At 45.0% G+C, this 558,459-nt stretch overlaps 4 protein-coding genes and 1 long non-coding RNA gene across 7 annotated transcripts; 3 read left to right on the forward strand and 2 right to left on the reverse strand.

Annotated features, from left to right (window-relative positions):
- Window positions 1-4,267: 4,267 nt before the first annotated feature.
- Window positions 4,268-25,630, reverse strand: LOC132523044 (uncharacterized). 2 transcript variants are annotated; one of them, XR_009541409.1, is made up of 5 exons: window positions 25,534-25,630; window positions 17,232-17,415; window positions 10,663-10,767; window positions 6,731-6,778; window positions 4,268-4,742 (listed from the first exon to the last, which is right to left on the reverse strand). It is a non-coding gene; the product is annotated as an uncharacterized LOC132523044 (long non-coding RNA). The 2 variants fall into 2 exon arrangements; XR_009541410.1 differs by lacking the exon at window positions 10,663-10,767.
- Window positions 25,248-399,502, forward strand: MSRA (methionine sulfoxide reductase A). Of its 2 annotated transcripts, XM_060153611.1 has the most exons (6): window positions 25,248-25,657; window positions 168,262-168,330; window positions 205,941-206,060; window positions 270,554-270,658; window positions 300,466-300,572; window positions 398,739-399,502. In XM_060153611.1, the coding sequence occupies exons 1-6, from the start codon at window positions 25,540-25,542 to the stop codon at window positions 398,901-398,903; spliced, it is 684 nt and encodes a 227-aa protein (XP_060009594.1). In that variant the 5' UTR covers window positions 25,248-25,539; the 3' UTR covers window positions 398,904-399,502. The 2 variants fall into 2 exon arrangements, with proteins under 2 accessions (XP_060009594.1, XP_060009595.1); XM_060153612.1 differs by lacking the exon at window positions 168,262-168,330.
- Window positions 399,503-401,291: 1,789 nt separating this feature from the next.
- PRSS55 (serine protease 55) lies at window positions 401,292-461,296 on the forward strand. The gene is made up of 11 exons (XM_060155781.1): window positions 401,292-401,405; window positions 401,505-401,700; window positions 403,508-405,717; window positions 406,695-406,774; window positions 407,521-407,748; window positions 409,500-409,581; window positions 444,548-444,737; window positions 446,432-446,682; window positions 448,107-448,249; window positions 456,914-457,063; window positions 461,036-461,296. The coding sequence occupies exons 5-11, from the start codon at window positions 407,641-407,643 to the stop codon at window positions 461,279-461,281; spliced, it is 1,170 nt and encodes a 389-aa protein (XP_060011764.1). The 5' UTR covers window positions 401,292-401,405; window positions 401,505-401,700; window positions 403,508-405,717; window positions 406,695-406,774; window positions 407,521-407,640; the 3' UTR covers window positions 461,282-461,296.
- Window positions 435,042-435,612, forward strand: LOC132523045 (large ribosomal subunit protein eL21-like). The gene has a single exon (XM_060153614.1). It carries the CDS (start codon window positions 435,078-435,080, stop codon window positions 435,558-435,560), a length of 483 nt encoding a protein of 160 aa, XP_060009597.1. The 5' UTR covers window positions 435,042-435,077; the 3' UTR covers window positions 435,561-435,612.
- Window positions 461,297-520,119: 58,823 nt separating the features above from the next.
- Window positions 520,120-529,056, reverse strand: RP1L1 (RP1 like 1). Its single transcript, XM_060153237.1, has 5 exons — window positions 528,451-529,056; window positions 526,428-526,569; window positions 520,638-524,866; window positions 520,280-520,432; window positions 520,120-520,173 (listed from the first exon to the last, which is right to left on the reverse strand). The coding sequence occupies exons 1-5, from the start codon at window positions 529,054-529,056 to the stop codon at window positions 520,120-520,122; spliced, it is 5,184 nt and encodes a 1,727-aa protein (XP_060009220.1).
- Between the last annotated feature and the right edge of the window lie 29,403 nt (window positions 529,057-558,459).

The raw sequence follows: 558,459 nt of genomic DNA on the forward strand, positions 1-558,459 counted from the left end.
CAATGCTGCTATGAACATTGAGGTGCATGTATGTTTCTGAAGTAGTGTTTTGTTTTTTTTCAAATATATACTCAGGAATGGAATCACTGGGTCATATGGTAGTTCTCTTTTTAGTTTTTAAGGAACCTACATACTGTTTTCTATAGTGGCTGCACCAATTTACATTCCCACCAACAGTGTACGAGGGTTCCCTTTTCTCCACATCCTTGCCAACATATGTTATTTGTGTCATTCTGACAGGTGTGAGGTGATATCTCATTGTGGTTTTAATTTGCATTTCTCTGATGATTAACGATATTGAGCATCTTTTTGTGTGCCTGTGGCCATCTGTATGTCTTCTTTGGAAAAATGTCTATTCATATCTTCTCATTTTTTAATCAGGTCGTTTGTTTTTTTGATGTTGAGTTGTATGAGCTCTTTATATATGTTGGATATTAACCTCTTACTGGTCATGTCATTTGCAAATATTTTCTCAGTAGGTTGTCTTTCTGTTTTGTTGATTTCCTTTGCTGTGCAAAAGCTCTTAAGTTTAATTAGGTCCCATGTGCTTATGTTTGCTTTTATTTCCTTTGCTTTAGGAGACAGATCCAGAAAAATACTGCTACAATTTACATCAAAGAGTGTTCCACTTATGTTTTTCTCTAGGAGTTTTATGTTTTCTGGTCTTACGTTTAGGTTTTTAATCCATTTTGAGTTTATTTTTGTATATGATGTTAGAGAATGTTCTAATTTCATTCTTTTACGTGTAGCTGTCCAGTTTTCCCAGCACTACTTATTGAAGAGAATATCTTCTCTCCAATGTATATTCTTGCCTCCTTTGTCATAGGTTAATTGACCATAAATGCATGGGTTTATTTCTGGGCTCTCTATTCTGTTCCATTGATCTATGTGTCTGTTTTCATGCCAGTAGTATACTGTTTTGATTACTATAGTTTTTTACCAGAGTCTGAAGTCAGAAAGCATGATTCCTTCAACTCTTCTTTTTCAAGATTGTTTTGGCTATTTGTAGTCTTTTGTTTTTCCATACAAATTTAAAAATTATTTGTTCCAGTTCTGTGAAAAATGCCCTTGGTATTTTGATGTGGATTGCGTTGAATCTGTAGATTGCCTTGGGTAGTATAGTCATTTTAACAATACTAATTCTTCCAACCCATAAACACCGTATATCTTTCCATCTGTTTGTGTCATCTCCAGTTTATTTCATTAATGTGTTACAGTTTTCTGAGTACAGGTCTTTTTCCTCCTTAGGTAGGTTTATTCCTATTTATATATTTATATAAATATTTATATTTTAAATATTATTTATATAAATTTCCTATTTATATATTTTTTAAGTGTTTGGATTAATATGATTTACTCTTAACTCTGTATATATATTCAGCTTTCTGTTACCATTCAATTTTTTCTCCTAGCTTCATTGAAATATAATTTACATACAACAGTCCTTCAAGATATAGAGTATTTTCATCACCCAAAAACTGTTCCTCCTGCTGCTTTGTAGGCAAGCCCCTTCCCCAGTCTCTGGCCCAAGACAACAATGATCTGCTTCTGTCACAATAATTTACCTTTTCTAGAATTTTGTGTACTTAGAATCATACCGTTTTTAGTTTTGGTGTCTCATTTATTTTATTTAGTAGAAACTTTTTGAGACTCATCCATGTTGTAGGATTTAATAATATTTCTTTTTTACAGTAAGTCCCCTACACACGAACCTTCAAGTTGCAAACTTTCAAAGATGTGAACCTGTGTTCCATCAATGTCAGGCGTGAGTGACATTGCAGCTTGCCCTCTGTCTCCTACTGCTGATGCTTCTTCAGCTCTACCATCTCCCCCCTCCTCTCCCTCTTCCAGTCAGTAACTCTTCTTGCCTGTTCACTTGATGCCAGCCCCTGTATGTCAGCTGTTGTCTGTACTACTGTACTTTCCAAGGTACTGTACTGTAAGGTTAAAAATGGTTTCTTTATTTTTGTGTTTGTTTGTTTTTTATGTATTATTTGTGTGAAAAGTATTATACACCTATTACAGTATAGTACTATATAGGCGATTGTGTTAGTCAGGCACCTAGGCTAACTTTGTTGGACTTATGAGCAAATTGGACTAATGAATGTGCTCTTGGAATGGAACTCATTCGTATGTAGGGGGCTTACTGTATTTCTAACTAATAGTCCATTTTATGGATGTATCACAATGTATTTAATCCGTTTATCAGTTGGTGGATATTTGGGTTGCTTCCAGTTTGGGGGCAACGCACATAATACATGAGCAATGCACATGATACATGTACATGTCTTTGTGTGAGTATATGTTTTCACTTCTGTTGGGTAAATACAGGGCGACTTCATGGGTGTGCACCATGGGCACTGGCCCTCAGAAGGGCCCTGCACTTGGTTTAGTGTTCTGCTTTGCTCTCTTGAGCAGTTGTACCGTTTTGCATCCCCACCAGCAATTTACGAGAGTTCCAGTTGCTCTGCATCTTCATCAATTTCTGCTGCTTTCTACCATAGTCATCTCTTCAAACCTTTAAAACTAGAGGAGGAGTTAGTATGTTGCAAGGGTCTTATTGCTCATCCATGAACAACTCCCACCCTCCATCTCTCCTTTGGACTTGGGCTTCCATGGGTTCATAAGACACTAAATAAACTGGTGGGGATAGGAATAGCAGAATTCACAGAATCATGAAGTTTCACAGTCATGGTCCTCTCTTTGTTCTCAAGCTGACATTGTTATGTTGTCTAATATCAACAGTTGTACATTGGGAATTTAGGCACGGGAATGTTTTCCAAGCAAATAGACCAAGAGAATTGCATTGCTTTTTAACTGTGATCAGCAGCCACTTTGGAAAAAGTTATTTGAGTTGTCCTATAAGGATAATGTATGTTTGCCATATGGCTGTTGCCTTTTAATTTAATAAATAAACAAAGAGTTAAACAGATAGCCCCGTTTCAAGTACAAGTTCTCCAACAATGGAGTCAGCACCAGACTATGTTTATTATATTCTTTGTGTCAGAATCATATTCATTAAGAATAAAGACTTCCCCAAATTCAGATGCTTCACATATAATTCTTTACCCTCATCTGAAAGTCAGCTATCCTGCTCCAGAAGAAAGTAGATTGATCTGACATCCTGGGCTCTTCAAAAAGCATCTTGGCTGCAGTCACACTGTGATTTTGTAAGTATTTCCATAAAGCAACAAAAATATAATTTATAAAATGAGTTGTTTCTTCATAAGAAAAGATGAACCCCTACATTTTTCTCTATTTTCTGTGATTTCTTAAAATACCATAATAGAAATACTTCAGTTCTTTAAGTATCACTCTGGCTTGCACTTTTGGACACATTTTAAGTGCAGCAAAGCTGTCGCAAAATAACAGTGAATGAACTTAATAGACCCACATACAGAAAATGCTGTAATTCACTGAGGCAGGAAAAGAAAAAAGAAGAAATGGAGAGACCTATCACTTTCATGGATAGGAAGACTGAAGATGTTTGTTTTCACCAGGTTATGACATAAAAATAAAAAGATTCCAATCAAAACCCCGAAGGATTTGGGGGAGCAATTGACAAACTTATTCAAAAATCTGACAACAAGAATGAATAGGGAGAAGAACCAAAATAATTTTGAAAAAGAATAATAAAAAAGGAATACTTACCTTATTAAATGTCAAAATATTTTATAGAAAGTGCTTGGTCTCATGGAGAAATCTCTATTTTTTGTTTATCTGACCATGCAGGGTTTAATAAAGACAATAATAAATGTTTGAGCAGAAATGTGGGGAAATAGGTATATATTTTTTTACTTTTGAACATTTCAATAAGGGAAAACTGAACAATAGCCTGTTTTGGTTGGGCTGAGGGTTTTTCCCACAAGGGTCAAATTCATTCCAATACTATCCTTGTGTGGACATCATCCTTTCCTTTAGGATGGTCTCTACTGATTGCCTGAAAGTGCCATGGACCTTTTAATGTTAATAAAGGGGCTTAGTATCTTTCCATTAGTGCATTCCTTATGATGCAAAGATGTTCCGATTGGTTCCAAGAGCAGATGTATACTGAGAGCATTTAAATGATTGAAAAATAAGTGTATTGTTGATACCTAGATTAACAGACAGACTTGGTGAATCACAAGAGCTGCATCCACAAGTATCCTTCATAATTTCTGGCTACTCATTTTCATATTAACTGGAATGAGTTTCTTTTCAAATATATAAGATGGAAGATGAGACGGGAAAATTGACTTATTGATAGAAGGGAAACAATCCTCCCACGTCAAAGAATTAGGTAGCTTTTTAATTTAAAGTTCCAGTAGATGAATAAGGTTGATATTTCCCAGGAGTGACCTTGATTGGAATTTCCCCTCAGTCTGAGGTAGCCAGGAAAAGACAGACAGAGGTGCATTTTTCATAGCTCCATACTGGCCACTCTCATCCCTCCTCACGTTCCGTCTCGTCATGCTGGTCGGGTCTGGGGTTCAGTGCTCCGAACAAGGGTGAAGTTAAGAAGTGACAGCTTGCCCTGGCCAAGAGTGACTCAGCACTCTGACTTCTGGTGTAGGATATTAATGCAGCCGGACATATGCTTGGTGGAAATATTTATTTTTAGAACTATCCATAACATCTTCCTGAATCCAGATCTTCACCTCGCTCTGGGCCTCCCACCAGTCACTGGACCCCAATGTCATTTCCAGGCGCTGTTCTGCAGAAAACGCTAGGCTGGCTTCCCCCTATTCAGCCTGCCAGGTGATCTGTACATAATCAGGTGTATATTCATTTGACATTTACTTATCACACCTCTTCCGAGGTAGTTATCACAATATCTTGGCCAGGCTCTATCTCATTACCCCTGAACAACAAAATATTATAGGAGCACTTTCTGCCTAGGAAGGTCTGAGAAGGTTCCTGAGAGGCTGTGAAGTTTGGGTAGAATGTGGAAAGGTAATAGGAATTTACAGATAGATACAAGGGCAAGATTATCCTTGGTCAGGGATAAGCTCTTCCTTTCCCATGGCACTGATGCTGATTGGTTCCACATTGATATCTCCAGCCCTGATGTCTCATCGTATTTCAGATCTGTACCTCCTGCTGCCTATGGGACATCAGTTCATAAGCCAGAAATCTGGGAATCATCCTAAATTCCTTTATATATCTAATCCCTTATATCCAAGTCACAAAGACCTGTTTATTCTACCTGTTAAAGATTTTCTCAAATCCATCCCCACTTCTCCACCTGTATTGCCACTAACTTCATCTGGAAACCATCATCATGTCTTGCCTGGAGTATATTAAATGCCACCTAACTGGCCTTCTAATTCTCATCGTGTGTCCTTTCAACCTGACAAAGTGAGGGAAAAGGCCCATCTCTTTTTTTTTTTTTTAACATCTTTATTGGGGTATAATTTCTTTACAGTGGTGTGTTAGTTTCTGCTTTATAACAAAGTGAATCAGTTATCCATATACATATGTTCCCATATCTCTTCCCTCTTGAGCATGTGCTGTGCCACCCTCGGGAGCCTGTGCTTGCTTACTGACCGAGCTGCAGCTTTCAACACTCTCTGTTCACAACGTCCTCTCTGGCCATCCCGAATTACCTGCAGATCCCCAAATATGACTTGTGTTTTAATACGTTGCACTGTGGCATAGGTCCCCATTAAACGAAATGGTCTTGGCCTTGTGATCTGAAAATTCCCATCCGCTCTTCCACATTGTCCCAACTTCACAACCTCTCAGGAACCTTCCAGAGCAGAATGTGCTCCAACAACACTTTTCTGTTTGAGGCTAATGAGATGGAGCTAGAGGGGGCACGCTTGCACCCTGTAAAGCAGACTCTGTCTCCTCTTTGCTGTCCTACGGAAGGCTGGCAGTGGAGGTGGTCTTTGGCTAAGTTAAATGAGCACCTGAAAATTTATTTACCAACCCTGGGGTCCCCATGTCCCTACTGTGATCCACCTTGGGGCAACATGGCCTTAAGGGTCATGCATGACCCAAAGATATGAATATTGTTGGGTTTTGCCAAAGGTAGGAGACAGAGTTACATAACACACTTACAGCTGCATTATTTTGTTAATCATTATTTTGAGCTGATTCCAAAATGAACTTTGACTTTATTTTTTGGTATTTTGTGTATTCCGGGAGGGAATAGTGCCCATTTCCTGGTGTCCAGTGTGGGATAAAGGAGCCCAGGGAGGGTCTTCCTGTCTCCAACTCAGCACAGCTACTCACTGTAACACTTAGACTTTATATTTGTTCCCATATCAGTTTGCCTGTATTCCCTGGGAATACGGGAATTGCATTGGTTTTTCTAGCCTATGAATACTGCCTGGCACATGGTGGGTGCTCAATAAACCTTGTCTTATTATACAACTGTAATAAAATAATATAGTTTCTCTTACTCCATCACCCATAGCCTTCATTACGTTGCTCTTGATATTAATGTGTCCCTGAGGCGAAAATCATGACAATTTCTCTTGGGTTTTTAACACCTACACATTACTTAGGTATCATGTCATCATAACATCTCAGAAGAGACACAAGAAGAAAATAGTGCTCGCGTCTTTGGGGCCATTAGTTGATGTTGTAGTTACAAGTGAAAGCCACCAGATGGCTTAAGGAAATGAGTTTATTTCCAACTGAGATTTTAGCGGAGAAATCTAGGACCGAGAAGTAAAGCATGATTGGAGGGAGCTCAAAAGGCTCTCTGTAGTGAACCCCAAATAACCCACAAACCCTCACTTACCAGTGTCACCACCTGACTTCAGAAATGGGTTTGTAGAGGCTTTGCAACCTGCAGAATGAAAAACACCAAACTGTGTATCATCCTTCCAGCGTCTACATGCTTTAAGAATTACAGAATAGTTACTGAAATTTAATTCCACAAATATTTATTGAGTGCCTAAGTCCCAATTACACCTTCTGAGAGGCTTATTGAAGCATATGACACAGAAAGCACAGCTTACTCAAGATGGAAAATGTGCAGGAGACTAGAAGTAGAAATGGATGTCTTTTTCTCCTTGTGTACACTAGTGCTGCAGTTTCAAGGAGAAATGCTGGCAGAAAATAATTGTGACCTAGAAAATTTTTGCATATTATCTGTAGACAGAATAGGTAAAAGACAAATGAAAACAAAGCAAAGCAAAACTTTAGATGACCACAGTATTTCTAACTCAAAGTGTATTTTATATGGTATTTGTATATGAGAACCAGAGTTGAAATTGTTAGAGTAGATTGAAACATTTTAATGAAGTAAGTTAAATATAAACCTATATATAAAAAGATCTGGGAGGATGTATACCAATGGTAGAATAAACCAAAGGAGATAGAAATCTAACTTAAGAGGTAACCCAGTATTTGAGATTAAAAGAAAAAAATTGAACTGGCTAAGATAGTTCACTTACCTTTTCTTTTTACCAATCTATAATTTATCTTTGCTGTAATCATTTTGTGTTAAATAAACTGTTTACTTTCTGATTAAAAAAGTGATACATGTACAGTCTAGAAAATTTAAAAATAGAAAAGTATAAAAGAAAAAATAAAAATTACCCACAGTCCGATTACAGAGAGAAAACCGCTGTTGGCATTTGGGTTACAGGCACACCTCGGAGATACTGCGGGTGGGGTTCAGACCACCCAATAAAGCAGATATCGCAATAAAATGAGTTGCATGAATGTTTTGGTTTCCCAGTGCATATAAAAGTTATATTTACACAATATTGTAGTCTACTGAGTGTGCAAGAGCATTATGTCTAAAAAAGCAGTGTACGTATCTTAATTAAAAATATAACTATACCCGAATAAAAAATAAAACACCCTGTATCCATTAAGTAGTCACTCCCCATTCTCCTCTACCCCCATCCCTGATCAACTGTAATCTGCTTTCTGTCTCTGTTTTCCCAAATCTCTGTTTTGCCTATTCTGGATATATTATATAAAAGAAATCATGCAAAAAAAATATTGCAAAAAAATTCTAAATATTATCTGAGCCTTTAGTGAATTGATATCTTTTTGCTGGTGGAAGGTCTTGTCTGGACGTTGATGCTGCTGACTGATCAGGGTGGTGGCTGCCGAAGGCTGGGTGGCCGTGGCGATTTCATGAAATAATAGAGCAATGAATTGCCACATTGATTGACTCTTCCTTTCACAAACGATTTCTCTGTAGTGTGCACTGCTGTTTGATAGCATTTTACCCACAGTAGAACTTTCAAAACTGGAGTCAGTCCTCTCAAACCCTGCCGCTGCCTTATCAACTAAGTTTATGTCATATGTTAAATCCTTCGTCGTCATTTCAATAATCGATTAAGTTGCCGTCTTATATGGGCGCAGTTCATGGTGCCTCAAAACAATTACAATAAAGATCACTGATCACAGATCACCAGGAGAAATATAATAATAATGAAAAAATTTTAAATATTGTGAGAATTACCAAAGTGCGACACAGAGATACGAAGTGGAGCAAATGCTGTTGGATGCACGATGTCACAAACCTTCGACCTGTGAAAAAAAGGGAATATCTGCAAAGTACAATAAAGGGGAAGACAGTAAAATGAGGTATGCCTGTATTTTCTTTCGTTCTTTTTTCCTATGACTCTAAATATGACATATATGTAACTGGATGTTGAGGGAAATCTCACTTGTTTCCCTGGAGCTGGCAAACAGGACCCAAAGCTTAGGACAGAGAGCCATCAAGACCCTATGGAGGAAAGAGATCTTCAAACAGTTGGGGTCTAACTGCTCATCCAGAGCTTATTAAGGATGACCAAACCTTTCCAGTGTATATAAGCAAAAGGCTGATAGAGGGTGAGGGAGATGCATCAGAGTCTAGAAACGTCTGCCCCTTGGGGAGGACTCCACTATCCCTCCCTCCAAAGCTAAAAGGAGTATCAGCACTTTCCCCCGGGGAAATGATGCTAACATCCTGTCCTTGTAGATGTGCCTTGTACTTTTCCTAGCAGGGAAAAGGAGAATGGAGAGATGGCAGAGGTGAGAGAGGAGTGGTCCCTCTGTTTGGCAAGGAGAGAATGGATGAGCTCTTATGGGACTAAAGCACAGCTTGGAAGGCAGCTTAGCTTGATTCAACTTGTCTCTACAACACCCAAGAGGGTTTCCTAGTGGCCAGGGAGTCCTAGCAGCCACACATCGAGGACTGTACCTCCAGGCCAGGAGCTGGAGAGCATTTCCTGGCCACGGAGCTCCCACGCAAAATTCCATGCCGCGAAGATGCTCACTTGAGCATTTAATCAGAGTGTCTGAGTGACACTGCTCCCCAGTGGCTTCTATGCCAGTGGGCGTGAACCTGAGAAACCAGTAGAGAAACCTCAGGATAAACACAGTGCAGTCCACTTGAGGAAAGTGTGTCCCGTTTCCCCCTTCCTTCTTCCCAGTCTCCAATCCTAAAAGAACTTGATTCCGAGAAGTTGTAACTTCTCTCCCCTCCCCCTTCAACTTCACGGATGACAAAAACTAAGAGACATTATATAACTAGTCAAAGGCCACAGAACTAGTTAATCCAAAACTAGGATTATAATGCAGCACTCCTCTTTTGTACTCATTCACTTGGCTATTTATTCATTTAATCTTCAAATGTTTATTGTCTCTCCAATGGCAGTCCAGGCCTCAGGGCTCGTCATGTCCCATAACAAAGACAAATAATAATAATAGCTATTAGGCATTAGGCACTATATTAGGTACTTTCACTTGGATTATCTTGTTTACTGGTCATATAATCTTAGCAAGCACTTAGAGAAGAAAAGATAATGTTGATAAATTACAGTATCCTTAAAAAACCTTCTGGAGGGTCAGGGTTGGGGGAGGTAAGTAGGCCGAGCACAGAGGATTTTTAGGGCAGTGAAAATACTGTGTGTGATATTATAGTCATAGTTATATGTCATTATACATTTGTCCAAATCCATAGACTGTACAACACCAAGAGTGAACCCTAAGGTGAACTACGGACTTTGTGTGATTATGAGGTGCTAATGTAAAAATCCTTGGTAAATAAATGTACCATTGTGGAGAGTGATGTTGATAATAGGGGAGTAGTCTATGCTTGTGTGGAAACAGAGGGTGTATGGGGAATCTCTGTACCTCTCAGTTTTGTTGTAAACTTCAACTGCTCTTTAAAAAGTAAGTCTTACAAAAAACATCCCAAAGAGATATCCTGGCTATTCACAATAGCCAGGACACAGAAACAACCGACGTTTCCCCCAGTGGATGAATGGATAAAGAAGATAGGGCATATACACACAATGGAATGTTATCCAGCCTTTAAAGAGAGAGAAATCCTTTCATTTACTACAACACGGATGAGCCTGGAGGACAATATGCTAAGTTAAATAAGTCAGTCATAGAAAGACAAATACTGCATGATTCCATTTATATGAGGTACCTAAAACAGTCAAACTCATAGAAGCAGAGAATAGAATGCTGGTTTCCAGGGGTTGAGAGGTGGGGGTAATGAGGTGTTCAATGTGTGTAAACTTTCGGTTATGCAACAGGAATAAGTTCTAGAAATCTGTACAACATAACGCCTAGGGCTAACAAGATGGTATTGTGCACTTAAAAATTTATTGAGGGTGTGTCTCATGTTGTGTTCTTACCACACAAAAACAAAACAAAATAAGACAAAACAAAGAGACATCAGAAATTTTTGGAGGTGATGGAAATGTCTGTTACCTTGATTGTGCTGCTGGTTTTACGGCTGTTTGCATGGGTCCAAACTCATCAAATTTATCCATTAAATACGTGCAGCTTTTGGATATCAACTATTCCATGGTAAAGCTGTTAAAACAAACAAGCAAACATACAAAAAAATTCTACCTGCATCCTTTGGGTGACTCTGATGTGTGTGTGTGTATGCATGCATGTGTGTGTGTGTGTGTATGAAGCAGTATAATTTATCTACTAACTGGGAACACTTAGATAACAAAATAAGAGATAAGTCCTATTTGCAATCAGGACCCATCAGACATCGAGGAGAAGTGGTAAGGAGGGAATTATGCAGTTGGTTCAAGAGATGCTATGCTTGATTCATGCATTCATTCAGTCAACATTGGCTGAATGCTGACTGTGACCTTGACAGGTACTAGGATGCAACAAAAAGCAAAAAATGGACACAATCACTGCCTTCCTAGAGCTCGCAGCCCTAGTGGAGGAGGACAATTTTCCAACAGTCACCCAAATAACTGTGTATAATAATCATAGCTAATATTTACTCAGGTCTTCTTATGTGTCAGACATGATTTCAGCCACTTTTCCTGTATTAACTTATTTAATCATCACAAAGAAAAAACAAAAACAAAATTTAAAAAACCTGTGAGTTAGGTACTACTATTATTATCCCCAGTTATATTTAAATTATATGGAGGAAAGATTTGTGGTGATATGAGATCATTCCTTGGGGAAACTAACCTGGCCTGTGGGTCGACCCCAGGAAGACTGAGAAAAGATTGTCAAAGGCTGCCCTACCTTGTGTCCAAGGTGGGCAGGGTACTCATCAAGAGGTAGGAAAGTGCTGGAAGTGTATTGGTTTGGGACATTGGTGAATTGTTGGCTGAAGGCGAGAGTGAAAATGAACATTTATTAAGTACTTACTACTTCTGTGTAGTAAGTAAGTAAGTAAGAAGTCTGTGTAGTACTGAACCCTGTCCCTGAATTGTTCTCTGACCCAACTTGAGGGTTCTGATCCTTAAAGGCCGGGGGTGGGGTGGGGGGGATGGCGACGGTTCAGAGATGAAGTGCATCAGGTTACCCGTAGGGGAATCTAATTAAAACGAGGTGACCCCTGAGCCCTGGGGAGTAGCAGCTGCATAGGCTTGGCAGTGTCGGATGCCCTGACGGTGGCAGCAGGAGAGTGGCATCTGTGGTGGCAGAAGGGGGCACACCGGTGGCTGCTGAGGTGAACTCACAAATCACCTGGGACCCTGCCAGGGAAAAAGCTCAAAGTTACTGCTTAGTGGATGCTCTCAAAGGCCATCACGGTTTGGGGAAGTGTGAGTTACACACCTGAAGGTTCCCTGATTATTCTCTTACAGCATCTTTGACGCTTTCCGGTTTCCAAGCATTCAGATTGTTACTGCCTGTGCTGTCTGCTCAGCGCTGATGCCACTCGAAAGTTTATGATTCCCCCATGGGAATCATTTCCATCTTCAAACATTGAGCTGTTGCTTCACGTGCTTCACCCCCTCTGCAGCTTTTGATCCTTTTCAAGATGTGCTTGGTGTAGGAAGATGAACTACTGAAAATCAGGGCTTAATTTAATTTGACATACAACAAACACACGCGGATTAACGTTTTTAAAGATCCAGTTATAATTCCTAAGAATGATGGATTATTACAAAGACAAGTTCTGAATTATCTCGATTCCAGAATCCAGATTTTGAGGGTCCAACGAATTCAGATGCCATTGGATACACCGTATTTCCTGCTCTCTGCATGATTTCTGGTATGTTCCAAACCTCTTTAGATTCAGCACTGATAGCTGTAGACAAATTAACACTGAGCTTAGTTTTAGTTTGGGATTCAGTGTGCTACCTGAAGTGGGTGAAAGCAGTTGAAAATGTTAGATTTCAAACACAAGAGGCGTGTTTATGGAGGCCTAGGACAATGGGTGTACGTATTGGCCAGAACAGTGGTGCTCCAAGTTTGGTGCCTGGACCAACAGTGTCAGCATTCCCTGAGAATTTATTAAAAATGCTAAGTCTCAGGCCTCTCCCAAACTACTGAGCCCGACATTCGGGGTGGGGACAGCAGGCTGTGTTTTAACAAGCTCTCCAGGTGATTCTGGTATATGTTGAAGTTTGAGAACCGCTAAGCTATTCAAAACCGTAGCAGCTTAAATAAAATCAAAGTTCACTTCTCGCTCATGTACTAGCCTATGAATAAGCCATCTAAGGGTGAAATGGCAGCTTCATGATGCCGGGGACCTCGGGTCACTCCACCTGGTCACTCTATTACTCTCACAATGCGGCATCCATCACTTGGTTTGCAGTGGTTACTCCAGGCTGCCTCTCACACCTGCGTTCCAGCTAGCAGGAGAAGGGTCAGAAGGAGAGCGTGGCCTGGGGATTATCACTTACTGTGGCTGTGACTTTTGTGGCTTGAGGTGCGACAGCAAAACTAGCAGGACTTTCTTTTTCCTTCTTCACAATTTTACGGGCAGAAGATTCGTTCTTACCGAAGATCTTTGCAACCTCAGCATACGAGTTTTTTCCTTTCTTTGTTAAGTCGAGAACTTTCACCTTTTCACTTAAAGGAAGTACTTTATGGCTTCTCTTTGGCATATGTGAATTGCCAACATCACTAGTCTTGCCCTTTGGGGCCATTATTAAGTAAAATAAGGGTTACTTGAACTCAAGCACTGAGATACCTTGACAGTTGATCTAATAACGGAGTCCGCTACTAAGTAACTAACGGATGGGATACGCTGGACAAAGTGATGATACACATCCCTGGGGGATGGAGAGGGATGGCGAGTGAGTTCATCGTGCTACTCAGTACAGCACAAAATTTAAAATGTATGAATTGTTTATTTCTAGAATTTTCCATTTAATATTTTCAGAGCACAATTGACTTCAGGAAATTGAAACCTTGGAAAGTGAAACTGTGAATAAGGGGGGGACGACCATATTGTTATTAATGTTATTACTATTTTTCCTCTTAAAACTCAGTAAAATAATCTCTGCAGTAAATTAGCATACTTAAGACAGCTCTGAATCTTCTATAGATAGACCATAAATAAGGCCATGTGGTTTTAACTCTGCCAGTGTAAAGGGGCGTATTAAGCTCTCTATTATTCATTTATAAGGGTGTCTCTGCCTACTTAAGTGGATTTTTATAAAAAGACCAAAAAAGCCTTATTTCAGTTTGAGTCCACTGGGACGTCCCTGCAGTTATTCATGGTTTGATAAAGAATGGAGACAGAGCTGATATGCCTCTTGGAGGGGACAAAGCCTCACCCTTTGCATCATTTGTCCTTGAGTTCATTTTCCACACCTGTGACAGCTCTTTTTTCAGTCCTGGAGCATGGCCCCCCCATATCCACGACCTGCAACCCTAGAGGTTGAGGATCTGTTGTCCTTCTCGAAAAGCCCCTCAGCCCTTTGTGTCCAGGGCTCTGCTGTGGAGTAGAGTGAGCACCCCTGGTCTGCCGTTTGGTGCCAGGGCTGGGATGTCTCCCTACTGCACTGAGGCCCTTGGAGTCCCTGAAAGGCTGGACTCTTCCGTATGCACCACCCGGTTGGTGTCTTGCATATGGTGTGAGTTCAATGGTATTTACTAAACAAGGGAGGGTTTCAGCAGAATCTGCATGTAGGGGCATTGCAGAAAGCACATTTAAAGCAATACATCAAAAAAAAAATCATTTAACATATGTAACTGAGAAGCAGGTATGTTCTCAATAACTTGGCTAAATGTCATACCCCTACCTTATATAACAAGTCATTTCCCAATTCCTACTACCTGAAAATGTCTTCATATATTATCTGAATTTTCAGAGAGTATGTTTTTCTTCCTTAGTGTTTTTTTTTTAGTAACCCTGACACATAGTTTTATGAAAGAAAATTAATTAGCAAAATAACTTGGCACTGAAGTTTCTAAGTTTATTAAAGTTTTCAGTATGTAATTAGGCTCATTTTATCAGTATGTATACAATTTACTATTAGGATGGAGCTTAGAAATTGAGGGGTGGCACAATCTGATAAATTCTCTGGAGGGACACCTTGGCTTGCCCTCCTCTTTGTTGAGCACTAGTCTCTAAATCCTCAGATTCTTCCCCAGTCCATGAGGATGTTTCTAAGACCCCCATCCCCACGTGCATCCGAGGGTGGGGGGAGGGAAGAGGATGCATGGCCTGCTCTCTCATGCCTTAAATCATGTCTTTCACTATTTATAGTCTACCTGGGGAGAGGCAGCTTGGAATAATGTGTGGTTAGGAAAGCTGAGAGGGGAGGACAAGATGGAGCCCACGGGAAAAAGAGCAAAACTACTTATTAGGGGCTGATCTTTATGCAGCGGGGGTGGTAACGGCTGGGGGGAGGATGGGAACGTCTACTGATGGAGTGACTGCTCTGTGTCAGGAGCTATCACACACATTACCTCAGTGGTGCTTGGATTTCAAGGGTCAGCAGGATTGGACCAAATATTTTGCTTTTCCACGTTCGATTCTGCCAGATGAGGGCCTTAGAGGAACAACTACCATCTCATCACCACCATATGAATATGAGAAGGAAGGACATTTCGACACCAGAAAAGTCAGAATGTGTTATTGTGGAATAAAAGATAGCTTTTCAAATTGAATATATGTTGCTTATGAAAAACTTAAAGACACTATCGTTTTTCTTGTATTTTGCCATTTAGTATTAGATTGGTACCGTACAAGGTTTCATTTGTGTACATGATATCCCAGGAAGCAGGTAGCATCCCTACTCCTAGGCAGGGCAGCTTACCTCTCTGCATGCTTTGATAAACCCCGTGTAATGAGGCCAAAATTTAAACAATGACTCAGATGTACAGAAAATGTTAACTGCCCTGTTTTCTATAACTGATCTCATCTTGCTCTTATCGTTTCTAATGATGGAGGAAAACACTTGATCTTGACAAATCAAAGTGTCTTCTTGGCGTCTATCAGTTTTAAATAGCCTATTCGGGTAACTGGTCAGTCTTTCGGGATTCTCTCTAGGGCCTTCCCTACTCCTTTCAAGGTGCTATCTGTAACTGGAAGAGCTGCGTGTGCTCCTGGTCTTGTGGTCTCCCACTGAGGTGTCTCTCAGCCTTGGCACCTGTCCTGAGCATGTGCATTGGTGTAGCTTGGACTCCAGGCCACCTGGCTCCGGCTCAGCTGAGACACAGCTCTTCCTGTCCATCCTTCGGGCGTTAGGCTGGCTCCTGCGCCCAATAACTGAGGACCTTGCTGTTGCACCTGGTCACACGTTGCAGCACTTGGGTCTCCTTACTCTAACTCCAGGCTTTATCAGGGTCATGGGTTCTCTCTGTCCTTCCACACCCCCACCCCTCATGGGAGACCTGGCAATGCCCTCCTTCTTTCCCCACACCCAACACAATTGTGCAGGATCCTGTGAGGCTGCCCTCTGGTCTGCCAGCCTTGGCCCTGCCCTCAGTCACTGCTCCTCTGCACACACACACAGCATTGCATGCCTTGCTGAATGCAAGAGCCTTCGAGAATTTATAGGCTTTTTAGACCATGGCTTTCAAACTTCTTTTGACCAGGAGATACACTAAGAAATTTATTTTAAGTTTAGACACGGTGTATGTACAACACACACGTGTATGTAAGAGAAATAAAAAATTCCCCCAATTATGTAGATCCTTCCTACTTGTGGATGCACTCTGATATTTCTAATCTAGTCTAAGTCATTAAAAACCACATTGTTCGGGCTTCCCTAGTGGCGCAGTGGTTGAGAGTCCGCCTGCCAATGCAGGGGACACGGGTTCGTGCCCCGGTCCAGGAAGATCCCACATGCCGCGGAGCGGCTGGGCCGGTGAGCCATGGCTGCTGAGCCTGCGCGTCCGGAGCCTGTGCTCCGCAACGGGAGAGGCCACAACAGTGAGAGGCCCGCGTACCGCAGGGAAAAAAAAAAAAAAAAACACATTGTTCCAGTCTACTCCAGTGATTGATATATATATATATATATATATATATTTCCAGGGCTCCCTGCATTGGGAGTGTGGAGTCCCAGCCACTGGACCACCAGGGAAGTCCCAAGACGGTTTTCTTCATGCCCTGATGGTTCACTGTCCTAGGATATGCCCCAGGAAGTGAAGCACTGGCTCCCAAATCTTCAGATTCTTCCCCAGTCCATTTGGAGGTTTCTAAGAGTCCATCCCCAAATTCATCCCAGGGTGGGAGAATAAGATAAAGACGTTTGATCTTTCTCATCTCTTAAGTCATGGCCTTTACCCTTTCTAGTCTAGGGTTTATTTTAAGGCCAGTCCTCTAGCTTTGGTTCTTATTATGTAAAATCAGTTGTGGGAGTTCCAAGAAAATCCTTTCAATTCTGATAAGCCCTGTTTTCAAGAATATTGTCTCCTTATCTCACCATGAATTTTAAAAACACTTTAAAAGAAACATCAAGTATTTTTTTGTCTAGTGGTTTCTGTGGGTCAGGAATTTGGAGGCAGATTAGCTGGGTGGCTCTGGCTCAGAGCCTCTTATAAGGTTGCAGACAAGATAACACCTGAAAGCTTTATTGGGTCTGGAGAATCTGCTTCTAAGATTGCTTACTCACCTGGCCGTTGGCAGGAGACCTCCTTTCCTCACCATGTGGGCTTCTCCATTGGGCTGATTGAGAATCTTCATGATGTGACAGCTTGCTTCCCCGGAGGGAGTGATCCAAAAGTGAGCAAGAAGGAAGCTGCCTTGCCTTCTATGGCTTAGTCTCAGAGGTCACACACCATCACTTCTGTCTTATTCTATAGAAACAAACATTAAGTCCAATGAAAATGTCAGGGGAGGGAAACTGGACCTTTAAAAGAATTTGTGGGAGGGTGGAGTCAAGATGGCGGTGTGGGAAGACACCAGGTAGCATCTCTCGGCAACTAGGGCGCCTGCCGGCTGCTGATGGGGGACCCTGATGCCCAAGGAGACGGGAGGAACCCCCAAGTGAACTGGTAGGATATGGGGAGACAGAAGGGAGAGGAGAAGTGGAGGCCAGACAGGATCAGCACCCCTGAGGCCAGGGAGATCAGGAGAGGCAGGCAGGAGGGGCCGTCTGGAAGGAGCAGGAGAGGAGCGGAGGGCGAGTGCCCTGCCCACTGGAGCCCAGGAAGCCTACTGGGCTCCCAGGTGAGGTCCCCTGCCCTCTGAGAACAGGAGTGGGGGGCACGCCTGGGGCTCTTCTGTCCCTTGAGCCTAAGCCCCACAGCCCCCCAGCCCCCAGGGCCTTTTCCAGCCCTGTGGGTCCTGAGCATTGGCCCCGCCCACTGCCCAAACCTCACCCATGCTTAGGCCTCGCCCTCCAGCCAAGGCCTTTTCCCCGGTTTTTTTTTTTCCTTTCTCTTTCCCCTCCTCTTTTTTACTGTGGTGGTACTCCTGTACCTTCCGGTTGTTGATTCATCTCTATTTTAATTTTTATGTTCTTTCTAACATATCTGTTAGTTTCCTAGTCTAATTTTATTTTTTACTTCATTATTGTTCTCTCTTTTTTTTCTGCCACCCCATGCGGCTTGTAGGATCTTGGTTCACAAGCTGGGGGTCGGGCCGAAGCTCCCGCAGTGGGAGCTCCGTGTCAGAACCACTGGACTAACAGAGAACCTCAGATCCCAGGGAATACTCAACGGAGTGAGGTCTCACGGAGATCCTCATCTCAGCACCAAGACCCAGATCTAGCCAACAGCCTACAAACTCCAGTGTTGGAAGCTTCAGGCCAAACAACCAGTAAGACAGGAACACAATCCCACTCATTAAAAAAAAAAAAAAAAAAAAAAAAAAAAAAAGATGGCAAAAAAATATGTCACAGATGAAGGAGAAAGGTAAAAAGCTACAAGACCAAATAAATGAAGAGGAAATAGGCAATCTACATGAAAAAGAATTCGGAGTAATGATAGTAAAGATGATCTGGAATCTCGGAAACAGAATGGAAGCACTGACTGAGAAAATACAAGAAATGTTTAACAAAGATCTAGAACTAAAGAACAAACAAACAGAGATGAACAACACAATAACTGAAATGAAAAATACTCTAGAAGGAATCAATAACAGAATAACTGAAGCAGAAGAACGAATAAGTGAGCTGGAAGACAAAATGGTGGAAATAACTGCCGAGGAGCAGGATAAAGAAAAAAGAATGAAAAGAATTGAAGACAGTCTCAGAGACCTCTGGGGCAACACTAAATGCACCAAACATTCAAATTATTGGGGTTCCAGAAGAAGAAGAGAAAAAGAAAGGGTCTGAGAAAATATTTGAAGAGATTACAGTTGAAAACTTCCCTAACTTGGGAAAGGAAATAGTCACCCAAGTCCAGGAATCACAGAGAGTCCCATACAGGATACACCCTAGGGAAAACCACACCAAGACACATGTTAATCAAACTAACAAAAATTAAATTCAAAGAAAAAATATTAAAAGCAGCAAGGGAAAAACAAAAAATAACATATAAAGGAATCCCCATAAGGTTATCAGCTGATTTTTCAGCAGAAACTCTGCAGGCCAGAAGGGAGTGGCAGGATATACTTAAAGTGATGAAAGGGAAAAACCTACAACCAAGATTACTCTACCCAGCAAGGATCTCATTCAGATTCGACAAAGAAATCAAAAGCTTTTCAGACAAGCAAAAGCTAAGAGAATTCAGCACCACCAAACCAGCTTTACAACAAATGCTAAAGAAACTTCTCTAGGCGGGAAACACAAGGGAAGAAAAAGACCTACAATAACAAACCCAAAACAATTAAGAAAATGGGAATAGGAACATACATATCAATAATTACCTTAAATGTAAATGGACTAAATGCTCCCACCAAAAGACACAGATTGGCTGAATGGATACCAAAACAAGACCCATATATTTGCTGTCTACAAGAGACCCACTTCAGACCTAGGGACACATAAAGACTGAAGGTGAAGAGATGGAAAAAGATGTTCCATGCAAGTGGTAATCAAAAGAAAGCTGGAGTAGCAATACTCCTATCTGATAAAATAGACTTTAAAATAAAGGCTATTATAAGAGACAAAAAAGGACACTACATAATGATCAAAGGATCAATCCAAGAAGAATATATAACAATTATGTTTATGCACCCAATACATAAGGCAAATGCTAACAACCATGAAAGGAGAAATCGACAGTAACACAATAATAGTAGGGGACTTTAAGACGCCACTTACACCAATGGACAGATCATCCAAACAGAAAATAAATAAGGAAACACAGCTTTAAATGACACAATAGACCAGACAGATTTAATTGATATTTACAGAACATTCCACCCAAAAGTGCAGAATACACTTTCTTCTCAAGTGCCCAGGGAACATTCTCCAGGATAGATCACATCTTGGGTCACATCTTGGATCACATCTTCAACACCCACTTATGATCAACCTCAGAAAATTTAAGAAAATTGATATCATATCAAGCATCTTTTCTGACCACAATGCTATGAGACTGGAAATCAGTTACAGGAAAAAAAAATGTAAAAAACACAAATACATGGAGGCTAAACAGTGCACTATTAAATAACCAAGAGATCACTGAAGAAGTCAAAGAAGAAGTAAAAAAATACATAGAAACAAATGACAATGAAAACAGGATGACCCAAAACCTATGGGATGCAGCAAAAGCAGTTCTGAGAGGGAAGTTTATAGCAATTCAATCTCACCTCAAGAAACAAGAAAAATCTAAAATAAGCAATCTAACCCTACACTTTAAAAAACTAGAGAAAGAAGAACAAAGAAAACCCAAAGTCAGTAGAAGGAAAGAAATCATAAAAATCAGAGCAGAAATAAATGAAATAGAAACGAAGAAAACAATAGCAAGGCTCAATAAAGCTAAAAGCTGGTTCTTTGAGAAGATAAACAAAATTGATAAACCCTTAGCCAGACTCATCAAGAAAAAAAGGGACAGGATGCAAATCAATAAAATTAGAAATGAAAAATCACAACTGACACTGCAGAAATACAAAGGATTATAAGAGACTACTACAAACAACTATATGCCAATAAAATGGACAACCACGAAGAAATGGACAAATTCTTGGAAAGGTATAATTTTCCAAGACTGAACCAGGGAGAATTAGAAAATATAAACAGACCTACTATCACAAGTAATGAAATTGAAACCATAATTAAAAATCTTCCAACAAACAAAAGTCCAGGATCAGATGGCTTCACAGGTGAATTCTATCAATCATTTACAGAAGAGCTAACACCGATCCTTCTCAAACTCTTCCAAAATATTGCAGAGGGAGAAACACTCCCAAATTCATTCTACAAAGCTACCATCACCCAGATACCAAAACCAGAAAAAGATATCACAAAAAAAGAAAATTATAGACCAATATCACTGATGAACATAGATGCAAAAATCCTGAACAAAATACTAGCAAACAGAATCCAACAACACATTAAAGGGATCATACACCATGATCAAGTGGGATTTATCCCAGGTACACAAGGATTCTTCAATATACGCAAGTCAATGTGATACACCATATTAACAAATTAAGGAATAAAAACCATATGATCATCTCAATAGATGCAGAAAAAGCTTTTAACAAAATTCCACATCCACTTACGATAAAAAATCTCCAGAAAATGGGCATAGAGGGAAACTACCTCAACATAATAAAGGCCATATATGACAAACCCACAGCAAGCATCATACTCAATCCCACTATTGGGCATATACCCTGAGAAAACCATAATTCAAAAAGACACATATACCACAATGTTCATTGCAGCACTATTTACAATAGCTAGGACATGGAAGCAACCTAAGTGTCCATCGACAGATGAATGGATAAAGAAGATGTGGCACGTATATACAATGGACTATTACTCAGCCATAAAAAGAAACAAAATTGAACTATTTGTAGTGAGGTGGATGGATCTAGAGTCTGTCATACAGAGTGAAGTAATTCAGAAAGTGAAAAACAAATACTGTATGCTAACACATATATATGGAATCTAAAAAAAAAAAAAAGGTTATGATGAACCTAGTGGCAGGACTGGAATAAAGATGCAGACGTAGAGAATGGACTTGAGGACATGGGGAGGGGGAAGGGTAAGCTGGGACGACATGAGAGAGGGGCATGGACATATATATAATACCAAATGTAAAATACATAGCTAGTGGGAAGCAGCTGCATAGCACAGGGAGATCAGCTCGGTGCTTTGTGAAAACCTAGAGGGGTGGGATAGGGAGGGTGGGAGGGAGGCTCAAGAGGGAGGGGATATGGGGACATATGTATGCATAGGGCTGATTCACTTTGGTGTACAGCAGAAACTAACACAGTATTGTGAAGCAATTATACTCCAATAAAGATCTATAAAAGAAAAAAACAATTTGTGGACGTATTTTAAACCTCCATAATAATTAGTATATCTTTTCAGATAACTAACAACACAAGGTAGTACAGACTATGTGCTACCTGAGTGATGCAAGTGGTGAGTGCTATGGGGCAACCTAGGCTCAATGAATAACCGTGTTTTCTTGTGCAATCAGGGAAGGTTGCACAGACAAGATGAGTCTTGAATTGAATGAAGAATAAGGTCGGAAAACCAGAGAGAATCAGGCAGGCATTCCAGTTGGTATAGACAGAGTGAATCAAGTGGGAGGGAGGTTCTCACCTTAGATGTCAAAGTCCCCAGACTACTTACTCCACGTTACCTCCTCTATTTTCCCATCCACCACCATCCACACTCCCGACCTCCACCATCTAGGCAGTCTTGGAAGTTTCCCTTTTGCAACATTTGATTAGACTGTGGACCAGTGACTACTCTTCCCCCACACCCCCCGCATTCTTTTTCCAAATTGATTTTAATATCCTGCTTCATCATTATACACCAGGTGTGTGGGGGAGAGAGTGCGAGGAGGGAAGAGACACCTCACTTTTTTAGTTTATCGGTCACTGGATCATGTGCTTGGAACTTTAAAATAGGGTGTGTCCTATATGTTAGAAGAAGGGGATATATTCATATATATATATATATATGCACACACATATATACACATATACATATACATATATACACACATACGGATATCTCGATGGCCAGAGGAATGGACTATAAGAGTTGTCCACCAAAGTACATTCTTACCTTCTTCCTTTGTTACTAGAACTGCCTAGTGTTAGCTGGATCTGTGGTTGCCCAGCTAGAGAACTCTACCTCCCACCTTCCCAACAGTTAGATGTGGCTGTGTGTCTAACCAGGTCAATGGAATGAGGAGAAATGACATGTGCTACCTCTGGGACACACTCCTAGGAGTACTGAGATGTGCACCCCTTTCCTTTCTGCCTTTTTGCTGGGCTAAGATACAGATGCGCTGCCAGGTTCTGGGATGGTGGTTACACATGTGGATAGCAGTGCTGCCCTCCTAGTCCTGGACCAGTACATGAGAGAAAAAACCAAAACAAAAACTATCTTGTTTCAAATATAATACCTTTGGGTTACAGCAACCTAAGCTGTATTCCAACGAAAAGCTAGGCCTCGTTTTGGAAAAGAGTATTAAATATTCCTTTCTCCAAGGGGCAAGGCAGAGCCATTCCTGAACACATGGAAAAGAAACTTTTGCTATTCTAAGTCAATGTTTTGACCCAACTTAACCAAATACATAATCACTGTACACTTAATTTGAGCCAATATAGTGTGAGATATTACGGAAGAAAAGACACGGTCCTGCTCAGTGCTCTATTTCTGGATCGTTACATAATAGAAGAAATAAACTTCTATTTTGTTTAAACTGATGTATTTTGGGTATTTGTTATACCAAAGAGGATGCTTAGACTGCATCCTAAAGAACATACATTGTTAGAATTTGTTGGAAAACCAGAGCATAATCACAAAAATAACACTTCAAAGCAGTGCGTGCCCAATGGGGAATATGGACAAAAAAAGACTCTCTCAGTGTGGAGAAGCTCAGAAGGGTTTAGGAGATTCTGAAGAAATCGAAAACTTAGTGATGAAAATGGCATCATTGAAGGCAGGAATATTAATTCTCTCCTAAACCAACCAACCAGCCAACCAAGCAACCAACCTCAGTGTAACTTTTCTCTCAACTATTCTGGTAAATGAGATAAGAAACCCCTGTTTTATGAAAAAAGGTATTTTTTTCTTTTAAAAATTAAAAAAAATTATAATAATAAAAGTATCACAGCCAGGGGAATACTTGAGAACACTGTAACAATATGTACCATTTCAAACCAGAAGTTTAAAGAAAGTGAAAACCAGTCAACCATTACCATGAACAACAAAACTGCAAACAGTTTTTCAATTTTTTTCTAGTCTTTCTTCAGTGGGTGTGCAAGGGGAGGTGTATGCATTATACGTGTACTACATACTACACGTATACATACTGTAGCTTTGTTGAGGTTTCTTAACATTACGTAAGTACTTCTCCTTGACATGAAAAATTCTTCGGTTTTGTGTGTGTGTGTGTGTGTGTGTGTGTGTGTGTGTGTGTGTGTGTGTATGTGTGTGTCACATGGGATCTTAGTTCCTGGACCAGGGATGGAACCGGCGCCTACTGCAGTGGAAGCACGGGGTCTTAACCACTGGACTGCTGGGGAAGTCCCCAAATTCTTCAGTTCTTAATTTCATACAATCAACCACAAAACACAGAAAAAGAAAACACAGACTATTTCCTTTGACAGAAGAATGATCTTACGACCTAGAAGGGACACCTTGTAAAGCTTTCAGGAAAGGCCTGTAGAACCTACTTCATATAATCTCCTGGCAAAACCAAATAAATCGGAAGTAAAAACCGAGGCACACTACACAGACAGAGCCCATATTACAAAACAAACACTTTGACCGAGTTTTAATGTTACCTGTCTGGCCATATTCTACAATACAGTAGGTCTAATCCTCCTGTCCTCAGGTTACAGTCCAGACCACATGAACACAAAGAGGTAACTAAACAAGATAGAGAGGTAACTAAATCCACTGGGGAGGTTGGCTCAAAGCCTTCTCATTTCTCTGGGTGCTAATCTGAAGTTGCTTCCTTCATGAGACTATCCGCCCACTTTGGCAGAACATTCGTGTAAAACCAAAATTTCACATATGCAACTCCCAAGTCACCCATCTGCCTCCACCCACCTTATTTTTGGGGTTGAAAATCTGTCACAGGAGCAAATGTTACGTCCCATGATTTGAGAGCCAAGAATGATCCAATAGAACGCTTAAGTTCACCCGAACTGCGTTAATGGGGTATCAGTGCCTTGTTCCTATTTTTCCCCCTTGTGTTTATCAGTATATTATTTCTATGTGTGTGCATATAAATATGTCTATAAAACATTATATTGAATTATCTTTCCTATTCTTAACTTTTTGAAAATTGTGCTTAGTTTTCACTTCGGATAATCATCTTTTTGGTAATTTATCATCATAATGGCTCCAGTGGAAACAGATATAGTTACCAGTTTGTAAGGTAGGTAGTCGTACAGCTTACTGGGCACACCGAGCAATTGTTAGGGAGGTTGTGAAATGCGAACGAACTTCAAAGTCAAAAGCCGGGCATTATTTTTTTGGCCCCTGCCGCTTCACGTACTTTGTACCGCCATTACTACACTTTGTCTTCCGCCCGGGAACTTTGCACCTAAGGGAAGCAAGGAAAACTCGCAGGTGCCTCCCCGGACCCGGCCCCACGCCAGGGCGACAACACGCCCTCGGTCCCGGCCCTCCCGGCACGAGGCTGAGGTAATCACTCGATTCCGGGGCGGGGGCAGCACAGCCCGCCGCGTACGTGCCCCCGCTGACCCGCCCGCCGGCCGGCCAGTGCACCCAGCTCCCGCCGCCCCGCGCCGGCCGCCCACTCCGCAGCGGCGCCTCGGCTCCCGACCGCGCCGGTCCGCCCGGCGGCCCCTAGGCAAGCCACCCACCCATGCTCGCCGCCACCAGGACGGCCCACCAGCTCTTTCAGAGAATGGGTAACTCCGCCTCCAACATCGTCAGCCCACAGGCGGCCCTACCGGGCCGGAAGGAGGCGATCGCCGTAGCGGGTAAGGACGCGGGCACGCACAGAGGGCGCGGTCGTCGCCGCTACGCACGCGCATCTTCTGGCCGCCAGAAGGGAGCCGGGGGCCAGCCTCGGGAGGGTCGGCAGCCGGCGTTCTGCGCAGGCGCGGAGGGCGCTGGCAGGGGAGGGGGCCAGGGGTAGCTATTCTTTCTTTGTTTGGGTTCTCACCAGCTAAAACAACGCGAAACGCGTTGACTGGACCTACTACGGTGGTATAATTCACCTACAGTGCAAATACCCCGGCGGCTTCAAACTTCGGGCGGGAAAAGCACTGACCCAATTTTCGCCCTTTCCCACGGTGTGCATCCCCTTTCCTTTTGGCACCGGCCGCTGGGATGCAGGCCACTTGCAGCGGTGCTGCGGCGTTGTGTTGTCACTGGAAGCAATGGAATGGTACAGAACGATGAATACTGCAGTTTTGAAATTGTTTCTCACTTCACTGTTCTGGTTGTAGGAATTATCCTCAGGCTACCATTATCCTCCAGGACTGCCCGGTTTCCCCCAGTTGGCAGGAGCTGCCCCTGGCCCTGTGCTCCCGGGTTTGCCTGTGTGTGTCAGCCATGCAGAAAATCTGTGCTTCCCAAACTTAAAAATAATTTTCCAATCTCATACCAATACTTCTGGAGAGTATAATAAAATATATATAAAATATAATAAAAGTGAAATGCTAGAAAAATGAAATAAAATGAATAAAAATGAAAAAATATAATAAAAATGAAATGCTAGAAACTGCTCTAAAAGTTTCGAAAGCTTAACTCTAATTTTTGTCTCAGCCCTATAGAAGGTCGCAGATAGCACGTGTCCACCAACCTGAGGACCATACTCTTGAGAAGAATTACCTTGGTGCATTGCTTCTCAAAGTGTAGTCCCAATGATATCTTTTAAATACGCCCTTCCGGTGATACTAATGCACTTGGTAGTTTGTAAACGGGTGCCTTAGAGGTGTTGGAGGATTAAGCGGTGATTAATCTTTTACGTATGGCTCGATGCCAAGATAAATCCTGCATTTACAGTTTTCTAGGGATTCTTCCATCTTTCTTTTCCTTAAAGAATTGTTGAGTATATATAGGAGGAGGTCGTTCTGAGGGTCTGTGTATCATACACAATACTCAGTATGAGAATGGAGAAGGTAGAGGTCTTTGGATTTGAGGCAGTTTGGGAACTGATGCTGTGTGACCTGTTTCTCATTCACCTACATTAGCAGTTCTATTTCCTATGTCCCATATCACTTCACTCCCAGCTCATTGATAGCCTTAAAAAGCTTATTTTATTTCTGACTCAAATTCAGAGAACGAGTTTCGAAAAAAAAAAAAAATCCAGATTATCTTTAACTCTGTCTCTAAATTACATAACCCCATTATCTAAACTTTATCTTGAAAGAGAATTCTCTTTTAACAAACTAGGATTCATAAATGGATATTTAAAGGCAATAATTCTCAATGCTGAACTTTCCCAGCTTGTATGAAACTTCTTTACACACTACAGTGTCTGTGGTATGTCCTCCTAGACATCTAAAAACAAACAAACCAAAAACTCCTGATCAGATTTCCAAACTGGTTCAAGGTTAAAACTGACCACAATTTAGTTCTCCTTTATCTTAACCAAGGTCTTCCCACTCAGTTCTTTAGTATATAAATGACACTTCTGGTAAAAGATTAACATGACAGAAACAAGCCAATGATTTCTTTTTCTATGCATCTAATAACTCTGACTGCAAAACCTCAGGACTTGGTTCTTGTCCAGGCTCTTCTGCCTTTTTATATAGCCATGCATACATTGCTATATCTGGACCAGTGAACTGTTTTTTTTGGTGTAGGGCCAAGCCTATAAGGCACATGTCCTTTTTGTTCAGCTGTTGTAACTTCCACCCCCGCAAATACTTAAATTTTAGATTGTGGCCTTTCCTATCTCTACCCCTGGTACTGCTGCCTTGACAGGTTGCCGAAGGTTCTGATTGGCCCAAGAAATGGGCAGTGTTACCTCTTTGGTGGGTTTTCAGTGGCTGTAGAAGCTTAGGGACTTAATATTATTGTTTTGAAAGTTAAATTCATCTCTACTCCAACCTCCAATCTGTTTAACAGCTTTTCACCTTTCTGTATTACCTCTGTCTATGTCTGTTGTTATTTGCAACCTACCCTTAGTTAATTTATAAAGGTAACATGGTTTCAGGAAAAATACTAATGATATTTTTATTTTGTTCTAGAACAGGATGCACTAATTTAAAAAATTCATATGGAAAAATAAGCAGGAATAGTTAATGGTAACTGTAAAAGAAGAACAAAGAGGGACAACTAGCCCTTGCACATAGTAAAAGTGAAGCTTAATAATTTAAACAGTGTGGGACTGGTCCATGAATAGATAGGTTGATAGATCAGAAATTCTTAAATACATATGAGAATGTAGCATATGGTACAGGTGACATCTCAAATCAGTGGGGAAAAGATGGAATATTCAATAAATGGTTATGGGACAACTGAGTAGCCATATGGAAAACAAACAAACAAAAACCCAAAAAAAAACCCCACCAAAGTTGGATCTGTACTTCACATCTTAAACCAGGATAAGTTCCAAAAGATATATGTTGATAATAGCTCACTCTTATTGAGTGTTTACTATATGCTGGACACTGTAGTAATTGATTTACATTTACTAATACGTTTAATCTTCACAACAACCTGAGGAGGTGGTAACCTGTTACTATCCCCACTTGTAGGTGTGGAAACTGAGGCCTACAGAGTTTAGGTGACTTATACAAGGTCATATAGCTAATAAGTAGTGGATCTGGGATATGAATATAGGCAGTTTGCCTCTAGGGTTTGTGATCTTAACTACTATATGTACTGTTTTTTCATTTAGTTAAATGTAAAAAATGAAATAATTTAAGGATGAGCAAGGGAGAATTCCTTTAGAAAGGAAAGCCTTTTTAACCATGACTTGAAAATCAGAAGACTTAAAAAACTGATAAATTGGATCACAACAAAATAAAAATCTTCTGTAGGCAAGAATTACCGCAAGCAAATTCAAAAGACAAACTGGGGTAAATATTTGCAACTCATATCGTAGGTGAAGGACTAATCTCCCTAATATATAAGAAGCTTCTAGAAGATAATAAGAAAACACCAACATCCATTAGAAAAATAGACAAAGGTTATGAGCAGTTTACAGAAAAGGAAGTATAATTGGCTCTTAAACATATAAAAAGATGCTCAGCTTCATTCATAATGAGGAGAATGCAAGTACCATTTTTCATTCTTCAGACTGGCAAAAATCCAGAAATTTGATGATACACTTTGTTGGTAAATCCTTGAGGGAGAAGACACTCTTGTACATAGCTGGCAAGAATGTAAATTGGCTCAACTCTTATGGAAGGCAATTTGGCCATATCTGTCAAAAATTTAAATGTGTATACCTTTTGACCCAGGAATTCAATTTCTGGGAATTTATCCTACAGATATACTTGCATTCGTGCCAAATGATGACTGTACCAGGTTATTCACTGCAGCTTTTCTTGCAGTAGTCAAAGATTGGAAACAACCCAAACGCCCATCAATAGGGGCTAGTTAAATTAATTATGGTTCATCCTCACAATGAAATATGCAGCTGTAAAAAAGAACATGGAATATCTATATGAATGGGTATGGAGAGATTGCCAAGATATAGTGTTAGGTGAAAAATGCAAGGTCAGAACAGTGTTATATGTTAACTTTTGTGTGAACAGGGAGGATAATAATAATATTTATGCACAAAGAAACTTTGGAAGGATAGATAAGAAAGTAATGGCCACGGAGAGGGCGATGCAGTGAGCTGATGGTGGAGGGGAGACACAGGTGGGAGACTTGACTCCGTGCTTTTTTTTAACTTTTGGTTCTTATAATGCGACTGCATTATTGAATTAAGTAACTCCACTTTGAAGATGATCTCCTTCTGCTGTTTTTAGTCTAATTGACCACCTTACTATCATCTTTTTTTCATCCCTATTTCAAGTTCTTTTTTTTCCTTTTTAAATTTTGCTCTTTTTCATGTCAAGTTCTGTTTTTCTTCCCCAACTTGCTTTTGTAATCAAAATCCACATTTTGACGTGATTTAAAAATCTAAATTTAGAGGGTGAAATTGGAATAAGTTAATCCAAATCATTTTACATTTCATAAATATTCATTTTTATTGAAGGGTCAATTGTGGTGGCATCATTTATACAAAGAAAAGATCCTTGGGGACAAATTCCTTCCACTATTATGTAGAAGGCATTATGTGTATTTCTTTTATTTTGAGTGATGTACATAGACTTTTAAAAGAAAATCATGGAAAACAAATTTCCTTTTAGAAAAATTTTCACCAGTGTGTGATTAACTTCTAAATGGTAGGACACAGAGCTATTATCTCTCCTCTTTGCATCCTGTCTAAAGCTCTTTATTTTACCCTCCGTTTCAGAATCCTCAGTACTTTCCTGAAGTCCCTGGGATAAGGGTATTCCATATCTCCCGCCATCTGACCCTTACCTTCCCAGCCTTTTTTCCTGCTGTGCCCCTATAGAACCCCATCTTCTGGCTAGCATGTGTTTCAGTGTTTTGCCTCTGGAAACATTCATGTGATTTTACTCAAGTGGGTTCCACACGCTAATCTTTTCATTTAGTCATTCATTAAATGTTTATTAAATGCCTGCTTGGGTAAAATATTGTGATTTCCATATATCCTTATCCTGCTCTTCCTCAAAACTTACCCTGCTTGAATTCCATTTCTCCTATAAACCCATGCCTTTCCTCTCCAACCTAAGCGATCCCTTTCTTCTCTACTAGACAAATAATTTTGAACTATTTTATGAATCCTTCTATCAGATCTTGCATTGCTACTGAGGTGCTTTTTTCCTACCCAAGTTATTAAATCTCTGTCTTATTGTAGTAGGGGTGGGGTGGGTGTGCAGCCGTTATCACGAGACCTTTAGCGCATCAGTTAGAGGTCCCACTCCGCCAACAGTCAGCCTGACAGTGGTCCTCAAGGCAGAAAGGGCATTGAGAGGCCGATCGTGGCCGTTTCCCCGGAGCCCTCCAGGCCCTCCGGTCTTGGGGCTGGCGGGTGAGCTGGGGGCTCAGGGACAGGCTGAGGGCTATGTCCCGCAGAGCCCCAGAGCCCATGCCACGGGTGCCTGCTGGCCGGGCCCAGGCCTTGAGGCAGCAGCGAACATCTTCCTCATCCCCACCTCTGCTACCTAAAGGGGGTGGCTGTCTGCATGGGTGGCAGTCCACGGAGGCCTCGGCAACTGGAGTATACGGACACTGCCATCAAGGTAACAGCTTCAGCCAGCTTCAGCCTCTCTGTTCAAGTTTCAAAAATTGGTGCAGCTGAGATCAGTTGTCTACCCCTAGGAGGTGGCCATAGGTCAGGGTTAAGTTGCAAGGACATTGCACAGCATTACTTCAGGTCCACCTCTGTGGTTGGGCTATTCTCAAAGAAGGGCAGTTGTCGTGAGCTGGGAATTCACCTGATGGGTATTTGCTACAAGAGGTATTACATTGATCCTACACAAATGATTCTCTCCAGTTTAAATGCAAAGCCTGAGGGCCGGCTGGATCCTGGGCGCCTTGGCCCCTCAGTGATGACAGCTGGGCCAGGTCTGGGGACCTGGCCCTGAGGGCAACGCCAGCTGAGATCTGACTCTTTAGCCCAGCCTGGGCACTGGCGGGAGGACCCAGACTGGGTGCTGGACAGATGCTCCCGGGCAGGGTAACCGGCCGGCGCAGGGACCCCCCTCCTCTCAGCCAGGGCCTGGACCTCGGAGGGCGAAAGTTGAGCCTTGGGACCTTGCCCTCTCTTGTCAGGACAGAGAATAACAATTTGTTTTGGTGAAGGTTTACAGGAACATCGTGACCTGATGTGACCCAACCTCAGGAGCAAAGGATCTGACACCAAGAAGTTTCGACAGCTAACCACGCGCCTCCCTCACCTTTCCTATAAAAAGGCTTTGCTGAAAGCGTTCCGGGAGTTCCGGGTTTCTAAAGCATGGGCCGCCTGTCTCCTTGCATGGCCCTGCAGTAAGCCTTTCTCTGCTCCAAACTCTACCGTTTTGGTATTGTTTGGCCTCACTGTGCGTCGGGCACACAGACTTGTGTTTGATAACATTATCTCCCCATATGAGTGTGAGCTCCCCAGAAGGATGTCTGTCCAGAGTGGGGAGCCATGTTTCACTCCTTAAAGGGAGGGGCTGGACCATGTTTGATACTTATTTTATCCTGTAGTGTGTAGCACTTCACAAAGGGTACTGCCTGCCTGCATCAGACACTCAGTAATGTTTTGTGGATATTGGGGGAGAATGTGGTTAATGCCTGAAAACAAAGACCAAAAAGGTGGTTTTTTTATGTGACCATCGTGTGACCAATGGTGACCCAGAGAAGCTAGCAAAAACATAATATGTTTTATCCATGGGGTACATATTCTGAATTTTTTTTCCACTAGTGGTGGTGGATTTGTGCTGATTTCAGAATTCCCTCTCAGTCACTCTTGTGACCCGTGGTAAACTTTTCGACTGGCCAGGATGAATGATGGGAAGCCCCTTGTCTTCAAATCTCTGAGCAGGGACGTGCTAGGGACCTGCAGCAGCGGTGGGGAAAAGGGTGTCATGCTCAGCACGGCCCTTGGGGGGCCCCGTCCTGCTCCCCTCTGGTTCAGGGGACACAGCGAGCCCCTGTATCAGCTGGGGAGGGAGGAGAGTGACGACAGCTGGGTGAGGAGAGACAGCCTGTGACATGGGTCCCAAGAGAGCCAGCAGCCTCCAGGCCCTCAGCAAGGACCAGAGTGAAGGCCTCTTTGCCGAGCTTGGTTTGGCCCCTTCGCAGACCCCAGTGGCCTGGGAGCCATCACCCCTGCTGCCTTGGCAGATGACCAGGCCCCGTCTCATACTGCAGCAGCTGGCTGTAGCCCCTGCCATCCTGTGCCAGCCGGGCCTCGAGCTCTGGCACTGCACGGGAGACTGAATTCTGCAGAAGATGGTTTCCGGGTGTCAACGTGAGGAAGAAAAGTTGTGGATCTTCCACATCCTGTTCTTTCATCTTTCTTCCCTCATAAGTCTGCAGTTTGTCTGAGAGCATCAGAATATCTAATGTTTTATGAAATAGTAGCATTAGAGTACAAACTACCTCAGGGCAGGATTTTGTCTTATTCTTTGTGTCTGGAACACAGTAGGTTGACAATAAATATTTGCTGAATGACTGTAGCATATTATGTTGTGATCTCTTTGATGGGCAGGCCCCTCAAAGACATACCTGTGTTGTGATACAGAGTAGATAGTCAATAGGTGTTTGAATGGGTTCTAGGTACTTTCTCCATAAGCGTCTTAGCTGTAGACATCTTTGCTGCAAGCATTTTTTGCTGCAGAACTAACTGGCAGTTTTGCTGTGAAAGATGAAATAACTGGTTGACAGTTTTTGGTTTGACAGTTTGGTTTTAACTGGTTGAAATGCGTTAGCATTTCTTCCACTTAGTGACATTATTGATGGCTTTACTGAGCTGACAGATGACAGTGATTTGCCCCAAGAGTAAGTTTTTTAGTTTGAAACACACTGCATTGGAGGAGGAAAAGGCTAAGGACCTCAAAGGTGCAGAGTTGAACCCACGTTTCCCATAGAACTTTGGAACGTCTATCAATGGACATGTGCCAACATGCTAAGAACACACAACAGAGTAGAGGCTTTCACAAGGCAACACAGAGCTCAGTTACAAATGCGCATGCTAGTGTTTGGAAACTGATAACTCTCTTAATGAAGGAAGAAATTTTAGTGAAAATTTGTCTGATGCTGAACAAGGAAATGAATCAACAAGCAAGAATAAAGTATAGAACGCAATGAATGAAAGACTTGGAAGACGAGTTTTCAGGTACAACCCACAAAGTAAAATCAGTTATTTGGGCAGTATCGCCATGAATCTACACTTCTCATGTTTTATTACGTCCTTTTTAATGTCCCTCTTTTATTTTTCATTATTTTATCTTTCAGGGCAAAATTGCCTTACGTCCAATTAGTTAACCCAGTGGAAATGTTTGTGGCAAAAATGCATCAGGGGGCTTCCCTGGTGGCACAGTGGTTGAGAGTCCGCCTGCCAGTGCAGGGGACACGGGTTCGTGCCCCGGTCCGGGAAGATCCCACATGCTGCGGAGCGGCTGGGCCCGTGAGCAATGGCCACTGAGCCTGCGTGTCCCTCCGGAGCCTCTGCTCCGCAGCGGGAGAGGCCACAGCAGTGAGAGGCCCGTGTACCGCAAAAAAAAAAAAAAAAAAGCATCAGGCAACATTGTCTCTGGCAAGAATGCTTATGAAAGCACTGGACACGGGTTGAGTAATGGAGAGGAGAATAGCACATTGAAGAAGACAGGAAGGGTGGGCACCTGGGGACTTGGGATTGCCACTGTTTGCTGGTTTCTGTGTTAATAGTCTTTCCTATTATACCGGAAAAATGTGTTACCTAGATAGCATTTCGACAGCCAAATGGAAATGTATGTGATAAGGAGTGGGCCATATTTGAAGAATGGAGCATCAGTCCACCCTTGGTACGTGATGGCAGCCTCCTTAGCTGTCACTTCTTCCTTCCTGGAGTTCAGAGCATCAGCCCAGGCTCGGCTGCACAGAGCTGAGTTTTCTCCATGCTGCGCAGACCTTTGGTTACGTCAGATTTCTAGTAGGCCGTGGGTTTGTCATCATGGGGTAGTTCAGTCATTTTAACTTGTGTCTATCTCCTCACCAACTTTTAAGCTAAGAGATGGTGAGAGGTTGGGAGAGTCTGACATCTGCCTTGTCTTTGAATAAGTGGAATTGGCATTTGCTGGCATCACCCCTGTCGTTGCCCGCATTTTACTGCTTTACTCTTTGTACTGTCTTCTCCTGGCTGGCTGGCTAGCTTCTTCCCAACCACTCTCATCTGTGCATGGCTTCTGAAAGCTAGATCTCATCTTGCAAAAGTTCCGCTTCCCATTTCCAAATTCTTAGAGGATACGTATGTCCGGCCATAACCCCAAACTCAGTTCTAAGACCAAACTTACCATTTTCCCTTCAAAACACTGGATACATATTTTAATTTCCCTATTTCTGTCGTGGCACTACTCTCCCCCAAACCTTAGCCACATTGATCTTTGATCCTTGCCTCTGTATTTAAACTGGTCCTCTTCCAGTGAGTCTTAATTGTTCCTTGCCTTCTGTATTAGTCAGGGTTTTCCAGAGAAACAGAACAATATATATATAGTATGAGGGACTGGAGCACATGATTATGGAGGCTGAAAAGTCCAAGATCTGCTGTCTGCAAGCTGGAGGCCCAGGAGAACTGGTGATGTAATGCAGTCCAACCCTGAAAGCTGAGAACCAGGGGAGCCAATGGTATAAGTTCCAGTCTGAGTCTTAAAGCCTGAGAACAAGGAACATCTGATGGCAGGAGAAGATGGATATTCCAGCTCAGACAGAGTGACTTCCCCCTTCTTCCATCTTTTACTTCTAATCCGATTGGATTGAATGAGCACCCCCCCCCCCATATTGGTGGGATCATCTTCTTTACTCAGTGTACCAACTCAAATGCTAATCTCTTCTGGAAGCACCTTCACAATACACATGGAAATGATGTTTTACCAGCTATCTGGGCATCCTTTAGCCCAGTCAGCTTGGCACAGAAAACTAACCATCACACTTGCCTTGTTCACTGCTTTCAGCCTTCCCAGCCTGTCATGAGCACCACTACCAGGCATCTGTTTAAACCTCAGATTTCTGTCACTGCTAAGAAAACAGCGGTAACTGTGAGATCTGGGTGATGACTTTCTTCATCCTGGGGTTAGAAACATTCTTTGACTTGCCGCTAATCTCAGTGTTCCTGATCTCTGCTTCCACTGCTGAGGCTGACTTCTACTCTTAGTACCTTCCTCTGGGAAGTTTGCTTTTTTCCTCACAGCCCATCTCAATCTTCCTGGGCCTTTCAAGGCTAATCTCAGTTCTTCCCCTTCCATGCTGCCTTTTGGGGACTGTTTCAGCATAGATTGCTCTCAGAACTGGAGGTGGAGCTAGGGCTTTGAGGCCCTGTTTTACACTTTCATTCCAATGTGTCTTCTTAAGGGATGTAAAGGTTGAGTTCCTTTAATGCATTTGGAGCTCAGAGATTGCCATTGTTCTCCCCTGCGTTTCCTGAACTTCTAACCTGGTTACGGTGCCCTGTGGGCATGACCAGAGCTCTTGGATTACAATGGTCAGGCTGCTTGGTCTTCTGGTAACTTCCTCTCTGGATGTCCTATCAAAACGTTCTTCCCATTTGGTGAGACACTTGACTACTTTGATCATGATGCTGTTAAAATAAGCTGAGGCATATTAAAACTTTTAAGAGTCTGTCTGAGCAAAAACTGATTGGAATTGGGCAGTATCCCATCTAGCTGATAGAAAGGGGCTCTGAGGAGCTGTACAAAATGAAAGATTTTTATAGCCAGAAGGAAGCGGGAACAAGGAAGTTGTACTAGGCAGGGTGGTCATGGCAAGGTTACTTTCCTCTACGGGATGGCAGGAGATTCCTGATTGGTTCTTAAACCGTTTCTCTCTCATTTCTGGGAGACCCAAAACTGTAGCCAAGGTAAATCTTGGTTTGGTGACGTGGGGCTTAGCATAAGTGACTTTATTTGGGGCCTATTTTTTGTTGGTTTTTAAACAATGCCAAATGCTTGATTTTACCTTGACCAGAGATTGCCATAGCCTCTGAACCAGCTGGGATCTCTTCTGTAAGCTGGATCGCTTCTAAAATGTTGAATAAGGTTATTGCCCTTCACAGAGAAAGACATGGTTCCTTACTTTCTATAGGACTTCTGTACCATTTCATGTGAGCATATCTACAGAGTTTCAGAGCAGGGTATATTTCTGATCCACTAGCTTGTTGAATAAGTGTGTTAAATTTACGTTATAATACAGCAAAGACTGGTAATAGTGAAACTGGAAGAAATGTAGAGCTACAATATGTTTTGATGACTATATTATCATTACATTTTTAAAAAATGAGGAATGAAATTCAGAAACATTGAATGTCTTCCCAGAGCATGTATATAAAATGAATTCTTTTGAAAATACTACCATGGTAAGGTAATAACATTAGTGTTGAATTTTCCTCTGGAACTTTTTCGTATTTTAGCTTTAATTTTTTTTTTTTAATTTGTAGTTTACTCTTAGGTAATTTATAGTTTGCTTAGGTCAAACACAATGTGAAAAATTAAAAAGCATTGTTCACACGAGGCCAAAAATTATTCTTTGGCCAACTGAAGAAAATTTGATATTTTAACAGACGTACTGTAGTTAGCAGATGAAAAGAAAACCACGTTAGGGTTTGCCGAATGAATCAGCCAGCTTTCAGAGTCCCGGAGAAAGCACTGCATGGCTGCAGACCTCCATTTCCTCATCTCTTCTTAAGAACCAATTCATGAAGAGCTACGTCATCTAGCAGGAAGCCCAATGTAACAACTCCTGCTTGGTCCCTGGGGTTCCTGGCCCACCGCTTAGCATTCCTCGCACACCGAGCTGTGTGCACTGGCACGAAGCAGCCACACGGAGCTGCCCGCTCCCCCCACCGAGGCTGCAGCCGGCCTGATAACAGCCTGGCTCACCAGCTCACCAGGGTCTCTCCCTGACAACCGGAGGCAGGTTGCCGGGAAACCACATCCCTCCAAGAGGAGACCCTGCACCCAACTGCCTCTGCATGTAAAAGAGGTTGGAGGAGCCCCTTGCAGATAACTTTATTTTCAGAAATTTAAAAAAAATTTTTTTTTCTTTTTCAGGATGATGCTCATCCTAAGAAGTGCTGTGGATTTATTTTGATAAATGGAATAAAAGGGAATAATTATTTTCTGGTGAAAATTAGATGTTGGATGAGTAAGATTATATAGCTGTTTGCTGCAGTAGTTTGGGGGAAACATATAGGAATAAGCTATATAAATTTAAAGACGAATTTCCAGGGGCAAGATATGAACCAGGGGATTTATATGAATATGATGGAACTTAAGCTTTAACTATTTTGATTCATTGAAAGCCCGATGATTATTTTTTTCAGAATAAGGAGATTGATTAAAGAGCTGAAACCTAGGTTTCTTTTTCTGTATATGTTTGCTTTGGAACTTGTAGGATGGTTGATAAACTAAATTGATATAATTAATAAAATGAAGATTCTCTACTGTTTACTCTCTTAGAAAGGAACCAAGGGGTCTTTGCTCTCAGCCTCTGGTTTCTCTTCCCAGGAAGTCTGTAATAGGCTATTCTCGCTGGTCCTACCCCCAGTCTTGAGATGGCTTCTCTTTGCTTCAGGGCCTTTATTACTTAAACCTTAATTTTTTTTTTTTTTTTTTTGCGGTACGCGGGCCTGTCACTGCCGTGGCCTCTCCCGCCGCAGAGCACAGGCTCCGGACGTGCAGGCCCAGCGGCCACGGCTCACGGGCCCAGCCGCTCCACGACACGTGGGATCCTCCTGGACTGGGGCATGAACCCGCGCCCCCTGCATTGGCAGGCGGACTCCCAACCACTGTGCCACCAGGGAAGCCCAAACCTTAAATTTTTATTCTTATTTTTGCTCAAAGTTTGATCTGTAAGTTTTTAATCATTTTTATCCTCTTCTCCCAACTTCCCAAGTAACCACTGTCCAAAACCAAGAGAGCATTCTTCAGTGCCTTTCTCCATATCCATAAAATGATATGTAAACACTCACATTATTTATTGTTGGTATTTTATAAAAATGAATCAACTTATATTCTCTGTATCTCACTTTTCTCACTTAATAGTACGTTATGGAAATATCTCCAAGTCAGCTGGTATATCTTAACATGTTCTTTTTAACAATATTAATAGGCTTAATTTTTTGGAGCAGTTTAAGGTTTACAGAGAAATTGAGTGAAAAGTACAGAGAGTTCCCATATACACACACCTCTCCTCCCCAAGTTTCCCCTGTTGTTAACATTTTGCTTTAGATGGTACATGTTATAATTGATGAGCCGATATCAATACATAATTATTAACTAGTCCATACTTTACATTAGGGTTCATTCTATGTGTTTTGACAAAATGATAGGTATCCGCTGTTACAGTATCATACAGAGTAGTTTCATTCACCTGAAGATCCGTGTGTTCCACCTAGTCTTCCCTCCTCCCTGATATACCCCTGGCAACCACTGATCTTTTTACTGTTTCCATAATTTTGCCTTTTCAAAAATATCATATAGTTGGAATCATATAGTATGCAGCCATTTCAGGTTGGCTTCCTTCACTCAGCAGTAAGCATTTAGGGTTCCTCCATATCTTGATAGCTCATTTCTTTTCAGTGCTGAATAATACTCCATTGTATGGATTTATCACATTTTGTTTATCCATTCACCAGTTGAAGAGCATCTTGGTTGCTTCCAAGTTTCGGCAGTTATGAGGAAAGTTACTGTAAACATTCTTATATAGGTTTTCGTGTGGACATAAGTTTTTAACTCCTTTGGGTGAATACCACGGACCACAGTTGCTGGATCATATGGTAAGAGTATGTTTAGTTTTGTAAGAAACTGCCAGACTGTGTTCCAGAGTGGACCATTTCCCATTCTCGTCAGCAGTGAATAAGATTCCTGTTGATTCACATCCTTGTCAGTATTTGGTTTAGTCAGTGTTTTAAATTTTAGCCATTCTAAAGGTATGAAGTGGTATTTCATTGTTGTTTTAATTTGCAATTCCTTAATGACATATGATGGACATCTTTGCACATGCTTATTTATCATCTGTATATCTTCTTTGGTGAAGTATCTGTTTATGTCTTTTGCCTACTTTTTAATTGGATTTTTAATTTTCTTATTGTTGAGTTTTAAGAGTTCTTTTTATATTTTGGATAGCAGTCCTTTATCAGATATGTATTTTGCAAATATTTTCTTCCAGACTGTGGCCTGTCTTCTTATACTCTTGACAGTGTCTTTTGCAGAGCAGACATTTTAAATTTTAATGAAGCCCAGCTTATCAATTTTTTCTTTCATGGATCACATTTTTGGTGTAGTATCTAAAAATTCATTTCCGAATCTAAGGTCACTGGTATTTTCTCATGTTACTTTCTAGAAGCTTTATAGATTTGCATTTTAAATTTTGAGTTAATTTTTGTGAAAGATGTAAGGTCTGGGTCTAGATTATTATTATTATTATTATTATTTTTTTATGTGAACGTCCAGTTGTTCAAGCACCATTTTCAAAAGGCTGTCTTTGTTCCATTGCATTGGCTTTCCTCCCTTGTCAAAGGTCAGTTGACTATATTTGTGATTGTTTCTGGGCTCTTTATTCTGTTCTGTTGATCCATTTGTCTGTTCTTTAACCATTACCACACTGTCTTGATTATGGTAGTTTTATGGTAAGTCTTGAACTTGGGTAGGATCAGTCCTCTGTCATTGTTCTTCTTCAATATTGTGTTGGCAGCTCTGGCTCTTTTGCCTCCATATGAACTTTAGAATCATTTTGTCCATATCCACGAAATAACTTGCTGGGACTTAGATTGGGATAGTGTTGAATCTATAGATCAAGCTGGGAAGACCTGACATCTTGGCAATATTGAGTCTTCCTATCCAGGTGCATGGAATATCTCTACATTTATTTAGATATTCTTTGATTTCTTTCATCAGAATTTTGTGGTTTTCCCATATAGATCTTATACATATTTTGTTAGATTTAAACCTCAGTATTTTCTTTAGTGCTAATGTTAATGGTATTATGTTTTTAAATTTCAAATTCCAGTTGTTCACTGTTGGCATATAAGACAACATTTAACTATAGTATATTAACCTTATATCCTGTAACCTTACTATAATTGCCTATTAATTCTAGGAGTTTTTTTTTTTTTTCAATTCATTGAGATTTTCTACATAGACAACCATGTCATCTGCAAACAAAGACATCTTTATTTCTTTTTTCCCAGTCTGTTTACTTTTTATTTCCTTTTCTTATTGGCATTAGCTAGTACATCCAGTATGATGTTGAATAGGAGTGGTGAGAGGGGACAATCCTTGCCTTATTCCTGATCTTAGTGGTAAAGCATCTAGTTTCTCACCATTAATTATCATGTTAATGTAGGTTTTTTGTACATGTTCTTTATCAGGTTGGGGAAGTTCCCCACTATGCTTAGTTTGCTGAAATTTAATATGTTGTTTTTAATGGTTGCATAATAGCTCATGGTATGTATGTACCACAGCTTACTAAAATAAACAAAGCTAATCTTTTTATCAGTTATTAAGGGTTTGGCTCCAGTAGCGCTGTAGATATGTTTATTAATCATGATATGTGATACATGTACTGTAAGCACTTACGAATACCTTCCCTGTAAATCTAGCCAAAGGAGATAAAGTTGGTGCCAGGTTATGCAGTGCCTCAAAGCCAATGTAAGTAAGGAGTTTGGATCAGAATGGAAAATGGGAAAAATGTAGGTTCTGTGGTGATGCATACTCTGGGGGGACATCAGAGGTTCAGACACACAGATGCTTACTGTCTGTCTATGAAGTATAAGCATCCTATGGGTCTTGGATGCTTGCTAATACAATTTGGATTGGTTTCTAGATACAGCTGGGCAGCCAGGTTGTGGAATTGTTTATTCTGAGAACTTAAAGGTCAGTTTGCATCTAGAGTTATGACCTAGTTACATTTAATGAACTGGACTAGAAAGTTTTATACCTTTACTGTAAACCAGAGCTTGGCAGAATATGGTCTGTGGGTCAAATTTGGCCTATAATCTGTTTTTTTAAAAATTAAACTTTTTATTTTGAGATAATTATAGATTCATGTACAGTTGTAAAAAATAATACAGAGAGATTCTGTGTACCTTTTACCCAGTTTCCCCAATGGTAACATCTTGGAAATCTGTTGTGCACAATTAAGATATTGACAGTGATAGAGTCAATATACAGAACAGTTTTGTCACCACAAGGATCCCCTGTGTTGCCCCTTTATAGCCACTCCCACCTCCTTCCTTCCCTCCCCACCCCCATCCCTAATACCTGGCAACCACTAATCTATTCTCCATGTCTATAATTTTATCATATCAAGAATGCTATATAAACGGAATCATACAGCATGTAACTTTTTGGGGTTGCTTTTTTCAGTCAACATAATTCCCTGGAGGTTTGTTGAAGTTGTTGCACGTGTCAGTGTCAATACTTTGTTCCCTTTTATTGCAGAGTAGTATCCCAGGGTATGAATGTACCACAGTTTGTGTAACCATTCACCTACTGAAAGACATCTGGGTTGTTTCCAGTTTTTGGCTATTATGAATAAATCTGTTATGAACATTTGTGTACAGTTTTTTTATGTGAACATAGTTTTCATTTCTCTGAGATCAAGGCCCAAGAGTGCAATTGCTGTGTCATACGGTAGTCACATGTTTAGTTTTATAAGAAAATGCCAGAATATTTTTCCAGAGTGGTTGTACCATTTTACATTCCCATCAGCAGTGTCTGAGTGATTCTGTCTGTTCATCCTTGCCAGCATTTGTTGTTGTCACCAGTTTTTATTTTAGCCATTCTGATAGGTGTGTAGTGATATCTCATCATGGTTAAAATTTTTATTTCCCTCAAGGCTAATGATGTTGAACACCTTTTCACGCGCTTTCATGTCATTTGTGTATCCTCTTCAACGAAATGTCTTGGTAAAATGTTAGACATTTCTATTTGGATTATTTGCCCTTTTACTGATCATTTTTTAAAGTTCTTTATATATTCTAAGTATTAGTTCTTTGTCAGATACGTGGCTTGCAAATATTTTTTCCTAGCCTGTAGCTTGTTTTTTAATCTTCTTAGTAGAGCCTTTGCAGAGTAAAAGTTTTCAATTTTGATGAGTTCCAATTTATCAGTTCTTCCTTTTATGGATTGTGCTTTTGGTTTTAAGCCTAAGAACTCTTTGCCTAGCCTGATCCCAAAGATTTTCTCCTATTTTTTTCTGAAAGTTTTATGGTTTTACATTTTACATGTGAGTCTGTGATCCATTTTGAGTTAATTTTTTTTAAAGTTTGAGATTTAGTTCGAGGTTCCTTTTTGTGTTTTTTGGCCTATGGATATCTAATTGCTGAAGCACCATTTGTTGAAATCCTGCGCTCCAAACCTTAGGGGAAAAGCCTTCCGTCCTTCATTGTTAAGTGTGATGTTAGCTGTAGATTTTTTGCAGATGCTCATTATTGTAATTCCCCTCTATTCCTAACTTGATGAGAGTTTTATTATAAATGAGTCTTCCACAACCCGTTTTTGTAAATAAATTTTTATTGGGACACAGGCATGCTTATTGGTTCGTCTGCTGGCTATGTCTGCTTTCACAGTACAATACCGGAACTGAGTATTTGTGACAGGAATCATGTGACCCTCAAAGCCTAAAATATCTATTATCTGGCCTTTTATAGAAAAGGTTTTCTGACTGCTGCTATAGTTTCACGACATCTTTCTTTTGGTTCCTCCTGTCTCTTGATATTGTAAGATGGTTACAAACTCTTAATTACTCTACACATTCATCTTCAATTGCCCAAAACTTAGACCCTGAGGTGTTGGCAGTGCCCACCTCAAAAGAAAGCAGAGTATGGATGTGTGTAGATCTGGCTGACTTCCAAAGGGCTTCCCTACTGTAACGTGTCTGTATTTCTATCAGCAGTAGTATTTTGGGTAGTTCTTACCTGCTAACTACTGTTAACTCCTTACCTTGACCATCCACCTGAACAAATTACTTGCATTGCACTGGCCCTTCTTTCCTGCCCAGATTCCCTGACTCTTACTGTATGTTGTCTGCATTGCTGTGTTTTGAGAATGTTTACACGATGGGATGATCCATGACCTTAGTGATCTCTAAAGGGTCCAGTGGAGTGTGGCATTCTAAACTCAGTGACTCTTTACATTGTAGATACATATTTATTACGTTTCATTTTTCTAAGGGAGTTTTAAAGTTTTGACAAGTTATTGCTTTGGTTGAAAATGAGGACCTGGATAAACGATGACCTGAGTCCTTAAGTTAGGAAATAAGCGAATATGTTCCTTTGATCACTGAAAGGTAAACCACTGTGGTTTTGCACTTATTGATTATTAATCCTGCATCTCTGCATACACGTTTTGGTCTAGCTTCCTTCATCTACTCTCTCTAGAACATGCCTTGACCAATAATATCAATACCTCTGTTTCTTCTCTTCACCAAGCTTCCTTTTACCTGTTACCACCTCTGCTCTCAGCAGTGTCTTCTCTTACGCCCCAACACATTTGACCCTCATCTCTTAGAACAATGAGCATTTTTTTCTTTACTATTCATTGGGTTTGCAATCTTATTCTTTGAAGACATCTTATATTGTTGTCTTTTTTTTTTTTTTTTTTTTTGCGGTACGCGTGCCTCTCACTGTTGTGGCCTCTCCCGTTGCGGAGCACAGGCTCTGGACGCGCAGGCTCAGCAGCCATGGCTCACAGGCCCAGCCACTCCGCGGCATGTGGGATCTTCCCGGACCGGGGCACGAACCCGTGTCCCCTGCATCGGCAAGCGGACTCTCAACCACTGCGCCACCAGGGAAGCCCTATATTGTTGTCTTATTGTTTAACTTTATAATACTGATTTAACTTTATATACTTCTCTATAATGGCATTTTAAGTTTAGTGAGGGCTTATTTACTTATTCATATAAGTAGTATACAAATTTGTATAAGTAGTTTATTTGTAAAGCTCTACGCCTGTGCATGTTTATGTTACACATTAGTTATTAGTAATGAATGAAAGAATGATTGAGCTAATATTCTGTGTAGTATTAAGTTTGGAAGTTGTCTGTTCAATAAAATCCTTTTAGTATAGTACAGGTCAATAGATAGTAATATTAATGAATCTCAATAAATGGATGTTCTGTTTTTAACTTACCTTCCAGCACAAACTATCCATCTTTAGAAATTTGATTATGACCGCTTGTGAGAACCCAGTGGCTGACTTTCATAATAGTTGTTAGAGGAGATCCGAGCTCTTAGCTGCTACATTGTGATTTGTGTTTAATATTTATGGCAGAGAAGTGTCTCTGCAAATGTGTAAACATATTGGTGGGTGAAGGAAATGGTTCACAGTGTGACAGAGGAAATATCTTAAAAAGACCTGATGTCATCTGCACTTTTCCCAAGGTTGTGTTTACATAAAAAGGCATTGTTTTATGTTCTAGAATCAAGAGATGATTTTATGATTTAACAAGTTCCACTAATAGCTTTTGTAAGGTTATCGGTACCAGCATAACTACTATAGAGTTCACATAGCAATATTAGTCTCTGGATTTATTGAGTTTGCAGCATTCCTTTAGTATCATTCATATTTTTCTGCCGGGGGTAGAAAAATCCTCTCTTGACTTAATACCAAGATACGGAAACTCATTTACGCTTCAGCGTATGGTGCTGGGAAATGAACGCTTGTTTACCATCTCTCTCTACAGGACCGTTCATGACCATAGGTAGATGTTTGCCACCTCACTCTCAATAGGCAGTATTCAGAAATGTATTCGTTAGTGAGGGACGAGTTGGTTGGGTGGAAAGCACAGGCATTTAACTTTTGGACAGTGACTCTGAACTTCACTTCATGTGCTTACCAGCTGTGTGACCTTGAACAGATTTGCCTCAGTTTTCTCATTTGTAAAACGGAAACAGCGACACCTGCCTCGAATGGGTGTTTCTGGGAATAGATGAAATCATGGGGAAAGAGCCAGTGTGATGCCCGGCTCTCGACAGATGCACAGAATGCTTCATTCGCCGTATGATGTTCCAGTGGGGATGTTTAGGGAACAGCTTCCTGCTGTGTTGTTGCCCCTGTTCTGTAACAGTGGCTGGTGGCTGTGTCTTATCAGCATGCTCACCAAAAGAGCTGTGGTGTGGGTCAGGGAGGCTACCCGGCCACAGGCTCGTCGTGACCCCAAACTCAACTTCATTTCCTTTCCTGGGCCAGCCTTCCTTTCAGAAGGATTGGCCCTGGATCCACCTGTGAGGCAGGGAGGTTGATCATTACTTAAGGCCATACACCTCTCAGAGGACTTTGGGTGGCCAGCACGGGTGTGCGTGTACTCAGCCTCCACCCCCCACTCCCTGGAGATGCATCCTTCCTGACTGCCCGCGCCAGTCTCTCACAGGTGAACTGCTTTCTGGTTGATGAGTTCCCTGTCGGTAGAAGAGTTCGAGCAGAGCCTGGGTGATCCATTTATTTATTGGGCTGCAGCGCACAGCATGTGGGATCTTAATTCCCAGACCAGGGGTCAAACCCATGCCCCCTGCCTCGGAAGTGCAGAGTCTTAACCACTGGACCGCCAGGGAAGTTTTTTTTTTTTTTTTTTAATTGAAGTATAGTTGATTTACAATGTTGTATTAGCTTCTGGTGTACGGCATGGGTGATTCTTTATTGGGGTGTTTGTGGAACCCTTGGCAACAGTGGTGGCTGCAGTTGTTGCTGTTAGAGTGCCTCCCAGCTCTGTGTTCCCTTTTCCAGAGTCCAGCGCCTTTCCCTAGGGTGTCTCCACACAGCTGCCAGGAAGTATGCAGCATCAACAGGAGAGACAAGAGGGTCTTGGGATGGAGTGTGGTGGAATCCGAACACTTGAGAGCAGAGGAAGAAGAGCCACTAAGGATTCATTGAAAAGGTTGTTAGAAAAGAGAAAGGAGTACTCAAGAAACCAAGAGGGCAGAGACTATGGAGAAGACAGGGATAGTCAGCCGTAACCACTGGCTTTCGTGGGAGTGGGGACAGGAGGGCAGAAGCTGGGGACTGGGGTTCGGTGGTTAGGAAGTGGAGACTAGAACGGATTCCATCTTCTCTTTCAGCAAGGCTGGCTGGAGTGGAAAGAAAACAGGACAACAGTTAAGTTCAAAAGGGAGGTAATTTTAAAAGATAGGAGTGACTCAAGAATGCATATATTCTAAAGGGGGAAGATATGGGAGGATGTTAGAGAAACGATGTCCACTTAAATTTGTGCTGCTTTTCGTCATTTTACATGTGGCTTCTTCTTCACTACCAGTCCTCTTTTGTTTTTTTATTTCATGGTTATTTTCCTGCTTCCTCTTCACATGTGGCTTCTTCTTCACTACCAGTCCTCTTTTGTTTTTTTATTTCATGGTTATTTTCCTGCTTCCTCTTCCTTCCTTACTCCCTCCATCCCTCCCTCTTTCCCCCTCTTTTCCTCTCCTCCTCTCTCCCCTTTTGAGATTTGTCTATTAATGGATTTCTTACAACCCTGTCCTTTTAGATATCACGAGTACCACAAGGGGTCTGGGTATGGTGCCTTCTTATTGTCCATTTAAGAAGAAACTCGTGTTGTCCATTGGGCCCAGTCCTCCCTCTTCAGCTTTGTGTTAATCCTTCCTAATGCTCTTGACGTTGTTACTGCATGATTTGCGTATCAAGCCACATCTCAGGGCATTGTATTTCCCCTGTGTTGTTACTAAGTTTTTCACTTTCATGCTTAGTTCTTTGAAGGTTTTGGGATGCAAGCCCAACCAGTTTTTATCAAGAACGGTGGCACAGTGCACTGTGCAGAATAGTTTTTTGATTTAGAACTGATACAAGGCCAATGTGGGAAAAGTTAGTTACTGCTTTCCAGTAAGTATTTTGTAACTGTCCTCTTTGGAGGGGAAGAGGTGAGCGCAATGAAGATGCCCCTCCGTCCTCCTTCCTTCTCCTCCTCCTCTTGTCAGCCAGGGTGATATTGAGTGTAATAAGCCATGTTGGAGACAGCAGTGGAAGCCGTAACATGAGAGATGCTGTGTATGGGCAGTCTTTATAGGCATATGCTACATACACCTGGTGCCCTGGGTGAGAGTGATAGGGTGCGTGATGTATGCTCACCAGGGGTCATCTCCCCCACACCCTTGTCGAGGAGCTGCTTCAGCCCCCTTCACAGGGCTCCTGCCAGACCTAGACTGTCTACTGTGACTGCCCTGGCACTGCTGGTTCCTTGGGGTAGGATCTGACCTTCCCAGGGCTTGGGTGCCTCTCCTCTAGGGACAGGAGCTGGAAACTGCAATTATGGAGCTGACTGGGAAGCCCACCCTGCCACAGGGCCCTGGGAGGCTGTAGATTTGCTTCTCCGTGGCCTCGCCCACAGACTTTGAGCATTTCCCTCCAGGCATGTGGCATGTATACATTTAGGTTTTGAGAACCAGATGAGTGGTAGAACCTGATTCAGCAATCTGGTCTGGTTCTTCTTCTTCTTTTTTTTCTAGAAAAATAAAGCTCTCTATTAAAGTAGCATCACCAGTTAGAGCATTCCTGACTAGAAGAGATGATAGTTGCAGAGATCCAAGCTCCTGGTATAAACTGACAGCTTTGTTGTTAAGCCCAACTATTATCGAGTATAGCATCATAAAAGCTTGACCCTTTCTTTTTTCCTACTTCAAGGAAAACTTTTACTAGTCTTCTATATTTTGCATTTCTGAAGTTAATAATCACAGGGTTTATGGCTTATAGAGTGACTCCCACGAGCCAGTTAAAGCTTTTCTCGTATGGCCACTTTTGTTCTGCTCACCAAATCCAAGGTGAGAAGCCACTGCAGCCCCTCGGAGTGACCACTGAAGGTAGGCTCATGCTTTTGGGGTTTTGGCTATGCCACTAATTCGCTGTGTAACTTTGGGCAATTTACTTACCTCTCTGGCTGCAAATTGGCTTATCTATAAACAGGGCTTGGAAGCAAAGTTCCTGGAGGTTCTTTTCCATTCATGCAAAGACTTAAAGTGCTTTCTTTGCATTATGCTTACGATTTCCTCTCTTACCTTCAGAATTAATCTCCTTCCTCAGAAGCTTATTAACTCCAGCTCTGGGCCCTGCATCTTTCTTGCATAGTTGTACTTGCGTTTTGCCCCTCTTCTCTTCTGTTCTTTTTTCCCCTTGAGGAAAAGGCAGAGAAAGGGAGAGAAAATGGAGGCATGCAACATGGTTGAAAATACAGTTGCAATGTTTCCTGATAGCCTCATTCTCAATCTAGAGGAAGTTACTTTGGCAACTGTGAATCCATCTCTCTGCCTCCAAACTAACTTTATCCTTCCTTATTTTATTTTGGTGGGACAGCTTCTTACAGAGTAAAAAAATCTATATATCTGGTTTTATTCTTGAAAATTCTTAGAGACCAACCTTTTTTCCTATATCTGAATATTTGAAAGTATAGTTGAAGCAAACCCACAGGAGTTTAGAAGTAGAAGTACACCGTGGTTTTCTTAATGAGCAAAGTTCTTCTCACACAGACAACACGTGGACCTTGTTCTTTGCAGACTGCTGGTCCTGTAGTCGTCTGTAACTCTGTCTCCTAAATGTGAAATTTGTCTACAGTTTTTCCTTCCAAAGTCTAGTCTCTTCCTAAGTACTGTGGCCAGGTCTTTTGCAGTGCCCATGTGGCCAGCCCTTGTCCTATAAACTGTTAGTCTGGAAAGAGAAGTAGTTAATGGGCTGCAGAGGCAGGTTGAGGTTGGGTGCTGGGGAAATACTTGGGCAAGATGTCACAGCACAGATCGAAGCAGGAGTAGTGCCGGGGCAGGATAGGGCCAGGTCACCACTGCAGGAGGTGGCAGACCTAGTTAGGGCTGTGCACAGATGCAGTCTGAGGGCAGTCCCAGATCGCCATCAGGAAGGGGTTGATCAGGAGGCATCACCGGGGCTAGTGTGAATGAGACCATGTGTAGGGATCCTCCTCTGAAGCTGCTGGCACCCCTTTGGTGGTCTGAACCTCGCCTAGCTGACTGTATAACTATTTGCATTTGGGGGCCTCCTCCTCTTGACTCAAACCCCAGTTCCAAACCACAGAAGTCCAAAGCCATCCTTAAGAGTCCTCTAAATTCTGGAGTGTGTGTGGGATGCTTGTGTTGTCTTGGTTACCTCTGCCTCGTAGTTCCTGCATCCCCAGGTACTCTCTCTTTTTCACACTGAATTGACCCCTTTAGCATTATATCTACCGAACCCCACATAGCACAGGTGAGGATGTTGCAGACTTTGCTGAAGGTTGGGGCAGAAGCGCTGGAGGAGGGGCTGACTGCATAGGGCACAGCCAAGGGGTGAAAACCCTGTGCACGGTCCGGCTCCCCAGCGCCTTTGCCCAGCCCTCCAGGCTGCTTCCCAATGCAGGGCCGAGCCTACGCCTTTCTGGTTCCTCTCGCTTCCCCCACTGCTCATTCCTCACTTCCTTTTTTCTCTTTTTTTTAAGATTTTTTTTTGATGTGGACCATTTTTGAAGTCTTTATTGAATTTGTTACAGTACTGCTTCTGTTTTGTGTTTTGGTTTTTTGGCTGCGAGGCATGTGGGATCTTAGCTCTTTGACTAGGGAGCAAACCTGCACCCCCTGCATTGGAAGTCTTAACGACTGGACCGCCAGGGAAGTCCCTCATTCCTCACTTCTTTCAGCCTCTTTCTAAGAAAATGTAAATCTTCTCACACGGAACAGATCTAGCTCTTCTCTATGACATGGGTTCTAGCTAATATCCAGATCTAAGGGTCTCACTTTCTCTTTCAAAAACCATATCACGTTGTTTTCTCAGAGACCAAGGACTTTTCCCGCGTTGATCTGGGATTAACTTTTGTAGTATTGGGGCTTCAACTGGATGCCAAATGAAGCAGATTTGAGACTGTGGAGAGGGAATGGTAAAGAGCGATGGGGTCTAGAGGGCCCTTCTTCCCACTGAGGGGTATTTGTGAACCTCTCAGTCTTGTGTACGTTTTATCAGTCTCCCCACCTCCCTCTGGACAATAACATCTTTGAAGGCAAGGACTGTTTCTGCTTCTCTACCTTATTGCTGTGTCACCAGCAAGGTGCCTTGAACATAGTAGGTATTCAGTAAATACCGAGCAAATAGATGGGTCAGTGTGGTGCTAATGGATGATGTAAAAAGTTAATAATTTCTTCTCTTAAGGAGTTTATAGTTCAGTCAGGAAGACAAAGATAACATAGATGAGAATAGTTAAGCCATGAACCTTGTGGCACTGATGCGAGGGTGAATTTTTTAAGAATTTGGAAGTGCTTACTGTTATTTACATTCTTCGTTGTATATGTTGTATTTAAATAAAATTCAGACTCCTTTCCAGCTTATCACTAATTCAGACACATTTTTTTTCCAGATTAAAAACAGAAATGTAAATGCATATTTCCAGGGATTTTTAAAGTGCACCAAAGATTATGAATTTCATCTTAGCATCAGCAAATGATGATCGAGTTTTAATAAGGTATTTTGAACTTAGTATGTCTAAAACTCAGGTTAGTTTTGTTTTCTGGCTAATTATTTTAATGGGGAGATATTTCCATGGAGGTATTCGGATAAAATATTGTTTGGGGGTGTATGACATGTTTCCTTGTATTTTTAAAATCTCTTGGGTATTTTAAGGGAAATTTAATCCATCTAATTTTGATCTAAAGATAATTTACTCCAATAATGGAGAAATATTTGATATCCAGAGAAATCTGTTGATACTATTAAAGCTTTTCTCCTGGGAAGTAAGAAATCATATTTTTTCAAGGGTAAATCACAAACCTACAATGTCGAATTTTTCTACTTTTTAAGTGAAGCCTGAGTTTAGCATCAAATCAGTCAGTACAGATCAGTTATTTTTGTTTTTAATTTTTTTAGTCTTTCTTTTTCCATGCATAGAACATTTTCTTCAAGGAGGTTTTCTTTTTTTCTTATTCTGACAATTTTATCTGCTGTCTTATTTTTTTTTCAAGCAATGCTTTTGGAAGATTTAAGGTAATAAAACAATTTTGATGTCTGTGGATGACTGGTGTCTGTGTTCAGGATATTTCAGACCTGTCAGAAGCTTGGAAATGCCATTTGAATGTGTTTCTTAATTTTAATTTTAAAACACTTTGTCTGAGAACTAGATACCAGTCCTAAATGCATATTTTGAATTTAAAGGAGGAGGTTTAGGGCAAGGTACAGCCAAATTTCCTACTCTTCAAAGACCTGAAATCCATTTACAAGTAAAAAAAAGAGGTCATGATGTCACTGTTACGTTTGGAAGTGAAATGTGGAAGAACTTGGACCGTGTCAGAGTGTGAGAGGGTCTTCGGTGGCAGCCCAAGAACCTGGGGCAGGGTCTGGTGTTTCAGCCGCCTGGCCGCTCAGAGACGCTGCTTCTCCAACACCTCTGCCTTCTCTCTGGGCTTGTCCTCACATCCAGGGGTGACTTCTTCTGGTCCCCTATGGATGGTGGTGTCCCCAGCTCTTCTCTTTCCGGGGTGGGCTTTGCATCTCTGACTTGGGCCTTACCCCTGTTTCCCTTCTCCACTGGAAGCCCCTGGCCGGAAGTCTGGAGGGGGGGCCCAGCTCTTGCTCTACAGCCCTCTGCTGCCCACAGCAAATGGCAGTTAAGCCCCCAGGCCCAGCTGGCCCATGGGCTCTAATGCCTGGGCCATTGCAGTAGTCTCCTGGCCTCTCTTTCCTTTAGTTCAGCAAGCAAATCATAGCCAGATAAGTCTTCCTGAAATATCATTTCACATGAGATCAGCTCAATTATAGTGGAAGTTCATAGACTGGAGACAGACTGCCTGGGTTCAGTTCCAGCTCTGCCATTTATTTATTTATTAAAATAATTTGTTTTATTTATTTTTGGCTGTGTTGGGTCTTCGTTGCTGTGTGTGGGTTTTCTCTAGTTGTGGCAAGCAGGGGCTACTCTTTTTGCGGTGTGTGGCCTTATTGCGGTGGCTTCTCTTGTTGCAGAGCACAGGCTCTAGGAGCGCGGGCTTCAGTAGTTGTGGCACACGGGCTCCGTAGTTGTGGCTTGCGGGCTCTAGAGTGCAGGCGCAGTAGTTGTAGTGCACAGGCTTAGTTGTTCCGCAGCATGTGGGATCTTCCTGGACCAGGGCTTGAACCCATGTCCCCTGCATTGGCAGGCAGATTCTTAGCCACTGTGCCACTAGAGAAGTCTCTCTGCCATTTATTAACTGTGTGACTTTGGGAAAGTTGTATGACCTTGGGCAAGTTAGTTAAGCGCTGTATGGCTCAGTTTCTTAGCCTGAAAAATGGGTTGATAATACCCTTATGAGGTAGGATTATTATTATGAGGATTAAATGAAATAAAATGAGAAGTGTTTAGAACAGTGTCTGGCACATAGTAAATGCTAAATAAGTACTAATTATTGTTATCATCCCCTCTACCCCCCCTTCTAAGATTTACTGTAGACCAGCATTTTCCACAATGTGGGACTCCTAACACAGGGTGATATTAAATGGTTCAAGGGTATGGCAGTAAATGACACTGAACCACGGTGAGAAAACTATTCCTTTTTTCAACTGTCTTTCAGCTGTTCTGATTGTATCAAGGTGGAAGTGTCAGTTTGGTGTTTGAATGTTGACTGTTTCTGACCCTTCTCCAGCACTTGTTAATCTTTCTTCTTAATAGAGATAGGCCTCCAGCTTAGAGACAGCTTCAGGCTTCCGCAATTTAATAACACCCATTTTTACAGTATTTACTATGTCTGGCAAATACTGCTGGTTTTCATTGTCTAGTTGTATTATAAAGTCTCCTTTAGAAATGAATCTAGGTAAAATAAGCGAGTTTAAAGAATGTTAAGCCAATAATGCACAAGTCATGCTATAATTTGAAATATGGCAAAAATCATAAACGTGGTGCCCAGATGCCTGAGGTTTGAGGAAACACCGTAAGGCACAGGCTTCGGGCTTCATGGTTGTCGGGACCCTTCCTGTTCTCACGGGCCTCTGTTTCAGCCAGACTGCCTCACCGATTGCTGACGCGTCTTGCTCATTCCTGCCTTTGGGTTTTTCCTCAAAACTGCGCTCCAGGTTCCACTTTTCTGATTATCATTCATCCTTCAAAGGTTAGTTAAAACTAACCTCCTCTGTAAGGCCTCCCCAACACCTCACTCCCTGTCTCTCTCCTTCCTCCAGACTTTATCACATTCATTGCCTGTTCCATGTATTGGGCAGTCATTTTTTGGTGTGTGATATCTGTTATGTCCATGTGCATCTTCTGTTTCTGCAACTGGAAGAAAGGGGCTGGGAGCTCATTCAGGGTGGGGACAGTGTCTTGGTCAGTCTCCCCTTTGGGGCCTAATACAGTGTCTTGGAGGCAGAAAATGTTGCTAAACATGTGAATTATTCGGTGTCTGTATTGAGGTATCATTTATGTACCGTAAAATTCACCTGTGCTGAGTGTACAGTTTGATTATTTTTAATAAATTGATACAGTGGTGAAACAGTCAATGCAGTTCAGGTGAAAACACTTCCGTTAGCCCCCAAAGTTCTGTCCCGCCCGTTTGCCGTCAATCCCCTCTCCTACCCCAGACCCACACCACAGACGATCTGCTTTCTGTTTCTATAGTTTGAAAAGTTCTGTCTTTTAAATGTGTTTCATAGATATGGAGTCATGCAATATGTAGTCTTGTCTGGCTTATTTCCCTTAGTACAGTGTTTCTGAGGTTCATCCGTGTTGTTGCGTGTATTAGTAATTTGTGCCTTTTTATTGTGTGGTAGTGAAAGGTAGACCACATTTTGTTTATCCGTTCCCCACATGGTGGACTTTTGGGTTGTTTCCAGTTTTTGTCTGTTAAGAATAATTCTGCAGTGAATATTCATGTGCAGGTCTTTGTGTGGATGTATGTTTGCTCACCCATAGACTTAGAGGTGGAAATTGCTGTTTCCTGTGGTGAGCATAAGTTGAACTTCTAAAGAAACTGTGAGGCTGTTTACCATTTTACGTTCCCATCACAATGTATGAGGTTCCAGTTTCCAGCATCCTTACCAGCACCTGATGTAATCTTTTCCCCCTTAGCCTTTCTAGTGGGTGAGGGAGGATGAATCAAGGATGACTCTTGGATTTTTAGGTTGAGCAACTGAGTGTTTGGTATTGTCATTTAATGGAGGCTGAGAGAGGAACGAACTTTTTTGAGGGAAATCAAGATTTCTGTTTTGGCCAAGTGGACTTTGAGGTGCCTATTAACCATTCAGAGGGATTGTTAAGTAGGTAGTGGGATGTATGAGGCCACCTGTGTTCATTGGGTCTTGCTGAGTTCCTTAAGTAGTGGAACCTGGAATAGTTGCTTCAGTTTTCTGTACTCTAGATATGTGTCTGATGGTCTGGACAAGTCACATAACTTCTTTTGATGTCAGTTTCCTCATCTGTAAAGTAAAATAACACCTGTCTTCCTCCAAAGGTTGGATGAGTGAATGAATTAAGGAATATGAAAGTGCTTATTATCATGATTATTATTATTAATGCATGATTACCTTTCGTTTATTTCATTTTTGTGTTCATTGTGGCTTCTAACCCCATATTTTGTACATAAGCTCAGTAAATACTGAATTAATCAATGAATGCAGCTAACAACTAAGTGTGTAATGTTAGAGAAGGGAGAGAGAGGAGAAAGAGAGAGGGGAGGAGAGAGGAGAGAGTGGTTATAATTTGGATTGGCTTTAGGAAGGATGGCCATCACAATTTCACATTCGAACTTTGTAGAAAGGCAATTTATCTTTTATTTTATGACACCAGGAAGGAACATGGAAGAGTTAGGATTTGGGGAGATGTTTAAATAATGTTTATCACGTCAAGTGTAATGTTTTGTGAGTGTCTTATCTTCATACTAGGCTTTAAGCTTCTTGAGGGCTGCGGTGACTTGTGATGAGCCTCTGGATTCCCCAGAGCATTAGCTTACTTCTTCACGCATAACGTGAACACAACAAATGTGTATGAAATGATTGAGTATACTTTTTAAACTTCTCTCTTCATTCTAACTAGAGTGAAATGTATTTGACTTTTGGTTGGTGGGTAGATGACTCTTCAGCATGTTCTTTCTTTCCCGTGTCTGTAGGATGTTGTGGACATGCTTCTCTCATAGCTGATGGATGACCTGAAGTTTTACATACCAGCTGTTTACATACCAGCCCCGTGATGGCAGGGGCTCCATGTCCTTAGCACACGCCTGGCACATAGTCATTGTTCAGATAATGCTTGAGTTAGTCCTGAGTGGATGACTGTATTCAAGACTTAATGAATAGCTGGGAAAGAAGACCAGATTCGTGCTCTTTGGGGTTTCAGATTATAGATGTAAAGATATAAATCTAGGGAGCAAAGGGAAGTAGGTAAATGGTCCAGTAACTCAATTTTCTATCTTGTGGACAAGGTAGATATAATCTCGATATGGTTAGGCAGTAGCTCCCCATGACTGTCTTACGTTTCAGATGACAACATTAGCTCATATTGTAAATATTCTGAGAGGGCTACAACCGTAGAAGTTATTGTTAGGTTAGCTCATTAGGGAGTGTTTTCCCAGATCGGCTTAAAGTAAAGGATTTTTAATTTTTTTTTAAGAAAAACTTTTTTGTCAAACGAAATCTTGTGTGGACCCCATATACACACATCACAAAAGCAGAAGAACTACTCTGGTCGATGCAGGGTTGATGCCCTGGAACCTTGCCTGTTTATCTTTTCTTTGTCCTCTGTGAAAGCCCTGCAGCATCTCCAAGGATCCCTGCAAGGAAGTTTGAAAAACCACAGGTTTAGAGGAAGTCTGTGCATTTTGACCCCCTGTTTCTTCTGCTACCCTCAGTACACTTCTGCTGAGTCTGTAGAAAGACTTAACCATGCTACTGTCTGTAACCACTAACTTACAGGCTAGATAAAACTTCTGAGAATCAGTCCCTTCTGACTGTACATTCTGTCTCAGAGCTTGAGTCAGTAGAAGATTTTGAGGCCACCAGTGAATCAGATAAACAGTACACACATGATCAATATCCTGTGTGGGTGCAGAGGGTAGCGTCCTATTTAAGTGGATAGCTGGGAGAGGGAACCGCAGGGAGGTGGAGGAGAGGCAGGGATTAAAGGGTTGAGTCAGATCATGGGTTAGCACTGAGAAGACCCTGGTAAGCCCTCTGGGATCAGACCACATGGGAAGAGCTAATGCATAGTGTTTCCTTTATGTAAGAGGCTGAAAGGGTTTTTGAGGGTTTATCATGGGGTATAATCATTTACAACACTCAGAAATACTGGAAAGATGGACTGCACCGTTTTTGCTTATCAAGATATAATTCACATACCATAAAATTCACCATTCTATAGTATATAATTCAGTGGTTTTTAGTATATTTACTAGGTTGTGCAACCAGCACCTATACTAATTCCACAGCATGTTCATCGCTCCAAGAGGAAACCGTGTACCATGAGCGCCACTCCCTGTTCTTCTCGCTGCCCAGCCCCTGGCAACCACTGGTCTTGTGTCTATGGATTTGTCTATTCTGGACCTTTCGTATAAGTAGAAGCATACAATGTGTGGACTTTTGTGTCTGGCTTCTTTCACTTAGCATAAATTTTTCAAAGATCATCCATGTTATAGCGTGTAATAGTGCTTCATCCCTTTTTATTGCTGAATAATATTCCATTGTATGGATAGAACACATTTTGTTTACCTATTCAACAGTTGATGGACACTTGGATTGTTTTCACTTTTTGGCTATTATGAATAATGCTGCTATGAACATTTGTGTTCAAGTTTTTGTGTAGAAATATGTTTTGATCCACTGTGACAATCTCTGTCTTTTATTGGTGCATGTAGATTATTATTATTATTTATTTATTTTTTGCGGTACGTGGGCCTCTCACCACTGTGGCCTCTCCCGCTGTGGAGCACAGGCTCCGGACTCGCAGGCCCAGCGGCCATGGCTCACGGGTGCAGCTGCTCCGTGGCATGTGGGATCCTCCTGGACCAGGGCACGAACCCACGTCCCCTGCATCGGCAGGCAGACCCCCAACCACTGCGCCACCAGGGAAGCCCGGTGCTTGTAGATTATTGATGTGCAAAGTGATTATTGATATAGTGGGATAAATATCTACCATATGTGTTACTATTTTCTATTTGTTGCCTTGTTTTGTGTTCCTGTTTTTGTCTTCTATTTTTTTCCTGCCTTTTGTGGTTTTAATTGAGCATTTTGTATGGTTCAGTTTTCTTGCCTTTATCAGTATATCCATTATACAACTAGTTCAAATCCACTTTCAAATAACATCATACTTCTTCATGGGTAGTGCAAGTACCTATAATAACAAAATAATCCTAAATCCTCCTTCCTGTCTCTTGAATCATTGCTGTCATTCATTTCACTTATATTGTACATTAGCATACATCAGCATATATACATATATGTACATACATAAGCATATATAATTGAGTACATTATTGCTGTTATTTTGGACTGTTATCTGTTAGATCAGTTAAAAATAAGAACAATAAAAGTTTTTATTTTACCTTCACTTATTCCTTCTTCAGTGCTCTTCCTTTCTTTATGTGGATCCAAATTTCTAATCATGAAAGGTGTTGGGTTTTGTCAGATGCGATACAAGTGGTTTCTGTCCTTTATTAATATAGTATATTACCTTGATTGATTTTTCTCTGTTGAACCAACCTTGTATTCCTGGTATAATCTGTTTTTATGTGTTGCTACGTTCAGTTTGTTAGTATTTTGTTCAGAATTTTTCATCTGTATTCATAAGGGATATTGGTCTGTAGTTCTCTTGCAGTATCTTTGTCTGATTTTCTGTATTGTTTTTCTATTCTCTATTTCATTTATTTCCACTCTAATCTTTATTGTTCTTCATTGGTTATTTAGGAGCATTATTTAATTTCCGTATATTTGTGATTTTCCCAATCTTCTTTTCCTGTTATTGGTTTCTACTTTTATTCCATTGTGGTTGGAGAATTACTTTGTATAATTTCAGTTCCTTTAAATTTATTGAGGCTTGTTTTATGGCCTAACATATTGTCTGTCCTGAAGAGTGTTCTGTGTGCACTTAAGAAGAATGTACATTCTGTTGCTGTTGAGGACAGTATTGTATAGATGTCTGTTAGTTCTAGTTACTTTACAGTGTTGTTCAAGTCTTTTATTTCCTTGCTGAATATCTATCTAGTTACTTTATCCATTATTCAGTTGTGTACTTAAGTCTCTGACTCTTTTTGGAGAATTGTCTATTTGTTGAATTGTCTATTTCTTTAATTATTTCATTTTTTGCTTTATGCATTTTGGGGCTCTTAAGTGTATATATGTTTATAATGGTTGTATCTTCTTAACTGACCCTTTTTATCATTATAATTGTTCTTATCTTTCTCTAGTAATAATTTTTGTCTTAACATTTATTCTCTCTGATCTTAGTATAACCACTCCAGCTTTCTTTTGATTGCTATTTGTTTGGTGTATATTTTTCCATCCTTTTACTTTCAACCTATTTGTTTCTTTAAATCTAAAGTGTGTCTCTTACAGAGAGCATATAGTTGGACCATTTATTTTTATTCATTCTGCCAGTCTCTGTCTTTTAATTGGAGACTTTAGTTTATTTAAATTTAATTAAATACTGATAAGGTTGGGTTTACTTCTGCCATTTTGCAATTTTCTATATGTCTTTGTCTTCTTTGTTTCTTTGTTGTTCCATTACTGCTTTCTTTTGTGTTAAATAAATATTTTAACATGGTAACAATTTAATTCCCTTGTTGTTTTCTTAGTGATTGCTCTGGGCATTACAGTTAACATCTTAATTTATAACAGTCTAATTCAGATTAATACCAACTTAATTTCAATAGTATCTAAAAACTTTGCTCCTTTGTAGCTCTGTTCCATCCCTCCTTTATTCTGTTGTTACAAATTACATCTTCATACATTATGTGCCCATCAACATAGACTTATAATTATTGCTTTATGCTGTTGTCTTTCAAATCAGATAAAAGAAAAAAAAAGTTACAAACAAAAAATATATTTCTGCTGTCTCTAACATTTGCTTCTGTAGTTACCTTTACTTGCACTCTTTATTTCTTCATGTGGATTTGAGTTGCTGTCGAATCTCGTTTCTTTGCAGCCTGAAGGAATAGTTCCTTTAGTATTTCTTGTAGGGCAGATCTTCTGGTGATAAACTCTGTTTTTGTTTATCCGGGAATGTCTTAACGTCTGCTTGATTTTTGAAGGAGAGTTTTGCTGACAGAATTCTTGGTGGATGGTGTTTTCCTTTCAGCACTTTCAATGTGTCATCCCACTGCCTTCTGGCCTCCATGGTTTTCAGTGAGCAGTCAGCTGTTAGTCTTATGGAGGCTTCCTTGTACTTGAGGAGTCACTTCTAGCTGCTTTCAAGATTCTCTCTTTGTCTTTAGCTTTCAACAGTTTGATTAGCAATTGCAAATCCACTGTTACCCTGCCCATCAGTCCCTATCTGAAAGGATAGTATGGGACACTTTATTGTTAGTACTTTAATCTGACCCTTATGATATCTCGGTAGCATTTCTCTCATCTGTCAGCTTTATGATTTAGTAGCATGTGGTTTTGTTTTTCATTATTGTATTTCATAGTTTTATAGAACTTCAGAGTGATATTTATGTGATTGATCCCCATAATTCATTCACCTAACAGATTTGTTGAGCCCCTGAATATGAAAGGCTCCATGCAAGACTTTCAGTTTTCTTAGGTAAGTGACAAATGATCCTGCCTGTGAGGGTGGCACATTTGGTTGGTAGAGGACACATACTCAACAAATTGTTACACAGTTAGCATGAAGGTGTACTGAGTATAAACAGAGTGTTTTGGGAGCACAGAGGAGGAAATTACTGATTTTTATATTTGATAGAAGAGCAAACTAAGGATTATATAGATCAAGCAATTTAAGACCTTGAGGTTACATAAGTTAGAAGGACTGAGCCAAGGACTAGAACCTACTATTCTGGGTTCTTTCTATGAAACCATGTATAGAGTTTGGCTATTCTGTGTTTTCAAGCATCGGAGGTAAAAATGATTTCTTAAATGAAATATCAGAAAATGATTTGGTTGATGTCAATGCTGTTGGTGCCCGGATTTGGATACCATACCCAAGTTTCCTGTTTTCAAATATATTATTTGATCCACAAAGGACAGGTACATGTGTGAAGCACAGACCGGCTGTTTTGCTTCAAAAGGTGTGCATGCTACAAATAAAAATAAACAGTATTTATTTATACTTACTAATTGTACAAGTATGGATTTAGTAAACAAGTGGCTGTGTTGAAACTTGAAGTTCAAAATATGAAAAGATGCTTAATTTTACTCAGTCCACTCTTTTTTCCCTTTTAATTGTGTTTTGAAAAGAATTCTTTCCCCCCTTCATCTCCAGTAAAATTTTGGCTAAGTACAGTTTATATTAGAGTTTCCTTGAGCATAGGAATTGCTGATCAGTCAGAACTCTGCTCTTTTCCCTTAGGATAAAGCATGACTTATTTGGGCATACAGTTTTAATTTCAGTCTGCATGCCTCCTTTTCTGTTCTCCCATGATTCTTTGCCGCAGGGCAAGGGAAAGCAAGCCTTATAAAAAGAAATACAGTATGTGGTGCTTATTAAAGTTACATACATCTCTTCTCACAGGAGAATTTTGATTTACTGCAGGTTGTGCATATGTCGCATATGGACATTTCTAGGGAACAGATTCCTTATCGCTGAACAGCGAATGGCTTCTAGTACTCCATTATTGCTCCGGAAGCATGTTAGTAATGATGATGAAAGGTAGGCTACCATGAAATCCGTAAGGTGATTTGGCAGAAGTCGATGCTGTTGGTGCCAGGATTTGGGTACCGTACCACAGTTTCCTGTTTTCAGATGTATTAATCGATCCGCAAAGGACATCTTTTGGAGACAAGAATTCCGACAGGCTGGCACAGGCTGGACCTCCGCCAAGACTGCTCGGAAGGTTGCCATACTGGGAGCAAAAGAGTGAGAGGGAGAAAGAGAGAGAGGGAAGGGGGAGAGAGGCAGAGGGAGAGCTGAGGAAAGAAAAAAGGCAAGACTTGGCACAGCACAGTCAAATCAGCTTCTTTTGTCTGCTTTCTCGGCTTGAGCTTCAGGAAAGAAAACCGTCCTGGGGTACAGAAAACTCAGAACTTTTGGGTGTTCAAACTTAGAAGGCTTTTTAAGTCTCTTGGGCTATTTGAAAGTGTTGGCACATACAATGACGTTTAGTCACCAGTATTAAGGGAAATAAAAGCCTTTTTCAAAATGAAGCTTCCACAGTGTCCATGCATTTGGGAAATACTGTATTTGATTTTTTGGCATGTATGATTATACTATGAGAGACAGGACTGACAATATAGAAGATGGCAAAGGCAAATTTCTAATTAGAGAGACTTAATTTTCTACAAAATAAACTTTGTTCATCAGTACAAACCTGCTTTCAAATCAAATCAGACCTCCTTCGGAATGTGTTCAGAACGTAAGTTTTTAGATTTTATTTTATTTCATTTTTTCCCATTTGTAGACATTCACTTTTTAAGGACCCTTTCTAAGATTTTATCAACACAGCCAGGAAGTCAGAGTCAAAGTTGTTTTATCCATGTGTTTAAGAAAACGTTTTCTTAAAGCAACAGCTTTTATTTCTGCTGCTTCATGCTGTCCTAACTACATCCCCCAGCAATGAGTGACAACACCGAAGACCAGAAAGGCAAGCTGAAGACACCAGACTTCGCTTGAAGGGCAAACAAGAAATGTGAGCTTGGTCATTATTTTTGTGTGTGTCTTTGCTCTGAACCAGTTTTTGGAGGTGGGTGGGGAGGTGTATGTGTCTAAAAGATGTGTGCGATTAGGGAGTTCTCATTGTGAGAAGGAAATGATAAAAGGTAATTTTTATGATGCTGGCAGAAATGGCTGGGAATGGCAGAGAATAGCAATTTTAATCTTTTGGATAAGAAGTAGTGAGCTGTGTTTGAAATACTTGGAGAAAAATTCTATTGTTTTTAGCCGATTAGATTGTATAATTAAACGATGACTATAGCCTGCCTCTCTCAAAATGTTTTAAGTAGAAGGAAAATCTAGAAAGTTCATCAATTTTCTTTCCAATACTACCTGGTGTTTTACTTAGGTATATGCCTTATATCTAATTTCTCAACAATAAATACTTCCTATTAGGCCTGGTTATGGTTGGATTGTGATAGTTCTGCTCTTAAAAATCAGCATTATTGTAGGAGAGGTTCACTGTAAGGCACGTATTTTTGTCGACCACCCTCATTGTCAGTGAGTATTCTGTTTCTAAAGAAGAGAGTTGGAGTGGTAGGATTAGGTTCTGACTTTCTGTAATAATATATTTTCTTCTACATTTTCTATACTAAAAGAATACAGGAAATTCATATATATTCACATAAGCACTAATCATTCTGGGCAGTATAAAAGACTGCTTCAGGATCCATGCTTTTGTTTTGAGTATGTAATCATGGATCTGTGAATCCTTTGAGAAAAGAATTTATTTTGTTGTTTATAGCTTGATATTACCGTGCGCCTTAGACAATGAATTGTTTTAAATGGTTTTTATGCTATTTTCATGGCAACATCAGTTCTGAGGGTGGCATTTAGTATATAAATATGATGTAAAAATATGTGAGATTCATTACAGGTGTTTGCACAGTCCAGCTTAAGTAGTTCCTTCAACTTTTTTACTGATCAACATTTTGATCTTCATTTTATTGAAATCACTCGATGTTCATGTGGGTTGCCAAAATGACAACCTTTGTTTTCTAAGCTTCTTTATACACCACCTCGCTGATGCTCTAAAATGGACGCCAAGACATAAAAGACATGCTGATAGGCACTGGAAGGGATGTTTGCGTGGCTACGGTCTTCCCTTTTGAACTGATCACAGGATCATTCACGCCTACACTAAAAACCAACGATATAGGAAACAAAAGGAAAGTTCAGTAAATAAGTTTAGATTAGAGCTACATTTTAATACAGACCGTCTTATTACCGATTTATATTTACTTTCATTTACTTCTTAAACGTTTGACATAACCTCTTGTCATTTAGGTTTGCTAAATGTATAACTTCTTTTGTTTATTTAAGACTATTTTCCCTTTAAGGTAAAAGAATTATTTGTTAGAAGTTATTTCATAACTTCTTTGCAGCGAACTCAGTAAGAACAAACTTATATCCAGACTATTTTACTTCCAGCTATTTTCTAACAGTATAATTAAAAATTAGTGAATTGAAAAACAAAGATATCAGAGTATACTTTTAAAATAATAAATTTTTCGATACTGGTAGAGTTACATGTTATAGTGTTTATTAGACTTAAGATTTGATAATAAATATTAGCTGTTATACCCAGTAAAGTTTCTTACTAATCTCTCTGGCCTACTTGTTACATATCTTAAAGTGAAAAAAGTCCTGTATTAAGATGCTCCTTGTTAATTGGATATAATAGAGACTCTTTGTATAACCTTTTTTCAAAGGTGTGTTTGAGAAGTGGTGTTGATTACATTGTCAACACGTGCATTTAAAGTTTAATGTAATGTACTCTTCTTTACTTTTAGACCTTTCATTTTACAAACACGTTGACATTTAGGTTATAAATTATTTCCAGATTAGTATTAATATTTCAAATCTTATTTTAAAGTGTGTAAATACTAGTGATATGATTGTAAATGAACTCTATCTCGGCGTTTATTCGTTGTAGTTTGTATTATATCATATTTTGAAGTAGAATTATTAAGACAGAAATAGATTAATATTTAATTGCTTCTTGATTTCTATTATTAAGTCCCATTTAGATATACCTGAACATACAAGTGCATAATGCTGTAAACTAATGCAGACCTCTCAGGGGGCTTCAGTCCAACATTTTATAATTATTCACTCATTTATTCATTTATTGAACAAATGTTTATTGAGTACCCACTCAAGTATGCTAATATTTTATTGATTTTGGGTAACAGGGAAGGAAACCACATACATGGTTGGAAGAGGGAATAGATTTCAAATAGAACCACAAAAGCCTAGAGAGAAAAGAGCACTACTGTAATGAGATTTATTTCAATAGGTTAAAGTATGTTAACTTTTGTCGTACAATATACGTATTGTAGTGTTTGTTTTAAAGCAATCAGGAGATTAGTGGTAGGTAGTCCGTACAGCTGTGAGAATTTTGCTTTACCATTATTTAGGTTTTTGCACCTTATTGACCAGAAACCTTCAGTTGTTCAAGTCTGATGGCAATTCAAATGTTGAGAGGAAGAAATTAAATAGGGAAGATTGAACCACCTGTCACATGCTAGAATTTTATATATGTCCAGGCAGGTGTCATTGAAACTTTGAAGATGTAGCGACAACGTAAATGAGTCGCTTCTTTATGAGGGATTTTTTCCCTTTCCTTTGTTTTCTTTTGTGAGAAAGAGATAGAAGAGGAGGCCAACCCCACAACCGTAAGCCAGCATGGTCCTTAGAAAGTAAGTTTGCTAGAGGGCGGTGTACTTTAAATGGACCAATCAGTTCACGTTCTGTGTTCTCTAGTGTTTCGTTTTGTTTCAGTCTTTTCCTAAGCTTTGTTCACTAACATAAAGACTCATAGGCATAAAACATCTCTTGACTCTAGACATAGGGGAATATTTAACTTAGTGGCCTAACTTTATGCCACGCAGTTGGTCTCCAGTATAAAGTGAAGGTATAGGTTCATATTCTGAAGAGGAGATAAAAGTCCCACGAGCCAGGGAGCTGAGCTTGGAGACGTTTGTGGTGACCACGACCTGTGTCAGGGCTGGTGGCCGATGGGATGGAGATGAGAAATGTTTCAGCTGCAGGTATGCGCTGCTGAAGTCATTCCGCGAGTGTTCGCAAAGGTGCTCTGAGCCGGGCACCATGTGGGATGTAGGGGATACAAAGATAGAATCTCTGCCCGTAAGGGATTCATGGTCTAGTTGTGGGGAGGCGGAAGATCAGAATAACTGACAACTGTATAGCTCTTCACAGTTTACCAAAGGCTCTCACCCGTTATCTCGTTTAATCCTGGCAACAATGCCCGGCACAGGAGCCGGTACGTAATGGCCACCCCAGAAGGATTCATGGAAGGAATAAGCCAGGTTGTGAACCAGTTAATTATCTTCTTGAGTCTTATTTGATTAAGAGAATTTTTCCCCTTCATGCTTTTATCTTGAGTCTGTGTTGCTGGTTATAGGTTTAGGGGGGGTGAAGTGTAGGGCTGCATTCTTTGTGACCAAGTTAGAATCCCCGAGTTTGCCACTGCAGACAATACAGAACAAGGACTTGACTGGTCACAATGGCCCCGACCAGTCCTTCCGACCAGCCCTTCCCTCCAGCTGGCCCTCCATCGTCTCTCATTCTCCCGCTCCTAGTTTCCCCGAAGCTCCCAGAACCGTAACTTAGGCCTTGGTGGAGTGGCCTCAGCATGGAACAGACCAACGTGAGTGTGGGAAGAAGGCTGAGGGGACTGCTTAGTGGCTGGCTTCAGTCCTGTCACTAACTTTACTAGGCGAGTGAGGGTGGATGTGAGGTCTTGGGGTTAGACTGGGATATCAGAGACAGCCAGCTTCGAGGGTGTGTGAGACATGATCAAGGGTTGCTGAGGCCAGCATGTTGAACAGCATCTTTCCAGGTCTTTCTCCGGGGTGTTTTGAAGCCCAGGAGAGGGAGGGGCAGGTCAGGACCATTGTGAACAATTGTGTACTGCAGGAGTGTGCCCTGTGCCTTGGTCGGCTAGAGGAAGGTACTGAGTCACTGCAGGTGTGAGCAGTAGCCCTGGAGAGAAGGGGCATGGGTTGAGTCCAACTTTGGAGTTGGAATAGCAGGAATGGTAGAAGGTCTGAGGGTCTGGGGTGGGGAGGGCAGCATTCCAGCATTTGATGTTGGGGTCCAGCTGGGGTAGGAGATGCGACTGGAAGAGCTCCAGAGAACATGATGAAATAGGGAGAGATGAGTATATAGAAGTTCTGGTAAAGTGAAAGAAAAGGTTCAGAGAATACTGAAGTTAGTAGTTTATTCTGAAACCCAACAGGTTGTGATTAATAATAATAATACCAACTGCAGATCCTCTTAGTTTGGTCATTGGTTGTGTTAAGGTTATTTTATTTCTTTAAAAGCAAGGGTAGAAAAGGAAAAAGTTTACCTGTTTGCGTTCTGTATTCCACAACGTTATAAGAATTTAAATTCTCTCTTCTATTTTACAGTTACGAATCTCTTGGTCCTGTATAATCAGAATACCCCTAATGTTTGGATCTTGAGGTTTTATGGAAAATATTTTGGTATTATATTTTGGGTTTTGAGGAATTAGCCCCTCTGTAGTGATGCCATCCTTTTCATCCCATATGTCAAAACCATTTATATCTCTTTTTTCATAAGACACTGTAAGTGATTTTCCCCTACTTGAGAAGATCACATTGTTCTCAGACTCAGGACTGCTTTATCCTGGTGCCTTTGAAATAGTCCTTAACCATGCGTTAGAGGGAATGGGGTTCAGAGTCTCACCAGCCTCAGGTTGAATTTTGACTCCATTTTATACTTGCTGAACTTTGGTCAAGGTATATAAATTCAGTTTCTTCATGTATAAAACAGGGATCATGCTACCTTCCTCAAAGGTTGTTGGGAGGAGAGATAAGGAAATATATGCAAAGCTCTTAGTGTAATGTCTGGTACATAGTAAGTACTCAATAAATGCTAGATATTTTTATTTTTTAAAATTGTGGTAAAAATACATAACGTAAAATTTACCATCAACTATCTTTAAGTGTTCAGTTTGGTGGCATTAAGTATATTCATTTGTGTTTTTTTGTGCTGTCACCACCATAATCCATCCACAGAAATATTTTCCTCTTACAAAACTGATACTCTGTACCTATTAAACAACAACTTCCTGTTCTCCCTCCTCCTAGGTCCCTGGCAACCTCCATTTTACTTTCTGTCTCTATGAATTTGACTTCTTTAGGTATTGCATGTAAGTGGTATCATACTGTATTTGTGACTGGATATTTCAGTTAGCATAATGTCCTCAAGATTCATTCATGCTGTGGCACATGTCAGAATGTCCTTCCTTTTTAAGGCTGAATAATATTCCATTGTATATATATACCACATTCTGTTCACCTGTTCGTTTGTTGATGGACACTTGGGTTGTTTCCACCTTTGGCTATTATGAATAGTGCTGCTTTGAGTTTGGGTGTACAAATATCTGTATGAGTCTCTGCTTTCAATTCTTTTGGGTATATACCCAGAAGTGGAATTGCTGGGTCAATAGGCAGTATTAGTACTCACAGCAGGTTATGCTTTTGAAAAGCTTATTGTAAACTGAAATGCTGTAAGTTGAATTAGACTTTCCAGCATAGATAACGGTAAAATATTAGACTTGACTTAAGAGCTCATGACGTCTAGCTTTTTGTGGAAATAACCCAAACGCCACATTCATCATCTGTAAATTATTTTATAGTATGGAGTTTTGCATGGTGCGTTAATCAGGGCAATACTCTAATCACTCACATAAAATAGTATTTGTACATTATCATGGAATAAAAAGTCATATTTCATTTTTAACACAAAGTATTAACATTACCATTAATGCATTCTTACCATTTCTTTTTTTTTTATCGAAGTATAGTTGATTTACAATGTTGTGTTAGTTTTTGGTGTACAGCAAAGTGATTCAGTTATGCCTATATATATCTATTCTTTTTCAGGTTATTTTCCATTATAGGTTATTACAAGGTATTGAATATCGTTCCCTGTGCTATACAGTAGGACCTTGTTGTTGCATTCTTACCATTTCTGTTTAGAGATCTTTCTTTAGCCATTCTTTTAGGGCAGATCTGCTGGAAACAAGTCTCTTGGTTTTCCTTCATCTGAGAATGTCTTATGTCCATTTTCTCCTGAAGGATATTTTTGCTGGATATAGAATTCTGGGCTAATAGCTTTTTAAATTTTTTTTCCCAGCACTTGAAAAATGTTGTTCCACTTCCTTCTGCTTCTGTGGTTTCTGATGAGAAACCGCTGTGATTCCAATTGTTTTCCCTTCTAGGTAAAATGTTTCCCTCTCCCTACTTTCACAATCTTTCACTTTGTCTCTGATTTTCAAAGAGTTTGATTATGATGTGTCTTGGCATGGATTTCTTTGGATTTATCCCACAGTTCACTCAGGTTCTTGAATATGTAGGTTTATGTCTTTTGCCAAATTTTTAAGGTTTTCAGCCATGATTTCTTTGAGTCCATTTTTAGGTCTGCCTTCCTTCTCCTTTCCTTCCTGGACTTGGATGATATGAATGATAGATTTTTTTTGTTATGGTCCTACAGGTGCTTGACACTGATCATTTTTTTTTTTAAGTCTGTTCTTTCTTTATTGTTCATATTGGGTAATTTCTCTTGTTCCTATCTTCAGGTTCACTGATTCTTTCCTCTGTCGGTCTCATTCTGTGATTGAGCCTATCTAGTGAGTTTTAATGTGTATTTTATCTGCCATTTCTTCACTGAGACTTTCTATTTTTTCATTTGTTTAATGTGCTTGTTGAAACAGTTTTATGATAGCTGCTTTAAAATCCTTGTCGGGTAATTCCAGCATCTGTGTCATTTTGGTGCTGGCATCGGTAATTGTCTTTTTCCCGTTTGGGTTGAGATTTTCCTTGTTCTTGGTATGACGAGTGATTGTGATTATATCCTGGATGTTTGGGGTGTTACATTATAAGACTGTGGATCTTACTTAAGTCTTCTGTTTTGATAGAACTCCTCTGACCCTCTGGCAGCAGGGAAGAGGAGGCACTCCCTCATTACTGCGAGGTTGGGGTGGAAGTCCAGGTTCCTCATTGGCTTTTATTTACAGCCTGGTGGGAGGGGTGCCTGTTACTGCTAGTGGGGTTGAAGTTCAGGTTCCCCTAGGTGATGCTGTTATTTATATTGTTTTGTACTTGGTAAAATAACCTGAACAGTCCCTGAGCTGTGTATTCCTTAAATTTAGCTTATATTGTTGGTGCTACTTATGTTTGATAATTTATTTAATGATATTTAAATTCTCAAATTAGGGACTAGGTCCTCTCTAATCACTAGCTTTCCTAAGTTTGGTATGTGTTTCCATGAACACACTGAATAAAAGATTTTATGTGAAGAAACAAGATTATAGTTTCCAGTTTATTAACTTTGAAAATTTATCTTTAAAAGGAGAGAAAAGCCTGCCTGTGCAAGGTTTCCATTTTTCCTATTAATAACATGCTAGCTTTTATCAGACTTTCGTAACTTATTTTTAGAAGAGGTCAGTATATTAGAAATAGAATAAATGGATCTGACTGGTGGCTTTAAAATTTTCAGTGGTAAAGTATTTCATTTCATTTACTAACTTAACACCTGTGGTTTTGGGTAGATAACGCAGATCTTGAGGATGATGCATATGTCTTTAGAAAAATAGATTTTCAGGGTTCTTAATGGTCACCTGAGGTAGAGTAATGACAGTACTGAAGCCCAGGACTAGATCACTTACTAAGTAGGTGATCTTGGGAAAATCTCCAGAACTATAAAGGTTGACTTTTCTTCTCAGAAAGATGGATGTCATAATACCTAAATCAAAAGGTTGTTAAGAATATTAAATGAGGCAATATGCCTGAAAGCAATTTAACTGATAGATAGTACACAAATATGAAAGATAGTTATATAGTCAAGCTACTTCAAGCATGTGACTGATGGGTAAAGATAATGTACCTGATTCTGTATGATTTCTAGCTGTGTGTGCCAGTAGGCCATGGGTTACACATATATTTTTTAAATGCTTTAAAAAGTTTTAATTATGAAAACCTTTCAAACACATAGTTAAGTATTTAACAAAAAGAATACCCATGCACTCATTATCCAGAACTAGCAAATGCCATATTTATTTGCTTCAGGTTTTTCTTTTTTTTAAAGAGAATGAAACATTAGGGATATAAGTAAAACCTTATTCTCTCATCCCTGAAATGGGTGTAGAACATGTCCATGCACATTTTTGTAGTATCATTGAATACATATATACTAAATAATATATGAGAAATATATATATATAGCCATAAACAATGTAACTTACATAATTTAAAATGTATATAAATGATTTTATACTGTTGCTATCCTTTTGCAAATGAAATTGGATATTTTTGAGATTTATCCATGTTGCTACTGTAGGTCTGATGCTGCAGAGTATTTCATCTTAGTTTATCCATTCTTCTGTTGATGGACATTTAATTTTTTGCCTTGTGCTGACTGTGCTATAACCGCCAGCTGGCACATGCCTTTTACACATATTTGTGATCTCTGGGGGAATTACCTAGAAATGGAGCTGAGTTGCCAAATATGTCAACTTTACTCAGTATTGCCAAGTTACTCTTCAAAGCATTCATACCAGGTAACATCTCTGCACTAGGGCATCAAAGTTCTCACATCTCTATATCTTCTACAGCTTCACCAATACTTGGCGGTATCAGACTTTGAAAATTTTATCAGTCTAATGTACAAGAAGTATTTTGCTGTTACTTTTGTTTGTGTTGCTGATTACTTATGAGATCGAGCATCTTTTTATGCTGACAGTCTAGATTTCCTTTTCTGTACATTCTCTCTTCATACCCTTTGTACATTTTTCTTTTGAGCTGTTTTATTCTTATTAATTTGTAGTCTATTTCATATACCTTCTGGGGGGTACATTTTATATACCAAAGTATATACCAATCCTTTATTATATGGGTTAAAAATATCTTCTCAATGTTTGGCTTGATTTTTAATTTTCCTTATGGTGACTTTAAAAAAAAAGTAAATAAAGAATTAATTAATTTTTGGCTGCATTGGGTCTTTGTTGCTGCGTGTGGGCTTTCTCTCGTTGCTGCGAGCAGGGCTACTGTTTCTTGCGGTGCGCAAGCTTCTCATCGCGGTGGCTTCTCTTGTTGCGGAGCATGGGCTCTAGGTGCACGGGCTTCAGTAGTTGTGGCGCACGGGCTTAGTTGTTCCGCAGCACGTGGGATCTTCCCGGACCAGGGCTCGAACCCATGTCCCCTGCATTGGCAGGCGGATTCTTAACCACTGCGCCACCAAGGAAGTCCCTATGGTGACTTTAGAAGTAAACTATTGGTATATGTTTGAAAAATTGGAATGCTTTCAGTTTTCATTTTCAAAGACGATTTTAATGATAATATTTACACCCCTTGCTTTTGGACGTGGCAGAGAGGGCTAGTGGGACTAATGTCTCTTTGAATGTTCCAGAATTTTATCTCTTTAATTAATATTTAGAGGATAAAGTTTTTATTTGTGGCGTAGTTTTTTGGTCAATGGAAATCTTTGGGCAGATTCCCAGTTCCTCAGCTCCTAGTTCTTGAATTAGTGACTGTTGGGAAGTTTTATTTTGCTGTGTGCAGAGCCTCCTAAGCCCGCCAATAAGATGGGCACATTCCTGTTGCATCAGCAGCAGCACCAAAGAGGAGCTCTCAGACCCTTAGAAAGAATGTTCTGTTGATCTGCTTACACTGATTTCTATACAGTGAATAATCTCGGTGCAATAAGCACTTTCTCCTTTCCCTCACCAGTCCTCTTGCTAACAAAATAACTTAATTGAGAAATTCAAACTGTTGGGGCAAGGGGGATTGAGTTGTGGCTGAGGCTCCTTGTGTATCTTTTGTGGTGCAATCAAGTAGCACTTATTCCCCAACTTTCCATAGCCACCCCGCCTAAACAAAACCCACCTAATCTCCCAAATCGCTTCGCAAAACAAAAGAACACACAGAAGGTCCAGAAACTGGGAGGACTGGGGCGATGGTGAGTGTTGTGTGTGTGACACGCCCTCTCCTTTCCCTGCTCCTTGCGATTTACATGGAGCTGTTTGGAGATTATGTGTCTGTTTTAAAATCTGCGTGTGAAAGTGTGCTCCCAGGGCAAGCTTGGTTGTTCAGGCCATGTGGCACCGCTGTCTGTCGGATGGTGGTTCGTCCATAACTGAGGGTAAAGTTCTAGGTAGAAGTTAACAGCAATACTGGACTTGCAAATCCAGACCTTAAGGCAAGCATCCCGGCCTGGACTTTTCAGCCTTGCTTTTTTTTTTTCCTTCCAGGTTTATTGAGATATAATTGACTCTGTATCAGTTTAAGGTGTACAGCATAATGATGTGACTTACATACACCATGAGATGATTACTGCAGTAGGTTTAGTGAACGTCCGCAATCTCTTACAGATACAACATCAAAGAGGTAGAAAAAATATTTTTCCCTTGCGATAAGAAGTCTTAGGATTTACTCTCTCAGCACCTTTAATGTGTGACATACAGTGGTGTTAATTATATTTAGCATGTTGTACATCACATCCCCAGTACTTACTTATAACTGGAAGTTTGTGCCTTTTGACCGCCTTCGTCCTGTCCCCCTCTCCCCATCATCCCCCCATACCCACAAATCTGATCTCTTTTTCTATGATTGATTGTTTTGGAAGTATAATCGACCTACAACACTATGTTAGTTTCTGGTGTACGACACAGTGATTCAATATTTCTATACATTTTAAAGTGATCACCACCAGACTCACCTTTATTAAGGGCAGTGGCCATGTGCTTTGCTTGATGCATGTTTGCCTTATTACACTTGCGAGCTATTTAGTGCAGTGAATGAGCCTCCCAACAGCACAGAGGGAAGCCAGCTACATGTCCTCTTGTTGGCTGAGCTTTGACATTTCTTCCTTCTCCCACTTACTGAATTCTTCCCTGGAATCAGCATTTGACACCAGTCGCCATCTCTGTGTCACTTCTCCACTGTTTAGAAGTTTGGGGAAAATTTTAATAAAGAATATGTGAAAATAATGACTATCTTTTGTTCAGTTAGAAACTTTGTTTTCTCTACATCTACAGCCTAAGTTACTGCAACGGTGTGAGACACACACACACAGTACACACAGCACACCCGTTTCAGGCGAGCAAATTGAGGCTCAGAGAGGTGAGGTGCAGTGCCTGGCCTAGTTAATGACAACACTAGGGCTCTGTCAGGTCTTCTGCCTCCAAATCCCTTGTTCATTGCATTATTTGGCATTTGTTCACTCTGTGATGGGGTCATTAGGCAGAGAGTAAGCTGCTACTATTGCAGTAGCTCTTCCATATACCACCTGGGGCTGTGTACTGAGGCTAGTCCTCTGCCCTTCATTCATTCTTTCATTCATTCATTCAAGCACTCAATTCATCATTCATTTAATGTGTCTATGAGAGCTAAGTGATGAGGATACAGTAATGGATGAAACAGAAACACCCTCTGCCCTCATGGAGCCTGTAGTAAAGTGATGAAGAAAGACCACAGACAAGTCGGTTCAATCAAGTGTAATGATGGGTATGACAGGAGAAGAGGGTCCTGTTTAAAAAGTCTTCTTTCCCTCTTCAAATAAAGGGGGAATAATTAATATCCATGTACTTTAAAGAACATGGACCTCTTCAGATGTGAGACTCTTTTGCCTTTTTAAAATATGACATCGAGTATAGAGCCATAAGATAAACAAAGACGTCAGAATTTTAGAATCCTAGAGGTCATTTAGTTTGCCTCCTTGTAGCCAAACCAGTGGGAATCTCCTTTCTTAGCCTCCTGAGAAGCAGATCCTAGACTCTCTAGGCTGTAGTTTCCCATGCTAGACAGCACCTAGCACAGAGGTGAACGATGAATTATTCGGTGTGTCTCTGGCTCAGAACCTTCTCCACACTTAATCTCCATCTAGATTCCTTTTAATGCTTTGGAATCACAGATCAGTGTAGATGATCTTTGTTTGGCTATTCCTGGGATATGTGTTAGGAAAAGAAAAAAAGCAGACAAACCACAAAAACCCAACTTGCAGTTTAAATAAAGAAAAATGAGTTTTACTTCCAAGAGAGCTTTTGCCATTTTCTTAATGCTTATTCCGCTTTGGAGAGCTCATTATTGAACAGAGCGTGACAGTAGTTTACTGAGGTGGATGTGTCGTGTCCAGGCCAGTGGATGAGTTAGAGCACTGATAAAGGCCAGAGCAGTGGGCAGAACTGTACCTAAATTACCCCCAGATAGTTGCCAAGCTATTCTGCTTTTTTAAAGACCTTCAGAGAGCATCCCTAATCGCCTCTAGTTTCCCCTTTCTGTGTTTCATAACCTTCGCTGTCAGGAAATGTCTTCATCATATTTAACCCAGTTTTCCCTTGCCACAGTTCAATCCCATTTCTCTTGTTGTCCTTGGTGGCGAAAGAATAGCAGGTCGTTATCTTCTCCATAGTATCCTTAATGTTCTTGAAGGGCCTGGGCAAGTTTTCCCTAAGCCTGCACTTCTCCCAATGAAATCAACATACTCCTGTTTCCCCTCCCCGACCCTCCTTCTCCGGGGTCCTGTTTGGAAGTATCATCTCTAACATGTTGCTCTTAAGTATCTGGTCCAAAGAGTCACATCAGGCCTGTCTTGAGACATCTGTCGATTCCATCTTTACGCAAAGAGCAAGATCCTTGTCACCTCCTGGGCTCTCCGTTCATTCGACGTGGCTGCGGTTTGTTGTTCCCCCTCCAGATGTGAGGTGTGAGGCGGGCAGAGGCTGAAGGGGACGTGACGAGGAGTTCCTCTCTCTGACTTACACCTAGAGGGAGGGACCAGAATGCTTCTTGCCCCTTCTGGTCCTTCTGACAGTCTGTCGATTGTGCCTGCTGGTTTCTCTTTTCCACAAAAATGTTTTATTCTGATTGACATTTTGGTACATTTTGGATTTCCGTTGGCCTCATCCCGAGGACAATATGGCACATCAGTAAAGTTGGCATTATCCTGTTACCCGTGCTCTCCTCACTCTCGATTCAGTTTTATAGATGCCGCAAGGGAAGCTGGAACATAAACTTTGCTATGTAAGTGATGAGTGAAGGTGTCTTTCCCATCAGATTCTGTACAGTCCTCATGAGGGGGTGAGAATGATTTTGTATCTCCCCAGCACTCAGCAGAAACGCCCGATGCGTTTTAAACAGACTTCGTGACTCTTGGTTGGTTGTCAAATGAGTTATTGGGAAATTGCCTTCATTTTGTGTTTTTAGGTTTCTGTCTCCTCATCCCTTCTACTTAAACATAAAAGCAGCTCCAAGTCTTTGCCCGGCTGCCAGTGCAGGCAGCCTCCCACCTCGGCTGCCAGGCTTTTAGCAGATGAAATAAAAATCTATTTATAGCTGGTCTCTGATGGATTTCCTCCCTACCTGTGCTAGTGTTCCATCAGCAGGTGTACTGAACAGATGGAAAGGGGTTTTAATTTTTTTCAGTTCAATTAGATCAACTCTCTGGGTTCAGACCAGTACACTCCCTTCCTCACTTAGTTTCTTCCTCTTGGCAGTAAAATTGTTGAGCATGGCAAAACACGAATTAAGACCAGGAAGTAAAACGCATATAGCCCCTGCCTTTCAGATAAATACTTCGGCAGAGAGACCACATTTGACATCAGGTGAAAAATCAGTTTTAACCCCTTTCTTCCTAGTGCTCAATTTTATCGTTATTTAAATTAATATTTGGAGTGCTAAAATGCTGGAGTATAAACGCTTTCTTTTTTCTTGCGATGTACTTTTAGCATTTGAACTTAACACATTTTGAAATATACTGTTTTTGAGGCAACACTTTGTCTCTGATAGTTCAGTGGATATTACAGAGAATTTTAATGAGAAGCTGAAGTCGCTGAATTCACGAAGCTCATTTGATATTTTATGTCATTGACAGTTGACTTGTCCAGGATAGTTAGTGATCCCATGGTAACATGCAGTCCCAGACCAGCCTGAACATGACCTTACCTAGCTCTGGGTTTTACCGTCACCAGTCCGTGAAAGATAGGTCACCACAGTTTCTGGCTTCAGCATATCCATAAGTCCCTTCTACTTAACCACGCTGGCCCCTGGTACGTTGCATCATCTCTTGTTCCCAGGATCCTAGATTTCAGTTCATTCCTGGCTCTCAGATGTAAGGCCGGCCTGAGAGCCTCTTTCACAGACTTTACTGAGCTCCTGCCCAGGGCTGTGACGTTGCCTGCGATGAGGACCACATGTCTGCCCTGCTTTGATCCCTCAGCGCCATCAAAATGATGTAGTTAATATCCATTGGAAGCTGGGTTTGAAGCAAGCAAAATTTGGCCTATTTCAGTGTATTTTTTGTTCAGATTCTAATAGAAGCAGGTTCTCCCTCTCCCCCTCTCCCCCCCGCCATTTTATTTTACTCAATTCTTAATTATTTCTGGATGAGTTTTTCAAGGATATGCATTATCCAGATGTGTGGCTCATTCTCTAGGCTCTCTCCCATTTTACTGCTCACTAAGATTCATATCGGAGGGTGTCTGGAGCCAAAAAGAAATTCAAATAAGTCATTCTCATTGTTGGCTAGAAGTGAGGTGAGCAGTTTAGATAGAACTGATGTGAACAAGAGCCACCACTTCTCACCCGCATCATCGTCTGATGCGTCCATCTGAAGATTCCCTTTAGTTGTGTTAATATGCGCTCATGTTTAGATGGTAACTGAAATGTTATCTAGCAAAATCACTTCTCTGATCCTTCCACATCCTTTGCAGAATCTGTATCAAATGACTGTCTTGGTTTTCACAATAAAGACCTCACTTTCTCCCTGGCTGGCTGACCCATACAATCTTTGGTTATTCTGTTGAGCTGTGCTGCTGTGATCTTTCTTCCTATACTTTTCACCTGCTGATACTCCTTTTATCTCTTGGGGTCGTACAGAACAGAATCTAATTCCGACACATGGCAGCCTTTCACATCTTTGAAAAATGTCCCTCTGTATGCAACCATTTATATATGACATGATTTAGTTACATGGCTTTCCTCTAACCTGCTCCGGCTCAGATGCCTCTTTATTATGGAGTGTCCTCAGGAGAGCGACATCTTACCCAGGTGCAGTCTGACAAGTGCCGAGAAATCCGGACCATCGCTGTGCTCGTTAGAGGTTAAGCGAGTCTAATGGCTTCCTATTTGCTTGATTTGACTCAGTAGAGTCTCTTATCCCCCCAGCAGGACAACGGGCTTTCTGCCATGCCCAGGGCCAGGCGGGATGTTTCTGCTCTGTGATAGATTCACTTTGATCATTTGGGCCTGGCTTCAGTCACTCCTTGGTACCCACTCCGTGGCCGTGTGATTATGGTGCATGAACGTATGGCGAATGGTGTCAGGTGGGTGCTGAATGACAAATTTGGGGCCATCATGAATGCTGATGTGGCCTGTGATTGTGACCCACCCACCTCCCCGCTGGCTCCTCCCTCATCGCAGGGCTGCACCACTGCCTGTTTCCTCTCCCACAGGACCTCTAACCTTGTCTCCTTTTAAAGACGTTGCAAAAGCCCAAACATTAGGATGCTAAGCTCTCAAAGTATATAAAATAGATCCCCAGATTGACTCCATTTATGATTTTTCCATCTCTTCTCCTGTAGCGAGTAGTGTCGTCATAGGGAGGGACCATCAGACAGGTTTTGGGGGGATTTTTCTTCATAGCATTAATGTACCATGGCTTATTTCCAAGGGGAAGGGTATGTGGTTGCGTTGGAAGTGTCTGAATGTGGGAATGCTCGGTCTCCCCAGAAGTACCTGGCACGTGGTAGTCACTCAGTATATATTTGTTGAATGAATGAATGCAGGAGCTTTGGTTCCACGCTGTTGCCGCCATTGTTTCAAAAGCTGTTGGGCCACAAGAGTGGCAGAGTTTCCTCATTCGGGGCCTCCTGATGGGTCCCCAGCTAATGACTGCACTTGGGTGGCTGTAGCATAAGGGTCTCTCAAATCTCTATTAATATGTCAAACCCCTAAGCTGTCTTAGGTGAAGCCATCTCACTCTTAGACAAAGAGTTGCCTCATGTAGATTCAGTCATACTTAATGTACATCGAATAATATTCCGTCAACAGATATTTTTTGAGTATTTACTGTGTGCCAGAGCTGGGGGGTACAGTGGAGAGCAAAACTTTCAGATCTCTGTCCTCAATATAGTGGGAAAACAGACCAAATGTATATTATGTATGTGTCTCTACGTGTGTGTAATGTATCACTACACACTGTAAAGACCAAGTGCAGGGTGCTGTGAGGACATTTTATTTATTAAGCTACTACTATGTGCCAGGCATTTTGCTATGTATTAAGATTAGATAGAGCAAGGATGTAAAAAAGAAAGAGAAATTTAATTAGATGTAGTTTGTCATCAGGAACTCAAAACCTAGCTGCAGAGAAATAGAAACAATTATGATAACATGTGAGATGTTCTATGAGAAGTATTATGAGCAAAGAGTTACCCAAACACAGAGGTAGGAGTGACCACTTCTGTTCTGCAGTCAAATTGACATTTGAATTGGATCTTAGATGATGAGTAGAATTGCATCAAGTGTAGAAACCGAAAGGAAGCATTCCAGTCAGGAAGCAGAAGCAAAGGCACAGAGACAAAACTACTTGGGGTATCAGGCCTAACACACAGTCCCGTGTGGCTAGAGTATACATTGATGGGTGGAGTTCTAGAAAGAGATGGTGTAGTTTGTTGAACACCTTGCTGTACAAAGTTGGGATCCTTGCCGTGGAGGCAACGTCAGATGCAGAGGACGTAAAAGAACACTATGTGAAATGTTATAATTTGAAAATCTTAGGTTAAGTGGATGATTTACTAAGAAAATAGAAATTACCAAAATTGCCTTTAGAATAGGTAGAAGAACATAAGTAGATCAAGAACAAGGAAAGAAATTGAGAAAGTCATTAAGAAATTAGGATCTAATGTGCCATTGGGATCTCACGTGGTTTTAAAAGCCAAGTGTATGAACAGAGAAGGCCTGGGTTATTTAAAATCTTCGAGAACACAGAGAAAGAAGGGAAATGTCCTTGTTCATGTTATTAGACTGGTATAGTCTGTTAAGGGCAGTCAAAATAAAAGCCCAAATGAGATATTAGCAGGTTTTTTTTTTTTAAAAAAGGGACGTCTTTTTTTCTTTTTTTTAATTAATTAATTAATTTATTTATGGCTGTGTTGGGTCTTCGTTTCTGCGGGAGGGCTTTCTCCAGTTGTGGCAAGCGAGGGCCACTCCTCATTGCGGTGCATGGGCCTCTCACTATTGCGGCCTCTCCTGCTGTGGAGCACAGGCTCCAGATGCGCAGGCTCAGTAGTTGTTGCTCACGGACCTAGTTGCTCCGCGGCATGTGGGATCTTCCCGGACCAGGGCTCGAACCCGTGTCCCCTACATTGGCAGGCAGATTCTTAACCACTGCGTCACCAGGGAAGCCCCCTCCTACTCTTCTAATGTAGTCCTTCTTGGACTCTGTGGTCCAGGGGGTGCTTCAGCCTCACCCCTGGGTGCTGGGATTTTCACAATGGTGTCTTGTCTATGGTTAGCTGCTAGCTGGTCTTCTTGTGAGGGAGACTGAAGTCAGGAACAACCTGTATCTCCTTCTTGATGACATTACTCTGGTTTTGTTTGTTTATTTGTTTTATGTGGGATGGACTTGAGCTGGTTTTAGTGCTGAGGGAGAGGTTGAGGTTGAAGATACAGCAGAGGGGATGGAGGGATAGTCTTTGGAGAACTGGGATACAGAGCACAGGGATTAGCCTAAAAGAAATGCAGAAACAGCTCTCCCCTGTAATGGGAGGGTAGGAAGAGGGAATTGGTGCAGAAAGTGAGGTTTATAGCCTTGGTGAAGGGAAGTGGGAAAGTCTTCTTCTTTGTGATGACATTATCTTCTAAGAGTGAATGGGAGGTGGGAGGGTTGGGTTTGAGTAAAGTAGTGCACAGGCCATTAGAAAGGGAGATCTGACTAGGAAAACATGGAAGTTAGCTGGGTACTCAGTTAAAGGTGGAAGGCCACAAGTTTATAGTGACAACAATCTGTGGGTTCAGATGATTCTCCCTAGAAGCACTTAGCTGCCCATGTATATGCATGCTTTTTAAAAATTATTTTTTGTTATTTTACTGAGATATAATTCACATATTATAAAATTCTCCATTTTATACAATTCTGTGATTTTTTAGTATATTCACAAAGTTGTGCAGCTATCACCAGTATCTAATTACAGAACATTTTTATATCCTGGAAAGCAACTGTGTACCCCTTAGCTGTCATTCCTCATTCTCTGCTCCCCTCAACCCTTGGCAACAACTAGTCTTCCTGTGTCTTTGGATTTGTTTTTTCTCGACTTTTCATTGAAATGGAATCATAAAGTAAGTGGCCTTTGGTATCTGGTTGCTTTTGCTTAGCATAATGTTTTCAAGGGTCATTCATGTTGCAGCATTTATCAGTACTTCATTCCTTTTTATGGCTGGATCATATTCCATTGAATGGATATGTCACAGTTTATTTATCCATTCATCAATGGATGGACATTTGGATTGTGTCCAGTTTTTGGCTATCATGAATAGTGCTGCTGCAAAGATCCATGGACAAGTTGTTACATGGACATATATATTTGCAATTATCTTGGTACTATAACTTGGAGTAGAATTGCTAAGCCACATGGCAACTTATGTTTAACTTTTTTCAGCTGCACCATTTTACATTCCCGCCAGTAATGTACAACGGTTCCAATTTCTCCACAGTCTTGCCAACACTTGTTACTGTCTATCTTTTTTATTATAGCCATCCTAGCGGGTGTGAAGTGATATTTCATTTCAAGTGCATGTTGAAGGTGAGCACTTGGATCAACCCATGGTTGGGATTTTTCTAGAAGACTCCATGGAAAAAGAAAGGCTTCATAGGGCTTTCCTGGTGGCGCACTGGTTGAGAATCTGCCTGCTAATGCAGGGGACACGGGTTTGAGCCCTGGTCTAGGAGGATCCCACATGCCGCGGAGCAACTAGGCCCGTGAGCCACAACTACTGAGCCTGCGCATCTGGAGCTTGTGCTCCGCAACAAGAGAGGCCGCGATAGTGAGAGGCCTGCACACCGCGATGAAGAGTGGCCTCCGCTTGCCACAACTAGAGATAGCCCTCGCACAGAAATGAAGACCCAGCACAGCAAAAATAAATAAATTAATTAATAAACTCCTACCCCCAACATCTTCTTTTTTTAAAAAAAAAAAAAAAAGAAAGGCTTTATGCTTGAGAGTAATGGCAAGTGGATGGTTGAAGTGATGGGCCAGGGAGCGAATTATAGAAATGTGTAGGACTTATGGGAAGGAAACTATAAAACTTCACTAAAGAGTGTAAAGGATGCTTAAATTAATAAAAGGCTCAATATTGTAAAGATGTCAATTCTCTCAAAATGAAATATAATTCCAGCAAAACTGCCAATGAAAATTTTTTGAAGGTTTTACTAAAATAGTTATAAAGTTTAACTGGAACAATAAATGCATGAGAATACCCAAGATATATTTGTAGAAAAAATATGTATTTGGAGAAAGAAAAGGAACAATAATTATGACTTATATACCAGGTATTAAAACATATTATAAAGTTAGTGAGCAATGTGGTTTTAACAATGGAATAAGCCAATGGTTAGATGGAAGAGAAGAGGAGATCCAAGTTCATATGGGGATTTATTATAAGACAAAGATGACATTTCATCATCAGAAGTGAAAGGATGGTTGATTTCATAAATGGTGTTGGGGCACTATATTAAAAAGGTAAAGTTATGCCCCTATCTCACACATTATAGCCAAATAAATTAGAGATAGATTAAAATTTATGAGGAAAAACGTATCCATTATGTAAGAAGATGTATCCAGAACATTAGAAGGGAAACTTTGGCAGTTCTGTGGGGGTTACAGTTTGTGGAATGGTCGGAAGACCAGAAACACGGAGGTCATGTGAGGACACACAGGGAAGAGGGCCACGTGAAGACACACAGGGAAGATGGACTGTGCAGAGAAACATTGGAAGGCCATGCGGAGACACACTGGAAGGAGACCATGTGAAGACACATAGGGAAGATGGACCATTCAGAGACACACAGGAAGGAGGCCATGTGAAGACACACAGGGAAGAGGGACCATTCAGAGACACACAGGAAGAGGCCATGTGAAGACATAGGGAAGATGAACCATGCAAAGCCACACAGGAAGGCCATTCAGGGACACACTGGAAGGAGGCCATGTGAAGACACATAGGGAAGATGGACCATGCAGAGACACACTGGAAGGGGGCCATGTGAAGACACATAGGGAAGATGGACCATGCAGAGGCACACTGGAAGGGGGCCATGTGAAGACACATAGGGAAGATGGACCATGCAGAGACACACTGGAAGGAGGCCATGTGAAGACACATAGGGAAGATGGCCCATGCAGAGACACACTGGAAGGAGGCCATGCGGAGATGGAGGCACAGATTGGCGTGATGCAGCTACAAACTGGGGAGCTCCAAGGATTGCCAGGAGCCACCAGAAGCTAGGAAATAGCAAAGGAAGGATCCTTGCCTACAGCCTTCAGGAGAAGCACGGCCCTGCTGATGCCTTGATTGTGAACTTCGGGCCTCCGGAACTGCGAGAGAATAAATGTGTTTGTTTAAGCCACCAAATTTGTGGTAATTTGTTACTGCAGCCCTAGGAAATGAATGCAGACTATCAGATTTGGTTTGATGGAGGGAGTAGTCAGAAACATTACTGAGTTTTCTAAAAGATTAATACCAGAAGCTGTGTTTGATTATTCAGTCCTCCTAAGGAGGCCTCACACATCCACATGATGAATTTGAAGAGTCTGGACTGGTCCCAGAGGGGCAGGAACCTTGTCTTAGTCACCGTTGTTTCCTCAGCATTTAGAACAGTTAGAACAGAACATAGGTGACACTCAGTGACTCTTTAATGAATGAATTAATAAATGGAATATATGCAAAAATACAATGTGTCAATTTTTAAAACAATGAAAACACTGATTTGAAAAAGAAAACGAGGCTGTGGTGGGACAGTAGGGCCAGAATAGCTGTAGTTCCCATAGATCCTTCAACTTTCTTTAATCTGTGACCCACGGTGACAATAGAAGGAGGAGGTGTTAGTTCAGACGTGGAGCCGCTGCTGTGACCCAGTGCAGCTGAAGAAGTAACCTGGAACTCTGCTGCCATGGCACATGGCTTAAAGCCGTGTGTCCAAGAAGGAAAGAACCATCCTTGCAACCAATGACATTAAAACCCAAGTTAGATTGTAGTATTAATGCACCAAATAATAGTTCATTAATTTCACATATTGAGTAAAAGTGTATTCAGTTGACAAGCAGTTACTGAGCACTTACTGTCTGAGTACTGTGCTAGGCTCTAGGGTACAGAGATCAAAACTATAGTCCCTGCCCTTAGGTATCTACTGTTTGTTGGGGGCTAGAGGCCAGACAACCAAACACATAATTTTGATAGAGTGTGATAACATGTCATTGTTATAAGCCTGAGATGCCACAGGAGCCTAGAGCGAGGTGTGCCAAGGTGGAACTAGGCATCTTAGACTTCAAAAAAGATTAAGTTCTATTTGGGCTGTATACGAGGGAAAGGCTTGGACATTGGCAAAACAGTTGGTTCATTTGTCTCATGGAATAAATACGAGAGGTGCTGAAAACACACCCCTGCCCCAAAGAGCTCTGGCTATTATTTTTTTGTCTTATGCTCTCCAGGAGTCCTCTTTCAGAACACGGATTCCTCTGTAGGACTTTGTGAGGTATTCTAACCAGGCATTCTTGCTTTGTTGGGAACTGATTTCCCAAGTTGGTTTTCAGGGGAAGAGCCAGTGACAAAGGATGGAACACAGTGAGTCTGAGAAAAGGATGAGTCTAGAAAAAGGATGGAGAAGAGGGCTCCCTGGACCCAGAGAGAGCACTGGGCATTTAAGGGTTTAAGAACTGCCAGGGAAGAGAGGAGAGAGCTCCTGGTAGGGGCACCAAAGAGAGTCTGGAAAATCCATAGCCTTCCCTTGGGCTGGGTCTGCCTGGCAGTCTTTCCCAGCACTCTGGACAGCTGCAACGTGCATGGAATGGAGAGCGCGGGCTGTTCTGTCCTGTGTGTAAGTGTGAACTCATGGCTCTTCTCTTTGGGAATGGAGAAAGAGACTGGCTTTCTGTAAATGTGAGTTTCTATATTCTGGGTATTAGAATGAATCTTAGTTACTGGGATCATGTCTTTTATTTTTATTTTTTTATTTTATTTTTTTTTGCGGTACACAGGCCTCTCACTGTTGTGGCCTCTCCCGCTGTGGAGCACAGGCTCCGGACACACAGGCTCAGCGGCCATGGCTCATGGGCCCAGCCGCTCCGCGGCATGTGGGATCTTCCTGACCGGGAAACAAACCCATGTCCCGTGCTTTGGCAGGCGGACTCTCAACCACTGCGCCACCAGGGAAGCCCCATGTCTTTTATTAATCCAGGAAAGTGTCTTGTATATATGGATAGCCAAGTAATTTGACAGTGCCGATGTGAATAGAATCAATACCTGTACTCACCCAGTTATCTTAAGATCGAGCAAATACATTTCAGGGTTTTTGGTGGTAGCTGTGACTGTCACTTGCTACTATTAAAATATTTTAATTTTTGATACCTTGGACTCTCTTTGCTCTGATGTACCAGCTAGAAATGGTGTCAGAAGAAACATACTTTTTTTCTCATTTTCAGTTGTGAATGAATCTCTGATTGCTGTGATAAAAGAAAAATCTTGGCTCCCAACTTCCTTGCTTGAATGAACATGAATGTAACATTCCATCTTGATCAGGAGAACCAAAGGCTGAATATAAACAAACACATGCGAGCACTTCACTCAGAGGAGATGTTTAATTTTCATCAGTCAGGAAAGATGCAGACACCAAATCATAGATGTTTACAGAATTTTAGTGAAAGTTTCTGGTGATTTTATTTTTACTGGGTTTTAACTGTCTCCTGGGGCTAAGTTGGTTGGCAGATTTGAGCTTTAACTTTAGCTTTTCTTATTCCTCACTCCTGTGTTGGAGTATTGTTTTTATTTCTTTGCCTATATAGCCTTGGCAGGTGTAATCTGCCACTGCTGCACATCCTTGATTATAGGAAAAACTTTAGAAATAGTGACTCTTTTGTTCATTTATTCAGCAAACACAGACTGAGTATAAGTTATGTGTAGTGAACTATGGGAAATGCTAAGGGGAAACAAAAGTATATAAATCCTGGGTCTAACAATGTATAAAGGACCCTGGATGACATAATAATCATAGAAGACATATCTTCACCTCAAGTGATTTATAATCTCATGGAGGAAATACTATAGGCCTTACTGTCTCTTTTTTCAGAGACCTTCAGCAGCTCTCCATTTTCCCCACAATCAAGTCCAGACTCTTCCACCCAGTACTCAAAGAACAACCTCCCTAAACCGTCTTGATATCCTCACCTCCTACCACACCTCCCCATACCCTGTGCTTGATATTTCTGCCCTTTCCCCAGATTCTACGCTCTTCCCTGCTCTTGTGCCTTTGAACCTTCTATTTTCTTTGCTTAGACTCCCCTTTTTTATTTTCACTAGCTGGTAAACTTCTACACATTCTTTCAAACTAGCTCCTCTTGTGAAACTCGTATCTAATTCCCCTCTCTCCCTCCAATGGCAGAGTTGGGCTCTGGGCTTGTGCTAGGACATCTGGACTGTAGGATCACTTTGGGTAGAAGTCTTTGGCGCCTAGAATATCAGAAGGTGACAATCCTCGGCTTTCCTGGCTCATCCCAGCCTAATTTGGCCCCCTCCAGGAGAATATCAGTCTTTACGAAGGCAGGTTCTAGAGACCCTTGAGGAGAATCCCCCTATTCCTAAGACCCCTTGAATCCCCTGTGGATGTGGAGGACCCGGAGTGTGCCTTGTAGCTCTTGTACATTTGTGTAGGCCCTCGTTCTGCTTCGTTGTAGTTCATGGTTTGTGTCTACACAGGCATTCTATAAGAGCAGATAGTGAATTACAGCTCTTAACTCCATGGAGATCCATTATCCTGGATGTTATTTCAGGTGTGTTTTAGTATCGCTGTATAATTTGTCCATAAAATGCATGTTCTCATCATAAAATATGAATGGGTGTCTGTTGAAGGAAAAGGATTTCTGATGAACAAGATGATGACAGGACACTATTGAAGCCTGTTATTTAAGTCCTTGTTGGTCACCTTCATTCACATCTAGAGGAGGGAGTGAAGGCCAATTGTGCTTTCTCTTGCAACCTCAGAGAAGGGTGATTCATCCCATACTTGGGAGTGGTCTGCAGGGGGCTGAATGAGTGAAGTGTAGAGTGACTCTAGCATAGAAAAACAGGCATGGCAAGGTATTTTCATATGTATTTGGTTCTCTGATAAGCCCTCAGTTTACTGAGATGATTAATACAAAGCCTTGCCCTTTTGGAGAGAAAAACATTCCAATAAATGTGTGAAAAAGGTGTTGAGTGCTCTCATAGAGGCTTGTGCTTGATTGTTGGAGAGTATGGAGCTGTCAGTGAAGAACAGCCTTAGGGTAGAACAGGAGTTGGCGTTGAGGGGAGGACTTCCCAGAATTTGGGCCTTGAGTAGAATACCGAGAACAGCAGAGTCTTGCAATAATCTCTCTGCGTAGTGGATGAAGGGACTGTCCTGGTCAGCGTCCTGGCAGAAATACACTCAAGGTGGATAACTGGAGAAAGCTGAATGAAGGTACTATTTACAAATGTGTGGGCAGGATGATTAAAAGCAATCAGCAAGGGATAGTAGAGCCCCCAGGAACTAGCAACAACTTTACCGCTCCTAGACCCAAAGGGGCAAGAGGAGGGAGCAATTAAGAGGATGGAACTGGGGTTGTTGGAGAGGATCACCCTACAGGAATGTGCCCTTCAGTGCCCTTCAGGAGAGGAACATGGCCACTGCCAAATTCTGGCCTGGCAGGGAGAGACAGCCAGGGGAGTACACTCCCAGCGAATCCCTATGCTGTCCAGTCACCCAGCAATGTCTCCCATTGGCCAAACCCAACTAGAAGCCACCAATCAAGGGAGCCCATTGATGCATAGTTGGTACAGCACATTAACAGGGTAGAGAAGAGTGGAGAGTGGTTCTGGAAGAGCTAACAATATCCAGCAGAGGAACTTATTTGGCGCAAATGAAAATAACATTCAGCAACATTGACGGCTCTGCTCACAATTGACACCATGAATTTGTTGTTGTACCAAATAGGAAGGAGATGGACTTTTCAGTGAGCAAGGTGAGCTTTCTCATCAATTGGAAGAGATTTACACTAAGACTTGTAATCTGCCTGTTGGTTTCTGACCCTAGCACTATGGAATGTGTACAGAGGGATAGTGACACAAAGGGTAAGGACCCACCTCTCTATTTGTAGCTCAGTCACACCAGAAATGCATCTACAACTTTTTGGTTGCTTATACGTTTTAGTCAGTACTACCTCAGGTCAGTTCAGTTCAATTCAATTAAATTCATTCCAAAACATTTGCTCGACATCTATAATTTCCTTGAAACCGTGCTAGATCTGCTCAGGACACCAAAATGAGAAGGCATAGCACCTTTCTTCAGGGAGTTAGATTACAGTAGGAGAGATGATAATGTAAACAAATTATATAAATAAAGCTTGAGGAATATAAAACAGGACAGTAGAACTCTCTCGACTGATTTCTACCTAAAAGACTCACTGTATTAATTTATAAGGCTTCCTCTCTCTTAAACTATTGTGGCTGATGTACTGCTAGACTGAATGCTTTCAGTTGGGTGTCTGTGTCTTCATGGATCTGTACACTTCCGTAATTTGTGTGCTTTACCAAGAGTCTGCTGTGTTTGTTCCCAAACTTTTTTATGACACTTGTGCTTGTTACTATGTTTATGCAATTTAATTATGTATTAGGCAAACCAACAAAATATAAGTGCCAAAAAAGAAGGTTTAGTTTGCGTTAAAATTAAGTCAAACATTTTGGGAAAAGTTAATAAAAACTAGTCACTCTAAAAAATGCCATTGAAATAGGTATGGGTAGGATAGCCCCTCGTCTCCTGAACCTGGCAGCGAGGATGATCTTGACACAGATAAGTTTGTTGATGATGAGCATGATTAAGATAGTATCTTCTTGGGTTTCTAGATTTTTCTGTGAGGTAGGAGTGGGCAGTGACATGAGGGGGTGGGGGCTTGGGGAGGGTGAAGAAGGTTTGAAATAGATAATGTAGACTGTGGGAGAGGGAGCTCATTGGAGACGTATGGAAAGGTGGCACTGGTGGTCCACCTGAGGCTGGAGACCATCGCATTGTCCTGGCACCAACCTAAAGGACCACGTGAGCTCCTCCAGCAGTGGCCGGGAGCTGGTGTAGAAGTGGAAAAATAGATGCTTTTAGCCATCCAGGTGTGGGGTCTTGTGGGGCAGTTGTGGCAGAAGTTTAAAGGGAAAAGATGGTTGGACGTCAGGGCAAAGAGTCATGTAAGCCTTTCGTTGGGAGGCGCCACCTTCTGGTAACTCTCGAAAATGACGAACACGAAGGTGTAGAGGAGGGGCACCTGCTCTGTGTTCTCTAGGCTTTTTAGGAGACATGGACTTATCCCTTGGGCAGCACACAGGTGTGTCTACAGGAAAGGGAATGAGCGTTGTTCAAAAACAGCTGGCCCACAGCTGTTAGCATGGCCAAACTGGGAGCGTCTGCGGTGTACCCAGCACACGGTTGGTGGTGGTGTAAACAAACACGTTAAGGGCAGGGTGATTGCCAGGATGTTAATGTACATGTTGAGCATATTAAGCACCTTCAGAGCCAAGACAGCGTCGTGAAATGCTTGAAGGAAAATGACCAGAAAAAGAAGGAAACCCAAGAGAAAGATACCTGGGTTCAACTAAAGCACCAACCTCCTCCATCCAGAGAAGCACAGCTTGTGAGAACCGATGGAGAAGAGCCTGAACTGCTGGAACCTGTTCCTCATGAATGCCTAGCATGATAGGCGTGCATTAAAAAAGACTCCTGATTGTTTTAAAAAAGTGATTTAAAGGATGAATTGTGATGTATATAGTCTTCTTAGGAATGAAGTGGATCCAGAGGACACAGTGAGGCCAAGGGGATGGAAGTCTTGATGAGGTTAGAGAGCACGTGTGATGAGAGGGGACGTTCTGTGAGGCCGTGGTCTGAGGATGGTTCACTGGCGCTTGGGATTGCAGGGATGGAGGACTTCCCTGCTTGGGTGTCGCTGGGGTGCCATGGGTGATGTAACTGAAGCAGTGGTGAAGGTCAGTGGAACTGAAGTCATCTAGGAACGTAGAGGCAAGGGACTTACAATTTGTTCTTTGGAGACAATTGAGAGCACCTCAAATGATGCCAGGATTTGGGGGTGGATGGGGAAACAGTTGGCAAAGCCATTGACAGTAGTGGGAGCAGTTCCGAGGAGGCCAGTAGGGAAGAGGTATGAACCCTAAAGCGTTTTTCACTAAGGAGGGGAATGATGGTTTCACACTTCTGATCTCTACGTGAAAAATCAGGTCTCTTCTTCTATAAGTGAAAAACTTATGCCTGTAACTGGGCAAGGTATCTGCTCCCCTTTGAGCAGGCATCGGCCTGATATATGCGTGCATCTTAACAGAAAATCTGGAAGTGACTTTCATGCCATATTTGGAACTAAGACTCACTTCTTGCTCCTGTGAGTCTACTTTGATATTAAATAAGTTTTCCTTTATAAGACATCAGTCAGTAAATAGAACAGAATGTATGGTTAAATAATTAAAATTACTTTCATCATTACAATTGTAATATGCCTTGCCATTTCAAACCAAATATCCACTTATCACTCCTGAAATTTTGCAAGAAATCTATTATTCAAGGGTGCAGAGATGATTTTTTTGGTTGAGTTAAACATTTTTATAGATTAGATATGAATTCAGTAAAAATAATTGAATTAAATTGGATGGCATGAATAATTCATGACGTGTAATTTCACATCAGTTCTAGCGTAAAAATAAGGCTCTTGGTTTATGTGCTGGGAAAATGTATTTTATTATTTAGAAAGGTAGTGAACATTATTATTTTGGAAGATAATTCACTTTATGATTAAATAGAGATATTAAATTGTAAGATTGAAAGAAAGCATACAATTCGAACTAAGGCTTTGATGCAAGTCACCACTTCCATCTACTTGATGAACCACTAGTTGCTATGTGTTGGTTGTTAGTGATTTCAGAAGATCTGCCTCCATAGCCTTCTAGATCTTAAGGATAAGTCCAGTAATCATGCCAGAACATTCTAGGGAGTGTAGAGGCTGCCAGGTGTTTCCTTTGAAGAGCAGAGCCCAGCTTTCTGGCTAGGTCTGTCTTCTGGGGCTGGGCCCTCAGACCCTTGATTACATGGGAGACGTCCCTCTCCCTCGTCCTGCTTCCCTAGGTGCTGGCTGAGCACCTCTCCTTTTCTGGTTACACTTTAAATCCTTGCCAGGGGAGAGCATGCAGTTGGGCTGGCTCCACTGGGCTGGCTCCTGCTGTGGGTAGAGAGCTGGCCTTTTGCGATTTGAATCTGGTGCTGCTTGGGGACAGCTTGTTAGAAAACCTGACTGTGAGAACCGTCATTCCCCTTAACGCGGAAAGTCATTAGTTAACGGCATCACTCATTCATTTAAACACATTTGCTGTGTGCGTACTCTGCGTGTAGCCCAGGATACTGGGACATCTGGGTGAACAAAGCTTAGGGAGTTCCTCGTAGGGTTGGACGGGGTCGTATTGTGGGGCTGGGGGCCAGGAGTAGGGAGGCATGGATCGAAGTTTCAATAGAAAAGTGAACCTGGATAGTCCAGCACTTGGCCTGAGCCTTGAAGGGGAGTAAGGAGTTAGCTAAGAAGAAGGAGAAGCGAGCGAAGTGGGGGCATCCCAGGAGTGGGAATAACCTTCACAGTGGTACCGGGGAGAGAGGGGATCGGTCTGGACCTGCTGGTGGTTGCTGGAGGGAAGTAGCCCGGGGCGGGGTGGGGTGTGGTGGGAGACGAGGCTGGAGAACTTCAGGGCCGGATCATGAAGGACCTCAGCTACCAGGCTAACGAGCTTAAACTTGGTTCTGAAGTCCAAGGGGGAGCCATTGAGTGACATGGAACGATAGATACATTCTGTGGGCTTCACAGTCATCTGAAAGATTCTAATGATAAAGTTCTTCCTCCTAAACATTTTTGTCTGTTCAAAATATCAGTTGGTCCACAAGGTATTATATTTTATAATAGACGATGCAGTATCTGCCATGATTTAATGATGACCAGATGTTCATTCCTAGAAACTGATACCAATAAGTGTCATTATTTATAGCAATGTCCCATCCTCTATTAGGTTACTAGAGCTTTTTGGCCATTTTTATAGTAAGACAGCCATTATCTCCTTCAAAAGGCCTTTGCCACAACTTGTATGATTTGAGATTAATCAAGGGGTCTGGTTTCCTACAGAACTTGGCCAAATTTGGAGGAAGCCTCTGTATTTATATATCTTTAAAAGGAAAATCCTAGAAATCATGCTACTTCCATACTAAGAGGACTATCCCCTACGTAGGAATCCCAGGTTCCTGTAATTAATAAATTAACAAATACTGCTGTGAGTGGAGCTGTGTCTTAGGTCGAAGTTGCTGAAGCCAGACAAAACAGAGGAAGATGACAGACAGAATGGGCTCCATTGCCCAGTGTTTTAGTCACTTTTTCTTTTTTAAATAACTACATTGTTTTTGTTAAATGATGCATGCTTACTCTGAATGAAGTCAGATAGCACCCCAAAATGCAAAGAAAGTAAAAATCACTGAAAAATCCAGTCGCTAGAAATAAGCACAGATGACATGTTGGTGAATGTGACTCCCAGACATTGACCTAGGATTCATAGTGTTCTTAGTCGCTCACAGTTTGTAAATCCCAGAGTGCTTTGTCCCCTCTGTAGAATATCCATTGTGATTTTCTAGATTTTTTTTTTTTAACTCCTCAACTTCAAAATGGAAAACTATTTTCCATTTTGTTTCTTCTCTTTACAGTGCTTGGCTTGTTTTATAAACAAAGAAATAATACACACACACACACAGTATGATGACAGGGAAGGATAAACGGAATTGTTTGTAATTATCCTTGATTTGGATAACCCACTTTTTAAAATTTATTTATTTAATTTATTTATTTTTGGCTGTGTTGGGTCTTCGTTGCTGCGCGCAGGCTTTCTTTAGTTGCGGCGAATGGGGGCTACTCTTCGTTGAGGTGCACGGGCTTCTCATTGTGGTGGCTTCTCTTGTTGCGGAGCATGGGCTCTAGGCGCGCGGGCTTCAGTAGTTGTGGCTCGTGGGCTCTAGAGCGCAGGCTCAGTAGCTGTGGCACACGGGCTTAGTTGCTCCGCGGCATGTGGGATCTTCCCGGACCAGGGCTTGAACCCGTGTCCCCTGAATTGTCAGGCGGATTCTTAACCACTGTGCCAGCAGGGAAGCCCCAACCCACTTTTTTTATTGTGGTTAAATATACATAATATAAAATTTACTGTTTAAAACATTTTAAGTGTACAGTTCAGTGGCACTAAGTGTGTTCACAGTGTTGTACAGCCATCACCACTATCCATTTCTAGAACCTTTTCATCATCCCAAGTAGAAACTATGGCCATGAAACAATAACTCCCCATTTCCCCCTCCCCTGAGCCCCTGGTAACCTCTGTGTTACTTTCTCTCTCTATGAGTTTGCCTATTCTAAGTCAAATAGGCAAATAAGAATCAGTGTTTGTAAGTGGAATCATGCAGTGTTTGTCCCTTTGTTTTATTTCATTTAGCATAATGTCTTCAAGGTTTACCCATGTTGTAGGATGTAACAGAATTTTATTCTGAGTAATATTCCTTTGTATGTATATACCACATTTCATTGGATAACCAACCCACTTTTTGAATTTGGTTTAGAGTTCATGCTTGTGCTTAGTGGACCTTTACCAGGGTAAATTTGTTTCACAAGAGTAGATGTAACTAGATGTCTCCCGGAAGGCATGGCCAGAGGGTGATATATTAAATGCTATTCTTAGGGAGCCTTCCTGAAGCTTACTATTTAGCATTAAAACAATCAATGCAAATTTGATACTGGGTTTGAGGACACTTGTTATATTTATTGGTAAAAGAGAATTGAGTAAATTAGCAAGTATTTTAGCTAACTTGATTAAAATTCAAAAGGTTGTTGTTAAGTAGAAGAAATACATAATTTAAAAATGTCAGAGTTAGAAATTCATATATGAAAACTGAATGTTATTATCTTTATGGGGCTGTAGAAATTCAAATCTTACTTAATGTCAGATTTCTTTAAATCCATTTAATCCATTCAGGAGGAATGGATTTTTATTGCCCACACGTGGAATGATTTCTCTTTGCACGTGGGCATGCTGCTAGCCTAATTTTTTCATCTAGGGCAGTGTCCCTCAAACTGGAGGGAGTCATGGACCCTTCAGTGGACCGAGGTGCGGTGGGGAAGAGGAGGACAGCAGATATATTCTTCCTCTGGATGCATTCTTCAGGAGATCTTTGAGGAATTTCTATTTTAATTCCAACGATAGTAAAACCTTAACATAAACGTATTCAGGATCATGTGGCATTACTGGATTTGCCATTTCTGATTTTTACTATCTTTTCGTATATCCATCCGTGACTCGTAGTAATTTATAATTCTTCTGAGGCATAGCTCTTGAGGCTGGTGTGGTTCCCTTAGCTAGTAGCTGAGCCTTGAAAACTCAGCATTCACCTCTCGGCTTGGCTTTGTTGTCTGTACAAGTACATTTTATGAGGGAAATTCCGCCTCTGGTGATATTCCAAATTTAGGTCAGTCTCCAGAACGGAAGGGGTTACTGTATCTTTTTCCTTTAGACGGTGCTAAAGACCCGCTGAACAGTTCTTTGCTCTCCAACTCTTCCTGTTTATCAGAGGTACTGTTCACCACCTCATTTATTCATCCAGCAAATATTTATTAAATGTTTCCTATGCAATGGACATGTTGTAACAAATCAAATCAAGAGCTTGTTATGTTAATTATATTTATGTTTTTCCAGGACAGGAGTTGAGCAAGACATTCAGGGCTCCTTGGTAAACTTCCGTATGCCTTTACTGTCAGCCCTTCTTAGGCAGCAACAATGTATTATGTGCGCTTTTTCTAAGTCTTAATTTTCTCATTAGTTTGCAGGTGCCTTCCACACCCCCAGGGGGAGAAGACTGCATTGTAACATCCCAGTTCTGTTCTGTGCAACCAGAGGGGCTTTGTGGCTAATTGGCGGGTTCCATCAACCAGAACGTCCTGTGCTTCTAGATTCTGGCTGCCTGAGGCTGTACCTGTAAACAGACAGTCAGGCACGAATTTGCTGCAGGTTCTTTCCTGCCGTGGACACGCCTTGGCGTTACCGTTACTCTGTCGTTGTTTTAGCGTGATGCTGGCTTGGCATGGCATGGTGGAGGCAGAGGTGTAGAGGGCAGCCAGCACGGCTTTGGCGTGAACAGGCTGCCTCTCCGGGGAACACTTACTTGGCCTTAAAAGAATTAAAATATATGTCTTTCACGGTTGTTGAGAAAATTAAAGGAAATAATGTATGTGTAAAATGATGAGGTAAAGAAATGGCTGTGGCGGTAACTCAGAACAATCATTTCCCTTTGTTTGCCCGCAAGCCATTGCCTGTTCCCCCGCCTTGAGCACCAGGGAGCAGGACTTGGAGGAGAGGGAGAAAGACCAGCTGAGATTTTTTTTTTTAAATTAATTAATTTATTTATGGCTGCGTTGGGTCTTTGTTAAGGCCCGCGGCTTCTCGTTGCGGTGGCTTCTGTTGTTGCGGAGCACGGGCTCTAGGCGCGTGGGCTTCAGTAGCTGTGGCTCGTAGGCTCTACAGCACAGGCTCAGTAGTTGTGGCGCATGGGCTTAGTTGCTCCGCGGCACATGGGATCTTCCCGGACCAGGGATCGAACCCGTGTCTCCTGCATTGGCAGGCGGATTCTTAACCACTGTGCCATGAGGGAAGCCCAGTTGAGATTTTTATAATAGAATTAGAACACAGAATTCACTGGGTAGGGCTGTGCACATCGGAAGGGGTAGAAGTGCCGTTATTTGGAGATTTTAGGTTTTTCTCCCACCGTGCCCCCATTTTTCAGTCCCAGGAAGCTCAAGAAAAGCAAAGACACTGGCTATGGGAAAAAATAAAGACCCTCTGTATTTGTAAACGGCAGAGTTGAATCTGTGTCCATACCTGCCCTTACCTGTGAAGGCAGCACACACCTGGCTAGCTCACAGTCACCGGTGACAAATGTCCATTCCACTCTCCACATCTCCCTTTTCTTTATTTCGTTATCTCGCTAGTGATCCATGCGTATGTGTAACCCATGACATAGAATATGTAGTTGCAATGTGGATTGTAAAGCATGTGTATCCCCATTGGTCCATGCCCCAGCAGCACTCACCTCCCTCAGGAGAAGCCAGGTGATGGGAATGTTGGGGGGTGCCTTTCTGGTCATCACAATGCCCGGGGATGGCTACTGACATGATCGGGGATGCAGGACATTCAGCAGAGGGCAGGACAGCCCCCTGCACGAGAGAACCATCCTGCCCCAAATGCCACAGCACACCCTCTGAAAAACACTGTGGCTTTACAGTGTGGGAAGACTCCTCAGCCGCTCTGTGAACTAGAGACTGTTTATAATTCTATCACAAAGGATAACACATTTTCAGGGGAAGTGAGAGAGCCTATGCCTCGACTGATGTATTACTTGGGTGACAATAGTGACTACATCTTAATCTCTGCTGTGAAATTCTAGAGATGTTAATTCTGACCTGTATGGGAATATTATTTCAGATTTTAGGGTATTGCTCTCACTGTTCTCTTAATATAGATATGGGTGAAATAAGGGTTGTTGCTGTTTGGATTTTTCCCCCCAGACGTTCTTTCATTGGGAAGCCATTAGATAAAAATTGGGTAGGCTTTGTGGACAAGGCATTTGACCAGAAAAATAATCTTAGCGTCACCGTGAACACATACAGAGATGGCACACACAAAGAAACTTTGGAAGGCTCTTTTGATATGACATAGGGAAACCGACAGTGCCAATAATAGCACAGGCCTATATCTCTCACAGTGCTTTTGAAGGCATAGAAGGCAAATGACAATTCCAGCAGTAGCTGAGATATATTTTCGCTGGAAAGGAAGTGGCATTCTTATAGGAGTCCAGGGAATTGTCTTTGAGCTTTTGAAGGCACACAGAAAGCTAATGACACCTCAGAGGAATAGCGTTCTCAGGTTTTAGATGCCACAGATGCCAGCGATGCTAAAGCCAGAATGTAAAACCTTTCTTATAGGGCCTTTAAGAATCCTCAGTGTGCTTTTATTAGCAGGCTGAGTGTGTATATAGAAATGTTAATGGTCTGTGGAGCAAACTCAGCTTGCTTTTGCAAACTACAGAACTATAAGAGTTATCCGAAAGGACACCCATTCTCCTTCCTTCCTTTGTTCCTTTGTTTCTTATTTGTTTCTTTCTCTATATAATAATAGAGCACCTATCATGTGCTGGGTGCCGTGGATACAAAGGTGAATCCAACGTGGATTTGTCTCTGCAGAAGCTTGCCATCTAATATGGGAGAAATATGTGTGTTAATATCTACCATGCAAGGTAGAAGGCGATAATGATGCAAATAAAGCGCGAATTAAATGGAAGTTTAACCACAGAAGAAATTACTTCTGGTTGATAGGATCAAAGAAAGTGACAGAGAGGCAAGAGTGGAAATGGTATTCAACTGTTTTCAGGCATACATAGGATTTGGGCAGGTAGCAGTTAGCTCGCAGGGAGAAAGAAGAGGGTGTTGTAAGGGAGGGCACCCCAACCGGTGGAAGACCGCTGCAGAGGTTTGGGCAGGCGTGGTGTGAAATGGGCGGCAGCTAAAGGTTAGGAGGGTCCTGGCATATACTTCTGACCATTCAGAGGAGGAGCCTGTATTTGCTTTTATTAATGAATGATTTGGAGTTCTGGTTCTCACATTTTGATGTGCCATAGAAATTCCTATGGAACTTGTTAAAAATTCCAGTGCCCGGGGGTCCCTCTGCACCTCACCGCTTAGAAGAGCTCAGGGATCCTGCCACCCCTCCTGCCGTGGCCAGCGTGGGCCCCGCAGCCAGCCACTGGAGCCTCTTGCTGTTTGTGTCACCGAGCTGGGACATAGCGCTGGGATGCCAGAGCAGGACGGAAGTGGAAATTACTTTTTTAAGAAGTGTAATCCCCCAGTCTCCTCTTAAGCAATTACAATAACGTCTCATATTTTATTTCATTTTCTTTTAATGGAAAAACCAGTTATACTAAATGAAAGCAAATGACTGGTAAAGAAGATCTGAACGATACTTATAAGCCTTTTATATGATTTTTTTTATTGAGGTTTTTGGTCTCCTAATTGATGAATAAAGGGAAGACGGGGAACACTGGCGTGTTATGTTCTATCAGGGTTCAGAGAGAGTGAAATTATTCCCACCTTGCCAGTAAAATTCTCAAGGTTGATTGCTGTTTTTAATTTATCTGAGCGGTGCTTTTCAGTGAAGTGACATTGGTCCTGATCATTCTGTAAGTAGGGAATTTTACCTGAGGAAGCGAGGTCTCCTTCTTCACAAATAAATCTGGGCTTTCAGATTGCTTATTTGATGCCAGTGATGGCAGATCATGCTCCACTGCAGTCCTCCCAGGCCACTGTCTGATGTTTTTGTCAGTGGGTACCCTGCAGCATCTTGGGCCCTAATTGGGCCTCTTGCCCCCAAGCCCAGGGTGTGGCGGTCACGGTGTATGTTGTGTGACCCACCCGAGTATGGAGAGCATTCTGCCAACCAATGAGCCCTGCACTCATGTCTGAAACACCTGAGGGCTGCTGTTCCAATAGCTTGAGTTAGAAATTCTCCGCTGCTCAGCCCGTTTCAGCCCACCTCGCCCTGCTGACACGTCCAGACAAGGCACTTCCCTGTACATTTAAAAGCCCAACCACAATCCTGTGAGTATGTAATAGTAATAAGCATACTACTTACTGTTTACCGAGTGCCTGTTGTTTGTCACAGACTGTGTTAGGGTCAGAAAGGTTAAATGGTTTACCCAGAGACAGAAAGTATAAATAGGTGGCAGAGTCAGTCCACTAAGACATGGCTTTTGACTCTCAGTCTGGATGAATCCCACACTTAGGGGAAGGAGGCCTTGGCCATTTACTGTCTGCCACGTGGGCTAGGATGCCGGGAGTCTCCACAGCAGGCCTGGCCTCACCTAAATTGTACTTTACTCATAACAGGAGAAATGTGGGATCCTGCCTTGGAGCTGAATCCTACAGGAGTGCTATTTCAAAGCGTAGAACCGTCCAGCTCTCAGGGAAGCAAAGCCATACTGGCTGTTTATATTCTGAGAAGATACCCATGATCCCTGGGTCTGTGTCAGCAAGACCTACGTTTTGAATCCTGTTTTTCACGGACTGTGTGGGGAGGGGGCGAGGGTGGTCGGAGGGGAGGGAATTACTGTTGATTGAGCACCAGCTCCCTGGGGCCAAGTGCTATACATTCCGACGTGGCTCAGCATGGCCTCACGACCACTGTATAAGATTTGCAGTATTCATACGTTTTAGAAATGAGCCCTGGCTTCAGGGCTTCCCACTCAGGGAGGCGCTCCACTTGGTCCACAGCCAGGCCCCGCTTTGCTTGCTCTGGTACTTTAGTGCCAAGGTCCTGGCCACGGGCATGACTGGGTCCTAGAGTTCTCCCCTCTGACCCTCCAGGAAAGATGTGTTAGAGACACACTGTACCAGGGTCAACCGGCCTAGGTTCAGACCTGGGCTTCACTGTTTACTAACCATTCGGCCCTGAACCTATGCAAACCTTAGTTTTATTATATCTAAAGGAGGAAAAAATACCTAAGTTATAGGATTATCATTAGGCTTCAGTGAGAAAATTGATATGAAGTAGGATGCCCATGGTCTGGCGCGTGGTGAGCGCTCAAGAAATGGTGATGGCTGCTATTACTGTGACTTTTTGAGGCTGAAAATATATATCCTGACCCATAAATCCACCTCTTTGGATCCTGTCTGAAAAGAACGGTATGTGATGATAAATTATAAAATGTCTTTTCCACGCCATCTGGCTTCCTGCGTTCTTTCTTGTACTCTCTCCACCTTCCCGTTGTTTGGTTACAGGTGAGTTTCACAGACGGCCAGGTGCAAACCTGTAGCTGTTAACCATACGAGAAAACTGGCAAAAGAATAGCTTGCCACTTCCTGGTGTTCACCAGTTGGAAAACCCAATACAACACTTTAAATTTTTCAGTATCTCCTGTATAGTCAGCATTCAAACTGGAGATAAATTCTTTTCATGCCCAGCTAGTTGGTACAGAAAGGGAGTTAATAAATTATTTTTTAAATTTTTATATAATTTTTAAAGGTTACTTTCCATTTACAGTTATTACAAACTATTGGCTGTAGTCCCCATGTTGTATAAAACATCCTTGAGCCTGTCTTATACCCAATGATTTGTACCTCCTACTCCTCACCCCTAGATTGCCCTCCCCTCCCCACTGGTAACCACTAGTTGGTTCTATCTATGAGTCTGCTTCTCAACAAGGGAATTTTAATTGATACCTGTGCTGGCCTTGCTCTCAAATACCGGTGACATTGTGACATATCCATGCCTGTGTCACACACTCCAAGTCACCGTCGGGTCCTCTGCCTCGAGGACCCTTTTCTAAGAGACACATTTTTTTGCACGCTCTCTGGTCTAAATTTACACACGGCCCACGGTCATTTCCTGGACAGCGGGTTAGAACTCTGAAGCCGGTGGTCCAGAAAGGGCCTGCTGCTTTAGAGAGGTCTGAGTGAAGTGCGGAGGAGGGAAGGCTTTTCCTGTGGCAGAACAGAGCAGCAAAACCAAGTGTTTGGTTGAAATATGTCTGTGATGAACCCACTTTAATTTTTGTTTAAAAATGTCATTACATTTTCTGTTCAAATGTTTTACAAGCTGTATTCTGACTACAATGGAGGCTTTCTAAGAAATCAGTCCCAAAGAACTCTTGCTGGAACATTCTGTATCCAAGGCAGGCTATAAAAGTTAGAGCTGTTGCTAAGGGAACCGACAGAGGAATTTAAATGTGTAAATCTCGCTATTATATTTAAATTTCATGTAACATCTGGCCCGAGCTTTACTTTGAGGTGAAGAGGAAAACGAAATAGGAATTATAACAGAGACTAACGAGATGGGCACCATCATTTTTTTAGAACTCTCTACCTCTAGTGTTTATATTTTACTCTTTTAATAAACAATTCTGTTTTCTTTTTATAAAGGTCCTAGATATGCTCCACTTGGAGAGGTGCCCTGCTTTTCAGGCCAAGCCCTCAACGAAGGCAGTTCCCATTGCTGGGGGTTGCTTGCCTTCAGAGAGAGGCAAAGTGATGAGGAAGAAATAGTTCTCCTGTGTTTTTACCATTGAAGCTGAAATCTCTAGAGTGACAGAAGAAGTTCCACAGTTTACTTGCTGTGCTTTTTTTCTTTTTTTTTCTCCAGTTCCATTCTACCTAAAATGCTTTTTTGGACTCTTAAAATACTAGATAGAAAGAAGTAATTTTCTTGTGCTGAAAAATGGTCAGAGCAATCCCAATAGGTAATACGAATGATTAGTAATGTTGAGTTATGACTAATATTCCGGGTATTATCCAGTTGACCCTTGGACAACATGGGGCTTAGGGGTGCTGACTCTCCGTGCGGTTGAATACCATGTATGACTTTACAGGCGGCCCTCCGTATCTACAGTTCCACATCTGTGGATTCAACCAAGCAAACGCGGACTGTGTAGTACTGTATTTCTATTTATTTTTTAATTTATTATTTTTTAAAATTTATTAATTTTATTTTATTAATTTATTTTTGGCTTCATTGGTCTTTGTTGCTGTGCACGGGCTTTCTCTAGTTGTGGCGAGCGGGGGCTACTCTTCGTTGCGGTGCGCGGGCTTCTCATTGCAGTGGCTTCTCTTGTTGCAGAGCACGGGCTCTAGGCATGTGGGCTCAGTAGTTGTGGCTCACAGGCTCTAGAGCGCAGGCTCAGTAGTTGTGGCATGCGGGCTTAGTAGTTGTGGCTAGCAGGCTCTAGAGCACAGGCTCAGTAGTTGTGGCCCATGGGCTTAGTTGCTCCGCGGCATGTGGGATCTTCCCGGACCAGGGCTCGAACCTGTGTCCCCTGCATTGGTAGGCGGAGTCTTAACCACTGCGCCACCAGGGAAGCCCCTGTAGTTCTGTTTAGTGGAAAAAGTCCATGTATAAGGGGACCAGCACAGTTCAAATCCATATTAGGAATTTAATAAATATTATTGCACTTAAATTTATACTATGTTAAGACAGAGGTATGATTCGTGATCCCAAGCATATAAAATGCGCACCAGCTGAACAGAAGATGACAGCAATGTTCTCCACATCTGTGTGCCCCTATGCGAAAAAATATTTAGATTGAACCATATGAAATTGCTGTTTTGTGAGTTGAAAGTGTCAAATATCGGCAATTTCATGTGGTTCAACACAGCACGAATTTCCTTGGGTTATATCTGACGTTTCACAGGCATAAAAAACGTGGGGTTTTCCACAAATGTATAACCACGCAGGAAAGAAAAAACTCTTAAAGATTCTATCTGATAATCACAGATCTGAAGAGCTAGACGGTTCCCAGGGTTTGTGTGGTGGCCCTGCCTGGTTTTACAGAAGTGGGGTCCCGGGAGGTAGGGAGATGTGCCTGCTGTCAGGGGTGAGTTGGTGCCGAGTGTGAGTGAGGCTGGGATGCGGGTCCATGCAGAGTCTGTAACACCTGCTCAGCCTTCTCCTATTGATTCTTAATTACAGGCCATCAAAGCTAACATCGCCAGTCTCTAACTTAGAAGTAAACTCCCTGTGGTTGGTTGTACCAGGCACAGGGTTCTAGGCAGTAGGCTGTCCTGTGGCGCAGAAACAAGTGACGGGGAGGGAGTTCGACATCCTCTATGGAGGTGACGGAGGATGTCACCTGACGGTCAGGTGAGGACGGGGCAGCTAGCCCGGAGCAGGGCCTGTGGGTGCCCTTCTGGGAGCGCCAGCAGGACGGACGGCGTGCAGATGAGTGACCTGTGATGTGTGTTAGCCTGAGAGGAAATCCGCTTCCATCTCCGATCCTTGTTGTATACTGAAGAGGGTATACACTTAACAACCAAACGCGTCCTCTTCGCTGGGATTCCGGGTATCTCAGTAAATCATCAGTGGTGTCTCCTTCATTTTGACGCCAGCTTTAGGAGATAGGATTTCTGCCTTTATTTCCCACTTTTACTCAAAAGTATATTTTTTAAAAATTCGTTTTCTGTACTTGTGTGTAAAGAAATTGTTTTATGATTTTGTTTAATTTAGGATGTTCGAGGTACCTGCCATTTTTCATGGCAGTCATCTGAAAGATCCTTTTGACCTTCAGAAGTCAAGTGCCTTCTCTGAGAGCCAAAAAAATACATACTTGGAATCAGCATTAATAAAAAATCTGTGCCTGTTTCATCATAAGAGGATGGTGGTATACTGGGAAATGAAAGAATTCAGTGAAAACTCATCTCAGCGTAAATGAGTTAAGCCATTAGAAGGAATTGACCATCAGCTTAATAGGAATTTGTCATGTGACATTGGAGCTAACAGTTAATGCAGCGGTTTTCAATCTTTTATGAAGTGGGAAAACTCTTCTCAGTGGAAATCTTGGAACCTTATGCTTAACACAGACAGAAGCAGAGTGGCGATTGCGGAGGAGGAGGGAGCCCAGAGTCTGGGCAGTGCAGCCCGCCCCTCTCTTCCTTAGGTGATCTCCTCAGAAACTTGCACACCATTGTGCTAATGCATTCATTACCTAGATACAGTAATCCCTTAAGTAAGCATAAGTGTTATAATTTTCCAGGCATGTTTTTATACGTCATTTTATTTGACTCTGGAGAACAGACAGCGAAGGCTGTCTTATCCCCATTGTCCCCATTTTTCATAAAAGGAAATTGATGATCAGAGAGGTTAGTAACAGGTCCAGGGTCAGACAGCTAATATGTAAGGCAGCAGCGTTTGGAATGTAGTTCTTCTGACTCTTAGTTTAGGGCTCATTTCACTGAACCATATAGGGCTGTCTGTGGGCAAAATAAAAATGTGGGCTTTTTTGAATTAAACTCTTTCTAGAATGTTTTGTTCAGTGGTGGATGGTAAACTGAGGATGTTCAGACTGGGGCGACTGGGCTATAACCCTTCTCATCGTAGATAGAAGGAAAAGATTTAAAAAACGGACTTCTCTTTGAGAGTTCATTCATTGGTGTGAACTGGTTTCAGTAAATGCACAAGATGCTCAGTAAGGAGGGGTTTGAGGCCTGAAGGCTTAGGAGCCGTCCGACAGGGTATGAAAGTGACAGCGAAGGGAGAGAGAGAAGACAGCCAGGCTTACACTTCCCGTAGCTCCAGAGATGAGCATTCCTGGCTGAGGGAACACATGCAGCCCACCAATTTTCAAAATACAGCCTTTGTTCCTTTTTCAGGATAAAAATTAAAGGCTGCTTTCATGTTTCTACTTCTCAAATATGTCAGTTTTTTCAATGACAGTCTTTCATTCAATATAGTAGATAATCTGAATTGTAAGAATATTGTATATTTCCCCACGGGACCAAATTAAGCTATTTGCATTTTGAATGGAATAAAAGGCGCTAAAAACATTTTTTTTCCCCTCCTGAATCATTTTTGGAAAAAGAGGTGCTCGCCACTGATCTATTTCATAATATTATCTGGGTAAAAGCCACTTTGCCGAAAATACACCTACCTGAATGGAACGATACTAGCATAGAATTCAGCCCAAAGGGTGGAAAATTTAGTGAGAGAGATTTGGGTTCAACCTGACAGCAGCAGCAGCAGCAGCAGCAAAGTCCCCACAACAACAGAGCTAGTCACCAGGAGCAGGTGGCCTCGTGGTCCCAGGCTTCCCATCCCCGGAAACGCTGCCAGTCCTGGATCAGTGGCGCGTTAGACCGCTCCGTTCTGTTGCGATCCGAGATTCTATTATTTTAGAGGTTTTCATTTTGCTATCACTTCAGAATGAGTGCTTTGACTTTCTTGAATTTGAGTAGATGAGGCCGAAGGTTACTTAGGTTTGAGTTTCTTATGTTTCATGAATTTCTTACTTTTGGAATTTTCTCAGAAAGAATCTGAGAACATTATGATGTTAATTGGACCAGGTTTGCTAATATATTTTAAGAGCGTGTAATCTGGGAATTAAAAAAAAAATTGATCTGAATATTGGATCATAAAACAATAGTCTATATACTTTTTATTTTAAAAATATCATTTTTAAGTCTTGGAATGACACTGGTGTTGATAAATTTGTCCTCCTTGTAAAAAGTAGAGAGGGGCTGCTGCAAGTTGTGTAAAGTGCCCGTATTTTCTACTTATTTGCATAGGTTTTCAAAGACTTTCTATTTTTATTTTCGATTCATTTTCAGATTTCAAGTATTTCCTAAATGTTTAGTTTTGCCTTTATCAGCTTTAGTCCTTAACGGTCTGTAATAAATTCATGTTTCAATGTACTAAGGGCACAGTATTACAAACAACAACAAAAAAAGAACAAACAAAAAACCCCTAAGTGAACTCTTTTGTAATATATGTAATTTTTCAATTTATCTATTTTTTAGTTTGGATTTTCTTGCAGCAGAGGTAGAGAGCACTTGTTCTGCCATAAGCCACTGATCCACAGGAAGAATGAATCAAGGTCTGCTAAGTACAGAGCAATTTAATTTCTTTAAGAGAGAAAAGCATTCTACTTCTCTGCCTTAAAAGATAAGAACAGGGAACATAAAACTCTATTTAATAAATGCTAGAGATAAAAATTAAGAGAGATTGAGGGTGAAAATAAAGAAGAAAGATAGAGATCACAGAGAGAAACACGTACACACACACACACACACACACACACACACACACACACACACACACACACACACACACACACACACACACACACACACACACAGAAACAAAGGTAAAAATGAAGACCTAGAGTGAGAGTCAGAGACAGACACTGAAAGATGAATGTACAGGGACATATACAAGGCTGGTAACCTGGAATCCTTCTTGGAGGCCAGGCAGGCAGTGGTGTAACATAACGAGAGGTGTGGCAAATGCGGGGAATTGTGGAGAGCCTGTCCTGCCTAAAGACACTCAACTCCAACAAAACAAAACATTAGGAAATCCTTCTGTCCCCTGCTGGCCACCAGGTTAGACCCCTGGGTTATGAACATCCACAGAAATGAGAGCTAACATTTACTGAGGGCCTACTCTGTGCCAGGCCTTATTTCATGTGCCTTACTTTTAATGACTATCATCCTCCTAACATCTTTGGAGGCACGTACTACTGCCATTATTCCCATTTCAAAGGTGAGAAAAGTGAGGCACAAAGAGGTTGGGGACCTACACAGCTGGTAGGCGGAGGAGCTAAAGTTTGAACTCAAGGAATCCGGCTACAGAGAGGGTTATGTACACAAAGGAAAATCCACACAGACAGAGACGTGCAATGACACTCATATAGGCCCAGCCGTCAGCCCTGTGCCTTCACCCAGCCTCATAGAAGTGCAGACTTGGAAATGGCAGAGACAAAGAAAGCATCTCAGAGAATACGCAGGAACCTTCGAGCTAGGCTCTCATGGAATAACATCCCAACATTCTGACTTTTGCCATGCACATAATTTGTATCATGATTTTAAAATGGTAGGCACTGCTGTATACCTCTTAAAGGTATACAGATAAGTGGGGCCAGGGTAAGGGAGTCACCCCCAGCAAATGCCTGCTTTTTAAACAATTTTATTTTATTTTTTGGCTGCGCATTGTGGCATGTGGAATTGTAGTTCCCCGACCAGGGATCGAACCTATGCCCCCTGTGGTGGAAGTGAGGCGTCTTAACCACTGGACCATCAGGGAAGTCCCCCTGCTTTTTTTTTTTTTTTTTTTTAACAAAACCAGTCATTATTTATTTATTTATTTATTTTGCGATAGGCGGGCCTCTCACTGTTGTGGCCTCTCCCGTTGCGAAGCACAGGCTCCGGACGCGCAGGCCCAGCCGCCATGGCTCACGGGCCCAGCCGCTCCGCGGCACGTGGAATCCTCCCGGACCGGGGCACGAACCCGTGTCCCCTGCATCGGCAGGCGGACTCTCAACCACTGCACCACCAGGGAAGCCCCCCCCTGCTTTTTAAATTAAAAAATATATATTTTTTTGATTTGTTTGCCTGTTTTGGCTGAATTTGTTAGAGACGATAAAAACTTGGCAGCATGGTTTTTTATGCCAGATGAAAATGGCGTTCTAGAGGATCATCATGGTTGTGTTGTACCCAGCGTGTGGTACACACTCAATAAGTGTTGAATGATCAAATCACAACGATTAGCAGTTCTTTGACCACAGACGCCCTCACAATTTTCAGGATGTATTTACATGCGGTATTTACTAATTATTGCAGAAACTTCTTGAGGTAAGCAAGGTAGATGCTGTTATTCCCATTTTACAGATGAGGAAACCAAGACCCTAAGGGCCAAGGGACTTGACCAAGGCTTACAGCTGGGGAGTGATGGAGCTGGTACCCAAGGGCTCTGCCTCTAAATCCAGGCTATTTCCACGAGGCTTCACTGCTCTTCAGTGATTTAAACTGAAAGACATGGATAAATCTCGAGGAAAAGCGTTTTCTTCTAGAGTTGTAGCATTTCTGAAAAACATGAAGCTCTGATTTTTTCCCCCTGTCTTGGAAGGCGGAATAATAAATATCTGAAGTGTTTAAATTTCCTTAACCCCCTTCAGCCTTTAACTCCTTTTTATTTATTTTTATGTTTTTAAACGATCTGATTTTATTTTTTATTCTTACTATTTTTAAAAAAAAATTATTGATTTATTTATTTTTGGTTGTGGTGGGTCTTCGTTGCTGCGTGCCAGCAGCGAGCGGGGGCTACACTTCATCGCGGTGCACAGGCTGCTCATTGCGGTGGCTTCTCTTGTTGCAGAGCACGGGCTCTAGGCACGCGGGCTTCAGTAGTTGTGGCACGCAGGCTCAGTAGTTGTGCTCGCGGGCTCTAGAGTGCAGGCTCAGTAGTTGTGGCTCACGAGCTTAGTTGCTCCGCGGCATGTGGGATCTTCCCGGACCAGGGCTTGAACCCGTGTACCCTGCATTGGCAGGTGGATTCTTAACCACTGCGCCACCAGGGAAGTCCCCTTTAACCCCTTTTAAGAGGATGTTTAGGATGATGATTTCTCTGTTTATTTTTAATGTCTCACTTTTTATTCCTCTGCAATTGAAAGAGAGCATTGAATATGATGTTTTCATGCTGTAGAATTTTCCTAGGCTGTTTGATAAGATCTGTTTTATAAAGGTTCACCACCAAAGTCAATTGTAGTAATAGCCACAAGAGTTTTAAAGTGATATGGACCAATGCAAATTTTTCTGTTGCACAGTTTTGAAATTATTTTGAGTAGGTGTTGGAAGGCAGCATTATTTTAAAACTATGTTCTTATTTTTCAAAGTCTTAATTGAAAATTAAATGTTGTTGGGTACAAAGGAGATATTTACCTTCTTTTTCCTGACCCCCACTCTGCTCTTTTATTTGTTCATCTCTCCTGCAAATTCAGAGAATATGGTTATTTGGAGAGGTGAATATCGTACTGGGACATGCTTCAGTGCCCCCCCAACTCCCTAAATCAAGGAATTAAGCATTATTTTATCAAAAGAATGATATGAAAGGAAGATTCCCTTTGCTGTAATTTTATTTTGTCCTCTCCTTTCAGGGGAGAGAGGGGCTGCAGCATGCTTACTTTTTTTTGCTACATCTCCTGTGCGTACATGTTTATCCCCATATTATCTGAGACCAACTGAAGAGGGAATGTTTAGAAAAAAGAGAGGAAAGCTAATACAAGTTGAAAGTAAGGTGCTTGCATCTTAATTTTAAGAGAACACAGAAAGCCAAATGCTTTTAGAAAAGGGCCCCTTCATGGAGTAATTTGCCTGGTATGGCATCAGTTTGTTGTATAATTTCAGCCCTGTTACTATGGAAACCTGCTTTAGTGTAGCAGTGATTGTTAATCAGGATTTGTCGTTATTCCCCTTTCATCAAGAGGCTCTGTATCCTTATGGATTAAATCACAGTTCTCATTGACAATGGCATAGATCAAACATTATTGCCACACATAAAACCCTGGGCCGCTCCCTGTCATTTCCCCCCATTACCGGGAGCCTGCATGCCAGCTGAAGTCTAACTTTTGCAAGGGAATCAAGGCTCCTCTTGGCTCCTGTGCTATCAGCCCTCGCGACAGAATGCCAAGTAGCCGAGGAAGAGGGCTACTTTCATTTAAACTCACCCTGTGTCGACGGGAAAGGCAAGCACCACGTCATGTCTTTGCAAACCCGAGCCTGCAGATATGCAGACCCAGGCAGGAAGTTGTTTCAGGGTGACCGCCGACTTCTTCAATCCTTTTCCTGTGTTTGCCCGCCGTCAGGCACTTAACTGAACTCTTCTTGGAGCAGCCCAGTTTCCTTTTCGTTGCCATTGATTTTCTGGCGTCCTAGCTGCGGCCTTGCTTAGGAAGACTGTGTCAGGATGGGGAGGCCAAGCTGCTACCCCAGTTACTATGGCTGTTCTGTGGTAAACACCGGAGAACCCCGTGAGGCTGTGGAGTGACCTCTGCCCTTCCCACTGTGGAGAGTTGGGCGATGACATTAACTGGATGGGGAAGTTCACAGCCCTAAGGTAGAGTGCCCGACTTAGGAATGCCAGGTGGCTACCATCCCTGGGCAAGTCAGCTTGCAGGAATATGGGAATGACAGAGCTCTAGCTACCCGTTGTTCTGGTTTCAGAGCCCTCACCAGCCACTGTGTGCCTTCTGATTGATAATTGATTTGTTTGGGAGCAAGAACCTTTCAACTGTACTGGTTCACATGTAGCCCCCATAGCCAGTCTGCCTGGGTTCCATTTCTGGCCCTCCCATTTACTAGCCGTGTGGCCTCGGTAAGCTTTTTAACCTCTCTGAGCTTCCGTGTGTAAAATGAGGATAATAACAGCACCTCCCTCATGATCATGAGGATTAAATAAGCTAATGTTTGCAAGGCGCTCAGACTAGCAACTGGCACGTCATGAGTGCTGAATAGATGTTTGTACATAAATGGAAAAGAAACAACATTGTGCTTATGTGTATTCAAAATATATTCCAGATCAGATTATCCAAATATTAGTAAGGTGTTGAAAACAGGGCTCCCCTCCCCCCTCCACTCATCCCCCACTTCCCGTGCCCTGCTTTCTCTCTTTCATCTCTGTAATGTGCCCATCCCCCAAGTATAATTCTGATTGGCTAAATTAATTCTGCAGCATCCTGCTGTGAATAATTATGTTGATCCAGTATGTATTCTGATGCCTTTTTTTTCCCCTTAGCCTAAATTATAATGTGACAATTGCAGCTCACAGCTGGCTCATCAGAGGTGGGCAGTTTGGGAATTGGCGCATCTGAATATGCTTCTCTGTTAACCCTCTGCCTTGATTGCTTAAGACAAGACATATGTAAACCCCATGATTATTGCCATTTGTTTGGACTTTGCAAAGGCTCTGCCTTCAAACATAAAGCTGCTAGGTTTGTTTTGGGGGAGGTGGGCATATAGACGTCCCCTCCCTCTTTCCCCTTCCCCCCTTTCCCTTTCAGACAATAAATAGCTGTCAGGCTTATGTCAAGGATGAAATTATAGGTGCACATGAGGCCTTGATTACATTGTTTTGGAGAGATTGCCATTAGCATACTGAAATGAAGTCTAATTTTTCACTGACGGAGCTGAGTCAAAACTCAAGTGACAGAGGCAGGGCAGACAGTGTGAGAGAAGAAAGATCCAGTCTGAGCTCCTGTTCCACATTGGGGGGGGGCTTTTCCTTATGGGAGCAAACAATAAACACAAAACAGTTAGTATGAAAAACATCTCTTTGGAAAAGTAAGGCTGGCTGATCAAGGATGAAATGAGACATTTGGGTTAGATAAGGTTCTCTGTGAAATTACCGTGTGTGATTTTCAAGTGTATTTAACCCATTTTAAGGCAGCGTTGAGATTATCCAGTCAGCCTGTGTGTTAGCTGAAGAATGTACCGTCTTGATGTTTTATTTTGCTTGCTGCCCGCGTAATCCATTTCATCCTGCTACAGTCCCCATGCACGCATCCTCTGAACACGAACGCTTATGAGCACCCGATCTGCAGGGTGAGTGCCCTTGCTGTACTTTTGCCGTTTTTATCCATTCTGTTGATGTGAACACGAGGCTTGTTCGTTTTCAAAATCCTTTATTTAAAGAAAAGTTCTTTGCGTGTGGTTTCCCTGAGATGTTTGAAGGACTGGTGCCTCATCTGAGGGTAGATTAATCATTATATGTGTTTTATTATCAGTGTCCCTGCTCACTGTGGTGCAGTTTTTTTTTCTGTTTTATTTATTTGTTTTTGAATTTTATTTATTTAATTTTATACAGCAGGTTCTTATTAGTTATCTATTTTATACACATCAGTGTATACATGTCAATCCCAATCTCCCAATTCGTCCCACCACGACCACCCCACCCTCCACCACTTTCCCTGCTTGGTGTCCATGCGTTTGTTCTCTACGTCTGTGTCTCTATTTCTGCCCTGCAAACCGGTTCCTCTGTACCATTTTTCTGGGTTCCCACTGTGGTGCAAATTTAAAAATCATACACACACACATAAACCATGTGCATGTATGTGTGTGCGTATAAAGATTGTGGCATTGTAACTGGAAAGGTTATTCCATACCATTGTTTCATTATTACTGTTATTAAAGGAAAAGAAATGGAGATTTAGTGTGGATGGGAGAAAGAAGAGGGTGTCCTTCAATTTGAAATCCTGTAACAGTGGAGAAAATGTGTAGACAGACCGTATTTTTATTTATTTGGAATATGTATTTTAAGTGCCCATCAACTGCAAGACACTGTGCTGTAATTCTTACTGTGGGGTTCAGAGGTGGATTAGAAATGGTTCCTGCAGTTCCGGAACATGTGGTCTAGACGGGAGGAGAATGCTTTTGCCCACATAGCTCTAGTGGAGCCAAGAATAGTGGGGCTGGAGAGGAAGAACTGAGATTTGCTTTGCGACCTGCTGTTCAGGCGATGCCAAAGTAAATTGAAGAAGAGGAGGAATCAATGAAGGTTTAATGGAGGAGATTGAATTAGAAGTATGGGGGAAATTTAAGTAGAGAAACGGAAGAAAAACCCCCCAAGCAGAGTGAAACATGTAAACTGGTGAGAGGTCTTGGTCTGGTGAGAGGTCTGGCTATGCTTTTGCGTCACTGGAGAACTAGTAATACTGCCAGAACATGGATGGACCTAGACATGATCATACTAAGTGAAGTAAGTCAGAGAAAGACAAATACCATATGATATCGCTTATATGTGGAATCTAAAATATGACACAAATGAACTTATTTACAAAACAGAAATAGACTCACAGACGTAGAAAACAAACTTATGGTTACCAAAGGGGAAAGGGGGGGCAGGGATAAATTGGGAATTTCAGATGAACAGATATGCGCTATTATATATAAAATAAATAGACAAGGGGACTTCCCTGGTGATCCAGTGGTTAAGATTTCGCCTTCCAACGCTGTGGGTGCGGGTTCCATCCCTGGTTGGGGAGCTAAGATCCTACGTGCCTTGTGGCCAAAAAAACCAAAACACGAAACAGAAGCAGTATTGTAACAAATTCAATAAAGACTTCAAAAATGGTCCACACCAAAAAACCCCCCAAAAAACAATAGACAACTAGAACCTACTGTATAGCACAGGGAACTATATTCAGTATCTTGTAATAACCTATAATGGAAAAGAATCTTAAAAAGAATATATGTATGTAAAGTGAAAAGACTGCTGCCTGAAATCTGTAGAGACAGAAGTCTAGAAAGTAGATTAGAGGCTGCCTAGGGCAGGGGGAGCTGGGGAAAAGGGGGAGTGATTACAAACGGATATGGGGGTTCTTTTCGAGGTGATGAAAATGTCCAAAAATGGTTGGATGTTTGCACAAATCACTAAAAAAAATTGAATTGTGTACTTTAAATGGATCAATTGTATAGTATGTGAATTATAGCTCACTAAAGTTGTTATAAAAAATAACTGCAGCCTGGTTCCCATGCTGGACCAATGAGCTCAGAAACTCGGACGTGGCGGGTCCTCAGATGACTGTGTCAGGTCTCCCTGGGTAGGGTAGACAGAGGAGCTAGCCACTGGGGGTGCAGGCTGGAAGGCTGGGTGGGCTTATCCTAGAGAGCCTTGCAGGTCCTGCTGAAAGGTTTGTATTTCTACCAGCCAAAAGGAACCATTTGACAGTTTTGAAGTAGGGCCTTGGTGCCTTTAGACTGTTCTTTCAAAAGCTGCTCACAGATGTGTGGAGGATGGTTTCTGGAAGTTGGGAAGCCAGCTGAGGCTATTTTAGCTTGCCAGCAGAGAAGCTCAGCAGCCCTCACCTGAGCGAGGTGGGAGAGAGGCTCTGAGGGATGCGCAGTTTTCCAGGCTGTGTTTCTGGAGGGACTGGGGAACCAGGCCAGACAAGGAGGTGGAGGTACAGGGAGGGGCAGGTTTGCAAGAGAGGACACGCAGAGCTTTGCATATGCTGGACTCTAGGGAACAGCAGTCCATCCACAGCAAATGCTCCACGAAAAGTTGGAAATATGGCTGTGACCCCAGAGAAGAGGCTGGTCACAGAGAGTTGGGAGTCTGCAGACAGGGGCCTTGGACCATCTGCTTCCACAGTGACTCACTCACCTGGCTGTGGGCAGGAGGACCTAGCCCCTCACCACGGAGGCCTCACCCTTGGCTGCCTGCGTGTCCTCACTGCATGGCAGCTGGCTCCCCCCAGAGCGAGCGACCCACGATCCAACAAGCAACCGAGCGAGGTAGAAGTAAGTCACATTGTCTTTAGTGGCCTGGTCTTGGAAGTGACACTCCATCGTTTCTGCAGGTTGCTGTTGTTCACACAGACCAACTGTGATGCGGGGTCGGAGGGGACTGCAGGAGGTGTGAGAACCAGGGGCCGCTGGGAGCCCCCCTGGTCTGGCTACCGCACTCCGATTCCCTGACAGTGGTAAAAGGAACAGCGTGGTCACCGACACTGAAAGCTGTGTGATGAGAAGGTCCCTCAGGTGTCAGGCAGGTACCAGCTCAGTGCAAGGAAGCCTGTGCTTCCAGGGGGCAACTCTATGTGCAGAGGTGGGAAAATAAAATGAACAGGGCCCCGTCTGTCTGGACTGTCGCTCCTGGGAGTTTATTGTCCCCCAACTCTGAAGGGCCAGCAGGGCAGAGCAGAGATTCTGGACCCCAACAGTTGTCCCCAGTGACCGGCCACGATGCACAGCTCCAAACGGAAGAAAAATAACTTTGGAGAGACTGGAAAAGGAAGTAAGTTCTTCCATTGTCTGAAGTATTGCCACCAGTACCTGTCCATATTGCCACATTGCAAAGTGACTGCCACTAAAAACGCTGCCATAGCGGCTGCCAGCAAAGGCTGCGTGAGTGATCCCAGGCCGACGTCAGATCTAAGCCTGGTGAACTAGGGTGGGAGTGGACAGAATGAATCTTTTCAGCTCTGTGGCATGTTCAGTTTTATCCCATGAAGCTGGAAAGGAGAAGTCTTTTTAGAATAAGGGTTACAGATTTATTTCCGGGGACATAGGGATGAGATGAGCCTTCTTAAATGGTGTGGCCTCTGATCCTTTAAAACTTACCCCTAGTGAAATTCACCCTATTTTTTTTTTTTTTTTTTTTTTTTACTTTCTATAGATGTTTATTCTACTTCAAGTAACAAAGCTATGAAGTTCCATGTTGAAATTCACCCTCTTTTAATTTTGGGGTTAGGACCAAAGAGTTGTTTTTATTCAGAAATGAAAAATGTTGCTCTTAAAATTGACAATAGGAATTTATTTGTATTTAAAAAGTAGTGGGGACTTCCCTGGTGGCGGAGTGGTTAAGAATCCGCCTGCCAATGCAGGGGACATGGGTTCGAGCCCTGGTCCGGGAAGATCGCACATGCTATGGAGCAACTAAGCCCGTGCGCCACAACTACTGAGCCCACGTGCCGCAACTACTGAAGCCCGCACACCTAGAGCCTGTGCTCCACAATAAGAGAAGCCACTGCAATGAGAAGCCTGCGCACCGCAACAAAGAGCAGCCCCCACTTGCCGCAACTAGAGAAAGCCCGCACGCAGCAACGAAGACCCAACACAGCAATAAATAAATAAAAATTAAAAAAAATAGTTGTAGATGGAAAAGGGAGAAAGATAAGAGTGGGTCTCAGAGAGAGGGGACTCCACGCAGTGAGGAGCTGGGGTCGGGTGCGTCCAGGAGTGCATTCGTCTTCGGTAAATTGTTGTTTACATTACCTCTGTCCTGTCTGCCTTCCTAGACCCCCAGGTCCCCTTTGGTCCCTCTCCTCAATGAAAGGAGGTCTCACCTTCACTGCCACATGAACATCTCTCTAGTACTCGCTATTCCATTTTTTCTAAAGAGAGAGGAAGGCTCAGAAACTTTGAGTAGGCTAACATTTTAATACCATTGTTTGGTTTTCATTGTGATGTAGCTACGTTCTGTTGTGGTCAGTGAGACCGGCTTTCTGTTTCTGATCATGGCGAGGAATTCTCTTTGGAAGATAAATGTGTATACATCTCAAAAGTGGTTTACGTGACAGGTATCACATAAATAATATTACAGCTGGCAGAAATCATGAAGGTGGCAGTGAAATGACTGAAATTTAGGAAGCACCACCTTAGAGCCTGTTAGTTTGGCTTCATTCGTTGAGTCACAAACGGGTTGTCCCAGTTGTGTTGTGTTGTCTGCCACAATAAAATATCACAGAATGGGAGGCTTAAACACGAAACATTGATTCCTCACAGCTCTGGAGGCTGGGAATTCCAAGGTCAGGGTGCTGGCATGGCCTGGTTCTTGGTGATGGCCCTCTTCTGATTTGCCTTCTCACTGTGTCCTCACATGGTGCAGAATGAGCACTGGTCTCTTCCTCTTTAAAAGACACTCATCCCATCCTGGGGGGCCCCACCCTCAGGGCCTCATCTAAACCAAATCACGTCCCAAAGGCCGTACCAACTAATACCATCACGCTGGGGGCTGGGGCTTCAACATATGAATTTGGGGGGAATGCAGACATTCAGTTTATAGGACGGGGGTCGCGGTATCTTTGTGTCATGGGAAATGGCACTCTGTAAGGAGCACTGGGGTTGGTGTCATCACATCTTAAGTGTGTGGCTACTGACAGATCATTCAGCCTCACTTTCCATGTCTCTAAAATGGTATCACAACACCTGTTCAGGACTGTTTTGAGGCACAAATGAAATAACACTTGTGCAGCTTGCATCACTTAAGGCTGGTAAAATGCCCCTCTATTAAACTTGTTTTTTTTCATATATGCAAGATGACTGTTAGAATAAGCTATTTTGTATTTTTAGAGAAGTTTGGAAAATATTTAAAAATACATTTTAGACCTAAAATCTAAATCTAAGATACATTATGGAGGGATATCAAATTGCCATATTATAGTTTTGTCTTCTTGATTTTCAGATGATACTACTGATACCCGGATCTGACTCCTTTTCATGTAACTTAAGAGTTATGGACTCCCTTCCTCCCCCTCCCCCTGCCTTTTTCTGTGGTTCACTTTTCATTCTGGCCAATCATGTTCCCTTCCCCCCCAGTCTTTAACTTTATTAAACTAGGAATTTACTCACGCTTGCTCACTTGTTTTATTTTTATGTTGGAGAAGCAGTGAGTCCGGGATTGGGGCGTTCCTAAAATGTGTTTGTGTGCAACCTGGGCTGCTGTGGCCTGGGAGCGGGCAGGCCACCCTTCCTCTGCTCTGCGGAGGGTGACGGTTGGACACTGGTCTGCACCAGTAAAGGGTGTCACTCCTTTCTTCCAGCTCGGCTGCCTTTGAGTTTCCACCCTGTGCTGAGAGAGGGGAGGAATGAAGGCAGAGAGACGGACCCAGGCGCAGGCTCAGGGCAGTTTCTCTGCTAGTATCTGGCTTCCCCTCGGGAGATGCAGCAACAGCCTCTTCAGTGCTCACGAGTTGGGGGAGCCCCAGAGCACCACATACCTGGGACTACCAGGTATTTCTGGAACCCAGTGGGCGAAGGTGACAGGGCGGTGTCTCCCAGGAGACCTCAGTCTGTAACAGCAATTTTGTTGATGGACAGACAGGCAGGATGTTAAAACTGAGCCCACAGTATTCATGATTGTTTCTCATGAGTTGGGGATTTCTTTTTTTTTTTTTTTTGGTAAGGAGAGCAGTTTAAAAGAAAACACTGAGGTTTTTGCCACCTTCCTCTGTTATTTTACTCAGCCCATTGGTAAGTGCTGTGTTTTTCTACTGAATGTAGTTAAACCACTATGGGAGGCTTTCCCACTCTTGGATTATGATTACTCTGCTTGGCTGGGGAAAGAGCACCCTAACGATAGAGGAATGCTTTAATACAGACGTTCAGTTTGATACTGTGGGAATGTCGAGAGCCAACTGAAATGCAGAAAAGCTCTCCGAGTGAGTAATCGGCAAAGAGGGAAAAATGGAGCTCGATGTGGCTTTTAGGATGTCCACGGCTTCTCAAAGCTCTATTCAAATCCAAGCGAGCGGATGACACAGAGATGTTGTTAATTACATCTGTGAAGGAAGTGAAACAGTGCGACCAGCTCAGAGCAAAGACCAAAGCAACCTTAGAGAGCAAATCAGTCTTTCATATTTGTACAAATATGTGTACTTCGATGATAATTACCATAGTCATTGTTTACTATTGCTACACTATATTAATTATCTATTCAATGATAATTAAATACAGAATTCTAAACATCATCCCTAAACAAATTACCTTTTATCAATTGAAACAAACCAATTAAAAATTTCAAAATGCAACCATGTAATCAACAGCTTAATACATGTTAATTATGACCAAAATTTCAATTAATGCGTTAATATATGACCTCAAATCTCTGGAAACAAACAACAAAAAAAGCAGCCTCACATAGCAATTATGGCCCAGTTTGACTGACAGATTATCTGTGAGTTTGTTTTTGTGTCTGGCTTGGTAATTTGACTTATATCAAAAAAACTCGCCTGTTCTCTGCTCTATTCTGAAGCCACTGCATAAAAAGCTCGCAGGGTTGGAAAACACAACTCTCTTCTCTTCAGCCCCTGCATCCTGTCTTCCCGGCACTTGCACTGTCAGTTTTGTCTTTAGAGCATAGTTTCAGCTGCCCCAGGAACCCACGGAGGGGGTAGCACAGGCTGTGATCTCTTCATTTTGCAGATGAGTAAGGTGTGGAATGGACAGGTTCATGGCACTACCTGAACATGCTGGTGTAGGTGATGTCAGCGAGCCTTCACTAGCATGTTCATGTGTGAGACTGCAGGGCAGAGAGGGGGAAAAGACATGGTTGGGAATGCATCGCATGCTGTTTGTTCCTGTTGGGAGCCGCCATGAGGAAGGTTAGAAGAGGTAGGAATCACGCATGGCAGCTTGTGAGGGTGTCAGGAAGGGCCTCGTGAAAGAGGCTGATGGATGGAAAGGGTTTGGACAGGAACACATGAGGAGTGGAGAACATCCTAGCAGAAGGAAGGATTGGATCAGGATACAAGTTTGACTGGAGCTTACAATCGTTGGAAGAAAAGCTGTGATGAGATAAGTTTGCCTGGGAAGATGAACATATCAATCTTATTTCTTTTTCTGCATGTGCCACTTGATGAGAAAGCCTAAAGTCAAGGATGAGGTCACTTAAAGGGTTACCTGGCCTTGGGACTTCCCTGGGGGCGCAGTGGTTGAGAATCCACCTGCCAATGCAGGGCACACAGGTTTGAGCCCTGGTCTGGGAAGATCCCACATGCCGAGGAGCAGCTAAGCCTGTGCGCCACAACTACTGAGCCTGCGCTCTAGAGCCCGCGAGCCACAACTACTGAGCCCGTGTGCCACAACTATTGAAGCCCACGTGCCTAGAGCCCGTGCTCCGCAACAAGAGAAGCAACTGCAATGAGAAGCCCGTGCACCGCAACAAAGAGTAACCCCTGCTCGCCGCAACTAGAGAAAGCTTGTGCGCAGCCATGAAGACCCAACATCGAAGACCCCATGCAGCCAAAAATAAATAAATAAATAAATTTATTAAAAAAAAAAGTTTACCTGGCCTTTTTATCTGACTTAAAATGTGTTAACACAACTACACAGCATCAGTGTCCCATCATTTGCCCCCTATTTCCTTGGTTTCTTATGACCAATTTATTGTGAGACTATGTTTTATTCAAAAGAAATCTGGGGGTGCTCCTAAAATAGTTCTTTTAGTATGTACATACTTCCAGTCTGAAACATGGCTCACTTAACCACACTGGCAATCTTATTATGTGAAGTTAAATTGTGAGCATATTTTTTTGTGTATTGAAGTGGAAAATCCCCCTGGAAATTCAGCAAATTGGACTTTAGCTTAAATAGGATAGATGAAGAATAGAACTCACTATGTGTAAAGAAATGTATATATGTGTGTGTATAAAATGTTATATACATACACACACACACAAACATATGCATACATAGGTGTATGTAAATAAAAGAAATAAAATTGGATTGAGTCACAAAAGTATAAATATGTCAAATATAAAATCTTAGAGAAGGAGTTTGTTTTTATGACTCAGAAGGGAGGTGTAATAAAGAAGTATTTTTAAGACCAAGAACTAGTGTGTGTCAATTTCTTTTTGCTCAGTTCCTTGTCTTCTTGACAGGAAGATGAGTCACTGGATTTGAATCATAAGGCTGTGAAGAATGCTGGGGCGAGCTTATTTCAGGCTGGATGTTTGAGTGGATTTGGTAATCATCAAAACAAATATTTCTCTTCAGTTTTTCAGATTCTGTGCATCTCCTGCTGAGTACAGAAGTATCTTTAAAAAAATTAATAAAGAGATCATGCCATCTGTACATTCTAAAGGAGGTTGTTAATGATGAGTGGAGGAATGTGAACACCCACTTTCGTAGCAGCATATATTCATTGTGGCCAAAAGGTGGCAATGCCCAGGTGTCCATTGAACAGATCTGTACATACGATAGTATATTATTCAGTCTGAAAAAGGAGGGACATATTGATGTATGCTACAAGATGGATGAACCATGAGGACATTATGCTCAGTGAAATAAGCCAGTCACAAAAGGATAGATATTAGATGATTCTACTTTTTTTTTTTTTTTTTTTGGCGGTACGTGGGCCTCTCACTGTTGTGGCCTCTCCCGTTGTGGAGCACAGGCTCCGGACACGCAGGCTCAGCGGCCATGGCTCACGGGCCCAGCCGCTCTGCGGCATGTGGGATCTTCCCGGACCGGGGCACGAACCCATGTCCCCTGCATTGGCAGGCAGATTCTCAACCACTGCGCCACCAGGGAAGCCCTCTTTTTCCCTTTTTAAGGCATAAGACCAACAGTTGGGTAGACATCTAGTAATGATTTTTTTGGCTGAAAGTTACGGTTTTGATGTTGGTCACTTCCTAAAGCGACAGCAGCTGGTAGCATCAGTGAGGATATTGCCCACTGTCAGAGAAGCACACGAAATGCGTTGCCTGCTCTTCCATACTGTAGAGTGTGCTATTGTTGCTAAACATCCTTCTGGAGGAAGCAAGCGAAACAGACTTAGAAAAAATTCGAGAAAGGGCATGAAATTGGTTTTTGAATCTTGTATTCTCAATTGCAATCTAAAATTCATTTTTTTTAGGATCAAGGTTTTAGGATGTTTCTTGTTGATGTCACTAATTAAAAATTAGGTTTAACACCATACAGAAGGAACACAGCAATGGTGTTTTGACCATTTTCATGCGGGTAGTCAATGCCTTGTAGTCAGAGTTTAAATCAAAACTACTATGGTTTTGGCCTAAGAAATCTGTACTTTCAGAGATAGTCATGGAAGAGACAAAATAATAGTCTGGGATCCTCAACTCATATTATAGGTTTTATTTGTTGGAAGTAGAATGCAAGGAAGGTTAGGACCGGATCTTGAAGAATGAGAAATGGTCAGAGCCCACTCATTAATTAAATCTGTATGGGTGGGGACACATGCTTTCCAGCCTTGCAGAGGAGTAGCTGTGTTACCAAGGTCACAGTAGATGTGACCACCCAATTAAAAGCACTAGTTACCAAGATGTTACCAAAATGTGCTTCAATAAGATGTAAACCTCAAGGCTGTGTTTGTGTTTTATAGGAACAATAAATTCCCATTTTAAATAGAACAGTTTCACTTATTTCTTGTGAAAGAATGTTAAAGCATGGGTCAGACTTATTAACTGTTTGAAGGTCATCTTAAGAAAATTACTGTGTATTGAAAAGGGTTTTAATATTTTTCTTGGAAATAGTGATCTATTGTTTCGATGGAAATTGGAACCATGGTCTTTAAAAGCTCTGTAATGTTGACTCACAAAAGCTTAACATTACCTATTTAAATATCACAGGTACCGTAAAACAATGCGAAAGCTAATTTTCATGGAGTTTGATTCTTATATGTATATATGTATTGGTACTATCTTAAATTCATATTTTGAGAGAACAAGTTAATTTTATGATTAATAGAATCATTGAAAAGATCTTTTTATCCCAAGCTTGCCAAAGAGCCCTATATTTAAAGAATTATACCCACACTGGATGCAGTTTAATGACAAAAGGACTTCTGTTGGTAGGGATATTGGTGGTGAAATTCTGAAACTATCATGTGTTTGTTTAGGAGAGAGCAAATGAGTAAATGTACTGATGTGCTGGAAACCAGAATTTCTGCTGCAGATGAGGGAGGGACACAAATATGGAGAAGGGGGAATGTAAGGAAGGGTCTCATGGTATGGGATTTGAGTTGAAAGTATCAGTATGAACTCATGTTAGACAGACAGACAGACACACACACACACACACACACACACACACACACACACACACACAGCTGTAGCTACTGAAAGAGCCTAGAAACCATGTCATGCCAGTAGTAATGAGCATCTCTAATGCCTGGGTCTTGGTTTCTAAATCCATATTCCACTGAAAGAAACCACGGGAGAGAATGCAAGCCTGAGACATTTGGTTGTTCCAGAAGCAAGAAAGTGCTGAAAGACTAGTGAGGTCATGTCAAGGGACCAGCTGAAAGGGACCCTCAGGAGCCAAACTTGGGACCATTTCAGTATCCAAAAATGTTTTGATGGTCCTGGATTCTAACACATTACATTTGTAAAAAACAAACCCATGAGTTAGCAGTGATGAGAGAGGAGCGGGAAGGTGGGAGTAAGGAGAAGCTCTACTTAGAGAGGAAGCTTAGCTAACAAATATAGAAGGGATTATAGAATTGAAAAAATCATTATTTTGTAACACCAGTGTCATCACTGACTCAGGATGGATGCTAACACTGCTGGAAGAAAGGTCTTGATGTTGAAGAACAGTGTGTTCCCGTGTCCTTCACGGAGTACTTAAGAGAACAATGTGCCTTTGAAGTGGAGAGACTGGCTGTCAGCACCTTAACCAGCTGGTCAGGCTTGACATCACGCATAGTGAGAGCCCTGATGTGATAGAGTGGGGGGTACACGACTGCTGCAGGACTAGCCTGGACCCCTTTAACGATTTAATGTCCTGAAGGACAGAGGGAAGTGCAGGAGCTGTTTTAGATCAGGGAGACTGAAGAGAGAGAACAGCCAACAGCAGTGAATGAAACTTGGTTGGATTCTGGATCAAACAAACAAAATAGCTATAAAGGACATCTTTGAGACAATTGGGGAAATTTGAGTATGAACTTTATATTGGATGATGATAGTGAGTGAATGTTCACTCTTTAAAAGTTGTGGTTAGATGGGAGAAGGTCCTTGTTCTTGAAGGATGACTGTTGAAGTAAATAGGGTGAAATTTCATAATGTCTTAAGCCCAATTTTGGATAGTTTAGCCAAAGGAGAACGTGTATATATTCATATGAGAGAGAGACAGAGACAGAGACAGAGAGAGACAGAGGGGGGCAGGGGGAGAGAGGAGGTTTGCCAGGATGTGAATAGCTGATGAATCTGGGTGAGGAGTGTGTGTTTAATGTACTATTGTTTCAGCATTTCTAGTTCTGTTACTAATGGTGTGACCCGGGGGCCTTAGTCTTCTTGAATATAATCATTGGTTGGTCTAGTTGATATCTCAGTTGGTTCAAGGAATTAAGATAGCATCATGACACTTTCAAAGAAGTTTTAAAAAGATCACTGTGGCGGAAATAAGGATTGGGGGCAGGGATGATAAGGAGGGCTTGGGAGGAGAGTCATGGGAGACGGCTGCAGAGAGAGGTGGGGCTAGGTTATTAGGGGTCTGTCAGCCATCTCAGAAGTTCCAACTTAATTATAAGGGCAAGTAAAAGTTCTTGTAAGGTGTGTTGTCTTTTTTCACTTCAAAAATTTGAGAGCAATTCTCTAATATCACCAAATATTAGAGTCAGTGTCAAATTTCCCTCACACTTTCTTCAAATCAGGATCTAAAGAAGGTTCATACATTACAGTTGGTGAGCAAGTCTCTCTCTCTCCCGTTCCCTCCCTCCCTCTTTTTAATAACAGCTTTTTTGAGATATAATTCATATACCATACAGTTCACCTATTTAAAGTGTACAATAGTGGTTTTTAGTATAGTCACACAGTTGTGCAACCATCACTATGGTCAGTTTTAGAACATTTTTCATCACCCCCAAAAGAAACCCTGTACCTGTCAACAGTCATTCCTTATTCCCTCTCAGATCTCCCCCAGCCCTAGGCAAATGCCAGTCTACTTTCTGTCACTATGGATTTGTTTTCTGTGGACATTTCATATAAATGAAATCATATAATACGTGGTCTTTCGGCTTCTCTCACTTAGCATAAATTTTCACAGCTTGTCCATGCAGTAGCATATATCAGTGCTTCACTCCTTCTTGCTGAGTGATATTCCTTTGTACGGATATACTGCATTTTATTTATCCACTCATCAGTTGATGGACATTTGAGTTGTTTCTACTTTTTGTGTATTATGAATAATACTGCTGCAATCACTCATGTACAGGTTTTTGTGTCTTAAAGTTGTTTTAATTTCTCTTGGGTAAATATCTCAGAACGGAATTGCTGGGTTATGTGGTAACTATGTTTACTAAACTTTTTGAGGCATTGCCGGACTTTTTTTTTTTTTAAGTCTGCTTACCCCTGCACCATTTTACAGTCCCACCAGCAGTGTGTTGCATCAGCAGAGGGGTCCAATTTCTCCACACCCTCCCCCAACATTTATTATTATCTTTTTTTTTAAAGCCATCTGGTGGGTGTGAAGTGGTACCTCTCTGCAGTTTTGATTTGCATTTCCCTGATGGTCCCTCGGAGGGTTTTAAGTGGTGGAGTGGCATTATCTGATATGGAAATTAGAATGTTCACTCTCACTGCCTTGTAGAAGATGGGTTAGAGGGGTAGAGGAGATAAGCAGGTGAAGCAAGCCAGGAGACAGACCAAGCTAGTGAAAGTGAGGACGGTGGGAAGTGCATGGATTACAGGGCTAAGAAGTACAGGAATTTGGGATTGGTTGGATGTGGGGCTGGGGAATGCTTGCAATTGGATTCTCCTGCCTGGGCAACTGGGTGGAGTGTGATGGCATCCGTTGATGGTAGGGACAGAGCATGGTGGAGAGGGGAAAGCGGTGGATGGCTTGAGTTTGAGGGACAGTGGTTACTGTTGGCAGAGCAGACCAGGAGCGCTCTCTGGGCTGGACATATGCACTTGGGAATTGTTATCAGAAGTAACTCAGGACTTGGGAGTGGATGAGATTGTGAGAATAAGAGGCCAGGGTTTGGAGCGAGTGTGTTGTTCTAGAAACACAGAAGGGAAGGGAAGGAACATTTCAAGATGGAGCGAGTGGTCAGTACCCTTCAATGGTCGAATGAAAGCAATGACGATTAGGGCCTTCCCCGGCGGTCCAGTGGTTAAGACTCCGCCTTCCAATGCAGGGGGCGTGGGTTCTATCCCTGGTCATGGAACTAAGATCCCACAAGCTGCAGGGTGCAGCCAAAAAAAGAAATGACAATTAAGAATCCACTGGATTTAGCACCAAGAAAGTTGGTGGGTGTTATTTGAGTGATTAAGGAGAGGGAAGGCGAGGAGTGGCCTGGGGTGTTAGTGTAAGCACAGCAGGGAGTGTAGTGAGACAAGCCCTTTGGAGAACTTGGCTTTGAATGAAGGAAAGACAGAAGCTGCAGCTGGAAAGAGGTGGGTTAGTTTCTTTTTAAGTTGGGGTTTGTTGGAGAATCAGTTGATAAGCTGATGGGAAGAATCTAGCACTGAGGGAGCCGCTGAAGATACAGGAGAAGGCACCATCCATTGAGATGGGCCCAAGGGAAGGGAAGGGGGTGGGTGGCATCCACCACCCCGGTGTTCTGAGGCAGCAGGAAGGTGCCTTTCATTGTCACAGTTTAACCAGCAACCACATACTTTGCTTTGGCATACATGTAGGCTATACTGGTCGTATAAACTACTAAGTGTTTCAAATGGTGGGCTTCTGAGTATGCTGAAAGCTACTGTCTTGACAACTCAGATTAGCTGATTTTTTGTGGTGAAGCAGGTGAATCTCCTATACAAACTAGCTCCATAATCTCAGTGCAACACTATTTAACTAAATCCTTTTTATAAAAATGGAAGCTGAAGAGATGCTCTTCATTAGAAATTGAAATGAAATCTAAAGTATGCACTCAAATAGGAGGAGTCTTTCTTTTTTCTACTCCAAAATATTTGTTCTGCCTGGAGCATTTCAAATGAATTTGACAAAATTTGTGATGTATCTACTATATGGTTAAGGAAGTGCAAGGGAAACTGGAGGTGTGAGACCCTTTCCTTACCCTCAAGGACTGGAGATGTGGAAAGGAGAGCAAGGCATTGTCTGTGCCAGGCCCCAGTCCGTGATGCTGGAGCACAGCAGTGACAAGGACAGGATGCCTACCTTCAGAGGTCCACAGCATTCTAATGGGAGGGAGGGAGGGAGGGAAAGAGAGAAGAGGAGAGGGGGGGAGGGAGAGATACAATTATGGCTTGGCAACACAGCATCTATCAAAATTCATTATTCATTTAATTAATATTAATTGAGTGTCCACTCTGTTCCAGGTGCTGTTGTATAAGTACTGGGAATCCAGCAGGGAATAAAAGATTAAAAATTCTGCCACCATGGATTTTATATTCATCTGGGTTGGGGGCACCAGACTACAAACATTAGGCAAATTACCTATTATGTTAGAAGGTTATAAAACAAGGAAAACCTAAAATCATAAGAGTGGGATTGTGCTGCGGTATAGTTGGGGGGTGGTACAGTTTTAAATAGGATGGCCACATGAGAAGATGAGGCATTTGAGCAAAGACTTGAAGGTAGTAGGAGAGAGTGTCATGCAGGTATGTAGGGGAAGGGCATTCTAGTCATAGAGAATGTCAGTGCAAAGGTCCTGAGGCAGGATTATGCCTAGTATGTTCAGGGAACAGTCAGAAGGCCAGTGTGGCTGGAGAGAGTGAGGGAAAGGTAGAGTAGTGGGAGATGAGTTCAAAGAGGAGATGCCAGGAGTTGGGTCGGGGAGGGATGGGGCCTGGTTATGTTGGCTACTGAATGCCATTGTAAGGATTTTGGTGTCCACTCTGAGATAGGAACTTACTGGAGGGTTTGATCCACGGAGTGACAGGATATGACTCAATGGCTTAAAAGTATCCCCCTGGCTATTTATTGAGAATTTACTGAACTGGAGATGGCAGAGGTGGTATCAGGGTGACCAGCTGGGAGACTAGAGCAGTCATTCCGATGAGAGGTGATGGTGGCTTGGGCTGCTGTGGTGAGTACTGGTTGGATTCTGGATTTATTGTGAAGGTACAGCCAATGGGATTTTTTGACAGATTGGTCGTGGGGTTGAGACCCAAGGGAGGAGTCAATGACCCTTGGTTGGTCGCCTGATCCAGGGGAAGGAGAGTGGTGATGTTAATGAGTGAGGATGGCTACCGACCTGGAGGCTTGGGTGGAGGCTCGGGTCTGTAAGATTCCGATGACTGTTAGAGACCTAAGTGAGGATTCTGAGCCAGGAGTGTGGACTGAGTAGTCAGCCCGTGGGGACGAGGAGTTCAAGGCAAGGTTTGAGCCATAGATACAGACGTGGGGCACACTCCCACCCCTGCAGGCAGGAGGATGCGTCAGTCGCACATGGAACACACTCCCTACAGGAAAGGAGGATTAGAAGGATGACAGAGTCAGCTCTTTAGTCCTTTTCCTCCTACTACGTCACCAGGTCAGAGACGGTTTCAGGCTGGCACAGGGTCGGATGACCTCTCCATCCTTTCCAGGTCTCAGATGGAAGAATCAGGGAAGGGGCGCCAAACCTTCTGTCCTGGGGTATGTGTGGAGGGACCTTAACTCATTTCTAGAGCCTAGTGATGCTTTTCCCCTTCTAAAAACTGCATAGAAGTGCTATTCTCACTCAATACAGAATACAGTGACAGAACTGCCTTTCCTTCAATTTGTTGAAATTTGTTCCAGGATAACATCTCTGTCAAAGCTTTCTAGTAAGTAGATTTGTGTGTGTGTATGCTGGTGGGGAGACGGGAGAGAAGTTGCCTCGTGTAAGGCAGAGTTTAATTGGCATTATCTCTTAAAATCTTATTTCCAGAAAAAATCTTGTAAACACGCCGTTTGGATTTAAATGACGGGCGGACCATATTTCAGGAAGAGGCACACTGAGAGAAAACTGCCTCCAAATACTTAACTATTTTTTTTTTTAGGAGATACAGTCCTAACTTGGAGGATATTAATTCTTAATGGACATTTCGTTGTTAAATTTGGTAGAAAACACATATAAAGTTTCCCTTGGTTTTCCCCAGGAAGACACCTTTATGACTTAAAATCTTTTAAAACCCTTAGAAACACTAGTCACTATAATGCTGAGCAGGGTGTTGAAATCAACTGCTTTTCTTTTCATTCTTTGCACTTTGTCAGTTGAAAATGTGCGAAGAAGTCCATTTGAAATTCTCTTTGGGCCACTTAATTCAGCTTCATTACAGTGGAAGTGGGATAAAAATAATATCAAACAAAGCCAATAGGTGACTAGAAATACAGCTGGAGTGAATCAGTGGCTTTATTTTTCCATGTCATGAATTCTGCCAGAGAAGGTCCTTTTTAGCTAAAACTGTAGACCATCTTTTACCTGTGCAGGGTTAGTTAGAGTGGAGAGGCAAATAGATTTTAGTTGTTAAAAGTGTGAATCCAAGAAGTCACTTGAATTTCAAATAAATTTATAAATTCACTTACGTTCTAGAATAAATGGAAGTAATTATGACTGCATTAGTGCAGCATTAATTAACATTGCTAATTCTTTGTATGCAATTATGTCAAATAATAACACTCATAAAATGTAAATATCAAATGAATAAGAGAGGCGCCTCCCTTCTCTTTTTAACGCCACCATATTACAGCATCAGATTATGAACGCGAAATATCATCAAGCTTCCAGACACCTACTTTCTAAACACAGGCTGTGTGAATTCTAATGAAAACATGAATTCTGTGGTATAAATTTTCTCTGCCGCCTGGTTCAATGAGGGGCTGCCCAGCAAGCCAATAATTCCATTCCTCAGAGCATTGCTGAGAATATTTATATAATTAAATATCATCTGTTTCCCCATTTAATTCCTGGTGGCTTCCCCCCGCCCCCCGGCTGTTTTTTCGCTGTTTCCTTGGGCAGGAATGGCCGCAGCTCTGATGGATTATCTTCATTAGCTACTTGGGGTGATGAGTCCCCGAGTAATGCTGAACTTGATTTACCGTGTGTGAAAGCCGAACCTCTTGTGGAAGCTCTAAGTAGGGCAGGTTTTATGCAGCCTTAAACTGGTGTATTTGTAGAAGAGAAAAAAAATAAAATTCTTTTAGGAAATAATTTTGGGATGTACTTTGGTCTCCTGGGAGAGCCTCCTTTTATGTGATATCAATAGACTGCTGATGTTGAAAATGCTTTTTGATAAAGAAAAGGTGAGGGGCTTCCCTGGTGGCGCAGTGGTTGAGAGTCCGTCTGCCGATGCAGGGACACGGGTTCGTGCCCCGGTCCGGGAAGATCCCACATGCCGCGGAGCGGCTGGGCCCGTGAGCCATGGCCGCTGAGCCTGCGCGTCCGGAGCCTGTGCTCCGCAACGGGAGAGGCCCCAACAGTGAGAGGCCCGCGTACCGCCAAAAAAAAAGAAAGAAAAGGTGAATGAAGAGCATGATGTTCTACCGAGAAGAACACAGCTGGCCTGGGCTCTGAATCTGGGGGCACTGCGGACACCAGACACAGATTCTTGGGTCTTGGGAAGCAGGGGAACTGGACTGGTGGCTGTCTAAGGCCCCTTCCAGCAAGAACCCGGCTCCTGGGCAGGTCACCCAATCTCTCTAAGCCTCAGGCTCTGCAACTTGAAAATGGGGACACACCACTCATTACAAGTTACTTGTTAGAGGATTGTTGTGAGGATTAAACAGGAGAACATGCTGAGAGCAACTGCACAGCGCCCGGCCTCCAGACAGAGGAGTGGTCTGCTGTGGAACAGGGCCTCAGTTACTCCTGTAGCTCTGAGCCAAAGCTCTCATCATTTTACATTTTTGGAAAGGATGCTGGCAGAATTAGTCTTTGGGGGTGTGGTGTGTGATCTTGAGTGCGTCCTGCTATCATTATGGGTATTTAAACACCCATGGGTGCTGACATTGCTTCTCCTTTAATTCATAGGTATTTGCTTTCTGTGAGGGCGCGGGTTCTGCTGGGAGGCCCCTGCTGCTGGGCTGGGCATGTGCTGGGTGGAGGGACGGGCAGCTGCCAGCGGCCAGCTCCCTGGAAGGGGACGGAGGGGCTTCTGTTGTGGGCCTTGTCCACCTGTGGTGAAGGGGCATCTGGAAGGGAAGTCTGTAGTGAGGATGATTGGCCTAAAGTACCAAGTACAAGATAAGACAGACCAAGAGAACAATTTTGTTTTATACCCCCAGGCCTGGACCCAGCAGCCTTAATCTCCCCTGTGGGTTGAGAATACAGGGTATATTCTAGCACGTGAATACTCTGTTCCTAACCCTGAGGCTTCCATTGCTCTAGGAAGAGTTACTCTCTTGGCACTGCTGCCATCTCATTGGCTTCAGGATGTTCCCGTTATTTCCATGGTTGTGCCCTGCACTTCTTTCCCCAGAGACCTTGGAGAAGGGGGAGGGAGATGGAAGGCAATGGCCTGGAGGTGGGATTTTGGGTGGGGGGCGGGGGGGCGGGCACAGGGGCTTCTGAAGAACAGAAAAGACAGAATGCAGAATTCAGTAGCCTCCTTGGTCAAGGCCACTTGTAAATGGCAGTAGGGCAATTGGCAAGAAAGATCTCCAGAGAGCCTGGCTGGAACCTGTGTGCGAGCACATGTATACACAGATGCACCCATAAAGCGAAGGTAATAATAGCAGCAAGGGTGGCTTATATTTATTGACCGAGTTCTATGTTTTAGACATTGTTCTAAGTACTTTATATACACCATCTCATTTACTTCTCCCAACTCTCTGTGGGTAGGTACTAACGTCATTCTCATTTGTAGCTGGGGAAGGTGAGGCTCAGAGAGGTGTAGTGACTTGCCCAAGGTCACATAGGTTGGGAACCAGGATTCAAAGGCAGGCACTCTGACTGGAGCTCTCACTCTCTTAACCACGACTGAGGTGTGAGTCATGAGAGCTCACAGTGTCACGGTGCCTTAGAACCAGGAGACTGGTGTGCTGAGAACCTAGGGTGAATCTTTAGGTGTTACTTAACTTCTCCAATGTAATCTCAGTTTTTTCTTGGATACAATAGTACCCACTTTAGAGGGCTGCTGGGAGAAAGAAGCGAGGTCAGGTGTAGGAAACTGCTTAGTGTCCTTTTAAGCAACTGCAAATGCTTGTGCCGTTTAAATTGTCATGAGGCTGATGATCCTTGAACCACAGACAGATGGTTATCCTGCCCTTCACCTTGCGGGGTGGGGTGTTAATGCCTTATGTAGCTGGAGAGACAAATCAAATAAAGCCAGTACGTACCTGGAAGTTGGAAGAAGTGTGCAATCAGTATGGCATTGGGTAGAAACAAAATTCTGTCGCATCCTAATGTTCTCTGAGATCAAAGGACCATCTATTTATTGATAGGAGTGAGACACAAGATGCATAATGTGGGAGCCAGAGGTGTCGTCAAGGGGGGAGGTGGGCCCGGGCGAGAACCTTCAGCACATTTCCTGGGGTCTGTGTGCAGCTCTCCTGCCTGCTCTGTGGCCTGCCTGGATCTTGGACGTCTGCAGAGCCCAGAGACTGACTTCCAAGTGGAACCCTGGATGCATGTTAAGGTCACCTGGGGCTGGTATCCGTGTTGCTCCCAGTCTCCTTGCCCCCTAATTGAATCGGGCCCTCTGCCGGAGACACTGGGTCAACCTCGTGTGCTCCTAGGGCTGAGAAGCCCTGGCTGTATGCACCTAACCTATGTGAAGAGGGCAGGGTTACGCAGAGAAGTCAGTCTCATAATAGCTACAGAAGAGCGGCAGAACCAAATTCCTTAACTCCTGGTTATTAAGCCTTTTCCATTCTCCCCTTTCTCCTCTCCTCTCCATCCTCTTCCAGCATCGCCCTTGCCCCTAAGCCCCCCTCTCTCACGCTAGGAATTAAAATGTTTTGTCTGGAAATAAGCAGACTTAACAAACACGGCCGGGGCTCCTGCTGCAGCTGCGTTCAGTGTATTTGGATGCCGGCAATGCCAGCTTTCACATGGAGACTGGTGTCCAAAGGCACCTGATATCTCTGTGTCCATTTCCATTGTGCTGAACATCACGTGGAAACCAATCAAATAAAGATCTTGGGAATGAAATATTCAACATACGATGTTATTAACATATAAAAGACTTACGGGCAAATCACTTTTAAGTATGACAAGGCTTCAAAATGTTTCATTTGAGTACAGGGAGAAAGATTTTTGGGGGGTTGTTTATCAGCAGTGCCATGAGGAAGGCTTATTTCTTCCCTTTAAATCTGGGTGAATATGCATGTGTGCGCTGCATGATAATAACAGTCACACAGCCAGGAGATTAGCTGAGCTTGTGCTCTAGTGATTCTCGCATGCAAATGCAGAGTACGAAGAGCGGGCGGGGAGGTGCCTGCAGCACCCTCTGCTTGTCTACTCCCAGCCTTCGTGTTGTGCCCTAGGTGTGTGTCAGCGACATCTGAACGTGGAGCCTTGGCAAAGTTAAAAGCCTACGTGGTTGGGACCTTGCATGAATGCTGATCCACTTTCTTTTATTGTGAGACGTACAAACAGAGTACATGAAATTTAATGAATAATTATGGATACCCATGGAACTACCCCATTCTCCAAGGAAGAGAATATTGCCAGTGCCCTAGAAGAGCCCCCTATGTCCCTTGGTGTTGTTTAAGAAATTGGGCATGTAGAAGAGGCACATAGGTGGCCAGGAATGGAAAAACTCTGTTAGGACTTGGCAATGCCACTTCTTGACCAAAAGATAGTTCCTTTCTTTTCTTTAGAGGATCTTTAGGAGGCAGTAGGAAGTCTGGAACCCAACTGTGAGTTTGAATCTCATCTTTGTGACCTTGGGCAAGACACTTAGCCTCCATGTGCCTCAGTTTTCCTGTCTGTAAAATGGGGATAATAAAAGTGCCTATTTTATAGAATTGGTGTGAGGATCAAGTGTGTTTATACATGTAAAATTCTCAAAACAGTGTCAGGTACGTATATATTTATAGCTACTGCTATTACTCTTTTGTTAATAGTCTTGGTTCTGTATATTTGTGTAATTTTATGGGAATTCTCAGTCTGGCAGATAATATCAATGTATGTAGATTGCTGTGTTATTCTGGTCTATCCACATCACTGGGGTGATATCATCCCAAGCCAGCTCAGATGTCACTGGGTAGGTCTCAGGCATGTGCACTGTTCCTCCCTCCACTCCATGCAGAACATCGCAGCTTGGCACAAGAGAATTCTAGAGCACGAATGTGATTGTTGGGAAATAGGGAGGAAAAAACTAGATATTGATTGAATAGCTAAACAGTGCCATTTAACCCTAGAGGAAAAAATCCCTGTAAGATAAGGTACTTTTAGTTCATTTTACAATTAGGAAAATGAAATTCAGAGAAGTGAAGCAACTTGCTGAACCACATAGCTAGGAAGTGGTTCAGCTGGGATTTGGACACGCGTCTATTTTCAAAGACTTAGGGGGCCTCAGGCTCACTCAGTCCAACCTCCCACCCATGCAGGAGTACTTTCTTCCACATACCTGCAAAGTGATAACCCAGGCTTTACTTGAACAAATCATAAATTTAGAAGAGCATGACATCTTGATTATGCTAAGTATGTATCAGTACACCTGATTTATTGTTTCCAGCCACAGGAAAGGCTGATTGACTTCAAGGCATGTATAGATATTCACGATCAAAAGATGTACAAATTATTTGCTATTAATTACTATGTGGTATGGGCAGGATGTGAGGTGGAACCGAATAAAGGGAATATTGTAAGTATACTTTTGCATTTGTATGATTTTTCTCATAACCTTCTCTCATAGTGGCAGGAGATGGCTCTCTTATCCGGATGCTCAAATTGAGACATCAGCCGTAACAACCTACTAGGGCTTCAAAGTGCTGTAGAGAAGACAGTGGTGGAATCCTGAGTCTTTGTGGCTATCGCTGGGGACCGATGTATTCCCTCACTTCTTTATTAGTCTAACTGTCCAACAGAAGAATTTATACAATAGGAAAACTGGCAAGAACGTTATCATATTCATCAACTTGTATTACTATGTAAATCACAGCTCTTTGCCTCAACCGTGGGATGTTAACAGAAAGATTGATTTAGCTGTGTGTGTACCCTCTGATTTTCATCCATTTCTCAGTTTCCTGTGTTGGTGCCACTTTAGTTTATGAGAGTTTGCTTAATTCAGAAATACCCTATATGAAAGTAACTCAAAATGGATCATGAACCTCAATGTAAAACATAAAACCATCAAATTTCTTGAAGGAAACATTGGAGAAGATCTGTGTGACCTTGAGTTAGGCAAATATTGGTAATTCTTAGATAGGACACAAAAATCACAAACTATAAAAAAAAAAACCCAAATGCTAAATTGGACTTCATAAAAAGAAATGTGTTCTTCAAAAGAAATTAAGAAAATGAAAAGATAAATCTTGCACATATTTATTCCTAATCATTTCATTTTGTTTGAGGCTGTTATAAGTGATACCTTAAAATTTTTTCACTTTCTAACTTCTCATTGTACATAAAGATTAAGTTGATTTTTATGTATTGATCTTGTATACTGAGGTCTGTTAAACTCACTTACTAGTTCTAGTAAATTTTTTGCTTATTCCTTGGTATTTTCTATGTAGTCCATCCAGTCTTCTGTGAATAATGATTTCTTTCCAATCTAAATGCATTTTATTTCCTTTTCTTACCTTATTGCACTGGCTAGGACCTCCAGCAGATGTTGAATAGGAATGGTAGAGTGGATAGCCTCACTTGGTTCTAGATCTTAGGGAAAATTATTCACCATTAAGAATGATGCTGGCTGTTTGCTTGCTAGCATCTATCTAGGTTTTCTGCCATATACTTTTACTTTAGGCATCTCAGTGGTGACATTGTAGCCTCCTAACTGACTTTTCCCTGATATCTTTAATATTCTGCTGAAGGGTAGTGAAAGGGAGAGGCTGGGCCACATGTAGTCTAGTTAGAAAAAGCTGCTACTTGGGAGTCAGTTTTAATTTGTTTTAGAAATATTTGATCTTTCTTTCCTGTGGACCAGTGCAGGCATACTCCCCTCAGTGTGTCCTTGTTCTTTTCTCCCTCTTCTCCCTAGCCCTGAAAAAAACCTAAAAAGCCCTGAAAAAGAGCTAACATTTTATGAGCGTTATTCCAATTTAAACCTTAGTTTTTGAAAATAGAACTTTAAGAAAATGAACAGTTCTCTACATTTTCTTATATTTGTAATAAGAATTCCTATCAACTTTTAACCCTCTAGTTTCTGTGAGAGAAAACAAGGGCCTTACATATCTTTGTTGATAATACCATCAAGTAACTGGTATTAATGAGCAAAACTGTAAGAAGAAATGTACTTTTGTTTTTTAATTAATTCATTTTTGGCTGCACTGGGCCCTCATTGCTGCGCACCGGCTTTCTCTAGTTGCGGCGAGTGGGGGCTACTCTTCGTTGTGGTGTACGGGCTTCTCACTGCAGTGACTTCTCTTGTTGTGGAGCACAGGCTCTAGGCGCGCAGGCTCAGTAGTTGCGGCACGTGGGCTTCGTTGCTTCGTGGCATGTGGGATCTTCCTGGACCAGGGCTTGGACCCGTGTCCTCTGCGTTGGCAGGTGGATTCTTAACCACTGCGCCACCAGGGAAGCCCCAAGAAATATACTTTTTAATTTGTCAGCATTGTTCTTCCCCCAGTGACTAAATTGTTGCACATTTGACAGCACTGGCAGCAATAGCAAACTACTGATATGGAATCACCCAGTTAATTAAATAAAAATTATATTACTGGAAGAAGCTAAATCATCAGCTCAGCCACGTGAAAACACTTTTAAAAGAATCTTAAAAATGTCTTTGCAATTTGTTTAGCTTGTAGTGGAATTTGTGCAAAGTATCAATCATTAGAATAGCATTATAGTTCTGTTAGCAACTACTTGAAATCAGAAAGTATTTTATCTATTGTTTAGATTTTGCCAAAGCATTTCTTTTATAATGTTATTAGGTGTTGATGTGATTCTTATTGCAAGAGACAACACAGTATCTGAAGTCTGAAGTAGGCAATGGAATCAGAGGAATTTAGGTTATAGGACGGGGGGTATATAGGTAATGTCCCAAATATAATGATAGTAGTAGTAGTAGTGGTGGTGCCATAGTAGTAATAATAAAAATAATAATAAAGTTGAGAAACTCCCTCCCAGATTTCCACCTGGACTAGGGAGTACCCTCCGAGGTGGGTGGGGTCAGAGGGATGGAAGTACAGCAGAGCTAAGGACATACATTCTTCCCATGCTAGTGTCTGAGAAGGTGGCAGGGACAGAGGCAGTGGGACCTGGGAGGAGGGGTGGCTGGAGTGGTAGTCACCCTGCATGGGAGATGATGCTGGGCTACTGAAGGAGCTCATGGGTTTCAGAATAGCAAAGGAATGACATTTTAGGAGCACTCAGAAGGTGTTGGTTGAGGTTGGAGGGACAGAATAGGCAAGAAGTGGGGCTAGTTGGAAGGCCACAGCTGCTGGACTCATTTCTGGGGTGGACTTTGAAGCTCGAGCAAAAGAGTTCGATTTTGGTCATTTGGTGGTGGTCGGGGGGATGGGGAAAGAGGCACGAGACAAGGATAACACGAAGCTTGTAGCTTGGACCACTGGTTGGATGGCAGAGTATTAACTGAGAGGCAGGTGTTAGGGAATGTGCCAATTAAAGAACCACTTGATGGAGGGAATAGAGGATGGGCTAAAACTCGGGCTAAGGAGGCAAAAGAAATAGGCCAATTTGGTACTGGGAATGGACGTTAGAATGAACTTCTAGAAGAGAAGCTAGGGCTATGGTGTTACTTGACAGGAAGAACTGGTTCACCAGAGAGGGGAAACTAAGGAGCCTTGGAGGAATAGGGTTGTATTCTACTCAGAGGCAGAGGTGTCAAGCAGCAAGAGACTCTGGATGTCTGCGCTCACCTTCTCCTTAAGTGGAATCTTTTGCTCATTAATTGGGCCATACACATCAAGCACCTATTTCCTGTGCCAGGCATAGTTGCTTTGTTACAAAGATGAATAAAAGAGTCTCCATGTTATGTGTGAGAAGGGGACAGACTGAACAGCTAATTACAAATAGAATATACCAAGTGGAAATTACCCCAACAAAGGTAGGAGTAAAGGGAGCTGACATTTGAGTTGGGTCTCTAAAGAGCTTGGAAAGTGAAGGGGAGAGAGGAAGGGGAAAGAACATTCTAGGCAGAAATAAAGAGTATAGATAGGCCTTTTAAAAGAGCATACTACTTATGCAAATAGTTGAGCGTGGAGGGAGAGTTACTTTTTTCTCTCAGCAGACTGTCCCTCATGAGCCCTTTTTCTATGCACAGTCTTCCTTGATACAAACTGTTTTATTTAAAATATTAGTACCTTTGGTTTATGCATATGGTTTTCAGCTTTTCAGAGAGAAGGCAGTAAAATGCCAGGGCACCTCTTGAGCTGAAGAGGTGCTTGACTATATAGTGCTTGACTATATATAGTCTTTGTTCTCTGCCCTGTGAGAGATTAAACATGGTACCAGCAACGTCACACCTGGTACTTTGATCAAGAAGTCACTCTGGTGAAGAATCTGAGGGTATAGTTTAGACAAGTTGAAATGGCCACTGTCATAGCTTAACTTGGTCCAGCAAAGAGAGTGGTCATTGTCAGTAGCTCATGTCGCCTTGTTTCTGCACTGGGCCAAGTAGTCTCTCTCTGTCCCTGAACTTGAAAGAGTCAACCCTCGGCTGGTTCCAGGCAATGCCCACAAATGGAGGCTACAACTGCTCTCCAGCATCTCCCTGACACCTCAAACTGAGCCCTCCTTGGGCCCCATGCCCAGGAATCTTTCCGCTTGTCTCTTTTCTGGGCTTGCAGCCAGGCTCAACTTTTCAAGATGCTGTCTTCCAAATCCTGCCTTGATTAACTCAGTCTGCAGCCCCTTCGTTGTCACTGTTTTCTTGTCACTCTTTTAGTTTTTCCTGCAGTCATCTGTGTTCATAGTCTGTCCCATTTTAGGCATTTGCATTTGCAAATGACTACATTTCCATCTAACTCACAGGAGGCAGCTTCTGTCTACTGCAGAAAGAGGCACACCTGGACTGCACAGAAAACTGAGGAACTGGGCTAGTCGTCCCAGGTGCTGTGGGTTTGATTGCCTGGGCTCAACATCCGAACCGAAGAGGATTAGTCTGAGCAGATTTCCAAGACAGGCGCTAAGATGGAGGACTCCCAGCCCCATGGTCGTCGACAAAAGGTTTTGGGGAAAGGAGTTAGGAGCAGCTGGAGCCCTCTGCACATTACTAAAAGGGATTTGGGTACTTGTTAACGGACATATTGGTGAGGGTGTGGAGAGGTGGAAGTAGAGAGCTTGTGCCCAACCCTGTAAGAGGGGAGAGGGTGTGAGGGAGTGCAGATGGCGGAGCTTATGGTGACAGCTAGAAAAGGGAAGGCAGGCCAAGTAGTCCCAAGTAGTGCAGGGGGGGGTATGCGTGAGAAAGGAGATGACTAGCAGTGGGCTCAGGATGGAGGAAACCCGGATTGACCAGTAGCAACCGATGTGTTCGGCGTTCGTGCAGCCTTTCTTTCCCACAGCTCTTCCTTCTTGGATCTTATGACCTTGTCCTGGTTCTCTTCTTGCCCCCCCGCTGATTGCTTCTTCTCGGGTCACCTTACCAGCTCACCTCCCCCTCTTGCTCCCTTTCTTGAACTCAGACCCCAGCCCGAAGTCCTGCATTCTTCTCTGTCTTTCAGGCCCCCCATCACCTATGCTCCTATCTTCAGTTATTACCGTTGTGGCCACAGACACCCAAATCTCTGTCTGCATTCTTGACCTCTCGTTTAATCCTGCCCCCAGTCTGCATTGCTCATTGGACACTTCCACTGGCTGCCCCACTGTCATCTCCGACTCAGTGTGCTGTACTCAGACATCTAACGGGAGGAGTCCAATTAAGTGACCTCTAAGATCTCTTCCAGTTCTCAATTTCTGTGGCTTATGTCAAAAAACAAATTCATCACCTTCACCTCTTTAAATAGCATTTTCTTCTGGTTTCTGTCAGTAGAGTTAGCATCCCCAGACTGGTAGACTTCAGCTATTTCTGATGTTTCCTCTCTCTTCACTGCCTTGTTGATCTTGCATCTAGCTCTTCCCCTTGGGTCCACGTGGTCGCCACCAATTCTGAGCTTTTCCCTAAACATCTGATCTCTGACTCGCCTGGTCTTCTGTGATCCACCCTGTTAGCCCCAGCGCCCGTCAACACTGCTTCCACCATCCATGTGACTGAGTCTTGTCTCCTATTTAGCCCTTGGTCCTGCAGCTTTTCCGTACTTACCTGACTATATACTCCAGCCACGCCAAAGTGCCTTCCACACTGCAGAAACAAGCCCTTCTCCTCCGTATGCATGAGATGATGCCACGGTGGTCACACCTCACTTCCTCCTGGAAAGCTTCCCAGCCTATATTGATCATCCCATTTTTTCCTTTGTTCTTCTAGAACTGATGATTTCTACTACACAATTTAACATGAACAATATATGTTCATTGTTTTCTATTTCTAGTACATTGGTCCTATTTCTCTAACTTGAACATACACTATTATCAAATCACAGTGATCATTTTTCTTGTCGTCGCCCAAATGCCAAGAATGTGAAATAGGCTCAACAAATGCTGGTTAGTTGACAAGTGATCACTGAGATTCTGGGTTGAAGAAAAATTTTAGTCTAATGAGCTTAAAACTCTGGGTGGGAAGTCTGGTGGAATATACCCACCGTTTGGGGATGGTTAAAATGACTATCTTGAATCTCTCTTCCCCTTTCTCTCCTACATTTCTCCCATATTCCTGCCAGTGGCAGTCGATCTCTTTGACATCGATCTCTTTGCCATCTATCTCATGTCCTTCCCACTCAGATTAGTAGATATAATTAGCAGATACTAATTAGTAGATTAGTATCCTGTAAACCAAATGTTTATAGGATACAGTCTAACTCTTTGTTATGGTATTTAAAACCTTCCACGATCTGGCTTCTGCCTTCCCACTTTCTCCAGCCCAATCTCATACTTCTTGCCCAGCCGTACTTAACCGTGACCCAGCCTCCATGTGGTCTCATCACTGTGCACACGTGGCATCCTCTGCCTGGAACGTTGGTAGCCCCTTTCTTCACCTGGCTTAATGCCTCTCCCTTTCAGCACTCACCTCTGGCAGGCATTCCTTCCAGAATTTTTCCATGACTCCATCTCCTCTGGGTTAGGTGCTACAGTAGTACCCTGATGTGGTCCAGTTTCACTCTGCGTATATTTCTATCAAATGTGTACCACATTGTGTTATGCTAGTTGGTATACTGACTTATTTCCCTAATAGTCCTAAAGCTTCTGGCTGGTAGGGATAGTGTCTCATTAATATTTGTATCCCCAGCACCTAGCACAGAACCTGATTTCTTGAAAAAACTGTTGAATGAATATCTATTTTAGCTTTTTATGTTGAAGATGTTTGGTACCGTTTAGATCCAGTCCTTGTGCTTAGATAAGCATCGTAACTGACGATTGAAGGTCCTTCAAACCGGTGATGTATTCAAGGAGGCATTTTGCTTTCCCCTTTAATCCAGGTAGACACAACTCTGTTTTGTATTTTTAATATTTACTTCTGGACTTATCACTCTATCAAGTTTATTTATATTTGATTCATTCCTTACAATTGATGTAGCAGAATGGGATAAGGCAGCAGCATTTCTTCCATTCCATTTTATCTCTTATCAGCATTTTGTTCTTCACGTATAGCTTTGCCTGAGTCATCAGTATTGGGCTAATGGACTGGAACGGCACAAGTTGAATGGTAATTACTTACTCTGTTGCTGATAGCCCAGATGAGAATAGGACTTATTAGATCTGTAATAATGGAAATCTGTGTTTAATGCAGATCTTTTAAGCAGTTTGAAACGATCTCAAATCCATCTCTCTTTGCCATATGTTAAAATGTCACATTATGGTTTTAAAATTCAGGAAGAGAACTGAAGTTTCAGAAGAAGCCTGCCTGTGGAAAAGTTCTCAAATCTGTCCTTTCTAAAATCAGAAGGATTTGTTCATCTCAAAGCAAGCCTCCACAGAGACTTGGCCCTGTCTGAGCAGTCCCCCAGGGCAGGGTGGTTCCAGGAAGCAGAAGGCCTCAGTTCCCGAGGGCCCAGGAACAGACAGGGTGGAGGGGAAGCAGATTTAGAGGCCCCTGGGTGGTGCCTGGGGGCCTTGCTAGAGGCATAAGCCTTGACTTCAGAGAATGTACCCAAGTCAAGAGTTCCTTAGCCTCAGTGCTCAAGGTGGGCCCCAGATCTGAAGGCTCATACTTGTGTCATTAGCCCATCTCTTGTTTCAGCTGTGGAAAACTTTAGCATTTCTACCAATACTGATTTCTTCTTTCTCCCTGTCATGTGAAGAATAAAGACAAGAAGACATCTGACTCAAGCAACTGCTGTGATAGGTGCTTAGTAATCATACTCCATCCTCTTCCCTTTGCAGACCCGAAGACCAGATCAGTGAAGGTACATGGCTCACCTGAGGTCCTGGGCCGTTAACGCCGCAACAGGGGTGGAGGCAGAGTCTAGCCCCTGCCCAGAGGTCCTGCCATCACTTTTACTTTATTGTTTTTTTATAAATTTATTTATTTTATTTATTATTTTTGGCTACGTTGGGTCTTTGTTGCTGCATGCAGTCTTTCTCTAGTTGCGGCGGCGGGGGCTATTCTTCGTTGTGGTGCGCGGGCTTCTCCCTGCGGTGGCTTCTCTTGTTGCGGACCACAGCCTCTAGGCGCGTGGACTTCAGTAGTTGTGGCTCATGGGCTCTAGAGCGCAGGCTCGGTAGTTGTGGTACACGGACTTAGTTGCTCTGTAGCATGTGGGATCTTCCCGGACCAGGGCTCGATCCTGTGTCCCCTGCATTGGCAGGCGGATTCTTAACCCTTGCGCCACCAGGGAAGCCACTGCCATCACTTTTAGAAATATGTTCCAACGGGGCCTTTGGACCAGCCCAGCAGCTGTGTTTTCAAGTTATTTCCACTAATCTGTATCCTTCTTCTTGACTGGGAAATGGCCCTGCGTAATTTAGCTTCCTCTCTTAGAATAGAGTCTTGTCTGGAGATATGAATGCGGGCTGTAACTTCACCATGTTTCATAAATGAAGCAGGGTCTTGAAGGCGCTCTTGTTTCTCAACAGAGACCTTACGAGTGAGAAATGGTTCTGCAGACTGGTCCGGTTTATTATGTGCTGCTTTTCTTTTTGATTCAGTGAGTCTCATGCCTCTTTGCAAATGGTAGATGTCCTGAGTGATATCATTATGCTGTTGGAGAACTTGGTGCTGGTAAATTGCAACAAGCATCTATCTCTTCTGATTTTGAAAACTTCACAGCATTCTCAGACAAAGACAGGTTGATGCTGATTCGTTGGTGAGGGATTGCTTTGGATGCTGTGACTCTAAATTACTGTATACTTCAGCAGCTTGATAGACCTGATATAACTGGGAAGGTACTCTGATGGATATAGTGGGGGATAAAAAATAGGATTTTCTGAACTCAAGGTGCTCGTACATACTATATTTACTTGTGTACTTTTCTTTTTATTCTTGAATTTTGATACTTTTCGTTGAAAAGTTTTTGTTGTTTTTTTTTTTTTTTTGGCTGTGTAACTCTTTGTTTCTGTGCGAGGGCTTTCTCTAGTTGTGGCAAGCGGGGGCCATTCTTCATCACGGTGCGCGGGCCTCTCACTATTGCGGCCTCTCGTTGCGGAGCACAGGCTCCAGATGCGCAGGCTCAGTAGTTGGGGCTCACGGGCCTAGTTGCTCCGCAGCATGTGGGATCTTCCCAGACGAGGGCTCGAACCCGTGTGCCCTGCGTTAGCAGGCAGATTCTCAACCACTGTGCCACCAGGGAAGCCCCCGAAAAGTTTTTTTGAGTTCAGTGAGCTTGCTAGGTGCACCTTTTTTTACAATTTTTAGCAACTCCTGCTTTGGGAGAAAATGGTCACATTTTAGTACTTACTCTAATGGCTGTAGAAATAACGGTGTGATGTGATATATCAGCACTGACTTAAAAGTTGCTCGAGTGTATTTGCCCCGTGTTTTGGTGACACGTGCACAATTAGGGAAATTTGAGGTCTTTTTTGGTAACAAAGTTCTCAGCTTATATCTGGTATTTGTTGATGAACTTTTTCCAGCAGTCATCTGTGAACGGCCCTGAAATTTCTTAAAACCAGTCTTGGAAAGAAGAAAAGCTATGGATACCTTGGATGCATAGTTGAAAGTTCATGTTACCTGCATAGTATCTTCCTCATTTGAAGATGTCTGTCTATGGCTGAGGTCGATGAGGGTTTTTAAGGACTAGAGGGAGTCTTCTGGGTCCCCAGCTGAGAAAACAGAAATAAAGAGGCAAAGAGACTTCTCCAGAATCACTTAGAACTAGGTCCAGAACCTGGGTCTCCTCACCTCTGGGCCTGTGTCCTTTCCACCACTTCACCCACTTCTTTTATTCCAGAAATATAAACAAATATTTTACATCTGATCACCTCCTAATGAGTACATCTATTCCCAAGACTGGCAAACTTTGTGATTCTATCAGAGCAAGCAATCTTATTTGTAAAGAGGCTGGCTAATTATCCATGACATTTTAACTGTCTGCATTGTCCTTGAGCTAAGAGTGTGAAAATCAGAAGACTCAGGGGTGTATATACTTCCTGATAGGTTTCACTTAGTTTAACACACTCTGACAGTAAAAACGAAATGAATCTTAGCTGTTCAACAACAATAACATTCCAAGCAGGAAAGTAATTTTAAAAACCTGTTAACTGCATTATTGCTAATTTGGTATCACAGGAACTACCAGAGTTGTAAATACAGCAATGAAGATGTGATAGACATATTTTGTCTAAGAAAAATGAAAAAAACATATATGCACTTTGCATAGACATCGAGGACAATAATGGTCATTTTAGTAACTCAGGTTTTGTTTCTTCAGTTGAAATTCAAAGTAACCCAGGTGGATAAGAAGGCTATTATGTTGAAGGATTGGGAGCTCTTGATTTTTTTTTTTTTTTTTTTTTTGGCTGTGTTGGGTCTTCGTTTCTGTGCGAGGACTTTCTCTAGTTGTGGCAAGCGGGGCCCACTCTTGATCGCGGTGCGCGGGCCTCTCACTGTCGTGGCCTCTCCTGTTGCGGAGCACAGGTTCCAGACGCGCAAGCTCAGTAGTTGTGGCTCATGGGCCTAGTTGGAGCTCTTGATTTTATCAAGGATTGGAACTAAGTTGAGATACTGTGAGATGTTTGACTAGGTAAAGAGGTAGGGGAGATGACTACTGTCTGTGATTTGAGGAGAGCAGGGTGGCACCAGGATCTGTACCCAGTGCTCAGACGTGCTGCCCAATGAGAAGATTCCTCCATGTAGGCTTCTGTTTCCTGGTAATTCTGCTTTCTGTTTTTAGTAGAAGGACATATCTCTTAGTACTTACCCCTGGTTGCAAGTTTCTGGATGTCCTGTTGATTCAGGACATCATTAGAAAGCATTAAAATCCCTTCTCCATCCCAAGCTCTGCCTTGGCCATATCCAGTTCACTTTTATGTCTGTGGTGAGTCTGTGCGCCACCCTTTGTCCATTTGTCATGGCTGCGCCCCAGGTCGGCGGTATCTTTGGTTAATTGAAAAATATATATATTATTTTTAACTCTATAGTATTTTTATTTTATAAAATGATGATTATTTTTGCCTGTATAGTAATGTGATGATAAGACAGGATCACCATTTATTTTAAAAAATATAGCAACATTTTCAAGTTTGAACCAATCAAATCTTGTAGGAGCTGCAAATATTTAGATCTGCACACTGAATAGATAGCAAGGACAGAAGCCCAGGTGTTCCACTTCTCTAACTGGGGGACTCTTGGCTCTGGGAGATGGCCTCTTCACCCTTCTGGTAAAGGGATAGGACTGAGTGGTGTCTGTGGTTACCTTCAGCTCACACAGTCCCTCATTTATAATCATAACACTCGCTGCATCTGTGCATTTCAGTCATTCTGAAAAGAAAGAAGGTTTTGTCTTGTATTTTTGTTGAATGGCTGCTTTCTGCCTGGTTCTGGTATGTTCTTGTCTCGCTTTCTTCTGTGCGGACATTCCCGGTTTCTGGTCCAGGCCCGAATATGCCACCCAGCTGATGGGACACATTAGTTAGTAACATGGGCTTGTTAAATCCTGGTTCTGAATCCCAGTTGGGCTAGTTTTCTCATACATGAAATGGAGCTGATGCCGACTTTGTGGGTGGACGTGAGATATTGGCAGTAAAGCCCTTGGCACAAGGCCTGGTTCCTAGCCAATGCTTGCCTCGTTCCCTATCCCCTCCCCCAAGGAAAGGTTTCTCTATGCAGAAATATGAACCCCTGAGTTGTGTACATTTAATATGTTTGTTTGATTAGTATCAGATACTGTTTGAAATTATTTTGTAGCTTCCTTCCGTTGAATGCATTGAACAAATGGACAGGAAACCAGATGTTTTCAGAAGACATGGGATCAAGAGTTGTGCTAACTTGCATGCTTCTTTAACACTTCCAAAAATTGCTGGGTTTTCGAGCCTGTCACATCCCTTCTCTTTAGCTGACTTCCTGAACTCAGTCTCTTGTTTGTGACCTCTACCTTTCCATGCTAGTCTTCCTCTGTGGGCTTCGCTATCCGACTCATAGTTAATCCAGTAAATATTTATTGAACAGTAGGTGCTGTCCTAGGTACTGGGGTTAAGTGAGAATAAGATGGATAATATCTACACCCCCAATAAAATCCATGCAGATGGGAGGAAGGCAGAACATAAACAGTAAGCAAATATACAGTTTCTTACAGTGCTAGTTGTTACAAAGTAAAATAATGCAGGAGAAGGTATGAGCAGAGAGCAGAGGCGATGCTCTTGTAGAAAGGCTGGTCAGGGAAGGCCTGTCTGTAGAGGTTGGATTTGAGTAGAAACCTGAGTGAAATGAGTGAATCAAGCAAATATCTGCAGGAAGAATGTTCCTGGAAAGACCTTGTGAGGGTAACAATCTTGACATGTTCAAATGACAGCCTGCAGTGTGGCTGGGTAGGAGTGAACCCTGGGGAGAGGAAATGATGCTGGAAACCAGTCCTGGACAGATTCCAGGGGGGGCTTCAGGCCCAGGTAAAGACTGAAATGTATCCTAGACTTGATGACTAGCCTCCAGAGACTTTGAAGCTGGGGATGATATGACTGTATTTACATTTTTTTAAGCTGAGATATAACATTGTGTGAGTTTAAAGTGTACAGTGTGTTGATTTGATATTAAAGTGTACAGTGTGTTGATTTGATATGTTATTGTAATTAGCTAACAACTCTATCATGTCACGTAATTATTATTTTGTGGTGAGAACAATTAAAATCTACTCTCTTGGCAACTTTGAAGTTTATAGCACAGTATTGTTGACTATAATCTCTATACTGAGGGTTAGATCTCCAGGACTTATTTATCTCCTAGTTTCAAGTCTGTACCCTTAAACAACATTTCTCCAGTTCCTCCACCCGGAGCCCCAGGTAGCCACCAGTTCTACTCTCTGTTTTTATGGCTCAGCTTTTTTAGATTCCACATATAAATGATATCAAAATTGTATTTACATTTAAGACAATTACTGTCTTAGTCAGTTTGGGCTGCTGTAATGAAATACCATAGACTGGGTGGCTTAAATAACAGACATTTATTCTCATAGTTCTGGAGGCTGGGAAGTCCAGGATCAGATGCTGGCAGATTCAGTTACTGGTGAAGATCTCTTCTTGGCTTACAGATAGCCACCTTCTCATTGTGTCCTCACATGGAAAAGAGAGAGTAAGCTCTGGACTCTTTTCCTCTTCTTATAAGGACACTAATCCCATCACAGGGCCCCCACCCTCATGATCTCATCTAAACCTACTTACCTACCAAAGGGCCCATCTCCAAGTGCCATGTACTGGGGATTAAGGCTTCAACATATGAATTTGGCGAGGGTGGGGAACAAACATTCAGTCTATAACAACTACACAGTTTGCTCAGTAGAGTATAGACCGGGTGGGAGAACCCGCAGAGAGGGCAAGAGTGGAATTGGCAGGTGTTTTTCTAGCAGAGGAAATTAGATGAACTAGTTGGGTAGTGACAGAGCTGATGAGGTGTGGTCATTAAGCCAGTGGGACTTCCTGATGTCAGATAGAGATGGTCTTTCTAGAGCATCAGTGCCCTGGAGGCCTTGCTTCTCTCCTGTGCGTCATGCTTCTGCATGGGAATGGCCTTTTTTCCGTGCCCATCTGTCTTGGCCTGACAGTGTGATTGGTGTGCATTTTGTGTGGGTGTGTGTAGGGGAGATTAACGTAAGAAAATACTTTCTCTGCTCCTCAAAATGTGGATATGTAGGTGAAACGCAGTGTTGCGGTGGGGCGAGGAGATACAGTTCTCTTGGCCCATGACCCCATCTGCAACTTCACAGCTCTTTTCTCAGCCCCTACTCCAATTCCAGGTGATCCTTCATATGATGTAGAGAATTCCATAAGAACATCCAAAGTGAGAGGCAGAGATGCAGTCTGTCAAGGCCATGGATACGAACAAAGCCATGTGGATTAGTTACCTATTGTTGTATAATAAATGATCCCCGAACTTAGTAGCTTAGAACAACACACCTATTATCACACAGTTTCTGTGGGTTGGGAATGTAGATGCAGCTTGCTGCATCTTCTGCTTCAGGGTCTCTCGCGAGGCTGCACTCAAGATATTGGCCAAGACTGAGATCTTGTCTGAAGGCTCAACCAGGGCTGGATCTGCCTTCAAGCTCACTTACGTGACGTTTGGCAGGATCCGATTCCTCAAGGGCCTCAGTCCCTTGCTGGATGGAGGCTGCCCTCAGCACTTTGCTGTGTTGGTCTCTCCAGCCTGGCAGCTTGCTTCAACAAAGCATGCAATAGAGACAGAGTCTTCTGGCAAGATGGGAATCGCAGTCTTTTGTAACTTAATCATGGAAATGATATCTCCTCAGTGTTGCCATATTCTATTAGTTAGAAGCAAGTTACTCAGGGAGAAGGGATTACATAAAGCCATGAAGACTAAGAGGTGAGGATATTGGGGGGCCATCCTAGAGGCTGCCTGCAACAGCTGTATATTGTGGCTTCACTCAGTAGATTAGAACAGAAAGGACCTTAGAGATCATCCTGGACCCTCCTCATTTTTTATAGGTGAGGAACCTGAAACTCAAAGAGGTGAAGTGACTTACCCAAGGCCACAGCGACTCCGAGGTAGAGCTGGGACTTCTGACTTTCAACCCAATGAACTATAAGTGGGCTGCATTTAACCTGCCATAAGCTGGCAGATTGTGGCTTCTAAGTTTGCAGTTTCAGCCTCAAGAAGTTTTATTCTTCTGTGCATTTTAAATGCACTGCCACTACATGGTGACCCCAGGCCTGGATCTGAATGGGATATAAATGGCCTACCTTGGGCTTTGTTGGAAATTCAAGGCATAGAGGCTCTGCCTAAGCTTATCCAGCTTAATCCCTGTGTTTTCTATGCTTTTTCTCCCCTTTACATCAACATGTCTAAACTATATAACATAGTTTAGAGGGAGTCTTTAAAACAACATGCTCCATGATCCAATTAGCCATCTCACCTGTTTTTAACATTTCTCTTATAGTCTCACTTAATGCTGTAGACCATCATGTTACGAACCCTCAATTCTATAGTTTATCTTGAATCTTAACTCTGTGTTTGCACTTAGCTCTTGAGACTGCTTGGCTCTCTGAACTTGGCACTGTGTTGGCCCCTTGAGTCTTGGCCGTGAGTGTGTCATTTTAGGCTGTTGTCACTCTAGGATGTAGGATGCGATGGAGACAGGTTAGTTATGCTCAGGACTAGGGTTGCATGAGAACTAACAGAAGACACCTGAGGCGTGTCACCTGGAACTTACAGGGTGAAACATGGGTGATCGGTCAGGAATTGGGAGGTTCAGAAAATGGCTGTGGTGCTCCCTGGGATCTACTGTTGAGAGCCAGGATCCTGCGATGAAGAAGTCGGAGCAGTGCTTGGGAGTCTATTGAAGCATTAGTCACAGCAGACCAAAAGTCTGGGAGCTCGACACGGCAGCAATCCAGGCAGAAATGGTTTCAAGTACAGAAGTTCAGGTTGAGCAAATAACCATGCTGATGAGCAGAGGGCAAGAGCCAGGCCAATTCATAGCAGGGGTGTTTGTCCCTAGGCTATTTTTCCTTTTCTTTACTTTTTATTCTTCAGTGGAAGCTCAGACATAGATGTAGAGGCCTTGTGTCTTTTCTGCTAAGTGGAGAGGAGGAAGGTGTGGCATCAGAGGAGGCGAAACGGAGCCTGGTGCTGTTGGAATTGGTAGTGTTATTGGTGTTGGTGGTGATGGTGGTGGAGGTGGTGGTGCTGGTGGTGCTGGTGTTGGTGTTGGTGGTGATGGTGGTGGAGGTGGTGGTGCTGGTGGTGCTGGTGTTGGTGTTGGTGGTGATGGTGGTGGAGGTGGTATTGGTGCTGGTGGTGTTGGTGGTGGTGGTGGTGGTGATGGTGGTGGAGTTGGTATTGGTGGTGGTGCCGGTGGAGTTTCAGTTTCCTTACACTACTCTCTGAAATGATTCCCAACCTCTAGGTCCCACCACTCCCTCCTTAGAAATTTATAGACTCCAAACCTCTTTCCATGAAATAGAAGGAATCAGTTTCCTGTCCCTGGGAACAGAACACCTTGATAACTACGTTCTCTCTAGATGTGGAAGGTTTGCTTACTATGTTATATTTAGTGAAAATAGCAGAAAAGCCCTTATCTCTTGCCATGCTGGGATTAAATGGCTTGGTTTACATTGGATTCTAGGATTTTTGTTTTTTAAATACTTCCCTCCCCTCCCCTTGCCAGTTCTTTTAGAAACTGGCGAGAGAATCTTTAAAGACGAAGACATATTTAAAGAACCATTGGGATCGTTAGATTTGTCTGCTGCTTTAAGCTTGCCATGGCCATCTTCCCGTACGTTTTCACCTGACCCACTTAACAACCTTGGCCGGCAGGTAGAGCAGGCATGACCCAAATTTGATGGATGAAGAGTTCTAGATTCAGAAAAGTTTGGTGATATGTCGAAGGACATACACAGCTGTAGGCCATACAACTCATAACTGTGTGCAGCCAAGATTCCTACCTAGGTCTTCCCGCTCCAAATCCCATGCTCAAATCACACAGAAAATAGCCAGAGTTGATCACCCAGCCTATGAACGAAGAGAAAGCAAGGATGAACCAAGGGAAAGACAGTAAATGATGTTGAATAAAACATGAGAATAAGAGTTTGTATACATAGCCTTATGATTTTTATTGCAGGGCTACGACCTGATTTTTAACTGTTCTTTCCTTGTGTCTTCTGCTTTTTGTAAATATTCCCAACATTTACCATGAAATCCTCTACCTGAAGGCTGCTGTTCTCTTCTGCATGGCCCCTGTTCCCCTCTCATCTCTGGAGATTGGCTGTGCCCTTAGTGAATGGGAGTCCTCCTGTGGACAGTTGGTGATTGAGGGGGTACAGCTGGCTGCAAGGGCCGGTTCATCAGAGTGCATCATGACCGGGGCCTGCCAGTTATTAGAATTCATTATAGACTATTCAGAGTCCCAGGAATCTCATTTAGTTCTCACTCAGCAGCTGGAACACGCTACCAGCTGTGGATCTAGGGTATCCCCCAAGGACTTTACCTAAGCGTGGGGGGAAAATAGGTCAAATGATCTGACGATGACTGGGTGAGTGTAAAGCAGGAAAGCCTGTTTCTACCTTCGAGTAGATGTTTTGCAGATGCCATTGAAGGAATTAGCTAGAGCTGTGAGCACAGTTTAGCCCTTGGCCTCTGATGGACCAAGGAACACTCCAGAGTGTCCTTGGAGGTTATTGGAGAGAGGGAACAGAGAAGGGAGAGAAGTAAACAAAGGGAGAGTGAAGGGAGTTGTACATGCTACATTTTCCATCAAGATCTGGCCCCTGATTGCCTTCCGCGACCTCACATCTGGTCCTCGGGTGCTCTGCCTCTTAGAGCTTTGCTGTAGGGCAAGGGTTGGAAAACTTTCCTATGAAGGTGCGAGTGGCAAATATTATAGGGTTTGCAGGCCTTACAGTCTCTGTCACAACTACTCCTCTCTGCTATTGCAGAGTGAAAGCAGCCATAGACAATAAAGAGATGAATGAGTGTGGTTGTGTGCCAATAAAACTTTATTTAATGACATTCAGTTTTGAATTTCATATAATTTGCATGTGTCACAAAATTTTTTCTTCTTGATTGTTTTTCAGTCATTAAAAAAATATAAAAACTACTCTTGGTTCATGGGTCACCCCAAAACACGTGGCAGGCTTTGGCTGGCGGGCCTTAGTTTGCCACCTCTTGTTCTAGAACTAATTAGGTAGCAGTCGTTTACATTTTGGTAAAATTGTCACTGTGTCGGTTCTCCCGGAAGCACTGACAGTGTAAGCCTTTAACTTCAGGTGAAAGGTTTTGTCACCTCCTAAAGGGATTTTGGGCAGCTGTGGCTATGATGGTGGTGGGGTGGGAGGGGTGATGCCAGGGGGATACCTGCCTCCGCGTAAAAGAAGGTCAGTCCTGCTGTGCTCCTGTGTCTCCTCAGTGAAATTGGTAGATTTAAATCCTATATGTCATTTATCTTTGAGCTCGGTATAGAGAAAAAGGTCTTGCTTTGGTTTTTGTAAAAATACCAGGCTTAGATCTTTTTGTGTGAGCTGTCATCAGTCATTGTGATTGTTGATCTTGTAAATTCATGCTTTTTAGTGCTGGCAGAAGGATTGCTTTTGTTTCTGAACAAGTTCATGCAGTGTTTCTTTCAATAGGGACTTGCACTGAATTTCAACTTTAGCTATAGTTTTCATCTCAACTGGATTTTCAAGACATGGGCAACTGCCCTTATGCTACAGAGGAGTGCTTTGGAATCCTTTTGGTGTCAAAATAAAAAAAAAATCATCACCAAGACCAGCGTCAAGTGGCTTCCTCTAGGAGTTCTATGGTTTCAGGTCTTACATTCAAATCTTTAATGCATTTTGAGTTGATTTTTGTGTATGGTGTAAAATAAGGGTCCTGTATCATTCTTTTGCATGTGGCTGTCCAGTTTTTCCAATACCATTTACTGAAGATACTATCCTTTACCTAGTTTATATGCTTGACTCCTTTGTTATAAATTATTTGACCACATATGTGGGGGTTTATTTTGGGGCTCTTTATTCTGTTTCATTGACCTATGTGTCTGTTTTTATGCCAAGATCATACTGTGTTGATTATTAGAGCTTTTTAATGTAGTTCAAAATCAGGACATGTGATGCCTCCAGCTTTGTTCTTCTTACTCAAAATTGCTTTGGTTGTTTAGGGTCTTTTGTGGTTTCCATACAAATTTTAGGATTGTTTATTCTATTTCTGTGAAAAATGCCTTTAGAATTTTGAGAGAATTGCATTGAATCTGTAGATTGCTTTGGGTAGTGTGGACATTTTAGCAATATTAATTCTTCCATTTCATGATCATGAAATATCATGATCATGTGTCTTCAGTTTCTTTCATCAATATCTTAAAGTTTTCAGTGTATGGATTTTGTTTTGGCTATTTTAAGTCTTTTGATTTTCCATATAAATTTTAGAATTAACTTGTCAATTTCTACAAAAGCTTCCTGAGGTTTTCATCAGCATCATGTTGAACTATAGATTAATTTGGGGAGGATCGACATCTTAAGGATACCAAGTCTTTCAATCCACAACCATGGTCTAGGTCTCCATTTTTTTAGATGTTATTTAATTCTCTCACTGTTTCATGGTACAGGTGTTATACATATTTTGTTAAAAATCTACCTAAGTATTTCATGTTATTAGATACTATTGTAAAAATATTACTTTTTTCATTCTATTTATTTGTTGCAACTATATAGAAATAGTTTATTTTTGATATTGTCCTAGTATTCTATGATCTTGATAAACTTAATTATTAATACAAAGAAGTTTCTTGATAGATACCTTGGGATTTTTTATTTACACAATCACGTTGGCATATACAGATAGTTTTTTCTTTTTTTTTCCTTTTGGTATGCTAGGTGTAGGTTGCTTGTAGCTATTCTTTATCAAATTCTATTCCTAGTTTACTGAGAATTAAAAAAAATCATGAATAGGTGCTGAATTGTGTCAAGTGCTTTTTTAGCTTCTATTGAGATGATCATTTTTTTTCCTGTTTGTTAATATGATAAATTACATTGATTGCATTTTTTTGAATGTTAAAACAACTTTCAATTCCTTGGATGAACCCCATTTGCCATGATTATTATACTTTTAAAATATAGTCCTGAACTAAATGTTTATTAAAAATATTTATTGGGCTTCCCTGGCGGTGCAGTGGTTGAGAGTCCGCCTGCCGATGCAGGGGACATGGGTTCGTGCCCCAGTCCGGGAAGATCCCACCTGCTGTGGAGCGACTGAGCCCGTGAGCCATGGCTGCTGAGCCTGCGCGTCCGGAGCCTGTGCTCTGCAACGGGAGAGGCCACAACAGTGAGAGGCCCGCATACTGGGGGGGAAAAAATGTATGTATATATATATATATATATATATATATATATATATATATATATATATATTTATTTATTATTTTTGAGCCTATGTTCATAAAGGGAAATTTGTCTATAGTTTTCTATTTTTATTAAGTTTTTTCATTAATCAATTTATTTATTTATTTATTTTGGCTGCGCCAGGTCTGCCTTGTGGCACGCGGGCTTCTCTAGTTTTGGTGCGCGGGCTCTAGAGCACATGGGCTCAGTGGTTGTGGCGCGTGGGCTTAGTTGCGGTACGTGGGACCTTAGCTCCCTGATCAGGGATCGAACCTGGGCCCCCTGCATTGGGAGCACGGAGTCTTAACCACTGGACCACCTGGGAAGTCCCTGTCTATAGTTTTCTGTGTCTTTTTCTGGTTTTGTTATCAGGGTAATGCTGGACTCATAAAATCAGCTGTGAAAATTCCCTTCTCTATTTCTTTTTAAATTTTTTAACCATTAAAGAAAAAAATTGAAGTATAGTTAATTTACAATGTTCTGTTAGTTTCAGGTGTACCTTCTCTATTTTTGAAGGAATTTACATAGGATTGGTATTATCTCTTCCTTAAATGTATCTAGAATTTCCCAGTGAAACTATATGAGCCTGGAGTTTTCTATTTCAGATTTTCCCATTTCTTTTGTCAGTTTTGATAGTTTGTAGTTTTCGAGGTATGTTACTAATTTATTGCCTCTCAGCTCTGAATACATCATTCTGAGTATGCTCTGTGATAAACAAAGGAATTTACTACAGAAATTCCTGTGAGCATGGTGTTACGCTGTTTCAGTAGAGGGCGCTGGGGAGACTTTGTGAAAGGAGGAGCCTCTCCTGCTGTTTCTGGTGTGGCCTGGGTTGGCGGGGGTGTGTGTGTGGGCTTCTAGTGGAGCCTGCCTCAGCCACTGGCCCAGAACTCAGTCCCTCTGTGACTTTATAGTCTTGGCCTGGTGATAACTTTTCTGCAGCCCTCTTGACAAGGAAACCAGAGCCTCTGTGCTATCCACGTACTCTCAGAGTCCCTGCAGTTGCTCTCAGGCTCCTAGGTGCCTGGATCCCATTGTACACTCATGCCACTGGGTTCTGATCGCCTACATTCTGAAAGGTAGCCTGTTGTTTGCCCTGCATCTCCAGATAAGCTCTGGCCTACAAACCAGTGAACTTCTCTGCTATCCAGTGGCTTAACTGCACCTTCTCCAAGGAAGTTTGTATCCTTCCAAGTCTGTCATTCCTTAGGTATGTTCAGTCCTCACGTAGCATAGAGTTTTCTTAGATTATATAGTTACTTTTTAATTATGGTTAATATTCTCTATGTTAGACTATCACTGTTTGACGTACTGTGTGGTTTCCATCTCCTGATTGGACCCAGACCACTACACAGGAATTTCTTGTAAGCACTACTTGGGTTGAGACTTTTTGTGATCTGTGGATTTTGTCCTCATTTCAGGAAGGGTAGGAGATATTGCTATGTATTCAACTGGTATTTTTCCTCCTCCCCTCACTCACCCCACCCCCCATGTGCTTTAATCTGAGATTTAACTAAAGTGACGGGGTGGGGGAGACCAAGAGTTGTGGTGAGTAATATTTCTGTAAGAACTGAAATTCAACAAACAATGAGCCAGGAACATGGTTTCCTATGTCACTGAAATGACTAGCTCAAGCTTGACCCTTCCCGTGTCTCATGGTGGTTAGCAGAGATGTTTGAAATTTCTTTTTTGTTTTTTAATTAAAAATTTTTTTTTTAAATTTTTTGGCTGCACCACACAGCACATGGGATCCTAGTTCCCCAGCCAGGTATTGAACCCGCTCCCACTGCATTGGAAGCATGGAGTCTTAACCACTGGACCGCCAGGGAAGTCCCTGGAATTTCTTAATGCACAGTAAGGATCCTTCTATTTTGCTGCTTGGAATAGAGGTACTATGACCTTAAACTGCTATGGATGCAGTGTCCAAGGCTAATTAAAAGCCAGGTGTAATATCAGCAACAATTTCCATTTTTAGCTTTTATTTTGATTCCCATAGAAAAGGGGAAAAACTATGTTTCTTATAGGTACCACTATGGGTAAAAATAATCCAGCTGTCTTCTTACTTCCATCTAGTCAAAGAAAAAAGCCCCCCAACTCAAGCAAACAACCAATCAAACAACCAGGCAAACAACCAAGCAAAACCCCATCAAAATACAGAAGATTTTCTCCATTGCAGCTAAGGGCTTTGGCATGAATTTATATTTAGCTTCCCTGGGAATTTTGGAAAAACATTTTTCTTCATTGTTTTTTTAAGTGCTATGAGGCAAAGGTATAACTTCCCCAAACAAAACAGCACAAAAAGCAACGAACAATCCTCTGGATAATGCAAATGAATAAAAATTGCCTGAATTATTGCAGAAGTGCTGAAAGCCTTACTCTGGTATTTTATACACTAGTCCTAGACTTTAGTGGTTTAGGAACGCCTGTTTTAGCAATCCCAGCACACTAGAGAACAAGTAGGTAGAAAAATAAAATTACATAGAGGTAGTCTCCAAGTTAGAAATGGATCATCTTCCAGGGGTTGATTTGTAAATCAGTTAGACTGGAAATGCCTTTTTCCTTTATAAAGGTGAAAGTTTTATATAGCCTTATAAAAGATGGTTTGAGTTCCTGCCATATAATCAGTAGTTGTCCTTTGCTAAAACTTACATTACTTCCCCTTTATTAGAACATGTTATTAGTTATCTACTGCTATATAATCAATTATCCCCAAAGGTAGCAGCTTAAAAGAACAACCATTTATTATCTCACAGTGTTTTTGGGGGGGCTGGTGCGTAGGGAATCTGGGTGTGGCTTAGCTGGGTGGCCCTGAAGTCGGGCCCCATGAAGCTGGAATCAAGATGTCAGCTGTGTTGCGTCTTCTGAAGGCTCAACTTCAGGAGGATCTGTGCTCTAGCTCGCTTAGGCCTGCCAACAAGTGAGCTTGAGAGCAGTCCTTTCCCAGTTGAGCCTTCAGATGAGACTACAGTCCCAGCCAGCACCTTGATTCCAACTTGTAGGAGACCCTGAGCTGGAACTACCCAGCTTTACATCCTCAACTGCGATGAGACCACTGAATTTAAATTGTACTTAGCATTTGAGCAGTGAGATTTCCTCCTCTTTTTGAGGAAAAAAAAATCTCCTTTTTACAATGATGAATAAAGTGGAGATTTCTTTCTATGGTCAAGTTAGTAGCTGGACAGAAATGTTTTCTTTCGTCCAGATGTAGCTTACAGCCAACTTGGCTGGTGTGAAAGCGTGTGTTCTTAGTGTTGTAGGGTAGAACTTAGAGTATATTTTCGCGCTGAGACAGTATCTCATAAACAGTGGTTAGAATCCTAGAAAGAGTTATATTTGAGACTCATTATAGGTTGAGTAGGCCCTTGTGGGCTAGCTCACCACCATTTATAACAGCATGTTCATGAGAAAATGGATTCTGTATCCCAGATGTCCATCTCTTAAACATGCTTTTGAAATGTGACTCATTTTAAAGTTGGGGACTTGCCTGTATTTCACTAGCTCCTCTCCAGCTACCTTCCACACAATAGTTTACATTTTGAGCTATCAGCCTTTTGGGAAGATAAAGTGGCAGAAAATAGACATGACTATAATTTACTCTTAGCACTAAGAGCCTGGCAGACCTATCAAGGCATAATTTTACTCAAAATCAGATTTTCTGCAGGGCCTGCACTGAAGTCCCTTTATAGTTGAGTTATACGAGGTCACAGTCATCTCCTTTTGTAGAATTCTAGGGTCTTAATCAGGTCCTTCCACAATCACTCGATAAGATTTAGTACATGAGAATGTACTAAAATGAGAAATATTCTTGGCCTGCTTTATATCCCCACCACCCACAACCCATATCTCTACAAAGCTGATGGCCTTCCAGCTGGGAGAGACCATCATTCAGGCCCTGGGTGGGCTCAGTGGAAGGCTGCTTGCCTTGGCCTCCCACGTGCTTGATATTTTCAGACACGACTCTCATTTTATTCAGCAGTGCTCCAGTCAGTCATTAGAGAATTCATCCCGGAATCAGCCCATCACTTGAATATCTAAGAATATGCTTGAGCCCATATTCAAGGAAGATAACCCAATAGGCTTTGCTCTGCCCCCTCTAGTCCCTGTCCCTTCATTAAGTCAGGTGACCAAAAGCATGTTTGAAGAGCCACCCTGTCTCCACTGAGCTTCCCTGAGTTAAGATGTTCAGTTTTATGTCACTCTTTCATGGTAGACAAGTATAAAAAGCATCATAAAATGACTTTCTGTGTCATTTGTAGAACTGTAGTTGAAGATTTTGTCCATCATATTTCCTAATATGAATATGCACTGGGTTGACAGATGCCCCTTAATCAGCCATGTGACCAAACCTGCTCTCTCAGGACACCAGTCCTTGGGGGACATCTTCAAAGTGGACGAGCTACCTGTGCTGTTGCTCTAGTAAGAGCCGAATTCAAGAAAATTTCACCGGCTTTTTGGAAATCAGTGGAAGGTTTCACAGTAAAAACTTGATTTATCTTTTTGTTTGAGGGCAATATAGAATGTTTCAACCGCTTTTAAAATTATGAATGATGAGCATAATGCCTGTTCAGTAAATCTAAAATAGATTTTCAAATATCCTTTTCTTCTGTTGTGGAGAAAAATTACAAGGGAGAGAGAAACAGAAAGGATGAGAGACAGGAGGGACAGAGAAATAATTAAAATACATACCAAATTCCAGAAAGGCAAAGTACTGCTCATGTACCAGTCTGCTTGCCTCCCTCCCTGCTTTCTTCCCTTCCTCCCTCACTTTATCTTTCTCTCTCTGCCTCCTTCCCTCCCTCCTCCCCTCCCTCTCTCTTCTTTCCTATAAAATAAAGTCAAACCTAGAAATACCTTTTATTTTTAGGTAAATAATATTTTAATACCATCTAAAATTTGTAATGGTTGATCCTCTTAAAATCCTTTTCCTTTTGAAAGGAGGACAATTAACATACTGCTTGGAGAAGGCAGATCAATTTCAGAGAGGAAATGGAGTGATAACTCTATCTTGAGGCCTTTTAAGATACTATGAACTATCCAGAATTTTAAAGCCTGGTAGCAGTTCTGCTGCTTTGAGATACAAGTGGAATCATCTTGGCTGTTCGTCCTGAGCCTGGATAAAATGTAAGCATCAGGCTGATCTGAGCCCAGGGGCTGATTGCCCGCCCCTGGCCACTCGTGCGTCTCAGCAATGCCCTCAGCCCTGGGAAGAGGCTCTCAGGCTGCAGGGGTAATCACGGGGTAGCAAAGACTGGGGACATTTAAAATGTTTTTTATTTCTGTTTTCAAGAAAGTAATGTATCACATGGAACAAAATTCAAAAGGTAGAAATAGAACATTAAAAAAAGAAATTGTAGCATATTATACACATTATCTTGCCTGTTGATTTTTTCCCCCAATTAACAATGCATCTTGTAGATAGTTCCATGTCTTTACCTATAGAGTTACCTCATTCTTTATAATGGTGCATATTGTTCCACATTATAGACTATTTTATGTAAAAGGTTGGTGGCAGTTTCTTTACAAACAATCCTGAAATGACTGTCTTTGCACATGAACAAAATGTATTGTAGGAGCGAATCGGTGATGAATCTTGTTAATGGTCAGTGTTAATGTTCCATCTCCTTATCAATATTTTATTCCCCTCAGACTCTTCTGTCTCTTTCTCCTTACCACCACCAACAGTAATAACTTAATAAATTGAAAATGTATTGATTTAAATGGAAGTCAAATTGACATCCATGTTTATATCCATGACTGTTCCTCTTTCTTTCTAATTAAAGTCTTGTATTTAGCTGCATCTCCTTCATTTCTAATGTCAAAAGATAATTGAGACAAGTTCCCTGTAAGGCTTGTAACAACATATTCCATTTTTGATTAGGAGCTTCCACTTAGAAATAAAGTCATAATTCGTTTTCAGGAAAGAACAGGCACGGAAAGCAGATAGGCCTGGCCTTACCCTGGTGCCGGCCTGTGTGGTGTGCTGAGGAGGATCTTGTGGGGGAAAGACTGGTGTTGGTCTGGGACAGATTGCAAGGGGAGGTCTGGCCCGTCAGGCTCAGCTGAGCAGAGGGCCCGGTCATTTATCACTGTCACGGGGGTGGAGACGGGGGAAGGGGAGTCACTGGACCATTCCTGCCCATCGGCGGCCTGACAGCAGACGCGCTTCACTCAACCTCCAGGCAGATGCTGCGCCGTCAAGGGGCTCCTTCCTGCTGGAGGCCGCTGACCTGGTCACAAGGAATGAGGAAGCAGACCACGGCTTGCTACGGCGCTTTGCTCAAGCCCTGCGCCACTTCCTCTCAGGGTGTGTATACAGTGTGTGTAAGAGCATAGTCAGTGGTCTTAGAGGCATACACCGAGGCTCCGAAGTGTTACTAGACTCTGATGATGGGATGAGAGCGTACCTCTGTGGGGCTCATGCTTTAATTACATTTCCAGGACTTGGATGCTCTGCACAGCGCTGATTATTTTCATACGGGCAAACGCTGTAGTAGACGTGGAGGGGACTAAAGCAACGCAAGCCGGGGACACCAAGTCTTTGAAGGGCAACGATTTTTACAACAATACTAAAAAGTATGATCTCTGTGTGATCCTTTATAGATACATTTAACATTCATCTTCAAAATCTAAAATATGTTTTAGGATCAATAGGAAACGTACCTTAGAAATCATTTTGGTGTACAGCCACCTTTATTTATTTACTTATTTATTTATTTTTGGCTGTGCTGGGTCTTTGTTGCTGCGCGCGGGCTTTCTCTAGTTGTGGCGAGCGGGGGCTACTCTTCGTTGCGGTGCGCGGGCGTCTCATTGCGGTGGCTTCTCTTGTTGTGGAGCGCGGGCTCTAGGCGCGCCGGCTTCAGTAGTTCTGGCACGCGGGCTCAGTAGTTGTGGCTCACGGGCTTAGCTGCTCCGCGGCACGTGGGATCTTCCCGGACCAGGGCTCGAACCCGTGTCCCCTGCACTGGCAGGCGGATCCTTAACCACTGTACCACCAGGGAAGTCCCTACAGCCACAGTTTTTAACACAACTGTTTTCAACACTTATTCACGGAGATGTCACATTCATCAAGCTGACATGTAGATTTTAATCCTTCAAGTAACCTTATTTTAAATGGAATTTCTAGTCTCAAGATTGTCTAATTTTGGTAGTCATTAGGAATTACATGTGTTAAGAGGAGGCAGGGAGATTTCATAAAAGTCAGGTGGAAATTTTTCCATCAATTAATATTATATGCTTATCACAGATGCCTAAATTAGACATGATTCTTAAATGTGGTAATTAATAACAGTATTACACGAGTGAAAATGGAATTCTTCTAAAAATGAAATGAATGATGATGGAATGCTTTTCTTGGGATAATGCAGTGTGAATGCTTTTCTTGGGATAATGCAGTGTGAATCGGGAACTCATGCTCGTCTGATAATCATGGGGTAACAGAATGTGTTAAAGAGCTGTAGGCAGTGCCGCTGACACAGGAGCCTCCGTAGGTGTACCTGGTCAGCAGCTCTAACAAGTGGGGCAGGCGTAGTGCTGGTCAGTGAAGGATGAAGAGAAGGCAGGCGTTGTCTTACTATCTTACTGCATGACCGACAGTAAACCCAGTGCCTGGCACATAAGCCATGTTCAATCATTGTTTCCTGAACTGTGATGTTATTTGGATGGAATATGGATCCCTGTGCCTGGACTTGCTGGAGCAGATATGTCCCCCCAAGTCCCTCTGTCAGCCTTCTTTCCTCCTTCCCCCACACGCCTGCCCATGAGTTCATAAGCTCCGGAGCCCTGCGCATCTCGGCAGCAGTGGCCTCATCAGGGAATTTAATAAGGCAGTCACGCAGCTGGGTCGAGTTGGTCCTGAAGTCCCTGAGCGTCTCCGGAGCTGTTCACCCAGGGGGCCTTGTGTTAAGGAGCAAGCGAGCGTTCAAGGTACTTAAAACCCTGGAAGGAAAAGGGTCCTCATGCCATCAAGCAGGAAGTGATCTGCTCATCGGTTTTTCTCACTTAAGAGAGTTTCAGTGGTTTCTCTTGCTCTGTCTCCTTCTCAAAGAAAACAGAGGAATGGGACTCAAAGGAAAACATTTAGATTTGTACAACTTGAAAATATACCTAATAGGATCTAGATTTCCTCTTTTTTCTTGCTATTCTCCACTTTATATTATTACTATTTCCTGACACCGTGGAAGAAACCTTTTTATGATCATACTTTTAAAATTATGAGGTAATATTGCATCTGAGGACTGTGCTACAATTTACTTCGTTATCCCCCTTTTGTTGGGCCATATAGTTTTTTTACGGATTTTCACTGTTATAACAGTTCTGCTATAAACATCTTTGGAAACCTTTGCCTCACTTCTGATTATTTCCTAAGGTAGAAATAATTTAAAAGCTTTTGACATTCTTGATGCGTATTGCCAGACTACTTTCCAAGTAGATTGTAGCATTCCCACTTCCATGAGCAGTATATGATAAAGCCCGTGTCTCTACACCCTCATCGGTACTTGGCATTGGTTTTGTAATTTTGCCATTTTCACGAATTAAAAATAGTATCTCATTGTGTGGTTGAGCATCTACTCATGTATGTGTTTGTTATTGATATATTTAATTTTTTATGTGTAGTCTGTCTTCTCCACTTTCTCTCTGGCAGTGGAATCACTGTCTTTTACAGAATCATGGAAGCCTGCTTAGGAACATACAGAAATAATTCTGACACTGTTTTCTAGGGCATCTGGTCCACCTCCTGCCCTCTCATTGTGGGCATCCCTGTGGTCACTCTCCTTTACTCGCCTGTGCCGTCTTGTGGGGACACAGCAGGATCATTCTGGGCCAGTTTTTCTTAGGAACAGGAAAGGGCTGGTGTCTGAGGCCTTGTGCACTTGGCGTTGCTGTTCTGGGTTTAGAGTCACACTCGTGGTCTTGTGCCCTGAGCAGACCTCAGAAAACACAGCAGGCACATCACGAAAAGTAAAAATGTCCTCTGCTTGCATAATGCTTTATTTTTAAAACATACTCTCATCCTCAGCTCACTCTTCTGGCCAGAAATCTCCTCTCAGGATTTCTCTCAATAAATTTGTTGATTAAATGGATCTCCTTGAGTGTAGGGTCTATGAAGTTTATCTTTCTTCCCACAGCAGCTGGTACCTGGCACGTACTAAACACGTAACTGCTAGTGGGTCTGAGCCGTAAGCTCCACCATTTGGAGCTGATGCCTCACCAAACGTGTCCTCACTGGGGCTGAGCCCAGCCTTGCTCTGCCCTGTCCTGCCCTGTCACTGTGCCATTCGGGCTGTGCTGCAGGGGGACCCCGGAGGCGCAAGGCTGCCTGAGCCCGAGGAATCACCACCTTCACTGGCCAAGAGCTGGTCTTCAGTTTGTTGTCCCTGGAGCAAAGGGAAAAGGCATTAACTGGAGGAAGGAGAGCGGCTGGGGCATAAGGATAAAATCCTCAATGACAGGTGAATTTTTGTTTTAGTGCTACAATCTAAAATGTTCTCATCTGATTTTCCTGCCTTTTCCATCACGTATTTTTTGCTTTTAGGGCAGCTCCCGCTTAGATACACAGTCACTGGTCACCATGGGAGGAAGGCAGTGCGGGCTGGCCCTCCTCACCCCCTGGAGCTCTGAGGGGAGCGCTCGCCTCCGGGTGTTCACAGCAGTGGGGGACCTTCATCTCATTCGCGCCGTTGCCTTTGCTGGGGACTCCTCTCCAGCCTCTCCTAGCCACAGACTCCACCTGCCTCTAGTCGTGTACCTCACCAGTCGGTAGGAAGGACTCCAGCTTCCTTGGACACAGGATGGGTGGAGAGCAGAGGTCGGCCCTCCCTGTTACTTGCCCACCGCCATGTAACTTCCCCCCTCCCCCTCCTCACATACAGAGTACACCCTGGATTAACATTCACCTTAAAACACCATAGCCAAAGTAACAGGCGCTGTAAGGAACAAAAATATGACAGAAGCACAGTGCCTCTGGGCAGAGGGGGCCAGAAGCATCATCGCCTGACCTCTCCCAGTGCACCTGTCCTATATTTGGGTGACTGGGCTGCAGGTGCATCCTCAGAACTCCTGCTGCCCTTTCTTTCCAAATCAACAGTCATCAGTTCATCCTTACAGCGCTGTGAAGGGCACCTTGGCAGGACCAGGGCCCAGGATGCTTAGTCAGTGTGATCAAAGGACCCTCTGCTGGAGACAGAGCCTCGTCCAAGGCTTAGGCTTGTGGGCCAGATGTGAACCCGCCTTAGTTCCAGTCTGACTTGTCCTTGAGACACCAGGATTTGGGATCTAGAGAAAGAGCCACAAGGAAACAGACAAGGGGAGGGACTGTGAGACCATGTTTGGTTTGGGGGCCTGACAGATTTGTGTTACCTTATTCGTGAAATAAATGCACTCTTACTCCAGCCCCAAACTGAACCTAATCGCCACCGATGAGCTTCATAGCGGCGTGAATGACTGATAGTAACACAGGACGAGTATGTGTTGGGTTTTGTGGGGTGAATAACGTGACAGGGAGGGACAGGCACCACTAGATGGTCTGCAGCTCTGAGGCTTCAGTCCAATATACAGCTGTTCCAGTCCTGGGATGATTTTGCGCCCAGCAGTGGACCTGGACTCCCAGGACAGCAGCAGCAGTTCCTGGGATCTCCAGTTAGGTGTCGCCATGGTCACCCAGACTGGAGGGGCTTGGCCCTACAGGAGAATCCTGAGGATCTGGGGGCCCACCCTCCAGTCCCCCACTTCCTTGCCATTTACCTATAAGTCCCTCCGACAACCTTACCCAGAAGATAGGAATTTTAGCTCTCAGCTTGAGCACAGGACGTGGTGCTAATCACCGGTTGGTTTATGTCTGCATTTGCATTATTGCAGGAGCATTATTGAACTGTTTTATTGTATTTTTCTAAAGGAAGAAAACAGTCATAAAGTCTGAAGTGCATTAGACATTCATAAAACAAAACAAAACAAGAAACAGCGTCAGTATCATCTTCTAAAGCTTTTTAAGTGCCCCCCAAATCCCCTTCAAAATCTCTCCGATAGTTGACTTTGACCCAATCGTGCTCTAATTAACCTCGCTGCTCCTCGAGCACTGGGCTTTCAAGATAAATGGAAATCTGTTCCTCGTCCTCACATGCCCTTGACCGAGGACACGTCATGGCCATCAGTAGAGGTTGTCTTCCTGGAGCGTGGGGCTTTAGAACATGCTCCCACAGAGCCCAACCAGCCAGATGGGAGGCGTCCACCCTGCTGTGGCCAGGCAACAGATGTCCCTGTCACAGACCCCCTCCTGTTTCCATGTCATGCTCTGCTGGTAATCAATAGTTAGTGCCCAGTCAATGAGTGACTTTTCTGTTTAGTCAGTTTGATTGTTTCTGTGGTGAAATGTGCCACCAATTTTGAAAAAAAAAAATTACAAATGCTGATTAGGTTCCCAGGTGAGTCTCCCCAGCCCCAGTCTTATTTGACCTTTAGAATATGTTTAAAGGGTCTCTGGTTCTTTGGCCCCCAAGTCCTGTACTTGCCTCAGCAGAGTTTCAATGGGAAAATGCCCTCGGTTTGCAGGACTGGCACTGCCATTGCTTGGTTTTTAAAACTCCGCGTTCTCTCCTCATGGAATGGAAAGTAGCACTCAGATTTTCCTCCATTCTTTTATCAGTAAAGCTGTGTAGAGTTTTGGAGATTTTCAAAGAGTCTTTTTAAAAATTGCCATGTATTATGTAGAAATGAGAAAGAAAATGGCTTTTCTTTGTACCATCTTTCTGTTCTATTCACTTAGACCAGGAATAACAAAGTGATTTCATCACACATGCCCCCCCGAAGGAATAAGAGACTCTGTGGGGTGCTAAGTTGAGAAAGATTTTGTGGTCATATTTGGGGATCATGAAAGTCTGCTGTGATTGATTAATGATGTCTGCCACGGGCATGAAAGTGGAGGAGAAGTAAATATGTGCCATGTATTTGTCATTCCTGACTCAGATCTTGTGAAAAACAAAGTTCACATGTAAATGGTAATACTAGCCTAACAGTTAAGTAATGTGTACTGCATGCCAGGCACTGTTCTAAGTGCTTTACATATATTAAATCATTTGATTCTCAAAGCAACCCACAAAGTAGGTACAAATGAGTAAAGCCTTACAAATGAGGAAACGGAGGCACAACGAGGCTAAGTTGCTAAGCGAAGGTCATACAGCTAGGAAGGGGAAGAGCTGAGATTCAGAGTCAGGCAGTTTTGTTCCTTAGCCCTGGATTCTGTGCTGTCTCTCCTTGGCTAATGCTGTGTCTTTGCTGTCCAGGGACTGATGTAAGGCTCAGCTGTGGTTCAGGAGAAAATGCAAAATCAAGTTAACAGCGCTTGTTATCTTTGGGCCTCAGGCTCTAGAATGAAAGATAAGACAGAGTCGCGGGGAACTTTGGCACTGAGGAGAGAGTTGCATGTGAATCCTCCTTCCTCTCCAGGTAGCATTTCCAGTCTTTCCACATTCATTTTCTCAGATGAGAGTAGGTGGATGGGAAGGGAAGAGGAGTGGCATTTAAGGACTAGAACAGAGGAGTTCCTTGATCTCCAGGCCACCTGGTTGGGGAGACTCTGAGTGGCCATTTTCAATGATCATTTTTGTGTAAGGGACACATGTACATATAAAGAGAGATATATGTTTAGCCTATCAAATAATACATCTTTCATAATGGCTGAAGAGAGACGTTTTAGTAGTTTGTTTTCCTTCGTTAATTTAGCAACTATTTATTGAACACCTATGCTGGGTCCCACAGTGTGCTGTAATTGTGGAAACAGTGAACCAATATGAGCCCTGCCTTCTCTGAGCTTGTAGTCTACTTGCTGGAATAATGACTAAGTGTAAGGTGCAGCTCTGACTGTAGTAGAGGGAATGAGGGAGTGAGGTGGCCGGACCATGTGGGTTTTTGAAGCTGCATTAAAGAGTTCTGACTTTAGCCTAAGAGCAGTGGGAAGCCATGGAAAGTGGGGGAGAGGGTCGGGGACTTTGTGTTATATAATCAGAGTTAAAAGATAATTGTGGCGACACCGAGAAGAATGAATTAGAAAGGGGATGTGGAAGACCTAGAGGTGCTTGTAGGAGTGCAGGCAAGGAGGCCATAGGAGGTGGGACTGGGGTGGCTTGGATGGTGAAGGGAAGAAGGGGAAGGACTCTAAAGATATCTGGAAGGCGAAATTAGCCAGATTTGGTGATAGATTAGATATGGGTAGCGAGGGAGAGAGAATGGGCAAGGATGCCTAGAAAGTAGGAGGATGGTAGTCCTATTCCCAGAGGTAGGGATGCTGGAAGAGGGTCAGGTTTGGAGTGGAAGGATATCCTGCTGCATTGGAGGTGCTTTTGAGCTGTCCCAGAGGAGAAGTCAAATAGGCCACACTCTTTGTGGTAAGTGTGTAGTGTTTCGACTGGACTATACATAAGTCCTGAGGGACTGTCCTGGGAAACTAAGTACTGCAGAAAAAATTTTAGAAATCTATAATTTTGTTGACTTTAAAAGTCCAAACAAACATATTTTCATCTAGGAAATAAGAATCTGACAATGACAAAGACAATTGATAGAGATAAATATCTTGCATAATCTTCCTAGTTATTTTTGTTTTTGCATATTTCTCTGCCAGTCTTTTCCCATAAGCATTCACATTTTTGTTAGTTTTTATGGTCTACATTCAGCGTGTAATAGAATTGTTTTCACTTACTGTTATCCCAAATATTTTTTCACATTTCAATATATCTCTCAAATTCTATATTTAAAATGTTGCATGATAGTCCATGCTTGTGATAAATCGTGAATTATAATTTTCTAAGCTATTTCTCTGTTTCTGGATATATAGTTGCTTTAAAGATTTCTTTATTACCAGTAATACCTTAATAAATATTTTTATGTCTACCACCTTTTCTTTTTCTCACGCATTTTTCCTTAGATTAAATTTTTATGAGTGGGATTAGTGGGTTAGAGTTTGAATGGGTTTACAACTCTTGATATGTGTAAAGGCAAACGTTTTAAAACCTCTGACAGGGGCTTTGGGGTCCTAACTGTAGAACAGCTGTGGCCTCCATGTGGAGCCCCATCACGTTCCTTTGGATTCAGTAACCAATGGTCCTAACCATATCTGAGCACTGTCCAAGGTCCCAGGGCCACCTGTGACCTTCCCTCTTGCATCTGCTGATGGTGCCAGGCTTGTTCTCTGGTTCAGCCTGGCTCCTTGCCTTCTCCCAGCTGTTCTGTCTGTTCTTCAGGTAGTGCCACCATTCCTCAAGAATCCGTGGAAGCCGCTGAACTGACGGTATCCTGAAGGGATCGTCTAGCTAGGCTGAGCCTCGTAAGCCTTCAGGTTCTAAAGTATTTGCAGTAGTGCTGCAGAGGCTGCCTAGGGTTCCCATGGATTTGGATGGGGTTCTCAAGACCTTCCATGACCTGGTGCCTACCTACCAATCCCTCCTGAAGTGCCATTGCTTCTCAAAATGTCTCCTCTACTGCACCCAGACTAGACTCTAGTCTGGCCCAGGATGATGCCTTGGTTGCATCTACTCCTGGCTCTCACTCGAGTTGCTCCCTCACCCTCTGCCTTTCCAAACCCTGCTCCTCCTTTTAGACCCGACACTAGTTGCAGTTCCTCCAGGCCCTGGCTCTGCCTTGCAGCTTGCTGTCCCTCTGCTGCAAACTCTTACAGTACCTTTAGTCCCCACTCCAGGACTTAGCACACAATTGTAAGCTTTCTGGTAAAGTTCACTCTTGAAATTTTTACCTCTTGAAGATAATTGTACACTCCTTGAGGGCAAGAGCCATGTCAGTCTTCCCCTCTAGATGCCTCAGAGCCTAGCTTTGGTGCTGAGCCCTGTGCAGAGCTCAATAAATCTAATGTGACCCATGAAATCAAAATATAAGTGCACCATGATGCAGTGTCAAAGTGTTTTAGCCATTCTTTTCTTATGTATTTTCAACATAAATGCCCATATTCAGACATTCCTGAGGATCTTCTTAGACTACTCGTAGATGGACCATGCTCAGATCTTCTCTATCTGGTTGTAGTTTGGGGGTTATAAAAATAAGTTCATGTTGGAAAACCATAAGCTGGTCACTTTTTGTTTCTAAGTCCTTGATATGCACTCGGGTGGGAAGGGTGATTGGTGGAGGTGACGAGGGTGGATGAGAAGTAGTAAGAAACACTGGAATGCAAGTCTGTCTGGTCGTTAAAAGGCAAGCGTCTCTGGCCCCTGGAACAGTGCTTGACTTGTGAAATGATGTCTTCTGCTATTCTGGTTCTTGAAAAATTGGTCCCAGGCTTACCCTGCTGTCTTTACAGCTCACTTTACTTCTGGTCATCAGGAGTCCTCAGGGGAAGCCACATCAATGCACCCTGGAATCCCGAGCTGTCCTTGTTGTCCAGGGCACGGCCTGGCACACAGGGGACCCTCTGGCTGGGAGTCAGGAGCTTCCAGGCTGGGCTGGCTCTGCTGCCCCCCGCTGCACGGCTCTGCACGTGCTTGGGTCTGGGCATGCTCACTTGTAAAATGCCATGCCTGAATCAGGCCATCTCTAGGCTCTTTTGTAACTGAGATTAAAAACAAAATAGTTGAAACTCTCTTAAGAGGGTGAGCTTTGGTACCGTTGCTAACTAAAAATGAGAACTGGGCTCTCTGACACATTTAATGACATGTGTTAGTATGTGTGTAGAACTTTACACTTAACTTGCGTTTCTTTCTTTCTTTCTCTTTTTTTTTTTCTAGCCAAACATCATGTCAATGGCAACAGAACAGTTGAACCTTTCCCAGAGGGAACACAGATGGCTCTATTTGGTAAGATAACAACTCTGAAAGAAAACCCAAATTGTGTGCAAAGACTAGTGCCAAGTTTCTGAGTTTTAGCAAGTGTCCTCAGGGCTTCAAAATCTGGGCTCTTCTAGATATTTACAAGTCGTTGCAGCCAAAAAACTATCAAGTTCTTAGTATATCTGGGATCAGAAAAGCTCATTCTATAGAATTTAGTATGCTTTCCTTTCTCACTTTGCAAATCAAATATCAAACTGTGTATTTACTATTTCTTATGTCCACACTGAATTAACCTGATAATTTAGGAGTTGAGTTTTTCTTTCCCAGGAAGGATTTTTTTCATATATATATATATATATATATATATATATATATATATATATCTTTATTAAAGCTGGGATTCAAGGAGTTTTGAGATGTTATTCCACAAAAAGCAATAATCAAATTGAATGGTCTCTTTCTCTTCCATTATGAATTGAGCATATTCCTTTGTTTGTTTGTTTCTTCTGCTTCCTTCCCCTTAGCCTTTAGACAGATTCTATCATCTCTTTCATCCTAAAAACCTGAATTCCCCTTTCTTCATGCCCCCCTCCAGCTTCCGTCTTCCCCTGGTCCTGATGGAAGTCTCCTACAAGGGCTTTTGATGTAAAACTGCTTTAGGCATTGAAGTGTCTTTGAGCCAGAAATTAGCCTCCTGACAACACTGTCTCTAAATTAGCATATTCAGGATAAAATGTTTCCCTAATCCCAGAGTTAGTCATCACTGATGATTAACAGCTGGAGAGTTATGAAACAGGGACCCACTTCTGCCTAGGTGTTTGTAAATCTTGCTCTGTATGGGCTGTCACCTTTTAAAATGTACTGGTTAGTGATTAGGAGTTATTATGTTCAGAAATTTAAATGGAGGGCTTCCCTGATGGCACAGTGGTTGAGAGTCCGTCTGCCGGTGCAGGGGACACGGGTTCGTGCCCCGGTCCGGGAAGATCCCACATGCCGCGGAGCGGCTGGGCCCGTGAGCCATGGCTGCTGAGCCTGCGCGTCCAGAGCCTGTGCTCCGCAACGGGAGAGGCCGCAACAGTGAGAGGCCCGCGTACCACAAAAAAAAAAAAAAAGAAAGAAATTTAAATGGAGAATTTGGTTTTTGAAGAAAAAATCATCAATGGTCACTATAAGATGTCGGCTAACTATTTGATTTGTTAACTTTCCTCTGAGAAATTATGTTCAGATGATGCCATCTCACTTAAGTTGTAGGCCTAGCACAGTGTCTGTTACCAGGAGACAACAAATGTCACATCAATGTTCAAAGGGTTCTTTTGATGATTTTTTTTTGTCTTTCAGATTTGTGAACCCCTAGAAACTAGGTTAGAAACTAGGTTCCATGTCATACTGGGAAATGTAAAATGAGACTGACCTGTCATAGATTTCTCCCTGTTGTGGTATTGGAGGAAAGCCTCCTTCCCAAAGGACTGATGACATTGTTTGCCACAGAATTGGAAATATCAGTGAATAAGCTCCGTGGCGAGATTATTATTACTATTATTTTGTCAAAGGTTTGGTTTAGAGTGGCTTTCCTAAAAATCCTAACCCAAGGCCTTCATTGTTTGACTCTGGGCAAGCAAATCCCCCCTCCAAGCCTCAGTTTTCTCACCTGTAGAATGGGAAGGCTGACGGGGTGCTCTGAGACCCTTCCCTTGGCTTCTGCATCTTCCATACTTGGGGCTGAAGCCTCATCTGGCCTCAGGCAGCCCTGGGAAGCCCACTGTGAATGGCCAAGGGGTGTGGTTTTAAAAGAAATGAATCCTGTGCATAATTTCTACTAGTGCAGAACTATACAGGTGATAAAATAGAGTATCTCTTGACATCTAAGGATTTTTGCCTTATTAGCACTGCTGTTTGGCTCTTCCAGATACTTAAATGAAGGCCTCTGTTTTGGTTAAGTTCGTGCAAGCATTTTATATTTGTGTTTTCAAAACTGTCCTCACTTGATATGGCTTGTCCACCTGGCCTGCAGTGGAGTGAGGGAGTGGATGGGTTTGGGGGTGGGCTTCTGTCATTTTGGTTGTTTATAGCTGTACTGAAAAAGTCAAACTAAGTGCACCTCTTTGACATATCTTGGGCATTTAATCCTCTCAGCACCTTGTAAAGCTGGTAGGATTACGTAATTCCCTTCTCAGAGAGCTCACATGATTTATCACAGGTCTCTCAGCCAGAGATGGTGGAGCTTGAATTTGAGCCCAGGTCTAACAGGCCGGAAGTCCACGCTCTTTTTACCATGTCCCCTGACTCTTGGCCTGGTTACAGGAGTCCTGGGAGAGTCTGGTAGAGTCAGAAATGCCTTTCAGCTGGATCCATGCACAGAAGCATGATTTCCAGCCAAGCCAATTTAGCAAATTGATTTGTGAATTTCTGTGCATTCCCTGAGTGCTCCGAAGGACTCCGGAGACACCGCTTTTGCCAGGAAAATACTGCTTTTTGGAGTGACGTCTCCTACTGTTTATCGTTTTCCCCCATTTGATTTTAGTAGCAGGTATTAATGTGCAGGAGAATGTCTTACGTTGACTTGACTGTGAGATCACCAAAGCAACAGTGGCACTTTGTACTTGTCCAAACTCCTTCTTCAGCCTGGGAAGTCAATATTTTAGGCCAAAAGAGTATCACCAGTTTCAATTTCATTATCTATCGGTTAATAATTTGAATGTACCTTACAGAATGCTGTCTAAATAGAAACTTTTAAATTTAATCCACTCTGAAAGTGGCCACTGACCGAACGGCCATTAGCATTTAGCTTAGGGTGGATGATGTAAGGAAGGGTAGAGTGAGGGTCAAGGGCAGGCTCCGTTGTGAAAAATGTATGAATGTGTTATTATATCAAGTGACCAGAGAATATATAGATGGCTCCTTAAAAGCTATTTCTGGCATGTAATCTTCACAGATTATTTTTAAAACAAAAAGACGTTCATTTTTTTCAGGTTTTCTTTCATGGCCCAGTCAGTTTTATCCTTGTCTTGTTTTTCTGTGATCACGGTTTTTTAGCCTTTCTGTTGCCCTCTTCTCTCCTCTGCACTTCAGGACAATGATAATGAGGGTAATAGACCTGCTGTCCTCGTGGGCTTCTACTCGTCTGTGTGTGATGCTCTCTTTCAAGTCAGTGGGAGCCCCTTTTTTACAGGCCGGAGAAGCGGAACCGAACATTTTGCAATTACTGAATGTCTTTGTTCCAGGTGGCTGAGTGCCCTATGTCTGCCATCCCTTTAATCCCACCACAGCCCTGTGAAGTGGGCATCACTGTGCTCTTTTAGAGACGGAGAAACTGAGGCACCCAAAGATGAAAGAAATATGGTCAAGTAGAGGGAATGCTTTCTCTGGCATGAGGACATCCACGTGACACTTACCAGCATGCTGTGCCTGACTTAGTTAGAAAGGTCCTCTCCGGCTTGCGATAACTTCAGGAAAGTGACATTCTGTTGGCGGAGGGTCCCTCCGTCCTCGCAGAGAGCAAGCCTCCGGCCTCTCTGTGGTGGTCGTTCTTAAGCACGGAGCAGCTATTCACTTTATTAAAAGTACTCCATAGTCAGGAAGATTTATCATTTCCAAATAAAATAGACATTTATTAATTGAGGAGAGTACAGAGAAGTCAGGGGTTGGGGGCTCCAGTCTTAATTGGTGACGAGTTTTAGTACAGTTTGAAAAAATGAAATACAGTTTTTTAAAACTTTCGAGTTCAGCACTTGACCATAACACTTATCATCCAAACTAGGATACTTTTGAGAGTGAAAAGGGTGCTGGTAAAAATTATGTTAAAATAATGAGGTACGCACCCGGAGGACCTCAGGCACATGGGATATAATGTCGCCCTCTAATGAGAGTGTATATTATAAGACATGGCGTCAAGAATAATAAATACACACTGAGTAAAGTTGAATTGAAAAATAATGAACTTAGAGATATAAAATGAAATAAACAAATGAAAAAATTCCAACGCAGTAGACTTACATTATGTACCGTATAGCATCAACACCAGTAGTTACACTAACTTCCAGCATTTTACTCAGTAAATATTGTTATATTCTTTCTGAATGACTTGAAATGAACAGTTAATTCATATGTATAAAACCTGGCTCGTAGCATTTCAATAAGAGATGGGGAATTATCTGATTATACCCTTGCAATTCTAATATTGTACTAATACTGTCCAGTGATGTAGGGTAATGAACTCTCCATCAGTAGAGGTATTCAAATGAGAGATCGTTCCTACCCAGTTGGGAAGTGGAAGTAAGTAGCCTTTAAGATCCTTTCTTCTCAGTTAATGAGAATTTTCTCTGTTTCAGAGTGTTAAACCTCTTTGGAAAAATTACTCCTTACTCTAAATTCTTTGATTGTATCATTTAGAAACCCATATCCCGGCTGTTTGGGGAGAGGTAAAATTCTGCAGTGAGAAACTGTAGTGGTCAGGAATCGATGGATACCAAGCAACCACAGCAGAAGTACCTCTGCGAATTCTTAGGGTCGCTGTCGGTTCTTAGGCTCCTACTAGCCTGATAGCGATGGCTCTGGGAGCTCAAACCACTGTAAAACCTGTTCTCTATGTCAGGTTCTCTTGGGCTCTTCAAACAAGAGGGAGCAAAAGACAATCCAAGACATCATGAAAGTGTGCTGTGATCTTGTTACACTTCTCTTTTTTTAGCCAGGGGGCCAAGATTTGCTAGACTCTTTCCTGACTAGCTGTGTGGAAGGACGGATCGCAGAGCAGAGGCCAGTGGCTGTCAGAGGCCCATAGGCAGGCCTCACTCTGGGAGACTCACCTTCTGTACCCCAAGGGAGAAGAGATCAGTGTCTGTAAGATGAACCAATCATAAGATATTTCCCCCCCACCCCAACTTGAATTAGAGGTGAATTAGAAACAGCCACAGTTACTTTGTCTGCCAGCCAAGAAAACAGCATTGAAAGCAGCAGGCAATACGTCTGACTTCAATGGAAAATATATTGGTGTCTCATTGGCTAGGATCCAACATTATGTTGGTAAATAATCCAATCCCGGTGTGGCATATTTCTCCCTGAACCTTGACTGAAAACTATTGAAGACCGTTCTGTGAGCTGTGGAGCTGCAGTCACTCATTCTAGGAAAGAGGCCAGAAAGAATGACTTTGAAATGTGTTTGTAATTAACTAAACAGTCTAAATTCACAAGATCGTTAGAACAGCAGGTTGCTAACTGGCGCAAACTTCTTAAGTGAGGAGGCATTTGGGGAAACGAAAATAGGCCTTCCTTCCATGGTGATCTGAAGCACCTTTAAGGGACAGTAACTGGTCATCTGGAGACATGTAGGACACATTTTATTTTATGTACCTTTTTTGCGTGTGTGATGATCACATTTCGTTTTTGAGTATGAAAAGATCTGATGATACTATAGGCAAAGGGGAAGAGACTTTTCAGAGCCTGTGTTGAAAATTCCTTTTGGTTTGTGTGGCACTGCACGGGATGGCCCTGGTCCTGCTCGAGAAGGCACAGGCGTGGTGTTGGAGAGGGTGTCCTGGAGTGGGGAGGGTGACAGCGTGGCAGCAGGAGTGCGGGTGGGGATTTCTGTGCCAGGAGAAAGGAACTGCACCCCGAGCAGAAAGGAGTGGGTCAAATAGTGTCTGACAAAGTAACACTTGTCTGGAGAGCACGTATCCATCAACTTCAGCTACATGGAATGCTTGTAAGAACCAGAAAGTAAGCACACCCTGCCCACCAAAAGTTGCGGAGAAGTCCCCAGAGAATTCAGAATTCACTGAGGTCTTTGGAGTCAGATAGATCCTGGTGCGTGACTTTAGACAAGTTTCTTGGGCCTTGCTGTAAAATGAAATAAGGGAAAATTAAAATATATATAAGAAATGGCAAAATAATACACATTAGAATTAGGTGAATATTAGACCAAAGAAAATTATGAGAAGTAAAATATGCAAAGAGGGCATGCTATAATACTATATAATTTATAAAACTGGGTCACAGATGTGACTCTGTATTTCCTAACGGCAACATGAAGGTCAATTGGTTGTGTGATTGGTTTCAGTTTTTTAGAATTGTGGTAAAATATACATAACATAAAGTTTACCATTTTAACCATTTTTAAGTGCACAGTTCAGTGCACTTAAAAAGTGCATTCACATTGTTATGCAACCATCACCGCCATCCATCTCCTGAACTTTTTGTCTTTCCAAACTGAAATTCTGTACCTATTAAATAATAACACTCAATTTCCCCTCCCCACAGACCTTGCAGCCACCGTTTGACTTTCCTTCTCTATGACTCTGACTACACTAGGACCTCATATAAGCAGAATCCTACACTATGTGTCCTTTTGTAACTGGCTTATTTCACTTAGCATAGTGGCCTCAAGGTTCATCCAAGCTGTGGCATGTGTCAGAATTTCCTTCCTTCTTAAGGCTGAGTAATATTCCATTGAGTGCACATACCGTATTTAGTTTATCTGTTCACCTGTCAACGGACACTTGAGTTGCTTCCACATTTTGGCTATTGTGAATAATACTGTTATGAACATGAGTGTACAGATATCTCTTTGAGACCCTGCTTTCAGTTCTTTTGGCAAATACATCCCGGAGTGGAATGGCTGGATCATATGATAATTCCCTGTTTCTTTTTTTGAGGAACCCCTGCATACCGTTTTCCACAAAGACTGAACCATTTTACATTCCCATCAGCAAAGCACAGGGTTCCAATTTCTCCACATTCTTGACGACACTTGTTATTTTTATTTGTTAATAGCCAGCCTAATGGGTGTGAAGTGGTGATTTTCAGTTTTACCTAATGATCCTGAAAATCTACATGATGGGGGGAACCATAAAATTTCTTGATTCTAGAACCAGAAAGAAATTTCTTTCAAGGTACTTATAAGGAGGACACTGTGATGTAAGACAGTCAGCAGTACTGCTGACCGCGCCCTCAGAGTGAGCACTGAGAGGAGATTCATGAGCCCTTGGTCACACCACTCTTCTCTTTGGGCTTCTGACATCCACCAGGAACAATTCGGTCCACCTTCCCCCCACGGATGCCACCGTGTGCTTCCCTGGCGTAACCCGGAAAGAAGTTACTTGTACTGTATCTAAAACAATCGATGGACTAGATAACTTTTAGGGAATTTTCTATCAATACTATTTCTTTCAGTGGAGTTTTAAAAAATATTTATTTTTTCATTCTTTATTGTGAAAAATTTCAACCATACATAAACGTAGACTAATACAGTGAAGCCTCACTAACTCAGCTTCAGCAGTTATCACTCAGGGCTAACATATTTCATCTGTAGTCCCATTCACTCTCTCTTCTTCATCCCATGTTATTTCAAAGTAAATCTCAGATATCAGATCATTTCATCCAGGAATATTTTGGCACATACCTCTTTTTAAGAGCAGTTTTTAAGAAAACGTACCACAACGCCATTATCACACCTAAAAAAATAGTTCCTTAGTACCATCAAATATCCCATGAGTCCATATTTCCACTATTGTCTCATAAATGTTTTTTCAAACCACCTGTTTGAATCAAGGTCCAAGTAGAGTTCATACACTGCCATTGGTTGATATAAATACCTTCTTATAGTCTCTAGGTTCACCTCTCTCTTTTTTTAAAAAATAAATTTATTTATTTATTTATTTTTGGCTGTGTTGGGTCTTCGTTGCTTTCTTTAGTCTTGGCAAGTGGGGACTACTCTTTGTTGCGGTACGTGGGTTTCTCATTGCGGTGGCTTCTCTTTGTTGCGGAGCATGGGCTCTAGGCGCATGGGCTTCAGTAGTTGTGGCACATGGGCTCAGTAATTGTAGCTTGCAGGCTCTAGAGCGCAGGCTCAGTAGCTGTGGTGCACGGGCTTAGTTGCTCTGTGGCATGTGGGATCTTCCTGGACCAGGACTCAAACCCGTGTCCCCTGCATTGGCAGGCGGATTCTTAACCGCTGCGCCACCAGGTAAGTCCCTCTCTCTATTTTTCCTTATAATTTATTTGTTTAAGAAACTAGATCATTTATTCTGTACTGTCTCCTTCAGTCTGGATTGAATGAACATGCTTGAAAAGCCTCTGTATTTTCTACAAGTTGGGAGTTAGAGGCCTGATCAGAATCCATAGGTGGGGTGTGTAAACCATCCAGGAGGCCTTTAATAACTGGTTCTCTTTCTTTTGGTGAAGTTAGCAGCCCCTAATGATCATTGCCTTGACCTATTATTTTATTAGAAGCTGCAAGATGGTGACATTTAATTTCTTGCATTTCCCTTTATTTATGAACTGGAATATCTAAAAAGAGAAGTTTCTCTTTATCAACTATTTGGTTACCTTGACCTCCAGTTGATTAGGAAAGCAGCTTTGTTTTTTCCTGGGTTTACCATTTTGCTCCGTGTATCTGAGCATGGGTTAAATGTATATTCATGAGTCAGAAGCATATATAAGTATAGTTGCTTAAGTGATGGAAACCTCTTTAATTTGACTGAATGACCATTTTCACTTGGGCATTTAATCAAATTATTGAAATTTGTAACCATTTGGTCAAACATTTGAAAATAGAATCACAGTAGACAGATTGCCTCTACAGATTTGGGTAAAACAAAGAAATAGGCACAGCGTCAGGTGACAGAAGGTTATGTCTCCAGCAAAGCTGGGTCTAAGGGGCAGCCATCTTCTCTCCTGTTCTCGCCCCAGATCTTCTGACGAGGGGACATGCTCCTGTGTGCATCCCAGTCTTGAACCTCAGCAACCCAGGGTGAAAAAGCAACTCCAGAGAGGGCCTGAGGGCTGGGGGCCGGCTTGATTCTGGAAGTGGCATGCTTTCAGAGTATCAAAATGATGAAAATGGCTAAGCGGCCAAGAAATGACAAAGCCTCAGGAATGCTGCCCACTACAAAGACTAACAGCTGGGCTCTGTCACCTGGAGCTCTTTCTCATGCTTTTGGCTTAATATTGTGAATGCGTTGGAGGGTAGCAGGAGACATGTTTATCAGAGTGCGTTTTCTCTGCTTTCCAGTTTTCACAGACAGAATAGGTAAAACTATCTGTGGTTCTCACTGCCAAACACTGGGATTCAAGAAGGGAAACTATTTACTGGCTCACTTATTTTTTTCTCTCATTTTATTTTCATTATTTATTACTTCATGCGTTTTTTGTTTGTGTTTTTGGTAAGTTGTCTCAAATTTTTCTTTTGGAATGATGCAGTGTATAAATAAAGTAAATAAAAGTAAAGTAATTCCTATGAATGAAATTTCTTAGTCCAATACAATGTATAGTTTTTTTAAGGAAATCAAAATCAAACAGTGCCAGTTCTGTTTTTGCCAGGGATAACTGGAAATGTTAGCATTGAAACCCTAGGAAATGAGATTCAGTTGAAGTGACATGTCTGATCCATGCTGAGAAATGATCATTTAGGTTGGCATGCCTTTGGCCAAAATAGTGTGAACAATGATGAAAGACCCTGTGAACTTTTCCTAAATTCTTGTGTCTGGAGGAACAGCAAAACCCCCCGTGTCCATATACACCAGGAGCTATTCCACAAAACACCTTTCATTTTCCCCTTGTGTCGTCAGTGCCCCAAGACTTAGATAAAGATCGTAGTTGACCAAGACGAAGTTTCCTTGTTGAGCCCAGTGACACTGCGACCAGCAGTGGTGCTTGCCAGATGGATATCCTTCTGAGGTACATCCCACCATATATCCTTCCAAGTCTCAGCTGTGATCCCAAGACTCATGATAATATGGGAAGAATTAAATGATAGCTCATGGTAGACCTTATCATGAACAAATGTGGCTTTCCAGATGTGGCTTTCCACAGTCATGCCTACTCAGGAATCAGTGCTGTTTTGTTTGTGGGAAAAAGACATTTTATTTTTTTAGCCACATCTTTGGTCTCCCCTAAAACCCTCTGTGCAGTCCATTGAGTCTCGAATGCCTTTCTATGTGATGACCCTTTTCCATTTTCTTAATTTCCATAAGATGGTCACTTGTCAGGTCAAGATGAAAATGTCTCCATGTGGAAGGCCGCATTCATCTTGCTTATAACCACCCATGTGTCCATTTAGTACTTGGGAGAATTTCTTGTCACCCTCTTTTCCACCAGGCTTCCTTTCGTTTGTGTGTGACCTTTGTCTAGGTGGCAGTGACATTTGCATTGGGAAGAGCAGAAGAGTTTGTATTCACCTCATAGGGAACATTAAGGGAGGGTGGATTTGGGGCGGGCCATCTGGGGAAATTTCAGGAATATGATGACATTAGGAGCTTGGAGTGAGAACTACAAATGGGCTGTCAGGAATGCATGGGAACTGCTTCCTAGCATTCCTTTCTTTTGGCTGAATAACTCGTGATTGGCAGGTATGTCCTTTGGCTAGGCCTTACTTCAATAGCTTTGTAGTAGAAATGTGCAAAGGTGACCTCAGGAAGGAGAAGGCCCTGTAGGCACAGGTTCAGCATCCAACCTTGCTTTCCCACATGGAAAAAATGAGCTGGATTCCCAAGCAAATAGTATGTGCTTTATTCCTGGTGCCAATACAGAGGCCTTCAGTGACCCACACAAACATCTGGAAACAGGTGCACCAGCTGAATGGCAAATAGCTCTCCAATTGCTGTTAATGCATTGGTAACTGGACTGAAATTTCATCCCTGTTTTTTTTCTTCCATGTAGGACATTTTTAATCTACCTAGTAATGAAGTGGCTGTAAAAACAATGCCACCACCAACAACCAACTTTTACATTTGGGTAGTAAATTTCATATTATAAAATGTTTTCATATATATAATTTAATTTTTTTCTTTGTATTTAATTCTGAGAAGACTGAGGCTCAGAGAGATTAAGCGCCTGTCCCAGGGTCAGGCTACTTAGTTAATGGTAGAACTAGGTCTAGCACTCAACTAATTTATTCACTTACTCATCATATTATTTATTGTAGCAGGAGACAAACAGAAAAAATACCTCCCTTCAAGGAACTTACACTCTAGTAGGGCAGGACAGAAAATAAGATAAATAGGTAAAATATTTGTTGTGGGATGTCAGATTGTGATAAGTGCTGTTGATTAAAATAAAGCAGGGGAGGAGAAGAGGAAATGCCTGGTTGGGGGTGGGGTGAGGGTTTGCAATTTAAAATAAGACAGTCAAGGAGGCATCAATGAAATGGTAATCTTTAAGCAAAGACCTAAAAGAGGCACGGGAGGTTACTATACAGAGATCTGTGGGAAAAAACATTCTAGGCAGAAGGACTACAAGTGCAAAGGCCCTGAGGCAGGGGTGTGCCTGGCATGAGGCCTGTATGCTGGAGTGTAACAGGCAAGGAGGGAGCAGTAGTAGCTGAGACCAGAGATGAAGAGGGAGTTAAATCATGAAGGGCCTTTGGTAACTGTGGGGACTTTGACTTTGCATGCCAAGGGGAGCCTTTACAGGATTTGGGGCAGAGGAGTAATGTTATATGACCTATTTTTGAAAAGAATCACTTTTGCTGTTATGTTGAAGATAGAATGTTTAGGATGGTGAGAAAAAAAAGCAGCGACGCCATTTAGGAGAGTATTGCCTCCCAGCCTAGTACTTCTGGCTTGAACACACACTGTCTTTAATTAATAATAATAATAATAATGATAAAGCTTAACTTGCACTTGTGTATCTTTCTTAAATGCTATATCTTTATACTTTTAGAATATTTTCTATCCCCATACATTAAGCATTTAAATGGTCCTTTAACATGATACATTAGCTGAAAACAGATACAAATCCTTTGTAGAGAGTATTTAGATATTATTATTGCTCTACTTATAGATCAATATTACTTGCATTTTTAGATGGAATGGATTGAATTAAACCATTCAGAATCATGTTGAATGTGTGCATTGGATTCCATTCAAAATGGGTTGTTCCACAATACACTGAACAGTTTAGAAGCACTTCAAATTGTACTTCTGGTATATGCAAAGTGTGCAAGGGAGCACAGGTCAACGGACTGTGGTGTTGTGATTTAAAATGTGAAATCAATGCTTAAGATAAGACTAAAAACTTATCAAAGAAATAAGTCAGCATTTACATAAATCTCTTAACTCTTCCAGCTCCCAGAACTCTTGGGATGGAATGTCAGATATTTGTTATCAGCTGAATTTGGGTTTAAATTGTAAGTCAGCAGATTTCTGAAATTGAATAAGTTTCTGAACCTCCAGCTGATTTTTATCTCTAGACAAAACATTTTTTAAATATTCAGTTGTCTGAAGGGACTGGAGAGCACCCAAATGTTGGGTCTCTGGGCAGCACCTGGAGGGAACACAGTTCTTGAAATAAGGGAAACAAACTTGGTAAGCACTTCCTAGTTCACAGTTGCTTATTAAGAGAGAGAGAGAGAGAGAGAGAGAGAGAGAGAGAGAGAGAGAGGGAGAGAGAGAGAGAGAGAGAGAGAGGGAGGGAGAGAGAAAGAGAGAGGGAGGGAGAGGGGGGGGAGAGAGAAAGAGAGAGGGAGAGAGAGGGGGGGAGAGAGAGAGAGAGAGAGAGAGGGAGAGAGAGGGAGAGAGAGAGAGGGAGAGAGAGGGAGAGAGAGGGAGGGGGAGAGAGAGAGAGAGAGAGAGAGGGAGAGGGAGAGAGAGAGAGAGGGAGGGAGAGAGAGAGCATACAAATAGAAAGTGGCTAGCTTACTAGGCTGAAGAAGCAGAGGTTGAGTCTAAGGGCTGCTAGATAGCTGTAAATCAATGGGAAACATTCTGTAAGGAAGGAGCAATAGAGGGGGGGGAGCCCCAAACTCTCTGTACCAAGTCCCCTCAAATCTGTGGCTGCCTCTGTGCATGTACAGCGTGAGATTCCAAGGAAACCTTGGAGGAAAGCAACTGCTAAAAGGCTGAGATTTCAGCAATTGCTTGGTTCTATGAGAAAGCTGGAGTTCAGGTCCTACTAAGAGAGAATTGTAAAAACTTTATGCTTTTCCTTGGAACTCTAGGAAGGCCACATCTTAGGAGTAAACCCACGATAAAGGGTTACATCTTAGGGCTAAGGGGAAAAAGCAAAATAAACCCATTCTTGTAAAATCTAACACTAAGCTTCCACAGGATCAAGATGACCCAGATTTAATTGCCGCCAGGAAAAAAGTCAACATTTTTTGGAGAAAAGTTACAAAATTTAGCACATATCATCCACAGTGTTTAATATGCAATAAAATTATCAGACATGAAGAAACAACAAAAAAAAGATTAATAGTTAAAGAAAAAAAGTCAATAGATGCAGGCCCAGAGAAGAGTCAGATGTTGAAATTAGCAGACAAGGACTTAAAACAGATATTATAAATACGTTAAACAATTTACAGGAAAAGATGGACAGAATGGGGTAGTAGAGTAATATCAGCAGAGAAATGTAAACTATAAAAAAAGAAATAGAATTTCTAGGACTGAAAACTATAGCATCTGAAATTTTTTTTTGAAAGCTATTATTGGATGTTCTTAACAGAAAGGACCTTACATTAGAAAAGGGATCAGTGAACTTGAAGACAGGTCAATAGAAATTATTCAAACAGAAGGACAGGGAGAAAAAATATTTTTTAAAAAAATGAAGAGAGCCTTGGTGATTATGAGACAATGTCAGTTGGTCTGATATATGTGTAGTTGGAGTATCAGAAAGAGCCCAGAGAGAGATACTGGGGCAGAAATATATATTTGAGGAAATAATAATTTTAAATTTGATGAAATGTTATTGGGAGGTAATCAAGATGAATACCGAATATGGAGGATCAAAGGCAGGGCTCAAATCAGGACCAAGGAATAAAGAGTTTTGAGTGGGCATAAAGATTAAATAAACATAGATGACTGTACAACAGGGAAGGTCCATTTTGCCCAAAGACCACCCCTGTTTCCACTTCCCACTCCAACTCCTTTTAGAAGGCATTGTTCCTTCTCCTCTGGTTCCATGGTGACAATGTGTTGAGATGGACTTAGACCTAAGTTCAAACCCTAGCTCTGCGTCTCACTAGCAAATCATTACAGTCTGCATCCTGGGATCGTCATTTATTAAACGAGAATAGTGATAACTTTCTCACAAGGCAGGTCTCAGTGGGATAGACGATGTACATTTTATAGGGTCATGCTGGCCATATAGTCGGCACTCAACAGATAGTAATTTCTTTCTTCTGCTAAACCTGTTCTCATTGTGGTTAGCTGGCATCACTACCCACCCGGTTAGCCGGGTTGAGGAAATTATAGTTTATCTTAAGAGCAACAAGAACCATAGAGATGACAGGACCATGGTTGGATTTTAGAGAGATCACTCAGGCTTCAGTGAGAAGAATGGATTAGAATGATGTGCGATAAGATTTGAAAAGACCAAATTGGAGGCTATTGCGCACACCCCCTCTTTATATCCTTCCCAAACAGCTGTATTATCTCCTTTTCTGTCACAAGAGACCCTGCTTTGCCCATTAAAACCATAGCCTCAGTCATTACCAGCAAAAATAAAATCTGGTTCCCCTTTCCTCGAGGGCAGGGATGCTTTTCAAAGGGTGAGGGATGATGGTGGCCTGGACCAGAGTGAAAGGAATGAGCATGAAGCCCAGTGGACAGATCCAAGCATCCCCCTGCTAATCTGTCATCGTCTTTCTATCATCTTTCTAGGGGATTGGATTACATCCCTGACAGAGATGCTTCTCAGAGTATAGATATGACCACATCATTCCTTTGCTGGGAAATCTTTGTTTTAGAAGGGTAATCTCCACTCCTTAGTTTAGCATTTAAGGCCTTGTAGAACCTATTTCCGATCTATTCAACCAGCCTTTTTTTTTTTTTTTTTTTTTTTTTTTTTAAAATACAACTTCTCACCCAGCCTGTGGGGGGCCTCATCCTAGTTTTCTTCCCACACTTTCACACCTTCAGCTGAAACCCTTCTCATCTTGGAAGCCTCAGCAACTTTTCCTCAATCTTTCCCCACAACTCTTTTGTGCCCATGTTCATCAGATAAGATTATCACCTTGCATTATGAGTAGATGTTGAATTGGTTATCTCTCACTGTCTGCCTGCTTTTTGATGATGGGAACTGTGTCTTATTGTCTTTGGGTTACCAGGGCCGAGTCTCAAATATAGGCCCTTAGTATAAATATTTGTTAGATGAATCAGTGGCTACTACTCTGCACATCTGCAGTGGGAGTGGGAGAAACTTTTTTATATTCTGTTACTTAATTTACACAGAGCTGAGTAAGAGATGTAGAGACTTTCAGAGGAAGTCTCAGGGGACTTGTGGAAGCTTTTGAGGGGTTTAGCAGTCAATGGCCCAGTGCATTTTATAGAGGATGGTTTTTCTCCTCAGTGGTGTACATGTGTCACCAGCCCAGTTTTCTGGATACCTGCTGGATGAATGACATTCAGAGGCTCCGAGAGGAGGTGGACAGGACGGAGGTGCTAGGCAAAAGCAACTAATGTTTACTGACTGTCTGTTGGATGCCAGGCGGTGCTGAAAGGAAGATATTTTCAAGGCAGAAAAAATGGTTGAGAGATAGGAAAGTGAAAGAGGAAGCAGTATATCCATGCCAGAAAGAAAAAAATGTAAATGACAGTGGGGCATGCCAGAGGAAAGATGGAAGGTTCCAGATTCCTCAGATTCATTGGACCAGTAGCCTAGGGTATAGTCTATGATGCCATTAGAATTGCCTTGTTGTGTCTGGACCCTGTGGATCTTGCCATGAGATTTGGTGTAAGCTAGTGGCCGAGATTCACAGCTTCTGCTACAAGTCTTCTGGTAACACAAAAGCCTTGGTTTTCACTAACTGCCCTCCCAGCTGTACCATGGCATTCCTTCTTGATGAAGTGGAATGAGCCAGGCTGACCTTAGCTTCCCTATGTTTTTCTGCTTCTCCAGAAAGGTAAGAAGAAGGTCACATTGTACATCGTGGTTGCAGATTATTTGCGGGACCTTTCAGGAAGACTTCTTCATCTGGGATTTCTCTTCTGCCTCCACATGTCCTACATTTTCTCTTAGGAGTCAGCTGGAACTGAAGGCATTCTGCTGTGTTAATCAACACCCACCGGCAAATGTCATGGTCATTTGTTCACTGAAACTCCATCAATCTCTTACCCAATGTAGAAGGGAAAACAAAATTGCAAGTACCTAGAGAAGGCAGGGCCCATGAACAGATATATGTAGGAGATAGAGAAATACTAAAGGATGCTTCCTAGGAAAACCGAATGCTATTTTTTTTCCTTAAGGCTTTCTTTTCTTTGCCCCAGGTGAGCCGTTGAACATAGTTGTCAGGCCCTGATAAAATGCCAGCTCACTCGAAGCCGGCTTTGTCTTCAGCCTCACGTTCACGTCCTCAGGAGGAGTTTGCTCCTCCTGAATTGAGGTGCTGCTGTCTATCAGTCATCGATTATCCTCTAGTCCAGCTAGCAACCACTTGCTTTCCAGCAGCTATGAGAACCATGCTGCTTCCAGTGAGCTGGTTTGGTGAAGGCTGGGCTTTCATAGTGCTGGCATGGCCATGGTCATCCTGTCCAGGGAACCCACAGCTTCATCAGCCCATACTTGGGGAGCGGTGTGGCTCCACTGTCCTTGAAGGGGTCCAGACACACTGGAGTCCAGACACACATGGTGAGTGGATTCAGAAATATGTGTAGTGAAGAGCAAATGAAGAGGCTTGTAATCAGCTTACAAGAGCTGTCTTCAGATGATCAAAGGGTTGACAGGTTGTCATGAGGAAGAGGGGCTATGTATGTCCTGTATGACCTTGAGGGAGAGGATCAGAGCGAAGGAGGGAAAACTCTAGGGTTTTGGCTCAATGTAGGAAAGAGCTTCCTAACCGTCACTAGATCTGCAGAGGTGGACTGGACTGCTTCAAGGTTGAGGGCAGTTCAGCCATTTGCCATGATGCTTTTAATACTAGCAGGGCATTTAAGCTAGATGAGAGGTCAGGTCCCTTACAACCTTGGAATTCTGGTTCTTGAATCCTCTTAGTGAATAAAGACCTACTACTCTTTAGAGGCTATTCCTAGGGTAGAGGGTGAAACACAACAACACGTATAAAGAACTTGGAGCTGCATTAATCACAGTACAGAGGCACAGTGGAGCATATGTGTCTATATGGGCATGTTTTAAATTTGGGAAGAGACTGCGAAGAATACTTAATAAAATTAAGGCAACATTAGGAATTGATGTGGACAGAAGGTAATTGTCACGAAACACTGAAAATATCAATCAGATTCTGATCGCTGTATGGTTTCTTTTCTAGCAGAAGGTATTTTAAAATTTTGTAGTTTTCAAGTAAGTTGTGATAAGGAAAGCATCTTGTTGAATTATTTAATAGGATATAGGTTTGCTAAAAAGCAAAGCTAACATAGGAAGTGTATTGCGACTTCATTTACATTTCTACCTCCTGTATTCATCTTCTTTGGGAGAGTCATGGCGTTTTAGAGCTGAAAATTATCTTCAAATCCCCCTTCTCCTGCCCCCTTCTTTGCTGGACAGCTGACCAGCAGTGATTTACCCCAAGCCACACACAGCCAGGGTCTGTGAATGTGTGTCTGTGACCAGAGACAGGCCGCCTCTTGTCTGTCTCAGGTCTTCTGAGTTGCCTTTCTTGAATTCAGCCAAGCATGGTCCCCATCTCTGCCCAGGTTCCACCTTCTGATAAAGGGCTCACACCTGTCCGATTGTGGCTGGAATTTGGGTTTCAGTTTCTTGCCCTGGTGGGAGCTCTCATCTGGACCAGATGTGACATAATTAGAGTCATAACATCTGGATGTCATCCCTGTGCCTTTAAAGAGGTCAAAGAGCCACAGAAAGGAGCGCCTTGGGAATGTGTTGGGAGTAGTGCACTGTGCCTTTGCTATTGACTCTCCGTATACTTTATTTATATACAGTAAAATCCCATTACAGGAAAGGTAATGCCGGCAGCGTGCTCCATAAAATCATGCTGTTTTCGCGAGATCCACATGAACTGCCTCTTATTTACCAGGTGCCACTGAATTCTCTGTAATGGATAAAGTGATGCAACAGAATCACCCTTCAGTCCTGCATCTGTAATCAGGAGGCTCTTAACTCAGGCTGCTCCACAGCGTCCCACTCAGACCAGCTTCTGAAATTGTTGCTAGGGGTGCAGCATGGCACAGTGGAAAGAACATTGGCTTTGAATCCCAGGCATGCCTGAGTCGGAATCCTAGGTCTGCCTTGGTTCCGTGTCTTTGGGCAAGTGACCTAACCTCTCTGAATCTCCATTTTCTGATCCTTCAAGTGGGGCTAATGCCATCTTCCTGGTAGGGTTATCGAGAGATTCCATGTGCACACAGATACTCGTACAATGTGTGGCTCCCGGCCACACTTGAAAAATGTAAACTCCTTTCCCTTCCCTTTCTTCCTTTTTCTTATAATGTAAAGGATACCAGGTTATGTACTGTTTGTAGGAAAAATTTTATTTGCTCACCGATCACAGTAACAAAGTCACATTTAAAGTTGAGGAGAAGAAGAAAAGAGGAAAACAGATTTCAGTTCTTCTTATTATTCTCTGCAGAGAGCCCTCAGACCATGACCAAGCTGGATGTTAGAAGTAACTTAGTTCTACTCATTTCTTCAGATGACACATTGAGGCTTAAGACATCCCTGTGAGCGTCAAAAGGCACATAACTCTCAGTATGTTCTTTGTGGGTCTGGGGTGACAAAGACTTGGCTGGTGACATTAGGCAGGAAGGAGGCAGTGAGAAGGCAGGAATGTGAAGGGCCGTTAAGCTCTGAAAAAAGTGATAGGCTGAGAATTAGCTGTTAGAGAAGGGAGGTCTGAGTTGAGTGGTGGGAACCAGAGAGTTATATGCTCAGGAAATGGGGAGACTGGCTCAGGGAAATTCTGAGAGTTCTGGCAGAATCCAGAGAGGCTGTATATGAGACCACGAGGCTCTCTGTTTCATTTGAGGATGGAGGGGATGGCTCTCGGGTTCTCTCACAGGACAGTGTGACATCTCAGAGACCAAGGGTGACAGGGGAAGCAGCTCTGACCTTGGGTGGACTGAGAGAGGGAGTGTTGAGTGTGTGCACGTGTATGTTGGGAGGGGGAAGGTGGGGCAAGCAGGGAAAGTGAGAGAAGAGAATGGAAATGAACACTTATTGAGTACCTACTGTATGCTTGACACTTTTTCTGTGTTATTCGTGAAATCCTTTCAGTGACTCTGTGATTAGTAGTATTTCTATTCCTAGTTTATAGATGAGGAAACTAAGACTTAAAGAGTATAGGGCTACAGCACAAGAATCTAGCCAATATTCTATAATAACTGTAAATGGATTATAACCTTTAAAAATTGTGAATCACTGTATTGTACACCTATAACCTATATAATATTGTACCTCAACTATACTTCAATTAAAAAGAAAAAGAAAACGAAAAGACAGAAGAGTATCAGGAGCTTCCCTGAGGCTGAACAGGTAGTAAGTGTTTGAGTGTATAGGCCTGGCTCAAACTGACCGCCTTCGGTGCTTCTGAACCCGTGTCTCCAACAGCCCAGGAATTTGGCAGAGCAAAGAGACAAGTGAAATGAGAACTTTTTCTTTCTTTGTTCAGCACTACATTTTCCCTCCATATGATCATTGGGTTTCCACTTCAGAAGCCTCAAGGAAGATCTGAGCTCTCCATAAACTGGCACTAGGGTTTCTAGGAGTATCTCCATTATAAAGCCCACCATAATTATAAAAGATGGTCCATTCAGTTTTCAAAGAATTCCAGTCCAATCCATTAGACACCACCCCCGCCCCCTGCCCCATGCAGCCTAATACGGCAAGGTGCCATGATAGGTGATAGAAGGAAAACCGGGTCCAGAGAGGCGGGCCCTGTGTTCTTAGTTCATGGTGCAGGGAGCCAGCAGTCATCCCATCAGGCAGACCACGTAAATGGCTGAGTGCAGAGGCTTGGACATGCCTTGGGGTTCCAAGAAGAGACACCTTATGTCTGAATGGCATTCTGGAAAGACTTAGGGAGAAGGTGATATCTGAAATTACTCAGGGCGGGTCGGCAGGGTTTCCAAAGGTGGAGGTGGGTGGAAGATGCAGACCGTGAGCCAGTAACGTGATGGCCAGCGAGGGTGGAATGGCACAGAGTGTTCTGGTTTGGCTGAGGAAAGGGTATAGATGTTAGAACTTTAATAACCACCTTAATCGTGTTGGTTATAACACACGCGCATTAGAGAAAATTTGGAAAATATATAAAAACACAAAAGGGAGCAACCAGAGGTAACTATTTTTCTAATATTTTATTGTATTTCCTTCCAGACTGTGTATCTATCAATCTGTGTAAACATTTTAAAAAAAATTCTGTTTGATTATGACAATTGGAATACATACTTCTTGCAGAAATTTGGAAAATACTGAAGACTATAAAGAAGAAAATAAAAGTCACCTGTAATCTTACTCAGAGTTAATAACCACTATTAACATTTTGATGTATTCCCCTTGAGTCTGTTTGTCAAAGTGTAAACAGACTAAACAAAACATGAACATATTCTTCATACAGTTTAATATTTTGCTTTTTTCCCTTAACATTATTTTGGATATTTTTACATGTAATCAAATAATCTTAGAAAAGTGGGTACATAGTACTCTACTCCAAATTATGGGTGGACCATTATTTATTAAATACTTTCTCTACTTCTGAATATTTAGGTTGTTTAAAATTTTTTATTATTATCAATAATGCTGTTAAAATATTTCTGGAAAATCAGTATTTGCCAATTGAAAAATTTTTCCTACCGCTGCTTCATAGGAGTGGAATCATAGGATTAAAAGGTGTTATTAATGCTTAAGACTCTTGCATGTTACCTACTCATGGTTTTAAAGAAGACAAAGGACACATTGGAAAGTGTCTGTGAAGGAAATTGACCTGAAAGCAGTGGGTGGGAGTGAGGGAGCAAAGCTGAGGTGGGAGAACAGTTGAAGAGGCAGCAACTGGCCGGAACTAGGGTGGTGATAGGAAAGGGATAAGAATATGAGGGACAAATAACAGGACACTGGGAGACTGTTGAGGCTGAGACAGATAAAAGGGTCTGGGAAAATTCCAGTGTAATTAAAACAGAGACATCAGAAGAAGATGCTGGCTTGGTTGGTTAGCTAGGTATTAGATGTTTTGAATTCAAGGTGTCAGGGAGCCTTCCAGGTGGAGATACCCAGCAGGGAGTTGGAAATGCATCTTTCTAAAGCTTTCTTAGGTGGATGGTCAGGGGTTAGACCTGTGGGTTAAGAGCCATTTCCAAATAGAGGATATGTGGTTTGAACTATACAGAAAAAGGCTGCTCTAAATGCAGAAAAAGGAAAGTGTACCTTACAGCAAGTTAAAACGGGCAAAGTGACTTTGTGAGCTCGAGCTGTCAAACTGCAAAGGAGTTGGAGGGGAGTATGCGATCTCAGAAGTGGGGTGGCTGTGTCACACTCGCTATCCTGTCTGCCTTTCCAGGATCCTAGTCGTGGAGGTGACCCTGGAAATGATTGCGAACGTGGCTGTGTTCTGAGTAAAGTCTAAAAAAGAGCTGGAAGAGAGGGGATATTTGGCTGAAATGTGAAAGGAACATGGGTGCCTGCACATGTACTGTTGAAAGCCCAGCCTCCTTTTCGTTTGCAGTCTGACAGGATGGAGCATTCTTCCTAACCTACCTGATGTCTGAAGGCTGTTATTCAGTGACACCCGTCGCAGGCAGAGCAGGAGAAGGGGGCATGCTAGTGAGCAGAGCATGGAATATACTAGGGAACAGAACTTGTTGTGGCCAGTTTAGGCAGAGTCCTGAGGCGGGTAGGTAAGCCTGCCTTCAAATGTGCCAGAGTTGTAGTGGCCAGCTTCTCATTTATGTTTAGAAAAAGAGCATTTCAAAAATCACAGATCTTTACTCATCAGGTCAAAAATTGCGGTGTGAATGCAAAGGGCTTTTTGAAAATTTGAAGTTTCTTTAAAGTTCTTTCTGAAGATTTCAGCTGAGTATCATAAATGCTAAGGGAAAATAAAGTAATTCCCAAAAGTATTAAAAAATCCCATAGCCACAGATAATATTCATGAGAAATGACAGGTGAAAAGTTTGAGTATAAATGCAGGAATCTAAAGGTAACTCTAAAGTTTTAAAAATCCAGCGGGAGTTTTGGAAAATTTTTATCAAGTCACAAGTTTTAACAATTGTAGTCTGCAGACCACTGGCATCAGTTATCACCTTGGGATAAGATATTCTTTAAAGAACCATTTGGTTATATTCTGTAAAAGACACCTCTTATGCTCCAGGACTCCAAGGTTCACCTGTGTCTTGCAGTAGGCCATAAAATAAGTCTCAACAGATTCCAAAAGAACACAATAAAGACCATGTTCTCTAAGTACAATGCATCAAAATGAAAAGCTAGTATAAGAAACAGGCCATATATTTGGAAACTAAATTGTACACCCTTAACTAATCCTTGAGTTAAAAGGAAGTAACTTGGAAATTATAAAATATTTAGAAAAGAATGATGAGGAAAGTGCTGCATATTTAAATATGTGGGATATATTTAAAGCAAAACTTAGAGGAAAATATATAGCCTTAAATACATTTATCAAAAAATAAGAACACTTGAAAATTAAATAAGCTAAGTATTCATATCAAGAAAGTAGGAAAGGAACAGAATAAAAGTAAACTGTACAACAGGATAACCATAAAGAAAGAGCAGACATAGAAAATGAACCAAAAAAAAAAAAGAGGATCAGTGAAAGCCAAGATTTGTTCTGTGATGAAAACGTCTAAAAACAAAAATAGAAATAGGAAAACTTGAATAAACACGTAACAATGAGACAGCTAGTTTTTCCTAATCCCTCCCTTCTCCTCTCCAAAGACACAAGGTCTAGGTGGTTCAGAAAGTTTTATTGTAACTCCAAGGAACAAATAGATTTTTCTAATGCAACATTACGTAGGAGAAAAAAAAAAAAAGAAAAAAAGAAATGTTAACCAGTCCATTTTATGAGGCCAATATAACCTTGATTCTAATTCTGGACAAGTTAGTATAAGGAAATAAAATTACGACGTATTTTCCTTATGAACATAAATGAAAAAAATTGAAATAACATATTAGGAAAAGTAATTCTTCAGTATTAAAAGGCATTATGAGTAGGTAAAGTTTACTGAAGGATGGTTCAGAAAAATTTATAAATGTAATATATTACTTTAAGAAATTACAGGATTTGGAAACCCTATGATCATCTCAAAAGAATGCAAGCATTGTTAAAGCTCAAATCTCATTCACGGCAAAAAGCTCTTTCTTTACAACTAGGAATGGAAGGAAACTTTCCTAACCTGAAAAAGAGTACCTGCTGAAAACCTACAGCAAACCTCATCCTTATTGGAGCATTCTCTCTAACATTAGGGTGAGACAAGGCTTCCCACCATCACCCCTGTTATTCAGCATTGTGTGGAAGGTCCTAGCCAATGCAATAAAATGAGATAAAGGAAGGAGAATAATAATGGGACGGGGAGATATAAAACTGTTAAAATCAGTTAGAATCATCCTTGTCTCTCTGTTTCTCTCAAACCCGGCTTCCGATCTGTCAGGAAATCCTTTTGTTTCTACAAAAAGTATCCCAAATCTGATCATGACTTGTGACTTGCCCTGCTATTCCCAGGTCTGACCCACCCATATCTCTCACTTGGGCTATAGCAGTAGTTTCCTAAGCATTCCCTGCTTCTGCGGTTAGTCCACTCCAGTCTGTTCTCAGGAGAGAACAACCAGAGCGAACCTTGTAAAACATGAGTTATGTCATTCCCCTCTCCTGCCCAGAACTCAGCCATGGCTGTTCATTTCACTCGGAGTAAAATCCAAAGTCCTTGCAGTAGCCCCCAAGGCCCTACCCGATCCGGCTTACCTGATCCATGTCCCACTGCTTCCCCCTGCTCACTCCACCCAAGCCATCCTGGCTTCTTTCCTGCCACTTAAACATAGCAGGCATGTTCTTGGTGCCTTTGTAGTGATGCTTTTCTCTGCCTGGAACACTGCGTACCCCAGATAGCTGAATGAGTGACCCCCTTACTGCCTTCAAGTCTTGATTGAAGTCACCGTCTCTTTGAGGTCCACCCCAAGACCTTATTTAATATTGCACCTTCCCCAGCACTCCTGATCCCTCTGACTCTGTTCTACTTTTCTTTTCTTTTCTTTTTTAATAGCTCTTTACCTCTTACTTGCTATATTGTGTGCTTACCTCTTTCTTTCTTTTTTTTTTTTTTTTTTTTGCGGTACGCGGGCCTCTCACTGCTGTGGCCTCTCCCATTGCGGAGCACAGGCTCCAGACGCACAGGCTCAGCGGCCATGGCTCACGGGCCCAGCCGCTCCGCGGCATGTGGGATCTTCCCGGACTGGGGCATGAACCCGTGTCCCCTGCATCGGCAGGCGGACTCTCAACCACTGCGCCACCAGGGAAGCCCTGTGTGCTTATTTCTTATTTTTAGTGTATATTATTTGTCTTTTGCCACTAGAGTGTAAGCACTGTAAGAGGTTAGGATCTTTGTTTTGTTCACTCATGTATTCCATGTGCTGAGAGCACTTCTTGGCACATGGTAAGCAACGAATAAATATTTGTTGAATATGTGAATGAAGAGCAGTGTGTTATTAGTGCAGGAACAGACAAATGAATGGAATATAACAGATAGCCCAGAAAGAGGATCACTCATAATGATATAGAGATGACATTAGAGATAAATGAGGAAGTAATAGATTACTTAATAAATAATAATTTATTTTGGATACTTGGTTATCCATATGGAAAAAAGTAAATTGAATTCCTACTTCATACCCTACACAAAAATTTATTTCCAGATGGATTAGCAACCTAAAATGAAGATCAAAACTAAAAGTTCTGAAAATATAGGATACTATCTTTATGACTTTAATGTATAGAAAGAGTTCTTATGCATTATATACAAAAGACACAAATTATAAAGGAAAATATAGAGAAATTTAACCACAATTAAAATTTAAAATATTTGCATGACAGTAGGCATCAAATGAAGGTAAAAGGCACATCAGATATAAGATGATATCTGCAAACATAAAATTGACAAAAGAATTAGTGTTCTGAATATATACAAACGCCAACAAATCAACAAGAAAAATATAATCTAATAGAAAAATGGACAAAAGCAATTTACAAAGGAGAAAACATGAATGGCCAATATACAATATGAAAAGATGCTTAACCTTACTGGTAATTAGCCAAGTATATGTTAAAATCACAATGAGGTAAAATTCTGAAACATCTCATTGGCTAAAATTTATATAACTTGTGACACCAAATGTTTTCAAGGCCCAAGAGAGATCTCCTACACTGCTTGTCGGTCAGTTCCACCTGGCAAGCTCTTTTTGCTTGCTTGTCCCTGGACACAAGGAGCCAAAGTGCCTAGGCAACAGCAGCAGCATATAATTCAGTAGACTCTTGCTGTGTCCCCTGATGAACCTGTACCCTTTGGGGGACCAGGACCTCTAACTCTATCTACAGAGCCAAGAGTTCTGGGACAGGAAGTACAAAGTCTCCCAATGGGTCATTAGGAATGATGGTAAGTGGAGCCAATCCTGTTTTCACCCCTTTTTTCTAATACATGTATTTTTCTTTTTTGGGACACAGTACCCCAGTATCTTTGGGGTCATTGATTCACTGCATATTTAGTGTTCTGAAAGATAGCACTGTACCCTCACAGAGAATTGTCCCTGAACTGGTGCTGCACCTGTGCCTCGGGGATGTTCCAGTGCTTAATCAGAACGGCAGCTTCTTCGTGGTGTGGTATATAATAAGACAGGTGGAAACTGTAGTCATGGGTTCATTGCTGCATCTTTTGTGCTGTCAACCTGGTCTCCTGGTCTGAAACAGTGTTACATGTAACAGTAGTTGGCTGAGATTCTGAAAGCAGGAAAGTGAAACCCACGCTTGGAATATGTCTGTTACTGTGAGAACAAACCACTGGCCCTTTCAGCATGGAAGGAACCCAGCGTTTCCCCTTTGCCACCCAGTGGTTGGTTGTTCCCCTTGAGAAATGGTGCTGTACCAGGTGCTTGGAGTTGATATTTGGTGACGGCAATAGTGGATAAAACTTGGTAAGTGGGAGTCCACTGTTGTGCCAATGTTGACTCCATCTCTGCCACCATGGCCACTTTGTTCCTGTGCCCATCATGCCAGTACTGGGGTGGCCAATGGAACAGGCTGACCAGGCTGACCAACAAAGCCAGGTCACTTTGTCAGCTTTGTTGTTTAGTGCCTCTTTCTTGGTGGATGCCCGCTGACTGGCTTTAACATGTGATGCAGATATCTTCATAGCACATACTCACTCCTATGTCCATCCACATGTTTCTACCTCAGATTTCCTTGTTCCTGATCTTTCAGTATTTTTGTTTCTGGATTCTCACTAGCCAGCCAAGCCATTTTCTAAAGGCTTGATTTCTAAAGTTGGGCTATTTCCCTTCCACGTGAAGTGGGTGACTGGTGCACTGTTTGAAGGTCACCAGTTGGGAGGATTTTCCTTTAGCACTATTTATTATGGCCACTCCTGAGTGAGACTACAGTGTGGCTGCTATGAATTTTTGGCTTGCATCTGTACATAGTAAGCCAACCATTTATAAACCAAAATCCAGCCTTTTTCTTGTCCTTCAGCTGGTTGTATAACATCCCCTTACATCCATAGGTGTGAACTGAGGGAGTGGTTTTGGTGCAACCCTGGTGGACGCTGTGGGAGTCTGGCTACTATTCCTACAAGACCACCTGGTCCTGGTTATGTGTGATTCCAGACGCACAGCTTCTGTCTTGTGATGGATTGCTGTTGCACTCTTTTGACATTATGATTTGGTGGGTCTGACAAGACTTAGATTTTGATGGGCAGTTTTAGCCACATGGTCTCATAGCTGGGCACTCTGCAGTAAGTATCACTAGTACCCAAGTGATGGTCTTGAGATACCTAGTCTCATTTAAAGAAACAAGCCTTCTTGGAGAAATGGCTGATTCCAGACATGGGGTAGGAAATATACAAGCCTGGAACATCCTGTCATACTAGATAGCAAGGAAGCAGTAAGAGACTATTGAGAGTATTTCAAAAGGGACTCAGGAGACAATTTGAAGAGGCTCTCCCTAGCCAAAGATGTGACAGGTAGAGCTTACAAGAGAGGGGTAACTGAAAGGTGAAACATATCAAATATGTTTAAATAAATGTGTTTATAATGATATTTTAAAAACTAATTGGTCGGACTTCCCTGGTAGCACAGTGGTTAAGAATCTGCCTGCCAGTGTAGGGCACACGGGTTCAAGCCCTGGTCTGGGAAGATCCCACATGCCGTGGAGCAACTAAGCCCGTGTGCTACAACTACTGAACCTGCACTCTAGAGCCCATGAGCCACAACTACTGAGCCTGCATGCCACAACTACTGAAGCCTGTGCACCTAGAGCCCATGCTTCACAACAAGAGAAGCCACTGCAATGAGAAGCCTGTGCACTGCAACAAAGAGTAGCCCCTGCTCGCTGCCACTAGAGATAGCCTGCGCACAGCAACAAAGACCCCAGGCAGCCATAAATTAAAAAAAAAAAATCTTAAAAAAAATTGGTAAACCTTGGAGTGGGCAAGTTCATCATCTTGAAGACTGCTAAGTCAATGGACATAATCCAACATTTATCTTCCCTTTATTTTATGAACTGTACCACCGAGTAACAAAATAATAGTTGAGGGGAAGCTTTTCACTATAAAGGTATTTCAAAAAGAAGTGAGAGAATTGAAAATCACCATTTTGCAGCTCTCAAGGAATTAACACATCTAAGCATTGAGCATCAGTAGATGCTAACATCACAAAAAGAGAGATGGCCAGACATTATGTGCTTCCTGACCAAAGAACATAGAAACCAGTCTGTAAAGACTGGAAGAAGTGTTTGCTCCTTCAAATGCACAGACCCTAGAATGTATATATATGTATAACTGAATCACTTTGCTGTACAACAGAAATTAACACATTGTAAATCAACTATACTTCAATAAAATAAAATTTTGAAAAATGCACAGTCACTAATGCAAGGCTACATGGATCATGAAGAATCAGGCAAATATGACACCGCCAAAAGAAACGAATACGGCTCTAAAGGCAAAGAAACGGAGATCTGTGCTTTGCCTGACAACGAATTCAAAATAATCGTCTTAAAGAAATTGAATGAAATGCAAGAGAACACAGGTAGACAACTAAACAAAATCAAGAAAATGATGCATGAATAAAGTGAAAAGTTTAATAAAGAAATAAAACCATAAAAAGAGGTAAACAGAATTATTGGAGCTGAAGAATACAATGAAATGTTGAAGTTCAGTAGAGAATTTCAACAACAGATTTGTTCATGTAGAAGAATTAATCAGCGAACGCAAAGACAAATCATTTGAAATTAGCTAGTTAGAGGAACAAAAAGGACAAAGAATGAAAAAGAGTGAAGAAAACTTATGTGAATTATGTGATACCCTCAAGTGTTTGAAAATTTCCATCATGGGAGTCCTAGAAGGAGAAGAGAGAGAGAAAGGAGCGAAAAGATTATTTAAAGAAATAATAGCTGAAAACTTTGCAAGTCTTGGGAATGATAATGACACGCAAGTATTGGAAGCTCAAAGGACCCCAAGCAGGATCAACCCAAAGAACATTACTCTGAGATACATTGTAATTAAAATGTTAAAAGCCAAAGACAAGGGTAGAATTTTGAAAGCAGCAAGAGAAAATGACTTGTCCTATGCAAGGGGATCTCCATGAGGCTATCAGTGGATTTCTCTGCAGAAACCTTGCAGACCAGTAGGTGGTGGGATGGTATATTCAAAGTGCTGAAAGAAAAAACTGCCAGGTAAGAATACTATACCAAACAAAACTGTCCTTCAGAAATGAAGAAGAGTTAAAGACATTCCCAGATAAACAAAAGCTATGGGAGTTCATCACCACTAGACCTGCCTTAGAAGAAAAGTTAAGAGAGTTCTTCAAGTCGAAATGAAAGGGTGCTAAGTAAACAACGTGAAAATATATAAAAGTATAAAACTGACTGGTAAAGGTAAAAATGCAGTCAAATGCAGAACACCCTAATTCTGTAATGGAGGTGTGTAAATCACTTTAACTCTAGTAGAAAAGTTAAAAACCAATAATATTAAAAATAACTATAGCTGTAGTAACTTATTAACAGATAAACAATATAAAAAATGTAAAGTGTGACATCAATAGCATAAAATGTGAGGGAAAGAGAAGTAAAAGTATAGAGTTTTTGTACATAATCGAAGCTAAGTTATCAGCTTAAAATAGACTATTATATCTATAAGATGTTTAATGTAAGCCTTATGGTAACCACAAAGGAAAAAACCTATAATAGTTACACAAAAGACAAAGGTATTAAAGAATACCATTACAAAAGACAAATTATAAAGGAAGACAGTAAGAGAGGAAAAAGAAAGAAGGAAGTAAAAAAAAAAGGCAGTCAGAAAATAATGAGTAAAATGGCAATAGAAAGTTCTTACCTATCAGTAATTACTTTAAACATAAATGAACTAAATTCTTCATTCAAAAGACACATAGTGGCTGAATGGATTTAAAAAAAAAAACAGTATTCAACAATATGCTGCCTATAAGAGACTCACACTAGCTTTAAGTACACACATAGGTAGAAAGCAAAGGGATGGAAAAAGATACTCCATGCAAATGGTAACCAACAGATAACAAGAGTGACTATACTTATATCAGATAAAATAGACTTTCGTTCAGAATTGGTCACAAGGGACAAAGAAGGTGACTACACAGTGACAAAGGGATTAATTCATCAAGAGGATATAACAATTGTAAATATATGTATCCAGCATTGGAACATCTAAATATTTAAGGCAAATATTAACAGAACTGAAGGGAGAAATAGGCAGCAATAAAATAATAGTAGTAGACGTCAATACCCCTCTTTTAACATCTGGTAGATCACCCAGACAGAAAATTAATAAGGAAACAGTAGATATGAATAACACTAGAAACTAAATATACCTGACAGACATATACAGAATATTCCATCCAACAGCACCAGAATACACATTCTTTGCAAGCACACATGGAATATTCTCCAGGATCGAATATATATTAGGCCACAAAGCAAGCCTTAACAAATTTAAGAAAACTGAAATTACATCTAGTATGTTTTCCAAACACAATGGTATGAAAGTGGAAATAAATAACAGGAGGAAAACTGAAATATTCAAAAGTAGTGGAAATCAAACTATACACTCCTGAGTTAAAGAAGAAATCAAAAGGGAATTCAAGAAAGTATTTTGAGACAAATGAAAATGAAAACACAAATACCAAAACTTATAGGATGCAGTAAAAACATTCCCAAGAGGGAAGCTTATAGTGATAAATGCGTACATTGAAGAAAAAGAAATATCTCAAATAAACAACCTTACTTTACACCTTAAGGATTTAGAAAAAGAATAATCTAAGCCCAAAGTTACCAGAAGGAAGGAAATAATAAAGATCACAGCAGAAGTAAATGAAATCACGACTAGAAAGAAAACAGAAAAAAATCATTGAAACTAAGAGTTGTTTTTTTGAAAAAGATAAACAGAATTGATAAGCCTTTAGCTAGACTAACCAAGAATAAAGGAGAGTGGGCTCAAATAAACAAAACTATAAATGAGACATTACAACTGATACCACAGAAATACAAAGGATCATAAAAGACTGCTGTGAAAAAGTATACACCAACAAATTGGATAAGCTAGAAGAAATGCGTAAGTGCCTAGAAACATACAACCCACCAAGACTGAATCATGAAGACAGAAAATCTGAGCAAACCAATTAAGGAGACTGAGATAGTAATAAAAAAATCCTGCCCCCTCAAAAAGACCCAGGACCAGATATCTTCACTGGCAAATTCTGCCAAACATTTAAAGAAGAATTAACGCTAGTCCTCAAACTCTTCCAAAAAAACTGAAGAGGAGGGGACAGTCTCAAACTAATTTTATGAGGCCAGCATTACCCTGATATAAAAGCCAGATAAAGATGCTACAAGGGAAGAAAACTACAAGCCAGGATCACTAAATAATGTAGATGCAAAAATTCTCAACAAAATATTAGCAAATCAAATTCAACAGCACATTGGAAGGATCACATACCATGATCAAGCAGGATTTATCCCTGGAATGCAAGGATGGGTCAACAGCTGCAAATCAGTAAATGAGATATACCAGATTAATAGAAGGAAGGATAAAAATCATGACTCTCAATAGATGCAGAAAAAATCACTTGCCAAAATTCAACACCCTTTCATGACAAAAGCTCTCAGACAAATTTGAGAGGTATAGGAGAAACATACTTCAATGTAATAAAGGCCAAATATGACAGACCCACAGATAATGTCATAGTCAGTGGTAAAAAGCTGAAAGCTTTTCTGTTGGGATCAGAAACAAGCCACTCTCTATACGCCTATTCAACATAATACTGGAAATCTTATCCAGAGCAATTAGGCAAGAAATGGAAATTAAAGGTATCCTATCAGAAAGGAAGAAGTAAAATTGTCTGTCAATGACATGGTCTTATATATAGAATACCCTAAAGACTTCACCAAAAAACTGTTAAAAGTAATCAATGAATTCAGTAAAGTTACAGTAATGTAACATATGAAAATCAGTTGCATTTCCATACAGTAAAAATGAAATATCTGAAAGAGAAATAGAGAAAACAATCTCACTCACAATAGCATCAAAAGCAATAAAATAATCAGGAATAAATTTACCCAAGGAAGTGACAAATATTTATACTGTAAACTATAAGACATTGATGAAAGAAATTGAAGAAGGCACAAATAAGAGGAGAGATATCTCATGTTCATGGGTTGGAAAGATTAATATTTTAAAATGTCCATACTACCCAAGGCCATTCTATAGATTAAATGTAATTCCACATCAAACCCAATATCAAAATTCCAATGGCATTTTTTACAGAAATAGAAAAAATAATCCTAAAATGTGTATGGAACCAAAAAAGATCCCAAAGAGCCAAATCAATTTTGAGAAAGAAGAACAAAGCTGAAGGCATCACACTTCCTGATTTCAAATTATACTACAAAACTATAGTAATCAAAACAATATGTTACCGCAATAAAAACAGACACATAGACCAATGAAATAGAATAGAAGAGAAGAGAAGAGAAGAGAGCCCGAAAATAAGCTCATGCATATATGGTCAACTAACACTTGACAATGGAGCCAAGAATACTCAGTGGGGAAAAGTCTATAAATAAATGATGTCGAGAGAAATGGATGTTCACATACAAAAAAATGGACCCCATCTCACACCACTCACAAAAATTAACTTGAAATGAATTGACGACTTGAATGTAAAGATCTGAAACCATAGAACTCCTAGAAGGAAACAGAGAGAAAAAAAATTCCTTGACATTGGCCTTGGCAATGATATTTTGGATATGACACCAAAAGCACAGGCAACAAAGCAAAAATAAACAAGTGACATTACATCAAACTAAAAAGCTTATGCACAGCCACGGAAACAGCAGAATGAAGAAGCAATGGAATGGAGAAAATATTTGCAAACCATGTATCAGGTAAGGGGTTAATATCCAAAATATATAGGGAACACATACAATTCAATAACCCTCCCTCAAAAAAAACCCCTCCAAATTATCTGATTGAAAATGGCAGAGGACCTGAATAGACATTTTTCTAAGAAGACTTACAAATGGTCAAGTACATGAAAAGATGCTCAACATCACTGATCATCAGGGAAATGCAAATCAAACCCACAATGAGATATCACTTCACATCTGTTAGAATGGCTACTGCTGAAAAGGCAAAAGATAACAAGGATGGCAAGGATGTGGAGAAAAGAGAACCCTAGTGCACTGTTGGTGGGAATGTAAGTAGGTAAAGCCATTATGGAAAACAGAATGGAGGTTCCTCAGAAATTAGAACTACCGAATAATCAAGCAATCCCACTTCTGGGTATATATCCAAAGGAAATGAAATCAGTATCTCGAAGAGATATCTGCACTCCTGTGGTCATTCCAGCATTATCAGCCATAGCCAACCTAATGATGGAAACAACCTAAATGGCTATTAACAGACTAATGGATAAGGATGGTGTGCTATTGATGTGTATATAAATATATATATGTATGTGTGTGTGTGTATATATATATATATATATATATACACATACATAATGTAATATTAGCCATAAAAAACAAAGGAATTCTGTTATTTGTGACAATGTGGGTAGACCTTTAGGGCATTATCCTAAATGAAATAAGTCATACAGAGAAAGACAAATACTGTATAATTTCACTTACATTAGAAGCTAAAAAAAACAGACAAATTCATAGAACAGAGAGTAGTATGGTGGTTTCCAGAGGTTGTTGGGGGAATTGTTTACAAACTTCCAGTTATAAGATGAGTAAGTTCTGGGGATCTAATATTCATCATGGTGACTATAGTTAATGATACTGTACTTTATAGTTGACAGTTACCAAGAGAGTAGATTTTAAATATTCTCACTACAAAAAGATTGTAATTGTGTGAGGTGATAAATGTGTTAACTAACCTTATTGTTTTAATTATTTCACAGTATATATGTGTGTCAAATATGTGATGACGTTATAAATGTCATATGTCAATTATATACCAATAAAGCTGGAAAAAATCTTTTAAAAAGTTTAAAAAATTACATAGTACCACCTATAGTTTTGCCTAAAGGATGAAGTCTGAGGTTGATCACGCCTCTGGATCCAGCAGCAAATTTGCAGGAAATATTGAGGATAGAGGAACAAGTTGAATTGCACCACAAGAATGCAATTGGCAAAATCCACACTGTGGGAAATTCTGCAGGTCAAGTGGCTCATGTTTTCTTCAATAGATAAATTGAAAGGGAAGGAATGGAGAGGGAACCTGTCAATTGAAAGAACTTTAAAGACATAATCAGATTTTTTTAAATGAGCAAGACCAAAGTATAGTATCAGAATAGATAACTTGAGTGATAAAAATATAAAGAAACATAAGGAAGTGAATACTATAAAATTCAGACAGTGGTTAGTTTTGGGGGGAGGAAGGGAGTTGTGACTGGGGTGTAATACAAGGAGGGATTTCTGGGGTGGGTGGCAAAGTTCTAAATCTTGACCTGGGTGGTGGTTAGTAGGCCATTTGAGTAATGATAGGCGTTGAATTTTGCATCTGTTTTATGTGGTTTTTCTGTATCTGTTTTACTTTATAATAAAAGGTTAAAATATTTTAAATAAAATAGTGCACACTACATCTTCTTTGATGATATTCATGTTGTTTACTAGACTACTGTAAATTCTGAGAAATTCTGCCATTAATAAACCTTGCTTTGTTTAAACCACACACACACTTGAAGCCAAATAAAAGAATGCTTAGGTTATACTGGAAGCCACTAGATAAAACATCTGATTGCTTCAACGAGGAGTTTTATTCTTAGAACTTCTGCTTATCCTAAGTTAAGTACCTTTCTAAAAATTTTGACATTGGTTATGTAACAGTTCCCTGGAGGATTATTTCAGCCACCCATGGCCCCCCTTGGAGACCTTTGTCCAGCTGGAGCTAGTTCATTCTCCCTGCTATCAGAGATCTTATCTTGATCCTTATTAAACATAAAAGGGGGTTAAATATCTCTCTACCTGCAATAAATTTTTGTTTGGTCATTTTAAGTTTTACATCACGAGGATGTAGTGAAGATGTAAAAGATACAGACTCTGGGGCCGTCTGTGTGGTACTATAGACAATGGTCAGGAAAGGCTGGTTGCTAAAATAGCCTGTTATATACCATGTGTGGAGAATACTGAAGGCGTGCAGTACTCTTCGGTACCATCACTGTTAGTCGCTGTGAGATACAGAAATATTTTATTCGGTGAACTCCTCAGTTTCTGAACTTCAGGGGCTACGGTGCCTCAGCTTGGCACACCGCACGGCTCCTGGATACCTTTGTGGCCTTTTATGTTTGGTAATGCTGCCCAGCTCCTTTTCTACCTGTCCTTCTCCAGAGATTCCCTGTCATCATTCCTGTGATGGTTAATTTTATGTGTCGACTTGACTTGGCCAAGGGATGCCCAGAAAGCTGGTAAAACATCATTTCTGGGTGTGTCTGTGAGCGTTTCTGGAAGAGATTAGCATTTGAATCAGTACACTGAGTAGATCAACCTCACCAGTGTGGGTGGGCATCATCCAAACCACTGAGGGTCTGCACAGAACCAAATGGCAGAGGGAGGGTGAATTCACTCTCTTTGCTTGAGCTGGGACACCCGTCTCCTCCTGTCCTTGAGCGTCAATGCTCCTGGTTATCAGGCCTTCAGACTTAGACTGGGATTCACATCATTGGTTCTCAGGCTTTCAGGTTTGGACTAGAATTATAGTACCACCTTTCCTGGGCCTCCAGCTTGCAGACTGTAGCTCATGGGACTCCTCAGCCTCCATAACTGTGGGAGCCAATTCATCATAATGAATCTCTCTGTATATATATATTTGTATAAATCCTGTTGGTTCTGTTTCTTTGGAGAACCTTGACTAATATAATTCCCTCATCCCAGGAATGCAGGGAAGTAAAATTAGCAGTGAATCCTTGTTTCAGAGACTTGAGGATAGTCAATTTTAGTAAATACTCAGTAAATATTTAGTTATATTCACTAGCAGCAAACAATTCACTTGTAAACAGGAAAAATGGTATCTAGTGATGTGTAACTTGAACAATGCATATGCTTATGTTTTTCCTTGAATTTTTTTCTTTCCCTTAAAAAATGTATGTATTTGGGCTTCCTTGGTGGTGCAGTGGTTGAGAGTCCGCCTGCCGATGCAGGGGACACGGGTTCGAGCCCTGTTCCAGGAAGATCCCACATGCCGCAGTGCAACTCATCCTGTGCACCACAACTACTGAGCCTGTGCTCTAGAGCCCGCGAGCCACAACTACTGAGCTCACGTGCCACAACTGCTGAAGCCTGCGTGCCTAGAGCCCATGCTCTGCAACAAGAGAAGCCACTGCAATGAGAAGCCTGTGCACCACAATGAAGGGTAGCCCCCGCTCGCCTCAACTAGAGAAAGCCCGCGCGCAGCAATGAAGACCCAACACAGCCAAAAAAAAAAAAAAAAAAAAAATCTATTCCTGGCTTCTGAAAAAAATAATAAAATAAAGTAATGTAAATCTATTACATACAAACTTGAAAAATGAAAAAAATATTTGTATATTCTCACCGCTGCAATATAATCATGATTATGATTTTATATATTTCTTTCTAGTCTGTTTTGGTATGAATTTTTTGCATAGTTTTGTAATAAAAACATGCATATAACTGTGATTTTCCCTTTTAAATTTAGCCTTAGGTAATTATGATATATACATATTTCCATATTGCATTGTTATCACAAGAGTAATTTTTTTACTGCATTAAACTTCATTTGGCTCTATCATATTTTTTAACTGTTAACCTACTTTTGGTTAGTATGTTTCCCATCACAGTTGAGCAAACATATTTTTTATAATGTATAACATCATGCACATTTCTTTTTGGTTGTTGCTCTGAATTCTTAAAGTAGTATATTAACAGGTGTCAGGAATTTCAGTAAACTTCTATCTAATTTTTCTTTTAGCTCTAATTTTTCTTTTAGTCATCGAATCTAGCAAATCTAGTGATTGTTAAAGTAGGAGGAATATATTAATTTGCCAGCTGTTGTTCTACCCACGATCTTAATGATATATGACTTAATAAAGCCACGTAAAACTTGAGTGAGGCAGTAATCTTGTTTACATCTAGGAATTGACCACAGAATAGCAGTTGTGGACAGTTTAGAAACTCATGGTAGAAAAATGAAGATTCTTTATTTGGAGCCCAGGAAAAGTAATGCAGCATTTTAGATGTGTGTAAGTATGTGCATCCTTGGGAGATGGTTCTTAGTTTTCATTATATGTTCAAAGGAATCCAATAACTAACCACTGGTGTGAGCCCAGTGTTTGTTAGTTGAATGGAATGCCATTTTTGTGAGTTTCTTTATTTGTTGTTCCCTCTTTCCCTGCCTTCCCCTGTCTCTCTTTCCTTATTCATTATGTTCAGTACTCGAACTCAGAAAAAGGTTCTTTTTGGTGAGCAGTGATTTATCACATGAAAGTTTCTAATGACTTAAAAAATTTAAAAAAACTGAACACATGTGAAATCGTTAATCAAATACTGTGTCAATCTGTTTTGATTTGGGGAAGTTTTCCCATTTAAATCAGTAATTTAGTGTTACCTTCCTTTGTTAGAATTTTTAAAGAAAGCACGACCAGGATGCTGATCATTAAATAAATTTCTGCTATTCCTACAACTTACTATGTTTTGACAAGTCCATAATGAACTGAGTGTTGAAATCATTCATCAAATGCAGTTATCCTTTTGCTGCGTTATTTGCTGCGTTATTTCAAAAGGTAGAGCTTTACTAACTCCATTAAAATTTGAGGCTTTCTAAGTTTTTGCACAACTAAAGCAAAGAGACATTCTGTTAAAATAACCTTAAATAAAATTCTTTTTAAATGTTAAAAACTCTACTTCTTTAAAACATAAAATCTTAGTCATTTTTGATTACCAGATGACAGGAACAACTTCTCTTTTCTAGTGTAACAGGGCTTCTGATATGCAATGACCACCTTGTTTTTGACAAAGGACTAACCAGTATCGTATTTTTTCTTAGGAATGGGCTGTTTCTGGGGAGCTGAAAGGAAATTCTGGACCCTGAAAGGAGTATATTCAACTCAAGTTGGTTATGCAGGAGGCTACACTCCCAATCCTACTTATGAGGAAGTCTGCTCAGGTAGGAAGAATTTGCTCTATCATATAAGGAACAAGGACGGACTTGTCCCTGCTGGCGGATGACAGGATCTTTAAAATGGAAATAATTTTTTTGTGTGTTTTCTCAGTCTTCTCTTGCCTGTTTCTATAAATATACTTGCTGGCCTTTCACTTCATATTTTTAGAAGATAATAGACTTCCTACGGAATGTGTCATTTAGCGTTTGTTGCAGAAAAATCACCCTGAAACTTAATCGCTAAAACAATCATTTGTTACCTTATGATTCTGTGGGTCAGCAATTTAGACTAAGCTCAGCCTGGTGGTTCTTCTGCTGGTTTCATCTGGGTTCATTCATGTGATTCCAGTCAACTGGTGGGTTGCCTGGGGGCTAGTTGGTCTTTGATGGCTTCGCCCATACATCTGGCAGTTGCTGCTGGCTGTCACTTCCTCTTGCCTGAGGTAATGGGGATGATGGAACGTATGTCTTCACACACTGGCCTGGGTGAATTCATGTGATGGCGGATGCAGAGATTAGGAGCAGTAAGAGAGGGCAAGCACCATTCTGCTAGTACTTTTCAAGTCTCTGAGTCACATTCACTATTGGTCCCATTGACCAAAGCAGGTCACATGGTCTAGCCCAGAATCTGTGTGGGAGGGACTTCCCAAAGGCAGGTGTACAGGGAGATGTGAAGAAATTGGGACCATCACCACATCACTCTATCACCTGGGACAAATATGTCATATACCAGACTTGTTTTCTTGAGGGAAAGACACTAAAAATCAGGCTATAATGAAGGGATTGTCAAACTGTGGCTTGCAGGCTAAATCCTGCCTGCTGCCTGTTTATATAAAGTTTTTTTTTTTAAACACAGACATGACTATTTATTTATGTTATCTGTGAATGTTTTCATGCCACAGTTGCAGTTGAGTGGATGCATCTGAGACAGTATGGCCTGTGAAACCTAAAATGTTTATGATCTGGCCCTTTACAGAAAAATATTTGCTGACCGGGATAGGCAGTTGGCTCCATGGCAAATTCTAGCTCAATTACCAGATAACCTTTCTGGAATTCGTTTTGTTTTGTTATTTCTGGCCTTCAAGGATTTCCTTTTATCTTTCTGCCAGCTCTGGTTGCATTTAAAACACATTATTTTTCTCTTAAAAATTTTTTTTCATTTTAAATATAAAAATGGTATATATTTAAGGTGTACAACATGATACTTTGATATACATAGTGAAACAATTACTAATAGTTAAGCTAATTAACATACCAATCTCCTCATGTACTTTTTTTGTGTGGTGAGAGCACCTTTGATCTACTCTCTTAGCAAATTCCAAGTATACAATACAGTATTACTAAGTACAGTCACCATGCTGTGTACCTTGTATCTCTACAGCTAATTCATCTTACATAAATAAACGTTTGTACCCTTTGACCAACATCTCCCCATTTCCCTGGTAACCACCATTCTACTCTCTGCTTCTGTGAGTTCGATTTTTTTAGACTCCACTTATAAGTGAGACGGTGCAGTATTCTTTTTCTGTGTCTAGTTTATTTCACTTAGCATAGTGTCCTACAGGCTCACTCATGTTGTTGCAAATGGCAGAATTTCCTTCATTTTTTTAGGCTGAATAGTATTCCGTGTATATGTGCCACATCTTCTTTATCCCTTCATTGATGGACATTTAAGTTGTTTCATACCTTGGCTATTGTGAATTATGCTGCAGTGCACTTGGGAGCACAGATGTCTCTTTAAGATACGGATTTCACTTCCTTTGTGTGTATACCCAGAAGAGAGGTTGCTGGATCGTATGATAGTTCTGTTTTGAATTTCTTGAGGCACATCCATACTGTAAAATACATTTTTAAAAGAATATTTTATTTACTATCTTAAGAGTTCTTAATAGGGAGAGTTTATCTAATATACAGCCCACACCACATTGACAGAAATGGGATTTTAAAAAACTATGTAAATAGTCTTATCGTTTAAAAATAAAGGTTTGCATTGGTGTTATTTGTGGAGGGCCCTCTCAGCTCTTTGAGGGCACTGCGAATGTAGGTGGCGGGGGGGAATTGGAGTTTGGGAGTTTGTTCGATAATGAGCGTGTCGATTTGTTTGCTACAGTATGAATTCTGATTTTTAAATGAAATTTGAACTGTGCAACAATGAAAATATCATGAAAATATACATATTCTTCTTTTTCTTGCTTCTGGAGAAGAATTGAAATAATTCTGATCGGTGTTGAGAATGTGGAATATCGAACAAATACGTTAATGGTTAATCCATTTTTTTCCTCTCCTTCTGTTTCAAAATTAAACAAATGCTTATGCAGAACTATAAATAGAGAGATTCAGATGAACCCTGGAGATTGCCCAGGTGTATCCTCTTAAATCTTAGGAATGGAAATGAATAGATTCCTTCCTGTAATTGCAGACATGACTTAATAGCCTAAGACAAAAAGTTGCTAAGAAAACCTCCAGATATCTACTGCTTATACTGTTACTGTCTACCAGCAAAATGTTAATCATCAATTAGAATATCGTGGTTGCTGGTTTGCTCAGACTCTCTTCAATTCAGTTCTTCACCGTAACAAGAACAACATGATAATTGCCCTTTGTTGAACTCCTACTATGTGCCAGACACTGTAACAAGCACTTTTTGCATCTTTGCTTTTTTCCATCTAATCTTTCAGACAGCCCCATGAAGGGCCTCAGTTTCTGCTTTTTTACAGAGGGAGTGTTGAGGCTCATAGAGAATAAGTAACATACCTGAGGTCATATCTCCCGATCTCATTAGCTCTCAGCTCAAAACTTATGCCATTGACTGTGGTGTAAGTCACCCAGCTGTCATCACGGCCCAGCCATTCTCCAGCCACCTATTTATGCTTCCCTCCTCCACATATTCTCTTTCATGTATACTTTTGAATCTATCGGTATGCTTTTTAATGATTACTGTAAGGAAAATACCAAGCAGTTTTTTTGGGTCTTTCTGATGTTTAAAAGGAAAAAGGAAAAAACCCTTTTAAGATACAGTTCATGCAGACATCTGGTGCGTTAGAGGCCTGTAGCAACAGTGAAGTACAGAAACCACAGAGGTTGGTAAAGAACTCTCTATTTGATGTGAACACTACCTGCTAAGTTAGCGGTGGCATCCGGAAGCATGGTTGTCATGGAAACTTGTTCCTGATTGGAAAAAGATAGTTATAGGGTCTTATCCAGACTCAGAAGGAGAGATGATTTCTTTCCCCAGGCTTTTTTTTTGTTCTGATCATGAAAGGGAAAAACAAAAAGGCAGACAGAAGCTGTGATAGAAAGGGCTCTCTAGCACAGAAGTGGTGGAGCCTTCAGATCCCTGGGAATAGCAGGGAAGGAGAACAAACAAGGTCCCCAGCTAATTAAAGATTTTTGACCAAGGAGAGGGATGGGGGAGACAGAAAGCAGGTTATACTGGCTAGGCCTCCCTACTGGGGCCTCAGGTGCTCAAAGCCTTGTTGAACAAGTCAGCCCTGGAGGGGTCTGCCTTGCAAGAAAGAAAAACCCAGGCTCTGCTAAGATGTATAATCGTTGCTGAGGTTTCATGTGAGAGAAATACTAGTCTGTGCTCCAGTATTTGCATTAATTTCCAAATTGCTTACTCTTGTGTTTGCAATTAAGCTTGTAAAACTTTGGTCACAACCAGGAGTCTTTTGTAAAGGTTTTCCTTTCTTCCTTCCTTCTTGCCTCCCTTCAAGAAAAGAAGCCCAAGGACCTGGATTGTGTGGCAACTGCCTTCTCTCACAGAGCAGGATGCCTGAGCCTGAGGTGCCATTGGGTTTTTTGGGGGCAGGTGCCAGAATTATAGGGCTAGCACTCAGGAAGGGGTTCTCAAAACCCACTGGGCTAGCTTTACCACTCCCTTCTACCCTGACCGATCATCTGGGAGATGCTTCTAGAGTCAGAGCCTGTGTCAGAGGTTCCACAAGTATTGTCTTGGCGAACAGATTGGTGATCACAAGCCATGGAACCAGAGCCATTGGCTGAAGTTGGTCATGCCTGCTTGCTAGCGGGTATGCATGTGAATGTGAGAGCAGGTGTGTGTCCAGACAGGCTGCATATCAATGTCTGAATGGTGTTTCTGTGTGGCTCCAGATGGGCCAGCGATTGGAGTTGTGCTTCGGCACGTGGAAAAGACATGTGACTTCTAGTAACAGCCAGGAGAGGAGGTGGACCCCACGGTGACATTTATTAACGGCTCACCAAGGGGTCTGTTACATGCTGGGTGATCTGTGTGAGTCTAGAGCCTAACACATGTAGAAGACCCATGGGGAAAACAGTTCCTGAAGCATTTGCAAAGTTGCCTTTTGGGAATGAAGTATAAAATAAGCCTGTAATGCATCAGAGCCAAGATAGGCAATCACTTAGAAGAGAGCTTGGCTTTTGGGTCTTTGGGACCTCAGAGTAACCTGACAGAATGCCCTGATGTATGTAAAAGGAAAAGAAGAGAACCTTAGCAGGGAGGCTGGTCAGCCAGGTCTGCCAAGCCGGCCTGGGAAAGGGGAGGTCCTGCTGGCACCCCCCCCCCGGGTTGCTCTGTAAGGTTTGGCTGCTGGACAGACTCCCAGAGCCTGACACCATGACACTTTTAGGTTCTATCACTAACTCGTCTTGTTCTGATACACACTCTGTAGAAACTTCTCGTCTTTTGTCCTCCCGTGGAGATTATTTACAGGAAGAGAATGCAAGGAGACCAGGTCAGCCAGACAGTTCTACTTCTCATTTCAAATTCAATGAAATGCTATTCTGAGAAGTATATCTCAGTCTATTGTGAGTTTAGTCTACACAGGTCATTCTCTCCATATTCAATTAACCGTGGGTTACATTCAGTGTAGAAATGGAATTTGGCCTTCAGAGCTGAGAGTCAGAAGCCTGACTGCCATGATTTTCCAAAGTCTGTGATTGCCTCCTTGCGTTTCCCTAGAGACTCCACGTCCCTCACATGTCCATCATTTCATTTAAACCTGTTTTAAAAGTGACCACCCTCCTATAATAGGCACTTAAACTTCCTTTCCTCAGATTCATCAATTAGTGCTGGAGCTCACAGCCTGAGAAACTTGCATCTCTCAGGTATTTTAGGCCTGAATTCTGAGTCCTCTGAGAGCTGCCCATCACCAGCTCCTGCACCAAGAACCCAGTCTCAGCTTGGACGCAGGGTAGCATTGCTCACAGCCACTATTTGGCTACTGTTTCTTCTTGTGTCTCAGATCTGTCTCTAAGACATGTGCTGAGAAGTAATTTAAGTCTTAGTGGCCATCATTCTGTTCCTGAAATGATTTCTAAGGATTCATTCATTCACAAGGTATTCCTTAACAGCTCAGTGTATGCCTGGCACTGGAGAACCCATAAAAACCTAGAAGGGAACAGCCAGGAAGAGCCTAAATTTCATGTAGGCTTTCTTGATGAATTAAATTCACCATTGATTGGGAATGTACTGCATACAAGACATTGTACTAAGTACTTCATATCATTGTATGTGATACCAAGTTGAAAAATGCTAGTACCTGTCTTCCAGAATTCTTTCTCTGTAGTTAAATGAAAGCTTGATCTTTCACATTTAAAGAGTTGTGCTGACCCTGGCTTTAGACACACACACACACACACATATACACACACACACTCACACAAACTACACATTTGTTATGCAAACCAACTGATTAAATGGCATGCTGTTGCTTTCCTACGTTGATTTTAGAAGTAATTGAGCTATTCAGTTTCTTGAATACCCTGATAGAGAATTATTCTTACATTTTATAATAACGACTACACAGATGAAAATATGAAAAGACATTCTGCAATGGATAAGCATTCTGGGTTAATTTCAGTGCATTAGCCTAATACACAAATAACCCCATTTCTGGCAAGAAAACCCAGGATGTTCATTCACTGGGTAATATCTTTTCGTATTTTGCTTACAGATGTTCAGAACAATTCCATGTTTATCAGTCTATTCAAAAGCTTTTAGAAATCTGCACAGCCAAGTGGCACCAAAACCAGAAGCATGAAAGGGACTGTACAACTTTCTCTCATAAGAGAGATTTACACAGTCACCATAGAAATTCTGAGGCCCAGACGCTTTTCTTTATCAACAGAATACTCTGGTGGATTCATGCAACGTGTTTGGTAGAAGTCCCGAGCTGGAGCCAGGGCTTGGGAGGAGCAGAGAGTGGGAGGCTCCTGTCACCTTCCAGTGGTGTCCATGCCGAGGCTGTCCCACTCTTTGGACTCAGTTGCCTCTCTTGTAAAATGGGGACAGCGCTGCTTTATGAAGCCCATAGGGTTGTGGTAAGGTTCTTATTTGAAAATAAAATTATTTCATATTGGGAGTAGGAAATCCAGGACATAAGCTTTCTATCACTCTAGCTCTTGGGTATATTAAAGATAAAAGTGATGGGTCAGGAAGCGTCGCTTGGCAGGGGCCTGGGCTCAGCCCACAGAACGTGCACGCAGCGCAACAAGCCGAAGCCGTTTTCTTCCTTTTCTCTTCTGTGTTCTCAATAGGTCATATCCACCACCCTCTCCAAATGCAAATCCTTATTTCCTCGATGCTTCAGAGCTCTAACAAAGCATTGAATAATTTCCCCACTAATATAAAAAAACTCAATATACTTTTTTAGTTTGACAATTTCTGAAGTGTTTGGGTGGATGTGCATGTCTATGTATCTTGCATGAGATTAATGACCCCATTCTTTTTCAAAGTAGTGATGAGTTCTGTTATTAGCAGATTTTACCAAGCAATGTAAAACTCTTTCTAAATTCCTTGCAGACTACATTAAATCTCTCTTTAGTGCATAGTAAGTCCTATTGTACTCTTTTCAATGTCAGTCAAGGTAAATTACTAAGTTATTGACATATCACTGAAGATGCCAGAATTCTGGTGTTCAGTTCTTGCTATAAGCAATTTGATCACTTTTTGCTCCTCTTATATTAGACATAAAATTAACCTTGAACTTGTAGCAGGCAGGGTGAAAATGCTTACCTCTCTCAAACCACCAGGCAGAAAGCAAGCTCCAAGGTCAGGGGTCCTGTGACTCCTAGTTATAACCTGGGTTCTAGGACCAAATACAACTTCTCCACGCATCATGCCCTTTTAAGTGAGGATGGCGATCAAGAATTCAGAGTGGGGCTTCCCTGGTGGCGCAGTGGTTGAGAGTCCGCCTGCCGATGCAGGGGACGTGGGTTCGTGCCCTGGGCCAGGAAGACCCCACACGCCGCGGAGCGGCTGGGCCCGTGAGCCATGGCCGCTGAGCCTGTGCGTCCGGAGCCTGTGCTCCGCAGCGGGAGAGGTCACAACAGTGAGAGGCCTGCGTGCCGCAAAAAATAAAAAAAAAAAAGAATTCAGAGTGGAGGTGGCTGTTGAGTTTGAATTAAGATTTTGAGAGATCAATTATCATTTCAGTTAGGCTGGATTTTTTTTTTTAATTGAGTACTGGGGTTTTTAATTTTTTTAACTATTTTTAAAATTTATTTTTTTTTACGGTACGCGGGCCTCTCACTGCTGTGGCCTCTCCGGTTGCGGAGCACAGGCTCCAGACACACAGGCTCAGCGGCCATGGCTCACGGGCCCAGCCGCTCCGCGGCATGTGGGATCTTCCCGGACTGGGGTATGAACCCGTGTCCCCTGCATCAGCAGGCGGACTCTCAACCACTGCGCCATCGGGGAAGCCCTGGGGTTTTTTAATAGTTCTTGTGTCTGCTGGATGCTCTCAGTGCTGTGTGCTATAGCCGGGAGCCGAGCCGAGGGTGTGACAGCAGAGCGTGCTGGAGCCTCTCATGTTAACCAGTGTGCTGGCATCTCTCGTTTCTCCTGACCTTGGAGCCAGAAAGGAAATCATTCGACCAGCAGGTGTTGTTGCCTTGCCCTCTTTCAGAGCTTCTGCAGGTCTGGTTTCCAGCCTGGGCTGTGGGCCGTGGGGCCTGCAGAGTTGGGAACAGTCTGCAAATCGATTTCTCCACCAGGCAGGTGCTGAAGGTCTGAGTAACCATCTCTCTCACAGCTACTTCGGATTTTCAGTCTGCAAGGGAGATGACGTTGTGAAAATGAAAGACACATTCATGTAGTCTTACTGAGCTCAGAGCAGCTTTTGGTCTTCACCAGTATGCCCTTCATGCCTGGATTCTAGAACCCCGGAGCACCTGTACTTGTGCAGAGGCTTGACAAAATCACGTGATCTCTCGTGCTCACACAGCCGTGGAACCACCGTGCTAATGGGCTGTCCAAAGTTCCCAAAGCTGAAACAAAATAGACATGCGCGCCCTTTGCTAGAGATATTTTGAGTTTGCTACAATAATTCAATACAGCATTAGACATCACAGAGGAGGAAGAAGATATTTCTATAGCTTCAAAGGGCTGACAGCTGGCAAACACCAAAACATGAGGCAGCACAAGACCTCCCTCCTCAGGTGGTGAAGGAAGCATTCATGCCTTTCCTTCCCTGTCAGGTTTAGCAGCCAAAGACTCCAGTATGTCAGTGTCTGTTGTTTGTCGTTTAAGAGGAGAGGTGGCAAATGAATTTTGATTCTTTGTGGAGTCTCTGAAGATATTGCATGTTCAGTATATTCTTCATATGTCCTTGATGTTTTAGTTTTCTCTGGGTTGTTTAGTTGTTCTGTCACCTCTCTCCTTGAGCAGCTTAATTCGCTGCTGGGAACAGGTGTAGTGGTCAAAGATCAACAGACTGACAGACTCTAAGTAGTTAAATGTGTCAATATTTCAGCATATCTGATGGTAAAATTTGAATAGTCCAATTAAATGAAAAGGAACAATAATAAAAACATTCCTTATACTCATCCAGTGCTAGAAATAAGTTGTTCTTTCATTGTTTCAGGATTATATTCTCAAGGATTTAGGAGTGATGTGAAGAGGAATTTGCTATAGCAAGCAGTTCTTAAAACATAATTGCAAAAGCAATTGATGAATGTGCCTACACTGATATTTTCAAATCACATATAATGGAGCCATAATGTAATATGAGAAAAAAACCTTATAGGGGGTTGAGCTTCTCTAGGAATTTTATGTGATACTTTGGGTCTTAATTACTTCATAATGACTGGCAATTTTTAAAGCCTGAGAATTAGTTTTATTTATTTCTTTTTCCTTTCCTCCTTTCTTTTTTTCTTTCCTCCTTCCTTTCTTCCTTTCTTTCTTTCTTTCTTTCTTTCTTTCTTTCTTTCTTTCTTTCTTTCCTTTTCTTTCTTTCTTTTTCTTTCTTTCTTTCTTTCTTTCTTTCTTTCTTTCTTTCTTTCTTTCTTTCTTTCTTCCTCCCTCCCTCCCTCCCTCCCTCCCTCCCTCCCTCCCTCCCTCCCTTCCTTCCTTCCTTTCTTTCTTTCTTGTCTAAGTTACATTAAAAATAAATATCTGGGTCAATTGCTGTCCCATCTGCCAAGTTGAAACTGCAAGGGACTCGTATGAAAACACAGTCGCCCATCATGTGAGCGAATCACCCAGTAGGAACGGAGCAGCTTCCGAAGAGGTCACTGCTGTGTGCCAGGCCTGCCTCAGATTTGCTGGGGCCTCATCAGCATGCGAATCAGTCACAGGCCACTGAGTCCTCTCAGCTGTGGGCCAGGCTTTGCTTAATAAATCCTGGGCTCTAATGCGTGGAATTGCAGGGTCTGTTGGGGACGCCGAGGGAAAGAGCTGACCTCAGCCTCTTCAGGCTTTGCACATGGGAGCCAGTGCCCTGTCTCTGGGGCAGAAGCTTCCTGAGGAGGATGCTTACCCACAAGAGAGTCGGGCCCTCTTACTTGTAGCTGTCTCCTTCCTCTTCTTCTTGTCATATTCTCTCTCCACTTCTCCTTCCCTTCCCTGTGTTTCTTCTTCTTTCCTGTGGTTAAGGATACATTGCTTTTCTACTCCACTACCATTATAATTACAATAGTCCTAGAAAGTCATAAGAACTGGTGACTTACATGTTGCCCATCTTAGGTTTAGAACAGTTTATAGCACAAAACTCTCAACAAATATTATTATAATAGTAGCTTATATTAATTGCTGGTTTATAATATCTACAAAACATTTCCAGCGGCTGAGCTTTGTCACAGGCCTGTGAAATAGGGCAGCATTGTCGCCTCCACTTACAAGGGTACAAAGCCCTCTGGAGCAGAAAGTTACTCGGAGTGTCACCCACTAGTTAGAGGTCCCAGCCGTCTCGTCTGATGGCATTTCTTTTGAAGAAAACAGAGTTTGTATTTCAGACTGTGTCCTTCTAAGCTTTTTCTTTATGCATTTCCAATAAATGCATTTTCACATGCCTTTCTTGAGCATTTTAGGATACTTCAAAAGATATTAAATTAAGCAATGAAGTTCTTGTAGGAATAAACTAGATTTTAGAAAATGGTTTATTAAAAAATGTCTGGTGGTCCAAAACTATTTAGATGAACTTGATCTATAGAAACATGGATTTCTCTTTCTTTTCGTTGGATGTATCTTAGAGGTCATCTGTTTCAGTAAGTCTTGAAACTTTTGGTAAGCATTAGAATGTCTTCATCAGATAAAGATTTTGCACAGAAGTCTATTATTAAAACACAGTGTCCAAGGTACTCTGATTAGTGGAGGGGGCTCCCCCTACACTGTCCTCGTTCTTCAGGCCAAGGAGGTGCTTCCTTGGGGCTAAGTCTAGAAAGTAGTTGAGGACCAGGGGCGACTTCACCCTGGGCTGAAACATACATTGAAAAGGAGAAGACCACCCAACCACATTACACACTAAAGGAGAAGACCTCCTGACCGCATCACACGCTTAAGGAGAAGACCTCCCGACCACATCACACACTTAAGGAGAAGACCTCCCGACCACACTACGCAGTAAAGGAGAAGACCTCCCGACCACATCACACACTTAAGGAGAAGACCTCCCGACCACATCACACACTTAAGGAGAAGACCTCCCGACCACACTACGCACCAAAGGAGAAGCCCTCTCGACCGCATCACACGCTTAAGGAGAAGACCTCCCCGGCTACTTCATACACTAAAGGAGAAGACCTCCCGACCACACTACGCACCAAAGGAGAAGCCCTCCCGACCACATCACACACTTAAGGAGAAGACCTCCCGACCACATCACACACTTAAGGAGAAGACCTCCCGACCACACTACGCAGTAAAGGAGAAGACCTCCCGACCACATCACACACTTAAGGAGAAGACCTCCCGACCACATCACACACTTAAGGAGAAGACCTCCCGACCACACTACGCACCAAAGGAGAAGCCCTCTCGACCGCATCACACGCTTAAGGAGAAGACCTCCCCGGCTACTTCATACACTAAAGGAGAAGACCTCCCGACCACGTCATACGCTAAAGGAGAGCTCCCCTCTCTGACCACATTCCACACTTGTGCCTGCTTTAAGGCTGCATACTGGAAGTTACAAAGTCCCCAGGATTGTCAGGCAGACCATCCAGAGGTAAAGTGCTGGAAGGCATGAGAATGGCGCCTTTTATTCTCTACCTTCTCAGAGATATACCCAGGCGCCAAGATGTACCCAGGAGCCCTAAGCATAAGCGTTTTTGTGTGAGTTCTGAGTCTCCCATCAGAGGCCCAGAGCCTCCAGTTCCTCCCAATCACTTGTCTCTATCCATTTTGTTTCAGTTCTGGTGCCTTGAGCATATTTATTTTAAAGCCCTCCCTCCCCTCCTCCTTTCTGGAGGTAAGGAACTGTTGGCTACTGTCATACCCAGGCCCTGTCCCTGAACCTGCCTTGCTGCTGAAGGGGGGGTTGACAAAAAGTCATAGGTGCCTGAACTTGCGTATCTTTGTGCAGAAGAAAAAAAACCTGTCACCTTAAAAAATCTGTTTAAGGCTTGTTGAGTTGTATTTGGTAGTTTGAAAATGCTCCAGGGAAAACCATCTGTCCACCTTGGAGAGTCGGGTTATATAATGGCTAAGCCACATACTGGGGGTGCAGGTGGGGTTGGCATGGGAAGAAGCTATCTGTTTTGGGCTCTTCAATAACATTTTTTAATTAATAAACTTTATTTTTTAGAGGAGTTTTAGGTTCACAGCAAAATTAAGAGGAAGGTACAGAGATTGCCCATATACCCTCTGCCCCCGTCCCGTGGTCTCCCCTACTATTACCATCTCCACCAGATGGTACATTTGTTACAGTTGATGACCCTACCTTGACACATCACTATCACCCAGACTCCATAGTTTGCATTACGGTTCACTCTTGGTGTTGTTCATTCTGTGAGTTTGGACAAATGTACGGTGACACGTATCACACAGGGTATATCTTATTTTCCATTCTCTGACTTGGCCTTTGCAAATGTCCTGGGCTTTTCTCTTTGGGTTTGCAGCTTTGCTCTGCACACTGGTGTTCCTGACATTGGTGCTTTAGGCTCTGCCGGCCTCACTCTTACCTCGCGGATGGGCGGCTCTGTTGCTCATGGTTCCGCTTTGTTATACTCAGGTAACCTCAGCACAGAAATTCCAGAAAGGGGGCCTGGACCTGTTTCCCTGAGATGCTGTAAGATACGAAAGTTCCAGAAAAGAAAAATAGAACCTCGTTATTTCGGTTTGTTTCCAAATTTGGACTGGAGACAAACACTGCCCAGACAAAGTGGACACAATAACTGTAAGATCTGTCAGAATAAATGGGAAAGAAATGGGAGAAATCAGCGACTGTGTGTAGGCGAGTCATTGATGAATGAGGCTCACTCTGTAATTTGGACCAGTTGCAGCAGAATAAAAGCTCCGCTTCTAAGTGAAGAATCACACATGACAAACAAGCAAAAGCTACTGAGTGCCACCGTGCCTGGGCCAGTTGTACAGGGCACAGAATTCTGGTTAGTGATGAAAGTGGAGTGAAAAAGCTGCATGTAGCCCAAGATCCATGGAATAGAGAACCAGCAATGTTTCCTTTGCTCCTTAGGGCAGAGGAGGGGAGAGGGAGAACACCTCACAGTGCTAGCTGCATAAGCACGTAAGCGAGACAGCTCCTATGTCGACAGGTGCAGATGTGCTGGTCACGTAGCCTGAATTTAGGGCAACAGAGGGACGATTCATTGCATGAATTGGATAGCCAGGGACCTCAGTGCCTGCTGGGTAATCCAAGGACGCATCAGGTTGACCTAATGACACCACACTTGGGCAGAGGTAGAACCAGGGTGCCCACCATCTAAAAGGGAAGGGAATAGCCATTTGCACTGGTGGGGAGAAAAACAAATGAAATTCAGTAAAAATAAAGGAAATCCCATCATCGGTGTGTATGTTTATAAAGCGTTTTTTGTCCGAGGACTTATTGTCTTTCATTTGTCTTTGCAAGACCTGACCTTTTCATGTCGCTTCCGAATGTTGTAATCATATGACATTCAGAGCACTGGAAAGGGAAATAATATTTGGGTATTTGATATATATGCAAACTATATTTGAAATAAATTTTCTTAACACTGAATTTTTACTCTAAGCACAAAATGAAAGATAACTTTCTTGAAAAGAACTACAGAATGTGGTTTGGTTTTCAAAATACAGTATAAGATGTAGAAAAGATGAAGCCTTCGTTTTAAAACCAAATAGTATTGAACTAAAACAAAAAATAATTCTGTGTGACTCCTTTTATGACACTTTAATCGTGTACACAATAGCTATAGTCAACTCTGATGGTACTAACCTTTTCATTTGATGATGAAATGAATGAATTGGCACATTTTTAAGCTGCTACACACTCAGCACTTTTATATACATTTAGTAGGTGTGCACACTCATGTTAGGGTCTCCACTGAAGGCATTTAAAAACTCATCACCTGCTCTGCAAAAGTCCCTGTGCCAGATACAGTGGGAGGCAGGAGAGATTAGTTGTTGTTTTCATGAAGGTGCACATGCATTGTAATAGGGAAGACCCTTTGTATTCTGTTACAAGGTAATCACTAGAGAGATGTTGCCTATAAGCTTAAATTATACAAAATGGCCCATCTCTGGGAACCCTGCCTCCCAGGTAATGAGCATTCAGCTAAAATACCTTTGTTTAGCTCACAGGAAACATCCTAACCAGGCCCACCTGTGAATGACTGCAGGGAGGAAGAAATGAACACATCCCCTCTGGAGGCTGACTGAACCAGGAAATGTTTGACTTTATTCCTTCTGATTTTAGTATAAAAGAAACCTGAATTCAGGCAAGATGTTTTTTTGGGACCTGAGTCCACCATCTTCATGGTCTGCTGGCTTTCCGAATAAAGTCCTGTTCCTCTCTATTGACCTGTTGTGCAGCGAGCGGTATGAGCTTGGACTCGGTAACACCATTACTTTTTTAGAAAATAGACTTCAAACTTAGGGCTAAGTTTTGACTAAAGAGCTACTCTTCTAGAAGCCAATCCTCTATTAAAATTCACCCTCAAACTATATCTATACCTAGAGTATACTGTTTGCCCTCAGACTATACCTGTGTCATTAAGTCTCTGTTAAACTGGGCTTCCCTCATGTCCAGTAGCTTATGAGAACTCCAGCTGTTAGCCTGTGGCAGTTCACCTTGTGTAATAGTATGCCACTTCCTTAACTGTCCAAAAAAATCTTATTGTAGAATGAAACTATTATCAATTATGTGCACCTAGTTTAAACTAATTGTAAGATATATTTGATTCTAAGGGTTTTTTTCCCCCAGAAACTCAGCATTGAATCTTTTTCAAAGTTTTCTATTCTGTGGCGTTTCCAGATACATTTTAACTTGTTTGTTGGAACTCTGGCTGTCTGGGCTAAAGCCGGAGTTGCCAGGCAGAGCTGCTGCAGGTTGGGCCCAGGTGGGTGCAGCAGGGAGCTGGCTGTCAGGCGGGGCCTGAGCTGCTTGGACAAGCAGGAGTGAACAGGTGGGTAGGCCTAAGGGCATGACTGGAGTGCTCAGGGTGAAGAGGGAGAAGGGCAGGTGGGGTGAAGGATACCTTCTCGAATACATGGTTACTGAGTTTAGATGACTAGTCAGTGAGAAACCTTTAGCCCCGATGGATGGGCCAGGGGTACAATCTTGTATATCAAGTCCAAGGAAATAAAATAACCTGGAATGAAGTGAGAGGCCAAAGGAGAGGGTCCTAGGAAGTCAGTTAAATGGATAGATAGGCCAGTGTGTTGAAGAGATTGAAGCGAGAGTCAAATGGGGGAAGTAGGGGTCAAGTCGGCCCTCAGAGGGAGAGGAAGCTTTAAACCCATCTCTGAGCGTGTGCTGCCACCAAGCCGGTGTGAGGGGGGTGCGGGTGAGTCAGGGCGGCTTCTAGGATTAGGTCATGACAAACTGAGGGTTTTGCCTTTGCTTCAGGAAAACAAGAGATGGAGTGCCATTGCTCACTTTTCACCTGTGGCTGATTTGATGCCGAGGCTAAGTATCCTGCTGGTGTTTACCCAATTAAGTCCTGCATGTAGGAGAGGCCAATCTATATTCCAGAATCAGACCTGAGCTCCGGTTCCAAGCGGCTGGCTGGTGGAGACTTGGCCAAACACAAGGTGGTGGGGAGAGAAGAGAGAGGCCAAGGGCACGGGCTGGTCTGCAGCGGCCACATGGAGTCAAGGTCGAAGCTTGACTCCGGGAAGATCACGATGCACACTGGATGGTGATTTGGGCAGGACAGGGACATCACTGGGGTCTTCTAGGCAGGCATCAGCTCAGGGCCCTTCCTCTCAGCCAGGTCTGTAGGATGACTGAAAGGTCCTGAGGTCGTCACGAACTGTGATGACCACTGGAATGAGTGACCCATGGCTCAACCAAATTGGCAGAGCTGGAAGGGCCTTTGGAATCATCTCTTTTTACACAGTGGGAAGTAGAAACTCCAGAAGGTTAATGACATACCACTGTCAGACAGCTGGCCTATAGCAGGGACTTGGTCAGGACGCTGGTCATTTTTTTTTTTTAATATACTACATTTTTAGAAACAGTTCTATTGTGATATAATTGACATACGGTAGACTATACATATTTAAAGTATACACTTTGATAAGTTTTAACATTTGTAGACACTGTAAAACCAACTCCACAATCAATATTGAACATATCTATCACCCTCAAAGTTGTCTCATGCACCTTTGTAATTCCTCTTCCCTGCCTTCCTTATCCCCCCTTGCTCCCTGCCACCCTGCCGCCAGCACCCTAACCCCCATGCCCAGCCAACCTCTGATCTGCTTCCTCAAATTTCTAGATAAATTTGCATTTTGTAGAGTTTTATACGGAATCAGACACATATGATTATCATACTTGTCTGGCTTCCTTTATTCAACACCATCGTTTTGAGATTCGGTGGTTTTTGTATTTAGCAAGGGTTTGTTCCTTTGCATTGCTGAACAGTATTCCATTGTGTAGATATACCATCCATTCACCTGTTGGTTAATATTTGGATTGTTTTCAGTTTGGCTATTACAGATAACACTGCCATAAACACTCATGTCTAAGTCTTTGTGTGGACATATACCTTTATTTCTTTTGGATAAATACCAAGAAATGGAATGACTCAGTCACATGGTAGGTATATGTTTAACTTTTTAAAACATTGCCAAGCTGTTTTCCAAAGTGGTTGTACCATTTTACATTCCTTCTGGTTATGTGTGAGAGTTCCAGTTGCTCCACATTTTCACCAACACTTCGTATGGTCAGTCTTTTCAGTTTGAGTCATTCTAATAGATGTGCATTGATACAGCTTTGTGCTTTTCACATGCATTTCTCTAATGACTAAATGATATTGAGTATTTTTTAAGGTTCTTACTTTGCCATCTGTATATCTTTCATAAAATTGTCTATTCAAATCTCTCATACATTTTTATTGGATTATTTTCTAATTTTAGGGTTTTGAGAATTCTTTATATATTATGTTTACAGGCCCTTTATCAGATGTATGATTTGCAGATGTTTTCTCTGAGTCTGTGGCTTGTCTTCGCATTCTTTTAACAGTATCTTTTGAAGAGTAGAAGTTTTAAATTTTGATGAGGGCCACTTTATCAATTTATTATTTTGTGGATCGTCCTCTTAGATACGACATCATATCTAAGAAATCTTTGCCTAATCCACATTCACAAAGATTTTCCTATATTTTTTTCTAGAAGTTGTATAGTTTGACATATACATTTAGGTCTGTTATCCATTTAGAATTAATTTTTGCTTATGGTGCAAGAACCCCACAGTCTTTTTTTTTTTTCGGAACGCGGGCCTCTCACTGTTGTGGCCTCTCGCCTTGTGGAGCACAGGCTCCGGACGCGCAGGCTCAGTGGCCATGGCTCACGGGCCCAGCCGCTCCACGGCATGTGGGATCTTCCCAGACCGGGGCACGAACCTGTGTCCCCTGCATCGGCAGGCGGACTCTCAACCACTGCGCCACCAGGGAAGCCCCCCGCCCCACAGTCTTTTGACATATGTGCAATATAGTAAAAGGCATGTGGTCTCTTTATCCACACATGGTTATAGGAATCTTCTACCAGCACCATCATGTTTAAATGCAAAGGTTAACCATACATTAAACATGTACGACACTCAAAAAACACCCCACTAAAATACATTGCCCAGTTTTCATAATACATTTAATGAAAGAATAATAAGGTCATTAAGGGCAATCAGTGTTTCGTTTTATTCTTGATTATATATATTTCTTGATATGAACATAGTTGGGGTAAGAAGTAAGCTTCTTCCCTTTTAATGGGGACCAACATAGTCCTGGACTCAAGTTTAAAACCTTGACAACAGCAATGATTACCCGTTGTTTACCCACCACCCCCTCCTGTTGTGGTGATTATGGCACTTTAGAATTCCTGGAGAGGATGCAGTGCTTAATCACGTAATTATGTCCCAAACAACGCGGGCACTCTCTCTGCCATTCATAGGAACAGTGCAAAGAGAAGTTTGTTTGGGTTCTCATTGTGAAGACCCAGCGGGAGGAGAGGCTGCAGTGGCTGAAGAGAGCAGCTCATAGACAGGGAAGGAGTTGATTTGGAGACTAAATAGGGCCGTGTAGGGATATCGGGGGTTTTGTCTGTGCTTGTCAGGTACTTATGAGAGGAGGAGTTTTTAGCACCATTCCATCGACCTTAGTATATAAGTGTATGACTCAGGTTCCACGACACAGGATTGGAGCTGGTCATTTCATCTCTGGGGATTCTTTATGGGCCCTAGTGTTCTGCCTTCCACTGTGCTCCTGACCCCAGGGATGTACTTTCTTTCTGAAAAGCAGTAGAGATACACAGAAAGGGGCATTAGAATAGAAGTCAGCAGATGGAGGCGTTTGTGTTCTGACAGTCCCTTACATCTGCTGGGGGACCAGGAGTAAGGCGTTTAGCGTCTCCTAACACCGATTTCCTTATCTGCCAAACAAGGAGAAGGGTACCTTTTAGTGGCCTCATGAGCACGCTGGGAGAATGTGCTCTCTACGTGTACAGCATTACTGTTAGTGGGTGGGCCATGCATTCTTTCATCCAGAAAAAAATTACTTGCACATTTTTTTGTTTGGAGGCACCATGAGAACTGGCCTTCCCTCGTCCAGGAAGCTTCCCTCACCCCAGGCCTGGGCCCGAGGCTAGACCAGCTCTCCCTGCATCTCCCTGTCCCCCTTAGCATATTTCCCTCGTTGCACTTACCCTAGCACGATGACCGTTTTTCTCCATGCCTGGAGCAGGAGTTTCTTTAAGGGCCAAGACCTCTCATTTATCTTTATAACCCTAGTGCCATTTAATAAATGTTTGTTGAATAAGCAACTAAATGGGTAAATCTGAAGATGAGCAGGACATTCCTGTGTTAAAGGAATTCATCTTGGATGAATGGAGGAGATGGACGTGTATATGAGTACTTGCCTTCCACTGTTCCAACTACAGCAAGCAATTCATTTATTCATTTTTAAACCAAGTGGGACCACTTCATTCTCATCTAACGGAATAGCTTTTATTGGCGCTCAAGACATTTGGGGGGAGAGTATGTGACTGACAAATGTTTTCTAGAAAGAGTAGAAGAGACAAGGGGAGACACTATTCTTTCATTCCAGTCATCACTCGTCTGTAATATTTCATGTCTGTGGCATCTCTCCCTCCACTCCCTAGATTAGGTTGCCCCCCATCCCCCCCGCCACCCCCGCACTGTACATTCTCGCAACACCATCCTTCTCTTTTCTGACAAATTATTTGTTTACCATGTACCTCGGCAGCTGTCTTATTCACTACCCTAGCCTCATCATCTAGAGCAGTGCCCGGCAAATAGTACGATCTCTGCAGATTGCTATTGCATAATTAAATACACGTGCAAACAAGTTCTGCACCGTAAAGAATTTTAAAAAACAACCCTGACTTCAAACATTTTAAGGCCATGAGTTGTTCTTTCACCATCATGGGCTTTCAGTATGGCTCTGTGACCCAGTATTCCTCCTGAGCAAGGCTACGGGCTGACCTTCTCAACAGGTTACACTAAGCCATTCAGTGGATCTCCAGATACCTCGCTGAGCTGACCTATTGCATAGAATTATTTCATGTTGTCCTCCTAGAATCCAGGTACAACTCAGCTTCTTTTCATTATCACACAACTTTATAGCAGAAACCTTTTCCCACCTCTTAGGACCCTTATCTTTAGCTTTCTGGAAAAGATGCAGCTTGGAATGCAATGGCACAGGCAGAGAAGGCAAACCCCACACGCATTCGCAGGTGCTCTGTGTCTCCTCGCATGGTCATTTGTCTTCAGGTTTGAATGTTTCTCCATCGCCTTTATTGGCAGCTGAAAATAGAGTTCTTGCCAGTGTAGATGCATTGTTACCACAAAATGCAATTTGCTGCCACACGTTGTGTTCAGATAATGGGAAAGGGTAGAATTCATCCACACAATTGTGCTCAAAGCAGTGATACCACAGAGTGAGCCATGCTTGGTTTTTCTGAATCATTTAAATGGTTTCATTGTAAGATATCCCTTTGTCAACTATTTTTCAGTGGGAAAATAAAGGCTCAAAGGAATTTCTTTTCTTAAAGAAACAGAACTTAGAGCAGAATCAGAAATATGTCATGTTATATAACCATTTATGAAAAAAGAAACATGTTACCAATGATGACAAGATCACTTTTGTCAAGTTGGAACAGCATTGTTAATTCTTTGAGTTTTCTAGATGCATCAGGCATAAACTTGTGTGGACCATGGGGAAGTGTTACCTGTGGGGAAGCAGGGATACAGTGACAGAAGCATGGAATTTGGAGGCAGAAGACTAGGCTATAAGCTTTGTTGCTCCCACTTGCTCTCTATGTGATCGTGGAAAAATTATCCTCTCACCTACCTTGTGGTTTTGTTATGAGTGTCAAAGAAGATAATGCAGATGTGTAGAGTATTGTTTGAACAGTGAAGGAGTGAGATGTTTTCATTCCTGTAGAAGTAATATATTCTTGTGTGAACTGGAAAACTTGACATTCAAGTTTCACATTGGAGGTTTGGTCTTTCTTTAATTAGATATTATCAGATGGGAATATATGTATATATGTAGCTGATTCACTTTGTTGTAAAGCAGAAACTAACACACCATTGTAAAGCAATTATACTCCAATAAAGATGTTAAAAGATAGATATTATCAGAAAAAATTGTTTTGGTATGTATCTGTCTTTGGAAGTTTTATTTGTATAGCAGATTCTAAGTAATAAAACATCTGCCTATCAATAGCTATTTTTGTTTCAAGATAATTCACTGGGCTGCAAAATTCTATATAAAAGGCAACATGATATCCTTTGGTAGAGGGTTATGTTTCTATTTGTTTTCCATAGAAAAGACAGCAAGTATGTCTCTTTTTTTTTTTTTTTGAAGAAAACACATGAAAAATAAGGTATAAATTACCCATTGCCTTATTCATGTAATGGAAACTTTAACCCAAGTTTAATTATAAAAAAATGGTAAAGCGAATTTTGCTAATTAAAGACTGGCAGTTTGAGCGTATCCCAAGCAGGATCCTCCTGTGGATGGCTAGAGGAGGGAGGGGATGGCCCAGGGACTAGCATAGGGTCACTCAAACCACGTCAGACCAACTTTACTTCCAAACACTTGTGAGGGATGCTGTACAGGGAATCAAGTGTCATAAGGGTGGGTGTATTGCAAATTCTCTGATTTTATGGAATATTGACACAATGTGTGTCATTAGCTCATTCAGGTGTGACTCCATGAAGAAGTTAGGAAAGGTTGATTCCATGATCTTTGGGTTTTTTCTTCGGAAGGAAGGAACTGTTCAGTTAGGCTGAAGGTATTGCAGTATGGGAATCTGTGCAGCAGAAGATGGGCATCCAAACATCATAGAAAGCAAGGCGTCTTTCCCCACCCTTGGCTTCACCATCACTGAAACCTTGAGTTGGCAGAGACCTCATTTCATCCTTGGAAGAGGGCTTTATTTTATTTTGAACCCCCAGCTGCCTGGAGCAGTAAATAGCTTAAAGCTCATTGATGAGCTCTCTCTCTCTTTTTCTATTCCATAGAAGAATAAAAGGTTTTATATAAAGAACTCAAAACTCAATAATAAGGAAACAAACAACTTTAAAACTTTTTTGTGTGTGTGTGGTATGCGGGCCCCTCACTGCTGTGGCCTCTCCCGCTACGGAGCACAGGCTCCGGACGTGCAGGCCCAGCAGCCATGGCTCACAGGCCCAGCCGCTCTGTGGCATGTGGGATCTTCCCGGACCGGGGCACGAACCCATGTCCCTTGCATCGGCAGGCGGACTCTCAACCACTGCGCCACCAGGGAAGCCCGGAAACAAACAACTTTAAAAAAGGTGGGCAAAAGATTTGAATAGACCTGTCACCAAAGAAGACATACAGATGGCATATAAAAACATCTAAAGATTCTCAAAATCATTAGTTGTCAGGGAAATGCAAATTAAAACCACACTGAGCTACCATTATAACCTGTTAGAATGATTAAGTTAAAATACTGACAGTACCAAGTACTAAGGAGGATGCAGAGTGACTGGACCTCTCATACATTGCTGGTGGGAATGCAAATGGCACAACCACTTTGGAAAGCCATTTAGAAGTTTCTCATAAATGTACTGCTGGTTCATAGTGTAAATGTAAGTGTACATTATGAACCAGCAGTCTAACTCCTGGGTATTCACCCAAAAGAAATGAAAACTTATACAATAATCTATACAGGAATGTTTATAGCAGCTTTATTCATAATAGTCCCAAATGAGAAACAACTCAAATGCCCATAACAGTGAATAAATTGTGGTACATCCATTCAATGAAATACTACTCAGCAATAAAAAGGAATAAATCACTGATACACACAACAACATGGATGCTGAGTGAAAGAAACTCAGTTATGTTCGCTCAGTTATGCTGAGTGAAAGAAACCAGACAAAAAAGAGTGCACACTGTATGATTCAATTTATATAAAACCCTAGAAAATACAAAGTAATCTATTGTAACAGAAATGGTTGCATGGGGATGGGGCCAGTGAGGGGTAAGAGGGAAGAATTACAAAGGTGAATCGGGAAACATCTGGGGGCTTCCCTGGTGGCGCAGTGATTGAGGGTCTGCCTGCTGATGCAGGGGACACGGGTTCGTGTCCCGGTCCGGGAGGATCCCACATGCCGCGGAGTGGCTGGGCCCATGAGCCATGGCCGCTGGGCCTAAGCGTCCACAGCCTGTGCTCCGCAACAGGAGAGGCCACAACAGTGAGAGGCCCACATACCACACACACACAAAAAAAAAAAAAGTGCAATGAATTGTATGTCAATTGTAGTGACCTGTTTCATATATTTTAATTCCCCAAAATTAAAATTAGTTTATCACCAAGTCATCTCTATAGAAGAATTCTAGCTATTAATGCAGAAGTAATTGTAGAATTAGAAAGATCACCATTTTGCAATCTCTAATGAAATATAGGCCTACCTCTTTTATTGCTCTTTACTTTATTCTGTTTTGAAGATACTGCATTTTTTAAAACAATTTGAAGATTTGCGGCAACCCTGCATCGAGCAGGTCTGTGGGTGACATTTTTCCAACAGCATTTACTTACTTTGTGCCTCTGTCACATTTTGGTAATTCTCACAATATTTCAAACTTTTTCATTATTATTATATTGTTATGGTGATCTATCTTTGATATTACTATTGCAGAAAGATTACAACTCACTGAAGGCTCAGATTATGATTAGCATTTTTTAGCAATAAAGTATTTTTAAAATAAGGTGTGTACATTATTTTTTAGACATAATGCTATTGCACACTTAATAGACTATAGTATAGTGTAAATGTAACTTTCATATGTACTGGGAAACAAAAAAAATTTTTATGACTCACTTTATTGTGATATTCGCTTTATTGCGTTGGTCTGCAACTGAACCCGCAGTACCACAGAGGTATACCTGTAGTTTCTTTAGGCAGCGCTCGCCCTGCTGAAACCATTAGGATAAATGTTGCTGGGAACAGGTTAGATGGCTGTTGCCACTGAATCCACTGATCAATCTTAGCATCACTAAAAATAGAACAGCCACACATCATTATACATCTCCTGTAAGATGAAGTACATAGCACCGTCTTGAAGAATTCTTGCTAAAATAGTTAAATTTAAATAAAGTCAAAACCTTAGATCCAACATCCAGTTAATGGGAAATATAGGGGATAGAGAAACACTTTGCATGACACATACCTTGAGGAAGCAGTAGGGCACATCTGGAATGTAGGATATGCTGAGGACAGCTGACCTGGTTTCTTAAATATGCCCATAAGTTATAAAAGCATTGCCTATTACATAACATTTAAGAGCCATATCAAGTAGGATGTGTGGATCATGGATGGAAATTGATTTGAAAACAAAACAACCACTTGAAAAAGACTTTTTTGGGCAGTAGTCAGGGAAATTTGAATATGGACTGGGAATTAGATGATGCTAAGGGGTGACTGTTAATTTTGCTAGATGAGAGTATTGCAGTTTTTGCAGTTATGAACAGAAATATCCTTGTTTTAGCAATTATATATGAAATTATTGAGGTGTAAAATGATGCAGGAAATTTGCTTTAACATACTACAGAGTAAAGGAAAAAGGAAGGAAGAAAAAAAGAAATCGATGAAGTAAGTATGTTAAAATGTTGGTAATTTTTGCATCCAGAGGGTAGGTGGGCAGGTGGGGTTTATTTTACTGTTATTTTTCTTTTCTGTATGTTTGAAAACTTTCATAATAAAAATTCTTTATAACTATCTTTCTAGGAATTATGAAGACTATAAAATATAAGTAAATAGACACATAATTTTAGGAATAGATTACTGTGTGTTTTACATGCAAGAAACACCTGCTCATAAATTCAATTAAAAATGGTTTTATCTCCATTAAAAATTTCAGATCTGTCAACTGTCTATTTGCATTACAAAGAGGATTGTTCATTTATAAAATAGTTTACCATGGAATTCCATTACATGATTTAATTTCTGTGAGTCATCTTTTCTAAGTCCTCACAACTTAACTATTCTCTTTCTTCAGTCTCTTCTATTTTCCAGCCAAGTGTGCTGAATGCTTTCATGGCTCCAAAACTTTATGAAAGCTTGCTTCCCCTATCTGAAATGATTTTCTTCACTTAAAGCTTATTGTATTTATCAGGGTTCCCCAGAGAAACAGAACCTATAGGGTGGTGGTCTGTCTATCTGTCTGTCTGTCTATCTATCTATCTATCTACCTGTCTATCTATCTATCTGTGTACCGTCGATCTAAGGAATTTGTTATAAGGAATTGCCTCATAGGATTATGATCACTAAGAAGTTCTAAGATTTTCAGTCGGCAGACTGGGTATCCGGGAGAGCTAATGGTGTGAGTTCTAGTCCAAGAGCTGGTAGACTTAAGACCCAGGAGGAATGTGTAGACATTCTTCAAGTCCCAGCTTGAAGGCAGTCAGGCAGGAGGAGTTCCCTCTTAATCTTTTTGTTCTACTCAGCTCTTCAATTGATCGGTTGATGCTGACCCACCTTAGAGAGGGCAATCTGCTTTACTCAGTCCACTGATTCACCTGTTAACATCATCCCGAAACACCCTTATGGATGCACCCATGTTTGAACAAATATCTGGGCACCCTGTGACCCATTCAAGTTGACACAAAATTAACTGTCACACTTATTCATGCTTTAAGACCTAGCTCAAATACAAATTCTGTAGTAAAGCCTCCACATGTCTGTTTTATATAGACTTACAAGCCTGTATTTTACTCTAAGCTGTAAGTTCCTTAATGCAGAGGTTGTGTCTTATTTGTGTTCCGGTCGCTAGAGCCTAGTCTAGGACCTGGCATAGAACAGGTATCAAATAAATGTCTGCTGAATAAATTAATACATGAGTGATTGCATCTGCAGTAGATTTGGGAGAAAGTCTGCAAGTTAGAAAGTCCCAAATTTTAATGTTCTCAAGTTAGATATGACTCTAGTAAGATTCATATGGGTTTTAGGATTGATATAAGTAACCATGAAGGATGATGGTCTATTCAAAAGTAGACTAAATAAAAGCAAAATAATCAGTTCATTCTTAAAAACAATTCATGTATAGGTTTGAGATTATAGATATGAACAAGTTATTTATTACTCAACAGAATCTATTTGCATTTTGTTTTAGTCTAAGTTATAGTGAATTATTTTATCAAATTTTATATGAACTCCCAACAAACAGAAGTCCAGGACCTGATGGCTTCACAGGCAAATTCTATCAAACATTTAGAGAAGAGCTAACACCTATCTTGCTGAAACTGTTCCAAAAAATTACAGAGGAAGGAGTACTCCCAAACTCATTCTATGAGGCCACCATCACCCTGATACCAAAACCAGACAAAGATACCACAGAAAAAGAAAATTACAGGCCAATATCACTGATGAACAAAATCAGTGCAAAAATCCTCAACAAAATACTAGCAATCCGAGTCCAACAATACACTAAAAGGATAGTACACCAGGATCAAGTGGGATTTATCCCAGGGATGCAAGGATTTTTCGGTATCCGCAAATCAGTGTGATACACTACATCAACATATTGAAGAAAAAAACCCATATGATCATCCCAATAGATGCAGAAAAAGCTTTTGACAAAATTCAGCACCCATTTACGATAAAAACTCTCCAGAAAGTGGGCACAGAGGGAACCTACCTCAACATAATAAAGGCCATATATGACAAACCTGCAGCTAACATCATACTCAATGGTGAATAGCTGAAAGCATTTCCTCTAAGATCAGGAACAAGACAAGGATGTCCACTCTTGCCACTTTTATTCAACATAGTTTTGGAAGTCCTGGCTACAGGAATCAGAGAAGAAAAAAAAAATAAAAGGAATCCAAATTGGAAAAGAAGCAGCTAAACTGTCACTGTTTGCAGATGACATGATACTATACATAGAAGATCCTAAAGATGCTACCAGAAAACTGCTAGAGCTCATCAATGAATTTGGTAAAGTCTCAGGTTACAAAATTAATACACAGAAATCTGCTGCATTTCTATACACCATCAACAAAAGATCAGAAAGAGAAATTCAAGGAGCAATCCCATTTACCATCACATCAAAAAGAATAAAATACCTAGGAATAAGGAGACAAGAGACCTGTGCTCCAAAAACTATAAGATGCTGATGAAAGAAATTGAAGACGACACTAACAGATGGAAAGATATACCATGTTTGTGGCCTGGAAGAATCAATATTGTCAAAATGACTATATTACCCAAGGGAATCTACAGATTCAGTGCAATCCCTATCAAATTACCAATGGCATTTTTCACAGAACTAGAACAAAAAATCTTAAAATTTGTGTGGAGACACAAATTACCCCGAATAGCCAAAGCAATCTTGAGAAAGAAAAACGGAGCTGGAGGAATCAGACTCCCTGACTTCAGACTATACTACAAAGCTGTAGTCATTGGGACTTCCCTGGTGGTGCAGTGGTTATGAATCTGCCTGCCAATGCAGGGGACACAGGTTCGAGCTCTGGTCTGGGAAGATCCTACATGCCGCGGAGCAACTAAGCCCATGCCCCACAACTACTGAGCTCGCGTGCGGCAACTACTGAAGCCTGCGCACCTAGAGCCTGTGCTTCACAACAGGAGAAGCCACCACAATGAGAAGCCCTCGCACTGCAACAAAGGGTAGCCCCTGCTCGCAGCAACTAGAGAAAGCCCACGTGCAGCAATGAAGACCCAACACAGCCAAAAATAAATTTAAAAATTAAAAAATAAATAATTAAAAAAAACTATAGTCATCAAAGCAATATCTGGCCTCAAAAATAGAAATGTAGATCAGTGGAACAGGATACCAAGCACAGAAATAAACCCATGCACCTATGGCCAATTAATTTACGACAAAGGAGGCAAGACTACACAATGGTGGAAAGACAGTTTCTTCAACAAATGGTGCTGGGAAAACTGAGCAGCTACATGTAAAAAAATGAAATTAGATCATTGTTTAACACCATACACAATAATAAGCTCAAAATGGATTAAAGACCTAAATGTGAGACTGGATACTATAAAACTCCTAGAGGAAAACATAGGCAGAACACTCTGTGACATAAATCGCAGCAATATCTTTTTTGATCCATCTCCCAGAAGAATGGAAATAAAAACAAAAATAAACAAATGGGACCTAATAAAACTCAGAAGTTTTTGCACAGCAAAGGAGACCATAAACAAAACAAAAAGACATCCCACAGATTGGGAGAAAATATTTGCAAATGATGTGACCGATGAGGGATTAGTCTCCAAAATTTACAAACAGCTCATGAGGCTTAATATCATCAAAACAAACAACCCAATCAAAAAATGGGCAGAAGACCTAAATAGACACTTCTCCAAAGAAGACATACAGATTGCCAAGAAGCACATGAAAAGATGTTCAACATCGCCAATTATTAGAGAAATGCAAATCAAAACTACAATGAGGTATCACCTCACACTGGTCAGAATGGCTATCAAAAAATCCACAAACAATAAATACTGGAGAGGGTGTGGAGAAAAGGGAACCTTCCTACACTGTTGGTGGGAATGTAAATTGATACAGCCACTATGGAGAACAGTATGGAAGTTCCTTAAAAAAATTAAAAATAGAGCTACCATATGACCCTGCAATCCCACTCCTGGGCATATATCTAGAGAAAAACATGGCCCCAAAGGATACATGCACCCCAGTGTTCATTACAGCACTGTTTACAATAGCCAAGACATGGGAGCAACCTAAATATCCATCAACAGAGGAATGGATAAAGAAGGTGTGGTGTGTGTGTGTGTGTGTGTGTGTATATATATATATATATATATATATATATACACACACACACACACACAATGGAATACTATCCAGCCATTAAAAAGAATGAAAGAATGCCATTTGCAGCAACATGGATGGACCTAGAGTTTGTCATACTGAGTGAAGTAAGTAAGACAGGAGAATGAGAAATACCGTGTGATATCCCTTATATGCGGAATCTAAAAAGAAATGATACAAATGAACCTATTTACAAAACAGAAACAGACTCACAGACTTAGAGAAGGAACTTGTGGTTACCGGGGGGAAAGGATAGTCAGGGAGTTTGGGATCGACATGTACACACCGCTATATTTAAAATGGATAACCAACAAGGACCTACTCTGTAGCACAGGGAACTCTGCTCAATGTTATGTGGCAGCCTGGATGGGAGGGGAGTTTGGGGGAGAATGGATACATGTATATGTGTGGCTGAGTCCCTTTGCTGTGCACCTGAAGCTATCGCAACATTGTTAATCGTACTCCAATATAAAATAAAAAGTTAAAAAAAATTTTATATGAACATTGTTAAAAATCAAAATAAAATGAAAGTAAAATATAAAATAAATCAAAATAAAAATCAAAGCAATATTCCTTTTCCTTATTCTACTCTACCTTAAATCCTGCTCCCCAGAAGTCTGTACTTTATTTAGGCTGTTTCTTCTACTCCATGGGTTAAAATAGTACCTTTATACAGGCACACCTTGCTTTATTGCACTTGCTTTATTGTGCTTCATGGATACGCATTTTTTACAAATAGAATGTTTGTGGCAACCCTGCGTCAAGCAAATCTATTGGTGTCATTTTTCCAACAGCTTTTGCTCACATTGTGTCTCTGTGTCACAATTTGGTAATTCTTGCAATATTTCAAACTTCCTCATTATTATTATATTTGCTGTGATTTGTAATTTGTGATCAGTGATCTTTGATGTTACTGTTGTAATTGTTCTGGGGCACCATGAACCGTGCCCATACAAGATGGCAAACTTAATCAATAAATGTTGTGTGTGTTCTGACTGCTTCACCAACCAAACAACCCCTGTCTCTTTCCCTCTCTTCGGGCCTCCCTATTCTCTGAGACACAACAATATTGAAATTAGGCCAATTAATAACGGTACAGTGCCCTCTAAGTGTTCAAGTGAAAGGAAGAGGCAATGGATGAGGCACACTTCACTGTGGTCTTATTTTAAGAAATTGTCACGGCCACCCAGCCTTCAGCAGCCACCACCCTGATCAGTCAGCAGCCTTCACATCAAGGCAAGACCCTCCACCAGCAAAAAGATTAAGATGCACTGAAGGCTCAGATGATGGTTAGCGTTTTTTAGGAACAAAGTACTTTTAAATTAAGGTGTATACATTGTTTTTTCACAGAGTGCTATTGCCTACTTAATACTTAATAGCTAATTATTGCACACTTAATACTGCTGTTTCTTAATTTACCCATTTTAGATATTAATTCTACCCCCCCCAGTAGTTGTACAGCATTGGGTAAGTAATCTAACTTTGCAGTGCCTCATTTTCAAGTTTTGTAAAAGGAAGAAAATAATATTATTTCATGTCACAACATTTCTGTAAGGACTAAATGTTACTAAATGTAAAGTACTTGTTATGTAATAAGAATCATGTAACTTCTAACTATAATGATGATAACAATGATAATTAGTATTACAAGCATCAATAATAGATGGGAACAGCCTTCTTATACCACCTTCCCCCTTCCCATCATCTCATCTTCCCTCATTCTCTATATAACTATATCATAATTTTTCAGTAAATCAACAGACACTATTATTATGACTATGTCAGTTTATTCTCAACGGAAGTAGATAATAAAACTGTGTACGTTAGGGTCCGTTTGCAGATAACACAAACTATTGAAATTACTTTAATCACAACCTGATAAAGAGGATTGGGGGCTGACAGTATGGTCCCAGAGGCAACAGCTGGACTTAGCAGCTTCCTGTCTGCGGGTGACCCTGCATGAGCCTCGTGAGAGGAATCTGCTGGGCAGGAGGTGAAGGCTGGAGAGGGCAGCGCCCTGCAGGAGCCTGGTGAGGGGGGCTCAGGGGGACCTGGCAGAGGAGACCATTCCTCCTCTAGTGTCCTTCCCGCGCTCCCTAGTGACGAGGCTTAACATCATGTCATCTGGAAAAGGGGGATATTTACAGAGCCCACCTCCTTGATCACAGAGCGGGAAGGAAGGACAGATTTGGAGCTGAGGGGTAATGACTTAATAACTGCTACATCTATTAAACCCAGAAGCCTTCTAACATACTATTATGGTTCAATTCCAAATGCTAAGTCAAAGGCTTAGGTGCCTGTGTTGGGAGATGGGGAGCATGTTAGTTGTTTTCAAATAAAGACCTGTCGCATGAAGTAGAATGTCATTATTATGTGTTGCTCAGAGGGAACAAAACTAGTGAAAGGTACAGGGAGGCTTATTTTGGCAGATTCCCTGAGGAACTCAGACACTTATCTCCAAGTGTTACAGTTATCCGGACACTAAGAATGAGGAAACACAGGTGATTCTCTGTGAAGTTGTGAGGGTTCAACCAGGGTAGGAGGTGGAGCCAGACTATCTCCAAGGTCTGTTCCAATCTGGAGAAGCCATGAACTTTTCAGGAGTACCTCTGTTACTAAAGTGAGGTGTGCTTGTATGCCTATCCATAAATACCCCCACTTATTTATCTGTCTGTGCATTATCCATCCATCTGTCCATCCATCCCTCCTCTTTTGAGTTGTTTAAAACTCAATGAAGTTATTTCACTCAGTCAAAACTCATTTGGGCCAACATTTATTGGTTTGCTTCTTCGGGCTATTACATTAATATTGGAATTAATCGACATTACATATAAATGCATTAGTTTCATTTGGTTTAACTAGTAGAATAATTTTTAATCGCTGTCTTTCTGTTCCAGGTGTCCTTTTTCTAAAAGTATCCTGTAATATGCCAAAAAGACAGCCGTAATATCAGCAGAATATTACTGTTACCAGAATAAAACCACCAATACCCAAAGCACTAAAATGAGAAAACACAACGTATTATACAATAAGCTGAATGACTCCAAGGTAATTCCACACTGAAGTTTCAGAAATGTAGCCTACAGTTGTCTAAGCGGAGGAGCTGCAGCCAAGGTCGAGGTCGTTGTTTGTCCCCCAGGCCTTATTTCCTTAGTTCACGCCTGGTCTGAGAGAGTTAATAGCATGATTTTACTGTTTGAAATTGGATGTGTTTTCTTTTCCGACATGTGGGACTTTTAAAGAGTTGGAGAGCTATGACAGACGAGATCATGAAAAGCTTTACCTTGGTAGGGCCTCTTCGTTGTTGAGTGGTGAAATAAGTAGTAATAATGATAATAGTAATAGCAGTGAGGGACAGAATTAGTATTCAAACCCAGACGTTTTGATTCCAGAGTCCCTGCTACTACCGTGCTATGGCATCCCCTAATACGAGGGAAAATGTGTACGTGTGGGTGATGTGGGAAGTTTGGAGTCGGTCAGCTCTGTTGTTTGCAAGCTGTGTAACACTGAGCTGGAATCTTGGTTTGATTCATGAAGAAAGTAGGGCCCAGAGAATAAAGTGAATTGCCCAGCATCACACAGCCAGAGTTGCACATCTAGGATTAGAAATTAGATCTCTTAATTCACAACCTAGAACTTGGGTTTTGTTTTTGACCTACTTTTTCATTTTGTTGCATAGAAAATCATTCAGATAATTGCCCAGGAAAATCAAATTCCCCTGCTGCAAACCTGTTCTCAGAGTTTAGCCCCTTCTGGCTGTCAGATACCGGCAGTGTTTCTTTGTTGGTGCCTGTCCGGCCTCTCTGTCCGTGTCTTGGTCAGTGCAGCCACCATGTCTGTGGAGGAGATAGGAACGTGTGGAGGGTGTCCTCCACCTTGGTGCTTATGGATGGGCCTTTTTCTAATCGCTCACCCAAAGTAGTGGTTCCTGACTCTGCTTCATGCAGCAGCTGTTGGGGGCTCCATGGCTGGGGGCAGAGTCACAGTGAGTGCATGCCACCCCGTCCCGACAGTGAGGGTTGGTTAATCATATACAATCCACCAACAGTGGGCTGCCTTGTAACTGTTACAGGGCCCTTTCAATTTCTTGCAATTTCCTTTGTCTCAGCAGTTTTGGTTGCATCCTCAAAACTGTCAGGCTTCCTTGTTTCTGTAAGGACCTGACAATTCCGGCCTCACAATGCAGCTTAAATTGGACCAGCTGCTGCCTCAATGGAGCAGTCTGCCCATCTCTAAGGCATTAAGCCCAAAATTATTTCGAAAATTGAAGCCTTTGACTTGCTCTGGATTAATGTGATTAAGCAGGGCTTGCTTTAATTTGTAGCCATCTCTTCCTTTATTAATAACATCTCATCAATTGGAGCAGCACGTATGTATGCGAGACAACAGAAAGTTAGGTTGATTGCAATTTGTAAGAAAAGTCTTTCATGTTTCAGTAGCAACTGATACGAGGCTTTGGTTGTGGGCAGATTTAGATCTGCTTGTTATTCTTAATTTTTTATGGAAACCTAATAAGCAAATGAGCCCTCCCTCCTTCTCTCCCTTTGTCCCGATGCCCCTGAGGTCTACATTTGATTTACAGCTCCCTTTAAGTAATAAAGAAAGGATCTTTTTTTCATCTGAATTGTATCAGCTGGTGAAATCTGGAAGAAATATCCTTCAGGGCTAAGAAAGGTAGAATTAAAAGGGATTTGATTTTTTTCTTTGTAATTGAAAATGTATAACCAGTATGATGATTAAAAATAATCTGTTAGCTTTGCTAAATAACAAAGTATATACCTCATTACTTGAGACCTAGATTTTTATAATAACAGTGGTGAGTGATAGTAGAAGAAATTAAGGGCAGTGTTTTAAAAATGTCTTTAATAATTTTTTTAAGCTTAATGAAATTATTTTTATAAAATGTATCCTGGCCAACTTAAGATGGTCTGAATTCTAGGTCACATTTCTTGTCCCTATAGTATAATTTAGCTATTCGAAAGTGTAGTTCAAGTATTTTTCTGAGGTTAAGTTTGATCTTCCTTCTATGTTATCAGAACCAGGGAATCCAGGTGTCTGGGAGTCAGCAAACCTGGAGTTACTCCATTTTTTTCTCGCCAGAAAGCTGTGTTATGTTGGGAAAGTGACTCAACCTCCCTGTGCCTAAGGTTTCTCAGATATGAAATTAGGAAATTGAGGAGGAGGCTTTCTAAAATCCTGTCTAGTCCTATTACTCTATAGATCCAATTTCTAAGGTTTCTTCCCCTATTTAAAAAATAGGATTTACTGAGTTTGATTCCAGTGTAGTCTTCTTGCTTTTCCTCCTTTACAAAGTGTAAAGTATAAATGACCAACTTTACTGATATTTGTGTCAAATATGGTAATTTCTGGAAGTCAAAGAGCCTCGGATAACTCAGTATCATTGCATGTACTTTTTAAAAAATAAATTTATTTTGGGCTGTCTTGGGTCTTTGTTGCTGTGCACGGGCTTTCTCTAGTTGCGGCGAGTGGGGGCTACTCTTCGTTGCAGTGCATGGGCTTCTCATTGCGGTGGCTTCTCTTGTTATGGTGCTAGCACGGGCTCTAGGCGAGTGGGCTTCAGTAGTTGTGGCACACGGGCTTAGTTGCTCCGTGGCATGTGGGATCTTCCCAGACCAGGGCTTGAAACTGTGTCCCCTGCATTGGCAGGTGGATTCTTAACCATTGTGCCACCAGGGAAGCCCCTGAATGTACTTTTAGTTGTATCTAAACCCCCAGATGTGTTCCTTCCCTGTGGTTTTCATTTCTTACACACATACGTCCAGGTTCTTGTGCCTTAGTCTGGTTTCATTTGAAGGTATATGTCTAAAACAATCTTTATTTTAAAAAACTTTAAAAATGTAAGAGGATTTAATACCTAGAGTCATCTTTCTTATAAATAAATGGTCATCTTATTCATACTTCTTTGTCTACTTACTGAGATAAATTTTGTTTGCATCAAGAACTCTTTAGATGGGCAATAAAAACTGTATCATGTGTAATACATACTGTGCTAGGGCCAAGTTCTAAACCCTTTTGCCATTTTTCCCTCTTATTTTGCCCAGTATTTTGCTATCCCTTGTAGCTTAGATGTTCACTGTCTCCTTTAATACTTAGCTATCAATTGAGTCACTCATTTGCTTATTCTTTAGATCTTACTTCCAGAAATGCTTTGTGGTAGTGCCCTGGACTGAAGGAGGCTGGGCCTGTGAGCCAGGTACAGCAGCGGGTAGCCTTGGTCTAAGAAGATGTGCTCAGAGCCCCAAAGGAATTCCACAGCACCCCTGCTTTTTGGCCTGGTTATGCTGCTATCTATGGGATTAGTGTACCGGCTATAACAAATAAACCCACAAAATATACAGTGGCTCAAACGCAGATTTACTTCTTGTTCATATAACAACTGACAGTGGGCCTTCCTGGTCAGTGGGCAGCTTTCCTCTTGTGGTGGTTCAGGGAGCCAGACAGCTTCCTGTCATTTGTGGCTCTGTTGTCCCCTCTGACCCTGTTGCCATCCACACCTATCAGATGGGCAGAGAGAGTGTGGAGAGGGCACCCCTGCAGCCGAGAGGCCATGGCTCAGAAACGGCACATATCACTTCTGCTCACGTTCTTCGCAGAACTCGATCACGTGGCCACACTGACTGCCAGGAAGTGCAGTGAAGGTGGTGGGCTTGTGAAGACTAGGAAGTACGTTTCTGGTGAAGAGCCTGCAGGATCTGCTGCAGTCCTGAGTTACTTTCAGCTCTACCTTCCTGCAGTTTTATGGGAACTCCTGGAAGCAAGTGCTGAAATGGCTATCGCTTGTGAGTGCAGCTCTTTGTGGAGACTTAGACGTCTCAGGTGGTCTTTTTAAGTTGATTTCAAAGGACCTAAGCATCTCCAAACCCTCTTCTGACTAGTTTGACTTCTGGCTTGGTCTTTGAACTTTATTTGAGCTCTAAGTCTTACTAGTGCCATTTGGGTAACAAACAGGGCAATTATGGCGGCCTTGTTGAGTAACCAGAACAGATTTTTGCCTTAAAGTAGAATTAAACATTTTTTTCCTTTGGTTGTTGAGGTTTTTTGTTTTTTTGTTTTCTAAACATAGGGCATTTGGGCCATTGATTATATGGGGATCCTGCTGTTGTTTTTCTTCTTATTTCCTACCATAATTTTTTCTAGGCTCTGCTACTAAATGGCTACATGATCTTGGGTATCTTTTTGAGCCACTGTGTCTTCATTAGTAAAAGTGGGGATACTAATTCTCACCTTGATGGATGGGGTGATGGTTAAAGAGTGCATTACATGTCTTCCATATAAACCACTCAGTGTACCCCTGTTAAAAGAATTAATTAATGTAAAACAGCTGTCTTTCCAGACGTGTGATGGGTAAAAATAGGAAAGAGTATAAGCATTCATTTAGAAATACACATCTTTAGAGGGTGAAGAAATCAGTCACATCAAAGCTACTTCCCACTGCGAACTCAGTTTAAGCATCTCCTCTTTTGGGCAACCTCCTCTGACTTCACAAGTTTGGGCTCAGTGCCTCCCCCCTGTGCTCTTACCCCAGCCTGTACATGCCCTCCTATTGAGCACTTGTCCACTCTATCGTTACTGAGGTTTACCTCTCTGACTCTCCCACTACATCAAATGCTTTCTATTTTCTGCTGTATCTCTGGGTCTAGAAAGGTTGAAATACACAAAATTGCCACTTTTTTAGTTAAAAAAAAAAGGTTGGATATTAGCAATTTCATATGGTTGACCCTAATACATAGGAGGCGTGAGATATTTTGTTGGCTATTGAGTGATGTGTGACACCTGAACGTGGGATCCGTACTACTTTTGAGTCTCGTGCTATATTTAGCATCTATTGTGCTATCGTTGACATATAGGCTAATATATGATATAGTCCTTACTGTGTTTCTTTAGCTTTTTTAAGTACTGTCTGTGACTTAGCTTCTCAGGTGAACAAGTTCCTTTCTTTAAGGACAAGCTAGCATTTGGTTTATGGTGTATCTCCCAAAATGCCAAATAGTTGTGGACAAATGGTTGGCGCTTAATATTTTTGGATTTGTCTTGAAATTGCTTGATTTAAATTAGAGTTAAAGAATATAAGGCTCCTCATTGAGAAATGTTAAGTGGTTTAGCCATAATCCCAGAGTCTTTGACAGAACTAGCATTTGCACTCAGTGGCTAGTCTATTTCCATGATGGCACAGTTTGCCTTAGACTTGTTAAGAATGTCAGGATGATTTGACAGTATGTTTTCTTGCTCTAGGCTTTTTGTGTGTGTGTCATCAGGTTTCATGGGAAGAAACACCAAATTTGGAATCAGACCTGGTTTCAGATCCAGTTATGCCATTTATAGATGTGTGACCTTGGCACAGAAGATTAACTTTTTGCTATTTCATTTGCTTCATTTGTAAAATGCCTGTTTCACACCATTGTTGTGAGGATTTAATGAGATCCAATATGTGGATTATTTAGGATACTTTTGGTGGCAAAGAAAACAGAAATCTCAACTAAAATTGGCTTAAAAATAGGAACATGTACTCTTTCTCATAGCTAGAAGTCAAGAAGTTCCAGGGTAATTGATTCAGTGGCTCAAAAAAAAATCATCAAGAATTCAGGTTCTTCCTGTCTTTCTACTCTGCCATTCTGAGCTTTGGCAGCACCCCTCATTGGTCCTGGATGGCTGCCACAATTTCATGCATCAAGTCCTCAATTTCAGGATCCACTGTCAAGAAAAGGGGGTTACTGCTCCATTTTTGTGTCCTTTTTGTAAGGAGAAGAGTTTCCTAGAAGTGCTTCAGAAGACATCCCCTTAAATCTCTTTAGCTAGAATTGTTTCACGTGCCTGTGCCTAGACCAGTCACTGAAAAGAGGAATGCAATGGCCATAAGGAGTTAGAACAGTCAAAACTTACACCTGGTAAGTCAGAGGAGCCCAGCCTGCCCACAGTTGCCTGACTGCCTGGCTCCTGAACCAACTTGGTATCCGATAAGCAAGATGTAGATAGTTGTTGGATAGACAAACAGTGTGTGCAATACCATGGGCCAGTGCTTGGCTAACCATAAAATATGATGTAAGTTCAAGTTTAGGATTATATTATTTAACTGGGTGGTTACTGGTGTGTATTTAAAACCCAGATGTGTTCCTTCCCTGTGGTTTTCATTTCATACACACATAAGTCAAGGTTCTTTTTCCTTAATCCTGTTTCATTTGAAGGTATATGTCTAAAAATAACCTCTATAAAAAATAGAACTTTAAGAATGTAACAGGATTTTAATACTTAGGGACATCAATTTGGACAAAACTTGTGCTTTCTGGGATTTTGCAATAAGAATAGACAAGCAGCTGTATAGGTGTTTAGACAGTCCATTCAATTACATACAAAAGTAAACACAAAATAAAAATAAGATAAAACCTTTGTTATCATAAAGGCTGGGCTGATAAGAGAAGTGTTGCCATAAGATGATCAAATTTCTCTTACTCATTGTTGTAAACTTGATATAAGATATCGTTGGCTAATGGGAGAATGGCAGATTTTTAAAACACGTTTCTAAGTATTTCTATGTACATTTTTACTTTCTGAAAAAAGAAAACCATAAAAAAATCATGACTTTGTTTTACTGCAAAACAACTGTAAAACCAAACCTATAAATCAGACCTATAACTCATACAAGTTAGTCTTTCCCATCACTGAAGAATAAATTATGTGCATTGTTAAAACACACGCATGTTATACAAAAATTCTTTCAACACTTGTTGAGTGCCATTCTATGGTACTTGTCAGCGTGGGTGCTCTGAGGGGTACAAAGGTCCTTATGACATAACTGTATTGTAATTCAAGAAGCTCATCATCTAGTAGAGCAGAGAAGATAATTCTAATTTAAGGTAGAAGGTGCTCAGCGGGCCCCAGAACAGATCCAGGTGGCCAGCTCTGAGAGCTTGGAGGAGCAAGAGGTACTTTCTGGCTGGGACTCAGAAAGGTGTCATGCAGGAGCTGACAGTGGGCAGATTAAGAGGCCGGGAAAGAAGATGAGTCCAGATTGAAGTCCCCGAGTGTGTGTGAGGAAAGTGTTAGGCCGGGAAAGAAGGTGAGTCCAGATTGAAGTCCCCGAGTGTGTGTGAGGAAAGTTGAGTAGAAGTGGAGGGAAAGGCTGGCAGGAAAGGAAGATTGAGGAAAGATCATATGGCTCACATGCAGCCTAAACATAATAGTCTGGCATTGACTAATTCACCACAGTTACTAAAATGTGTTTTAAAATCGTCAAAGGATAATAAAAATCCATCAGCTGTCTTCAGTTTTCCCAAGTTTTTCCATGAACCCCAGCATAGTCAGGCTCCCAAAGCCTGTGTATTTAGAATTCAGTTTAAGGAGCATTCATTGATGATCTGCTGCATAGAAGGCACAGAACTTAGATGCTTGGGGTTCAAAGGCAAAATGTGATTCAGCTCCTGCACTTATGAAGATTGGGTCCCAGGATTTTCCCATCAGCTAATCCCAGGCTCCACCACCCCTGACTTCTAGGGTTCGTCTGAAACTTCTCCCTTCAAGAAACAGACTAATTATTCTACCTTGTTACATGAGGAATAGGAAACAGCTACGCTCTCTGGGGATAAGTCATCCAGCCAAACAGTTTAGGGGGACTAGAGCTGCAGAGAACAAGAAGATGTGGAAAGCCACCCTGGCGTGTAGCCTTTGTCAGCCTGTAGCTGGCTTCTTCTCAGTCACTTCATCACTTCTACTGATAGAGTCCTCCATATTGTTACCAAGTCCAGGCTTGTACTGCTTGCTGCACGACAGGCCAGTAAATCAAGAGACGAGGTGTTAGAGCAAGGAATACGACTTTATTTGGAAAGCCAGCAGACCAAGAAGAAGGTGGACTAATGTCCCAAAGAACCATCTTAGCCAAGTTAGAATTCAGGCTTCTTTTACTGAAAGGGGAGTGGGTGTGGTTAGTTGCTGCAGACGTCTTGGTGTCAGAATCTTTTGTTTTTGTATCTCTCAATGTAGGTCAGGTCACGATGTTCCTGTAAACCTTCAACAAGATAAATATTATTCTCTGTTTGGCAACTTTTAATCACTATATGAATGGAAAATTGTTATACCTTTAAAGATCAGAGCCTTGAGAATGGGCTATCCTGTGTATTTTAGGTTATAGGTAACATTCTTAACTTGTAGCAAAAGCAATAGAATACAAAGGTTAAAGTAAAAGAAACAGTTCTAACATGGAGTCAGATTTGTTTTTCCCTATTACAATGTCATCTAGGGAAGTAAGCAACAGGAAAGTCAAGTGGAACTGGGTGTTAAATTCTACTCACCAGGGGAGTTCCCTGGTTGCCTAGTGGTTAGGATTTGGGGCTTTCACTGCTGTCGCCTGGGTTCAGTCCCTGGTCGGGGAACTGAGATCCCACAAGCCACACAGTGCGGCCAAAAAAGAAAATTCTACTCACCAATGTCAGCAGAGCCCCAGAACCTAGAACGGTGCAGGCAGTGCCAAGCCCCGCATTCTGTGGGGAGGTTTTAGACCATCTATATATGGCATTCTAGGAAATTGTAAAATGCTTTATATCAGCGTTAGACAGAGGGGCTTAGAGTTGAGAGAGAGGATTTCTTGGGAGGAGTTGCTGGAGAATGAGGCATCCTCCCCTACCCAGTACCTAAGGAAAGCCCATAAAGTGGATACTTTATTGTTACCTCAAGCCAAGCGAAAGGGGCCTCCAGGAGAGTACCGGGAGAATTTCACATCTGCTCCCAGAATCTGGGAAATGTAAGGATTGGTGTGTAATTCCTGCCCTTTGGAAGATAAAGGCTAATAAGACTGTGGCAGGAGCTACCTGGCCGAAACCCACAAAATTACCAGTGAGGAAAAGAAGCCTTAATTATCCATCTACCACATATAGAGATAACCCCAATAGCAGATGTATTAATTTCCTAGGGCCGCCATAACAAAATGCATCCACTGGCTGGCTTAAACAATGAAAGGCAAAAGGGAATCTTGTTTCACTTCCTAGCAGAGACCCTCCAAGAGTCATTGAACAACCTCCAAGCCACCTTTTGGGTTTTATTATTTGCAAGGCTTCTGAAGAGTAGCTTTTAATAGAATAGGGAAAAAGAGGTTTGAATCATGGCCTCTGTAATGAAAATGATTATTTTCATTTCTAGATTGACACTGTATAACTTAAAAAAATTTAGTAGACTAGTAATTAACTTGTGTACTTGTATGCATAATTAAAGTTAAATGCCTAGGAGAGGTGTTTGGAATAACTTGCTCTTAAATGAAAAATAAAAGTTAATATCCATAGTTTCTTTTAATAAAAACAGATATAAGGCTGATGTTCTAGGGATATTATAGGTGTTCCTTTTAAAATAAAATTAAATATATGACCCCTGAAAGGGATTATATAAAGTGAATTTAAATTACAAAGCCTAATAATAAAAGGAACCCATCACTCAAGAACTAGAACTTTACCAATAATGCGGTTGACTTTAGCGTGCCCCTGCCCTTGCCCCCCAGTGCATCCCCAGGCCTTCTTTTTAGCATTGTCCGCTATCTGAACAATGGTGTTTATTGTTCCTTTGCTTTTCGTGGTAGTTTTGCCACAAGCTTGTGTATCCAAAAGCAATATATTATTTAGTTTTGCCTGTTTGGACCATTTTATAAGTGGTATCGTACTGTATGGATTCTTGCATGAATTATTTTTCTCAGTCAACAGTTTGTTCCTGAGATTCGTCCATATTGAGCCACACAGCTATAGTTCATCACTGTTTTTCTGCTGATGGTATGTCATTGTATGGCCATGCTGTAATTTATTTTTTCATTTTCCTATAGATGGGCATTAGGTTGTTTATATTATTTTCCTATTGTAAACAGTGCTGCTTTGTACATCCTTGCATGTCTCCAGGTACCTGTGTGTAAGAGTATCTCTAGGTTCCTTCTGGAATTTTGAATTGTAGAGAATCATAGTTTTTGATTTCCAAAGTAGGATGGGCCTATTTCAAGGTATAAAAGTTTTGCCGATTCTGTGAGTATGAAATGGCGTCTTGTGATTTTAATTTGCATTTTGATTACTAATGTGATAGAAGTAATTTTCATATGTTTGTTGACTAATTGTATTTCTCTTCTGTGAAATGCCTATTTAGATCTTTTGCTAATTATCCTATTGAGATTTTTGGCTTTTTCCTTCTTGATTTTAAGGAATTCTTTATATATTTTGGATGCTAATCCTTTGACAGTTATATGTATAACAAATGTTTTTCTTGCCTTTGATGGCTTTTCTTTTTAAAATTCTTTATTGTGTCTTTTGATGAGAAGTTCTTAATTTTAATGTGGTGGAATTTATTTATCTTTTTCTTCATGGTTTGTGCATTTTGTATCTTGCATAGATTAACCCAGGATTAACCCAGGATCCCCTCTGTTGGCTTCTAAAAGATAATAAAGGAGTTTTGCCTTTTACATTAAAAGTTTTAATGTAAATAGAATTGTTTTTTGTTTATTTTGCAAGGATCTGAATTTAGTTTTGTTTTTATGAATAATCAAGTGTTCGAGGGATCTATAATGTAACCTCTGTCATGTAGTAAGTTTTCATACTTGCCTGGGTCTCTTTCTGGGCTCATTGTTTTATTCCTTAGCTCTATTTTTCTGTCACTGCACCAATTCACTGTCTTAATTATTAATTACGTAATTGGTAAGACAAGTCTTTTCAACTAGTTTTTGAGGAGAGTCTTGGCTATCCTTAGCCCTTTGTTGAACTTCCATGAGAAATTCCTGGTCATGATTTTGATTACATTTTGAGATAAACCTAAGTTAGCCATGAAGTTTTAGTTTTTTAATATATTGCTGGGTTCACTTTGCTGTTAATTTTGGTTTGGAGTTTACATCTTGGTCCATGAATGAGATTGGCCTATAATTTTTAGTTTTTTTATACTGTCCTTGTCTACTTTTAGTATCAAGTTATACCAACCTCACAGAATGTGTTAGGTAGTGTTCACCCTTTTTCTATTATTTTAAGAGTTTGTATAACGTTTGGGTAATCTGTTTCTTGACTATTCTATAGAATTTACCTGTAAAGCCCTCCAGACCTCATGTTTCCCTTTTGGTAGGATTTTTTTTTTAACTAACAATCCAGATTTTTAAATGATTATTGAAGAGAATTCAGTCTTTTTCTTTGTGGATCAGTTTTGGAAAGTTATATTTTCTAAGCAGTTTATTAGTATGGGGTTATTATAATGTTTTTCTCATCTTTTTAATGTTTGCTACATCAGTAGTTAGGGTCCCATTTTATTTATAATAGAATTTATTTGTGCTTTCTCCTTTTTCTTGATCAATTTTTGGCTTTGTGATCCTTTCTATTAAATGTTTATTTCATGTTTCATTAGTTTATGCTTCCCTCTTTTACTTCCTTTCTTCAAATATCTTTGTATTATTCTGTAGTTCTCTTTTTGGCTTGTTACTTTGTTCATTGATATTTTTACTTTTTGCTCCTTCCTTATAATATAATTGAATTAAAATTATAAATATCCATCAAAGAACCACTTTTGCTGCCTCTCAATAGTTTTGATAGTAGTCTTTTCTTTATAATTTGGTTTTAAGTATTTAAAATTTTTTATTGTGATTCTTCTTTTTGAATTATTTTCAAAATTACTTTTTGATACTTCTATCTATTAGGTCCAAAAAGCATTTGTAACCCTCATACATTGCTGGAGGGAACGGAAAATGGTGCAGGGAAAATGGTCCCTTTGGAATATAGTCTGGCAGTTCATCAAAAGGTTAAACATAGAGTTACTATATAATCCAGCAGTCCTACTCCTAGATATATACTCAAGAGAAATGACAATGTATGTCCACACAAAAGCTTATGCATGAATATTTATAGCAGCAGTATTTGGCTATCTTTAATAGCAAAAAGTGGAAACAACTCAAATGCCCATCAGTTGGTGAATGCATAAATAAAATGTGGTATATACATATAATGGAATATTAATTGGCGATAAAAAAGAATGAAATACTGATACATGCAACAACATTGCTGACCTTGAAAGCATTATCCCAAGTGAAAGAAGCTAGTCACAGAAGACTACATAGTGTATGACTCCATGTATTTGAAATGTCCAGAATATAGAAATCTACAGAGAGAGGAATAAACAGATTAGTGGATTCCTAGGATTGGAGGGGATGGAGGGTTGGGAGGATAAGAGTTAAAGGGTATGGAGTTTCTTTTTAGCATCATGAAAATGCTTTAAATTTGATTGTGGTGATGGGTGCCCAACTCTGTGAATATACTAAAACATATTGAATTGTACACTTTAAATGGTTGAATTGTACATTATGTGGATTTTTTTTTTTTTTTCGGTACGCGGGCCTCTCACTTCTGTGGCCTCTCCCGTTGCGGAGCACAGGCTCCGGACGCGCAGGCTCAGCGGCCATGGCTCACTGGCCCAGCCGCTCCGCGGCATGTGGGATCTTCCCGGACCGGGGCATGAACCCGTGTCCCCTGCATTGGCAGGCAGACTCTCAACCACTGCGCCACCAGGGAAGCCCCATTATGTGGATTTTTATCTCAATAAAACTGTTACCAAAGAAGGAAGCATTTTCTACTGAAATCACCAATAAATTATAATAGCTCTTAACTAGCGTTTAAATTTGTATGTGCCAATTCTCATTATCTCTCCCCCCTCTCCGTCTCTTCCCTTCCTCCTCCTCCTCCTCTCCTTGGAAATGTTAAATAACAAAGTGTAACTTATTTATCAAAAAGGATAAACTTAATGAAAATTAATGAGGAACATTGACATGAACACAGTTGTCCAATTTCCACCCCCACGGACGATCGAATACTAAGAGACTGCAATGGTGCAACCTTGAGAATCTGGTGGTGCTGACTGACTAGCACAAAGGCTTAGACTATATGATTTTGAGAAAGCAGGATCTTGAAACAATACAATTGCAGAGAACATAGGAGCAAGTAGGCAATATGTAACACACCTTAGAAAATGCTGTAGATGAGAAACAGTCTTGAAGAGACGATTTCTGGCATGTGCCACAGGGGAAAATGGTATCAAATCTACACAATGACTGGATTGTATGGAGTGGCTCCTCTGTGGAGGATTTTACTTTATTCTCTGTGCCAGAAACCCTGACCCCTCCCCCGCCCGTCTGTGAAGTAGGAGCCTGCTTTATAAAGGGGCACTGATCAAGAAGATGGCCATTGTCGAGCTGGGAGCCCAACATCTGAAGCTTATAACCAAGCACAATGGCCAAGGCTTCTTATCCACGTTTCTAATTATATTTTTTCCTGCTTTTAGATAAAGGGACAAAGAAATCTGGGACTGACTTTTCAGGTTTTTCAGGCTGCTCTGAAGCGTTCCTTTTTAAGGTAGAGGGATGTAGTTTTGTTTAATAGCAGTGCTGTGAATGGGGTGTGTTCTCCAAGGCTGTCCTCTTGTGTACAATAGCATGTGGATGTCAGAGATGCATTAGGAGATAAAATAATTCATTTGTTCTTTCTAATGAATAGTAATAATTTATAATTTGTACTAATCAAAAACCTTTCATCCACAACAACCAATAGGCTTTACAAACATTATCCTCTCACCAACCTCTGAAGCAAGTGTCTGGCAAGTACAATTATCCCTAATTTGCAGAAAGCCCAGGGTACAGAACGTAGTGCAGAAATAGTTATTGATGTATCTTCAGCTTGAAATGTATATTTTGAAAGTCACTTTGAACTTATTTTCATTAGTTATTTTGGTGGTCAAAGAATATAATTTATACTAACCTACATAATGGATATCTACCAGGATGAAAACTATAAAATCCATGTATCCAGATGGTTTTTGATATTAACAGAGAAGCTCATACTTTCCAGCCGCTTGGGGGATAGGTGTTCATTCTGTATCCCATTGGTGTCTAGCCCAGTCATCTCTGCAGCCCAGTTGTGTCTTCATGATGTGGGGCAGCCATGGTGGCAGTACCTGAGGCAAAGCCTTCAGCTCATTCTAGTGTGTTCTCTGATCAGTGAGTGATGGGGAAGGTGGATGAGGGTAAACCCAGAAGAGTCCCCTCAATCACTGCCTCTGCCTCCAGACCATATCACCACCAAAACAGCCCACACAGGGCTGCTAAGTGAATCTTGAAATAACGCAGCTTCAGCAACTCTGTCTTGTCACAAAATTTGTACTCTTGATCCTGGAATTCAGGGTTCTCCATCAGAAATACAGAAAAGCAGATTGCCGCCATATCTGTCACCACCTCCTCTCTGTAGTTTGTTGAGGAAAAAACTTGGATTTAGTTTGACTAACTTCCCACCATTCCCCCCCACAACACACACAGACACAAAATTGAGGTCAGAGCTGACACTTAGAAAATGCATAGAACTTGCACACTGCTTTTGTATACAAAATGAGGGAAAATCCCATTCTTAGTTCCAGGAACTTCCTTAAACCTAGACCAGAAGACTTCCTTGAAAGCCCAGCCAGTTCAAATGATAGATGCAGACACATTGTATGTAATATATTCATATTATATATTGCACAAGTGCTTGTACTCACATGTGCACACACACAAACACCCACATACACACACACACACGCTCATACACACACTGCTTTCTCTTTGCTTAGTAAAGGTTTTTTACAGGAGTTTCTATTCCAATAAACCATGTGAGATGCATCCAGACATTCTCTTAGGTTCCAATGACACACAACGAATCTTACATCTTGTCATATAAAGACGCACGTGAGTATCTGCTGACTTCACAGCCGTCTCCGTGTTTGTCAGGAGGATATCTGGGCTCCTGTGGTGCTGGGACAGCTGAAGCCGCCCCTTCATGTGGATTACCAGTGTGGGCTGACTGTGGGTGTCCCAGGTTGCAATAGGACCCTAGGCTCCAGTTAGAATGAATATAGGAGAAGTGTCTTATCCACTGCTTTTCTTGGATGATAATTAGTTAATTAGGAAAATTGGTTAAAGGGAGGGTGAATCATTTTTTTAAAAAAGTTTACAGAAACCTAAAATTCTTTCTTAGCTAAACGTACCTTGTGCCAACCTTTAGATTCGGGGTCCCTGTCTTCCTTTGGTGGTGGGTCCTCTCCCAGGAGTGCCTGCTTGTCTCTTTTCCCTAGTACAGTAGGTGTGGGGAAGAGTTCACACTCCGGGGCTAGACTCTTTAGTCTGTATTGCGAGTCTGCCCACTGCTGGTGTTGTGATCTTGGTGGTGCCATTTAACCACTGTGCCTAATTGTCCTCATCTTTAAAATGGGTATATTAATAGTACCTCCTTATTGGCTTGTCAGGAGGATTAAATAACTTAATATATGTAAACCGCTTAGAACCATGCCTCATACAGTGCAAGCTATAAGTGTCCGCCATTGTTATTATTATCAATGATTTCTGATTTTGCCTTCTTTAAAATCAAGTGAGAACTTAAAGACAAGTGTGAAGCAGTCTGAGCACAGCATTTATCCGGATTTTAATGCTTTCCTTCCCAATCTTCTTTTTCTTTTTCTCTTTAATTATGGTAAAATAAATATAAGATAAAATTCACCAACTTAATTATTTTTAAGTGCACAGTTCAGCAGTATTCATTCACATTGTTGTGCAGCCATCACCACCATCCATCTTCAGGACTCTTTTCATTTTGCAAACCTGAAACTCTGTACCCACTGAACAACAACTCTCCATTCCTCACTTCCCCCTGCCCCCCAAAACCACCCTTCACAATCTTATGTAGTAGTTGTGCCCACACCCAATTTGTCGTATTTTTTTTTGGCCGTGCCACACAGCTTGTGGGATCTTAGTTCCCCGACCAGGGATTGAACTTGGCCCCTGGGCAGTGAGAGCACAGAGCCCTAACCACTGGACTGCCAGGGAATTCCCATAATTTGTTGTATTTTTGAACAACTTCCTTTTATTGAGTTTCCTAAAGCATTCAACTTAATTCTTAACAGAAATGACTCTATTTTCTTCTATATGTGATATTTAATGAAATTTTGTAATTACAGTGTAAGGTACAATTGGTCTAAACAGGGTTGGGAACAAAGGCAACTAACTTGGTAAGTGTATCACTAAACTGGTAGGAGCAGAAGGGTGCATGTTTGCCAGAGAGAGCAGTGGGTGTTCTGGTGCTCTGGGCGCCGGCACCATGTTTGCCAGAAGAAATGGTGTGGATGACTCAACCTGGGCCATTTGATTGGTTTCCCTTCTCTGCACTATGGTACTTGTGCATTTTCATCATCTGAAAAACACTCCTACTCAGCTCTGTATATCTAAATTGCACCCAGTTTTCAATGTCCAATTCAGCTGCACCTCCTCTGAGACCTCCCCTGTTCTCTTCCCTTCCAAACTCGGGAAGCTTACCTGTACTTCTCCAGTGGCACCTCGTACCTTCTATCTTGTGTTAGCGTTTGTGGGAGTCCTCCAGGAGCAGGCCCTGTATCACATGTCCGTGGATTTCTCACATCATCATTTTGTGCTGTGCATGTAGCCAAGACTCAGGCTTATGGTTATTGAGTTACTGCCTTACTGGGATGGGATGGAGAGAATGAGAAGAGGGAACGAAGTCCTGGAACATTTTATGGTTAACAAAGCCTGAGCACTGTGTGTGTGTGTGTGTGTGTGTGTGTGTGTAAAACCCTTCCAGTGTGCCTTTTTGGCTTGACTGTAACTACTTTGCAGGCAAAGAAGCTGAGACTCAGAGAAGTTATATAATTCATTCAATTCAAATAATCTGACTGCATTGCAGTTGTCGTTGGCACAGTGTCTCAGTGCTTCATTGTTGAAACCATTTGGTTTGTTCCATAAGGCACATTTCTGGGCACCTAAAGTAATTACTGGCTGTCGCCAAAGACCTGCTAATCAAGGCTAAAAGATTTCCAGTATCAATCAAATTCCAGCCAAATTTGGATGTGTAGGCAGCCATAGGCAGCCATCATTTAGTTACCCTTAGCCCCATGTTTATGTGAAAGAACTTGAGGTTATGGAGCCTTGGCTTAAACCTACTGCGCTTTGCCACCTACTGAGTGACCTTAATTCAGCACATAATTTGACCTCATTGAGTCTCAGTTTTCTCATTTGTAAAATGGACATATGATACATGGAGTTACTCTGAAGACTTAATAGATACCTAATGCATATGAAAGTGTTTCCTGATCTATAAAAGTATTGCCATTATCATCCACACTTACTGAGTAACCATTTATCTGAAGGTATAAAAAGCCCAGTGCAGAGTTTGGGTAAATGTGGAACAAGCTCCCTTAAGTCACAAATTAGGACTCTAGTATTAGTTATTATAGGATCCCCTTTGGGACATATGCCCTTTTAATCTGATGTGCTTGGTATTAGTGTCCTGGACTGATCAATTTTTTTGCTCAAGGCCTTGTTTCCCTTCATAGGTTAAAATAACTACAGGCAAAGGCATGTAGTCTAGGTACATGCTCCCAATTTTTGTTTTGGATTGCCTGGATGTCTGACGAGTGTGAAGTTGCCTTTCAATGAGAGAGGCCTAGGGGTCAAGGGATGCTATTGTAGAGCTTAGTATTAAGAGCACTGGAGTCACGCTCTCCTCTGGGAAGTCTTTGCTGACTCTTCAAGGCTGGCCTTGGTGCTCCTCCCATGTGCTCCTGTGTACCTGAGCGTAGCCCACTCCTAGCAGTAACTGCTTTATCCTGTACATTCCAATTTACATGTTCCTCTGCTCTCCTGGCCTGTCTGCTCCTCTGGCCAGGAACGGTCTTATTCATTATTATTATTATTAGCTGCACCCGAGAGAGCACTCAGAGCCCATGCTAGCTTCTCTACAAATACTTGTTGAGGGAATCCCATCTCTGGTGGTTCTATTTCAAGCCCCATCCAGAAGTGGAAGTGAGGCAGGAGATATGGTAAGTTGTGTTACCATTTTGGTTATACTGAATTAATTAGACCAGTGTTTCTCAACCTTTCAAAAATTATAGCCACCCTAGGGAGGCTTTTTAGCCATTTCTTTCTTTTTTTTTATTTTTGAACATCTTTATTGGTGCATAATGGCTTTACAATGGTGTTAGTTTCTGCTTTATAACAAAGTGAATCACCTATACATATACATATATCCCCATATCTCCTCCCTCTTGCATCTCCCTCCCACCCTCCCTATCCCACCCCTCTAGGTGATCACAAAGCACTGAGCTGATCTCCCTGTGCTATGTGGCTGCTTCCCACTTGCTATCTATTTTACATTTGGTAGTGTATGTATGTCCATGCCACTCTCTCACTTCGTCCCAGCTTACCCTTCCCCCTCCCCGTGTCCTCAAGTCCATTCTCTATGTCTGCGTCTTTATTCCTGTCCTGCCCCTAGGTTCTTCAGACCATTTTCTTTTTCTTTTCAGATTCCATATGTATGTGTTAGAATATGGTATTTGTTTTTCTCTTTCTGACTTACTTCACTCTGTATGACAGACTGTAGGTCCATCCACCTCACTACAAATAGTTCAATTTCATTTCTTTTTATGGCTGAGTAATATTCCATTGTATATATGTGCCACATCTTCTTTATCCATTCATCTGTTGATGGACACTTAGATTGCTTCCATGTCCTGGCTATTGTAAATACTGCTGCAATAAAGTTATTAAAATAAAAAATGTAAAAAATTATTAAAAATAAAAAAGTAATAAAAAATAGAAAGAGAGAGCAACCAAACCAAAAAACAAATCCACCAATGATAGCAAGCGCTAAAAACTATACTAAAAAACAAAAATGGACAGACAGAACCCTAGGACAAATGGTAAAAGCAAAGCTATACAGACAAAATCACACAAAGAAGAACACACATACACACTCACCAAAGGAGAAAAAGAAAAAAAAAAAAAAATATATATATATAAACGAAGAGAGCAACCAAATCAATTATCAAATCTACCAGTGATAATAAGCTCTAAACACTAAACTAAGATAAACATAAAACCAGAAACAAATTACATGCAGGAAGCAAACCCCAAGTCTACAGTTGATCCCAAAGTCCACCACGTCAATTTTGCAATGATTCGTTGTCTCTTCAGGTATTCCACAGATGCAGGGTACATCAGGTTGATTGTGGAGATTTAATCCACTGCTCCTGAGGCTGCTGGGAGAGATTTCCCTTCTTTGTTTGCACAGCTCCCGGGGTTCAGCTTTGGATTTGGCCCTGCTTCTGCTTGTAGGTCGCCTGAGGGCATCTGTTCCCTGCCCAGATGGGACGGGGTTCAAGTTGCAGCTGATTAGGGGGCTCTGGCTCACTCAGGCCAGGGGGAGGGAGGGGTATGGAATGCGGGGTGCGCCTGTGGTGGCAGAGGCCGGCGTGACGTTGCAACAGCCTGAGGCGCGCCATGTGTTCTCCCGGGGAAGTTGTCCCTGGATCACGGGGCCCTGGTAGTGGCGGGCTGCACAGGCTCCCGGGAGGGGAGGTGTGGATAGTGACCTGTGCTTGCACACAGGTGAAGGCCTTTCTTCTAAGGTGAAGAACAAGATAAGGAGGCCCACTCTTGCCACTTTTATTCAATATTGTATTGGAAGTCTGAACCAGAGCAATCAGACAAGAAAAACTAATAAAAGGAATCCAAGTTAGAAAGGAAGAAGTAAACTGTCACTATTTGTAAATGACATGCTCTTATATATAGAAAATCCTAAAGACTCCCTCAAAAAACTGTTAGAACTGATAAATGAATTCAGTCAAGTTGCAAGATAAAAAACTCAATACAGAAAAAGTGTTGCATTTCTATACACTAATAACAAACTATCAGAAACAGAAATAAAGAAAACAATCCCATTTACCATTGCATCAAAAAGAATAAAATACCTAGAAACAAATTTAACCAAGGAAGTGAAAGACTTGTATATTGAAAACTGTAAGATATTAATGAAAGAAATTAAAGAAGACATATAAAATAGATAAATGGGAAGATATTTCATGCCTGTGGATTGGAAGAAACAAAATTGTTTAACTGTCCATACTGCCCAAAGCAATCTGCAGATTCAGTGCAATCCCTATCAAAATTCCAATGGCATTTTTCAAAGAAATAGAACAAATCATCCTAAGATTTGTATGGAAGCACCAAAAAAAAAAAAAAAAACTTGAATACCCAATGCAATCTTGAGAAAGAAGGGAAAAACTGGAGGCATTATGATTTCTGATTTCAAACTATATTACAAAGCTATAGCAATTAAAACAGTATGGTATTGACATAAAAACATACACATAGATCAATTGACCAGAACAGAGCGCCCAGAAATAAACCCACACACATATGGTCAATTAATTTATTTAAAAGGAGCCAAGAATGTACAGTGGGGAGAGGATAGTCTCTTCAATAAATGGTGTTGGGGAAACTGTACAGCCACAAGCAAAAGAATGAACCTGGACCACTGTCTTATACCACACCCATAAATAAACTCAAAATGGATAAAGACGTGAACATAACGTGTGAAATCATAAAAGTCCTGGAAGTAAACATAAGGGAGAAGCTTCTTGACATCAATTTTGGGAAAGATTTTTTGAATCTGATACCAAAATCAAAAGCAACAAAAGAAAAAATGAATAAGTGGGAATCCACCATACTCAAAACCTTCTGCACAAGAAAGGAAGCCATCAACAAAATAAAAAGTCAACCTACTGAATGGGATAAAATATTTACAAACCATGTGTCTGATAAGTGGCTAATATCCAAAACATATTGAAAAACTCATACAACTCAATAGCATGAAAACAAACAATGTGGTTAAAAAATGCACAGAAGATTTGAATAGACATTTTTCAAAAGAAGACATACAGATGGCCAACAGGTACATGAAAAGATGCTTAATATCCTTAATCACCAGGAAAATACAAATCAAAACCACAGTGAGATACTACCTCACACCTGTTAGAATGACTGTTATCAAAAAGATAAGAAATACAAGTGTTGGTGAGGATGTGGGAAAAGGGAATCCTTGTGCACTGTTCGTGTGAATGTAAATTGGGAAGCGACTACGAAAAACCATATGAAGTTTCCTCAAAAAATTAAAAATAGACCTACCATATGATCCAGCGATTCCACTCCTGACTATTTATCTGAAGAAAATGAAAACACGAGTTGAAAAAGATACACGCACCCTCCTGTTTGTTGAAGCATTATTTACAATAGATATAGGAACAACCTGAGTGTCCATTGATGGATGAATGGATAAAGAAAATGTGGTAGACATATACATAGAATATTATTCAGCCATTAAAAAGAGGGCTTCCCTGGTGGCGCAGTGGTTGAGAGTCCGCCTGCCGATGCAGGGGGCACGGGTTCGTGCCCCGGTCTGGGAAGATCCCACATGCCGTGGAGCAGCTGGGCCCGTGAGCCACGGCCACTGAGCCTGTGCGTCCAGAGCCTGTACCCCGCAACGGGAGAGGCCACAACAGTGAGAGGCCTGCGTACCGCAAAAGAAAAAAATAAATAATAATAATAAAAAGAATATAATCTTGCCATTTGCGACAACATAGGTGGGCCTTGAGGGCATTATACTAAGTGAAATAAGTCAAAGAAAGACAAATACCATATGATATCCCTTATGTGTGGACTCTCAAACAAAAACAAAAACAAAACAAAACAACAACAAAACAACAACAAACAGGGCTTCCCTGGTGGCGCAGTGGTTGAGAGTCCGCCTGCCGATGCAGGGGACACGGGTTCGTGCCCCGGTCCGGGAAGATCCCACACGCCGCAGAGCGGCTGGGCCCGTGAGCCATGGCCGCTGAGCCTGCGCGTCCGGAGCCTGTGCTCCGCAACGGGAGAGGCCACAACAGTGAGAGGCCCACGTACCGCAAAACAAAAAAAAACCAAAAAAATACACCAACAAACAAAATAAGTTCATAGATACAGAGAACAGAATGGTAGTGGCTGCCAGAGGCAGAGGTGGGGTGTGAGAGAAGTGGGTGAAGGGGATCAACGGTAAACAGAAAAGAAAGAATATTAAAATTTATATACATTTCTAAAACCTTCTAGTGACCAATTACGAATCAATAGTCAGTTTTAACTGATATTTTATAATAGTGATACCAAATGCAGACAGACATGAGGTAATATTTAAAGCAATTGCAGGAAAAATCATGTGTTTGAACATATTTGACAATGTATTGAAAGGATTTTTATGTTTATTCATTCTTAAAGAGAAAGTTATACAGATCTAGTGTTTGGTGAGAAAGAGAGGGAGAGCAGGAGAGTGATCGCCGAGGGAAAGCAGTACATTCAAGCAGGTAGGGTTATCAGTTTCAATATAAATATCAAAGTGTATGTCTCACGCACTTTCCTCTGAGAAAAAAAAAGCAACTGTAATGTGGTTTGTGTGCAAAATGAATAGGCAATTATTATCTTTGGGTAACTTAAAGTAGCTCTTCTGGAAATTCTGCTTAAGCAGCAGGAGTTAGCAATGTTGACCTTCGTATAGGGGTGCCTTTGCTCATCCATGTTATTATGAGTTGAGTGTAGTTTTAGAATATGGAAAACTTACCTGAGTTGGTTTTAAAGATGCCTTCTGTTGTCATGATTTCAGGGGTTCTCTAGCTGTCTCTTCACTCTGATTTGGAACACTTTTAGAAAACCGTGGCAGCTTACCCAAAGAAACCTATCTTTTCTTGGGGAGCAGTCGATATTGTTCTGTTTGTGTTAACTCAGATCCTGATTGTTTGAAAGCTTCTGGCTTTGCATAGTGAAGCTCTGTTATGACACGGCTTATCCTTAGTAGTGTTACCCGATGCACGTTTGTATGCATGACACACAGTTGAGGCCAAAAAAACTGGAATGTTGAAGTTTGGAGCAGAGGTAGGTTTATTGCAGGACCGTGCAAGGAGAATGGGGGCTTGTGCCCCCCAAACCCTGAATTCCCTGAAGGGTTTCAGCAAAGCATTTTTAAAAGCAAGGTGTGTGTGGGGGGTGTGGCTGGTTGTTGCAGACTTCTTGGTGTCCGAATCCTTTGTTCTTGCAGCTGTCCACATGGGTCAGGTCATGATGTTCCTGTAAATCTCCAACAAGACGCATGTTATTCTCTGTTCTGCCACTTACAATCTCTATATGAATGGAAAAGTGTTACACCTTTAAAGGTCAGACCCTTGAGAATGGGCTATCCTGTAAATTTCAGGCTATAGGCAACATTCTTAACTTGTAGCAAAAGCAATAGAATACAAAGGTTAAAGTAAAAGAAGCAGTTCTAACATGGAGTCAGATTTGTTCTTCCCTATTACAATAGTATATGGATATGGAAAGACTAGTTGTGCTATCATAGATTTGATTACTACCACTCAGTTCCTTTATGTCTGTTATTTAGGGCTTTCAACCATACTCCGAGATTGATGGGACAGGTGTTACTTCCCTCATTTTACAGGTGAGGAACTTGTGACTAGGAAAGGTTAACTGTCTGTCTGGCAGATTAGGCCCTCAAGTTCAGGTCTTCTGACTTCGGAGTCAGTGCCCAGTTAACTACCCCACAATATCCTACACCTTCAGCCTTCTCACGAGTCATTGTGGAGAAGTGAGTAGACCCCAAAAGGTACAGCCTGGACCTGTGAGTAGGAAGAGGTAGATTTGACTCAATAAAGATAGGACATTCCAACAACAGCATGGACTACTTCATGAAATCCTGTACAACCTATCACTTGAAATGGTCATTTGGATGTTGCAATGGGGTAAAACACAATATAGCATTTGGCTAGGTGACCTTTTGTGTCCCTTAAAGTTCTGAGACTTTGTTAAAACAAAATCTACTGTCTGGTTTCCTCTCCCTTGTTACAGCCACGTGTATATATATGAAGTGTCCAATTTCACGGTTCCCTTTCCTAGCTTTCCATCAGGAGTACCTGTCAAGCTTTGTGAGGATACATATGCTGAGGCCTGACCGCAGACCTCCTGTATCAGAACTCCAGCGTGGGGCGGGGTGGGAGGTGTGAGAGTATTTTTCCAAAAGTTGCACAAGTGATTCTAAGGTGTAGGGTTGTGAACCACTCTTCTTGTGTAGCCCACTAATGACAAGGTACAAGCAGGCCTCAGTTTGGATTTTTTGGTATAATTTGTTAGCATCAAGGAGTCATAGCTTCTCAGTGTGCAATACCGTTTTTAATAGTAATCAGGCCATTTAATAACACTGTGTTTGTTCTTTCGGCTGCAAGGATACCATGATCTCCACTTGGCAGGTTAGTTTTGCTGACATCTCATTATGTCTGCCTATCTCATGGTGGGGTGGGAGTTGGTGCTGGTCTAGGAAGTAGACATTGATCAACCCAACCACATAGGTCCTTTCATGTTCTGGAAAAAACAGTTCAAAGGGTGTGAGGGCCAGCCTCAATGATCAGCAGGTTGGATAGAGAAACTAGTGAGCTGCTCTCTCCTAGACTAGTTACCTACTAGTTAGCTTTGTAGCAGTAAGAAACGTCCAGTAGCATGAAGAATTAATGGTTGTAGGGTATTGTTTTCCTGAGGAATTTTCTTGATAAAGTACTCCACCGTGTTTATAGCACTTCTCTGAGAGAATAATCACTGAAGGATAAGACACCCCCCGCTGTGTCTCCCCATGGTGGACCAGAAAAAAAATTACAGTTGCTCTAACAGTATTTTTTTCTACTTTTCAATCAATAGGATGCTTTTTAAAGCTTACGTTTCTCTTTGGACACTTTAAGTGACGATGAGACAAAAGGAAAAAAAGCCAAGATAAAATGACAGTATAGACACTCCTCAAATCCTATAATGAACTCCACAGGGCATCCAATTTTGATGTATTAGGATTTTTTTTTATAATGAGTACATTGTTGGAAATCACATTTTCTATCTGCAGGAGCTGGAGATGAAACTGAGCTGACATCTTACCTCTTTGTAGTTAATTAGCAAGAGGAAAGTAGTGGTTTGAATCTTGTATGGGAAAGGGTGGTATTAGTCATCCACCTTTTCCCTTCAGACACCTGGATCTTCTGTGCTTTTTGATTTGGTTTAATGGTTTGGTCTTGTTGGCTGGAAAAGATGAGGGAAATTGAAGAACAGTTATTATTTAAAAAAAAATAACTATAGCTCACTTCTCCCCTCCATCTTGCCTGTAGGAGAAATAAAATAGAGCACGTCTTTTTCCTCCAAAGAGCAGTTCTTTACCTGGACTCACACTGTAAGCCGTGCTGGTGCTGCAAGAGTCTTCTGTTGTCACTGTATTAACATTTGTCACCTTTGAATCCCTAGCACTTAGCACAAGTACTGGAACTTAGGAAGCATTCAGGAAATGTTTATTAATTAATGAGTAAATAAAACATCGTGTTGACCCATATAGTAACGTGTTCAAGTTGCATTAATTGTGTCTAATCCCTTTCTCCAGGTAGTAGCTCCGTCCGTTCGAAGATGTATGCTGAGGTTTACATAGAACTCAACGGTTAGGGACAGAGGCAGAGCAGGGCATGGAGGTATGTCTCCATTTAGGGGACTGGTCCTCTGTCAGGTGAGCACGTCTGGGGCTGGCACGGATGCTCATCCAGATGAAGGCTAAGTAAGTGGCAGAAACATTTAGCACAAGACTCCTCTGATCTGAATGTGTTTATTAATGTCACATCATGTGCCTGGTCCTGGGGCATGACAGAGAAGAGCCACTTTCCTGGTTCCTCCTCTCAAGGAGCCCACTTTGTACGTGGGAAGACTAAGCGAGCACTTGAAAACAGCCAGCACCCAAGTGTTACACTGTGTGTGACTGATCCCCAGAGCAGTAAGCATCCAGGGGGGCTGGATCAGTGGTGCTTGGTGGAGAAAGATCATTTTTTTGAGTCCTCTCTGTGTGCTAATTGCTGGACCCTATCGGCTACATCCATCATCTCTCTTCATCACAACAACCCAGTGAGGGACCTCAGGGGACCTGACTCAGTCGAAGAGCCTGAATCTGAGCACAGGAGATCTGGCGGCATCCCGCCTGTGGTGCTCTCTCCCGTGCTTCATGCCTCTTCTCAAGGTCCCATCCTCAGGCAGGGCTTCCTGGAGGAAGCAGCACCTCCAGGGACCTTGAGAGGAGGAGAGGGCTTGGGTTGCAGGTGGCTGGAGCGAGGGCACTGCAGGCTGTATGTGGGCGGGGCAAGAGGAGCTGGGGGTTGATGTGGGGCTGTGGAGTGTCTCGGTCAGGGAGATGGCATGGGGAGATGAGGTTGGCACACCCCAGCTGTGGAGAGAGAGGCCCGGTGGCCAGGAACTCCGGAGGGCAGAGGACAGCTGTGAGCGGCAGGGACGGGGGTGAGTTGTGCTCTGGCCAAGGCCAGTGCGGAAGCCAGGCCCCGAGCGCGCGGCCCCGTGCCCCTCAGCCTGGGTGGAGTCCGGCCGTGTGGCTCTCAATGGGCAACCTGTTGACTGTGAGGTGTGGGCCAGGGCTGGGCCTTGACCTAGAGAGGGGCGAGCAGGCCTCGAGGTCTCTCACTGCCCTGCAGAGACAGCAGAAGCCCGGCTCACGGCGGAGGGGCACCCACTTTGTGCAGCTTCTGCCCGGGGACCGGGTGCTGTCTCCACGGCCTCCCGCCCTCCGCCCCCACCCCCAACCCATTGCAGCAGCAAGGGCCCGGGCCCCGGCAGGTGTGCACGGTCTCGATCTCTCTCTGCTTTTGTCTTCTGCGTCCCGACCAAGCCCCCTCCCAGAAGGCAGGCTTCCGCTGCCCTGGCTTCCGCTCTTCCCCACACGCTGGGACCACGCAGGTCTCGGCTGCTCGGCTGGGTGGCCCTTGGGTCTCCCCCTAGACGAGCCCACCCACAGGAGCCCCTCGTGGGCTCAAGCTGCCCTTGGTGCAGGTGGCCCTGCTCCTTCTCCTTCTGGAAATCTCGTGGCATCGGATCTGCCCACCGCGTTGGGAAGGAGCCACCACTTCTAGAGAGAGTTTGGAGTGTAGCTGTCACCTCCAGTCTCGCTCGCTCCGCTCAGCGTGCTAGCTGTGGGATGCTGGCCACCCATCACTGCTGCCCACCAACCTGCAGTCACTTGGCTCTGACCAGAGGGAGGTGGCCTCCCAGGGTTCCAGCCCAGGGGGCAGTGGACGCTTCTGCTCGTCTCAGTTCGGCAGCTCTGTGCTGTCTCCTGGCTACACCGACTCTGAGGGACAGAGGTTCTCGTAGGAAGGAAATTGTCGACAGCCACAGTGTGGTAAGACACAGCTTCTCCAGGGAGGCAAGATCCCAGCCTCAGCTTCTGCTCCTGGAGCCCTGTTTCTGGAGGTTTCTTTTTACCCAAATTAAGCACCCTCTCATTAAACCCCTGTCCTTTTATTTCTGATTCTAAAGTGGGGACTCACACTTGAAAAACACAGTGTTTCTCTACCACCCTACACTTCATCAAAAGAGTGAGAATCTGGGTCCTTTATGGTGTGGACGAAGGCCAGACCACAGTCCCCACTGGGGTCAGAAGGTGCCGGCTGGGCCTGCACCTCAGCACCCGGTCAGTGGTTGTAGACACTTGACTGATATTTCTATCAGTCGAATGGATAAATAAGATCAGAATTATCCACTTACAGAGACATGTGTTTTCTCCTGCAGTTTAGTCCTTATGGGGAGGGGTCCATGCTAAGGAAACATAAAAGGGTAACAACAATAGAAGCGTCACATTTGTGTATAGAGAGTTGGCATTTTCCCCAGAACTTTACCACATATGACCTCGTTTAATCTTTATGACTCTTCTGTCACAGAGGTTATTTTTTATTCCTATCTGAAATAGTAGGAGACCCTGGGTCACAGTCGAAAAAAGTGTTAAACTACTTGTTAGAACTATGGCTTAAGTTACTTCTAGTCACGTTAATTCTCATCTTTTCCCACTCCATCACAGCTGAGTAGAGTATAATTCTAATAATTCAGCTTATGATAAGACATAGAGACTTAGACTTCTGTGTGCCAGGCACGGTTCTGGCTCCCCATTTTGCAGATGAGGAAACCGTGGCATCAAGTGGTAAAGTAGATAAAGGGCCTTTGATAGTGGGCATGGGCCCCCTAGGTAAGGCATGGCTCATAGCCAAGGAACTGTGATTTGAACCAGCGTCTTCCTCCCTCCCTGGCCCTGCCCAGGTCACGCAGCTGCCGAGTAGCAGAGCCAGAGCACTGCCCAGGCAGCCTGGCTCGAATGTGTGCTTCTCAGCAGAGTACAACACTGCCCCCTGCTATCGTCCCCCTGCCTTCCTGTCTCACCAGCTCCTGGCCTCTTTTCTGGTCTCATCTGCTGGGTAGGCCACCTCCCTGGTTTCTCTTCTTCTCCCCAGCCCACCGGTAGTAAAAACTAATCATGTTGACCTGGAAGAGTTGAAGATGGCATTTTCCCCATGGGATGGAACGCTGTCACACAGGTCTTTAAGAAATGGCTGATTTGTCTTGGGGTTCTCTTTAAAAACACCTGGTTCTGTGGATGACTTGGCTTCCACAAAGCTCTAGCTGACTCTAGACGTGTGATTTTTCTGCCCCCAGAACACTGCCATGTATGGGTCTTCTGGGATGTTTTGTCTTGTAAGGAATGACTGACCGTAGCCTACCCCTCTGTGTTCCTTCACCTCCCTTTGGAGTCATGAGATAAAGTGACACGGGGGAAATGCTCAGAGAAGACATTCATCCTTTGCGTTTTTCCTTTCAAGGTATTTTTGAATGACAGTGTTAAAGCACCTATAACACTGCTGTGAACTGTTAACAAGCACATTTGCACATCACATCTATCATGCTGTTTGCACGATGTTATGTGAAGAAACAGCTCAAAGTATTTTTAAGATATAGTCTTTTATCTTCGGAAGCACCAGAAACTATTTGCAGATTGGTCTTGGGAATCAAATTAGCCTAACACATCGGTGAGTTCCTGGAGGTGTGGGCATTTCTGTAAGTGGTTCCTGGCCCCTTAAGCCTTCTGATCATTTGCACTGTGTATTTTTATACAGACTCTTGTACTTTGGAGAAATAAAATAAAGAAACTTAAAGGTGAGTTTGACAAGGGCTTCTCCACACTGTTTGTCAATGCAGATGGATCCTGAATTTTAATGGTAGTAGTTTCTTTTAAACAACCAAACCTCTTTAAACCTCTCCACAAATAATGTCAGTGCGCAGATTATGTCTAAAAGTGTGTGCTGGTGAGTGGAAATCTTTCCTGACCCCATACTGCAACCATGAAGGAAGAGCCTAATCCTGGAAAACAGTCTTGACAGCCGGATGTCAGTTACCTCCATCTCATCTGGGCCACTGCCTGCGTGACATTTTGCTGTCACTTGATGACTTCGGGTGTCTACATTCAGGAGCCCAGCTTGGGGTCATAGAACGAGCCAGACCTTGCACCTCCAGTTGAAACCTGGTTGGCTGCCGCTTACTGGCTGTGGGATGTTATGTGAAAAAACTTGTGGAGAGGCCTTGGTTTCCTCACCTGTAAAATGGGGATGGCATCCCTGTTGTGAAATTGTTGTGAGCAACATCTGTGCCCCCGTGTTCATAGCAGCTTTATTCACAATAGCCAAAAGGTGGAAGCAGCCCAAGTGTCCATTGACAGATAAATGGATAAACCAAATGGGGCACATACAAACAATGGAATGTGATTCAGCCTTAAAAAAAAGGAAATTCTGACACGTGCTTCAGCGTGGGTGAATCTTGAGGACATTCTGCTGATGAAATGAGCCAGTCACAACAGGACAAATACAATACGATTCCACTGACATGAGGTGCCTAGAGGAGTCAAATTCACAGAGACAGAAGGAGAATGGCAGTCACCTGGGGCTGGGGGAAGGTAGAATTGGGGAGTTAGTGTTTAGCGGATATGAAGTTTCGATTTTGCAAGATTAAAGAAAGTTCTGGAGATGGATGATGGTGATGGTAGCACAATGATGTGACTGTACTTAACGCCACTGAATTGTACACTTAAAAATAGTTAAGCTGGTAAGTTTTAGGTTGTGTGTATTTTACCTCAGTAGAGAAAAATTGGAAAAAAGAATTACGAGCATTGAAGAACACCCAGTAGGTAAAGTGCCTGCCATATTATCAGTGTTCAGTAACTAGTAGCAGCTTTTACTAGGGTTTGGGATTATAACTAATGGTTGCGTGATATCTCATCATGTGGCTGTACCATAATTTGTTTCTTTTTTGTTTGACTTTTGGATTTCTTATGGTACTCCACCATTGTAGCAATGATGGAATGGATTTTCGTATTTGTGTATGTCTTTTCTATTGTTTGGGGTTTGTATCTTTGAGGTTGATTTCCTGGGTCACTTAATCAAGGTGAATTAATCTTAGTCTTTGGGGCTCTTGCTTCTTATGCCCATAGAGTTTCAGAAGGGTGCTGTCATTTTCAGTGTCACCACCCAGGTAAGGGCGCCGGCCTCACAGTGTCCTCATCAGCACTAGGCACAATTTGAAGCAGTTTTGCAAAATGAAATGAGTAAGAGATGGTGTTTTAATGTTTAATATACATTTGTTTGCTTTTATTTGATCACTGGAAATGTTGAGAACTTTTCATGCCTGGATCTACATTTATTTTTTCCAATGTGTATTGCCTGTTTACATCTTTTGCCTATATTTCTAGTGTGGTTTCAGTGCTTTTCTTATCAAATTTTTTTTGTCATGTTTGTAACATATTGTTGCCATTTTTAATATTCAGACAGTCTTACTAGTTATGTAGTTAAATCATTCATTTAAACATTTCAAAACACAATTATAAGATTTTAAAGTAGATCAAAAATGGTTTTGCAATAACATGGTTATTATACTTAATGAATCTTCTTTCCATAATTCCCTTATCATTCTTTTAATACCTATTAGCATAAAATCTGTTTAGATGTTAACTTACATGACTATAGTATTTGAATTAAAATTATGTAGGCTGACCAATTAAGAATAAAATATTAATAACCCAATATAAAGAAGACATAACAAAAATTAGAGAAAAAATTTTAATAATTAAAATTATTAATAAGCATGACATTTTTTACCTCACTAATAATTAAATTCATTAAAAATAAAATGATAGGATATTATCTTCCATCTATAAATTTGGTAGGGATTAACAACATTGTGATGGTGACTGAGGCTGACCCTCAGATATGCTGCCAATGGGGAGAGGAAATTGGGTCAACTTTAATGAATAGCAGTTTAGCACAAGGTATCGAGTATCTTTAAAATGTTCATAAACATTGATTTAGAAAATTCCCATATATAACTAAGGCTAGAGGCAGCCTCAAAAATGTAGAAAAAATATTTATATTCATAGATAAAAATAGGATTCAATACAAATGCCCAGTGACAGGGAATGATTGAATAAGTAATAGTACGGCCATCTTTGGAGTGTTATATAGTCATTATAAATGGTATTTCCTAAAAATTTCAGTGATATGGGAAAACACTCACGATATGCTGGTAAGTGGAAAAAGCATGATGCAGTGATTACAGTAAAACAAACTGTGTGTCACGGTGTGAGTTTGTGTGTGTTTTGTGTATGTATGTGTCTCGTACATATCTAGAAAGAAGTGCGTAAAAAGTATTGATAGTACTTATGTGGTAAGAGTATGGGGCATTTTTATTTTCTATATTTCTGCACATTTTTTAAGCTTCATATTGTTTGCAAATCATTGTTTCTACAATCAGAAATTTTAACTGCTAAGGAAGACTAAAGATAATAAGTAGATCTCTCTCCTTTTCTGGATTCATGTTCCCTTTGCTCTCTTCGCTTTGATATATTGGACAGAACCCTGGACAAGAAGTCAGAAGGTGTTTTTTCAGGTTATGGTCCAGAAATTTGCTAGCTATATGACCTTGGGAAAATCTAACTCATATGTACCTGTTTGCCAGTTTGTAAAATGGGGATTTCTACCTTCCCAGCGTGTACCATTGGAGGGTTTAAGAATTAAGGTGAGATTACCAACATAGGGGAAAACACCTCTGCAAACTAAGATGCAAGTTCAAAGGATTCCCCAAACCACTGGGAGGTCTGATAATTTGTTAGAAGGACTCACGCAAGTCCAGAGCTGTTATCCTCACAGTTATAGCTGATTACAGGAAAAGGATACAGCTCAAAGTCAACTAAAGGAAGAGTCACATAGGTGGAGTCTGGAAGGATTCCAGTGCAAAGCCTCCGTGTCATCTCCCATGCAGTCAGGATATGTTACCCTCCTGGCCTCCATGTGTGACAATATGCAGAGTATTGCCAACCAGGAAGCTCTCCCAAGCTTTGGTGTCCAGAATTTTTAATTGGGGCTTCGTTACATAGGTAGGATTGATTGATTGCCCACATGGTTGAACTCAGGCTCTCGGTCAACCGATACTGTGTTACCCAAAGCCGCCACCCTCAGTCACATGGTTGGTCTTTCCGACATGGCAGCCTCTACCCTAGGACTGTTGGCAGCCCTACCCTGAGATTCAGTGTGGCTAGCCCCACCCTAAGAGTATAGGCGTGGCCTCTCTAAATGAGGACACTCCTATCGGGTATGACCTAGATTACGTACCAGAGCCAAGGCAGAGGCCAGCTACCTGTTTGGGCAAGGCTAAATTCTTTACTACACACGAGGTGACGGAAAGAGATGGAGAACAAATTTAAACACAGAGATGATGTTAGTATGGAGGGGTCTATTATTTACCATATGTTCTAACATTGTAAAATAAGAGAGGGCATGAATTCCACAGGTGCAAGTGGTCTGCAAGTACCTGCTTCCCTGATCCTTAGAACCTTGGGGACCACCTTTGAGAAGGGAGTGTGCTAACAGTGGGGGCTGCAGAGAGGCTTTTGCTACAGTAGTTGTTTACCACAGAGACGAATTAGGCTGAGAAAACACTTACCGTCCTGCTGGGTATATGAATCTGACCCTCGCCTCAGTGTTAACAGCACAGCAAATATGTCTCTCTGTTAACGAATATATCTAATGTGAACGAGTTATAAGCCTGTTTTTTTCTTGGGTTTCTCTACCTGGCACCATCTCCCTCTGTAGTGCAGCTGAGCTTACTATGTACAGAGAGGAGGGGGGTGATAAAAATAAATTGGCTCGTTCCCCTTGCAGAGTTTCAAATCTCTAGCACCATGTCAGGTTGGATCCATAAGGTTTCATAAGAGTGAGATTAGAAAAATGAAAACCTGAGTTTATTTTCTCATGGAATTAAAACAAAATTAGAACACAATGAAGAGGAATCATCATCCTCAGGAAACTTGCTCGAGGACAACCGTGTGCTTTTATGGAAAAAGAACCAGCGACAGAGACTTAGGATGAAAGCATTAAAGTACGATTGTGCTCCCACCCTGCCTTCAGAGGGAAGAATTTCAGCCTTTGTCTAGTGTTTTTTTGGAAACAAATAACTTGTCATAAATTGATGTTGTCAGTAAATTTGGGTTGTACGTTCTGTTTCTTTCAAGGAAGAACTGGCCACGCAGAAGTAGTCCGAGTGGTATACCAGCCAGAACGCATCAGCTTTGAGGAGCTGCTCAAGGTCTTCTGGGAGAATCACGACCCGACCCAAGGTAGATGAGTGAGCCAGTATTTAATTATCTTACTAATTACAGCTGGGATAATTAGTGTTTGAACTGCATGGAAGAGATGAACCTTGAAATCACACAGGAGCTCAAGAATATGATTGCAGACATTTATTGACGGAGACGGGGAGGGGCTGGGGAGAAAGAGGGTGAGAGAATAAAGGCACAGCCACCGTCTGCGCCCCTCCCCCCTTTACAGCTGTCAGGGGTGGGAAAATTCCCACAGAGAAAGACACCAGACAATAGAGATTCGTTCACCTTTGATTATTGCATTATTCCTCCTTAATGCAGTCTTTTGTCTACAAAATTAAAGTGTCTTTCTAGCAGCTCCAAAGTTTTCCTGATTTATGGTTCCTTTATTTCCCTGAATTTATTTAGCCTTTCTCATCTTTTGACATTATGAGCCATTTTTTTTCCTTTTAAATGTCTGTGGGTGATTTAAAAAAAAAAAGAACATAAAGGTAAAATGCAGTATTCAGTGGTTCTACAATGCTTGGGTTATTTAAATATTTCATTTGTCTTCTTCGGAATTTATTATATGAGATATTAATATATTCGGGCTGTAAACAATGGTGGTCAGGAATTTTATCTGAATGCACACACAAGCAAAAATCTCCTGTTTGCAAATATCATTGTAATATTCAGTAATGGAGTAATCTCCGGATTTCATCTTAACAGCCTTACAAGCACTGCTTTGCCAGTGTGATGATCTGATACTATGAGGCTTATGGACTGAAAAGTCCTGTATATCCGATGTGATTTTCATTTAGCAATCGGTCTATTTAACGGAAATATTTTCCCTTTGGTGTCAGATTTTGGGGGAGTGGGTACGCCATGTTGGCTATTTCCTGATGAATGGATGTGTTTTTCCAAATGTGCATTGTGCTTTGGGGTGGGACCTTACCAAGACCCCAGCAGCATAGGTTGGTGAGTCCTGAGTTCTGGCTCCACTTAATGCCAGGGTGGTTTGCCAGAGGGCAAAGGTCAGAGCTAAGGCAAGAACAGCAAAATGATCAACGAGCCAGGGTCAGGCAGGTCCAGGATCCAGGTACATCCAGCAGGGTGGGTAAAGGCTGCGAAGGAGGCCAGGAGCAGGCTCTCCATGACAGTGAAGTCTGGTTGACATGGGGAGATGAGTCCCTGGTGGGAGAGCAGTGAGGTATGGGGCAGGGGAGGTACAGAACTGGTAGGGCAAGAGTACTATCATCGGAAGGTTCTGATGCCACCCCCGTTTGGACTACTGGACTGTCACATCATATGAGAACGGCAAGCCTAATGGCTTAGACACGCATGGCTCAAAGGGAAACTGACTGGTGAGCATCATAAGTAAGGGTCGTGACAGCCAGGAACTCATGCTGGGAAGCCTTTGGTCCACATGGAGCAGCCATTCAGCCTCTTGGCTCTCAAAGCTGAGGGTCAGGCAGGATGCTGAGGGCTCCAAAGTTCTAAGTGGAGACACCTATCAGAGCCCAGGCAAACCTGAAGTCATGGAGGAGACAGGCTCCCCACAGGCCCACAAGGCTGGGTATGTGGCCTTGGCCTGGCCACCCGTAATGCCGTGTCCTGATACAACCACCTTATGCTTGACCCCCGCAACATTTCAAAGAGGGTGAAGTCTGTCATCCACTTCTCTCTCCTTACTTCTCTTAATGTCTTACCCATTTTATCACATCTTTACTAGCACACCTCAGTTATTAGGCCACTAGTTCTGGCCCCTGAATCTCAGGGGAATTCCACCTTCAAAAGAACTTTAGGAGAACCTCTTGTTCTCCCCATCCCGTGGATCAAACTTGTCTCAACTTTGCCTCAGTCCTCTTTGAAATTCTTGGTTTACTATCTGTGTTAATTTGCTAAGGCTGCCATCATAAAGTATCACAGACTGGGTGGCTTAAACAACAGAAATTAATTTTCTCACAGTCCTGGAGGCTGGGAGTCTGAGTCAAAGGCATTGGCAGGGTTGGTTTCATCTTGGCTTGTCGATGGCTGTCTTTTCCTCATACAGTCTTCCCTCTGTGTGTGTCTGTGTCCTGATCTCCTCTTTGTATAAGAACGCCAGTCACATTGGATTAGGGCCCACCCAAATTACTTCATTTAATCTTAATCTTTAAAGTCTCTATCTCCAAATGAAGTTACACTCTGAAGTATTGGAGGTTAGGGCTTCAACATGTGAAGTGTGGGGAGGGGTGGGACACACTTCAGCCCATAACACTGTCCAATAATGTAACCGGTTGATGTGCTGTTCTTCCAGAGGTATTTTTTTTTCCTAACAAGGTGTTCACAGGCTCATAGACTGGACGAGACTTTAGAGGTCATCTGGTTCAATTCTATGAGTCAGAAGATGAAGTTGGTAATGATGGAATGATGGGGGTCACGGACAATGGGACTGGAATGTCGAGTGACCTATTTTTTACACTGATATTTTGGACAAATTATACATGTAGGAGGAGAGTTTTTCTACCCTTGTGTATATTTGTTTCTGCTTAGAGTAGTGCTTCATGTAATATATACAATCACACATATTAAATCACAAGATATCTGATCTTCCCGCATTATTATTAGAATTACTTTTTTAGATAGTTCAGTGTAATGGGCCATGGTAACAATCTTTTTCTGCCTTGTAGGGTTTCCTAGGACCCTTCTGGAAATAGGGCCAATGGAGTGATCATATGATCCAGTCCTGATCAATCAGTATCTTTTTCTGTTGTCAACAATGTTTGATCCAAAGAACAGGCATGTGACCCAAGCAGAACCAGCTAGAGTCCTTCCCTGGGACTGTTGTATGTTCTCAGTTTGTTGCAGCTGCTGGGGTGGGTGCTCTGTATGGGGAATGACGTGCCCACCAGAGAAGCGAGGGAGGAAGATGAGCAGATGGGAGGAGAAAACCCTCAGGAGGCTCTGAGGCCCTGAGGCTCCTCATTCCTGCAGCTCTTCCTTCAATTCTGAGAGCTCTCCTGTGAGCTCTTCAAGCTAGGAGAGCTACTAGGTATTCCCTTCCTTTTTTTAACTTGAGCTAGTTTGTTGGCTTTCTATTACTTCCAACAACAACAAAAACCCTAACTAATCCACTTAACTCAATTTAAACAATGAGCATTATACTCGATCATTATATTCAGTAACTGTTAGTTAACCGTGTTCATCTGGCTCCATAAATCAGAGGTCTAAAGCCATTTGAATGGTTTTATCATTGACTCAGACACCGAGGGGCGGACACTAGAAATTGTTTCTTCAAGACCTGTTGGAGGTTCCTTGGTAATTCAGAATTAGGATTTAGGATTTGGGACATATGGCCTGAGAACATATCAGATGCCTTTTCAATATTTCTGAAGTATTGTGAAAGACAAGCATTCATTAATGACATTTATTTTTGCCAGGTATTCTGCTAAGTGGTGCTAGATCACTAAGTGGTCTGGAATAAGCAGCAGTAACATTTTGGTTAACACACAGGGAAGATACATTTCTATAGGAAGAAAATAGTTAAATCCCAATAAACTGAGATCAAATGAGCATTCACATAAATGTGTATAAGATCACAGACGAAAATGTTAACCTGAAATAATTAAAACAAGTATTGGTTAACCCTGGGAGATTAAAAGCAAAAATATAAGTTCATAAGAAGTCTGGTATCAATGGATTTAATATTTCCAGGGAACTCTGAAGGTCTAAAACGTGTAATCATGTAATTTTTCTGAGGTAAGAATTTGAAGTCCACTTGCTAAAGGATGGGCATGCGGCAGGAGATAGCTGAGCTGCAGGTGAACTTGGCCATCTGAACACAACTTCTTCATTCTCTACCTGAAGTCACATGATGACTCTTATCACATTTCACAGTGAAAAGTGGCCCAGAAAAGAAAAGCACCCAGTAGGGCAGGTGGGGGAAGTAGAGGCGTGTAAGACTGATTACTCTTACTCAGAAGATGGACGTTTGTAAGGACAGAAGCATGTTGGCTTTGGTGGAGACTCTGGTCTGTGAAGCAGTCCATTGTAGGTTCTTTTCAGAAACAAGAGTGAGTGATTCCTCCACCTGCTTGAAGAATGCTCTTACCTGTACCAGAATTACTTATCAACAAAAAGACAAAACTTGAGGAAAAGTTGAGGTGACATTGATCTTTGATGTGGTGATAGGCCCACCCCGACACACACGATTCTCAGCAGCAGTAGGCCTCAAGAGAAATGCATTTTAATTAGCATGTTGAAAGGCTTTACTGCCTTGTTTATAAAGTTATGAAGGATTTGCAGGGGCCACTAAAAATCTTTAGTTATAATTTACTTCACTTTGCGGGAGAAGCAATATCCTTGAGTGGTATTAGCAAATGCGGGGTTCTTGCTAATGACAAGGGTCTAATATAGTAGAAACAGCAAGAATTTAAGCTTAAGTTCCCTTTCAGTTAAATCAGATCTTCACGGTATAGACCAGACAGAGAAAATCCTGCACGTTCTTCCCTGCTTCAGGCTACTAAAGCAGCTCTCACAGTATCTGTCCCAGTGGAAAGGAGGAAATCCCCATGGTCCACCAGTTTGAAGGGAGCAGAGCTGGTAAGAGCAATCAGAAAGTGTGGGCTTTTAAAGTGACAGGGGGCCCAAGACCCGTTATTCCACAGCCAACAGGCAGTGAGTCCTGAGAGAGTACTGCTCCGTGGATTCGCTTCAGGTGAAGTTTACAGATGACTGGCCAGTAAACGGAATAGTCTTTTCTCTGAATTTACCACGAAACCTCTGCTTTTGCCGAAGCATTCAGATACCACTGTTTGAGCTAACGCGTCCTCTTCTGGCTTTGTCTTACTCACGGGACAAATACAGTTCCTCCAGCCTCCTAAGGGTAGTGTGCCCCTTCCTGACCGTGTGGTCCCCAAACTCCCCCAGTCTCCAGACAGCATGGCAGAGCCCGGCATTTAGATTTGGGTTCTGGGTCCAGAAGGACCTCTTCCCAACCTCACGACCTTGACCAAGATACTTACTCAGTCTGGAACTCTGTTTTCTCATCTACAAAAAAGGGGTAGTAATATCTATCCTGCGTACTCCTTGGGTTGTCGTAAGAATGAAATGAAATTATGTGAAAATCACTTGAAAACGTCAAGAACCATGCAGGTGGCCGCTTTGTCGTTGTGTTCTTCTCAACACAACAATACAGCTTCACCCATTTTATTTAGTTATTTTTATATCCGTGATTTCTGTGGGAAAATATTTACCCTCTGCTTACTAAAGGGTGGGTTTTCTACCCACAAAGGTTCTTTTGTACTTCCTGCTAGTTGGAAAGATTTTAACTGTTTGTGTTCTCGTTCTATGATGAAACTGCTGGCGGTGATGGTGATGAGGTTAGTGGGCGGAAACCTCCTCGCGTTTGCTGCTGACACAGTGCTCAGAAGAACCAGATAAGATCCCAGCGTCTCATGCTTGCTCTGTAGCCCTGTACCTAGCATGCTCTGTGCATGAATTCCGTCGTTTCGGTCCTCCTATTCCTGCCGGAGGAGGCAGGGCCCAGACCCTGTACCTTGAGCCAAGCCACAAGCACACAAGTGCACAGTGTGGAGACTCAGCTTTGCCTGACTTGATCCCATAAACCTGACTTCTCGATTCCAACCTGTTTCACTCTCCTCGATCCTGGGGAAAGGACAGCAGCACCATTTAGGAAGCACCCCTTACGGGCCAGTCTTAATGGTAGATGCTTTATACCTATCATTTCATTTAACCCTTACCATAATCTTATGAATTGGGGTTCACTGTTTTCGCTTAACAGAAGAGAAGAAATGAGGTTCCAGAAGACTGACTCTTGCTTGATGTTGTTGGCAATATTTGGACACGGCTCTGACTAAAGCCCGAATCTATTTTCTTTCCCCTACACCAGAGGGGTCCATGCTTCTTGACTAGGAGGACCTCTTCTAAAGATAAACATTTTTCAGGATCCCCCATGTGATATAGTTGTGCCCTTAGTAACCTTTTTAAAGCAAATATATGAAAATGCTACTGCAAATTTAATCACTTTAAACTGAATGCCTGTTTTATTAACTAGCACAATGTCACGTACCTCTGGAAAATGGAAATGCCTACATGCATAACGCATTCCACAGCCTCTAGGCCATGCCTGCTGCACAGTTGGATTTGTGGACCTCTAGTAGTAGCTCCCGGCCTTCCCAGGGGCTGGGGCCGCAGGTGGGGAACTGCTCTGGTTAGTGGTGGCCTTTCTGCAGAGGCCTTCTGGCTGAGACTGTGAGCTGACCCCAATATCAGTTTCCCTACTTCTGAAGGATTGGAATTTTAGCTGGATGTGCAACCACCAATAAAGACTAAATTTCCCAGACTCCTTATGACGAAGTATAGCCACATGTCTGAATTCTGACTACCAGAACATGAGTACCAGTGATGGGGTCAAATTCGGTACACTTAGAGGAAAGGCCATTCTCCTCTTCTTTCGTCCTTCCCGCAAGTTACTTGTGGATGCAGTGATGAACGGTCTTAGACCGCAGGGGTGGAGGCCTCACCCTTGTAACTGAGGAGCTACAAGATCGAAGGCTCCAGAGTCAGTATCCCAGGCTGGACTCTTTATGTAAGAACTTCTTTAAGCTGTTGTTATTTTGGTTCATTCTAGGCCTTCTTTTCTTTTTCTTTTTTTTTTTTCTTACAACAGCTGAACTAATCCTTACTAAAATTGCCTTCAACTGTAAGCTGGTGATGAACTCCCAGTCACTCCTCTGAAGATCTTAATTAAAATGCTTCCTTAATTAAAACAGCTTTAATCAAATCTGATAAGAGTATGGACTCTGGGGTTAGAGGATATGGCTTTAACCAGGCCTGCCACATACTAGCCATGTGGCCTGGGGAGGTTACGTCACTCACCACCTCCTTTCTGTCTGTCTCTGCCTAACCGCTGGGTCGTGGCTCTCATTACTCTCATCTGGCTGCCACAATCGCCTCCTAACTGGCCTTGCCCCTTTCCCAATCCAGTACCCAGAATGATCCGTCAAAAACACTAAACAAAAGTATGTCCCTCTGCTGCCTTTTCTTTGGGCTGATACACACTCAGCTGTACCATGGCAGCCCGGCCTGGGATCAGCTGACTGGCGCCTCCTGTTCCAGCCTCAGGTCCTGCCCTCACGCACCGCATGTCTGCGTCCTGGCCTGCATTTGCCCCATTCCTGGAAGACACAGGTGCTCCCTTGCTGGGCCCATACCCACTGCTCCATCTGCCCACAGCTGTTGGCGTGATTGGCTCCTTCCTTTCCTTCAGCTTAAAGAGTCACGTCCTCAGAGAGGTTTTCGCTGACCCGCCCTAACTAAAGGAGGCTCTCCAGCCCTCCTCCCGGCTTTTGCCATCACTGCTCTCTCTTTTCTTCCTAACACTTACCACAGGGTGGACTGATTTGTCTGTTTATTGTTTATTAACTGTCTCCTCTTCTAGAAAGTAAGCTTCATATGAAATATTTTTTCATTGAACAAATGAATGAACGAACCTCAGTTTTCCCATCTGTAAAACGGTTCCTCTCCCATGAGTGTCCGTCAAGATGTATGAAGGAATGTAGTCTGTTGTGCAGAGCCCCGTGCCGGGCACAGAATAAGCATGTCATCTATAATAGCCACCATCCTCATCCTGCCCGTGTAAGAGCCATTTCACCACCTCCCATTTGTGGGCCTTGCTCTCTCTTGAACCCCAGTATTTCTCCATTTCTTTCCCTCTCATTTTCCCCATCTTATGTTTTGAATACGCTTGATCATTTCCTATGCTTGGTTCATACCCTTCATCCTCAATCCAGTGCTCAGCATCCCTTTCCCTCCCACATCCCCCCTCCACCCTCCCACAGGGAGCTCCCAGGTGTCTCAGAAGCTTCATCTGGCTGTCCCCATGGGCCACACTGTCTCTGATGTTGGTTTCATGGAGCCCTAGGACCACACACCCTGGCTTGCTGCCTCACCCTCAGAGCCAAGAGTAGGGGATTAATGTGGTTCCTCAGCCCGTGGTTGAGACTAGAGACCCCAAGGACTCTTCTCCGTTCAGTGTCCGTGGACCACACATCCCCCTCCCAGCACAGCCCTGCACTCACTGTGCAGCATCGCTAGAGGTGCGTGGTTCCCTGAGAATCTGCGGTGGGGCTGGTCTGCTCCAACTTTAGCAGGTTTGCTTCATAGCCTCTTTCCAGGTGCACCATAGAGAAGCCAGTGCCTGGTGCTGTCTATCGGGGAATATTAATTGAAGAGAGAAAAATCCTCTTTTCCTTCTGTTTCTCATCAAGTTGGCAATTAAGTGCTGGTGTTCATATATTTGAACTGCCAAATTAATATCTGAACTTCGTTGTGCTGACCCTTTTAAGTTGGTCTTTTAAAATAAGTCACCAGTTTTGAAGGACTATCCTTTTTTTAGCCCACGTACAAGGAATCTATCATCTGCAAATAATTAGACAGTGGGAATTATATTGTATTGCTAATGAGCAGATGTGCATACTTATAGTGGAGGAACAGCTGCACACATACAGAATGCAAAAAAGTCCCAAACCCAGCATTATGAATTCTGAAAGAGATTTCATTCTTTTAAGAATTTCAGAAACAGGAAAAAAAGAAACAAAGAATTTAACTGATATTTTTCTTTATTAATTGTTCTTTCAGTCATACTTTTCCTTGCATAACATTATCATATATGTACACAGTATCTTTGCTATTTGCAAATGTGCTATTTGCACTTTCAAATCCCTCTCTCATATAATACTATGGAGCTTATATTTAACATTTTTCCTCTGCCTTTCTAGTGCTTTAAGGGTTTGGTGCCTCCAGACTCAATGACAGACTCCTACTGGGTATTTACTCTGGGCTGGGCATGATGCTCAGTTCTTATGTGTATGTGATCTCATTTGATCCTTGAAGGAACCCATGAGTAGGTGGTCTTAAACCCATTTTACAGATGAACAGACAGGCCCAGAGAGGTGAAGTGATTTTCCATGAGCCAGTTAGTGCTTTATTGTCAGAGCTGGGATTTGGACCTAAAAGTTCAATTTCAAACCTTGTGTTATTTCCATTGTATGGTACGTCATCCTACATTGTTACAGGATGCTATCAGCCAACAGAAAACACAACCACACCGTAACTGGAAACAGCAGCACATTATCCAATGAAGAGTATCTGTCCTAACAAGCTCCTTGTAATACATATTACAATTTTATAACCAGTTAAGGATTTTCAAGATTAAGAAGTTCAAATAGGCTTTTTTTAGGCTATAAATCAAAATTTATTTGTAATGGATAGTGTGGTGGCAGAGGTTAGGAATGCTAATATCTTTTGGCAGCCTATATACCAAGGGCAGGTATCCAAGAATTTCTTTTGAAAGATGTGATTAGGGTCAGTAAGTTCAAACAGGCTTTTGAGAACTTTTAGCCAGGAAGAATTCCACATATTTGAGATAGGAGAGTTTAGATCACTTAAACTTTGCTGATCAATTCCTGAAATAATATAAAATCAATAAGGAGAAATGAAGTCAGAAGAATTACATTACTTCACATAAAAGAGTATTAAATTAGATAAGAGAAAAAAATCAGAGCTGATAACATTGGCAGGAACTAGAATTTCCAGGTTCTTAAATGGCAGGCTAGGCTATTCAGATCACCTTCTCATTAAAAGCAACTCAAAAGGTTGGATAAGACATGAAAACATATTAAAAGCATCACATCAAAATGCCGACAAAAAAATTAGGAATTACCATGTAAAATTGAAGGGAACAGGGCTTCCCTGGTGGCGCAGTGGTTGAGAGTCCGCCTGCCGATGCAGGGGACACGGGTTCGTGCCCCGGTCTGGGAAGATCCCACATGCGGCGGAGCGGCTGGGCCCATGGGCCGCTGAGCCTGCGCGTCCGGAGCCTGTGCTCCGCAACGGGAGAGGCCACAACAGTGAGAGGCCCGCGTACCGCAAAAACAAAAACAAACAAACAAAAAAATTGAAGGGAACACAGGAATCCAGACTGGTAAGCAGGGGACTAAAACACCTTTGCTGTAGGGAATTTGCCAGTTCCAGAAGAGTTGAGTCTTAAGGACCTTATTAAGGGTATAGAGACTGTGACCAATGCAATTAAAGCACTTGATCTAATGGACATATATAAAACACTGTACCCTACACCTTCTTAATCACACATGGAAATGTACTAAGCCATAGAGTCTCAATATGTTGTAGAGGGACTAAAATCATAGAGATTATGTTTCTCTTATCATAATGTGATTATGCTGGAAATCAATAGCAAAAAGATATGTAGAAAATCCTTTTATGTTAGAATAGAAGAAATTTTATGATTATCTTTTGGATCAAAGATAAGCCATAATGGAAATCAGAAAATATTATGAACTGACTGGTAATTAAAATACTACACTTCAAAACTTATAGGGCATGGCTAAAGCCGTTCTTAGAAGGAAATACAGAGCCTTAAATTCTTACATTAGAGGTGGTGAAAGACAGAGCTCAGCATCCATCTCAAGAACTTAGAAAGTCGGCAACAACATAAACCAAACAATGAAGAAGAAAGAAATAAGAACAGAAGTAAATGGAATAGGAAATAGAAAAGTAGTAGAGAGGATAAAGGAAGCCAGAAATTGATATTTCAAAATGGCTAATAAAATTGATAAAACATTGGTTAGTTGATCAAGGCAAAAATGAGGTCACAAATACCCATTATTGGGAAGAAAAAATGGGATATCACTGCAGATAGGCAACTTTACGTCAGTACATTTGAAAAGTTAGATAATTAGATAAGACAGAGTCCTTAAAAATATAACAAAACTGGGAATTCCCTGGCAGTCCAAAGCACCGGGTAGGACTTGGTGCTTTCACTGCCGTGGCCTGTGTTCAATTCCTGGTTGGGGAACTAAGATCCTGCAAGCTTTGTGGCATGGCCAAAAACGAAACAAAACTGAATAGACCTATAATCATTAAGAAATTGAATCAGTATTTTAAAAGCATCTCATAAAAATAACTCAGCTGCAGTTTTTTTGTTGTGTTATTTTTGTGGATCTTTAAAGCTGATTCTCATGTTTATTTGGAAAGGCAAAAGTTTAAGAAAAGTAGAGACCCTCTTGGATAAGAACAAGAGGATGGGAGGATTTGTTCTTCCGGATATCAAGATTTATTATAAAGCACATACTACCCAAAGCAATCTACAGATTAAATGCAATCCCTATCAAAATACCTGTGATATTTTTCACAGATCTAGAACAAATAATCTTAAAATTTGTATGGAAGCACAAAAGACCCCAAATTGCCAGAGCAAACAATCTGGAGAAAAAAGAACAAACCTGGAGGTATCGTGGTCCCTGACTTCAGACTATAACACAAAACTACAGGAATCAAAGCAGCACGGTGCTGGCACAAAAATAGACACATGGATACATGGAACAGGATAGAGAGCCCAGAATAAACCCACGCACCTATGGTCAATTAAGCTGTGACAAAGGAGGCAAGAATGGAGAATGGAGAAAAGACAGTCTTCAGTAAGTGGTGCTGGGAACACTGGACAGCTACATGTAGAACAATGAGATTAGAACACTCCCTAACACCACATACAAAAATAAACTCAAAATGGATTAAAGACCTAAATGTAAGACCTGAAACCATATAACTCCTAGAAGAGAGCATAGGCAGAACTCTCTTTGACATAAATTATAGCAATTTTTTTTTGATCTGTCTCCTAAGGCAAAAGAAATAAAAGCAAAAATAAACAAATGGAACCTAATTAAACTTAAAAGCTTTTACACAGTAGAGGAAACCATTGACAGAATGAAAAGACAACCTACTGAATGGGAGAAAATATTTGCAAATGATGTGACTGATAAGGGGTTAATATCTAAAATATATAAACAGCTCATACAACTCAATATTGATAAACAAACAATCCAATTAAAAAATAAGCAGAAGACCTGAATAGACATTTTTCCAAAGAAGGTATACAGATAGCTAACAGGCACATGAAAGATACACAACATTGCTAATTGTTAGAGAAATGCAAATCAAAACTGCAGTGAGGTGCCACCTCACACCTGTCAGAATGACTGACATCAAAAAGTCTACACATAAATGTTGGCTAGGATGTGGAGAAAAGGGAGCCCTTGTACACTGTTGGTGGGAATGTAAATTGGTGCAGCCACTATGGAAAACAGTATGGAAGTTCCTCAAAAAACTAAGAATAGAACTACCATATGATCCAGCAGTTCCGCTCTTGTATGTGTATCTGACAAAAATGAAAACACTAACTCAAAAAGATACATGCACCCCAGTGTTCATAGCAGCGCTATTTACAATAGCTAAGATACAGAAGCAACCCAAGTGTCCATCAACGGATGAATGGATAGAGAAGTTGTGATGTGTGTGTATATATATATATATATATACATATATATATATATATACACACAATGGAATATTACTCAGCCATAAAAATGATATTCTTCCATTTGCAACAATATGGATGGACCTAGAGGGTATTTTATGCTTTGTGAAATAAGTCAGACAGAGAAAGACAAATACTTCATGTTTTCACCTATATGTGGAGTCTAAAAAATAACACAAACAAATGTATATAACAAAACAAAAACAGACTCTGAGATATAGAGAACAAACTAGTGCTTACCAGTGGGGAGAGGGGAGGAGGGGGGCAAGATAGGGGTATGGGATTGAGAGTATAAACTATTATGTATAAAATAAATAAGCAACAAGGATATATTGTACAACACAGGGCAATATAGTAATTATTTTGTAATTTTATTTTTTTTAACTTTGGAAAGTTGATATTTCATTTTAAAAAATGTTTTATTAAAGTATAGTTGATTTACAAAGTTGTGTTAGTTTCAGGTGTACAGCAAAGTGATTCAGTTATACATATACATATATCCACTCTTTTTAAGATTCTTTTCTCTATAGGTCACTACAGAGAATTGAGTAGAGTTCCCTGAGCTATACAGTAGGTCCTTATTAGTTACATATTTTATATATAGTAGTTTAAATGAAGTATAGTCTATAAAAAATATTGAATCACTATGCTATACACCTGAAATTAATATAATATTATAAATCAACTATTATTCAATAAAAATAAGTTTAAAAAGAAAATCTAAAATATTGTAAGAAGAGTGAAAAAAAGAAGTAAATTCCAAGTAGATAACAGACCTAAATGTGAAAACAAAACTACAGAACTTCAAGTAGATAATATCATTATGATCTGGGGTTTGAGAAGCATTTCTTAAACAAGATACATAAAGCACTAACCATAAGGGAAACTATTTGATAAATTTAACTATATTAAAATCACAACTTTGGTTCATCAAAAAAATCATAAAGAAAATGTAAGGATAGGAAGATTATATTTGGCAAAGTATTAATATCCAAGATATATAAAAAGTAGATTTTAAAATTATCTCCAGTAGATTTTAAAAAATGCAGACCACTGAATAGAAAAATGGACAAAGGACTTATAATGGTGAGGAAACATGAAATGATAATCTGTGCCATTATTAATCAAGGAAATGCAAATTAAGATCACGTGAGATTTCATTACACACCAAGCATACCGACAAAAAGTGAAAAGTCTGACATTAACAGACTTTAATGAATTGGCAAACATTTAGAGCGCTGACAACTCTCATGAATGGATATGGGTTTATAAATTAATACACCTACTCTGGGAAATGGTTCAACATCTAGTTAAGTTGAGAACATGCAAAGCCAACAAGCCAACAATTTTATTTCTAGGTATGTACTCAAGAGAAATTTATACATATATAACAGAATGCAGGTCAAGAATGTACTTAGCAGCCCCAAGCTGGTAATGTTCATCAGCAGTAGAATGGATAAATCAGTTATGATCTATTCATACAAAGGGATATTACAAAGCAATGAAAATGAAGAAAATAGAAGAACCTCATGAACATAACAGTAAGTGAAAGATTAAAACCACAGAATAGGGCTTCCCTGGTGGCGCAGTGGTTGAGAGTCCACCTGCCGATTCATGGGACACGGGTTCGTGCCCCGGTCCGGGAAGATCCCACATGCCGCGGAGCGGCTGGGCCCGTGAGCCATGGCCTCTGAGCCTGCGCGTCTGGAGCCTGTGCTCCACAACGGGAGGGGCCCCAACAGTGAGAGGCCTGCGTACCACAAAAAACAAACAAACAAACAAACAAAACACAACAGAATAACTTCATTGATGTAAATTTCAAAAATAGGTGATTACTGTTACAAAAATCAGGTGTGGGTACTACTGGAGACAGGGAAGATATTGTCATCAGTAGGGACACGTGGAGGGCCTCCAAGGGTGCTGACAATTCTCTGTTTCTTGATATGAGTGGTGGTTATATGAGCATTCACTTTATAATAAGTATAATAATATTACATATTGCAACATTATATATAGTATGATAGCATTAATGTAAATACTTTAATAAACTGCATTTATGTTTTATGAACTTTTGTACATTTATGTATCTTTCTGTAATCAGATCTAGAAATCACAAAGGTTAATATATTGATTGCTGTTCCTGTTAATAATATGAGCAATGCCCATGATGAAAGAATAACTTTGTGAATGTGTGTGCGTATGCGTGCTTGGTACTGATTCAAATGTAAACATCTTATAAATCTCATTTACATGCATAATGTTCTATAGGGGAGTACTTTGGCTGACTCATTGCTACAAAACTTTAAGATTTGGATAGGAAATAGTGACATAGAAATTTTAATATTTTAAAAGTTTTCATACATTTTGATGATAATTTGAACATTTCAAGACTCATTATTTGGTCAAACTTGGGAGTTTGTAGCATAAGTGGATATGGAGTCCCAGATATTCTAAGAAAGATATAATAATTTAAAATATTTCCTTTGGCTGGCCAGAAATAGAATTCCTCTTTCATAAAAGCAAAAACTATACTAAGATAAATTTATTTTGCCTTTTAGGAAGACATCACCATATCTTTTCAAAATAATTTATCTATGATTATAGAAGTAATGTTTTTTCATTACTGAAAGTCAAACCCTTCCTTATAGGTACAGCATGAATATTTGACACCTCTGTTACATAGCAATTTTCTTTTATCTCTTTTGAGATGCATTGCATTAAAAAATAGAAACAGTATTGTGGAAATGGTAGGGAACACAGAATACTTTCTTTCAGAAGAGAGCCATGTAATATCTTTCATAGTTCACTATTTTCTACTTCAGTTTTTTTGCTTAAGTGATATATAATTTACAAATTGAGATAGTAGTGGATAAGAGCACGGCTTTGCAGTTAGCACTGCAGTTAGCGCTTTGCAGATCCAGCACTGGCCCTGGGCGGGTGCTCAACCTTTCTCTGAGTGTTATTCAGTGTTTTAACTTTAAAATGAGGTGTCATATAAAATGGACAAAATTAATTTTCAGTCAGGTAATGTGAGGTTATTCCATATTAATAAGACTTGTCTCAAACACCTGAGCTAAAGTCCGGGTGTGCCAGGAGGAAGGGTCCCATGGGTGATGATAAGAGGTGCCAGCTGTTGCCTTGAGGGATGCAGGTTCATCTACCTGTTGGAGGACTTCAGAACCCTGTGATGTTTTGCCCCCGTGGAGGCCCTGTTCTCCAGCAGGAGGCAGGAGGTCGTCCTTGAAGCAGCACTCCACCAGTGCCACTCATCTGTGGTGGTCTTCCTGTGCCATCTCTGGGGAGGTGGGGTCAGTTTAAGAAGCAAGGAGTAGAGGTGCTGACTCTGTTCATGTATTTGGAATGTTTGAAGTTCTTTTCTTCTTGCTTTTAAAAACATTTTATTTTATTGATGTATAGTTGATTTACAATGCTGTGTTAGTTCCTGGTGTACAGCAAAGTGATCGTTATACATATATATAATAGATTGCATCTGCTAATCCCAAACTCCCAATCCATCCTTCCCCCATGGCCCCTTGGCAACCACCAGTCTGTTCTCTATGTCTGTGAGTCTGTTTCTGTTTCGTAAATAAGTTCATTTGTGTCATATTTTAGATTCCACATATAAGTGATATCATACGGTATTTGTCTTTCTCTTTCTGACTTACTTCACTTAGTATGATAATCTCTAGGTGCATCCATGTTGCTGCAAATGGCATTATTTCATTCTTTCTCTTTGGCTGAGTAGTATTCCGTTGTACATATGTACTACACTTTTCTTTATCCATGGAGTGTTTGAAGTTCTGAGTCATTCATTGGTTGTTTCATTATTCGTTGAGAGAAATTTTGAAGAAGCAATTAGGAATGTTCAAAATCTAGTAAACAGAGTTACAGCAGCTAAGCCTCTGCTTATGCTAATCTCACAAAGTGAATTAAATACAGTGGAGACGTACCATCCTGAGTGCGACATTTTAGCATGTAGGCCAGTGGTCTTTCTCTGAGAATGGTGGCCCGTGGGCATGTGTAAGCCAGATGCTGACCACAAGAACTTTGATCTCATTAAGAGATCATTATAGCAATTTAATAAACTCGTCGAATAATACTTTAATAAACATATCTAATAAGAGTTCATCTAGGAACCTCAACAACTAAAGTGATGGAATGTAAGAAGCAACATAGCCCTGGAGGTGGGCAGTAAGGTGGCTTGAATGAGAGCAAAACTAGATGAATAGCTTGAAGTCTTAGGTTAGTTTCCCTAGATGCAGAGCATGAGACAGGGATTTAGTACATGTGATTTATTGAGGAAAAAGAAAAGAACCTGTAAGAGAGTGAGGAAAGCAGATTAGGGAAGGGGAAGAAGCTGAGCAAGGGTGTGGCCTCAGGTAGCCTGACCTTGGCCTGCTCCACAGCGGAGCCAGGAGAGGGGAATTATGGAGGTGTGGTCATATGACTTGTTTCACTCAATGAGATATGAGTGAAAGTATGGCTTGGAACTTCTGGGAAGTCTCTTTAAAGATAGAGGAAGTGGGAAGAAGTGTCCTTCTATTTTTCCTTTTTCTAATCTACAACTTGGACGTGACAGTTGTAGCACCAGAAGGCATCTTATGTCCTTGAGAATGAGAGCCGTCTGCTAAGGACAGTTGTGTAGAAAGAAGAAATCTGAGTCCCTGGTGACCATGTGCCACCCGACCACCACTAGATCACCTAATTCAGTACCTTTCACTTAAAGTGAAAAAGAAATATAATTCTGTCTTGTTTAAGCCACTGTTACCTTTGTTCTCTGTTAAACTGATTGCAGTGCCTAAGTGGTATGGTGAGATGGGGCTGTACCAATTTTTGAGAGATATGAGACTTTCTGAGAGATATGGTAAGATATTCTAGTCACCAGGAAACATGTGATAACAACTTTAGTGCTTCTTGTTTTCCTACCAAGCTATTAAATAAGAAGGAAAAAATGTGCTTTTCTTGCCTTCTCCATAAAATTGAGAACTTTCTCTCTTTCAAACTATATGCATGTTGATTTTAATTTGTGCTTATGTTCTTCTCTTCTTTGTGGACTTGCAATGTGTAGCTTAAAATGCTATTTTACCAAAAAAGGAAAAAGAAGGTATTGTGTTCTCTAATGCAAATCTCTTAAATTTGGGAGTAAAAAGTGAAACCAAACTGGTAACCACTGAAATAAGCAGATGCAAATGAAAACATGAATACCAAAGACCTCTGATACTCTTTTATAACTGTTGGTTTCCACATATCCTAGAGCTTTCACTTTTCACATGTTGCTTCATTTAGCTGCTTTGAATATGTAGGCTTCTATAAGTAATGATATCAAAAGATGTAGTTCATTAATATATAGCAGTGGGTCTCAATTTTGCCCCCTAGGGGACATTTGGCAGTGTATGGAGATATTTTTGGTTGTCACAATAGGGTGGACTCTGCTGGCATCAGAGATGGATAAAATCAAGGGATACTGCTACACATCCAACAATGCGTAGGACTGCCCCTCACAACAAAGAATTACCCAGGCCAAGATGTCAATAGTGCCAAAGTTAAGAAACCCTGATAGGGAATCCTTGGTAGTCATCCTTTTATTTTAACAGTTCAGATGCCCAACGATTCTTTAAAATCACTTACATTTCATTTCTAGTATATTAATTAATTTCTTAGCTGCTTCTTCCCCCTTTAAAATAGCCCAAGTACTCTTGTCTCCCTCAAATGACCTAGTTAACACTTTCCCTTGCTGATGCTTTATCATCTCCTGGTATGCAAAAGGGTGACTGAGGCTTCTGCTTAACCAAATCACATGGAAGCCCAAATTTCAATGTAACTTCCTGGGGTGCTGGAGCTCATGTCCTTCTACTCCACCATCTTGTCTCCATCCTCTTCCTGGGGTGCCTGGATTAAAAAACCAGGAATTGAACATATTTTATTCTAAATCCAATGGATACTTTGAAGGAAATTTTACTTTACTTGCCTTCACTTTACTTTTCAAAGCCATCTTACTTTAGTGAATATTAATATGCAGAATAACTGATTAATGTGCTGGCTTTTATAACATTGAAAGGAATAATAAACAAGTTGAAACTCTAAGTCTAGTGTGAAAAATACGAAAATGAGTATGTTTCACAGCAGGGAGTTGCAGCATTATGTCACCTTTCTGCATCTGTCATCTTTCTGCATGATGTTCACTCTGGTCTGAGATGGAAAATCTGAAAAATGATGTCCTTAGGCTTTGTTCACGGGAAGAAGGATGAAATATTAGGCTTGCAGTACTGGGAACAATGATAGGATTATGGAGTGAAATGACCCACTATTGCAAGGAACTACCAGTTCATTTATTCAACCTACACAGCCAGAGACAGCCAGGAAACATTTGTTAAGCAGCCCTGAATTAGGGCTCTGCAGAAGATCCAGGTGTTCATACTAGCTTTATCATCACACGCCATGGAGTATCGACTCTAGATCAGGGAGGAGGCTGTGGAAAGGGAAAGAAAAACGTTACTGAAGGATTTTACAGAAAACAAAGGTAAAGCTAGGTGACTGCCTGGCTTAAGGCATAAAGGAGACTCAAATGAAACGTGGATTACTACAGAATTGAAAACTTGGGTTGCTGGAAGAATGGTGCAGTCAATGGATAGAGATGAGAATGGTGGGGGACAATGAAAGATAGTGAGGTCAAGTTGAGAATCCAGGGACGATGGAGCCTAGATATGTAAACGTCTAATGGGAATGTGGCTCTACATGGCTGATGCCTGGAAGAGAACATGAATCACAAATTCAGACTTGTAAGTTCACAGCATAGAAAAGGAAGTTTCTGTTGGAGGGCACATGGAAGGGAGGGTGACGGACAAAGACCGAGCCCAGGAACATCTGTAGTAAGGAGGATGGTGGGGGGGAAATGGAAAAGCAAATAGACATAAAGTGGTCAAGAAATAGTGAGATTCTGAGGTGAGTACAGTGTTACAAGGCCAAGGGAAAAAGCATTTAAGGAAGGAAGGCACTGTGAACACTGTTGGATCAGAATGATCGAGAAGAATGAAGATAAAAGGGTAAAAAAATAGATGAAATTTTTTTTTGATTAATCATGGTGATTTAAAAAATTTTTGTCACCATCCAGATGCTGTTCATATAAATTTTTAATCTGAATTATTTTACGGAAATAAATTTACAGAGTCCATTTGTTAACAGAATAGAACAAACAAAAAATACACCCCAAACCTCCACAAAAACCTTAAGGGAATTTTTTCAGTCTGTCTGTCTGTGTCCCCATACCCATTATTTTAACTATAAATGGTTTTTTTAAATTAGAGTGAGAAGATATTTGGAAAATATTTAGCCCAAAGACTTCTGTTTATGATCAAGAAGGAGTAATAGGGGCTGGATTTACTCTCCCACTTGAAATAACTAAAAAAATCAGACAAAACAATGAAACAATGGTTCTCACACAGTAGACATAAGAAAAACAAATAAAGAAGTCCTACAAATGCCCTACCTTATTTCCTGGAGAAAGTTTCTAGGCTGCAAAGCAAGGAGGAGGAACCCAGGCCAAGTCTCACAGTCTCCATGGGTTCAGGAGATGGCACTGAGAGTCCAGGGATGCTGAGGAAGGTGGAATTCACAGAACAGAAGAAGGGAGGAGAGAAACACTCAGAGAGTGGAAATTCCGGGGATCTGCAAGGGGTTCTCTTAAGTAATTGTCTGAGTACTGACCAGCATATGTGTGATTAAACAACCTGAGGCCAGAAAAAGAATCACCTTGAAGAATTAGAGGGAACAATTCCCAGAGCTCACACAGGGTTGGGAATACTGCCCATTCTCATTACCTAGAATGGAAAATATAAAAACTCATTGAACATCAGGTAGAGTACTTCCGAAGGCTTTACCTCATTAGTGGGGCAATTAATGTAGATTAAAAGTGTTTCTGGTCCAAAGTAACAATGCTTGAAAGCAAGAATCAAAAGGATATGTTATTTTTGCAAAGTAGCTTAATCTCTCAGAACAAAGTATATGAATACACAGGTAGGAATAACAAAATATCCAGCACCCAACAAGATAAAATTCACAGTTTCTGGCATCCAACAACATGCAGATAAGCAAGAAAATGCTATCTTTAATGAGAAAAATCAATTGATTGAAAATGATATAAACTTGATGCAGATAATGACACTAGCACAGGTTTTAAAGCCATTAAAACTGTATTCAGTATGTTTAAGAAGCTAGAGGGAAGGTTGAACATGTGAAGTAGAAAGACAAAAAATATAAAAAAGACCCAATCCATCTTCAAGAGATGAGTACTACAATGCCTGAGATTAAAAAATTGAATAATTTCAGAAAAAATCCAAATTTGATAAAGACTATAAAACCGCTGCTCCACGAAGCTAAATGAACACCAAACACAAGAAACGTGAAGAAAAACATCACAACACATCATAATCAAATCAGTAAGATAAGTGATAAACAGAAAATTTTAAAAGCAGCCACAGGAAAGAAAAGATAATTTCATACAGGAGAACAAAGATACGAAGATGGCAGATTTCTCATCAGCAGCAATGCCAGCTAGGAGACAGTGGAGCAATATCTTTACTGAAAGAAAAAGAATTGTCATACTAGAATTCTTTGCCTGGTGAATACACCTTTCAAAAAGAAAGCAAAAATAATTTTTCAGATGTACAAAAGCTGGATGAATTCATCACCAGCTAGAAGGAAATGTTAAAGGAAGTCCTTCAAACAGAAAGAAAGAAGATGATGCCATCAGGAAATCTGGATCTCCACAAGGAATAAAGAGTACTAGAAATGTTAACTACATGTTAACTAAATATAAAGATTTTTAAAGATTTAAATATCTTTAAAAGATAAACCACTGCTTAAAGCAAAAATAATAAGTGTATTTTGAGGGTTATAAGATATGTAGAAGTAAAATGTTAGGCAAAAATAGCACAAAGTCAAAATATGGATCAATGGAACAGGATAGAAAGCCCAGAGATAAACCCATGCAGCTATGGTCACCTAATCTATGACAAAGGAGGCCAGAATATACCTGGCCAGAATGGAGCAAAGACAGCCTCTTCAATAAATGATGCTGGGAAAACTGGACAGCTACATGTAAAAGAAGGAAATTAGAACACTCCCTAACACCATATACAAAACTAAACTCAAAGTGGATTAAAGACCTAAATGTAAGGTGAGACAGTATAAAACTCTTAGAGAAAAACATAGGCAGAACACTCATTGACATAAATCGCTGCAAGATCTTTTTTGACCCACCTCCTAGAGTAATGAGAATAAAACCAAAAGTAAATATATGGGACCTAATTAAACTTAAAAGCTTTTGCACAGCAAAGGAAACCATAAATAAGATGAAAAGACGACCCTCAGAATGGGAGAAAATATTTGCAAATGAAGCAACTGACAAAGGATTAATCTCCAAAATATACAAACAGCTCATGCAGCTCAATATCAAAAAAACAAACAACCCAATCCAAAAATGGGCAGAAGACCTAAATAGACATTTCTCCAAAGAAAACATACAGATGGCCAACAAACACATGAAAAGATGCTCAACATCACTAATCATTAGAGAAATGCAAATCAAAACCACACTGAGATATCACCTCACACCAGTCAGAATGGCCATCATCACAAAATCTACAAAAAATAAATGCTGGAGAGGGAGTGGAGGAAAGGGAACCCTCTCGCACTGTTGGTGGGAATGTAAATTGATACGGCCACTATGGAGAACAGTATGGAGGTTCCTTAAAAAACTAAAAGTAGAACTACCATGTGACCTAGCAATCCCACTGCTGGGCATACACCCAGAGAAAACCATAATTCAAAAAGACACATGCACCCCAGTGTTCACTGCAGCACTATTTACCATAGCCAGGACATGGAAACAACCTAAATGTCCATCAGCAGAGGAATGGATAAAAAAGATGTGGTACATATATACAACAGAATATTACTCAGCCATAAAAAGTAACAAAATTGGGTCATTTGTAGAGATGTGGATGGACCTAGAGACTGTCATACAGAATGAAGTAAGTCAGAAAGAGAAAAACAAATATCATATATTAATGTATATATGTGGAATCTGAAAAAACTGGTATAGACAATCTTGTTTACAAAGCAGAAATAGAGACACTGAGGTAGAGAACTAACATATGGATACCGAGGGGGAAGGGAGATGGGATGAATTGGGAGATTGGGATTGACATATATACACTATTGATACTATGTGTAAAATAGATAACTAATGAGAACCTACTGTATAGCCCAGGGAACTATACTCAGTGCTCTGTGGTGACCTAAATGGGAAGGAAATCCAAAAAAGAGGGGATCTATGTATACGTATAGCTGATTCACTTTGCTGTACAGTAGAAACTAACACAACATTGTAAAGCAACTATACTCCAAAAAAAATGTAAAAAAAAAAAAAAGAAAGTAACAGAGGCAGTACAAAGATGTGGTTAAGAGCAGAGTCCTGGAACCAGACTATGGAGAAATAAAAGCACACAATATATACCATTTTAAAAAATAGCGCAGAGTCTGGGAGGAGAGACTTGTAGTCTTCCACTTTGTAAGTGGAAGAAGGATAGTGTTTTCCAAACATGGCGCTGGAACAATTGTATTTGCAGCAAACAACTACAAATTACCGCCACCACAACAAAACCAAAACAACTTTGATCCATATCTCGCACCATATACAAAACATAAGATGAATCGTAGCCCTAAATTTAAAACCTAAAACTATAAAACATCTAGAGGGAAATATAGGAGAAAATCTTTGTGACTTGGGTTAGGTAAAGATTTTTTTTGATGCAACACCAAAAACATGATCCATAAAAGAAAACACTGATAATTCGGACTTCATCAAAATTAATTTGTGCTCTTTGAAAGTCATTGTTAAGAGAATGAAAGACAAGGCACAGATTGGGATAAAATATTTTCAAGTATATATCTGATAAGATATTTGTATCCAGAATATATAAAGAACTCCAAATTCAATAATAAGAGGCAATACAATTTAAAAATGGAAAAAATTGAACACTTTACCAGAGAAGGTGTACAAATGGCAAATTATCACATGAAAAGATACTCAACATTATTAGACATTAAGAAATTCAAATTAAAACCACGATAAGATACTATTACACATATTTTGACAATGGCTAAAATTAAAAGTACTGACCATGACAAGGGTTTGTGTGGATACAACAACTGAGCTCTCATACATTGCTGGTAGGGAATGTAAAGTGTTACAACCACTTTGGAAAAAGTTCGGCAGTTTACTAGCCATTCCACTCCCAGGTATTTATCCAGGAGAACTGAAAGCATATGTACATACAAAGACCTGTACCTGAATAATCACAGTAGCTTTATTTTCATAGCAAGAGGCTGCAAAGAACCCACATATCCATCAACAGGTCAGTGAGTAAACAAATTTGGCATATCCAATCGATGGAACACTGTTCAGCAATAAAAGGAAGCAACTGTTGATACACACAACAACATGGCTGAGTTACCAAAAAAGAGTACACACGACATGATTCCAATTGTATAAAATTCTAGAAAAATACACATGACGGAATGTAGATCAGTGTTTGCCTGGGGCTTTAGGATGGGGGCTGGGAGTGGTGAGAAGGGGAGATTTAAAAGGCGTATGAGGAAACTTTTGTAAATGTTCATTATCTTGATTGTGGTGATGATTTCATGGCATATACACGTGTCAAAACTGATCAAATTGTACAGTTTAAATATTATGTCAATTATACCTTAGTAAAACTGGTTTTAAAAGGATCTAACCCAAATCCTTACTGATGCTGAATTGAGGCCAGAGAGGTTAAGAGGCATGGATTCTAGATGGATCCATGTTCATCCTAGTGATCACAGCTTGCTTCTCTGCATTCATATGTTTGTTGATACATTCTAGATATTTCCTGAGACTGAGATCAGGCTCAGTGGTCTGTGTTTTAGCTGAATCTCTAGCAAGGTTCCTGAACTCAGCTAGATGTTTAGTAGCTCATTTCTTGACAGGAATTTTTAAATTCTTAAGTAGTATGTTGAAAACTTCTCCTCCTTGAATTTCTGCATTAGAAGTCCCAAGGGGATGGCGGAGATATGTTTATTGAGCTCCTATGTAAGATACCTAGCAAACCTGTGAGGTGTGTATCACCATCCCCACTTTTCCGAACGAGGACACTGAAGCTTAGATGGGTCTCGTACCTCGGCTGAAGTTACACAGTAAACGCAGAGATGGAATTAGAATCCAGAACCATCTCATGGCAAAACTCATGCCAGTGTCTCTGCTTCATGCAGCAGACCACGATCGGGATCCATTTTTTCCTAGCAACTGGCTGTAGCAGAGAAGAATATAGATTCATCCTGGTGGGAGTCACCCGGTCTCTGTAGCCATCATGGGTGGTCCTCTAATGAGATTGCTCCTTGGAAGTTCCCTAACACAGAGTCAGTAATTTCAGACCATTAGGAATATGTCCTTCCTTGCCCTGACGGTCACTATCACCTGGTGACTCCTGAAATTTCTTAATCACCTCACAACAGCTCACAGTGTGAACTTCCGTTTAAAATTTCCATGTTCGGGCATATTTCTCATCTCTCTAGTCTGAATGTATAAAACAGGGCTAGTACCCGAAGATGAGCCAAAGTTTAGAGGGCTACTGAGCAGATGAGAACTCATCCATCTTTTTGCCTCATTATAGGTTAAGCATTTCTCTGTTTTCCAGCATTTTCTCTGGCTCCACTGAGACAGAGGGAAATCTTAGAGCAGTCTCATGATGGTTTGTCCCTTTCAAATCTTATTTGGAGAAGGTGGATGGAGAAATCTCAAACAGTTGGTAGGTGCCAAGAGGGCAGTTCTTTTCAAGAATGCCCCAAAGCCCAGTCCTCAGTAATCAGTTTAGAGAGTGTTATGGAAGAATTTTAAGCACAAGATGTTGCATCTGAGCCGGTTATTCTCTTTTCACCCCCTACAGCAAGTCTATTGCTTACTTTCCTGGGATGTGAAGACAGCCAAATAATGTTAATAATTTATCCTCCTAGTTTTTCCAAAGCCAAGTGGAAGGCACAGTGAACTTTGCAACACATATTGAATCAATGTGAAAAAGAGCTCTGGATTTTTGATGATTTGGAACCCTATGCTCACCCGGGGTTCCACAGAATTCTGTGGCTCCCTTGAAACTGATCTTTCCATACGTCTCTGGTCCCCCGTGTGTCCTGTCAAGACACCCGTGCGGCCTCGTGCTCAACCGACCGGCTTCATTTCCTTCCAGGACAATTGGCAGGACCCAGGCTCATCTCCTCACAGCCCTCAGCGTAGACCAAGCTTCTTCTTATTTCTGGGTCTTGGGCTGGCATGCTCCACTGCCCACCAGATGCACCGCACACACACACTGTGTTCCATAGTCTTTGATTGTTTTGCTGTAACTTCTTGTGCATCAATCTGGAAAAGAGAAAGTGCTTCCGTGTCAGGTAGATCTAGGTTTAACTCATAAGATGGCATTCACTGTACTAGGATGGGGACCTAGTTGAAAAATGAGACTGCCTTATTTCTGAATCCCAGTATCTAGTACCTTGCCTGATTCAGGGAAAGGCGGATGAATGAGTGGAAGGAAGAAAAGAAGGCAGGAAGTCAGAAAGAAGGACTTTAAGAACTTCGTTTTTCAATAATTTTTAATTGTTTTTGTTTCTCTCTACCACCGGCTCTGCAAGTCTTTCTTTCCCCCTTTTTAGTAACCCAGTGGGTGTGAGCTTGAGAGATACAAGATAATGTTAACAGGCTTGATTTTTCTCAAACTTCAGATCAGAGACCAAGCGTGAAGACATTGCATTTGAAAGTGCTTCATGGGTAGGAGCAGGGGAAGGAGAATTCACTCAAAGAATTCACTCAAACAAACCCTTTCTTGGGTTTGTTTTACATTGAAATGAAGAACTGGGGTGGACATGAGCAGAGTTAAAATTTAACTAGGAAGGTAATTCTGTTAAAGAAAAATGTAATAAACTGTTTAGTTAAAAACTGAACAGTACGTTTCTACACACATAAAATGAATCTGACCCTCTCTTTGGATTATTTATCTGTGAGACCCCTGCTGTGTGAGTATCTGAGATATTAATATAAATAATGCTTTTCTGGGGGAAAAGGGTCACTCCTAAAGTGTCTTGTGTGATGTCATTTGTTATTTTTATTTCAAAGTAGTTGTTCTGAACTGTTCTAAGATTATGAAAAGTTGTAAAAATAAAAGTATTTAACCCTTACATAATTTTTTATAGTCAACAAAGCACTTTACAGGTTCCATCTCATTTGCTCCTCAAACAAACCTATAGGTTAGGCCCTTATAATCCTTGTTCTACAGAAGAGGTTTGAAGCTCAGAAAGATTAGGAAATTTGCATAAAACATGTCAGTGGCAGAGTCAGACCTAAAAACAAGCTCTTGCAGCTCTGAGTCCTAGGCTTCTGACAAGAGATTTAGTAAACAGGTTTTCCTCACATGTGAATTACTGTTTTGTGTTCATTATATAAACCAATAGAGGTTGAAAGAAATGGTGAAAAGTTTAATGATGCTAAACATCTATAAATGCAATGTATTAAAAATAATGAGAACAGAAAAGCCCTAGTTCTATAGGTTTCTCAATCTGCTGAGCATCAAATCGTATTTCCCAGTGAACCATCTGCTTTCAAATTTGAAGCTTCTATCCACTTAGTAAGCCCCTTCATTAGTGAACCGAAAGGTACACGCATTGGAATTAACCAAATACACACACGTGTATGTGGATATAGATGTATGGCTTTGGTTTAAGGTATTATACCCTCTCCTCAGGATGAACTGTGATGGAAAAATGCAATCAAAATAACGTTGTCCTTGAGTAGACCGGAGAGTTAATGCCTAGTCCAATATCACTCAAGACTCAACGAAATCCGAACACAGGCTTTCATGTTTTGTCTCCATCCCCTAGTGTATCTCTTTAACACTTTCTTGTCTTCCTTCCTGGCCAGTCAGGGGTTTAGCCAGAGTGACCAGGAAGAGAGGGTATTGTTTCTGACATGAAGAACTTTTAGTTTTATTAGAACATCCAGGAAGGGATGTGATTAGAAGGTTGAAGCTGTAAATTCAAAATTGAGAGACTTCTGCCCACAAATGTGACTATAACTGTGTGAATAGCTCCCATCTTTCCAATGGACGGTTAGTTTGGGTTCGTACAATGGGAGGGGTGCAGTGAGTGTGGGGTAGGGCTGTGGGTAATGCCCACGAAGTTACTCCTCTTTAAAGCTGTCCACAGTGTGTTGGCGACAGCCCAGACCTGCACAAGAAGACAGGGACAACAGTGGGAGGAGCCATATCAGTATTACAGTGTTACAGTGAACAGGCGATCAAGTTAGAATGTAGAATCGAGGGATCATGGCTTCAGGGAAGGGCCCACAAATCCCCATCCCCGATTACAGTAGTAGTATGAACTCTAATTGTATAAATGATGCATGGATTATTTTTTATAGAAATTCATTGCCTTATATACTTGCCCAGAATGACAGCCATGTGCATCTTTTCTGCCCAACCACACAATTGTGTGAAGTCTTCCAGATGTTTCTACCCCTTAGGTTGTCATGTCACTACAAAAGCAGCTCTAAAAAATCGATGTAAACTTAAGGGTTTCATTGTATAATCCTTATACCAGATGATTTGTGAAAATATGATCCGTGAAAGAGCCCACTGTTAGACCATATCCTTGGAGTGATTCTTAATTATTCCCACTCTGTTTTCTAAAAAGCCAATTTTTATCTGTAAGTAACAATTTTCCATGATCCTATGATAATTCAGAGACCTCCAAGTAAACACACAGATATTAGTCTTCAGTGTACAAGGCGTATGTAATCTTAATAAAACTTATTGAAAAATATAAATAAATCATACCTGCAGTTATCTTTTACTCACATACTAATTTCTCTTTCAAAAAAAGAAAACTTAAATAGATTTAAACAACTACACATGGAGACAGTGTTTTTCGGCATCTTGTTCTGAATGGAGAGGGATCTGACTTGATCAAAAATCAGCCATCCGGCAATATTTTTTCTTCATGGAGAATGTTTCAGAAGGAACAGTGATGCAACCGTCTTGCCATTATGCAAATAGATGTTAGGACAAAAGGATGGGAAGTAGTCATACGGGAAAAGCCCTACTTGTAAGGAAAGGAGGGAAAATTGAAAACAAAGAACATTCTGGAATGTATATTTATCCAGTCTCTTACCCTCCACTAGAATGTGAGCTCTGTGAAGGCAGGGTTTTCTTTCATTCACTGCTATATCTTCAGCATCTGAAAAAGTACTCAGCATGTATTAGGTGCTTAATAAATAATATTTATAATACATACTGTATACTGTAAATAATACTTATATATTGTACACCATAAGACTACTACTATAATACTTAAATGAATATATAACTTAGAAAGAAATGAAATAGATATACTAATTTGGTATTAATCAATGCTTATTGGAGGCATGGGCTGGTTTATTTTTATTATATAATATTAAATTAATATTTTGATGTCATTATTGGTATTGGCTCTTTAAGCCGCTTGGTTCCTGGTCCCCATGTGACCTTTGTGCATTGAGGAGAGGAGGGGACTCTGAAGGTGGGACAATGGCATTTCTAGGAAGTCAGCTAAGCTGGGGGCTTGAAAATATGGAACTGTTTGTTTTGGAAAGTTGCATCTTTTACTGGAGGAGTTTGGGGGCACTTGTTAAAACTGAAACTGATGCTTGAATGATGCAGTAAACATGTGTGAAGTTCATTTTACAACAACATGGGGATCTATAGGGGATCTATGGCAGGCCTGTGGCTGTTTAACTTGGGGACTCTATCATTCAGTTAGAAATTGACCAGCATCTACACTTTAGCTGCTGTGACAGGGTGGAAAGTATGCTGGGCTGATTTTAAGTGCTAGGTTTTTCTTTGATTAGGTGCATGAGCTTAGGCAAACTCCTTAAACTCTCTGAGCATCAGTCACTTTGTCATTTATTAGGCAACTCCTGTGTGCAAAGCACTAGGCCAGGCACTTCCACGTATATTATTCCATTTCCTTATCTGCCAGTCGAGAGACGGTAACACCTGCCACACAGAATGTCTCATTAGGATCCAAGGAAACAGTGTGTATCACAGTGCTTTGCAAGCGATACATGGTTATGACTTAAATATCTGCACAGAAAAATGCATATTTGCAGAGCATCTACTGCGATGCAAGGCCTGTGATAAATTTACCTTAAGTTCAGAGATATTTGTTACAATTAAAATAGGCAAAGCAAAACAGATACGTTGCATGGTTGTTTAAGGAGAGTGGTGTCAGGATGCAGTTAAAACAAGCACTTAGCAGGACTGTGTGGAGAATGTGTGGCACTGGCCTCGTTGCCCAGGCCACCCCAGTAATCCTCTGCTTTCTGCTTTCCCAGGCTTGCGCCAAGGCAACGACCACGGCTCTCAGTACCGCTCTGCCATCTACCCGACCTCTGCTGAGCACATGGAGGCATCCCTGAGGTCCAAAGAGGACTACCAGAAGGTAGGGTCCCCTCTCCCTCCTGGACCCACCTGTGGAGGCAGAGTCTGGTTCTTGGCACTTGGCACTGTGTTCTGTTTTCACATGTTTTGGAAATTTCTGTCAGCCTGTTGGAATTGAGCCTTTCTGCTCCATAGAAGAATAGGCCCTTATGCCATTTCTCTTTAAAGTCAAGTCCTCCAGATGAATATACAGCTTAACATATAATCTCTCTCTCTCTCTCTGAGTCTCTCTTTTTTTTTCTCTGCCTGTCTTAATCTACTCGGGCTGCCATAACAAAGTACTACAGACCGGGGCGGCGGGGCGTGGAGGCTTAAACAACAGAAATCTATTGTCTCACAGTTCAGGAGGCTGGGAATTTAAAATCACGGTGTTGGCCAGGCTGGATCCTTTGGAGGCTGTGAGGGCAGGATCTGCTCCAGGCCTCTCTCCTGGGCTTGTAGACGGCCGTCTTCTCCCTGTGTCTTCACATCATCTGCCCTCTATGTGTGCCTGTTTCTGTGTCCAAATGAACACCTTTATGACAACTCCGGTCATATTAGATTAGGGCCTTACCTAATGCCCATGTTTAACTTGATTATCTCTGTTAAAGACCCTATCTCTGGGAGGGAGGGAGATGCAAGAGGGAGGAGATATGGGGATATATGTATATGTATAGCTGATTCACTTTGTTATACAGCAGGAACTAACACACCATTGTAGAGCAATTATACTCCAATAAAGATGTTAAAAAAAAAGACCCTATCTCCAGATAAGTTCACATTCTGAGTTCCTAGTAGTTGGAATTCCAACATCTTCTTGGGGACACAGAATTCAACCCATAGTGCTCTCTCTCTTGCTTGTAACAGTAGATTGAATTATAATAATAATACTTCTCAGAAATATAGATGTTACATCATGAAATAATTATTTTTCACCATTAACTTGTATTATATTTTTAAAATCTCCTCTGATAGAGATTTAGTTCTTTTCAAAATAACTTGAGTTGCTTTAAATTTTAGAACTTTGTGATAGTGTTTAAATTTTAATTATCTTTATATTTTCTAGAGAGTTGGATCCACATTTAAGAGTAGAGCCAGGAGCTACAGTAATGCTGATCTATTTTAGAATTATGTAAAAAGTCTGCTACACAGCCATTCTCAGGAATGTGTGGGTTCTCCACCTATCCCTGTGGTGGCAGAGGTGGCAGTGAGGAGGGGGCAGGGACAAGAGTACACCTATTGAGAAAAAGGAGCAGGACATGCCACTCACAGTCAGTTCAACTCCGAAAAGCAGACAGGGCTAACGGAGATGCTGATAGGACCCCATTTATTCCTTAGCACGTCCCCTCCCTCCCTCCAAGGCTGTGAAGTCTGCTTGGATGATAATAGTAGGCAGCCTCGAGGATGGCCCTCAGTGGTTGCTGCCCACGTGGAATCTCCTATCCCTGAGTGTGGGCTGGATTTAATGACTCCCTCCGAATGAATGACAGAAGCAATGGGATGTTACCTTTGAGATGAGTTCATTACAAGATTGTGGCTTCCATCCTGGGGGCACTTTCTGTCTCACTGCCTCTTGGATCACTTGCCCTGGGGGAAGCCAGCTGCCATGTTGTGGGGCATCCCTGTATAAAGGCACACATGGCAAAGGGACCAAGGCCTCCAAGAGCCATATGCATGAGCTTGGAAGCCCCTCAACCCCAGTCAAGCCTTCAGTTGAGACTGCAGCCCCAGTTTGATAATTTGTCTGCAGCCTCACATTGGACCTCAAGCCAGAGGCACCCAGCTGCATTGTGCTGCAGAAGCTACAAGAAAATAAACGTTTTGAACTCATTTGAGCCTGTTTATATTTCCATTCTAAAAAGCTTTTAAGTATAAATTATCCTTTCTCAGATCTTTTTATAATGACTTTTCTTTTTTTAATTTAAGTTTTTTTAATTAAAAAAATGTTTCCATTATAGTTTATCACAGGATATTGAATATAGTTCCCTGTGCTGTGTAATAGGACCTTGTTGTTTATCCAGTCTATATATAATAGTTTGCATCTGCTAGTCCCAAACTCCCAATCCATCCTTCCCCCACCCCCCATCTCCCTTGGCAACCACAAGCCTGTTCTCTATGTCTGTGAGTCTGTATCTATTTTATAGATAAATTCATTTGTGTTATACTTGAGATTCCACATATAACTGATATCATATGGTATTTGTCTTTCTCTTTCTGACTTACTTTACTTAGTATGGTAATCTCTAGGTCCATCCATGCAGCTGCAAATGGCATTATTTTGTTCTTTTTTTATGGCTGAGGAGTATTCCATTGTATATATGCACCACATCTTCTTTATCCATTCCTCTGTCAATGGACATTTAGGTTGTTTCCAGGTCTTGGCTATTGTAGATAGTGCTGCTGTGAACATGGGGGTGCATGCATGTGATGACTTTTCTTTCTCTTTTTTTTTGAATTTTATTTATTTACTTTCTATGCAGCAGGTCCTTATTAGTTATCACTTTTATACATATTAGTGTATATATGTCAATCCCCATCTCCCAATTCATCCCACCACCACCCCTCCCCCATGATGACTTTTCTGATAATGGTAGGCTTACCTGGGCACGTGTGCTTCACTTCAGCTTGTGACCTCCAGCCTTGAATTGCCTCAACTGGTATGTCAGCTGCATAAGTTTTTATCAGATGCCTGACACTCAGAAAGCCATGTATCATATTTACCTCAGGCAGACACATAAGGATGAGAGACTGCTGTCACAGGACTGTAGGCCAGAAGTGATGGGAGCTTTGTCTAGGATGGTGAAGGTATGAATGGAATGAAGGGATATTTAGGAAGGAGAACTAATAGAACCTGGGCCTGGATTGGAAGTGGAGACTAGATGAGGGGGAGGAATCCAGGGTGACTTAGGTTTCTGGCTAGTGATGTTTTGTGTGAAGGTATGGAGGAGCAGAGGCAGATTTGTGGGGAGGGTGAGTTAAGTTTGGAAGGGTGGTATTTAAGGTACCCCTGATGCGTGCATCCTCGTGGCTCTTAGGAGGAGACATGGGCTGTTCCCACCTTGCAGGGAGGGTTATTGTGACTATTAACTGGGTTAATGCTTGTAAAGCACAGGGCGTAGCACATAGTAAGTGCTCAACAAATGGTAGCCCTTATTACTGTTGGGATTATCAATTTATATTTGGTAAATGAAGCCTTAGTTGCTGATACAATCGCTTAGAAAAGTGAAAAGTGATGAGAAGAGGAGGCTTAGGACCTGAGGAACACCAGCATTGGAGAGATGGGTAGGGAGGTGCCTACACCAGACAAGGTGCTGTGGCTCCACTGAGAACTGGCCCCATGCAAACCCTGAAGAGTTAGTTCTATTTTATTTAATCTCTTTATATTTAATTATAAAGGCTGTGCTAGTAAGTAATACTAAAAGTTACATATGATTAATGCTATATATTGATTTCCTAATATAATGATTTACAATCTCTTAAGGTACAAACAGTAATACTTAGAGACTCTGGAAGGATATTAATCTCCCTGCAGAATATCTCAAAATGAATTGATATTCTGGTGTTCACAATGAAAATTTTAAGTTCACAAGGTCAGTGCCTTCCACGTGATGTTGAAGAGGCTAACTTACACCTAATTTTCTGGTTTCTACCCCAATATAGTTTCTTATCCTCAACTTTGAGTGGAACCCACATTGGTCTTAGATAACAGATACACATATGAAGTAAAATTTAGTTATTAAATATTATTTGTTTTAATAATTTCTCCATTATTTTTGTAGATTTGGGGAATGTTAATCTTATATTCTAGACAGTTGTTCTAACCTAGTGCTTTTTGGGTGTTCTGTACTTAAGCCTATGGGAATTAAATACATTCCTACATATGCATATTTTTTGCTTGACTTTTAAAAGTAGGGTCTACTTTTAAAATAAAGATTGGGGCCTTCTTGTGCCCCCAGCATCCAGATATCCATTGCTGTTAACATAATCACATAGAACTGCTTTATCACCAGCTCAGAGAACAAATACTCTCACGACTCTTTTATACATAAATAAAAACTGGCCCTGGAGTCCACTGATAGATGAGTAGGAGGTCCAGTATTTCCCTCCTGGCAAACTGACTAAAACCCATAGAGTCTTGACTCTAGACCAGAGCCTCCGTACAGCTCTCCACCCAATGGTGGTGGTCTCTCCTGCAGCGTCCGGCAGGAGCCGCTAGCCACATAGAGGTGTCGAGCACTTGAAATGTGGCTCATGCAACTGAAGAACCGAACGTTTTATTTTCTTTTAACTAATTTAATTGTGTATTTACATAGCCACATGAGGCCAGCGGCAGCCTGATTCGACAGCACAGCAGTATAAGGGGTGGGGCGGTGTGTGTGTTGCAGGGGGTGGGGCGTCAGTCTGGCTCCCGGGCTGGCAGACCCAGGCTTACAAGCCCTCTGCTCCCGGGCTGGTGCATTGTGAGAGCGCAGGAACTGCTCTCTCCTCTCCTCTCTGGAGAGGCACAGCATGAGGGTCAAGTGCTCTTCCTCCAGCCACCGCTGGACAGAGCTGAGGACTGAGAGCCATGGCCCCGGGGACCCGTGGCGGAGCTCTGTCAAGTGCAGAGATCTCTTCCTTTCCTGACACAGCCAGTGCCCAAGGGTCCCCACCCGGAAGCTCCGGGTCAGGATTTATCCTTCTGTCCCACCTTGAGCAGTGAGAACTACTGTCCTTTTCCCTCTTTTCCTATCTATGCCATGAGGGGTCAAGCCATTTTCCTTTTCAGGAACCAAAGCACAAGGTGTCTCATGGTGTCGCCTACCTTGTTGAGCACTGGCACAGGTGGCCACTGTGATTTTTGTCTTAGTCTGGGTCCTGTAGAAAGGAGAGCCCGTGAAAAAGGCTTATATGTGAGGACTTCACTGGGTGCCACAGAGCAGGAGTGAGGGGCAGGGGAGTGGAAGAGAAGAGGAAGGAGAACCAATGTAAGTTGGCCCCTGCTCTCGGTGAAGGGGTGTCTGGTCCTTATGAAATGACGGGTCCTTCCGGGGGAAGAAGGGAAGCATCTGTCCGTTGGATGCCACCCCCCATGGGTTCACTCCGCACTTCTGGACTGCACACCTGTGGGCTCAGGATACTGTGTCCCCAGGGCAGGAGGCAAGAGGCACATGGCATGGGTGTGAGGTGAGACACTGCATGAGGCTACGCAGAGTCCATGCAGAGCTGGCCACTGCAGCAGGGACTGCAGGAGAGAAAGGTGAGGCCGAGGGGATCTGAGCTGATGCACGAGAGGTGCAACAATGTACAAAGGGTCCTTCACCCACCCCTGCCCGGTCCACGCCAGCCAAGTGACTACAGTGTCTCCAGGATAATTTACTATGATTTAGTGACTTTCTGGCTCCTCTGTTAGAGCAGAGTATGAAAAACACGAGTCTAATTTTAGCAGGCATCCTGCTATAATCGTAGAATTACATAATATACAGTTATGTATGTATATAGTTGATATATCTATATGTACATATAATGACATTGATGTTAATAGAACAGCAACAGTACCGAGTACTTACTACATGCTAATTACTGTTTTAATTATACTTTATACAAATGGAGCCATTTCTATATCTCTGACTATATGTATCAGTATACATACATAGATATAATGGATATGTTTAGATATAGGTATGAATATGTCTCTCTGTATCTTTATGTAAAATTGTATGCATTCATGCATTTCTTGTTTCTAGTTTTGAAGCTTGTATCAATTTTTAACTGTCCGTGCAATTGGTATAATTGATAAATACACACCAAAAGAAGAAAAAGAAATCAGCAGTTCTCAGTGCTGGTGAGAGGCAGTGTGATTAGCTTTCACACCATAAAGAAGTTGATCTGTGTTTTTACATTTACCTTAAAGAGTAACATGGATTTTACTAGGTCACTCACGAAGCAGGGAAAGAGTCTCGGATATCACAAGTTGCCTTCACAGGTGAGTGAAGGAGAGGAAGTTGGGAGGTGACACCTGGAATTGGCTTCCTGGGTTTTCTTTCCAGCATAACCTTGAACACATTCCTGAAGCAACAGGGGTCTTTAATGTGGGAGAGTCATTCTTAACAGTACTGGATGAGGGCCTAGGACTCCGTAATCTACCTCATTACAAACATTGGGGTTAAACCTCGGGGAGGTTCTGCAGGTGGCTTTCCATCATTTTATATGTATTGTTTTCTCTGGTAAGAGTTGGCATTTCTGGCCCTGTCACCACATCCTGGGAATTCATCTTATTTGAGCCCTGGCGGGACCCCTCTGTACTAACTGTAACATTGACTGAAGTTACTAATTTAATAGTCTTCACTGGTTTGCCCCCAGTGACCCCCTAGTAAGCAGCTTCTTCAGCAACTTCTTTATGCCACGTGAAGTTGAGAGTGACAGTATTACTTACCACGGAACAGCCATTTGAACATAAAATTAGCTGATTTTATCACAGGGACCAATTGTTGAGCTAATTAGATGTGCAGTACTGCTGATGAGCCAGAAACCCAAAGTGATTTTCCATCTAAACTGTGGTTTTCTGCAGAGTTGGCTGGGTTGTAGATACCAGGCTCACCAACAACCCTAGGAAAGGAAGAAAGGCTGAAGAAGTTTGCTAATTTCCATTCAGATTAGAGGAGGCTGGAGAATCTTATAGAGGAGGATCAGAGTGACACTTCAGCTTCACGCTGGGTTCCTTGACCTTGAAAGGGTGGGATTCTGTTCACAGAATCTGACAGCTGCTTCACATCTTTGGTGAGCTGCAGCCTTTGCACAAAATGTGGGGTCTTCTTGCCTTTGACAAAGACTTTGTAATCTTTTGTTAACAGCATTTTCATATTTTTTCCTCAGAGTTTCACGGTGGAATTCTTTGCTTATGATATTAATTGGAGGAGACAATTGGATGTATTATTAATTGTTTTTGGATCATGAGATGTAGACGGTTTACCTCTCAAGTGAACCTATGATGACATTTTCTAATACTCTAAGTTGACTAGTGACCTGTGGCAGGGAGGGGGGTTGTTCACTTGTGATTTTTATGTCCTGAAAATTTGACTCTTCCTCATTGAGGAATTAAATCTTTTGATCACCAATAGATTATGTTACCTGAAATTTGATAGAGAATTAATAAATCTAAAGGTTGTTCTGGCCACATGGCCCACTTCCTTCCCAACTCCTCAAAGCTTCGTGAACAGTAAGCACAAGCTTTCCTCTGGATAACCTCTTTGGGTGAATGTTCAATTACCCACCATGTGTCAAATATAAAACAGTGCCCTAACATCTGGCTCTGTCAGCATCCCACCTATCCATCCATCCATCCATCCATCCAATCTTCAGCATAGCTATAGTCTCTATTTGCCATATTTTATCTTAAATTTCAATTATCTAGCAATCTGTCACTGTGCTCTATACAGTGTCATTTTTTTAAAAAAGTACCCAAGTGAAAGATAAAAAAATATATGCAATGATTGGATTACAACAAGTATTTTTTAGAATTGCTTCAGCTTTGATTATTTACTTTGATTAGTGGCTGCCGACATTCCATGGCATTCGCCACATCCTTTCAGTCTCTGTCTAGGTGGCCACGTTGCCTCCTTCCCTTCTATGTGTCTAATCTCCCTCTGCCTCTCTCTTACAAGGACCCATGTGATTACATTTAGGGCCCACTGGATAATCCAAGATAATCTCCCCATCTCAAGACCCTTAATTTAATCACAGCCATATAAAGTAACGTTCACATGTTCCAGGGATTAGGGCACCAGGGGGCACCATTATTCAGCCTACTACAGTCTGCGGGTCTGCTTTCCATCCTACCACTGTCACATGTCCAGCCTCAAATGGGGGCTGAAACTGGGAGCTCTTCTTTCCTGGGCTGCTCACCCAGTGGGTGCCCATCTGGCTTTTTCTGGACTCCAGGGCCATCCACAGAACACGCTCAGTATCCCAGAGAGGACAGGGCTTGCTCTCCTCTCTCTTGGGGTCTGTATCTAGTTTTGAAGGGAGGTACAAATTTTCATAAGCTTATCCCCCTTTCAAACATCTCTACCTTCAAAAAAGATCCACCTTCACCCCCATCCTGCTTACCAAAACAAAGTAGCATACTAAAAATAACAACAGGAAAAAAACCCTAAGAGCTAGATTTGGGGGAGAAAATTATGCATGTGAGTGAGTAATCAAAATAATGTTGGAATGGCTGGGGAGGGTGTTCTGGTACTCTCCTAGTGACTTACTACCCGTGGATCCCTGAATTTAAAAATGAAGATCCAGTCTTCATTTTTAAATTACCTGAGTGTGGATAGCAAAATTTCCTCATAGGCTTGTTATAAGAATTAAATAATATTTTTTATATATGTAAAATACCTCTTGTTATGGACTGAAAAAAAATATATATATACCTACTATAGCTAGCCTGTAGTTGCCACCCAATATGCATTACTCAAAGCTGAGCCCCTTCAGTCTTCCAGTCAAGAAAGTAGTTCTAATTATGCCAACTCAATTGAGAGAAATTAAATATAATTAATAAATATCCAGTTATGCTATAATCATCATAATATAACTGGACCTGATAATTCCCTACCAGGAGGTACAGATCATTTGTGTTTCCTTGTAAGCATCTGTAGGCTGAAAATTTGAAAATTGGTCCTTCCTTCCTTACCTTCCCCCCGTCTTCCTCAGTAAATTAATACATTAATTACCTTATCAAATATTAATTGTGTACTGATTAGTTGCCAGACTCTCATTATAGTTGTTTCAAACACAGCTATCTGAAGAAGGATCTCATGAAGTTTCTTGTAATAAACTGTGCTTGCTACACATGGTCACAAAAGCCCATGTGTCACAAATGCTCTTTCCTGTAGACCATTTTCTGGGAACTATCCTGACATTAAGTGGGCTGTTTGGGGGCTCCTGGTCATCCTTGTTTCCCCCAAGACCTGGTTCTGTGCTTGGCACCTAGCAGATTGTCAGCAAATATTTGTTGACCCGAACGAAAAAGATGTAGCAGAATAAAGAAACGCACTGTTACCCCTTGTTACAGACTGAATATTTGTGTCCTCCCAAAATTCATATGTTGAAGCCCTAACTCTCAGTGTGATGGCATTAGGAGCGGGGGCCTTTGGGAGGTGTTTAGGGTTAGATGAGGTTATGAGGGTGGAGCCCCCATGGTGGGATTAGTGTCCTTGTAAGAAGAGACACCAGAACCCACTCCCTCCCTCTCTCTCTCTCTGTCTCTCTGTCTCTCTCTGTCTCTCTGTCTCTCTCTCCCCCTCTCTCCCTCTCCCCCTCTCTCCCTCTCTGCCTCTCTCCCTCTCTCCCCCCACGAGCACACAGAGGAGAGATCACGTGAACACACAGTGAGATGGTGGCCGCCTTTAAGTCATGAAAAGAGTCCTCACAATGAAACCTACCCTGCTGGCACCTCCCTGCCTCCAGAACTGTGAGAAAGAATTGTCTTTTGTTTAAAGCAACCCAATCTGTGGTACTTTGTTATGGCAGCCCGGGCTGACTAAGATACCAGGGAGGGGTGGGGAGAACCATAGCCGTGGTTGAGAGTACCTGGGGCCCTGCTCTGCCCTTACTGACCCTGACCTTGCACAAGTCTTTACAGCTCTACTTCCCTGTGTATAAAGTGGGGAACATAAGAACAATAAAATTTTTTATAAATGTTAACAGTTTCCAGTGCTTTGTCCCGTAACATATGAGTGGTAAGCCTCACCCCACACAGGGAAGTAGTTCAGGGTCTGTCCTCCTACCTGCCTTAGGAAGAAACCGAAGCTCAGATGGACTTCATTCATGTTTCCAAGATGACCCAGATAATACATTTAGACAGAGTCATCTGACTCTGAATTCCATATGCTTTCCTCACACACTGTCCTCGGTAATCTGTCAAGCATTTTATGAATATCACGGTTTAATGGGGTGACTCCAGAGACGAGGCTGTCGGCAATGACTTCATCCTGCTTTTCCAGGGGCCCTCAAATCTCAAACCATTGTGGAAATATAGGATCTGAGAACCTTCCTTTCAGTCATGAATAGAGAAAATGGCAGGATTATTCCTATTTCTTTGTTTACAGGGAAATGGGTAGGTTGCATTCTAGAAATATCCCTTCTCAATCTATTGTGTTCTCTGTGCTCCGATGTGAAAACCAACGACAGCACTAAAAGACTCTTTTACCAACACCAAAAATCATTTATTTGCATCAAAGCACCCTGAGTAGACGTGGCTAAATGTCAGTCGATATTTGATGGTTTGGGGATTAACCAGCTCTTCTTCCTCTTCTTCTTTTTTTAAAAATTTGTGCTATTGTTTAAAGCATGGAATTATGATTTTTAAATGTCCATGGAAAAGTCCTGAATAATTCATTCACCTACTTTAGTCAAAGAGAAAAATCCCCCTTTGTGTGCCCAGCAGTAAGGATGAAATTCCTCTTACACCCCTCTTGTAGCTTTGTGGTTGTCATTACAGATATTATTATGAACTCTAAATAAGAACTTATGAAATAAAGGTTTTTATAATGCCCCTTTCTGGGAGGCAGGCATCTATATTTCTATGTATGCAGCCATACAGACAGATAGATCTTTTAGTTGCATCTGGGTGATTATTTTCATTTCCACTTATTCCTGTGTGCTAGACTCCCCTTGTATGAGTACAGATTGCCCTTTCTTGCACTGTATTTAGAAATATCTGCATTACCCCTGGGCATTTGTTCATTAATAGGGGGTGGGGAGAGAAAAAGCTTGTAATAATGGGCTTTACATATTATTAAACTGTGTGCATTAACATTTGGGTCCGAATGAAAAATCTGGTTTGTGTTACTGCCCTCTGGTGGTTGTAGTCTGTTGCTGCAGTGGCAGGGAAGTGAGTCCCTGGGGTGGAGTTCTGCCTTTGGTGGCAGCGTCCAGGAGCGATGCAGACTAGGGCATTGCTGAGCCATCAGTCTTTGATTCACAGTCACTGCTTTTCATCCAAGTGCACTGCGAGCACCCTAGGATTCCACTTACTGGCCAGAATAATGATACAAGAAGGCATTCTTGTGAGGGCCAAGGAGACATTTTCATTTTAGGGGAGGTATGCACACAAAATAACCCTGACCCACGTAGGGTGACATTTGAGTGAGTTCAAATTCTCCATGGGCCGCACTCCTCCTCATCTTGCAAGGCCAGCGTGGGAAAATGCAGTGGCTCCCTATGTGTGACATATGTACCACTTGTGGTACCTGAGGTGACTTCCGGATGTATCCAAACGAGCATTTTCAATGTTAATAGTTATGTGTGAATACCTTAGTATGTTTTAGAAACAATGCAGTGAGTGTTTGAAGCCCACGATTTCCTGGGCGTTACTGCTTAGGTGATACCCAGGAGATGGGACCCACACACAGCTGCTTGCTTTGCAGTGATAACAGCACTGGGTTGATGAGCCATTGGCTGGTGGGGCAGAAGCCCCGTGGAGGTGGGGGGATGATTGGGGGCAGCAGCAGCTCAGCCGCCTCTCTAAGCCTGGGGTTCCTGATTTGTTAAATAGGATCGTAATGGCTCCTTCTTAGGGTGCTATAGCATTATAAGGTATGGTGTACATGTCAGGCATCTGTCACAGAGTACGCGCCCTCATCCTCTCACACTAGGGACACTTCTCTGAGCCTTCCTCCGTGTTCGCATCCTGCTTTGCTTGCCACACCCATTCCACCCTTCATCGGCCCCTTGTAAGAGTTTCCGTGTTCTTCTCCCTCTAGATTGTAGGTGAGGCCTGCCCTGTGGAGTGAGCCCATGTGGCTCTGTGCACAAAGCAGGCTCTCTCCACGTGCTTGTGGCAGGAATTAAGTGCAAAATCATTCTAAGTGACGTTTCCCGTCCTCTGACACATTCGGTACATTTCATCTATCGGATGACGACAGGGCCTATACGTAGTCCCTCCTGTCTCCCTGATTCATGTGGTCTGATAACCGGGACCAGATTAGGTCCCTGCCCATTGGCTGCAAACGGGGAGAAAAGGTCTGCAGTGTCTAGTGCCTGCCAGCGCCAATATCGCTCTTATCTTACCAACTGATATATATAGGTTTATGGTCTGCGCCTGCGTGCACATGCTCTACTTGTTAATTTCAGAGGCAGGTAGACGGAAGGCAGTGGAAACATTTTAAATACAGTATTTCAGCTAGGGTAGGATCTATCCTGGAGACAACACAAGAGCCTTTGTTGCTCAAGCAGGTAGATTTATAAGGCTTGCCCTGGTTTAGTCTATATAAAATGGCCTTAGGAGTGGTCCAATCAGAGAAGTAACCAGGGCGGGGTGTGGGGGGGAGGGGAGTAGGAGCCCTTACAGTTCAGGGGCAACCGGAGTGAAACAGGGTTTGTTGTCTTCCTGTGAAATTCCCGTGGATTTTGTCTCAGCTCCATGTGGTTCTAAGTTTCTCCGATTGCCCTCCACAGAGCTTCCCAGCCTGTTCCTAAATGACTGCAGAACGCCCGCTTGCATGTCTGCAATGGAGGCGATGTTCATTTAAGGCTTCGAGAAATCAGAACTTTCACGATTGCCGTGAAAGCCAGAGAGCCGCAAGCACCTCAGTAGCGGAGATGAAAGGACATGTGTGTGCATGTGTGTTTGGAACTTAAAGGACAGGGAGAAAAAGAAAAGAGATGTTACCGCTTTGCACTTCCTTCAAAATATGCCTGACTCCCTCTGGTGGGACCATTTAACTCCAAATGCGTCCCCCCCATCCCCCTCGGCCCCTGCCACACGCTCCCCGCTCCCACGACATTCATCTTGGCTTCTGTGACATCTGTTCTGGGCACTGCGGAGCCGTCTTCTCGTTGCCATGGCAGCCGGTGGAGAGAGCCCGCCCATTGGCTGCTAGCGGAGAGGAGAAAAAAGGCCCGCAGTGTCAGGGGTCGTGTGCCTAGTGCCAGACTGCCACTGTTTTCAGTCAGCTGCTGGCTTGGCCACATTAACAGAGCACGGGGCGGCGGGCAGAGGCCCGCAGGGACCGCCCACCACAGCTGTGGACATTGCCGGGGGAATGGGGGGCCCCCCGAGGTCAATGTCATTAGTTTCTCCCTCAAGTGTGAAGTGTGTGAAGGACAAAAGCAGCGCCCGTCAAGACGAGTGGGCTGCCTTTTCCTTCACCTTGAACTGCTCTGAGCTCTCTTTTCTTTTGTAGTGTTTGGATTGAAATTCGTAGGATGACCCTTTCTAGTCCCAGCCATCCCCATAGTGAGAGGGCCTGGGCCCAAGTTAAGCTGTCAAAATAAAAGCCTCTATCAGATTCCATTTACCTTGACCATTACCCTGTCACTCTAAAACGAGAAGAGGACAGCATTCCATTTCAAAATCGGCACCCGAACCTATTGTTTTAAAAATCATTTTCCTCTTGGAGCCACCTCTGAATTTCACGATGTGATTGGAATCATAGCTACGGGTTATAGTTCTGGCCTCAGAGCTGTAGGTCACTCGCATCCTTACCTCATGGCCGAGTGAATCTATGCCTCCAGTGCCTGTTCGCACACCTGGCCAATCGGACAGGTAGAGAGAGGTACAGCCATGAGAGCCTCGCTGGCAGAACCCCAGCTGCCTATCTTGGGCTCCTCCTCGGGTGGGTTTTAGGTCCCCACCGACTAGTGATGGGGTGTCCTGTACATCAGCTACACCCGGGGCCTTCAGTCTCCAGGGTCCGGTACCAGTTGGGATTTGGCAGTGGATGGTGACCTTGCCCCCTGGGCCAACACTGACAGCTCCAGTCAGCATAGTTGAGGCTGGAGAAGGAACTTTCACGAATATGCTCTCATCTGCTCCGCCCATGTGTGGTCCCTGCTTTACAGGAGACTGGAGCTGGTGGTTTCCAAGGTCACACCACTTGTGAATGGGTGAGCCCAGAATGCATACTTCAGTTCTTTGCTTCCAAGCTCTGTGCTTGCTTTCTCCATCTGTCACACGGCCACAGTGGGTCCCTGGATGTTTAGTGCCCCTACAGATTTGTATATGGGGAAGGTAGCCTATGATGAAGGCCATTCCTCCCATCTCTACTCATGCTTTGTCGTGCCTGTTTTACACTTGATAAGAATGTGTCATCGGTGTTTAATTGGTCGAGATCAGGGGCTAATGGCTTGAGGAACTTTTTTTGTTCCTTGTGGCGGCTGCTTGTGGTTATCACACTGTATACGTGTATACAGTGTATACACTGTATACACGTACGTATACACTGTATACACGCACTGTATACGTGTATACACAGTGTATACACTGTATACACGCACTGTATACGTGTACTTTAACTGAGCAAAATGCTCCCGGCTGATGACAAGGAGAGGATTTGCGCCAGAACCAGTGGGACAAAGTTAAAAATTATTGTCCCCTCTGCTTCCCTCTCTCAGACTTATTTTGGTCCCTTATTTATTTTGGGATGGTTTGGGCTTTATCAGGATAGAAATTGTAGGGGAATTCCCTGGCAGTCCAGTGGTTAGGACTCCGTGCTTCCACTGCAGGGGGCATGGGTTCAGTCCCTGGTTGGAGAACTAAGATCCCGCAAGCTGTGCACCACGGCCAAAAAAAAAAAAAAAATAGAAATGTACCACAAAATCATGATGGAGAAGGTCTGTGTTATTAACGTCTGCCTCTCTGCCATCTTTGCTCATCCCTTTTGTCCTGAATCTAGAAGTTTGAGGATTTACTCATAAATCTTTGAAAGAACTATGGAACAGAAAAAAAAAAAAGGTATGTCACTCCCTGTCTTTTCATATGATTATAAGAGAGCTATTGCTTCTGCAACTTGGTGTAACCAGGACTGACACAGTTGCCAGTGGTTCACGTACTAGTCTTTCTATCCATGTGCTGATCAGAGCCAGGAAAGTGAGCAAACACTGGATCAGGCTGGAAACAAGGCTGAGAGTCCCCCCGAGCTTACAATCAAATCCAATGTCCTAAGTCACCTAGAGGCTATTAAACCTACCAGCAAACTGAGTTCTTTCCTTTCCTCTCTCTTAGACTGGGTACAGCACCCACTTAGGGAAAATTAAGCAAAATTGAGAGCCTTTGCATTTCTAGAAATAGGACCTTAACAAGCATTCAAAAGAATGTGCTTTAGTGGCAAGAATGCTAGAATATTTCACATTGCAACTCAAATGATGCTTTTAGCAAAACTTGAGTGAAGTTACTTTGAGTAATATTTTGCCCCAAAAGATAGGATCAAGTGTATGGAGTAAAAATAGAAGGGGGTTGATTTTGACTTACAAAACCTACAAGCAACTGTTCTTCCAATTGCACTTTCCACTTACCCCCAGGTTTCACTGCTAATTCTCCAATTACCATCCTTTTTTTTTTTTTTTTTTTTTTTGCAGTACACGGGCCTCTTACTGTTGTGGCCTCTCCCGTTGTGGAGCACAGGCTCTGGACGCGCAGGCTCAGTGGCCATGGCCCACGGGCCCAGCCACTCGGCAGCACGTGGGATCTTCCCGGACCGGGGAACGAACCCGCGTCCCCTGCATCGGCAGGCAGACTCCCAACCACTGCGCCACCAGGGAAGCCCCAGTTACCATCCTTGATCAGTATTTATGAGGCCATAAGAAAAAATGTAGTGAGAAACAGGTTTAACAGTGAGTTTTCCAGAGAGAAAGTTAAGTAAAAGCCAGAGAGGTTCCTGGTGTCCCATTTAAATACCTGGAAAAGAAATCAGTCTAAACTCCCTGAATTGGTAAGAAATCTCCATAGCCTGTGATCACAATTTACTAGAGACACACAGGAATAAGACCACTAGACATCAGTACTCCTGCTGCCCACGCTACATGAGAAAAATGGCCAGGCTTCCTTTTTCTCCCATTTTCTTATCTGTAATTTTAGACTCATCTATCTGGAGAAATTTCTCTAAGATATTTAGTTCAACATTATTTAGCCACAGGATGTGGATTAATGGTTGTATAAAATGACCCTTAATTTCCTCACTGATTCTCAGAATGTATAACATAATGATGGTGAGAAACTATAGACAAGGGTTAGAGCTTGATGTTTTCTCAATAGAGATATATCGGGCACCCACTGTATACCAGGAGACTAAAATGACAGCATTTGTTTTTAATCTAAACACTAAACTCTTGACACCTTATGTTCTTTGCATGTTGTATAGAACATCAGTTTCTTACTGGGCAATAAACTCCATGTACAGAATCCTCCAAATGTAGATGTAATGTTTGTTTTATTTAGGCATTCTCATTTCCTGAAGGAAAGCACCAGACCCCTTGTGCCACAAGGATTCATTAACAAGCTTAGAAACATTTACCAGTACAAACACTTTATTACGAGTTAGCAAAGATTCAGTAGGAAGGAAAAATAATTGTGGGAGGAAAAAGAACCTGGTTTCGGGGATATCACTGTGCCAAAAGCAGTTGAATGAAACTCTAATTTATTATTTTTGTACATATTCGCCCAAAGGGTGTTGTTTGGTGTCAAGAATCCACAAAGATTAACACTCAAGCACTTGTGATAGGAAAATGGTATTCAGCAAAGTGCCCTTCTTTCTGCTAAATCAGTTTGTAAAGTGGTCCTAAAAAATGCACACATTCTTTGTTATGACAGCACGGCTTTGTGTTTCTTTTTGTTTTTTTTTTTGTTTTTTTTCATTTTGGGGGCACTCTTTATATTAACCCATTTATTTAATCTTCTTCCTAATTCTATAAGGAGAGTACTATTATTATTATCTCCATTTTGAAGATATGGAAAATGAGGCACAGAGAGGTTAAGCAACCTTCCCAAGGTCAGACAACTAACAGGTAGCAGTGCCACCCGACCTGGCTTAAAAGTCTATATGGCTTTGTGTTTCTGATGCAAGACTAATAGGACGTGAAAGTAGAGGTAAATTAGGAGCCTAGGAAATCGGGTTGGGCGTTGATAAAAGGTAAATGAACAGTAGGGATATTCAAAGAGCAGCGGAAGAAAAAGTATCCTTAGGTAGGAGGTAAAGGCAAATAGGATGTGTTGAGGGATCAGGTGGGACTAAGAAAGAAAATCCAGGCCATTGTGTGTACACTGTGTGAAAAAGGAACCTAGGAACATAGACCTGGATAGAGAAATAGAGGAGAAAGTGAAAGGTGGGCCAGAATCAGTGTTTTCCAGTAGAAAGGAAAACGACATATTTTAGGATTGAGAGAACACTGGAAACATCACGCAGACCAAAAAATGTCTATCTGAGCAGACTCCTCAGTGCCCAGCCCTGTCCATGTCAATGCCACGAGGCTGTTGAACTAGATTTGGGTGATTGAAAAGAATTTGTGTCCCAATCCTATTTACTGTGGAAAAACTGTGAGCCATCACATTGCGAATTATTAAACCTACTTTACAGAGTTGTGAGGATTATATACGATCACATTTCAATTCAATTCCCAAGTATTTACCAAGTACCTGCGTGTTGCAGGGGAAGGACGTGATAGAAATCCATATAAATCAAACTCTAAAAGCATGTATGTAAGAATACATGTGTACGTATAACTGAATCACTTTGCTGTACAGCTGAAACACTGTGAATCAACTATCCTTCAATTAAGAAATAAATAAATAAAATCTAAAAGCACATCTGCCTGACAGCTCAGAGCTTGGAAGAGCATTCTGCATCAGCTTGGCTGCATTTATTGGGTGAGTCTCCAGTTAGCTTCAGGTAGAGAGCGAGGCTCATGTTGTAATAAAACGACTATTTTTTCCAGGAAAAAAAAAAGGCAGAGAAGAAAGCCAGCTAGTAGTGCTGGTGTGGAAAAGGCTTTCAAATGTGAAATTACTTATCCAACTAATGATATAGCCGTTTAAAAGCCAAACTAGAAGTTGACTGTGAATTCCGGAGTCCCACCCAGACCTACTGAATTAGAATCTTCAGGGGTGGGACCAAGATTTGTGACGTTTTTAAAAACCCCCAAGTGATCTTGATGCGCAGCTAGGTTTGGGAAGCTCAGTGTAGTGGATGAGTCCTTAGTCTTGGGCATCCTTAGTCCTTAGTTCTCTGACTTAGGACTTAGTCTTGGGTGTTTGAGCCTGGATGACTCACTGAACCAGTCAGCTTCAATTTCCTAACCTACAAAATGGATCTAATCATGTGTACCTGGGAAGTTTTATCGTGTAGAATAAATGAGCCGGCATGTACCAAACCCCTGATTTGCAGGAGGGCTTGATCAGTTGTAATCGTCTTCTCTCCTCTGGGGCTTCCCAGCACCTTGTCCTCAGTCTATACTGAAATCTTGAGTTACGTCAGCAATTGGCATTAGAGGCAAATGACGTGCTCAAGAGATTCGACCCTGAACGCTCACGTGTTGATGAGGAAGGGCTGGGCCAAGACAGTCGCTGGCTGGGGTATGTTGATAACTCATTTTCCACCATTGCATTTCCCCCCCGCCCGATGTAAGCTACTCGCTCCCCCCGACCCGGGTGCCCTCTGTCCCACGAGGTGCCCCTCACACAGCTTTCTGTCCCACTCTCCTCCTGTGCCGTGTGAGCTGGCTGGATCTGCTCAGCTTGAGGAATTAAAAATGGCTTGTTAGTAACGAGCTGCACCAAAGCAAACAGCTCTTTTTGTTCTTGAGTTCTGTTCTCTAGTGTTTGAGATTTTAGGCGATTTCATTTCCATGTTACAGGCATGACCTTGAGCAGCGATTCTCAGACTTTTTGGCCTCAGGACCTCTTTAAACTCGTAAAAATTATTGAAGGCCCCCACGAACTTCTGTTTTTGAGGGTTGTGTCTATTGATATCTACCATATGAGAAATTAACACTGAGGTTTTGAAAACACAAGCACACATTCCATCAGCCACCAGAGTGATGATGTCATCACGCTTCATGTAACTTCTGGAAAATTCCACCTCCACTTGTGAGAGAATGGGAGTGAAAGAAGGAAATATATCTTAGTGTTATCATGAAATAGTATTTGGCCTTGTGGACCCTGGAAAAAATCTTGGGGTTGGGGGGATGCTCAGGGGTCCCTTGGCCACCCTGAACTGTTGATGGTGAGTACTCAGGGTATGTCGTGTATCAGAGAAGCACAGAAATGAAAGCAGAGGACACTGAACCACTCACCGATACAGCTGGGAAGGTGGCTTCAGGAAGGCCTCAGAGCCCAGTTGCCAAACTGAGCTTATGACGTAGAGCTTCAACCATTGGGCTTGCCCTGTGTCTCAGGTTAGTGGCTTAGGGCACAGGCTCAAGTGAAAGATGGCTGGGTTCCAGTCCCAGCTGTGCTCCTTGTGACCTTGGGCAAATTTCTTAGCTTCTGTGGCCTCAACGTCCTCACGTGTAAAATGTGGATCATAAAAGTACTTACCTCATAGGCTTGCTGGGAAAATTAAACAAGATAATGTATGGAAAGGGACAGGCATCTTGTACAAGCATCCAATGAATATTAGCCGTAACTGCACTCCCATAGAACCCCCAACTTGTTATATTGCTCTTTATTTTTCTTCTTTTTTGTGGTACGCGGGCCTCTCACTGTTGTGGCCTCTCCCGTTGCGGAGCACAGGCTCCGGACGTGCAGGCTCAGCGGCCATGGCTCACGGGCCCAGCCACTCCGCAGCATGTGGGATCTTCCCGGACCGGGGCACGAACCCGTGTCCCCTGCATCGGCAGGCGGACTCTCAACCACTGCGCCACCAGGGAAGCCCTATATTGCTCTTTTAGCTTCAAAACAATGACTTCTTGGAGGTGTACGTTTGCAATAGGTAGCGGCCACCACTCCTAGGAATTACTGCAGCTTTTCCCCATCTCTTGTCTCAGCTGCTCTGCTTTCTGACAACACCCAGGCTGGCTCAGCAACTGAGCAATGCAAGGGGATTCCAGGCTGCACGGTGAATGCCGTCTCTCTCTGCCTTCCCATCAGGCTGAAGGCAGAGCTAAAATCGGTTATGATGAGTTTACAAGTCAGACCTAACAATGCATGCCGTACATCATGCTGGCGTGATCAGTGTTTTCAAGGTGGTATGAAACTCGTAATAAGCCAACAGATAGTATTATTACAGCTGAATAAACTGAAGCATGATTTATGATGATAAAAATTTGTTTGTAGCATATGTTTGTCTTTTCTTTTTTACCCCTAAGTGGAATGTGTGTTTCTGTAGCACCATCCATGTTGCCAATTGCATTCCCAAACCACTTTTTAATTGTCTGCTAATCAGTTCATGGGAAAGCTCAGCGATGGTAGGTGACCCAGTTTTCCTTATTTGACAAATGTAAATGTAACGCTTCGTTCCTTGTGGGGGGAGGTCCCTGGTGGCCCTCACATACAAGTCAACAGATTTCTGCTACAAAAAATGTTAATATTGTTTTTAAACACTATAGGTGAATTTGAAGACTTTACTGAAAAACAAAAGATTTTAAAGTGATATCCTATAAATAACTAGCGTGATGTATCCAACCAAATGAGATAATCTCCAAGCCAGCTCAGACCCTGTTCAGCACATATGTGGGTATCAATAATGAATCAAGAAATGAATTCATCCTCAGTCTTTCTGAGTGTCTCTCTGGGAGACACCTCTTGTGGCTCTGTTGGTCGGACCCAAAGGTCTTTGAAGATAGAACACTCTGTAGTCCCAAATGGCAGCAGCATGCCTAGAACTGACATGTGATCGTTATCTCTAAGCTGTGAGATTGGAGCTTCTTCTTGCTCTTGCTAGGGAGGTAGCATGTATCACCTAAAATGCATTGGCTTTGGATGGGAAGACCTGGATTCTCATCCTGTCCCTTGTACCTACAGTGTGATTGAGGCCAGTGCCTTTGTCTCTCTGGTCGTCCTTCTTCCCATGTGTACAGAGATGTTTGAACGGCCGTCCCCTCTAATGCTGGTCTAGAGAGTGGTGGCTGGTTCCCTCCACCCTCAGGCATGCAAAGCCAGCCATGTCCAATGGGCTTGAGGGGAGGAGAAAGTTGCAAAGAGTGAGAATCAAAAATCGTTAAGCAGCTAGACGAGCTGACCACAGTGATTTTGAGTGAATCTGGAACTTGGAATCTCAGGTTTCCAAGACAGGGAAGCTCAGTTCAGCAACATATTCTCCATTCCTGTGTGAAGTGGTGTACTTCAAAGACCTCAGGTCCACTCTTGGGCCTGTGAATGACTGGCGTGGACAGAATTCTTTTTCCTTAGCATATCAGTTATCTATCACGGCGTGACAAACCACCCCAAAACTTGGTAGTTTAAAGCAAAAAATGATTTTCTATTTCTCATGACTCTGTGGTTTGGCTTTTGTTGATATTTTGCCTGGGCTCCTTCATGGGCCTATGTTTAGTTGGCGGCTGGGCTCAGCTGGGGCAACTGGGATGTCTGGACCTCTTTATACTTACAGGGACTTTCCTTCTCCAGGACGTTAGCCCAGGTTGGGCTGCCTCACAGGGTGATGGCAGCATGCTAAGCCCTGGTGTGCAGGTACTAACCAAGCCTCTGCTGACTTTGCTGATGTTCCATTGACTAAAGCACATCACATGCTCAAGCCCAAAGTTGGGGGGGGGGGGTGCTGCCCAAGAGTGTGGGTATCAGTAGGTGTGAGTCGTTGAGGCTATTAGTGTACATTCTACCCCCTCCCCCTTAACCTCGGTCTTTTGATCAGTAGGATGGGAATGGGTTGTATAGAGGGCCAGCCTGGGAGTCAAGAGATGTGTTTTTTATGTCCAGTCTATTTCCAAGTATGTGTGTGGTCAGAGGCTCCATTTTCCTCAGGAGTAAAGAGAAAGTCTTGGACCAAATGAGCCAAGGGCCCACCTCTTAAAACACACACACGCACACACACACACACACACAAACACACACTCTCTCGCTCTCTCTCTCTCTCTCTCTCTCTCTCTCTCCCTCTCCCTTTTCCATCTCCCATGCAATGTGGAAATCAAATGTTCTTGGAAGTATCTTGAAAGTGGTACAGAGCTATACAAATGTAATTTATTTTTACAGATAATATTTATGGAGAATTCTGGTAAACGTATTTTCAAAAAACTTGTGATGAGATTGTAAGCCTATCTATGAAAATATAGCAGAATTAAAAGAAGCACCTTATTCAGAGTCCCATTTCTCTTCTGGTGTTTTAAGTTCACTCTATAGAAGTTTGGCAAGTCAAGGTGTGTTTGTATAAAGTTAAACAGAATAGAAGGGGACTAAAAGGTCAAATCCACCATTGTGTTGGAGCCTTTGTTCAGAACGGAGGTGTTTAGCTAATTCAGGTTTTCCTTTGCTCTAACCATTTGCCAGCCTACTCTGACACAGGGTCATAATTCAGCCCTTCTCTCCTGTCTTCCTCGAGTTTTGTTTATTTGCTTGGTTCGTTGTGTTGTGTTTGGTTCTACGTGTGTGTGCATTAGGGCAGCTCCAGCATCACCTCTTACTCAGTGTTCCAAGCTTGCAGAGCCCCCTAAGGGGACCAGGGCATCCGTGGACCCTTTACTTCTCATATGGCGGGCAAAGACTGAGTGACTCAGTAAATGTAGTCTCTTCCCCACCCATCGCTTTGTTCATTCTCTGAAGACTCGTCCTGATAAGATGGGACTAAAGATTCAGAATCAGTTCTCACCTCTGCATGGATGACTTTACACTCAGCATAAACTTTATATTTCTTCTTGTGGCTTTAAGGGTCTTTCCTCTTATGGCTGCTGATTCCCCACTTTCCTTGGCCCAAACTCCCTTCCCGATTCCGCTGACCCTCCACCCCAGCAGGCGTCCACTGCATTCCAGCCCTATGCAGTCATGCACTGTTGTGAAAATAAAGGAACACCATCAACTTTGTGAACGAGCAACGGATATGCCTTCTGAATTTACTGTAGCGATGGAGGGGGTCGGCCACCATCATTTGTGTTTGGCAGAGACTCCAAGGCAAGCAGCAGCGGGAAGCCTTTAGGTGGAAAAAAGGGAAGGCTTCAGATGTGCCCTGCTTGGGGGCTGTGGGCATGGGGACGCTGCTGGTGGGCTAACTAGTAGTGGGATATCCTACGAGGTTACTTAGGGGGGCGTATTTAGCTTTCTCTGGTTAGTCCTAAGTTGGAAGTGGAGGCAAAAATTCATGAAGCTGTCAGTTATTAACCAAGCCCTGGCTCTTTGGGCCCAATAAACAGGGGTTATTGTTTGGCTGCCTGGGCTGGTTGCAGCAGGTTGTGGACCAGAGTTCTCTTTTTATAGATGGTCTGGACACTGTCCAGCTGTATGTTCTGTCTCTCGGCATTCCCCCAACTGAAGGTGCTGGGCTGCTGTTCCTTGTTGTCTTTCCTCACAACCTCTTTCCTGACTCTGTAACTCTGGCTTAAGTCCCCCTCCTGTGTGTTTTCGTAGTACTGCATTTTCATCATAACACGCATTCCCTTTTATTATGATCATTACTGGTTTGTTTCCTCTTCCAGTCCAAAAACTCCTTTAGGGCAGGGATTCTGTCTCGTCCACCTTTGTATCTCCAGTCCCTAGCACAGTCAGCTTATAGTAAATATAAATGTTAATTAAACAAATGATCAACAAATATTGAACACAGCCCAATTTATCTCCCACTTTCCAATTTCTGGTCCACTTTTCCCACTGTTTCATGGACATTTGCAACTGGATACCCCACTCGCATCTCAAAATTAACATGTCTACAACCAAACTTTTGATCTTTCTCCCAAGCCAATTCCTCCTCAGGATACCCCCATTCATTAATTCCTACCATTCTCCTAAACACTCTCCCTTGTCCCTTACAGCTGTCAGTCACCAGTGGGTCTCCTTCATCTTTATCTTTCCATTTCTGTCCATTCCTTTTCATTCCCATCTCAACCCTGGTTCTGGCTTGGACTGTTACCTCAGCCTCCTACTGGTCCCTGGGTTCCAGTCTCTGTATTGTTCCAAAGTCCCACTTTGGTTATGCTTCTCTCTTGTGGAAAACCCTTCTGCTGCCTCATACTTCAGAGCCTGGCATTCAGAGCTCTGTACAGTATGATCTTAAATGATTCCGTGCACCATAGCGCTCACTACTCCTCAACGCATACCTGACTTTCTGATTAGCTTGTCCTAATTATCATTTCTAGGACCTCCCTTCCCTTCCCTCCTCTGTGCTACCTTTACCATCACAGCCTAAATGAATGACTAAACATTCCCTGCATCTTTCTGATGGCAGTTCTATATCCTGCCCTATATCGCAGTTGTCAAAGCAGATGTTTTCTCTCTTACTGGGCTAAGCTCATTGAAACACCCACCCTGACTAGTCTTTGCCTTGTATACAGAGTAAGCACAGAGTAAATAGTTGTTGAATGAATGAGTGATGCAGCTGGTCTGTGCATCTAGAAAAGCCCTCACATAAAATTAGTTCATCCATAGATTGATTTGGGATTGATTAATTTAAACCTACAGTTGAGAGTTCCTTGTAAATCATGGGATTGTATAGACAGTATCAGAGTAATTGCGTGCCTGAACTATCAGCATTTACTCAGTCCTTCCTTTCATAGTGCTTGTAAGTTGCTTTGTATCTGTGTAAGTGCTATGGCCCTCTCCCTAGGAGATTTCTCTTTTCGAGGTCTATACCAGCATCATAACCAAATGTCTATCTTCCCAAGTTGTATCCAGAGATAATTGGTTTCTCTTTAGTAGAAATTCAGTTCATACCACCAAGGCATGTAAAATACTGATTTCCTTACTCATTAGCACTTTGCAGTTATATGCTGTCCTGGAAAGAGGGATTGGTTGGCAGAATTAGGGACCAACAGGTAGCTGGGATCTGAGAGATAGTAGGGGAGAGAAGGCCTCCTGAAGCAGAGGCATGCATAACTAGAGGGCAGCATAGTGGAAAAGAAGGAGATGGCTGCACTGTGGCTTGCACTATCTGAACAAACCACGTAGAATGCCAGCCTAAGAAAGTGGAATGAAAAGGATGCCTACAAGGCATAGAGGGAACTATCCTCAACATAATAAAGGCCATATATGACAAACCCACAGCCAACATCGTCCTCAATGGTGAAAAAATGAAAGCATTTCCACTAAGATCAGGAACAAGACAAGGTTGCCCACTCTCACCACTATTATTCAACATAGTTTTGGAAGTTTTAGCCACAGCAGTTAGAGAAGAAAAGGAAATAAAAGGAATCCAAATCAGAAAAGAAGAAGTAAAGCTGTCACTGTTTGCAGATGACATGATACTGTACATAGAGACTCCTAAAGATGCTACCAGAAAACTGCTAGAGCTAATCAATGAATTTGGTAAAGTAGCAGGATACAAAATTAATGCACAGAAATCTCTGGCATTCCTATACACTACTGATGAAAAATCTGAAAGTGAAATTAAGAAAACACTCCCATTTACCATTGCAACAAAAAGAATAAAATATCTAGGAATAAACCTACCTAAGGAGAAAAAAAACCTGTATGCAGAAAATTATAAGACACTGATGAAAGAAATTAAAGATGATACAAATAGATGGAGAGATATACCATGTTCCTGGATTGGAAGAATCAACATTGTGAAAATGGCTATACTACCCAAAGCAATCTACAGATTCAATGCAATCCCTATCAAACTACCACTGGCATTTTTCACAGAACTAGAACAAAAAATTGCACAAGTTGTATGGAAATACAAAAGACCCCGAATAGCCAAAGCAATCTTGAGAAAGAAAAACAGAGCTGGATGAGTCAGGCTCCCTGACTTCAGACTATACTACAAAGCTACAGTAATCAAGACAGTATGGTACTGGCACAAAAACAGAAATACAGATCAATGGAACAGGATAGAAAGCCCAGAGATAAACCCATGCACATATGGTCACCTTATCTTTGATAAAGGAGGCAAGAATATACAGTGGAGGAAAGACAGCCTCTTCAATAAGTGGTGCTGGGAAAACTGGCCAGCTACATGTAAAAGAATGAAATTAGAACACTCCCTAACAGCATACACAAAAATAAACTCAAAATGGATTAAAGACCTAAATGGTAAGGCCAGACACTATAAAACTCTTAGAGGAACACATAGGCAGAACATTCTATGACATAAATCACAGCAAGATCCTTTTTGACCCACCTCCTAGAGAAATGGAAATAAAAACAAAGATAAACAAATGGGACCTAATGAAACTTAAAAGCTTTTACACAGCAAAGGAAACCATAAACAAGAAGAAAAGACAACCCTCAGAATGGGAGAAAATATTTGCAAATGAAGCGACTGACAAAGGATTAATCTCCAAAATTTACAAGCAACCCATGTAGCTCAACATCAAAAAAACAAACAACCCAATCCCCAAATGGGCAGAAGGCCTAAATAGACATTTCTCCAAAGAAGATATACAGATTGCCAACAAACACATGAAAGAATGCTCAACATCATTAATCATTAGAGAAATGCAAATCAAAACTACAATGAGGTATCACCTCACACCGGTCAGAATGGCCATCATCAAAAAAGTCTACAAACAATAAATGCTGGAGAAGGTGTGGAGAAAAGGGAACCCTCTTGCACTGTTGGTGGGAATGTAAATTGATGCAGCCACTATGGAGAACAGTATGGAGGTTCCTTAAAAAACTAAAAATAGAACTATCATATGACCCAGCAATCCCACTGCTGGGCATATACCCTGAAAAAACCATAATTCAAAGAGACATGTACCACAATGTGCATTGCAGCACTATTTACGATAGCCAGGACATGGAAGCAACCTAAGTATCCATTGACAGATGAATGGATAAAGAAGATGTAGCACATATATACAATGGAATATTACTCAGCCATAAAAAGAAACGAAGTTGAGTTATTTGTAGTGAGGTGGATGGACCTAGAGTCTGTCATACAGAGTGAAGTAAGTCAGAAAGAGAAAAACAAATACCCTATGCTAACACATATATATGGAATATATATTTTAAAAAAAAGTTCTGAAGAACCTAGGGGCAAGATGGGAATAAAGACACAGACCTACTAGAGAATGGACTTGAGGATATGGGGAGGGGGAAGGGTAAGCTGGGACAAAGTGAGAGAGTGGCATGGGCGTATATACACTACCAAACGTAAAATAGATAGCTAGTGGGAAGCAGCTGCATAGCACAGGGAGATCAGCTAGGTGGTTTGTGACCACCTAGAGGGGTGAGATAGGGAGGGTGGGAGGGAGGGAGACGCAAGAAAGAAGAGATATGGGGATATATGTATATGTATAACTGATTCACTTTGTTATAAAGCAGAAACTAACACACCATTGTAAAGCAATTATACTCCAACAAAGATGTTAAGAAAAAAAAAAGAAAAAATGCCTATGAAATCTGTGTAATCATACGCAATATATCTGTTAGTTTTAAAACATGATTAGATAATGAAAATTGTACATGGTAATCATAAATTAAAACAATTACAAATAAAACAGAATGCACTTATTGCTTAAATTGCTGAAGTTTATATTTAGAAATTGCTTTTGGTGGCATCAATATTTGCACTGCCGTCAGATTCACCTTTGCTGCCACAGGTGGCAAGGCACCATTTCAGTTGGTTTTAATAACATGCATAGTTATTGCATCCTCTGGTGCAATGAAATGTTTCTCTGATCCGCTGTGCTCTTCCCCATTCTCCTTGGTTCCATCATCATATGCTTTTATACGTACTGTTCCCTCTGCCTAGAATAACTTTATCCCTTCTCCATGTTTTTTTTCATTCTTCAAGATTTAATTAAAACCCAGCTCTTCAGCGATGCCACCTGTAACTCCCTCTGACGTTGCCTTCTCCTCTGCAACCACACGGCCTCCTGCACATTTGCACTTATGACCGTGGAGATGTACCTTGAGCATGTGTCTCTCTCTCCCTCTGACTCCTCGACGATAAGGAGGCCTTGCCTTAGTTGCTTTTGTAAACTCCCACCACGCTATGCCTAGCACAGGGCCTGGCACTTACTGGAATCAGCAAGTATTTATTGAATGAAATTGGACTGATACAGGATTGGGACTCGTTTAGTTAGAGGACTGCTGTCCTCCATTGCTGCTCACTTGACCCTCTAATGCCACTTTCCTTAATGTCTGTGGCGGCTCACTCCTGGGTTTTCCGTGTGAGGCCCTTGAACACTAGAATGTTAGAGCCCAGGCGGATCAAGGGGCTCTTCTCATATAACCCCCTTGTCTTAGTCCGTTCAGGCAGCTTTAACAAAATACCACAGGCTAGGTGGCTCACCAACCACGGACATTTATTGCTCACAGCTCTGGAAGTCCAAGATCAAGTAGCAACATGGTCAGACTCACCTCGGCTCCCCTTGCAGGTGGCAGACTACTCAGTGTGTCCTCACGTGGTGGAAGTGGTGAGGAAGCTGTGTCAGCCCTCTTCTGTAAGGGTGCTGCTAACCACATTCCTCATCACCTCCTGAGGCTCCACCTGCTAACACCATCACCTTCGGTGTTAGGGTTCCAATATATGAATTTGGGGGTGGAGACAAATATTCAGACCATAGCAGCCCTCATTTTATAGGTACAAACCCCATTAGGTGAAGGGACTAAAGGAAGGTCACAGGTTCCCTTCAAGTTGCCGTTTAAGCTTTTGACTTTGTTAAACAAGCTTCCATAGGAAAATTGGAGACCTAGCTTTTCATTTTAGACTTTATGTTAACTAGCTGTACGATTGGGGCACTTCCTCCCTTTTTAAAAAAATCCTTAGTCACAAACCAGTGACTTGTGAGTGGAATTTGGTCTGTAGTCTTCTTTTTTTCTTTTTTTTTTAATCTTGAATTTTAATGCTTTTCAAAAGGCATCTGCTTTGCAGTTGGCTGTAGTCTCCATACTTCCCCGTTCCTCCAGACCAGCACTGTCCCACAGAAATATAATGTAAATCACAAACTGAGTTACACAAGTAATTTAAAGTTTTCTAGCATCCCCATTAAAAACATTAAGAAGAAACCAGAGAAATTAACTTTAATAGTTTATTTAACCCAGTATATCCAAAGTATTTTCATGTCAACATATAATTAATATAAAGCTTATTAGTGAGCTATTTATGTTTTTTTCTTCTTCTATGCCTTTGAGAAACTTTGTGTTTTCTACTTACAGCTCCTCTCCATTGGAACTGGTGACATACTGAGTGTTCAGTTGCCACCTGTGTCCAGTGGTTGCAGAACTGGACAGTCCAGTTCTAGATCCTTCTCACTTAACTCATTTACTGTCCTTACTGCCTCTGAAGGCATTTGAACCTGAAAGCCCTGGATGAGAGGTTCATGTAAGGTTCTTTCTGCTCTGACATCCTGTCATTCTCTTGTCAGGGTGAATTTCTCAGTTAAATTAGTCCAGAACCTCCATAGTTGTGTCACCAAGTTAGAACTCAGCAGCAGCTACAGTGTTTGAGCCGGAACCAGAAAGAGCCCATCAGCTTTGCAGGGTCAGAGTTTTGGCCCCGAGCTGAGTGGGCTTGTAGCTGGTTCCTCCATTGTTCTGGCCCAGGCACGGCGGCCTGTTGCCATGATGGGCAGCCCTGCTGGGCTGAGCAGCCCCGAGAGCAAGCCCCAGCATCTCACCCTCTGTAGCAGCGCCCACAGAGGCCTCTGCCTCCACCCACAGCAAGAAGCTTCCCTCACGTTTGCCTTCTGTGGATCTCTGCTGGCTCCAAAGCTCATGTCAGACCCTCTTAGCCATTTGCTGTAGTCAGCCTGGCAGGGAAGGGCTAAGTGGGAGCTTCCGGAGCCCGCAGAAGCCTTCTCTCTGCCCCTCCTGCCAGTGGCTCCCAACAAGGTGACAAAGAATGTGTTTTTTAAACCACCGCACAAAACTATTATTTCCTGTGAATTCTCTGAATTTCCAGCTCCAGAATTGGCTGGAAAGAGAACCTCATTTAAGCTGCCCAAGCAGGAGAAGGCTGTGAATCAGAAGACATCTTGCCAAAGGCAACTGGAGATGCTTCACTGGAAGTTTATCTCTTAGTCGTGACACTCTATTTCCAAGCTCATCCATTCGAGTGAAAAACAGTATGCTTTTCCTCCCTGTGCTAATCTGTACCCAGAACACTTCGTAATGAATGATTTTTTTTTCCTTCTGAACAACAGAGAGACTTCTATTTGTAAAGATGGTCACTATGAAAAAGTCAAAGGTGTCTGTTCAAACCTGGTACTTATAAAATATCTTCATAAGGAAGAGTTCTAGATGATTAAACTACTTCCGCATTAAGACAGTACAACCTATAAGAACACTTGTGATATGTATCCAAACATTGTTTTACATGATTAGATGTCGGTAAGGCCATGCTTCTTAAGCTTGCATCTACGTAGGAACCACCTGGGGATCTTGTTAAAATGAATGCAGATGTGGATTCAGTAGGTCTGGGATGGGGCCTGAGATGGGGCATTTTTAACTAGCTCCCAGGTGAGACCCAGGTTTCAAGGCTATAAGGACTTTGTCTGGACCTTGGATGAACGGTCACAGTTCAAGAGAAAAGAATCCGATTATGTGGCTGTTGGTTTTGCTGGGAGAGAGACAAGAACTGAGCTGACTTGGGAAGCTATGACTTGAATGTTTGTGAGCTAAATCGCTAAGATTCAGTAAAACAGCAGGAAATGAGGGAGTTTAGAGAAGGGAGAAAGGGAGCCACACCGAATAGCTTCCTGTTTCCTAATTCATTATTCGGACTCTACTATTTTGTTTGCTGGTAGTGATGACCAGGAAAATACTCAGCTGAACCAAGTTCTATCCCAGTTGGACAAGATGGAGATCTTGCAGAGTTAATTTAATGAATTTTTTCTGGATCCTAAAATTGGTGTTTTATATAAGAACATGTAGATTAAAATAACGTGTAAAATTGTGTGTGTGTGTGTTTATATGTACCCCATGACAAATGTTTTTGCTATTATGTAAGTGAGAAAAATTTTGTGTTTGGAATGAGTTCCACGTTGTGCTTTGGGACCACAGGTTCAGCTTGGGGCAGGGCAGGTGGGTTGGAGAAGGGGAAGGGGCGGGAGGACAGGATGGAGCCATCATTCCCAGACAGTTCGCAGCATATTATTTTAATTTTGGTTAAAGCCCGATCTGAGAGCTGGCTTATCAACGTGCAGGAGATTGCAGTTGCAATTTGCTGGTTAGTCTCTGTTCTTTTAATGCTTTCCTGAAGTGCCATTTTGTCTCAGTAAGATGCTCCCTAAAAATACTCAAATATTTTTAGTTGGAGAGTACAAATCAGATTGAGCTGCACATTTCCCTGGTGAGCAAAAGGGATGAGTTTGTGTTCATTAACTCAAGGCCATCTGGTGCAGACACGCAGCAGTCTGTGAATCAAACGTGCATCAAACTCCAGGGATCAGAACCCGCGCCAGACCCAGTGTTTTGGAGAGTCAACAACCAGGGGGAGTAAAAGGGCTCAACTCTTTTTCCTTATTTTATAAATCAGCTCCGCCTTGCAGAATATCAGAGCCACATCATCTCCTCTTCATTGCCCATCGGAGCCATCTTTGGAGGGTGCTTCTGCAGTCGAAGTCGTTACCTTCCCCATCTCCCTTTGGGTGGGGGGAGGAGAACAAGAGCCTTAGCATCCCTCCCTCCACTTTGGGCCAGAACCTCGGCCTGCGCGTGCGCTCACGCTCACGCTCCTTCTCACTGCGAGACAAAGAATGCGGAAGCACAGCGACGCTCAAGGTGTTTGGGAGAACTGCGCCTTGCAAATAGCCCATTCCTGGAGGAGAGAGCGCTTGCCTCTTGCAGCTTTACTAATAAAAAGCCACTCAGCAGCAGCCAGCTTTCTGTTTAAGCGTGCTCACCAAAATGTCAATAAAGGAAATAAATTGCTCCACTGATTTGTTACTGATGCCACCAGACCCCTGAATGGAGCGTTTGGAGAACACTTTCCTCCCATCTGTGCTTCCCGTATTGGAAACTGGGTCCATGTGTTAAAACGAGTGGTCAGTGTCTCCAGCAGAGCAGCATAGATGACTTTCCTGTGATCGGATGCAATCTTCTGGGTAGGGTCTGTTCTTTAATACTTTCCTAAGTACCGTCTTTCCAGCCCTGCAGCTCTCTTTCAGGCACCCGTGCGTGTTTGACTGAAGATTAAGTAGAGGGGCTGCCCATCCGGAAGGTATGACTAGCGACTATTCCTCTCTCAGTCTCTGCATCCGCCAGTGCCCACCCTTCTACATTCTAAGATGCCAAGCAGATGACAGAGTTCCATTTAGAAAATTCTTTTGAATCCCACACAGGACAATAATAAAAAGAAATAAGTAAGCAGCTATTTTCCCATGTCTTGTGACATGTCTTAGGAAACTGCATTTCAAAAATCATAAAGAAAAATGATGAGACAGAACACTTAATTTTATTTTATTTTTTTCATGGGAATGCTTATATCAGCTTTATTAATTTGAACCATTTTCCAGTCTCTCAGTTTTGCTCCTATGGTGATTGGTTTCTGGAGAATTTCCAAAATAATTAGTGAATACGCATGTCTACTGTGTATTTTCAGTTACATAAACCCATTTTCTGAGGCACCTTCAACCTAAACATCTTTGTCACCTCCTCAGCCCCAGCACGGCCAGCCTCTCCCTTGGGGTTTCTGACATACTCAGGGGGAGGTTTATCACACTGTGTGTCTTTTTTTTTTTTAGGGTTTAAAAATTATTTTTATTTTATTTTATTTTTTAACACCTTTATTGGAGTATAATTGCTTTACAATGTTGTGTTAGTTTCCACTGTATAACAAAGTGAATCAGCTATATGTATACATATATCCCCATATCCCCTCCCTCTTGCGTCTCCCTCCCACCCTCCCTATCCCACCCCTCTAGGTGGTCACAAAGCACCGAGCTGATCTCCGTGTGCTATGCGGCTGCTTCCCACTAGCTATCTATTTTACATTTGGTAGTGTATATATGTCCATGCCACTCTCTCACTTCGTCCCAGCTTACCCTTTCCCCTCCCCGTGTCCTCAAGTCTATTCTCTACGTCTGCGTCTTTATTCCTGTCCTGCCCCTAGGTTCGTGAGAACCATTTTTTTAAGATTCCATATATGTGTGTTAGCATAGGGTATTTGTTTTTCTCTTTCTGACTTACTTCACTCTGTATGACAGACTCTAGGTCCAACCACCTCACTACAAATAATTTAATTTTGTTTCCTTTTATGGCTGAGTAATATTCCATTGTATATATGTGCCACATCTTCTTTATCCATTCATCTGTTGATGGACACTTAAGTTGGTTCCCTATCCTGGCCATTGTAAATAGTGCTGCAATGCACATGGTGGTACATGTCTCTTTGAATTATGGTTTTCTCAGGGTATACGCCCAGCAGTGGGATTGCTGGGTCATATGGTAGTTCTACTTTTAGTTTTTTAAGGAACCTCCATACTGTTCTCCATAGTGGCTGTATCCATTTACATTCCCACCAACAGTGCAAGAGGGTTCCCTTTTTACTCCACACCCTCTCCAGCATTTATTGTTTGTAGATTTTGTGATGATGGCCATTCTGACAGGTGTGAGGTGATACCTCATTGTGGTTTTGATTTGCATTTCTCTAATGATTAGTGATGTTGAGCATCCTTTCATGTGTTTGTTGGCAATATGTATGTCTTCTTTGGCGAAATGTCTCTTTAGGTCTTCTGCCCATTTTGGGATTGGGTTGTTTGTTTTTTTGATATTGAGCTGCATGAGCTGCTTGTATATTTTGGAGATTAATCCTTTGTCATGGATGCAAACAACTTTATATTAATGGAAAGGAGGAAACCCACGTGTAAGAAAATTTGCCCAAGTTCTGTGAGGAAAGCTAAAGCTAATTCTTTTTCTCTTTTCAGTGGGTTAACTTTTAGAAGTATGTATTGTTCAGTGCAGTGCATTGCAATGCTTCTTATTACAGCCTTACCAGCCCCAGGTGTTGTCATTGTTTTTGATGTTTACTGATATGATAGGCATAAAACCACACCTTGTTTTGTTTTGCAAATCTTTGGTTAGCACCAGAGTTTAAATTTATTGGCCTTTTTAAAGCCCCAATAAAGGTTTTCTTGTGCTTAGGAAAGCTCATCTTCTAAAATGCAGAGAAGCTAGCTCAAGGTCCCATTAAGACATTAATTGAATTATAATGTGTTTCCTTTGGACTTGATCTCTAAGTCGGTGGAATCCACATTGTCTGCAAGATCCAAGTGTAGAGCACATCTTTGAGAATACACAAGTGAGAATGAGTGAGAGAATCAGATGAGTTTTTAAGTTTTCCAGAGGAAGAAAATTTAGTTTTAATTGTTTATTGCACAACTAAGGTATGTTTATTGTGGAAAACACAGATAAGCAAAAAGAAGAGAATAAAAATTACCTTTAATAATCATATTTTTAAACATTTTGGTATATATGTTCTGTTCCTTTCTCTATGGGAATAAATGCCTTAAATGATAGAATCTTAGTATACGTTCTGTTTTGTTATACGTGTTTTCACTGATCAGTATTTCATGAATATTTTTTATACCATCACATGTTATTATCCTATATATATTTTTTGGCTACATAGTTTCCACTGAATGGATATACCACAATGTATTTAACCAATCCGGTATTGTTGGACATTTCACAATCGTAAACACTGCTGTGGTGAGCATACTTGTAGTGAAATCTTTTTGTGCATCCATGATTATTTCCCTGGATAAGTACCGGAAGGGGAATTGCTGCATATATGGGCATGCAGACTTTTGTAGCTTTTAACACATGTGTGTCAACAGCACCATGTCCTTTCTGTACTATGGCAGTGTTACAGAAAAAAAGTATTCATGACGTTTGTTGAAGGGGGCCATGGTGGAGGTATAGGGACCACTGCAATGAGGTCTTGCAGTGGGGGAGAGATTGGACTCAACTCCGAATACAGCATGAGCAAATGGGAATTTATAGTCAGGGAACAGAGTGGGGGTCAGTGGATGGAAAATTACTGAGAGGAAACATTAGGGGTGAGGGAGATTCTGGATAAACCAACCTAACAAGATTCTTGCTGAAGGCAAGTCAGGTGATCAGACATCACCTGGGGGATGAGGACCCTGATCAGGTGTCATGGGTGATCACGTATTGAGATTGGGAGGTTCTGTTGAACTGAATTAGCAGGATTCTTGCTAAAGCTGGGTGATGCAGAGATGAACATAGATGTCCGAAAGTCAGCCGTGGTTGGAAAAGAGTTCAGGGGAGTCTGAGTAGAGTTTGGTCAATGAGAGAGTCTGTGTCAGCATTTAGCATGCTCTCTGGTAACGTCTTGTTTATTGCCCTCCTTGTAAATCTTTATTAGTTTTAGGGCAGGACTGTGGGTACCTTGTTCACCAAGCTACAGTACTGAGATACCCTCCCGGGCCCCAGCACCACCTCTGCCTACCCAGCATCATTCCTGGCACAGAGCTAATGGCAACTTGCATGGAAGTGCTGAGTGTTAATGCACGTTTGAAAAGAGGCAATGGCCAAAGATGGATGGAGAGGGAGGGGTGAGAAAGTCATGTCAGAGACTCCTGGGTTTGGTACAAGCTTTATCAGATAGATGTGGGATCTGCCAAATCTGCCGTCAGTTCTTTGATGCTCAGTTTCCTAACAAACGTAAATGAGGTAATTTTAAAAAGATGATCTGTCTGAGGGCATTTCCAGATCTGCAAATTTATGAGTCTTTGATTGTGAGTCATGTGTAAGGGATAGAAAAAGCTGGCTTGAATCAGGTGAGAAAGATACTGCATTGAAGCTGGAGAAGTTTACCTAATGGATGAAGTCCTTTAGAACAAAAGTGACAGCAGAAGGGCCTGGGCTGCAGCAGGACAGTCATACTTTGGGCTATCAGGGTGACTTGGAAAGAGGTAGCATCTGAAAGTTGACTGGCTAGAGGCCAGCTTCAGGCTCCCGATGGGCTCCTTCAGAAGGTAGATGATTGGTGGTCCCGGGTGAGCACTTCCAGAAGCAGGTAATGGTCAGAGGTCTAGCCAGGCAGATGGCCTACATCAGGGAGACCCAACAGTCACAGAAACCCAATTTCTTAGAGATCTGGAGATGACAAGGCCTGGGCTTTTCCCCTAGGAACTGGGATCTTGGCAACAGGTAAGCCAGGCTAGAAGTGAGTTTTGAAGAAAGACACGTTCAAAATGGTCAGGGTGGGACCAGCAGCCTAGACTGCTGAGCTGTTGACCTGAAGCTCCTTAACTTATCTGGGGAGCTGAGATTAAGTGGTCCCAGCTGTGAGGCTTGAGTGATTAGAGCCAGGAAATCCGGGCATTCCCTACTCTTAACTCTTTAGTTGGCAACCTGATCTCTTGGCTTTCTTCTAGATGCTGCAGAGTTTAAAGCATTCTGAACATTCTTTAAAATAGATCCCTGTTGGAATTTTTAACTTTTTTTCATCTTTCTATTGTGAAATAAAACAGGTACACAAAGCAATACTAAACAAATCCATAGCTTAGTGAATTCTTGTAAGGCAAACACTCTTGTTCCCATGAAACTCTGCCAGCCACCCTAGAAGCCCCTCCATTGTCCCTCACAATCAGATCCCCTACCCTTCTCAATTTTTATGGTGATCACTCTCTTGCATTTCTCTGTAGATTTGTCACATTAGTGTGCATTCCTCACTATTATTTTTTACTATATATATATATAATTGAAGTATAATTGATGTACAATATTATATAAGTTTCAGGTGTACAGTATTGTGATTCACAATATTTAAAGGTTATACTCCATTTATAGTTATTATAAAATATTGGCTATAATCCCTCTGTGGTACAGTATTTCCTTGTAGCTTATTTTTTACATAACGGTTTGTACATTTTAATCCCCTACCCCTATATTGCTCCTCCCCTTTTCTCTCTCCCCACTGGTAACCACTAGTTTGTTCTCTATATCTGTGAGTCTCTTTCTTTTTTGTTATATTCACTAGTTTGTTGTACTTTTTAGATTCCACATATAAGTGACATCATACAGTATTTGTCTTCCTCTGTCTGACTTACTTCACTCAGCATAATACCCTCCAGGTCCATCCATGTTGTTGCAAATGGCAAAATTTCATTCTTTTTTATGGCTGCGTAGTATTCCAGTGTGTGTGTGTGTGTGTGTGTGTGTGTGTGTGTGTGTGTGTGTGTGTGTGTATCTCACATCTTCTTCGTCCATTCAAGTGTTGATGGACAGTTAGGTTGCTTCCATATCTTAGCTATTGTAAATAATGCTGCTAACAACATTGGGGTGCATGTATCTTTCTGAATTAGTGTTTTTGTTTTTTTCAGATATATACCATGCAGTGGAATTGCTGGGTCATATGGTAGTTCTATTTTTATTTTTTATGAGAAACCTCCACACTGTTTTCCACATTCAACATTGCTATTTTTTAGTCTTGCCCATTTTAAAAAAAGATACATATTTGAAGTCTCTTTTAAAAGCTGCAGCATCCCCTCCATCCCTTTCTTTTCCTTACACTTTTTCTGTGGAAGGACCCAGGAATTCTTAATCTGCAGAGTCCCACAAGCTTCTATACTTGTGGTGCAGTTCAACATTTCCCTCTGTCTTTTATATTTCCTGCACCCTGGCAGCTGCTTCCAGAGGCTTGACCAGACTCTGGTTCAGTCTCTTTGGCAAGGTGATGATGTTTTTCATCAGGAAGCCCATAACATGTGGTTTTCACTTTTTCATGTTAACACTCAGGGATGCTCAATGTCTCGAACCACCACTTCACTGAGGGCTGCAAATGGTGTCGTTCTCACTCTATAATTTTGTTTTCATATTAGGTGGGATAATTTTTTAAGGGGAAGATTCCATTTTTCTACTACTTGGTCACCCAGTGGTACAGTTCTTACAGGAAATGCTGAATAAATATTCAATGCATTTATATATCCAGTTTTCAAGATAATAAATTGGCTTCCTGTCATCTTTAAAATGTAACCAATTAGTTATTTTAAACTAGTATTATGAACTCATGGATTTACACATATTTGATGGGTTTCAATCCACTGCCAGTTGGAGCTTCTTCAGTTGGCTCCTGGGTCCCTTTGACATGAGCTTAGGAAGTTTCTGATCTTCCTTATTATCTGGTACATGAAGATACTCCAGGCTCATGTTGTGTATTTCCTGCCCCAGACTTGGAATCAGCCATTTCTCCAAGAAGCCTGGTTTCTGTTAATGGGAAAAGGTATTTCAGCACCACAATCTCGATATTTTGGATGCGTATTCCTACTGGGCTGGTCCTTGTTTCTAGCTTTTTCAGCAGACATAGCATACACATGTGTATGTAATATGTGTGTGATCCAATATTCTGAGTTCAAAGTATTTCAGACTCAAAACTATAGAGTTTTTACCTAACGACTTTTATATTGCATTTGTATCTCCTTTATTGCAAACCAAGAATCCTGGTTCTTAAAAACACAGAATTAGAACATCTCATAATTATTACAAAAGTCTCCGAATAACAATAATAACAGTACTACCACCATCAACTATGATTACTGAAAATAGCTAAATTTTTCAATCTCCAAATTCTCTTCCCTACCCCCAACTTTTCTGGTCGTATTTGTGTGATCAGATAGCCAATATATACTGTCATCTATCCCTTTTAACCCTCATTTAGTTTTAGTTCTGTAGGTAAATATATATTTAACACTCACTATCCTTATGTTGATGCCAATTTAGTTATTTTGCTCATCTGAAGCTAATTCTTTAGTAGATTCCTTAGTTTTCATTTCATGGAAACAGAATTTGTTTGTGTTGATAACAATTTGTGCTCTTCGTACATGAAGTAAGTTTTGCTGGGTGTAAAATCCTTAACTCACTTTTTTTCTTTAAATATCATAAATATGGGTATCAAAAGTAAAATAGTACAGTTTCTTCTAGCATAAAGTATTATTATCAAAAAGCATGTGATAATCTAGTTTTCTTTCCCTTATAAGTTATGTATTATAAAGATATTTATCTTTAAAGTCCAGTAATTTTACTAAGTCATGTCTTGATGTTGATAGTTCTGGGTTGAGAGTTTCAAGTATGTGGTGTGATCTTTCAATGTGTAGTTTCAAATCTTTTTAAAAAAAAATTCAGGAAAATTGTCTTGAATCATACCTTTTAATATTTTTCTATTCCCATGCCTTGGTTTTCTTTTTTAGAGACTGACTCCTATTCTCCACTGGTTGGATCTTCATTTCCTATCTTCAGTATTTGTCCTTTTCTTCAGATCTTTTTTTATCTTTTTCTTCTTTTTTTTTGCGTTACGCAGGCCTCTCACTGTTGCGGCCTCTCCCGTTGCGGAGCACAGGCTCCAGTCGCGCAGGCTCAGCAGCCATGGCTCATGGGCCCAGCTGCTCCGCGGCACGTGGGATCCTCCCGGACCGGGGCACGAACCCGTGTCCCCTGCATCGGCAGGTGGACTCTCAACCACTGCACCACCAGGGAAGCCCTTCATTTCTTTTTGATTTTGAAAAACTTTTATCCTTTTTACCTTTCATTTCCCTTATGTATTAGTTGTTTTATGTATTAGTTTTGTTTCTTCTAGATTACTTTTCATTTATAAAATAATTTTTTATTGTTATTGTAACCTTACATCATTTTCTGAAGGCTTTAGATGATTTTGAAATAAGGTGCTACAATTTTGATAGTTTTCTGAGCCTGTCTCTCTGGTATGTCTTCATTATCTGTAGAGATGCTCTTCTGCTCCTAATTCTTTCTTTCTTTCTTTCTTTCTTTCTTTCTTTTTTTTTTTTTTTTTTGATAATAGCTTTGTATGAAGTTTTACCTGCATACATACCACTACAGAGAGGCTCTTCTCCAAATTCCCCCACCAAACCTCTCTAAGAGGAGGGTAATCTCAGATGGGGGCTCTTTTGCAAAATGTAACTTTTTATGTGAATTTGCTTTTCCTGAATTTTTAGGAGGAAGATTGGTTTATTTAGCTTTTCTAACTTAATGGTATTTCCTCTTCTGTTATTTCACATAGTGTTAAAAAAATATGGCAGCTCTCCTTCTGAGATTTCCTGTTTACATTTTGATTTCACTCCCAGTAGTGGACTCACTGGAGGAGTTCACTGAGAGTTCGTAGGGACCAGGCAGCTCCAGCCTCTTCACTTCAGACCTTCAAACATTAAGTCCTTCCATGTCCCTACTATTAGAGGGAGCAAAGCTGCCCCCAGTTTTAGCTGCTGTTCTCAGTTATGTGTGCTTTCCAGTGGATTCCTGTTGGATAGTTTAGTGTTTTGTTCTCAAGTCCATCAGATGCCTTGTTGCTTCCCTCTCCTTTCTCTAGCACAGATGCCAATGACACACACGTCTTGTGGCTATTGGTAGTTTTGTCCCTTGGCTTGTCTTTTGGAGGTCCATGGGGATACCTTGTCACTTAGTTTTATTGTAAGCATTGTCTGTGCATTTTTGATTTTGCATTTAGTTTCTCTGCGTGCTTTTTCTGTGAGACATTGGGAGGACATCACTGCCGCTGCCCTCTTCCTAGAATCCCTCAGCAGGGTTTTAAGCTGATGAAGACAGAGCTCACGGTTGAGTCTCCAGCAGCAGTTCACACATTGTGCCGTGTAAAACATGAACCTGATATATGTTCGTGGAATGAAATGAAACTGTCTACCTCTGGATTAGGATCCCGGCCCACCCACAGTGCTTTTGGTAACGCATCCTATTTCCAAAGAGACTTACTGTTCATTGGGACGCCAGGGACACAGGGTCTGTGTCTGGTGCTGGGGGAGTTCACCCTCCAGTGGGAGGACAGTGTCTCCCTGCTGCCTGTTACACGGAGATAATGAGCTGCAAATGTCAAATTGGCTTTTGGAGTTCACAGCCTGCCACTTTGAACCATGACCAGGGTGGAAAGCAGCTGGGCAAGCTTGTGACTCCCAGTGCCTTTGTCTATTAAAGCACTTTATATAGCAATAACTTATGTGCTTCTTTGCTTGGGTCCCTAATTAAAGCTGTTTTCAACCCAATAAACAGCCAGACCCCGGCTAATAGAGTTGGACAACTCCTCGGTGGCCTCCGCCTGCATCCTCTTAGGCTCTGCGGTCCAGGGTTAAGTTCCTGCACCTTCAGCAGGGCCACCCCCTGAAACATTTAATGAGAAGAGTATTGTCTCTTGGAGACATAATTAAGAGAGACGATTCAACCTTCTCTGAGATAACAGGTCTTTTGCAATGCAGTGTGTTGGGGGAAGAGTCAGCCCAAGTCAGTGACTGCCTTAGCTGTCATGACTCCTGTTAATAGTGCCAAGTTTCTGCTTGTCCGAAAGGCCCTGGGATCTGCACCGAAGTTCGTTAACCTTTTGTCTGAGAGACTTGTGCTTGGGACTTGTGGCTCTATGTCTTTTTTTTTACCGCTTTTCAGGCTGTAACTACAGTTTGGTGGTTGTGGCTGGGGACACAACTGGGGAATAAGTAGCTTCCCCTTTGAATCTCCCGTTACTGTATGACCTTTATGTTCTAGATGTTGGGGGCACATGAGCCTAGTTTTGCATCCTATTAGGATTCCTGAAGACTGGAAACTCTGGATGCAAATAAAACTACAGCTGGGAGACACATGTGAGGACTCCTATTTTTTTTTCTGTCTTCTCAGGAGCCCACCTGTCTTCCTCAGAAGTTACATGCGGAAGATTTTCATTTGGCAATTAGTCTAAATGTACATGGGAAACCATCTACCTAAAGTAACTCTTAAGAGAATCACTTTGTGAAGTAAACATGACTTTGAGAATGTGAAAAATGTCTCCCTAATTTATCTGTCTTAAAATTTCAACTTTTTAATATCATATTGTCATCTATCAAGGCAAAGCTGTGTTTTGTTCTTTTTTTTCTTCCCACTGCTTCCCCTTTATTTCCTGGGAAGGGAATTAGTTTTCTTCACATGAGATAGATGACTTCATCTCCTATGTCATTGTTTCACTGTGCTCGAATCTTTTGTTTGTGAGGAAACAGAGGAGAAATCTTGGACTCGGAGTGAGAGAGCCTAGTGTTCCCATCCAGCTTTGTCCTAACTTGCTCTGAGACATTGACAAGCTAGTTAACCTCTCTGAGCCTTAGTTTGTTCACCTATAAAATGGGTATAAAAAATCCTCGCGTGACTTTGTTGCTGCTGGATTAATTGTAATAATTTATATAAAGCACTTGGTACCTGGCACAATGTTGACACCTCCCAAATAATCGTCCTTATTTGGGAACTCCGTTGCCAATGAAAAGGTGACCTCTTGCCCATGAGAAATAGTTAGTGATAACTTGTTCTCACTCCCATAACTTGTTCTCACTCCCCCTTCCCACCACGGGTGGAGCTTCATCCCCGTACTGTTGAGGATGTGTTTCTCCACACAAATACATCTGTAGCCACTAAAACAAATCAGAAATACCCATTCGCAGTGATACATAAGCGAAGAAACCCAAGCCAAACACGTGGATGTGGATCCTTAGCAATGTGGGAGGTGGCGTGGGGGCAGAGTCACAGTGACATCTCGTTTCCACTCCCACTTCTGAGTTTTTCATGCCTCAGCTGTTTTCTCTTCATACACATGATGGGCTCTTCTTTACAGACACAACTCTTAGCCAAGCAGTCCCCCAAAGACTCAGAGAAGCCCCTTCTCTTTCCTCCCCTCACCATTATGTTCCAAGGGGAGGGTGGTCTCAGATGGGGGCCCTTTTGCAAAATATTGCTTGAGAGACTGGAAAATCACGCTCATGCATGCTGGTCCTGATTTCTCTCCTGGCCTCCCGTCCCTTCGTTTTCCCCTCCTGTTCAGTTTTAAACACAGTTCCCTCCACCAACCTAAGCTGTCCCTGATACACCCCACCCCTCCTGGTCCCCAGCTCTTTTGTTCTTTGGTCTCTGCCACTGCCCCCTGCCTCCACCCCAGTACACTCAGCTTCACTGCTGCCTAAATGTCATTTTCGAAACAACAGAAGGACATGCTGTTTTTGCAGCATCTTGGGGAAAAAAAATTTTTTGATCCATTTGGTATTAAGAGCATTCACAAGAAATGTATTCAGGGACCCTCGCCAGCCTCTTTCACTGGTGTGGTTCACATTTGGTGGTTGGTGATATAACAAGCCCAACATTTTTCCTCCAGAAATGTCCATTCTCCTATCATCTGTATCTCTCTTCCTTAGCTTTCTTTGTCTTTCAGCTAAATCGGTATTTGAAGCACCGCAGTTCCTGATTAATTTTCAAGCTGGGGATCCATCCTGATCCCGTCTCAGGGTTTTGAACCAGGTTCTTGGGAAAAGTGGGAACATGGCCAAGTCCGGCTTGCTTCTCTGGGCCGTAACGGAGGGGAAGGCTTGAGACACTTTGCCCCGCCTTGACCCACAGGACCAATGCAGAGCGTAGGAAGAATCTGTCAGGCTCCTGTGTCAGGACCTCTCTTCCAGAAGGAGACAGTGCATCTCCTCAGAAAAGTAGGAACTCGAGTTCCCTTTGTTCTTTATCTGTCCGTCCTCCAGGTCGCATCGGTGTACAGTCACACCTTATTATTCACACCTTATTATTCCCCTCAGGTGGAAAGTTCTTGAGGGCAGGATCCACGTCTGACTCATCTTCTTGTCCTTCGGTGCCTGGAACTGGGCCTTGTAGGTGGCCCGCAGCTGCTGACAGCAAGAACACACACCCCCAGCCACTCAACCTCGTGTGTGCCGACGAAGCGGGGAGCAGAGCTCACCCTCCCCAGACTCCTTCCCGGCAATGCTCTGCTGGAGAAAGGGCGCACACGGGCTTGGAGCATTATTTTGAAACCCAGAGACCCTTTGCTCATTGCTGAAGGTCCAGATGAGCCATTAAGTTATGAACTGGAATTTTAGTGAGCTGTTGTTCTGGCCAGAACACCTGGTTGCAACACAGTGACCAGATTACCCCTACCCGTTTGAGTTATTCACAGTCACTGAGACTGTGGCGCTCTGGATTTAGCGGTTGTCATACACAGACACCCAAAGTGGGAGGTTTGCTGCCTTTCGGGGTCATCCAGGCCGACTCCTCAAGACTTGAGCACACCAGAGGACCCTTAGTGCAAGAGTGGTTTGAGAGCTATTGTTAAGTCTTACCTGGAAGATCTCCAACCCAGCTCCTTTCGCGGGGCTCCTGTCCACTTTGGGCACCCCGGGGAGAACTGCAGGGCACCTACCAGGTACTTCCCTACTAGCTTTCTAGTCATCGTACGAATTTGGAGGAAATGAGAAATAGTTGAATTTTCACACACGCACACACACACACCAAGAGTTCTTGTCCTAATGACTTGTTTTGACATTCCACTTGATAGGAGTCTGACAGTTTGAGGTTTGCAGCCTGAGTGACCTTCTTTAAAAGGACCCTGTGTCTTCCCTGACTTTGAATAGGCCTTCGTTGATGGGTAAATCTGGGCAGAGTTCAGACCCTCTGCAGATGGGCACACCAGACAGCATCCACGCCGCCTAGAATCTAATCGAAGTGCGTAGTAGACACTACCTCCCTCCAACTTCGGGGAAACTCCCTGGATGTAGAAACGCTTGTGCTGTCCATTTCACGTGTGTAGGTCTTTCCTAACTGTGAATCCTAGTCTTTCCTTCCCGAAATATCATTAATTGATCCTGTCTTAAAAATCAGCTTGGAGGGCCTGCCTGGTGGCACAGTGGTTGAGAGTCCGCCTGCCGATGCAGGGGACACGGGTTCGTGCCCCGGTCCGGGAGGATCCCACGTGCCGCGGAGCGGCTGGGCCCGTGAGCCATGGCCGCTGAGCCTGCGCATCTGGAGCCTGTGCTCCGCAACGGGAGAGGCCACAGCAGTGAGAGGCCTGCGTACCGCAAAAAAAAAAAAAAATCAGCTTGGAGGTGGGCTCCTTATGTAACGTTGCTCTTGGCATCTCTCTGTTGAAGAACATGTTTGAGCTTCTCTTCATCCGCTTTTTCCTCACCTTTAAATTCCTCATGGAGGCTGAGCTTTGCCAAACAGACAGATCTGGAGCAAAATTAGAAGCTTTTCCCTGGGCCAGCTTCTAAGGGCCTTCCTGGTTTTCTAAGAAGCAACCAAAAAAAGAAGAAAGAAAGAAAAAAAGAAAAAGTAGAGACTGGGAGAAGCAAACTTTCAGCTAATTACCATCTTTTTTCCCCTCTGAGCTCAGAGTACGGTTCGTAATTTCCTGACCAGCTTGTGCCCCTCCCCCGCTCCCTCTGAGCATCTGTGTTGGTTTCAAATTGAACTGCATACCTGCTGCTCTGAATTTCCAACATACCATACCAGTTGGTTTGCCAAACAGTGAACTGCCAGCCATCTGCCATCCAAAGTCAGAATTTACATTGTTTCATCTTAAAATAACGCCTCCGGAATAGCAAGCCACTCTGTGCATCAGGTTTTAAAGTTGACAATCAGCCAGAATTAAAAACAAATACCAAATGGGCATAAAAAAAGAACATGGTGGGGAGCTGGGGAGGGGGGCTGGCATTTGACAGAGAGTTTATTTTTCAGCATTTTTACCTGACTTTCCACCAAAATAACCATGCCATTTAATTCTATCTGCAACAGCAGGAACTACTTATAGACTGAGAGCGTTAACTTTTTACTCGCCCGGCTCTACACGAACAGGATGCAGGGCTGGGTCTGTCGTCCGCATCTCAGGGAGGGCAGATGTCTTCATATCCCCCAGGTGTAGGGGAGGAAGACCTGTCTTAACCTCTTCTCGTGGGGCTTCCTGGTTGCTCAGACGAGAAAGCTAAGATGCGTGAAGGGGGACCGCCTGGTCCAGGGCCACACGCTAGTTAATGGTGAGCCCAGGACTCCTGGCTCCCAGGCCCGTCCTCCCGCCCCTCACCCCCCAACCGCCTTGACCTGTCAGTGCGGATGTGGGGCTCCCTCCACACCCCTTGGTTCCCGCTAGCTGCCTGTAGCAACCCTTTTGTGCCCTATTCCCCTGCCCCTTCAGGACAGACAGGAGAGAAGGGGTTTCTGCGGGACTGGGAACCCCTGGCGACCTGTGATGGTGGCCTTGTGGCAGAGCAACCGCTGAATCTGGGTAGCTTTCCAGAGCAGATGGGATCGAAGGAGATTTTTTTTTTAAAGAGAGAAAGAAAAGAGGTTTCATGTTTCTTTTAGGGAAGCTGTTCCGGGCGAAGGCAGCTTGGGGAAAAGTGTGAAGTTATGAGTGGGCAGAGGAAGCAAAGGGCTCTAAATTTATACCAAAGCCACTGCCTACAGTTTGGAGCCCTATGCCACCGGCCTGCTGGCGAGGAGGGCTTGTACCTGAGCCTGGGCTGGGCGGGGCACTGGGCGAGCCCTGCGCCAGCCTCATGCAGCCCCTGTGGAATTCTCCTGGGGCTGACCTTGGACATTCTGGGGTCCCGGCGAGCCTCTTGCTCAGTCCGGTCTTAATGTGAGTGTCAGAGGTGGGGACTGTGGTCGTAGCTGCGCGTAGGTTTGCTTTGGGGCCAGATGGTGGCATCTCCTCCTGGAAGCCGTCTCTCAACCCTGGCCAGACCCTGGGCCCATCTTCCGTGTTCCCACAGCCCTGCCTGTAGCTCTGAACAACCTGCCCCATGAGCCGTCTCTATTGCTGGGACTGGCTGTCCTTCCCGTTAGGCTCCTTGTGACCCGGGCCATCTCCCCGACCTTTTGGGTCCTGAACACCACTAGTATGTGCTCCACTCACGCTCACTTAGCGAGTGAGTCAGTGCTCTGCTGGGATAATGCAGAACTTAACTGGTTGTGCTGACCGCTAGACTCAGCCCCATAGTATTTCTGCTGTGAAAGCTGCTTTTGACTTACCCGAATTCTTCCGATTTTGTTGTGTGCAAATTAGCATCGTTGTTACTAGCTACACGTTACTGAGAGTACTCAGGGGCCAGTCACTGCACGAGGTACCCTATATATGTTCTTATCTACTGTGACAATTCAATTTATTAATAACACCCGGATAACTAAGATGAGAGGGGCCTTGTGAGGAAGGTCCGAGAAAGCGGGTCCATTTAGCCTGGGATGAAAACACTGAAGTGAGAGGTGTGAAGGCTGCATAAAAAAAAAAAAGATTCCGACGACAGGCTGTCCTTGGAGGGGGGATAGGGTGTGCTGTCTTACTCCCGGGCTCAGGAGCAATGAGGCAGATGCTAGGCCATCAGGAAGGATTTCCAAGCGAGTGGAGCCACCCATCAGCAGAATTTCCTGCCTACAAAGGAGTGAACACCCTGCCCACAAAGGAGTGAACACCCTGCCCAGGAAGATCAAGCAGCAGCAGAATGACCGTTTGCCACGAAGCCGTAGAAAGAATGTCTCACTGATATGGAACTTGGTACACGTGTGCCCTAAAACATCCATTCCGACTCCCAAATTCCTTAGTTCTGTCTTCTTAGCTTAGTACATAAAACAATGGCGATTATGATGATACATTTTTAAAGCTTAAAATAGTCTTAACTCCTTTTTACAGAATGAGTCATTTCAAGGCCTCCTCCCTACTCCCTGCCTTGAAAGTCTAATCAGAGGAAGCCCAATTTTTAAAAAAAAAACTTAAAATTTAAGAACAAGATCTAAATGCAGACCTATCATTTGATTTCCTAAAAGGTGTTTTCCTTTGCAAAATCAGAAGGTGAGGGAGTGTCCCCTCCAGGGACTGGAGACGTTTGTGTACAGGCGTCGTGGCGGAAAGGCTGCAGGTCCCGCTCAGCAGAGGGTTGAAGAGATACTGCTCAGGCCAAAGCCACTGTTAACAGGGCCTCCCCTGCGATGGCTTCTGGGGATGGAACCCTCTAGATGCGAGTTTAAAACTAGCTATCTGCACAAATGCTATTTGCCAAATGCACTGTTTCGCGATAAAAGATAAAAGCTCTTTTCTAAAGCAGTTGTGAGACAGTTTGTATCTGACCCTGGGTTAGAGTCGTTACTAAGGGAACCACACAGAGAGAGAGCTGATATTTAAATGAGCTGACATCTCAAGATTCCCTTGGGCAGGAGGCATGTTTCTCCTCTAAGAAAGAACATGACTTTCTTCCATGTAGTGGAAGGATTCGTGGTGTTTGCTGCCCACAGGTGCTTGTACCTGTCTGCTGCTGCTTTTCCCCTCTGCCTGGGAGATGGAACCGTCAGGTCTGAAGGGCCTTCCAGCTGATCTGATAACCAGGAAAGCAGAGCAAGACTTCCCCTCCAGTTGTCTCTGAGCAGCTTAGTAAGCTGGTAGAATTCGTGTGGTTATAGGACACAGCTATGCCAACAAGGAACTGCATCCCACAGGTGTGTGGAAGCAACGGGCATGAAGTTCAAAGCCAAAAGGGCAAGTGTCAGAATCCAAGCTCAGGATTCTTAGTGAGTTTGAGATGAACTCTGAATTCAGTTCTGGCGGGAGAAACAGTTACATTAAGTAGTGACTGAGTAATTAAGGATGAACAGTTAAGGTAACTATGATAATAGTTTAATACTACTTTATCTTAAATATTAAAAAGTAAAGTGGTGTTTTAAATACTGTTGAAATGTGGGTCTTTTTGTAATTTTTTTTTTTGAGAAAGAAAACTGGGTTCTTCCTCTCAGCTAAGAAATAGTCTATTGTAGACAGACTCTTACATGGGTACAGCACGATTATAACACTCCTGCCACCTAATGATGGAGTGCCTTAATTGCAGACCAAGTACCTAAAGAAATGACCAAACACTAATTTCAAAACTAAAGTACAGCAAACCCAATGCCACCTATGGAGACCGCTTTTACATGCAGTGTATAATTTATTGTCAGATGCAGTTAAGAGGGGGTCATCTTTTAACATTTGCTTGCCTTTGATTTGTGGTACTTCATGTTCTCAAAGTCCGTCAGAAACAAAGGCAATGTAAAAGAATTACGGGAATTCACAGTATATCAAAATTTGGTTTTGGAATGAAAGCTGTCATTAAAAATGGGGTCTAGATTAAAATAATTGTTAATATGTGCTAGGTTATTAGCACATGAATGTGCTAATGATGGCCTGGCCCCATGGCCTGGAGGGACCCACATTGTGATGACCCACATTGTGATGACCTCTCTTCAATAGTCATCCTGTTTGTGCATTATTGATAGGTCAGTCATTTCTTCAAGTTAATCAAGGCCCATTATAAATAAATAAATGTTTTTAAAAACAGTCATAGGAAGAAAAACACATACATGAGAACTATTCATCAGGTTTCCAGGTTTAAAATCATCATTATATAACTTGTAGCAGATACGGGAGGAACAGCCATTTGTACATTCTCCTGTGTGGTTATGAAACCATGAGTTCATCCTGAAGTATCCACACAGGCAGAGTTCCATCATCTCATCCTTGACGGATATTTGGCACAAATATTCTGTTCTTGCTGAAGAAGAAACTTGATGTTGAGCCCTCAGTAAGTGGTAGACAGGGACACCTTTATAAACTTTTGTTTTGTCATTATTTTTGCTTTCTGGTTTAATAACAACCAACGTTGGTATCATGTTCTGCAGCTTCAAAATGCTTCCACATGTCATTTTCATTCTCTACCGCTAGATAATTAGTGCCTTTCTTTTACAACTGAGGTGACCATTATGTTCATAGAAATCAAATGACTCGCCCAAGATCTCATAGCCAGTCAGTGGCAAAGGCAGGATGTAAATCTGGATTTTCTGGCTCTAAATTTCATGTTCCTTCTACTCTCTGGCACAGCTTGCCAAGAGAAGATAAGAATTGTTCTCAAGATGGAATTCTTTGTTTCTGGTACATATGGTGGCAGAGCGGCCCTGTGGCCAGTCAAGACATAGCAAGTTAGGCAGAGAATCAGTCAGTGTCTAAGGCTTTTAAGGAAGGACATTTCACACTGAAACTGTGAAATATACTCCTCTTTTAATGAAATGTCAGTTCTCATTAATTCATTTATTTACCCAACAATATTACTGTAAGAGTAGCAACCATATTGCCTGCACTGTCAGCACAGAGAATGATGGCCTGGCCCCGTGGCCTGGAGGGACCCACATTTTGATGACCTGTGAATGCCTCTCCCTTGTCCTGAACCCTTTTTCTCTTCACCTGCCATCTCCAGTCCATGTTATGTACCTGGAATACCAGGGGAATGTCCTTGTTTGTCATGGTCAACAGCAAGGACGGAAACATATTAAAAATGCTTTAAGACTCACAAGGTCTTGTAGGTCAGCCTGTGGATTGGTGCGTGGATCTCTTCTCCTGCCAAATGTGCCAGGGTTGCCGCGGAGACAAAAAAGCAGCTGTATTTTGTTCTGAGACTTGCTATCACACGCTCATGGGCACACGCGCCGGCTAGTCATTAGAACGTGTGTCTTAAGTATGATCCAAGTCTCCTCTCCATGATTCTACTCCTTTCCTGACTTTGATCCTTCCTACAAATGAAGATTTCTTTTTCACCATCCTGTGTTGTATCAACCTGGGCGTATCATAGTCCCCTGGGGACGCTGCCAAGCCACGCTCGCCCACTGTCCCCCCTCTGCAACCCTGGTTATGAAACAGAGCTCTCTGTGAGGTGATTGATTAAACTGAATTCATTGGTTTTTTTAGGGTGTATTATTTGGGGACAAGATCAGGAAGGAGATAAATACCAGAAGGTACTTGAACGTCAGAAAGGAGGTCGTTTGCCATCTCAACCTTTAGAGGTGGTGCAGATTTAAGACTGGGGAAGCCCATCTATTACGGGAGAAGTCCTCTTCTGTGGCTCTTCTTCATGTTGGACACGGAAAGAGTGTCACCAGCTCCCACACCTCATCTGGCCCCACCTTGTTCCCCAATTTCCCTGACCCCTCCCATGATGTGTATTCAAGATTGACACAGGCCTTCCCCAGATGGTCCCTACACTTTGGGAATGGCACAGCTGTTTGTCAGGTTCTCGGTTTTGCCCGGGTGAAAGTACACAGCAGCAGAGAGCCATATTCCTACCAGTTGGGAAGGGAGAAGAGGCCAGTCCCCCGGCCAACATAGAGCTTGGACTCCTTCACGTGGCAGGTGAGGCCGTACACGGTTCGCCAGACTCCTTGTCCGCTGCCAGCCCCCTTTCACTGTACCGTGAGCTTCTTTGCTTTGATACCTCTGGCCTCTGCCCACAGGGTCTCCTCTGCTCTGGAGGGCGCTGCGAGCTACTCTCACGCAGGCTGTGGAGCCCACCACCTCTCACCTCCAGCGCTGCTCCGGGCCTCCTCGCCGGGTGTCGCTGGCCCTGCTAGGCCGTGGCTGCCATCTGAGTCAGAGGGGTCCAATTAAGAGTTAAGAAATAGACTGTTACAGTCACAGGCCTCGTTGAGCCGGAAGTGTTTGGAGTAATTTTCCAAATGAACTCCATGGAGATTATTTTCACCATGCTTGCAAATCAGATAAGCAGATTCCTCATGCATCTGTAGTGCTTTGTAGTTACAAGATGGCTGTACCTGTGCCACTTTAGTTTATTTTGCTCCCTGCAAGAATGTTATGAGGTAAGTGGGGCAAATGCCATTTTCCCTATTTCTAGATAACTAAACTGAATCTCAGAGACTCTGACTTAAACACAGCCACTCTGTTCCAGGTGACGTGGATCACTCCCACCTGGATCTCTCTCTGGATGGGAACAAAGGGAGGAAGCCTACAGTTAGACAAAGCGAAGATAGGAACAACCATAGTGAATACAACTTGAGTGGTGGGAATCAGACTACAGGCTCTACAGGGGTTGGCAAGCAAAGGTTGGTATAGTCAGGGAATAATAATTAAAATTGTTGTGGGCTTAAAAGTTGAGGTAGAAATCTAAAACTGGCTTAGAAACTCCAATAAAGTTAAAAATAGGATTTCCTATAAAGTTTTAACTCTGTTGCAAGCCCTGTGCTGAGTGAGTGTTTACAAACACGATCTTATTTCGTCCCCCATCCAGCCCATGAGACTGTTCCTGTTGTTGAGGTGCAGGGGCAGGACAGACACGGTTTATGGAACTCTGGGGACATCAGGAGAGCGGGCAGGTGGCGGGGGACTGTGGGGGTCAAGTGGGAAGCGGTGAGGATGGGCCAAATTCAGATGGGACCTCAGAGCCAGCCGAGGCACTTGGACGTGATGGGGTGGGCCGTGCAGCCTCTGGAGGGTTTTGAGCAGGTGCAGGACCCGAGAAGGGGGTGGATGTAAAGACCACTGAAGCGAAGCCTTGGCTGTGGGGTCCGTGTTGTGACCACTGGCTTCCAGAATCCAAGAGAAGTCCGTGGACCCGGCCTGAAGGCAGGGGCATGAGTCACCACCACGCTAGCATCCTGAGAGGGGGCGGGGCTTGCCCTCTTCCGGCCACTGCACGGCCCGTTCCTGGCTTGTACGCAAACTCAGGGACACCCATGGAGACGTTTCCCCCTGCCATCAGGCTGATTGATGGAGGAATCAAGTTCCTTCTGTTCGGTGCGGTGAGCTGATGGTCTTTTGTTCTCCAGGCCAAATTCCTAGGATCCTTTTGGTCCCAGAACGCTTCGCCTGTGGAGTTTATAATAAGAAAGTACAGAAGTGAACTCACAGAATATAATTTGGGGATTATGGATAGAGATAGTATCGGGGAAAATGGTGATTCTCCGAAATCCCGGGCTTTGTGCTATGGGATCCGTTGGCTGCCTCGATGGGAGCGGGCAGACCCTGTTTGGCCCTGTGCTGTGTTAGAGATGAGAGTAACCATTAATTATGCAAATCCTGTGTGCCAGGCCCCAGGCTGGGTGCCTTACAGGTGTGTCTCACAGAACTCTGTGAGGAAGGTGTTGTGAGTCCAGTTTACAGATCAGTAAATTAAGTCTCAGAAATCTTGTGTAACCTGCCAAGGCCTTACAGCTAGTAAATGACAAGTAAAATTACAGCGTAGGTCTCTCTGTGTCCTTCCCACTGTACGCTGGAGGAAAACACTCTCGCAGATGCAGCTGGCTGGACCATGGGTCTTTGCTTTGAAACGTTCTGAGAGCTTAACCATTTAGTTTCCATTTTCCCCTCAATTTTGCCTTTGCAATCTCTTGTACATTTTTTTTTTTTTTTTTTTTTTTTTGCTACGCGGGCCTCTCACTGTTGTGGCCTCTCCAATTGCGGAGCACAGGCTCTGGACACGCAGGCTCAGTGGCCATGGCTCACGGGCCCAGCCACTCCGCGGCATGTGGGATCTTCCCGGACCGGGGCACGAACCCGTGTCCCCTGCATCAGCAGGCGGACTCTCAACCACTGCGCCACCAGGGAAGCCCTCTCTTGTACATTTGAAGAGATAAGAGACGTTTGCATGGGGCTTGTACGGACATATATTTGCTCCTTCTCTTCCTGCTTTTTCCTCTCTTTCTGGCATCTTCCCTCCCTACCCCCCCCATCCCCAATACATGTAGAAGAAGTAAGGCCAGCATCAGCTCTGTTGCAACATGACTCATCGTTAGGCTTAGCCTGACCAGGAGTTATTGGCACCACAGATGGACGCCCGGGGTGGATCTTCAGCCCTTGAGGTAGATGAACGAGTCACAGGCGGGGCACTGGCACAGATGCGTTTGCAGAGCTGAATTCACATGATTATGCTTCTGTCTTAATGCAGCAGTGGGATGATGTTCTGTGGAGCTGGTGGTTCTATGGGTGCGTCAGTAGCAACAGGCTGTGTTTGAAGGCGCAGGGACCGAGAGGGCAGGCGCAGGACCTCGACAGCCGAGCGCCAGCGGGAGTCAAGGATTAACGGGAGATGGGTTAAACCCGGGTTTTGGGTTTTCCAGAATGGCAACCTAATGGTAAAGAAGGCGCCAAGCCCGCGTCTGTCCCTTTGCCTGCAGAAGGCCACATCACTAATAGGAACAGGGCACCCACACGGGTATATCCTGTGGGGACCTGCCACCCTGCGGAGACCAATATCGATCTGGGGGGGCAGGGCAAAGCCAAGTTGAAGGACTTGGTACCAACGCCGGGTCATAGTCATCCCTGTTCTTGTAACTGTGGTTGGCCAGATTCGGCCACTCTGCAGGAGGGAATCTCCCCTCCCTTCTTTGCCCTGGAATGGAATTATCAGGTCAGTAGAATCAGCATTATGTTGGAGGGTTGCTGTGTGGCTTTTCAGATGGGGTGGCTTCCTACCTAATAATGGTGCCCCCTCCCCCCATCAGATGAAGGGCTTTCTTCTGAAGGGCCCTGGAAAGAGTGTGTCCTCCTGGAACCTGACTTGATTTTGTTCAGCTTTCCATGCATGACTTTTCTTTCTGGGTTGCAGACTTATATTTCTGATGGTCTAAGCAGCTCATTGTTACTTCGTGGACAGATCCTTTAACTGAATCATTTAGCAAACATTAGTGCAACTCATACACAGAAGATGATGTATTCCTTAGGACGCTGGTGTTTCCGGCGTGTTTTCTGAGGATCCTCATAGCCTTTGCTTCTACAATCCAACCAGAAACAGCAAAAACCACTTGGACTGCTTAACTGCAAGGTGCCTTTAGAACTGCCCTCCATTTCCAGTCAAGTGTAGATTAAGAAGGTGCCCAATTAGAGGCAGCATAGCACAAGGTTAATGTCATGGGTTCTGCTGGCATATTGTCAGGGCTTGAATCTCTGCTCTGCCACTTACTATGTGCTCTTCAGCACGACATGCTCCCTTTCTACCCTGCCTCAGTCTACCAATCTGTAGAATGAAGATAATGAGAGTACCTACCTCCTAGGGTTTGGTAAATAATAGATAAGTTATCCCATGTAAATCATATAATAGCACCTGATACATAGTAAGTGCTCAATAAATATTAGCTATTATTAAGCACCTCAGACCCCAAGGAAACCCTATGTTTAAAGAAGCAGAGGGGGTATGGGGCTCAAGAGGACTGAGTCTAAGCCCAGATTCACCCATTGTAAGGCCTCAGGTGAGCCACCCATGCTTCCTGGACGTGACTTGGGCTCCTCATCTGTAAAATGGGGCTGCAAAGTTATGTCCTAACCGATCATGGCAGTTCACATTATGAGGCTGTGTGTGGAAGGACCGTGGCGATCACAAGGGTTTTTTGGGGACTGAATCACAGGTGGACCCAGCCAGAGGGTAAAAACCAAGCCAGTTTACATGTGTGATCTTACATTAATTACATGTGACATTCTTGGCTGGCGAAATCCCAAACCTTAAGGTGGCCTGAATCCCCTTTAAGGAGACTGCTGCCAGCATCTCTGTGGGGTCTTCTGATTTGAAGCACAGTTTGACCTATTAGGAGCCAGATCCTTTCATATCACTAGTAGCCATCTTTTTCCATTAGCAGATATTGATTCTTTGTTTCGTACGGTAGCAGTAACTGGCTTTGTTAGAAGGATAGCTTCTCTGTAGCCATATCCTTCGGGTGGGTGAGAACAGCCGTCTGGGTGAATGAGGTAAGGAGTGCAGGTATTTTTACCCAGAAAATGCACTGTGCACTTCCGACCTTCGGATTTGGTATCTGCCCAGCAAGATGTAGCACCAAAATGTCTCACAGAGACGGCTGGGAGCCTGTGACCTGGAGCTGGGGACAGCAGGCTGCGTGTTTCTTTCAGAATTCTGGGCTGACTGATCTTAGGCTCTGAAATCAGATTTGACCCTCTACTGGGTCTCTCTGGGCAGCTTTAATTATGGCAAGTTCACAGGGCCAACTCCTGCTGGCAAAACACTTTTTCAAAGGAGGGTCCTGAATGTGGAGGTGCTGGGTGTGAGGGGGCCCTGAGTCTCCCAGGGCCAGCCAGATGGGACCTGCTTTGCACAGACCCCCGGCCCATCAGGACGAAGCTTCCTGGCGGTGCTGGCGCTCGTGGTCCAGGAGGGTCTCGGTGTGAACCTGGGCGGTGGCAGCCGGCTGGGAGTGCTGGCCCCGGCGCGAAGCTTTCACCAGCAGCACCTGCTTGGGGTGAAAGGCTCCAGGTGGCCGGGCCAGCAGATGTCTTTATCGGTGACTGAATGTTGGCCGAGGGGCTCTGCTCACCCTTGTGGAGCACAGGGCATCACAGGAGAGGAAGAGCTGGGGCCTGGGAGCCGGGAGCCCTGGGTTCTAGTCTCCACCCTGCCAGAAGCCAGCTGCGTGGCTTCTTCCCTCCGGCCCTTGGTTTCTTCACATATGGAAGCTGGCAGGGGGCCTCTGTGGTGCTCGCCCCCATGTTCTGGACTCTAGGGGACCACAGGGATGAGCAGGTATGGAAGAGCGACCACCCAGTGAGAGATTCCAGAAACTAGGGGGGCTGGTAGCTAACCCCCCGTAATAGTCTCAGCCTCTGTGAGCCGGGAGGAGCTTTCCAATCAGCACGTACACCCCAGGGGCCTTGCTGAGTTGGTGACCCTGACCACGAACAGGATGGGGGTGACCGGGCTTATAGCAGCCATCAGAACATAGACTGGCATCATCTCCTGGGCCAGCTGGAGCCTCGGCACACGGGCTCCTGACATCCTCCTCACCGTCTCCAAGTTCATACTTCCATAGAGAACCACGCACTAGCTCAGTGGTTCTCAAAGTGTGGGCCCAGAGGCATCCGCGTCATCTGGGAACTTTTTGAAAATGCGAATTCTCGGGCCCCACCCCAGACCCACTGACCGACTCAGAAACCGGGGAGGGGGGGGCAGCAATCTGTTTAACAAGCCCTGCTAGTGGTCCGAGGCAGGCTGAGGTCTGAGAACCACTGCACCAGCACAACCCCGTAGTTTGAGAACCATAGTGTATCTCTCCCTCTTTTATGTAAAACTATTTTTAATTATGAAGACAAGACTCCAGCAATACTTTGAAAAATTACTGCAGCCCCACTGCCCCGTCATAGTCACTGTTTTCATCTTTCTGGGCTCCCTTCTGGTCTTTGTTCATCTGGACACGTAGTTTTTACACAGACCGCATTGGATAGAGACTTCTTTCTGTAGTACTTCTTTCACTTAAACATTATTAGTGCGTTTTTCCCCATCGCTTCATCACCTTCATACTTGTCATTTTCAATGACTACAGAACACTTCCCTCCCATGACCGGCTTCACACGCTTGACCGCCCTGTCCCCAGACATTTGGCGACTTGCCGCTTTGCACTATTGGAGAAGCCTCCTGCCTGTCCAGGGGAGGTCAGCTTCTGGGATGTTCCGCGTGACCCCTGTCAGCCCAACGTCGACCTCCCTGTGAGTCCTCAACCTGAGGCTATCTGAAAAAGATTGCTTCGTGGAAAAAATAAACCGAAGAGACCCCCTAAATCTGCGGTGATGCATCATGACTGAAACAGGCCCGTCCGCTGAGTTTTGTTAACTGAGCATCTTCTCATTGCACTCACAGGTGGTGTCTGCAAAGGGGGGCACGGTGTGGGCATGGGGGCGGGAGCCTCCCCTGCCCCAGTGGGCTGGATGCCCGTGGCCTCACCCTGTGCCAGGCCTGCTGGCGGTCATTTCCTGAGCATCCTGGTCCCCAGCAGGAAGGCCCCTCCTTCTTTCTTGTGCTGCCTCCACCTCCCCCCACCCTACACCTGTGTATCTCTCTCTCTCCTTCCTTCTCCCAGTCTGGCTCAGCCCGGGGAGAGCCTGAGACTCACAACTTGACCAGCGCGGCCCCTAGTTTTGACAAGACCACTGACCATTCTTGGGTCATATAAATAACGCTGTATCTTTTGCAATGATTTCTTTGGGGTAAATCCTAGATATGGGCTAAGGTTAATAGGGCGTCTTGTGTGTCACTGTCCCTTCCGTTAGTGGCGACATGCATTTATGCCCTGTCAGTGGCTCGACGTTGCTCTTCATGACCTGGCAAACTAGGCTCTTCCTTATTTGGCTCTCGGGTCACAAACTCAACTCAGGTGGCTCAAAGGGGCACGCTGGTGACATGAATGTTGATTGGGCCAGACCATGGGAGAGAGAGGGGCTGTAATGAACTGAAAAGACACCCAACCGAAATGCACTCATGTGCAGTAGGGAGAAAAAAGGAAAGATAAATGACAGAGGATGCACATGGTTCTTCCCTTCAGCGTCACTGCCTCACGTACCCCGTACATTCCAGCCACACCCAAATGGGCTGCGCTCGCTCTGCCTGCTTGGGGTTTGGTTTGGCCTTGTGGCCTTTTCACAAGCTGTTTCCCTGCCTAGACTGTCTCTTCCCCTTTATTCGTGGATGACTCCTACTCTTGATTTAAGACTCAGCCCGCATGGTCTCCTCCTACAGGAAGCTTTCCCAGGTCAACTGCCACGGGTTAGGAGGAGCCTTGACCTCTGGGTGGGCAGCTGGAGAGGGCACTCCCTGCACTCTGCATGGGGGGACTGCTACAGGGTGCTAGGCTTTAATTCCCTTTGAGAGCATTGCTACAATTCAGTTTTGAAATTTGTTTCTTTAATAATATCCCAAGGGAGCTATGAAGGATGTGATGCTGTGGCCGCCTTTCCTGTGCAGTTTTCCTGGTTAGCCCATAACTGGTGAAATGCCCTGGTTTCTTATTCCAGAATAAGAAAATGCACTCACAATTAGCTTACATTCCTTTCCTTTTCTAGACTAAGGACTATTTTTTTTTATCTCTGTGTCTCCAGAAGCCAGTAAGCTGGCACACAATAGGTACTTAATAATTTTTTTTGGATGGATGGATGGATGGGTGGGTAGATGAATGGATGGGTAGATGGATGGATGGGTGGATGGATGGATGGGTGGATGGATGGATGGGTGGATGGATGGATGGGTGGGTAGATGAATGGATGGGTAGATGGATGGATGGGTAGATGGATGGATGGGTGGGTAGATGAATGGATGGGTAGATGGATGGATGGGTAGATGGATGGATGGGTGGATGGATGGATGGGTGGGTAGATGAATGGATGGGTAGATGAATGGATGGGTAGATGGATGGATGGGTGGGTAGATGAATGGATGGGTAGATGGATGGATGGCTGGAAGGATGGATGGGTGGGTAGATGAATGGATGGGTAGATGGATGGATGGGTGGATGGATGGGTGGATGGATGGATGGATGGATGGAAGGATGGATGGATGGATGGATGGATAGATGGGTGGATGGATGGTAGATAGGTGGATGGATGAATGGGTAGATGGGTTGGGTGGATGGATAGTTGGATGGATGGATGAGTGGATGGATGGGTGGATGGGTAGATGGATGGGTAGATGGGTAGATGTATGTATGTATGTGTGGATGGGTGGATGGGTAGATGTATGGATGGGTGGGTGGGTGAATATTCTATATCTGGATGCCCCATGGCCCCTGGAGGCACGCTTGGGCAGTGTCTCCCCCAGTGTGTCTCCCCCAAGCCTCTCCCTCACTCATCTTCCCCACCTCTGTCCTCCTTCCCTTCCACTTTGCACTCGCCTCTGCTCATCATTTTAGCTTTACCTTGATTTCATTGTTTTCTCCCTCCTTCCTTTTCTCTCTTATCCGCCCCCTTCCTAACATAAATCAGTCCCTTCCCTACCTTCTCTAGCTGTTTCATCCTGACTAAATAGCCAGGAGGTTTTTTGTTTAGGGCTCATCCCCAGGGCCTCAGGAAGGAAGTGGTCTGAGGATCAGAGTCCCTGGAACATTTCAGAAGAAGAGCTGGGAGGAAGGGAGAAGTGAGGCTTAGATCCTGGCGCTGGGTCTGTCATACTGGCCCCTCCCCAGGGAGTTTCCACCACCTTTCACGTTAGCATCGGGCCTCTCCAGAGGCCTGGCTGGTGGGGTGGCAACACACATGTGCCAACCCCTGTGGTGGAGGCTGTAGGTTTCGGCCCTCTCTCTGCAGTTGCTGGATTAAACCACCAAGGGGCGCACTTGCCCCACCCATCCTGTGATGGTAGGGGTGCTAGATTCTCTCCCATCCACAGTGTCGAAGCAGAGGCAGGGCAGACCCTAAGGGAGCTGATGAGACTCTTGCTTTTCCTTAGAGATCTAGGAACTGTGGCAGGGACCCCTGATGTCAGGGCCATCCCTGGGGGCTGGAAAAATCACCCTGGGTTGGTCTGCTCCCTGCCCCGCCTCAGGCACTGTCACTATTGTGACCCTAGGGGACCAGAGGTACACCAAGGGTCAACTTGCGGGGGACAAATCACGAATGGGCACCTGGAGAGGTCGAATGTGACTGGAGAATGGTAATGTGAAGCCATTTCATGCTGTGTGGTGTGGGGTCCTCCTGCCCACTCTACAGGTGAGGAAACTGAGGCCCAGAGGGGTTAGGTGGCCTGCAGTGCCCACTGGACTGGGGCAAGGACTGTCGTGTGTTACTTGGTTGTGGGTCTTTAGTTTTGCCTCAGCAGGTGGGGCCACCTCCTTGCCCTCCTCCAGCTGCTTCTCCAGGTCGTCGAGCACTGACAGCAGCTCAGGAGCCTTTGGCCTTGGAGACAGCCCTGCCCACAGGTATCCCCTCCCCCTACCACTGTGGTTCTCGCGCTGCAGTCTTTAGGGTGCGAGTCCAGGGCCAGAACCTCATTAATCGTTCTCCCCTGACCCGCACTGGTTTTGAGGAGATGCCTGTCACCAGAGTCTCCCTTGAACTGCTTTTCGTGCCGAGACATGGGTAGCAGCTGGCGGACAGGCTCAGCTTGCCCTGGGAGGGAGGCGCACCTTGAGTGCCCTATTTGCAAAATGACCAGCGGCTGTCATTCTACACCTGCCTCTCATTTGGAGACCTGATCTAAAGCTGTAAAGGTGGTGCCAGGAAAGGGCTTTGCCAAAGCAGCTCATGAAAATCTGGCCAACAGGCCTTTGGGGGCCACTAGCTACAGCTTCATGTGGCAGATACCTCAGCTCTGTTTTCAGATTTGGCAAGTGGCAGAGGTCTTGACTAGGCTGAAGGTCATTCAAGGGCCAGAATGGCATTCCTGGACCCTTCCTTTAAGTGGATGTACCTGCCCAGTCATGGAGGGACAAGGCCGTGCTTGGAAGAGGCCCAGCTCTGCCTCCAAGTAGCTGGTAGTGGGACTGGAATCACTCCGGCAGCCCCGGCCCGATGCTGTCCCGTCCTGACCCACCGTAGACCCCACTCTCCGCGCTGCCAGCACGCTCCCTTGTGGATATCAGCTTCCCACCAGTGTTCTCCTCCTTAGAGCTTCTGTCTTCTCCTGGGGTGCTGGGTGGGAGAAGAGAATTCCCGGACCTTCACTTCTTCTCCCTAGAGCTGGGGCAGCGTCCATGCAAGAAAACTAGTTCAGCCACCTGACCTTCGAGGTGGAATATTCGAGGCCTGGTGATTTGCTCAGGTCCATGGGGCCGGTTGCTGGGAGAGTCAGGGCTGTCCAGGGAAGGGCACTGCCATCTGGAAAGCAAGAAGGCTGCAGGGGAAGGGAGGGGGGTTCAGGCTTCAGTAGGATTGCTGGTGTGAGCCTTCGGTCACGGGGAGCTCAGAATGGCAAGTGGGGTGATGGAGGTCCTGTGGCAGAAAGAGGCCCCAGTTCATCTCCACAGGTTCCACTTAAAAACAAAATTGAAGTATATTAAGACAATTAAGAACTGTACATGTTGAAGCTGTATAATTTGATGATTTGATATACATATCCACTGTGAAATGATCACCACGTTTAATCTAATTAATCTCTCTCTTCAGATAGTTGCAACATTTTTTTTAATGGGGACAAACCTTAAGATCTACCCTCTCAGCAACTTGGCTCAATTTTAAAGTGTAGTGGGGTGGGGGAATGTTTTGTGGTCTCTTCTTACTCAGGCGGCTTCTGGGCTCAACTGAAGCAATTTAAGTTTGGTTCTTGTGGCTTAAAAGATCCCTGAAACACTTCAGTGAAATTATAGCTCCTTAATTTAGCTGCCTGTCAGTTATTTTTTTTTCCAGGTGGTTTAGGGTTGACAGTGAGTTTGACATTTGTAAAAATGTTTTGGAAAGCATATCAGAGACCTTGAACTCAAAAAGAATATAAAGTACATTATTTGGAGAAGTGTGATTGGAATTATTCTTCTGGCCACTCCAAGTCCCGTCTCTCTTCTTTCAGCAGTCTTTGCAGACAAAGCCCAGTGAAATTGTAGGCTACTTCTGAGCCCGGCTGCCTTTGTGAGTTTCCTTCCGGCTCCGTCACCCTCATTTTAGCGACTTCTGCTTCGTTTGCGCACAGCTAAGGAGAAAGCACTTCTTTTTAGTTGGTCAGAGCGTTGTAGGATGTTAGAGGTGGAAAGAACTTTCGGGACCTTCTTCACCTGCTCACCCCCACTTTTTTCCCAAGGGCTCGGAGGGCATGGGATGTGACCAAGTTCACGTGACGGATGCCTGCTGAGCTGAGATTCACCCCCAGATCAATGACTCTGGGCCACCCTTGCTCCACGAAGCTACACACTAAAATGCTAACCGTGACATTTACCTGCCATTTTTAGGACAGTTTATGTGCCCAGAGCTTGTATCTTAAATTAGAATATGCCTGGCATATTGGGCTGTGTCACCCTGGAGAACTGTGTGACTACACCTTCCGTGCCCTTATGGGTGGAGAGAAGTAGTAGGACCTGCCTGGAACTTGGAGACCCTCCCTCTACCCCAACCTGCTTGCTCTGACCCCTTCCAGTCAGTTCAGAAACATTGCCAGGCACCCACCCTGCCAGTGCTTGGAATCCAAAGAATGAAAATTCAGAATTCCTCCCCTCCAAATAATGACAGTATAATGTGGGGATCATCACAGTGCCGGTCAGCGTGGAGCCTCTCCAGACAGTCCCGGCAGAATTGCCCTCTTCGTCTAGGTGGGAAGGCAGAGGGTTTTCAGGCCAGAGGTTCTCAACTCTGGCCACTCATTGGGGTCACCTGTGGAGTTTAAAAAAGTCCTCCTGCCCACCCCTCAACCCCATTTTGATGATTAACCCCAATCTGAGGTGGAGCCCAGGCATGAGAAGTTGGTTTTTTTTTTTTTTTAGAAGCTTCCAGATGTTTCCAGGATGCAGCCAGGACTGAGAACTGCTAGGTAAAAGGACTCACATTTGAGTCTTATTTGGGAACTGTTAAAAATTCAAGTTAAGGGCTTCCCTGGTGGGTCAGTGGTTAAGAATCTGCCTGCCGATGCAAGGGACACGGGTTCGAGCCCTGGTCCAGGAAGATCCCACATGCCGCGGAGCAACTAAGCCCGTGTGCCACAACTACTGAGCCCAAGCTCTAGAGCCTGCAAGTCACAACTACAGAGCCCACACACCACAACTACTGAAGCCCGCGTGCTTAGAGCCCGTGCACCACAACAAAGAGTAGCCCCCGCTCACCACAACTAGAGAAAGCCCCCGTACAGCAACGAAGACCCAATGCAACCAAAAATAAATAAATAAATAAATTTATTAAAAGATAAAAAATAAAGTGTGACTTGTTAAAGGCAGTAAGGAAGACGTTATTCGAGGGGGGCTTCTACCATGGGCTTTGCCGTAGGGGAGAGCCGGGGCTTAACTCCCAGACACCAGGACGAGGGGGGACTTCCCGCCATGGAGCAGGGTGGGGCTGAGGGGATGGGGATTACTGAGAGGACCTATCGGGGTAAAGCCACCTAACTGGATTCTTGCTGATGGCAGGCCGGGGTGATCAGACATCACCTGGGAGACCCCATCAGTTAGGGTTATCCGACGTGGAGGGCGAGGGTTCTGGTTAAACTGACGGAGCAGGACTCTTGCTACGACTGGACAATATGGAGACCAGCACAAAGGCCCTGAGGTCAGGCCCTGGTTGAGAGAGTTCAGAGGAGCCTGAATAGAGTTTGGTCAAGGAAGAGAACCTGTCGCAATGGTGGGCAGCACGTTGCCGTGGAGGGTGTGCCTGGGGGGTGGGCAGAGCGAGGGGTGGGAGACGTGACAGGACGGGCTGGACCTTTATGACTGGGAGGGGGGTGCGCGGGGCAGGGGGGTGAGGCGATCAAGTCTGTGATTCTAAAGGATTATTCTCTTGTCGGGAGGTTAGGGGCTGCATTCAGTGTGTGGCGGCTGAGGTCCTCACTGGACAATCCAGGAGGGCATCTCCAGGAGGCACTGAAATAAAGATCTGAAGCGGGGCGTGCTGGCGGAGGAGATACAAAGGTAGGAGTTGTTAGCGTGTCAAGACTGGTTAAATGGTTTCTGCAGCCAAGGGAGTGAATTGTGAATTTTCTCACCCACCCTGGGGGAGGTGTCCTATAAAATCAGGTCAAGGGCTGAACAGCAGCCGTTGTGGAGACAGCAAAAAAAAGAGACGCTTGCAAAGGGGACTGAGAGTAAATAGTGATAGAGGAGAACAATGGAGTATCTTGTAAGCCAGGAGAGGAAGAGGGGCTTTGAGACGATGCCCCTCCCTTTGTTGTAACCCATTCCTTAACGGCCCCGTCCGCGGGAATTTCAGGGAGGGTGGGAGGGACACACTGTCACATATCAACTCCTCTTAAAATTTCAGAGCAAAGGCATCATGCAAGTGTACATGTCTGTATTTTTTCCTACTTATTAAAAGTAATGATAAACTAATGGATATTGAGCTTCCTTTAATTTTCATATGTTCCATGAGATAAGTATTATCGTCTCCAGTTTACAAATGGAGAAGTCAGAGCTCAGAGAGGTGAAATAACTCCCCAAAGTGGAAGAGACCGTCTCGGTCTGTCTGACTGCAGACTCTCCCGCTGTCTCATGTGATTTTTGCACCAGTTACTTTTCTCTGATTAGACTTCAGGAAGATGTTGAAGGCAGCTAAGGAACTGGGGCAGGGAGGGTCATGGTGATGAAACACGTATACCTAAAGCAGGAAAGGAAAAGACTCCTGTAGGCTAATGTTCATTCTGTTTCCCTTGCCCACAACCAGACACTTTTGCCTGAAGTTCAAGGCCATTCCCTAGTAGCCCCCATGCGCATACTAACAGCCTGGATGTCCCACTCTCCCACGCCTGCTCCCGTGCTCTGCTCACCTTGTCCTTCTTGCCACAAGCCCAGCTCACCTGCCACCTCGGCTGTGTCCCCTGCTTAGATCCAGTCCCTCTCGCTTCTGTATTCCCGAGATTCCCAGCTGGGCCACTTTCAGAATTTCCCAGAGTCTGTGTGACTTGGGGATACTCTATGCCCATGTTGGGTGTCGTGCCCAGTTGGGGTCTTGCTGTGAGGAAACGAAGGAGAGGGGGCATGTCCAGGTTGAGTGGAGGGGGTCCTTGCGTGCATGTGTTGGCAGCCTGTCGTCTCCTTGTGCAAAAGCGGGGGCCTGGCAGTTATCTGGTTAACAGGTCCATCAAGGATAGATGAGCAGCGGACTAGTCTGGTGAGCTGTCAGCTCTGATCAGGCTCACCCGTTAGGGCTCCTTGCCCTTTGGGTCTCTCAGCCCAGCTCCTGCTCTTTCTCCCGCCCACCCCCGGAGGCCGTCGGCATCCTGGTGGGCACTGGTGACGTGACAAAGGACAAAATGAAAACTTCCAGTTAAACCACATCCTTATATGTCTGATCATTGTCACACGATGCTTTGGGAAACTTTTAGGTGTTTATCAAGGCAAAGTAGTAATTACAACGATAAAATGCCACCTTCCATCTGTTTAGAGAATTATGGCTGTCGCATTGTCTTTGTACATTTTATCTTACTTGAGTCTCCCAAGAGGTGTGGACACACAGTAACTCCATTTAAAGTTGATAAAATGAAGGATATAAAATTACGTTTTAAAAACAACACGAGATGCTGTTTTGAAAGGTGGATTCTACCCATTCCTAAATGGAGCTCGTGTTCTGGGGCTTCAGAAAACAAAAACAGAGGGACGTAGTTCTGGAACTTACTTATCAACGTTCTGACTTCATAGGAGTCAACTTTTATAAAAATATTAACCTAATTTCGCATTGACTTTTATTTCCCCCTCCAACCTTTAATCAACCCAGCCTGACCCAGTTAGATAAGGACTTTATTCATCATTGTTGTCACAGCAGGAAACCCAGGTTCCAGTCCTGCTGTGACACGGAGGAGGCTTCATGCTCTTAGCAACTTCAGTTCCAATTTCTTCATCTGAAAATGGGCATCATTCTTTAGATTGGCCCTGTCTGGGGTAAGGTACTAGACTGTCTATGAGGTGTCTTGTACACTGCCCGGAACCCAGCAGACAGTTGTAGGCATCTGTGGCATTCTGGGTGATTAAACCAAGATCACATCTTTAATGAAAACTCTATTAAAATATTTTTCATCACTCACTGATAATTCTGTGCACATTTTACTAGGAACAAATCCAATGAATGTGTCAAAGAGGATTTGCTAGAGGTCACATAAGGCCAGCAGTGACGTGACAGATGAGGATGCTGAGGCCAGAAGAGGCAGGTGATTCCCAGAGTCACACCTCCTGCCGTCTGACCCCTTATGAGCCAGGCTCAGAAGCCCGTTCTCCTTCCACCCACCACACCTAACACGTCTGTCACCCGCTGTCCCAGCCTGCCCTGCCCTTGAGTCCAAGAAGAGTAATTCGTGGCCTCATTTGTCTGTGGCTTCACGTGTCCCACGTAAAAGGAAGTGATGGAGCAGTGAGTGGGCAGATGGTGACAGCTTTGAAATGCTGCGTTCCACTTCCCAGGGACTTGGGTCACTGGCCTGGTTTTGCCACAGGGCTGGTCATGCAGTGAACATTTCCTGATCTATAGAAACCTCTGAAACATTTCTCTACATTTCTAAAAGTTGGTGTTTTAGACTCAGTTTTCAGACTTCCGTATTTAAAAGAACTCACTGCATGAACGTAGAGCGCTCAGTAAACAAGGTGAATCACAGCCTCCCCTCCTGGCTGTGCAGTGGCAGGTTCACCTCTGTGAAGGTAAGGAGGCCGAGGATGGTCCTTCTGTGTGATGATAACAGTTGCCCGAGGCCGTCACAGTGAGGGAGGCGTCATGAGGCTGGCCGGAGCTGGGTGGAAGGATGTCTGTCTCCTTCCCTTGTAAATTTCATCAGGCTGCCGCCAGGGCTTCCTTCCACGATGAATGATGCTTATACCTCCTGAATCTGTCTGAACTGTGAGCGTGAAGGGATCGTAGAGGCTGACTCCTTCCGTTTACAGCCCGGGAAGCGGCCGGCCAGAGAGGGAAGGAGGCTGCCCTGAGGCCACACGGCTGATCAGAGCCAGAGCCGGGCACTGAGTCCAGTGTCCCTCCTTCTGGACCCTCCCACCTCCAACCTGCTCTCGGTCCTGAGCCCCACATCCCACTCTCATCTCCCACTTCCTCCCTCTCTCTGGGTCTGGCCATGATGCTCTTTTTGTTATCAGTAAATGTGCTCAGTAGCCACGTGTACACTGTAATTAAAAATTAATCTGGTGGCTAAGCGTGTCACTGTGAATACACATCAGCCTGTAATCAGCAGTGTGGCCAGCAGCCATGACTGTACCCCTCGGCCTCAGCTTTTCATCTGTGATGTAAGGAGGGTCAAGTCAGCTGACCTCAGGGGAACATTCCCATGCTGAAGAAACGTTCTGCAGTTTCTGAGCAGAGCTATACAACGAGAACGGAACCGACCTTAGCTGCCCGTAGCTACTCCTGAGTCCTGGGAGAAGGGATGGGGGGACAGTGCAGAGCCCCACCATTGTTTCTGTCCAGGGTATGACGAGGCATCAGAGTCCCTTCTGCTTTTAGAGTGGATGCGACACCAGCTTGATGTGTGTGTCCTTGCCACTGGGCGCATTTTTACACCATTTTTCCAACTAACTTGCCATAATGGAGTTTTCAGACTTGAATCCAAAGTTATTACAGCAAATCCTGCTCTGTACCTAAGAGATGTTTCTTGGCTTTTGGTGACAGTAGGCCTTGTGGTCTAGGCAGAAGGTCTAGGCCCAATCATTCCGTGCCTGGCACACGTCACCATGATACATGATGCACTCCTGGGTGCTGTGTGAACAGTGCTACGACAAGACATAGAATGCATAGTTATATATGCACAGAGAGTATATGGAAGTACTCTGCGTGCTTGATTACAGCACTGGGGACCAGCTAGCATGCAGCTGTCCCGTATGGTTGATGACCTGCATCAGGCAGCATGAATCCCTAGCTGTCTGGTTAGCCTGTGGTTAGCAAGCATGCGCAGCGACACACTGACAGGTGAGCGTGCCGGTATTGAACCGAGACAGTTTGGAGACTGGCCCCTGGGCACCATGTGTGCCTTTCTGCTTGGTCACTATGTGGGCTTCAGGCATTTACATGTATCAGGCTGGCACGAAGATGCCCCGGGGGCAGTCGTGTGGCCTTCGGGCAGCGTGATGCATGCAGAGCCACACAGCTGGCCTCTGGGTCTGGTGTAGCGTAAGCTTTCTGCCATCAGTGGTAAAGTCAACGGCAGATGGGAGAGACCCCAAGACCACATGCCCAGTGTTAGTGGTTGAGTTTCTAGGGAGCTGATATGAACTATTAGCTAGATGGCATCTGTGTCTTGTGTATTTATAATAACATTTAAATATTTTACCAGTCTCTTCATCTTTCTTGTTACGATGAGTTTTTCCTCATTGACCTTTCCAAAACCAAAAGAGACCATTCAATGTTTTTATTGTAGAGAAACCAAAGTTAATGCTATGTAACTGTATTTTGGGCGGCCAGAACCCTGTGGTCCCCAAAGATAATAGTTTGCATTTTCAGAGAAGCTATCCCAAAGTATCGGACCCTTTACCAACACAGGGGTGTTCAACAGTAAATACAGCTCCCCACTCTACCTATCCTATCCCTTTACCCAGGCCAAAAAGGGGGATTAACTACAAAAATTTGCTTATCACAGTAGGATTCACAAAATGGTTATGTAAGTTTTCTCATTTGAATAGCACATTTTTAGTTCTTAAATCCCTTTTATAAATATCATCTCATCGCCTCTCTGAGCATCCTTGTTAACAGGGCAGAACTCTCACATCCATGTTACGGATGGAAAACCAAGTCTCAGAAGGGCTGTGGGACTTACCCAAAGTCACAGCTCTGGGAGACAGAGCTGATTCCACGGTCACCTCATTTTCCACCCCTCCCACTGCTCTCAGTAATCAACAAGGACCTCGTCCTTTCACATGGCATCAGTTACTTTCTAAATAATGTGGACTGAGGTACAAATGTGAGTTGGCTCATCCAATATCTAATACTGGAGCGGTTATTTGTCAGAATTGGATCCAGAGTCCCTTTCAGTATTGTCCATGCTTATTGACTGTAAATCAATGATCTGCAATTACAGACTCAATTCAATTCATACACGGACTGAGTGGCCACCACGTTTGAGACACTGCCTTTAGGCCTGGGATGGGTGGGAGGGCGGTGGGACTAATAAAAATGATTTCAGCTCAGTCTCTGCCATCCAGCTGCCTTACATTCAAGTGGCACACCCACCTAGAGCAGTGTGATCAGTGTGACATCAAGGGTAAGCTCAGGATGCTCTAGGAACACACCTAAGGGAGCATTGAATTCTAACCCAGGGAACTAGGAAGGCCCTCCAAAGGAAGCATCTCCAGAGGAATGTGCCTGGAAAGATGAGCAGGATTTTAACCAGGTGTGGAAGCGCGTGCGTGTGTGTGTGTGTGTGTGCGTGTGTGCATGCACGCATGCATGCATGCACCTGCACACATATTTGCAAAGGGCTGATGGGTAAGGGAGGAGGAGTAACCTAAACAGGTGTGATTCTGGGAAATCAGCGTGTCCACAGGGGCAGAACCACAGGATGTATGTAGAATGGGGGTGGGGAGTGGAGGGATTGAAATTGTAAAGTTTGGTTGAGGCCGAAATGTGGAGGAAACATTTAGCCATATTTTTGAGCATAGGGATGACATGGCCAAGGATGTGTTTTAGGAAGAGCACTCTGACAGTGGTGAGGTGAAGAGGCCAGGGGAGGCAGATGCTGGGGGCTGAGGCCAGTGTGAAGGCTCTTGCAGGTCTGGGCAGAGCACCGATGAGCATCTCAACCGGGGGCGAGAACGGTCATTGCCGCCACTCCTCTATTTGTAATGAAATGTTGAGAATGTCTGCATGTCCGCTGACCCTGGGTCCACCCTGCCTACCAAAATCACCTTTCGGCGGAGGACAATCTGTCTCCCTCCCTGATCCAGTGAAAAAGCATTTGCCTACTTTGAAGAGTGTTTCTCAGCCTCTTTTTGCCTTGTATCCCCCAAAATGCCAAAGACTTGAGGTTGTAGATGCCCGATCTTCTGTGGGTCTCAGAGGCATATAATCTGTAGTAAAACTGTAAAGTGGTGCTCCCAAGCACACCGGCCCCATCCCCACAAAAGCTGGAATCAGAAGTTGCATTTCACCAAGATTCCTGTTTCTGTCCGTCTTCACGGGCCCTCCAGGTGGGATCCAGCTCACGTGGGCTACGCCTGTCCACTATGCATTGTGGTTTCTGTTGGAATGGCCCACTTGTACTGCCGCTCACTCCCCACCCCCTTCCCACAGCCCGTTGCCTGCACCTTTCATCTCCCAGGCTGGGTGTCCCCCTCCGGGGCCAGATCCTCCACCTTCTTTTCCTGCAGGGTGTTGGTTTTTCCGCTCGCTAACTGGGACCTTGGTCCCAACCACTGGTTGAATTACAGGGACAAGCAGGAGATGGTGTTGTTATTGAGAGTCCCATCCTTGGTACAAGTACTGGGCCTCGCCGGGGAGATGACGCGCTCAGCCGGGGCCGCTGTCTTTCAGACCCACCTGTCCTTCACCTGGGAAGTCCTCTCCCCTCCCCACCACTTTTCTCTCTACACATAGAGTGGCAAGGGCTCTGAAAGAAGATGCAGTGCTTCAGTGGGAGAAGATGCCACTTTGCAATAACTTCTCACGTTCCTTTATTTGGAGCTTCAGTGCGATAAGAGGCTTTATCACTAAAGGAAAATACTATTTGGAGGAAAAGCAGATAAGCGTTCTAGCGAAACTGGGATTAGTTTTTGAAGTTTATGCATTGAGTACTCACGTTGTGATTCCCTGAAAGAGCGACCTGGCTGTTAAACCCTTGGGGAATGACTGTTGGTCATTTCAGATTCCCTAGAGTGAAGGACTTCAGGTGTGGGGTGAAGCTAATTTGGGGATTATAACTTTCTAGATGGTGGTGTGTCTCTGACTGTTGAGTGACCTTGTCTCTTTACCAAAGAAAGTGCCATCAGAAGGGTTCCATGACCAGCACCCCCGGTGGAACCTCGAGGTTGTTCAGTGAATGGCATTGCCCAAGCCTAGGGAATTGCGGATCCAGAGTGTGGCCCTGAAACTGAGGTTCCAACCCCTGTGCTGCCAGCACGCCCTGTTTAGTGGGGTCGCCATTGCTTGAGGAGTTGTGTGGTATTTTTCTTCATAGCACCACTTCCGCCCTAGCGTCATGGCAACAGTGATGACTGGCTTGGTAACTTTGAGCAGTCTCCCCATCGAAGTCGCCCAACGGAGATGAGACCGCTTGAGCAAAGCCTCCTCTGACCCTCCCAGCCCAAGTTATTCAGCTGGATATCGTGCTTTGAGGAGTGACCTTGTGTTCTGATGCTCCAGTCGGCATCTAAACAGTGAATGCCTAGAGCATCCGCCGTGTGCCAGCGTCTATGCTTTTATACCAAGAAATTGGTAGAAGGGCTGCTGTCCATCCCCAGACGGCTTGGAGACTATGTCCTGTTCATCCATGGAGTCAAATTTGTAGTTTTACTTTACCAGCCATGTAGGACTCTGTGCTGTGCGTGTGTGGTGTGTGTTCCTCCTTTGTCTCCTGGCTTGACCTTCCCTTAGAATGTCTATTTTCCCTGGTCCTGTTTTATTTTTGTAAGCCACCTCTAATGCTTGGAGAATAAAGTGGAGGTACAAACAAACAAATGGACACATATTTAGAAGCTACTCACCTTTGACTCCTACGCCTCCAAGGTGCTAACATTGACCCTGATACTTGTGAGAGTTTAACAAACGTTGCTTGGATTGAGCTCATTTGAAATAAAAGCAACCAGAGGACAAACCTGTTGACCTGCAGAGAGTCCATGGGACTGGGCGGGGGGTGCGAGGAGAGGTGAGAACAGCCCAGGTGGGCAGCGCACGGGGTTGAGTGCCGTGGAGCGCGTGCGCCATGTCCCCAGAGGACAGGGTCCCATCTTTGGCGTGTCTTCATCAAGGTGGTAGCTAACGTAGGGCCTGGCACATAATCGGTAACCTCTGAGTTTGAATTGGAGACTCTCTGCCAGTGAAAATTTTTTTCTTCTACCAACTTCATGTTCTCTTGCTTTGGATTTCTGTTATTCCACATTGAATACGAAGATGTTTCTGGAGTACTGGATATCTGGATGGAATATAAATGCAAAAGCTTTCTTTGAAGGACATTGTTTTCTCGTAGTCTTTAGGACTTTTTAATTCTGTTGTCTAAATTATCACAAGTGAAAAAAGCAGAAACAAAGAAGCGAGCCCATTATAACAACTTGGTGAAAAGCAGAAGTGGGCAGAGACCCTCTGTTCTCTCTCATGTTGATGTGGAAAGCCTTGAACTTGGGCTGTAGCATCAACATTACAAAAGATAGCGTGGATTCAGCACAAAGTAAAGAAGATTGGCTCTTACTCTGTGGCTTTAATCAGAGAAAATCAACAAATGTGTAATTTTGTGTAAAAATCCACTTTGGAGTCTATTAAAATTTAGGTGTCCCCTGTCCAGTTGCCTGTCCACAGTGATGATTTTCATCAACTCCTAACTGGTCTCCACTGACCTTCCCAGCTTTAAGAAACAGGTTCCTTTCACTCCATCCAGGGACCCTCTTATAAAATTTCTGGCCATGGTAAGCCAGTCAGCCTCTATTTACACAGTTCTAGGGCAACTCACTGCACCGTCAGAGATCTCTGGATGAGGGGTTTTTTCTTTGTAACGACGTGGCTACATTCTGCCTTTATGGGATCCCACCTGCCGGTCCTGGTCTTGGGTTTAGAGCAGGACAGAGCTGGTCTTCTCCCCTTTTCCAAAAGAGAACTTCCTTTGAAGCCAACCGTGAAGTTCCCCTGGAGCCTCCTTGTTGGGAGCTGAGCACCCTTTTCTCCTTTAAAGGTCCCTCAGAAAGTCCTTGGCCACCGGGGTTGCTTTGGCCCCGAGAAGCTCTGACTTGTCACTGCGAAGCTAAGAGCCGGGTACCCAGGCCCGGACGGGGTGTTCTGCTGAGATGGCGCTGTTGCCTCTGCATCCTTGCAGGGAGATGCTGCCTGCTGCCAGCAAGTCCTCCGCCAGCTGTTTAGCCAAAAATAAGTTCTCAGCTGCTGAGGGCTGATCTTTCCACTCCCCTTCTTCTCGGAAGCTGAGAGTCCAGCGGTCTGCCAGCTGGAACTGGGAGATTGGGGATGTTTTTTTTCAATTCAGCTGAAAGGAAAAGCAGGATGAGGTTTTTCCTTTCTTTTTTAACCTTATTATGTCAAAGGAGTTGTTTTTAAGGGGAAAAAAATACCACCATTGCTTCTGAATTTGCTTTTAAAATAGCACTCAAAATGGTAGGGCTGCATGGAGCCTCTCCCCGCTCCCTGGGAGAAGCCCCTGTTGAGAGTCGGATGTGGCTTCCGCTGGAGTGGAGGGCCGGCTCTGAGAGAAAGCCTGAGGACTGAGTTCAGCTCAGCAGATCTGCTGCCAGCCTTGGGAGTGATGAACCGCCTATTTGCACAGAGGCCGTGAGCAGCTGCCCAAACGGTGGAATTTTCCAAGGGCTGCAAAACTTTAAAGTGGGCACTTGAAGTCATTCCTTTATTTAGCAAATAAGTATTAGCATCTGCTGGGTGCCAGATCCTGTGCTGGGGCTGCAGATGGGAGTAGAAGACAGTCCCTGTCCTCACGTCTCTCACTGTCTAGGGAAGAAATCTGCAAGAGAACAACCGAGTGTGGCATTACGGTGACAGGTGGTCTCCAGGTGTCCCCGTAGTGTTGCAATAGACTCCACTTTGGAGTCTATTAAAATTTAGGTAAATCTTTGTGGAGGTGGGGCTGGTGGTGTGGAGGTTATGTAGATTATTACCGTCGTTGTGGTAGCTGATAAACCACAGAGGCTGTGCAACACGCATGAATGAACAATGTGAAGTTCTGCTTCCGATGGTCTTGGGGGATGATCCAGAACTTGTCATAAAGGAGGTGATGTTTGAGCTGCTTTGGAACAATAAGGTGGACAGTGGGAGCAAAGACCCTCCTGACAGGAGGAGGGTAACGTGCAAAGGCCTGAGGATTAAAACTGGATATTTAGGGGCCAAGAGCAATTCCGGTGTATCTGAGGCAGTGCGTGCATGCGTGTGCGTGTATGTGTGTGCGTGTGCATGCGTGCATGCGTGTGCGTGTGCATGCGTGTGCGTGTGTGCGTGCGTGCGTGCGTGTGTGTGTGTGTGCGGTGGAGGTGTGATAGACTGCCCTCCTTCCTAGAGGGGGTATCTTCCTAGAGGGGGTGTCTTCCTAGAGGGGGTATCTTCCTAGAGGGGGTGTCTTCCTAGAGGGGGTGTCTTCCTAGGGGGGTGTCTTCCTAGAGGGGGTGTCTTCCTAGAGGGGGTGTCTTCCTAGGGGGGTGTCTTCCTAGAGGGGGTGTCTTCCTAGAGGGGGTGTCTTCCTAGGGGGGTGTCTTCCTGGGGGGTGTCTTCCTAGGGGGGTGTCTTCCTAGGGGGGTGTCTTCCTGGGGGGTGTCTTCCTAGAGGGGGTGTCTTCCTAGAGGGGGTGTCTTCCTAGAGGGGGTGTCTTCCTAGGGGGGTGTCTTCCTGGGGGGTGTCTTCCTAGGGGGGTGTCTTCCTAGGGGGGTGTCTTCCTGGGGGGTGTCTTCCTAGGGGGGTGTCTTCCTAGGGGGGTGTCTTCCTGGGGGGTGTCTTCCTAGGGGGGTGTCTTCCTGGGGGGGTGTCTTCCTGGGGGGTGTCTTCCTGGGGGGTGTCTTCCTGGGGGGGTGTCTTCCTGGGGGGTGTCTTCCTGGGGGGTGTCTTCCTAGAGGGGGTGTCTTCCTAGGGGGGTGTCTTCCTGGGGGGTGTCTTCCTAGGGGGGTGTCTTCCTAGGGGGGTGTCTTCCTGGGGGGTGTCTTCCTGGGGGGGTGTCTTCCTGGGGGGTGTCTTCCTGGGGGGGTGTCTTCCTAGGGGGGTGTCTTCCTGGGGGGTGTCTTCCTGGGGGGGTGTCTTCCTGGGGGGGTGTCTTCCTGGGGGGTGTCTTCCTGGGGGGGTGTCTTCCTGGGGGGTGTCTTCCTGGGGGGGTGTCTTCCTGGGGGGTGTCTTCCTGGGGGGTGTCTTCCTGGGGGGGTGTCTTCCTGGGGGGGTGTCTTCCTGGGGGGTGTCTTCCTGGGGGGTGTCTTCCTAGGGGGGTGTCTTCCTAGGGGGGTGTCTTCCTGGGGGTGTCTTCCTGGGGGGGTGTCTTCCTGGGGGGTGTCTTCCTGGGGGGGTGTCTTCCTGGGGGGTGTCTTCCTGGGGGGGTGTCTTCCTGGGGGGGTGTCTTCCTGGGGGGTGTCTTCCTGGGGGGGTGTCTTCCTGGGGGGGTGTCTTCCTGGGGGGTGTCTTCCTGGGGGGTGTCTTCCTGGGGGGGTGTCTTCCTGGGGGGTGTCTTCCTGGGGGGTGTCTTCCTGGGGGGGTGTCTTCCTGGGGGGTGTCTTCCTGGGGGGTGTCTTTGAGGAACTCTAAGCAGCAGGGACCATGTCAGACTGGCACATTCCATGTTCACTCTGGAGGAAGTGTTGGGGGCTGGGCTGGCTGGGTGGGCCTCGGGGCTGGACATGGGTGGGGGGGGAAAACTGACGAGAGAGCCTGGATTAAGGCAGTGGTGGAGAGAACGGAAGAGAGGAGATACATTTAAGAAACAAGCCGGAGATAAGATTAGGAGGACTTCATGACCTATTCAGTCTGTGTGGGGAGTCGTGGTTATAAACGATGCGTGAATGAGGGCTGGAGTGTTAAGGTTCCCCCTTGTGTGGCTGGCATTGGAACTGAGAAAGGGAAAACAGGAGTGGGAACAGATGTGGGAGAACAGAGAGAATTGTTATCCATGCTGACTGTGAATAGTGCACCTGCTTTTGGGGGCTGTGGCCCGGAGGCAGTAATGACCTGGTTGGAGGATGTAGGGGATGAGCGGTCGTCAGCCTTTCAGGGCAGCCACGATACTGACGTGGCGGCAAAAACGAAAGGGTAAGGGACAGTATTGCAAAGGAAGGCTGGACCCTCGCATAGATGGTCAATTGATTTTTGGCAAGAGTGCCAACACCATTCAATGGGGAAAGGACAGTCTTTTCAACTCATGGTGCTGGGAAAACTGGATGTCCAGTTTTGTGACTGAATGTAAGGGTAAAAGAATGAAGTTCCCTTACACTGCATATAAAAATTTACTCCAAATGAATCAAAGACCTAACATTGAGAGCTAAAACTATAAAACTCTTAGAAGAAAACAGAGAGGAAAATCTGCATTGGATTCTCAGTGGATTTACTGCAGATCTGCATTGGATTTCGCAGCGATTTCTTGGACGTCACGACAAAAGCACAGGCAACAAAAGAAAAATAAATTGGACTTCATCAAGATTTAAAACTTTTGTGCATCAAAAGACACAATCAAGAAAGTGAAAAGACAACCTACAGAATGGGAGAGAATATCTGCAAATTATATATCTGATAAGGGATTAATATCCAGAATATATTTAAAAAAAAAAAAAAACTTCGAGGACTCAACGGCAACAAAACAACTCAATTAAAAATGGGCAAAGGACTTGAATATACATTTCTCCAGAGAAGATATCCAAATGGCCAATAAGCATGTGAAAAGATGCTCAAATCATTAGTCATTAGGGAAATGCACATACCACAATGAGATGCCACTTCACACCCATTAGGATGGCTATTGTCAAAAAATCAGAAAACAGCAGGTATTGGCAAAGATGTGGAGAAACTGGAACCCTCTGGCATTGCTGGTAGAAATGTAAAATGGTGCAGCCACTGGGGAAAACAGTTTGGTGGTTCCTCAAAAAGTTAAATGTAGAATAACCGTGTGATCTAACAATTCCACTCCTAGATATATGCCCAAAAGAATGAAAGTAGGGACTCAAACAGATATTTGTACACACATTTTCATAGCAGCGTCATTCACATAACCAAAAAGTGGAAACAACCCAAGTGTCCCTCAACAGATAAATAAACAAAATGTGGTATATACATACAATGGAATATTATTGAGCCTTAAAAAGTAATGAAATGCTAATACATGCTACCACATACATGAACCTTGAAAATATGCTGAGTGAAATAAGCTAGACATTATGTTAAGTGAAGTAATCCAGTGCGTGATTCCACTTATATGAGCCAGAATAGGCAAATTCATGGGGACAGAAAGTGGGTAGAGGTTACCAGGGTCTGGGAAAGGGGGAAATGGGGAGTTATTGTTTAAAGGGGACAGAGTTCCTGTTTGGGAAGATGGAAAGGTTATGGAAATGGCTAGTGGTGATTGTTATACAATAATGTGAATGTTCTTAATGTATTGAACACTTACAAATGCTTAATATGGTGAATATTATGTATATTTTACCATTTAAAAAAAGAAAGTAAGGCAGGACAGGCCCTGAACTTGGGAAGCTCTTCGCTTCGGTCCCCGGAGTCTCCCATCTGAGTGCATTTGGCTGAAGGTTGCTGCCCACCCCCTGCACCATTCTCACCTCCCGGCACTGTGCTGTGGGTTCACGCCCCGCCATGCCTGGGCATTGGGCTGAGAGAGAGCTGCTTCCAAACTGGGGGAAGCTCCAGTGAGGTGACCTCTCCTGGAGGGTCCTGGCTCCCACTGCAGCTCCTGCCTGGTAGGGGAGACAGCCCTGCCAGGCGCCTCACACCAAGGGCAGCGCCAGCGGGGTTCACTCTCTACAGTTACTGGCTGCTTTCTTCCTCTGCTCACAGCTTCCGAGCACCCACAGTTTTCCCCGGAGAGGAGAGCCCTGAGTCGGTCATCATTCCAAAGCAGCGAACCCTCAGGACCCCGCGGGCACTGTCCCACACCCATGGTGCTCCCTGGCAGCAGCTGGAAGCGCAGGCACTCAGATCATCCTTCCCGAAGCCGGCTCCTCGCTCGTGGGGAGGGTGGGAGAGGGACAGAGGGGTGGTGAAGCAGACCACCCGCAAAAGCACGGTCCCTACAGAGGCGGGAAGAGCCCCTTTCACAGAGGCTTTAGTTGTGGGTCCCCAAGCTCTTTTAAAAAGGATAGCAGAGTGTTACCTTGCGGTGGTATTTGTAGTTACTTTGCTTTGCGACACAGAGTCAGTAGGGAATTTTCCAGACTTGAGGTTTAAACCCAGAGTTGTATTTTCCCTGCACTGCATGGCCCCGATGCTGGGGGAGAGCTTGTGCCCTCCTCCCATTTGGGAGACGTTGTTTCTGGGAATCAGAGAGACCACCATGCCTACCATGTCCTTGGCCCCTGAACCCATGGCCCAAGCGTGGACCTCCAAGTTACAGAGTAGTTTCAAGTACCGTTTCCAAAAACCACAAGAGAAAACAGCTTCTGGGCAACCAAAAGAAAAGTCACCAAGTCCCTGCAGTCAAGCCAGAGCCCTCTACCCCCAGGGCTCTGGTGTTAGGCCTCCACACATATGAAGCCAGAGATTCTCGTTTACTAGCCCTTGCAAGTTAGAAGCCACCCATTCAGATGTCTCGGGACTGCTTTGAGGAAGGCCCTCCGAAGGCACCAGTGAAGCTTCTGGAAGTTTGGCAGCCCGAGCAGAAAGAAACAGCAGCCAGCAGACCAGGGGAAGCCGATGTGAGAATTGCAGAAGGAAGGTGCCTCGCTCTGTGACATCCTGGGAGGAAAATGACGTTGACCAGCCCATAAGAAGTCCCCCTGTGCCGTGTGAGGCGGCGGGACGATGCCTTACACGATTCAGCAGGCTAACCATGCAGCAGCTGCAGGTAACCAGCATCTGATAAATGACAGACACTTTAGAGACACGGTGGGCAGGGGAATACATAACTCACTTTGGAGAACTTGTTTACAAAAAGTGATAATATTAAAGGTTTTAATTTCACCTTACTGAAGTCAACTTTGTTTACCTGGAAGAAGATGCTTCAGAGGACCCGACCCCAGACCACGTCATCCTCTCGTGGTGCTCGTTCCAACTTTCGGCTCACCTGCGACCCCTTGATGCAGAGGGGACGTCTCGCTGCCCGCGGGACCAGGAAAGCGGAGCGTCACTGCTCTTTCTCCACAGACAGCGAGGCAGGGACCCTGGCGTGGGAGTCTCGGGCTCACAGCTCCAGGGGAGAATTGCCCCGGAAGTTTTCCTGAATGCCTTTCTCCTCGGCCCCTGTGACCAGCGACGATCACGCCCGGGGCTGGGAGGGAAGGGCATCGCTGTTCCTCCTGCCCTGCCCGCGAGGAAGCGATGAGCAGCGCGGGATTTCATGGCACACCCTCCCCAACTGGCATGGGCTTCAGAGCGAACAGTTGGCATTTCTGCGGGGACAGGCGGCGTGCTCCCTGGAACAGGCCATCGGGGTGGGGCTGCCCCTCCCTCACCTACGGGCTGCCCCCAGCAGCTGTTCCCGACAGGTGCTCGGGCTCTCCGCGGCAGATGGGGACCAAAACGGACCTGTTGGCACGGCTTACCGCACGCCGCCCTCTCACCACACGCTGATGTGTGTACAAACACGCCTGAGCGCGCGGCTTTGTTCTAGAGGGCCCAGCTTGGGGTTCAGGTGACGCCAGAGGGCTCATTCCCGAGGACACTCTTGGTCCCCGGGCCCCCCCTTCAGTCGGAGACCCCTCAGAGTTTGGCCAGCACGCGGGATGTGGCCTGTGCCCGCCCCCAGGCTCTGCCTCCTCCCTCCTGCGTGTGGCAGCCGCGTGTCTCCTCACTGGGGTGTTTGCCCAGGTTTCTGCCTGCTTCCCCAGGGCGCCCACCAAGGCTTTGGGCTCAGCCTGGATGAGGCCCACGAAGGCCAAGCTGCGGTGGCCACGGCACAGGACTCCAGAGCAGGGGCTGCGCCCCGCTTTGCTCCCGCCATCTGTATCCCAGAGCGTGGTCCTACAGACATAGGATGGGGACGCCTGTGGGGGTCCCAAATGTACCAGGAGCCTCGTCTTCGTAAAATAGCAGGACGCGTCTGTGCCCCAGTGCTGGGGACGGGACCAGGCAGCTCAACCTCAGGAGGGAGCCGGAGGGGTGAGCGGTGGGCGCTTCCAAGGGCCCCTTGGCGTCTGAGCGAGAGCCCCCCTCTGACACACCCGCCCCCGGCCCCGGCCCACGCCCCCCGAGGAGCAGGGCCTCACCAGGGCCGTCACCAGTATCGCTGCCCACAGCCTCCAGGAGCCCCCCTGCCCCGTGTTTGGGCTGCTCTTTCCAAACAGCTAACCAGCCAAGGCAACCAGATGAGGGTGACATCTGGCTTGAGACTGTTGCCAAGTCGCTACTGTTCCATCCCTGACAGGAAGGAGGTGAGCTCTTTGTGCCAGATTCTTAGAGAGAGAGAATAAAAGCGTGTGTTCCCTGCCCCGCATTTCTTTCTTCTCTTTACCCTGACACCTCAGCTGCCACTTTTCTTTCACTGGAACTTGGACGCCAAGGACCCAATATCCATAACTATTTAGAGCAGACTCTTCCTACCTATGGCGATCAGGGCACTGGAGTAAATGATGTGAACGGGGCTGGAGTGGCGCGATTTAAAGGTGAACTCTGAGGGAAACACACACACACACGTGCATACACGTGTGCGTGATGGATCGTGAGGGGCCGAGGGTGACAGAGAAGAGCTTTTCACAGTGTTTTCCATGGTTAAGGCTCTCAGCAGTGAGTGCATTGCTAGTGAACTGAAAAGAATCAAAATAATATAATAGAAATGAAGGCCCATGTTCCCTGTCTTTTCACGGTATGGAGGAGAAATGTTAATGATTTTCACTGTATCCAATTCTTTGTGGAGTGACAGGAACAGTCTGGTGCCTAGGCCAGGCTGGAACTAGAAGCAAGACCCATCCATTTGTGTGGGGCAGGGATAGCACAGAGGGACTGTATGAGCTCAGCCAGGGCAGCTAGAGAAAGTCCAGCTGGCAGGCTGAGTGTGGTACCCAACAATCATGGCAGCTTGTTAGCTGTGTGCCCTTGGGCAAGTTCCTTAACCTCTCTGAGCCTCTGTTATCCATCTGGAAAATGAGACGTTTTGTGAATTTCCAACAAGCATCTCTACAAGGTGATGTTGTCATTTTTATTTTAGAGATGAGAAAATTGAAGTACAGACAGGATAGGTGACCTGGCCAGGTCATGCAGGTAAGTGGGGTAGCCTGACAGGACGTGAAAGCACAGAAAGGGGAGAGGTGGCGCTGGGGAGCCCAAGAGAAGGCAGGCTAGAACTTACCTCAGGAACATCAGGCAGCAGATCTGAAGCGGCACAGCCCAGGGTGTGTTGGCTCTGTCCCCTCTGCACTGGCAGCCATACCTTGCTTACTTATCTTCAAGGCACCCACTTTTCCCTCTTGGCTTAAATCAAGCCGATATCTTACTCCCAAACAAAAAAAAAAAAAAAGGTGTTATTTTTCACACGTGAGCTGTGTCTCCCCTGTTCCGTGCTTGTTCCTTTGATTTCTATGAAGCGTAGGGGGGATTTTCTTTATCCCTCTGAAACGTGTTGTTTGGACCCACTTTCATGGCGAACTGAGAACACCTAGAAATACATCCAGTTCAAGGAACCAAGGTGAGATTTGTGCTGAGGACAGCCTTGAGTCTTGCCTTGTCCGATGTGACGTTTTCTTTGTGTCATTTGTGAATGTGACAGAGTTACGTATTTCACCATGTGGAGGTTGACGAAGCACCCCCAGCCTTTCTTCAGTTCCCCTTGGCTCCTGGTCAGGGTCGGGGATAGATTTGAGGGTCATGAGTCAGCAGGTCCAGATGTGGAACATATAGCAACGGTCGAGGCAAAGGTTGGTGATGGCCCAGCCTGAGAAGTGTCACTGAGGGTGGGGTGGGCTCGTGCACCATTCAGACTGAAGGGTCAAGGTTTGCTTTATGAATACAATTTGCTGGGAGACATCAGCGAGGAAAGAGATGACAATGGCAGTGAGATGTATGGCTTGGGGAATAGGTGGCTGGTTGTGTCGTGTACAGAGAGAGAGAGCAGGGGAAGACGAACAGCTCTGGGAGAGGAAGCAGAATGGCTCCAGTTTGGGCTGTGCCGTGTCTGAAGCTCTGGGAGGGTGCGTGGTAGGATTCAGTAAGGAAGTAAAGAGAAGGGTCTGGATCCCAGGAAATATGGAGAGTGAGTCATTCTTGGTCTAAACAGCACAATACCCGGAGTGTAGGATGGTTTGTGTTTCTATCAGAATTCTTGCTCGTTCATTGCATTTCTATTTTACGCCTATTCTGCCTCCTATGATGATTGCATTCTGAGTCCGGATCAGATATCAATACTGGGAGTTTGGTCACGGATCCCTTCAACCTTTAAGCTGCTCTGGCGGTGCAGAGATTCTTTGAGTGGATTAATAGGACTGTAAAGAAGAGCCAGTAGACATAAAATTCTTTCTCAGAAGCAGTAGACACACTGACAAGCTTTGTTTCAGGGGTGATCCTGAGATCAGCAGCACAGCAGAAAATCTGTGTCATCACAAGCAGGGAACTAGTTTAATGACAGGAATCAAAAGCCAGAGATAAATGGCCACAGCTCTGGGAGGAGAAGTATCAAAACGGAGGTTCTCAGGATCATTAACCCGGACCAGTCTTAATTGACATCCTTGTAGTGATATTCAAAGGGGAATATGTAATAAAAAACATTCAACTTTCTAGACGAAGTTAATTTCTTCCATCATGTTGAAAACAGATAATATAAATATTCCACTGTGGGCCAGGTATATTGTCAGTGGACCTGAAATACTTTTTAGGTAAAAGGCAGCCACAGTGAGCGGTTAAGAACAGGGGCTCAGGGGTCGGTCTGCCTGGGTTCGAATCCTGGCCTCCCACCTCCCTGTGCTGAGTCAGAGGGGCTGTCACGAGGATGGCACACGTGATGCACGCAGGGCGGTGCCTGGCACAGAGTGAGGGCTCAAGGGACATCAGCTCTCAGCTCCTCATCACCTCTGCTGCTCTCCCAACACACACATTCTCTTCCTTGCTTGCCAGAAACACGGAATTTTCACTGGGGTCTTAATCGACTTCAGTCAAGATATTTCTTCATAGAGAAAATCAAAGGGAAAGAGATTATTCCCCCGAGGCCTGTGTCCAGGTTCTCCCCCAGGGGCACTGCCAGTGTCCTGCACGGCTGCGCAGCTGCAACATCCAGCGCTCGTGCGTGGACCAAGCCCCATCACTCTGGTGCGGGAAGTCTGGTCCCCGGGCTGCCTCCAAGGTACCGAAAATCTGCATGGCATGTAAAACATGAAGTCACTCATTGGATGTGTCTGGGAAAACAGGAAAGGGTGAAATGAGGCTTCAGTTAGTAGGCTCTGGTTTTCCAACCTTCTCTGGGCATAATCCCTGCCACTTCCCGCAGTGGGACATTCCAAGGGCTCAAAAAGATCATAACGTCTTAAAAAAATAACTAACACCATATGAGCAGGGCTGCTGGAATGGAATATGTAATCTCATCTGTTCCTCAAAACAGCACTGAGAGGGAGGTCACTTATCCCCATTTTGCAGAAGAGATGGCCAGGCCTCAAGGTCACGTGGTTTGGTAGAGCCAGGAATAGAATTCAGACCCGTCTTGTCACTAACATCTATACAAACGTGATCTACTTGAGAACCCCCGAGATACTGTAAGGAAGTTTTGATACTTGGGGATACAAAGCACTGCTTTAACTCTATAGCGCCGTTGTCTTTATTGTCTTACCTCCAGGTTACATGGGCTCAGATCGCCTTCACCAGAAAACGTGCCGGTTATATGGTGGCGTTACCACATTGAAGTTGTATAATTAGCTTATGTTCCTGCCATCTTCTCTTGAGAGAGTTCCAGTTCTCCCACTGGTTCTGAGCCTTGAAGAAAATTTAAATTATGCTTTGGCAAAGAACACCCATAGCCTATTTCAGATTCCTTCTTTTTTATGTTCCCATTTCTTTTCTCCCTTCTTCTCTCCCTTCCTTTCTTCTTTCAAAAAAAAACCCTGACTGTACTTCACTGCTAAGAAGCTTAAACAACCTGAATAGAGAGTCTTCATTAATCCAGACCCCTCCGTCTTATCTCCACTCGGGTGTCATTTGTTCCTTTGTGATTGTATTAGCAATTAGAAGAAATGAAGAGGCAAGAGTCCTCCAGTGATGCCTGCTTAGAAGTTGAGATGCAGTTGAAACTAGGAAGCAGCGCAGGCTCATCACCTACAGCTCCTAGACCGCACACTGAGAGTATCACAGGGAACAGCCTTTTGTGGGCCATCCTCCCATTGACTTGCACTGTGTCAGCTTTAAGCCTTAGAGGAAACCAACAAAAGCTTCTTTTCTTTCTTTATTTAGCATCATCATATATTCTCTACCATGTGAGGCTGGAAGTGAAAGCATTAAAGCAAAATAGATCTTAAATGCATTTTCTCTTAGAGATTTTATTTTACTTCATAGTCCTATTTTTAGTTTCCTTTGATAATAAAAAAATTCCAATCATTTCATTCTTAGCCCTAGACAATACAGTGCAAGGTTATACATATTGCAGCCCCAGGAAGAATTTCTGCTTGCAAGCTGGCCAGCCTGTTTGCAGTTGACAGATGTAACCTACCCCAGGGCAGAGGAAGTCTCAAGGGAGGTTTTAATTTCTTAATATTGAAATGAGCACAACTTGTATTGTCTTAATCAGTGAATAAAAAAACAATAAAGTTGCTAAGTCTCATTTTTTTAACTCAGTGTAGGAGGATTTTAAGAAATCACAATTGCCTCTTAAGTTACTGTTGAAAGTTAATTTTCTCTGTGTTCGAGAAGATTCTTCCAGTGGTTCTGCAGATAGACAGTTGCACTGCAATTACGTGAAACATTTTTCTGAGCTGCTCTGTGGACACCACTCCTCGGCAGGGAAAGGGTGTGTGCTAAGGTGTGCAGAGTTGTTGTACTTTTGTCTTTGAAGAGAACATGACTTGGCTTTCATCACATCTCGTGAGCTCAGAATACAGAAGTATTCACTTAAAATTTCAGCAGAGATTTTTTAATGCAAAGTGCATTCTTTCACAATATATGCTACTTTAGGCGAGGGACTGTATGAGGAATACTTCTGACTATAAATAAAGAAAGGATTTTCTAATGAGAATTAGTGGCCTCTATAAAGTCATAATAAACATGTTTCAACTGTTTGAACAAATAATTTTATACACAAAACGTTGATGTATTACATATAGTCATTCTTATGTATTTCTCAATTTAATCCAACTTAAAACCACATTTCTTAAAAACTAAAGTTCACCGATTTCTGGGGCCATAGGCTAGTCAATTCTGGTTCCCTGGTAGCTTGTATGGTGCCTTCATAGGGACACAGTAAATGTTTCTTGAACTAAATTGAAAAAGAAAATTGCTTAAGGTGCTGTGTGTATGTGTGTGTGTGTAGGGAGAGAGAGATACAGACATTATATACAATATAAAATATGAAACAGTATGTTACAGATGTGGAGCCAAGGTGCTCATGGGGAACATAGAGTTTCAGGGTAGGGGTTGTGCATTTGAAATCAAAATGCACCTTTGGAATATATATTCTCAAAACTCAAGACTAACAACAAGTAAATCAATTTAAAAATGGGTAAAAATCTGAACAGACAGTTCACCACAGAAGATATACAGAAGGCAAATAAGAACATTAAAAGATGCTTGGCATTATTAGTCATTAGGGAAATGCCAATTACAACCACACTGAAAGACTGCTACACACCAGTTAGAAGGGCTAAATTAAAAAATAATGGCACTACCAGGTGCCAACAAGATGCCAAGCAGTAGGAACTCTCAAACATTGCTGGTAGGAATGCAGAACGCTCCGGAACTTTCTTATCAAGTTCAGTGTACATTTGTCACATGCCCCAGCAGTCCCACTCCTAGGGTTTTGCCTAAGATAATTAAGACTTAGTTCAGACATACCCGATACCTGAATGTTCAGAGCAGCTTTATTCATAACAGCCCCAAACTGGAAACAACCCAGATGTCCTTCAGTTGATGAAAGGATGGCCAGACCACAGTATGTATATACCTGAGAAAGCCCTGCTGTCTCACCTCTGGCTGACCTCAAAGCCCTGCACAGGTAGGGGAATTCCCTGGCGGTCCAGTGGTTAGGACTTGGTGCTTTTCACTTCCGGGGGCCCGAGTCAGGGTTAGGGTTATGGCTAGGCCCAGGTTCAATCCCTGGTCGGTGAACTAAGATCCCACAAGCCCTGCCATGCAGCCAAAAAAAAAAAAGGGGGGGATGCTTCCCTGGTGGCGCAGTGGTTGAGAGTCCGCCTGCCGATGCAGGGGACACAGGTTCGTGCCCCGGTCCGGGAAGATCCCACATGCCGTGGAGCAGCTGGGCCCGTGAGCCATGGCCGCTGAGCCTGCGCATCCGGAGCCTGTGCTCCGCAATGGGAGAGTCCACAGCAGTGAGAGGCCCACGTACCGCAAAAAAAAAAAAAAAAAAAAAAAAAAAAACGCCCCGCACAAGTAAAGAGAGAGAGAAAAGGCAGAGTTAAAAAACCACTGTAGCATTGAAGCTGTGTTTGCTCCAACACACAGAGGGACAAAGGGTAGAAGTCTCGTTGCTTCCCGACAGGTAAGGAAGCCTGTGCCCAATCATTAGCTGACCAAGCAGAGATACCAGTGACACACATGGAAGGGAGCACACACTTTACAGAACTAGTCCAAGAAGTCAGTGAACAAATGAACAGCAGCAACAGCAACAAACCGAGGGGGAGGGTAGTCTGATTTTCAGTTACCACTATATTATTTAAGATGCCCAGTTTTCAAGAAGAAATTATGGGACAAACAAAGAAACATGGAAGTAAGACTTACTAGACAAAGACTTTAAATCAGCTATTGTAAATACACTCAAAGAACTAAAGGGAACCGTGATTAAAGAATAAAAGGAAAGAAAATATGAGAACACCGCTCACCAAATAAAGAATATCAATAAGGAGAGAGAAATTATATTAAAAAAGAGAACTAAATAGAAATTGCAGAATTAAATACAACTAAATAGAAATTCAAAGGTACAATAACTTAAGCAGAAACAAAATCACTAAAGGTGCTGAGTTGGTGGAAGAAAGAACAAAGTTAGGTTAATTGGAATCAGAATTGTCCAGTCTGAGCTGTGGAAATGATAAAAAATAGTCACAACTCTGAGACTATTCTAAAAACCACTGAGGTGTCAACTTCAAAAGGCTGAATTTTATGGTATGTGGACTATATCTCAATAAAATAGTTATCTGAAAAAAAGAAGCACAGTTTAGAAAAGGCTCTGAAACACATGGCTCAGAGAGACAACACGGGTAACAGAAGGGTGACCTCCTAGTTTAATCCTCTCGTTTTACAGTTGGGGAAACGGAGGCCCAGACCCAGACAGGTGAAACAAGGTGCCCAGTGCTTGAGGTGTAATCGACAGGAACTCTTTACCCATTTTACAGTTATGGTGACCAGCCAGCCCAACTGACCCCAGACTTTCCTAGTTTTAACACTGACAGCCCCGCATCCTGAGAAGCCCCTGGTCCTGGGCAAATCAGCATGGTTGGCTGCACTGTCTGCAGTTCACACTGGGACAGATATTCTTTCCTGTGGCTCTGAATCGCTGAAATTCATACGTAAATGAGAGATGGTGGTACTCAGAAAAGTTCCTTTGCCTTGCTGAACTCAATGTTCTCAACTGAAGCAGCTGGCATTTTGCTTTAAGTTCTTTTCTATTCACCCTTTCAGAATGAAGGATCTTTCCTTTTAAAGAAATCTGCATTTCATCCACAAGGTGAAAGCCAGTGTCCTTGGCTTCCTTGAAAAGTGACAAGTGGATTCTTTTGTATACTAAACGCTAAGGATATAACAGAAACAGAGGTTGTCGTTAATTGACTTCAGATATGAAAAAGCAGATTATAACCCCTTAGAGATATATTCAGAGGAGAGTGGGAGAGGGAGAGAGATCCATTTCCTGTCAAACTAAAAGCCATGAAAGGAAAACTTGTATAGGAAAAGTCACTTGAATTCCGTTTCAAAACCAGCAGACCTCAAAGGCAAGGGAAACCAGCGGTCCTTGAACATGTGATTGATGTTGTCACCTCGTGGCTGGAGGAGACGCTGCAGAAGCCAGAGCAAATGGGCAGTGGCACGTTTCAGCCACACAGCTCTGCGCCTCTCCCCCCGGCCTGCAGCTGGGGTGCCCAGCTCAGCCTCCCTCCTTTCCAGGCCAGGGCTGCCACCCAGCCCAGCCTGACACGGGGCTCCTCCTTTCAAGGCACTCAGTAGAAAGTGAGGAAGGACCCAGTTCCTCTTGCCCCCAGGAAATGGTGCTTGGAATTTATAAGGTATGGGGAGGTGAAGGATGACAACCAAGTCGTATGTCCCCACCTTGGCTCAGCCTTAAAGCTGCGGCCGCGGCCAAGCAGATGAAACTGAGGCATCGGCCAGCTTTGCCTGGGTTCAAGCGCTTCCTCTAACCCTGTAGAGTGTTTCCACGTGTCCCTGTGATCGCAGGGCAGTGGATGCACAGAAAGTGTGTAGCTCGGTTACCTTAAACGGGAGCAAACAGAAAAACAGGCCATAAACTTGATGCCTCCAAAGGCCTCGCCCCCCATCTGCTTTCATCTCTTCCTGCTGTTCAGCTGAGCCCCTTTCAGCTTTCCCCCGCTCCCCATCCAGGCCCTTCAGCACCCCTCACATATGCCTCATGAGCCCCCCGCCCCCGCCGTGTACTCGGAGCAGACCCACCTCTGCACTCCCCAGCCTGCGGGCGTGGCTCCCATTTTGCCACACGTCAGCCATCACTCCGCACCCTCAGGCCATGCCATACTCATCATGTGACCCAACTCCCTGCCTAAACCAGAAACTCCTTGAACGCAGGGAACTTTTCTTCCTCAGTCCGGCCTCACGAGCACCTGCTACGTACACAGTAGGCACTTAGGGTGTGATTGCTCGCATGCCCGTCATTATTCCTGCTTTAGAGATTGTCTTATTCACCTCTCTGTCCCTAATGTCTAGCACAGTACATGGCGCCTAGCAAATGCCCCACCATGATTGCCGAAATTAGTTAATTAAGTCAAATTGGAGAGTTAAAAAAAACTTATTTGCGGGGAAGTTGCACGACTGGCTCGCGTGAGCAGTGCCTGCCTTCCCGGATCTTTCAGCATCACACCCCGAACCAGGGAAAACCAGGGTCTGTAACAGAGGAAATAAAGTATTCCGTTCGGGGACTTGCTGCAGACTGTCACCGCCTCACAGCAGGGCCAGCTGGGAGCGATGCTGCTGCTGTGGCAGAGGGGAAAGTACGAAGCTCATGCTGGTGCCGGACAGTTTCTTCCCAGGAAGAACGTCAGTCCCTTCCTCTCACATCCTGGTGATCAGAGGAAGTCATACGGGCAACCTGACATCAAGAGGGAGGGCAAGGGATGTTGGTGACCATGAACGCAGTCTGCCATGCTTGTCTGCTAGAGCACAGTTTCTCAAATCCATGCACATGGATCGCCTGGAGACGGTTTTAAAACTCAGATCCTGATTCAGTAGGTCCGGGAAGGGAGCCAGATTTTGCATTTCTAACAAGCTGCTGGCCTATCGTCCACACTCTGAGGACCAGAGAGAAAGCTTTGAATCCTTACTGGCCGCACCGAACTCCTTCCCTGTCCCCTTCTCTGCAGAGACAGAACTCGGCTCGTAGCTCTATCATTTTGTGCTGCAAACCAAGAAAAACCTCTTTGCCAGTCAGCAGACACTTGTGGTTTACCTCACAGGCAAGGGGGACACAGAGGAATAAATAATGAAAGTCATTAACGGCTCAACACAACTGCAGAGTCTGGGGAAGGACAGAGCACAAGGATGCTGCAGCTGTTCTCAGAAGCCAGAATCCTTCCATCCAGAGGCCACCATTTGCATAAGCAGGTTTGGTAAATGGACCAAATTAGACCTAATTGTGTCACCTCTGTCTGCTGTGCCTCCCATGGTTTCACGGAGCTGGGAAGGGTCAGTGCAGCTCTGACTGGGCCTCATAAAAGCTTCAGCCCCATCGAGCACCCTCCTTGTCCGTGTCACATCTCTGTCCCAGGATCTCCTGCTGGCCCTTGCAAGTGCTGACGGCCACTGAGGGGTTGCAGGGGGCGGTATCTGTGGGTCCAGAGCCTCGAGCTCCTGTTGTCCCAGGGTCCTCCCTGGTACAGGAGGCGGGCAGCCTGTCCACCTCCTCCTTGGGGCTGAAGCTGAACCCCTGTGGGCAGTGGCAAACCCGCTCCCCACGCCACTGCAGTTGCGTGGTGCTGAGCTGCCAACACACGTGCCTCTGCTCAGCTCGGAAGAGATGCTGTTTTTTCTTTCGAGTGGTTTTATTTAAAAGCCATGCCAGTCACTTTATATCCTTTCTCCGAAGTTTTGATTGATGGCAATCTGGTCAGCCAGAAGCTGCCAATGGAATAAAACTGCTGACTTGGGCATCGGCATTGGCTGAGCTTATTAAACCTGCACGGGTGTGTGTGCAGTGTGTGTATGTGTGTGTGTGTGTGTGTGTGTGTGTGTGTGTGCACGCGCACACGCGCAGGATGGAAACATAGCACAGGATTCGATGGAGTTAGATCTGGAACGAACTGAAGGGCCCTCAGTTCAGAAGGGCAAAGTAGGAACCAAGGAGGGGCTGTGCCTGTATATGCTCCCTGCTGCCACTAGAGGGCAGAGTGCAGGCCAGCATCAGGGTCTCTTGGGTCCTGACAGGAGCCTTTTCCTCTCTAAAGGAGAGCTGGTGGGCCTGCGGGGCCGCAGTCTCAGGTTAATCTGTTAAAAGCCAAACCAAACCCTAATTTCCTGTGGGCTCAGTATCATAAACTGGATTTCAGTATCATAAACTGGATTTCAGTTCTAGGACACTAAGTTCTTACCATTAAAATCATTTAAAAAATGATCATAAAATAAAATGACACATGCTTACACTTTACAAATAATTACATAAAAACCGAACACTTAAGGTAAGGCTAATTTCTTTTGGTGGGTGGAGGAGACGGGGTTTGCTTGGATCAGACTTAATGAGGCTTTAAAAAATATGCATCTGACGAGGTTTGAACTCATCAGTTACCTTCTCCCTTCCTGGTGACTTTCTCACTGTCCACAGAGCCGTTTCTCATTGGGCCTTCAGACTGTCTTGAAAATGCTCATTGCCCATTGGACATGCCGCCGGCATGTTCCAGCGCCTTAAGAAGGCGAGGGTGGGCAGTTGCCGTGATGACTTTTTGTGTCCAAAGGTTCTGAATACAGGGCCCATGGATGGACTCCAAAGGGTCAGAGGATACTTTGAAATTATAAGCAAATATTTGATCGTGAGTTTATGTGAGAAGAATGTGCACAGTGTTTATCAGATCTTCGAGGGAATCCATGACCCGCCCCCCCCAAGATGTTAAGATCCACTATCATAAATTGGGGATTCTTTTTTATGATGATATATTTTCTAAAAAGAGAAGGTGTCCATAGGTCACTCCGTCTAACATGGGGGTTGAATGTATATATCTCACGTGCACTTGTATTCACATACATGTGAGGACACACTCACATGCAAATGTGTACATACATCCTCGCTCACACACATGTGTACACACACGTGTGCCAGTGTCTCTAGAGCCACCCCCTCACCCATCCCTGTCCTGCTCTGTAGAATTCCAGCTTAAGGTTCCTGGTGGGTTCATACTGACCTTCTATACCTCAGACACGTGTGTGGCAGGACAGGGCAGACTCAGCTCCCTGGGGTCTCACCCATCCTGTATTTCCAAATTCCAGGGACAGCATGTATGTGGGAAGGAGCATGAAATCCAGAGCCAGACAGATCTGGGTTCTTATCCCAGACCCACCACTAACTCTCCAGGCACATGAATTTGAGCGTGATTCTTAATCTCTTTGAGTTTCCTTGTGGGTGGAGTCAGAATAACTATTCCCCCACCCCTACGGGATTCCTAGCGTGATGAAATGAGAAAATGAAAGACAGGGCGTCCTAAGCTTGCGTCTGCCCCTTTGGAGGGCCCTGCAAGCCCCTCCTCTGACATCCATCAGAAAATCGATGTGGAGCCTAGCATTTAACATGCAAACTCTGCTTTCCTGACACTTGAAGTAGGTCTTCTGCCACCTTTTGGATTCAAATGATACTTGGAAAGTTTGTGGAATTCAGTATTTGGTGGTAGGGGTGCGGCATTTATCCCTCTGAGTGGCTGGGAGGCAGGCAATGCCAGGTCTCTATCAGGGGGCCTTAGAGGAGCTCTCTGATTGGCCCTCCATCTTTACAATGCAGTCATTGATAGGTGGCATCAGTTGAGGTGGGACAAGATAAAGAATAACCGAACCACATGTTTGCAGCAAGTCTTTTTACTGTTGAACTCCTTTTGCACTTCCTTGGAGGAGATTAACATCAAAACGGGGGGCAACTGATAAAAACAATCCAGGAAGGATCTGTGTAACTGTCATGGGGTGAGCTTGTCATGCAGCAAACAGTGTTATTTGACAGCTAAAAAAAAGCAATGACAGGCAACCCAGTGTCCATTGATGGATAAAGGGGTAAACAAAATGTGATGCATACATACAACGGAATACTATTCAGCCTTGAAGAGGAAGGAAATTCTGACACAGGCTACAACATGGAGGAACCTCAAGGACATTATGCTGAGTGAAAGAAGCCAGTCACAAAAGGACAAACACTGTGGGATCCCATTTCTGAGTACCTAAAATAGTCAGATTTACAGAGACAGAAAGTACAATGGTGGGTATGAGGGACGGTGGGGAGGGAGCAATGGGGAGTTGTTATTTAATGGGGACAGAGTTTTAGTTTTGCAAGATAAAAAGTTCTGGAGACTAGTCACACAGCAATGTGAATGTACAAAACACTACTGAACTGTATACCTGACAATGGTTAAGATGGAGAATTTGAAGTTATGTGTATTTTCCCACAATTTTAAAGAAAGTCAGCGAGGTGACCAAGAAATATGTCACATGTTTTGAGGTCCAGGGATGTGAGCAGGGTGGGGAGAGTATGATCCAAATACAAGTGTCTAGGTCTCTTGGATATTTTGAAATAGTGACCTGTCCCTCTCTAAGGGGAGGGTAGCTCCTTCGTCTGGCCACGGTGGTCTTGTAGCGGTGCTGGAAATAGTCAGGAGACAGGTTCTCGTCCTGTCATTGATGAGTGGCTCTGGACAAGCCTCCGCTCTGCCTGCGCTTTGGTGTCCTCCGCTGAGAAATTAGAGGATAATTCTCCCCTCTTCAGTCAGTGAAAGCCTCGCATGGACTACCGTGCGTGCGGAAGCCCTTTGGAGACACTGCAGTTCAGGACGAACACAAGGACTTGGGATTGAGGCTGCTTCTCTGCCTTGATACACTTCTCGCCCTACCTGTTGATGCTCCAGCATGGCCTGCACTGCTGTGGCCTCCAGGCAACCTTCAGTGTGGCCTCAGAGTCTGTCGTTTCCACGCAATACGCTTTGTATCCCTGGGCACCTGGAGAATCTCAGCGACGCTAACAGTGAGCTTCTTAGCGGGTTGCAGTAAGCGGAAAGGTCACGTGTTCATTAATTTTATTAAAAGAAAGGCTTCCTGCTGGCAGCCCTGGAAGGGTGAGTTGGGTCCAGGACACTCCCGCTGGCAGAACATCTGTAAGGGAACGGCCTGGCCACCTCCTCCACAGGCTGGGGCTGGAGACACCGCTTGGGAGCTGGGAGCTCTGCCCCAGCTTATTGACCCCCCACCTCTTTTTCCTGCTCCACAGAGATGGGCTGTGCAGCTGTAGAATTAGGGCGTGCCCGCGGGTGGAGATGAAGGCCTGCCTAAGGAGGGCAAGATGGTGGGCTCCTTTCCCCCAGGGTGGGCACTGATGGGAACGTAGGTCAGGACTGCCACGTAGTCAGAATGTGCCAGGATGCGCTGCGCCCTCTTGGACTGTCATCATAGCACATTTAGGGAAGTATCGTGCCCATTTTACAGATAGAAAAGCTGCTTCCGGGAAGAAAATGATAAGAGAATAAAGGCAGAGGAGGCTTCCTGGGACCATCTAAGAAAAGGGTGAGGTAAGAGTCTGTGAGAAAAGCATCTGACCAGTTCCACTAGGTGACCCTCCTACAAGAGATTCTGAACCAGGTGTCACACTGATGTGCGTTATTTCACGTTAGACCCCACTTACTTCCTTCTTAAAAATCAGCAAAAATAAAAATAAAAATGCAACAAACAAGGAGCGCTAGATAACTGTTTTGGCGTCAACAAGAGTGGAAGGTAGAAAAATGAGGGCTGGGCGTAGGGGGCGGTTAGGCCCAGTGGCTCTTCCTCGGGGGCTGGTCCCGGTGAGGGAACAGGCAGAGCAAGCGGATGTGCAGGACTGCCCTTCTGAGTGGCAGTGGGTGAACAGCCCTGGAGCCTGGAGTGACGAAGGATGAGTTGGGCCTGGGGGTTGACCAGCGAGAGAGCGTGTTTCCTGGAGGCATCTGACGGGGGTTTGAGCCATCCGGGGCGGGGGGGGGTCACTTTGACCTCACGCTCTGCACTCCGTTTCAAAGGTGGCTCTGTAGAGTCTGAAGGAAGAGCACAGAGTCTCCTTGGGCGACGTCAGCGCGGTCTGGAGGCAGGGCCCACTAGCCTGGGGTCCCCCAGGGGTTCATCCTGAGAGGTCGGCTGTGCTCGAGGCCAGAGTGTTTGCTGCAGCTGCTTTCAACTCTGTCTGCCATGCTTTTCCTGTGGGTTTTCCTGTGGGCAGCCCACCCTCATGGGCACAGCCTCCTCTTTATAAGATACCAGGAACCTCTGTGGGTGATGTGATTCATCATCTCTATAATCAGGAACGGCCTGTCATCGGTGTGGTCCCTGTCGTGGACGATGGGGGAGGCCACACGTGTTCTAGCTCTGCCGACACTCCCTTCCCTCCCACGCGAGTGGGCAGGTGAGCGCGAATGATGCGAGGATCGGGGTAGCCTTCCATCTGCCCTAATTCATGAAGGAAAAGTAAGTTACAAACAACGACGTAGCCATTATCAGTCACAAATTACTTACGACAGCCCCAGTAACTGACTGGGGACCTAGCGTACGGAGATGCTATAGGAGAAGGGTCTGGAGACTGAGGTGCACCCGTCAGCACCAGCACAGCTTGGGCATGAGGCCAGACTGACCACTGGACTTTGGGGGCCAGAGGGACCATCTATAACCCGGTCTTCATTGCCCACCACCCCCATCACCTCAGTCACCCCCGCCCCCAAAGAGTGAAAGGGCTTTTTCAGGAGCTGCAGGTGATGCTGAGGCCATCCTTCTGTGGAAGGTGATTGGCCCTCTCTCCACGGACACGGCCACTGCAACGCATGGTCTAAAGAGTAAACCCGCCCTGGGAAACTGGCCGAGAGTCTGTGACAAGGAAAGTGACGGACAGACTCAGCTTCCTGGTCCCCGAGCTCCTCCTCGCTGCCCCTTCCCAGGTCCCCAAGGAGGTGCTTTGGCTTGAGGCAGCAGCAGGGACCCAGGTGGAAACCCGAAGGTTAAGAAGAGCGCCAAGAGATCCCCAAGACTCGTTCACTCATTTCTTATATTGATGCCTTAAGCGCCGAGATGAGGTAGAGAAACACGACAGTCCATACTGTCAAGGAGCACGCGGTCCAGCACGTGTAATGCCAGAGGGGAGTGGAAGTGGATAATTGCGATGCGATGTCTCAAGCGCCATAAGGGGTGGCAGTGTCGTGGGAGCCTAGAAGATGGACTAACTTCAGCCCTAATGAATCAGGAAAGGTTTTATACAGGTGGGGACATTTGACCTGGGTCCTGAGAGGTGGGTAGGAGTTCGTGCCGTAGAGAAGAGGGAACATTCTAAGGAGGTCGTGTGCAAGGGAATGGAATGTTCAGGAAATATGTAGGGGTCAACACGACCCAAGAAAATAGTACACGGAGAGGGAAAGGAAAGAGCTAGAGAACGGGGAGGGAGTGAGGCTGAGGTGGGGTGGGACCCAGCAGGAAGAGGGAAGGGCCGGCAGATTCTCCCAGGGATCAGGGTTTAAGGAGGAGCTATTACCAGCAGCAAGCTCTCCCAGCAGCTCTAGGGTGTGTGTGTGTGTGTGTGTGTGTGTGTCCCTCCGGATGCAAGTGAAGAAGCAGAGGGCCGGGGCTCTGGGAAGGAGGGAAATAGAGACAAGATAGGGTTTTCGTTTTCCCACTTCCTCTGTTGTACATCTAGTTTCTTTTGGGCGCTTTTGTCCCCTTTCCCCAGTTTCAGAGCAAGGTTGAGGACAGCCCCGTGCTAAGTGAGGCCTCAGCCTGGACGCTGCTGGCCCAGTGCACGGGGGCGACGTCCACCGCAGAGCAGACGTGGCCAGAATGTCCCAGCCTAATGGGAGGTGCAAGAGGGCAGCGTGTGGGCCTGTCTCCTGCGGGTTTTCATCGCTTTTTATTCTCGGTTTTTCCTGCCATCTTGTGGTGGATTCTGGTACTGCAGCCCCCTCCCCACACCTCCCTTCCCGCTGCTCCCGGAAGGATGCTGCCCTGGGGTGGTCGTGGGCAGGGGTGGCTCGGAGCTGGCGTGAGAGGGGGAGGGTAGCAAGGCAATAGCGCCCACTGGCACCGGCCTCCCTACCTCGGGGAAAAGAAGCTTCTGGAGACGGCAGCTGCGGCCTCCAGGGCCTCGGGAAGGCCGTCCTTGTTTGTACCAGGAGGATGGCCATTTGTGAGGAAGACAGATGCGGGCAGGCGGGAGGGCGGCGAGTGGGGAGGAGGCCCGCGCAGAGGACTAGCCGGGAGGTCACTCCCGAGTCGAAGTCTGCCCACACAGTTAACCAGTCCCGGGTCCTCGTGCTCACGCAGGTTCTGGTTCCTGAAAACATTCCTGGCACTAAATGCCATGTTCGTCGCGGTTCATCACAGAAACAGAAAGTGTTGGAGATATTTTAAGCGGGGCGGGTTTCACAAAGGGAATTTGGTGCTTCCAGAATCATTTGAAAGGCTGGTGGAGTGAAGGTCAGGGAACAGCACCTCTGGGTTTCAGGAGGCCAAGAAGTTACAGAAGTGGCTAGAAATCATTGCGATGGCTTTGGTTGCCCACAGCACAGGGGTCAGAGCCCCAGGTCTGCCCTCTGCCAGTGCTCGTGCCCATCCCCACAGCTGCACCTGGCCGATAACAGCTTCTCCTCGGATTTACCCGCCAGCTGTCACGTGCCCTTCTCCCATCGGCGGGATCTCAACCGGGGCGCGGCAGGCGGTGGGATGTCAGAAATGCGTTTTCCCAGCTTGCAGCCAATGCAATAGCAGGGCGAGCCGAGGGTGTCAGGGGCCAAGACGCAGTATCGGACACAGACTTTTAAATATGGACGATAATAATAGCATCAATACTTCCTTCAGCCGGCTGCCGTGAGGCTGAAGTTAACCCAGAGCGTGGCATGTGGTAAACCCTCGATAATCGCTCGTTTACACAGAACTGCCAGAACTGAAGTCAGAATGGCTCGCCATTCTCCTGTCTAACCCTTGTAAGGGAACGGGCCGCCTCTGAGCTGCGGGGTCCAACCCGCCCGCCTTAGTCAGGATCCTTCCTTTACCCCTCCTGGGTCTGCCTGGCGTCAGATCCGCAGTCAGCCTCATTCTGGCGCAGAGGGCTGGGCGGACATTTAGGAAGAAGGTGAAGGTTCTCAGGGAAAATCAGGGACTCGTGCTGAGTATTAAATTGGATTCCCTGTGCTGTGCCGATTTGAGGACGTCATCTTAAATGGACCAACGATGGTCAGAGCCTGGTCAGTTCCATCATGAAAACACAAGTTGGGGCTCAGCCGCGCACCCCTGTCCAAAATGGAATCAGTGAACCTGGGTCGCGTCTCTGCTGCCTTGCGCTCAGATACCCCGAGCAGCCTGTACCAGGAAAGAAATAGGGCACAGCTGAAATCCAAAAGGGAAAGGAAACGGGCTAAGATCCATGGGGAACAATGACGAGTTCTTCATCCGTCTCCTGCCCCAAATAGCTCCGCTCTCCTCCCCCACTGGTGTTTACATGTGTTCCTTGCCTGGCGGCAGATGCCACCAGGCCTTAAACTGGGTCACAGAGGGTGGTGAGGGACCGACCAGGCCCTCAGGCCACGTCCTCCCCTGCCCTCACTCCCCAGAGGCTCCAGCCTGGAGCGGCAGAGCCCGGACCCCAGGTGGCCCCTGCCCTCCAGGCATCCTGGCGGGGTCCCTGCTGCCCAGAGCCACAGCCGGCGAGGGGGTCCTCTGTCCAGCCTGTGAGGGGGCAGAGGGGTCGGCGCTGGGTGCTGCTGCAGCCTCCCCGCCCCCTCCTGCCCCGCCATCCCCTCCCACCGCAGCCAGGCGCCAATCCCCTCAGGGACCCCAGCCTCCCCAGGGCAGCCGGGGAGCCACACGGCCCTGCTGCTTCCCCTGGAAACAGGGTGGCTTCACACAGACCCACAGGGCCCAAACCAGGGCTCCCGACACCCACGGGGGCAGAGGTGGTGTAGAGGGTAGAGCATAACTTACAGTCAGAACCAAACCCAATCAAACCCAACCCGGATTTCAGACCCCAGCGCCCTGGGGCACACGAAGGGGGATGGCTGCCCAGAATAACCCAGCAGGGAAGTGGCCGAGCCCGGGCCCCAAGGACCGCTGCGCCCGCCCAGCCACGTGTCTGCCCCTCCCATCCTGACCTCCTGGCCCTCCTCCTTCCCGGGATCCCTGCGCTTCGGGTCCTCATGGTGCCTTTCCCTCCACAGGTTCTGTCAGAGCACGGCTTTGGCCTGATCACCACTGACATCCGGGAGGGACAGACTTTCTACTACGCAGAGGATTACCACCAGCAGTACCTGAGCAAGATCCCCAACGGGTACTGCGGCCTCGGGGGCACCGGAGTGTCCTGCCCGCTGGGTATTAAAAAGTAAAAAGTAATTTCTCCCCACATGTTCAGTCCTTGAGGTCACAGCAAAAATGCTTCCAACAAATCGGGCAATTCTTTTGTGGTTCATTCACCATCAGGTGCTTTTTGAAGTGCACAAAGGCATTCATAAAAGTCTGCTTTATTGAGGTGTAATTTACATGAAGTGCAGTGGCAAGCTGATAACACGTAATTTATCTTCTAATAAGTTATGGTGGGAGGAGAGCTGTGAAATTTTTTGGCTCATTTGGTGTCTGAACGAGAATAATGAATAATCAGTGTTCACCCTTCTTGTGCCTGGGTGCCTGCCGCGGGAACCAAGCTGGGAGATCATTGGAGGGGATAGGGCGTCCTTTATCTGTCCCACCTCATGAGCCCTCCTGCCCTCCAGTGCCTTAAAATTCGCAAACATTTATAGCCACAATGAATCATTCACTGAAATACTTTGCCCAGCTGATCCTATACGTGTGTAAAGGGCTTTCTCTCTCTTTTCGGCCCTCCTCGTGGCAGAGAAGAGATGTGAGTTAGCTTGATGAATTTTAACGCTTTGCTCACAGCTATGAGAAGTGCTTGTTCTAATAAAAGTCTACAGTCTAATAATACAAACTGTCTGATATCTCATCTGTCTTTTACTTGTTTAGGTAGGATATTTCTAAGTATTGTAAGATAAACTTTAGAGCTCTCAAAGAGCTTGCGAGGGAAAAAGTCTTAAGAATCATTTTCCCCCAAACAGGAAATCTGATTGAAATCTTTAGAAAACAGGTACACCTCTAGCTTCTTGCAACTTTAGTAATAATAGCTGTTTTCAACATGCCAATTACAGCTGTCACATCAGGGGCTATTCTAGAGAGCAGACACATGGAATCCCTGCCCTAAAGAGTCTTTATATTCAAGACCAGGACCAGGGATGGGGGAAGTACACAATAAACAGGTAAACACATGAATAAGTAAGATAATTGCTGGTCCTGAGAAATGATAGGAAGATGGTGAATAGGGCAAGATGTTAAGTTGTGTCTGGGTGCTAGGAGTTGTGTTGAGAGCTGTGTTAGCCACGCTGGTTAGGGGAGGTGGTGAAGTGGTGAGGTCTGTAAGGTGGTGACACGTAACTTGAGAACTGAATGATCTGAATGATGCAAAGGAGAAACGGACACACGAGTTGGGAGAGGAGAGCGTAGCTCTGGGGGCAGGAGATGGACTAAGAAATAAGACATGGTTCCCCCTGGATATAGCCCATTTCCTTCTTTTCCCTCTTGGAATTCTGCTGTGCCCTAAACACCTCGAGAATACTTAAGTGGAGTAGCTATCCCTAATCCCTGTCAGCATCCCCACTGTGGTTGCTTGAAGGAAGAGCTTTCCAAATACAAGGACCAGGAAGTATAAATGGCCCAAGACGGGGGATTTTGTGGTGTTTGAGAAACAGAAAGGCCAGTGGGGCTGGAATAGTGTGAATGAGGAAGGTATTGTGGAGAAGTATCTCAGAGAGGTAGGAAGAGCCAGACCATGCAGAGTCTTCTAAGGACATGTTAATAGGATTAAAGAATTTTATTCTAATTTATCCCTTTGGTAACCGTTAACTTTGTTCTCAAAGTCTGTGAGTCTGTTTCTGTTTTGTAAATAAGTTCATTTGTGTCATATTTTAGATTCCACATATAAGTGATATCATATGGTATTTGTCTTTCTGATTTACTTCACTTAGTATGATAATTTCTAGGTCCATCTATGCTGTTGCAAATGGTATTATTTCATTTTTTTATGTCTGAGTAATATTTATATATATATACATACACACACACACACACACACCCCACATCTTCTTTATCTATTCACCAGTTGATGGACATTTAGGTTGCTTCCATGTCTTGGCTATTGTGAATAGTGCTGCTGTGAACATAGGGGTGCATGCATCTTATTAGATGCATGCACCCCTATTAGAAATTAGAGATTTCTCCAGACATATGCCCAGGAGTGGGATTGCAGGGTCATATGGTAGCTCTATTTTTAGTTTTTCGAGGAACCTCCATACTGTTCTCCATAGTGGCTGTATCAATTTACATTCCCACCAACAGTGTGGGAGGCTTCCCTTTTCTCCACACCCTCTCCAGCGTTTGTTATCTGTAAACTTTTTAATGATGGCCATTCTGACTGGTGTGAGGTGATACCTCACTGTAGTTTTGATTTGCATTTCTCTAAGAATTAGTGATGTTGAGCATCACTTCACGTGCCTGTTGGCCATCTGTATGTCTTCTTTGGAGAAATGTCTATTTAGGTCTTCTGCCTATTTTTTGATTGGACTGACAAGGGCGTAATTTCCAACATATACAAATAGCTCATACAACTCAATAACAACAACAGAAAAACCAATAAGCTGTGTGTTTCTTTCCCACCTCATCTCTAGGACATTTCTTCGTCAGTGATTTCCTGATCCTGAATCTCAGCATTGTTACTCATGGTCTCTGAGAGCCCAAAGCAGCATGTACTGAGGCTCTGAACCAGGTAGAAGCAAAGGAAGGTAAAGAACAAGGACCCTTCTAGAGATCAAGTCTGCAGGTCTCAGGGATGAGCTTACAAATGAAGGGGAAGCAAGGAGCTGTAATGTTTCTCATTGCAGGAGCAAAGGAAATGAAAGAAGCTGTGGAAGATACCTGCTTATGAGAGAGGGAAAGAATAGGCCTTCTGTTTCAGAGATCCTTGGCGTACCCCTCCCTGTGGAAAGATGCTCCACCCAAACTTTGGAGAGGCCTCAAGCTGAAGTTGGTGACCTGCCTGAGTCCCAGGGGAACCATAGGCCTTTGAGTGGGTCCCAGGTATATTTTAAGCACTCCTATAGGTATATGATTATTTCAGGCACAGCTATTCGTATAAGAATCCCTCCTCGCAACCTGCACCCCACCCTTGACCTTACCCCCCAGACTGAGAAGGACACTTGGTTGTGAGGCAATGCAGTGTTTAATCATGGGGATAATAGAAACATCACAAAATACAGTAACAAGATGGCCCAGGGTGATAGAAGCAAACTTTCCCTGGAGTCCGGTTCACGCTTGTAGGACCTTTTTGACAGCTTCGTCTCCTTCTCAATCCATGACAGATAACTAGACACCTTCGTGTATACTCCAGGTAGTTTCTTCCGGCCGCAGCCCACTCCCCAGCTGACAGTGCCCAGCTGGTACCATTTGCTTGTGTTGGTTTTTTTCTGGCAAACCAGAGGCCCCCCACTGTCACCCTAGGAAAGAAGAGTTGTTTGGGAGTGGAAGGGATGGTGGCAAGTTGCTCTTACAGCCTGTTGAGGGGTGGGCGCCTGGCGCGAGGCACAAAGCACTTCTGGTGTCATTGGAGGATGGGTGGATGTTTCTACCTTTGATGGGCTGTCCAACAACATGCCTATACTCCCAGCTCTGTGACTGTCAGAAAAGGGAGCGAACAGTTTGGTCAAAAGCAATGGTGATGAATGACAATTTGGTCAAAAAATAAATATCCATCATCATCATCATCCTGTGCCATGCATTCATTCTGATATACCAAGGAGTGCTTTTCTGATCCGTTCTGCCTCTAAGCACTTTTTTGTTTGTTCAGAATTCTTTCAATTTCCCCAGAAAGACCTCATTTTGCTCTTTCTGTGCTGTTTACGATAGCAAAAAGTAAAAACTGAAACCCAGAATCCATTATGCTTTATACTAGGTCATTGGTTGAAGACAGCAGGCGTACAGACTGTATATACAGAACACAAAAAGTACAAAAACTGGGTCAAAATGTTAGACTGTGGTTCAAAACATCAATTTTTAAACAATTTACACATTTTAAAGCATTACGGAAGAGATTGCCAAACAAGCACAGGTGGAGCAGACGTCATTGACATGAAAATGAAGGAATCCACTGCCTTTCATACCCCCAAACCTTTTGGACCATGTAAAATTTTCTATTAAAGAATAACGTATCTTCAAAAAAAAAAAAAGAAGAATGTATCTTCATCAAAAAATCGGAAAACTGGGGTATGGGAAAAGAACATGAAGAATGCCCATAGTTATATAAGTAAATTTACATATAAGCACACACACACGATTGTGTATAAGAAGAATTTTCAGGTAAGATACAGTTAACATTGCTTCTCTAGGGAGTGAACAGGAGAACAATTATAAGAGGTAAACTTCCTCTTCACTGTACACCCCTCTGTACCCCTGGAGTTTTCTTTACTGTGTACTGGTGAAATAAACCACATTTCTAATTTCAACCATGCAGAGGCAACTCTTTAGCCAAATGTAACTTTCCACATCCTCATGTATGCAAATACGTCATTATTATTTTACAGAAATAGAATCAGGCGGTACATAGTGTCTCACAGCTTACAAAGATCTATTTTTGAAAATATTAAGTAACACATAGAAGAGTCAGAAAGAAGCACTATTTAATGATACGCCAAAAATACAAAACAAACAACAGTGCCCCCCAAATAGGGTGTGGGTTTATTTGGTTTTTTTAAACCAGATTGTTATCATGAGCAAATTGCTGTGCCCATCAGCTTCCTTTGAACCAAACTGTTCTTCATCCAGTTCTTTGAAGTCATTGGAAATTCCCATGACCTTTCTTTAAAATGAAGAATGACACTCGCTTCTCTAGGGATGATGAGATCTACGTGAAAGACGTACAGTTAAGAATTTAAATTTCTGGAGCCAAACAGACCTTGGTTCAGATCCCAGGGTGAATACGTGGTTGAGAGAATGTGAAATTTTTCTTCAGCGTTTTGAGGCTCATTTTTAGGCTGGTGGTGATTGTACCTCTCCCGCAGGACCACGGTGTGAAGGTAAGCACATGACACCTATAAAACACTATGCCTGGCCCTAATACATAGCAAGCCTGTTCTCCCTGGCGGCTCCCACCATTTTTGCGGTGGATGAACGAGGCACATCTGGGCGGGGCCGTGCTGGGCTGCTGGCTTTGGAGCCCGGTTTCTACTGGAACCCAAAAGATGGCTCTCACCCCTGAAGTCAGCGTGCCTTGGTTGGAACTCGGTGTCTGTCATTGACCTTGCTGGTGTGTCTTCTGCAAGGCTGTCCGCTTTCCTGGTCCTCCTTTTCCCATCTAAAATAGGCCTGCTTCCTAGAGCTAGTTTGATGTATTTGTGGAAGCAGTTTGTATGCTCTTGAGCACTGAACAGATGTAAGAGATGATGATGGAGAAAACAATATTCGTAGTGTTTACTGTGACCCTCCTCTGCACTATGCTCCTCTGAATGCTTTTGTGTATTGACTCATTTTATCTTCACAGCAGTCCTAGGAGGACTCTTAGTAGTCCTATTTTACAGATGGGGAAATCTGAAAAGGCACAGGCACAGAGGGGACTCCAGGCGGTGAGTAGAGGAGCTGGGAGGGAAGCTAAGGGAGCCTGCAGCCCTAACCACTGGACTGCACAGCCTGCCTTTGGTTACAGAGCATCCCTCCCAAATTCATGCCCACCTGGAACCTCAGAATGTGACCTTACTTGGAAATACGATCTGTGCAGATGTAATTAGTTCCATTAAGATGAAGTCCTATGGGATTAGCATGGGCCCTACTCCAATAACTGGTATTCCTATCAGAAGAGAGCAGAGGAGACACACGCATACAGGAGGGAAGGCCTGTGAAGATGGAGGTACAGACCGGAGGGCTGCACCTACAGGCTAAGGAACGCCCAGGGTCGCCCGCAACCACCAGAAGCCAGAAAAGGCAAGGAAGGATCCTCCCCTAGACCCTCCAGAGGGAGCATAGCCCTGCCGATGCCTTGATTTGGGACTTCTGGCCTCTGGGAGAGAGCACGTTTCTGTTGTTTTTTTTGTATTTTTGTGTGGTACGCGGGCCTCTCACTGTTGTGGCCTCTCCCGTTGCGGAGCACAGGCTCCAGATGCTCAGGCTCAGCGGCCATGGCTCACGCGCCCAGCCACTCCGCGGCATGTAGGATCTTCCGGGACCGGGGCACAAACCCGTGTCCCCTGCATCGGCAGGCGGACTCTCAACCACTGCGCCACCAGGGAAGCCCACATTTCTGTTATTTTAATCCGCCTCCTATCCAGAGGAGAAAGAAGGCAGCCAGGTAGCCTGGCACTGCTGGCCAGCTTTCTGGGTCAGCCCCTATCCAGACCATGGAGAAGCTATGTTACCTTGCAGGTGTCCTTCCCACCTTGAAGGTCCCCGGCGCACAGCATGCTCGTCGTGAGCAGAGGCGTCATGGGGAAGCATGTTTCCCAGTCGATCAGCTGGATGTTGACTTTCCAGAGCACTGTTTCCATACTTCGCTTAGGAACTGACCCAAAGAAGCAGCAGATGGGGAAAGAACCCTGAGCTCAGCGTGGTCCCTTTGGAGGACCCACCCACATCATGTCTTTTCACCTCAACAACAAGGGAACTGCTCTGTGGCCCCGGCAATGACCCAGATTTGGACTGGGTGAGGAGGGGGTAGGAGGGGTGTCCGGGAGACTCTTGAGCCCACCCTCTCTGAATCAAGAGCTCCTAGGACTGGGTCTCTACTGGATTTCAGCCTCAGTGAACCATTTTCTCACCCTGCCAAGGGTGCCAGGTTCCAGCAAGGGTCCTAAAAAGGAGTTTCATTCAAATCCATGAGGATGTAAAGAGAACCCACGATGACAAGTTCTGTCCTGGGACCCACGGCACAAAAAGATGGGCTTGAAGCTTGTGTCGGGGTCCTTGAGGAGTTCACTGCCTGTGGGCTCTAGCTGAGCCCAACTCCTAGAATGTCCACTTTCGAAGATGGGGATGTGTTCCTCTTTGTATGTTGCTGAATCCCCGGAGCCTGCAACACTGCCTGAATCATAGAGGAGTTTCAAAGAAAATGAGGTAAATGAAGCATGGGGAACTCTAAGTTAAGAAGGTGGCCTTGTTTGCGAAGCTATTGAAAAGCTTCTAAGGGCAATTCCCAAGGAGGAATCTAACACAGCTCTGAGTTTTGGGACCACGTGGGAATCCACGTAGAGCCATTTGGGTGCCTCCTTGGAAGAGCAGTACTGAGTGGAATATGATCTTTCCTGCTCTGTTGATTATGGCGAAAGTCACATTCACCAAGAAGGAAGACAAAAGGACCCCATTTTGTGGGTTGGCTGGGCAAACTGGCAGGAGTAGGTTACAGGTTAACTCTAGAAGGACAAATTTACATTCGGTTTATCCCCTCCTCCTTGGCCTGGACCTGTGGGTTTCAGAGATTTTAGCCACAGAGCCCTTTATCACAGGGGGCAGAACTCGCACCATCAATTGGAACGGAGCTGCTCTGGCTGACATTGGCGTGGATTCCCAGAGCCCAGCCCCTTTTCCCATTGGTATGTCCCTCCACATTCCTCCAAGCCACCCTGAAGCCTCTGAACACCTCTGCCTGGGTTTTCCCTGAGGCCCTGTTTAGGGTTCCTGTTTCACAACATGGACCTAAAACTTGCTACGTGCGCTCAGGGAGGATGGCTCCCATGTGGACTGAGCAGAAGGGTCATCATGGGACCTTAGTTGAGAACCGGAAGCGCCCAGGTCCACGAGGCTGACCTCCTGAGGCCAGCAGAGCCTCCAGACTTTGCTTCTCATTGCAAACCTCAGCCAAGGTGCCACCCCACCTCCCCGTTGGGCTATAGTAACTTACTAGTAGTGCCCCATCCAGTCTCCCAGCAGTTTCTCCATCTCTCTGTGTCAGTGACTTCTGAAAGGCAGATGGGTACCTTCTTGACACCCAAGTTCGGTGGGGATTTGAGCAACAGCAAAGCAATGTCATTAATGTAGAACCAGCTGTCAAAATAATAGTGAATAATTAGCTTGTCCACTTTTATCTTTGTCAGGTTTTCGGTGTCAAGATTTCCTTTACCATGTACGACCTCCAAGGTAGATCTTATTCCAAAACAAAAGAAAGAGAAAATAGGTAAGTGGTGGGAGGGTGAAAGGTGAGCCTTAGGAGAAAATACCCGCACTCGTGTGAGACTGTGATCCTGAGAGCATCTGCGGCTCTGCACCTGACACGGAGCCAGGGGGGAGGAGCCTGACCTGAGTGCCTAGCCTGCCCTCTGGCCAGCCAGCTCTTGCCCTGACAGCTCTTTGCTTGGGCAAATTCACTTGTAAATTTCATCAACAAATGTCTGGGAAGCCATACTATGGCATAAGTAATTGAGGGACTTGATTTGCAAGAAAAGCTGACTGGCGATATCACAGACACCTTGAAAGTTTTGCAAAAATATCTTGTACACTGGGACTCAGCACCTTCTGCCATGCAGCCGGGCCTGGCACCCTGCCCTCAGGGCCTAATCCTTCTATGATTTCCCCAACTCCGTGATCTCTGTCAGCCCACTCTCTCCCTGAGTGAGAGCAAATGCTTAGGAAGGGACTCTAGGAGTTTGGACCGGGACTACACGCACCTGGCAAAATGCTGAGAAGCCCAAGGAACATTTGCTCTGCAATGTAGGTCCCACACAGCAAGCCATGCAACACCCTAGGAGGAGAACGGTTTCTTTCCACCTGCAAAGTGTGATATTTAACACAGGTGTCTCCCTCCTGGTATTTTGTTTTATGGCTGATGAACGTGAATAATAGGCATGTCGGGGCAAATATTCTACCACACTGGTATGAAAAAAAAATTCTATCTGCAACACTTACTTATTTTTGTTTTTGAAGCAATGGGCTGCAGTTAGAATCCACCACACACTGAGGATCGATCCTCCACAGAGATGATTCCCACTGTCAAGGATACGCGTCTGCCATGGGAAATCTACACCGTCTGCAGGCACCCCGCCTATGATATCCAAAGCTTCTGACTTCTCAGAACTGTTTATTCTTTGGCCACATTTCACTAAGAGCAGAAAGAAGGAAGAGGGAGGAGAGACCCAGCGCCCAACAGTCAAGGTTGGTTGGCTTGGAAGACACTTAAGTATGATGCCCCTTTCTCACCCCCCAGCACACAGACAGCAGTGACTCAGCCAGTTTACTACCAGGTGGGAGAGCCGTCAAACAAAAACAATACCCTACACACCTACCAAGGGCACCACAATTACGAGATTGTGCTTTTGGGTGCCTTCACCGTAGCTGTGCTTCTTGGAAGGGTCTTCTGGAAGGGTCTCCGTCTGAGGGCCTGTGAGGAAGGGCACACAGCCACAAGCCCTGGGGCCGGATCTTGCTCTTGCACCCTAGTGGGGAAGCCCAAGGGAAATTGACCAGCCCCTCCTTTCCCAGCTGATTCCTGCATTTTCTGTTGTGATTTCTGCACACCACCGTGTTTCACCCAATTTTAATTCTAAAGATCATCCCAGTTGCACCTTGAGAGAAATTAAAATTTTGGCATTTCCTATGTGATAGGATTGTTTTGACAGCTTCTAGTGGGTTTCCAACATCATTTGAGTAATGGGAAACAATACACATCATAAAATCTAAAATGTTGAATGCTTACTACTTGCCAGGCACCATTCTGTTCTGTCTAAATTAATTAATTCTCATAAAAACCTCACAAGATAGTTGAAATTATCATCATCTCATTTTAAAGGGTAGACAACAAAGGCAAGTTTAAGGTTAGGACAACTGGCCAAGACCAGCAGCTAATAAATGACTAAGCTAAGATTTGAACCTAGGCAGTCTGTCTCTGGAGTCTGTTCTCATAACCACTGGGCAAACTGCCTAAGTGTTAACCATACGTATACCTGGGGAGAAAAGTCCATGACATTCATAATATTTCACAGAAGAGTCTAATTTGAGAGGTATATCTATTCAAACCGTCTCTACGGCACACACGGTACCATCACCACACACCATATAGCCAACAACCTCATCACCACACAGCCTCGCCACCATGTATGTCCCCACCACACGTCACCATCAATCACACCACTCAGCACTACACGTTTTACCGCCGCCATTGCACATCGGCACCACCACCAGTCACCACCACTGCTGCCTCTCATCTCTGCCTTTGGGTTTCTCTCCTCCGACTTCCCGGGCCCTTCAGCTCCCCGGAAGTGCTCTGCTTCTTCCCATCTCGGGGCTCTTCCCCATGCTCCTGCCAGAAAGACAGGCTCCTCCCTCATCTGTCTTGCTCCTCTTTGCCTGTGTAACTCCTGTGTATCCCTCAAATCTTAGCTCCTTCCTTGCCTTTTAAGATTACACCAGCTACCCTCAGTATAACTTCCTTACTCAACACCCCACCTTCCCTTCAGGACACTAGCAACAGTGCTGAAGCATTTGTGAAACTGTTAAAGTCTACTTCCCCCATTAAACTGTAATCTCTGTGAGGGGTTCCCATTGCTCCTGTCAAGGAACACCACACATTGTAAGGAACCTGCAGCCCAATCTCAGATGAAAAGTTTGAATTTTCAGAGCCAACAAGGGAATCTTGGACTTAATATACAAGAAAACAATGCTGGATCTCTGGAAAATTTTTAAATACTTAATTAAAATAATAGTCTATGAATATTTAAACAGAATTACCAGTGATTAGTAGTCAAATTGGCTTAATAATTTAAAAGCCCCATATATTAATCTTTTGCTCCATAATGAGAGCCACTTATGAGCACCTACCGTGAGTCAGCCTCTGTACTGTGTGTGTGAGAGACACTTAATAATGCCAGCAAACCTCTGAGCTGTGGTTTATTATCCCCATTTCACAGACGAAGAAACAGTCTTGGAGAGATCACGTGATTGCTGAAGACCATTCAGCTTACAAGAGACAGATGGGCATCTTTCGGGCAGGTATGTCCGGTTCTAAAGCCCAGTTGTTTATTCATCTTGCTCGTAGCTTGCATGGTATGTCTATATTTCGGCAAATCATCCACTCAATTCTTTGAGAATCTTATTTGGCTAAAATGTTGGTATGCGGTTTGGATGATTTCTCTCTAAGGCGAACATCAAACTGTCTGAGATATTACATCTAAAGCCTTGATCACTGACTGTATCCCGGAAGGGAGGCTTTCTGAGTGAGGTGGGAAGAAGGTTTCACCTGGAGCTATCTGATTGGTGGGCAGTGGCAGCCTGCCACCCTCTGTGTAGAACAAGATGTTCAACACAAAAGAGAAAGCAAGATCTGTTGGCATTTTCTGCTGACGGTTCGGAGGTGTTGGAGCGGCAGTAGGATACCAGGCCAAGCTGGTACTAACAGATGCCTTTAAAACTTAAATGGGTTAAAAAGTCGTCTGACACTTGGGGAAAAAAGTGCATAATCGTGACACAAAACTGAGAAAGAACTGATATTTAATAGCTTACAGAATAGAGATTGAAAACTATCTGATCACATCTGAGTCCTGGGCATGAACCGTCAATACTGAACTCAACAAGGACTAGAAATAAAGTCTTGCAACTCCAGTCAAAAAAAATAATAGATCCCAAACTCGAGGTTGTGAGAGGAGCTTTGACTTGGAAGTTTTTCATATGAAAATATCAACCACAAGATGCTGATGAGATGACCTGACCGATAAGCACTCCACTTCCTAGACTGTAGCATTTGACGGTCGTTGGTCTGGGGCCTCGAGGTGTAAGAATAGCATTAACAAATGGAGCGTGTTCAGAGGTGAGTAACTAGCATGTTGGGAAGCCTCATTATAGGGAACATAAAAGGACGGGGCTTCAGACTCCTGCAGGGTTTTCTTAAAGACGTGGTATCAGACTTGCTCAGATCCAGTGTCAGTGGGTGAAAACCATATGTTGGCATGAAAAGATCTTACAGTATAAAAATTCTGCCATGTTGTTACATTACACTTTGTTGGACATTACACAGAACTGAGGGTGACCTGGACAATCTGGGGCCTGTGGTTAATTTAGGGGAGTCCCTGGGAGCCAGGGGAATTTGTGTATTTTTCAATATAAAAATGCACTTCATAGAGTTCTCTATAGCGGAATAGGCTACCTCTAGGTTCTTCAGTTTTCTCACCTTAAAATGAGGGGACTCAATAAAATCATCTCTAAGGTTTTTCCCAGTTCTAAAATACTCTACTTTTACAGTTTAAAATGACGAGGGGGAAACATTTTTACTTAAATTACATTAATATAAAACATAAGGGGCTTCCCTGGTGGCGCAGTGGTTGGGAGTCCGCCTGCCGATGCAAGGGACGCGGGTTCGTGCCCCGGTCCGGGAGGATCCCACATGCCGCGGAGCGGCTGGGCCCGTGAGCCATGGCCGCTGAGCCTGCGTGTCCAGAGCCTGTGCTCCGCAACGGGAGAGGCCACAACAGTGAGGCCCCCATACCGCAAAAAATAAATAAATAAATAAATATTTTTATTAAAAGTCTTACATATAAACATTGAAGCAAACTTTAGCTTCCTTATTCTGAATTTTTCCTTGAGAGGTGTGTGATTTTCAGTACAACAGTTTAAATGCTGTATTGATACTGATGTCAGGCTGCCAGTGGTCATGCAGACTGAAACGTGAATGTATTTACATGAAAAGTCTTATGCAAGTCCAAAAGTTCTTCTATATTTTTACATGCTCAATGGCTCAACTTTGTTGAAAATTAGAATTGGGGCTGGCCTGGCAAAATAAGAGACCCATGGTTGTGAATCTTAGGAGAGTTCCTGGGAGTCTAAGGGGTTTATATATACAGTCTGTAGATAAAAAACCAAATGAAGTCTTAGGTCCGCCAGCACTACAGATCAAACTCCTGGTGAGGGAGTTCAGAAATCTTCCCTTGCAAATCCCACTGCAATGAAATCACTGCAGACTGTAGATTTTTGCCAAGTGACTGGTTGATCCAGACCCAGAGATGTGACCAAACAAATTAAGATAGGGAGGTCTCATCTCAGCTTTTTAGTTGAGTGTCTTCTCTTTGCCTGCACCATCAGGGTGTCTCAGAAATTCTTTTTGCCCCAAAAGACCCTTTCAATATATTGGTCACCATGAGAAAAAGAGAAGCATGATTGGAGAAACAACTCAAGTCTGCAGAAGGCACTGGTTTTAGCCTGGAAATTTCCTAGCTGGCAGGGTGCCTGGTGAAGAGGGAAGGAGTGAGATTTGGAGTCAGAAGTTCTGAGTTGGCTCCATTGGCTAGCTGTGTGGCTTGGAGCCACTGACTTAACCTCTCTGAGCCTCAATATCCTCATCTTTAATACAAAGATAAGTATTAACACAGTCTAATGCCAATTTTTTCATGTCACATTGATTTAGAGGGATGACATTTGGTTTCATTCTAGTTTGGACCAAGGAGAGAGAAGTCTGAGGTTTGCCCAAGACTTTTGGTTCAATCTGGGGTCATCTCTGGGCAACATTTCAGTGGGAGGATGTACCTGCTGGTCGTCTTCCTGCATCAGTGGCCATTCCTTCTCATACTTTTCTGCCAAATCCACCTCTTCTTCCAAAACTCACGGCTTAATCCTCAGACCACTTCTTTCTCTATGCACTTTGGCTAGAGTATCTCATCCTAGCCAGACTTCAAATATCATCTTTATACAGATGCTTTCACGTTTACCCTCTCAGGCCTCTCCACTGAGCTGCCAACCCATTAACCAACTGCCCTACTCAGTATCTCACAAGAACGTCTAAGAGGTGCCTCAAACTTGACGTGGCCCAAACTGAGCTATGGAACCTGACCCCACTCCACATCTTTCTTGTAAGCCTTCCACGGTTCTGTGGATGGTACCACACCCGTCTGTTTGCTTAGGCAAGAGTTATCCTTGACGTCTCCTCTTTCCCTCACTCCCCACGAGCAGTGCATCGGTCAGTCCCATCAACTTTACCAAACAATGTTCTTCACCAGCCATCCTCTCCATCCCCCCTGCTATAAACCCATCCAGGCCGTCGTCCTGTCCTGCCCACTAACTCGTCCCCCTCCTTCCACTCTTGCATCCCCACTCCTACACAGTCTATCCTCTGAAGCAGCCAGAATGTTTTCTCAAGCACCTCTCATTTCTCACTCTCTGAAGGCTTCCCACTGTGACCAGAATAAAATCCAAGGTCCTCACTGGGCCTTTACGAGCCCGTCTTTCTCCAGTGGCCCCTCCCCATTCACTCTGCCCCAACTTTACTGGCCTCTCTGCCTCTAAAACATACCCCGCTCACTCAGTCTCAGGGCCTTTGCACTTGCTGTCACTTCTGCTTGGAAATACGTCCCCTTCTCATCAGATGGGTCTCAGCCCAAGTCTTGTCATCTCAGGAAGGCTTTCCATGACCACCTCTTAGAACAGTCTCACCTCCCACCTGCAGACCTCCCATCGCATTAGCCTGTTTCATCTGCTTCATACCATTTAACAGGAGCTGGAATTAACTTATTTATTTATTCATTTCTATGTTTAATACTTCCCTCCCCTCACTAGATAGCAAAACTGCTTAAGGGTAGGAATTGAGTGTGTCATTCTCTGATATAAAACATCTCTCTCCTAAAACAGCTCCCAGCACGTGATAGAGGTTTGATATCTGTCAACCAGCAAACTGACAGCATAGCATGAGGCTCCATAAATTCTCCGGACTCAGGGAGATGAATCCATGGGTATTAAGACGCTGCCGTCATTACAGTTATATTATTTGTGTTTTGCATTAGACCAGTTAGGCTCCACATGATCCTTCAGGATGTTTTCAAGGAGAACGCAGCCGAGAAATTCCTTTTTCTGATCACACAGGGCCTTAAAGCTGCAGGACGTGGCTAGGTAGCATCTCCAGATGGACAGCTAGTTACCCCTCTCAAATGGTTTACTTACATTGGCCCTTCACTCTGGAAAACTCTGGTACCTAACATAGATGTTAAATGCACAAACACACACATACAGACGCAGACACGGCTTCTCCACATGTAACTTTAAAGTTGGGAGTGTGTGGGGAGCAATGGTCTGAAAGTCTGGTCCAGGGGCCCCAGCATCAGATTCACTGGAGGGGCCTTATTAAAAGTGCAGTTCCTCAGATCCCACCCAGTACTACACAATCGGCATCCTAGAACTTGACCTTTTGAACAAGCTCCCCAAGTGATTCTCCTGGCCGCCGAGGAGAGAGAGCCCCGGAGAGGCACAGACCCAAGAACACCATGAGAGACCTACGTGCCAGGCCGCCGTGTGACCAGGGCAGCAGCAGGGCGACTGGCAGCAGAAGCACCGCTCTTCCGTCCCTCCGTCCTGTCATTGGCCCTGGTCTTTACTCAAGTCGATGGAGGAGCTTCAGGTGAGACTGCACATGTCCAATTCAGAAAGACCGAGTCAGGGCCTCGCTCTCTGTGTCTGCAATCTCACAGCCCAGCCTGATGCCCAGGTCACAATAGGGCACTGGGTGGAGCCAGCACAGTCCAGACAAGGCAGCCAGGAGGCATCCTGGACCAGGACCTGATGATTCCATGAGCCAACCCTCTGGGATGTGGAGGGCCGTGTGGAAGCAGGGGCAGAGGCAGTGGAGCGGGAGGACCTCACACCAGATGGGCTCCTGCAAATCAGGGCATCTCAGACTCACTAATGCATCAGGAAAAAAAGAGTTGAAGGCCTTCCTCAGGAGAAGGGACCTGAGACTGCTGGTCCAAACAAGTTAGGTGATACAGCGGAGCAAGCACAGACTCAGAATCCTACAGCAGAGAGCTCACATCGCCAGTGGGACCTGAACTTTGAGCCTCAGATTACTCATCTGTAAAATGGGGATAGTCATAATATTTACATCAATATATTGTTGGATTAGTGAGATAGTGCATGTATCTAGGACCTGGCAAATACCAAGCCCACGATTTTAATTCTCTACCAATTTCATGTCTTCCAGAAAAGGAAAGCACATTGACCAGCCGTTTCTATGAATAAGACGTGCATAAAATACAAAACCCATGCATAGATGGGCTGCAGGGTGGCTTTTGTTCGTATATTTCATTCATTTGTTTGTCCACTAGGTGACCTAGCACTTTACAGAGCATTTTCTATACGCCAGGCTTGGAGAATGATGCAGAGATAAACAATATTTGTTCTCCATCTCCTAGAATCTGGGAGGGACATGTGAGCAGAGACACCACCTTAATACACTGGGACAAGTGTATCACTGGGAGCTGCAGAGGGGCACCCAACCCAGTGTGGGGGGAGCACAGGTGTGTGGTGGGTGGGGAAAGAGGCCACCAGGGAAGATTCTCTAGAGGAAGAAATAAGCCCTGTCTGGGCTGAGTCAGTCCACTGAGAGAGATGATGTTAGGGAAGGGCCAGAAGACGTATGTTATGGGTTGAATGGTGTCCTCCCCAAATTCATCTGTTGAAGTCTTAACCTCTAGTACCTCAAAATGTGACCTTATTTGGAAACAGGGTCATTGCTGATGTAATTAATTAAGATGAGGTCATATGGAGCAGGGTTGGCCCCTAATCCATTATGACTGGTGTCCTTACAAGAAGGGAGAATTTGGATACATAAACCCACACAGGGAGAGCGCCATGTGGAGATGGGAGTTATGCTGCCACAAGGCAAGGAACTGCCAGAAGCTGGGAGAGAGGTCTAGAACAGATCCCTCCCTTCCGAGGGGGCACGACCCTGCCAACACCTTGATTTTGGACTTCTGGCCTGCAGAACTCCAGACAATAACTTTCTGTTGTTCTGAACGACCCAGTTTGTGGCACTTTGTTATGGCAGCCCTAAGGAACTAATACAGCATTCTAGATGGGCAGAAAATGCGTGCAAAGGTATGGGAACCGTAGGAAGTTTTAAGTTAAACCATATAGAGTTGCTGGTTTAGTAGCTCAAAAGTGGTCTAATACTGGCAAATTCGAATAGTTCAGACTAATATGTTGAGTTGGAATAATGTGCAAGATTGAGCAGTAGACAGGCCCATTTATTAAATAAAGTTCGACTCTGAATACAGTCTTCCCCACTATACAGCCACAGATATATTCTCATGAGAAATCACCATGAATGCGACAGGTGTGTGGAGAACAAGTATTATTACTAAAGATTGGCAAGAGCTGTAGGTGTAAATGTTTTCCAGAATTCTATGCATAATGGACTTCCATTTTAGGGAAAATGACTATGGGACTTTTTCTTTTCCTAGCTTTTTTAAGGCTTTACAATTTATTTTTAAAGCTCTTGGGGATATCCTATCAGAATAAGCGAACAGCAGATGAAATATTAGGAAGTTAGTTCATGTTATTCGATGTGGAGTTTTAACATAACAAGCATTTACTATCCATCTCATAGCTATAAGCAAAGCATTAGAATTCATCAACCTAACATATCTTTTCTCTGCCAGGAGGGGGCCTGAAATGGGAGACACAGCCTCCTTATCTCTGTTCTCTAGAAGACAACACGAATTTGAGCTCAGCAGATACAAACATTTCATTGCAGCTATAAGTGTTTGCAAACTTTGGGGCCCTGGAGGGCACATGTTCATATGAGGTGGAACAGGGCATAGATAAAGAATTCCCAAGGTCACCAGGCTTAACCACGTGGCTTCCATGGCTGGCCCCAGAGTTCTGAACAGGATAACACAGCATATGCGTGATCTTCATTCAGATCCCAAAGAATCCCCAAATCTCCCAGCACGTATGTGCATGAATTCACATTTTTATCAAAATACCATTGCATGAAGACACATGGCCACACCAAGACCCGTACACAATGTTTATGGTGTTTTTATCCATAAGTACTAAAAACTAACACCCTACATGTCTGTCAGTTGAGTGGATAGCCGGTGGTCCATCCAGACAACAGCAATAGTCCTCTGCAATAGAAAGGAGCAGACCACTGACTGCAGACCACATGCTATAACCATGAACCTCCAGTGCCTTCTGCTGAGTTGAAGGAGCTGGATAACTGCTACCTTCAGTATGATGCACAGACAGGCAGAGATAGCACATCAGTTGTCACCAGGGGCTGGGACTTGGGGAAGGGGATGAGTTCCAAGGGGCACCGCAGAACTTTCTGCAGTGGTGAAAAGTTCTGCGTCTTGACTGTGGTGGTGGTTACATAGCCATCTTGCACTTGTCAGAACTCATGGAACCATACCCCTTAAAAAGGTAATTTACTAAATTTAAATTATATGTCAAAAACCAGACTTCTTAAAAATGCCTTTGTGCACTTCAAAAAGCCACTGTGAACCACAAAAGAATTGCCTGCTTTATTGAAAGTGTTTTTGTTGTGATCTCAAGGGCTGACCACGTGGGGAGAGATTCCATTTTAATTCTGGCTTAGTCTGCTCAGGCTGCCATAACAAAATACCATAGACTGCTGGCTTACACAACAAAAATTTATTTTCTCACAGTTCTGGAGGCTGAAAGTCCAAGATCAAGGTGACAGCCTACCCAGTTCCTGGTGAGGCCTCTCTTCCCTGTTTGCAGAACACTGCCTTTTCACTGTGTCCTCTTATGGCCTCAGTACAGGCTCATGGATGGAGAGAGACCACTCTGCTATGCCTTCTTGTAAGGACACTAATCCTATAGGATCAGGCCCCCACCCTTATGACCTCATTTAACCTTAATTTCTTCCTTAGTGGCCCCATCAACAAATACAGACACACTGGGGGATAGGGTTCCAACATGTGAATTCTGGGTCCATAATAAATACTCCATGGACAGGACACTCCGGTGCCCCTGAGGACGAGGCTGCAGTACCCGTTGGGGATCTTGCTCAGGTACTGCTACTGGTGGTAATCCTCTGCGTAGTAGAAAGTCTGTCCCTCCCGGATGTCGGTGGTGATCAGGCCAAAGCCGTGCTCTGTGGGGGGAAAGCCGCCATGAGGACCCGAAGCGCAGGGATCCCGGGAAGGAGGAGGGCCAGGAGGTCAGGATGGGAGGGGCAGACACGTGGCTGGGCGTGCGCAGAGGTCCTTGGGGCCCGGGCTCGGCCACTTCCCTGCTGGGTTATTCTGGGCAGCCATCCCCCTTCGTGTGCCCCAGGGCACTGGGGTCTGAAATCCGGGTTGGGTTTGATTGGGTTTGGTTCTGACTGTAAGTTATGCTCTACCCTCTACACCACCTCTGCCCCCGTGGGTGTCGGGAGCCCTGGTTTGGGCCCTGTGGGTCTGTGTGAAGCCACCCTGTTTCCAGGGGAAGCAGCAGGGCCGTGTGGCTCCCCGGCTGCCCTGGGGAGGCTGGGGTCCCTGAGGGGATTGGCGCCTGGCTGCGGTGGGAGGGGATGGCGGGGCAGGAGGGGGCGGGGAGGCTGCAGCAGCACCCAGCGCCGACCCCTCTGCCCCCTCACAGGCTGGACAGAGGACCCCCTCGCCGGCTGTGGCTCTGGGCAGCAGGGACCCCGCCAGGATGCCTGGAGGGCAGGGGCCACCTGGGGTCCGGGCTCTGCCGCTCCAGGCTGGAGCCTCTGGGGAGTGAGGGCAGGGGAGGACGTGGCCTGAGGGCCTGGTCGGTCCCTCACCGCCCTCTGTGACCCAGTTTAAGGCCTGGTGGCATCTGCCGCCAGGCAAGGAACACATGTAAACACCAGTGGGGGAGGAGAGCGGAGCTATTTGGGGCAGGAGACGGATGAAGAACTCGTCATTGTTCCCCATGGATCTTAGCCCGTTTCCTTTCCCTTTTGGATTTCAGCTGTGCCCTATTTCTTTCCTGGTACAGGCTGCTCGGGGTATCTGAGCGCAAGGCAACAGAGACGCGACCCAGGTTCACTGATTCCATTTTGGACAGGGGTGCGCGGTGGGACCTTGGACTTGTGTCCCCAGTAAGGGAACTGCTGACGGCCCGGTGGCTCATGGGGATGGAGTCCTCACATCTGCCAGGAAGGGCGGGTGGGTCTAGTCTTTGAGTCCAGCATGAATCCGTGGCCTGACCTTGTGCTGAGCCCTGTCGTGACTTTCTGAATTTCCATCCAGCCCACTGAGGTGGAAACAAGGAGGCTGATGGCTCCAAACCCTCAGGGCTGGGGTGTTTAGGGAGACGGCCCTGAGCAGAGGGATTCGAGAGGGTCCCAGAAGGAGGTCGAATTCCACTCAGAAAGTTGAAATGAAGCTACTTTCATGAAGGGACAGAGAGCTGTGGGCGTCGATCGTAAAGTGTCCCCGTGCAGGAGGGCATTTCAGAGACTGGCCACAGCCTTCAGCCACAGGGACAAGGACAGAAAGTCTAGTTGCTGGAATCCAGTGAGAACGGCAGGTACGGAGGAGAGATCCTGGCAGGAACTGGGTCAAGGAGGGACCCTGCCACTGGCAGCCCAGTGGCCCCAACCAGAAGGGACAGGGAAGAAATACCCCAACCCCTTCCCTTCCTACCTCGTGCCTGCCAGTGCCTCCCATTGCCCGGGGCAAGCCACGTGACGTTTAGGATCCCCCAGGTGACCAGTCCTGAGGAACCAGCCTCCCGGGACTCAGGGAAGGACAGCCAGTGCATTTGTAGTGGTAAAATGGGGACAAATGGAAAATTACTGCGCAGCATCGTCTCCTGCTCCCTCCCAGAGAATAGGATTGAAAGCTGTGAGCCATTCTTATTTCAGGACGGGTAAAGATAGCCAGCTGCCCAGTAAGGCTTTTCCTGGTGATGTGTTGGTCTCAGCCTATTGATAGCCAGGCTGTCAGCTAGGAACGCTGGTGGCACTCGTCCAGACCATATTACTTGCAGCCAGCCCCCGCGGATATCTCCCCCAGTGTGTGGCGCGACCAGCCTTTGTGGTTCGTATTAGGATTGCAGGATGTGCTTCAGCAAAAACCATCAGGGAACTTTGAAGAACAAGATTTATTACTCACAGGTCCTGGAGGGCACACAGCACACCTGAGGGGCCACACAACCAGGCTGCAGGGAGAGAGAGAAAGAGAGATAACAGATCCGGGGATCTGCTTTTATTAGGGTTGAAGGTAGGGTGTCTAGGGTCTCACAAGTTCATTCTTTATTGACTAATTTAAAGCACGCAACCAGGAATTAGGGTGCAGGAAGGAAGAAATAGGTCACTCAAGCAGTTATGTAGGTTACCCGGGGCTTTCTGGAAAAGGGACCTTCATGGGTGAGGACCTTCACCAGCCTGATTCCTTATCTGGCTGTTCTGCTGGTGGCCGTGTCGTACAGCTGGCAATACGTTTATTCAGGATGGATGTCTTTGAGAATGGATGACTCAGCAACCAAAAACTTAAAATGTCAAGCACTTAAGTTACACGTATATAATATACTGTGCTTAGGACTTTGCAGGTGTCATCTCGCTTAATTCTCGTAGGACTATCTGAGGGGTTGCCCGTCTCTCTTCCACATTTAGCTTGTCAGTGTGCTAGATTTGTATCTTGTTTAGCCCCATCTCTGCCTTTCTAAACTGTCCTAAGAATTGTAGATGCTGAAAGCTGGCCACGCTTCTCAGAGTCCCAACAGGCTTCAATTCTAGATTCTCAGGTGAGTTTTAGGAGGCAGAAGACAGAAACATTGTCTTCCCTTAGCACTGTACACAGGCATGCAGATTTCAGCAGAAGACGGTTGTGAGGTTTTGCCATTAACTTTGGATGTCCTCAGGCAAATTGTTACTCTAAGGCTGAAGAGAATAATAAGATCATTAGCAGTGAGTTCCTATGATTCCTGAGACTTACAGAGCTTCTCGAAGCAAGCAACTGTTTTTCCTGGTCTTTGCACTCAAACCCTTTTAATGGTTCTGTAAGCATCCATCTCTATGTACTATATCCCTTTCAGTTTGAGATACGTAGAGTATTTTCTATTTTCCTGATAGAATCCTGACTGATACAGTTATTTGGTATTGAAAGTGGTTTCGGGAAATACAACTGCAAAGATGGGAATCGAAGATTCCTTGTCAGGCCTGATTTGATTTGAAGGCAGTAATGACCTCGTCACTGGTGGAAAATGCGATTCTGGGAGTCCAGGGTATGCAGTGTCAAAACAGTCTCTCAAATTATTACCTGTCGTTCTTGGAATCCTATTAAAGGAGAACAAGTGGTTTTTGCAATAGAACTTTCTGGTGGAAGAGATAAGTACAAGGGCTACTGTCACCAAATGCAATGGAAAGTTTACCAGAAAAACAGCAACAATAATATTGGAGTTTTACATTTTCAACTCAAAGGCATCATCTAAGGCCCAGAGAAGTTTCTACAGCCGCCCTAAAAGAATCTCTCATCTACTGTATCAAAAATCAGGCCCAGAGTTCTTCCTGCAGGTAGCAGAATGACAACACAACTTGAATTCATGACTTCTTTAGGTGCTTACATGAAAGGTGATTCATTGGAAAAGAAGGTGACCAAGAAAATGGCAATGGAGTATTTGGATGGATTAAGATGAATTAGTGTACTTTAAAACCTCAAATCCCGGGACTTCCCTGGCGGTCCAGTGGTTGGGACTTCGCCTTCCAAGGCAGGGGGTGCGGGTTCAATCCCCGTCAGGGAACTAAAATCCCCACATGCTGCATGGTGCGGCCAAAAATAAATATAAAATAAAACCTCAAATCCCACTGAGCTTCCGTTCCTATCAGAAGCAGCCCTTCTACCCCTTTCCGGGAAGGCTAGTCTCCTTTTCCATGAAGACTTCGTAATGACTTAACTGAAATACTTTCCCAGGGGGCTGATTCTCCCCATAACCCATCCCTACCACCTCTCAGGGCAGTCAGAACCATAAATAGAGCCATCACAATAGACTTCATAGGGGATCAGTTCATCCGACCCGGCAGAAGACATTATACACATCAGAAGAACTGCGACATTCTGCTCATGCATGTTTGTAGACACCGGAGGATCGTGTGGGAGAAGAGCTCCTAAGGGAGTTAAACAAAGGATAAAGTAAAATGTGATTTGGCCAAATTTATCAATTTGGATGCACTTAAGAGAAAAATCTGCGTTCAGATGGATTATCCGGAGCAGCTAGAAACAGCTCTGTTTGTTTAGTTGACAGACTAAAACCCTGGACAAAAATAAATGGCCTACATTAAATGGGATTCTTCTGTAGAACATAAAAGAAGGAATACAAAATCTTGGATAGGAATGTCAGAATGGATGTATTAAGTGTGACCTGTTCACCCACCCCCTAACTCCATCCCTTACATGAGTCCTGAGGACACCATGTTAAATGAGGCATTGACAAGTACATTTCCATAAGGAGTCTCAGCATCCTTGAAAGACCCTGTTGTGGCCACATCGTCTGCAGGCTGAGGATGATGTAACACATAACCCATCTCGTGGGAGGTTGATAACACTTGACTTCTTCCCTTGTGGAGTAAGCAGTCATTTTTCATCATAGAAACAGGCCTTTATTCTGTATATGGATGTGTCTTCCCTGCTCACAAAGCTTCTGCCACCCCACTAAATGCCTAGTTACTCATCATATGGTTTTCCACTGGGCGCAACTTCTGATCAGCTGGTTATAATGCAACAGAAGTGAGGCAACATGCTCGTGCCCGTGGGATTCACTGCTCTTACCATGTATAATTATTTCATTATATATTACAATGTAATAATAGAAATAAAGTGCACAATAAATGTAATGCGGTTGAATCATCCCAAAACCATACCCCCTCCGGTCCGTGGAAAACTTGTCTTCCACAAAACCAGTCCCTGGTGCCAAAAAGGTTGGGGACCACTGCCCTACATGACCAGTAAAACCCAAGAGTCAGGATTTATACCTCTGGTTGGCTTTTTAGTCTGCATAACGACTCTGGACTCTTACTTCTGTTTTGATTTTTGTTCCCTAAACATTTCCTTTCCTGTAGGCTCAGCTATGCATTTTAAAGGATATTTGTTGAATTTTAGCCTTCATAGATGTTTACTAAAACACAGAAAATAAATTGATCTGAGAGTCAGAAATATGAATTTTAGTCCTGGATCTGTTAATAACCTTTAGCAAAACCTTGCCTTCTGTAGAGCTCAGTATCCTTAAAGTAAAGTGAAGGGTAGGATTGATTTCCGTCAGTATTTTTCGAATGATGACTCATTTCACATCCTATTATTGAGTCACAATATCAATTTAGTGGGTTGTAATTAGCATGTAGGAAGGAAGGAAGGAAGGACATGTTTCATGAAACTTTAGCTCCGTGTGTATGTGTGTACATGTGTACCAGGCCATGAGGTAGGATCAATTTCTTACTGTGGCTTACACAGGCCACCATCGTGAGTATTGATCTTCCTCATTGCTTCGAACCTCCCCTGCAGTGCATGCTTCCTAATGGGCATTGATGCAAAGCACAGAGGTCTCTTCTCAGGTCCATCCACATGCCTCTCCCCTAGACCTTCTTATTTGCAATCTTCCAGTCTTTCTCCTTCCAAGCCCTTGACCAACCAGCCAACCTATTCATCACTGCCCAAGAGGCCTTACCTCACACCACCTATTTCTTCATAGAAATGAGATGGTCAAGTGCACCATTCAAAGCTCTGCCCGCAGAGGTATTTCCCTGCCCCACATCATGCAGTGCTAACCTTGAGCAGAACCAGGACTGAGGATTTTCCCTCTACCATCAGCTGGCACAGGGCCTCTTGTTAAGTCAACTTATAAGCTAAGAGAGAAGCTTTGTGGCAACAGATGCAGGTGACGTGCGGGGCAGCGTGTTCATACAACTCACTTAGACTTGCCTGAGCCCATTCCTAAATTTCCATCAGAAGCTAGAGTGTTGGTGGCCTGTCAAACCATGTGACTTGGTGGGTGATGAAGGGCAGCTCCAGGTCACATAGTTACTTGGTGTCCCATGACTAGGTACTCACTCTTTACTAGGACTCTGTGGCACAGCAGGAATTGTTTTACAAATAGGAATTCTCTGCTGCCGAAGGCAGATTGCTTCAGATTCATAACAGTCTATAACTCTCTCATTCTGGCTTGCCAGTCACTCCACACAATGTCAATATCTAACATGGGGACATAATCTTTTTTTTAATTAAAGTATAGTTGACTTACAGTGTTGTATTAATCTCTGCTGTACAGCAAAGTGATTTAGTTACACAGATATATGCATTCTTTTTCATATTCTTTTCCATTATGGTTTATCACAGGATGTTGACTATAGTTCCCTCTGCTGTGCATTAGGACCCTGTTGTTTATCCATTCTGTATTTAATAGTTGCCTCACAGTTTTCTGAAAACAAATTCATGTCCTTTGTATTTCAGTCTGGCCACATAAACTGTTCTGGTTCCTCTCAGTGAAAGGACCTGCTTGCTTTCTTGTCCTCGGATTTTTATCCTTTCTCACTTGATGAGTCATGGCTTTGGCCACTCCACAGTGACCCTCATTCAGTTATCCACAGGAACGAAAGGGCAGATGTTGAGGCCAAGCCACCTTATTACCCTAACCTTGTTTGGATCTATTAAAGGGAGGGAAAGAAACGTGTGGTCTCTAGGTCCCAAGTCATAATCTCCCTACTTTCAACTCCACACAGGACAAGAAACCCCTGATCCTGAGTCTACCATAGACTTTCTTTCCTGAATAGCCCAGGAGATTAAAGCATTTGTAATGGGAAATGGAGCTCCCTGTGTTTGGGTCCCCGTTAAGCACTGAGCTGATGGTATTAAAGCCCGTTGTTAGCTAGGTGATGTTGTGAACCATGAGAGAAAGTAGAAGAAGTTATTCAGAATGTCAGAGTGATGAAAGAGCTTAGGACTCATCTGACCAAATCTCCTTCTTCATAGATAGAGAAACCAAGGCCCAGAAACATGAAGTGATTTCTCGAGGCTGGTTTTCCAACGCTGTCCTAAAGCCTTCTTGACCTCCTTGTCAAAGGCCATTGTTTCTTTTTAGTTCTCATGGAGAACTGAGTCCATGACTATCCTCCAGGGTCTAGCATAGGGGCTAACCTATAGTCGATGCTCCATAAAGGCTTGTGTAAGGATGGGCAGGGAGAAGGGAGAAGGAGGAGGAGAAGAAAGTGTGGGTCCAAAGCTTAGTGACCTGATTTATCACCGGTAAACATGGTGGTAAGCAGCATTTGAGAGCCCAAGCCTAACCATAAGGGGTACTGCAGAACACGAGGCAGGGAACTTCTCTGGGCTCCTGAGATGATGTAGGCTTTCCCCTCCTTTTCTGTCTCTTCCTGGATCCACGGAAGAAATTGAGCCACAGACACAAACATACCAGGCCTCCCCCTGAAGTCAGATCTTATGCCCCAACTGAAGATACCCACTAGGAAGATCCTCTGGTTTCCATAGATAGTGCAGACCATAGGTGCCCCACTGTCTCCCTGAGAATGAGAAAAGGGAGAAGGAACAGTCTGGAGCAATCAACAGTACTTCTAACAAGAGGGCAGAGTAAGAGGGTCCTGGTGGCATGGGCTAGGGCCTTCCCTCCTCTGGGAACCCAGAACATGGTGGGGCGTGTGGAGGATGGGGCTGAAGCAGGGGCTGAGTACCCGGCAATTGCCTTTGGTGCCCAGTTCTTTCCAGGCACAAAGCGTGTTCCTGGAGAGCTGGTCTACCCTCTGGCTGCATTCTCTCCAGTTAATCTGCACCACGCTCAACTTCTCCAGGTACATGTTTAAGTTATCATTTTGATCAGGCAAAGTGAGGGAGCTAGAGTGAGAATGAGCACTGCAGCAACCACTGAGAGTGACGGGCCCACCAGTGATGAGGGAGGAGGCCCTGGAAGGATGCAAACGCTCAGCAAGTCACAGACTCACAGAGCAGGAAGGCCTTAGAGGTGATGTGATGCAACGCCCACTCAGTCTCCTCTCTAGCATCTCCAATAAGTGGTTCCTTCATTTCTGCTTATATTTCTACTTCCTTTTGGGAAGCTCGCTCCCTCTGGAAGCAGCCTACCAAACCCTCACCCCAGCCCCTGCCAGGTGAACCTGGAATGACCCTTCTCCTTGACCCTACCACCTCTTCACAGCCATGCTTTGTTCCTGTGCAGAGGTTCAGAACAGCCCCACTTCTGAATCGGTCTCTGCCAGGCCAGTGGAGAAACCAGGAAGATGGCACACCTATAAGTGCCATCTTGTAGGAAGGAAACAACCTTGACCCTAGAGGAGCTTCTGGCCTTCTCCTCATCCCACTCCCGCATCCTTGTCTGGCCAGCCTGGTGCCTTGGGAAAGGATCAGAGTAATTGATGACTATGCTTGGTTGGGGAATCACTGTCTCAGAGTTATCTCAGGATGGTGATCTACGTGAGCTTCATCCGATGGTAAACAGCTGGGGAGATGCGATTATAAAACAGCCCAGGAAGGAAGAATCCAAACTTTCTTTCTACAGTGCTTCTGGGTACTAAAAAAAATGACCATCATTCTCATGTTTTGAGATTCTTCTGTGTTCCAGGTTTCTACTAAGGACTTTACGTGTGTAATCTCATTTCGTTTAATCCACATAACTTATTTGATGGCGGCATTACTGTCATGCTACAGATGAGAAAAGGTGCAGGAGAAGAAGGTGAAGGAGCTAGGTCAGAATCCCAAAGCTAGAGTAGTGAGGCCAAAATTCAGACCTGAGTCTTCCAAAGCATCATGCTATCTAGCCCAGGGAAACCTAAACGTGGGCTTTCTGTGGGTTCAAAAGGGAAGGCACATACCATACGCAGGCGGCAGTAGCCAGGGGTCTAACCTCAGGCAGAACTCTGAGCTAGTGAACAGCCAGCCCAGGGAGACTTCCCCGTCAAAAGGTAGTGGGAATAGACTGTGAGCTCCTTGACCACAGGGGTCTTGACTGTCTTGTCAACCACCATATCGCCATCACTTAGAGCAGCACACGGTAGCCTGGATGTGTACGATGAATGAATACAACACGTTGTCTACACAGATGGCAGGCAGGGGAATAGAAGCTTTGTACTGATTTTCCAATACTGGGTGCACAGTCGCAACTAGCAGCCAACCTTTGGATATGGTTAACCTCAGAGGAGAGAGCAGGTGTAGAGCAGATACTTTTCAGTACAAAGCCAATGGGAACGCACTTGGTGTAGAGCCCATGGCTTCACAAACCTTGTGCACTAAGCCACTAAGCTACCCAGCCCAGACAATACGTTGAGGAGACCTGATGTAAATTATGACAATGCGTCAGGAACTTACAGAGTTCTTGAGAAGCAATGTGCAGCCCTCAGAACCCACCACCGATGTATGACTGAGCCTCCACAGAGGTGTCTCCGAGAGATCTGGATACTCACTTGCCGTGGGAACTCCCCTTCCTGGACTTCAGTCCGTGGACTTGTTCCAAGGTTGAGTTTGAAAACTTGGGTCTGTAGCCACATGGAGCTTCATCTGGAAGGGAAAAGAAAGAGCCATTTGCACATGAGCAGCGCTGAGAAATCCTTGTTATCCCGTATTCCCAGCATCTTCCCAGCTAAGACCGGTGATGGAGCTGAGTGAAGTGAGCTGGTGCAGGGGGGATAGACCTCAGACAACACCAGCCAGGCACACCTCCTTTACTGTCTGTCCCTCACATTCAGGAAGAGCTGTGAGATCTGGGGAGGTCAGGGTGGAGATCCATCAGAAGCTATGAAAGTGTTGGTGGCAACCGAGAAGTGCCAAAGATGCGCAGGGTCCGTTCAGGAAACAGGAGCCGTGCAGGACTGGAGCAGGGAAAGCTTAATATCAAGAATTATAAACTACAGCCGAGGAGTAACTACAAAGGGTCAAGAGGACTCCAAGAATATCTCAGGGTCAGGGAAGAAAGGAAGGACCAAACCTGGCAGGAGAGTCCCTCCGTAAGGTTGGGATTCACAACTCACTTTGCAGCCCAAGAGAAGGCAGACATTTGCTAGTCCCTATTACTACCCATGCAGGAAACGCCCCTGCAGAGTATCGCTGGGCTGGAGCATCCTTCCTGGGTGCAGGTGGACTGGGGGGCAGATGCGTGGAGGGACCTGAGGTATGCTATTTACTAACTGTTTTTGTAAAAAGCTATCTAGATATTAGGAATAGTAATTCTTTATCTGAAAAAATATTGTAATTACTTTATCCAATTTGTCAATTTCTTTTGTCTTGACATTCAGGAAATTAAAATGTGTTGTTGGGTCAAAACTTTTCGTTTATAAATTTTCCCTTAGGTGCTTAGAAAGTCATTCCCTTTGCTAAAAAAATTATTAGAGGAGCTTCTCTTTAAGGAATCTGCCCAAGTCCGTCTGTCATGGTTGCCTCTGACATAGCATAAGAACATCAGTAATCTCTGGAGTCCCTCCTTAGCCAAATCAGCTGTATCATTTGCTCTAATCTTTCTCATCCAACACTTCATAGGAAGAGTTTACCCAGTGGCCTTCTTCAGTTGATTCAGGCTGGATATTTCTTATCTCATCCCTTGCCCCTGGTTTTCATATTGTCTCTGAATTTTGGAATCCAGACTTGAAATATTACTCAGCCATAAAAAAAAAACAAAATAATGCCACTTGCAGCAACATGGATGGACCTAGAGATTGTCATACTGAGTGAAGTAAGTCAGACGCAGAGAGACAAATATCATATGATATTGCTTATATGTGGACTCTAAAAAAAGAGGGTATAAATGAACTTATTTACAAAACAGAAGTAGCGTCACGGATGTAGAAAACAAACTTACGGTTACCAGGGGATAAGAGGGGGAGGGATAAACTGGGAGATTGGGATTGACATATACACACTAGTGTATATAAAAGAGATAACTAATAAGAACCTGCTGTGTAGCACAGGGAACTCTACTCAGTACTCTGTAATGGCCTCTATGGGAAAAGAATCTAAAAAAATAAAAGAGTGGATAGATGTATATGTATAACTGATTCACTTTGCTGTACAGGAGAAACTAACACAACATTGTAAATCAACTAGACTCCAATAAAAAAATTTTTAAACTGCAAAAATAAATAAATTAAATTCAATACATAAATCAGTTTGAAGGGTCCCTTTCTCTCACCTTTGCCCTTGACCTCCTTCTCTCCTCCCCACCGTCTCGTCCACCCCCTCAGACTCTCTCACATTCTCAGGTGAGCACACACGTATGGATACCCACCCGTCACACGCTCCAAAGGTCGTTTTGGGTGGATACACGGCAATATTTCAGCACAGCTCTTCCAGATACCCCAGGCTTGTTTCAGATTGGCTTCTTACATTGACACTCAGTGGTAGGCATCCTTCTATATACTCTGGCTGCCTCACATACCGTATCTGAGACAAATGTTTGTTCTTATCTTCGGAGATTTAAAGTAAAGCAGAATTCAGTGCTTGAATCCTTCATCCAGACTTTATTTCAATCCTCTGGGTTTGTTGCCACCACGTTTAAGAACATGTCAGGTAACTGGTTGCAATGGCTGAATTCACGTATTTTGCCTAAGTCACTAATGAGAGCTCTACAGCTAGGAGCATGTGAACAAATGATCAACATTCGCTTCCTGTCTAATGCTGACAAAATGTTTAAAATTAAATGAAACGAGTTGGCTGAGCACCCTGAGCTTATGACAGTAAATGAGGAGCTATTTATTTTAGGAGATGTCACTTTCCAGAAACTGGCACTGTTTCTGGAAAAAAATGTTCATTTTTTTTTTCTTTTTTTTGCTGCTCCTCCGCTGTCAGAATATTGTACTTCAAGTCCGTTGTTCTGAACATTTCTCTTTTCCCTCAGTTCATCCCCGGGTGAATGTGGGGATACAGGGAACAAATTAGCTCTGGCCCATCTTGCCCACAGATCTTCTCTGCCCCACCTGGAGCTGTCACTTCTTCCACACAGTCCCTGCCCCCCCAACATTCCCCCGTACCCAGACTCTTGACCCCGGGCAGATTCGGTCCTGGCCGCCATCTCCTCCTGTTTTGGCTTCAGTTCAGCATCTCTTTTTAGGACCTTGGCGATGGTCTTCTTACTATCATCCTGGGCTCTGGTACCTCACCGTCTTCTTGTTCCAACTTGCACCTTGCACGTGGCTGTCTCAGTTCTCTTTCCAGCACCTCAACATGACCTTGCTCATTTTCTTCTCAACACCCTGGGATGGCCCCTTCCAATGACCCTAAACAGAGCAAAGTCCCAATCCTCGGCATGACACGTAGACCCGTAGTGATCTGGCGTGATCCACATACGTTTCCGGCCTCACTTCTCACTACTCCCCAATGCCTTGGCTGTGCTGTGAGTCAGCCTTAATTATTTTCACATCTGGGGCCACAATGACCTTCTTCTTTGCCTTCCTGCCTTTGCAGTTCTTTTCTCTTTGCCTTAGATACATCCTTTATCCACCTGGGAAACTACGTAGCCTTCAGCAGTTATTTTCTGCTCTGTGGTTCCAAAGCACCTTGAAAATGCTTCAGTAGGGCACTCACCACATTGTGTTAATTACCTGTTGACATGTCTCCCCGACTGCACTATAAATATGCGGTGGATATAAGCCATATCTTGCCATCTTTGCATTGCTAATATTTAGCACAGTCTTTGAACGTGTTCAGAATTCAGTAGATGTTTGTTGAATAAATGAGTGAACAAAAACGCTCTACATTTCCTAAATGTTTTGAGCACTTTATAATTTCAGCTTATACAACCTTTTGGAGGAATTCTGTACAAGGGTTCACTACCCATGATTTTGTTTAGTATTTTCTGTTATCTATCTCAGTCTTAGCTTTTTAGATCTTCAAGTTGTGCTCTGGACATCTGGTTTAGGGAATCGAATCAGAAAGTCTTAGTTTGGTAGCCATGAACCTCGGAAACATCCTGTACTCTCTCTCTTGAACTGGTTAAACCTGCAGTAGTGGTGAAGATCTATCAATTATTCATTCATTCCTTCACTTAAGAAATATTTATTGAAAAGCAACTAGATATATGTATGACCTTAGTAGCAAATTTGGGCTTCAAACCCAGGTCTACTCATTCCTAGTTCAATGCTAGTCCTTCCACATAGACTATCCATCAAATCTAGCCCAGCCTTTTCTTCAAGGAGCCGACAGACCTGGTCATTACAACAGTAACAGCTAACACTTTCTGCGGACTAGACACTATTCTACGTTCTTTATATTACACATATTAACTCCTTTAATTCTCACTCGTGAGTTGCGTTCTATATATTATTATCTTCATTTCGCAGAATAAGTAACAGGCACAGAGAGGTAAAGTTAACTTTCTCACAGCCACACAGCTAGTAAGTGCTAGAACCAGGAATTGGAGCCAGGCATTCTAGAATCACTGAAAATTGGCCTTCAGTACACAGTTCTGGCCACTGTAGCACCTGGGATTCTTGTTTCAGGGTTGCTTCTCAGGACACAGCCCTTTGTACTGAAAGATGCAACCTCTCTGTTCTAACGTACACTTTATATATCTTCCTTACGCTAGACTCCATGAGAACTCATTGTTACTTTTCTGCCTTAGGAGCATAAAATCCTAGGAGACTTTGCTATCAAGGATTTCCATTGGCTGTACATTGTTCATGCTGCATCAGCCTGAAACCCACCCCCAGTTGTTTTCAGGCCCTGGAATGCATCTCTATTCCACTTCCCTTATGCAAATGCTCATTTATCATAGCTCCACCCCCATCCTGCTGGATTACTCGGCCTCTTTGTTAATATATTTAGCTATTTTCAATAAAACTCAGTAGTTTCAAATAAAGTTGGGTTTGTGGTTTGAGTTTTAAGATGTAATATTCCTGTTGCTTTGTTGGAACTGCAAACTAATTTGGAGGAAAGATGGCTAATAAATACATTCGTACATACTCACTCACACAATACACTCGCGCAGCAAACTGAGGATATTCAGACTATGGCCTTATAATTTCATCAGAATGAAAGAAGACGCTGAGAAAAAATATACACAGCCTATTCTAGAGTTCCTCCCAGTGCAGAATACTGTAAACAAAGTGAAAAAAATTCCATAGAATCCCACTGCTATCCACAGATCAGAGGGCAAGAGCCTGTGGCCCAGGCAGGAGAAGGGAAGGACAGAGAGTTTCTTCTTTTGAGCTACTTGACCTCTCCTGGAACAGTCTGGAGATGACGACCAACCATGTGATACTTCCTTCACCCACCTTTGACATGGCTTTTTTTTTTTTTTTTTTGGCCTTGCCGTGTGGCATGTGGGTTCTTAGTTCCCCGACCAGGGATCGAACCCAAGCCTCCTGCAGTGGAAGCATGGAGTCTTAACCACTGGACCACCAGGGAAGTCCCTGGCATGTCTTCTTAATGGTCAGTGGCAACTAAACTTCACAGCAGATACCAGAGCTATCTTTGCAGAGAAAAAATACATTCCAACTCAGGAAGTAAGAAAGGCATTGAGTTCCAAGATTACCACAAAGAGGAAAGAACTTCCTGAAATCCAGGGATACCCCTACACATGCAAAGATTTTATTTGAGCTGTTGGAACTTCACCCCCTGCCCTGGCCCCCTTCATAGGGAAAGCATCCAATAAAATAACTCCAGATCTAGACTGGTCATGCTCCCAAGTCCCTCACCACTCTCCTCAGGCAGACTGAACAGATATTATAAATTATCAATATCCAGCCCTCTGGGTAAAGAGAAAAGATTATGAAAAGGCTTATATAAAAAGGGAAAGGCAGCAATGAGTTTCTATCTATACAGTATAAGGTGGAAGGCAGGTCTGCTGCAACTGGCCGCAAGTTAAAAGCAAACCAGCAAAAATATATAAACACCATGTAAAAGGGCTTCCCTGGTGGCGCAGTGGTTAAGAATCCGCCTGCCAATGCAGGGGACACGGGTTCGAGCCCTGGTCTGGGAGGATCCCATATGCCGCCAAGCAGCTGGGCCCGTGCACCATGGCCGCTGAGCCTGCGCTCTAGAGCCCGCGAGCCACAACTACTGAAGCCCGCGCGCCTGGAGCCCATGCTTCACAACAAGAGAAGCCACTGCAGTGAGAGGCCCACGCACTGCAGGGAAGAGTGGCCCCCGCTCGCTGCAACTGGAGAAATCCTGTGCACAGCAACAAAGACCCAACGCAGCCATAAATAAATAAATAAATATTTTAAAACCATGCAAAAATATTACAAAAAGAGAGAAACAGAATGTGCAAAATACACATGAATAATATATTTGTTTAGCTATTACCAGGAGGGAAGAAACAGGTTAGAGGTGTATCATGCCAGGACATTAAAGAAAACGCGGAACACTATGAAATAAGAGAAAAGGACGAAGTAAAAAGGAACTAGCAGAGACGAAGAAAAAATAAAGACACATACTAGCATTGAAAAATTAAAACCAGTTAGATGGACTAGGAAATTTGGACCAACTTTCTTGCTGAGGATAAATAAAAGTGTTAAAATATCACTTGCTTGAAAGCACTAGACAGCAAAGTTAGTGAAGAGTTATGGGCCAATATTTAGGAAGAGAAACAAATTTGTGGGCACAATTTGTGGACAGTCATCTGACAAGCTGGGCGGTGCTTCTGACAGCCTTGCAGAGTGAGGAGGGGGAGCCCAGGACCCCTCAATGGCGAGGGACCTCATGAATTCGTGGCTTTAGTTAGGAGTTTAATGGTCTGCACCCTAGAAATAAGGGTGCATCAGAAGTAAACCAGGCTGCAAGTAAGTGTATATGTGGAATAATAACCACAGATTTCATCCCTCAAGAGCTGCTATAACGTACTAAGCAATGATATATGGTGCAGAAGCTTCACATACATGACACATGACAATTTGAGTATCATGGGTGTGAGGGACAGAGGTGAAGAGGAAAACGTTTTTGGAGTGTATTTTTAACTGTTAACATAATTACATGGATAATAAGTAACAGAGGTAATCTTTGTCAACTTCCCCAAAACACACACACACACACACACACACACACACACACACACATGCACACAAAACCGGAGAGAGAAAGGGAAAAGAAATGCGGAGGAGATGCCACAAATAGTGTGATGTTGGATTCAAATTTCAATGTATCAGTAATAAATTAAATTGAGTCTAATTAAACATATTATAAAAACAAAACTATATTCTTTGCCTTTTGTTATTGTTTTTGGCTTGAAATCTATTTTTTCTGATATGAGTACCCTCACTTTCCTTTTGTTTCCACTTGCATGAAATATCCTTTTCTGTCTCTTCACTTTCAGCCTTTGAGCTGAAATGAGTCTCCTATAGGCAGCACTTAGTTGGATCTCGGTTTTTTTTTCATTCATCCCACTACTCTGTGATTTTTGATTGGTGAATTCAATCCATTTATATTTGGAGTGTTTATTGATATGTAAGGACTGACTCCTGTCATTGTTTGCCTTCTGGTTATTTTGTATCTTCATTCTTTTTCCCTCGTTTCTATCTACCTTTGTAAAGTGGTAGTTTTCCATGGTGATTTGCTCAGTCTCCCCTTTTTTTATGCTTTGGGATTCTACTTTCGGGACTTCTGCTTTGTGATTACCATGTGGCTTACATAAAACATCTCCCAGATAAAACAGTCCTTCTTATGCTGAGAGCTCCTAATCTTCATTTGCCTATAAAGTTTCCACTCTTTTACTCCTTGACTTTTATATTTTTGATGTCACAATTTACCTTTTTTTGTCCTGTGAATCCGTTGAGAAATGTTAGTACCTATAGTTCTGTTTAATGCTCTTTTCCTTTAGCCTTTATACTATAAGTGGTTAACAGCCATTCTAATATAGAGTTAGAGTTTTCTAATTCAGACTGTTTTTCACCTTTGCTAGAGTATTGTGTACTTCCGTTTACTTTTATGTCACTAGGTAGCATCTTTTTATTTCAGCACGAAGAACTTTTAGCATTTCTTGCAAGCTGGGTCTGATGGTGGTGAACTCCCTTAGCTTTTGTTTTTCTGGGAAAACCTTTATTTCGCCTTCATATCTAAAGGATAACTGTGGCAGATAAAGTATTCTTCGCCGGCGTATTTTATCTTACGACACTTTGACTATGTCACCTCACTCTCTCCTGGCCTGTAGAGTTTCTTCTGAGAAATCCACTGATAACCTAATGGGGGTTCTTTACAGTTACTTTCTTTAAAAAAAAAAAGAAAGGTTAATCTTGAACTCTACCTTATATTGTATACAAAATTTGAAACCAAACGAATTGTAAATCTAAATGTAAAAGATGAAAATAAAACTTTTTGGAAATAACATACGATAATATCAACTTGGGATGGGGAAATATAAAATTAAGAAGCAAAATCATAAACATTTAGGAATAATAACAGCTAACAAATTTTTGGTATTTACAGTGTCTGGCACTGTCCTCTGAGCTTTGTACGTATTTAACCCTCGCAATAACCCTAATATGGCCATTTTACAGACGGGGAAACTGAAATGCAGAGATATTTAGAAACTCCTTCTAAGGTCCCATAGCAAGTACTTGGAGGAAAAGTAATTAGAAAGCAGACAGTCTAATTTCAGAGCTTACACTCTGCTACAGGTCTGACTGTGTTTATAATTTTGGAATGAAGAGGTCCTTCTAAGACATCAAATAAAAGCCAAGAACCATAAGTAAAAATAGTGCTGAACTTCTAACATAAATTTAAGATTTGTTTAGTCCAAAATAGAATTGGAAGAGTATTAAAGAATTAGGAGAGTTCTTTTCGGCCGGAACCGCCATCTTCCAGTAATTCGCCAAAATGACCAACACAAAGGGAAAGAGGAGGGGCACCCGCTACATGTTCTCTAGGCCTTTTAGAAAACATGGAGTTGTTCCTTTGGCCACATACATGCGAATCTACAAGAAAGGTGATATTGTAGATATCAAGGGAATGGACACTGTTCAAAAAGGAATGCCCCACAAATGTTACCATGGCAAAACTGGGAGAGTCTACAATGTTACCCAGCATGCTGTTGGCATCATTGTAAACAAACAAGTTAAGGGCAAGATTCTTGCCAAGAGAATTAATGTGCGTATCGAGCATATTAAGCACTCTAAGAGCCGGGATAGCTTCCTGAAACGGGTGAAGGAAAATGATCAGAAAAAGAAGGAAGCCAAAGAGAAAGGTACTTGGGTTCAACTGAAGCGCCAGCCTGCTCCACCCAGAGAAGCACACTTCGTGAGAACCAATGGAAAGGAGCCTGAACTGTTGGAGCCCATTCCCTATGAATTCATGGCATGATGGGTGTAAAGAAAATAAAAGACCTGGACTGTGGGAAAAAAAAAAAAAAAAGAATTAGGAGAAAAGATTTTGTAGCACACGTAAGAGACAAAGGGCTAATATCATTAAAATCAAAAAGGTTCTGCCAGTCGACTTACGATACCCACTCAAATAGAAATGATGGGAAAACTATACGAACAGGTCATTCTCAAAAGGATAACTAGAAAATGTTACTTATTTATAAGGCTGGGAGTTAGGGTAAAGGGTAGCCTTGTGGGCAGATACATTTCAGAAATACCGGATTAAATAAAATTAAACCACTTTCTCACTGTGAGATTTCTCGGAACCTTTAACATGTGGATATCCACTGTGACTCCAAGGAAAAGTACTGAAAGGAGCATTTCCAAATTCTGTCTAATCTTAGAGCTTTTTTGCTATGCAGTTTCTAACAGAACGTGCTTTGGAAACTGCTGTGTTAACTCGTTTGCTCCCCACAATAGCCCTTTAAACTTTTCCCAGTTTATGAGATTACATAATCTAATAAGGTGCTCTAAATTAATAAGGCCCTTATTCTACCACAACTCTGCTGCTTCTCGCAGAGTACTGAGCCCAGAAAGATCCTTAATGTGTTTACAAGGAGGGCAGTGGAGACTGGAGAAGCAAAAGCACTTGCTAATTGTTGCTCCAAGTCCCCTGTTCTTGCAGAACTCTGGGTCCAGACACTGGGGGATCATTTTAACTGGCATGTTCACTGAGCCCAATACATCTTCGATTAATCAGCTGTACTCTCCTCATTTCCTGAGCCACTTGCTCTGACTTAGCACCCCCTTGGGCCTCTAAATCAACTCTATAGGAGCCAGGTAAGAGGTTGCAGGCTTCTCCCCATCCTCCACTCTGGCTTAGACTGGCACAGACCTGGAGCTTCCTGGGCACGTCCCCTGAGTGCCGTGAGCAGTGGAATTAGAAGCTGCAGCATTTTCTTTTCATTCCAGTCCAGAATTTCCCAGCCTGGGCCTCTGGCCAAAGCTGACAAAATGCCAGCTGCAGCTGCTTCCGTGGGGGCATCACAAATGCATGGCAGAGCTGGTCCTGGGTGATAGCACAGTAAGCCCCGGGTTAGAGAGGAAGCAGGGGACACAGGGCAGCCTGGCTCAGCGGCGTCCGCACAGCCCAATCCTCCCCTGTCTGCATGGTCTCTGCAGCGGAGACTAAAGGGACACCATATCAGGCACCCTTGTCTGTACCCACCCCTCCCAGCATAACTCTGAACCTCTTGGAGAGCCATGTGTTCTAGTGCCTGCTTGGGCGTTAAAGAGCTTTGGGTCTTTTGGTGAGTTTTCCTATTCTCTGGAACCAGATCTCAAAGCCTGCGATGACTTGTTAGGTCAACCTCCAGCCCCTCTCTCCTCCCCCAGACGTCAGGGGGTGGGGCTGAAAGTTCCAACCCTCTCCGCACGGGTTGGTTCCCCTGGCAACCAGCCCCCATCCTTGGGGCTTTTCAAAAGTCACCTCCTTAACACAAACCCAGGTGGGGTCGAAAGGGGCTTGTTATGAACAACAAAAGACACGCCTTTCACCTTTATCACTTCCGTGGTGAGCGCTGGGCGGCGGGGATGCGTGGGCACGCCGTTGTACCAGGCGTCTGCCTCCCTGAGTGACTTGCCCTGGTTTGTAAGATAGAGTCAGATTTCCACGGTCGCTGTTCCGCAAACGGCTGTAAATGGAGAAACGATGAAGTTCCGGGTGGGCCGTGAAGGCAACGAGCTTCCGTCTTGCCTCACTCTGGCTTTTAAACTCCACTGAGTGGTGATGATTTGTCCTGCCCAGATGGAAAAGCCCCAGGGACACCCTCGGATTATCCTTAGATAATAGACCTACAGTCACTTGAGTCCCAAACCAGGTTTCAACTTAGGAATTAGAACATCCAAGCCCTCATCACCCTCCAGGGGGCGCTGAGTCTGACTCTAAATCAAACCTCCTCCAGGCCTGGGTCGGGTTGGGGCCTGGGTCTTCTCTCACCTCTGGCTCTGCTCACCCTCCCCCTGCTCAAGCTGCTCTTTTGATCCTGCCAGGGTTCAAAGTCAGGGGAAGGCGCGAACACCTTCAGGTGTTCTAACAGGGAAGAGCGAAATCAGACTACATGTTTCTTTTACTTTAACCTTTGCTTTCCACAGCTTTTGTTCACTAAAAGAATACTGTCTATACATGATGGCCAGCCTCAGGGAACCCTGCCCCTCTGCCTGAACGTTTAACCAAAGTGCCTCTGTTCAGGGAAACACCCGGACCCTGTCCACCTGTGGATGGCTGCAAGAAAGAAGAAATTAACACATCCCCAGGCTTCCCTGGTGGCGCAGTGGTTAAGAATCCGCTTGCCAGCAAAGGAAACCATAAACAAGATGAAAAGACAACCCTCAGAATGGGAGAAAATATTTTCAAATGAAGCGACTGACAAAGGATTAATCTCCAGAATTTACAAGCAGCTCATGCAGCTCAATATCAAAAAAACAAGCAATCCAATCCAAAAATGGGCGGAAGACCTAAATAGACATTTCTCCAAAGAAGATATACAGATGGCCAAGAAGCACATGAAAGAATGCTCAACATCACTAATCATTAGAGAAATGCAGATCAAAACTACAATGAGATATCACCTCACACCAGTCAGAATGGCCATCATCAAAAAATCTACAAATAATAAATGCCGGAGAGGGTGTGGAGAAAAGGGAACCCTCTTGCACTGTTGGTGGGAATGTAAACTGATACGGCCACTATGGAGAACAGTATGGAGGTTCCTTAAAAAACTAAAACTAGAACTACCATACGACCCAGCAATCCCACTACTGGGCGTATACCCTGAGAAAACCATAATTCAAAAAGAGTCATGTACCACAATGTTCATTGCAGCTCTGTTTACAATAGCCAGGACATGGAAGCAACCTAAGTGTCCATCAACAGATGAATGGATAAAGATGTGGCACATATATACAATGGAATATTACTCAGCCATAAAAAGAAACGAAATTGAATTATTTGTAGTGAGGTGGGTGGCCTAGAGTCTGTCCTACAGAGTGAAGTGAGTCAGAAAGAGAAAAACAAATACCCTATGCTAACACATATATATGGAATCTTAAAAAAATGGTTATGAAGAACCTGGGGGCAGGGCAGGAATAAATACGCAGATGTAGAGAATGGACTTGAGGACGCAGGGAGGGGGAAGCATAAGCCGGGACGAAGTGAGAGAGTGGCATGGACATATATACACTACCAAACGTAAAATAGATAGCTAGTGGGAAGCAGCCGCATAGCACAGGGAGATCAGCTTGGTGCTTTGTGACCACCTAGAGTGGTGGGATAGGGAGGGTGGGAAGAGATATGGGGATATATGTATATGTATAGCTGATTCACTTTGTTATAAAGCAGAAACTAACACACGATTGTAAAGCAATTATACTCCAATAAAGATGTTTAAAAAAAAAAAAGAATCCGCCTGCCAATGCAGGGGACACAGGTTCGAGCCCTGGTCCGGGAAGATCCCACATGCCGCGGAGCAACTAAGCCCGTGCACCACAGCTACTGAACCTGCGCTCTAGAGCCCACGAGAGCCACAGCTGCTGAAGCCCGTGCACCTAGAGCTCGTGCTCCGCAACAAGAGAAGCCACGGCAATGAGAAGCCCACGCACCGCAACGAAGAGTAGCGCCCACTCGCCATGACTAGAGAGCGCCCGCGCACAGCCAAAGAATAAAAAAAACAAATAAATAAATATTTTTTAATTTAAAAATTAAAAAAATTAACACAGCCCTCCCCGAGGCTGGCCATTCCAGGGGATATTTGCAAAACGTATGGCCTTTTTACCTTACTTCCTCATCTCCTTCCCGTCTCTGTGCTGTAAAAGAACTGGTATCCAAACCCCGATAAGACGGTTTTTCGGACACTAGTCTGCCATCTTCTCGGTCCGCCGGCTTTCGGAATAAAGTCGTCTTCCTTGCCTCGACACCTCGTCTCCGATTTATTGGCCATTCGTGCAGTGAGTAGAGCAAGCTTGGACTCAGTAACAGGTGCAGGGAAAGGGGAGCTAGCCCAGACATCAGCTTTCTGTCCTCGGGGCCTGGGAGGCATTTCCAGCGGACTCTTTGCACGGTGTTTTCAGGGGCTCTACCTGCTGGCGCCTGTCTTCTGCACTCCCCAGGCCTTTCGGCACACATCCCCAGCCTCTTTCTTCCGAGGTCTCTCTGCCCCCTGCAGGACGCCCAATGGCAGGGCTCCTCAGGACCCCCCGCAGCACTCTGTCCCCTGTGCAGCCCAAATGCACAAACTCTGGGGGTTCAGGGCAGCCTCTCCACAGCAGCAACCTTCCCAGAACCTAAGCAGATGGCCGGCCATTCTCTTGCCTCCAGATTTCCTAGGTTGAGTCAGACTCCAGTCCCCAGCTTCCCAGGGATCCCAGGAAGCCCTCTACCTTTGGCCTGAGTGACATTTCTCCAGGTGCTCCAGAAGGATCTGTCCTGGTATAATCTGGAAGCAGCTGTTAAAGTGCTGAGACCTGGCTCCCTGCCTTCCCCCATCCACTGGATCAGAGTCTGAAGGGTGAAGTCTGGAAATCAACACTGGGGTCGCCAGCTAAAATACAGGATGCCAGGTACACTTGAATTTCAGGTAAACAATGAATTTTGTTTGAGTATAAGAATGTCTCAAACATTGCGTGGGGTACATGTGTACTAAAAATATTTGTTCTTTATCTGAAATTCAAAATCAGTTGGGCAACCTGTATTTTTTTAACTCTTGTTTTAAAAATATTTATTACTTATTTGGTTGCGCTAGGTCTTAGTTGCAGCAGGCGGACTCCTTATTTGTAGCACACGGGCTCCTTAGCTGCGGCATGCATGTAGGATCGAGTTCCCCGACCAGGGATCGAACCCGGGCTCCTGGCATTGGGAGCTCAGAGTCTTAACCACTGCGCCACCAGGGAGGTCCCAGGCAGCCTGTATTTTTATTTGCTAAATCTGGCAACCCGAATCTGTACCAAACAAACTTCCTGGGCTGCACACCAAAGTTAGAGCTCTGCTGGCCAGGACTGTGGAAAATAAGGTCACCTCGATAAAGCCACCCTGGGAAACTCTGGAGCGTCAGGCAGGCAGTGTCCCTGTGCAACCTATGCCACCATGTACCTGCTTTCCTCTTTGGATTTCTATAGATTTCTTACATTCCTAAAGTTTCTCTCCATACTCGGGCCATGTTTGCCCAATTCTAGGGGGAGCCATTCCCATTGGAGTCTACAGGAATGGCGGCCTCTGGGGCTGTGCACGGTGGCTCTGGCCCCGCTGGTCAGTCCCTCCACCAGCTCAGACATGATGTGATCCACTGTTACCATGAAGAAGCTTGGCCAAAAAATGTGGGGCAGCGAATGAGTGCTTTGCAATAGACAGGGCTCACGTCATGTCAATAGGAAGGACACAGACCCAGAAGGAACGCATCTTCCTAGAGATGAGCTGTGATTCTGTCCAGATACTTTCATAGAAAATGGGCAGCAGTTTAGGGTGGATGTGCCCGTCAGTCATCCTCTATTCTTCCAATCAGACATGGGGCCCAGGCTTCCCCTCCCCTCCACACCCCACCCCCAGAAGCCGAGCAAAGAAAGCCGCCAGTGGGGCTTCCCTGGTGGTGCAATGGTTGAGAGCCCGCCTGCCGATGCAGGGGACTTTCCATCTTTAGAAAGGGACAGGGGCCTATCTGGAGATTTGGGGGCCACGTGGAATAAACCCAGAAAGGGTGGGAGCAGGGATTGTTGCCTTCTGGGCTGAGTATCAGGGGAGGCCAGCGCCTCTGAACCCAGCCTTCGGGTCCGCGCCTGTGACCCAGATCAGAGGCCTGAGCAGAGAACCTGGCACCTGGCCCGACGGCCGTTCAGGCTGCGCAGGCCTCCGGGCCTCCTGGACCACCTCCCCGTTCGCAAGGATCCCAGCCGGCAGCCCCTCGCGCAGGCCTTCTGCGCACATTCACGGGGAACCCCTGACGGAACAGGCCCTGTGGAAGAGGAGGCATCTGAGCCTTAAGAGGCACGGGCTGTGAGGGGCCCACAGCAAGTTGCCCGCTGAGGACTCGTGAAGGGCAGGCCGTGCCCAGGTCAGGAAGGGAAACTCAGCCCAGGAGGCGTCCAGGATGAGGCCCATCTCAGGAACAGAGCGGCCAGAAGAGAAGCCTGCATGACAGTCTGCGTTCTCAGACCCGCAGCCCATTGTGACATCACTGGCAGGCTGGCTGTAAGGGGGAGGCCCCGTCAGAGTCATTCCCCTCCGCCCCGGCTTCCGTCACCTCCCAGGCCAGCAGTCATGCCCAGGGCCATGCTCCTGTGGTCCCTTTTGCTGCACATACCCCAGGCCAGGGACGCACATCTGGGTAAGCGAACGCCTGCCCGGGCCTGAGCGGCTCTCCAGGTGGGGCTGGGTGCGACCCTGGCCCTGCTCTCTCCCTTCCATCCCGCCAGGGCTAAGCCTGAGGGGCCGAGGGACAGAGGCCTGGACGATCCCACAAATCAGCTAATGGGCCACTAAGAGGCCGGTTCACGGGAGCAGTGGCTTCCTGTTCCCCCTACACCCCTACTGGAAACCACGTCCCTTGCCCCTTCTCCTGCCCCAGCCCCAAGTTCAACCTGTCTGACCTTAAGTTTTGGGTTTGAAACCCGAGACTTTATCCTTGAATGAATAGTGGAGCGCTGAGAAGCACGGGCCCAGAATGAGCTGAGCATCGGTCCTGGAACTCAGATGCTGAGCAGATGCCCAGGACACCCATGTGCATGAGAGGTGGGGTGGAGGTGGGCCGGGGGTGCCTGCTGTGCTCCACGGGCAGCTCCTCGCAGCTCCTGATAGGTTGTTTCTCTCTCTGGGGGGGCGGGGGGAGGGCAGGTGGCTGAAGTGGAAAGGAAGCTGTTATGGCTCAGGTACTTTCCCCCGTTAGATGCCCACACTACCCCAGTGGGCTCTCCACTCTTAGCCCCACATGTGGGTAAGGAGCTCCGAGCCTCAGGGAGGTTTAGGATTGGTCCAGAGCCTCGCAACAGGGGAATGGGAGAGCCGGGAGTCGCCCCAGTGTGACTCCAGGGCCCGCATTTCCCTCCCTGCCCTCGGCCTCACGGAAAGAACACAGCCCATGTCCCCGGCTTCCCTCATTCCGGCCCGGGCTTGGCTGCACGGAGTGAATGGGGGCTGGTGCATGGTGTGGGCAGAGAATCGGCAAAGCTGGCCTCTCTGCAAGCAGGTCCAGGTGCCCCCGATGGCTCGCATCTCTGCTTACCGTTTTGGCACTGCCTCCGTCACTGCTTAGGGCTTTGTGTTCCAGCGTTAGGCTATATGTCTGCACGGTTCCACGCTGGTGATGTAGGTTGTTCTCAAGACCAAGGAAAGGGGGCCCTTGGTGCAAGGTGACATGAGAAATTCTGACAGCTAACGTGGCTTGAGGGTTTACTCTGTGTTGGGCACTTCAACACCCGTTATCTGTTCCGTACGTCTGTGCATCTGTTCTGTAGCGTAAGTATTATCTTCTGCCTATTTGGGGAATAAAGAAAGGGATGATAAACAAGAATAAGTCGTTTACCCTAAATCATTCATCAGGTAAGCAACAGAGCCAGGATTCAGACGCAGGCTTTGGGACTCCAGAGCATATAATGGTGCCCAGACACATGGTAAGACTATATGTGTTTGGTAAATAAAGGAGGAAGTGCAGACCCAAAACTCCTGGAAAGAGCCTCTATATGTTACTGAGCTGAAGGCTATTGACACATATTGATACATTTTCACTCCATTTTTTTTTTAACTAAAAATAACCACCACTGGGTTCCTCCAACACATACTACAAAGTCCTCAAAACCTCTGTTGAATGGGTATTTGGGAAAGTAGCCTCTAGAAAGAGAGGGGAGGGGGTCTTGGGCTCTGTAGAATCAAGCTCATTCTTTGTTCCAGAACAAGACCACATTCAAGTCAGAAAATACTAACAGTGTCTCCTCCTCCTCCTCCGGGTGAGGGGTTGGATCTGGACTCGCTCCAGAAGGCAGGTTTCTCTTCCAAACAGGCAGCTGCAGCCTTTGTTCTCAGCCTTCCAGGAAACAGAGCTGCTCTGCCTGGAACAGAATGTTCTAACCTAGAATAGCTTGGGGCTTCCTGTAGGTTCAGGCCCTCTCTAGGTCACCCTTCTGGTTTCCTGTATGTATTAGTTTCCTCTTGCTGCTGTAACAAACTACCACAAACTTAGTGGCTTAAACAACACAAACTTCTTATCTTACAGTTCTGTAGGACAGAACTCCCACATGGGTCTCCCTGGGCTAAGATCAGGGTGTCAGCAGGACTGCGTTCCTATTGGAAGCTCTAGGGAAGAGTCTGTTAACTTGCCTTTTCCAGCTTCTAGAGATCATCCATATACCTTGGCTTGTGGCCCCTTCCTCCATCTTCAAAGCCAGCAGTATTGCATCTCTCAGTGCCTTTCTTCTGCAGTCACATCTCTCTTCTTCTGCTTCCCTCTACCACTTTTAAGGACCCATGTGATTACATTGGGTCCACTCAGATTATCCAGGACAATCTCCCCATTTTAAGGTCAGCTGATTAGCAACCTTAATTCCATCTGCAATGTCCCCTTTGCCTTATAAGGTAACATATTCACGAATTCCAGGGCATGGTCCATTAGGACGTGGACATTTTTTGGCAACAGAGGCATTATTCTGCCAGTCACTCCAGGTTGGCCCTGGCCAAGTATTTTCCTCTGATTTTTCTCAGATGAGGGCAGAAACAAGCTCGGCAAAGTGACTTGCCTGTCTGGAAAGGAGACAGAGCCAACGCTTCCAAACACGTTCCAACAGATGTGAAGCATCTGTTGGCTTACTCGTGTTTCTAAGGGTGCTTTAGTGGGCCAGCCTCAGTTTCCCCATCTCTAGAATGGGTACAATGATAGCTACGTATGGGTCTTCTATGGATACTGACTAAGTGTTGCATCGTTTCCCTTCCTTTCTCTTCCATTCTACCAGAATGCGGTGAAAGACCCATTTTTGAGAGAGGAGCTCAGTATTCCAGAATCATAGGAGGGATGGAGGCTGAGGTGGGTGAGTTTCCATGGCAGGTGAGTATTCAAGCAAGAAATGAACACTTCTGTGGTGGCGCCATCATCAGCAAGTGGTGGATTGTCTCAGCGGCTCACTGCTTTCACTCTGAGATCTCGTAAGTACCGAGTCCATCCCCTTGCTTCTGACAATGTGCTCCCCTCCCTGGGGAAGCCCCACACGCCCTAGGGAGGAAGAGGCTGTGAACCCAAGGCCGGATCCACTGTGCCTTCTTTGTTGTCACCCAGAACCAGTAACTGCGGCTTCCCTGAGGTCACAAACTGTCCTCTCCAGGGACATCTGTCTTGGTGGAGCCGAAGGGCTTGGTCTGTCCCCCTCTGCCAGGACATTCAAGTCCTTCTAGGAGGAAATCCTCCTAATTCTGGAGGTCTGGGTTCCTGGGCCATCCGACAACCTACTTCCCTCCTCATTATAGAGTTTTCTCTGCACTCCAGGAGACTGGTGGAAAACAGAGCATTTACTGATTCCTCATCACGTGCCGGTGACCTGCTAAGAAACTCCGTGCATTAACTTGTTTAATCATACAAACAGCCCTGAGGCGGGTAGAATGAATAATCCCCTTTTAACTCATTCCAACTTACAGAAACCCTGAGGCAGGTAAAATGAACATCCTGATTTTATAGAGAAGGAAACTGAGGTCCAATAAGGTTAGCTGACTCACCCAAGGTACACACCTAGTAGACAGAAACAGGATTTAAATCCGGTTCCAGCACTTGTGCTTTTCCGCTCCACCACCTCGAGAAAGTTTGAAGATACACAGAAAGAAGAACTTTAAAGGGTTCATCAAAAACCTGGGGAAAGTTTCACCCTGGGGTAACCAAGGAAACTTGTTGCATCTACTCCCATGGGATACTTAAGGACTGGCTGTTGGAAAGTTCCTGGCCATTCTGCCTGGAGGGAAATTCCTGAATTATTACTGAAGATTCTTTCTGCTTCATCAATGGCAGGTCTGGATTAAATTCTGTTCCTGATTCTTGCATAGGTCTTCAGGTGCATATGTGCAAGAGTTTATTCCTAGGAGAGAAGATATAGAATCATAGGACTTGTGCATCTTCAAGTTTATTAGAAAATCCAAATGATTTTCCAAAGTGGTTGCACACATTTAAATTTCCGCCAGCGGTGTGTAAGTGTTAAAATCATCACCGATACTTGCTACTTTTTCAGAATTTTTAATTTTTGCTTTTCTGGTGAAAAGCATGAAATACTATTATAATTGTAGTCTTAATTTGCATTTTTCTTACTACTGCTAAGTTGCTATTTGCAAGCTTATTGGTATATTTTCTCTTTTGTAAAGTCTGTTTGAGCTTTGACAATTTTTTTTTAATTTGTAGACTCTCTTTATACGTTCCGAATGTTAAACTTCGGTCAGTTGTGTATGTTGCAAACAAAAAAATTCTGTTCCTCAGTCTCTAAATTGCTGGTAGACAAATTGATGTGATAATCCCTTCCTATCTGAGGGCTAGTTTGATCTGTGCCAAGTGGTCTTTTATGCGCTCTTTGGGGGCCCAAAGCTAAGTCCTTTCTTTGCCCCGTGAGGCAGGAGTATCTCATTCACATCTCTGGGATGATTCTGGAGCAGCCATGGAGCTATGGTCGGCCACAGTGGCTGTTTCACCCTCCTTCTCTACCTTTTTCAAATGCTCACATCTTCTGAGCAACAGCCCCGGTAGGACAAATGCAAAAGGCCCCTACAGCTGTGTGGGATTTAGGGTTTTCAGGCACAGCAGATTCTGTGCACCTTGCGACTTTCCTTCCCCTCCTATTTCTCCGTCTCTGGTTCTCCGCCACCAGGCCAACAGAACTGAGAGTCGTGCTGGGAACGAATAGCTTAAGCAGCCCATCCCTGGAAGTAAAGGGGGTCACAAGCATAATTCTGCACAAGGACTTTCAAAAACTCAACATGGACAATGATATCTCCCTGCTGCTGTTGGACACGCCCATCACATTCAGCGAACTGAAAGAACCCATCTGCATGCCCACAGAGCCCGGCCTCTCCAGGTGGCACAAATGCTGGGTGGCAGGATGGGGGCAGACCCAAACTGGTAAGTAACGGCTCAGCATCTCTTGGGAGCACCTGGGGGAAGAGCCACATCACGGGCGTCTGAGGATGGGCCAGTAAACCTAAAGGAGAGGGGAGAGGGTGAAAGGGGAGAGGGCTGAGGAAGGAGGGAGGAGAGAGGGGCTTGCATTGGAGCAAATCGCTGCACACCAGGAACGCACAGAGGCCTGATCTCAGCCTCTTCCAAGTGCGAAGGAAACATCCCCCAAGACCCCAAGCTGAGATGCCAGGTGTGGGCCATCCCTGGGTGTGGTCCTGTCCCACCATCACATGGCAGTCTCTTTTCTTTCATTGAATATAAACCCTCCAGTTGGCCAGGGGCTCTCTGCTCTGCTCTCTCACATCTCCCTGATTCACGCATTGATGTTTCCCACCTGGCTCCTACAGGCATTCCAGACGCCTGCCCTGGCCTAGACTTTAGATGGTCCTGGAGTGTTGCCCAGCCATTCTTAGAAATTAATCTGTTGCTGTTACTTGTTGTTACATTGTTACTTGGCCAAAATAAGAGGAACCTGACCAGGGAAATAAAGGGATTATGAAAGCCCTGCTGGACTGTTCCCAAAGAAAACTCAACAAAATTGGTAGGGGAGGGACGGGAATAGCACAGCGCTAGCTCAGGCCTGAACAAGACTCCAGGTCCTTAGGGATGCTTTGCAATGACCTGGGGTCTAAGAGATGGTAGGTATTTCAGGAGTTTGGTAACTAGAGGGCAACTGGTGTAACACTGATTCAGGGCTCTGGGCACAGCTCAGAATTTAGAAGTGAGGAGAGGCAGATGGGTGGCTGCACGATTAAGAACACTCAGTGTGGAGAAGTCTTTTGAAATCTCCATGTGGTAGGAGTTAATGAGATGGAGAGAAGTCCAAACAAATTCCCGGAAGCTGGCAGTCCAGGAAGGGCCTTGACAAACCCCCTGTAAAAACTCTCAACCAACCTAGCTTTGTCTGGGGCACCTGAAAGCTTTTTTCACTGGGAGTGCAAACCCAGTTTCAGCGGCCCTGTGTCAGAGGTGTCACACTCACATAACAGAAAGTAACGAGAGGCAAATATGCTGAAGAGGTAGGATTACGCTGAAAACTGATCGAAAGCCAGTTCTAAGAAGTCAAGTCTGTAGCGCTGTTGGAGCCAAGATGGAAGTCTTCTTGGAGGCAGGAGTATGATTTTGAATGGGAGGGATAATTCAAGTAGGTGGGGACTTGTTTGGAAGAGCCTGGGGTGGGGGAGCGAGTAAATTGCGAGGGATTACTGGAAGGACACGGAGAGTGAGGGTCTGTGAAAATGTAAAAAAAAAGGTGAATGTGTGGCTGGCGGGACACTGGGCAGGTTGGTCTAGGGCACGTCAGCTGCCTTATCGGCACTGGGGCTCCTGTCCAGTGACTTTTCTAAAGGGCCTTCTCTATGGGTCAGGTCTCAAACAGCCTATGGAAACAGAGCTGCTGAAAGTGCCCATGACCATCGTGGATTGGGAGAAATGTTTAAAGGAATTTCCAAGACTTACCAAAAATATGCTGTGTGCTGGATTCGAGAATGAGACCTACGATGCTTGCCAGGTAACTTGGCTGCATCCCCTCCATCCCCTCGGGCTGCCAGGGTAAAGGCATCCTCTCTCCATGGGGAATAGACAGTAAGAGTTTGGAAAATGTGTGGAAATCAGGCTTAGATATGGGAATGGGGACATGGATTCAGGAATACTTACTGTCAGGTCCTTGGAATATCAGTGCTTGCCTGGAAGTCAGTATGCAGCAACGCTGCATAAATATTTCTGGTCTTCTCCAGGTAGGCCCCCAAGACTTTTTCCATTTCTGAGACTTCTTTATGAAACAAAAAGCCGAGGAAGATTTGAGATCCATACAAGGAATTATTTTACTTTATTCATTTTAGCTACCTGTGTTGAGTGCACTCAACCCTGGGATTCAACAATTGATGAGACATGGTCTCTTGCCTAAAGGAGCCCACAGTCGCCTGGGCAGGCAGTTGGGTAAACAGTCATAGTGTATTGGATCATGCCTGTGAGTTTCGCTGAAGAAAAGTCTGGTAGCTTAGCTTCTCTTTACTAAAATTAACACAAAAATTTAAAAAGAAAAGCATTTTTTGATTGATAGTAGAAGAAACAGGGGGAAACCCCTCATAAATGAGCTTCCTCTGGCTCTGAGGATGGGAAGGATCACGCTGGGGAGCCCACTTAGTCCTACTCATTGGCTGGGCAGTGGATCTGGTCACTGGTATAAAACTCTAAGTGCAGATGTTAACTGTTCTGCAGAGCGATGAAAAGGCTGTCTCACAGAAGGGCTGTGAGGTATATCATGAGGACCACAGAGAGAGACAGAATCAATGTCACACGAGCCCTGTGTTTTCCCCACATTCTGGATAGTTTAAAACATTACAAAACAAAACCAGACGATTGGGACTTCTGGTTCTGGACAAGATGGAGTAGACACATTTCTGTTGATCGCTTCCACTAAATACAGCTAAAAGCACTGGACATTATATTGTGAAACAAAAATAAAGGCTCCAAAATGTGAAGAGAAGATGAAATTGGAAACAAATATCCTAATACTTAAGGAATGACACAGCAGTGCATTCCTTGGGTTTTCTTTTTGCCTCTTATATCCCAGCCTGGATGGTAGTACATAACAGCTCAGCATCTCCTGGGAGCAGCTGGGGGAAAAAACGCCGTGGGCACAGACAAACTAACAAAACAAAACAAAACAAGATAGCCTTCCTCTCTTTGGACCAGGAAAAGGGCAACCTAACAAGGTGGAAACTTTTAAACAATAATCATTCTATTCCAGCAAAACACCAGGAAAAGCCCCACAGTGCTCCTACCCCAGCAACCAAGGTCGAGTGGACAATCTCACCTTCCCCCCCTCCCCCTGCCCACTATGGTGGTGTCAGAGGTGGCTGAGTGGAAAGCCAGGACTTTAAGTACAATCTAGTCATAATGATCCATCCCCTGTCCCCCTCAATGTCAGTGGAGGCCACCTGAAGAGCTTGGGCTCCCACCCAGTGGTAGCGGCCCCCTGCTCCTCCCCTTGGTGTCATAGCTGGCCTGAGTGGTGGGTCAAGACTTCCACCCCAATTCACTGGAAAGGAGTTGGCATCCCCCTTCCCTGACTCCAGTTTCATAAGAGGCCTGTTAAAACAGAAGATTCATACGAGAACACAAGTCTCATAACCTATTACTCAAGACAGGATCTGCAATAGAGTAGAGGGTTTCACTAATATACATGGATTCCATGTATTAATACACATACGATAAGGAAAAATAAAGCTAAAAATCTGAGTAAAGAATCTTTTTTAAAAAATTGAGAACCATTAATTCCTAGAATAAATTCAATTAAAACAAAATGGATCATGCACTTAAATGTAAAACTACAAAATTTTTTTAGAAAAAAAAAATAGAAAGTCTTTGGGACATAGAGTAACACCAAAAACACAACTCATAAAAGGAAAAATTGATCAAATGGGCCTCATCAAAATTAAAAACTTTTCCTTCATGAAAGACCATATTAAGAGGATGAAAAGACAAGCTACTGACTGGGAGATAATATCCAACAAAGAAACTATACCTAGACTCTATAAAGAACTCTTGCAGTCAACTGTAGAGAAACGTACTATCCAATTCAAAAATGGGCAAAAGACAAGAACAGACATTTGGCTGAAGAGGATATACAGATGGCAAATAAGAAAATGAAACGACGTTCAACATCATTAGCCTTTCAAGCAAATGCAAATTAAAACCACAACCAGGTATCACTACACACCTCAGAATGGCTAAAATTAAAAAATAAAAAATAGTAACAACACCAAATGCTGATAAGAATGTAGAGAAACTGGATCCCTCGTATATTGCTTGGGGGGAGTTTAAAATAGTCTAATCACTCTGGAAAACAATTTTATAGTTTCCTTAAAAACTGAACGTGCTCTTGCCATATAACCCAGCAAATGCCATTCTTGGGCGTTTATTCCAGAGAGATGAAGGCTTGTGTTCACACAGAAACCTGTACAGGAGTGTTTATAGCAGATTTACTCATAATAGACCAAAATTGGAAACAAGTGTCCTGGAAGACGTGGATAATTAAATACACTGATAATTAAATACACTGCATCTATTCCATGCAATACCACTCAGCTGTTACAAGAAGCAAACTATTGGTACATGCAACCACGTGAATGTGTCCAGAGACTCATGCTATGTGCAACAAGCTGACCCCCAAAGGTCCCACACTGTGTGATTCCATTTACATAACATTCTTTATTAGAAAATTTTTATTGGAGTATAGTTGATTTATAATGTTGTTAGTTTCTGCTGTACAGCAAAGTGAATCAGTTATCTATCTATCTATCTATCTATCTCTCTATATATATATCTCCACTCTTTTTTAGATTCTTTTCCCATGTAGGTCATTACAGAGTATTGAGTAGAGTTCCCTGTGCTATACAGTAGGTCCTTATTAGTTATCTATTTTATATGCAGCAATGTGTATGTGTCAATCCCAATCTCCCAATGTATCCCTCCCTACCGCCCCGCTTCCCCCCCGGGTAACCATAAGTTTGTTTTCTACATCTGTGACTCTATTTCTGTTTTGTACCATTTGTACCATTTTTTTAGATTCCACATATAATCAATATATGATATTTGTCTTTCTCTGTCTGACTTACTTCACTCAGTATGACAATCTCTAGGTCCATCCATGTTGCTGCAAATGGCATTATTTTGTTATTTTTTATGGCTGAGTAATATTCCATTGTATATATATACCACATCTTTATCCACTCCTCTGTCAATGGACGTTTGCATAACATCCTTGAAATGACAAAATTATTGAAAGGGAGAACAGCTTAGTGGTTGCCAGGGCTTAAGGAGGGTTTAGGGGTAGAAGGAAGTGGATATAGCATTAAAAGGGCAACATGAGGGATCCTTGTGACGATGGACATGTTCTGTGTATTGACTGCATCAATGTTAATACCCCAATTGTGCTATTGTACTATATGTAGTTCTACAAGATGGTATCATTGGGGGAAACATGTAAAGGGTACATGGGATCTCTCTGTATTATTTCTTTCAACTGCACGTGAATCTACAGTTATATCAAACTTAAAAAAACAAAGAGAAGACAAAGCTTCCCAATAGCAATGGTTAAATGAAGATCTCAGATCCTAGCCGTGCCACAGACTTAGGGAGTAGCCAGTTCATACTGGAGCAGGAGACAAAGGGCTCCAACGTCAATTGAAAAGGGGAGGGCTTCCCTGGTGGCGCAGTGGTTGAGAGTCCGCCTGCAGATGCAGGGGACACGGGTTCGTGCCCCGGTCCGGGAAGATCCCACATGCCGCGGAGCGGCTGGGCCCGTGAGCCATGGCCGCTGAGCCTGCGCGTCCGGAGCCTGTGCTCCGCAACGGGAGAGGCCACAACAGTGAGAGGCCCGCGTATGGCAAAAAAAAAAAAAAAGAAAGAAAGAAAGAAATAAAAGGGGAAAACAACATTTAATAGTATGATTGGAAAGAGAGAGCATTCCAGGGAGAATTGGGGGGAAATCACGGAGGCTTCAAAAAGTATCTTGTGTTCAGGGAACTTTCAATATTTCAGAAGCCAGTGATAACAAGGGTTGAGTGTGGAGAGGTGAGCAGAGCAGGTCACTAGGGCAGGGTTGCCACGCGTGGGAGACTAGAGGTTGTCCCAGGCTGCTCACCCTCATCAGTATTCACACCTATCCTTTCAGTCTTTTTCATTCATCACCATCCCATATTCAAATGGCCAAAACCAACTGCAGCAACACTTGAAACAATCAAGTGTCATCTTTGATGACATTTTCTGTCCCCTTTGCTTCAATGGCTGGATCTACCATCTGGAGTCTAGGATTTTTGCTCCAATCCCTCCCCTATCAAAATGTACTTTAATGAAAGCTTCTAAAATTAATCATCTATTACTTGAGTGCTATAAATAAATGTGCTGTTATCGTTTTAAGCCTTTTTTAAGAAAAAAATTGTGAAGTGAAAAGCTTTGCTTTCTGTTTAGAAAGCTTTCTATTGCTGAGAATAAGCTGAGAGTGATCCAGGCAAGGGAAGTTTTCTGAAATTATATAATATTATCATCACTTAAATCCAGGTAAGCCAGGCAGAAAGTCCCCTAGGGTTTAAAAATAATTGCCTTTAAAAATAAAATCACACTTTTAAACTTAGCAAACTTGAATAAAACATATAATCACTTAATGAAGGGAAATTATAATTTTATGATGGAAACATTTAAATATGTTCAAAGTAATAGCAATAAGATCATGCTGTACTTAAAATACAAATTAAAATCAAATCAATTGAATTTTGTGGTTTACTTTTTCCAGCGCTTTTCCTGTTTGTAATCCCCTAAGGTTACACTGAAAAAACAAAGTTCAACTTAAAAAAAATAAGTGACACCATCCAGCAAACTATAAAATCAAATATGTCCCAAGCTAGCAATGCAATACTTCTTGTGAAGGACCAGCAAGCATCTGAGAAACAGGCATTGCAATGCTGCACAGTTTTCTTATCTTTCTTCTCAACTCCAGCGAAATTTTGTCTTATTCGTGGTTGGATTCCCAGTGCCTAGCACAGTGCTTGGCATGAAGAGTACTCAACAAATGTTTGCCAAAGAGATGAACCTTCCAAGGAAGCTGGAAACTGCCTGTCAGTTACAGTAGCCCTAGAGGAGGGGACATCCGAGAGAGACCTTGACGGAGGCTGCCTTGGAGGGGGGTTAAGAGCTGGCAGCCAGGGAGTTCCCTGGTGGTCCAGTGGTTAGGACTTCGCCTTCCAGTGCAGTGGGTGTGGGTTCAATCCCTGGTAGGGGAGCTAGGACCCACATGCTTCGTGACCAAAGGACCAAGACATAAAGCAAAAGCAATATTGTAACAAATTCAATAAAGACTTTAAAAATGGTCCACATCAAAAAAAAAAAATCTTAAAAAAAAAGAAAAGAGAGAGAGCTGGCAGCCAGCTGGGCTGTTGGGCCATTTGGTTATGGGGATGCCAAGCTGGCTTTGATAACAACCTGAGCAACTTTCTTTAAAGATCTTATTTTATGGGGGTGAGGAGGCAGCAGTTTTAGGTTCATAGCAAAATTGAGAGGAAGATACAGAGATTTTCCATATACCCCCTGTCCCACACATGCATCATCTCCCATACCATCAACGTCCCCATCAGAGCGGTACATGTGTTGTAACTGATGAACCTACATTGACACATCACAATGACCCAAAGTCCATAGTTTATGTTAGCGTTCATTCTTGGTGTTGTCCATTCTATGGTCAAGTGTATAATGATATGCGCCATCACGAATACTATCACACAGAGCGTTTTCACAGTCCTGGGCTACTTTCCAGGGTATTATCTTGAACCCATCTTGACCCATGACACTTGCCTGAAAATCTTATTTCACTCCATAGCATCTTAGACCTCTAGAGCCAGAAAGAAATGTATAAAAATATTTAATTGCAACTGTTTCACAGATGAGAAAACATGGTTATTTTAATCATCGATCATTCTCTTCACTGTCTGAATGGATCCGAAGCAGTGTAATAACTTCGTAGCTCTTTCACACATATTCAGTCATTTCATTCTCTCCACTATCCTGTAAGATGGGCTGGGCAGGTCTCACTCGCCCCGTTTAACAGATGAGAAAACAGGGATTTTGAATTTAAGTGGTTTGCCTGAGGTCCAGGAGGTAGTGGGGCCAGGCTGGAAGCCAGGTCATCTGCTTCTCACCCAAAATGGACAGAAGTGATCACGCGGTGTGAATAACACAGAAGTGAACTTAGGAGGCTCTGTGGTCAGTATGTGGTCAGTATGTTTCTAACCAGACAAGTCTCTGGCGACCAGCCTTAGTCTTTGGAAGAAAGTTCCCCTTAGGTGGGCTGTCATCAGTCCCAAGTCCTTGCTAGCTGAGGCCAGACCCTCCTTTGAGACATCCTTTCTTTCTTCCCAAAAGGAAGAGAAAAACAATTAAGACTCTATGTGTGAAAGGACATGAATTTACAGCTGCCCCTCTGGAGTCCCAGCAGTCCGAGAAGGGAATCTCTGTTTCCTGAGTTTACAAATAATGTTTGTAGTACATAAGGCTAAAGTAATAATACTAATACATTTCTGGCATTTACTACATAGCATTTACCCTATGCCAAGTGATGTATAGATTTTAAAAATGTCATTGCCAGTAATCTTGGGAAGTAGCTGGTATTATCTCCATTTTAACGACGCAGAAACTGAGGCTTAGAAGTTACTCGTCCAAGCACAGTTCTCTCCCTGTTATGTAAGGAAATGACAATCAACATATTAATAGGCTTTTTATACCATTCATGCCACCGTAACGTGAAGAAAATGATAGAGACAGCACTTACGGAAGGAGCTCTTTGAGTGGCAATCCTATTGATTTGGTTCTTGCCCCGTGACCTTGAAGTAGAACGCGTGCAAAGAAAAGCACACACCCACAAAAACCAGACAGGCGTTAAGGGCAATGTTTCGTACTGGAAAGGGTGGTTTTGGTTTTGGCACCACGCTTACTGGGTGTCCTTGAGCTCCAAGCTCTCTGTTAATTCCGCTCCGTATATCCCTCTGCTTGGCGATGTGTCCCACAGTCAACATAAACTCCCCTTGAACATGATTTCATCGTTATCTTCCCCTGCACTTTACCCTATGACCTTGGAACTAGGACTCACCACCCGTGTCCAGGGGCACCAGTCCCCAGATCGTGTCAGTTTCAACGCACCCCCCTGCCTCCTGACCGTCTTGTGCCCTGGTTGAGGTCCTTATCACTCCCATCTCCTCTTAACTAGTCCCACCACCTCCTGCCTAATTCCTTTCCAATCAGTTCCCCCCACTCACTCTTCCTGTCAAATTCTTATTCATCCTTCAAACAAAATGCAGTTGATCCTGTTTGTTTGCACTGTTGTCTCCCTCCCTAGACCATAAGGTCTTGTATCCCAAGTGCCTAACAGTTTTTCCTCCTTGAAGATGTGTTCGGTGGAAGGGAGCAGATCTCTTCTGACTTTCCATTTTCTAATTATAAGATGAAGATCAAAATACCTACCTCACAGAGATGTGGGATGAAGGGGTGGATGAGAAAGTAAAGTCAGGGGACCAACGCCGGGCCTCGGACATCATGTCCGGGAAGTGTTGATTGTCCTCCTTCCCATTAGGTCCCATTCCCGGTCCTGTTGATGACCATGGAAAAGGAGGCCATCTCTCCACTGAGAAGGAAAGATCACTTGAACAATTATAGCTCCCCAGAGGGAAAGAACATGTGCTTTGGCATCAGGAAGACCTGGTTCCAACTTTGGCCCCAACACCATGTAACCCTGAGTAAGCCCTTCATCCTCCTTAAGCTTCATTTTCCCTGTATTAAAATGGACAAAAGGAAGCCATATATGTGTGAAGGACACGGTGGGGACTTGGTACATACTTTCCATATAAATAGATAATCATCTGCGTCATAGACCCATGTGATTCCACCCTGGAGGGGTCACATAGTCAGAAAAGCTTAGCTCACTTGCCCCCTGCAAACACCCACAGCAAAGAATTAAAAAGAGACATCCTTCTCCCTCACGCCTCCGGAAGAACATCAAAGGAGACCCAGTTTAGGGCTTCCCTGGTGGCGCAGTGGTTGAGAGTCCGCCTGCCGATGCAGGGGACACGGGTTCGTGCCCCGGTCCGGGAAGATCCCACATGCCGTGGAGCGGCTGGGCCCGTGAGCCATGGCCACTGAGCCTGCGCGTCCGGAGCCTGTGCTCCACAAGGGGAGAGGCCACAACAGTGAGAGGCCTGCGTACCGCAAAAAAAAAAAAAGGAGACCCAGTTCACATCCACAGGCCTAACAGCACTCCTCGCATCCTCTTTTCATTCCTTCCCTTTACAGCTCTGTCCAGAGCTTCTGATTTAAGACCCGCTAATCTGGTCCCCACTCTTCCTCAGCCTGGGTCCTCCGTGTTCCGGCTCCTTCTCTGTGTGCTGTGCATGGAGCGTGTGCATGGCCACGCTCTACATACCACGGTTCCTGGGGCCAGGCTGAGTGCTGCACATGCCCCGCGTGCAGCCACGATAGGGTGGGTGTTGATCTGCGATGATGTGATTCCCCTTGGCGTCCCGGAGTCAGGAGGTCCATGAACCCTCTTCCATGAGCGAGCTGTGCTCTGCCTCACGTGGACAGTTTCAAATGGGACTCGCTGCTGATCTGTGTTCTCTGTCCACAGGGTGACAGCGGGGGTCCTCTCGTCTGTACCACAGAATCTGGCAAGAAGTGGTACCAGGTGGGCATCATCAGCTGGGGAAGGAGTTGTGGACAGAAGAACGTTCCAGGAATATACACCTTGTTAGAAAACTACCACTCCTGGATCAAGAAGGTGACTGAGTTAGAGGGAAGGCCCTTTAGTGCTGAGAAAACGATAGCCTCTCCCAGACAAAAATCCAAGAGCTCTCGGGCTCCAGAATTCCCGGGGCCCGGCAGCCCCAGGCTCTGGGTGCTCCTCTGCCCTGCATGGTGTTTCAGGCTAGTTTTCTACAAATAATAAAATAGATGCTATTCTTTTTTTTATTTATTTATTTTTTATTTTTGGCTGTGTTGGGTCTTCGTTTCTGTGCGAGGGCTTTCTCTAGTTGCGGCGAGCGGGGGCCACTCTTCATCGTGGTGCGCGGGGCTCTCACTGTCGCGGCCTCTCTTGTTGCGGAGCACAGGCTCCGGACGCGCAGGCTCAGCGGCCATGGCTCACGGGCCCAGCCGCTCCGCGGCATGTGGGATCTTCCCGGACCGGTGCGTGAAGCCGTGTCCCCCGCATCGGCAGGCGGACTCTCAACCACTGCGCCACCAGGGAAGCCCTAAATTGGTGAACTTTGAACAAGCAGATTGTCCTCCATAATGTGGGTGGGCCTCGTCCAATTAGTTGAAGTCCTGAAAAGAACAAAAAGCCCAGCCTCCTCAAGCAAGAGGGCATGTCTCCAGCAGACTGCCCGTGGATTTCATCTGCACTTTTGCCTCTCCTGGCTCTCCACCTGCCCCTCAGCTCTCCTGGGCGTTGAGCCTGCCAGCCCACACTGCAGATTTGAACTTGCCAATCTCCCTAATCACATGATCCAATTCCTCATAACAAATACACCCACCCAGACACACACACACACACACACACACACACACACACACACACACACACACACACACACACACACACACACACTGCCTTACACCTTTCTCTGGAGAGCTCTGACTAATACAGATTTTAGGACCGAGAGTGGTTCTAGAGAAACAAAATCTTAAAGATGAATTTTCTGAATTGGTGCTGTGATTTCTAGAATTCGCTCTCTAGTCAGATTAGATTGAAAGACACTAATGACTCTATTTCCAGTAGTAAAAAGAGCACTGGCAGTCCATGAAGTGACGGGGCAAGAGAGATAAGCAAAGTATCCCCACTGGAAACTCCTAATCCAACACTCGTAAGAAGCTGGGATCTGGATGACCATGTGTGTGATACTTGCAAACATTTTTTTCAAACTGTTGAGTATAATGAGATTGGCTGGTTGCTCGTAATGTTACTGGACAAAGTGGGGAAAGAAACGTTTGAGCTCAGGGATTCGAATTCCTAGCTCAAGACCCCGTAAATGACCTGAAAGCTTCTATGTCTGCCCTGAAGGAGACCCTTACCCCCCGTAGCCACAGGGCTGAGAGGCTGAAAATCAGACCCGCAGTCTCCCCCGTGACTGACTGAATTACAATGCGAGTTGAACTCCCAGCCTCCCAGGGTGTCTCCCGCTAAACCCAGGCCACAGACTGGGAAGGAAGGGGATCCTGCAAGTTGGAATGGGGGTGTGTGGGAAGACCCTGATGGAGCTGGGGAACTTGAACCCTAAATTCTGATGCGTCTCCTCTGCCAGCGGCAGCAGTCTCTCTGTCCCCAGGAGAAGCGGCCTCTCCACCCCCGCCCGTCCCAGGGTGTTAACCCTGCGTTACCTGCGGAAAGGGTAATGACCGCCCCTGAGGCAGCTGACAAGCAAGACATTGCTGGTTCTCCCCAGTGTCGACCCCACCACCGCTCTTGGCGTCTAGACCTCTGAGCAGACTCAAGTTCCAGCAGCCCCTAAAGTGAGGTACAAAGCGTGACCCGTGAGGAGGTGCACTACCCTCTGCGTTTTCTAACTCCTGCAGATAGAAACCCGGGCCACACGTGTGGGGATGGGTATTAAGGCTGCGGGATAAATCGTGGAAGGAACGGAAAGTTGGATCGGGCGGCATTTATTGCCACGGGCTCACTAAGCAGGGATTCTGCATCTAACTTTGCATCTTGGGGAGGAAGGAAGGGCTCTAACAGTTTGCTTCGCCGCTTGGCTGAAATATGGCCAAAAGGAGACCTACAGTGAGTGAATTAGAATTGCCAGACCTGCTTTGGTTTAATGTAGAGAAAGGGATTCCATGACTTAGGGGGACGGGAATGTTCGAGTGAGTTTGTCATTTGAAACTCACCCACCCTGGGAAGGTCCAGAAGACATGCCTTTCACCACGACTGTGAGAGATAAACTTGAGAGGGAAGCCCTGGCATCCCTGGCTCTTCTCTGTGGGCCAGACTTCACAGAGGGAACTGCAGTCACGGAATTGGGCCACGTAACCACAATGAGAGTGATTGGACCCGTGGTGGCAGGGACCAGAGGTGGCACTCAAGCCCCGAAGGCAAGGAGGGAATGGTCCCTGGAACTGACAGCAGGGTCAGTGCTGCAATCAGAATGTCCTGACTCCTGCAGACCATGGCTGGCTAGCTCGTCATGGGGTTCCTAGAAGTGAAATAGACAGGAAGCCTACTAATTCCTAGGTGTTCTGTGTAAGCAGAAAATAGGTCAAGTGAACAAGAGTCTAACTGGAATGATTAAAACAAGAGTCATGGCTTGTTAATTCTCAGACTAGAGCCACTTTACAGACTCAGAACCCCTTGAATGAAGGACCCTAGTACACTGTGGAATATTTATGCTGTTAATCACTCTCCCAGCCTTCCCCAAAAGGACCCACGGGCTTTTGCCAACTGTGCATTGGGGAAGAGGAAATAATCAGACCTTTTAGGGACTACTGGACGCTGACTCTGAACTCACTGGTTCCCTTCTCTGCGGAGTAAGAGATATTATGATGGGAAAGGCCAAGTGGAAGCAACTAGAACTGCCCCTACCTAGGAAAATAGTCAACCACAGAAGCAGCCCTGCATTCCTGGAGGGATTGCAGACATTAGTGCAATCATCAAGTACTTAAAAAACCCAAGGGCGGTGATTCCCACCACATCCCCAATTCAGCTCTCCCATCTGGCCTCGGCCGAAGACAGTCGGGTCTTTGAGAATGACAGAGGATTATTGTAAGCTTGCCAAGGTGGCGACTCCAATTCCAGCTGCTGTATCAGATGTAATTTCATTGCTTGAGTAAAGTGACACATCTCTTCCAGTATCCGCTATGCAGCTCTTGATCTGAAAGAATGCCTGTTTCTGCATTCCTGTCCGTGAGATCCACCAGAAGCAGTTTGTTCTCTGCTGACAAGGCCAGCGTTACACCTTTACTGTCCCACCTCAGGTGGATATCAACTCTCCGGGCCTATGTCATAGTTTAGTTCGCAGGGGTCTTGATCACAAGACCCCATTCACTTGCACACGATAGCGCACTGGTGCATTACACTTATGACGTAATGCTGACTGGACCTAGTGAGCAAGAAGTAGCACCTGGGCTTCCCTGGTGGCGCAGTGGTTGAGAGTCCGCCTGCCGATGCAGGGGACACGGGTGCGTGCCCCGGTCCGGGAAGATCCCACATGCCACGGAGCGGCTGGGCCCGTGATCCATAGCCGCTGAGCCTGCGCGTCCGGAGCCTGTGCTCCGCAACGGGAGAGGCCACAACAGTGAGAGGCCCGCGTACCGCAAAAAAATAAAAATAAAGAAAAAGCCTGGGGGTGGGAAATAAACCCAACAAGTTTCAGGGGTCTTCCACCTCGGTGAAATTTCTAGGGGTCCAGTGGGGTGGGGCATGTGGAGGTTTTCCTTCTAACCCTGGAGGCAACTTCATTTTGGCCGCGAGGGAGGAAAGGGAGAGAGTGACAGCAGATCAGAAGCCAGGGAAGGAGGCGAGGGGCGCGGCAGCCAGGCGGCGGTGGAGATGGAGTCGATGGGGAGGGGTAGGTGAGGAAGTGTCCGTGTTTCCTGCCGTCTCTGCCATCCATCATCCTCTCCCGGAGCGGAAATCAATATTCCTCTCTCTTGTTCTCTCCCCAAATGTTCTGAATTTAGAAAAGAAAGAGCAAACCCTGACAAATGCATATTGTTTTCCAAATATAAATGCCGCACCGCTTCCGCCCCCGCGCAGATGTCACCCCCTCTTCCCGGCTGCCCGGGTGTCGGTGTCGCCGGCCTGGGCGCTCTGCCACGACCGCTGTGGGCGCAGATGGAGCCCATGAAGTGGACTGCTGGCCGCCACTCGAGGTCACCTGGTTTCCTAAGAAGCAGATTCTCGGCAGTTTCTCACAGGAGGAGCATTTGCAACTCACAGCTCTGCTGGCATCCTTTCCCCATCCCTCCCCGCCCGAACACAGCTCGCTCGTTTGGAAAGTAACTGTGAAACCTTTTACCCCTCCTGTAGAAAAGCACCTTCTCACCCATCCCTTTTGCCTGTAGAGGTAGCAGGGCAGAGAGGACCACTCCCACTGCTCAGATGAGGAAGCTGAGGCTCAGAGAAGGGAAGGCGTTCACTCGGACTGAACAGTGCTAAGAATGTGGATGGGGGCAGGGGGTGATGCCGAAAGCTCAGCTTCTCTGTGCGCCAGTGCTGAATCAGATCTCGGAGACAGAGTTTTGGGTGAAGTAGAAAAGAACAGCTTTATTACTTTGCCAGGCAAAAGGGGACACAGTGGGCTCCTGCATCGAAAAACTATGTGTCCCCACCCAGGAGGATGTGATGAGTTTTATAACAGTACTTCAAGGGCGGGGTTGCTGACAAGATGAGGGTGTGTGCAGGGTCTCACCTGGTCCGTCTCCTAATCGTGATGGGCTTCTCTGGTCCCTTTAATCTCGCCTCAGGTGGTTCCTTGATTAGCAACTGTTCGAATCTGCCCTTTGGAACTCAGGGAAGGTCATGGAGGCTGGAGTCTTGCTTACAAGAAACGGGGGACAAAAAGAGGCCTCCGTGCCCAGGCCCCACTCGGTTTCAGGGGTAGACATGTTGGAGCCCCCAGGGCACCCCAGGAGCCCAAGTGGCCTGGCTTCTAATTCCACTGCTCCCTTGCTGCTGAAGTCCGGAATGTCTCAGATTCCCTGGCCTCCAGGCTCCCCGAGGAGCAGGCAGAACACACACCATGGAACCCTCCTTGTTAATAAAGGCTGCCATGTGCGTAATGCTTCCTACACGTCAACCGCCCTTGTAAATACTCTTATATGTATTAAGATCCTGTTGCTGAAATCTCGGCTTCTGTACACCCATGCCAAATAGAAATACGGAGACAGAATTTAGGAGGAAAGCGAAAGAATAGCTTTATTTCTTTGCCAGGCAAAGAGGGAACACAGCAGGCTAGCACCTCCAAAAACTGTGCCCCCGTTGGAGAAGCTTTATAGTAATGGTTCAAAGAAGGTGTGATCAGCTTGTGGACGTTTTTCTGATTGGTTGGTGGTGAGGTAATTGGGAGTTGGCATCATCAACCTTCTGCTTCCAACTGGTCTGGGTTCTACGTGCTTGTGGGAAGCATACCATCGTTAACTGTTAACTTTTCCTACCTGGAGGGGGTATCTGCAAAACAGCTCATAGATATTGTTGTGTCCATTGATGGGGAACCAGGACCCTGCCCCAAGGCGGCACTATTGTTTCTCTTGACTGCTCCTCCCTTGTCTCCCATCCCTTCCCTTCCCTGATTAACAACTGCTTGAATCTGCCCATTGGACCTCAGGGAAGGTCATGGAGGCTGAATGAAGCCTATTTCTTGTAATCAAAGAAATGGGGGACACAGAACGGCTTTGTGCCCAGGAGCCCCACGGGGCCCTGCTCAGTGTCAATCCCCCTCAGTCAGAGTAACCCTATGAAATAGGTACTACCACTGGGCCTTGTTTACAGACTGAGGAAACCAAGGCCCAAGGTCACAGGGCTCTGAGGAGGTGGGGCTGTATTCACACCAAACCAGTCTGGTCTAGATGGAGGTGGACTGAACCCTTGGGCCACCCTGCCTCTGGACACTGTCCAAGGCAAGGACACTGACCCACAGGTCTGATACCTGGGTTCAGGTATCACTCACTCTTTGAGGAATTCGGTCACACTTGTTCAAATTTTGTGTCCTCCTTGGTCAAAGGAATCTCTAGAGAAAGTTACAGAGTAAAAACCCATGATTTCTCGTTTGTACGCGTGTAGCGAGAGCGCCTCAGCTCTTTATCCTGGATCCTGGAAGAGCAATGGAACAGGGGAGGAGGCTCCTCCTTCTCCTCTAGACTGAGGTTCTTCCACGGGGAACATGGAAGCCATCCGTCAATAAGCCACTCAGTCAACACACATTTATTAAGCACCTACAGTGCCCCTAGGTCCGGGCATATCACTATGATCGGGTAGGCATGGTGAATGTCTCTCTGGAGCTTGCACTGTGGTAGGGAAGCCAGCATTGGACAGGAAATGACAGAGTGACAAATCTCACTGAAGGGAAACCTAGTGTTCAATGTTGCTAACATTCTACAATTCCTGTAGCACTCCAGAAGTCTCTGTGCTTTAAGCTGTTTGCAGTCTGCAGTCATCTCTTCGAGCAAGGTTAACGATGGAAATGGTTAGCTTGGATTGCTGGGGTGAGCAGGGTAATGGGGACATAAGCAAGCCTGTGGACAGTGAAAGGACTGAATAATCTACATAAGAAAGGGCATGTGGTCACGTGGAGAAGAAAAGATGAAGATGGGGCACAGATATCTAACCTGGAGACCAGGGCTTCCTGCCGCCTTTAGAGATAGCTGGTCCCCTGCACTTATCCCACGGACAATACAGGATGACAGGCTTTTTACAATAACATTCAACCAACATTTGATGAGAACAGAGGAAGTGCCGGCACTTGCTAAACAAAGAACAAGATAGACAAGGTCTCTGAGCTACTCACCATCAAAGCTTTGTGTAACGCAAAAAAAAAAAAAACAAAAAAAAAAAACACAGGGCTGCCTTGAGGCCAGCCTCAGCTGCTGTTGCAGTCGGAATAAATACAGATCCCAGTCCAGAAACTCTGAGGTGCATCAGAGGTCTTTACTGGAAGTTTTCTTGAAGAGATAACACTGGATTCACATCAAAACTTGCCACCAGGCGTCTAGTAGCAGCTCTCTTTCCCAAAATGCACATTTCACAGCAGCTGCTCAAATTCATCCCTCCGGCCTTTCGAATTCCCAGTCTCCCTGGTCTTCGTCCCCACTCCTGCCTGTCCCGTGGGCAAAAGACCTTCCCCACCCTCTTCTCCTCCTCCCAAGTATCTCATCCCCTCTCTTACGCATTTCACTGGAGATTCTTTCATTTCCTTCAAGTCCACTTTTGCACATGTGTCCCTGGCCAACGTCACAAAAGCCAAATACAGCAATCCCGGCTCCCGGTCTGTCTTCCAGGTCTCCTTCTCATCCTCTCTCTGGTTGGGGTATTCACTCCCTCGTTCTTCAGTCCCCAGTCTCTTCTTTCTCCATCCTCTCTTGATCCATAGATGGGGGACTCACTCAGTGTCCTGCCTTCAACCAGGAATACGTCCCACCTCTAGCAACCTGATTTGCATTTCTCTCAGCAGAATCAACCAGCTCTTCCTTGATGATTCCAGCAAGCCCAGTCCCTTGGCTGTAGTTTCTCCAGACAGTAGGTAGGGAGGGTGGAAATCTCATTCGTCCATTTTCTGCTAAACCTTTTCGTTTATCTTTACTCCCAACTCCTAAAACTCAACTGACTACACACACTGTCTTACTCACAAAAAGTACTCCACCTTCACTGGACCTGTTTCTGTTATGGGACCCGCATCATTCTCTTTTGGCCAGACCTGAAATCTTAGAGCTGATGTTCTGCACCGGTGCCCAGGGCAAAGACTCAGACTCATGGATGACCTAATAGAGGGCTGTAAAACTCCTTGAAATTGTATACACTCACAAAACTAAAGACCACATATTGGGACTGAGAGGAAATATTTGCAGACACATATGTCAGACAGAGGACTTCTATCCAGAATATATAAAGAATCCTTGCAACTCAACTCAATTTAAAATTGGGCAAAAGATTTAACAGGCACTTTACAAAAGATTTATGAGTGATCAATAGCACATGAAAAGATGTTCAACTTTATTAGTCATCAGAGGAATGCAAATTAAAACCACAAGGAGATACCACTATGTATTCACTAGAACAGCTAAAATTTCAGGCTGGTAGTACCAAGTGTTGACAAGGATATAGAGAAACTGGATTTCTCATACAAGGCCGATGGAATTGTAAAATGATACAAGAGATATAGGAACGTGTGTATGTGTATAGCTGATTCACTTTGTTATAGAGCAGAAACTAACACACCATTGTAAAGCAATTATATTCCAATAAAGATGTTAAAGAAAAAAAGAAGACAGTTTGGTAATTTCTTTAAAAGTTTCACATATACCTACCTTATGACCCAGCCATTCAATTTCTACATATTTATCCAAGAGAAATGAAAGCCCATGTTCACAGAGAGACTTTGTTTCGGAATGTTTATAGCAGCCTTATTTGTAATAGCAAAAGCTGGAAACAACCCTCATGTTTATCATCAACTACTGAAAGGATAAAAACGGTGTGGTATGTCCATGCAGTGGAGTACTGTTCAGCAATAAAAGGGGCAAACTACGGATGCATGCAACCACAGGGATAAATCCCAAGTCATTATGCTGAGTAAAACAAAGACCAAAAAATGTGCCTACTGTATGATTCTACTCGTATAAAATTCTAGAAAATGCAAAGTCATCTATATAGTGGCAGAAAGCAGATCGGTGGTTGTCTGGGGGTCAGAAGTAAGGGAGAAAGTGGATTTTGAGGAGGCCCACGGAACCTTTTGGGAAAGATGGAGATATTCAATATTTTAATTGCAATGACAGCTTCCCAGGTAAAGGCATATGTCATAACTCTCCACAGTTGACGCTTCAGATGTGTACAGCTTGTGTTAAATTAAACCTTAGTAGAGCTGTAAGAAAATATGAGTGCTGGATGCCAGTGACTCTTCTGTGTCTAGATTAAGAAATTGCCTTCCACGTGCTATGAAAGCTTGGATAGAACTCTGGCCTTGATTTCACTGTGTAAGATGGGCATCTCAGTGGTCCCCAGAGCCAGTGTTGGAGTCCCATAATGAGAGAACCGGAAGCACCCTTAAAATGATGAAAAACCTGACACCCAAAGAGGGAAGTGACTTGCCCAAGGTCACCCTACAACTTTGTGGCAAAGTCAGGCTTTGAGCTCAGGCACCCCGATTCGGTCACTGGTCTACAAGCCCTGGGAGGACACCATGGGGCCAGGAGGTCAGCTGTGGTCACAAGCTAAGGGGTCACACAGACAAGAGCCCAGCACGCGCCAGGCACAGAGAGCCCCGCAGCGAATGAAACGCCCTGTATGGGCGTGAACTCTGCGCCCGGCAGCCTGGTGGCGGTGAGCAGGAAGGGCCATGGCCTTGGACCCGAGCATTCAGACTGTCTGTGGGGAAGGACAGAGCTTGTGGGTTCTTATTTTAAATTTCTAACTTCTTGCAAATCAATACTTTCATAAAACATAATACAATTAAATTACTAGAAAAATGAACCAAAAAATGAACATATAAAATACAAGCTCAAACTTTTATTATTAGATTCATCCCACATAAAATCACTTGTTAAATTGCTCTGAAGGTTTCTAAGCATTTACTCTCCATTTCTGTACTTATCTCTTCATGGACCAGGAACCAGCAGTGGTCCGTGTTCCACCCTTCGAGAAGTATTTCCCTAAAAGATCCAAACTTTAATTACCAAGAAGTCAGGGCTGGTCTGGCTTTCTAAAGTCTAGGAGGATCACATTAAAACACGGGTTAGATTGAAATGTGACACGTGAGTCATCGTTTGAATTGAGACTGTACAGACTTATATATTATTCATTGTCTCGAGCAATAAAAACTCACAAAATGCCTAAGTGCCCTCCGGCCCCAGAATAGCTTAATTGGGCTGCGTTGCTCTGGGATGTCAAGCACCTGTTTAATTCTGAGTTCTGCAGTTTTACATCAGAACAGGCCCAGGAAGAGGCATTTTCCATCTTCGGTCCCTGGCTCCTGTCTCTGCTTGAGTGCGTGAAGGGGCCACCCCTCCCCAGGGAGATCACCCAGGGGTTCAGATGCTGTGTGAGCAGCAGCCAGCACAGACGAGGAGAGGAAAGGAAGCCTCGTCTGGGGTTGGGAGAGCAGAGCCAGATCCCTGTCACCCACACCAAGGGGGCAGGCCAGGCCGGGGCTCCCCTGTCCTGAGTTGGCCTTGACAGCCGTGGAGGGTCGGATCCAGAATCACCCTGGCCGAGGCTCAGGGGTTAGGCCCCAGGAGCAGGGGCACCTACGCCCCAGGTTCCCGGCCTGTGAAATGGGGGTTTGTCACATGGACTGCCTGGGCCAACGCCGGGCCGTGATGATGCAGATGAAGTGATGCAAAGCCAGGCACGGGTAACAGAAGAACCCAGTGCCCGTACCGGGTGAAGCTGAGTGACAAGGCCTCAGGTTGGGGTGGGCCTTAGTGAGTTCTCACTCCTCTCCCCACCCCTCTCTGGCCTGGACTTGAGCCCCCTTGAAGTTCTCTGTATCAGCCCCCAAGCTGTTCAGCTTGAATGCCACAATTGACAGGGAACTCACCACCCAAGGGCAGTCCTTCTCAGCTCCACACAGCTTTGACCCGGAGAACACAGTCCCAGGCTGAGCTGCATTGGCCTCGCCGTGGCTCTCACCCCAGCACCGGCTGCAGCTCCTGAGGGCCGGCCCGACTGCCGTGTGCACCCTGGCAGACCAGGCTCCTGGCCTCAGTGAGCCTTGGCTTCTGCAAGCTGCACATCCCAGCTCCCTGTCACACCTCCTGTTTATACGTTTACAATTGGCACCATCCTGTCACTCAGAACACACCCCCAGGTGAGGTGCCTCCCCAGGTGAGACCCTCCCCGCTGCTGTTACGGGGTCTCTTTGTAGAGCCTCAGGTGGGCCTTACTCCTGACCTTTTAGAACTGCAGAATGTGTACAGCCTATCTCAGTGCCCCCAGCTGCCTTGCTTTTCTCTTCTCGACACCACGAAGGCCCCTCCCTGAGTCCCGGGGACCCTTGGTCCTTCTCTTCCTCCTACGGACCCCCATTCAGCAGGAGCCCTCCTCATTCGGGGGCCACACTCAAGACTAGAGCCTTAAGCTCCCACCTTCCCAGCTCTTCCCTTTCATCCTGAGCGATTCAGCCCCAAGGCCCTGATGTGACGTGGAGTGCTGCGGTGCCCTCAGTTCAGGGACAGGAAGGCTGCAGGGTCTCAGGGCTGCTTGGGGACAGCGGGGAGGGTGTCCATGGGAAAGGCGGCCGGGCGAGGGGCGTGGGAGCCCACGCGGGGGGTAAGGAGGGTGGTCAGAGCCTGGGTGGGGCAACAGCGTGTCCGTGTGGCAGGGCGGGCGACTCGGGAAGTCCGGGTCCAAGCCAGCTGGCCCTGGCGAGGGGGCCTGGCATCGAGGAACAGTCTGCAAAATGGCTGGACCAAACTCTTCAAAAGTATCAAGGCCGTCTCTTGTCTTTTTCCCTTTTTTCTGGTTAAAATTCTGAATTCTAATGAGACACACTTGTTATTTTTTAATTATGAGTTTACTTATGAGTTCTCTATGATCACTATTGCTTTCTACCATCTTATTCACACCTAATTATAAGTCCAATACCTGGGGGAAAAAAAGTACCAAGGCCGTGATAATCAAAGAGAAACAAAGGAATTGCCCCAGACTGAAGAAGACCAAAGAGAAGTGACAACTCGGGGCAGCGTGTCATTCTGAATGGATCCTTTCGTTATGAAGGAAGTCATCGGGCCAATTGGTAAAACCTCAGGAGAGTGTCCTTGTTTGTAGAAACACACACTGATAGAAAATCAGGTCAGCAACTTACTCTCAAATGACCAGGAAGGAAAAGGTTTTATTATATAACTGTAATTCCTAATTTTCTGTAAGTTTATAATTGCTTGAAATTTGTTTCTTTAAGAAAAGAGGATTTCAGAGCTGGCACTGAATTAGAGATTACCTGGTCCTCAGCTCTATTTACGAGACAAGAACGAAGTTGCAGAAAGGTTAAAGTGACTTGACCAAAGTCACACAGCTAGTAGATATTGGTTCTTAGACCCAAACCCTCCTTTCAAGTCTTATGGTTGGATCTAGTCTAAGTCCCTCATTTTACAGGTTAAGAAATTGTGGTCCAGGGTCACAAAGAGATTTACCCCAAAATGAGCCGAACAAATTTCAGATGTCAAGTTAATTGGGACAAATCTGGAGAGTTTCTTAAGGGTCTGAAATTGAACTCTGCGTGTTTCCCTCCTCTGTCCACTTGCACAGAAATTTCTCCTAGGTGTTGGCCTGAAGCCATTCCTCTCAGAAAGGAAGTCCTCTGCCACTTACTCGGGGTTTTAAATTTGATGCCCGGCAAAGCGGTCATAGTGTACATGAGCAACTGTCCCTGCAGGGGCCTCTACGGTTTCTGGGGTTTTCCTCTTAGTCACTGACAGCCTGGGACCTTGCCCTTCCATGTGCTAGCCATCAGCCAACCAGCTGGCCATTCTGAAGAGGCAGAAAAGCATCCAGAAGCCCTCTAAGGAGGGCACAAGCCCGTGGAGAAAGAAGGTGACATGTGTCTGCCAGGGACAAGGGCAGGAGGTGGAGTGTTATGAGCTGAATTGCATCCCCCAAAATTCAGATGTTGAAGTTCTGATCCCCAGTACATCGGAATGTGACTGCATTTAGAATTAGGGCCTTTAAAGAGGTGATTAAGGTAAAATGTGGTCACTAGGGTGGGCCCTGATCCAATATAACTGGTGTCCTTATAAGAAGAGGGGATGAGGACACAGAGGGATGACCGTGTGAGGACACAGGGAGGAGACAGCCATCGACAAGCCAGGGAGAGAGGCCTCAGGAGAAACCAACCCTGCCCACACCTTGATCTCAGATGTCCAGCCTCCAGAACTGTGAGAAGATAAATTTCTGTTGCTGAAGCCACACAGTCTGTGGGACTTTGTTACAGCAGCCTAACAGATTAATACAGCAGGGGTGAGGAACGCCGGAAAATAGACTCTCCTACAGACCACAGGCTCTTTGCACAGATCCCTTCTGCCCACACGGTAATGTCAACTTCCCTCAACAACCCCATCAGGGGACACTCTCCCCATTTGGACCCTAACTGACAAAAGCAGGGAACGGAATGCTCAGTCTAGAGCCAGAAGTCCCAGCACATCCATTCAGGGGCTGTGTGATCTTGGGCAAGTCATTTAACCTTACTGAGCCCCAGTTTCCTTATATAAAAATAGGATTCATAATTTCTGTTTTTAGTCTTTCATAGAATTGCCAAGATCAAGTATAGAAACTGATAGAAACTATAAACAGATTATACATGTGAGGTTTGCTATTAATGACAGCAATACTGTAGGTTCATAATTTAAAAAATGTATCTACTGAGCTTCTGTTTCAGTTAGAAAATGCAAACATAATCTCCAGAATTTGCAGTCCAGGAGGGAATATGAGAGTTACACACATATAGCTGTATAAAAGTTGGCCCAGAATGACATACAGTCCAGAGAACAGAAATCAATGTTCAGAGAAAGGAAATCATCATGGTCTGGTGTGAATCACTGCTGTTTATTCCTTCATCAAACGTTTCTTGGGAGCCTTTGCATGCCAGCCTGTTCTACCAGGGGGGTAGAACTGTGAACAAGACAGCATGCCCTCAGGAAGCCTAGGTTCTAGTGCGGGGACAGACACAGTAAACAACAGTTGTTTCTGAGTATGACAGGTGGAGACAGTGCAGTGAAAGGAAGGAAGGACGGGGGTGAGGGTGGAAAGGCTGCGTCGGTAGAAGGATGGCCGCTTTATGGGGGTGTTTGGGAGGACCTTGCTGACAGCTCACACCTGGAGGGACTGAGGACCAGAACCATGCTGCTACACGGGAAAAGAGCATAGTAGATGCTATCGGATGCCTTTACAAGTAGAGCTTCGGGGTTTGCAGAATGAATAGGACTCAGGTTTCTGGGGGAAGGCTTTGGAGGTGCAGCAACCCAGCCAACAGGCTTAGTGCGATTGGCCCGGATGGGACTGCAATTCCCAGATACAGCCACCAGGTGGCAGAGTGACTTCAGACAAAAAGTCTACCGAAGAGTCTGGGGAGAAACTTTTTTTTTCCCCCAAATGAGGAGTGCTGGCACAGGTTCGGGATCCCCGGAAGACCAGGCGAGCAGCAGATACAGCTGACAGATATTCTTGAGGGAGCCTGACCCCATGGGGTCAGGACTGGGGGCTGACGAGGGGCTCCCCTCGCTCTGTGGCTGGCTCACCTTGGGGCCTTCTCTTCCCTCTGCCCTAGCGAGCCGGGAATCTCACCCGACAGCTCACCCAGCGCTAGTCTGCAGAGCCTGGGGCTGCTCCTGAGATGAATGCAGGGTGCTGCGGGAAGCAGAAGCCCTGGTCTGGCGCGGAGCGGAACGCCGCCGCCTGAGGCCGCTCACCGTGCCAGTGTGAGACTTGGATCCGCAGAAAAAAACACGTTTTTCCCCGCCGCGCCCTCCACGCAGCCCTCGGGGTCATACCTCCGTTCAAAACTTTTATGAATGATCTACCCATGCCAGGCAGGGTGCTGGGGACCCAGGGGTCTGTGAGACAGACCATTCACAGAGCGGGCTGCAAACTATACTGCGAGGGCTGAAGCCAGGCTGCTGCCTGCTTCTGTGAAGTTTTCCTGGCTCACAGCCTCGCGCACAGTGTACATAGTGTCCGTGGCTGCTTTGCGCTGTAAAGCAGGGTTGAGTGGCTGCTACAGAGACCGTATGGTCCACGACCCTGAGGCATGTGCTAGCTGGCCCTTTATAGAAAACATGTGCTGACCACCCATCTGGAGGGAGAGACAGGGAAGTGAACAGAGGATTGCATCACTATAAAGGGAGCTGTGATGGAGGCGGGGCCACGATGGAGGCTGAGGCAGGTGAGAGATGAAGTTGAACGGATGAATGGACTGAGGAATGGGTAAAGAAGTTGCAGTATGTATATTCAATGGAATATTACTCAGCCATTAAAAAGAATGAAATAATGCCATTTGCGGCAACATGGATGGACCTGGAGATTATCATACTAAGTGAAATAAGTCAGACAAAGAAAGACAGGTATCATGATATCACTTACATGTGGGATCTAAAAAGAAATGATACAAATGAACTTATTTGCAAAACATAAACAGACTCACAGACTTAGAGAAAGAACTTATGGTTACCAGGGGGAAGTGGCAGGGGAGGGATAGCATGGGACTGACATGTACACACTGCTATACTTAAAACAGATGAACAACAAGGACCTACTGTAGAGCATAGGGAACTCTGCTCAATATTCTGTAATACCCTAAATGGGAAAAGAATTTGAAAACGAATAGATACATGTATACCTGAATCACTCTGCTGTCCCACCTGAAACTAATGCAACATTGTTAATCAACTATGCTCCAATATAAAATAAAAATTTTAAAAACATAGGGCAAAGAAAAAAGAGAGTGCTGTGATGGAGGCGGGGCCGTTATGGAGGTGGGGCAAGTGAGAGATGAATTTGAGTGGGAAGCTGGGTCGGGGAGCATTCAGGTGGGCCTACCTTTTAGGATAGTAGCCATGGGGAGCCACTGAAGGGTCTCTACTGTGTGGAAAGTGGAGGAGGGGACACGAGCAGAGCCAAGGGGCCCAGTAAGAGACTGTGGTGCCTGCTTAGGAGGGAGAAGAGAGAAGAGAGAGGGAGCTGTGGGGCTGGAGAAAGAGTCGATGCTGGCGGGATTTCGAGTGCGAGGGAGGGAGAGGCGGGGTCAGGGCTGAGTCTGTGTCCAGCCTGCATCCCCGGACTCTGGGATTGCACAAAGGTTCACCAAGCCATGCCAGATGCTGCTCCTTCGAAGGTGGGGAGGCGAGGTTGGAGGTTTCGTGGCAACGTTCGGAATGCCGGGCAGGAGCCTCCTGTTGTTCATTTCTGCTCTGCACCCCTTTCTGGTTGAGTGCCTGGTGCGTGGTATCTTCCAGGAGTTTCCTAACGAGTGACATCGGCATGGACCTCTTAGGATGCCCTGTGGGTGAGACCGGGGCTGTGTGAACTCAGGGAGCCTTGAAAACCCAGCACATCCCGGCCAAGTCCTCTTGCCAAAAGGGAGAGAAAGGCAGAGGCTGGAGCACGTCTCACACTTTTCCCCCAAGGCGCCCAGGGTGGTGCAGAGGAGCTAACAGACCAGCCCTGGAGGCTGGAGACAAAGGGCTCCACGAGTATGAGGGGTCACTGAAGCCTCAGGTTTTTTTTTTTTTTTAAATTCAGGTCCTTTTTGCATTCTGTTCCATCATATATCTTTTGTGTCTTGAAGCAGAAGAAATTTTTAAATAACTTACTAACAGTGATGCTCTAAGAAGATGCTTCAGGAGCGTCTTCAGGTTTCTTCTGTAGCTGCTGGTATTTCCGTCTCAGCCAGGTAAGGGTCTGGGGCAGGACGATGAGGATGTGACTGCAGCCTGGAGAGAGAGGCAGCTTTTTGTGCTGATATCACAGCAAAGGTATAAGGAGGGACAGCAAGGTGATCAGCCCAAAAGCTCCCTGACAGCAGGGACACACTTTTTTACCCCTGAGTCCCTTGAAACCCCTGACACATAGCCTTTACACATTGTGACTATGCCTCAGATCAATAAGGAGGATTAAAATAGAATGCCCTGGGCCACGAAGCAGCTGAAACGCCGCCAGCTGCTCCCTTCTCTCTGTAATTTCTCTAAACCGCAATTTTCCTACCTGCAAGGTGGAAGTAATGACCCCTTCCTGCCTAGCTGTCAGTCCTGCTGCAATGCAGTAATGCAAAAGCAAGCACTTTAAAAAGTACAAGGCATTTAAGATATCCAAAGAGCACCATTATCCCATAGAGAAACACTATAGTCAAACCCTGCCACGAGGCCATAAGTGGGGCAAGGAGGGGGGAGCTGAGAAATCCAAGCCCCTAAAATGCAAAGCTGGGGTGTGGCAAAATCGATGAATGAATTGGTGAGCCTTGGGTCTGTGGCAAGGTATGGCCTCTCCCAGCACAAGCTCTTGTTTGGCGCCACCTGGTGGCAGATGTCTGCCCTGCCTTAAATATCAAAGATTCTAGGTCCTGGGACTTTTGCGGGGACTTCCAAGACAGATACGGACTCCAGGACTCCCTTAATTGAAGCCAGTTTGTTGGCCTTTATGGAGAAAGGTGGGGTGCAGGGACCTATCCTCTACCTCCCCACTTCTGAATCACGATCACCTGCAGTTTCAGCCCTATCCTCCCAGCCTTCCTATCCATGAGGATGTTTGATGACAGCTGTGCTATATCTAAATCCCTGTTACCCTGAGCTTTGGCATCTTGGTTTTTTTCTGTATTAACCTCTTTGGAAGAAACGCCTTTCCATTTGATACCTGTGTCTTCCACATGATCTATTTCCCAAAGGATGTAATATGTGTGCATTTGTGTGTGTGCACGCACACATTTGTATGGGGTGGAGGGACAGCGTGGGGGAAGGATGTTTGCTCAGTTATCCTGTCTTCCATCACATTCAGATGGCTCTCAGTCAATCAGCTACTTCCACTGAGACTCCCCCCCCCCCCACCAAATCCCACTGCCATCAGCCAAATTGGACCAGCCTCCCTCCAGGACTGCTTTGAAATTCCCCAACACTGCCACCTTCCCTTACTGTCTTCTTATTTCAGAGCACACGCAGAAGGTCCTGAAACTGGGGACTTCCCTGGTGGTGCAGTGGTTAAGAATCCGCCTGCCAATGCAGGGGACACGGGCTTGATCCCTGGTCCAGGAAGATCCCACATGCTGCGGAACAACTAAGCCCGTGTGCCACAACTGCTGAGCCTGAGCTCTAGAGCCCACGCGCCACAACTACTGAGCCCGCGTGCCACAACTACTGAAGCCCGCGCACCTAGAGCCCGTGCTCTGCAACAAGAGAAGCCACTTAAATGAGAGGCCTGCGCACCGCAACGAAGAGTAGCCCCCCCTCACCGCAACTAGAGAAAGCCTGCGTGCAGCGACGAAGACCCAATGCAGCCAAAACTAATTAATTAATTAAAAACTTAAAAAAAAAACAAAAAAGAAGGTCCTGAAACTGGTGGGCTTTGAGCACCATCCAATCTCCCCTTCCTTCTGGGAGGGCAGTGGAAGGATATCCTTTAAAAGCAGTCTGTGCTCAACAAGCAGTAAAGGTCACGCTTCATGGCTGAAGGTCAAAAGGCACAGGAAGCAATCCTGCACATGGGGCTTCTTACCGAGCTCCTTTGCGTTTGTCGGCTTTCCTCACAAGACAATGACTTTGTGAGGCAGAAACACCCATGGCTTTGAAACGCACGCCTTCACTCACTCCCTCATCTTGTCATTGAATCAGAGGGAGTGCTAAGTGTCTTGCTCTGTGCTGGCAAACACGACAGACAGTGCCCCGTTACTGTCTTGAGGCAGCTCAGCGTCTGGTGGGGAGGCAGCGTCCGCGGCAGCATCACAGGTCAACGGATGCAGCAGCAGGAGCGCCAGCCACATCAGAGGTGTTACTGGGGCCACGTGTCCCAGAGGACTGAGGACTCGCTTTGCCTCGGTAAACAAGAGGGGCTGAAGGGGACAGCCGAGATGATGGAACAGTGTCTCATCCTGCAGTGGCCCAGAGGCTCCCACCTCCTCCTTTTAGGGGGCAAAGCATTGCAAATTGCTTTGTCCTGGGTCAAGTCCCAAACTCTCCTCGCTATAAAGCATTCCCCTTTTCTCTCCTGTGTTTGATGGGAGCCAACAAACCACTTCCAAAAGCAGAATGTTTGCAAAATCTCCACCTTCCAATGTTCCTGCCCTAAGGGACAGTTAATGAGCAAAGCCATCACACATTTGGATAACAGCCTTGTGGAGCCACTGCGGGGTGAGACACACTGCAGAAAAAGGCTGGAGATTGCTGGGGAAAGGGACTTTCTCCTGTCTTGCAGCAGTCAACCTTAATGTGAATCCTGCAAAGGGAGTTGCTTCACATCTCAGGAGAAAATGTACTGGGAGCTACTGGCCGTGAAGAAGCTCATCCTCCTTTTAGTCTAAAGGCTAGGGACCGTCTGATTTAAACCAGAGATCCCATTTCTAGCTTAGTGATGCCCTAAAGGTGGAACTTTTGAGAAATCCCTTTTTTGGGGAGAGTGAAATCACGGGAATGTTGTTAAGGGCAAAGCCCCACAGTGGCTGGAGCGACTCCAGGGAATGTCTTCCTGCTTGTATCCATGGAGCACTGGCTTGAAAAAGCAAAGCTGTCTTGCCACTTTGCAAGAACCGAGCCCAGGAAGCTAGCGGCCGAGGCCCACGGGGACCGTGCCTGCCATCTGCAAAATCTGTGCTTTTCTTTTTCTTCTACATCGGTTATTTTTCAGGCAGAAAACACATTCCTCGGGTGTAGCTGAAAGTCTTCGAGGGCTTGTTCTGTCCGAATGAATGGAAAAACCAAGTAAAGCCAGTCCACTTTGGTAATCCTCGCACTCTGCGGCAAAAGTAGCCTCCATTCGTTGTTAAAGGGCGCATTTTTCCTGCCTAGTCATGAAATTCAGGCCATTACCAGGACAAGGACCGAGTTACATTGCTGGGGAGAATTAGGTGTCTCCTCGATAGTGACCCTGGAGGGTAAATTCCGTGACGAGAGTGGGGCTGGGAATCTGCCTTTACGAACCCAAGAATTAATCACGCTACTTATTAGACTTGTAAGATGTGTGCTGTCAAATCTCACTTAAAATTCCATACGACCCAATGAAGTAGGACCTACTATTTATCTCCACTTGACAGATGAAGGAAGTGAGACATGCAGGGGTTTGGATCATTTGTCCCAAGGCACACAGGACAAGCAGTGGAATTCCCATCCCCGTCACACCACGAGGTTGCTGAGGGCCCCCAGGAAAATTCGAGCCCTGTGTAGCCAGCCAGGTTTGTTCCAAACTGCACGTGGCCTCCAACCCTAGGGGCCAAGGCCTCCGGCCCTTGCTTCGTGACCTTGGTCGCATGGCCACCCTCTGACGTGCGTGGGGTCTCCTGAAGGCTTCCTGAGAAAGTGACATTGAAAGTGAGATGGGAGGGAGTTCCCTGGTGGTCTAGTAGTTGGGATTCTGGGCTTTCAGTGCCGTGGCCCGGGTTCAGTCCCCGGTCAGGGAACTGAGATCCCACAAGCCACGCAGCTTGGCCAAAAGAAAAGGAAAAAAAAGGTGAGATGGGAGATGGACCTAGAGATTATCATATTAAGTGAAGTAAGTCAGACAGGGAAAGACAAATATCATATGATATCACTTATATGTGGAATCTAAAAAATAATACAAATGAATCTATATACAAAACAGAAACAGACAAACTTATGGTTACCAAAGGGGAAGCTGGCGGCGGGGGGAGGATAAATTAGGAATATGGGATTAACAGATACACACCACTATAATAAAATAGATAAGCAACAAGGATTTACTGCAGACCTCAGGGAACTATATTCAGTATATAGTATAACCTATAGTGGGAAAGAATCTGAAAAAGAATATATATCTATATATAGAGAGAGAGATTGATATATAACTGAATCACGTTGCTGTACACTTGAAATTAACACAACATTGTGAATCAATTTAAGAAAAGAGAGAGAGAGAAAGAAAGTGAGAGGGGAAGGGATGAGAAGGAGAACAAGATGGAAAGAGCATTCCGGGCAAAGGGAACAGGATGGTCCAAGACCTCAGCAGGAGGGAATGTTGCAAACCCAGGGGTCTGAAGGAGGGTCAGTGGCTGTGGAGCCAGGGCGCAGGGGCGCATGCGGGTGAGGCAGCTGCAGAGGTGGGCTGGGCAGAGCACGCAGGACCAAGGATGCCGTGGGACAGAGTCTTGCCCTCCCCTTATGGGACCGGGGAAGCCACTTGTGGGGTTAAACAGCCTGTGATGTGATGGAGTTTGCGTCTGGGGGCCCCTGTGGGTATATCAGGGAGGCGCTGGGAGTGGAGCTAAGTGCACGCCTGTGGATCAGTCGGGCGCTGTGATGTGGTCCAGGGAGAGGGCGATGGCCTGGGAGGGTGGGATGGGAGGAGGTGGGAGGAGCTAGTTTGGAGGCCAAACGCATGGGACTTGATGGTGGGCTGGACAGGATTGGTGGGGCAAAGAAGGACGATTGACCCTGGGACGATGCGGGTTTGAACTGCCCGGGTCCACTTCTCGGTGGATGATTTTCAAGAGTAAACGCTACAGCACAACGCAGTCCACGGTTGGTTGAATGGCGGGTACAGAGGATCCTTGGATACCAAGAACAGCATCCCTTGTTGTTCAAGGGTCAACCGTAACCCAGATTTCTGCGGGGAGGAGAAGGCAACTCCTCGAGACAGGGAAGGAGAGTCAGCCGGGCTGCCTCTGACTTCTGCAAACAGATGGGATGCACACACACGGGTGCAGGGTTACCTGGCCAGCCTGTGGCCGCTCCTCAGGACAGCCGGGACTTAACAGACTAACCCCTTCCTACCCTGAGTGACCTCCTGGGCGTTTTAAAGCAAACCCATGCACCGGAAAGGCCCAGGCCACTGCTGATGTCGCCACTGACGATGTCGCCACTGACCGCTTCCATCCGAGGCTCGCAGTCAACCTCCACGACCTCTACGATCTCCTTGCCCCCGCCCGTACCCCCCCCACCACCACCACCGCGTGCCCAACAGGAAATAATGCCTGCAAAATACAGGCAGACACGGGGAGCAGAAAAGCTGACATGTTTGGAGAATTCTGGGCTCATCAAATTCTGTTGCAATCTATCTAAAATCCCATCACCCCTGGTTGTCTCAGCCTTGAAAGGAAAGACCAAGAATATGCAGAACCCGTGCTGGGAGATTGGCTCCCCCTGTAGCGATGGGAAACTCATAGGCCCATGTAACAAATACTTCCATGTTCTGACCTCTTTTAATCCCCATCCCTGTTCAGTTATTTATCCTCATTATTATCCAGTCATTTACAGATGAGGAGACTAAGGTCCAAATGATCCCCCGACACGGCCTCCTGGAGATGTCTTGGCTCTCCTCTCCAACCCCTCACCAGCGAGGCCTCTGCATCCTTCCGGCAACTGCCCTGATGCCCGCTGCCTGCTGGTACTGCGGATGGAGGGTCCCCCTGTCTTCCTGGCCTTTCTCTGATCAGCTAGAGCTGCCTCACTCTGTGCCCCTCCCTCTTACCCTCCGGAAGGAGATCTGGTTTCAGGAACCTTCCCAGACTGGATTGGCCCTTGGCCGTGAATTTCTCTACTTCCCTCACTATGCCAGGGCCAGAGGGATGGGGCCAGCAGTGAGGCGGGAGTGAGCTGTCTCACGGGGCACCTCTGTGGCACAGAGCAGTCCCTACTGACCCTCCTTCCCGGGGGTCTGGCTCCTGGTGTCCTGGGTGCCGACCCCCAGCCCCTCCAAGGCCTGGGCTCTCTGCTCTCCCAGCTGGGGGAGAGTGAGACCCGCAGCCCCTCGCTCGGAGCGCAATGCATGTGTGCCGGAGAGACCCCGAGCCTGCAGCCCTTGGTTGGCGGTCAGCACCCTGCTCGCTACAGAAAGTCTTGGCAAGGGGGTGGGTGTCCGAAACACTGCACAGGAGGCAGGCCCAGTGTGACACCGGCTCCCTGGGCCAGGCCTTCTGCTGCCCTCGGGGAGGGTGGAGAGAAAGATTTTCAGAGGGAAGAGCACGTTGATAAGAGGTAGATCCATAATCACGGAAGGTTCCAGGCTGGAGGTATCCTTAAGATTATTTAGTCCAATCTTCATATTTCATAGACGAGGAAACCAAGACCAACAGAGAGAAAAAAATTCATTGAATCTGGGGGGAGGAAGCTGCTGTTGGATGGTCACGTTCTCACAAACCCAATGTTCTAAAGCCATACCTCCGACGCTTGCACACGTGTGCCTCTGCAGGGACCGCCCAGAAGGCCACGTGTTTGGTCTCTCCGTCTAGACTGGACCCGAGAGAAGCCATCAATCCCCGCCCTCCCAAACCGCCCATCCATTCAGTCTTTCTGGAGAAGTCCCATCTTACCCCCAGACCAGGAGATTCTTACGAGATACGCTCAAGTTCAAGACCATCCTACAGACTTTGGACTATTTGGGTGGGGTCTCCAAACTTGGCTCAGACTAACCTCAACACGTACCTGCAGTTCCACGAAGAACGTAAGGACAGCTGCTCAGGGCCAGCCTCCGGCCCCTCCGACCCCCGGGTTCAGGTCCCCGGGCGGCCTACTCGTTCTCAGCTCTGCAGACCAACCCTGCTGGCTCTGCCTGACTGGCCACTCTCTTCCCTCCTTCCCCAGCTTTTTGCTGCTCTTCATTTTTTGTAGTGTCATCTGAGATGTCACTCCCTTCCTCTGGAGTCACCCCCCAGAACTAGGCGGGTGCATTCCTGCGAGCCCCCATAACTATGCGCACCTCGAAGATGGCTCCAGTGCCTCGGCTACTGCCTGTGAACTTGCGTGTGCTGTGGCTCCCAGACCGTCCCCCCAGAGCCATCATCCTTTGCTCCAGCAGCTCCCGGTGGGCAGCAGCAGGCACGCCGGTGAAGGAACGCGCGAGTGAGCGCATGAATGCATGAAGTAGCGTAGGCTAAGGCACAGGGAGGGGGACTTGGAATAAGAGGCGCTTCTCTGGGGTCCGTCCAGGCAGGGGAAGAGGCGGGTCCCCCTCACTGGCTGGAATTTCACGCTGCGGCCTTTCCCTGGTGGCCAAACCGAGGAGAAGAGCCTCGTCTCCTAGTGATTAATCACAAGCAACAGCTCCCAAAACGCTGGCAAAGAACCGAAACTAACACCCGGAGAACTAAAAACCTGCCAAGTCCCCTTAGCATACCACAGTGGAAATAGATATTGATCCTTCCTCCATAGCTGGGCAATTTTCAAGGAGAAAAGAGAGCCCAGACATCGGTCTTAGGAGCATGTATTCATCCCCAGGAGGGCTTTGGGGGACAACAAAGACACAAGGTTCTCCATGAGTGGACCCAGAACGGGTGAGAGGGCTCAGGTCTGGGGGCTCCTGGCCCTGCCGCCTCCGGAGGGTTTTGGGATTCCTGGGATTCCAACGGCCTAAACACAGAAGGATGGTCAGTCGCGGAACGGGGACCGTGGGGCTCTGGGAGTGAGCCTTGCTGTGCCCAAATGTGTTGATGTTATGGGCTGGAATAGATCAGAAACTCACAACTGTGCGGCGGGTGCCGTGCATTAAATAAGATTCAAGTAAACCGCGTGAAATCTCTGAAGATGCTCACAGTACACAAACCCATCGTCATGCAGCATTTTCCTCTGCCGCTAGGTGGCAGGTGTCCTCGGTTTGCTGCGACTGCCTGGGAGACCGCCGGTTACCAGGGAGGGAGGATGCTGGTTCAGAGGGTAGCTCCGGCCTCAGGCTGCCTGGGCTATGAGTCTAGAAGCTCCCTCAGCTGGGGAAGCCTCTGTGGCTACCCCTGAGCCGCCCCTGCTGCACCAGGATCTTTGTCTCCAGCAGATGCGATATTTACACTCCTTTCCTGGTTCTCCTGTCTTGACCTTCACTCGAAGCTGGGCTTTCAGTCTGACATGTGTCCCCAAGTGCCCCAGACCCCAGGGGAAAGAATTAGTCTCTTCCTCTGAAGCAGACAGTGTTCTGCTGTCTCTTTTAGGTCACTTGTCCCAAATCCTACAGCAATCTCCCATCTGACCCTCTTTCCTCCTTTCCCTGTCCCTTGCCCCTTACGTGGCTGCCTGATCCTGTCTATTCTTGGCATGAACTGTCCTCTCCTGGGGTCCAGAGTCAGCCCTTCCTTTCTCAACAGATCCTGTTGTCAGCATCAGACGTTTCCCCAAAGGTCCCGCAGAAAGCTCTGTGTTCAGGCGGGTTTGGGAAACTCCCCTGGCTGCATCCCCACCTTGGGGATATACAATGCGTGTTAGCACAGGAAAGGTCTGGAGAGTCCTGCAGAAAAGGCTATCGCTGGCCTGGGAGGACTCAGCCTTCCCTAGACTTTCTGACCCTGGAAGGCCTTTCTCCATGTAACACTCGTGAATATCCCACAATTGGCGGAGGCCGCCCTCCGACACCCGTGCACAGAGATGGTGGCTGGCGGGCACAGGGGCTGCTGTTTCTTTCCAGCTCTCCCAGCCCAGTCCCCAGCTCTCCTTCACAAGCCCCTGGCCTTGATGTTGCCCTTGGTTATTTCTTCATATTTCTGGCCCTGATAACTAATACCGTGTAAGCATCTGGGGCTTTCTGGAGGGCCCAGAGTTCAAGCCTGAGCGTGCAGTTCCGAATGAGAAGTTGAAGGTTGATTTAAGCAGTGCCCAATAATTATGAGACCCACTTAAAATGGGTGTGGATTGAGCGAATGAATGAATGACGGAAGAACAAATGAATTCCCTGAATGAATGATGAGCTGGAATCTGGGACGTCCTTCTGATTTATTTCTGTGTATATGTGGAGACCATGACGTTCTTCCTTCAGATCCGTGTGTGTGTGTGTGTGTGTGTGTACAAAAGTCTCTCCTGGTCCAAGGGAGGAACTGTTCCAGGCATCTCTGTGCTGGACCCGCACACCATGGTGGCATATTTTAGCAGGTGCCCTGTTTCCTCCAAAGCCCTTGGTCTCTTTGTGCTTTTTCATTTGCCTGCTTACATCCAGGAGAAGGCCTCCCTGGGACCCTTGGCCACTGAACGTGCCGTTTGCATGTCCTAGGTCTTCCCCACAATAGGGAGGCTGTGCTCAGGACAGCAGGTGCTGGAGTGTCGTGGACAGCAAGTCTCGTATCCTACATGCAGGACACAGGGCCGCTGAATTGCCCGGGGGTGAGCTGCCTTGCGGAATCAGGATGCAAACCTCTGGCTCCTCCACGGCAGAGCTTCATCTGGTTCTAAGCCCAGCTTCCTGGCAGAACTACAGGGACGCTGTTAAAACCACTGAGGCCCAGGCCCTGGCGAGAGAGGAGATGAGAAAGGGCCACCCTGGGGCCCCCAGACACCCTTGCCTGGATCCTCACGGCCCACACGGGCAAAGGCGAGAGGCGAAGCACTTCTCAGTCCTGGCAGGACGGCTCGGGAGCGTCCAGAACACAAGGGGTGGAAGCCTGGGGGCAGCTGCTGTCCCCTGTCACAGTCATGCGGCCCTTTTGTCCCCCTTTGTCCTTTCTGGTGTGGGGCGTGCAGCTCACAGGGAGCTGGTACCATGGCTCGCTCTTCTTTTTGCTGTCGCCGTAGGAGATACGCCGTCGGACCAGCAGAGGCTCGTCCTATGAGCCAGGTCTTGACCTTGTCTCACGTATGTGCTGGACGGCAGTCTGACTCTATGGTAGAGGTGAAGCCCAGATGTTTCATTTTCAATTGCAGTTTGTATTATTTTGAAACAGCTATCGATTTACAGAAAGTTGCAGAACAGTGTCCTGCACCCAGTCCTGTGGCCCAGTTTCCCCAATGAGAAGACCACGTACAACTGCAGGACAACATCAAAGCCAAGACATTGGTACAACCCTCCAAACTTCAGGTTTCACCAGTTTGACACGCGCTTGTGTGTGCGTGTGTGTAGTTCTGTGCAATTTTATCTCATGTGTAGATTTGCGTGATCACCACCACGATCAAGATACAGGACCGTCCCGTGACCACGCGGCCCCTCCATGCTGCCCCTTGACAGCCTCACCACCCCCATTCCCACCCCTGGCACCCCCCATCTATCCTCCACCTCTATACTTGGCATAGCTCAAGGATGGTGCATAAATGGAATCAGACCATCGGTAGCCCTTGGGGATGGGCTTCTCTATTCAGCATCGTTCCCTGGAGATCCTACCAAGTCGTTGCCTGTGTGGATAATTCATTGTTTTAGGCACTGACTAGTGTCCGACTAGTGTCCCACAGTGTGGACGTGCCGTGGTTTGCTTAATCATCCACCCATTAAAGGACATCTGAGTTGTTTCCAGTTTGGGGCTATTATACGTAAAGGATGACTATATGAATAGTCATGTACAGGTTTTCACGTGAACGTGTTTTCATTTCTCTGGGATTAATGTCCAAGTGTGCGATTGTTGGGTCGCTAAGGACCAGAGCGAGCTGTTTCCTCCGCCTTCCTAATGACTTACGTGGGGTCCCCTCAGATATGAGCTCAAGAAGTGTCCACACTGGCATCACACGGGCTTCAGTTAGTGCTGGGAAACGGGTCGAAGTGCAGCTGGCTGGGGAGTTTGGCTGAGCTGGCGGCCGGGACAACTGTCTCTTTGACCCCTGCCACTCCTCTCTTGGGGGTTTGAGGTTTTTCTAGAGAGTGGTGCCCTGAGTCCCACCCTGGAGCTCCCGCAGAGAACCAAAGTCGAGGCAGTTTCTCCCCCGAGGGGGTGTGACTTCTGTGGGCTCCCTTGTGTGCTCTGGGTACATCCACCACGTCTGTCCCGGCCGGAGGGTGGGCAGACAGAGCAGTGATTGCACCGGGAGGTCAGCAGGGCTTCCTCCGACCCACTTCCGGAAGGCAGGTAGAAAGCATCTGGGTCATGGACTCCAAGGTGCTTCTTGAGTCCCTCCCCACCCCCAAGATAGAGCTCTTGGCCCTGCTTAGGGCTGGGGTCAGGGTTAGGGCTAAGGTCAGGGTCAGGGTTAGGGTAAGACTGCCCTCCTCCCACCCTCCAAGAGCTGTCAGGCAACTGTTGCGTGCGTGGCCCTTGCCTGGGGCTCAGGTGCTCTGTCCAGAGGATAGCACCCACAGCTCAGAGGCTGCGTCTACCCAAGAAAACCAAGATGGCAGCATCTCAGTCTCCTCTCCTCCCAAAGCCCCCAAACTTCCCCACACAAACCCTCCCCACAAACCCCATGGCCACCCCGGTCCCACGCTCACTCCCTCTCCTCCAGAGATCCCCCCAATCCTTCTCGAGGCATCACTGCCCCTCCACGCACACCCCCCCAGCCAGGGGCTATCCAAAGGGCAAACCAAAAAAAAAAAAAAAAAAGAGAGAAACAAAAGCAAACAAAAGAATTCCCCTGACCCCCCAATACACACACACACAAAAGAGCAGGCTTGTGGGAAGAGGAAGCTGCGGCAGCACCTACCCCTGGGGGTGGCGGGGGCCAGGCTCCCCCCATTGTTCTCTCCCCAGGCCTGTGATGACAATCCCAGCCCGGACAGGTTGCAGCCCCCCTGCCCTGCAGCCAGCACCCCCCTCCTTCCCACCTCGGCCCCTGAGAAAGACGCCTCGAAGCAGCTGTCCTAGTCCCAGAAGTGGTTCCCACAGAAGGAGGAAATCAGGGCTCACACGGGGCCGGGCTTTCCCCTGAGGAAGCAGCGGTGGCTTTTCAGTGACAGACTCCTGCAAGGATGAGGGACAGGGCGGGCCAGGGCCCCAGGGGACCAGGCCAGGAGAGGAGCCGACTCTCTCGGAGGAAAGGAGGGCATTGTGAGCCCTTGTTTACCGGGCGCCGTGGCCCTGACCTTGCTGCTTGTCAACAGGCCCTCGGGCCCCTCCCCTCCCACCAGCCTCACGCATTTTTGTGGAATCAGCCCATTCATAATTTTATTTGGGGGTGGTTGTTTTTTTGCGGCCTCCAGCCCCTCCCCCAACTGGCTCACTTTCAGCATTGTAACCCGGATAGAAAGGCAAGATATCCTTCCCCTTTCCTGGAGCCAGCTTCCTACCCTGGCCTTGCAGCCTCCCGATTCTATTAACCCTTAGAACAGCCGGAGAACGAGGCTCTCCAACAATGACCCCCCCGCCCCAAACACACACACACAGGATGGTATTTGCTGGGGACAGAAACCCAGGGTTCCCAGGAAGGGCTTGGGAGAAAAGCAGTTTGGGATCACAGATTTAGCTGCTGGGACGTGGGGAAGGGCTGCAGAACGAGAGGATGGAGCGATGGGGAACTGGGGCCGTCCTGAAAAGGGCTGACATCTCACCAGCCACGGGACACATTTTCAAAGGAACAGTGACAAAGCAGGGGCCGTGCAGGAGGGGCTGCAAGTTGACGAAGGCCAGGACGTGGTGCCCGGAGTGGGGCAGTTAAGTGGAGGTGGGAGATCCGGCCTGGAGAGGACCAGGGAGTCATGCTGCGGGTTCCCTGGCTTATTGGAACACCATGGGGCAGAGGGAGAGGTTTACGCAGAGTAACATAAAGGGCAGAACTTGGACCAGGATGGAAGCTACTGGAGGCCTAGTTCATGTCAATCAAGGAGGCTCCCCATGTTGGAGGTGGGGTGTGCAGCCCTGGGAAAGCCATGCACCTCTCTCTAGAAGCAGAGGCTGGGCATGGGGATGCCAGAAGGTGCCCAGGTACCACGGAGACCAGGTGTCGTGGGACCGGAAGCCGAGGCTCAGGGACGCACAGAGATCCCAGGGCAGAGCCAGGACCAGAACCCAGGGTTCTGGACTCCGGGAGTTTGAGCTGAGGCTGGCTGCCTCTGCTGGGGTGACGCCTTCAGCCGAAAGGTGGCCCCACGGTAGCTTCAAGCTCCTTCTACACCGAGATCAAAACTTGGAAGACGTTTGGCTTCATGCTCTCTGCTTGGTCTTCCCTCGTAGCACCCTGCATAGTTCGACCCATTTCTTCCCTGATCTGGTCCCTAGCACCTCACACCTTCTCTCCTTGATCCCCGGCTCCAGCTCAGGAAATCAGGGGCTGCCCAGGCTCCCAGCCAGTTTGTTCTCCGCTCTGGAAACACCTCCCTCCTAATTAGCCACCTCCCACATGCTGCCCCCATACCCTGTGCCTCCGTGAGGCCCCCATCTAACTTTGTAACAGCTCATTTGCCCCCAGGGAACCTGCCCTGATGGGTCCTAAGGGCTCTGAGGGGTTCCTGCCTCTGCAGCAGTGTATCATTTGCCCCCCACAGAGTTATCATATCCCAGAGCTTCTGACTTTTAGGTCTCTACTCTGTCGTTGAAGATCTCACTTCCACTCCTGTGTTCGGGGGCCAGGACAGGTATATAACTTGTTGACCTTGTGGGGTGGGTGGCCTGAAGCCCACCATGGTTACGCATGGCCTTTTGGTTAGGGTCTCAGTCAGGCCTGCGTGTAAGGGTAATGATATTGGTGACAGTAACAGAAGTGGGCTGAATGGAGGTCAGGTCCGCTCTGGGGAGATGCACAGTGCGTTGAGAGAAGTGGCCTAGCTGGGAGTGGGAGGGATGTACAGGGTTGGGACATTGAGTGATTACTGATGCCCAGCAAGTCTGCTAATCCTGACCCACCGAGGCCACACAAAGGGTAGGGGAAGCAACAGCCTTCCTAGGAAGGCCAAGGTCCCTGACGGGGAACCAGCCTCTACCCCCAAACTCCCCTGTACATGTGATGCGTGTTTATGCCTGTGTGTATGTGCGTGCATGTGTGTGTGTGTGTGTATGAATGCACGTGTGTGTGCTTGCATGCATGCGTGTGTGTGTGTGTGCACGCACGTGTGTGTGCTTGCATGCATGCGTGTGTGTGCTTGTATATGTCTTCATGCACTGCAGGTGGCCGAGTGCCCCGGATGAGGTGAGGAAAGGACTTGGGCCCAGCGGGATTGTGGAAGCTGCAATTCAGGGCACAAGGTTCTTTGCCACCAATGGCCCCAGCACAGCAGGCACCCAGTTTTACCCGGGAGCAGGTGGGGACACCCACTTCTCCCCACTGCCCACCCCTTCTTCCTTTTGGCTCCTTGTGGGTCTGTCTGCTCTTCTCCTACAGGCCCCTGCTTTAGAGTGACAGGGGCCAAAAGGATTTGAGAGAGGGGGTGTCTTCTGCCCAGCATCAGCACAAGGGCTCCTGAGAAGCCCTTACACACGGCACGCTGATCTGGAGCCGAAAGACACACTCCTGCGAGTTCCTTCCTGCGTTTCTCGCAGTGGCACCAAATGTGAAGTGCAAACCGTCCCCATCCTGCAGCCTGGTTGCAAGCACTGGCCACGGGCAAGGGAGCCAGAGGGACCAGGGCTGGGATCCTGGCTCAGCCAGTTAACAACTTGGAACTTAAGGCAAAGTCTCTGACCCCCAGTTTCCTGAGATGTAGCGTGGGGCTCTCAGCACCTGCTGGGAAACCTTTGCGGTGACAGAGGAGGTAAAGGACATCAAACATGAAGCACAGTTAGAGTCGGTGTGGCAGCCCTTCCCCTCCCTCCCCTACTGCCTGGGGTCACAGAGAGCACAGCTGGGGCCTAGATTAAGGAGCATGTGTCTCCACCCACCCTCTGTCGGTCTCTAGAAATCTCTTTGCTCAGCTGTCCCGCCTCAAGGCTGCCTCTTAGCCAACACTACACAGTCTGGGAATAAGACGAAGTTGAGTAACCAACACCTTTTTCCCACTTTCCACTTCCAGTTGCCCCCAAACTAGCAAAATCCCGGATCAGAACTACAAAGGCAGAGGCAGGGTCACCTGGACCCTTCTCAGAGCCCTTGGTGGCCAAGGTCCCCCGACCTCACAGAGCTTCACCTCCCTGAGGTTCTACAAACAGCAACTCAGAGGCCACGAATGGTCCCCCGACCCTGCTTCTCACCCTCTCTGTCCCCTGACATCCGCCACGGAGGCATTCATTCCCGCGACACTTACACGTCCATTCCCTACTTCCTGAGCCCTGGCCCACGGTGGAGAGCAAGCCCCGCACCCACCTGGTCCTCCCAGAGTTGACGGCTCACGCCCACTCCTCTCCCCCAGCTACAAGCATCTGAGAAAAACATGAAGAACAAGAAAGGCCAAGTGCCCACAATCTGCCCCGTGTCGAGCCCAGAGCCTCCCTGTCATTCCCGAAACACGTCTCCAATCCTGGACTCAGAAGGCAGCTGAGTCGGGATCTAAACCCCTCCCAGCCGAGGCAGGGCCCCTCCTAACAGGAGACAGGAGACAACTGGACAGCACGCCGGGAGGCAGACCACCGAGACCCAGAAGAGAAAGTCGTGATGTCCCTCGGCAGACCTATTTCCCATGCTTGAGGCAGGCGTGTGACAATACTCTCCTGACCGGACTTTACACGGGTTCCTCTGAGCCCTCTTTGCGACTTGGCCTCAACCTTGGGCTTCTGTCTGTTCTTTCAGAGTCTAGTTTTAGCAACAGTCCGGCTAAGTCAGTTTAGAGAGAATCCTCCACCCTCAGCATCCTATCAAATTCCTCCGCCCCCATGACCCCCCAGGTGATATGCCATCACCCAGGCCCGTCTTCAGTGAGAATCACCCTCTTAGGTCATTTTAGCAAGAATCCTGCTACCCCTGATGTCTCCTCTTAGTAATTTCCATCCACTGACCAATCCCTCCAAACTGCTCCTCGGCTAGAAATCCCCACTTGTCCTCGCTGTCTTCGGGGTTAAGCCCCATCTCTCTCCCCTATTGCAACAGCCTTGACGCCTAATTACGATAGTCCTGAAGTCTTAATATTCTTTCCTATAACAGGTAATATTGAAAGCAAGCAAGCATATGGGAACATATGTATACGTATAACTGAGTCACTTTGTTATGAAGCAGAAACTAACACACCATTGTAAAGCAATTATACTCCAATAAAGATGTAAAAAAAAATAAATAAAATAGCTTGGAAAAAATAAAAGCAAACACGTATCTGTCCTGTCAGGGTGGCTCTGTTGAGTATGAGTGTTTGCTTCTGAGCTCTACCAACCGCCCGGCTGACCACCTTCTGAGGAACACTCGTGAGGATTGCTATTAGCAATACACAGAGTCGGGGCCAGGGGGAAGATTCCAGGCTGTTGGATTCCTCTCTCAGGGACTAGAATTTAGAGACAAGGACAGACGTCTTAGCAGCTCCAGGCATCAGCCCTGGCGCTGACCCCCTGGCAGAGTGGGACCCTCACTCCGCTGGAGGCTGGCCAAGCTGACGCCGCTTTATTGAGGACCTGACTCAGCAACGGAGCCTGGGCTCACGGCCACCCTCATCCTCTGACGGTCTCCGATCTTTGGCAGGGGCGCTGTCCAAGGGCCTTGGCGGTACCTTTGGAGCTCTGGTTGCCTCTCGCCTGGGGAGGAGCAGGGCTGGTCCTGCCCCCTCTAAACAGAGACTCCCCTCCCCGGCCGCATGCAAGAGGAAGATTGGACTCAGCACTGTGTGCTGTTTCTACTCAGCGCTTGGGAACTAAAGGAGACCCTAAATACAGGCAGACCTCGGAGACACTGCGGGTTCGGTTCCAGACCGTGGCAATAAAGCGAATATCGCGATAAAGCCAGTCACAAAACTTTTTAGTTTCCCAGTGCATATAAAATTATGTTTAGACTGCATTGTGCTCTATCGGGTGTGCAATAGCATTATCTAGAAAAACAATGTCATACCTTAATTTTAAAATACTTTATTGCTAAAAAAATACCGCTAACCATCAACTGAGTCTTCAGAGTCATAATCTTTTTGCAGTCTTGATATCAAAGATCATTGGCCACTGATCACCATCACAGATATAAGAAGAATGAAAAAGTTTGAAGTATTGTGAGAATTACTAAAATGTGACAGAGACACCAAGTGAGCAAATGCTCTTGGAAAAAATGGTGCTGATAGACTTGCTCGACGCAAGGTTGCCACAAACCTCCATTGTAAAGCCTGTATGCGGCCCACTCCCTCCTTTGACAGTTGGGAGTTGAAGCCTTGGGTAAAGCCCCCCACCTAAGGCCAACAGCCAAGACGTGGGCAGAGCCGGGTTAGAATCCAGCACTGGCGTCTTTCCAATGAGTGGGCTCCCACACGATCATCTCTGAAAACTCAGAGATGGATTTCACAGTTATTTTTCACCTTGGCAGTTGGGAGAAAACTACCCTCTAAAGTTTTCTTTGTGGGAGGAGGAAAAAATAAGAACCTGCAATTCAGCAGGGAGTACAATTTTAAAAATAAGCCTCCCGGGCAGTGCATTTAATGCCCGCCCCATGGGGATGCTGGGCCCATAACTCAGGAGCACAATGGCTTTTCTTGTTGTGAATGAGTGTAAAGAGCCAGCAGAGGAAACAGGAAGCCCCCAATGCAGTCTGAATGGACCTGTGAACAGGCATAATAAAAGTTGTCCTGGATTTCCGTTACTACCAGGTGTTTCCGCCGGGACTTCTATTCATTCAGGCTGGGGATGGCCAAGGTGCCAAATCTTCCCGGTGACCCCGGCCCCCTGCTCCACTGCCCTGACCTCACGCATCCACGAGGGGCCACCCGGGCCTGGGCTCCTGGGACTGGGTGATGGGCGAGTTTTCACCCCCAGGACCCAAACTCTGTGGCACTGGTTTTAGAGTAAAGGAGAGGGTTGGGAGAGAGGAGGGGGTCCCCAGATTACACCACCACCCCCCCATGTTTGAAAAGAGAAGCTCATGAGAGGGAACCCAAGGGCACATGGAGACAGGTGGGCACGAGCTACAGGGAGCAGAAACAGCGAGGGATTCGGGCCAGGAGCCAGGAGGTCCCACAGCAGGGAGGATTGGGGTTAGAGGCTGAGAAGGACACCCGTCAGCAAGGGTGGTGGAGACATCTCCACACAAGGCAGAGGCACGTGGGAACAGCCAGAGGCAGGCACCTGCAGCCGCTCACGGGCCCTGTCTCTCCCTGCAGGGCACTCTCTTGCCCTTGAGCCTGTCTCTCCCTCCCAAGCCTGCCCCTTGGCTCCCAAATGAGAAGGTTGGATGGAACACGCTGCCCATCTGGTGCTGCCTTCTGTGATCTGAAGTCAGACTGTAAGACAGGAACACCTCTAACCAAAGGGAAAAGGAGACTGAGGTCTCAGATGCCCACATGACCAGGTGGGGCACAGACGTGTGACGTCGGCATGGTGTAAGAGTGGACAGTGGGGGCAGGAGTGTTCCAACAGGATGCAGGCTACGGAACACACACCTGCCCCCTGCCCAGGGAGGACCCCACCCAGGGCAGCCCTCCGGCACCAGATGCTGAGGAAGCTGCTGAGATGGCGAGGCTGCCCTTTAACCATCTTAATTGACCACATTCATAGAGATGCCGCCATAGCAAGGAGGGGCTTTGTCGTTCTGAAATGGGGACGGGGGCGTTTATTCTCTTGAGGTAGAAATACATCATAAATGACACAGTTGATGGTTTACAACACACACCATGACAAGAATTGATGGGCCAGCCGTGGCCCTGATCCTGCACAGGGAATCAAATCACTCCTCCCCGATCACAAGTAGAAAGGCCCACCTCCTCCAGGAAGCCTGCCGTGACTGCCCAACCCCGGGGGAAGCTGCCTGGAACCCACGGATAGCTGACCCCACGGGCACCAGAACATATAAGCCGGGATCATTTCTCTTTGGTAACATCACTGTAGCAAGAGGAAGACCCTCCAGCTGGAAACCCTGAGTCCTACCACTTCTAGCCTCTTGGTTCCATCTGCAGGACAGGTTGGTGAGCCATGCAGTAAACATGGACTAGGAACCAACTGGGAACAGAGCAGCCCTCTGGTTGCCAGTGTTTGGAGAGCAAGTGGTGACTATGGACAGTCCAGGTGTCTGACTGATATCTTTATTAGTCACCTAAGGCCTTCGGTAATCGGTCATTAGAGTTATGCGTCCATCACGGCATCCAAGATAACGTACCACCCTGGGTACCAGGTGATGGTGATGTTGGTGATACATAACTAAGCAGCTTCAGAGTGAATACAGAGCGCTATGCTTCTTGGACCTTACGTCTTATTTGGGCTCTAGTGACTATATGATGTAAGAAGGGCGTGTATTATTCTGCAGGGAAGAGCACCGAGGCTCATAGAAGCGTGTGGGTCGTATGTGCGTCCAAGTTTTCACAACTAGTAGGTGGCAGAGATGATCTTTTCTTTCCCCAGCCAAGAGATGCAGGTCTGCAAAGCGCTGTCTACCATGGCAGCATCAACCCAGGAGATGCTAAGTGGGCCGAATATCGTCGTCCATACTGGGGAAATCTGCTGGGCTCTGAAACACCCCTGGGACTGGATGACTTTGGCTTTTCTTAAAGCAAACAGGGGAACGCTGGTCCTCCTCCACGTCCTTGGGAAGCTGAGTGCGCCCAGGGCCTCTGCCAGGCCTCGAAGGACGGTCCTGCTGCCCTCCCTTCTCCATCCTTCAGCCTGCACACGTGTGCTGGGCACGGGACTACCGGGCACGGAGCAGACAAGAAGTGTGGTAGGAAAAGAGCGCCAAGCTGGAGGCCAGAGTCCGCATCAGATCGCAAGGCAGCCACACACCAGCTGTGTGGCCCTGGGTCAGCACCTCCCACTCCGGCACTAGTTCCCTCATCCATAAATGAGGGAATTACGCTGGATGTGCTCTTGCATTCTTCCAGTTTTATCACTGAGTGAGTCCACAATGGCTCCAGTGCTCTTTGGGCTCCACTTGTACCTTCCAGAAGCCCACTCAGTGGAGGCTGCTAAGATGACATTCTCGGGCTTCCCTGGTGGCGCGGTGGTTGAGAGTCCGTCTGCTGATGCAAGGGACGCGGGTTCGTGCCCCGGTCCGGGAAGATCCCACGTGCCGCGGAGCGACTGGGCCCGTGAGCCATGGCCGCTGAGCCTGCGCGTCCGGAGCCTGTGCTCCGCAACGCAACGGGAGAGGCCGCAACAGTGAGAGGCCCGCGTACCGCAAAAAAAAAAAAAAAAAAAAAACGGAAGATGACATTCTCTTACTTGGAAGAAGAAACATATGAGAGCAGGAGGCCGCTGCTGCTCCAGTGGAGAAGCTCTCTCCCGTCTGCTCTTGCTGTCCAAATCTCAGCCACGCCCAGGTCAAGCCTCTGGTGGGAAACAGCCTCTGCCTGGCCTCCCCCTCCCCTACCATCCCCACATCCCTGCTGGCCCCACCTCCCCATCCTACTCCCAGGGCACTGTCTGCCTCACCCTTTCTACTGCCAAGCCACATCACCTGTGGTTTTGCAATTTCTAATCTGAGCTCTGACTCTCCCTTTCCAGAAAGCTCCAAAGGCACAAACTGGGATAGCCCCGCCTTCCACCCCTCCCAGGCTCCCCTAGGCTTGGAACTTACCTGGTGCTGGCTGTGGATTTCTTTCCGATGCTCATGCTTTTTGGAAAGGTGTGGTGTGGAAGGTGGGGAGACCTGGCAGGTTGGGGTCACCAGGGGTTCATGCAGATGTTGTAATTTTGCACCTGGGTTTCTGACTTGGCTTGTCGTTGCTGCCAGGGCTGAGGTGGCTGAACCAGCAACAAAACAACCAACCCCGGGGCTGAAAATTCAGTTATGGAATCCAACTGGAAGGAGGATGGGAATATGGTAACCAGGAAAATCACTGCTTTCATGCCATGGGGGACAGGGGGAAGGAGTAGACAGACAGAAGAAGCACAGCATCCCAGTCAGTTTGGGCTGCTATAACAGATTACCACGGACTTGGCAGCTTAAGTAACAAATTTGTTTTTCACTGTTCTAGAGGCTGGGAAGTCCAAGGTCAAGGTGCCAGCAGATCTCACACCTGGTGGGAACCTGCTTCCTGGTTTTCAGATGGCCATCCTCTTGTTGTGTCCTCACATGACTGAGAGCAGAGAGAGGAAGCAAGCTCTCTCCTGTCTCTTCTTATAAGGGCACTAATCCCATAATGAGGGCTCCACCCTCATGACCTAATCACCTCCCAAAGGCCCCACCTCCTGATACCATCCCACTGGGGGTTAGGATTTCAATATATGAATTTGGGGTGGACATGAAGAAGCAAACAACTCATTACAATGGTAGAGCTGAGAAAGAGTTCTGGCCTGGCTCCTGCCAGGGCAGACAACAGAGTCAGTAGAAAAAGACTCACAACATCTCTCTCTTTCTCTCTCTCTCTCTCTTTCTCTCTCCCTCCACCCTGTTCATATTCTCCATAACAGCTATCAAGTTATCACCACCTGAAAAGATCTTGTTTATTATTCCTTCACTGTTTCACTTTCTGCTTCTTCTCCTCCAGAGCTTGCCCTTGTTTATTATGTCTGCCACTGTGTTCCTAGAGCTTAGATGGGTACCAGTTGGCACTCAAATGATTTGAGTGATTTCTTCATTAGGAATAAACCCTTCTTATTGTGGACAAAGAATGTCGCCTGCCACATCAATAAATAAAGGATGTTGTGGCTGTCAAGCCATCAGCCGCTGTGCACCCCGAGGGGATTCAGGATGGAGAGAAAACAGGATACTGGCCCTCAATAGTTAGGGTGCATATCAGAGGAATGATATCAACGAGCCCAGACTCTTGTATTTTCCCGTACCTAGAAAAGCGCTAAATTCATTAACTTGAGATGTCTGGTTTTTCTTTAATTAGCAGTAATCTTTTGATGTTCAACTACCGGGATTTTTTGGCAAAAACTCCTATATGTGCTGGCTCCACCCCTACCTTTTTGGAACAGTCCCTCAGAGCTATCTGAGAGGCTGTCTCCTGGGCTTACGTCCTCAGTATGTCCACCGGATAAAACATAATTCTCAACTTTTACGTTGTGCATTTCTTTTCAGTTGACGTTATCATTATCCCCAACTTACAGTTAACGGAAATAGAGGCTCAGAGAAGTTGTTATGTGTCCATGACACACAGCCAGTAACAGGCAAAACCCCATCCCAGGTCCTGGGATCCCTAGTTGAGGAACCATCTCCTGCATCTTGTGACTTGCTTCCTTATGCCTGAAGACAGTGACAAGCTCAACTCAGATGTCTTCTCCTCCTGGGAGCTCTCTCAGCTCTCCTGAGCCCCAAAGAGTCAAGGAGGTTGCAGCACCCTTGTGGCTTAGTCTGTTACCACAATGCCCTGCATTTTAGTTGGGGGCTCACCGTCTCATTTTCTTCTCTAGTTTGGCATCCAGTTCAATCAATATTTGTTGAGGTCAATGCACACAGATAGGGTGCTGGATAGATTCCACCCAGCTGAGCCCAGCTGTGGTTGGTCACCGACCCTCCCTGAAAGTCAGCACCTGGTCCCCAGCACCATGATCCCACATAGGTTCAGGGCCTGTGGACAATTGAAACCCATCTCCTCTTCCTTCTATCGGGGCCCCTCCTGCCCAGCAGATTCCTCACACAGGGGTTCCTGGGCTGGTCCACCTTGGGCCTGTTTCCCTTGACAACAAAGTTCCCACTTTTCTGCAGGCCTGAGGCAGAGTCAATGCCTGCTCTAAGGGAGGTGCACAGAGACTTCGTTTCTCCAGGTTGCTCTCTTTCCAGGGAGTAAAGGCTGGAGATTGGTGGCTGAGGTCCAGTCAGGGCCCTGACTTTCGCATGCCAGGCCTGGGAGCAGAACTGGGTGAAAGTTCCCAGCTGAGGGGATGCCCCCTTTCTCCCCCAGCCTCTCCCTCCAGCCTGTTCTGTATCCCCGGGCACCAGTGCCTGATCCCTGGACGCACCCAGGCTGTCTACCTGCTGCTCCTCACGGGTATTCCTCCAGAACTCTGTTCTCCTGTGACTGGGGCTGCATCCTTCCTCACCTTCCACCTCCTCTCCTCCACTCAGTCGGACAGTGCGAACCCACTCAGGTCACGCAAAAGCCACAGTTACTGATACACGTCGAGTCAGGGCTGGGCTCCCGTCTGAGGGTCTGTCTCATCCTCCAACAACCAAGGCAGAGTGGCTCCAGGGGAACAGCTATCAGGCCTGGGCTCTCACCGGCTCCCCACGGACAACGGCCAGTGGCTGAAATTCCGTGAGCCCCAATTTGGCCAACTGTCACATAGAAATAGCCATCCGTATCTCAGTCGGTTGTTTCGAGAACTAGTGGGGAAATGCCTGGCTCAAGTGGGCTTTCTAAGTGCAGAGTCTTCTGGGACTTCCCAGGCGGTCTAGTGGTTAAGACTCCGTACTTCTACTGCAGGGGGCGCGGGTTTGATCCCTGGTCGGGGAAGTAAGATCCCACGTGCCACACGGCGAGATCAAAAAAAAAAGTGCAGTCTTCTTCTGGAAATGGAAATAGTAATTCCTACCTTGTGAGGCGGGGTGAAGATTACATGGGAAGATGCATACACAGGAGGGTCTCAATAAATGACAGCTACTGTCATCAGTAAAGACAGCAAATGGTAGCTGTTGTCATCAATCGATTCAGTGGTCTTTCTCGAGGGGACCCCGCTCACGAACACCCAAGGGCCTGACACTATCCTCTGGGCTTCCTGCCCTCAAGCAGGTGCGGAAGGGGAACTCACAGAGCTTCGGCACCTTGACCTTGTCAACCCAGTGCCCCTCACGGGGAGGTGGGGTTTAGGAGAAAGAGCCTTGACTTTGGAGTCTAATGGTTCTGTCTGAAATCCGTCTTTCACCACTCGAGCAGTGTAACCTTGGGCACGTTACTTAATCGTGCTGACCCCCCCCCCTTCATTTCCCCATTTTCAAAGCAGGGTCATAAGGAAAGTTTTCACAAAAGAGCCATCATGTGATTTAGGCCTGGAAGGGCGAGTAAGATTGCGAGAAATGGAGAGGAGGAGAGAGGCCGGGATGGAGGAGGGTTGGGGGGATATGAGGGGTGGGGGACAGCAGCCTCGCTGGTCAGAGGGCAGGGGCCCCAGATCACAGAGGTCTTGACCAGTAGCGGGGCAGGACTCTTCCTCTGCAGCGGAAGGGGACCCAGGAAGGCTCGAGGGACAAGGGTCGTCTGCCTCGAGCCTCCTGGCCTGTGTTGGAAGTGACATCGTGGCACTGCCAGCACCTGCCCTGGGGGGGTCCGTTCTCGGCAGCCGGAGCAGGGAGCCCGGGGTTGTTTCACGCTCCTTCACGCCTCTTACAGGTGAGCTGGGGTAGCTCAGACGTGAACTTGGCTGCTGGGATTCTCCCCTCATTACTCCTCTCACTTGTCAATGCCAAGGAAAGCAGAGGGAGGCGGGCTCAGTCACTGAAAGCGTGCCCCTGAGAATGTGCAGGCATGGTTATGAGGACGGAGCCAGTAGACCCCTTAGTCAGGGGAGAAACACACGATCTGGTTATTCTGAGACTTGGGTGTTGAGGGCCACAGGGCAGCAGAAGGCCGGACCAGAGGTCTGGCTGAGTCAGAAGGCCGGGGGGCTTCCTTGGGTCAAGACCAGGCTGGGCGTAAGACCATGCAATCGGCCACCCTGTGTGCTAGAAAGAGCCCTAGACATGGGCTCCAGCGATCCAGACCTCAGCTTCTCTTCTGCTCCCTCGACGGATTAGCTGTGGAATCAGGGGGCAAAATGACGCCCGCATGCGCTTGAACCTGCTGCCCCGCATAGTAATAGTGGAGCCTCTCAGGAAAAGCACATGAACACAGCCAGGTACCTCCATCGGGGGGCCCTGGGTTTACACACCTGACATGAACACCGTGGAAGAAACCACAGGCCAGAAAGAAAACGCGGATCCAAGGTGTGTGGTCGGCAGAGCAAGCGGGACGGCACAGGCGCGGGGTCCAGGCGCCCCCAGCCCCAAGCCCCACAAGGAAAGGAACCTCCACGTCACAGAGCTGGCTCTGGTCGACGAGGACCCCGAAGCTGTGATCCAGCAAATAACCTGGTGTTCTGGCGGGGTGGGGATGGGCAGAGGGGCCACGCCCTTATCATTCCATATAATGGAAGGCAGCCGATTTCTCCGCTGTGGAGACACGTGGACCAGCGTGGGCCACGCCAACCTCACCTCCTTTGAGAAGGGAGGCAGCACAGATTTTCTTTTACTCCCAAGGACTTAGATTAACGGGAACACAGATGTCAGTCTGAGCCCACCACCGCTGAACGGTGGTATCTAATATGAGTTCGAAATGAGCAGCTGTAATGAATACAGGCAAAGGAAATAAACACTCATCCCTGGCATCACGGGATACAGTGTGGCGTGTAAGTGGATTCAGCTTTGAGGAGAGCTGATGGGGCCGGCCCTAGGCTTGGAGTCAAAGGATCTGATCGAGCCCTGACTACAGGACTCACTGGGTCCATGGTTCTGGGTAAAGGACTTAGTCCCATGGGCATTCTTCTTCTCACTTGTAAAGTGGGACAGTGGGATGCTATGAACATAGGGAAGTTGTCTACGGCCGAATGGGACATGGTGTTTCGTGCAAGGCAAAGTGCTGTAGAAACAGGGAGTGCTGTGCTCTTTCAGCTTCTCAGGTTGATTTCCTTGGCCTGAAGACTGTCTTTCTCAAAGCTGTTATCGTTGGTCTTGTCCCCCCCACTGCCCTCCCCCTCTCCCTGGTTGCAGGGAAGAGGAACTACCATGAGTGAAGTACGGCAGCCGGTCACAGGCTTCTCCTGGCCCAGACCAGGCCCTGTTCGTGGACAGGGATTGGAGAGAGCACCCAGGGAGCCGGGCACCCCTCCCTCCCACTTGGGGGCAGAAAGCAGTCTCTCTGGGCTGGAGTCAGGGAGATGCAGTGGGGAGCAGGACACACTTGGAAAGCCAGGGTTCCCGCTCCAGCCCTGTCGTTCACCTGTTCTGCGGCCTTGGGCAAGTCACACCCTCTCTCTGAACCTCTGTTTTTGGCCTGGAATTATATCTCTAAGATCCTTGCCAGCTCTGATCGCTGACCTTCAAAAACTCCAAATGTAACCCCTTTACTCTTAGAGCTCAGAATTTAATGCTACAGCAAGAAAAATAATTGATTACGTTTTGCCTGCCCCTCTGTCCCACTAAATAATTCCAAGAGTCCCCGTCACCCCAGGCTACCTTCTCTGTCCCCCCGACACTGGAATGTCCACCCCAGGCCCTGGCACTGCTCCGCGCCCCCCTCTGACCTCCAGACCTGTCTGACCAGCTCTCTCTTCCCAAACCATGAGATTTAGGCATGGGAGAAAGCCCTGGGGTGCTCCGATGGCCCCACATCTCCCTCCCAGGCTATGTCCACACCGACAGGGGCTCCCGATGCAGTGTCCCCACTCACAATGCGCCCCAACTTTTTGTTTAACCCAAAGAATTGAGTCATGTGGTGGATACTTCCTTTCAGAAAGAAGTTGGCGAAGGGTGGCGCAGTGGTTGAGGGTCCGCCTGCCGATGCAGGGAACATGGGAAGATCCCACGTGCCGCAGAGCGGCTGGGCCCGTGAGCCATGGCCGCTGAGCCTGCGCGTCCGGAGCCTGTGCTCCGCAACGGGAGAGGCCACAGCAGTGAGAGGCCAGCGTACCGCAAAAAAAAAAAAAAAAAGAAAGAAGTTGGTGGATAAATGATAAAGGGTCAGCAGAGCCTTCCAGGGCCCTCGGGGTCAGACACCTGGGCGATCACCAGTCCACCTGGTCAGAGACACTGAATCATTCTCCATGTTAGTTTGATGACACCCAGGGCAGGTTAACTAGGCGGACATGTGTTGACTAAGGGCTGATGGGGAGGGTCCCTCGGCAATAGAGCAGTTTTGGTGGGGGGGGAGGCGGGCAGAGGCTGGTTCTCACTGCACTCAGGTAATTGCCAAGGGGCTGAGCCCAACGCTCAGATGCTTTATAGAACAGCCGGTTTTGCTGCGTCTTCTGTAATCCGAAGGCAACGTCATCTGTGCGGCCCTCAGAAGAAACAGAGCAAAGTAGTCTGAACACATCGTTAGGATGTGGCCCTTTACAGATGGACAAGCTAAGGCTTGGCTTCAGGCCCTGGCTTGGACGAGCTCACTGCCACGAGCGACAGGACAGGCGTAGGACACCAGTGATGCCGGCAGAGACAGGGGGCCACCTGTCCTGGTGCAGTGCCCAGGGAGGCCTTCGGGGGGCACCCAGGGAGCCAGACACATGGCTCCTGGCCGGCCGCCTATAAATAGCGCTGGGTCTGTATGTGCACACGCCCGGCCACCGTGTACGGGGCGGCATGCACAAGCCCAGGGCGCAGTGAATGGGGATTGTTGAGCAGGAGATGGCCCGGATTCACGGGCACGGCTTGGGCCGGCGCCAGCCCCTTTTCTCCAAGCAAATCCCATTTCGGCTATTGTGACGATTATGGCTGATCGCTATCTCGGTTGTTTATCCAGTTGCTGTATAGATTGACTTTCTGAATCTCAGGGTTGGGCTGTTTCCATAACAGGAAGCTGCTTGCTGTCTTACTGTTTAAGAAACTCCAGTCCACACAATAGAATCTCAACAAAACCCTAAACACTCCATTTGCCGGGGGAACCTCATTGAATCCAGCTCTTATTGTTTCTGTTATAGGCTGAATCCTGTATTTACAGTCAGAGGGCTGTGTGTGTGTGTGTGTGTGGGTGGGTGTGCGTGCACACGCATGTGTGGGATATTAAGCCTGGCTTTTCACTTTCCAAGTTCTCCGCCTGAGCCTCAGCATAGAGGAAGATGCCAAGATTCCCCAGACGTAAACCTACTGGAGTTGGTGGGGCGGGGGGGGGGGAGTGGGGACAAGCAGGGCCCTGTCCCTGGAGAGTTTCCTCCTAGTTCTACCTGGGGTCTTGCGTTCAGAAGGAAGTTGGCGTTTGTGTTTTCATACCGAGGCACAAACAGTAGAACAAACACTCAAGTCAACATTGACCCAGGCGCCAAGACCCCTATGGAGGAAACAGAAGATCAAAGGAAGGCACTCAGCTCTGTTTCTGTCTGTCACTATTATTTATTATCTTCTGAGGTGGTTCCCAGGCCCAGAGGAGCTTTCGAGAACCCCTCGAGGCACCTGATTAAATATCACAGATTCATCTTTGATTTTATCAAGTCTCCCCTCCCGTCCTCAGCAGTCGAGGAGCTTAGAGATGGAGTCTGAGGTCTCCAGGGAGAGCGACCTCCTTCATGACCAGGGAATCCCGTGTTTAGAGCCTGGCTGGGAGCTCCTGGAGGGCACAGGCCTCCTCAGACAAGTTCCTGGCGGGGGAAGTACCACCTTGAACTTGTAAGGACCCTATGAGATTGCCGACCCTTGGGATGTAATTCTAGATGGAGAACAACCCTGGGTCCCTTGGGGTAGCGTCTCCTGGTTATCTTTAAACCTTGAAAATGTAAACACAGACGCGTTTAGGCATTGTGCCTGGCGTAACCAATGAAGCCAGTGAAACGACTCTTCAAGTGATTAAGGGAGTGTATGCACAATGGTCCTTTCTTCCGCAGAGCATAAGCGCTTTTCCTTAATATCGTCCATCCTCATCCTGGGAAGGGGCAGGTGGACCCTGGATTCAGACGTTAAAGCACAGGCTGCAGAGTCCAGTAGGTCCCTCAGGGCATGGAGGCCATCTGCATTAGGCAGACACGGCTGGGCACCCTTTCTCGGCTTCATGGTGCAACCGGTCTCCCCAGAAGGAGTCCGGCAGAAGCTTGAGAGAGAGAGAAGTGGGGTGGGTGGGTCCCGGAGGGGGCTGGCAGGTACTGTAGACGTCATCGAGTTAATCCATTTCTTCACTTTACAGGAGATGGAGGAATGAAGATGAGCGTCAAGCAATGTGCCTGGGGTCAAGCTACCGGTTAATGGCAGAGCAGCAGGGGAGGCTGCCTGTTCCCGCAGCCCCCAGGGAGGGGCATCGGGGAGAGTGAGCAGTCTCCTCGAAGCCCAGGGGAGAAGCAAGTGACACGCCACCCAGAAAGCCCAGGCACCAGGAACTGTGGACACGGGGATTCGTCTCAAACGGCTGTGCCCAGGTTATCCTAGATCACTACCCACATTATCACCTCCAAGCGTCTTTAGAAGTTCAGATTTCCTAGGGGGGCGGGAGGCATGAGCCTGTAGACAGAGCCTCCAAGGGAACCATTGCCCTCTGAGCTGTCGTAAAAGCTATTTAGCAGTAGAGGGCGCTGTTTACCTAAAATCCAAGCATGAGCCTTGGACAAGAGAAAGAATTCTGATGCCCCGAGAGTGGTCACCTAGCTGCCTCTCCTACCTCCTCCAAACCATGTCCAAACAAGCCCAATAGAGGCTCAGGTCATAAGTTCACAGAGAGCTCCCTGTCTTACTCAGAGACTCAGTAGCCGTCCTCCTTGTCCAGAAGCCCTTAAACCAACCTGCACCCATTGTGTTACATTTCCTCTTGTTCTGTTCCACTGACTTTGAACCTCATGTCCATATTGCTTCAGAATGAATTGCTTCCCCGAAATGCCTTCCCTCTATTATTCTTGCTTGCCCAGCATTTTCTACCATGGTAACGTCCCTGCGGTGGGACACGGGGTAGGGTTGGGACAGCACAAATTGGGCCTAATATGAATACTGCAGATTAAATTTAACATTGAGAATTCGGGATACAACTAGATCTTATAAACGGTAAATAAAGAGCGTTTGATTATCTATTGGGCTTACAGGTTAGGAGTCTGGTTCCTACAAATCATAGGCGGAAATCAGTATCACTGTTAGAAAAATGCCTTCAAGACACTTGAAACACTGAAAATAACCAGATGTCCCTAGTGTTATTCTCAAAATTTTAGTCTCATTTCTGGATAATGTTGACTTTATTTGTTTTGAGATTTGGCCTTGGTCTGTATGTGGTGGGAGGTTTACCCTGAAACCAACAAAGTTTAAGTCTTGAGGCCCCTCATGGCTAGCCAAGCGCCCTAGCAGCCTCTATTCAAACAGTCCATGTGTTCGTGAAATTTGCAAATGTAAGCTATTTTAATCACAAATTGGTTAAGACTGTTGTTTGTTTCCGCTCTAACTTTCTCTCCATCATACCTGCCATCATACACACACACACGCGCGCGCGCACGTGCACTTTAGTCACTTCTGTGTAATTAAACATTGTCAACCGTCTTGGTGTCGAAATGGCTTCCAGGAACACCCCCAATGACCCACCAGTGCCACAAGACGAAGGTGCAAGGCCACGAGTCGTGCATCAGTGGGAACATGTCTTAGGGCTCCCAGCACGGGAAGTATGTCCCAAGCAGAGGATAAACAAACATACAGAGCCAGAAGCTTGTCCGGATGATTTTCCTGGTTCCCTGACATTCCTGTTTTTCATCTTTTAAAAATCTTCTACTTGGGCAAAACTATGGAGAAAGTAAAAAATCAGTGGTCACCAGAGGTTGGGGGAGGGAGGATTGAGTAGGTGGGGCACAGAGGATTTCTAGGGCAGTGAAACCATTTTATGATACTCTGATGGTGGAGACATATCCCTGGACATTTATCCAAACCCACAGAGTTTACGACACAGAGGCTGAACGCTGCGGTAAACTAAGGTGATTATGAGGCGTTAATGCAGGGTCATCGACTGTAACCAATGCACCACTGCAGTGGAGGATGTTAATGATGGGGCCACGTGTGGGGGGGCAGGGAATCTCTGTACCACCTTCTCTAGTTTGCTGTGAATCTAGAACGACACTAAAAAATAGCCTTATAGAAATATGCAAATCGTTGTAATTCATTTACTCGTTCCAAATAAGTATTCACTAGGAGCCTCGTTATTCACGTGCAGTCGGTCTGTTTTTTAAGAAGTCCTCGGAAAACCTGGGTCTGCCCCATTTGCACATCATAAATCCTTGCAGCTGTATTAGCTCATACTTATAACCACGTCACTTTTCCATGTGGATTATAAATATCTTGATGAAGAAAAGGTATCTACTATTTCCTGTGTTCAGTACATAAAGTTAAACTCTTCATTGGCTGGAGTTGATAGACGCGTCTCGTGATTCCCTTTGACTGTCATCTGTAGGAATTGTGTTACTGGCTCATTGAGTATCTTGTAGAGAATTCTGTCCTGAGAGCTCTGGTCACTTGGAGGTGTCTTGAGCTAAAACAGGGGAATCACAGGAAGCAAATAATTATCCATGTTAATAGAAGGGGGCAGCAAAGAGTGAACTACCCATTCCAGAGACTTTAGAACTGCGTTCCTGCTAGAGTGAACAAGATGATGGTCGTCCCGCTCCGATGCTCCCACCGCTATTAATGACCCTGAGAGTCATTACCTCACAGACTGAGAGACATTACCTCTTTTTGTTTCTAGAAGTTTCCAAGTCCACTCCTTCCGGAAGGCAATATGAGTGAACGTTATATCTCGTTTTCTCCAAGATCCTGCTGGCCTAGCATAAAAGAAATGGGGTTGCATCAACAACACAGATTCATGACGGTGAATCTTGCTTCCCAGAAAAGCCACAATTCCAATTCTCCCAGAGCAGGTACAGAAGAGTAGAAGATAAACTGGGGATGCGGCTTGTCTGGTAATTCTTGCAGGGACCGTCCCTGAAAGAGATGCCTGTCATATCAGCACCTGCCAGCAGAGGGCGAGGCGTCCCAGTTGGTGGGAACGGAGTTGGCCGCCCTGCCCCGGGTTCTTTCCTTGGTCCAAGCGGATTACCAGGCCGGCTCTGCCGACTTCCCCATCTGCACCCACAGCCCTGAGGAGGGGGCTCCACCACAGGAGGCTGCAAAGAGCTCTGGGCCCGAATGTCTGACTCTGCTCTGGGGGCCTCAGACTTGGGGCACCCCTGTGCCCTGGGGAGCCACCTCCAGCCTGCCCGTCTCCTAGAGGATTCTGGAAAAGATGCTCCAGAGACACTCTAGGGAATGAGAAAGATCCAAAGGAACCCCCCCCATTCCCAGTCCTGTCTGAGCATCCCAACGACCTCCCTGCAGCATCCCGCACCCCACAACGGGTCTTATGTAGAGGCGCCAGATATAATACAGGACACTCAATTCAATTTGAATCTCAGACAAATAAAGAATAATCTTTTGGTATAATTCTGTCCCAAATATTGCAGAGGACATACTGCTATTTTACGAATAATTCTTTATCTGAATTCCAAATTGAGTTGGGTGTCCTTTCTTTTTATTTGCTAAATCTGTACCACGCCAGCTCTCCTGAGACGCCTAGAATATTCTAGCCCAGGGCAGACCAAAAGCAAGCTTCCCTCTCCCTTCCCCCAGCCGCTTCGTCCCGAAAAACTCTGGATAGGATCTGCTTTATTAGGTCTGCTCTAATCTAAACCACTCACTTCACACACTTTCATTTCCTCAGCCTTATTTGGGCCTGTCAAGAAAACAGGCAGGGGACTTCCCTGGCGGTCCAGTGGTTAACACTGCGCCTTCCAATGCAGGGGGAGCAGGTTCGATTCCCTGGTCAGGGAACTAAGATCCCACGTGCCTCGGGACCAAAAAACCAGAACATAACACAGAAGCAATATTGTAACAAATTCAATAAAGACTTTAAAAAATGGTCCACATCAAAAAAAAAAAAGGAAAACAGGCAGGCCTGCACCTACACAGGAGGAAACAGAGATGCGGAGATTCTGACTGTGCAGGACGTTGGCCTTGAAGGAGAGACTTGGACAGGCTGCCGTACCTGCAGATACCACAGCTGGTAAAGGGGGTGCTCAGAGTCTCCTGCCCCTTCCTCCCAAGCACCAAGATCCCCCCAAAAGCGCATGGCCGTGTGCCATGTTACCCACCACGGGCTCTGGGACAAGCCTGAAGGACCCCGACTGGGCAGGCAGCCCCGCCAGCAGGACACCTGGGCCGGCCTCGGCCTCCATGGCAGCCACGCCTTCCTGTGCAGCCGCTGCAGTGTGGAGGATGCTGATAACAGGAACAATAAGGCAGGACTGGGACAATTAGCCCGCTGAGGGACTCTCCCGAGCCGGGCGGGCTGGAGGAAGGATCTGCAGGTCCCAGGGGCCGCGCCGGAGATGGCCGCACGGTGGGGCTGTGAGGGGGGAGCCCAGGGCCCTGGGAAGGAGCTGCGAGGGCAGCCTCGGCATGGCTCCACACCCCCCCGAGAGGCCCCTCTCTCTCTGAGGGTAGGGCAGGGGCAGACCGGGAATCATGACCCCAGGAAGGGACCTTCCAGCCTTCCCTGGACAACAGAGCAATCATCACACAGCTGGAGCAAGGAGTGAGTGGCTCCCAGGACGACCGCAGCTCTGACCCCTGGAGGCCCGTGACCTCTGACTCACGCTTCCGCTCTCTGGCCTGTCCCGTGCCCAGCAGGAGGGCTCTTCAACACCCCCAGGCGTGCGGAGCGTCTGGGTCCACACACAGGACACCCCAGCGGGCCTGCCAATCCCGCAGGTAGAAAAGCCGTCGGGGCCACAGAGAGACAGAGACCTTGCGGCTTGGCCAAACGTGAGGCCAAGTTGTCTCGGTGGCCGAGTGCCTGCAGACGCTGACCGAGTCACCCCGAGGGGAACCGCCTCTGCTCTTAGCCAGGAGCGGCTGCTGAGACAGCCCAGGTGCCATCGTCGCTTCGTTTATGGCTCATGGCCCGTGGTAGGTATGGAGCAAAGGGCGTAGACTGTATGATCAAATCTCCCCAGGCCAGAACTGGAGACCCCAGGAGGAGCGGCCCAGGGGATAAATGATGTGCCTTGAGGATATATCCTCTTTCCTAAAGAGGATATATGTCTCTTTCCTAAATCCAGACTGAGTCTGCGTCTTTTTATTCATTGCTTAGTCCAGCCTCATACTGAAAAGGACTTACAGCAACCTACAAGATGCAGATAATGTAACAGGATAAAACAAAATAAAGAAGAAAGTTGAGGGGAAAAGAAAACAAGGGAAGACAGGTTAAGTAGAGCCAGGAGAGAGGGTGACGTCCCTCGCGGGGGAGGGGTTCAGCCACCAGCAGGAGGGAGAAACACCATCGATCACAGGTTGTTTGGGAGGAGCAAAAACACAACAAACAAAAACACCAAAATGTTATTTCTGATACGAAAACCAAAGACCGAACCTCGTCCAAAATCCTTCTGGAAAGAAGTCAGAGCAGGACGCTGGAACCTTCCGGGGCTCCAGGACCCTGCTTGTCAGAGCTCCTCCCAGGGTCAGGAAGGGGCCAGTCATGGAAGGCCCTACAAGGAGGCCACTGAGACAGGGCCCGTGCACCCTGCCATCGGCTGTTTCAGCTGAATTTTAAGGCAGAATTCTAAGGGGCAGATGCTAGAGGATGGAGAGAAGTGAGGTGTAGTACCGCCCCCAGGTAGCCTTCCACTGGCCCGTTTGTCTCCGTGGAACTCTGGCTACGGATGGGGTAGCTCGGAGAAGGTGTTTCTCCTGGGCCCCACCCCGGGAGGGCCCCTGTGTGAGCTCCTGCTTCACCGCAGGCCTCTCTGCTAAGCGGTGGGCCTGGGCGAGGCTGCCGTCTTCTTGCGGAATAATGAGACGTTCGGGAGGCCCCTCCCCCCTCTCCACCCCGGAGGCTAGACAGGCCAAGGCCCCAGGTCAGATTGGGCCTGGCTTGATGCAAGGTCTGTCTGGTCAAGGGGAGGTGACAGGGCCTTTACCCACCCTAGCCCACCTCCCCAGAACTTCCCCTCGCCAACATCTACACTTGTCAGTGAAACTCATTTCACCTTAGACACATCATCTGCTCTGGGAAAGGGCGGCATCCTTGCTGGCAGCAGACCGGGCCCCTCCTCGAGGGTTAGCCCCCGCCAACCGCCCGGCCTAGGAACAGCATGGACGGCAGTGATCAGAGAGGTGTGGGTCAGCCCCCAGCATAGCCTTGGGGATGAGTCATGGATCCCAAACACAGAGCTGCCCCCAGTTTAGCAGGAGTCCGGCACGTTCTCCAGGTTGGGGCCAGGATACCTTTGCACTGGCCCCCCGCTGGTCCAGCAGGGCCGGCTGCCTCTCCACGGGTCAGCTCGGTCAGTCCCTGGCGGTTCCTTCATCCACAGAATCGAGCACAGGACCCCGGAGCTCCCTGTTAGGGAGTTTTGTCAGCCCTTGGCATGCAGTCAGCAAAGGTGACACCAATTACTTGTGTCACAGCTCCTGGAGAAGATAGAGATGTATGAAATCGACGTGGGAGCCATCCATCAAGGCCTGAGGGGGGCCAGGGGTCTGTCACGGTGACAGGGGGTTGAGGGGAGCCAGGGTCTCTCAGGACAGCTGGTTGGCAAAGTGCATTCCATCATCAGAGCTGACGCCTCGGCACTGGGGCTCAGCCAGGGTGACGGACAGACCAGGCCAAAATGCCCCCCTTCCCCCACGTGCCTGGGTCTGGTCAAGCTGAACCCTCCGTGCTTCCTAAACCTCTGGGCTTTCAACCTTCTGTCCCTCCCCTGGAATCTCCCCAGCCAGGCTCCCAACTGCTCCCGTCAAAGCCCCACTCTTCTGTCAAAGTGCCGACCGAATGGTTTCTCTTTTGTGTAACCTTCCCCAGTTTACTCCCTTCCAGTGGAAATGTGCTTTCTCTCCTCTGTCTGAATCAGGAGCCTCTGTACCCACTCAGACAAGTCATTTCCAACCTGTCCCAAGAATAACTCATTTATTAAACACTCACGATGGCATGTCCACAGTTATCACGCCGTTTAGTTCTCATAGCCACTTAGACAGGTGGGCATTAGTCCATTTTGGTAGATGGTAAACTGAGGCTCAGAGACATTAGTAACTTGCCCAGACCACACAGTTGGTAAGTAGGGTGTGGCAGGTGGGCAAACTGTGGGTACAAAGGAAGGCGCGACAGAGGGGTCTGCCGGCGGAGCCTTTGGGCTCTACCGACGCGCCCCTGGGGACCCTGCACTAGATGGAGCCCTCCCTCAGGACACAGGGAGGCTGAGATGGTCCACACTGGGAAGTCCCAACAGCCGCAAGGAGGATGCTGGTCTTGCAGAAGAAGCTTCCAGGGCTGGGGGAGGCCAGCACATGTCTGCTGGCTGTGGAGCCCCACCTCCTTTTTGGCAGCTGGGGCCCGGCTTCCAGTTTCCCCTGCAGAGTCAACTTGGGACGTCACTCTAAGCCTAGGGAATTCGAGTCTTTCTTGATGCCCAGGTGAGAGCTGCTCACACTGGGCATGGTTTGCACCAAACCCCAAGATATGCTGGGGAAAGAGGCTTTGTCCACGGCGAGGGGCTGTCTTGGCCTAATAGCCGTCCGTCCCCTCGGGGTCTCAGAGCCCTGCTCCCGGCCATCGCACCCTGAGCTTCTCTCCACGAGAGGCCTTTTACCAGAGGATTTCTCAGTCCTGTTCATCTGTCCGTATCAGTTTCCTCATCCATCATATGGGTACAGCGGACCTTACGTTGCTCCTTCACTGGGTCGTTCTGCAGGCCTAAGGAAGCCAGGCTGTGCTTTGTGAAATGTGCCCCTCACATGTGAGGGGTGGTCTGGTGGGTTCCTACTGTCTACTTTGAGGGATTGGGGGGACGGGAACAGAACTCCAAGCTGTGGAGAGGTGTATGTCTTAGCCAAGGTCACAAACGGCTGAGGCCGGCTGCTCGCAGGCCCTAGCCCGGGACTGCTCAAGAGGTTTTGCAGAATGACCGGTACGTGGCCCTGGCTCTCAGATGGGAAGTTCGGGGAGGTGGCTCAGAGCTGGAAGGGACTCTCAGAATGCTGCAGGTGAGGACATAGGCCCAGAGCAGGGAAGGGGCTGTTCTAAAGTCACCCAGCTCAGCTCACGACAAAAGACCCAAGACAGGAGCCCCTTCCCCACGCTGCCCGAGCGCCCCCGTCCCCATCAGCGGGGCCCTCCAGGAGGCAACAAGTAACCAGCACAGAGTTCCTCTTCTGTTTTCAGTGTACGCGTCCTGCATTCAAGAGATTATTTCACTGTGGCAGTTCGGGATCCACTCATCTCACACGCCCTTCGAAGGACTCACGGAGGGCAGCACGTGGCAGGAAGCTGAGGCCAAATGGGGGCGACACGGCCCGTGCCGGCGGCATTCCTGGACCCTCCACCCTGTGGTCACATGGCCCCGCACTGCCCCGCATCACAGGCCGTCAGGCTGCTGGCCCGGCTTCTCTCTGCCTGATTTTCCTCATTCCAGCTCTTGATACCACGGGCGACTCCCAAATTATAAAACACATCCAACACACCCAAATCTTCGAGCTCGCCTCCCTCCCTGCAGGGGACACCAGGGGTTGGAGAGTGCAGCCATCAGCAATTTTCTTATTTAAAGTGACCCTGTTGTATTAATTAATTAAGCCTCCTCCGTGGCTTTTCAGAGAGAGAGGGCAGAGAGTTATTCCTGCTTAGAGCTGGGGGTGGGGGAAGGTAGGCCAGCTTCACCCCATCCATTAAAAGGAAACGTGGATGCAGAAACATGGGGTCCCGAGGAAGGGTTGCCCATCCCTCCACACTCCTGAATAGAACCCGGATGGTCAATCCGAAAAGGTTCCACATTCCCATCCTTCCCGGCCCACAGGCTGCAAGGGAGGGGCTTCAGAGGTGCAGCAGGACATATCGGAAAGGGAACGAAAACAAACAAACAAAAACAGCCTAGAAGATGCGAATCGGCTCAGGGAGCGGCGTAATGGGAAGATTTCAGCGTGATGTATGGTGCCGGGGATGTTATTAATGGTTTGCTGATTTTTACCTTTAAAACCTTTGGGCAGATTATTTATTATGTCCTTGGCATGCCTATGATCTATGGAGGGGCGCTGATCTGCGAGCACGGCCCCCCATGTCCCCGCTCCCCTACAGCTTCTAATTAGGCTGTGAAGCTGCCCTCCCCGAGGGGCAGCCCCGGCTCTGAGGCTCTCCAGCTGCGGAGCCAACTCAGGCCTACAAATCAGGAAACCCAGTTTCCAGGCCTGACTCTGCATTGACTTGCTGTGTGACCTTGGGCCAGGGCGGGATGTCTCTGGACCTCTGCGCACTTATCTCTCAAGTGACGCGGAGCTATAAATGGCAGAGCCAAGATGGAGCAGGTATATGGTCATCTTAGTCCGAAAGTCTCTTGCTTCTGGGACACAGAGAATGGGAAAACAGCAGGGCTCTTTCAATAGTTCATTGTCACCAGTCCCAGAAGCCAAGTGTCTCTGGGTAAGATGGGAAGTCAGCCTTTCTCATTCCGGCTCATCTACTGTGGCTCCACGGGGAGGGGATGTCTGGACCCTGCGAGGACCTCCAAGAATGACCCTCCAATGCCCCAGGTCACCCTGCTGCTGCTGCTAAGGGACACAGCCAGGACTAGAAGCAGATTGCAGCAAGGAAAGCCACCTTGACTGTCGGAGTACAGGGCCTCAGGCAGAAACACCGGATTAGAAAAGACCACACCCCTCGTGCTGGCCTGGACCCCCTCCCCCGGGAAGCCAGGGGTCCTGGTAGTCCCAGCTTCTCTCTGCCTTGTCCAGCGGCTCCCCAGCCCGACAGCAGCCCTCCCCTCTCTTAGATTCTCTGTTACCCCTCCCTGTGTTTTGGGGACCTGGTGGGGCTTTGAGCCAGGGCCAACCTGAGGCCTGGTCCTCCTTGAGCCCAGGAAGACATCTGCCCTCACACCGGCCAAAGATCCAGCCTATGTCTTTGGAAGTTGCTCAGGTGGTCCCAAGATTCCCACTCCCACCCTCCTCCATTCTGAAAAACCTCTTCTACCTTCCAGAAGAGGTGTCTCTCGGGTCATCAGGGCCCCCTTCTCAACTAGGCAGCATTTCTGCGACTCTCAGTTTCCTTCCCGCCCTACACCTACTGCCCACAGACACCCCCCAACAGACCACATGACTCCTTGTGTTTTCTTCTAATTGCTGTCACCCCCATCCTACAGCCCCTGACCCCCGGCCTCAGCTCATGACAAACGCCTGGAGAATACCCAGACCACCACAGCCCCCAGTCAAAATAGCTCATGAAAACTGGCCTTTCTGCCGCTACAGTTGCTGTTGGGACCACTTCCGCGGCATCTCCCAATTTTCTCAGCCACCATCTGGGTTTCCTGCTGTCGCTCCACCCCTGGGCTCACAGAGCAGGAATACTGCTCTGTTATTTCACTCGTTGATCAGGAGGGCAGCACTGCTGACTGGTGAGCCCCGGGGTGGGGGGGGGGCGGGGCCACAGGAGGTCTAGGGAGTGGGACACCTGGGGGTAGCACTTTCATCTCTGCATCCTCAGCAGCTGGCCCGGAGCCTGGCTCGGAACAGCTGCTCATCATAGGTCGGATAAAAGAACTAACAAATGTCAATGGTCCTGGTGTGTAGTGTGCCCTGCAGTGCAGGTCCAGGTAATGCGGGGAAGCCGTGTCACTATGAGCCTTTGCTGTTGTGACATGTGATTGCAGCGAACCCATCCGTACAAGTCCTAATCTCCGTCTGTAAGAGCAGCTTCATAGTGGGGGTGAAGAGCCTGGACCTAGGCGGGAATAGACTCAGTTTATCCTGTAGATGTCTTCTCTCCTCACCCTTGTCCCTTAAATTCAGAAGTTTTTGTGGGTCTGATTCTGTTATGTATTTGGGAGAGTCAGGTGTGCTTGGAAGGCTGAGATCAAAGAGGGGAAGAGAGATCATTGCTCCTTGATGTCAGAACAAAAGACCTGCAAAGCATTTCCATTTATCCCTGGGTCCCCAACCTTTTCTGGAGCTGCCTGCCCTGTCGGGGCCTGTCTCTCAAGGGCAAGGAAGAGCTCGCCAAGCTGAAGCCGATGTAGGGCTCAGCCTTTTCCAAGAAAAATGAGTCACTTCCAACTCTCACCCATCCCACCTTTTATCCATGGCAGCCAGCGGGCGTCTGACCCTAAGGTCTGTCTTTTCCCGGAACTGCTGTGATGATGAAGCTTCAGGAGGTCGCCCAGTTCATCCCTTTGCCTTGAGGCAGGTGATCCCAAGGCAGCCTGGAATGTTACAAGGCCATATCACTCCTTCTCGGATACGATGGGAGAGTCATAACTCAGAAGTGGGGTGCTCGTCTACGCCTGGCCCTGTGCCTCTGGGGAAGCCGCTACGCTCCCGAACTTCAGTCTGGTCGGCCGTAAAGTGAAGCAATAGTAATACCCGTGGCCTCTGGGGTAGAACCACCCATCCTCGTGAGGGACTGGCCCCAGTGTGGCCGGGCGTTCAGCACGCTGGGCGCTGCACACCACACCACAGGCGCTGCCAATCGTTGTGACGGACAAACACATTCAATGTTTTTCCCAGGCTGCCCACGGTTGGAAAACCACAAGTTCCTTGTTCTTTAAGAGCAACAGGCCAGTGGGGCTGTCAGGGATGCCGCCGAGGAGGACGGGCCCTGGGGTGTGGAGGCGCTGGCTACGACAAGGTGTGAACCTGGAAGGTTCAGCCCCACAGGCCAAGGGCAGGACGGTGAGGTGGCCAGAGATGCAGCCCAGCGGAGCCCAGCCTCCCCAGCCAGCCTCGGGCAGTGGGGGTCCAAGGGCAGGAAGCAGGGCTTGAAGCCCAGCCCAAGGGGTACAAGGTAAGAGGTCTCTCCAGGCCTGGGGCTCAGGCCCCGGCTGCGTGGAAGAGGGAACCCAGGCCCGGGAGAGTCAGGTCTGGGTTCAAATCATGGCTTTGGCATCTACCAGCCACACGTCCTTGGGAGACTTACCTCTGAACCCGTTCCTTCAGCCAGGCAGCTGCGATAGGTGACCGTGCACATAAAAGCAACTTCCTGATACACATGAGGAGTGCAATAAGGGATCGCAGGTTTCCGCCGGGCGTCCTCGGACCAAAGTAGGAGCAGAAAGATGAAGAGAGGGTGAGGTCTTCTGGGGAGATGAAGGAGAGAGAAGACCACTGGGCTGGGGATGAGGACGCCCGGCGTTCTGGGGGAAAAGTGCCCACCGAGGAGGGGGTGCTGTCACTGAGTCAGGGGGCGTCATTAGGACCGTGGGCCACCACCATCTCGAGACATGATGACCAAGCTAGGCCCCAGTGTTTGGAAAACTCACAACCAGCAGACCCGTGGGACCTGTGACTAGTCTCCTCATCAACGAACTGGGTGCCTTGGGCTATGACTGTCCACCCCCCAGCCAGGTCTGAACATTTAACCCAAGAGGACAAGCATGGGGCTCTGTAAATGCCACTAGGAAAGAAGGCACCGGTGGGCTCTGGAGGCTTCCCCAGAGGGAGGGTGTGCAGGCAACGGGAAGGCAGAGAGCTGGCCCAGAGGAGGGGCATCAGAGGCAGCCGCCCTCCCGCTGCATGCGGGGCTCAGCGCGGGTGCGGGGCCGGCTCTCTGGATGGAGGGTTGAAGGCTTCTTAGCCCAAGGGTCACGAGACAAGCTGGCTCGTTCTCCTGGGGAGCTCGGTTGGTGAGTGGATGGGAGTCGGAGGACCCACACCCAGGGGTGCATCTGCCCCAGGCGAGTTCCACGGACAACCGGGGGCTGGGCTGCCCGCTGTGCCTCTGGGGGTTCTCTTCACCCCCGTGTGTGTGTGTGTGTGTGTGTGTGTGTGTGTGTGTGTCTGGGGGTGTGTCTGCAGTGTGTGTGTGTGTGTCTGGGCTGTGTGTGTGTGTCTGTGGGGTGTGTGTGTGTCTGGGTGTGTGTGTCTGTGTGTGTGTGTGTGTCTGTGTGTCTGTGTGTCTGGTGTGTGTGTGTCTGTGTGTCTGGTGTGTGTGTGTCTGGGGTGTGTGTGTGTGTCTGTGGGATGTGTGTGTGTCTGGGTGTGTGTGTATGTGTGTCTGGGGTGTGTGTGTGTCTGTGGGGTGTGTGTGTGTCTGGGTGTGTGTGGGGGGTGTATGTGTGTGTGTGTCTGGGTGTGGAGGTGTGTGTCTGGGGTGTGTGTGTGTGTCTGGGTGTCTGTGTGTGTGTCTGGGTGTGTCTGGGTGTGTGTGTGTGTCTGGCGGGTGTGTGTGGTGTGGGGGGGCGTGTCTGGGTGTGTGTGCATCTGTGTGTGTATGTGTATCTGGGGTGTGTGTGTGTGTATCTGGGGGTGTGTGTCTGGCGGGCGTGTGTGGTGTGTGGGTGTGTGTGGGTGTGTCTGGGTGTGTGGGTGTGTCTGGGGTGTGTGGGTGTGTCTGGGTGTGTGTGCATCTGTGTGTGTGTGTGTGTCTGGGGTGTGTGTGTGTGTCTGGGGGGTGTGTGTCTGGGGTGGGTGTCTGGTGGGTGTGCAGTGTGTGTGTGTGTGTGTGCGCGCGCGCGCGCGCGTGCGCGCGTCCGTGTATGTGTGTGTCTGGGAGGACCCCCGGTCCTGGTGGGACGGTCTGGCCATAGAAGGCAGGCAACTTTGGGGGGAGGACCGTGTGTGCGTGGGCCTCCAGGGGCTTGTTGAAACGCACATTCCTGGACCCCCTCAGACACACGGAATCAGAAATTCCTGGGTGGACGTGTCCATTTTAATGACGCTCGCCAGGTGGTTTACATGTTCACTCAGGTGAAGGAAGCCTCCATCCCGGCCTCTGATTTATGTGGAAATCTCTCAGGACACGTCCGCTTCACAGCTGTATTTGTACTGAGGGCTGTGCAGACAAAGGACAGGTTACTTCTGCCCCGGACACCTTAGAAGGGCCCTCCTGGAGACAGCAGCTGTGTCACCGGGTCAGACTCAGGGGCAGGGAGCTAGGGCAGGGGGAGTTGGGGGGCAAGCAGGGGAGGGGTGCAGGGGTTTGGGTGACAAGACTGGCTGCTCCTTGAGTTCTCCAACAGAGCCTCGCTCAGCTCGGGGACAGGAGAATATGAAGTGAGCTCCAGAGAAAGACCTGGGGTCTGCTCTCAGCGTAGCCACTTATCCAGCCGCATGGTTTAGGCAGTTCATTTATTCAAGATGGGTGTCTCCTCACCTGGAAAAAGGAAGCTGGACTAAATCAGTGACGGGCCACCTGGACTGAACGCTACGTACATCTGGGAGCTGGACAAAGCAGGTGTGCTGGAGCCCGATTCCAGACCAATAAATTCAGAATCTCTGGCATGGGACCTGGACACGAGGCTTTAGCTCCCAGCCACTGAAAAACGGTCCCTTTGATCTGAAATCTCTGATCCCCAGCAGGACAGAGGAGGGGGGAGAAGAGCTTGGTTCTATTCACTCACTTCCCTCTCCCACTTACTTCAAGGTGAGACTCTGCTGGCTAAAAATGCTTGCATTACCACTGATACTAAAAGTACTTTGGCAACGCTTTGAGTTGCAAATGCACCAAGTTTTGATTCAGGGATGGGCTACAGGAAGCCCAACATTTTCAAGAGGTGCTGAATTTCAGAGGCCTGTGCAATGCTGTGCAGTATGGTTGCTGTAGAGAAGAGGGTTGCAGAGGAGACGCTGAAATCCCCCCCTTGGCTGATGGCCCTGAAATACTTGGTCACAGGCCTTCTGTCCAAGGCAGAAGAAGACACAGTTTTCCATTAACAGCAAGTTTTTTAATATAAAAGCAGAAATATTGGGTTGGCCAAAAAGTTCGTTCGGGTTTTTCCATAGCATCGAACAAACTTTTTGGCCAACCCAGTTCCTGGAGGCTTCAAGAAGATGAGTTTGTAACTAAAAGGAGAATTCTGTGGCTAGAAAACTTTTGAGTTCGACTCTTAGCTTTAAAAAGCCAGGTTATCTCAAGCTCCCAATGTCTGTATGTAATTAGAACATTACTAAGGGCGTAATACAATTGGTTGAACAAAAAATCCCATCTAATCTACTTTCCTAAGTCTTAACTCTTTTGCAGTGAATTCATTCAGCAAATCTTTGATCACCTTTAGCTAAATGATTTAGTTAGGGAACCCAAATCAAAATGAAAAAAATATGATACAGTGGAAAAGGACGTGGACTTCAGAGTCTGAAATATCTGAGATTAAATCCTGGCTTTGCCTCTAACTGCGTGAACTTGGACAAGTTTACCTAAGACTCCTCCGCCTCCGTTACTTCATTTTTGAAATGAGGATAACTGTCGACTTGCTTACTTCACGGACACGTTGAGAAGACTAAACGAGATCATTTATGTTCATGTGGTACCTGATACATCATAGGCATTGAAAACTTAGCAGTTCTAATTAAAATATTGGTATTTTCCCAATACACGTGTAATGAAGTTTCATATGTTATCTCATCTACTTCTCAACAATGCAGTGAGCAAAATATTACTTGGTCCATTTCACAGAGGTTGCACCTGAGATGCCATCACTGGAACTTGAGTCTGGTCATCCAACTCCAAGTCCCACCCTCTTTCCATTGCCTTCTCTTGACCAGGGGTGGACACGCCATTTTAGTGAAGAGCCGGGTCAGTAGGTGCCCGTGGTGGCTGTCTCTGTCATTTGGGGAGATAGCAGATTATGAAACAAAGAGGTTGGAACATCTCTTAGGAAATGGCTGAGGACCTCAAGTCACAGAAGAGGGGCACAGTGGATGCTCCATGTCAACTAATAATAACAAGTTCTAGACAATCCTGCATATCACCATATCTAATCCAAGCTCACAATGCAATGTTTCACTGGGGGCTTCTGGCTAAGATACCAGTTCATACGTACATATGTGCGTGTGTGTATATATATTGTGTTAGTTTCTGGTGTACAGCAAAGTGATCCAGTTATACAGATACATATATATATTCTTTTTCATATATACTTTCGATGTAAAAACCTTAAAGACTCGCCTCCACAAGAAATTTTAAAAACATGTCAAATTTTATTAAGAACATCTCCAGCATTCAGAAACAGAGCAGAACAGGGACTTCCCTGGTGGCGCAGTGGTTAAGAATCCGCCTGCCAATGCAGGGGACATCAACCAGGGTTCGAGCCCTGGTCTGGGAAGATCCCACATGCCGCAGAGCAACTAAGCCTGTGCGCCACAACTACTGAGCCTGTGCTCTAGAGCCCGCAAGACACAACTACTGAAGCCCTTGCGCCTAGAGCCCATGCTCCACAACAAGAGAAGCCACTGCAATAAGAAGCCCGCGCATTGCAGTGAAGAGTAGCGCACTTCCCCGTCAACGCAATTAGAGAAAGCCTGCACGCAGCAACAAAGACCCAACGCAGCCATAAATAAATAAACAAATTAAAAAAAAAAGAAAAGTAAAGAAACAGAACAGAACAAATGACTTTGGGCATGAGGACACAGCCTACACCCAACATTTGCTTTATTTTCTATTATTAATGTATTTATTTTCTTTATTTTTTACATGAACATTTACATTTAAACAACCAGTGAACAATACCTGTTCTTGTAGCACAGACCTCCGCTTTAAAAATTCTGAACACACAAAGTGGTCCTGTATGCTGGTGAGAACCCTTGCGGGAAATTCTGCCCCATTAAGGACCCCCCGATCCAGACAGCCCTAGTCCAAGGCTTCCTGGAGAAGCCTGCCGAGAAAGGGCATGTTTTCAATCTCAAAAATGATGAACAGAATGTTTAAAAATTGTAAAGGACACATGTAAATCAATTTGTTTTAAAAAAACTAGAATTCCAGCTGAAAATGGGTAAAAGGCATACATGTATAATTTATATGCAAATGGCTTTTAAAAAAACTAGAAAACTCTTTAATCTCATTAGCAATCAAATATAGCTAAAATAGTTCCACATTAAAATAAGGTACTATTTTTCCCTATAAAATTAGCAAAAGATTTCTCCTTTTTAATGACTCTACCAAACACGGTTGAGAATGTGGCAGACCAGGTGATGTAACTTAGTACAACTTAGTAGACCTTTAGAAAAACAATTTGACAGAAGATATCAAGAGCCTTAAAAAAGTCGATATCTTTAGATCCAGTAATTCCATGCCTGGGAATCTATCCTAAGGAAATCATCTTCTATTCAGGGGGACAAAAAAAAAAAAATATATATATATATATATATATATATACACACACACACACATATATATATGGAAAAAATAATGGAAACCACCCAAATGGTCAGCAAAAGGGAGATGGTGAAAAAGCATTTTATAATCTCATATTATTTGGGCATTAAAAACATTATTCAGGTATTAAAAATAGGTTTATGAAGATTTTGAGATTAATCGGGGAATTCTCATTATGTTAAAAAAAGAAGTTTAAAAGGATGAGCACAATTATCAAATAATTAGAAAAATGATGGGAAAGAAATACATCCAATGCTACCACGAGTCATCCCTGAGGGGTGGGATTATGAGTGACCACTTTTCCTTCTTTCTGCTTTTGCATTTTCCAATTTTTTTCATTCCAAAAAAAGAAAAGAATTAAGGAAAGACACTTGCACTTTGGGGCTGAGAACAAACTTTGTCCAGTGATCCTGAATTTATCCTCTTCTCCCAAATTTTCACGTCTGCAGAGTCACCAAATATAGTCAAGACTAGAAAAAAGCACTTCAAAGTCGAGAGACATCCGTGCCCAGGAGAGGCCAAGGAGAGAAATAACTGGAGATCAATAGGCAAAGAACAAGGGAAACACTCACCAGCAAAAAACAAACACACAAACAGAACCTCTCCTGGACGGTTGCCAGGCAGTTCCATCCTCCTGGGCCCAGCAGGCAAATGCTGGGCAGCTGACCTCGTATAATGGGGAAGATCTGGGATGGCCCTCTTTCACGCGGTGGGTGGACAGGCCGATGGGGCCTTGGAACCCCAGAATTTAGAACTGGGGCAGTGTGGGGTGGCCATGCCCTTGGCAAGTCCTTGACCTTCGCCCATGTCCCTTATGCATCTCCAGTAGGCTGAGCTCCAGACTCAGAACTGTCTTGCAGCCGGATCCTTAGAAATCTAAGTCGTCTTGGCCAAAGCCGTCTGTCCTGTCCATGGGGAGGGTTTTCAGCATCACTTCTGTGGAAGCGAGACTTTTCACTACCTTCTCAGCTTCTAAGTCAGAGCCTCCCTCTGTCCCCTGCTCTGGAGTCAGACCTTCATCTGTTCCTTGCTCTGGAATCCTCGAGCCTGAGGGGGCCCCGTCTTGCTCAGAAGGGGAGCTTTCTGGACACGTGCCTGTGACTTTTGTCTCTGGGTCAGGGACGCCCTTGGCCTCGTCTTCAAGGCTCCTCGTGTGTCTGTCTGAAGGCTCATCTTCGGAGCTTTTCTGAGAGAGCCGAGAGCAGTTCCCCAGAGATGATGCGCTGGAGGACGAGAGGCCTGACCTTTGGCGGGGGGAGTCTGCACCTGGGGCCAGGGACGGTGTGGGCCTGCCCTCCTGGTCTGGGCTGCTGTTTCTAGAAGCCTCACGCGACTGGCGGTGTCCGAGGCCAAGCTGAGGGCGTGCTTCTCTCTTACCTTGATTTCCTCCTCCTGACTCTGCCTGTTGCTCCCTGTCAGCTCCCTGGGCCTCTGCACTTTCTGCACCAGCATTCTGTCCTCCTGGACTCGGGTCACCTCCTCCTGGGGCTTCACCCGCCCCAGTGTCCTCAGCCCCAGAGCCCACCTCCGGGTCTCCTTCCTCCCTGCCCACACCCTGCTTCCCCCGCCCCACCCCGTCTGGGTAGCTGCCTACAAAGGGGTCTGTTTTCCTTTCTCTCTTCTCAGTAGTTGCCCCCTCCTCTGCCCCCCGGGGGGCTTCATCTCTGCTGAGGGTCTCGTGCCCCACCTCCACCCCGGGGCCCTGGCCTGATCCCAGCTCAGGGCCTCCGTCAGCTCCCCGGACAGGGTCCGTCCCCGAGGGGTCCCTCTCGAGGGGCTCCATCCCCCTCTTTGCAGGGGCCGCCTCTGCGGTCTCCCCGTCCACATATCTTCCTTTCTTCTTCTGCAGAATTTGCTGCAGGTCAAAGGCCTCTCTGACGGGCGCACTGGCCGCCCGCACTGCGTCCCTCGGGGATGCAAGGGCCACTTTCTTCCTCATGCAGGCCTCGCAGGGACAGAACCCCTCCTCCTCAACCTGCTCCCCGAGCCGGGTCCCCAGGACTCCTCTGAAGGTTGGCATGTCCTCCAGGGAGAAGGAGGGGGGCCCCCGGCCCCGCATGTGCTCGGAGGAAGCTGAGAGGTCACTCAGGCCCTGGAGGTGCTGCCTGTACTGCTTGGTCTGCAGGGGCGTCTCCCAGCGGAGGGCTTCCCTGGGTGGTCCCGGCGCCGTGCCCCCCACCCGGCTCTGCACCTTGCGGAGCTCCTTCTCGACGTGGTCCTGGAGCCGCCGGCCCATGTCCTGCTGCAGCTCGGCCACCATCTGGTCCAGCAGGTCGTTGCTCTCCAGGCCCCAGCGGGCTTGGAGCTCGGCCGTGGCAGTGGCGAGGTGGGCCATGAAGGCCTTCTCCATGTTCTTCAGCAACTTGGACACCCAGAGGGGGTCAGGGTCCAGAGGCCCTCTGCGGGCTGTGGAAGTGCCCCTCTCCTCCGCCCCCTGGGTAAGCTTGGCCTGGGTTTGCCCACAGCCTGTCTCAGCTGCTGTGGACAACTTCTCCAAAGAAGGCTCAGCGTTGGGGCCACCTTGACTCCCGCTGTCGTCTGGGTCACTCTCCCTGAGGCTCTTAGGGCGCTCTGTCGGGCTCTCTCTCTTCCCTGGGGGGCTCAGCGTGGCTGAGGTGGGGTCTCCCTGCTCTTCCTGCAGGCTCTTGTCTTCCCTGGCACCCGCCCCATCCCGAGAGCCCGCCCCTGACGATTCTCGTCCTGTGATTCCTTCCTCTTCGGGAAACCCTTTAACACCCTCTTCTTGCAGTTCTGCTCTTTCTTTTTCCTCTTTTATTTCCTCTAATTGTACCCCCTCTTCTTGCATCGTGTTTTTAACACCTTGGTCCAGGTCACTGCCCAACGCCTGCTCCCCACTGTTTCTTTCGGCCCTGTCCTCACTGGAGGTACCACCAGCCTCGTAACCACTCAGCCGTTGGTTTCCCGGATCCTCTGGGTTCCCTGAGATTCTGGAATCAGGCCTCTGGCAGGGGATGCTTGAGGGCAGCCCCATCCTCTCAGGGACCAGGGCGCAGTCCACGGTGCAGGGCCCGTGGCCCTCCCCCGAGCCTCTGGAACCACTGCCAACATCCACACCAGAGGAGGACGTTGGCGTGAAGTCCTCAGCTGCAGCGTGGGACCCAAGGGCCGGCAGGGCCTGGCCCCAGCCTAGCTCCTGGAGGCCCGAGTCCAGCTCTCTGTGCCCAAGGCCACTCCCCGGCCACAGGGCCTGCAAGGTGCTCAGGAGCTCCTGGTACCGAGGAGAGTCTGTGAACCTCACTTTGCCAGCGGGAGACCCAAGGTCATCATCAAAGAAGCGGAGCCTGGCGAGACAGGTGGCGAGGGCCTGGGCCGAGCGGCCGAGTCTCCTGCCCACTGAGCTGGACACTTCAGGCGCACTGCTGGGCCGGCCTGGCCTGGCCCCCATCAGCGCCTTCATGATGTGTATGGAGGAAGACACCCTGCTGGGAAGCACGCACCGGCCCATCGCACGGTCCACGGCCGCCCCTTTGCCTTTGCCGGCCTCCGTAGAGGCTTCCGAAACCCCACTGCAAGGCAGGCCCGCTCCTGACCTGGGACCGGCGCTGCCCGTCCCTGGGAGGGCTGCATCTGGTTCCGCTTTCTCACTGGCCGCCCCTTCCAGGGGCGCTTGTCTGGCCGGCACTGACCCTTCCAGGCCATCTGGGGGATGTTGGTCAACAGGGTCCTCCTCGGGGCCTTCCGGGCTGCGCCCAGCCAGGTCTTCACCCTCGTCCGCCATCTCGTATTTCACGGGCTCCTCCGAGATGTTGCTCAGCCACTCACGGACCACGGCTCCCGGGGAGGCTCGGGGCAGGGCGCCCAGCATCACGTAGCCACCTTCCTTTTGCTCCTCCGGGTCTCCTCCACCCGAGACCTGCTCCTGGAACGTTCTCCCGAGCTTGGGACCGCGGTGGGAGCCACCCCTTTTCACGGCTCTGACTGCTCTCCCCGAGGCCCCTCCCGGAGAGCCAGGGGGCCGAGGGCGCCAGACGTCCGGCTTTTCCTCCCCTGCCTCGGTCCCTCCCGGCTCCCCATCAGCACTGTGGGTGCCCTCGCTGTGGCTGAGGGTACGCAAAGGATGCTTCTTGCCCGAGGGCCGTGGCTTGCGAGGCACGGGACAGTACCCGCTGCACACCAAGCAGGCCTCAGAGAGGGGGCCCTGGCCGCCCCAAGGCTGGGAGGCTGGCAGCGACTGCGTCTTCCCACCGGGGGACCCAAGGGCCGGGGATGCGCCCAGCTGCGAGCAGCAGCTGGCCCCGTGCACTCCCGGCCTCCCTCCCTCGGGCCACCCGACTGGCAGGACCAAGGGCCAGGAAGGCTTGGGACTGTCACCCCCTGCCTTTTCACCCAGGCCATCAGCTTGCGAGTTGAAAGAGTCAGACGTGTTTGAAGGTGTGGGAGCCGGTGAACACGCCCTGAACTCAGGGTCCCCTTCGGTCTCAGCAGCGGGGGAATTTGGGGGGTGGAAATTGGAAGCACAGTCAGAATTGCTCACAGGGGTGATGGGAATGCTGCTGAACCCTCGCGTGTCCCAGGAATAAAGAGAGGCAGAGAAGCAGGGCCCCGGGTCCCGGGAGGCCCGGCTCCCGCGGCTGTGTGGGCTCTCCGAAGGGCCAGGCGCTGGGCTGTCTGGGCGGGCCCTGCCTCTGCTGGGAGGCCCCAGCACTGGCCTGGACACAGGCAAGCTGAGTGGGCAGTGGGTGTCCTTTGGGTGGTGGTGCTGCCCAGGGCGGCCCCTCTGGGACCCGCAGCTGAGGACAGAAACGCTGGGCAAGGACAGGGTGCCGGCTCTGCTCTGCTGCTTCCTGCTCCTGCCTGGGGCTGACGCACAGGCAGAAGGTGGACGGTGGCCTCCTGCGTCCTCCCCAGAGGCTGCCCGGGGGTATCCGGCACCCTGTCCACTCTCCTCTGCCCATGGGCCCTCTTTCCTTACAGACGAGGGGCTCACGACGGGGGAGCTGGGGCCTCCCCCCTGGGTGGCCCCCCAGGAAGTCACAGCCCAGCTCTTCTTACTGGGGCGGCCCTGGTGCAGTTCACCCCTTTCACTGGACTCCTCGTGAGACCCGCCACTTGCCGAGGAGTCAGGAAAAGCATCTGCCGGGCCTCGGGTCCCCGGTTTCAGGCAGCCACAGTGCTCCCTGCGGCCCGGCATTGCTCCCTCACCTGTGCCCTCACCAGCCCCCGAGGCCAGACGTGGGCCACAGCTGCCCACACCATCCTCCAGGGACCTGGAGCAGAAAGAAGAGTTGGTCTCAGAGCCTTCAGGGGCTCTGTCACTGGAGGAAGGGCTGGCGCTGTCTTTGCTCCTTCTTTTCCTGCTGGCGACCCCTTGGCTCCTGGGGGTCCTGGAGTGGGACTTCTGGGGCAGCCCAGACCTCCTCTGAGAGGCTGTCTGCTCTCCCTGGGGGGCATAAAGGGGGTTCATCCAGATCTCATATCTAGACCCCGGCTGCCACCGGCCTCGGTCAAAGGCTCCCACACCTCCTGCCTCGCAGGGCCCCAGTCCCTGTGCCCCAGGCTCCGAGGGGTCCCTAGGGGGGCCACTCCACACACAGCCGAGGGGATCTGCCTCCCCCAGGACAGGGCCCTCCCCGCCGGCCCTCCCGACCCTCCTGGACCACAGGAGCAGGTCCTCGCCCTGTAGGTGGAAGCGGACTTTCATCTCCACGGACAAGCTGCCGTCCTCGTTCACGCGCACGTTCTTCTCAATGTCTTCACCGGCTACCGACGGGCTGAGCTGGCCAGGTGTGCCCTGAGGGTTCCCGTCAGGAGCAGGGCACGTGCAGGCACTTTGCAGAGGCACCGAGGGGTCACCGAGCCCAGATCTCTCCGACAGCAAGGAGAACCGCCGTGGCCCGCTGCCTGGCCTGGACCGCGCATGGATCACGCTCTGCTTGGCTTTGGGCCCCCAGCTCCCTGGTGCACGATGACAAGCAAGAGAAAAGAAGGAAAGATAGTGAGCTGCCGGCGAGAGCTTCGGGATGGAAGAGTCAAGGCCAGTCATGAGCCTTCCACGGTCTGTATACCCCTGCCACCTCCACAACCAGCAGGAAGGACAGAAACCATGCTAGGACGAACGTTCACGGAGCTGCCAGGGTGTGAACCAGCAGAGCCCAGCGAGGTGAGCTTGAAGTCCGAGTTCCGTCTCGACCCTGCCGCTTCCTAGCTGTGCAGGCTTTGGCAGAGACTCTTTCCTGAGCTGTGAAATAAGAGTCATGGTATCTAACGGGTAGGTTTGTTTTGAGGATGTCAGGCAGCGCATGGAAAGCTTCCTGCAAAGTCGCTGGCGCAAAGCAGGTTCTCCACAGACAGTAGAGTTGACTGCAGAGCGTCGGTGCCCAGAGCTAGATCCCAGCTCTGCTCACACCCACCCACGGCACGGGAAGCAAAAATCGATAAGCTGCTGCAGACACACCTGATTGTAACTGTAAACTGCTTTGCAATTATTAGTGATGATTTATCATCTTAACACTCATCAAGATTTGGGGTTGATAAATGGTTGCAAGGAAGGACCTGGACACAGGATAGCAGGTCGTGGTAGCTAAGCCTGCCCCTCAGCCATGAAAAAGAGAAGAAGAGGGGGTCACTGGGGATAAAAAGACACGATCCCGAGAGATAACGAAGCCCTTGGTACTTTCTCATTTCATCTCCTGAGCTAATGCTTGGCAAGAGGGAGGGGCCGGCAGAGGCTGAGCCTATGGCCGGCGGAAGAGCAGACCTCCTGAGTCCATCTGGGCAGGAGAAGGATTTGCTCAGTCCTGTTCCTCCATAAGCACCAGATGAGACTGGGGCTCCTCCAGGGGAGGGGATGTGGCTGATGGGCCTTTGTACATCCAACACCCAGCATGACGCAATCACCGAAACCATTGCTGTCTTTCTCTTCATAGCTTTTCACAAAGGATATTATTTTGTTTACTCGCCAAAATTTGCCCATTGTCATTCCAATAATTTTGCTTTTTGGGTTTTTGTTGTGGTGGTTGTTGTTGCTTAATAATGAAGGCTACCTCTGGCACCTGGATGGATGGCTGGTTGGCTGTATAGATTGATGGATGGATAGACGATCAATGGTTATCATTTGTTTTGGTCTGTTGGGTCCTCACGGTTGCCTAAGACAGTCATGACTCTTGAAAGATGCAAAGACCACATACCCATGGTTCACTGCCTCCATTAATGTCATGCTCACTATGGTTCTTAACAAAGTTTATTTTAGATCCTAGAAGCTTAACATTCAAGATCTCTTAATCCCTGTTTAAATACCAGACTCCCATCTCTCTCAGCCCAGCCAAATGTTCAACCTAGTTAAGGCTGATGGTGATGAGAAGGAGAAAGAGGCAAGAGAGACCCCCAAACAAATGGGGTGCCCCAGACCCGGAGCCAAAGGCAGGTTTTTTTAATTCTCTAGAAAGGATATCTGCCCAGCCCTACCAAACCACCATCCAGTGCAAATAAGGCTGGGGGTCCTGCGGAACAAACTCACCGCTTTTCCTCCTTGAAGTCTGCCCAGATAAAGGTTCACTTCCATTTCTTCTGACATCTTCCGCTGCCAGAGGTCTGAAGGGCTCGTGACCGGCACATACCAGCACCGAGGGGCTGTGTAGCAGACCCTTCAGAGAGTCCACCTGGGGAAGCAGAGTGTTGAGTCAGGAGGCGTGGTCTGCAGGACCCGCTTCTGTCCAGCGAGACATGGTAGAGGGAGAATCCACTGTCGCTGGTCCCTTTCTTGATATTTGCACATCTCACCCCAGATTTCTGATCCAAGGGAAGGATCCCATTCACTCCTCAATACACCTCCATGACTGGCGGGGGGCTGAGGTCCTCCCACCATGATCTTTTTCTCTACCTACAGCCCTCCCTCCACCTGATACAAGGCCTGTGGTTTAGAGGTTATTCTTGATACTCAGGTGGAAAAGACTTCAAGAAGACTTTGACTTGCTTCCCCGCCCACACTCTTCCCTCCAGAATGTGTATTTTTTAGAGCAACCATAACAGAAGGTCCAGGGCTCCCATATGGAGACCTGAGTCACTATCTCACACTTTTTCCAGGCAGAGTCCTCTCTTGGGTCTGATCTGTGCTTTCCAGTCTAATCTGAGCCCAGGGCCTCTGCTTCTGCCCCTAGTGGAGCAGAGAAAGACAAGGCACAGATGGCCTTTCTCTCCCTCCTCCAATGGTTCTCTAGGCTCCTGCCCGGACGCGTGGGTCATCCTCCCACCACCTACCCCTACCCCCCACCATCATGGCATCCCAGGCTGGGTCGTGCAGGCAACATCAGTGCTGGATTGCATTCCAGGAAGCAGGTCCCTGCTTTTAGAAAAATCTCACCTGGCCCCAAGGATCCTGCCTATCTGATGATTTGCACAATTTATAGCATTACGTTATAATTGGCGACGTCGGGGGATTTCGTTCCATCTTTAAAGTACAGAATCTGTTCTTTTTCGTTTTCTCCAATTAGAAGGGTATGCTTATTAACAAGGAAATGAAAGAAAGGGCTCTTAAGATAGAGGGTATAAAGGTGGGATCGTGACTGAGCTGAAAGAGAATAGTACAGCACGGATGCAACTTTGGGGAGCAGGGGAATATGTCTCGATGGTAGGAGGGATGGTTCCATGGTTAGGTGGGGACGCGCTGCTGTAGCTGCTGTTATACATTTAAGTAGCATGGCGTATACAGGTGTCAGTAGCTGTAGGACTAGACTGTGAGAGTTTATGTGGGTTAGATCAATCAACCTCCATCCTCCAGCCTGCCCATCTTGGGTTACATTCACGTTCAGCAAAACCCAGGAGGGCAAAAGTTACATTCACTAGCCTTCTTGCCAGTTAGGCCGGATGCCGATCGGGTTCCATCAGGTAGGTCAAGCCTGGGATGGCAAGCGAGGTAGACACTGTCTCTTCTTGCTTCTGGCTGTGTGTGGCTACAAAGCAAGTCTGTGGGCATCGGGAGGCGATGGCGCTCAGGCAGCAGTGGCTGGTGTCCCTGGGCATTAAGATGCAGCTGGGGCAGGTTGCCGACCCAGCTTTCTAAGCTTCGGTTCCACTACAGAGGGGTCCTTCTCAGCCCAGTCACAGTGGCTTGGAGTGGAGTTAGTAGCTTTCTGCAGGGTGCTGGGAGCCAACCCTGCACACCCAACTTGGAGTTCGCTCCCGCAGCTTTCCAAAGATGTGAAAGTCCCCCCAGTGCCCTGCGGGAAATTGCTTTCTGCTTAAAGCACTTTGAGTCTTTTCTGTTTCCTACACTGAACTCTCACCAAAATAGGCTAAGAGGATTAGGTAAGAAAACAAAGTGTGCAAGGAACAGGTACTAAACACTTGCTAAATGGTAGCTGAAAATATGAAGAACAATTGCTTGTTTGATTAACTGACTGAACGTCTCCACTCTATTCACCTTTAATTAGTAGCAGGGCAATCGGTGCCTCTTTTAAAGGAATAACTTCCCAGTTCCACCTAAGTGTTTTGAGCTGAGGTCCAGGGAACCTTTTAAGGAAATGTCATACCCGACAGCCTACCTTTTTCCCACCGGTTGTGTACACCTGCTTCACGGGAAAGTGCAGCAGGTCCGAGGCTTTGCTGAGAAAGGCCGTCAGGCTCCTGGTGTTCCTGTGACTGAGCACCGCTGTCTGCTGGTATCGAGGGTCGCCGTTCTTAACCAGCGTTATCCTCCTCGGGGCTCGGAGACTTTTGCAGGAAGAAGCCGTTCCAGGTGCCTCGCAGCAGCCTTCAAAACCCCGTGACTGCTGAGAAGGGCTTCTCCCCCGTGGCCGGCCCAGCCCGCTGGGGGTCTTGGGGGGCTTCTTATCGGAGCAGAGGTAGCAGCCGCCGTCTTGCAGCTGCTCCAGGGTGCTGAGGCCGTGCAGGCCCCGGGGCGTGGTGACGGAGCGCACCCCAAAGGAGAGCGGCACACGCTGCGAGAGCTCGTCCATCAGGGCCCCGAAACTCCTGAAGGCGCGTCGGTGAACGGCCAGGCGAACCCCAGCAAACTGGGGATCCCCTCGCTTGAGGAAAGTGATCTTCTTGGCTGGCATGACCTGGGTGACAGAGGGGGTCCGGGCCACAGAAGGCAGGAGGCGCTCGCGGTGTCCGGGGGCCTGGGCATCCCTCGGGGTGCCGTTCATGGTGTGGAGGACCAGGCAGCTGAAACGGATCGAAGGAAGAGGAAAGTCAGAGAGCAGGTCTGTGCCTTTCCTCCCCCTCGTTACAGAGGCGCTCCCCGCCCGCCCCAAACCTGCTCCACTCAAACCTGTAGAGGCAGGTTAATCCATTTTGATGAGTAGAAGGAAGGCCAGAGGTTTGGCAGGGGAGGATCTGAATTCAAATCCCACCCCTCACCCCCCACTTACTGGCTGTGTGATCCAGGAGGTTGATGACATAGTCTGTGTTTTGGTAACATGTAGCCGTATTGATCTGCATAGTGGTTACAAGGATTCAATGAATGTACGCGCACAGAGCAAGCGTCAGTACATCTTTATTCCTCTCCTTTCTCTTGCTGTTTCTCTTACCCTCTTCTACCACCTTGAACTCCTTTGAATAGTGTAGAGTTTACCTCCTAAGGAGGTGGGTGAATAAGGGGACCTAAGAATACCGAACAAGTGGTCAGGAGACCCAGGCGCCCTGCCCTCCCTCTCAGAGCAAAGTGTCACGTGTGAACATGGGGGAGTCCAGGCTCTCTGCACTCACATCCTCCAGCAGCCAGGTGGGAGGGCCGGAGCAGAGTCCCTCGTCCCAAACCCTGAGGGTGGAGTGCAGACAAGGAGACTCGTAACTCAGAGAGGATGCCCACACTTGATGCCATGCTTTTTTCTCCATTATACAGGGAGGTTTGCTTTAATAGAACAAGGATGCTCTCCTGCATCCCTCCAAAGTCTCTGGAAGATGCACCCTGCGGGTGAGTACCACAGCCTGCTGCCACCAACGTGGGAGATAGGGCTGCAGGCCAGCTGTGCGGGGTCAAGGCCATTCGTCCAACTGTTCGCATGTGTTCCTGCCATGGTGGAGCCCCATCGCCTCATCTGGGACTCTTGCAAAAGCCAGCTGCAGGCTCTTCCTGCCCAGGTCACCACATGGCATTCTGTTCTGTGCACCGGCCAGCCAAGTTGTCCCAAAACCCTCTTCTCTCGGGACATTTCCAGAGCTCCAAGCCCTTCGGGTGGTTTGCAGTGTCCTCAGAAAAAGCCCAGGCCTTTACTGCACGATTCAAGGCCCTCTCCGCCCTGAGTCCCAGCTCCTGCCTTGTCCTGCAGGAATCCTCTGCTCTGACCCAGCTGCCTGACTAGGAGGCTCTGCCTGCAGGGCGGCCTGCGTTCTCTGCGCCCTGCCTCGGCTGTCCTCCTTTGTGGAGGCTTCTCCAGCCCCCAAGTCCGGGGCAAGCCCCATTTTCAGCACGGCTCCCCAATGTTTCCCACACCCTACACCCTTCCTAGCCAACTACCCCAAGGCATGGGGCACAGAACCTGTACCCCCCGGAGCACCCAGCCCCCTGCTTGACACAGAGCAGGGGCCCAAGAAGTGCTGCTGACTGATGACACCCGTGCTTCACAGAGCCGCCCAGCAGAGCCCAGGCCTGCCAAGCGGCCGCCACGCACGCAGTCAGGATCAGACGAGGGGTCTCCCCTGATTACACGGGGTTCAGACTTGGCAGGACCCTCGTTGCTGCGCACACTGCAGGCGACCTCGGTCTCCTCGGCCGCAGCCCAGCCAGCGCCCACGTCTCCCCTTTTACCTTTACTCACCATTTATCCCCATTCGTCTTCGGGGAAAGAACGCTGCTCTCATTTTTAAAATCTTGGTGCACAAGAGGGCTTATAATCTTCTCTCATCTCTGCACAAACTTTATAATTAGCTTCCTCAGCCTCCTGCCTCCCAGCTAATCCCTCTAAAGCCGGCCCAGCGCTGGTGCACATCCCCGCAGCTGCGCACGCTTCCTCCGGCGCGCCTTCCCGAGGGCTCCCTTTCTTCCCACTTGATTCGCAGTTTCTCTTTTGACCATGGGCATCCTTCTTGGCCCTAACTGAGGGACTGAGAGGGGAAGGAAGGTCACAGTGTCCCCTGCAGTCACCACCATATCCCCCAGCATCACGATGTCCCCAATGTCACCGTGTCCCCCTGTCACCATGTTCCCAGCATCACTGTGTCCTCCAATGTCTCTGTGACTCCCAGTGTCACCATGTCCCCCAATGTCACCGTGTTCTTTGTTGTCACTATGTCCTTATAGTTCCACAAGTGTAATGGTGCCCCCAACATCACCATGTCCCCAAGGTGACCATGCCCCGCAGTGTCACCATGTTCCTAGCATCACTCTGTTTCCCAGTGTCATGGTGTCTCTCAATATCACCATGTCCTTTATTGTCATCATGTCCCCCATACCCCCTTAGCATCACTGCATCCCTCAATGTTACTGCGTCCTTCAGTGTCACCGTGTCCCCCAGTGTCACTATGTCTCCCAGCATCGCCGAGTCCCCCAGCGTCTCCGCTGTCTCCGAGGACAGCTCTTCCTCACAGCCCACTTCTGAACAGACAGGGCCTCCCCAGGGCCCTCCCGGCAGCAGCTCTGCAGGGAGGGGAGAGACAGTGAAGGTAAAGCCCGTCTGGGCTCCCCCAGGACCCTGGCCAAAGCGTCTTGTGGCGACGATGCATTCAGAACCCTCAAGCGCTGACGGCCCCTTTCCTCTGTCGTTCCTCTAGCAAATAGCTTCTTTATGAACTGGAATTCTCAATCTCCAAGTGGATTTTTGAAATAAAAAGACAAATGTGACCCAAGGGATCTTAAGTACAAAAGATCAGGCGGACAGCAGCCGGGCTCCACCCCGAAGGCTCCTTCCCAGTGTGAGACCAAGCACACGACCCCAGAGAAGTGAGGGAAGCCACAGACCACCCCCTGCTGCTAACGTACCTGCACTCAGGTGACAGACAAGATTCCGCACATCGCTTCAGGTGGCTCGCTGATGCGCACACATACACACGCTTATGCAGAGACATACACATGTACACACAGACACATACATATACACACAGACACGCATACACACATGCACACACTCACTTACTTGCATATACACAGATATACACACACATGCACACACACAGACAAATTAGAAAACACTTAGGACCCAGGAGAAGAGCTGAAGGGGCAGGGCGGCCTGCTGTGTAGACCGTGCAAGGGGAGGGCACACAGGACCCCACGCGTCGCACGGCTTCTCGCGGGAAGGTGAGGGCACCACCTGACCTCCAGCCTCATCAGCAGAAACAAACAGGCCCTGCTTCACCTACCACCTCCTCCTGCAGCCACAGGGAAGGGAGAAGAAAATCGATTTTCTTTTTTCAAAGAGGCTTAATGAACTTTTGATTCTTTCACCTTCAAAATGACCTGGTCCCAGACCAGGGTAGTCATTCATTTAATCACTCTTTCATTCACGCATTCACGTACCCAACAAAGATTTCGGAGCTTCTAATGTGTGTCAGGCTCTATGCTGGGTCCTGGAAATACAAAGATGACTGAGCCATAGCGCCCATCTTCGAAAACGTCATATTCTAGCGTGGCAAGTAGGTACATTATTGAAATGCAGCATAAAACATGTTCTGAGATAGAGATGTATTATATATACACAGGGTGTGACTGAAAGCAGGTTCAGGGGAATGCAAGTCAGGGAAGACTTCCTGAAGGAGGTGACGTGCTGCCTCCTGAGCAGAGACCTAAAGGACAACTTGGGGATTAGCCAGAGAAGGAGGGAGTTAGGACCGGCGTGGCAAATAGATACTGCCGTGGTGCTAACTCTGACCTGAGGGGTGGGCTGGAAGGATGGGCGGAGGAGGTGCTGAGGCTTTCTTTGTGCCGCGTCATACGGCAGAGCTGCCATAGCGTCAGGACAGAGAAGGGCCGCACAGTGTCTGACCTTCCCATCCTTGTTCTCCTCCTGGCATCCGAGGTGAGGGCATATGAGCAAAAGTGTGGTGGAAAAAGAAAGCTTGGGTATTCTGGAAGGGCTTTTGACTGGCGCACACAGTGCATCTGACAGGCTCTATTGAGGGGGCTGATGAATGCCCCTCGAGGATGAAACAGCACAGACAGTAAGATCAGCTTTGACCCCAGGAACTGCAATGCAGAGCCCAGAACCCTTCCCCACTGAAGTCTGAGATGCCGGCAAAAGCAAACTCAGGGGGTTCCTACCTTAGATCCAAGAACGGGTAAGTAAGGAAGAGGGGGATGGTAACTGAATCTGGCAAAAACAGAGGAGCAGTAAGAAGCGGGCATCACTGCAGGCTGAGTTTACCTGGACTGCCCCAGTTGTAGCACTGAAGGGCCCAGTGCTGGGACCCCACCCTCCCCTCCACCTCACATCCCCTGGTAAGTTCCCAGGATCAGGTGGGCCTCTTCCTGGCACTGGCCCTCCTGGCGCCGAGGCCGGGATAAGCTGGTTGCCTTGTGGAGCTGGATAAAGGCGTCACCACCAAGAATGGGAAACCAAGTCCGAAGGACCTGGCCGCACCCCTGGACGTACTAAGGCCTGAAACCAGCACCCAGACTGGAAAACTGGACTCTTCGGATACACGAGCCCACAATTCTCAACTTAGCTTAATGGATTTGAGTTGCAGTTTCTGTCACCTGAAACAGAAAGGGACACAGATCCCGCAAGGCACAGCGCCAGTGAGTGCCCTGTCTTTCCCAGATTCAGTTAGGGAGGCCCCTGGGGGCGGGAGGGTGGAGCTCTGAGGCCCCGCCCAGATCCTCTCACCTTGTCCCTGGGGATGAGGTCAACTATCCCTTTCCTGCAAGCCCTGATGAGGGAGGGGGGAGTATAACATAAACCCTCAGAGGTGGGACAGAGGGTTACTGCTCAGTTGATATGCAAAGTTACGTATATTGGGTTTTTCCCTCGTTGCATCCCTCCTTTCAAAATCATGAGGTTTCTCTCCCTAAGCAGCAGTGGGAGGACTTGACCTTTTTTTTTTTTTTTTCTTTTGCGGTACGCGGGCCTCTCACTGCTGAGGCCTCTCCCGTTGCAGAGCACAGACTCCGGACGCGCAGGCTCAGCGGCCATGGCTCACGGGCCCAGCCGCTCCGCGGCATGTGGGATCCTCCCGGACCAGGGCACGAACCCGCGTCCCCTGCGTCGGCAGGCGGACTCTCAACCACTGCGCCACCAGGGAAGCCTGACTTGACCTCTTACAAGACAAGATAAGTAGGATACCAGGCCTGGCCCATGAGGAGGGAGCATGCAGCCCTTCTTTACCGCTTGTGAACGAGGTGAGCCACGTGATGGGGAACCCACTCCATAGGAGAGAGAAGACAACCCTTCCCCCATTAACACTCTCTATGGGGGAGGGGGTGGACAGCAAGAGAAGGTTCTGGAGGAAGTGGGGAGCCTGGCCCTTCCAGGTGCAAGGAAGTGTTGGGGAGAAGGGCAAAGAGAAGCCAGGGGCAGAGCTGGGGGACAGCACATGGGGTCTGTCTCCCAGCTTGGGGTCACAGTGGGGAGACTGGAGGTGGGAAATATCTAGATAAGGCGAGAGACACTCCAGCAGCAGACACCGTCTGCCCAGCTGCGCCGTGACCAAGCTCTAAAGGAGACCTCCTTTCGGGACCCACACCCCACTCCCACTCGGGACAGGGCCTCAAGGTACGTTGGGCAGAGCAGATTGGAGGAGGCTCTGATTTCCTAAGCCACCTGGGTTCTAATGGGGGGTGGACAGGACCAGGCAGGAGATCAGGGTCTGGCTGTCACGTGGTGGTGGGTGATCTCAGTCAGCATACAGAGTGGGGGGCGAATCACTAGTGCAAAATGGGTCCCAGCCAAAGCCAGGCCCACAGCACCAAATCCTAGCAATGGTGGGACCGCTTTAGGGCAGCAAAGGATGGGGGAGGGTGCCAGGGGATTTCAGGAGGAAGAAAGTATAGGAGTCATCCCAGCTGTGTGTGGGTAGGGGAGGGAAGCGGAGAAAAACAGATTAAGGGGCAAAAGGAGAAAAAAATAGAATTCTCAGGAAATGCTCGAAAAGGTGACAGCCCTGGCGGAGGAATTGGGCAGGATGGGCCCGCGGGTGAGGAAACAGTTTTGTTGGCAGGCCTGCAAGTGGGCTAGGCCAGGGGCTGGGGGCGGAGCAGGCAGCAAGAGTGATGGAGTCAGGAAGAGAATAAATAGGGTGAGAGAAGTCTGCAGGCTGGATAAGAGGCTGGGCTTTGCAGGAGGGAAACTTCCAGTGGCAAAGACACCAAAGCCGACCTAAGAAGGAGTCAGCAGGAAGGGGTGGGAAGGAGGATGCTGTGCCCGAAACCTTGAAGGTTGACTGATTGCTGTTACAAATGAACAGCTGGAAGGAGCAAGGATGGTGTGAACAGCCAGTGTCCCTGGAGAAAAACGCTGGCGGCGTGTAACCTCCAGGGAGAACCGCCACCGATCAGAGGCAACTCAGCCCTGCACGGGGTCTTCCAGCGCCCCAGGCTGGGTGGGAGCTAGAGCCACTTTCAACACCACCTTTCAGGGACTCGAATTTGCCGTTATTTTATGAGCCAAGAAGAAAGAAAGAAAAAAATGGTGACAGACTAAGACATGCTATTAATTGCAAGATTGCATCCTGATTTCAGAGATATTAAAACATGGCGGGGGGAGGGGTGCAGGAAACCTGGGTGTATTAAAGTCAGTGAAATACAACAGGAGTCAAGCATAGGCTGTGCGCAGATCCATGGTGAAGACCCAGTACTTATTCAAGGTTGGGTTTGATTGATTTCGAGTGATGACAGCATCAGGGCACCACTGTGCTGTAACCTGATGGTCAGGTCACGATGACCAGGCGGGTAAGTGTAAGAAAGGAGGAAGTGGGGTGAATTGCCCTTTAAGAAAGGCGACTTGATGGATGGAGACTTCCCAAAGCTGGGGCTGAGGTGGTGAGGGGGAAGGCAAACAGCTCCACACAGCAGAACCCCCTGTGCTTGAGGTTCTGAGTGGTGGATTCAGGAAGAAAATAAATGGAATGTGAGGGAAATTGGGTCTAACAAGAGCAGTACTTTTGTTTTTAGGGCTGCATCGGATCTTTTTTTTTTAATTTGGTTGGATCGGGTCTTGGTTGTGGCACATGTGCTCCTTAGTTGCGGCCAGTGGGCTCCTTAGTTGTGGCATGTGAACTCTTAGTTGTGGCATGCATGTGGGATCTAGTTCCCTGACCAGGGATGGAACCCGGGCGCCCTGCATTGGGAGCTCGGAGTCTTGACCACTGTGCCACCAGGGAACTCCCAAGAGTAGTACTTTTAATTAACAAATGTAAAGCAATCTAGCAGCCAATATTGAGATCTACGATGTGCTAGAAATACGGTTAGACACAGAGAATGAGGCTTAGCGTGGTGAGACGGGCTCATGCCTCACAGAATTTAAAATCCAGGAAAGAAGACAGAAGCTCTGCACCTGAGTCCTCACCCTTTGGCCCGTGAGTTTCCCTGCTGCATCCAGGGGACCCCAGGCTCATGAGCCCACCTTGACTCTGTCAGTAACTAGCTGATGGCTGTGGGCAAGCTACTTGACTTCTTGGAGTTTCAGCTACTTTAATCCTAAAATGAAGGTGCTAAACACAAGGGCTGCTGAGGTTACACTAGGAGTTTTGCAGGAAAAGATAGCACATGATGCTGTGTTATAAATGATTACACTTTAATCTGGATGACCTCTTGAGAAAATATCAAAGGCATTAGTTTTTTAAAATTTCTAGGTACTACCTTACCCTTTCAACATTATGGTAAAACTATGAACAGTGACCCTCTTCTAAAAAATGATCACATTCCCATTGCAGAAAATACCCCCCAGAGATCACAAAGCCCAGGTTATAAACCTTTGATCGAAGTCTGAGGATTTAATGCATAACATGGCGACTGCAGCTGATGACACTGTATTGCATAATTGAAATTTGCTAAGAGAATAGAACTTAAATGCTTGCAACAACAAAACAAAAAGGAATCTTTGATGTAGTCCTTGAAGATGAGGAAACCAAGGAGAGGAAGAACAGTAGCGGGAAAAAACACGGAGCTCTGGGTTGACCAGTATATGCAGATGGTGTGACTTAAAAAGAAAGAGATCGTGTTTGTGAATATAAACCCTCTTGTTCAACCTATAGGTCCTGAGGAAAGTTTTGCCAAAGATGGTTCTCTTTCTTTCTGGTGATAATGGAAAGACACACATGACAACGTATTCATGGCAACTCAGGAAAGGAGACTTAGCACTGGAAGAACCCTGATATCTGATATTGACACAGGAAGGAAAATCCTTGGAAACTGTCTTTAAAAAAAAAAAACACCAGCATTAGAGTATCTTCCTGTCCTGCCTCTCCCCCACCCCACACTTGCTAATATTCTCTAGACAGCTTATCAACAAGGGAAGTAGGCTAATGAGATAGCTCAGATTTACAGAGCTTAAAATGCAAAGTGGAACGGGCAAAGTGGGATGGCTGAGCTCCTTGAAGGCAGGAAGTGTTCTGGTTGTGGCCCTGCTGTCCCAGGCAATGCTTGGCACATTGTAAGTGCTTGACAAATGTCTGCAGAATAAATGATGGTTGGGAGGCCATGCAGTGGTAAGGGTGGGGTGAGGCGTACAATTAGCAAAGACTATGAAAATAATAAAATGGGGGCAGGGTAGCCCAAGGGAAGAAAGCTTTCTTGACCAGCCATGGGTCAGGGCATGGAGGAAACAAATAAACAACCAAGGAAAGTGCAAATCCAACAGCTGCTGTGGGCTGGGAGGGTCTGAGAAGTGACACACAGGACATGCACCCTCAGGCTGCCCAGGGCCCTGAGCAGCTGAGAAAGCAACTAAGGGAGCCTGAGGTCCAACAAACAAACAATCACAGGTGTAAGAGATGGAGTGAAAACCAATAACATGAAAAAGCCAGTGGGAAGGAACTGGGAAGATGCTGGAGACAAGAAAGGAACTCGATTTCTCTGGGGTGACCCTAGAAGGCAGAAGCGGCAGTTAGGAATGGCCAGGACTTTCCTAGGACACAGAGGCTGATCTCAGTTCAAGTTGGGAAACAACTTTTAAACAAGTGGAGTGATCCGAAGATGACTGCTCTGTCAGAAAGTGCCTTTGGCTGCAAGTAACAGAAGCCCTCCCACAAAATGACTTCAACCAGGTAGAAGTTAATTTTTCTATCACATAAAAGAAGTCTAGAGATAGACACTCTTGAGCTGGTACAGATTCTCCAAGATGTCAGCAATGTTCCTGGCACCTTCTATATTTCTGCCCTGATTGCCCTACTGCTGACTTCCCTCTTCAAATTTCCTCACAGTCACAAGATGGCTGCTGTAGACCCTGCAGTTTGACTGGGATCCATTCAGCCTGACACTAGTGGTCTACCTCCTCAGTCTCTGTGTTGAGCAAGACCACCTATAGCTTCACAGTCAGCCCCTGAGCTCCTGCCTGGTTCTGTCCATACCCCATAGAACGCAGGTGGCTCAGGAAAGCTGAACATCAGAGCCTCATCCAATCCATCCTCCAAATATACCTTGATGAGGCCCTGTCCTGAGCGGGAGGGTGATGAGGGGTCTAAAAGGAGGTCTCCTTTAGAGCTTATTTATGGGTCTTGGCTGGACTGAAGCCCTCTGCTGTTGGAGTGTCTCTCTCACCTTATCTAGATATCTCCCCCCACCTCCCTGCCCAATACTCCTCCACTTGACCCCAAGCTGGGAGTGGAGAGTGAAGAGCTGGGAACCAGAGCCCTGTCTTGCTTTTGTCCAGCTCTGTATCCTTCTTCTCTTAGCTACCTACCCACATTCCAGGCAGGAGGGAGGGGGAAAGGCCGGACGCTTACTGAGTTAGTCACTTAGAAAGTTGACCCAAAACTTTCCTCCAACAACTTCTGCCCACATCCCATGGCAGAACCTTCTTACATGGCCATCGCTACCTGTACAGGGAGCTGGAAGTGACCGCAGCACCGGCAGACAGCAAAATGAGGCCCGGAGTGATGACCCCTCTGGGCCGTGGTTGGCATTCAAGTGGAGAAAAGGGAAAGTGGTATAAAATGTGAGGACTGTAAAGGATAGAGAGAAAACTTCAAGATGAATCCTGGAGAACGAAGAGCTTTGCTTTTGCTCTCTGCCGACATTATTTCCCAGGGGAAGAAATTGCCCTTGACAGGGTAGCAGGGTGACTCAGAGAGCAGAGCTCTGCGCTACCAGGCAGGCAGCCTCCAGCACAGGTGTGGCCACTACCTCACTCTATGACGGTGGGTAAATCGCCTTCCACCTCTGGGCTTCAGTTTCCCGTCAGTAAAACGACCTCTAAGTTTACTTCCAAACCCCAAATCCACTGTTTCTTAAACAGTCCATTTTCTTGAAAGAGGAGCTCTCCTGGGCGTGATGGTCTGAAGCCATACAAGACATGTGGAGGCGGGTGGGCCTTCAGCAAGGTTCTCTCCTGCACGTACAATGGGAAAAGTGACAGGACAATGGCCCCAGAGAGTCGGGAGCTGGCAAGGCCAGTGGCATCTCTGAAAAAGATTAAAATCCTGGGACTTCCCTGGTGGTTCAGCGGTTAAGACTCCATCTGTGCTCCCTCTGCAGCGGGCATGGATTTGATCTCTGGTTGGATAACTAAGATCCCACATGCCGTGCGATGCGGCCCAAAAAAAAGAAGGGAAAAAAAAGGATGAATATTCTCCCAGAAATGGCATGTCGTCGATGGAAGTGGAAGTTATCTAATGCCAGTGGGCCAAGCAGGCCACATAGAGTGTCAGAAGAGTCAGATGTTTACCCGACATATGAGAAAATATTAAACATGCCAACAAAAGTCAGGATCCTTGGGATAGAAAAAAAGCCTTTAACAGAAAATGATAGAAGTTGTTTATGATGTAAAACTGGCCAAGATGATAAGCAGAAAAACACTGTAAAAAAAAATGTCTAAAGCATCTCCAAGTATGATGGAGGCATGAGAAGTAAAGGACCATGAATACAAGTGCATGGGGGCCACGTCCTATGGTGCAATGAGCCGTTACTTACCGATGGGTCAGTAGCCAGCTTTACACCAAGGGAATCAAAGGCACAGCCCCATCCCTGGCCTCAGGGAGGTTACCATCTAGGTGGGAGGTGAGGATGGGGGGGTTCACGTGGCTGGCTTCTGCCTCAGAGCTACACCCTGGACGTGCAGAGGAATCACCGGGTGTATTAGTCAGCTTGGGCTGCCATGCAAATCCCACAGGCTGAGTGGCTTCGATAACAGAAACTTATATTCTCACAGTTCTTGAGGCTGGAAATCCAAGATCAAAGAGTTAGGAGGTTGGTTTCTTCTGAGGCCTCTCTCCTTGGCTTGTAGACGGCCGTCTTCTCCCTGTGTCTTTACATGGTCTTCCCTCTGTGGTTCTGTGTCTTCATCTCCTCTTCGTAACCGGACACAGTCATATTGGATTAGTGCCCACCTTAATTAATTACCTCATTAAAAGCCCTGTGTTCAAATACAGTCACATTCCTTGGAATGCACTGGGGGTTAGGGCTTCAGCATATGAGTATAGTGGGGAGTATACGGTTCAGCCCATACCTCCTGGAAAGCGTTTGAAAGTACTGACATTCAGACTCCACCTTCAGAGATTCAGAGACTTGGGTTTGGCCTGAAGCCCAAACTATTTTTTAGTATTTAAAAATGTTTTCAGTTTCTTTCTTTTTTAAAGCTCCCCAGCTGATTCTCAGCCAGCATTGAATACCACTGAGCTAAAGTAACAGCCAGACACGATTGGATGCCAACTGCGTGCCAACCCACATGATGATGTGAAGTCTAAGTACAACAGAGATTCGTCAAAGGAGTGTCTGGCCGTCACGGCCAGAGGATTTGACAGAGACTTCCCAGTGGGTGGAAGGGATAGGAAGACGTACATTGACAGAGCAGGGCGAGGCCTCCAGCAGCTTTGCAAGTGGGGCCTTGCTTGATATAGTGAACGCCTGCCTCTCAGGAGGGGTGGCATTGCCTGGTTTGAGGGAGAAGGGGTTGTAAATAAAGCAGCCACCACAGTGGGGAACCATGGTGGGCTTCTAAGCACGAGCACGATGTAAACACGGTGATCGCCCAGGATCAGCCAGCAGGACGGTCAGAGGGCCTGTGGGGAGTAACGCCCAGGCGGGGATATTGTCATGGCAACAGTACCTACACACACACACACACACACACACACACACACACACACACACACACACACACCCATGAGGGGAGGGGCGCTTCCTCAAGGCATAGGCTCAGCAAGCGCTCACAAAGCCTAAAGAATTCTTAACTGGACATAAGAAGTCATAGAGTATGTAATCCTTTATGCAGTTCAAAACAGGAATAACGCATCTATGCTGTTACAGGAGAGGACAGAGGTCCTATGTGAGGCAGAGGGCGGGATGAAAGCACACCGAGGACGGCTCTGGAACACTGAGGATGTCCTGCTTCTCTCTTTTTTTTTTTAATTTTTGTTTTCATTTTGGTTTTGTATTGAAGTATAGTTGAATTACTGTGTTGGTGATGTTCTGACTCTTGATCTGCGTGGTGCTTGTATTGGCTCATTCACTGATAACTCATCCAGCTTCCTACTCCTGATATATACGCTATTTTGTACATACGTTATATTTCAATAAAAATGAAGTTAAATTTTAAAAAAAGCTTCATGATATCCCATTGAAGAGATTTACCACACATACGTAACCAATACCCTATGGGTGGACATTTTCCCACTGAGGTTATTATATACGACACTGAAATAAATGCCCTTATAAACACAATTTTTTTTTTTTTTTTTTTTTTTTTTTTTTTGCGGTATGCGGGCCTCTCACTGTCGTGGCCTCTCCCGTTGCGGAGCACAGGCTCCGGACGCGCAGGCTCAGCGGCCATGGCTCACGGGCCCAGCCGCTCCGCGGCATGTGGGATCCTCCCGGACCGAGGCACGAACCCGCGTCCCCTGCATCGGCAGGCGGACCCTCAACCACTGCGCCACCAGGGAAGCCCCCCCCAAATTTTTTTTAAAGAACTCTTAAAGCCCACATGTGTAAAGCTCTTTTCAGCTTACAAAGTGATTATATGTATATTATATAAATATATACACATAAATTAATGTTTATTTATAGAACAATTTTTAAATAATATATAAATATAGTAGCCTTTAAATAATATAAATATATATACATAAGTGTTATCTCACTGCTCCTACAGTGACCTACAAGGAGAGGAAAGGCCAGGAAGCCCGACTGAACAACAGAGAAGTGGTGAGTGGGCAGAGTTCCAGGGTTTGTCGGTCCCTCGGCCCCGGGTCGTGGATGTGGATGCCCTAGGAAGCCTTCCTCGGCCCTCGGGCTGCAGACTCTGCCTTCTCGTCCCCAGTGCGGCCTCCATACGTTGATGCGGGCTGGTGGAAAGCAAAGGAGGAGCAGCCCATTCTTGACGAAATGGAAACCAAGGACGGCCGGCCCTTAAGGGTTCTGTACCCACCGAGGGGAAGATACTGTGACCGCAAGTGTCTGGTTTCAAAAACAGGAAGGGGGAAACCAGCCCAGGGCAGATCTGGAATGGTTCCATGGAAGTGGAATGAATAACTCCAAATCCTGCTTTCTCTGGCACTCACGGTGGCCTCCCTGAGCCGGGCAACTTGCTTCCTCGAGAATGTTTTTGTCATTTTGTCATCGTGCCTCTCACGGTGGGGGGCGATGGGGGAGGGGCGTGGGAGGGGCCACCAGAGGCTGGGTCCTGCTGAGGAAGGAAAGGGAGAGAAGATGGGGCAGACCCAGCCCTGGGAGGAGGCCCGGGGGTGCAGGCTGGAGGGCTCTGGTTTCACAGTCCTGTCACTGTGTTAGTCAGGGTTCTCTAGAGAAACAGAACCAATGGGATACATACAGATTCACAGAAAGATTCATCACGGAGGATTGCAGCCTATGATCACGGAGGCTGAGAAATCCCACGGTCTACCATCTGCAAGCTGGAGGCCCAGGAGAAACAGGGATGTCATCAAACTGAGTCCAAAGGCCTGAGAACAAGTTACAAGTCCCAGAGGAGGCTGAAAGCCCGAGAACCATGAGCACAGGTGTCCAAGGGCAGGCGAAGACGGCTGTCCCAGCGTAAGCAGAGAGAGAATTCTCCTTCCTCTTTTTTATCCTATCCAGGCTCTCGATGGATTGGAAGATTCCTACCCCCATCAGTGAAGACTGTCTTCTTTACTCAGTTGACGATTCAAATGCTAATCTCTTCCAGAAACACCCTCACAGACACAGACTCAGAAATAAAATTTTACCCACTACCTGAGCACCCTTTAGCCTTATCCAGTTGACACACAAAATTAACCATCCCACACCGGTTCTAACAAGTGACACAGAATAACCTGGGGAAGCCATAGGGGGCAAGAACCAAGTCCCCTGATTACGTTTAGGTGCAACCGGCCAGCGCTCCACTCATGACCCTTCACTGGAATGGAGGCCGAACCTTCGACTTCAGCCTCTTCTCTTCTGGAAAATGGATGGAAGCAGTTTGTGTGTGATGTCTGGAAGCAGAAGAGGCTGCAAAGAGACAGACCTTGAATCTGGAGCTCGCTGGGCAACCGTCCAACCTTCAAAGCTGCGCTGTTTCCTCCCTGCGCAGGGGGGATAACAGTGTTTACCAGGAAGTCTGTGGTGATGTTATGAAGCACCTGGCACATAGTAGGACATCAATAAAGATTAGGTCTCCCTTTCGGTTTAGCTTATTGGTAAACAGCTCTTGGCTACACGATCCAACCTATTGATTTATGTGATTATCTCCACCCAAGATTCAGGGGAGGGAATGCCCTATCTCATCCCCATTTCCTTTTTCTGCCCTTAACTCCTTCAGCACTTTATCTCTTCCTGTCTCGTTCTCATGCTGCCGGGATAATTGACATGTGCGCGCACAGCTTATCTCTCCTGCTATACTAGGAGATGGTTGGGAGTGAGCACTAGGCCATTTATTTTGGGGTCCCCAGGGCATGGCACACTGCAGCACCTTGAGGTGCTCAGGAAATGTGTGTTGAGTGCCTGAATGAATAAATGCATGAACGTTCATCGGGCAGAACGGCCTATGATTCTCCACCTAAGGTTGATATAGGGTCAGTGAGGTCAATGTTAGGATTGAAAAGCATCTGAGGGACGTTTGATGGTTCTGACACTATTTGGAGCCGAGAATGACCTTTGAGACTGCTCGGTCCATCCATCAGAGTCATCAGTTTCTACTCACTCCTCCTTGGGCTGAGACTGTGATACACGAGCAGTACCCCAGCCACTGCCCTTGCGTATCTATTATGTTGGACTGGCCCCCCCGAGAAGCTCAGGGCCTGGGGCCGCTGAACCCCAGGTGCCAATCTGAGAGGGAAGGTCAGCATCTGATGTACCTATCTGTGTCAGTCAGGGTCCCCGTGGGAAACACAGGATGCAGTCAAAGGGTTAATTGAAGGGAGTTAATTGAAGGGAGTTAATTAGGGAAAACACATGGGTAGCGTGTCCAACACTCTGTGTCCACCAAGGGACAGAAATGTGCCTAGGAGACAGTATCCGTGGGAAGCCGATGCTGCCCCTACGTCTGAAGGGGCCCGGGGAAGAGACAGAACTGCTGGTGCAGTGAGAGCTGGAGCTGCACAGCAGCCGCCCAGGGGCCTTGAGTAGAAGAATGCAGACATTGGCAAAGCTATGACCTGACAGGGAAGGGGGAACCAAATATTGCAACCTCTCTCTCCCCTTTCCCTCTGATCTCCTGCTCGTGCCTCCCACTGGCCAAATCCAACCAGAAGCCAGAGGGCCAGGGAGCCTGAGAGGTAATCCATAGAGGTCAAACTCTCAGGTCAAAGGACTAAGAATAGATCAGGAAGGGCAGATGGAGATTTAACAAGCCAAACACCTCAAAGGAGATCAGCTTCCAGCCAGAGGAAACCCTGGGCAGCGTCACCAGTAGCATCCTGGAGACTTTGAGTACATTTGGCTCCATGAATTCTCTCCACAGCCCTTCTACACGCCAGGCACTGCTGGGAGTCATAAGCCTGCCCAGAGGAATTCACGGTCCTGGGAAAGAAGCAAAATGACCTCTTTTTTTACCCTTCTTGAGTCTGTTGTCAACCTAGAGCAACAGGTGGGGTTCCAAAGCTCCAGACAGCTGTGACCCGAGTTACCCTGGAAAGTTCTCCAGACCTACATGACGATCTTGAGCTACGTCAAGATCATATGAACTTCAGTGACCATGAATTCGTGGTGGGTCACTATCTACCAGGCTTTTTCATATTATTGTGTATAACCCCCACATAGTCCCATGAGGGACGCAAGAACTAATATCTCTTTCCACCATCCCTACATTTTTTCAGGTGGGGAAATTGATTGACAGATGAGAGGGGAACCCAGGCTTTATGACCCTAGAAACCCTGTCTTCTCTCTTCACCCACGAACAAGGGTGTCTGCGGGCCTGACCAGGCTCCCAAATTCACCCTGCTCCCCAGCTAGTCCTGAGGTGGCTTCAGCCTGCTGAGGCAGAGTAGACAGGGCTCAGACGGTCAGGCTGGACCACACCCCAGCTGTCTGAACAGAAAGAGAGGTGATGGGTGCATGGAACAGGGTAGAGTCCTCATGCCACGCAGCACCCGCTGGGAGAAAAGGTTCTTTTGGCTCTTCTCTGATACCACCTCACCTCCTATGTGAGCTCAACCACGTGTCTACTCCTCTCTTCAGGAAACAGTTCAGAAAACATGCTCTCCCAGGATCCAAGCAGGAGCCGCAACCAGGGCTGGGGACAACAGCAGGAAGATGCTCAGCACATGGACCCCAGAACAAGATGCACCCTACAGGCCAACCTCATCTTCAGGTGGCATCTGTGAGGCTTCTGCAAACACATGAGCTGACCCTCTGTGACTGTGACAGACTTAGGAAGATCAAATCAAAGAGCGTGAAGCAGCCAGAGCGTAGAAGGTGGGTGTTGGGTCCAGTGTTGCTGCATGGGGAGAGCTTGGTTTCCATGACTACCCCCAAAGTCACTGGCACTTCCTGGGTACCACTTGCTGGAGCTGAAGGAGGCTCCGGGTTTGGCAGGGCAGCTGGCAGAAGTGTACCAAGTCCCTGGGCTCTGGCTGGATTTGGACACCATCCCAGAGGCCGTGGGACATCCCAACAGGAGTCACGTGTACAGGCATGGTGGCGGTTGCTGTAGTTGAACCCACCAGGTCTGGGGACCCCACCCCACCTGTGGGCAGAGCAAATCCACCTCCGGGCATTACGGCTCTTCCACCTGGTATCAGCCCACCCAACCTCAATGGGGATTCCCCCTCCTCAAGGGAGCCTATTAGACGTGACCTCTCCAGTCTCCTTGGGACCCTCTTCACCAGGAATTAGGCGCCCACCTCCCTCAGAAATGCAGTACCTGGGGTACTGTTGAGCCTTCTCAGTCACTTTTTTCCTGAAATGCCCCTTGTGAAAGTGCGTAGGGGGATTGTGAGATTTTCGTCTCCTCTTTGTAACATTAACGTGGGCCTACAATCCATGCACAGAGCAATTGAATTGAGTGGGGAAAACAAGCAAAGGCTTGAGAGTCACAAGGCTGGGCCTTCATCCTAATTCTGCCACGGACCAATCCTTGTCCTTGAGGAAGTCACTTTACCTCTCTGGGAAAGTCGGGGAGAAAACAGAGGCCCCTACTTGGAGCACCCGCTTGGTGCTTTCCAAGTAACCCTTGAGCCTCAGTAGCCATGACTGCGTTAGCTCTCCTGTGAGGAGACCCTCTGGCACCCTGCACCCCACCAAAGCTGATCTCTGGGTACCTTACACACCTTTACATCCCCACCCACCCCAGAGACCCAGTGTTCTTGTATGAGACCAATTCATTCCTTCCTTGGGCAATGACTTATTGAAGACCTACTAAGTTCTGGGCCTTGTCAATAAGGAAGACTAGGTGACTTCTCAGGGCAGAGGAGTTCTTTAAGGGTCTACTCTCCCAGCAATTGTGAAACTGAGACAGGGAAAACCCTTCGATTTAAGCAACACAAATAGCACCCCATCTCCTTCGCTCCTCTCTTCCCTTCCCCTCCTGGCACAGAGCTGTTGGTCAAGGAAATGGTTGGTGAGGGTGATGGGGTATTTGTGGAGAAGGTGGAGGATGTGGGAGTTCTTTGTACTGTTCTTGCAACTTTTCGATAGCGTTGGAACTACTTCAGAATAAATCTGACTTACTTAAAGAGCACGAATAGTGGAGGCTCGGAATTGGGTGGAGACCAGTGGGTGGAATGCTTAGGGGCAGTAGGCACGAGAAGACCCTATCCCCCCACCCCGGTCAGGCCACCGCACTGACCTGTGGAAAACACCATTCCCATTGCAGCGGCCAGCACAGGCTGAGAGAACCAGGCTGGGGGATGGGCTTGGGCTCCTGTCCGGCTTCGCCACTAATTCCGTCATTTATTCAACAGCTCTCTGTGGATGACCCGCCTTCTACCAGGTACGGTGTGGAATGCTGTGTGGATGTGGATGAATTGCTTCCCCTCTCTGGGCCTTGGCTTCCTAAACTCTAAAACGAGTTATTTGGACTCAGTGATGCTTATGGGTCTCTCTAATGCTCACCCTTTCTGAGTCCATAACAAAGCTCTGGGCCATCTCATGTCTGGACCTTGAAAAGGGGTGCTGGGGGCTTTCGGGGTAGGTTAAGACTTGCTTTATCCAGCATACAGAAGGCAAAGGGAAGAGAAGCAGGTTTGGAGTCAGCCAGACCCCCTCGATGTTCCAGGGCTACCCTTTAACATCTGTAAACCTTGAACTTGGACTAACGAATGAACCTGTCTGCGCCTGGTCACCTCTCCCTATGAAGCGGTGACATCAACACCTGCCCTCGGGGTTGTGTTGGGGATTCCCTGAGCCCTCGCTCAATGCCTTCCCTCTTCCCCTTCCCCCTCAAATCGCATCTCAGGGCCCTGCCAGCCCCGAGGAGCCTGCTTCGCAATGACCTCTTTGGATGAAAGGCGCTGGGGCAACAGGAAGGACTGTTGTTTTAACTGCTCTGCGTTTCCTCCCTTTGTCTCCAGCATTATAAACAAGCCTATTCCCCAAAGCCACATCTGATAATCCAGCTGCAGGAGGTCAGTGGTCAAGCAATCAGAAATGCTCTTAGCCGGGATTAGGTAATTCAGAGCTGGGTTTGATGACTGCAGCAGGTTGGAACCAACCCCTCCTTGATGACACCAAGGCTGTCTGGGCACAGATGCCCCTTGGGAAGATGCCAGATGCCCAAACAGAGCAGGAGTGCCTGGGGCAAGGGTCAGCCTGTCCACACGGCTCCCTGAGACAGCTCCCAAGACAGCCCAGCCTCAGGACCTGAGGCCATGACCAGAGGCCCTGCTTGGGGAGGTCCTTTGCAATATACAAAGCACTTTCACCCATCTCAGGTGATCCTTGCAGCTACCTTGTGAGGGAGATAGACAGGCAGAGCGTTTAGAAGGAAAGAACCTGGGCCCAGAGAAGAGACGGGCCTGCTGAGGGCCCACAGAGCAGGGCAAGAGAGATCAGAACCCCCTGGATCAGGTTTCTCGACCCAGACAGTCAGAGACATCAGCCTCCCAGGTTTGTCGCAGAATCTGTTGAGTGACAGGGCCCTGTTGCCCCTGCGTGGAGCGAGCGCACAATCTCCTTCAGTATTTCTCTAATGCACTGAAAGCAAAAGCCAATTAGGGGATACATTTAAAGAACACGTACTGTGTGTGATGTTATGTGGGGACCAGAAGACTCCTCTGGCATTAAATGGAGGAATAAACATATCAATAACATATATACTCAAAAGAACTCCCCCTTTAGTCAGCCAACCCACTTGATGTATACCAGTTGCTCTAGTTAATTACAGCTCAGCTGAGCTTTCCGGCAGGGAAAGAGTTAATAGAGCTGTTATTTGTGGTCACTTATCTCCCACATAAGCTCTTATTTCCCTAAATTGGTTGAGACAGGAGAGGAAAGAGAAGGGGGGAAATAGGAAGAGAGAGAGGAAAAATGGATTAGTTTCAAGATCAAAAGATGCTCAGAGATCCAAAAGGAAATACAAGCTCCGGGGGTGGGGGGATTTTCAGGACTCTGTATCCTCTTGATAAGGAACTAGTTCTTGGGATGGCCCCGCCCTCCCGTCTACAGCCCCAGACCCGGGTCCCCTCTGCAGTGAGAGCAGGCGATGTACTCACTCCGGGAGCTGGTGAGCAGCTTAGACCCCACAGACCCAGACCCGGGAAAAAGCCCTCAATCCATGACAAGAAAGAACAACTAGGAAACACTTGCTTTGTTTCAGGTATGGCTTATGTCGGTGACAAGTGTGAACACAAAAATATTGGCTCAGCTCGCCTGTGCAAAGTAAACACACATTCCAACACATTTCCATTTATCCACAGGCAGCTGTGATCCTCACTGAGGCCTGACCTAAGAGTAAAGCAGTGTGGTTAACCTTGATGATAAAAGTATAAGTGGAGGGATGAAGTAGGAGATTTTCGTGGATGCTGGGGACTTAGGAATTTGAGACTGTTTCATGTGGAAAAAACATTGAAGGAAGAACTGCAATGATTCATTGCCTTGATTATTTTCTCACAAAATTAGATAAAAATTTCTCAAACTCTTCGAGGTTTGGAATTTTGGAGACCAGAGCTGAGGACAAATAAGGGAGTTCACCAGATAGAGGGATGCGGATAAAACCCATGAGCTGCTCAACAGATTGATGGAGGAGCTACCCATGGGGAGCTGGGGCCAGGCATTCTCACCTCTGCTCTCTGATGGGGCAGGCACGTGTTATTTCTGCTGAGGCTCTTTGATCACCCTTCGTTCTGGTCCTTGTAACCCCATTACCAGCAGGAAAGGTGATGCAGCAGAGAGAGAGCGAGAGGGAGAGAGAGAGAGACACTGACAGGACCTACAGATATTTTGTAATCCAGGATTCATGTAATGCAGCCCTATCCTAGGTGTGTCAACCTGTCCCATCTCTTTCCTTTTGCTTCTTGCCAGTGTTTTTAATCTATTTAGTAAACCATGCTATTTGAGCATCTCATTGTGAGCCTATTTCATGACCCCTGGGAAAACTTGGCTGTATTTACACTACCAAAGCATCAAAATATCCCTAGACAACAAATCCAAAAGATGAAGGGCGTTTAACTTGGCAAAGACAAAATGAAAAGCATTTCAAGTAGAAGGAATGGCATGGGCAAAGGCCCTGGGGCATTTCCCTCCTTTTAGGGGATGGTATTGGCAGAATGTTGCATGGGATGTATTTATTACAGGCTTCTAAATGGTTAGGGTTTTTTGGTGTGTCTTTTGGTTCTACTCTATTCTAGTTAAAAACAAAACAAAAAATAAAGCTACTTTGGAATGATCTGGTCATAGGAAAGAAAGTACTAAACGTGGAAGGTTCTAGAGTGAAGTTGACAGGGGCCTTGGACAGGCCCAGGATGTAAACCTGCATGACCCAAATGCTTCACTCTGTCCCTTTCGTCTTAACAATGATACTGTTCTGACAGTGAGGCCTCATCTATCTCACATAGTTGGAGAAGGAGCCATTTTACAGAAGTCAACTTCGCAGATAACAAAAGTTTACTTTGTAAAGCGCTAAGACTCTTTTTTTTTTTTTGCTGTAAGTCATTCCAAAATTTTTTGGAAGAATTTGTAAGTAGGAAAGAGGTTGTGTCATAATATTAACCTATAAAATAAAATACAACATTTTTCATACAATATGTAGCAGATGCAATGCCACGGCTCACCAAATCCTGTATCATATTCCTTCTTCCTATGTATGACCACACTTTCTGTCCCCTTGCAGGTAGGTGGGCCACGTGACCAGCTCTCACCAATGAAATGTGGACAAACATGACGCGTGTCATCACTATGCTGAGGCAGTGAATGTGGAGGTCTCGGGTTGGGACAGAAGAGCCAATTAGAGCAGCTTTGATCCCCGAGTCACCACTTATAACACAATAGCCCCAGAAGCTTGTCTGGATTGACAACAATCCTGTGTAAATAAGAAAGAAACGTCATTGGATTAAACCCCTGAGATTCGTTACTGCAGCATAACCTAGCCTATCCATACTAATACATAATATAAACATGAGAACAACAAAAGTAAAAATACACATTTTTTAAAAATGCATGGAGAAAACACTCCAAAATGTTTATAAATCTGTTTTTAGATTATGGTACTTACAGGTAATTAAAAAAAATTTTTTTGTATATTTTCAATATTCTATAATGTAATATATTATTTTAAGTGGAAAAAATAATTTTCTTTTAAGAGCCCCAAAAGTTTGTGGGTTTTTTTGGGTTTTCTTTTTGCAGTATGCGGGCCTCTCACTGTGTGGCCTCTCCCGTTGCGGAGCACAGGCTCCGGACGCGCAGGCTCAGCAGCCATGGCTCACGGGCCCAGCCGCTCCGTGGCATGTGGGATCCTCCCGGACCGGGGTACGAACCCGTGTCCCCTGCATCGGCAGGCGGACTCTCAACCACTGTGCCACCAGGGAAGCCCCCCAAAAGTTATTGTTGGAGGCATAGACAGATCGATGAATGGAACAGAATAGGGATCTCAAAATTAGACCCACAGAAATATGTCCAACTGATTTTTGACAAAGATGCAAAATGAGAAAGAATAGCTTTTCAACAAATGTGCTGGAGTAATCGGACATCCGTGGTAAAAATAAATTAATTAACTTCCACTTAAACATCATATCTTATACAAAAATTAACTCAGAATGAATCACAGACTTCAATGTAAAACATAAAACAATAAAACGTTTAGAAAAATATAGGAGAAAATTGTCAGAATCTAAGGCTAGAATAAAGTTCTTAGACACATGATCCAGAAAAAGAAAACTGATTAAATTGGACCTCATCAAGATCTAAAACTTTTGTTCTGCAAAAGACCCCATTTAGCAGGTGAAAAGACAAGCCACAGAGTGGGAGAAATACTTCCAAACCACATATCCAGCAAAGAAGTAGTATCTAGAATATATAAAGAGATCTCAAGACAAACTGGGCACAAAGGATCCAGTTAGAAAATAGGCAAAAGACGTGGGCAGATGCTCCATCAAAGAGGAGATATGAATAGCAACTAAGCACATGAAAAGGTATACAACATCATTAGCCACTGGGAAAAGCAAATTAAAATCACAATGAGATATCTTTACCTACCTATCAGAATGGCTAAAATGAAAAATAATGACCCTATCAAATGCTGGTAAGGATGTGGTGGGAATGTGGTTCAGCCACTTCGGAAGACAGTTTGGCAGTTTCTTAGAAACTAAACAAGCAACTACCATACGACCCAGCAATTGCACTCTTGCACATTTATCCCAGAGAAATGAAAACAGGTTCACACAAAAACCTCTATACAAGCGTTCATAGCAGCTTTATTCATAATAGCCAGACTGGAAACAACCCAGATATTCTTCAGTGAGTGAATGCTTAAATAAACTGTGGTACATCCATACCGTGGAGCACTACTCAGCAATAAGAAGGAACAAACTGGGCTTCCCTGGTGGCGCAGTGGTTGAGAGTCCGCCTGCCGATGCAGGGGACACGGGTTCGTGCCCCGGTCCGGGAAGATCCCACATGCCACGGAGCGGCTGGGCCCGTGAACCATGGCCGCGGAGTCTGCGCGTCCGGAGCTTGTGCTCCGCAACGGGAGAGGCCACAACAGTGAGAGGCCCGCATACCGCAAAAAAAAAAAAAAAAAAGAAGGAACAAACTATTGATGCACACAGCACATTGTGATGTAAGGTATTACGCACTCTATGATGACATTCATATAACAATCTTGAAATGACAAAATCATAGAAATGGAGAAGAGGTGAATGGTTGGTGGGGTTAAGGAGAGAAGAGAGTGTGGCCATCATGGGGTAAAATGAGGGATCCTTGTGCTGATGATAAGTTCTGTGCCTCGACTGCATCAGTGTCAATATCTTGGATGTGACATTGTGCTATAGTTCTATGAGATACTACCTTTGGGGGAAACTGGGTAAAGGGTACGGGAGAGCTCTCTGTATTATTTCTTACACCTGCATATAGATCTACAGTTAATTCAAAATAAAAGGTTTAATTTTTTAAAGAACGACAGAGATAAAAATTATTACCATGTGTGGCAGGGTTAAATATCTATTCTCCCCTTTTTCCTAGTCACTGAAGTCCTATATATTGGAGCTGCGATATATCCAGTTAATAAAACTACATTTCCCAGATTCTTTTTTCAGATGGGAACGCCCAATGAGTTTTAAGCAGAAGTCATTTGGAGGAACTTTTAGGAAACTTCTTTCAAGGTTGCTAAAACTCTTTTCCCTCACTCCTTTCTCTTTCCAGATTCCGGGAACATGTACAAGATGGCTGGAGCTACAGACAGCATCTTACCACCACAATGAAATCCAGGACTAAGGATAAGGGACAGAAGGAGCTTGGATACCAATGGCTGTATCTAAGACACCATACCAGCCCAGGACTGCCTCTGAGTTTCTCATTTAAGAAGGACAAAAATAATTGGGAATTTGAGAGTGAGGGAGAAGAAGAGAGAACAGTGAATTGTACTGCCTAAGATCCAGAGAGAAAATTTTTGAGAAGCTTCTAGGAAAGTCTGGGGGGAAATGATCAATGAAGATCTGTTGGATGTTTTGCTGTGAAATAACCTCCTCGGGGCCTTTAGGGAAGTTTTAGTAAAGATTTGGCTTTTGAAAAATTATTTTTAAAATATCAGAACAGTGTTTCCCTGAGTGTGACAGCATGCTGAGAGGTGCCGCCAGGCAGCCCAAGTGTATCTGGGTTACACCCAAATGGCCTACACGCCCAGGGTGTCCTGAGCTGTACCATACTGATGTTCAGTAATGTAAGTGAAAGATAAGAAGAAAGCAGGTGATTTTAGGAGGCACAGGCAGAAGAACATCTGTTCTAGCAAAACTATGATCAACTTTTTAAAAGTACAAAAAGTAATTTTTAAGAGGAAAGTCAGGGAGGTTCTTTTTCTCCTTTTTTTTTCATGCAGACCTGAACTTCAGTCAAGGTACAACGAAGCTTAGAGCTACACAGGTGCGATCAGGTTTTGTTTTTTCTCCCCACTTACTAGTTATGTCATTTTGGGTAAATTAGCCAGTGCCCAAGCCTCTGTTTGCTCACCTGAAAAAGAAAATTAAAATGACCCCTAGTTCTACATGAGAGCATGCATTTGAAAATTCCAGCACACAGTAGATACTCATGCCGATTCTGACCCTCTTCTAACCGTTCCTTATCCAACTTCTCCCATGGCATGACCAATCTGCTGCGAGCTACCTGAAAGACTTGAGGATCGGTGAGGAGAGACACATTCTTAGCTTCTCAGAAAGGAGGAGGAAGCATTTATACTAATGTCTTGGGGGTGGGGGTGGGGGGCAGAAGCAGGGTCTTCCCATCTGTTTCTCTTGCCAGGTAACACAGAGTCTGGAAGAGGCTGGAATGTGGTCTCTCCTGCCTGGGAGAGGAAAGCCAGTCCTCGCATCAGGAAAGAGAAGATCCTGGTTCAGCCAACAACCTAGTGTGGGTGCTGCAAAAACACTCCTTTCTCGCCCGGGGCTTGCTGACCACCTCTCACCTGGGCAGGTGGTGGTACGAGGAGTTCCGGGAGTGTGTTGACAGGTCCGTGGAAATTCAGAGAATGGAAGCAACTGGAATGTTACAGAAAAACTGATGTACAAGACCAGAGGAATAAAACTGGATACACTGTGTGTCATTCTGGCCAACAAGGCCAGGGCTGGGTGGAAGGAGGTGGGGAGGTAGTCAGGGCAAGTAGCAGAATGTTCCAGTGTCAAGGGCGTGTGTCGCCAGGGACTGGTTTGGGATGTGAGGAGGCCCTACTGGGTTCGGAGAGCATCCAGCCCAATTCTGCCGTCTGGGGAAGCTTGCCTGCCCTGGCTCTCTTCCCCAGGAGGACCAAAGCTCCATTCAAGGACTGGGCAACTGGCACCATAGAGAGAGTGCTCAGGACCGGGGCTGGGTGACCCGGATGCTGTCTCCCTGGGGCAGTGAGGACCCAGGGACTCCACATCTCTGGACTTCTTATTTCTTCTCTAAAAAGTGACAAGGCTGGACGAGGTGGTCCCAAAAGAGTCTGCCCATCTTCAAAGTCTGTGATTCTGCAGGAAGCCAGCCGCTCTCCTGAACTGTAGGGAAGCCTATGGCAGTCCATCCCTGCCTCCCCCCTGCCCTTAGAAGGTGCACACGAGGCCACACGAGTCTGATTCACCCCTGCTCTCAACTATGCAGAGAGCCGTGATGACTGAGAGCTGACCAGGTCAAGGTGAGGTTACCACATCCACGAAGAGAGACATGGAACCGGCCCTTTCCCTGTCGAGCTTTTGACTGGTCTGCTCACCTCTCTGGACCTTAGCTTTTTCATCAATAAAACAAAAAACAAATGCCTGCCTGTTTCACGGGCTTTCCATGAGGATGCCATGAAGCTGGTGATGGTGGGAGCTCTGTGGATGCCAGGACAGTAGTTCTCACACTTAGCTGTTTGGTAGAATCCACCCAGAGCCCCCTTCAGAGACCCCTACTGAGTGGGCACTTTTCTAATGTTCCCTGCGGGATTCCAGTGTACAGCCGGGGATAGAAACACTTCTCTCCAACTCTGCATAAATATGGGGGCCATTATTGCCAGTAGAGATAAAAATTTCAGTCAAGGAATTATTTAGTTTATACAAAACTAACAACCGGTTTGACCCATTTCTGTACTAATGGCTGTTTATGTTAACATTGTTCTGCATAACATTGAGTGACCGGATACAGTGTTTGCTTGGATTTCTATAACACTTCAGATTCTTGTGGAAATGAGGAAATAAACAAATAGAAAAAATAAAATCTTAAATTAATCTCTGTAAAGATCTCCAAACCAGTGGTTTCCAGTCATCAGTCTTCAAGACCAAATACGTCCAAACCACCAGAGGTTTTGATCGAAGTTACAAATTTTCCAAACTCCACTCCATAGAGTGAGTGCAAACTTCTAAGTGGGGAAAGGGTATGAACCACCGTTCCAGGTGCTCCTGCAGCACGGCCAGGTTGGAGAATCTCTGCTAGTGTCTTCCAGGATGGGCACATCCTACCAGGAAAAAGGGCCTCCTGGAAGGAAGAGGCGGTACGACCTTGAGCCTCCAGGTTCTGCTTACTGGGCCTTTGTGTTTCCAACTGTGAAATGGGACCCCGTAAATGATGGGCTCTGGTGATGCTTGGGTACTTAGCCCACAGGCAGTCATGTGAGGGAGTATGGCCCCTGTCGTCACAGAGCCAGGTGGAGGCCACCAGCGAACTCAGATTCACGCTGTTGCTGGCATGGCTGGCTCCCCCCCTCCCTCCCGCCCCTCAACTCACTCAGAAAGCCTGAATCCCTCAGCACCCGGCAGGCCGTCCTGCCCCGTCTTCATCCCTTCCCTCAGCAGACGCAGACGGAGCCCTAGGCTCGGCACTGGGCCACCACGGAGAACACGACAGAAGCCTCCCCTGCACCTTGGAGCTTAGGGTCTCGTCTGGGAAACAGGCAAGGGCCGGGCTGAGTCAGGAAAAGCAGAAGATACCACGGGAGCAGCAGCGACGGGCATCAGGCCCAGCAGCGTTGCTGAGAGTCTGCCGTGATGGGGATCTCACAGTCTCAGCATCCGATCGTGGACGGCTCACCCTGCCAACGTGTCCTCAGGACCCACTGTTGTCATCTCCACTTGATGGTGGAGGAAACGGAGGCTCAGAGGTTTAAATGACCTAGAGGCAGGCGGCAGCTGAGGAGTGAAGCTGGGGTTGGAGCCCAGAAGCAAGGACACCAGTGCTGGTTTTCTGAATGGCTAGGTGCTCTCTGTGTCCTGTTAGGACCTTGTCTTTATTCACGAGCTATCGAGGGATTTTGCATACCTTACCAGGACCCTTGGGAGGATGGACCCAGAGAAGAGGTGATGCAAGCCTTAGAAACTTCCTGGGAATTCCAGGTCCTCAGTGTGTGGTAGGAAGGGAGGGAAGGATATGAGCTCTGGGTGGGGCGCATCTCCGTGTCCCTGTGGACTCCTCGTCCCCTAGGGCGGGGTGTAGACGGAAGAAGGCCAGAGCCAGCCCCTCAAACGTCCAGGGCCCACAACAGAGCCTCCGTTGCCAGCACCTAGGGGCAGGAGGTGTGGACAGAGCCCCAGACTCAGACACAAAGGCTGGAGTTCTGAACCCACTCAGCTACTCCCTAGCTCCTAGCTAACGACTTAAGTGTGTGGTGCCTTACGTACAAAGCAAGGAGATACTGCTTGCCTCCAAGTGCTACCCTGAACACAAAAGGATGGGTATTGATACTTTGCATGCATTTTTTTTCAATTGACAGCTCTCAGCTGTCACCCCCGCCTTAGAGCTTGCTTCAGTGGAAGACAGCCTTGCCCAAGGCCATAGCCCTCGCAAGGCAGCGCACATCCAATGACACATCCACTCGCAGATCTGAAGGCCTGTCCTCTTGCCCCAAGTTGGGGCTGCAGTCCCACCTTCAGACTCCCTGTGAAGATGCGCTGCGTCTCCATCGAGACTCCACGGCAGCCCAGACTGTATGGTAATCCTATGTTTAATTTTCTTAGGAACCGATTTACTGTTTTCCACAGCAGCCGTACCATTTTGCGTTTCCACCGACAGCGCACAAGGGTTCCAACGGTTCCACATCCTCACAAACACGCGTCGTTTTCTAAGGTTTTTTGCTAGTAGCCATCCTAATGGCTGTTGGTTCAATATAGGTTCCCAGGCCCCTGCTAGACGTGCTGCGTTTCTTAGGTGTCCCAGGCAGGTCTGACACACAGGTTTGAGAACCACAGCTCTGAAATCCAGTAACCACAGCGTCCCGCTCATGCACGGATCAGATATGCATTTCCAAGCTTTCAAAACAAACATCCCAAGAAACGGTGCAACAGACCTGGGACCCTAATGTCCAGAGCCCTGTGTCCTCTGTCTCCTTTGAAGTGGCCTTCAAAGTGGTCTTTGCCAATAAAACGGGAGCTTCGAACCAGCAGAGCAATAAGATCTGTTTGACTTTGCCGTTGGCTCCAACCCCCTTTTTTTTTTAACGTCTTTATTGGAGTGTAATTGCTTTACAATGGTGTGCTAGTTTCTGCTTTATAACAAAGTGAATCAGTTATCCATATACATATATCCTCATATCTCTTCCCTCTTGCGTCTCCCTCCCTCCCACCCTCCCTATCCCACCCCTCTAGGTGGTCTCAAAGCACCGAGCTGATCTCCCTGTGCTATGCGGCTGCAACTCTTGTACTGGGTATGAGACTCAGCTAGGACCTCGTTGGGAGAGATCGTTTCTACTGAGCACAGACAGACACCGTACCCACACAGGGGGATCGGACCCAGTCTTCCTCCTTCTTGGCGTCTATCCTCCTCAATCCTGCATGTACCGCCCCTAGGGACCGCCCCCCCGAGAGTCTCCACCACACAGCTTTCCCACCACAGTTCATAGAAGCTAGGAGGGGGCTCCCAGCCCAAGGACACCCATCGCGCAGGCCTGAGGGCTCAGGGCAGTGAGGCTGCGCCATGCCCTCCCCTCCCTGCCCTGCTTCCTTTCAGGGCACAGCCATTCCCGAGC

Source organism: Lagenorhynchus albirostris, chromosome 7, assembly GCF_949774975.1.
Source record: "Lagenorhynchus albirostris chromosome 7, mLagAlb1.1, whole genome shotgun sequence".
Lineage (NCBI taxonomy): Eukaryota > Metazoa > Chordata > Mammalia > Artiodactyla > Delphinidae > Lagenorhynchus > Lagenorhynchus albirostris.

Excerpts from the sequence above, each read along its gene's own strand:
- RP1L1 (XM_060153237.1), bottom strand. The coding sequence starts at position 529,056 with ATGAACGGCACCCCGAGGGATGCCCAGGCCCCCGGACACCGCGAGCGC. Across the intron at positions 526,570-528,450 it reads ACACAACCGGTGGGAAAAAG|GTGGACTCTCTGAAGGGTCT; the intron begins GTAGGCTGTCGG and ends CTGCTTCCCCAG. Across the intron at positions 520,174-520,279 it reads CCTCGGACACCGCCAGTCGC|CGCATCATCTCTGGGGAACT; the intron begins GTGAGGCTTCTA and ends CTCGTCCTCCAG.
- MSRA (XM_060153611.1), top strand. The coding sequence starts at position 25,540 with ATGCTCGCCGCCACCAGGACGGCCCACCAGCTCTTTCAGAGAATGGGT. Across the intron at positions 206,061-270,553 it reads TTATGAGGAAGTCTGCTCAG|GAAGAACTGGCCACGCAGAA; the intron begins GTAGGAAGAATT and ends GTTTCTTTCAAG. Across the intron at positions 300,573-398,738 it reads CCAAAGAGGACTACCAGAAG|GTTCTGTCAGAGCACGGCTT; the intron begins GTAGGGTCCCCT and ends TTCCCTCCACAG.
- LOC132523045 (XM_060153614.1), top strand. The coding sequence starts at position 435,078 with ATGACCAACACAAAGGGAAAGAGGAGGGGCACCCGCTACATGTTCTCT.
- PRSS55 (XM_060155781.1), top strand. The coding sequence starts at position 407,641 with ATGATATCCAAAGCTTCTGACTTCTCAGAACTGTTTATTCTTTGGCCA. Across the intron at positions 407,749-409,499 it reads CCCAGCGCCCAACAGTCAAG|ACGAAGAAACAGTCTTGGAG; the intron begins GTTGGTTGGCTT and ends CCCATTTCACAG. Across the intron at positions 409,582-444,547 it reads GATGGGCATCTTTCGGGCAG|AATGCGGTGAAAGACCCATT; the intron begins GTATGTCCGGTT and ends CCATTCTACCAG.